Source organism: Netta rufina (genome assembly GCF_964035555.1).
Source record: "Netta rufina genome assembly, chromosome: 8".
NCBI lineage: Eukaryota > Metazoa > Chordata > Aves > Anseriformes > Anatidae > Netta > Netta rufina.
In genome coordinates, this window is record NC_140131.1 from 30,897,969 (window position 1) to 31,474,684 (window position 576,716).

The window sequence follows — 576,716 nt, forward strand, 5'->3', positions numbered from 1 at the left end:
TCTGAATTTTAACTCTCAGCACCAGTCAACACCAGAGGGTGATGAAGTGCAATGCAGTATCCGTTAATTCCTAGTAAAATAGTGTTATATACGTAATTTGCTTTTTCTAAACATTGCTGTTTTGATCCTCAGCCTTTTCTTGTTTTTGTGTTCACCACCATTATTGTGTAATACCAGAATGCTCCTGGCTCCAGTTTTCCTTTCAATGATAACAGTGCATTCTTCTCACCACCAAAGAAAATGTTTAAGTATGCACACAGACTTTGTGTAGCTACAGCAGTAGTTCATGTCATGTCCTCACCTTGCTTATCCTGTCATGGGGATTTCATTCCTCTTTCTATGTGCCATGCTTACCAGGAAAGGAAGGAGTTGGTAATAAGAACTGTGAAATGCATTTGTTGTTCTTAGCAAGACCTCATAGTGCAATTAATTTTATAATTTCCTTATTTAAGTGATGTCATTATGCATGCTAAAGCTTTTAGGATCCACTCACGTTCCTCTGTTCACGCTTTTTCAAGTCTTGCGTCTAGCATGCTTCAACACCAGGGGAACTAAAATGCAACTACTATTGACAGAGACACTAGCATTTTAGGGACTTTGAAATATGACTTCAAGGAATGAGAAATTGTGTCTTCATTCCTTGAATGGCAAAGCATTTAAGATACTCTGAATGACTTTTTATTATTATTATTTTTATTTTATTATCTGGTAAAAAAAAAAAAAAAGACTTTATAGTTCATACTGCTGAAGCACTGCAGTGTATATCTAAAGCTGGTTTTAATTCATGAATCAGCCAGGGGAAGATACAAGTCTCTGGCTAAAGAATACCTTAGAGAAGGTCCCCTGTGTGTGAGCACATTTGATCAAGTGCTTGCAAAGAAGCAAGTGCTTCTTTGTGTCTTCCTCTTTGGCTGCTCTCAGTAATAAACTGAGTTCAAATAACAAACGGCTAAATCTAAAATTCTTAAATGCAACCATTAATTTAATGCACTTTTTTTTTCCTGCCCTAGCAGCTGATTGCAATCAATAGTCCCAATGTTGACACTTACCTGACTTGTGTTGAAGATAGATATCTAAGTGCGGCATTAGTTCCTGCAGTAAATTACAGCTCCAAATTGTGCAAGGATTGTAGAATCCTTTGCAGTGGATTGTATGTTTGGAATGATAATTAGATGCCGTGCTAAGAGCTCTCAATGTCATATAAACAGGTTTCTGAAAAGAAGGAAAACAATCTAGTCATTGTTGGAGCCTTTTCTGTATATTTTCAATAATAGGCCTGTCACTTTATTTGTTAGAGTTGTATCATCAGATTAGTGCTGCTTTCTTAACTGTGTCTAATCTCATTTGATTCGAGCATCACGGAATTAAAAAAAAAAAATCAATGTAGCATAGATTTGTCTTGAAATAAAGTTGTGTTTTGTTTTGTTTTTGTTTGCTTGTTTGTTTTTTGCCTTTTTTAAGCAAATCAATAAACATGAGTTCATCATTATCCTGTTAGGTAACAGAAATTTTCTGAAGCTATTAAACATGATCTGAACTAGCAGATTGGATGTAGATTTATTACTATATAGGGAAGTATTGGTGAGGAAACTAGAAACTTTGAATCTGACTGTGTTCCTTTATACAAACACATTATTTTTTTTAATTTAACAGAGTTCAGTTAACAGAAATTAGAGAAAAAGTCTTCAGTAGTTCTTTCAATAATGTGAAGCATTTCTTTTAGTCCTCTTCCATCTAGCTATGAAATCAAAAAGATTAATATTAGCCTCTATCTTCAGATGATTTGCAGGAAATAAAAGATTGTAAACAACTCAGAAAATCCTTTACGTATCAATATATCAAATGCAAATCAAGTGAATTTGTCAGTGTTAGAGCAGTGACCTTCAACCAGACTTTGAGTCAAGAATTTCTGTTTCCAAGGCTGCTCATTCTTGCTGAGTATTTTCCTGGCATAATGTATGGATCTTTTGTGGTGTGTTGTTTGATGGAGAATGAATGAAGCCCCTCTGGCTCATTTATCCTCCTCTTGCTTGGGGTTTGAACTGTGTTGGCAGAAAAGAAAGTCCAGTGCTCTCACTTTCTATTCTAATCCCCTCATTATTAGGCTTGCTATAGGAGCTCCCTGTTGCATGAATATTTTTCGCAACTATATGACCTAGTGGTAGTTTTGGAGAGTCAGTAAAAGTTAGATGGTTTTGAACAACAGCTAACATTTACAGAATATTGTAAACCTATGCTTTTCAAGCTCTCCATCATCATCAGCATTTTATATTTTAGAATGAGAAGAAAGATGTGTATTTTTAATGAATATGTTTCGCTTTCTCAATACCCTGTCTTCCTTTTTGGTTTGTTTGGTCTCTTTTTGTATTTTCCTTGTCTCAAACAGTTGAAACTGGGGCTATCTGATATATTATTGTAACACTGATATAAAAGCTATAGTAGACTGAAAAGTAACTCATTCTTTCTTTCTTGACTTCCTTTTTATGAAGGCAGATACCATTTAAGAAGATAAATATTGTTATCGCATATAAAGCATCTTGATTTCCAATTGAGCAGGGAGAGATTTTTTTTGTTGTTACCTACATATAAGACATTGATAAGAGTTTATACATAATTATTCATTTTGTTTAAAATTTCGTTTTATTTCGTTCATTTAAAAACAATTTCAATTTGTAATTGGACCAAGAGGGGGTAATTTCATTAAGACCATTGAAATTGCATGTAGGTTCTGGTTTTAAGTGTATATTTACAGTGTAAGTACTTTGATTTGCATGTGAAGTTCATTTTGAAGATCAGATCTGGAAATACAGATCTGATCTGATGAACGTTTTGTTAATGGAGTAAGGAAGAATCTCCATTTCAACAATCTTTAGTGGGAATTCATGAGATTTATTTTGTAGCAAAGAATGATCTTTTGGATTATGTCACAGAACTGCCTTGTATTTATAAACCTCCTGTTACTTCTGGATAGCTTAATAAGAAAATGATATAACCCTGTTTTTACAGAATGCTCTGTGCAGACATAGGTTTGGGAGAACAGAATAAAACCTTTTGCAAATGGCATTTCTTGAATTAAGTATCCAATAAACAGCAAGGCAGTAGTCAGTATAGTTTGTATTTTTAACTGAAGTTGTTAGAGTAACTTATTATAAGTAACTTTCAAACCTATTATTATTTAGAATAAATATTTTTATGCTTAAGTTCCCCTTGAGTTCTGCTGAATGTATGGGCTTGCTGGTGCATCTGTGCACTTTATAGCACTGACTGATAGCTGAGGTAATCGTCTCTGCTGGAGCAGAGTCAAGGAGCATCAATGAAGCTGGCACAGAAGAATGTGTGGAAAACCTAACGTTAACCTGTACAGAGGGCTGTTGTCATTAATGGACTGTAACACAGTTCTCTAAAATGCTATTCCATTCTTGCAGAGGCCTTCTGTATGGGTAACAGTACCTCTTTTCTTTGGAATGAGACATCCAGAATTTGGAACTTCTGTATCGGAAATGCTTGGATACTAAATAGCAGAATGATTTTTAGAAATATCAATTCCTACTCCAGAATCCCTATTTTCCCCTGGCATCTCTGTTTGATGCCTTTCTTTTAGAGGTGGTATACACACATGTCTTTGAGGACTGATATCTTTGTGATTTCTTCTTTTGAAATCCAGTCTTACTTTATTCCCACTGTTAGCTCTAAACTATTAACAAAACTTTAAATCCAGTTTTGGCTTCAAACTGTTCAGAACTTGCTGCTTCTTTATTGCATTTGGCAAAGGATCTTAAACCATTTATTAAAGCAAATATTAAATGATATGGCTTGTCGTTCTGGAAAACACTAAGAGGTTAAAATCCATTCATTGGAAACTTTCTGGCACAGTAGATGGCACCTGGAAAGAGTGGCATAAATGTTGATGATTCATTAAGCAATTAAAAGGTTAAAAATGGGGCAATTTTTAATCCTGAATTTCATTGCCAAATAGTGGATTGAGGCAGACTGATATGTTAGTTTGAATTTTGATTCATTTGCTTGTCTGAATTCAGAAAGCTGTATTTCAATAGTTTACTTTTCTGTCTTTTTCTTACCTTACATAACAACTGTTCAGAATATTAAAGCCTTTAAAAACAAAAACAACGAAACTGCCAAAGCCCATACCTCTGCTGTTAACTGTCCCTTAAGACCTAATGAAATTAAATAAATCAAAAAAGTGCCTCGAAGAAGGCGTTACTTCATGGGGTTTCAGACACATACCGACTGATCTAATTCAAGTCTGTTATTGGCTTGTTCTTGTTTGTTGTTTTTGTTTTTTTTTTTCTTGGTTTTGCTTTGTTTTTAACAATGGGGAGATTTTTTACATTTAAAAATGGAAAACAATTATCTAGGCAATTGTTGATCTACTTCTAGAGCAAATAATGTGTTTATAGACTTTTCCTCTAGCAAAGCTGCACTACTGCTCATGAAATGGTGGTTGAAAAAGGAAAAAAAATATTCTATTCAATTTACTCTTTTTTTTTTTTTTTTTTTTTTTTCCTCTAATCATGCTTTACTACAGGCTTACAGATCTTTGTTTTGGTCTGTGCTGGATTCCTGTTCTCTATTCACTCTCTTTACTAACTTCAATTTTTCTCTTTACTAACATTTTACTAATTTAAAATGTTCTTCATGTCTTTTCCTTCCATTTTTTTTTATCTTTTATTTCTCTTCCTTTTTGCTGCATTCCACATTTCCCTGTGCCTTTCTTATTACTATGGTGCTTTTTCCTACTTCTTGAAAATATTTCTAGAAAGAATTCATTAGAAGTGGAGGAGTCTATGAAACTGTAACATGGAAAATGAAAATTAAAAGGGCAAGTTAATTTGAGGAGGGGGAAAAATAGAATAATTATACTCAGAGAGGGACTTCAGAAAGACTGCAATAAAATTAGGAAGGATCAAGATTAGCAAACACAGTTTAAGAAACTTCTCTCATTACTCTGTCCTGAAGTTTGGGAACTATCAATCATCTTTAACAGTTCAGGAAAGCTTTCAGAGTGATTTATCATATGGATAAGAGGCACAAGTCCTCAAGTGCAGTGTTCTTGCCTGGTATCCCACTGTTTCTCTGTGTACAAGCTCTGTACACCCATGCCCAATCATATCATTAGAACCGAGAACAGAAAATTTCCATACAACTTTAAGCATCTTGCGGAAGTATTTCTGTATACTGTAGATAACCGTACTTGGGATAATTTAATGTGATCATCTAACAGCTACTTTTGACATTTGTTCACATACTTAGTACAGTGCCTACTGTGTTATGGACTGGTGTACTTTCATCATATTTCTATGCATATCAGTTAATGTCAGTGTGACTTTTAAGATGAACACAGATATTTGTATTAATAAAACACAAGTTTCACAGTGCAATTTTGTCAGTGTTGAAACTTGCTTAACCTCTTGTTCCAAGAGGGAACAGACCCCCCCACCCCCAATGGTAGCTCTGTCTCCTGTAGCCTTCCAAGACAGGTGATAAGCTAGTTTCTGTTTTTTTTTTTTGTTGTTGTTGTTGTTTTTTTCCACAAAATGAAACTGATGACATAGAAGCATGTTTTACTTTTGCATGCAGATTTGCTATTTTATTGTTAACACTTAGAATTTCTGTGAAATTAGTGAAATATAAATGAAAGCAAACATATAAAAGCAGATCTGCTGTTACTATTGTTCAAGGTACAAGTTGTTTCTGTCTCCTCTTCCTCTTCCAAAGAGAACATGCAGAGCTTCAGACAAATGCCAGAAGAAAAGTTTCATGAGTTTGACACTCTTTAAAAGCACTGAAGAACTCCCTTCATTTTTCACTTGTTACAGCATACAATTTGTGATGAGGAGTTTATCCAGTTATTGCAAGATTACAGATGTTTTACAATCAAGAGCAAAGTAGTGCAGCTGCTGGAAGCCCAGTGCTACACCTGAAATGCATTAATCATAGAATATCCCGAGTTGGAAGGGACCCATAAGGATCATCAAGTCCAGCTCCTGTCACCACACAGGTCTGCCCAAAAGTTTAGACCATGGGACTAAGTGCACAGTCCAATCGCTTTTTAAATCCAGACAGGCTTGGTGCAGTGACTACATCCCTGGGGAGCCTGTTCCAGTGTGTGACCACCCCTTCGGTGAAGAACCTCTTCCTGATGTCCAGCCTAAAATTCCCCTGCCTCAGCTTGACACCATTCCCGTGGGTCCTATCACTGGTGTTTACAGAGAATAGGTCTGCCTTCCTGCCTTCCACTCCCCCTCGTGAGGAAGTTGTAGACCACAATGAGGTCCCCCCTCAGCCTCCTCTTTTCCAGGCTGAACAGGCCCAGTAGTTTCTGAATATTTGAGTAATTGATTTTAGGTGAACGTTAAACTATTATTATCACCAAATCTTTTGCAGACATCAGTTTTTAACACACGGATTACACTTCTGCCATTCAACAGGTGTTTTGATATTGGTGGTAAATGCAGAGCCTGGCTAGAGCAATAACCTTTGCTTTGGATCACACCTGAGTTCCTTTAAGTTGTACTTAAGAACTAAGGTTCTAGTTGCTGGTGTCCTGTACTACAGCAGTAGGGGTTATCCTCCCTGGACATGGATGCTGTATTGCAGCATATCCTGCATGATATGGTGAGGCAAGGCTGGAAGTCCTGCTGATGAAGAGGCTCAGTGCACGTAACGATGATGATGGAAGCTTGGTACTGGGAATGCTGCAGTACAGAAGTCAGCAGATAAGGAAAGCCTAACAGTGGTTCCTGAGAAATCAAGATAATCTAACCTGAATTACTCAGCTAAAGGTTGTTCATGATTTGGATGCAGTATTGCTGCTCAAGGTGTAGGAGAAAAACAGGAAAGGACGGGGAAAAAATATCCTTTGGGCAATCTGCAGAAAGACCAATCGAACTGTTATGTAGACAGAGTTAATAAAGCACAAAGTTTGCTACCACAAAATTAATCAAAGAGACTTTCAACAAATTTGAATTGGCATAGCAAGTTCAGACTGGCTCAGCAATTTGTGTTATCTATCTGTAGTACTTTTTATCTGGTGATAGGATTCCTGGCACTGCCTCTACCGTATCTTCAAAGGGAAAGGAAACAGTTTTTTGTTTATCAGACTTGCCCTGCGTTCACAAAGATATGACTGGCAGCGTCTTTGCAAGTAAATTCTGTTGCTTCAAGGAAATTCGTGACTCACCATCAGTGTTTTCTCCAAACAGAAACCAAATATCGTAACATTTCAGCTAGCTAGCTATTTGGATCCAAAGATGTAATGGAAGTTGTTGCTTTTTGTGTGCACAATCAGATGCTAGAATTTAGTAAGTAAAAGCTTTGACTCTTACAAAATAATTGACTTATTAAGATGGTTGATGAGATTACTGGCAATACTACCCTTTATAGCTGAGCTCCCTGTAAAGTAGCTTCTAAATTGTTGCAATTTTTAGCCCAAGTTTTAATGTTACTCAGAAATTATTATTATTGGTAGCTGTGCTGTAACTCGTGCCTAGTGCTCTATAGATCATTCTCACCAAATACAAAAATTTATTTGAATAAGCCTGCTTTTTGATCACCTTCAGGAAATGGACTCTTTCTTTTCCCATGTAATTATAAATTGATTTTAAAAAGGAATAAAATTGGAGAGTGATTTTACTTTCTGAGGCATTGAATTTTCAACTGAATAATTTCCTTTCAGACAAAGTTAGTTATTTCTGTTACTGCTTATTATGCTGCTTGATTAAGTATATCTGGATGTAGCAACCAGTGTATTATTAGCTGCTCTAGACCCCCTGAAGAGCTGTAATTTTGTTACTTTTGCTAGGTAAGCAGACATCTTAAGTAGTAGAAATTGTTTGCTGTTCACCTGTTTTAGAAATAATATAATGCATTTTTCCAATAGAATATCATTTGTTTGCTGTATTTAGTAAGGAAGAAATATTTTTATTCCAGAGTAATTTACTATAAAAAGTTACAAAATAAGCCTCTTACATTAAAATGAAAGCACCATGGCGTAGCAGCAATCTATATTTCCTGTTCTTTTAGATCTTATCATTAAGTGTATTTTGTCATCAGTATTCTGTTTGTTGGTTTTGTGAGATTCAGTATATAACTGGAACGGTTATAAACTATGTGCGTAACCACTATGAAATGTTTTTGGCTAGTGTCTTTTCCGCTTAATCCATTATTTAAATAAATAGAAGTAGTTTACATTAGGGGTTGTGCTTGAAATTATGAAATGAAAGTCAACAAAAATGAGTGCCTAGATGGCTTGCAGTTCCAGAGTAGTAGAGAGGAGGGAGAGGAAGATGGAAAGAAGGAAGGAAGAGATGATTCCTGTTGCTAACTACACAGTTCAGAAATTTGGGGCAGTCAGAATAAATGTACATAACAGTGGTGGCACATTGCAGAGTAGGGAGGCCAAAGACAATTACGCTATTGGAGAAGAGGAGGAACCAAGCGCAGATAAATTGAGATTTTTGTTCTAATCAACTTTAATGCAAAATCACCTGTGTTTGCTCAAACCACATTTATCAGCATCTTAAGCTAAAATTATTGATTTAGCCCAGGAGCACAGGAGGAGTGCCAACATAATCCGGCTTTCTTCTGTTACACAGCAATAGCCTGCAACATAGGAGCATAAGGAACCACAATTTGTGAAGAGAGTATGTAGTTGTCCGTTGGCCACAATGTACCAGATGCATACCTGTGCTCTATTTCATTAATTGTAGTGCTGGCAGTTTGATTTTTATCACAAGTCTAATTTGATAGATAAGATAGCACTCAATTCCTAGAATTATTTGGTCATATGAAAATTTCAGACTTCTAAAGTTACATAATTCGTAGAGCAACTTGAAAGACCTAAATTTGCCATAAAAGTTCAAGCACCAGAAGGCAAACAAAAAGAATGTATTTACTGTTATTAAACAGCAACAGCAAAATTTTGGGGCCTATTTCAGGCGTTGTGTGTGCTTCAAGTCAAATATTGTGTATAAACAATCTTATTAAAAAAATACTGCAGTCCTTTTATTTTTTCCTATACTGATGGGCACAAGAGGTGAGTTCAGATCTATTCTATGGCAAAGCATTTCAGAAACCTATTGCAGTAGTAACTAGTAGTTAAAGGACTTGAGATAGGTTCTTTAGCTATTTGAAGTCCTGGATCTGCACATTTGAAAACAAACAAACACGCTATGGGGAGCTGTTGTTTTCTAAAAGAGGACCATTTCCAGTTCAGCCTTTAGGCCTCAAACAGTAGACTTGGCACAGTGGAGGTTAGTAACTTGTGGGTTGATGTGGCAGAAGAATTGAAAGGAGCTGGACTAGAATATTTGAAATTGGATTTGTCTACAGTGGAACAGTAGCTTGCATTCACAGTTGGAATTTCAGTTTTTCTTGAGCCACCTCTCCCCATGGGTAACTTAGCATGCCAGCTTTAACCAGATTTCTGATTACGTGACATATGCATTTACAGTCTGTTACTGTTAGATGCATGATAGGTTCTCTGTTCAACAGCGTATGCTGGCTCAAGTTCAGCATTGCACTACCAACAACCATGCTGGTTCTGGTTAACTTCAGGTGCAGGTAGAATGAATTCTCATCTACCTGCAAAGACCACACAGGCATTCAGAAAGAGGAAAAACTTACTAGGCTGTAGGGATCAGCGCTTTCTGTTGAAGTGCTTGACGATCTTAGTTGTATTTATTTATAACTAGAGTCTGCATCACATAAATACTATTACAATTAGCCCTAGTCTTCAAGCTGTCTGCTATGATGCACATACTGAATTAATTAGAAATTTGTAATAGTCTTTTCTGTTGAGGTGTTAAGTTAATCATTACTTATTCACGTGATTGCTGTCTGATCACCTGCCAAAGCAAATCTGATCTGCGTCAGTCATGACCATCTACCATTCCTGTCAATCAACAAGCACACGCAGTACAGTATTCAGGCTAACTTCATGCCAGTTACAGGAGATGGATAAAAGCTACTCTAGACATAGAGCTGGGAGTTGCGGCTATGCTAGGTCAGATAGTGTTAAAGTCAGCAAGAGCCAAGTGACACTTTCAAAGTTCTTTGCACTAGTGGAGTAGGTTTGTGCCAACTTAAATGCAAGAACATCTGTGTGGAATCAGACCAAAATTATATCAGCCTCTTCAAAGAACAAGCTTGGGCTTATTAAAATTATGTAAGAACCTAAGTATACAGAGGTACTTATTACCTCAGGATATCACCACAGCTTTTGGTAATTCATTGCTTAAGGTTTTTCAGAGATTGTGGTTGTCTCTGCTTTAAATATATATATATTTATATTTATAAATATATTTTTTAATTTAATATATATATTTATATTTAAATTTATTTCCTTACATAGATTATCTTTTCAGCTCATTTATACTTTTGCAACCCAAAACATCTGTAGCAAGATATTCTCCATTGAACATGAGTTGTGTGAAGTACTGCTGCTTCTGTTTTAGAACTTCTGCTTAACCAAAACGTATTGATGTTATGAAGTGGAGAAAGAGTTGCACTTCTGTTTTGTAAATGAAGGGTGACTAGTCTGTGCCTTCCAACAGAAAATAGGTGGTATGAAATCTGACATAAGGATAAAGTAATTCAGTGTTTGTGGTATTGCTTGTGAAATCTCTGGGAAACAGAACTCTATCACAGAACAAAACCGAATAGATATATTTCATAAAACTGAATTACTCTGACACAATAAACCGTTTGTCTTTAACTTCTACTCAGACTAATTAGCTATGAGTGATAATCTTAATTTGCTGTGTGGCTGCTGAGACTGTCTGTATTTAATCCCAACTGGTTTTCTGTAGATGTTTTACATTAACAGTGGCCAGAACAACATATGCAAATTGATTAATGTTTTATGTTTGTTTCTGTATAGTCTGTAATAGATTTTAGTTCAGTCAGACATTTAGCAAAATTCAGGTTAATAAGTGCCATTTCAGTGCCTAGTCTGCAAACAATATTTACACTAATGGTTTCTTTTAAGGACGGGAATTCTCTGAAGTCCTTCGCAACAATGTCAAAATTTTACCAAAAATATTTTCATTCTGATAGCTTGAACAAGAAAACATGAAGCAAATACAATATTATGTAATAAAAGAATGAAAGTATTGATAAGTTTACTGAGTACATTGTGTGATTCTGCATATTCCTATTTCTGTCTGCTCTGAGCTATTACTACAAAAACTCCTTTTAGTTCAGGTCAAACAGCATGGGTGTCTGTGATGGCATGAGCCCTTCAAGGTGCCATTGGTGGAACGGAGTAGCTCATGCAGGTGAACAGTGGGGTTTCATTCACATGGAAATCACTCCTGGAGCAGTTGATACCAAGTATGAGTTAGAGAGGAAACTAAAAGGAGCCCCAGAGGGCTGCACGCTCAGCATAAGTGAATCGAGGGCTTCATTACTAACAACACATATTAATTACTTTACATCATGTCAGTCTGGCCCAAAATTTTAGGAGGTAGTGGTGACAAATAATTCTACAGTGAAAAATTATAAAATGATTTAAAGCCTGATACTTATTTATGTGTATAAATAGCTCATGCTTACCAGTGTTAAAACCATTCAAACAGCAAACTTGAAAATGAAGTGATTTTCATTTTCATCTTCCTTAAAAGCCCATTGTACTGAAAAGTTGCATGAGTCTAGTTTAAATCAGTGAAGAGGGTAGGAAAAAAATGCAGAGCTAGTCAGTACCAGCAAAAGCTTGGTATTAATACATAGGACATCTGTGTTTTTCTGAATTTTGCTGTATTGGATGTGCCTCCACTAGGAGGAGTTGTCATATCCTTACAGTGTAATTGTATCGGGCATGTGTTTGTTATTTAAATAATTTGAAGGAAAAATTATAGTTACAATATTAATTATCTATAAAGTTACTCATCTCTTTTCATTAAATGGAGTGGAATGTGATTCCAACTAAACACATGTTTGGACAGTTTTTCAGCAATACAGCTTCTGCATAGACTCCCATGGGGAAGAGAGACAGAGATCTGAATCAAGCCTGACCTCTCATTAAGAGGAGACTGCTTAACATACATGTCTTAGAATATGTACACAACTTTTGGATTGCTCTAGAGCAAAAGAAATAAACCTCTTGCATATTACAAACTAGAACTGAAATTTTCCATGCAGCTTTACTATTTCTCTCGTCTAAGGACCTTGACTTTTGCACTGAATCAGACAATTATGTTAAGTTAAAATGTTGCCACTCCCAAGCTGCCTACCCCGTCCATACGCTGTAGTTATTGTTTTCATAACACAGTCGGCAGAAATAAGTAAATCTGTTCCTCGCTTGCTTTATTCCACAATCCAAGACGGCCTAAAAGAGTGTGTATTTACATGCAGACTGTGATCTGTATGGCAAAATGGTCTGTAACCTGCAACAGAGTTTGAGAGAATTATCATCTCAGGTTTAACATCTCACATTCACACTTTTGCTGTTTGATCACTTCACCATCATTACGTGCTTTGTGTCAGCACAAGCTTTTCTATGGCTGTACAGTGAAGGAAGTAACAAGAGGGTGATCTGACTTGAAGTAACAGCCTTTGAGTCATTTTCTCTGCCTGATTAAGTCTTTGATCCCCTTCACTGCACAGTTATGTAAATGCTAGTGCTGGTCCAGCAAAGAAATCAGTGCGGGGCCGAAACAAGCACCTAGGGCTAGAGGCTAGTAATAGATGGTAATTACTTAAACTGGCTTCAGCGGTGATGCCACCAGTCATCTGTCTAACCGTAGATGAAAGCAACTGAAGACTAATTGTAGTATGCAAATGAATTTGACAAAGAATAGAGAAGCAGTGTTCAGACATCCCATTGGAAAATGAATACATTTCTTCATTCTTTTACAGTTTTTATTCACATCTCAGGAAAGTGCAGAAACTAAACACTTGAACTATTATAAAGTTCTCTTATATTATACTAAGTGCACAGTCAGTGTAGGCATGATATTTCTATATTTGATATGGACAACAAATCTCCAGATTTGAAGTGGAAAGTATAAGTAAATATTGGTTTGTATGTTAGTTTATGAGATTTTGTTATATTATTAATTTTGGTGAGGTCTGTGCAGAAGGAAAAAGGGAAAAATAAATTTAAACACGAATTAAAAACATGCATTGAAGTTAGCCAAATACCTGAGTGTTTATTTCTCATTCAAGTTTTTTGATTTATATGTCAAAGCAAAATTTTATTTGCTTTTTCAGCGCAGAAGAAAGCAAAATTGGAAATGCAAATGTATTATTAAATTTTTTTGAAGGTGCATTTACAACCTAACAATGGTTTAACACAGTTCACATGAGTGATTACTGTATAATGCCAGCAGCATTGTACGCACTGAGCAAATCTGAGTAGTATCTTTGGAGTGGTCTAATTTATTAACTTAAGCAGATAACATGTAGGATGACTGTTGCTGTTTCTTCTCTACTGGTTTACCCAAAATTACATAAAACCACTGTGAGCATTTGTATTCTCATATAAACAAATGCATTTATTTTAAATAGCTGATGTGAACCATTGCACAGGAATGTCATTAGCAGTCTTTGAATCTATTTTAAATTCAGACTCTAACATAAAAGTTCTTAATACTTCCCTCTATGTTTCAGTAAAAAAAAAAAAAAAAAAAAAAAGACTGTGCTTATAAATAATACACTAGAAAAAGTATAAATAGAATGATCATGAAAATTTAGCTGTGTGATACTGTTTATGGAAAACAAGTTTTATTATACAGTTAACTGTAGCTAACACCTTGTTAGTACAAGTGGATAACATTTGCATTGGAGTTTCACATACATAATTCGTCCTTTTGGTTCTCTTTCTTCTGTCCAGTTAATCACTCCTGGGGTTCATAATGTGCAGAAGTCATTAATAGTTTAAGTCCAAACTATATGGATGTAACTGGTTTCCAAGAGAACTGAGAATCAAGTATGTACTTCACTTTCCTAGGCCACAGATTTTCTTAACCTGAGAATGACATTATCCTAAGTAAAATAATTGCATCACCCACATTTTCTTCTGCATCTTTGCGCTTCTTGGGTGTTTGCTACATATAATATCAGATTTATCAGAGATACTGCTGTGATCACTTTTGTTTTTTTGTTTTATTTTGTTAAGCCATCATTGTAAGAACATTAGTTTTTTTTTGTTTTTTTTTGTTTTTTTTTAACGTAATGTTCTTACACTTTCTTTTTCCATTTTGCCCCTTGCTCTCTGAATGTGGATTGTATATGGAACACTTACCCATCTAAGACACTTTATGTACATAGTCTTCCCTTGTAAAATGGCTTTTGCAAGTCTGTAGATAGAATCTGCCCATAGTAATTATTACCTGATGAATAGTTTTCACCTATTAGTTTGTTATTCCTTTTCATGCAGAGCTAACCAAAACTTCAAGGTTTTGCATGTTGTTCCTATCTGAAGAAAAAAAAAATAAAATCCTAGGGATAGCTTATCTTTGATATAATCCCATTTATATACAATGTACCAAGCTCATTTCCTCTGAATACAAGAGGATTAACATAGGGGAAACTGGTTTTAAGTCATAGTTTCCCACTCCTTCCTTGGTCCAAACAATGCTTTCTCTGGACTGTCTGGTGCACAGTGCCAGTATTTGTTTGATCAGTGTCTGATTTGCTTTTGCTGATAGATTGCTTCCCTGGTATTTCTGCTGGTTTTGTCTCTTGCCCTGTCTTACGGAGGCCCTTCCCTTTTTTTTTTTTTTTTTTTTTTTTTTTTTTTTTTTTTTTAAGCAGAAAAGATGGAAATGGTATTACAATATACTGTTTTTGACCTGTCATTTCCAAAGATTAGCCTTATCAGATTACAAGAACTCAATTCTTAACTAGAAAATTTCTGGTTTTCATTTAAGGTAGTGGGCTAGAACAAGTCTTCTGTAAACTACTGCAGCTCACCATTCCTGCATATACAAATCCTGGTAAAGGTTACTGTTTTCATTAATAACGGACATAAAGATGAACATGCTTTGAATCATCAACAGTTAACTTCTGACTTTGCCGCTCTGCATTTACTATTCTGCTTATAGAACAGTTTCTGAGATTTTTCAAAGACACACTGTTGCCTTAAAGCATGCTGTCAGTGGCACAGTTTAAACTCAGCAATTTGTTAAGGGGGAGGAAAAATAGAAATATGACCAGGGCCACAAAAGACAAGGTAGATCTCCTGTATTAAAATGTTAGAATCTCTGAGCGGTGGCATTGCAAGTATGATGACTGCTTCCAGTTTATCTAGCTTTTCACTCAACTGCATTTAAGAGCATATTTCCAACTGGTTTTGCTTGATATTTCATATAACAAAAGCATGTATCAAAACATAACATTGGAAATGCCAATGTTATGCTTTGGGACTAAGGATTATCATCACAGTTTGCTGTATTTCTGCTGATTGATAAGGAATATTAGAACATAATTCTTCTCAATTTTGGTATTTCATCCTGATCTGCCTCCAACTGTAAACTGGGAGGGCTATTTATAATTCTTAATGATAAATCACGTGGTCATTATGCTATTTTGTCATTACACCATTTGTAAAACTTCCATTAAAATTATAGGATTTTCATTAAAAGGTGCTAATAGGTTGGGTTTTAGGGCCTTGTTATTTGTATTGTTTTGTTTCTTTCTGCAAGTGGAAGATCAGAGTCCTCGTGCATATCCTGACTTTTAAATTACTACCTGCTAAACTGCTATACCACTTCCCTAAATGTGTAGATTCAGGGTGTAGAAATCTACAAATCCTTATTTTAAAATCTAAAAATTGTCCTGCTTCAATCTAACTAGCTTCTACCAAACTTCTCTGAAGTTGTCGCTCACAGTAGCTTATAATGAATTGCTCTAGTGAGGTACACAGAATCTCTGTAACTTGTTTTTCAAGGTTTCCTCAGTTTGCAGAAACTTTTCTGTTGTTCAAACATGTTGTGATGGAACATTCAAGAAATAGCTGTCTAAATTGCTTAGTTAAGCATAAATTGTTAAGATGTTACGATCAGCAGAGAGAGCAGACCTTTGGTCAGTGGTATTCATACCTTGTTATAGGTCATGAGGTGTACAGACTGTTCTATGAGAAGATTAATTTTATCAATGCTGTGTCATTGAGGGTTTGATTTCACTGATGGCAGAGGGAAATCAGGACGCATCTGAAAATTAAAATACATCTGAGTACATCTGAAAACAAAATTGGTGGGCCCTTGATTCAAAGGAGCTAGGTAGGAAGGCATGCCAAGTTTAAGTGATTAAAATCCTTAAGGAAAATTTTACTTATGCAGGTGCCCAGTAAATTCATTTTTTCCTTATAAATGATAGTGTCACAGCAACAGGCTAGTTGGAATTTCAATACACATCAATAAGTATATATCAATGTCATTTCAATACATACCAATTTTGTTAACATAGGAAAGTCATGATGAAAGGACTGGTAAAACACTTTTCAGCCTGAACATGGAAATATTAAAATATGGCTTGCCAGATGAGATGAAATAGCTGACTGTCCTGGTGTCCTGGTTGTACTGGCTCACCTTAGTAACTCTGAGGACAGGACTACACTGTCCTCAGATGTATGGCTTGGTCCACTCCTGAGCAGCCTGAATTACAGCCTGAATCCCCAGTGGCTGAAAAAAGGGAGTATGAATCGTTTTCCCTGGAATACTTATTGTATTACCCAGAGATTTTGAATTACTTGACCTTTGTGTCTTTGGAAAAAAAAAAATATATATATATATATGTATGTATGTATATTAAATTTACAATGAAGCTAATTTAACAAAACCTTAGCTGAATTAAGAATACATAACTGCATACCACTTACCTTGCCTGGAGCATAACAAGCAAAAATTATCAGTAGCATCATTTGGTAGTCCTGGCATATTGTGACAGGGGAAAGAAGAAAACTAACAAATTAATGTCAGAGTAAAGCCCTGCAATATGAGCAGTTGGGTTTAAAGCTACATATAAAACACCTTTTACTGTGCTTTTGGTTTAAATATGCTCCAATACATATGACCACAACTCTTTGCATGTTCTTAAACCATTACTAGGTTGTTTTTCTGTAGTAAAAGCTAAGTTCAATTCAGTAGATCAGGGTGCTGTCATAAGAACATCCTTTCTTCTTGCTACTCAAGGGAGAAGTTACCCATTGGATTAATTTAATTGAATCAAAAAAACTTAAACACATTTCCACTGTTCCAAGACTTACAGAAGTGCTAAACAACCTCTCTGTCTGTCAGAGAGCACCACAGGCTTTTTGCTGACCATAATATGTCAGCCTCCAGGCAGCTTTTTCTCACGTGTTTGGAGTAGAGAGATATGTTGAAACAAGTGGTTAGCTGCTGCAAAGTCATTCTTCTAGTTAGTTTATACAAAACTAATGAGCAAGTCCTTTTCTTGAACTATGGATGAGAGGAAAATACTCAAATAAAAGGATATATCAAAGATGTAAGACTGAAGATACTGCATGTCTGAACATGAGCAGTTCCTGCTTCTGGCATCGTCACTCTAATACAAAATGTTCAGGACACAAGTTGTAGATTTAGAACTGGGCGTCCTTGAATTTATTTAGGATACGTTCAAGCTTGCAAAAAGAAATCTCTTCATAAACTCAGCAGTTTTTGGAAGGTTAATTGTTTGCTTATGTACATCTTACATAACTGTTTACACAGAACACTGATGCTGGGAGAACATTTTCTGTGTCTATCTTTTGTCTTATGTCCCTCATGCTTATATCTTATTGTCTATCTTTTATATCAATTTAGAAGTTGTAGAAAAGGAGAAAAAGTAGCAAAAAGTGTTTTTGCTTACTGATAAATACCAACGATATCATGGAAACCAAGTTCTAACAGCCTCTCAGGTGCTTTAGTCACAGACATTCTCCATAACTGGTTGACCTTGACTGTGTTCTCATCTTGGGCGAACACCCCCCACAAACACTTTTTCACTTTTATGAAGAAAAAATGAGCACTTTGTAATTGCTACTATAGCACTGAGTGACTCTGTTGATTTGTCTTTTAAAAGATAATTCATCCATGAGAGCTAAACAAAATGCAGCCATCAACATCCTCTGTTTGTGTGAGGATTACAATGAGAATTACAATTGATTGTAGACCTGAACAGACTCTCAATTGTCATAAACTGTTGTCATGTTTCCACCAATTTAGGTATGGTGAATTAAGATTCTTCTGGATGCATATATAACTGCCTGTTACCAAGTGACCAAGAAGGTATTCATCTCTTTGGCCATAATAACAGGACTTGCATGCTTTCTGTGTTCTTCAGTCATTTGATATTCAAAAGTGATAGTAATTGTAAAGGGAGGTTGTTTTTTTTCAGAGTCAAACGCACTGTGAGGTGAGGGAGTAGATAATGAAGCATATACCTATTTGTAACTGGCTGACCCAACTTGATCTTGCAGAATGTTGCATGCTTTTTGAACAATACAATAGTGTAGAGGTAAGGACTGATTTTTTTTTTTCAATAAAATCCTTGCGAAAATTTCAAGCAAGGTGATATAGTACAACTTGAAGCAAAACAAACAACCACTTTCTTTTGTCTTAGGAAAAGGGAAAATAAAACCAATGTCCTTCATAGCTGTATGCTAAAACTCACAGTGAAATTCAGGCACTTATCAGTCAGCTAGATAAAATTAACATTTTACTGTTTCTAATGCTGCTTGTCCAATTTAGTAGTAGCTACCTCAGATTGTAAATAATGGGCATGTTTACCAGAGCAAGAACGCAGAGTTAAGTTTCATTTTGCAAAAGTGAACAAATAAGTTCCTTTATAATATAGGTAAGAATTTTGAGAAATGCATTAATTGTTATATGAATTTGGTTTATGGATAAATGGATGCAGTGCGGCTTAAAGGTAGTATTCACTATTAAGTAAGTACCATGTTACATAAGTCATCTTGAAGATCCTTAGAAACTTGCTGAGAAATTCTTAAGACCTTTTTCCCACAGGTCTTACTTGATCAAAATTTTCTCTCTAATGTCCTTTTTGTGTTTTCAGTTCTTATTGTTGACACATTATTGACACATACTGTATCATCAGTTAAATGCTACTTGACAAGTTTTAATTCTCTCTCTGTATTCCTAATTAAAAAGTAAATGTAAAAGTATAACTGTGTATTCTCATCCATTCAAAATATCCTTGGATTCATTTCTAAACAAATTTTCAACCAATTTTGTGTGTGTGTATGTCACTAACCAAAGTTTCATAAGACTGAAGTTTAATTAAAATTGGTTTCTCTGTCACATCTGTGCTGCTTGTATACCAGAGTTCTTCAACTATAGGGTTTGTAACAACTAGGAAAAAGACTTTTTCTAATTTCCCAAATGGACTCAGTCAGTAAGACTTAGAAGCACATTAGGGATTGCTATTATGTGACTCATACTACCATTGTAACACAGGAAATGGTAATATAGAACCTTTGGACAGCTGTTTTGAAAGTGAACTGAAAAAAATAAATAAATAAAATAGTTCACAGGTAACCTAGCCTGAAAGCTGGCTTTGAAAAGATTTTTCTGAGGTGCAAAACTTAAATATAGACTTAGCGTGTCTTGTTTTGGATACAATGGACTTGTTTTAAGTTCAAGGCCACGAGTCGGAATCTCAGTTCTGCGATATCTGTAGATCTCATTCCATGGACAATCATTCTATCATTTATTAGTTCCCCAAATGTATGTTTTCCTGCAGAAAAAAAAAATAATGAAAGAAAATGCCTGCCTTATCCTGACTTCACATACTTAGTAACCTGCTTAATGCTGGGGATATGCTGAGCAACCATGTTATACCATTTCTAAATTCTTCCAAGTCTGAGTACTTGCCTTTGATGTGTTCTACCTTTAAAAATAATTACTAATAACTATTTACAGTGTGTTGTGTGTTCTTTTGTTGTGTTTTTTTTGTTGTTGTTTTAATCTCTGCAGTAGAAGGTAAGGTGATTGTTATCCATTTTGCTGAGGAGGACAGTGATGCACAATATCTTGAATTAAATTCTTCTTAGCTAAGTAGTAAATTTACAGCAGTAGAAGCCAGACGTCTTTGCTGTAATGTCAACTGCTCTAGCTAGTTCTTAAGCCGAACCAGAAAGTGTGTATGATCTGGAATGAAGGAAGAAGGCTTCAAGGCAGGAGACTGTTCTCCTTGATGAATTTTCACACATTATTGTTGTCTGCTGCAAAAATTAAGCAAGTTCTTTAAAGATTCTTAAAAAACAAACAAACAAAAAAAAAATCTGAACAAAGTGTTTATAAAAGCTCCAACTGTTCCTCTGCATTTATGCTATTCCTTACCAGAAACACCACCAACCCTTTCTGTGCTCCTCCTTACAATCTTTTTGTTAAAGTTTAAAGAGCGGGCATATTGTGTTTGTACTCTGTGTTTTTCTTGGGGGGTTAGTTTGGAATAACAAAATGGAGTACATTGACATTAGAGTGCAGATTTACCTATCTGATTTGCAGTCAAAATACATAACTAAAATTAAGAAATATTTAATCATGATCTTTCCACCTTAAATAGATATGCTTTTTGCTCTAATGAATTAACATCAAATTGAAATTTTGTACAAAAATAATTGAGTTATTCAGCAACTTATTTTGGAAATAAAACAGTAATGATTTTATGCACATACATGGGAAAAAGAGAATTGTTCGGTTTACTTAACATAAATTTCCAGATAATGCATTTATTCAAAACAGTGTTACAACCTGTTATGTATTAATTTGCAGTGAAAACTCTTGAGTATCCAAACACTTCCTTTCCAATATTATTATGTGTGTCAGTTCGCTTTAAGATTGGTCTTCCTTCATTAGCTTAAATACAGCTGACACACTAGCATTTCCCTTTTTTGTTTTTTATTCAGAGGAGTCATAGCTTTTACCAACTCTCCAGTTATCTTGGCTAGTTCTGTTCTGAGGAAAAAAAAAAAAAAAGGGGATAATGAATTAATGTTTTAAAAGAAAAAATTTTCATCCCTTCAAGGGACATAGCTTATCACAACAAAGGGGCTCCTTATAGCACAGAAATGCACTTACGCTTGCTTAGCTTACAGTATCAGAAACAGTGAAAATGTCCAAAAGAAACTTCAGTTACTCTGGACTGATAGGTATAGTATGTTCACTCCATCTTATAGAAGTTGATCTTAAAGTTGTTCTTAGAAAATTGGGAATTAAATATAGGGTTTGCTGAACACCCATTGTTTTCAATATTCTGCTGCTTAAGGAGGTAGGAAAAAAAGATTTCCACATTGTCTCTTAATGACTGAGAATGAATTAAGGAAACTTCAGCTTTTTTGTTGCAAAGAGAAGATAAACTAATACTCTGATTCACCCTAGGGTACTGCTCTGAATACAGATTACAGCAGTACTTTGCACAGACAATAAGAAGAATAGCTAAACCTTAAGATTTTGGCAGGGTTTAAAAAAATACTATAATCTGTACTTTTCTTAGAACTTGTCAATAAGAAAATCCTCCATTTGCAGTTTCATTTCACTTTCTATGTCTCTCTCTGTCTTCAGCTTAATAAGATACAATATTATTAACAGACCACAACTGACAGAAGACTACGTCACGAATCTGCGTTCCTCACTCAGAAAGACCATAGGCAAAAGGTCAAGACCAAGCAATCTTGTGTAAGTGCCACCTCGTGCCTTGTAAAGAGAGAGGAAGAGTTCTTTTACAGGCAGCCCTTGCCCTTCTTTTTCATTTTGGACTTTGCTATGAATTAAGACTTGATCGCTATGTCTTTTGCGGCTTTCATGATGCTTTTATCAGTTCACTGTCAATGTTCTACTCAGGTTTGTAAGAGTTGGAACAAGCCCTGTAAGGCATTCTATTCTAAGTGGAAGGATGTAGTGAGATGTTATTCAACTATGACTCATTGTACAGGATATTTTGAGAAGTTGTATTCAAGTTGTCTTCTGCAGTGAAACCAGACATATTTCAATTAGATATTTTCCACTTGTTTTGAGGACTGCATTTTGCAACCTTTTCAGGTACCAGAGTGAGGAATATACTACAGTTCTCGATGGAACATTTTTCAGATGAAAGGACTGTTCAACCTGTCATTCATGTGGTGAATTGTTTTATGGGTAGGTTTACAACAGTTCAAACTGACTAGAGTGTTCCGATTTCTGGTAGTATAACTTCTGACTGGGCAGATTCAGATACGTTGTGTTAAATCTAATGTAGCTATACTGCTGTGGATTTCAGTTAATTAGAATTTTAATCAAGAATTTTATCTCCAAATTTGAGTGTATATTTTGTGATTCCCAGAAATGCATCTTGCAAGGTGATAAAATGATGCGTATGTTTTTTTGGCAGTTAAGTGCTTGAGTTCTTTATGCTTTCATAAAAGTATTGGTGTTTCATATTTTTCTGTGTGAGCAATGTTTTTATTCACTCTCTGGCTTTGGCTAATGAAACAATTAAGTGTATAATTGAACTATGTGCTTGAAAAATAGTGCCATATTAATCTCTAACTTATGTTTATACAAAGGTATTTACATCCTAGATGGCTTTTCCTATTGTATTAAATTCTGGGAAGGCTGCAGAACAGATCAGTTCAGTCAGTCAAACATAACTGCAGACTGTGTTGTTTTCACAGTAGGGACTAATGCTTGTTATCTAGTCTCCAGCCTATTATGACATGTTTTTGTTTTGTGTCTGTCTTTGACAGAGTGCTGTGTCTAGGAGCAGAGTGCCTAATCAGTTACACTGTAATGCTTCTTTTCCAGTACTGAACTGAGGTCAGACATTAGAAAAAAAATAAAATTAAAAAGATCTATTAAATATTGATGTCTTATTAAAGTTAAGCCAGTACAGAGCACAAGATAAATTATTCTGTTTGCTTAAAATTGAGCTTTAAACAACAGCATTGTATTTGTTGCTGGTTCAACAGTTTCCAGGCAGTGGCTGATATGATAAATCACTTTAATATGCAAGCATTTTCACAAGGTTAATTTTACAGGACTAATAATTTCCTTGTATATCAAAGTTAAGTTTTTGAAAATCTTGTTAAAACACTTTCTGTTTCCTAAAGTCAAATCTGGTTCTGAAATTACTTTTAACAGAACATGCTTCAGTATGCTAAGATGTGGATTCATCCTGTTTAACTCGAGGTACTCAGGCTATGGTTCCACAGTAATTAATACCAAGATCTATGCACTGACATAATGCCCAGCAGCACATTTGACCTGGATCAAATATGTGCACATGATCGCGTATCAGTTGAATTAGGCAGAGTACACAATACGAAGGTCACTATCTTTATGCTTTTATGCTATCTTTATACTAGCCAATGGGAGGGAAGTGATTAGAATAACTGATTTGACGTGAATGATGCTAGCTAATTATTACAAAAATAACTATTCAAAGTTGTTAAACCACTTCATTCCAGCAGAACGAATTTTATAGTGGATCAGTGCTTTGATTATGATTTTTTAATCATAGATGAGCTATGATGTTTTTTATCTGTATTAGAAAACTTAAAGGCTGCTGTGCCATTGATTCCTGGCCTTAAATTTAAGTTGGGGTTCCAGAATGCCAAAATAAGCAGTCTGTGCCCTCTTTAGCTTTTCTTTAGCTGCTTTTTCCCATTTCTGTATCATTCCTTTTGTTGTCAGCAAAACCATCCTGTGTCTGTGAGCTGAAAAACAACTTGCTGAAAAGCAACTTTTTTTACGTCATGTTAATCCAGATCAAGTCCTCAACCCAGTTCACTGTTCAGCTGTGTAAACACTCCGAGCATGAATGGCCAGTGAAGAAACAGCAGAGCTAAGCCCTGGTGGCTGAAACAGCAATGCTGCTTAAATGGAAACCACAGCCAAAGTTGCTGCACTGGGAGGCGAGTCATTCTGTGCTTGAGTTCTTAGATGCAGATAAACTCAGTCAATAATTCAGTCCACTTTGAATTTGAGTTGCCTTGTGTAGCTGTCTATATCTTTGTTGTTGATTGTAGAGCTGTCCTAGGATCACGGACTTGTTAGCAGACCACTCAGGAGTTGGCAACTGGTAGAATGAATTTAGGCCTAAAAGCTATATATGCAGTTGGCCTGGAACATTAAATCTCTTCTTTTGAGTACAGCCTTCCAAATTTCAAGGAAGTGTTTGTTTCCTCTTCTCTAAATCATGATGATCTCATTTTTTTGCTTAGGGCTTATTGTTATATTTTATTTGGCTTTGTGGATTTGTGCAAAGCATTTGACACTGTCCTGCATGACATATCCTTGTCGCTAAATTGGAGACACAGATTTGATGGATGGACCACTTGTGGGTAATTAAAAGAGAACAGGTTTAGATCAGATATTTTGAAGAAATTCTTTACTGTGTGTGTGGCAAGGCACTGGCACAGGTTACCTAGAGAGGCTGTGGATGCCCCATTCCTGGAGGTGTTCAAGGTCAGGCTGGATGGGGCTGTGAGCAACCTGGTCTGGTGGGAGATATCCATGCCCATGGCAGTGGGATGGAATTAGATGATCTTTAAGGTCCCTTCTAATCCAAACGTTTGTATGGTTTTATGGTTTGCCTGCAAACCAAAGTACACAAGTGGAAAGATTCTTCCAATTTCTGCAAACTTTCTTCCTAAGTGCAGAAATGTTACCAGTTATGTACATAGTTCCTAATGCTGTTCCATGAACAGATCACAGAAACGGCTGTGTACTGAGTCCAACTGATAGCTACTCGGGTCAGGTATCCTGTATCTGATAGTGGCAAAGTAGATGTCAAGTAAAACACAAAAGCACACCAACCCATAGTGATGCTTTCCCAGAATGCTTTCTCAGCCCCTGAACATCTAACAAAAAAGAAGTAACAAAAAGGTATGAATGTTGAGAGCCATAAATAATCTTTCACAGTCCTTTTGTCTGTGTCATCACTTACCTTTTGATGTGCACTGCAGTACATTCTAAACCCTGTTGTGTTCATAGCAGGCCATGACTCCTTTCATATGCATTTTTTGTTTTCTGTTCAGGGCAATTTTGGAGTCAGAGGGTGGGACCTGCCTCTTGCCTTGGCTTGTCCCAGTATGGAACCAAGATGCATCCAAAATTCACATAGCACTCCCGAGAGCTACAAAGTATGGACTGTGCTTCCATCTGTGCTTATAGGAATGTTCTCAGCTGAAATCCAGCACCTTTTGCAGTCTTAGAAATGTGTGTTTAGCATTGCAAAGAAGCCTGGAAGTAACCTCATCTAGAAATAGCTTCATTAAAAATTACCTTGGATTTTGCCAGGCATAGAAGATATTTCTTGGTCTGTTTATCCACATGAATTTAAATATATGTATATATATTTTTGCATCATTTAGCTGTTAAAATGTTTGCTTACATTCATAAGTATTCATGATGTACTTTTCTTTGCGTTACTGGTTGAGTTATGAATGCAAAGATGTATACAATGCAAAGTGACAAGAAGTATTTTACAAGGCATTCTAAGAACAAGAACTTTTTTTTTTCTTCCCAGTGTCTTCTCTTACTGAGCTGAATTCTAATTAATAGCACTTTATGGCTCAGTATGATTTCATTATCATCTTAGAGTGTTTTCCATTGAGTAGCTAACAGTATAAGGAATCTTTCCTTTTCGTCTTATGTTTCTATTGGTTTTCTTCTACAAAGAGATTGCACTTTCAGTAGGATATATTTTTAGAACCTTTGTAATTTTATTTGTCATACAAAGGTCAGCCTTAGTGGATTAAAGAAAATATAAGCATTGACATAATTTACTGTGGGTGAATACAAAATAATATCCAAAACCTCAATTAGGTGAAATGTAATAAACGCAACATAATTTCCTGCATTCGCTGGGGAAAAGATGGTTTGCATTTAAATTCTTAAGCAACCTTTTCTGAATATGTTCTATTTCTTGCCCTGCTGCAGTCGTGTAAAATTAAATTGGAAGTGATTTCTTGCCATGTGGGTTTTCTCCCTCTCATTCATGATAATACAATACTAGAGGGAATCATAAAAATAATAATTGAGGGAATTCCTCATGTATTTTTATCAGAAGGCCGAAATAGTCGGCATAAAGCCATAACTGGTGTTGCCTTTTTAAATCCAGATATCTTGCCTTTGTCACTCTCAGATCAAGCCCTTTTGCTCATTATTTCTTTTTTACTTCTATTTGAAACAATGCAAACACAACCAGAGCATTTTGGAGCAGTGGTATGTCGTGTCAACCTGGCAGATTCCAGACTAGTGCTAAAGTATTTTGGTAGCTTTGCCAATAGATGGAGAGGAGGTTGCTTTAAACACTTCCATCTGTGTAATAGAGGTGATATTGCTACCTGTGTGGTCTATTTCACTCTCAGTGAGAGATATAAGGATTTGAAGGTTTTTGGCATTTCTGTTTAAGGAGCTCAGAAATATAGATGCTGTTACAAATGTGTAAACACACACCTCTTACTGTATTTCATCCCTTGAAAGTTTCAACTTTTTAGGGCTGCTTTCTGGCCTTCTATTTATCCTTTTCTTTACGTTGGTTTATGTTCTAAACAAAACTCTTCAACATCTGCCACATTCAAAGAGAGGCTGTTAATTCTCTTGTATTTGAGACTTTTAACAGAAACATGAAAAAAAGAACCTTACAAGGAAGTCTTAGCTCCACAGTAACAGTTCTTCCATTGCTAGATTGAAAAAGGAAAATGGACCCTCAGGTGGAAGGAACCCATAAAACCTTGCACAGTTTCTTTCTGGTATTGTCTTCTAGTTTAGTGTCATTTACCAAAACTAGTCAACAACAACAAAAAGTTTTGATGCAGTTTTACTCCCATGTTTCATGCTTCTGCAACAGGTCTATCTAATCTATGCAAGCTCAAGTTTTTTGACATGATTTTCAATGCCAAACTGAAGGTGGTAGTGGTGAACATGTTACTGTCACAGAATACGTGCAATTGTTTATTTTTATAGCATAGAGTGGATTTACTAATTGATAGTTAAAGATGATATTTATTTTTATTTTATCTGGCAAGGGCTGTATTATACCCAGTTTTTTGGTTTAGCATTGGCTGATACTCATGGCACACACAATTCAGCAGCAAGCAGCTCTGAAAATTTCTGATAGCTACAGTGAAAATCCTTCCAAAATTTTTAGTTTCTTTCTGATTTAAGACTCACTTGTGTGAGCTGCAGATTAGAGGGGTTTAGCAGTAAATCAGTTCCTATTGGAAAATTCTGATCTATCGAAAGTGACGTTTTTAGCCAGTAGTGAATGAGGATCAGACATCTGGTGTTACTATGAACACAATCTGCACTAATCTAGAGCTGCAAAAGTTAAATGTGCTGAAGCCAGAAACTTCAGCAAGCCAGAGCATGCTCATGCTCCAGTTTGTCACTGAATTAGGTCAGGTTTATATAACTCCTCAAACTCTCCTGCTTTACTACAGCATTATTTCCAGGATGATCAGCTATGAGACATATCTGCTTGCAAAGTGTTTTGAAGCTAGGGATTGCAAAGGCTTCTTGACTCTCACTCATAACAGATGGCTCTCTAAAGTTTCTGAAATACCTAACATCTCCAGGACTAAGACAGACCAAATAGCAAGACTGGATATTGGTAACTTTGTCCTGGAGGTCTGGAGAGCTGCTGGCTAACCTTGTCCATTTCCATTGGCAACCAGGGCACATTTTACTGTTGCTATAGCTCATAGTTTTCAAGCTAAATATTGACTAAGTATCGTAAGACTTTCAGATGTGTGCATTTGTCCCATTTTGGTATTTTCATTCTAATTTAGCTTGAGCTTGATATGTCTTCCATTAATTTTAAAATTACCAGCAAGTTAATTTGATTTCCTAGCCAACAGTTATGCTGAGCATTATTTTTTTCCATGTGGTGTTTGTGGGAGTAGAGGGCATGGAACATTTTGTTTGTTTGGGCCCTTTCTCTTCTAAAAAAAAAAGTCTACAGTAGAAACTTGCTTTGACTTTTGTTTATTAGGAAATTCACAAGAACTGCTGTGTGAGCAATCCATGCATACCATGTCCTCATCTTGTGTGGTTACTTCTGCATTTTATCACTGTAGCTGAACAGCATTGCTTTTGGAATAGACAGATTTCCTCCTAGATATTTTAGGAAGGAATTCTGATGTTTTAAGGTTAAACTGAAAGGTTTCAATGAATCCTCCTATTTTCTTGCATTACCTCTGGTTGTAACGGTGAGCCAGCCATTTTCATTTTGAAAATGATCTTTCATGAACCAAGTACCCAATTCTTAGCACAATTAAAGTAAGCAAGCTACAACAGCATAAGTCTTGGGACTGTCTTGGGCCCCAGTTATATTCCTCCTCACTTACCTGTTCAGATTTGTATAGGTGTCTTTGCATTAGGTGGAAAGATACACCTTTACATACTCCTTTTCTTTATAAAGTAGAAGTCAAGGGTGACGATACAAGGCCACAGCTGTGAGCAATGTGTGGCCAGTGATGGTCAGCACACTGCTGGTTTCTCAGCCTTCCCCAGCTGATGTTGTGAAGTACAGTGATTCACCACTAAAAGTTTTGTGGCAAGGTGATAAAGAGATAACATGATGCCATGTAGATAAACAGACGATTAAGGGCTAAGGCGGGTCAGCATGGAATACTGATAGGGAGGGCTTCGCAGAGGTGCTGTGGTTGTTTCAGGGCATTACTGTTTCAGACTTCAGCTGACATCTCAGTAATCCCATTTCTGAAGTAGATTTAATAAAATGTGAAAACACCTAAAATATTTCAACAAGGAATCTAATCTAACTTAATTCAAAATAACTCAGTAACTTAATGTGACAACTCACAATAAGTTTATGCAGCTAGTGTCAGCAGCCCTGTGAATCATTCTAACAGTCTGCAGGCAATTTTTCTTTGAAAGCTTTGTATTGAAAATATACAAGGGTGTGCTGTGTAAATTGTCATGTAAGAAGACAAAGACCAATTTTCAGTTTCATTTGAAGACAGAATAAAACGCCTAGGAAAAGGATGTAATGACTCATGTAAGAGTAATCACGGTTTATGCAGGGCTGCCCAGCTACTAGTCCCATTACTGAGCACCCAGTCGTGTTACTAAGGAAATTACTACTGCTTTTCTAGGTCTTATTCATAAAACATGACAATGAACCATGACATTACTTCCTGCGTAATGCCTGTGCCTGAAAATTCCCTGAGATTTTTCATATCTGTCAATGTATATGTTACGACTGATGATTATGTGGTAACTGATCTGAATTTTTGGCATGATATTTCAGAGATTTTTCAGTGAACTAGGGAAGATATGGTAGAAACAAGACCTTTTCCTTTATGTAATGAGGAAAATACTAGTGTGCACTTATGTAGTGTGTTTCACTCGATGGTCTTGTGGTACTCAGAGACATGGTTTAATGGGTAACATTGGTGGTAGGGGGATGGTTGGACCAGATGATCATGGAGGTCTTTTCTGACCTTTATGATTTTATGACAACTGAGAAAGTACTATATGGTCTTTCCTGTGAATATATTTACCACTGTGATGTACGTTAGAAAAAAAACTTACAGGAGGTTAGTGGATTCATCAGAACATTAGAATGAAAAGTGTGATACAAGTGTCTCAACTCTTCTTTCTATGTTCTCACTATAATTATGTTTTTCTTGCACAGGACATAGTGAGACATTTTGTTGTCCAGGACAGGATCACATTCTGGCGGTATGGGTTCCTTTCCCCCTCTCCCTGCTCTTCCCCTCCCTCCCACAGCTGTACATGTATTTTGAAGAAAGATTGTGCCTGAAATATCACATGGGAAATCCCCATAGATTGTTCCACGTAGCGTGACATTCTGGAATCTGCCACTGTGGCTGAAATGTTTATCGTTTATATTGATTTTCCTGTCCTTAGTACTTACCTGATTTTGCACAACTGGCAGTGACAAAAGCTACCATCACAGCTTGCCATCAGCTATCCCAGATTTGCCATCTTTCCTAGTTCACCAGTATCTCAAATGTCATTGCATTTGGGAAAACCTTTGTTGAAAAAAAAAAAAGTGGGTTTAGACCTCATTTTGTGTGAGAACAGTTTGAATTTAGATTGTAACTTCAAGATTTTGTTCAGTATCAGTATAATGTTATTATGTTCTGTAATTTGGGAGGAAATACATGTAGGTACGAAGGTGTCCACCAGCATGCCACCAGTGGTGAGTGAGATCCTGCCACAAGGGAGTGAATCCTTCGGGAAACTGTCATCTTTTATTTTTTTTTCTAAACTTAACTGTTTTTGAAGTAGTTGCTGTAAAAGGGGTGTGGCACTACCAACGGTAATGTTTTCCTACTGCTCACGCCTTCCTTACGGAACCAAAGTGGAGTTGCTATGGGGAGGGAAGCACCAGTCAGAAATGCCACTGTGACCTTCCTGTACTTTAGAACGTTAGACAAATTTATTTTTCCATTCTTCTATTTTTCTCCAGTCTCTTCTTCCTCTACAACATATTGGAGTTCTCTCTACATGTGTGTATATATATATATATTCTTGTATTAAACTAACCATTTTACTTGAGTTTTCTTGATTTCTCAGACTTTTCCAATAAATTTAGTCTCCCAATTCTTAATTCTGCAACATACAGGATGGCTAAATAGTCTTAGCTTGGACTGATAGGAGCAATCTGTCCCAGAGAAGGCTGTGGTGTGTACATGTACGCATGCACAGGCTGTGTTCGGACGAAAACAAGCAATAAATGGGATTACCTGGGGAAAGGAGATGGGTGATCTGAATACATGTCTTAAAGGTGATACTGAAAAAGGTAGAGGGGAGTGGGTTGGGTCCTTGTGGATCCGATGTCAGGCTGTGCTGTTCTTCAGGGCATAAAGAGAACTTGGCGTTTGTGGTTGTGTGAAAGGAGAGGGCAATGGGTTTGTTGTCTACGGCCAGTGTGTTACTACTGCCTGATCCTCTGCAGGTATTTGAGTCTTTGTGTTAGAAAGTATGTTTTATAGCACCAGCGTGTTGTACAAATATCTTCATGTGACGTGGTGGGATGAGGGGAAGTCTGCTAAAGTCAGTAACGTGGAAAGTGAGCAATGACACTCCCAAGTGTCCGTCAGCGGGGTGCATTTGGGAAACTGTTACTTCTCGCCCAGCAACCCTGGTTTAGCGGCAGAAATTACGGCAGCCAAGTTGTTAAACGCGTGAAACAGGGCCCGGGGAGGTGACCGCATGTCAGCGCCCGGCGTGGCGGGGCCTCGGAGGGAGTGGCCGGGACCGGCAACCGCCGCCCGCCGCCCGCCGCTGCCCGCGCCGGTCGCAGCGCCCCGGCCCCGGCCCCAGCCGCAGCCCCAGGCGGCCCGGCCGCGGCAGCAGGTGAGGGGCGTCCGGCAGCCGGGCGCGGCGCCCGAGGTGAGTCCCGCGGAGAGGCGCGGAGCCGGGGCAGCGGAGGGGCGCTCGGGGGAGGCTGCGGCGGCGGCCCCTTGGGGGCGGTTGTCGCCAGCTGCCGCCGCGGCGGGGCGGCTCTCCGGCACGTCCCGGCTCGCCGCCCGTGAGCTCGCCCCGAGCGCCCGGCACCGCGACGGGAGCTGGGCTGCGCCCGAGGGAGCCGCGGCGGTGGGAGCGGTAGGTGTGGGACGGCGCCTTGCTCGGGGCGGAGGGCGGAAGGCTGGCACGCCGCCACGGCCAAGGGTCCGGCGGGCAGCCCTGGCCCTGGCCCTGGAGGCCGTGAGGCGGCGGCCCTCGGGACGGCCGGGCCTCCGCCCCTAGCGCGGGGTCCGCGGGAAGCTGCCGAGTGGTGCCAGCTGCAGAAGGGGTGCGCTTGAGATACCGAGGTACTTCGCCGAGGACAGAGAAAGGAAATACTCTTCCTATTGACTTGATCTTTTTTTTTCTCTCAGGCGCTCGTATAAAGGCTCTTTTTTTTTCTGTCCAAATTTGCAATTTAGATAAGTTTGTTGTTAGTTCAAAATAATAAAGCGAGTATTTGCTGCTGAAAAAAAAAATTTGAAATATTTCGTTTGCAGTTAGAGTCATTTTTTCTTCTTTTTGGTACTAAAATCGTGGGAACAGCGGCAAGCAAAGTAATAAATGACTTCCTATGTGAGAGGAAGAATAAAAGCTTGTATTTTGAAGCTTTAGCTGAAAAAACACTTAGATTTGACAGTAGCCTTGGTGACGTCTGCTTCTGCCAGCAAAATGGGAATAGAATGGTTATTGCAAGTTAAGGCTTCAGGATTACTGGGCTGACTGGTTGGGAATGTAAGTTTCTGAGATGATTTTATAGTATAGGCCAAATGATGAGGTCTGTACGTGTTTATTCTTGAGAACTCTTCAGTGATCACTTTTTCATGTTCTGCATGCGTTCTGTTTCACGAGAGTACTAGTTATAAAGCACATTTAAAATATATTGTCAGATTACAGTGCAAGGATGTATGCGGGAAATGATGTGTGTATGCATGTATACAAGGAAGGAGGAGGAGAGCAAGAAGAGTTTGATGACTCAGGAGCCTTTGGAAGCACTGACCTGTCTGTAATCTGGTGCTGAGTTTTTGATGTTTGACAGACTCATGTGTTTTCTGATAGTAGCTTAAAGCCTTTGAACTATCGTGTATGCTTTCTCAATCTATTTCTCCTTATCGTAACAGGCTGTAGGTTATCGAACCTTAATATTCTTCTCATAGTCCTGCAACCTGTTTGCTATAGCAGCTACTGCAGAAGTTAATCCTGTTTAAAATACAAACAAAATAAAAAACATAAAATGCAGATTGTAGCCATTTTAGGAGTAGAAATAATCTCTCTTTTATTATACAAATGAAAAAGACTACGTTGCTTCTTGGGAAATAACATGTAATCTGCCTTCAGTTTATAGCAGCTTTATTTTTGATTTCATTTCTTCCCCTAATATATTAACTTCTGTGGCTTTTCAGTCATGCTTTTTGTGTTTCCCTAAGTTTTTCTATTACTACACAAAAAATAAATCTGAGGAAATTAAATTTATCTTTTTTTTTTTTTTTTCCCCCTGAACTTGGCTTTCTTTACCACTGAAATTGATTGCTTTCTTTAGTTCCCACATGGATATCCACAGCACATGTAAATGTACCAAGTAGCTCAACGGCAAGAGAAGAGTTTTATATCCCCACTCCTGTTACTGTTTTGGAGGGAGGGAGGGAAGATGGAGGAAACTTGTATGGAAATGTACTGTGTCAAAAGTAAGTATGGTTTTCGTGAAAGTTGACTACATCCCATAACAACTAGAGAACATAAGGCAGTTTTTGACTGGATGTGTTAAACCATTTTCAACCCTCTTAGCTTCATAATATATATAATGATAAAACAATGGTAAAAACTGAGTCAAGTGTTGTGCCATGGGTGATATAAGCAACAGGTATAGACTTCGGTGAGTCTGAAGTCCAGGGGATTCTCCTTGTTAGGATTAAGACTTTGAGAGAAGTGAGAATCTTTTAATGTCCAAAACTGATGTAGTTATAATGTAGAGTTTTGAGATAGCTTGAGAGTCTGATTCAGAGCTCAGAAATTGCTTTTCAGTTCCCTTTTATGAGACTTCCATTAGCATGACCATGTACTTGCTCTGTTTGTTATGCTGTTCACGAATCTCCGAGGCCGAAGTGGAGATTGCTTTTCCTTCCTTTACCCTCCTCCAGCGTGCTGAAACAATGAAGTAGCAACCATTGGCACCAGTTGTGCTGTGTTGTGGGTTGGGAGGGCCTCTTGTTCTTGTACCTGTGTCAGGTTGAATGGAGCTTCAGAATGCTTCGGACTGCAAACTGCATCGGCAAGTATGTGAAGACTGAGCTGGAAAGTTTGTGTTTGCATCCCAAAGCTAAAAGGACATAAACAGAAGAATTTCCGTATATTATTTTTGAGCAAAGGAAGGTTTTTTTTTGTTTGTTTCATTGTTTATGTGGTTCTTTTTGGTTTTGAGCAATGATGTGAAGAGACGCACACCCCATTGGATTAGATCTTGGTTCATGTTTGGTCTTGCCCACCAGATAGGTATTTTATTCTGTGTCTGATCTCATATGGTTTCCTAAAGGCCATGTTGGTTTTAAAGATGACTTAGTTTGTGTTCCCTCATTCCCATTCACAACAAAAAGACAGGACATACCACAAATTACCTGGAAACAGTTCATGCCCTCCAGTTCTCTGAATGCAGAATCCGACTTCTGCCAATTATACTTCTGCCTTATACTTTCCCTAATTACAGACTGAAGAAAGAGAAATTGCACTCTCTATAAAAAATATCAATGTGGACTTTTAAGTTACTTTTGGTCTCTCCTTCCGCTATAATTTCTACCATTTCCATTGGTGACTGCGTGATGACAGATATTTTAAGTTCACTGTCTCTTAGGGAGTAAAACTGCCAGGGGTTCTATCTCTAGCAAAGTCAAACATTCTTTGAATCATACGTTAAAGTATTTGAGATATTCCAGAGTCTTCAGCTGAGGAGGCTTCCTCCTGCAGTGTTTACATTGGATACAAGAAAAATGTATGGACAGTTTGGCAAGACTTTTGTTACCAAGCTAATTGTTGTAATTCTTAGTTTACATTTGTGAAGAATACTTAGTATAGGAGCAGATAAGCAAGCAGATAAATTTGTATAGAGGTTAGCAGACCTGTTTGTTTTGTTTTTTGAGGGGAGGATTGCTTGAAATATTGTCAAAGCTTCTGTGCCCGTGTAATTGTGGCTAACTGTATTGCAAGTTTTTGAATGCCTTGAGATTCTTACGTTTGGGACTCTAACTCAACTCCTCAAAACAAAACTCAGATGTGAATTTGAGGATTGGGTGTTGAATATGTGAATTGGAGGATGTTATTAAGGGAGTGAGTTACGCAGTACAATGATTAGGACATAACTGAGGGTGTCTGGTTTGGTTTTCTTTAAAAAGGGCTTGTTAGGAGGGGAGGTTAAAAGGAGAATAATGTACTTCAGGAGATCATCATTCATTTGGTGAAAAATTCCGAGATCAGATTAGAATCCTATTGGATTGATATAATTATCCTGTGATTCAATTAGGAGAAGGGACACTTACCTTTCTTTGTGGATCCTCAAACACATGGTGACTGAGAGTGTACTGTCATTGTAAGCCTATCATGGACTCAGCTGGTATCAGCTATTAAACTGAAGTGTCTGTTGTTTTAAAGTGTCTTGGTTTTGCTATCCATCCACATGAACTATCGTGTTTCATAGTGATGATCTTGCAGAAAGGCCAAGGAAAATCTTGCTGAATGGATAAAACACTTAAATAGTCAGAATTCAGAGTTTCGGAGGGTTTTTTTTTGTAAACCAATAAGAAAATATTATTATTAAATACAGAATCTTAGCAGCTCCAAAATAGGAGAATAACAATACATTTATGCCATATGAGCAAGCTAGCCTTTTATAAAGGCCATTTATAAATGATGATTGCTTCCTTACTACATTAAACACAAAAAGGTTGAGTTTTCAAATGATTGTGTGAATTATAAGGAGCTTATTCCCTCTCCTCCTCCCCCACCCCCCACATTGATTGAGATCAATTTTATAATTCCTTTCTAATAAATTAATTTACAAATTAATTTACTGGAAATAAGCTCTGTCTTTTTACTCTAGCTAGGAAATTGTAGCCTTGTGGTAAACGTTTGCATTTTAGAGCTTCCCCTCTATACCAGTTGTTTTGCTTAATAATAGACACAATACAATTATAACACAAGCCTGGCTTTATGACACTTTTGTTTTGTTTTGAAAATAATTATTAATACTAACCAGCAGAAACTGTGTCTTCAACGCACTTGATAAATGGAGAGGTGACTTAGTATTTCACATCAAGGGACCATATGATGATTTAAGATAAAGATTTTTTTATTATGATTATTTTTGGTGAGCATGTGGTTTGGTTTCTCTAGGGTTTTGAATTGTATTTGGATCTACACAACTAACAGTCTGACTTCTTTTTAACTTCTCAGCTCTTTTCTACTCTTTTCAACAAGAAACATTACCGAGGTCAAACAGATTCTCTCTCAGACCAGAGATGCTATTTCCAGAGGCTGTTCTACTAAAGTATATAGCAGCTCTGTTTAGAGTCTGGGCAGATTTGAAGATGAAAAAAATCATAATCTAAGCGTTTCTTATCATGAGCGAACATTTATTGTAGGGCCTTCAACAAGGGAGAAATGGGAAGGGGTTTGTGGTGGATGTCTGGAAACTTTACCCAGCCTGTGAATCTCTCTTCAGTGCAGCTGACAGAAGATAGCAGAATTCTTTCATAGGTTTGACATCAGCTTTAGTGTTACTGTAAAACTAAGCCTGTTATGATAGTCTCTGAGCAGAAATAACAGTAGTTTCAGTGCAGTGAGACTTTTGTAGTCCTTGTTGTGCTGAGGCTGGAGAAGGGAGCAGGAGAGTATAGAACCAGCTATGTTTTTGTTGCAGCACCTGTACATTTCTCCAAACCAGAGGAATTCTTGTGTAGGTTTAAGAAGCTGACTTCCAGGCTGTTGGACCTTCGAGGTACTACCCTTTTTTTCTGACATGAAACTAGACTAAAGTCAGAACAGATTCTTTCTAACTTCTATCTCCAAAAAGCTTTCCTGGCTTCTGATTTCATATCAGTCTGTGCTGCTCATGCACTTTTTCCAGTTTTCATAGGAGACACCTGGTTGACTAGTACCTGGCTCGAATAATGTTGGATTGGATGACTTTACGACGTTCATTCCATAGAATAGTTTTTGCAGTCTAACATACCTGGATAGGATAAGGCAGCTTGTCTTCTGAAGTAAGCTTTTTTTTTTTTTTGAGGATGAGTACAGGGATCTGTTAATGTGCCTGAAGTGTTTGTCTCTGAGAGTTTTTTGCTCATGATAACAGAAAAACCTGTACTGTACAGCAGGTTACAACAGATGGTACAAGAGACTGACAGCTATGCAAATCCCTAATGTCAGCAATGATTTGAGCCAGCAGTCTGTGCATGCTGCAGGAGAGAATTCCAGTAATCTGTTGCTGCCCTTATCTCTCGGGTAGAGCCCTTTAGTTTTCAGCTTGTTGTAAATATGTGACCAGTTCTCTGCTAGATTTATTACTTGAGCAAGACGTTTCAGGAAGTATTTCCCTCACAGTGTGCCAGCCACTGGATTTAGAAGTGTCCAAACCAAGCTGTAGAGTGCCCTTTTATTTTTGCCTAAATGCTCTTAAAATTTTGCTTTTTGTTAATGATTCTAACTTGATGTCTGACTCCTCAGAGGATGTGCATAAGCAAAAAAGGAGGAACCTCATACAGAAAAATGGAGAATAGTTCAGGGTCTGGTGTTGCATATGTGCTCAAATCAGTTGTTTTTTATTGTGACTTCTGATGTATGTAAAAGTTAGTATGCACATGCTTGACACATGCAGTTGGGAGCAAATGTGACTCGATTATAATACAGCCTACCTCTTGAAGAAGCTGACTGCCTTAAAGCAAAGCAGAAGTTCGGTTTTAAGTGCTTTTGTTAATTGTGGTATTTAATTTCCATTAAACTGGGGCTTTGATTGATGTCCTATGATTTTTATTTTTATTTTTTTCCAGAACCAAGAATGATAGCTGCAGGGAAATTTGCAAGCCTTCCCAGAAATGTCCCGGTGAATCATCAGTTATCATTAGCTTCTTCCATGGACCTTTTGACCACCAAACCTTCACTAGCTGAGCAGCACTCAGACTCCTTTCAAGACATCTCTATCCATGGCACTCTCCCCAGGAAGAAGAAGGGGACAGTTCCCATTAGATCCTGTGATGTATTTAGCCACATGGGAACGTTACCGTACACCAAAACACACCGGCAGCAGCCACCTTTTATACAAGATGTCATAGAAGAGTATCCTCTACCAAATGGAAAGAGCAACAAACTCCATGCCAGGTACTTGTAAAACCTTAATTTACATTTGCTTGTTGCGTAGGAATTATTAGATATTTCTCTAAACCTCTAAATGTCTAGTTAGTGGTACAGATGTTTCTTATAACTTTGAGTGCTAATGGAAGTTGATTTCTTCTCATGTACTCAGTTTAGCTCTTGATGGGAGGAGACAAACACAAAAAAAAACCCAATGTGAAACAGGCAATATTTGGGATTGTGTGGGAATCTGATGCATAGATTTCAGGAATTCTGAGAATTTCTTTTTTGACTTAATATCTCAGGCTTTAACATAATTTCCCTTTTCCAGTAAGATCAGTAGTCAGTATGGGCTGTCCAATATGAATGCCTGTTTAAAATTACCTTCTATGCCACTGTGTCTGTGGCACTTAGGGATTTGGATATTTAGATATCTGTGGAGCTTTTCAACAATAATTTTCAAGGACTAGGTCTTGCCTCTGAACCTTTAAAAGGTATAGCATTGCTATACTGTTTCCATGGAGGAAACTTTTAAAATAAACTTTAACTTTTTTATTTAAACTTTAAATAAAGAATCAGAAATCACTGAATTGCTTTGTAATGGCCCTTTGGATTGTTCTAACAGAGCAGTTTTAACCAGAAAATCAAACTGGTCAAACTTGTTTTGGGTTTGAATTCAGTGCTTACAGGGATGAAGTGTGGAGGAAAGGAGAAAATGGTACTCTAGCTGCTTCCTACCTAGAGCTGTGTGTGAGCTGTTGTTCTTGAAGACTCTGTAGAACCCAAAGTACGCTCATCAAACTATTCCCATAGTAGTCATTGCCTCACTTCTGACTCTTGACTCTTGAGAAGAATTCCATGACTCTTGAGAAGAATTCTCAAGAATCTTGAATTCTGCTTTCCTAGCTATGCTTTCTTTCTGCTTTCCTAGCTATGAATTCTGCTTTCATAGCTAGCTTTTGTTTTGGGAATCTGTCTTCACCACCAATATTAATTGCCACAGAAAATAATTTTGCGATTAGCTTTGTTTGTTCTGATATTTAGGTCTATAAAATGGGGACATTTTTTTCAGCTAACATAAGAAAACTTCAGTGCAATATAGTGGATCTATTAAAGGCACAAAGGTGAGTGAGCGTCAAGTTGTTTGGGTGACAGAGATAAAGGTTGAGGAAAAGGTAACCGAATAACAACTTCTGAAAAAGCATACACAGTTTGCTTCTTTCATTTATAGGATATGTTCTCAAACCTCATGAGAGAAGGAGAGTTCTAATTATATGGGGTTGCGTGTGTACAGTGTTTTTTGTTTGTATGCTTTTGCTTGTGGCATACGAGATCAAACTTTCTCCTCACTTGAAAATAAATTTTTCTTCTCTATATCCCTTTTACTTGTGAAAGAAAAAAGGACCTCAACATGTTCAGTATTCTGCTGTCAATGACCTCTGAGACATACCTGCTTACACAAACTGACTTCTTAACATAATTTACTTCTTTGATTCTTGTGCTTTTAGAGAACCCAAGCAGCCATGGTTGCTGCTATTAAAAGAATATGATGGTATACGTAGAAGTTTTCTTACACCTTCCTTCCCAGGAGCAGTTAGTAAACATGATTTGCAAGAGGTGTTTTTTCTCTTGGGAGACTAGAACTTCTATATTAAATATAGAATACTTGTAACTGGTAACTTTCTTTGTCCTCTGAAGAACACCTCTGTGCAAGCTGTAAGAGTAAGAACAGAACGCTTGCAAGGAAAAGGTGAAGAAGTTCTTTCTAATCAGAATGAAAACAAAGCTTTTGAAATGATAAGGAATTCAAAGGATGTTGTCAGTCTAGCCTATTCATAGAATTTGCATATTTTGAGTCATAACAGCAAGTACTGTTCCTGTGTTTGATTTTCCAGCGACTTTGCTAAAACACACACGTGATACTATGTTAACAACTGCTGCCTTTCGCTTAATTTTAACAACAGATCTTTATACAGTCTGCTCCATATCCTGACAGCCCAGTTACATTGGAGCAGGAGGTACTGTTAACTTGACAGCAAATATGTCACTTCTCGAGTCTCCTTTGGGTGACTGTACCATTTGCTAGTATATTTTAAAAGAAAACTGGGAGAACAAGTCTGATTTTCCTGTGGTAAGAGTTCTGCTGTATATGCTAAGGTACATGTATATTCTAACGCTTACACTCAAATTGAAATTAGTTGAGACTGACAGTATAGGGAAGTCCACATTACCTTATCTGTGTTTTATGAAACCAGCCCTGTAATAGTTTGATTCTTGTAGGGACATACATATAATGTTACAAGGATATTCTCATTAGGAGTAAGTCAGCCTTTCATGGCTTTAATGCTGTTTACAAAAAATGTGTGAACACGTGTTTTAGTCAAACTTCTGATGCATTGTTCAACTCTGGTGCTGTATTTGGCATCAGCACACCAGAACTAACAGTCATTAGGACTGCAGTGTTCATGTGCATGTGGATCTGGTTATGCTGAACTTTGACTCAGACATGTCCATAGCTTTAAGCTTGATAACATCTAATTTTAAAAGCATAATTATGGTAACATTTTCAGTAATTCAGAATGAGTAATATAGTCTTTAATCAAATGTATTTTATATAAATAAACATACTTATTTATATAAATACATAATTTTGTGTTACAAAAAATAGGACAAAGTAAGTTAGTAAGTTTGTCCTAAAAATAGGACAAACAAAGTAAGGAGAATGGGGAATGAAGATAATAAATTGTATGATTACCTAATGGAACTCTTGATTTCCAGAAACGTCTGTCTTATGTGACAGCTAACTCATTACATTGCTCTGTAGCTAAGATGGAATATACATGTATGTATAATTGTTTTTGTAGGATTATATTCTGTTGGGTTTTATATTTTTACAACCAGAAAAGTATGTCTTTGTGGAATTTTTAGATTTCTTCTGGATTAACATAGAAAAATATAATTCTGATGTACAAAAGCATTCTTCTAATGTTTTGGTAGCTACTTCATGCAAATGTTTCAGGAAAAAAACAAACCACACAAGAGATGAAGATGAAAAACATGATAGTCACTTCTGAAAACTTGGAAATAGTATTTTGTCGGCTTTCAGTAAAGGAAGATTGTGTTCTCTATTTGGTTTGGGAACTCACAACTGTGCTAGTTTGTTAAGAGGAAAAAAAGCTTTATGAGAAAGACTGTATGCAGTTTTTTCACGTCTCTTGGAAATAATTCAATGGCCAAAATTAGAAGTAACTGAGCACTTGAAAGCTATTCTGTTTTATGAGAGAACTCTTGTTTTAGCTTGTATGTGATACTTTTTTTTATCTGATATTGACAATTAATCCTAAATAAAACAAAACTGGAATTTCCCTTTGATACCTGATCCATAGCTCACCCATGTTTAATTAGCTTGACCTTGTTTTATGATGTCTTTATTTAAAGAAGAAAACCTTCAAATGCATATCTGTTGGTAGATTTAAAAAATATGTATTTTTTGTATTGTGTATCTGCTGGGTGTAGGGCAGGTAAGGGGTAGGTTGGGGTCAGCTTCATTCTTTCACTGAGAAATTGGGCAAACCATCTGTAACACTTTCCAATGCTCACTGAACCCTGTTGCAAAATATCAAAATGTCAAAAACAACCTGTAAACCTGTGTTTATACACTAGCCCAAAGAATCTACGTACAAGCACTAAGAATGCACTTCGTGGTTCTGAAAGTATGGTAGGTGTATCCAGCTTTATATTTAGCCTGACTTCAGTCTGTTTCAATTTGAGTACTGATTAGGAGACTGTTGTTTTTCTTGAGTCAGCTCCTTTTTTCCCCGCAATTTCAGATGAAGTGCTATCATCTAGCATTGGACTTTCTGTTGGCCACAGTTGAGTTATTTCAGACAAGATCGGTTTATCTGGTCATTTAGGATGTTCTGTACTCTATAATATTTCTGATCTTCAAGGCTCTGCACATTGAGCTGGATAAAACTTATATAGTTCTCTCAAATATGTGATAACATCTTAAATAACTGTCCAGGGGGAAAAAAAAAGTTCAATTTTAAACTGACTACTACCACTGACATTAGTAGGATAACTTTATCAACAGAAAGCTAAAGAGATTCACTGTCCTCTGCAGAACTGTCCTTGGTGAGTAGTACATTTGGAAGTTAGCAAGGTGTTGGTATTGAGTTATAAAGCCATTGATGGATCTTAGGTTCTCTTTGAATTGTTGTTTAAGGTGAGGAGGAACTTTTTATAAAGCACATAACTTTTGAAGTAAAAATAATTGGTTTTGGTGTAATGCTTGACATTTCCTCTTAGTATGTGCTTTATTTTCCTGTAACAGACCTGTAACAGACTGTTTGTGGTTGTGTTTTTTCATGGGAGTAAGGCAAGCATGGTAAATTTAGAGCTACTGAATATGTTTTTGACTTCTCCCATATGCAAACAAATGCTTTTTCAAAAGGAAGGGTTCCTTAGAAGTTGCCAAAGCTTCGTGCTTTTTGTATAGAAGTTTCCCATTGTTTTTCTTGATCTGACCATTCACATGTACACCTGTAAATTTCAGCTATGCTTTCACAGAGGTGGAGCTTAGCCATCCACTAATGCTGATAGACAGTTGTGGTAGAAGCGATGCTCTGTTGTATAAGCAGAGAATACCTAATGTTCTCTGCTTATATTCAGAATCAGATCTTCTTAGCCCTTTAACTTTCGGGGCTCATTTCTGGTATGGCTCATCTGCCTTCCCTTTCCAGCCCCTCAAGGTGTTGTGTGGACGGATTCTTCTGCTGCCAATTATGTACCAAATACTGTGTTGCTTCTTCTAATGGTACTTCGTTTCACCATCCGTCATCTTACCTCCTGTCCACATATAACCATTTATTTTTCTTTCCACTGCTTTTATGCTGTGAATAAAGTTCTGCTTTCTATGATTACTGCAGGACATAACAGTACATGGGTACCTGCTGTTAAGAACCACCAGTCCTGCAGATAAACATGATGGTTTTCTTTTCAGTTCTCTTTTTAGGTATCAATTACATAGCAAAAAGGCAACTACATTTCTCCCCCCAGCAGCAATCATTTTAGAGACAGTCTTTTCAAAAACACGATAAATGAGAAGAGAACATGTCAGTGTTGTACTAGGGCAGCTGTGCTTATATTTGTAATTATGGTGGACCATTTCTTTATGAAAAGTTTTACTAACTGACTGCTGCCATGCACCCATCAATCCGTCGCACACGGGCTGAAACTATAATTTGTAGCTGTACTTTTACTTTCCAGCAAGAAGTATTTGTTAGCAAAACAAGCTGGCCTCTGAAAGTATTGTAGTAACTACAGTTTGTTTGCCATGTGGTGATAAGGTTGCATGTTTTTGGAGTTCTGGGCTGAGTTTGTTGCAACTCAGCGGGGCACACTTGTCAAAATACAATCTATTTTGAAGAGGAGGAGGGGAGATGAGCAATTAATTGTAATATAAGGTTACAAATTTTTGATCTGTAGTGTGGAGGAAATCAATCAGAAGAATATACCCAGTGGATGTCAATGTCAAACAGAGGAATATCTCGTGTATTGTTGATGCTAGCTCACAACGTCCTGTATAGAGAAGTGTCTGATACAGTGAGCTTCTTAAACTGGGGTAAGAGAATAGACAGGGAGGAGAGCTCTTCCTTCTTGGGATTAACCTTCCTATCTTCCAGTTCAAATACGCGTTTCTGAAAGACACATCAGCCGCATGGCAACTGTGCTTTGTGAATAATTTTTTTACATAATTTACATGAATTTCAGATGAATTGGAAGAATCTGTGATACTACTGAGTGTGTGACAATTTTTTGAGATTAAGTGATTTAAAATTGTTTAAAAAAAATCTGAATAACTGGATCCTGAACAACTACAGTAACCAAAGCACTGACTGTAAAGAATTGCCAGCTGGAGGTATAAATCAACAGATTACAGCACATATGCAGAGAAGTGTATAGAAGCAGTGACTGTTTGGATAAGCCATAGTCCTGCTGCTCAGCCACTGCTTTCACAACATCGTGACAGTCCTGGAAAAAGAATGTTTAAGAATAGCTCTAAAGAGCAAAGTTTTGGCTCTGGGACTCCTCAGTGTTAAGGAAAATAAAAGAATAGAAGTGCCTAGTTTGGGGTTTTGTGGATACCAGTACTGTATGTGGTTCAGAAGTAGAGAGTGACTTGCAAAAAGTAGAAAGCAGTAGATTTTCTGCTGTGGTAGAAAGTAGATTTTTCTGTGTGATAGGTAAAATGCAGCAAGTGGAAATGGTGAAAGCAAATGGCTAACAGCATTAGCTCTGCAGGGGCGTTCTGAACAAATATGAATGAGTGAAGATTTTATTTAATTCCAGAGATGATATTTTATCTTTTCCTGAGATTTAATTAGCGAAGATTCCCTCCTGTTCTTGTGTGAACTGCAGGTCATTATGCAGTTAGTCATAGAAGTTTGCACTTGTTTCCACTGGTGTTTGAATGAGTCATGTCCATAGTGTTGTGAAGCTGTAGACTGTGGAATGTAGTAGGAGTGTGTGTGTGCGAAGCAGAAGCTGCTCAAGGATAAAATCACTGGGTCTTTTACCCTAGTTTACAGAACAAATAACATCAGTCTGCAGTATGTATGCTTAAACACAGTATGTTTAGCATGTTCAAACTTGCACCTTCATTCTTAAATAGTTGTGTATTGTTTAAATCTACATAGGTGAAAAGATTTCAGAGACGAAGGAGACATTTGATCCCATTTGATCTCTATAGCATTTTTGTCTACCTAAGCAGCCATGCAACAGCTTGGTACTTTTTTCAGTTTCTCAGGCTCCCTTTGAGCCTGCATTGTCTTCACACTGATTTGTCAGGCATCGGCCTTGGCGCTGTTGAGATTGTTCTTTTCAGCCTCACTTTTTCAACACAGTAGAAAGGAGATGCTTTTGAAAATGTTCCCAGCAAAGGTCACTTTACAGTAAAGAAACATATGAAGTATTGGCAATGCATCCTAATGTTTTTCCTCACAAATAGATTTATAAAAGTGTGGAATAGCACAGAGCTGCTTCACGGCCATTCAGCAGTTTTCATAAATGTAAAAATTATCTATCTGATCTTTGAATGATGGGGAGGATTTGGACATCTCTGATAATACTGTTGCGTCTACACTTAAATTTTGTTAAAGTTAGCACGGTTTCTTTATAAGTGTGGCTGTGAGGATGGCAAAGGCCTGGAGAAAGCAGATGATTAATATGGCTTAATCTTTCCAGGTCTGTTGTTGCAGGGTTCTTCACAGCAGCAATGAGGACAGGAGGTCATGTACAATTGTTGTAGAAGGATGGAGGTTTTCTTAGAATCAGCAGCTAAGTATTAAAGGATGTATCTGTGTAAAGATTCTTTATTGAAGCAGTGCTGGAGAACTATTGAATAAACCTCAGAGTACAGAAAAAGAAAGGCTGAATGTTTCTGAGTTACTGAAATCATTGCTATTCTGCAGCCACTGGACTGACTAATTTCTGTTGGGGTTGGACTCTTTTCAGCTGTAGTATTAATTGCAAGTACATGTACATTATAATTTTATCAAATATATTTCTAAGTGACTAGTTATTCAGACTTAAACATTTTCCTTGGCAGATTCTCTTGCTCAGTTGTTCATTGTCTTTAATCAATGCATATTTTGGAGCTGGCAGTATGGCAGTATTAGTTTGTCATATCAGAAGTACGATATGAGTAGTTTACAAGGATTTTTTCCTTCCTTTTACTGATGACGACTGATGTTGACAACTTCAAAAGGTATTTTTAAAAATTCTTCCCACGCATTTGGCTGCCAGGTGTGTTGGGAAGTGGAAGAATATCATCCAGTAACATCTGAATTCCATCCCCTTGGAGCGAGAGATTGAAGGGTTATATTCCTGCAAGATCAGCCAAAAGAGAGAAAAGTGTTTACAGGTGTAACAAGGGAGCTCAAGAAAGAATTTATTTTTGGCCAGGGCATCCCTAGAATGGTGGAGGCTAAGATTTTGACGATTGGTTTCTTGTACAGGTGAACTGTTATTGGAGGAGTTTTTATTCTGCTAGTTTCTACACAGACCTTGTGCACATTATGTGTATCATCAGGCTTTTTTTTTTCCTTTCTTTTTTTATTTTTTTATTCTGTAGCCATACACAGACTGCAAAACAAAACAAACAAAAAGAGTGAGTCTTTGTTCCTTGCCTCTTAAAATGAGGTGATGTTGGTGTGAATACCCAATATCCCTTTCTTACATTCTTTTTCTCTGACAGAGTATAAAAAGAGCATGAAGTCAGTGCTGTGTCATACTGCAACCCAATGCCATACTTTGAGATGCTCTGAAAACACCTGTGTCTTCCAGATGACATCTTTCTGTATTATATGGGATCAGCTTTTTGTCTAACTGGAAGCAGGGCCTGTCTGATTATTAGGAAGCCAAAATGTGCAATAAAACCTAACCTATGAACCCAGGGTTTACACAGTGATGGTTGACTTAAGTACTGACTCTGCTTTATACATATTGTAGGTAAACATACAAATGAATGAAGATGTAAAGTCAAGCTCATTATGAAGATTGATATTAGCATTTCTTGAAATCCAACAAAATCTGATGAAAAATGCAAAGCTCAGTCTTGTTGCAAGAAACCTTCCATCATGTTGATTTTGAGAAGTATCAGAGCCTGCAAGTACCTTTCATTTGGTCTGGTAGTTATCTGAAAGTGTATTTTATTTTTTTGTATCATCCAATACAAAAAACAAACAAACAGACAAAAAAAAACGAGGCTGTGGCTTCACCCTTCTTATTAAGATGCCTTACAAGAAAAAAGGAAAAGGCCTGTGTTTTGACCCTTTTTTTTCTGAAGGGTCTTGACATTATAGATTTCTTTTGCTGGGAGCATGTGGCATAAAGGAGTACATTATCATTGCTAACAGAGAACTGAGATTCGGGAGGTAGTTTTGCAATCACTTCCTAGTTATTTTGGCAAACTGCTTAATATGGCCATATTATGGTGAAATTGAATGATAGGAAAATGTAGTAATTAATCTTTACTACTAGTTATTGCAGAAATTTACCATTCCTTGAAAATAAACTAAAATATTTGCACAAAGATGAAAAGTTAGACACCAAGGTAAGGTGGGAGAGAGAGGGGAAGATCTGTTAGGAGAAAGGTGAGGAGAGCTCCAACATGAATATCCTATAATATAAACCTGAGCTGGTCGTGAATTGCAGGGTTTGCTACATTTTGCTGTATAGCAGCTTATCAGATTAAGCGTTCTAGTACTTGTGAAGAAATTTGCTACAGCATCCATTTGCTAAGACCAATTTTTTCAAGGCACTTCTGTTGTGTGAAAGGTGAGTGAGTACAGTGAAGGAAATGTAGGCTTCTCTCTCTTTCTCTTGTTTTCTATGTTTTACATGGCAGTAGATAGACTGTTTTGTCTTAAAGTGTTTCTGCCTCTGTAATTTATTTTACTTTGGCTTCATCTGTCATAAAAATCCATTGTCTTGTATCTGAAAATGGGAACAGTAGAGTCCATAGCAAGGCTAGTCTGCAGGAGTAGTTTGTTAATGCAGACCGTGAAACATTCTCACTGCTGAAGTGAGCAAGTAAACTAGTTGTTAGTCTCAGGTTCATTCTTTAGAAGTTTGTTGCATATACAGTGCTGTTAGATCCTTTTTCTGAAAGATTCCACAGCCTACTGATGAGCCAAATTGCAAGGTTTTTCAGAAGTGTTCATTATTTGCACAACTTTCCACGATCATTTGAGAAGAGTTTATGGACTTTGCTGACCTGGTTAAGAATGGCATTTTTTTTCCAGCCAAATTGCAAACTGCTGTAAAAGAAAATACTTCAATTGTTAGCAGCTTCCTTTTTCTTTTTGCTCTATACTTCACTCCTGTTTTCTCTGGTATGTTTTTACATATTTTCTGTGCATATGGTCACCACAGTGCCCCTTCTTTATACATGGTCTAGGAAAGTGTTTCAAATGGACCAAATTCTATTTCCACTGGGATTGGCAGCATTGTTGTTACTTTTCTGAAACTAAACTGGGAATGGAATTTGACCCTTGATAAATACTGGGATAATGTGAAACTGCAACCCGTGCTCCAACATGGACAGCTGAGCACCGTCATATTGCAAGACTTTTAGAGGCAGGGCTGAGAAGCAGGAAAGTTCTGTTCTGTAATGTTCTGCATTTAAAGCCATGAGGGAGCCAAACTTAAAACTGAGTATAAAACAATAACAGTGTCAAGTGATACACAATTACATTTCAGATAACACAGTAAATTTAGAGACAGTATTCTGAGTTGGCTGATTCCAGCGTAACCCATGTCTACATATCTGAAGCTTATTAATAAGTTTCCAATATTATATCATCAGAACTTTCACTGAACAGGGTTCTCTTTCTAAAATTATAGGGCATATGTTGTCTGTGTGAGCAAACTTGATTGACATAACAAGCTTTCTTCTGTTAGCAATGCTATCATTAGAAGTAACTTAAATGGGAAAACAATACAAGTAAAGAAATAAATTTGAAAGCTCGAGAGATTTCTCCCTTTACTTGATATGTTTTAGGTGGCATATAGCTATTATCAGCCATCTTTTGGAGTGTGTGTTTTTTTTTGTTTGTTTTGTTTTTTGTTTTTGTTTTGTTTTGTTTTGTTTGGTAAGATTGTTTTTACTTCGTTTAAAACTAGATAATGATCTTTATTTCCCAAATTAATTAATAGTAGTTCTTCAACTAGTACTGATTTTCTAGGAGGAATCAGTGGTTTATAAATTAGTTGAAAGTTTGAATAGGCCATCTAGATACACAGGCATTTTTTATCAAGGATTTTAACATGATCTAGTAGCCTATTGCTCATGTGAATATCTATTCAGGATGAGAAATACTTGAACTCACCTTTTTTTTTTTTTTTTTTTTTCTGTTTTTGTGTCCTTTCTTCCTTCCTCTTGCCCTGTTTTCTTACAGAGATCAGAATATTCTGGATCCTGCTTTGGAGTATGTTAAGGTAAGGTACCAGTTCTTACCCTTCACATATTTCATTCAGTATATAACTAGCACTGCCAGAGTCTTTCCAGTTCTTTGTAGATAAATAGTGCTTCTGTATATCTTTTGTTAGAGATAAACTAATTATAAACGTCAGACTGTTTTCTGCATGCTTCAGTGGACATCATGTTTCAGGGGTAGACTGCATTTTGATACTGGGGCCTCTTTTCTGTTACATGGTGACTTTGATCGTTGTTAACAATTTAAAAGAGTTCATATTCTTGTTTATGCATTTCTTGGGAAGGAACATATCTGCAAAAATTATAAAAATGTCAGGTTTATGGTTTTAGCAATACATTTGCTAACACTATAGTTAAAAATTTTCCTTCTGATCCAAAAAGTAAGTGGAATCCTGGCAAAACTGTATATTCTGTTTTCCTTCTATACAAGATGAGACTACTTAAAATATATAGATACCTATTTTAGTAGTGTAAATCATAAACACTCTGGAGCATTCATAAATTTTATTCAAAAGTCATTCCTTGTTTGGCAATATAGAAACTTTGAAAGAAACCTGAGGGATGTGATTCTGTACTGAGAGCCTCTTGTAGTGCTGCATGTCTGTAATTTCCATTGAGTTAGCACCTTTTACCATGGTTAATTTAAGTGAATAGTATGTCTTAGAGAACGAAAATCTGGTTTACAAATCATGTCTCTCAGATATGGGATTATTTAATTTCTGGCCTTTTTTCTCTGTGGTTTAAAAGGTTCTAATTTTCTATAAAGGATCTGAGAAGTACAGATTATCCTTGACTATAGGGTATTTCTGTAACTATTCCATATGGACATGTGAATTTCTCAGATGTGTATATTACTGCTTCAGGTTAGAGTTGAGGTGACAAAGAGACTAGAGAGCCAATAGCAACAAATTGAATAGGATATTCCAAAGTCAGCTGGGTTCTGCTGCTAGAATTCCCTGTGTGGGTGTTGATAGTTGAGGAGAATGGAGGGGTGCCCAGGTTAGAGTTGAGGCTGATAGAACAAGTAAACTAGGAGAAACAGTAAGGCAGTGTTGGGAAGGGACTGCCAAAGGAAAGTGCCAAGAATTAATTTGCCTGTGGGAGGGGTTGTCTGCCGGACCTTCAGCTAGGGTTGGGGCGGAGGAAGGAGTTAAAGTTTGGAGGAAGAGAAGAGGAAGACCAGAACTGGAAGGCCCATGGAAAAGGGGATGCCAAAGGACTCAGGGGACTGCTGGTGAAATTCTGCTTTAAACATTGTTTAGTTCAGTGTTGCAAAGTCCCCTGGGAAGTCCTGGATGGACCTTGGACCTGGCCTGTTAACCTGTCTTGCCTGAGGCTCACTGGACTGTCACAGGACTTGTCAGTGTCATCACCCTCATCAGCGTGCTTCTGCCTTGGTACTCTGGGACTGGACCTTACTGGGGAGCTTGCCAAGGCATACCTAGTCCCCTTCAACTGCAAGACAGCTAGTTTTAAACTTTAAAATAATTTAAAAGAGGTAAGCAGAGCAACTTCAGATGCAAATCCTCATTGTTTCTGTAGTGATGCAAACATGCTACGTGACGTTGTGGGTCCCGTAAGAAAGGCAATACTTGTTCAGAACGTGCTCCTGCTGGGAGGTGTTCAACATCTCTTCAGAATTGGATTCTGCTGTAAATAGAATGGGCAGAATTAATTCAGCTACAAGAAATAACATGGTTATCTTCTGATTCAACATGCTCTGTTTCACAATGGAAAGAATATCATAGTGCTTATCACGGCAGTAGTGACTACATGCAGACACTGCTACAAAGGGCAAAGAGACTGATGGTAAACTCAGAAGCCAGTTGTATCAATTTTCTCTTTTTGCAAACCTTTACCCTGCTAGAATCTGGTGACAAGAAGTAATAGGAATAGTTCCTTGCATTTAGATACGCTCTGGCTGGAGGAAAGGCAAAATAAATTATTTTTCCTTCTCTATTTTGTTCAAGATACAAGATAGAAAAGGCACGATTATAAAATTAATCCTCTGAAGATGTTCTTTTATAGGCTGCTCTCTATAGATGTGCTGTGGTTTCAAATACTTGAATCTAGAGTACAGCTCACAAATGGCAGTTTTCTGCATCTTGAATGTTGATGTATAAGTTCATTCAGTATACAAAGAGACCTAATTATGCAAAACCGAGTTCTAAGGAAAAAAATGTACTGATTTGCTGGAGTCTGAGTACTGAAGTGTCTGTATGACTTCAACCATTCCTTTGTCTTCACAGTGTTGCTGAAACCATGGTCACAGTTAAATGGCTCTTTCAAAACCCCTTTTATGGTAGAAGCAAAAACAGGCCAGACTGCTTTGAGTCAGGCTGCTAAGTCATGAAAGAGATTTACAGACACAAAGGCACGTTGTACATTCCGTGAGATTTTTACAAGTTTTATGAGCCAAATAATAGATCCATTGGTAGTCTCAGCAGGTTCTTCCCACACCGTGAGTCTATGCATCCACAGAACAGTCTCCTGCAAGGGAGAAAAGATCAAGTGCTGGCAGCTTTGAGTGTGTTGGAGAACTTCTTGAGAGTTGTTTTGATCAAATTCGTGTGAACTGAAGATAGCTTTCTGTCCCATTCCTATGCGCTGTAAATACTTTAGGATCTTCTAGACAGAAGCCTGCACTATAGTCACTAAAACTGTATCACAGCAGAAAGAAAGAAACAGATTTCTCTCTTCATTTTATGTAAGCCTTTTTAGTATTTTCCATGGAAAAGTGCTAATAAGTACAGAAATACTCATCAGAATATTACTAAGGCCTGAGATTTTGGAAATGTATTTTAATCCATTAGAAGAAGAATTACAGAATTTATGACTGATTGTCTGCTGAGCATGGTCATGAGGCAAGTTTATATTTAGATTCATATTTGAAAATCAACTGTCAGTGGTTTAAGGAAGTTACAGCTGCAGAAAAATGCCATTCCCCTGTGATGTTCTACTGAATGATACATGTTTCTCAGCACTATAGTGTTCATTTTTCCCTAGTTTTACTCCTTGATTTTTTTATAAAGTAAGCTGTCATAGATCATATTGCCATTTGTGACAGCTTTAGTGAACACAACTGAAAATAAAATGCTGGTGACATTCCAACGTGTTGGTTATATCTAGTTTTGCAAGATAGGACAGTACTCTGTGGGTTTAATTCAACTGCAGGGAACTTGGATCCCATGATGAGGTTTATTGATGCACAGTTTGTATTGCACAAATTCGTCGTATTGTTGATGTCAATCACACGTGGGGGCATTTGACCCTCATCATTCTAGTGGCTGTTCCAAGAAGATAACTTGGGAGGAGTACTGTCAAAAGGGAAGTTTGTGTATTCATACATTTAGGAAGGTTTAGAAAAAAATCCTTGTCAGCATAACATGTATTTGCAGTTTGGGAAAGAGTTCTTCCTGATCACATTTGAGATTGCATTGCAAGAAGCCTTTTTTAGACATGGAAATATATTAAAGAAATCCCCACACTGGAAAACTTGCCAAGTACAGTGTATACCTGTTTATGAGCTGCTGTGTATCACTCTCCTGTAGAGACTTGTCTGTTGAGATGCGAGTTGTGACTTGTGAGTGGAAAGTTTGTTGGGTTTCTGTGTTGTCTGACTGTTAGACATTAAGTATCTGAGCTTGGAGGATTGACTCACACTAAGGCACCAAATGTTCTTTTTGACCCCGTAAGTCTTTTTTTTTTTTTTTTTTTCCCTTTTGCAACTGCAGTAGTGGCAACAGCATCACAGAAGGTAGAAGTATCAGGTGAGTATTTCAGCAAGGAGAAACGGAGTATGCCCATACAGTTAAGTTTGACTTTAGATGTTGCTTTGTCACTACGGGATTGGTATCCAATTTGAAGATCGTTGGCTTGACTTTGGCATTGGTCTCAATGATGTTTTACTAAGACATTTACATTTTTTCATGTTTCTCTACTTAGTAGGAGCTTATCCTTCACAAATATCACTCCACAGTAGTTACCTCTTGTACATAAATTGTGTAATTCAGAAAGTTAAGATACTGTTAGATCTAATCTAATGTTAAATACATAAATTTATCTAACTCACAGTGAAAAAAATCCTTAATTTTTGAGGCTTGCTGGCTTAACTGATAGTTACACGCTGCCCTCTGCTGGAAAAAAACACTGCACCTGTATTTTACTCGACATGGATACTAAAAATCAAAATTTTCATAATTTATTATAACTTTCATAGTAATAAAAACTCATTTTTTTTTCTGCAGAGGCAAAGAATGAGGAAGAAAGATTTCCACCATCTATGCTTCCTCTTAAATCATAAAAGTTTTTGAGAAATTCTTTATGAGGGTGTCACTGACATTGTTATAACAGATGTTCTAATCTGTTCAGCAGCCCAGAAAATTTTCAAACAAGACTTAAGGATTTGTATATGTAATTGAAATTCAGCAGCTCTTAAGTAGTTAATTGCCCTAAAATAATTATGAGAATCTTGCTCCCATTTATTTGAAGTTAACGCAAACTTGTTTCATTTGATAGAGCAGTTATCTATAATTACACCCAAGCTTCAATACTTTCCAATGTTGAGATTTGTTTGACCCAACAGGCTACTGTCTGAAAAGACGGCCGAGTCAGCAAGTCCATAGTCTTTTGGGTACAAAGTGATGAATAAAATTTAAGATCATGTTTCCAGTAAATATGCAGGAACAGTGATTCTACAGCTGTGCAAGACAATGCTCTTCTCAGTCTGCTGTCCTAGTTCATGTTTCCCTAGTAGGGTGATTCCCAAGTTAGCCTGTTAATGTCTGGGGCTTTTTGTTCTTTCCCAACCCCCAATTCTTGAATGACCTGATTAGCTCCTAAGATCTGGGTTTTGTTGTGGTGGTGGTGTTTTTGTTTGTTTTAGCATACTGAGAGCTGAGATTGTATTTTATTTTTCCATTGTGAATGATAATCCTTATGAATTTAGTCAAGTGGATAGTAACTTTCTAATTATTCTGGCCTTTATTTTGAAGTCTTTTAGCAGTGGTTCTTACATTCTCTTTCCCTGATGCTGAAAGAGTTTAGGGTATTTTGCATGTGCAACAGCTTTTGTAGTGCCTAGTGTGCTTTGGTAAATCTAAAATATGTCTTCTTGCAGCATGCATTCTCTCTAATTGCATGCTAAAGATTAACCTTACATTTAGCCTCTCATTATAAATTTGACCCTGTTGATGTCTGTATTCTGGTACTTGAATGTTATCACTCATTAGCTCTTAAATTATATCTGTTCTGGAATCATCACAAGCTACTGAATGCACAGATACCACAATAAGCTTTGAGTAGAAAACCGTCTATAAAATTACACTACACTATTTTTTCTGGTGCCAGTAGACACTTAGTTGATCTTTTCAGTATCTTTGTTAGATCAATGACTGTTATCGAGCCATGTTCACAGATGAGAAATGTCAACTGGAAAAACCTGAATCTGACAGGTTGGGTAGAAATTTTGAGGTGCAGAGAAAAGCCTAGCTTTCATATTATAAAAAAAAATTATTTTGTCTCTAGAGATCTTGTGAAACTTGGATTTAAGTGAAAAAAACTTTTTCTCCAAAATATTAATGCCTGTGGCCTTCAAATGCTGACAGTTACAGATTGCTATTTATGTTATCCCCAAGTCAAAATGATAGTGTCAGTGAAAAGAAATAGTAGTAGGTGATGAAGATTATTTACATTTCAAAGAAAGGGGTAAAACTAGGTGCTTTTTGTTTTTTGTTTTTTTTTTTTTTTACTTTTAAGACATTGTCTAGTTCTTCTTGATTTGTGATTCATTTTCATTGGAAAAGGAGTTATCTGTCAGATATCGTGGTTGTTGAAGGGACGGATCATTTCTGGAAAAAACAGTGCTTTCCTGTGTAATCCCGTACCCAGTCCTTTACACTGCAGTAGGCGCTGTATTCCCTTATTTGCTAAAAAAGTGTACCATTTCCCACAAAAGTGCTTCCTGTGGGGGAGAAAGAAAGGTGCTGAATCATACCTTCACTGTGCCTAATTTCTCCCACTTCAACTGTAGTGTACATTTTAAGTATTCTTGGTAAGAGCAACCCTGTGCATGATAAAAAGTGTTTGAAGATTTGAGAGGAGAACATGTTGAAGTAAATCTAGTTGTAAAGTGGATTTAGTTTTCTTTCCATTTTCAATTTCTGTACAAACTCTTGTGTCTATTGACACAAGAAGAAAAAGGTGTCTTGCTGTGTGTTGGCATCAGCTGGAATTCTTATAGCTTACACTAGTCTTTTATATATCTATGTTAATAGGTGTGTACATATATAAAAGGTATGAGTGCAGATAAAATTTAATCCTTTCCATGTGAGATATTTGAACTCTGCAGAACAGAAGAGAAACCTGACCGCAGTCTACCATCTTTAGTGTTGATCTGTTCTTAACTGTTACTGAGCTGTGTCCTTTGTGCAGAATACTTTTCATTTTGGGTTTTCAGTATTGTTCCACAGGAACTGTGCTTTGAGGATGATAGTTATTGATATGATTGGGTCCTTTTCATTGTCTTGTGGGTGGACTAATAGCAAAGGCTGATTGGCACATGAAAACGTTTATATTTAACTCCTTCATAGTGGCACCTGATTAAGTTGATTTTTGAACATATATAAATACATAAACCACAAGGGGGAGTGAGTATATAGCTTGTTGAAGTCAAATTATTAAAGAACATTTCAGGTACTCTTCCAGACAAAGTGTATGGAGGTGAAGCTCCTAATCTCTTGGAGCTATGTTTATAGAAACTAATTAGGGTAAGACTGGTATATTGTGCATGTCTGTACAATCTTGCCTCTTTTTGAAATACTGTTTGGCTATAGGTTGGCCTGTAGAGAAGGCAGCAGAAGGAACATTAGAAGTATATTTCAGTAGAGATACCATCTATTAATTTGTGTTCTCAAAGGAGTAGGATTTGCTGATTGAGTTTTTTTTTATGTCAAATACTATTAGAAACTAAGCACCTATGTGAATGAGAGAATATGTTATGTTGGCTATCTAGAATACACTGAGGGCCTCCTTGCCCTCAAATCTTTCCATTAGGAAAATGTTGAAAGGGAGCACATGAGCTGAGGTGAGCTTGCTGCTTTTGTTTCAATTTCATCAAAGTCTATTACGCAAAAATGCGTGAGGGAAACAGACCTTTCAAACTCATACATGCTGCTAAAGAGTTCGAAAAACTGAGCACCAGCAGAGCTCAAATGACTTGTGGATTTCATTTCTAAGTGTTACACAACCAAAACCCCTCCTTCTATAAAAGGGAAGTATTCTTGGATATTTTAGAGTTTTCAATAGAAGGTTGATTTTGAGGTGCCTCCCTTCGGCAAAGTAATATATATATGTGTGTGTGTGTGTGTGTGTGTGTGTTTTTGAGTTACAGTTGAAATTGGAGTAAATCTCAGATAAACACTTTATTTTGATAGGATTGGAGAGATTTTCAGAAGAAGAAATCTGCAGCTAGCGTTTTATATGCAAGAGAACTGTACTGTGTCAAGTAATGCTGAAGTTAGACTAGTGACAGCTATGTTGGCTAAAAAGAGAAGACAATATGAGCCAGAAGTTTGGAACTAATTCTAAAAAAAAAGTAAATTTATGCCTTTTCAAATTTATTTATTTTTATTCCAATACAAATAAATAAATTGAAAAAAATAACAGGTGAGGCATTACAAAATAGCTTCATGTTTGTATGCAAGTTGGCAGACAGTAGATGGAGCTCAAGCGTATATAGACTAGTTTTTGATAAGATACATAAAACTGGCTGGTGGCCTCTTAATAGATGGCTGTAAGACAAACAATGCCTATTGTCAGATGTCTAAAAAGTTTACATGTTATTAATAAAAGATCAGTTTTTTCAAAGGTATTTGGATATCTTAAAGTGCACCTTAGGACCCTGTAGGAAGCTCTTCAGGAGGTTGGGCACCTATTTCTTGCAGATTCCAATCTGTATTTTTAGGTAAGTGGTATTTCCAAAGAGGTTTATTCATTCAACACTAAATACTAAATAGATGCAAACTCCATGTTCTTACTCTTCCTGTACAACAGCTACAGGCCTTACAGAACTGCCATAGAAGGAGGGAGTTTTGCTGACCTCTCCTGTACCACACCCTTGCAATGCAAACAAATGTAATTACAACTACAGTGCTATCTATTGCTTTATTATCAGGAGCTGCACCAACAGCCTGCAGGAGGTTAGAAGGACATGAAAGACTCAGTTCCAGTAAGAAATATCACAGGAATGGTACAACCTGAGCTGGGTGGTGGGACATTACGGTGCCTGTAGACAGTTGAGTTAAGGACAAATAAAAGTAAGCAGTGTTTTAGAACTGTGTTGCCATCCTTCTTCTCCCACATATTCTACAATTTAAAAAGTGTTCAGTTGTAAGCAGTTGGGCACTACCTGTATTTGGAGGCATCCCCCACAGAAGTTTGGTTAGGGATGCTAGGCCATGTCCTAATGACTAAGTACTAAGACTAAATGGTAGTGGGCATCGTGAAGATGCTGTTTTGTGTGGACAACTTGTTTGTCAGTTGTATCCTCTGTTTCCTTGCTTTTTCGTACATCAAAAGAAGAAATAATTAGTTATATAGAGAAGTAATACATACTAAATGAAGAATGTTCCAATCTTAGGATCTCCATGCTTTGATTTGTTTTTTCTCTTTAAAATTTTATTCATGTTATGTCTTATTGCAACCTTATGGATGCATTTTATAGCAATGGGTGCTTACAACCCTTGTTAGATTGTGTGTGCGCACTGTGCAGTCAGGAGGTGCCTGCCATATGTCGTCACAAGTCCCACGCACTGTGCAAGCAGGAGGTGCTGTATGCCGTATGGTGACATGAGTCCAGCATGCTCTGGATTGGCTGCCTGCTGTGTCACATCCAATTTATGCTGTTGACCCTTGTACTGTACACCATGTCTACTCTCGTTTATAGTTGGCTTTCTGGGTGGATTGTTTACTTTTTACTTAGTGAAAAGAAATCTAATGTAGCATTGCATGCAGTGAAAACTGGATATTGTTGGGCTGATTTAAATGCTTAGGTCATTTGTCAATGTAGCACCATCTAACAGTGGCAAGTCACCAATTCCATTCTGTAGTTTAGTCTAAAATAATTTCTCTGTAATATGAAATCACGAATCATATCTCTCTGTATGAATTATAAGTACACCCGTGAACATGAGTGTTGTTTGGACCAGATGATCTCGATGGTATTTTCCAACCTTTATAATGCTATGGAAATAACTTTTTTTTTTTTTTTTATTTATCTCTGCAGACTGTTCTGATAATTTCAGACTGCTTGTGAGATTTCAAGTATTTGTATTTTTACAGAGTTTGGTTGCATTACTTGAGCCACTTACAACTTTGAAGCCAAATAAATCTTTGGTTGGTTTTGTGATGAGAGAAAAAGAAGCCCAAAACCCAAAGAGAAATGATTCCTACGTTCTGTCTCATTTAATGTATAAGATTAAAGCAGCCTAAAAGGATTCCCCCAGAACAGGTTTTCACTATCCACGGTGAATACTTCAAGCTCTTGCATATGCAATGTGCTGTGGATGGGGTTGGAGACAGTTTAGGTGTGTCAGAACAGTCCCAATCTGCAGTGCTGAATAAGTGTAATTTAAACCAGATCATGAAACTCCCTAAATAACTCTACAGGCTTTGCAATAATACAGATGGGATCAGGAAAGACACCTTCATTTCTCTTCCTGTTGGACTATTAGGAACCTGATACCAAATGTGATCAAGTGTCCTTAAATTCGTGTCCTTAAATTCGTGTCCTTAAGTTCTGCGAGTTCAGAAAGTCTTTCTTAATAAACTTACCTATCAAAAGCACTCTAGCCAGACATCCTTAGAAACAATTGAAGGCATTATCAGATATTTTAAGATTCTTGACAAGAATCTTTGAAAAGGAAGAAAGGAATCTGATACGATAGTTGATCTCCTGATGTTGGAAAGTATTAGAAATAAATTAATAGATTGACTTAGCAGAAACATCACGTTTGATGTTTCTTAGGTTCATGAAACAATTTATTTCTCATGCAATCAACCCAAAGTACCAGCAAAAGGTTGCAGAACAGGAGAGTGGAAATGGCTGAACCATCCTTAGCTCCTCCGAGTCAATATTTACTGGATATAAATTAAGTGTAATTTGGAGCAGCCTGAAGGCTGTTCATAATCATGCTGGCTGAAAGAGCTCTGTGATAGCCAACAGTGCAAGAATTATTGTACCACTACCCAGAGGTTTCTTGCATACTACTTTCTTCCAGTAGTCTTAATTTTCATAGTGATGTATCACAGTGTCATATCAAGGTTCCAGTTCTGACTCTGGTTCTTAAGAATGCATCATCTATTCATTGAACCATATGTGCAGACCTTGTGTAACCTTTATTAAAAAAAAAAATCCTATCAGTTTTGCTTAAAAAAATAGATTCGCTGTCTGAATAAAGCAGTCTTTCCTGCTGGTTATACTATTGATTTAAAAATAAACAAACAAAAACCAGCTGCTGTATAAAATTGTACAGTATTATTTTTAAGGGTTAGTTTCATTGTTTCTGGCATTCCCACACCATACGTAGGTTTTGATTCTTTAATTCGTAATTTATGCAGTACAGTTTGGGTTGAGCAGTGGATGTAAGACTTCTTACTGCTGCTTAGTAATAAGCCTTTCAAATGAAAAATAGGTATGCCCACATTGAGCACACATTAGGCCAAATTTACTTTCCAGATTGAGCTGTGCTAGTCTCATTGAAGCAAAGACATTGTGTCTACAATCAAGGTAGTCAGTTGAAGGTGCTCTTTCAGTCCCAATGCTTTCCGTACGGAAAATACTAGAGGGGGAATCCAGATCCTGTTGAAAAGGTTTTGGAAGATTCATATATAAAAAAATATAATAATCTTTGCCTTGGCCTTGCTTGTTGTTTGTTATGTGCTGTTTCAGGTGAAAGAACTATGTCAGGAATTATATCATTTGAGCTAGACCATTAAAAATATACCAGTGAGTTTCCCTAGGTAAATGAGTCACACAAGAAGTTGCAAAACTAGTAGGTCTTTCTGAAAGACATGAATGTACACGTAAAGTCATCAAGGCCTGGGGAAATGTGTGCATTAACTAATGAACCACAACAGTGGTTGGATTTGCAGTCTAGGGCTTGATAAAGTAGGAAAGCACAGGTATGTAAAGGATATTGCATCCTCTGTTGTCGTAAGTACAGAATCATGCTGTTGTGGGGATTTGGGGTTGTTTTTTTTTGTTTGTTTGTTTGTTTTTTCCTTTCAGTAGATCACTTCATGAGGAACTGTATTAAAACTGTTGCGTCAGTCTTCAACTCTTTGGAAATCTGTTTTTTTAATTCTTACGATGACTGAGAACTTTAGTCTGAATTCCAGTGTAGGTTTATTCATTGCTAAGTCATAATAAATCCCCCCCTGCAAGCACCTCTCTTTTTCAAACTTTTTTCTGATTCTTTTTGGAGCAAAGGTAACCCACCTTATTTTTCATTGCTAAACCATTTAGCTTCTGTTGCCAAAATAACTTACTCATCCTAATAGCTCTTTTCATCACCCGGTATGGTTTTGAGTTACTTGTATTGCGCACTGATTCCTAATACTTTCTTGTCATCATTACATAGCAGAAATGCTATATTATAATAATTCAAGGATGCATCCTTGAATTTCATTTCCCTTTTTGTGTGTGTGTTTGGTTTTGTTTTGTTTTGTTTTCCTCCTCTATAAACTGGATTAGGATGTTACTATAAGAATTTATTTGTGAAGATTCTTCAGAAAAACCATCTTTGATATGTCCTCCCATAGTACCAAAAATGTCCAGACACAGTCACAGTCAAGGCTTTTGTCTTTGGAATTCTGCAGGGTATCTTTCGATCTTCTCAGACTACTTCTCTGTCAGACTACTTTGAGGTGTTTCTACTCCCCAGCAATAAGTAGGACTCTGTATTCAAAGCCATTATTGCCAGCTTTTCTGAGCTGATCTTTTATCCTTTTTCTTGTCAAGGTAATAATTTTTGAGTCCATTTTCTTCTGTTCTAGAGAGTTTTCCTTTCCTCAGAAGAGTCACAGGCATAACATCTCCTGCACTGAGCCATGTAGTGTGACTAATTTTATGAACACTCTTGTTTTATTGCTTAATTTGGTGCTAGTTACCTGCAAACATTTGGTGGTCAAACAGGGTAAGAGAACTTTACACATCATGCTTCCTTTTTCTTGGTTTCAAGACTGAGGTTACATTTTCTATTTGAATGGGCTCTCCATTCCCCTTGCTTTGAAAGGCAGTGCACATTTTAAGTCTTTGCTCAGTGCTGCTGCTTGGTTTATGTGACAAGTCCCATTGCTTGATGCGGGCACTAAGGACGTTTCACATTGTTCAATCAATGTGGGAAGGAGGTACTCTATTTTTAGGTGGGAAGTATTGCTTTGTGAGGTAGTATCTGAGGACATCCATAAACATTTAATATATATGCCCTCCTAATTATGGGTTATATTTGTTGCTGATTAAAAAGACAAGTAGCTCTTCCTTTTAACCACTTGTCGTGGTTCCGCTCGAGTGGGCAGCCGAGCTCCACCACAGCCGCTCTCTCACTCTCCCAGCTCAAAGAGGAATGGGGAGAAAATATGATAAAAAGGGCTCAAAGGTTGAGATAAGGACAAGAAGATCGTGCAGTAATTATTGTAACGGGCAAAACAGACTCGGCATAGGGAGATAGTAAGATTTATTGCTTATTACTAACAAGCTGGAGAAGTGAGAAACAAAGGAAAGAAACCAAAAGCACCTTCCCCCCCATCCATACTCTTCCACCTCCTCCCCCCGAGCGGCGCAGGGGAACAGGGGAATGGGGGTTATGGTCAGTCTACAGCACTTCTTCTCTGCCGCTCCTTCTCGGTCACTCTCGTCCCCTGTGCTGTGGGGTCCCACCCACGGGATGCAGTCCTTGATGAACTGATCCGGCGTGGGCTTCCCACAGGCAGCAGCTCTTCCAGAACTGCTCCAGATATGGGTCCGTACCACGGGGTCCATCCCTCAGGAGAAAACTGCTCCAACCTGGCTCCCCTACAGGCAGCAGCTCCTGCCAGGTCACCTGCTCCTGCGTGGGCTCCTCTCCACGGGCTACAGGTCCGGCCCAGAATCTGCTCCGGCAGGGGTCTTCCACAGCCTCCATCGGTGCAGGGCCACCTGCTCCACCGTGGTCTCCTCCACAGGCTGCAGCGAGGAACCCTGCTCCACCGTGGTACTCCATGGGCTGCAGGGGGACATCCTGCTTCACCATGGTCCTCACCACAGGCCGCAGGGGACTTCTGCTCCGGCGCCTGGAGCACCTCTCCCCCTCCTTCTTCACTGACCTTGGTGCCTGCAAGGCTGTTCCTCACTCCTCTCACTCTCCCGGCTGCTGTGTGGTGCAGAGTTTTTTTTCCCTGTCTTAAACATGCTCTCACAGAGGCGCAAAACAACATCGCTTATTGGCTTGCCTCTGGTCAGCAGTGGGGCCCTTACCAAACATGCGGCAGCTTCTAGATCCTTCTCACAGAAACCACCCCTATGGCCCCCTGCTACCAAAGCCTTGCCACGTAAACCCACTACACCACTCCTTGGCATTTATTCTTTCCTAAACTGAGGTCTGAAACATCTATGACTTCGGATTTTTTGCTACCATCCAGTTTATAAATGACTGATACTTTCAAAGTTTCTCTTTAAGTGTTACAGGCCTTCTTGCAGCCCTTAATCCAGTGCATTTTGTTTCCTTCACATCTCCTAATCAGGCTGCTTTGGAGGTGAGGTGTTGGCTCTAAGTGCTATTATAACTAGGCAAGTTATTTCCTTTTTTTTGCCTTAGTTCCTGAGAGGTCATTGAGGTGTGGAGGGCACATACTTTGCTGATCAGTGGTTTACTAGTCAGTAAGCTGTCCACTGACAACCTGGGCATTCATTAACTCTCTTCTTGTTGTGGGGAGTTCTTGTTCTCAGAGCTTTTCATGCCTTCTCCTCCTGTTTTCTGTTGGTAGAAACTACCTCCAAACCAAGAAAACTCACTTTTGATTGCACACTTCATGGCAAAAGTGAAATTTTGAAATTAAAATACAAGCTGCTTAGACTGCAGAAAGTAGATAGCCTCATCTATTTCCTAAATGAAGCACATCAGAGTAGGTGTGCTTAATACCATTGTTAAAGCAGAAGAGGTAGAATGAGTGCAGAGTTGTGAGAACCAATGCTGCATTGATTTAACTTAATTTCTTGGCACCTGCACACTGCAGTTCTAAGACAAATTTTAATGAATCGCTAGTTAATCTTGAATGAAATAAAACTTCCTAAAATTACTGAAATTTAAAAATGCAGTGTGTTATCATTTGAACAGTTATTTTTGGTTTGCTGGTCCCTTTTTTCTAGTGGTATCTTCTGTCAATGAATTCCACAAGCTTTTCATACTTTTGGGTGAAATTCACTTCTACTAGAATCTACAAAACAGAGTCAGCATCTTTTTTTGAGGGTGTGTAGGATAAATGCAGTTTTTATTCTTGTTCTCTTCTAGTGGCAATGGAAAAAAACAGAATATGATACTTTATTAACCACGTGAAATATTCTGAACAAGTTGCCTTTGGTCAACAGGCGATACGTTAAATGGAGAAATGGATTAAAAAACATTTTGCAGCTATAGAAGAACTACACAAATTATGCTTGAACTAAACTATGTAGTCTCTGCAACTTGGTAGGAGTAAGAAAACTGAGACACAGCTGAACAGTTGAGGTTTCACCTGGATGAAAAGAATGCTGCTTAAGTAGGCAGTGCAGAAATGTGCCCATCCCATTCCATAAACAATCTGTGATCAAGTTGTATCCTTGGAGAAGGATAGTGTGATGCATAAATTCTGGAATGTCACTGGAATGCAGAATGTAAGAGAGGAAGATTAGAAGCGTGGAACAGAAGAAACTGTTGTGCGGTTTTTAGTTCTCTTCCACAGCACAAAGAGATTGAAAATTACAGATGAAATATATGAATAGTATCAATCTTGCAGGTGATCTCCATGTGTGAGCATGGTATCCAAGAGAATAAAATCACAGGTGCAAATATAACTTGTTTTTATTTTGTTTTGGTGTTCATTTTTACTTTGTCAAAGCAGATTGTCTTTAATCTTTTCTTTCTCTAGTAAATTGCACAATCCCATGGAACTGTCATCAAGCTAAAGCTGTCAGGTGTTAGCTGTAACTACTAATGGTACCTTGGTTACTCCACTAATACTGACCATGTTGGCAGCCTTGGTTTCTTGCTATTTTTTTTTTATTTTTTTTTTTACAAGGACTGGTTGCCAGAAACTGCCTAATTAAAAATAAACAGATTTATCATTTTCCTTGGTTACTGAAACTCTAAGGATGTAAATCTTATTCGAGTATGATGAACAAACAGTTGTCAAACACTAATCAACTGCTTTTCCTCTTTGGTTATCTCTTATGTGTTTGGAGGTGTTATTGATGATGCAGATAAAAATATTGCATGACTGGGCTGGAGCAACTGATTAAGCTTTTACCAGCACAGGGAGACAATCAGGTTCTGTATCTCATCGAGAAGTTTGCCTTGAGCTGGTGTCTTAAATGCAGCTCTGAGCCAGGGGATACCAAGATAGAGGAGCTAGGATTTCACTGGGTGAGTGGAACAGATCACATGAGGATTCTGGCACACTCTGTGTGGCATGCTGAAAGCAAGAATGACAGTGGTGACTGAATTGATAGTATCAACTTCAGCTGTGGAAAGCGTCCCAGACTGATACGTGAGCAGGGGGTGTAGCAACGCTGGCAGGCAGCGGTCATACTAAAGAGCTTGCTAAACCTCTGAAAACTACTCAGAGTGACCATTCATCTTCAGTCTTGAGGACACACGAGCAGAAGAACTGAAAATGCCAAAGGATTATAATGTTTTTCAAATGCTGATTGCAGCACTTTGCTGCTTTTATCATCGTAAATCTATTATCAGAGTCAAGGTAGGTGCCCTGTTTCAATAACAGTAAATAAACAGTACACTCGTCTGTAATGCTCTTAGTTTCTGTTCAGAAGTGTTTATATGATGGATGGATGCAGTGCGTTTCTGTTCTAAAGAACACAATGCACCATTATCTCAGAGAGAAGCTTAAACAGCTTTCAGTTTTATGAGCCTGAATCCGACTATCTTCATGTTGAAACTGCAAGTTTGAAAATGCCCTGGCTTTGGACTTGTTGAAAATAATTTTAGCAAAGTTTCAAGCTTTCAGAATGGGAATCAGATCACTTGGTTCCCTGTCTTTTTTTACCTGCTTATTGAAAATATAGGCAACTTTGCTCAGAAGCTCATTTATAAAAACCCTTCAGACAATTTTGGACTTGACCTTGTATTTCAGAACTTCTAAAATTAAAGTGAACAAAATGCACACTATATGCGAGGAACAAGTCTTTTTAAACATTTAGAGCTATGTTTTCAGAAGGGGGTAATTGTACTGTAATCAGGTAGATTTACTTTTAGGTGACTTAGTTTTTGGGTTTTGGTTTTTTGTTTTTTTTTTTAGGCGATAACTTTTGAGGATCTGTAAGCTACACCTAAACTTCTAAATCTTTTTATTTAAGGTTTATGCTTGAATGGTTCTTTGAATTATGGTCAGCTCTTTAAGTCACTGTCTAATATGTATGTTTTTTTCTGGCACGCCTACAATGAGGAAGGATGTTAAGGTTGCTGTCTTGTAGCCTATAGTCTTTCAACTTTTGATGGAGGCATTTACAGATTGGGAACAACCATTCCTTACCTCTCTGATGCCCAGCGATTCAGCCTTCTAACTGTCCCTTTCTGAAATTGGGAAGTGGGGATCAGTCTTCTGGGCATACTGAAAAAGTGACTTTGATCAGACTGTCTTCTCTTTGACTGTGACAAATACCAGAAGTTTCCATGAGAACGGAGAGCTGAAGATGCTGTCCTGTTATTGTAATTTTCATTTTCTTTAGAATTTCAAACACAAGGCTTAAAATTGTATTGTTCTAAAACTTCAAAAATGAGATTGGGTTTTATTGTTGGCTGTCAGAACAGTTATAAAACTGTTGTTCTTGACCATGCATGCCCTTTGTTCAACTTGGCATGAATTCCTAATACCTAAAATAACGGTGGTGTTGTCATAGCAACTTTCCATTTGGTCCAATATATATGGTCTGTAAAGAAACTGAAACATTAATAGTGTTCGCAATATGGATGGTAAAAAATAAAACCTTTTATGCAGAAAAAAAATACAGCTGGACTCTTTCAAAAATAAGGTTCTATTTAAAGAGATTTGCAGCATTTAAAATAGATTTGAATGCATGTGTTCCAGAATGCAGATTTAGCATTAGATGAATCCGATGAACTTGTATTTTAAGAAGTCCTTTGGTAGGAAACTGGGGTGCATTTGTTTAAGAGAAAATGGTTGTAGGTATAGAAACAGCTGGTGGTAAAGTCAAGTAAGGCTCTCACCTTGAGGCCAAATGATGTATATGCCATTAAGTGCCACAGTGCCTTGGACTGTATGAACAACTTGGCGTAAGTTGTCTTAATTTGTGGAAACCTACCACTTCAAGCAAAATCAGTTTGTGTAATTAGGTGAGATTAATTCTTTGTTTTCATAGGGAGTATTCATGTAATTAAATGTCAAACTGATCCATAAATAAGCATGTTAAAGTCAGCAGCTATATCTGAGAGATTTTTTTTTTTTTTACGGCATCAAGATAAATTCATTATAACTACATTAGCTGATTTAATTGAAAGTGATATGTGGCCATGCTCAAGGGTTCTTTGTGCTCCTTCACAGCACAGGAAAAAGTTCAGCACTTCAGGACTTGCATTTCACTGTACTTCTAGCATGTGAAATTAAGATCTCAAGAAGTTTGGTTTAGTTCCCCGTACATTAATAGAAAATACAATAATCAGTGCAGAAGATCTCGGCTTGGATCAACATTCTTCACTCATGACGTGTCGGTACCTTTTACAATCCCATTTGTTTGTAATAGCTGTTTACAGTTAAGGTCAGCTTCTGTATTTCAGGAAAATAATGAGTTTTTAAGGCTTAAGGTTTCTATTTGGGGTGTAGAGGTGGAACTATGGAGAGAGAATGATAAATTGTGACTATGCACCACTTTGGAGCCAAAATATTGCCTTTTTTGAGAGTTAAGAATAAATCAGTAATAAACAGTGTTTTAAAAATGAAGCAAGTGGTGTAAATAATGGTATGTTTGCCACAATAAATTTTAGTTAGTTAGTTACTATTTTTGTTGTTGCTGTTCTAGTTAGTTTGGCCGTCATGATCGGAAAGAAAGACCTTGATGTCTTTAAGGCCAGGTTGGAATGGGCCCTGGTCAACCTAATGTAGTGGGTAGCATCCCTGCCCAGGGCAGGGGTTGGAACTGGCTGGTTTTTAAGGTCCTTTCCAACCCAAGCCATGCCATGATTCTGTGATGTTCAAATACTTTAATTCTTAATTCTCTGCTGTGATTCACCCTCAGCTGAAGCTGTGCAAAAAGGGAAAGCCACTCAAATTATTGGGACTGCCAAGTTTTAAAACTTCAAGCGTGCTGATCTGTCTCACTGCTGGGCAATGTACTAATGCTATGAATGTGGCATGGGTAAGAAGCCTTTTATAAGCAACTACTTATTACAAGTGCCATCTCCTATCCTGGATGAATTGCAAACTCTTTTTATAGATAGTAGATCTTAATTAATATTTCTTCAGTATGTGATGATCTAAATCTGTTTCACTGGCATCCTTGGGCTTTGTGTATCCAGTTTCAGCTTGCATGTGGAGGCAGTTGGGCTTGATAACATGAGTTAACGAGTCATCACCACCCAGCATTATGGGTCTGCCTTTTGATGTTAAATTTGTGGATGTTGTAGAGGGCCAGATGGGAGACACTGACTTATCAAAATGGCATGAAACTTTGTGTAGCTGCCTGGACTCCTCACTGTTTTGCCATAGGGTTTGAGTTTTTGGTGAGTCTTACAGTGTGTCTCTTTTTTCCATTTTTCACTGCAATATACTCTCTTTCATACATATATAGATAGTAAAGGGACCATTGTTTCTCTGTAAGGGATTCTTGTTCACTGCTATGGGAACATTCTCCAGCATTTAACTTCTTGATAGTACATTTTGTTTAGGTATTTTTCAGATTAAAACAAAAGAAGTAATCAACTTCTAAAATCTTTTACATGTAGTGGAAAAATCCCCAGCGCTACTGAGTGATGAGATTAGGATTTGACTAAATCTACACTCAGGATTTCTCAGGATCCATGTTCTGGAAATGAAGCTGTCCTCCTCGCTCTGAATGTGGTCACCTAGAAAATTAAGGAGTTTTTATCAATGTAGTTTTGTAGTGGAAGGTAGATCCAGGGTCCCCTGAAATTCTTTCTCTTGCCTTCAGTTGACATTAGAGTGAATTAAAAGCCTGTAATAAAAGCCTTTTTTATTGTCCTCCTCCCAAACAAATACCTTGTTCACTAGTTAAGAAAGAATAGCTACTTTCTGTGAATGTCAGGCAGGTTACATTATGCTGTTTATAATGGCAGACTGAGGACATGCACAGGATGGAGTTTATTTGATGTTAAAGAGCCACTGCAGTTATAATGGAAATTGTCATGGTGGGTTTTTTTTATATCTTCCTCAGTAACCTCAAAAGTTCTCAGCTTGTATCTAAACAACCACGCAGAAATGTTGTGGTTTCAAAGCTGCCATTCTCCTATATTAATTCAGGGCTCTGGTTAGTTCTAGACTTCTCTTGTATGTCTTAGAACAAATAATACATAAACTTTTGCTGTGCTTATGTCTCAACCAGTTAAGACACTAGAATATAAAAATTAAATCCTGCAGAAACTGACAGTCACGTATGCAAGGAGACCTTCATTGTCTGTTTTGCACCTCCCATTACTTAACATAGCACTTGTTATAGTCCTGCATGAACTTTCTGCAGTCTGGAAGGTTAGAGAAAACTGCCCCTGTGAAGAACATTGCCACAGTTGTCATTCAAAATGTCCAAGTTAATCGGAAAATGTTTTCCTGAATTGAAAAACTACCTTCTTTCTGTTAGTACTTTCTCAAAAAATATTTTTGAAATAACTTTATCTTTGTATTCTCGTCCCTTTGTAAGCTCTTGTACAAAATAATAAGTCACTGGCCAGGAAAAGATAAAGACCAACAAGACTGTTTTTAAGCAAAGATTGAGAGTGGTTCTGCATGGGTATTCTAAATGTCAAGTTCAACTCTGCTGTTTCTTGTGGCTGGTTAGTAGAGTTTTAAATGAAATAAGATACATTGTACTTTTAAATAAAATCAAACATCTTATAAATGTATATAACTGCATATTTTAAAATGCTTGTCACGCCAGACATACAGTCTGATCAAGATCACAAGAGTCCAGGGTTAGAGACTTCAGGAATTTCTGCAGTGATGTATGTTTTAATTCAGAATTGGAACTTGAACGTCTTCATTTTCTGTATGATCATGATGATTAAGGTTTGCTCTCTAGTGCTTTGGAAATAGAAGAATTTCTTTAAAATTTCCCTTCTTTGAAAGTGAATTTTTAGTTTTATTTTTTTAGATATTACAAGAGGAAGTTGTAGATCACACTTCATGGTGCTCTTAAGCAAAAGTAGCAGGCCTCCAGTGTTGGAGAAAAGATGTGTTTGGGAGAAACCTATCATAGGTCTGTTTTGAGAAAGATCTAGTATATTTATTAAAAGTTTAGTAAAGGTGCTGGCTTGACTTACTTCCTCAATCAGGTCACGCTGTCATTTCCACAGAGCTGTTCTCACTTATCCCTCATTTTTCTTTTTTCTCTCTGCTCCTGCTTTTCTTGTTTGTTTTCAAAACTTCAAGGCAACTGAAAATCATGTGCTTCCAAGGCTGCCTGTTGGGCTACTTTAAACACCAGCTGGCAGAGCTGTGCAAAGCACCAGGAAATAATTGAGTTTGGATGAAAATGCAGCCACCGTTGGTAAGGTATCTGTAACAGTCCTTGGCTGTGCTTTGACTAAATAATGCTTTGCCAGGAGGATACAAGGAGAGGTTATGTGAAATACCTTGTTATCAGAAATGAAATACATGATGCAGATCCAAAATGACAGATTTTAAACCACTTTCAAATTGTCTAGGTAGTAAAGTTCTTCCTTCCATAATTAAAACTGTTTAAAAATAAATGAAAACAACTCTTAATCACGTCAGAAATCAAGAAGTTTTCTTTCTGTCTAGGCCATCCCCTACTTATATTATGTTTGTTTGTCATTTGGTTTTAATCGAGGTAATCCATGAAAGCTGAATGCATAAAATACAACTTCAGGGATATATGTAGAAAGCCATGTGATTTCTCCTCTCAGCTGCTTCAGTAGTCCCCTGGTACATTACATGTATTTCATTGGCGTTGATGCAGATAGGAACTGGAGAAAGAATCCAGTGCCACTAGGGAACAGAAATAACTGTGGGACTTTTGTTTACCTCCAAACTCATACAGTAGACTGTTCAGCACAAGTAAAAAATATTCTAATCTAGAGAGGTAGATTCAGCTAGGATGATTGACACAAGCTTGATATATCACGTTTCCCTTGGCGACTACCCTACTCAAATGGAAATAACATTTTGGATGCATGAACAACAGGTTATTATAGGTTTCCTTACATGGGTTCACAAGTGTCACGGGTACAGCATATTGTGGTAGGTCAAGTCCTCTCTAAATTTACATGCAACGAGATTGTATTTTTATGTTTGACTTCTTTAAACTTTATTTTACAGTTTTCAGTCCTCTGGGCTAATACTTGCCTGAAAAAATGTAAAACCTTATGAAACACCAAGATGACATTGTTTAACTAAAAGCAGGCTGTGCTTTTACAGATGCAATGGCTGTGAAGTAGAAGTACTTTGTGTAATATAATCAACTTCTGTGGCATTTATTAAAACCACTAAAATAATTGTATTGATTGGACTTTTTTTCCATCTCCAAACTCTTAGCTCTCTGGGTTTTTTCCATCAGCTATGTAAGTGGGATTGAGGGCTTTTGCACTAAGATTGATAATACTGCATTGAGAGATATTTACTGTTTTTCTTACAGAGATCTGTTTTTAAAAACAAAACAAAACAAAAAAACAGCATGGTGGGAATGTTTTAAACTGGCACCAGGACTGAAATGATTGCAACTAAAATGTGAACAAGAAGTTCTGGAAAGCACCTCTTACAGGGAGCTCTTTGAAGGTCAATGAAAGCATCTGTATATAAAAAGAGACTTGCTGATTTAATTTGCGTAAATGTTCCAAAGACTTCTGACAGGGTTGTTACTATTTGGAAGTCTTGACATACTTAGACTGGTAACTTCCCTATTTTGCCTTAGCTGTGTTTTGTTGCAGAATATACTTAAGTCTTTAATTTTTTGCCCTAGATTCTTTTTTCTCGTTAACTGCTTTTTACCATCCACTTCACTCTCAGGCTTCAAATGCAAATTCGGTTTTCTTTCTGTCATTGGGAAGGAGCCAACAAAGTGTCTTAGAGAAAGACATCAACTGAGGACATAATACTAAATGGTTTATTGCTATGAAGTTAGTGAAAATGTACATCATGCCATTATTGTCCATTAACATTCAGGTTTTGTGACCTATTGAGAAATGGGGCTGCAGTATCTGCATCACGTTGCACAGAATAAATCACCTTTTCTTTTAAAATGCAGGTCTATTGAAATAGCTAACTATGCTGTTCTAAGCTGACTCTCTTCCTTGCTTACAGATTAACATGATTGTGTAGGCTATTTCTGAGCTGATTTTGAGCATGATGTGAAGTTGAGTGTGTGCAGACATTCTTGCAGGATGGGCGGCCTTGGATATATAGCCCTTAGAATAGAAAGGCATAGGCTGGTATGATTACAGACAATTTATCATTCACACTTTTCTTTTAACATACTTAGCTTATATGAGAAATGAGTCTCTCAAACAAAGACACTGCCCAGGAAGACATGGTATCACTGAACTTGCCTACCTGTTATGCAGCTTGCCCCCTGCATATTTTGGGATGTGTGCTAGCTGCAGGAGCTCTCCACTACGTTCAGAGCTGCATAAGGGTTTACTTCAGTGTATTTGCTTCATCTCAGGAGATGTCTGACCTCTGGCAACAGAGTATGCTCAGAGTGATAAACCATGGTGATTTTTAACGAGTAATTGTGAATGTTAACAATTTAGTTGGTTTGGATTCCTTACATGCTTTTCATGTTGTGTTGCTAGATGTAATTCAAGTGTAATATGTTTCATTACATTCACTGGAGTAGTGAAATAACCCATTCAACCACCAGAAATTCTAGGTTTCTATGCTGGTTTTGAAATTCAGATGTAACTTGGATCTGCCTGTTTTTTGTTGTTGTTTGTTTGTTTTTAAGATAATTTATATCAGTACAATCAGTTGATATGCAAAAACCTACTGCTTTTCCTTGTTATAAATGAAGTCTCAACTCAATCTGAATTTAATAATATTTATAAAAGAAATATTTATAAAAGGTATAAAAGGCAAGTAAACAGCACTGGGTGTGCGGGGAGTCTATGCTCCACCAACATGCACATAGGAACATCAAACAGTCTAAATATACAGAACATTGCTTTACATACTAAACCCGAGTATGCCTATACATATGTACAATCAGAAAAGGTAACAAACAATCCTTTAAGTTCCACGACTTAAGAGTCTCAATTTTCCATTCCTTTTCTTAATTACAAACATGTCTCCATTTTCCATTCCTTTTGAGCAATACGTCTCGCTTCAAGTTGTCAAGCAACTCGGTCTCTGGGCCTTATGTGTCCTGTTCTTCCCGAATCGAAGAAAAGCATATCCATCTCCTTTTCAAGGCCAATAAAAAGGGCCTGTGTCAAAAGGCACGTTCAGGTCACCAGGGGGCAGAACAGCAAAGGCCTGCGATGGCAGTACCGGCGGGGGGGCCGATGGCATAGCAGTCGGATCAGTGAACGAGCCCGCAGCTCCCTCACTGCCTGGCAAACCACACGTGTCTGACTGTGGTCCCACACGGCTCTTTAAGGCCTCAGAGACTGCTCGCCAGGTGCCGAGCAATCCCACTGCAACCTTGTCGCTTTTAGTTGCAGAGTCCCACACCTTGACCTCAGTTTGGTCCCGTATTTCAGGCTCATAAACTGTCCGATTGTCAATAAGGAGAATAAGCCGTAAGGTTACCAGGACTTTGTCCCTAAGGACGTACGATTCCCCATACTGCGCAGCTGCTTACCAGCGAGGGGCAGCTGTGTGCGCGGCTCCGCTTCTCTCAGCTCCAGCTTCTCTCCAGCTCCGCTGCGCCCATTCCCAGCGCCTTGCTGTACGAGCTGCTTTGGGCGGTTTGCTGAGTCTGGCCGAACCTGTCTGCATGAGGCAATCAGTGTGCCTGTTCCTGTCCTGGTCTCCGTTCCGCCAGCCTGTTCCTTTTCATTCCTTCTTTCTGCTTATTGATGACATAACTTCATCACATCGTGTTGCCTTTTTTTTTTTTTTTTTAATCTTGAGGACAGGCTCCCCTCTTATACCCTTCTCCCCACAGCAGTCCTTTTCAAAACAACTTTTCATTGGTCAAACGACTTTGGATGTAACAGCAACAGCAAACATCCAGAAGCTTCCATGCCTTAATGGGTGGAGAACAAGCAACCCGAGAGGGCACGGAGTGTCCTGAATCACCCTTCTTTGTTCCCTCTAAACGCTTTTACATTCCTGATGGCCTCATCGTTAAGAGTCTGATGTTATCATCAACCACGGGGCTTGCCGACCCCCATGGCCACACTCCCACATCTCCCCCTTCTTTATTAATACCAACCATCTCCTCGACACGAATTACCACTCCATATATAACATTCTCTTGGGTAGTTCTCCTAAGCAAACACAGTTACTGCATTTGTATGCTGTAGCGTGTGCCTCTTACAATAGCTTTGTCTACCAGTGAGATGCTTTGGGAATTATGCAAACAATTTGCTAAACCAGTTTTGTTTTAGTATCTCTATTCAGTTATTCAGTCAAAAATATCTTTTAAATACTATTTTTGTAATAAGTATAGTTCATCTGTAAGTAGTAGTTCCTTTGAGAAAGTCAGCAAAATACATGGCTATGAATGTAAAAGATATGTATAACATTACAACTGAATCCTATTGTTTAAATTGGAGAGGGGACTTTGGAAAGTTTTTTACCTGCTTCCACAGAAATGGGGTGGCTCAGGTGCTCTTGAAAATTCTACTCTTAAGTTTGCATGCTGTACCTTTACCCCCTCAGCTTGTGTAAATGCTATGATGCCTTCCGTAACTCCGTATGATGTGGCAGTGAAATGGCTAACTGTTAATTCTGGAATCAATGCCAGCCAGCTGGGTAGCCAGCCATTTGAGTTGGGAAATCAAAGGTGGCAGGCATGTGCCACTGGTTCTTTTTTTAGCTACGTTAGCTAGACAGCTCACAGAAGTTTGAAGTGGAGGTGGGGATTATTGACTTTACTTGACTATGTTTTAATACTTTGTTAGGTTTTTAGATCTGAATCCTCACCACAGTGTCTTGCATGACTCATTCTACAGCCAGTACCTTTATCTCTTGATGTTGGCCATGTGTTTTTGTTTTGTTTTGTTTTTGAAAAATTGCTTGCAGTGAAGGTCATGTGGTGTGGTTTGTTCCAGCACAGACTTTTCCTCTTTGAAAGGGTTGGGAGGAATTGGTGAAAGGCCTTGACTGTACCAGAGCACAAAGGATTTGTTCCTTGTTAAAAATTTGCATGGATAAATACCACCCTGTTAGAGTTCACAGAAGCAAAGTTAGTGAAAAGTGATCCTGCACCAGGTTGTTTTTGTCTTTTTTCTTTGTAAGATACTACACTCATTTGAGCTTATCTTAAAAAAATAATAATAATAGTAATTAAAAAAAAAAAAATCACCATCATTTTCTCTGAGAAAATCAGAGAGAAATAGAGTGAACTAGAATTTATCTCAGAATTTCTCAGGCCTCTCAGCATGTTTAAATAGCCTTGGCAGCAGGATGCCTCTTCTGGCATGATTCCTCCAAAAATCTGCTGTCTAGTAAACCGTTGTAATTCAGTCTACTTAAAATTGCAGGGAGGATTGTTGAAAGTGGTGCTAACTGTATGCCACCTGCTCCCACAGCTGGTGGTAGGAATATTCAACACCAACAGGAAAACACTATAGAGAGCAGTGTTCATGAGAAAAATGGGATTGGTAGGTGAGCAATGGCTTTCTCATTTCCTTTTTAAGAAACATTGCATGTTTACATCAGTGTGTCAGGGAAGGGAATCTAAGCTGTAGCTCGTATCCACAGCCAAGATAAAAAGTGTGATGCCATGGGGAAACTGCTGCATTTTAATCTACCTTCCCACTGGATGCCTATGCCACTCTCTCTTTTTTAATTATCTTATTATTATTTATTTCCTTTAATGGGGAGCATACTCTGATTCTTTGCTCAGCATAGCAGCATGTTGCCGGCCACGAGCATGTTTCTGCTGAGTACCTTAGACTTTTGAAGCTCTCAGTGTGCCCTGGCAGCCCAGAGGGTGAATTGCATTTGGGGTGCATTAAGCACAGCATAGCCAGTCGGTCAAAAGAGGTGATTCTCCCACTGTATTTAGCACTGGAGTGGTCTCACTTTGAATATTGTGTGCAGTTCTGCACACAGTACCATCAGGGTGGTCGAACACTGGAACAGGTTTCTTAGGTGGTGGATTCCCCACGTTCAAGAGGCATTTGGACAACGCCCTCAGTAGCATGCTTTAACTTTTGGTTAGCCCTGAAGTGCTCAGGCAGCTGGACTTGATGATCTTTGCAGGTCCTTTCCATCTGAACTACTCTAAGTCTCTTCAGTAACATTGAGGTGGGAGTCCCTGACCATTGAGAGGATGTAAGGAGGTCCAAAGAACTTTTTCTCCACTAAGTGCTTATGAAAGAATACTTGACAAATCTCTAGAGAAAATACGCACATGACCTTACTAGCAGTAGCACTGCATCCATGGGAAGGACCAGTGAGCCCTGATGGGAGCGTTCCAGCATGGAAACTGTACTCCAAGAGATGAAGATGGAAATTTTCTAGAAAATCTTACAGTAGTTTTATAGTAGTGAGAGAGAGATCTCCATGTAGATCTTGTGCTTTTGGGGCTAGGGGACAACAAGAGCTTTTTTCCCATAAGAAGGGAAACATCTTGGGCATGCAGATTTAGTGACCCTTAGAAGTAAGCCCATTAAGGGTGAAAATTTACATTGGTAGAGTCAAGTTATTTTTAGTACAACAGAAATATTGAACATGGAATGTTTTTAATTGGATGGGCCAAAAGGATATAAAAATGAAAAAAAAAAAAAAAAGAATCAGGATTTAAAATGGAAATTTGAAAAGGAGAAAGGATATTGAAGTAGGGAATTGGGGTCCAACTCCACTTTTTGAGTGAAGTACTGTTAAAATTCTTACTGGGAAGAGAAAGTAAGAAAAATGATTTGCAGGTGTGTCATTATTAGCTTGGTATAGAGAAAGATCACTGCTGCATTTTGTGCAGTGTATAACAATCACGTTATCTCAATGCTGGATTTTGCAAAATACAGCCTAGATATTGAAGCCAGGCCAGCCTGCTAAAAGCAGCCACCTGCATTCCAGTGGGTTAGTGCAGATCATGTGATGGAAGTTATAACCTAGGTAAAATGTTAATGACTAAACTTGGCACAGCTGAAGCTTTTAATCTTTTATTGCAGTTTTCTAAGGAGCGGCAAGTTATGGACAACAGCCCGGAAAAACTGAAGAAGGAGTTAGAGGAAGAACTGCAGTTAAGTAGCGAAGACTTGCGTAGCCATGCCTGGTACCATGGACGTATTCCTCGGCAGGTATGTGATTCTGTGATTCTCATCTTTGTGTTGCCAAGAGTGCTCTGAGCTTTTAAAGAATTTTGCACTAAGGTACTACACACATCTGTGATACCTCCATTAATTTAGTAGAAATGTAGTGCCTTCTTAGTGTGAAAGCTGCATTTATCACCACTCGGTGTAAAATGAGGTTGATGAAGGATTCAGGGCAGACACTGGTGGAATATATGTTTCAGGATTTTCCTGCACTGAATAAAGACAGAAATGGAATTTATATCAGAATGCTATCCCCAAATATAGTTCAGACACACTGGTATCATTGTACTGAACCAAATGCTGTTGTTGGTTTTCTTTATTGTGTATCAGATTTTGGGGAGGGAAAAATATAAATCTATTCGGTAACTTCATTTTGATCGATTGTGGTTAGTAGTATGTGAAAGCTGTCGTTGTATTGGAGCTTGGCTTGCAAGGGCACCTGGAGCTCCACCTGCAGGCTTCTCTCCTACCCAGCTCTCACCAGAGCTTCAAGCTGCCTGCTGCCCTCGGTGTACATAACAAGAGCGGGCACAGCAGTCACATTTTCAACTTACTGTTAGATGCACAGTTTATCAAATGCAAAGGACTAACTTAAAACAGATTTTTCTGACTCTTCCTGGTTTTATGCAGCATTCATGAAGAATAAAAAACAAAAGCTTGTTGTTTAAGATAACAATGAAGGGACAGTTCCTGGGGTCCTGCAGTAATGACTTCTAAACTCTTGTGTGACTATATATTCAGATTCTTTAAACTCTATTAGCAAATGAGAAGAAATTTGTACATGCAAAAGTGGGTCATGCTTCTGACTGCTGGGCATTTTCCACTGAGTCCTTCCAGATACTGCGGGATGAGCTTGTCATTTTAGAATCAGAGATGTTCTTCTACCATGCTTTATGAGTTGCTTAATATTTTCTAGCTTTGTCCTGCCAGAGTAGCTAAATTAAGTCCTATGTGTATGAATATTTTGTTGTTTGGTGATCGACTTCCTGATTCTTAAATCATTTATTCTGTGTTCTTTTTCCTTAAAGGTGGCAGAAGGCCTAGTTCAGAGGGATGGAGATTTTCTCATTAGAGATTCTCTTTCCAGTCCTGGGAACTTTGTTCTTACCTGTCAGTGGAAAAATACCTCTCAGCATTTTAAAATCAACAGAACAGTTCTAAGGTTCAATGAAGCCTACTGCCGTGTTCAGTATCAGTTTGAACTTGAAAGTTTTGACAGTATCCCTGGCTTAGTTAGATTCTACGTTGGGAATCGCACACCAATATCAAAGCAGAGTGGAGCAATTATTTTTCAGCCTATCAACAGGACTGTACCTCTCAGGTGTCTAGAAGAAAAGTATGGCGTAACTCCAGTCCGTCAAAAAGAGGAAGGTATAACTGAAGGAAAAACAGAAACTGCAAAAAGACTGAGCCTTGGTAAATCCAGCATGCAGTCGCAGGAGCAGAGCATACCCAGAGGAAATCTTATGAGGTACTTTAATTTTTCTGTCCTTACAGGGTGAAAAGAGGTGACTCCATCAGCTCCAGTGTAGGTGATGTTAAGTTTCATTCTGACTGTAGATGGAAGGACTAGGCGTCAGGGTTTGCTGATGTTTAGCGAAAGATACTGTAGAGCCTTTATTTGAAACTTCCTGAAATTGTTAAGATGTTCTCTACATGGTGGTTATTGTGCTAGATCTTTAGAAAATATAAAATACATTGTGGAGGTAAAATAAATGGAGATGGATGAAGCTATGACTTAAGTGGCAAGGCTGCGCTCTGCAGTCCTTATGTGAATGAGAACATGCCCCAGTTTTATAGGGTAGCTCTTACGCTGCTATTTGCATTGGAATAATGACAAAACAGTGCTTCCTGAAGGCCATTTGAATATGTGATTAGCCTAGAAAATTAAGAAATTCTAGTGGCATGGAAAATAAGTGCATAATTGCATTCTGAAAATATCTATGGAAAAACAAGATGCTCATGTGCAGTTCCAAAGGGTTAGCTTTGTCTCTGGTTCTCTATTTGTAGATTGATGCTTTTTGGAGAGAGGGAAGGAATAATTCAGTTGGAGTTCAGGGTGAGAGTGAGTGTGGACTCTGGAAGCACAACAGGAGTGCAACATGTTCTTCGGTTGCTTAGCAAATATAGACTAGTATGAACTGAAGGGTTAAAATAAAATTGTGCTCTTGCTGCTTCAGAGAAGTCTTTTTATTTATTTTAGTCTTTTTACTAATTATTTCCGTATTTTCCTGCTGCAATAAAAATACCAAGTATGGGATAATGGCTACTAATTTCAGTGTCCAGATGGAATGTTCCATTAAAAAGTCTCAGCATTCAAAGAAACACCCTCATAAATGCTGGAAGTTCACACAGTATATGGCCCATTTCATTGCTACCATACCAGCATGAAGTACTGATCTTACAAGTTGCCCAAGTAGAAAGCTGATGATCTCAGCCATGATTAGGATATGTTCTGTCAGTTAGATTGGTATATTAAGATTGTTGGATATATTGATATATTCGTGTTGTGTGTATTGATGTTTGTGTTTGCATTTTTGTCTACCCTAGAAACAAAGAAAAAAGTGGTAGCCAGCCAGCTAGCTTGGATCATGTTCTGGAGAAAAGATTCCCTTTAAAGACTCACCAGTCGGAGAGCTACCTGCTGATTGGTATGTTTTGTAATTACACATTTTACACACACAAGCGGTGAGCTCCCAGGTGATCTGTTACACTTCAGACCAGAGTGAGACTGTAGAGTGTTCTAAGTACTGTATATACAGTTAGTACTTATTGGCCTATATAAGCTGAATTAATACACTGATTGCTCTTTCAGTACAGGAACAGATTCTTTATTTCCAGTGTGCCAGCTAGTTCATTACTTCAGCATGCAATTCAGCAGGCTTCCACACACAAAAAAATGACAGCTACACTTGGCATTGATATTTGTTTCAACAGTATTTCGTGTCCTTGCTTGTGCTTCATAAGAATTGTCTCACGTCTTTCTAACGGTCTGTTAAGTAGCATTCACTTCCATGGAAATCCGTGTTTCCTTGAGAGCAGTTCCTTGGGAACAAGCAGTAAAGCCACTTAGCTGTAGATACCAGCAAATGCAGTGAGAACTGAGATTGGGAATTAGGGTTCAGGTTTGTATTGGATGTTGAGGTTTACGTATGCAATGAATACAGTATGAGGCATAAATATTTAACACAGAAGTATATGAATCTATTTCTTCAGATCTTCAAATCAGCTACTGTTCAGCAAAGAGATGAGCATCCCTGAAATTCATTCCTTCCATACCTTACTACGTGCTCAGGCTTGACTTTGGGAAACTTTCCTTTCATCTTAAACTTACCATTCTCAGAAATGATTCATCTCTTATGTGGTATGGCTGGAAGTTTCTGTTTTTATAGCATAGATCAAGTTACATAGAAACCTCTTATTCTAAGCCATGGAGGCTATCCAGCTCTGACATTATAGCCCATGTATGCAGCAGGGACTAGAGTTATTGTCAGCATTACCACAGAATAACATTATAGTGCAGCTGTTCTGTGTATGTGGGATTTCGGGAGGATCAGCAACTGAATGGAATTTGCTGGCTAGCTCTTTCCTCAAAATACAATTTCACATACATTTAATCAGTGAATAATTTACATGAGCGGACAATTTCCTCAGGAATTGTATATGTTTTGGCCTTCTAAGTCACTGTACCATAAAAATAGTAACTTCTTTTTTCTTTTTGTTTTCTTCTGCAGGTTCAAGACATCCTTCTCAATTACCTGAAGCAGATGCAGACTCCTGTCCAAGCTCTCCTGCATTTAGAACAGGCAGTGAACCTTCTCTAAGCCCAACATGTGTTCAGAAAGTCACCTCTGAGACGCAGGTAGGGGAAGCTCTTAGAGGATCAGACAGTCAGCTCTGTCCAAAGCCTCCACCGAAACCCAGCAAAGCATCCCTGCTAAAGGCCCCAGATTCTCCTGTGGCTTCCCACAGTTCAGATGGACACTATTGTGAACTAAGTCCTGCCAGAGATCCTCCAGCAACAAAACATTTGTGTCAGAAAAACAGCTATGTGGAGCATCTGACACGAAAGGTGAAGGGAACACACTCATTCAGGAACTCTGAAACAAGCTATTTGATCCTGGATGATGACCCTACAATGAACTCTGCAGATTGTTCAGAAGATTCAACTGAGATGGCTGAAGACAACAGCATGTTTTCTGCACCTCTTTTTGAGACAGTGTCTAGTTTTAAACCAAATGATTTTGAATCCAAACTACTTCCTCCTGAAAACAAGCCATTGGAAACATCAATGTTAAGAAGAGTGAAGGAGCTTTTCACCAAGAACAATCCAAAGGTTATTGCACAGCATATTCTTAGGATGGACTGCAAGGTAAAAAAGAAAAAAAAAAGTAATTTTAGAAAGATTTTTTTCATTATATTTTATATTGTATGAGCTTAGACTTTCCAAACGTTGATTTGAAAAGATTAATGTGTAGATTTGCAGCTACTGTAATAAATTTGTTGACTTGCTTACAGGACTTTTTAGGGTGGGATTTGTTTTTCCATTTGAAGAACAAGGCCAAAAAGTCCTTTGGCTTATAGGTGCCTTCCAGCAGCTTTGACTTTAGACTCAAATTCTCAGTGCTCCATACATCTCGTTAATCTCCTGTCAATTGCTGTGTATCTGATTCTCATTTAGCGTTGGCTGCTGCTACATGAGGCTTCAGACACATGGTGACTCAGAAAAACTTGCTGAAGGGGCATGTTAGCTTAGAGCAGGACAGCAGCTCTCCAGGATGCTCATGTATGAAGGGGGAGCCTATGGGTTTGCAGCCTTCCTCCAGTAACCATCTCCTTATTTTAAAATGTGTAAACTGGAATGAGGCCAAGGAAACTAGCCTGCTGGTAGTGTGGGAGCCTGTACAATTAGTTAAGAGGCACTGGAGTGTCTTAAAGATCCAGATTTTTGTATTTTAGAGCAGGAACAGTAACTAGCTGGGACAGGTAGAGAGAAGTCTGTATTTTGTCGTCTTCTTGTGGAGCTGAGAGCCAGTGACTTATTCACTGGTGACTTGTTGCATACTATTGCACTGATAAGAGCAGTATGATACAATGAGATTGGCATGCGAACTGGGCCAAAATGAATGCTTTGTACTGAGATCTGTGATAAGGCTGAAATTTGTAGTCCTCCTTGTGGTACCAGGAGCTCAGTTTTCCCCTTCAATAATAGCATTTTTATATATATATATATATATATATATATATAATATGTATATAGAAAATTTCATTTGTGAAAGAAGCACCCATTCATTTAGTGATGCAGTGAATGTCTGCCACCTGGATGCCTGAGGAGGGATCTTTGTGAAGTAGTTGCAATCAGGGTGTATCCAAGGGCTTTGTATCACACTCCTGCTTCTCTAGGAGAGAAACAGGTTTCTCGACAGTGCTAGATTTTGCACCAGCAAGGCTTGTTGTGACACAGATTGCTTTCATCTTTTCATAACCAAGAAAGCCTGATGATGGATGTATCAGAAATAACAGGCAGATGGGTTTGTAAATGTGTCGATGTACAGCCATCAGATTATCCAGCAGATAATCTCTCATTATATTAATTTAGTTTTGCCTGTAATTATCATATCTAATTGTTACTGATATAACCAGTAACTAATGCTGTCTGTTTAGAAAGCAAGGACAAATTGGTGAGGGTGGCAGCTTTCCATACTGACTTCATTAGGCACTCAATGTTGTGTCCTCCCAAAAGTCCTTTTACTGATTAATCCTTATGAGAACCCTCTAGTTCTCAACAATTCTCTGCAATGTTGTATTTTTAGAAATGAAGAGAGCAAAGCACACTGTGTAATGTGCATGTACTTTAAGGCCAAAAAGCAGTACCATGTTGATTAAGCATCAGGACAAGAGAGCACCGCATTTCCTGGAGCTTGCATACGAAACTTTTACTGGGTGTGAAAGACATAAATTACAGCATTTAGGTCACATGTTTTTAGTTTTGTGATGAAAAAAGGCCTTCTTATATGATGCACCGACTGTCCGTAAGTTAATTAAGTTGTTCTTAGATGACTGTTCTAACATTGTACACTCAGCTGTGTGTGTCCTGCTCTAGCCTGGACTGCCTCTATGTGGGCAGGTTTGTGGTAGTTCTGTTGTTATTTTAAAAAAAGTTTCAAAACTAAAACACAATTTTTTGCACTTGTCAGGTGGCAAGGATATTGGGAGTTTCTGAAGAAATAAGGAGGCTTATGGGAGTAAACTCTGGTCTTGAACTGATTACCCTGCCTTACGGACACCAACTGCGTCTGGACCTAATTGAAAGGTAAATGTTCCTGTTACACAGGGCAGATGGCCAGAAGGTGAAGGCATTGCTGCTTTGCACTCAACATCTCCTCAAAGAATGCACTCTTGCAAGGTTTTCTGAATTCATGTGTACAGAAGATAATTTAGTGAGATACTTTATCACTTCTTTGGCAAAAATAAATTCCTTGAGATCATAGGGCAACTCCATCCTGGTAATATAGGGAAAGGCAAATGGTATGGAAAGCAGGGTCCTAGATCTGCTGAACATCTTCAGCTCTCGTTTAAGCACTTGGATTTTAGGTAAAGTTCAGAGGACCTATGTTCTATCTGAGCATGTGTTTGTGGTATAGAATGACGATAATAACCTTCTGCAACTGGGGAAAAGGGCAGAAGAACTGCCCTTAAAGTAAAACACAAAAACAAACAAACAAAAAAAAGCCACCAGAGATCGGCAGTTTTCTGTAAAGCCTCTGCACAAGTTAATGCATAATAATTAGCATCTTCTATCCTGATCTAGTTTCTCTGATTCAGATTTCAGTAGTTCAACTGCTGAAATTTAGGGGGAAGATCCCAAGATTTGTGTGGAGGACAACAGGAAGTGGGTGGAGCTGTTTTCTACAGGGTTCAGTCATTCATCGCATGACTGAACTGAAAAAGCAGAACTTTGTGTTCAAAACGTGAGGGATAGCCAGCCAGCTAGCATGCTATAAAGTGTGCTTGACATACTCAAGTGTGGAGTGAAATGAAAAGTAACTCATTTGGCTAGTTCAGGCAGTCAGCCATGCTCTGTGCTTACTATTGAGTGGACTTCACAACTACTGTCCTACAACACTGGCAGGCCATTAACCAGGTTTTACCTTCCTTGAACAGAGTACCACAAGAGATCTGGCTGCACAATAGTAATTAGTATCTTAGGAGAATGTATTAGAACATGATTTTGGAAAAACATATATTCTGTGTAATGGCACTGCTGCTCTTGATACAAAGATGTTTTTAAGAAGCGCAAATAAGTATGTTTGCTAGGCACAAAATGTTGAAATAAACCTTTGAATTGATCTTCTCTGAATTAATGTACAGCATAATGTATTATTATTTTACTAATTAATAACCAGCAGTACAAATTGTTTCACTTGCAGGCATAATACTATGGCAATAGGAATAGCTGTGGATATCTTGGGTTGCACAGGAAATCTAGAAGACAGAGCTGCAACATTAAACAGGATCATCCAAGTCGCAGTGGAGCTGAAGGACTCGCTGGGGGATTTGTATGCGTTTTCTGCCATTATGAAAGCACTGGAAATGCCACAGGTAAAAATCTGCTTTCACTTTATGTTCCAAAACATGGAGTTGTTTGTTGGTTCATTTTAACTAATTTACACAGTAGCAGTGTGTTTCTTCTGTGAATTACTGAAGTAAAAAAATGGATATTCCTATTTCATTTGAACAGGTCACTAGGTTAGAACAAACCTGGACCTCTTTAAGACATCATTATACTCAGACTGCCATTATGTATGAAAAACAGCTGAAGCCGTTTAGCAAAGCTTTGCATGAAGGACAAGGTGAGTGGAAGAGTGAGCAAGAATGATACTGGTTTCTGTTTATATTTTTACCTCTCCCCACTACCACTTGCAGGTGGAAGGATGTGAGGCAGCTGCTGTTTTGTAACCATGTATCATAAATTGACTACATGACCTTATATAATGTAGATTAATGAAATAGAATGAAACAATGAAATAGAAGGAAACAGTCTGCCAGCCACACATGAGCATGTGCTTGTATGCGTGCATCCATGTAGAATGTAGCATTGTGTGAATGTAACATGTCTGCTCAACCCCACACCCACCTCTGTGGAAGATGCAGCAGAGCAGAAACTGAGAGGAATGACTCTGCAGCATCTTGCTTCAAAGACGGGACAAAAATCTCCCTCGTCCTATACAGGGAAGAAAAAGTTTTTTTCTGGCAGCTTTTGCTTTTTATAAGCTTTGCCTGTAGGATCAGAAGATGAATTCTGAAATACAAAGAATGGGTTAGTCAGATAATTCCTCTGATCACATCAACTGCTCCTGCATCGGTCTTTTTGTTTGTTTGTTTTGTTTTTTTTTCTGCCCTAGTCTCCATAGGGGTGTAAGGGGGAGGTAATATTTCTCTGCACATTTCTGTGGCTACAAGAATCGTTAGAGAAGGAATACTTGTTGCTCCCACAGACTGTGTTGTGGCTAAGCATGTTTAAAATCTCTGTGCCACCAGTATTTCAGCAGAGCCTTCTCCTGTAGCAATTACAGTTCTCCAACACTTAATTTATCCTGGCTATTTTCCTCAGGTGCATCTGAGGTGAGGTGCTAATAGGAAAAGTGGGAGACAAACACCAGTTTCTGACTTTGAAAAGAATATTGCAATTATACCACCTTCTTCAGTTAGCACTTTTACAATGTCTGATGATATGGTATGTTACTCTGTATTCCAGAGATGATCAGTTCTCCACAGAACAACATAACAGTGCCACTCTTGATGCCTCTTGTTACCTTAATGGAGCGACAAGCTGTCATTTTTGAAGGGATGGACCTGTGGGAAAGCAGTGACCAAAGCTGTGAAATAATGCTCAAGCACTTGATCACAGCTCGACAAATAGCACAGAATGCAGAAATGTACAGCTTGACCGCAGAACGGATGCTGGAAGGTAGGGAGCACCAGCAGGAGATGCTCCTGCACGTTAACAGAATGTGTGGGTTATGTCTGAAGAATAAGATCTTAGCTTAAGTGACAATAGAAGTTACTGCAATAAATTCTCAGCTTTCATGGAAGCTGAGATGGTAGCAAATGTGCTGCGGGAAACGTAGGCTAGGGATACCATGGATACTGTTTAAAAACAGACAGCAAGTTAGTCATCACTATAGTTCTACAATAAGCAATACAGCATACATTTCTGCTAAATGTTCTCCAAGGTCTCAGGACTTAATATGCTCAATCTTTTAGCAACTGAATGTAAGTACAGGAAGGACAGAGGATACCTTATTGCCTTTTGTACAATTAAAATTCCTATTCCTATCTTTGCAAATAAATCACCACAGTAAAATTCTTTACCAGCAGACCAAGATACAACACCAAGATCTTGACTGTTCGCAGCCAGAAAGCAGCAATGTGTTAGTAATATGACTGTAATTTAAACTTGCAGTGAAAAAGTTGAGAAGGGGAAGACATGTAAGTACTTCTGCAGGCAGCAGGTATACATCAGTAATTACAGGCTATGATTATAATGACAATTATATACAGGCTATAATGACTATTCTAGACCATAACAGTTGGTCTAGGAAAGCCTATCCTAGTATTTGAATGGTACTGGGATATGACAAAAGGAAAAGAGTTTCACCAGTCTTCTAGCTTGTTAAAAGAATTGTGGAAAAGAAACCAGTGCACTAAAGCTTATCTTAATTGGAGGGAATGCAATTTAAAAGCCATTTTTTTCGAAGTAAAAAAAACTTGCTTGATGGTGATACTGTGGGATTTTTTTTACTTACTAGGCTTCCAACCAGATGAAGAGATGAGTGAAATCTTCAAGACAGAATTTCAGATGAGATTGCTCTGGGGCAGCAAAGGAGCACAAGTTAATCAAAATGAAAGATATGAGAAATTCAGCCAGATTTTAACTGCACTTTCCCGAAAACTGGAACCTCCTCTGGTGAAGCAGGTGGAACAATTACATATCTAAGACTCTAAACACTATTAAGTGATATACTTGAAATAACCATAGTTTTCTTTTGGTAATTTGATACTGCACAAATTTCTTGCATTTCACAAGATGTTTAGAACTTTTAACTGCACAATGCACACTTGTTTTAAAACTACTGATTTCTAAAACAAATTATTTATTTACTGTGGCACCAAGTCATTTAATAATCTTTTTAAACAGGTAGGTTATCCCTGTAAGATAGTTTTACAGCTTTCTGTATTTCTCTAGTGTTGCAATGTTTTCATAATGTCTTCAACAAGGGGCATCAGCCTCTTAATATTAAAATGAAGCAAATAGTGTAAATGAAGTGATAGATTAACTATGTGACACTGCAGAAAATTTCAGTTGTATAATATTCCTTAACTGAGTACAAAACACCATGTACAGAATTGTGAATTAAAGTCTATCTTTATGCAAAATTATTTGCATACTGTGGTTGAAGAAATGATCTGTGACTGCAAAAGAAGGCTTAAATTTCACATTACCTATGAAAGTAGAAAATTAGTTGTGTTTGTGATGGGACAACTTAAAAGTGTTTTTTTTTAAGACAATCTGTAGGACTTTGGCTTTTACTGGAGCCTGTACAACAGCTATGCTGCCAGGAAATGAATGATAAAATGGTGAGAACAAATAATCCAAATGATTAAAATGCTTTCCAATACAACTAAATGTGGGTGTATGTATGTGGTAAACTCGCTTCATCATCTATGGATGTGAATCATTTTGATAAGCAGTACTTACATTTTTTCTTGGATGACAGCAAAAGGTAAGTTGTTAGCACTTTTCATAGATAATCAGGGTGCATGATGTTTACATAAAAATGCTTTAGCAGCAAATTCTACTTCGTCAAATACAGATTCAGTGTTCTCAGAAGTTGTACAAATATTTAGGCAAGAACTATGGTTAGTGTTGAATTTACTGTTTGTCATTATGCCTGCTTCTGGAGTGAGATGTTACAGCATTTGAAAGTACTGGAATAGCGAGTAGGCTAACCAGAAAAATGACCAGTACCAAAAGGGTAGCATTCTGTTCCCACCATCTGTAATCAGTGCCAAGGTTCTAGAACCACAACAGCAGGTTACAAACTTCCTGTTTAGGCTGGGCTGCTCTAAGTCTCCCTGTCAATCTTAATAGAAGAAAAAGGTTGAAACTAATTATTTAGACCATGAAAAGATTTTTTATTCCATGAAAATATTCTCAACAGAGAACACTATTTTAAAACAGAGCATTTAACATTTAAGAAATCAACATGTGCACAAAAAAAAAGATGAAAAATTACTAGAAAATGTAAGATTCGTTAAGACAATTCACGTTCAAAATTTTAGAAGAAGTGATTTATAACTAGCTACGCAAGGACAGATGACTTTTTTCCTATGCTTAATAACCCTCATAACAAGTTGCACTATCCCTCATGAAAGCAACCTGCCTCCAAAGGAAGCAAATCCTGGTTTTAGAAAAACAAACAGTAGCATGAAAAGAACATTCAGTCCTTTACCAGGAAGTGTTATTACTGACCTGCAAGGCTGTTAGCCAGGCAAACAAACCACAGGCCCTTTAGCAGAAAATACACAGATCACATTTCCAACTTCTAGCTTTAAAATAAAAAAGCACTAATTAAAACAAAACAAAAACTACATAAGTAGTTTTGTCAGTATTGAGTATTGTCACATTATTATATAAATAACCCTGTATACAAGCTCCAAAAATCTAAACTTTAGAGTTTAATAGCCCCCATAATACACTAGGTCAAGCTGTGTAATAGTGGTATACATAACAAAAGGAATAAACCTCTACACAAGTCACTCAAATTCAGTTTTACTCGTAGTACAGTTCCTAATAACACTGAAATTAAAAAGAATCCAGCACTGCTACATCCAAATATTGCTTCAGACCCCAGGAAAACAGGATGTTTTGATTATTATTTCATTTCCCCAAACAGCAGTTGGCTGGGCTGACAAGCTTTGTTTGATGCAAGTATCCCTCCCACCCCTGCCCAACATTGCTAGTCTAATTCTTATCACCCTAATAGATCAGATATGATGTAGTTATTAATAGAACCACAAATGGGAGGCAAGACAACATAAGCAATAGGGGCACTGCAGACAACTATATTTACACGTATAAACATATCCAAATTTCAATTGTTTACAAGTAAAAGTGCACATAGATCATTACAAAGTATCACTCAAATTTCAACAGGTCCATACAATGAAGCATCACCTGGAAACAGACTAGCACTGCAGTAATTAAAATGGGAACTTCATAGTCAAAAACTAAAAGGTTCCATAAAAATATTTTTTAAAATATTAAAGTCAAATTAAGAGATATGCGTCCCAATGTATAAAAGTCATGATGCACCATGTATCCTGTAATGTAGAACTCTAGAAAACACCTACCGTGGCTACCTCAGCAGCTGCAGCACTGTGGAAAGAGCTGAGACACAAAGCCCTTTGTGAGATACTGTAAGTGGTAGTGTTGGCAAACAACAGATTTAGGCACTCTAGTTTAAGGCAGCATTTGAATGGCAAGCAGTCGACTTCTGAAAACAGTCATTAGCTCGCAGTGGTGAATCTCTGGTGGTGTTCCACGTTTTCAGTGCGCACAGTAGGTTACTGAAGTGCTGAAGATGGACTACAGGTCTAGGAGTTTCTCTTGACTGGATTGTAGGGTAGAGCTGAGATGTATTATTTCCCCAAATCAACATAAATACATTATGGTCTCTTATCAGTTATGCCAAAAACTGGAATGTAATGATGGTTGCAGTGGAAAAGTTGTGGAAAAGTTATAGCAGCATACATGGATAGTGGGATAAAATTCTAGTGTTGAAGATATTTAAACAGAATGGTTTGTTACAAAATAAGAAAAGCAATGATGTCAAAAAAGTGTTACACAGACATGCCCGACTGTCCTAGGCATGCAAGAGGAGGTTAAGGGCGAGCATGGAGGTGGCACAGGCAGACTGGTAACTGACATGGTTCTAAATGACTGCCAATTACATGAGTTGGAAAAAAGTATAAATGAGATGACCAAAATGTTGCACAAGCTAAAATCTAGTTTGTGCCCTTCGGACCACCTATGACAACGAAAACAAAAAATTTTAGGAGCAGTTGCCTTTTTACTCTGGTAAAGAAATGCTATTTTCCTGCACGAATTTAAGAATTTGTAATGCATCCTTAATTATGTATGGAAATGCTAAGAATGTTAGTGACTAAATGTATGTCTGCATGCATTCATGCAACTAGCTTTTCCCCTTGTTTAATGGGCCTCCCAGTCTAATACCTTCACCCCCCACCCCCCGCCCCAAGCAGCTGCATGTAACCTCCTTCAAGATCTCGCCCATTTTCTCAGAAACCCGCTTCAGGAACCTGCAGTCCAAGAGGAAAAAGAAAAGAACAAAGTTACTGAAGGCCTTTAGAAGACAGAGAAGTGTGCTCAGATCTAACAGGCCATTCTCAGTGGCTATGCATTAGCCTTGTATTACTTCCACAAATCCACATTACAAATACAAGCTTTTAGTTTTTAGCTTAGTTTCTTTTTCTTTTTTTTTTTTTTTTCTCTAGTAATCAAGTAGTGCAATGCAGTTTCCAAACCTCAGTGATTAACAGTGAGGGAATTAATTACTGTACATTCAAGAGCTTGATTTCAAACTAAACATTATGCAATTCAAAGACTTAGCTTACAGGCACAACTTAAGAACATAAAATCATTCCCTTTTCCGGAGCAGAGAGCTTAAAATTCAGTGAAACATCATCAACAATTACAAGTGTTGGCTTGTTTGATTTTTTGGTAGTGTTTCAGTTTTGGTGGGGTTTCTTTAGGTTTAAGGTATCTAGAGTTAAAATCATTAAGTTGTGTTCTGTACACAACATTTTACTTTACAACCACAGACAGGGAAGGAGAAACACAGGTCAGTGGACTTTCTGTCCTTTTAATCATACTGTTTCTTCCTGAGTAGCTCTGTTGAGCTTTTAGAATCAGAAAAGATTTTCCTGTTTAAGAGGTGAAAGTTGCCAAGTATTTGCTAAGGAAGGAAATTAATAATTTTCAGTAACCAAGTTCAGTTAGTTATTAGAGGAAAAAAACCTCTGGTTTAAATATATAGTTTAAATTAAGAAATGGGAACAGTACATCTTAGAAGTCTTTAAAACTTAAATTTCAGTTTTCTATAAAACCAAACAAAGTACTGTGTAGAACAAGCAGGAATCCTGGTCTTTCTCCATTTAATAGTTGAATTGGATTTAGTTCTCTGTAGAGCAGGAACAGTGAAACAAAGTAGAAAACACTGGCCAAAACTGTAGACCAATTTAATGCTGTCATATCTGAAAAAGCTGTGGCAAACTCACATTGCAAACAACAGGCCCCTCCTCACTTCTGTTATTCTAATGCTTTCCATGAACCTGTGTGACTTACTATTTGTCCACTATTTTCCCTGCGGAATGTGTACTTGTAAGCTGCCAGTTTACTGTTAGATATAGGTTACTGCACCTTTGCTGTTTTTCTCTAGCGTTACATCTATATATGACGTTGGTACATAGCCTTCCTCTCCATTTTGTCTCCGAGCTCTTGTCCACCCATCTCCTTTGTCCTCCTCAATAATGTATAAAATTTCCCCTTCTTTCATTGCTAGAGTGCCTTCGTTATGACCTGGGAAAACAAAAGGCAAAGAAGTCTTAATGTGCAGACAGAATTTCAAGTCTTTTTTCCAGACCATAGTTTACAGATTATATATAAACAGGAAGTATCAAAAAATCTGTGCAAGAGAACATATGGTCAAACAGGCTTGCAGATGAAAACCTTGTCTTATTTGTAAAGCTGAATATTTGCCAGTAGCTGTGCTAATATTTATCTTAAAACAGCAGAAAAGTACTGCATATGAATTAAGCTTGCTTATAAAATATTTCCACAGATCTTATAAGCAACTAGTTACTCATAAAACTTAATTTACTTTAAATCATTTTACTTCTCTTCTCTGTAACAAAAGAAATCCATACATTTTACTGAAGGAATTGTAGTGTATGTTGTCAACCTTACCATCAAAGGGATATATTGCCTTGCAATGTCCTATAGCTGGTAATGGATCATCATCTTCAAACTCATCATCAAATTCATTTGGATGTGCATGCTGCTGTGGTGGGCCTCGAACTTCCTGATTTGCATCATCCGTGTAACTCCCTTCAGGGCTGTAATATAATGATTGGAATGTGAGGATTCTTCGGAGTTTTTAGTTCTGAAACACCGAACATGCATCACAGAAGGGTAAGACCATATTGTTCTGGGAAGGCCTGTTAACAGTGTTTATATTTGCTCCTGGAGGTGATTTTCTGAAAATGTTTTGATCTAACAAAGGTTTTGGACTGAATTCTGCTACAAAAACACATAACTTTGACATACCTGTCTCTACAAAACACAGAAAAATGATGAGCCTTATGGAATGGAAAGAGTTCACTTTAAGAGACACTGGTTGTGTCTCTTAAATAATGAGTGGTTGTTTTCATTAGACTCAATTTTTCTGTGCTACCGTAATGATGTGAAGTGAGCTCTAGTGCTCAGAACCAGTAAGATTTTCCTCTAGAAAAATAAACTTTCAGAGCATAAGGAATAACCATCACCTTCTCTTAACTATCAGACAAATGTATTGATTCTAGCATAAGATAAGAAAGCAGTAGAGATAGAATAATGACCTCTCTCTGCCCTGTGTTACAAGGTGGTTGATATCACTGCTGTGCCGCCTGTCGCTTCTGGCTGCTACTTTACCTTCAACTTCAGAGAGCCAGGCCTGGGGGGGAAAAAAAAAGACAAATACTGGTTTCAAGACAAAAGTTGATTCTAAACCAGCAAGAACCATTTCAAAAATGCACTTAACTGCACACTGTTTAGTTGTCAGTACACAGCCACAAAGAAACTGCATTCACACATGAAATCTTGTAATTATTTCCATATGAAGTATTAATCTAATCCTCTCTGCTTAGCCTATGCTCCATACTTGAGTTAGGTAGTAAGGAAAAAAAAACTTTAATCTCCCATGAATTGCAGAATAAATAATTAATAAATTCTTCTCAACAGTTTGCATCTTTAATAAAGTATACCCTTATTCTAGCTAGACTAACATACCTGAAAATAGCATACCCTAGGGACAACTGTATTGGGAGCTTATTGTTAAACCAAGTAGTTTCATGACTGCAACATTTATAATCCATAAAGCAAACTACACCATTACCATTCATTTATATTTTCTGAATAATTGTTTTAGATTCTCACCTCATTCTTGTGTATTTCCATCCGAAGACGGTCCATGTTGCTCATTGTCTCAGCTAATTTTGGTTGCAGACTGCTTGGATCACCCATCTGGGGATTTTTTTCATAAACATCTTTCATCTTGATGAGGGCATCTCTAACAGTATACAAAACCCCACAATAATTATACAATTACAAACATCTGTACTGGTTCATTAAAGCTAAAATAATATTTAGGTATATGAGAGCCTGACCCATGATTAGAGTTCCTAGATCCTAAGCACAGACATGAGGAACTACAGCTCCCTTTAACACACCTAACTCTTTTTCCCATTCTGTCATCTTAACATTTTGCTTTACTTTTTCATGTCATGTTTAGCATGGAAGGAATCCAACTGTCAACTCTTCTCTATGTAGTGTCAACACTGTTGTCTGTACTGTTATACACAATTTCCTAAATATTAATTATGTTCTTTTCATAATGCACTAAGCTGCAGCTCTCTTGCTCAACAGACCTATGCGGTGATTTTTTTCTTTAACGGCATGCTTTTAGATCCAATGTTTCCTATGCAACATTAGGATCGAAATATGTATTATAGTGAAGCAGCAGGAGGAGGTGATGATAACAATCTACATAAAACAAAGCATCCACTAAAAATGCTTTGTAATAGCTTGTAATAGCATATTCTCTCCTAACGTCTGAGAGCTGTTGGCTTAAGCAGAGGACTTCAATTGAAACAGACATAGAGAGACCCATGATGAACTTCTAAAAAAAAAAAAAAAAAAAAAAAAAAATACACTCACTTTTGGTCAGTTTCCTTCTGTAGTTCTCTGTTGAGTTCATCAATTCTCTGCTGCAGTTTCTTGCGCCTTTGTTCTGGAGGGAGGTGACTGAAGTCTTCTAGTGCAGGGCCCTGCAAATATGAATGCTATTAAAGAAACAGCACACACACATTGAGACAGCTGAACTGACATACCCACACATGAACAGCGGTCACTGGAAGCAGGATGGACCTTCTTAAAAACTCTCTACTTGACGCACAGCTCTTTAAAAGACCACAACAGAATAAATGCAAGCTTTTGGTGCCAGCTTGTAGTCACTCATTTAAGGTTCGTTTTGCCTTCTGCAATAGGTGTCTCAGGGTTATAATTAGTAATTTCTAGGCTTAATAATAATTAGTCTGAAAAGCTGAGCCATGAACCTCTCTGTTATATCTACTACCCTTAAATCAGATTTAGCAAAATCAGAATTAATTACTAACAGTAATTTCAGTCAGAACAAAAGTCTCAGTTGTGTATATAATAATAGTGTGTACATAATTGATTCTTTCCTAGGATTATGTTTTCTATGGCTATTTAGATGCTGTCAAAAGAAGAATACCATAATTTGGACCTTCATTACAAAACAGCATTGTAATTCCCTTTCAGAAGTTCATCAGTCTTGCTAGAGAACATATTACAAGAATCTCAATTAGACTTACAAAGTTGTGATACATTTTTACCTAGCATAAAACCAGTTGACAGAGCACAGAATTTGTATCATGAAAATTATGACTTAAATTTCTTACTGACTCGAAACTTGGTTAAATATTCTACATCACCTTTTTAATTATAAAAAAGAATGCTTCAGTGAGGAAAAAAAAAGTTACTTTTCATACACAATCCCCTCACCCCCCCCCTTTTTTTTTATTCTTAAGACCAATTATTGTTATAGTCTAAGCTTGTGCCAGGGTTACTTGTGTGTATGAAGAATGGAAGGACTTGTGTGTATTAAGAATGGGAAGAAATTTTTACATATCCTGTGAATATGTTGTGCCAACTCTTCCCTTTGGGTGACAGACACCTACACTACTTTTTAAGAAGGAAATACAGTACACTTATTAATAAGAGAAAGTTACATTACTTTTGTGCTAGTTGCATAAGAAAGTTATTTTTAGCCCAAAAAACCTGCTTGCCATTACAGAAACCCTCCTCAGAGGTAAACTGAACTTGACATTTCTCTTCACAAGAGGAAATTTGACAGAAACGTAACTGTCAAGATCTTAATACAAGCAGCCTTAGGCTCAGATGCTAATTCCAATGTTCTAGATATGTCCCCCTCTTAAGATCTTCTTGCCCCTCAACTTCCTGGTTCTTTTTCACTTGTAAAATCATCATCTAATTACTTTTTAAGGAGGGAATACAAGACACCATAAAAGATGAATAATCAAGATATGTTGTTTCCAAAATAAAGCAAGAGCTCTTCTTTCTGGGGAAAAGTCTTTTCAGGTGCTTTTACGTGCTACAGGGAAAGAAAAAGATAATCACATCCTCTGTGTGATTGCTCCTTAAATGTTAGTTAAAACTACCTTTCCTACAGTAATAATCAGAAGAACACTTACTTATGTGAATTTTGCTGATCTACTCTGCAAAATAATAATATTAAGATGTGCTTTTAATTTATAAAAGCCTCATTTATTTCAAATACAAAAGCTTTCTAATACTCCTGAACATAAAAGATCATCTCCCCTGCAAATGTTTGGTTAAATTCAAGTGAGTGAATATTGCAGTATTCAATATTTCTCTTTTAAACAAGTTTTGTACTCTTTTTGTATAACTATTTTATGCTGTTATTTTATTTTATTTCCATTATCACCAGCTGATGAATACTGGTCAACCTTAAAATTCCAAAATCACAGAATTAGTTGCAGCTGGATCATATCTAATTATCTCACATTAGGCATGGATGAATAAGAACATGACTGTGTATGAGAGTGGAAAGTCTGGAGATGCATTTCAGCACCTGACTTAGCAGTTATGATATGGAAACACTTTCAAAAGATTACTTTCATGCTATCTTAGCAGAAGTACAGCAGACAGATCAGCACACGGGCTTACCATCTTCACCGACCACTGCACAGTTCATTTGAAAACAGAAAGAAACGGGAAATTATTCACATGCAAAGACCAGTTACAAAAATGATTAATGCCTAAAACCATATCTTCAAAATATTTTTAAAGATTAAAATTTTAAAATTATAAAAAATACATTTTACTATGAGCACAAGAACAGCAAATTACAATAATCAGAAATGCACTTCTGCTTTAAGCATTACTGATTTTAAAAATGTCACTAGGTGATAATGGGTAGTTTAACTTACAGAATTGTAATACACAAATTCATTGAACAAATTTTGAATTTTAGTGCTTCAAATAATATGCTTAAAGAACTTCTGTTGTGGGAGAAGAAACGAACACACAGCCAACAACACACAAAATAGCAGAATTCAATGATGATGAAGGACTGATCAGCCATATGCAAATATTTTGTTAATTATAGCTAACAATCCACTACCATCAATTTTACAAAGGTAATTTTTACCAAGTGTTTTACGTTATTATCAAAGCAGAACTACAATAAACAAAGACCTTTTAAGTGAATAATTTTACTTTCTGAAAACAGCGCATTTGAGTCATTGCTGCTATCCTAAAAATGTTTTACTTAGATGAAAATAAAGCCATTTAGAGAGTTACAAGTTCATCCTTAGAGGAAGCAAATAAAACAGGTGTCAAAGCTTTGGCTTAACATGCCACAGCATTTGGAAGATCAATGACCTAGTACAAGCCTTTCCAGAGGAAGGCCAAGCAACTTAGAATACAGTTACCTGTGACAATATTTATGACCTTCAACAATTGTTGTGACAGTTGATTAAAGCACACACTTCAAATTGGAATTTCTAGCCATAAAGAAAATGGCACTCCTTTGCAAATGTTACCATGGTAGAAACCTCAATAAAGTCCAAAGACACTGTTGTGGTTTAACCTGGCACACAGCCGTTTGCTCACCCTCCCTCTCCTCTCCTCTCCTCTCCTCTCCTCTCCTCCCTCTTCTGTCCTAACTGAAACCAGGACAGACATAAAATGCCTATAAGAACAAACTACTTTTATGTATACAACATATCCATTTGATGTATCAAGTAGCACTGAGCAAAGACCTCTCACAAGCACTAACACTACCTGGAAATGTTAAGACTTCAAAGAAAAACAGTAAAGAATAACAGTACTAATAAACGAAAGGAGGAGCTGCACTTAAGACTTTTCAACAGCCTATTACTTTTATATAGAGTCACAACTTAAGTTACTGCGTGCTGCTTTCTCTATACAGCATGTGACAGGAAAAATCTAATGCATGAAGTACGGAATGATAACAGTTTGGTTTTGCAATTTCTAGTGCCTTGAGTGACATCTTATACAGGGCATGTAAAACAAAATAACTAGTATGCTTATTATATGGTATATGGCAACTCATGGATAAATCTCAGTAGAAGCCAAAACAAATTAAAATACCATTTGACAGTTCTTCCCGTCAGTACTACTTGGACATCATTTTCCAGGGACAAAACAGAATCACGCTAGCATCTACTTATCACTGACTCAAGATGTATTAAAAAGATAAATCTGATCTGTAACACACAATCTACTAGAATTACAGTATACATTTCAAGGCACTTGATATATGTGTTACCTATTAAAATATTTGCAAGGTATTTCAAAATAAAACATGAAGTGTTCATCTCAAAGATTTATAGAGATTAAAGTATCTGATACTGTGGGATATTTGAATTAATCCAGATTTGTATGACACTACCACTCCTTGTTAATTTTACAGAGTACTGTGTATTAAGTTCACAGTTTTACAGCATGATCAATGAATTACTAAGAATAAAAAATTAAAATACTGTTTCAGTTTCCATGGGCATTGTGTAGTTGCTAGGAGATGATCTTTTGCTTCAGTAAGAGATTCTAGAACTACTAATATTGTAAGGTATTGATTTGTGAGCCAGGTGTTGATAGATCTAGTGATAAACAAAAAAATGGTGTCATCAAAATCTCTGCTATTTCAGCAACTGTACAATCAAATTCTACATTGAGTGCTAAAGAAGGAACATTATCTTCATGACCAAAATAAATTGCAACACAAGTAATTCAGAAGGAGAAAGAAGAAACTGCCCTCCATAAACACTTAGAGGAGCACAAGAATCTTCTAAAAATGGTGGTGGTAGAATGGTTATTCAAAAATATCTGGGGGCCTGAAATAAGATACCACAACATGACTTAAAGAAAATAAATGTAAAATTTGAATAAATTTTAAATATACCTCATTTTGGTTCAGAATGACAGCAAGAGAGCCTCTGAATTGCTTACTGCAATACAACATTGTTGTGCATTGATCTCCACATTACATCTGCAGTATCCAGCCTTTCTCAATGCATATGAGACAGCACGTTGATTTTGTTTTCAAATATGAGCAAATCATGAATTAAATATAATCAAATGCATCCAATTACCTCATTATGTGGATCTATATCATAGCACACACAAACTGGGCAGCCTGTGTTTCTCCAACATAACAGGAAAGCGCCAGTACATTTACACTAGAACTATAAATGTTGCTAGAAAACCACATAACAATTCCCTTTTACTGTCTTCCAGCAAAATCTGTTTGCAGATTATGCCATTATAGATCAGTAAATGAACTGATTAATCTCAGAAAGCAGCATTTGGTAGTAATTTTTCAATAACTTTACCTAAACAGACCTAGGATGACGAAAAACAATCAATCATAAAATGCGTTAAAATATTTCACTATTTCAAAATCTGCAAGCACCATGTGCTGTAGCCTTTGATATACAAAAGATAAACAAAACTTCTCTTAGTTCAGTCTTGTCAACAGTTACTATTATTTCAATTAAAAGTCAGCAATAAGATGTGATGTCAGATTTTTCTAGTGACTATATATATACCCAATGATAAATTACTGCAAAAATATGTTCCATGATGGTAGGAAAACATTTGTGAATGTGAACAACAATGAAAAAAGGTATCAAAACACATGCTGAGCACCCTCTTTATAAAACCTTTATTTTAGGCACCGGTATTTGGAAATGCTGTAAAGAGTATTTCTGTTTTAATTTTAATATGTTGGTAAGGTCTATGTAATATGAAAAGAAGTATTCTGAAAGTGACGTTGTAGCTGAAGTGTTACTTTAAACAGAGTAAGCCTTATAATGAGGGTGAAGAGCATTAGAAAAGCCACATCACAAACACACTGCTCATAGCCCATCATGCATTTCAACTTGTTATCCAACTTACCCCTCTTTTGAGGCTTCTGAAAGAAGGAATTCTGGGCTTCCCTGTTTTTATGTCACTCATGCAATAATGCACTGGTTCAATGGAGAATATGGGATACTGGGACCCATTAGGAGTACTGGATGTGTATAAACTAGTAGGGGTTAGGGGTGGGGACTGTGGCTAATGTGGAAATAAAGAAAGCAATAAATAAGCCAAATGTTCAAAGTGATTTTAAAATGAAAAGTCTGTCTTATAAAATTTCCATCCAACACAGAAACACCTTGTAACGTTCCACAGACACATTTACACTACAACTGCATTGCTTTTCAAAGGTTTCTGTCATGAATCTTCATGACAACTTCAGAGTTAGAGGTTGGTTCAGAGAATGAAGGAATATTCAAGAAAGCTTTAGACTCAACTTCCACAAGATCCAAAAAATATTCTGAAGTTGTTTATATCCTCTCTTAGAACAGTTAATTCTTCTTTTCCCTTACAAATGATTTAAATGAACCTTAGTTAGAGTCATTCTGGAAGCTTGTGCATTCCTGCTCACGTGTTGATTCACCTTACCAGGTGAACAGTAAGGTGAATCAATACATTTTGATTCACCTTACCAGGTAAGCTATGTAAATAGAAATACTACGTGTATCTATGGAGAATGACTTAAAAATAAGTATACTCAATCTCTGTAGTCAAATTGGACTTAAATAATGGCTGAACGGCATTCCTAATCAACATAATCCCTAGAGCTTTCTCTGATTTCTTCCCCCCCTTTTAAAAAATTGCTTCTCTCACTTTTTCTCTTATACCCCTGCTGCTTTTGCCCATTTCAATTTTTCTGTTTCCTCTGCTGCACAATTAATACCCTTTCCAAAAGGCTTTTCTATCTGGTAACATCAAAAATAGGTAAATGTACATCTGGAAGCCAAGACCAGACATAATTCCAGTTAAATGAAGGCCCAAATGCTACCACAAATACCCCATTTACAGTAAATAAGTGTTTGTGTGTGTGTGTGTGTGTGGGGGGGTGTCCTTATATTAGCTAATAAAAGAATGTATTTCTTAAATTTTCAGTAATATTTACAATTGTATTTTTCTGTTACAATACAGATTTTAATATTTTATATATCTATATATATTTTGATATTTTGCTCCCAACTGCTGCTTTTTTGAAGTGTATCCATCCATCCCTCCCCAGAAAAGTAGGAGAAAAAAACGGACATAATCTTCCATTTCCTCTAGGTATTTCAGGAAGAGGTGCACGTAGTACATATACGTATATGTACTTCTGTGATTCCATATAGGAAACAGTAGGGGTGAGTCTCTGAATGCTATGTACCAAAAAAAAAAAAAAGTAGGAAAAAAAAATACTGTCAGCTTTCTTCATCTATCATCATGCAAAGGAATTTCTTTTAACTGCAGTAAAAGCCAACATTCAGACTGTAAACCAATTTAGATTTTCACTGCTTCACTGTCCACAGCAGGAGGAGGGGGATTGCACAAAATTCTTGGGAAAATGGCTTATTACCAAACTAGTAGTCATGATCTCAGAACAGGTTAAATCCCACCCATCTCTGCAGCCAAACACAATAAATATACTAATGCACTGAAATGATAAGCTACTATTAAACATTAATTATGCTTCATGAGAAGTAAATAATCGATTTTCATTTCAACACAGCTGCAGTTATGTAACAAACAGTGAGAAGGAGATGTAGAGATCTGCTTGCTTGGAACAATATCAATTGGTTAAAAAAAATCCTACCACTAATGAGCTGTAAGAATAGTTTTCTATAATAAGTGGCAAATACTGGTTTGGAGTGTTAAAATAACCTCACTGAAATGTGAGGGAATCATTAAAATGACTTTCTGATATGTTCTAATACTAACTAAAATCCTAGCGTAAAATTTAAACATGTACCTTCATTTATATAGCTAGTTCATGCTTGTATTGAAAACCTTTTTTGTCGATCCATGAAGGCACCTAGCACAGAAAGCATCAATTGAAAGGAGCAATTCCTCTGCTTTCAATTTTTTTCCATCAAGCTAAGGAATATTTTTTACTTATTTCTTAGTAATATTCCTTCTGGGATATTTACGTGTATGGAGCTTCAACAGTATGTCTTATCAGTAAGGTATTGTAAGTTTCAACTTCTTCAGGCAAACTTAAATGTTTTCAAAGCTAGCAAGTTTAATAAAAATCTATATAATATTCCTCTATAAAAGCACATATAAAACACGACAGTTAAAAGCAGGTTGCTTGTTGTAATATTAAAGAGATCTGAAGTCTGCCCGCTTTCAAACCATACCTCTCCCTCGCAACCTTTTTTGTTTATTTTGACATTCAAAATCAACAACTCTTCTACGCAATTTGAAAAAGTATTTATGGCCATTTAAAAATTACAGAAATTGGAAGCTACTTTTATTTACACTATTTAAACCCATGCAGAATATCAAATACCTAATAAAAAACATTCCAGGACTAGAAGAAAAATTGCAAAGCTTTCCCCATTTTTAATGTGATAAATATCCAACCTTACCCAAACCTTCAGATCTCTTTGTACATCTTCAAAAGGACAGTGGAGGGCAAGGGGAAAGTTATAGTAAAATAAATAATTGCTGCTTCCATGAATCTTTACATTTTAATTTTCCAAATAGTAATTTCAAAATTGTTACCTTTGGCTTCTTTCCAAACAGCCACAGCTTTCCTTTAGCCTTGCCCACTGTAGTTTTTGAATCAATTCTCATTCCTTCCTGCTTTGGTGTACTGATGGTTCCATCAGAGATAGTTCTGTAAATATTCTGACTGTAATCTTCAAATGGAAAATCTCCAGGAGGTTCAAAACCAGATTTGAAGCAGTCTATCACTATCTGGGAGTCCTAAACATGGGATATTAATGAGTTTAAAAAGAAAAACAAGCAAAGCCATCAAGAGAGAAGGAGAGGGAAACATGGAGACAGATTTTCTCTTTAAGCACGAAGATGGCACAGGTGGGAAACAGAGAACACAAAATGCCTGCTTGTAGATAGATCAATGTAAGACAGCATATATTCTTTTTTCTCGGTAGTGTTACTAACAGTGCAAATCAAAGTAAACCCTGCTATTCAGAACCCAGCAAATAGTCCCCTCTGGTTCTCACAGATTTAAAACAGAACATGGTTTAGGCCCGAGCTACTATTCCACCGTCTAATCCTTCAACATTAGCACTGAAATTAAGGTAACAATCATAAACTAGATACAGTAAGATCTAACGGGGTGTTAACTGAACACTCTTTTGTATGATTTCATGCATACCAGAGAAGATACCAACCATGCTGGTATTCTGGGATGTTTCGTGATACCCAATGCTATGTGTCCAAAATCATACACAACATGGTTAAAGATCTTCAGATCAAAGGAAAGAAATAAAACATGAAGAAAACAGACACCAGCAATGGTTGAAGCTACCATTTAGACTAAACAGTGATGTCACTCTCCACAGCATCTGTATCAGTTCCTTTACTCATGTGCATTTAATAAGAAGCTCAATTCTACTTACCCTATGTTCATCAACTGATTTTGCTGCAAGGATCATCCCTTCTAAGCATTTAGAGATTATCGGAATAACCTTGCGCTCAGAGTCAGCAAAGCCCCTGTAACATTCACTGAGTTTGATGGTCCTTCTTTCATCCATTTCTTGAAGTTGCTGCAAGCACAAAGAAGGATTATTTTATTGAAGTTTTTATTTATGGATTTTTTCCTGATCCTGATGTATGCAGTTACTGTGGTCACCACAGTGTAGTACAGAATTTCTGTGCTTTCCCAGTGTTTTTTATTTCCCTTACAAAACAGAAGCTAATTAAGTCATTTCAGACATAGACTTAAGATGCACAGAACAGTGATTACAATGAGACAATACTCATTTATTAAATGGTGTGAAGGACTGGACTCTATTCTTTTTTAAAGCCTATGTATAATGCCTACAACCACCTACTTGTTAAAAATATTTGTTTCATGCAAAAATGGAAACTATAATGAAAAAATTCTACTAGTTTCTACATCTCCTCACTCTCTCCTTCCACTTCAAAATAATTTCTCTGGTGATAGGTATATCCACCTGAAATCTCATCTTCTTTAACTTTGCTTTTACTTTTATCCTCTCCAATTAATACCTCGTATAATGTATAGCCAACACTCTCAAGGAAGTAATAAAAAAAATGTAGTCCCAAGAAAAAATAGGACTAGGACTTCATGTTTTTACTGGAGATTTCAGAAAACATACATCTCACAATGATAATGGACTTTAACCCTGGAAATACAGCAATAAACAAAAACTCTTATCCAAGATACAAGGTCAACCAAGCTGTTTCTCCCAGGACTTGACTGCAATAACTCCCTCAGTTTGGTAATAACAGATCTGCTGAAGTGCTGCTTACCAGTTAAAATAGTAACAAATTCTTTAATCAGCTGAGAAAATATGAAGCATTCTTAAATTGATACATCTTCAAATGAAGTCAGCATTTTCACTTTCCTTTCATTTCCTAATTCCACATCTCAGAATCAGTTTTGACAGCCACATGGCTGAACATACAGACCACTAGGTGTCTGAATGCTCCCTCAGCTGATGGCCCCCAACTATTTTACTTTAAACTAATGTTGGAAAGCCTCTATTTTTGAAAGCATCAAACAAAATTTAATAGTTATACAAAGCACCTAGAAATAGTCCTTTTCCAGATTCAAAGTACTGATTTAATTTAACTTTTTACTTTTTTGTTATTTTAGAGAGTTTTATGGATTGCTACTAATACTGATAAAGCAATGACCGCTTGGGAGAGGAGGGAGAATTCTGCCTCCAAATCTACCCAGTATATACCTGATATATGAGATGGACTAAACCACAAAGTCACTAATAGCTGTGTGCTTTTCTACAACTCTGAGATCAATGAATTTAAAAAAAAAAAAAAGAGAGAACTAGTTATCAAACCCTACTAAAATGATTGTTTTAAACATTTGCTTTCATGTTGCAAATTTTTATTTTACTGTACCTTTCAGTAATATTTCACATCTCTAAAATACAAAACTTTAATAAAAAAACTCAAGAGTATTTCCATTGCAAGTCTAAGCATAATTACTGAAAGCAGCAAGTCTTGTGATAAAATGCAGACTGTATCAGATTATGTTAATTTCCTCATAAAATGATCTACTATAACACTAAAAAAAAAAAAAAAGAGAGAGAGAGACATATAAAAGCTAATTCCCCCTTTAAAGAACACCAGTCATACTTTCTTACTTTTTACCTTATAAATCTGAGGAATGACAATGTAGTAATGTTTGTGTTGTTCCCCATTAAAATTCTGTAGTTGTGCAGCATATTCATTTTTGTTTTCATCAGCCATGTGTGTGCGCAGGTTTAACTGTTGCTTAGCCTAGTAGGAAAGTGTTATCAATTCAAAATTGTCTTGTGCTTTTCAATGATATTTAGCATTATTATATGATAGCATTATAGCATTATTATAATTTACCTTACCACCAACTATGTAAAAACACTAATCAAAATCATCACTGAAATTTATGCCCTTATAATTGAAATAGAAAGAATGCGACCCTTAGTTTATACTGACAACTTACATCTAGTTACATATAGAGAAAGCAACGGTCATTTTAGCCACACTGCTTAAACACATATCCAAAAACATAGAAGTGAAAAGGAAGAAAATAACTGACTCAGCATCATCTTGAGAATAATGAAGCATACTCTCTCTGCACTCTTACATTTTACTGTACCTTTGATTTTGCATGCAATAGGAAAACATATTTTGTACATAATTTTATACAAAAAATGTTGTGCAAATACTGATGATAATCATACAAAAAAATTATGCTTATAGAAAAGGGAGAGTAAAAACAAAAACAAAACACACAACAACAAAACACATTAAAAAAAACCACGGCACTGCTCTTACCTTTTCAACATCAGCCTTTGTCGCGTTAGTGTCATTGTCCAGTCTTTCATAGCTTTGCTGCGCCTTCTCTGCCTCTCTGCATTCTCTCTCAAATTTCTTTTTGCTCTAAAAAAACGACAAACTTACTCCTCCTACAGCCACTATCCCATTTTGGGTTTGTATAGCAACTTTGAATTCTAAATATCAAAGCTTCCTTTAAATGAAGACCTTAAACTCTCTAAGTACTTTTATTTAAGTAAACACACTGTTCTCATAGGAGCATGCAACAAGTATCAAATATATTCAACTGTCTTTTATATACAAACTGTTTCCTTTAAGTAGCAACTGGAAAGCAACTGTAATTACGCTATAAAATATCAGAAAACCAAAATACAAGATAACCTATTACAAACAACATCAGCAAATTAGAAAACAGGTAAGTTCACTGTTTAGCCTGACTTCAATAACCTAAATGAAAGTTTAGGGGGAAAATAACTGAAGTTTAGGGGAGGGTAGGCAAAAAACTCAAATCCTGAATTATATTTGTAAAATTTAAAGTTAACATCTTAAACACTCAATTTAATTCAATAAATTCAACTAAATTATTCTGAAGGTAAACAGAAGGATTTATCTCTATTATGAGATCTTAGCATATTCATCCATTATCATCAGTATTCATCTCAACTGGCGTAGCTGTAAGCAGCATAGACAACAGTACTCGATATACCTGATGTTAAATAAATCTGGCTGTTGTCCAGATAGCTGCTGTAGGAAAAATTTCTGCAGCTCAAGATGTTAGTATCTCTAGAGTCAAACAGGCAATAGAGATTGTGTGAGCACTGCACTCCTGCTTCATAGCAGAGTCAGGCAACTGAGGTTAATGTGCCCCTTTAAAGGCTGTATGAATTTCAGTCACCTTGCACTCAAGTAAATACCATGCACAGAACACAACTGATTGACTGAACTGAACTCTGGGAATTATCTGGATGAAAGATATCTTCAAGTATCTTTTTTTTAAAGTATTATTCAGCATCTTCACACCCGCTTCTATTCTGATCATCTGACCATGAATTAAACCTCTCTGACATGACACTGACCCAAGACATTGCTTATCTGAGTCCACAACAACAAAACAGAAATTCACTTTTCCAGTTTTGCTTCACAATAATCTGGATCAAAGACAATAAATTTCAGAGACATAGAAACAGCAGAATATCAGAATGCATCGTGAACATACCTGTTTTATATTTTCTAATCATTAAAACCACTGCCTATAAACTGTTCTAGAGAAATTTCCTTTCTGCATTTCTCTGTGGAAATGTAATTCTAAATCCTGAAAGGATCATGGCTTACAGTGGTATTCTTGAAGAGACCTCATATAACAAGCCCTCAAGTGCAAGTCAAATACTTAAGATTTCATCTTCATGGAAATAAATTGTCACTACTGAACAGGAGCCCACTGAGAAGCAACGAATGAAGTCTGTACCTGTTTTAAAACCTAATTTCTTTACGCTGAATAAATACTAAGTCTCCACATACACACACTAAATGGCTGTTTGCAAAAGAATTTTTTAAGCAGTGAACTACAAACACTTTGGAATGTATTTTGGGCGTTACTAAGTCTGATTTGGCCATTCAATAAAATAACTAAATGTTAAAGTCTAAACAAGGGAGCTGACATCAGTTCCATTTACAAATTGCGTATTATTAATGTGATAGACCCCCCCCAACTCACATTATCCATCTGTTTCCAGCACATGTCCAGATATTGTTGAGCCTTTCGCCCTTCCTGAAGATGCTAAAAACACCAGAAATAAGTTTGATTTACATATATATATATATTCTTTTTTATTACTATTACCATTATCTAGTTTGTGCTCTAGTTGATGCACCACGATACACATCTCCAGTAGCTACCAGTATTCTTTGGAAGACATTATTATTAATGATGCAAGAACAGTACCACATATGAAATTTACTTTGGCAAAAAAGCTACCAGTAAGCACTGTCTCCCAAGGTATCAATTCTCAGGTTTTAATAACTGTAGTAAACCAGTACATAGAAATACATTAATAACTTTAATTATGTGTATTACAAAACATATTTATTGCTGAGTTCATGAAATTGGATAAATAAAGTATTCAAAGACATCCATTTTGATATCCTATTATAAAATCAAAATATAGAAATTACCATTTTTCTCTCAGTTTTTAGATCATGAGAGTATCTCATCAATTCTCCATAGACTCTGTGTCCCATTTCTTCTGCAACTACTTCACGTTGTCCTGCATAGTCATTCAGCTCATTAAGGATGTTAAAAAAGGCAATACATGAAGTAAACCTGACAGAAAGCACATACACACAAATAGACATATGCAAAAAGTGAGATAGCGCTTGGTTTTATAATAATTTCCTTTAACACAGTCTTTGCTCCTGATTAAATTGAAGAAAAAATCAGATGCATTTTACAAGAAACCTTATTTTAATGATGATTGAATTACAACAGAAATGAAAATCGGGAAAGCCTGCATTGAGCCTAGCACGTACTATATGTTGCAATGTCTCTTCAAATACATTTTATAAGAACATGGATTTTTGTGGATGGAAAAGAAAGAAAAAGAATACTACCTGGAAAGCCCTGTAGTATAGTGGTATCTCCTAAGCTGCCAACTGAGAGGCCTGAGCTTGGGAACAGATATATACGTCCCTAGGCCTGGCGGCTGAACTTGTTGCAGAGATGATGTACTTGGTAGTCTTGAGGTTGGAACATGCCAATCATACCACTCAAATGCATCCCGATGGATGATCTACAGAACAAGTTTGCTATGAGCTCTGGAGACAGCTGCCTGTTTGCCTGCCCACCTCCTGGCTGGAAGTAAGGTGCCACTATGGCTGGCACTGAAAAGGGGGGAAGAGGAGGGGCAAAGGGTAGAAAGTGTGTGTGGAAGGGAAGAAAGAAAGAAAAAAAAAACAGGCACCACATTAAAATATACGTCTTTCTCTCTTTAACTGTGGAATACTGCCATCTCCACAGGCTTGGCTTTGTGGAATTTATACGCCATCCTAGAACTAGAAATCCCGTTCCCTGTGGCCCAGGATCTTTAAATAGAGTCAAAAAAGCTAGAGGAAATCCTAGCATAGATTCCCAGGCACTCTGCGCACAGCATGTGCTCTGGTCACAACCTGAAACTTAGCCCACATTCTTTCATTCATAAGTATTTATCCCTAAAGGAAATAAAGTATTGTGTTTTTCTAAATTAAAAAATGGTAATGGATATGGACAGCAAAACAAGCACCTCTCTTTGTTTAACTGTAGAGGAGCAATTTATGCTAAACAACTTTATAATTATTTATCATACAAGCTTATTTTGTCTCTGGAGTCAAAGCAAGTCAGCAGCTTAAGAGGCCTAAGCTCTCCTTGCCAAAAATAAGAGTTTTGTTTATTCTCAAGTCTCAAACCTGAATAGCTATATTCGTACTGCAATACAAATACACTGAAGAAAAGTCTACTGCACCATAGCCTAAGGGTAATCGTTGCTCTTCTGTTAAAAAACAATAACAACAAAATGCAGTAGCATGTACAGAGCATACTAAACTTCTGCTTTCAGACTTTCAGCTCGCTGAAGACTAATTTGGAACAGAGCAAGTACAGCCTGCCATGTTTACTACTTTAAAATACTAATGAAACAGAAGTGATGCTTCATGATTAAGAATTACAACAGAAGTGTGAAAAGCCAAGCAGAATTCTTTTGTTGTCTTAGCCAGTTCACTATTTTTTCTTAAACAAAATAAATAAAAGTCCCTAAAGAGACAAGTAAATAGAGTATATTGCAGTCCTTATTTCTTATACATAGAACTTGAAATGTGTGTTTTTACCTGGGTTCTTCTTCTTTGGATGAACGTTTAGGACAGTACTTCTTAACCAGATTTCTATTAAGGAAGAAAAAAAAAAAAAAGTACACTACTTTAGAATGTCTTTTGAAAAGGCATACATACAGTAAACTGCACAAACAAGGAATTTAATTTCAATGACTTCCCTTTGTAATCTTGTATGGATCCCTAACTTAACAAAGTCCTAAGTCACTTTGACCTAGAACAATATATTCATAAGCACTTTAAAACCTCTATTCCACAGTGACTAGACATAAAAAAGTGTTCTTTATTTAACAGCCTTTTCACAGAATCACAGAACTGTAGGGGTTGGAAGGGACCTCGAAAGATCATCGGGTCCAACCCCCCTGCCAAAGCAGGTTCATCAGAGCAGGCTGCCCAGGTAGGCGTCAAGACGGGCCTTGAATATCTCCAGAGAAGGAGACTCCATAGCCTCCCTGGGCAGCCTGTTCCAGCGCTCCGTCACCTTCACCATGAAGAAATTCTTTCTCATGTTGGTGCGGAACTGCCTGTGCTCAGTTTTGTGGCCGTTACCCCTTGTCCTGTCCCCGCAAACCACTGAAAAGAGGTTGGCCAAATCCCTCTGTCTCCCACACCTCAGTTATTTATATACATTGATGAGATCCCCTCTCAGTCTCCTTTTCTCCAGGCTGAACAGACCCAGGTCTCTCAGCCTTTCCTCATAGGGAAGATGCTCCAGGCCCCGTATCATCTTTGTGGCCCTCCGCTGGACTCTTTCCAGGAGATCCCTGTGAGCACACTGATGGCTCATGGTCAACCTGTCGTCCACCAGGACCCCCAGGTCCTTCTCCTCAGAGCTCCGCTCCAGCAGGTCGTCCCCCAGCCTGTACTGATACATGTGGTTGTTCCTTCCCAGGTGCAGGACTCTACACTTGCTCTTGTTAAACCTCACCTGGTTTCTTCCTGCCCATCTCTCCAGCCGGTCCAGGTCTCACTGAATGGCAGCACAGCCTTCTGGCATGTCAGCCACTCCTCCCAGCTTTGTGTCATCAGCATACTTGCTGAGGGCAGACACTATTCCCTCGTTAAGGTTGTCGATGAAGATGTTGAACAAGACCGGACCCAGCACCGACCCCTGGGGAACACCGCTAGTCACAGGTCTCCAGCTGGACTCTGCGCTGCCGATCACCACCCTCTGAGCTCGGCCACTCAGCCAGTTCTCAACCCACCTTACTGTCTGCTCCTCTATCCCACACTTTCTCAGCTTTGCTGTTAGGATGTCATGGGAGACAGTATCGAAAGCCTTGCTAAAGTCAAGGTAGATGACATCCACTGCTCTCCCCTCATCATGTTTGCCATGAGCTTGTCAGGGCAAAATTCTCAGTGTGTTCTTGAGAAAGGAACCTGAACTATACAAAAAATGGTTCCGTTTTTTTAACTGGTATGAAATAACACTTCGTTCAAAATGTTGTTTTGTGTAAAGGGACAATATTTTGTAATCACACTGGTTTAGACACCTACCCAAAGAAGAAATTAAGTACAAAATGCCATCCTTCAGAGCTGCTTTAACATCTGTCTTTTAATTGCCCTCTGAACACAATTCTTCCGTCTGTCCTGTAATAATTGAGACAACCGGCCTTTGACTTCTTAGACTAATTCTTAATTAGTAGCCCACATCTGCTACTAATCTAATCTAGTTCAAAATACTTTCCTCAGAAACAGCCAAGAACTGGACAGTAAAAGCAAACTGTACCCCTCAACACTATAGAAGTCTATGAAACAAAATCCTGCACGTATGTTTTGTATCCCATTCCCACTGGCTGCCTGTGACTTTGGTTGCTACAAACCATCTCATCAACTCAGTAGGGATTAAAAGGAGACATTTGGACTGCAAAATTCATAAACTCAAAAGGAAAAAAAAAAAAAAAAAAAGATTTAATAATCTTCTTAGCTAAGTAACTTTCCCATGTTTTGTTTTCCCTTACACTTCTGCTTTGCTACTCAGTGCTTATTAATTACTGGGAAACTCCTGAAATTCAACTTATTATTATTCAGAAGGTGAAATGCATACCAGGCATACAATGCTGTAGCTTAGCAACTATGCAAGAGCCTTTTCAAGGGAAGATTTTCAGGGGTGTTACAAGAGAGAAAAGAAACGACTTAAAAAACAAAAAACAAAACAAAACAAAACAAAAAAACCACCACACATACAGTTTAAAGTGGCAGGACAGAAGTACTTCAAGGTTCAATAAACAGTACAAAGTACAACAATCAAAGTTAATAAATAAATATGAACTAACAAGCAAACGCAGAGTTTATAGCTAAAAGAAAAAGCAAGTGTTCATGTGAACAGTGAAGCATAAAAGCTTTTTACAAGTGAACACCAACAGTTAGAAAGATACCAGAGAAATTAAATCTTTGAAAAAACACAGGTTGACTAGAAGTTAAGGATGAAGGTGAATCTGAAGAGTCAAGTTTTATTTCAAAGAGGAGCCAACTGACACTTTAAAGTGGACGTAACAATCTTTAACATTTTTATCTAAACATGGGTCTCAGGACCCCAAGTATGGCTCTAGACTAGTTTTTCCAAAACCTGGCAACCTTATGATATGTGTACAGCAGCAATTAGAGTGGCTTAGATCTGTAAGTAGACCTTTAAAGCAGAGCAATGGTGCTGAGTACTGTTTGCAGTACATGAATTTCTGGAGGTTCTAGTTCAGACCAGTTCTAGCCATTTCCATGAGCTAAACACCCACCAGCATTTACAGAATAGGTGCGCTTCCCACAATTCAGTTTCCCCGCGAAGAAATCTAGTTTGCATACTTTCAGACTCCTCCACAAGTGAACACGACCACAAATGGATACAAGTCACTTGGTTCATTTCCAAAGAGCATTCCTGCCTCAGACTGGAAGACTCATTTAAATACATTCTTATTAGAAGAGCAGGCCTGACAATGCTTCAACGGAAATTAACAGCAGTCCCTCTCAATCCCTAACTAGAGCAGGATAAACTATGAACAACTTACCTCCACTCCCAGTCAGATTTGTACTGGCCCCCAACAGTGCATATTGAGTTTTATGTGCGTGTTTGTATGTATATATATATGTATGTATATATGCACATGTAAAATACACAGAATAATATACATACATGCGTATGTATTGGCTGAGAAATTAGAGAGCTTAAAAGTAAAAAATATGAAAATAATTAAGAGCTTACTTTACCAAGTAACTCTTGCCACTCTGCTAAGTTCTCCTGTACTTTTAGGGAGAGTTTGCTTCATACTATAACTGGAAGGAGACAAAATGAAAACCTACCAATGGAATAGCAAAAACTTTGTTCCTTCATCAGCCCATAAATTGAGCTAAGTTGAGCTGTGATCAAAAATGACCATGAGCCAGTCTGATATATTAATTATCTTAGCAGATAACGTAACCTAGCAATTTTGGTGGACACGCTAGAGATGACAAAGGTCTCTGAAACAATACTATGAACTAGCTTTCACTGAGCCTAAGTCCTTCAAGAAGATGGCCATAGCAGTCTTGGACTGCCACATTTAACAATCTACTCCAAAGACAAATGAATGAACTCACAAATACACTGGGCCAAATCAGCATTGTAGGCATCTGGCAATTAAATTAAAAGTAAACGCAGAATCTCCATTTTTCTTCCAATTTTCTTTTTATTTCATGGAATGAAAACCAAAAAAATGCAAGTAACAGATCTGAGTAACGGTACTGTCAGGTTTAAAGAAAATTGAAGAAGTAGCTGCAGACTATCAGAACTGAACCAAATTTACTGGATAAACTGCTGTGTATATCTTTAGAATAGTGTAGAGTGATGACAGGTTAATATTCTCTGGAAATACAATCTAGTCTTCTGCCACACTCTGACTTACACACATCTGGAAGCAGATTTCATACAGGACTAATCACACTCAGTTGTGATGACCCTGTAATTTTATCAAACTCTCTTCTCGGTATAAATTGGTCTCTGATTAAATACCAATGAGAAATCAGCTGGACTTTATTACTAATTTTTAAGAGAAAAACTACCTTAGTCATGTAGCCACAAGTTTCAAATGCCACCCTACTTAATACATTTAAATTATTTATAGCCATGTACATAAAATATCTACATTTGTACAGACATACAAAAACTCATAACTGAATTTTATTCAGTCATCTAACACAATGTAAAGAATTGGAGCAGCAGCATCAATATAGAAGAATTTATGTCAAAGTAAATGCTCAAGCACTGTGACATCTCTTTATATTAAACTTCTACAGTCCCTACATCATATTACAGGAGACTGGGGGCACAGTGAAGCCTGCTTTCAGAAATTAATTTTAAAATGCAGTAAGAAATTAAAGGCATTTCATATTTATATGTGAAGCGATCATTTCAATAGGGTTCTGTGACTGCATATCTACATATAGAATTGGTGAAAACAATGACAATGTACTACTGTATTTAGTAATAACATCGTATCGGAAAAAGCCTTCAACTGAATGCATGAGTCTTAAAAAATTGTCAGATGGAACTTGGGTTTACAAAGCCTTGTAACCATTAAGAATGTTTTGACTTACAGAAATACCACTAGAAAAAACCTGCCGTGTTTGTATTTAGAAGATCATTAACAGCCTCAGCTCTAACCAAAGAAAAAGGTATCTGAGAACTGAACACAACTTCACATTTGAGCTTACATAGTCTTTAAATAATGTTTCCAAGATTCTGCGTATAAAAATTTGGTTACTAAGTCTCAATTTGACTAAACATACACATATGTTACTATCTTATTTAGAAAAAAAGACACTTAATGGCATGCAGAATAAAAATAAAATAAATAAAAAATAAAAAAATAAATATAAATAAATAAAAACCATGACAAATGCATTTGCTCAGATCAACTAGAAATCTCTTAAGACTACAATGTTGAGTTTTAAAGAGAAACGACTAGTTCAAGAATAATCACAATTTTTTTCTTTAAATTAAATTTCTTCAAATTCAGAAATCTTATTCTGTGTGGTAGCTTCATCTGTAACTACAAGTGTAACTTGTACTACCACCTAGCATTAAGGAAAGTTGAATTTCATCTTCCCAAGTGTTGGAATGCTTCAGACAGTTAAAAGAAAAAAAAAAGGAAGAAACCTTCAGAATTATTTTGCATGTGGTAACATGGTAGTAAACAAAGCAGAACTTCACCTCACCCCTTTTAAGCAATAATGCTGATCAAAAGCAGCATCTGAGAATGCAATTACAAAATTCAGCTACATGCCCAGTTATTTGTCACATAATCTATATAGTATGTTGTGTTGTGTTTTTTTTTTTCCCCACTTATAAAATAAGGACAATTTAAGCAGTTGTGTAATCAAAATTAAATCTATGAATCTGCAGCAATGCATATTGCAGTATGTTTGTCCTTGTTCACATCCCTGTAACTCATTAACAACCTATAATAAACCTCACTTTCCGTGGGGCACAATAGGTTAGTTGAGACTTAAGCTACACAAAGCTTAAGATTTTTTTTTGTTAGCTCAAAAAAAAATAAATTAAGGTTGACTTTTTTCAGAACAAAGTATATTGCAAAGACAGGACAATCTTTACAGACAGTTTTTCTTTTCTGTAGACATTCAAGGTTTCCTGAATTGTGCCAGTTTTTCTTACACTTCCGAGCATCAACAACTGCATATCAAAGAATAACAAGAATAACTTGTAACTTAGGCAAAACATTTGGACAGAATTCTCACAAGTCATGTCTGGAATTACTCAGCAACCATCAACTTCAATCAGTTTCAGTAACAACATAGTGAGTTCATTCAAACAGCTCTTCATATGCTACATGTGCATCACTTGCTTGCCATCTCCTAGAAGATTTGGAACAGCTGTTGCCAACTGGGTACATGTCATCACTAAGTTGTGACTGTATACAAAAAAAATACTTTATCAAAAATGCAAGGGTATGCACTAAGTGAACATGAATTTCTGCCAGGACATGCACTCTAATTTGTGAAAACTGTTACAAAAAATTAATTCAAGTTTACATCCTTGGATTTACGGCTATAAAATAAGTTCCACGTCAACAAGATGTTGGAGGCCCACCACCGATGAGGTGGTAGGCCATATGGTAGGCCAAAAAACAAACGAACCTGCCATCATACATCGCTAGTACTATATCCCGCATTAAACTTGTTTTTTTTTCTGTCTCCCATCCAAATACTAATACAGCCAACAAACTACCATGAGGTGACCATTTTCTGTATAGTTCATACATCTGCTAAATAAAGCCAAAATAAATAACAAAGTTCTTTAGTGAGAGATCCTCATCACTGTAATTGCCAGGTTTTGTTTCATTGCAAGAGGGCAAAATGATAAAAAACTGCTCTTACAGGTATTAATATCCAACCTACAGGTCATATGCTGCTAGCATTAAAATTTACCAGAACCACAGTCTATCCCCAATTACCTTCTCTCTCAGTTTCTAAGGGGTAAGCTACAGAATGGCTAACTTTGCTGGCAATGAAAACTTTACATATCTCAGTCTCCCACGGGGCCTCATGACACTTCCCTTTTACATGGTTAACACCAGTAATTGTCCTAAAGATAAATGATGGTTGAAATCAAAGTGATATCACAAGACAGTGCACTACTAACAATCAGTTCTCCCCCAGGGAATACCCAGGCAAGAAAGACTGTCTAACAGTGGATTCACAAACTGGTCTGCTGGCAGAAAATCATTCACCCTTGTGTGTGTATGCTGTCCAGACCCTCGTTGGCAGCAAGCAAGAAGTGCATGCATGCACAGTACAAGTGTGCAGCAAGGCCAGTGCTTCCTGAAACTGCCATACTTACTGCACATACGCAGTCAGCCCAGTCATCTGACAGAAGGGGTACTTGACATAACTCCTGTTTTTGAAAGATGCTTTGAGAAAAATCAATAGTTTTACCCAAAAGAGTAAAATGCTACACAGCAATGATTTCCTATTTGTAGTTAAATCCTGGAGTACTAATGTCATCTTGCTAGCTATCAGAAATTAACCTTTAAATGTAATTAAGCAAAATGACTTTTCTTCGTACTATTTAAGGAAAGCATTTAAATGCAAAATTAAGCAAATTAAGCACAATCCCATTTTTTAACAAACAACTGAAATCAAAACTGGGTTATGAAATGGGGCTCTGCATGTTTCAAACTTCCCTTTACAGTTACAGATAACAGTTAAAACCAATTGCACAGGAATATCCTATTTTAAACCTTGGTCTTCAAGTAGTGCGTGCTTTTTGGTAAAACTCAATCCCACTTAATTCTGAAAGTGGGCTCCTATGCCATTTCATCGCAACTACTCTTCTTTTATGATCCCCTATGCCTAAAAGGGGAAACTCCTATTGGACCTAGATCTTTCACTTGGCCACAACAGAATATAAACTGGAGAAAAAAGACAAAGGGTGTTTGGGTTATGGAGTCTTACCCAAAGGTATCATTAGCTATTGCAATGGCATGCTCTAAGGACACGAAGAACTGCTGCTTTCTAAAGGTCTTGTCAGTGATTTCAATCACATTTCTAAACAAAACGTAGTGAAGCTCTTGCCAATTTCAACATGAGAAATTAATTACTGAGGCTTGAATTACAGAGGCTTGAAGCTGGTTGAACACAGAAAAAATGTAGATTTGGACAAAGCACTTTGCACCAAACAAGCAGGTAGAAGAAAAACATCAGTGTTTTGGTTTTAATCTTAAAATTTGAGTCTTAAGACTTTTAAGTTCAAAGATTTAAGGGATGGATGGGAGGAGAGGCAGGGGCAGAGAGGAAAACAAACAAGCAAGTAATCACACACTCAAAGATAATTTTGTTTTGGACTGATAAAGAAAATCTTGTTTGTCATGAAAAGAACTAATGATCTAATTTGCTCGGTAAATGAAAAAATAGTCTTTAATCATGAAATTACACAGTTGCCCATCATGTGATTTTAAGTAACCATTAAGAGCCTTTTAAAACGAACAATAATAAAAACTTACCTCAGTTGTTTTGCATAGTTTTGCTCAATTTCTATCCTTTCTTTTACAAATTTTGCATATTTCTCCAAGAAGTCAATGCCCCACTGTGTATGCTTGTCTAAGTTATCGAACTGATCCTTAAAAACAAAAGGAAACACAAATAGTGACAGTTAGTTAAAAATCACACCAATACCAGAAATGATATATAATTTAAGAGTTGTACTTTGAGGGAATGCTTTCTACTTGGATAGAAGTCACTAAAGTTACAAATCAGTCATACATGTGTGTATACACCAGCCATATACCAGAACAGTGAGCCATACATACAGGCACAGATCTAGCTCTTTCTGTAAAAACAGCTCTAAATATCTTCATTTAAGTTGTGCACAGCCTTTGATCACTTTCACAAAGCAAACACCTTTTTCCCCCTAAAAATACTCCCATCAAAAAAGTGGATATTTTCCACCTAGATGGTGAAGACATAACTAGAGATTAGTATCATATAACTAAGGGAAAGGACTGTTCAACAAAACAGATGCACTTGGCATTTTAAAACACAAGTAGTAGTAATTTCATTTGCTATGAAAAAGTAATTCCACTTTTGAGATTGCCCACTGAAATAAAAATAATGCAAATTTCAGCATGACTAAGTCGGGTGTAGCCTGCATATGAAAAACATTTATTAAATAAATCTATACACAAAGTTCATCCTCAGCTCTAGCAAAGATTCCAAAGAAAGCAAACTTGCCCTTACCCACTAAAAAAGTTATGGTAAAGCAAATGCACAAAGCAAACAGGAGAACCAAAAATAAACAAGACTTGAAAAAAAAAATGGTTGTGTGATTATTAATAGTTTAAATCATCTCCAAAACTAATCCTTCACTTCATTCAGTATTTATCTACCTCTATGGATCCTATGGAATTTTTGGAATAAATAAAAATAGGATCCTATGGATCCTATCCAATTTTTCCATATGGATCAATGGAAAAATTGATGATTTTCAGTTCAAGCATTTCCTGTAAATTTTCTCTAACAGTTACTTAATAACCCAAAAATAGAAGCAACTGCAACATCAAGGTTGTGTGTTCAATGTAAGCTGAAATCAAATACGCTTCGCATAAATTAAAAAACAAACAAACATAACCCCACAAAACAGTGGGGAAAAAAAAGCCAAAGAAGCTCTTAAAAGCAAGACTTAATTTACATAAGGAAGTGTGGAATGAAGGGTATTTATCAGAAGCTGATTCAGTAACATGTCCGAACCTGATGAATTATTGTCAACCTTTAGTATTACCAATTTAAGTCCGATTTCAAAATGCAATAGGATGATCTAAAGTTAAATCAAAGAACACCAAAGTGGTGCATAGCTGAAGACTCAAGGAAAATGTATTCATTAAAATAGGTATCAAGATTGTACACCCATATACAACCAATGGGAGTAATAAAAAAAGAGCTACGAACTTTTAACAACATGAGGAATATAAAAGGATTCAGGTTGCTCTCAAATCTTGCCTCACTGCTCTCAGCATTTCACACCACAGGCTAACCACGGCTGTTCGTGCACTGACGGTGTCAACACAGAGGCACGCCAAACAGCCACCCTACTCCACTGCTAGCCTCGTGCTCTCTGGATCTTCTCTTCACCAGAGAAAACCCAACCACCTCTCCCCGATGCTTCACTAAAGAACCACATTAACAGGGAAGAGACAGAAATGGGACTGAAGACAAGATTTCAAAACATTTGGGAAACCAGCCAAATTTACCCCATCTGGGCATTTCAGCAATAATTGCTTTCTGTCAAATAAGGTCACATTCCTGCTATTGTTTTTAGAAGAGCTGCATATGCTTTGTTTGTGTACGTGAAGAGGGAGATGGTTATCACAGTGCTTTTAGTTCTGAAGCACTGTTACACGTGTGCATAAAACTACACCATTCTGAAAAAGCCTTTTTCAAATTCTATTAATTTTGTAATTACTCTATTTTAACCTGACATCCAAAATAAATTTCAAAAAGGTGCTGTTGGCATGGAGCCAACATCCAAAACCATTTAAGAAAATGTTATTTCCTTCAGTGAACACCAGAACAAAGCCTTTGCTGTCCTACTTAGGCGCTTTAGGCCACAGAGCTCTGATTTGATACTCAGGTTTTTATTAACATTATGGAATGCTAAATTACTTGCATTTCAGAATGTGCAATCAGAGAAGATGGCTTTCCAAATATTTTGCTCAAACAAAAGAAGATTCTAACAGTCAACATTTCCTCTTTGCTGCTAATATGAGAGAGAAATGGAAAACCTGTTACTCTTCCCTCGTGCAGTATGTTCTTGCTCTTCAAAAGAGAGAGACAGCTCCACAAGGTCAGTTTGCTTGCTGTCCTTTTTTGGTCAGCAATTATATTAAACGCTATCTTAGAATGAAGCATACAATATGGTGCCTACAAAAGTACTACTTTCAGGAAGTATAAAAGCATCTTTTGAACACTGGCTTATGAATGACCAAACCTGAATGCCTATAAATATATAAATAAATAAATAGATTATTTATAGGTAACAATTTGTGTTCAAAATAAAAACACTATTAAAAACGTCCATGTAAAAACTGATAATTAATCAATTAAATTGGATGTACCGATGATGTGTCAAACTCTCTCTCTATACTCACGTACATGCTGCACAACAGAGCTCTCAATTAACAAATAAAACGTATGTTAAGTGAACAACATATCTGCTTTACAATCCTTCCAATTCTTGAACACAAAACCAAAGAACAGAAGTCTGCAGTCACACAAATCATGTTACACTGCTCAGTAATGACGCTGAGATAAATGAGCAAAAAAGAAAAGTTGCATCAATGAATCGGTAGAAAGAAAAAAAATGGACCTTTTCAGAAAGGCTTCTAGATGTGAGTCACAAATTTAATCCTTTCAACTTCTCTCACGTAGCACCCATGTTTGAGGCTCTGGGTCTCAATCAAGACAAAGGCATCCTTTTCATCCAAGAACACAAACAGAAAATCTTTCACACTGCTAAAAAGGAGACCAAATTATGCGCTGAGAAACAAATCAGGCTATGCAGTACCTTGAATGGAAAAAAAAAATAAAAATTGGGCAATACTACAGAGAGAAGAAAATGGACCAAACAGATGTAACAGACTATCTGCCCGAAACTTTCAGAATCGATCTATCAATGTATTAATACAGCCAACTGCTTTGTAAAAAACGTGAAAATTGCATTAACTGAAGACCAGCAAAAGGCAATTAAAAACAAACAAGAAAAGAACACATCCTACGATATCTGGCTGTCTACTATTTTGATAGCAAATAATTTTATCTACAATATTCCAAAGCAAAACACACATTGCTGTTTGTCCAGTAACTCCCCACCACCCTTAACAGCTGAGCAGGCAATTTCTGTAAAATAAATAAATAAATAAATAAAAATGTAAAGACAGCTGGCTACTATTAAACTGATTAATGTTAGCTAATGGATGGTGGCCCTCAGTAGAAACTGCCCCCTCAAAAGCTGGAATGCAATGCAAAATCTGCTTTGTCAAAACAAATCTCAGACTTCACAAAAATCTGTAGTAGGTGAATATAAACTATTCCAAAAGAAGTGTTATGTCCCTAAATTGTACTTCCAGTAATTTAATGTAACCACAGACTAACACTACGCATACTTCAGTGATGCAGTTCTAAACTTATCAGATTGTTGCAGATACCAGGGAGCTTTTCAATAACAGCAGCTGAAGCATCAAAGCAAGTAGCCAAGCTGAGTCAAATCTGCACTGGAGATAAAAACATCATTTCCCAAGTTAAACTTAAGAACTGATCTTCTCCTCTTATTGGCACCTGTTTCCCCCCCCCCCCCCCCCCCCCCAAACCTCAAAAGCCAATAAAAAGGAAAAAAAAAAAAAAAAGAGGATCTCTTCAGAGGGATAAACACTGAGGGAATACTGCAGCATAAATGCCAAACCTTTCCTCCTCCAAAAACTATCTGTAGCTAGTCCAGCCACTGTTCGTCATAGGAGTTTCAAATGAAATGTGTTAGGCCAGACTGAGATTTTTAAACAGTTAATGCTCCTAGTTTTCACTGACTTGGAAACCAGTTATACTTGCATTAAAAGCTAGGACTGTGGTACTAAATTCTGCAAAGAAAAAATAAAATCTGCTTTACTAAATGGTTCCCTTATAAAAAGTTCTAGTTTATCAGATCAACATCCCATTGTGGATTATTCCCCAGTCAGTGACTTCCATTTTGATCATCTCCAAGCAACTCCATTGAAAGCCTTAAGAATCATCTCAAACACACAACTACATCAACTTACGTTTAAGCAACCTACGTCAACTAATAATGTTTAGATCTACAATCACTTTTAAATAATTAATAAAACATTTTATTCCAAATCATGAATGACTTCATGCCTGTATCATTTTATTCTCTTGACTCAATTTGTACATCAGTATTTCCATAATTTTATCTGACCACGGTTTTAGTCTGCAGTTACCCAAGTGACCTTATTTGCAGTTTTGAAATACTGGCACAGGATTAGTTCTTTCCCTTTTCTTTGTTCTCCAGGCTGTCTCACTTGGCTAGTCTAAACTTCCAATTAAGTGAGTGGGAGATTAAAAGCTGAATTCCACATTTAGCTCTCTAAATTCTTAACACTTCTACAAGTCCTGTGTAAGGAAATACATACTACACTCCAATGAGATTCAGCGAAGAGAGTGTTTCAGAGCATGGAGCAGCACGATGCAGGTCTTGTTCAGGTAAAAAAAAAAAAAAAAAAAGAATCAAAAAAGTCCAGTGCATTTGCAAATAAAATGTAGTATTTTATATCACTTTAGGAAAAGCAACAAATTACTTATCCACAAAACCACAAGTCCAAAGTAATCCAACTGACAAAACAGGGCTGATTATATAACTCAATCTAATACTGTTTACTGAATCTAAGTCCATTAGTTTCCCAAATTAACTGGAATTATGGATAAAGTTAAATGATAATGTTCTTCCTTCCTGCATCTACAGTACTGCAGAAGACAAAAAGCCCCAACTACACTCAAATAGTTAAGCATTTTAAGTTAAATTACAAAGTGACTATTTCACATATTATCAAACCCTTCTCCTGAGATATCTGGTGTGTGTCTGAAACATGAAGCCTGTTTTTAGGCCTTGAATCAAGTTCAAACCGTTCAACAATTTATACCGAATCTTGTCTACATATATTTCTATAAAATAATAAATTCATGTGTATTCAACATATACATTATACTTGTTTAATTTGCAGTGTTTGTGCAAAAAATTACTCATGCTACATGAGAAGTTATGGAAACCACAATATATTAATGAGGAGTTACCAACAGAGTACTGTGTACCTTCCCCTACTTGTCCTCAGCACAAATTAGATTATAAAACTGTATTTTAATTAGAGAATGTTACAGTAATCTATTTTGGACAATACATTTCAGTTTTTCTGATCTCTGTAACCTCTTCTGTGTCTGTGTTTTTTGTTTTCCTTTTTTCTCTATCTTTGCACATCCCTGCTTCCTTTTCTATCTTAGTATAATAGCTCTTGTATTTTACTGACTGGACTGATTATCACTTCTCTCTCTTCCTGCTTGCTTGCTTTTATAATTATTGATTTGGTCTTCTGGTCTTTCTTTCTTCTTGCAACTGCAATCTGTTTCTAACAGGGAGACTAGCTCCACTTCCAGCTGATGCTAGTTTATTTTTTTTAAAACATCCTGTTAGTTTTAAATCTAAAAACTAACAAAGAGCTGCTCTATACAAAGAACAAAACAGAAACTGTCTTGCTTGTCTGCTTTGTGAAAGTTCCGTACAGTAGCTTCCAAACAGACTAACCTGCAAATTATACCAATTATACCTTATTGCTCTCTGAAAATAGCCCACGTATTAAGCTTAAGAGAGGGGAAGAAAGGTGGCTAAACATTGTTATAAACTTGAAGATTAGTGCAAACAAAAAGGGCCAGAGCAACAACACTGAAAGCCAGAACTGCTCTAGAAATAAAGCAGATGCACTCAGAGATTAAGATGACAAAAACATAAATTTACAGGTGCATACATGTAAACTAAAGAGTACTTCACATTCTAATTTCATACTAAAACAAACATTTAGTATAGACTGTTCAGGCCTTATAGTCTGAATAAAATACTCATCTTCTGAGCACAAAAAAGGAAAAACAATATTCCCCCAAAAACTTCTGAAAACACATCATTAGCTGACCTTCAGGATGCAGAGCTATTTTGCTTATGAAAATGAAGAAATTGGAGTTAACACTAAACAGTATGTTGCAGCTTCAAAACATTTAGGTGAGAAACTCTGCCAGAAAGCAGGCTTGAAGTGCTGAATATGCAAAAGGGAAAAAAGCTACAATTAAAACATGACTTTTAGCTGAATGGATGACTTTGCTCTAAGGGATAAGAAATAGTCATTTACAGCTTGATCACAGTATGAAAAATCCATTTGCCTGTTCAACTTTTGTATATAATCTGAAAGAGCAATACCAACTCTTTGTCAACTTTGTTGTTTTTAAAATCAATTGCTATATTTTATTATTAGATAAATGTTTGCAAGATAAAATTAGCAACCAACTCAAAAGCGATACTGAACCACTGGAAACGTAGCCACCCTTGAAGATAATATACAGCAAATCAGGATTTTACAGAGAAGCTACAAATGGAGAGTAACAGTTGAGGAAGATAAATACAAAGTCTATGTTTTTCTCTTTTAATATCTCCTTAGACCACCAACAGAAGAACTGCACTGGGATTTCTTTTTTTTTTTTTTTTTTTTTTAATGGAAAGTCAGTCTGGCAGGAGGGGATGTCTTACTTGGAAGCTAGCAGCTTCAGAGGCCTGACAGACAGCTTTCTGTCACTTTGCAGGAAGGGGCAGGAATCTACCACAGACAGAAGAGGAGTACAAAAGCTTGTGGTTGCTTTTTGGAATGAGCAGCCAGACCTGCAACACAACTGAGTTCTGCATTTGGAGATCAGCTGAAAAACAAGTAGGTAAATAAAGCCACTAACACATCTACTGCGTTACTGTACTACAAGAGACATTTATATTTGGAAGTAAAAGTACTGACACAGATTTCATGGCAGATTAAGCTAGGATGATCCAAGGAGTCACTGAACCACTTCTGTGAATGGTCAGACCAGTACAAGCATCCAGACAGGGGAAGGAGTAAGCCAGCATTTTCAGAAGTGGGCAGCTGGTGAATTAGCTCAGCCATCCTATGGTATGGTGTCCTTGAGGACACCGCTTGGCATTACAGATTACAGCTGTGCACTCCAGTTCACTCATGCCACTGACTGTATCTGTTGGACTAATGATTAGATCTTAGCAGCAGTAGTTTTCTGCCAGCACAGCAAATTGATTGTCCCAGTTCACAGCTGTGGCATTGAGCACCAACATCAGTAAAAGTATAAAGGAACAAGCTGCTACAGAGGGTAGCTCAACACACACTCCTGTTGTCCAGCTTGGAAGTAACCTCTAAAATTCATCTAATGGATGTGCATCTTCATATGAATTGAATGGTTCATCTACCTCACTGTATCAGCACATAAAGCTAAGTGGAGAGAAACTCAATTCTTCTCAAGCTTACCTACGGGTCTACCTGAAAGTAGGCACTTTGCGAGTGTCCTGGGAGTGCCTGAATGCTCTTAGCAGATGGAGTCATAGAACGACAGAACAGTTGGGGTTGGAAGGGACCTTGAAGACCATCTTAATCCCAAACCCCTGCCACGGGCAGGGACACGTCCCACTAGACCAGGTTGTTCAAAACCCTATCCAACCTAGCTTTGAACGCTTACAGGGATGGGGCAAGAAGCTTACATGTAAGTAGATTTTAGTCCTAGTTATGTCACTTGTAAAAGGAGCCATGAAGACTTTAAGCTTAACCATAAATTAACTGTGATATAATGCATTACAGTAAAAATGTATTATTATTTGTTCAAAGCTCAGAGATGCTGTTGCTCATTGTAAGAAAGACCTGGAGATAATCCCACCTTTATAGCAAGACTGGAACAAAACAGAGTATAAACGACTGTGGCTATGTATCAAATGAAGTAGCAGAATACTAAATTTGCTTCATGTCCAATAGCCACACAAGGCCTCAGACAAAGCAGAAGTTTTGTACCATAACAGTGCATTTACACCATGACTAGCATAAGCCTGTAGAAAATCTGCAATTATCTGGCTGGAAAACAATGCTGCAAGTTTTTTAATTTTGAAAAGCTGTGTAAAGAATGATTTTGTTCCTCAGTTAGAAGGGTTATTATATGGTTCTACACTCGAAGTACAAGGTGAACGTTTTAGTGTACTATGAAGCACGGTTCGTGAAACTATCCTAAACTTAAAACTAAGAACTTATAAATATCTCTCTAAAAAAATTATACATACTTCCACAATGTTATTAGAAATGCATCCACAGAAAGCCAAACGAGCAGGAAGCCTTGACACTTTCCAGTTCTTGCATATGTGAACTAGCAATCTATTTTTGCATTCTAAAGGTTAAGTTTTTCTAAAAACTTGTAGAAACAGCAAAGAGATCATACCTACCACCAGCTTCTTCAGCAAACAGTTGACTTAAATTCCTGCTCTGGCCAGTCTAGCACAGCATCCAACAAGCAGGGTATCTACTGCTTTTCTCCCCTCCATGTAGTAACAAGTGAACTTAGAACAGTATGCTCAGGAAAAGGGAGTGGTATATATGTTACAAAGGGAAAAGGTTCACTGAGAGGAGGAGGAGGTAATTACCCTGGAGGTAAATCAGCCAGGGGAGAAGTACAGAGGAGACAATAGGGTCAAGCTAAATGTTTTGTGACGGAATCATTATTACAGAACACCAAGGTGCCCTCTATCATACCTTCAGAAGAGAAGGTTTGCTGCTCATTCTGATGATTCGTGATGCACCTGCAGAACACTGCTTTGCGGGACACGGTCGCTACTTGGCGAGTGGATTCCATCCCTTACACATACACACACAGCTCTGCGCAAGCAGTTTTTCAGTTTGTCCAATTGCACTACCAATGAAATCCATCTTATATTATTTAGGGGAAATTTTAATGACTGTGACATGGGTAGAATAACTACTAGTTTGCATATATCTTACGCGCTGCAGTCCTGAACTCCCTAAAAGCCAACAAGATGACTGTGATAACAACTGACACTAATTTAGAACAAGGAAGTTCTTTCTGCCAGCTGGGGTAGGGGAAAAAAGAAGGGAGAGAGAGTACCAACTTCCCTGTCATCCAAGTATCACTTCCCTGTATTTATTTGCTCAGCTACATTAAGTAGACAGTACTAAGGATAACATTTTTAACCGACATAAAAACCATAACAAGTAGGGTGTACTAATCCCATGCAGAAATGTAGATTGGATGCGTTTCGCACTTAAAGATGCTCATTTAAGTCTTATCTCAGTGGAGTAAACACAAAGAAATAAATTGTATGGTATATATTGTATCATGCTGCTTATCTTTCTGACAATTAGGACAAGCCTAGCGAAAAAAAAATATTTATACAGAATCCAAGTACTGAGTATCAGCAGCAGAATCGACTTCACAGTTCCAGCACAGAGAGCAAGGCATATCCCTTTAATCTTTTTCAGACTTTTAACAAAGGTATAGGTTATTTGGAACATAAACGTTGACTCATCTATTCCTTAAACAAAATATATTTCAGGACACTATTCCTGAACAATTATTTTATAAGTTCATTATTTACTCCAAATTAAATTTGTAACACAGGAACAGAGCAAACACATCCCGATGTTAAGTTTCAGATCACTTCTCACAATAAATGTAACTGAAGTAGCCAGTATACCTACAGAGCACTGTACCTTCAGGTAAAGATCAATCTTTTACCTTTAAACACAGACGCAGAGATCCAGACAGAAACTCCTCATTGAGCTTAGCTCTGGTAAATTCTATTATCTATTCTCATAATTCCTATTGCAGATATACTGTAACACAGTGAATGCAACTGGAATATAAGAAGGTCTTTCAAAGTGTTGTTATCAGTACCTGTCAAACAGATTTAAGATGAAGGCATATACCTTAACTTTGATGCTCCTGGTACTCAAAAAATGCAACTATACTAGAAAGATTGTAAACAATTTTTTACTCTTCTGAACTATTCAGAGTAAGGTACCCATACACAGGTATTCTGATCACCTCTTCAATTTTATTGAATGCAATCCTTAGCATTTTGTTGCTTGTGAAAGGCTGCAAATACTAACAGAATAGTTCAGTATGTCTGCACAGACTCCGTTCTGAGCACGCCCTCCTCCCATGAAATGGGAGTAGACACTGTTCTGCATTTCAGAAGATCACAGATCACAGGGGACTGGTGAGGTAAACAGCCAACAGAACTGGAAGGCTAGTCTCTTTAACTCATTCACCATATGCTGTTTGTTTTTGTCAACTGAATAGATTAGGGGATTTTTCTGTTAAACGCCCTGTCCGACGGTGAATTTCCCCTTTTGGTATCACCTGTGAATATTTTAGTATTTAAAAGAAAGAGTAGAGAAGGCACATTTCATGAATATCTTGCAAACAACAGGAAATGTTTTTCAAACTTCATTTTAAAACCAGACCCGCATACTTAACTGGAGATTGACAAGGCAGTAAATTAGAGCCTTCCTATCTTCCTTGGAATATTATTTCACATTTAAAAAAATAAATAAGAATAAAAACACAACACCATGTTCACAAAGGAATCTACTGCATTCATTGTTTCTAAAGCAAAATTCATAGTAGCATTAGCACAACTGAATAAAGAATGTTAATTAAGACCAGATGTCACTACTGGCATCTTCAAAACCATGGAATTTTTCGAAGTTTCATGATTCAGATAAATCATATTAAAATGTAACATGATTCCGCTGTGTATTAATTTATCTCAAGAGTTTTTAAGATACAAGTCTAGAAATTATACAGCAAATTTCTCTTATACTTCACCATAAGAGACTTCAGAATCATAACCTGGATTATATGAAAAATATAATATAAATATTAAGATTATTCACAGAACACTTTTTTCTAATAGAAATGTACTTTGCAAGATCAAATAATACAAATTCACTGTTTGCCTGCCAGATTAACAAGATATTTTTCCTTCACAAATACCTTAAATTTCAAGGAAATGATCAGTGGTGTAATTTCACAATAAGCACATGCGCTCTGTTAGAAGAGTAGTGTTTGTAAAACAGAAAAAAAAAAAAATATCAAAATACACTTGACAAAGTTTTGAATGATCTTCTGCATCGCATCTATCACAAGCAGTCACATAAAGGATTCATTTCCCAAATGCTTTAAAACTCACAGTAAGAATAAGAGAAAATATCACAACTCTACAAGAGCAGACTGGGCAATTCAGGTTAAAAAAGAAAATGACAAGTTTTATTTTGACAATGAAATTTGTTTTCATATCATAAAGAAATCATAAGCAAAACATTTTGTACCTAAAAATATGAGACATGTTCCATGGTACTTTGCACCAAGATGAAATATCTCCACTCTCCAGCTTCGAAGTAAATTAATGAACCGAAACAAAGGTAGCAAAGCTGAATCAAGTAACAGTCAAGAACGTATTTTTATCTTCCCACAAATGAACACTAGTCAGCAAAAAAATGAAGCCTCTTTTCCAATGATCTAATGAAGTAAAACAGTCATGAAAGCCACAGGCATCAGGTTTAACTTTACAGTCTGATTACGTCAGCATGGCAAAAGTCTAAAATGCTAAGTACAAGGTACTAAAAGCAGTTTATCAAGATTCTAAAAATACATATAAGACCTTAGAAATTCGGTTTAGAAATTGTTAGAAATTGATCGTTTGTTCTTAGTTTCCCAGTATTCATTGCCAATAATCTAATAGCATTACTTCCATCTTAAGTCTGTACAGAGATGAAACAACCACATTCTTTCAGAACTAAAACTAAAGAATGAAACTTTTATTTGAAGCACTGATAATTCATTATGCCTCATTATTGAAACAAAAGCATCAAAGCTGGTCCTTCAGTATTATTACCTTCAGCTGATTACACAGTTTCGCAAAAATTGCAAGGCATTTTATGCAAAGTCAGGACGTATTCTTCATACAGCCCACAATTACAGCCTTGCAGTATGAACCAGACAGAACATGGAAAAATATTTTATCTACAACCTACTAAGCATAAATACCACCAGCATCTGATTTCCAAGAATTTATTTTAAACCTCTAAGAAAATGACCGCAGTTCAATTATTGCCTGAATTTCAGTGAAATCAAATGATAATGCCTCAGAATCAAAGTAGTCGAAAGTCACTAGTTGTTAAGCCTTGAAAACACAAAGAGTAGCTAACATAAATGCCCTGACATTTTTTATTTGTACGTACTCGTATTTTAACTGAGAGAGCCAATTCCTGGTTTTACTGGACTTCAGCTACAACTGATTGGACGCATCTATGTGCAGCTCCTCACATCTCACTACTTCAGTTTCAGGAATGCAGAAGATGAAACTGAAACTCAGGGAATTAAACTTCACTCTCAAGAGCTAGCCTAGTGCCCTGTAGAACTGCAGTACCACTCTGGGAAACAGATGGTCATTAAACTGCCCAGTACCAAAGGAAAAATGCTTTTTAAAAAGCCATTTTAGCAAGAAGTTTCCCTTGCTATCATGGAGAGACCACAATCAGGAACAAGCTACTTAGTGGGGTCTCAAACCCAGAGAGATACACAAAGTAACCTAGGTTATATGAAAGCAGTACTTGAGGAGGAGTGAGAAGAGGATAAGGAAAACAAAAAGCCTCACAGCTTTTACAAAACAAAGAAGCAATCAAGCAAAACCAAAACAAATAACACCCAACCCTTACTTCCTTAGTCTCAATCTAAAGACTTAATCATATCATCACACCCCTTGCTACAGGAATAAGTATTTGAGTCCCGCACCAAAGAGTCAGGAAATGTGGCTTTACCAAAATTACCTGTCTCACATGATGACATTTCTATTCAAAGTTTGATGGCACTGTACACTATTCAGTCCCCTCACATTATTTCTGAAGCAGAAAAATCCCAAGCAATTGGATTTTCCTGGTTAAGTTACTATTCATCTTCAAGAAATTCATTTTTCCTCTTTCAAACATGGCATCCACTGAGATAAAAGACCTAACCAGAAATTCCAGTCTGCTGTTCTTTCCCATTTTATTACAGGATCCCAAATTGCTTTTCAACAGGAAGTTCATCTTTTTTTTCTCTCTTCCAAATAAACAAGCACCTCCTCGGCTGTTCTGCACAGATCTCAAATGTCACTATCTACTTCTTAGCGAATTCTCCAGACAGTTAAAAAAAAAAAAAAAAAAAGTTATTAAGCTTTTAATTAATGAGGTTAATTCTGAATCCTTTGAAAGTAAAATTTTCACCATTCACAAATCCAAGTACTAACCCATATCCCACGTTCCAATAAATCCCAGTTTCCAGAAGTCAAAGATTGCAAGTCTGAAATGAGATCCCATACCAACTAATGAAAATAACGAAACATCAGTAACGATTTAAATAATTAAGGGCAGCAACCATAATCTCCAGCTAGAGACAGGAAACTCAGATGTGAAGTTGTAACACAGGATATACTGCATATTTTGCCACAGAAGCACACTTTGGGAGCCAAGCAGAGTGAAAAATAAAAGACAACTCTGTAAGATCACCTGGAAGAATGCATTATTACCACAACATCACTGGAGTATCTGCTGACTTCAGTAGCTTCCCAGTTGGCCCCTCTCTTAAAAAAAAAAAAAATCTGCTCTGAGAAGTTCCTTGTATACAATACTTACTTTCAAGCACATCCGTGCACTCCACTGATCCTGGGAGGCTTTTGTTCACAAAATGAACAAATGCTCGTACAATACAGAGACAAGTATCTGCACTATTAGCACCTAAACAAAAGTTCATCTAAGGGAGGGGAGGGAACTCTTTTTTGACTTTTCAGAGCTATATTGATTTATCAGTCCTCATTAATGAACCTTCATAGAGTTTTCCACTTACTAATCATAAATTTGAATTCATTTTCAGGGAAAAAATACAATAAAAAGTGTTACATTAAAATCCAGGTAACGCATATAATCTCTTAACTTTAACAATGCTTTTCATTGCTTTTTATCTTTTATAAACTGTGGACTTAACCTTTAACTCTTCTTTCACTTGAGCATCTGATTTCTTTCCAGAATCTCAAATCCATGGTCTATGTTACTAACATTTTCTGTGTTGTTTTTGGAAAATTAGGCTCTTTCCAGCCATTCCAACAGCTGCAATCTTTATCCATTCTTTATGCATCTCATTTTTAAATTATTGCAACATCCTTTCCTCTGGTTTTGAGATATCATTTCACTTGCGTATGTTTCTTGAGTATTCTCACCCCGTCTCTTTGCATCCTTCGCATCAAACATTGACTTCTTGACCTCACTTTCCAGGGCGCTGCTGTCTGATTCCAACTCTATTACCTCATCGTACCAAAGGACTGACACATGCTTTCCACGAGACTCCAACACTCCTTCGTACATTTCAACAACTATTTCCTGCATTCTGGTAGGTTGCTTATGACCTAATCCTTGCAAACATTGCAAATTCTCCCTGCCCTCCTCCTTTATGTTCCAAGACAAACAGTTGAGATGCTTCAGTTGAGATCAGTGCCCATCATACTATATGAGATTTGGGTCTGCACAACTCTGTCACTTGGCACAGTCATTAACTGACCTATCTCCTGCTGGCACTGAACTGGGAATAGTCTTTTACTCTGTGCACAGCATAACGAGCACAGCACAATTCAAACCCACTATGTGACTAATGGCTCTAGGCATCAGATAAATACAAACAACATAGAACACGCTCCAAGTATTTATTACGGATGTCATATACACTGAGCATATTTCTCTAACTGTGCATAACTTCACATAAACAGCAAAAAAAAAATCAAGACAAGTAGATGTCACAGAAGACTGCTAGAACAAGAACAATTTATCTATTATAAAAATTAAAAATAAATTGAGCATTAGATACATTAAAATTTCCTCTACTGCAGAGAAAGCCAATTGTAACACAGCACAGATAATGTCTTTGGTTCACACATATCAATTATGCTTGTACTCAAAGCTGAAAAAAACAAAACAAAACTATGCTGCCTACAGCAAATGCTTATTTGAAAACATTATTAGAAAAGTGACACTTCTTTTTTTTTTTTTTTAATCTTTTTGGAAATAAATCAAGCTTCTGGGGAAAACAAGCAAATGAGCGTACTCTACATTCAAACTCCCTCAATTACTCTGCTAACCAGAGTTTACAGGGAGAAAGGTTTTCATATCCACCTGAATTGGACACCCAGCATGAAAGAAACAAGAAATCAAATGCTGTCTTTCAAAGGATTTACCAAACAGTTAAAGACGCAAAAGGCAGATGCCAATTTTCATCACCCTCACACACACTTGGTTCCCCTAAATATGCCAAGAATCTAGACTGCCTTTTGACTCTCCAGTGCAATTGCTGTCATATTTCAGATGCTCTTCAGTACTTAACTAACACTCCAAACTCAAATCAAGTGGATGTAATTTCATTGCGCAATGCTGAAAAAACATTGCTGGCTTAATAAGGAACTATAAAGTGTGGCACTACAACTTGTGTACCGGCCAGTGACAGGGGAACTGCACAGCGTTTGCCTCCTGAACAAATACTTAATAAGCATAAGCATTACATGAAGAAATAAAATGAAAAAATGATGAACTTCGTTAGTGTGCAGCAGACTTCATCCACGAATGTGGCATTTGATCAAGTATTGTGAACAGATTTCTTTCCAAACATACATTTTTTTTTCTGTACAAAATCTAACTAGGTAGTTAAAATGGAGTTACGCTTTACAGAGGAGAATTTTAAATGGTTACTTCGTGTAGACTGTCTGATGAAAGAGAATGAGGATGAATTTATCAGGAATTTGCTCCTTTTTGGTTTTGCGTATAACATTAAAAAACACAGTATTACTTTGAACTTCCAATTAAATAACCTTGAAGCATTCTACAAATGCAGATACTGTTACAATATTAATTTGATGCAAACAAACTTTATTCTAATTTTACAACCTGAGACAGAGACAGAAAATAAGTTTACCTGCCCAAGATGATACAACAGATCCACAGTAAAGCCCAAGAAAAATTGAGATCTCACAGCATTTTCAAACCTATGAGACTACATTTCTCCTCTAAAAGATGTAACAAAGCGATGTATAAATGTACAAACCACAATGCCAGCAAGCAGTTTTACCAGCCTAATGTCCTTTTTATATTAAATGACAAAGCAGAAGACGAATTTTGAACAAAGGGAAAAAAATGAAGGAATGGGTATTCATGAATCTGGCATGTAACTATATAAATTTTCAGTTCTACTACAATATAAGCAGAGAATTAACTACACTGAAAATTAAGCCCATTCTTGTCACCTAGCAGGAACTAAAACACTTCTATCACTGCTTTTAGAATAGAGCTTGTAGTGGGGGGAAAAAAAAAAAAAAAGACTAACAAAGAACAGAGTCAGTGTAAAGGGTCAGGATTTTAATGAAAACCAGAAGGTTTTCATTATTATAATACATTTTTTTTCCTTCTCCTCCCATCCAGCTGAAACACTGACATGCTTCTGAGGACGAACCTATAAAGCTTTCTGCCAAGAGAACACTGGGACTGGGGTACGTAAACTCACTAGGGGCAAAATGAAACAAGCTGATTGGAATTGCAGCTTTCACTGAACAATTTGTTCACCAACACAAGGAAAAAGCTAAACACATCTGGACTTTGGGGATTCTTTTTCTACCAAAAAGATTTCAAGCTGCTGGAAAAGTGTGCATGTGTGCTATGAACAATGAAAATTTAATCTGAAATGTGCTGAAGAACTTCCTGTCCATAAAAAAATTACTGCATTACTCAACTACTGGCTTCACCAAGCATGCTAAAAAACTGCAGAGCAAGTTTAAGGGCTGAAGTATTTAACCACTTTACTATCAAGATACTGTCTCAGCTAGATCAGTCCAGTGTAAGAACTTAAATACACAAATGAACTTTTAGACATTTTCCCAGGGTATTACAACTTATTTCAGTATGTCTATAGCACAAATGACAACTCTATTCAAACATCGATACAAACTTTCTGTTTTCGAGTATTCATTTGCAAACTGCTGAAAGCCCGAATCATACCTACTTGGTCACTCCTCACCAAGAACAAACCCAAACACATTGATAGCAAGACTTATTTCTATTCATGCTTTTTTCTGTCCCAGGTCCTGATGGATTTTGCCATTCGAAAGGACCTTGTTGCAAGCATTACTTTGACAGGTACGGTCTTTAAAGAAATCCTCTGCTTGGCTCAGTTAAATAAATAATTAAATAAATCTTACAATCTCAAAAAATTTCTTCCCATTCTCACTCAGGAAATCAAACTGCCAGAATTTAGATTCTTGACACAGCCAACCCTCAGAATCTGTACTACCAATAAGGACAGCACATGCATTTTAGAAAAAAATAAGTCCCATGTATGCTTGTATAAACTTCAAGGAAGAGCATTTATATTTCTCAGTGCATACAGAAATCAGGCCATGAATAAAAATAAGATGCCATTTTAATAGATATCAGGTGATAAATGGTTTTCAAAATTGAAAAAATACTCTCTAAACAGATACTCAAGGGCACAAGCATGTATGCTTCCTTAAATTAAAGTATGTTCAAAATCAAAACCAAACTGATAAAGTCTCAAGACAGTGACTCACCCCTTCCTGGAAAAATCAGTAAAAAGGTCAGATGTTTCTGAAACAGACAATTGCTGGAAAAATAAAGACAAATATTATTTCTAACTACAGCTCAGTACAATTGTTTTCATTCCTGAGCCTGAGGTAACTACGCGTTCACTAATCAAGTACTCAATCCTTACATAACTTTCCATTTGGAAATCAAAGAAGTCTTGACAACAATGAAATAAGCCACACAATATTCCTTGTGAAACAGACTGCAACCTCACAAAGGTTACATGTTTTGTCCAGTACCTTACCCATGACAGAGGAAATGTATGGCCATCTCATACATCTAGAAAACCATGTAATTTCATATGTTAACCACAAGACACATTCCTTGCACACATTTGCAGACCACAACAGCAAGAACACTGAATTAAAGGAGAATTACTTGCACTCTTTGGATTCAGTTGAAGAAAAAATCTGGGGAAAAAAATAAAATAAATCCAAGCTTCATCTCACAAAAATCTACATAGAAAATAGAATATTGACTTAACACAGTACACGTTACCATTCTGGAAAAACAGTTTATGAAACATTAAGATTCAAAACTACAGAAGAATTTCTGCATAGAATATGGCTTAACAAGTAGAATTATTTTCAATTTTTTCTAACTGTTTAAAAGAAATTACTACCATTAACAATGCAGTGACTACATAATCTCACTCTTGTATTCACTGTACACAAAGGTTTCTCAGTATCAAACTTTTGAAAAAAAATATTTAGATTGAAAACCAGTTTTTCTGATCTATGAATAAAAATATGAGAAACTATTAGAAAAGAAACATGTAACAAAATAGTTATTATTTGTTAAAGTCAACTTTTTCATATTTACTTTCTGTTGATGTTTTACCATCAACAATTAAACATGGTGACTTTTTCAATCAGACATCACCACACAACTTACCCTCTTCTGCACAGAAAGAATACATTATTTTAAAATAAGAGACTAACAATGACTGAAACAGACAACAGAAGCACAAGAAAAATTACAAAAAAAAAAAAAATTGATGCAACTGAAAATTACTTAACATTTTCATATATAAAACTTGGTTTTAGGCACTGAATTAATTCTGTTTAAGTAAAGATTAAAAGAGCACATCACCAAACACGCTTTGATCTTTGGTCAGATGTAACTCGTTTCTAAAACAGCGTTCTACAGTGCCGGTGGTTTTTTAATTATAAAAGATGGGGTGCTTCTGGCCCCAAGGAGCTCACAACAATAGTATCATTAAATCTTCCACAGCCTTTTTCTTAAATCATAAAATCTTAGCACAAAAGCCCTCAGCAAAACTTCTGCTTTAAATATTTATCAAGAGGTGAGAAACAGATGGCTAGACTGGTTTTACAGACTGAAAACGTTCTGACATGGTATTCCATCTCTTTTGCTGCCAACTGCCATTAAGAGATTCACAGAGGTTCAGAAACACAGAACATAAACAAAAAAAAAAAAAAAAAAAAAAAAAAATTAAAAAAAAAAAAAAAAAAAACAGAAAGGATGTTTTTCAAAGAGGTAGCCTTAACCTCTCTAATTAATTTCCAAGGAAGCTACTTTAAAAACAAAACTGCCAATCACACACTAAGTTTCACTTGCTTCCATTAAGTGAAGGACTTCATCGCTAACCATCCTCCAGTCTCCAAAGCTCAGTGAGCCTTTAGTGTCAAACAAACACACTATATATTCTACTTAACTGAACAGAAACCCAAGATAACAATAACCAGGTATGGTTTGTTAAATCTTCTATGTTAATGTTATTTGTACAGTTGATGCCCATCACAGAAAGAACTCTAGATGTACAAACATACACACTAAACGGAGGTTTATGCCAAATAGACTCGAACAAATCAGAATCCATCATTTTTCCTTCCAAATACTTCAGTTGCTAAATTAAGGCCCACAGCCTTAGTTCTGTTCATCTATTCTCACCTTGGATATTGCAATACAATTTGATAGAAGTCAGACTGGAGCATCTTACTACGCAAGTGTGAAAGTCCACCCAGGACTTGAACTGTATGCCCTCAGAGTGCTCATGAGGAGAACAAAAACACAATACCAAAACAAACAAACAAACCTTACTGAAGTCAAAACCCTGGAAAGTGTATCTAAGCGAAGAGCCACAAGCAACAATTTTTCATTAGCAAGAAAACAATGATACCTTTCATCAGGTGATTATTACTTTACAATTCCTATCTATAAGAAAAAAAATAATAATTAAAAAAAAAACACCTAATTATTACAGACAGGAGAATTTAGAGCACAGCAGTCCAAGTCTCAAAAAATACAATTTCATCTGGATGACAGACAACTAGAACCCAGACGTCCCAGTTCCCCCTGCTCTCTCATAACCATGAGGAGAAGACTATCACGCAAAGCAGTTCACTGAAGTATCCTGCTTTTAATGAGCACATATCATGACATATATGCTGCAGTCACTACAAAAACAAATGCACTAATCAGAATAAAATTATCTGCGGAACAACACTCAAAATTCATCGCAAAAATTGTGTTGTGGAAAAAAAAAGGAGAACACATTTCACATAGTGTGGAAAAAAAGGTAAAACAAAAGTTCTACTGACAGAATGGCTTGAACAAATCAACATTTATTTCACTATTATTAGTTCATATTATTTTATAGTGTTATCAGAGGAAATACGTTCATTACTGAAAGCAGTCACACACCAGGGAATATGCTGTTGGACTAAAAACACGAAGCATCTCCACTTCAGCCTACCCAAGACATGTGCATTGGCCACTGTACACCTAATTCTGAACGGTGTACTTATAAAAATGGTTGACTGAAAGGCAAAAATGCCCAATAATCCACAAACAGAAATAGCAGCTGAAGAATTTAAGAATTAGGAAATACTGGCCCATCAAACAAAATCTTTCCCTTTTTTCATGATATAACCGCTGAAGATACTTTAAACATGAACAACACACTTTAATACCAGAAGAGCTATATTAAACAGGTACCACATAAATATTGGACATGAGTTGCTTTTTCTAATCCCCTAGATTTTCTTCTGGATCCTTATTTCCCTCTAAATGTACCCATGCACACTTTTTACTTTATCAGAAGTAGCGTACAGACTCCAGGAAAATAAATAAATAAATACATCAGAACTGCAAACGTATGAGGAGAGCCTACATACGTATTTGCTTACAAACACGTCGCGAACGTTTGCTCAACATTCAGAAAAACCGTCCTCCAAATGCAAGCCTTGACGCTGCCAACCTGCCCTTCGGATCCCCAGGCACCAGCGCTATCAAGGGCGAGGCCTCTCCCCGCTGTGCCCGCGCTGCGCCGCTGGACGCCCCGCTGCCATTAGCGAGCCCAGCCTGGCTCTGCTGCTGCGAGGCTGCACTCAGGGTAGCAGCAGGGGAAGGAGAAGGGAAAGCCTCGGGACGAAAACACAGGTAATACTTTAACACAGCCCTGTCTCCAAAGCTCCCAGAGCACTGCTTTTCATTGTGTTCTTGGTCTAGAGAGGAGCTAATATATTTATAAACAAAATTTTACACCAGAATTGAAAGATAAATGTTTCTCTGCCCATTGCAAGATGTCAAAGCAAATGTTTGATATTCTTTTCAATCGGTATGAGAGGCACCGAACTTTTTTTTTTTGCGTAACAAAATACTTGGCTTTATAGCCCTAAGATGCAATTTTTCAAAAAGCATGACATAATTCAACAAAAGCAACCCATTTAGAAGGTACATTTCAATATAAAAACTTAAATCATCAGAGAAGCTAGCTATATACCTACAAACAGACCATTTTATACATATATATATATTTTTATATATATATAAAATATACATATATATAAAATCTGTGTCCATACCTTAAGGAAATAGCTATCTCCTAATAATACGAAAAAGCATATTAAATTTTGCTGAAATGAAAACAGTAGCATAGAACTTTTAGTTTAAACATCTGTTATTATTTCTTTAAACCAGCACAATGGAATTAGTGACTTAGGAAAAAAATCTGGTAGGTCTAGATAAAATTCAGGCAGTTTGATGATGCCGTAAATAAAATTGCCTTTTCTTGAAATGAAGTCTGAAGTTGAAATCCATGTTTTTGTATGTATTTCTGACGTGTTTTCTCACAATGCTGAACACCAGACAGAACACAAAACCTGAGCTATCATTCACAAGCCGAACAAAGAAAACAAAATTAAGAGGCTGCCCAAAGGAACAGAGACGAGTAAACTGAAAGCCTGCTTTCTGAAGCGATGGGTATTTAAGTACACACACAAGAAAATGCAGCGTTCTCCTCCAAGGCACCCCCCTGCTCTCCCCAGCGCCGACCCAAAACCTCTCCCGGGTAGGGGCGGCTGCACCAGGCGATCACGGAGATCTCTGCCAGCCTTAAGGACCCCGCTTCCCCACACGACACGGGGGACGCGGGGCTGCTGCAGCCCCCCAAACCCCGACCCGCCCTGAATCCCCCCCGCCAGGCAGCGCCGCTCCCGGCGCCCAGCGCTGCCGCAGCCGTGCGGGACAAAGGGGCTGCCGGAGCCGCGAGGGGCGGCACGGCCGAGCCGCGGCCGCTGCGCCCGGTTGCGGGGAATATTTGGGGGAACATTCTGGGGAACATTCTGGGCAATATTTTCCTCAGGGCGTGTGCGCGCTTCGCGCCGCGGTCCGCAGGGGGCCCGCCGCTCCCCCCGCCGGCCGCCCCCGCTCTGGAAGGTTCCCTCCGGAGAAGCCCCCGGGGGCGGCGCCGCAGACAAAGCCGGGCCCGCCGCGACCCCGGGCCGTCACCGGGACCCCCCCGCACCCCGCCACGGCCGCCCCCAGGCCCCGCTGCCCGCCGAGCGCCCGCCCCTCAGCCCCGCCTCGGCGCCCCGCTTCCCCCTCACACCGCCCCGAGCCCCCCCGTCCCTCCGCCGCTGCCGCCGCCCTTCCCCAGCGCCGAACAAAGCGGCCGGGCGGGGGGGGGGGGGGGGGGAGGCGGCGGGTGCCGACAGACGGAGCGGCCGGGCCCACACTCACCCACAGCTCCGTGCCCCAGCTCATGGCGGCTCCGCGGGCAGCGCCGGCTGCGGCTGAGGCGGCGGCGGGGACGGGGGGGGCGGCCGGAGAGGGTCCCGGCGGTGCCCTCGGTCAGCGGGGAGAGGCGGCACAAGGAGCGGCGGCGCTGCGAGCTGCGGCCCCGCCCGGCTCGGGGAGGGGGAGCCGCGGAGGAGACTGGGAGAGGGGCGGGCTCGGCCGGGGCCGGGCCGGGCCGAGGCGCCGCTCCCGGGGGAGGCCCGGCGCCCAGCCTCCCTCCCGCCGCGCCTGGCGGCCCCCCCCGGCCCGAGGCGCCGCCCGGTACCGGGCGGAGGGAGGCGGCGGCGCTGTCCCTGGACGAAACCGGGGTGTGTGGGGAGGGGAGCGGCCGCGCCCCGCTCGACTCTGAGGCGACGCCCGGGGGCAGAGCCCGCGCAGCGAGACCCCGGCCCTCGGCGCCGCGCCTCAGGGCGGCCGGGCAGGCGCTGAGTCACGGCGGGAGCGGCCCCGGGCACAGCGGCTCTCGGGCCCCGCCGCGAATTTCCTCAGCGCCTGGCAAGGAAATGGTGTTAAATCCTCGCCATTTCTCCACCAAAATGTCCGTTTCGAAACCTGATAGAAGGCAGAGGTTTGGAGAGTCCTCAGAATTCCCCTCAGAGCATCAATTTTTGGTTTTCCTCCCATTTTTACTCAAAAATTGCAGCAAGGACGTGGTGAAAATATTGCTGTTCTGCTCAGTCTCCATCATGAAAAAAAAGTGACCTAAGCCCAATAATTTTTTTTCGTTTCCAAAATCACCTTCCAGGTATTGCTCGTTCACATGATGCTTAGTTGACATTTAATCTTTTTCCTTAGGAGAGCAAAATGCAAATTCTTTTAGATATGAAACCATTACAGTAAGATAATGTGAATTATCAAAATAAGCAGATGAGATCACAGGTCAACGATGTTATTTCTGGAGTGAAGTGTTGGAGCCAGTCACGTTACACTAGAAATGCATTTGGTCTGTGGGAAGCCCCAAGCTGAACAATTCTGCCACGTGTTGTGGTGGCCGACGGAGAGGATGTTTTAGCAAGCCAGCGGTCACAAAACCCCAGATTTGGGCTCAAATTCCACACTTGGGCTCACTTCAATTGAACAGATGTTAATTCAAACAGTCTGTACATTGCATTTTACTGAAAATATTCACCAGGCTGAAAACATTTTGAGGATTCTGGTAATGAAGCACTGATGAATAAGAAAAGTAATCATATTATATCTATATATACATATATAGATAGATAGATACACACACACACACTCATTCAATTCACATGCTTTTGAGGATTAGGAAGAAAAACTTAGATCAACTCTTTGCTTAGCTACTTGTTCAATAAAGTTTGATTTTTAGTTTGCTTCTGACCCATACTTCTTCCTAAAAGAACAATCACACGTATATCAGGTGTGTTTACACACAGGTACATTTCACCTTTACTTCAACTAGGAGCCACCTGTTCATCCATGGTGAGAAGATCATAGTTCATTTCAACAATAAACTACAAATGTAACTGCAAATTAGTTAAAAGACAAAAGAACAGTCATTTAAGTTCCCAACAAACCTGGAATTCCTATGCAATATATAAAGACCTTAAGATCAAACCTAATTTTAGCTCATTAAAGATAAAATAGAAGTCCTAGCAGTGTAACACTTAGTATCTCAGTTTAGAGAGGTCTGACATCAGCCACCATCAGGCCCTTTCCTGTTCAAGTACAGTCTGGCTTTAGGAGATTCCCATCCACACAGTGAGCTATGCTCTTCTCCAGTTTAGCAGTTCAGGATGTGAAGTGACGTAGCTGTAAGATGAGGGAAAAAGCCTACTGCGTCTCTGTGGGATATTGACAGAAGCATTATAATTAATCATTTAGAATTTTGACATTGTTTCCTTATCAGGAACTGCAGTTGGCCCTACTCCTATATATAATTAAACAAATATTATCCCACAGATTTTTATTCTCTTAGTCACACCTCTGAAAACATTTATCTTCAGAAAAAGTGCAGATGATTAAAGAAGTCTCACCCAAGGGACTTAAGAAGAAAAATACACTGAAGACATATTTAAGTAATTTTTACACACAAAAGCTCCGTGATAAATTGCATTGTCCTAGTATCCTTCTAACCCATTATCATCTTCTAGATGATGACGACATCTTATATTTAGCTTAGAAAATTTTATGACTGTACTTAGCTGTTTTTCCCCATCACTGATGGATTAACAAGGGTTTTAAAAGAAAACTGCCTGATTTTATTTTTAGGACAAATCTACATCACTCTAGTTATTACAATTGTTACATGTTCTGTTAATTCTGTTCACTTCTCAACAGAATCTACTAAGATTTACAAGTGTACCTAAGGATATTATCTTGGCAGAAAAACAATTTGTGTGATTAATTTGGAGTGGCAGAGAAGTCTGTCTGGCACTCCCTGCAGGCACACTTCCTAAAGACAGAAGCAGCTTAGCTTTCCATTGCCACAAAAATCAGCAGGACCAAGCAAACCGTTTCCAAGTATCTTTTTCTCAGTTTGAAGTGCCATTAATCCTTTTCTCTGCTAGCCAGCAGTCTCTTTGTTATATTAAAATTGCATTTTTACTCCACAAAGAAATGTTGCAAAAGCATATTCTCTTTTCACTTTGAAAACAAAATAATTTAGCTTTTCCCTTTATTTATGCATGTATTTCCTCCATTGCCAGCATTCCAAGTGCTCTAATTTCTAAAAATATCCCATGTTCCTAGCACCTGTGTGGTGAGCAGATGATCATTATTTTACAGCTAGGAAATAATTTAGAGACAAAAGAAGTCTTGACACTTCTACTTGCTTTGCTATCTGCACAGATTTCCTCTGTCTCCCAGAGGCTGGTTATTAAACAATAACCAGCAGCTTCCAAAGTGTCTGTAGTTATGCATCTGGCTACAGACTTACTTCCACTGGGCTCCTATTTCTACTATTAGGGAAAATATTTAAACTCACTTTTTTTTTTAATATTTTTAAATACAAGCATTTCTGACTACTTAAAAAAAAAAAAAAAACTAACTGTATTAGACTGCACTACCTCTGCTTCAAGGCAAAAGTAAAACAGCACTTACTAGGGCAGCTTCATCCACTAGTTAGGTCACCTAAGTTTTTCCCCTACCTCTGAATTTCTGTGGGAAGAACGGTATGCCCTCCTTCGTCTTTTCTGGTTTGTGCTGTGAAATGAATTTTCTATAGCAGAGAAATGTATTTCTTCTCCCCACCCCCCAGCAAGCAAAACAAAGGTATCACCTGTGATCAGATAACAGAACTGAAAGGACAACTTACACAGCGGTAAACAGGGCAAAAATGAGAACTTTTATCTGCTTTTATGAAATACCCCATGTTCACTCCTTTTGCCCACACTACAGCCAAGAGCACATCTTCTGGTGCTATGTGTAGCAGAGAGAATGTGGCATCAATCAGCATCAACTAGCAATACTTTAACTACAAACAGCTTCTTATTTCACAGGAATTTGCTTTTTTTCCAGTGAAGTGAGACTCAGTTTAGCATTTTATCTGACAACATACAAATGTATCCCAAGGTGAAGGCTGGCCAATTACTGCAGAAATATCAGGGAATACCCTTAAGTCATGATCTTTAAAACACTACTTTGGACTCTAACGTCTGAGTATTACAAAGTAATTTGCTTTCATTGCACATAGTTTCAGAATTTTATCAAAACAACCGCTAACACCATGGCTTTGCTACCTTAATTTCTGAAATCTCCACCTAACTCCTATCTTCTCAATTCTCCCACCCACTCCATGCACATTTCCCTACATTAAAAGAACATTGAACTGTAACAACTGTGTGGAATTAGGTTAATAACAATTGTGAATTCTGATAGACAAAAATTTTCATTACTGTATTATCTACACACATAAAAATAATTATGGTCAAGATAAAAAGCAAAGGCTTGAACAGTAACTACCATCTGCATTGATTAGTTAGCAGTTTTCAAGCAGAGTATAGATTAACATGCTGTATCAATATTGAACCACGAAGTTTGTCAAGGTACTAATTCAAGCTGCAGAAAAATGAGGAGTGGAGAAACATCCAGCTACAGATCAGCACCACCCATTTTCAGAGGTGTTAAAATATTTTACTATCATCTGCCTGAATTATGATCAGAAATATATATTAAATTGTGTGCAACCTTTCGTAACATTTGAACATAATCTGTATGCTGGGTCACCGGTTAATCTCTTTAAAAGGAATTTAAATTTAAAACTGTATTACTCCCCCCAGACTGTGACAGTAACAGGTAACAAGTTTGCAGTAGTTTCCAGACATCCAGCTGAAATTATTTACTGAACTTGATAGCCACCTGCTGGCAATCACTGGAACAAGCAGAATAACTCATTTCTGCTGTAGCTAATCAGATCCTATTTCATGGAGCCAGTGTAAATTACATTAATTTGAAACTCAGAGGCAAATGAGCCCTGGATTGCCCTACCTTCCACACACACCACTGCAGGTCTTGACTTCTCTCCTTTAAGGGAACTCTTGTCAGTGGTTTACTTTCAAGTATCCTTCCTTCATTATTGTAAACCTCTGGTGGTAGATACCTTCTTTTCTCATGAGAAAGGAGATGTCCACGTTGCATAATACCACGTTTACACTGGTGCATGAAAGAACTGGCAAAGGATCACAATACAGAGGAAAACTCAGTAACTCACATGTCCAAGAACATTCCCTCCTTCCCACCATTAAGCACTTGTAAGAACAGGAGCCTGTACATAAACCAGCAATGCCAATGAGGACACTGCTGTTCATAGAATAGGCAACTAATCAAGCAAAAAGATGTAGTTACCTTCCTACACCTTTCTCTCATATTAACAAAGATCACTACAACTCTGTTCATCATCTTATTTCTCCCCAGGTGATATTCTATCAGAGACTGTTTGCTATTTTTAAGTAATTTCAAAGAAACAAAACAAACAAATCACTTGTCAGAAAAATAATCCTTCCTAAACATCGCATTTCCAGTGCTCTATTTAACTAAATTTAAAGACCAGCATCTGTTTTTAGGACTTAAGGTGCATATCAGGTCTAAAAGGTAGCAAACAAACCTAGTAGGAGTCGTTTTTCCTTTTTGCTTTAAGCATATTTTTCCCTTAAAGATACTGGGAGATGCAGAGGGAAGAACATACAGAATTTCTTAAGAAATATATTTATTTTTTTCCTCCCCAATACACTTATCTTCTAGTAGCCAAGGTTTTCCCCTGGATTTCCTGCAATCTATAGTACTCTCCTTACATCCAGATTCTCTTCAGCTGATGAGGTTTTGAAAAGAAGGTAAGGGCTAAGTTCTGTTGCTGCCTTCATCCCCCCCATACACACTGTACAGTACTGTTGATTTTGTGCCATAGTAGCGGGAAAGTAATGGTAGAATCAGTCAAAAATCAAATATTAAGTTCAGTGAAGTAGCAGCAAAAGAACTTAATTACAGGTTCTCCCTGGCTTCACCCAATTATTCACACAAATTTGGCTTTATGGTCTGCTAATTAGATCATACACATGGCCCTGCAACCAAAACACCTCAGCCTCTAGAGCAGAGCCTGAGGCCAGCATAGCTCATGCCAATTAGCCCAGCATATGAGTTGCCTGTTGAAGAGGCTCACAAATGAGCTCCTCACCTGGGAAGCAGGCAAGAAAGAGGCCACACAGGATTCTCCCAGTCATACCACTGCAACTTGCAAGCCCCATTCCTGACAAACCCAAATGATCCTGTAGTTTTCCTTTTAAATTCAAAACTAACCAATTTGCAAGAGGACTCATGTCTTCTACTTTATCCACTGATTTATAATACAATTACTATATGATCAGCTTTGAAAACTCAAGGTACTGGAAATTATTGGGAAGTTCATCTCTAGTAATAAAGGTTTTTGTTTGTGACCAAAATGTAGCCAAATTTGAGGACTGACCTGCCCTTCCCCTCTAGGGTGAAATTTGTACACCTTTGGAGCAGGTTACAAAAATATCCAGGCACACATACATATGAAAATCTATTTCAGCATTCAGAAGCTTTATTCTGAGTTCATAAAGGAAAAGATTTTTAAACATGCTGTCAAACTCAGTCAATACTGGAAGTTTCATTTTAGGGCAAGGTCCAGTTCTCAATCCCCCTCTCCCTTTCTCACATGATTAAAGAAAAAAATACTTAGAGCAATCAATGAAATGTCTTCTTGCTCCAGAGAGAACCGCAGAGAACTTCTACCATAGTTCTTCCCTCAAGACTGTGTGATTGATTCATGCCCTAGACCCTTTTCATCTATAAAGGGAAGTCAATTTAGAGCAAAGATTTCTACCTACATAGGTTCTTGAAATTTTCTGTTACATGCCTACGTGGGCCACTTCTATGTGTGCCTATTCTGTTCTGCACCCACTTAGGTATAGAAGTTCATCATCACTAAAATTCATTTAATCAATGTCCATCATTTTCCCGAAAGAAAAGTTCAAGAAGTGATTTTCATCTCCTAACGTCATCTAATGCTTATGATGTGTAACAGAGCATTCTGCAACATTTTGAAGATTAACTCACCAATGGCAGTGACAATTTTGCTGTGTTTTCACATCCTGCAAACAAAATACTTGCACATTTAGTCCAGAATTGTTACTTTAAAGCATTTTAATGATACAATATATAAAGCTTTATCAAAAAAGCTCTAGTTTTGTTTAAACTAACTTTATTGAGAAATGCTTTTAAAACCCTAGAAAGCCCGTCAAAAATGTAAAATTGAAAACAAAATATTCAAGCTTCGTGACATTTCAACATATTGAAAGCAAGAAAATAGTAAGTTATTCATAATTCATAATAAGAGTAATAAATTTAGCTGCATACAACTTACCCAGCAAACCTGGTTAAATTACCATAGGTAGAAAACATATAACAGCATCTGAGAATTTGGAAGATGGGTTACCTGCCTGAAAAATAATCACTCATGCATGAGAACTTGTACCAGTTAACTATTTACATTACAGTAGAAAAAACACTTTTTTTGGCTCACATTCCTTCCTCATCATACAGATTTGTCACAATTCTAGAAGTTAAGCCTTTACTGCAGAATGATTTGGTAAAGATTGTCAGACTTCTTGTGTTCCCAACACTGTCACCATCCTGATAGATCTACTTATCTTGCATGGATTACACTGTTTCTGACCTAAAAAAACAAATTTGTACACAAATCAAAACAATGCGGAATTTAATTTTTAATTCAGCAGTGGGTTCTCATTCTGGAGGTGACAAAATGATACTTAAACACAACATTAATCAAAGCGAGTCCTGGCCCATAATCAACAATCTCAAGCACTGGGCTATTTCAAATAAACGCTTTCATCTCTGACAATGACTTTTAGAACAAGCCTGTTTGTTTTTCCTATTACTTACTCTCTCTAAATGAGTCACCCTTCCATGAAGTCTGATGTGACGATAACATCTTGTTTCTCTACATAGTGCAGCACCTTTTAGTTCTATAGCATGTGAAAGCCTTAACTTCAAAGCACAGCACAGACTGTTCAAATACATTATTTCGCTGGGCAGCGTAACATTGCCTAAGCCTAATTAACGCTTGTATAATGCTTTGAAGATTTACAAAAGTTAACTGACTAGTAACAGTATTGAACTAATACCAAAACTGGATAGTGAAATACTTCCTACTGAAGTGGGTGTGGAAAACATTCTAAGTTATACCAAGCATTACTACAGCTCCAAAAACATTAATTACCCTAGGTGGGGGCTAAGGAGGGAAGGGGAAAAGGATAATTTAAGTCCAGATCTTGCTACAGTAAGACTTATCTGCCTCTCAACCAAATGAAAATAGAGTCCAGCGTCTCTAGCTTAAGACTTAGTTTCAAAGAAATGAAAAAAATCTATTACAAGTATTAACCACATAGACAGCCTTAAACTAAATGTAATCTTTACCCAATTTAATATACCTATTATAAATCTTAACCCCATATATGTAAATCATAGTAGGTCTTCACATTCATAACTCAGGAAAATTTGTACAAGTATTATCAATCCTTACTTGAACGTTTGGTTCAGGCTGTGGGATAGAAGTCTTTATGATGTATTCTGTAGCTGACATTACAATAAATTACTTCCATGAGTTAAAAATCAAATGTCCTTCTCCAAGATACAAAGAAGCATCACCTTGCTGCACGTATCTACTCTTGACTATTCATGTTTACACTAGGCTTATCTATATATTAAAACCCATGCTTATCGGATACATGAATGATTAATGCATAGGACCAGACATAATAATGTAGCAGAGTCCTCACTCTCTTGGGTTCACAAATTATCCATATATGGGAGCTGCCATATCCAGCTGGATTCACTGTCTAATCATTTTGCTACAACACACAACTCTCCAAGTATTGGCTCAGTTGCATTACAGGACAGGACTGCAGAACAGAATCGCCTTCAATTCAAGCATTCACATGAATCTTTTCCTCTCCAGAAGTATACCGCCCTATGAACTTGTTACCCAGGAACCGGGATAACTAATTCCTTTGCCATTATTAAATTTTCAAGATTTCCAACCTCATCTCTGTAGGTATGTTTGAGTGTTTTCTTCTTTTTGGTTCTTTTGAAAAGGAACACGATTGCCTGCAAACCTTAAGCAGCCTCATTGATGATCCTTTTCATTAAGTTATACCCAACATACTCAGGTGTTACTCTAGTCACAGCTGACACGTTCACCAAGTATACCTTTAGCAAGTCCAAGGAACCAAAGAACCAGATTGCCCAATTTATCTGGGAGCAAAATCCATCTTAACAGTTGAAAGCATCCCACTGATGTGCACCCGCTACATCAGCTGCAAAATAAAACGTTACCATCTTAGATTAGTAGTGTAACACTGAAAGTAAATTTAACCACAGCATTCTTAAGTACTTACGTAATATTACGCTCCTCTCATATTGTTTTGTGTGCAGTTTACACAAAATTGCAACCCAATATTGGGAGACTAAAATTAGTTGTACATCTCTGAATAAGGGTTTTAATGTTCCACAATAATCATTAAGTAACTTTAATGCCCTTGATTTGGAACTATGTTTCAAAAGTACGAAAAGATTAACACAGGCATTATTACACAACATCCTCCTTAATGGAAGTACTTTTACAAAATCCAAAGAGCAACATTTATAGTTGTGGCTTTCAGAGACATTTTCTGTTCTTGCAGAAATTCCTTTCCAGCGATTCAATACCAAACACACACCTAACTACAGTTAAGTAGTAAAATTCGAATACCATTTTAAGTATTTGATGTCTATAATCATGAAGACACTCCCTTTGAAAGTAACTCAGTGTAGTAAATACAACTATATTCATTATCCACAACGTCATGCAGACATACAACTTTATTAAAGGAACAGAAAAGAAAACTTTGGCAAGAAAGTCACTTAGTGAAAGCACTCAGACTGTCAGAATAATTTGGAAAACCTACAGATAATCTCATCAACTCAACATTTAAGAAACAGACATCCTTACACATTTCTTCTGAGACAAAGTAACCATACAGTTCACTAACCAAACTTTTAAGATTCTGTACCAAAACTCAGTGATGCCATGAACTCGGAAATCTTTTGTCTTCACTGAACAGCTAGTACATGGAAGCATAACAGGAAAGCAATAAATACAAAAATTCTTAATTTTTTTCGAAAGACCGGCAAAGATTTTCCCCTCTGCAACTGGTAGAGTTACTTCTCATACTTCAGCTGGAATGGCTGAATAAGTAAAGCAGACTCAAAATTTAAACAAGACTACATATGTGAAATTAGTTCAACTGAAGACTAACATATATTATTTCCCTAGCCTCTACTGTGGTATTTCACTTTGACATATTTTCAGAGTAACAGTAGGCTACCTGATCTACAGGGTTTTTGTCCAACTTTCCAAGTCACGAAGGTCAGCTTATAAGAACACCTATACACAAAACGAAATTCCCAAGAGGAACGAGAGCAGGACAAGCCCAGAAATATTGTTACATGCTTGCAAACAACCCCAGTGAACAGCAATGCCATCCAACAGCACTCAGGTTGTAGAGACTTTGGTCACATGAAGTGTTCAGTGGGTCAAAGTAACAGCAGAGTTTAGTCTTTTTTTTCCTTTATAAATGCAACGAAGAAAGCAAACTATTCATTAAATATAAAAGCAGTTTTATAAAAACACATCAGAATTTTATTGCTTGAAGAATACAGCATATGAAAAAAGCACAAGAATGTCCAAAAGAAAGGTAACAACAATCCAAACATATTACACCATACATACCAGATGCAGTAAAATGTTATCCTGAATTCTGCATCAGAAAAGAAATGTGTGAAAATATACCTAATATTTAAAAGGAAAAATTTGTTTAAAATAGAAAGTGTGAAGGTGTTACAGTACAAATTAGAAGAGCCAACACTGCACATTAACATTGTATCACTAGACTAGTTTTTCCTACCTTTGGTACTTAAACCTTCACAGAAAACCACTTCCTTAGTCAAACCTTGCCTATTTCATATAGTAGCTATGAAAGGGTTTTTGTTTGCTTGTTTAAGTTAAATATTCCAACACATACTTTTCTGAGTTTTCACTGCCTGAATGCACTTAAGGAAGTGTTCACATTTAATCAATATGAAACTTAACGTATCTCACACTTAAATCAAATGCCACTATGTGACTGAGACCTGAATATATGCCAATTGTACCTTGTTCAGATCTTTATGTAAAAATGGGCACATCATTTTCTGTCTGCTTCCTTATGTAAACAGAGTGTTGCTGCCCTCCTCAAGAACTGTGACTGGAGAAACCTGCTGAGGACATAAGTTAAAATAAACAATCTGCATTGTTACAGAGCTATCAGATCATCTACAGCAGTATTCAAGTGGCTTTTCTAGTCTGCTCAGATTAGTGTACCAGAAGATATGCCAGTATTACTTCAAGTAACACATTAAAACTCAGTAATGGACACTACTGTGCTTTATTTCAACACAAAGAACAGCTGCTCATCCATTAATCAACAGAATTTTCAAATCAACTATCAAAAGGACTACTACATCATTTCTGTTCCATGTATTGCTGACCACTTCTGGGGAATGGTTTATCAAAAACCTGGACTTACCAACAAACAAATGTGAATGAAGAAAATGTTTACGTACAGCAAGGTATCTTAGTCATCTAGTGGCAATCTAATCTGGAAAATGTTAGCATTATGCCAACAACGACTAAACCAAGGTTAAATAAAATCCCTCTTTTATTGTAAGCATGCTCTTAGCTTCAGCTTTCATAGGCTTGAATGTTAATCATTCCCAGTTATAATCAGTGGAACTGGAACAATTCTGTTTTATCAAGTTCCAGCTTTAAATTTCAGCAACATGAATATATCCGGACTAAGCAATACCATCAACAACAGTTAACATTAAATTGGAGTGAAATAATAAGAGTTAGTTCTCCAAAATAGGCAGTCTTTGAAGTGAAATATTCAGTTAGGACTGTCAAAAGGATGTTATAATAAAACCATGGGTTTATTTTTTTCCACCCCTATACAAAAAATGACCGAATTTGTACAACTCCTATTAAACATACCTTTCCTAGCTTGATGAAAATGCATCATTTTCAAATTTTAACAAGTGTGGTCTTTGAGCATATATAATATTTATTGCCATACACATCCTCACTTTAAAAAGAACTAAGAATTCAGACTGTACTATGCTGAACTCACTTTTTTTTTCCATTAACAGATTATGTCTACCGTACCACTCCCCCAAAAAACAATTAAAAATTCTAAGTAAGATTTTATAGTTTAGTTAAAAGGGAAAAAATGCAAATGTGGATTTAGAGCTTTTTGTATAAATCTCGCTATATTTTATAAACTTGTTGTTTATTGTAACACTGTTTATTGATCAAATAAGTGACGCACTGCTATCTAAAATTTCCATATACACCATTAAAAATCCAAAGTTGATATGATACTGAACCTTAAATCTTCAAGAGTTCAAAAAAAGACAGTTTATACATGTACAGCACACAACAGCAGACACCCCTAGAATACCAATTGCCAGTCCATGATGCATACAAACTTACAGGTAAGCATTCATTTCACTGTTTTCATTGTGCAGGAAAAATATTTCTTAGTGAAGACGGAAACTCAGCTGGTGGATTTCAGATATCATCTTCATCATCTTCATCCTGAGAAGATCCTGCTTGATTGGATGCACTGGCTGAGGCAGCAGCAAGCTGTGCCTGTTGAGCTGCTTGTTGCATCTGTAGCCATTCCTGCTGTGCCAGTTCTGCTTGCTGTTGTCTAGCCTAAAGACATGAATTTAATTGTTAGGCCATACTGTAGCTTGTGAAGAATCTCTAGAACACCTCAGCTGTAAAAGCAGCTCTATCTGCACACCTGCAGATTCCTTCCGTATAATTTTTATTAATTGTACATACAAATAGAGGTACTTCTAAACATAGTTTTGTACCAAGATGTTTAGCTATATTCTCTTTTCCTCTCAAGAGGCCACTACTTGGAATATTTACACTTTCCAAGAACAAGAGGCAGGAGCTAGTCTACTCATGTTCCATTGTAAAGATTGTGCTATACAACTTACTAATGGAAAAATTAAGCAAGGCAAAGCAATGGAAAACTTAAGCTTCAATTTCAAGGCATCTTAACATTTAACCACCATTTAGAGATGGGAATAGCCTCACTTTGTTGATTACAAATACTAAAACTCACAATTATTAATTCATACAACTGTATCACACAGACACACATTATTACAAAAAAAAAAAAAAAGAAAGCCACTATCTTATTTGGCTAAGCAATCTTTGGAAAGCAGAGCAATCTAAGTTCTTCTCAAATAAATTTGTAAAGCAGAGCAATCTAAGTTCTTCTCAAATAAAGACACACACATTGAGGGTGTCTGTTACAGAAAGGTACAGTGCTTGTACTTAAAGGTACAAGACACTAACAAAACATTTCAAATAGTTCAAATGGTGCCCTCACATTTTTCCATTTACACTTTTTGCTTGCTGTTTGGCAACCACTTTTGATTTCAACAGTATACCAGCCCACTGCGTTAAATTTAAAACTTCAATTCCTGTTTTCAATGAACATTAGAAAAAAGTTCTTGAATTAAAAGCCCTTCAGTCGTCTTTATTCCCTCACTGAATTTTGATTTTTTTCACCAAAGCATAAACAAATCAGTTGCAGAATTCAAATGCTAAAAGATGATGCTTTGGAAAAAATTATCAAAACCAGTTTACCTATTCAAAATGTGAAAAATAACAGTCTTCCCATATTGCGTCACATTTCTTTCAGCCTGTTGAGCCCTTTCCAACAAGGATTTTTCAGTATTTCAAAGTTCAAGTGGCAGTCAAGTTACAAGGGGTGAAAAACAACTTAGGGCACTGAAAAGTTTTTAAAGTTTTAAACAAAGGAAGACATGAGCATCTGTGCACAGAGGCATAAATATTTATAACATGCAAGTAACAAGTTCCCTACTAACCTTGCTACAATTAAGTTTACTCTACATTAAGTGAGCTAATGCACATGCATGCACCAGTAATTGGAGACTCAGTACTTCAGTGCCTACCCTCACTGCCACATTTATATCACTTCCTTAGCCATTTCAAAAATGGAAAAAGAAAAATTCCATTGAGTTGTATTGTCTAAGAAACCTTAACAGCATCTGGTAAACTTAACTCATTTATTGGATAGGACATTTACATCACCTGCAACCTTTAGTAAGGAAGCCTCAAAAAAAAAAAAAAAAAAACACCTGCTGATGCCCTCACCTCCAAAGATATTTAGAGACACGCATGAACATCAGGATGAGCCATTCACTGACTTCAAATATTTACGAGCATCCAAGCTACAGATGTCAAACATTCATAACATTAACAGGCAATTATTTTAAAACTAGAGTAGGTATTTTCACCCTTCGGGAAGTCTGCATTAGTGTCCTGTTTTGGAATATTAACAAGATTAACACAAACAGGCACTTCGTAAGTATTTTCAAGAATAATTATAGTGCCTCCAACAGCATACAGCTACAGTCCAGTATTTTTGGAAAGTTAGACTGACATCTTTGAATTTAAGCATACATTTTCCATATTACTAAAGAATGTATACATTTTTAAGATTATTCATACCATCTTGTCAAAGCTGTATTAATTGCCTTACTTTACACATTGAGGCACGGTACTACAGAATTTAAAAAAGAACATACTTCAAGGGATCATGAAGCATGGCCTAAATAAGGTGGCAATGGTTTTATGTTACTCAGGAGCTAGTATTCCCTAAATACACTTTATCTTTGCTGTTTGTTCTTTTTTTTTTTTTATTTTTCAAACTATGCTAAGAGATTTAACAAAAAATAACTAAAAAAAAACATGGCAAATTTCCCTGTAAATTGCACCCTTAATTCAGAGGCAGCCATACTGATATTTGTAACATTAGCACAAAGAAAATTGGGCACATATGAATTTCTCATAATTAGTTCTATTAAAGCTGACAAGAGCCATGTGCAATGCTGAAATTTAACTGCCTAAAAATTCATCATGCAAACGAGGTTACCATAGTTGTCACCTAATCAGAGAAAAGTAATGGTTATTAAATGCTTCAGTAAGACAGTAAAGAAAGGGGAGAGGAAGTTGCAGTAATCAGACATGACAACTCAGTAAGAATTTTTCAGAGGAAATTAAAGCAAGCAAAATCAGAAAACAAGGCTCATGCTATGGGTAAGGGGAGAGAAAGCAAAGATTATTTTCACATCACTTAATTTAGAGAACCATCTTATTTTCAAATTAAGAATAGTAGAGAGAAAGATGGTGTAGAAAAATAAATACAATCGGGTTTTAGTCATTTAAACTCAGAAGTGTTCAGAAACTATCTGGGAAAGATGGAAAAGCAAAGACTGGGATAAAGGAGAACATGTGCAAAGGCACGCACAGTGTTTGTATGCAGTCTTCTGTGCTTGAATTGCCTCCTTAAAAATGTATGCATGAATTCACTCAAACAGAATCTTGCCAAGAGTAAAGATAAGAAAGGACAAATTAGAAGTTTTGAACAATCGTTTCTTTCAGAGCCAAAGAATTAATGTGCACGCTGTTTCTGGCCATCAGAAAGATATTTTCACTTTTTACATGATAAAAACTGGTAATTCCTACAACACCAGTTGCCATTTTTAATTTCCTCAGCCAAGTAATTCTTAACGTATTCTCTACAACAGAATGGAAATACCTGTAAGTAGCAGCAAAAAAAATCAAACACTAAAACTAGAGTATACATGTAAAATGTAATTGTTTGTATGTGTCAAATCAAAGAAACAACCAGAAGTAGCATCTTTTTTATTGGTTTTCCTTTCCCTAAATCAAACAGGCCAAGGAAATCAATAGTATCTCTGATGCCACAGAAATTGAAAAGGAAAAGGCATAATTCTGGAGGTGTGCAAGTTTTTGTGGCCTTAGGTCTACCATGTTAATTATTCCAACCTCATCTGTTTGAGTATTGCTTCACTTACTTTCGCAAATAATTCCTGTTGCTGCCTTAGAAGCTCTTCTTCCGGAATGCCGAGGTTTTCCAAGCGTGAACTGGCCTTTCTTCTCTTTAGTGCTACTGTTTTGCATTCTTGTAAGACTTCTTTTACTTCACTGATATAGGAGCCAAAACCCAAACTTTCTAGTGCTAGAAAGAAAAAAAACACATTCATCTTTTAGAAGGCTTTTGATAATAGATACCACTGTGTTTTTCTGAAAGACTTTTTTCTAAAAAAATAAGTTTGACCATTTTTCTCTTATCTGGTGAAAATCTATGTTTGTAAGAAGATCTGATGATATTCTCCCTTCCACTTCTCTTATGCAGTTTAAAAGTGCATGATTTCAGGCTAGAAATTTTAAGTTTTTAGTCAAGTGCAAGCAAAGACAACTTCACTTGCAGAGTATTCAGGACTTTGATGCATTTTTTCTAGAGAGAGGCATGATTCTTTTAAGACCTCTTTTAGATGTTCTACATATCAGAACCAAGTAGGAATTACAGAGCGAAGATGTTATTCCCATCTGAATCATTATCCACTAATCTCTGTGGAATTCTGTATTTCCATTTTTTCTGCAAGCCTTCCGTAAAGGTAAATTAGGTACCTGTAACAGAGCAGAAATGTAACACATGAAAAGCGACCACAGATCTTGGATTAATACAGACATGATATTACCACAGAACTAAAGCTTTTAACTCTCATCTCTGTGTATCTAAATTTATTTTCTGAATGCCCACGAACTAGAAGTGTACATTAAACATATGCAAAGTTACGTACAACTCCTTTTTATTTTTATAAACCTTTCATGTCTACATGAAAACAAACTCAGAAACTAAAACGCAGCATTTTAACCTGCCCAAAGAAACTTGAAATGCAGACATATACTGCAAAAACATATATTTAAAAAAAACAAAACGCAGAACTAACAGAAGATTAACAAATATAGACAGAACATGTGGTAAAAGGCATACTGCTTCTTGATTCACCATTTCTTGCCATATGCCTCCATGCATACACCCCCCCCAGTGGAACCTATTACAGACTATGCTAGAAATGTTACATAAACACCAATTACATCTGAAACAAGCCTCCATTTTATTATACCTTGTTCATTTCCAATGTTTATATAAATCTGAGTTTCTTATGGAACGTCAGTTATTTTAATATTTATCCTACTTTATTTCAATCTTGTCACACGCTATTCAAGAAATAACACTAACCTACAACACACAGCAGCAAACATACATAACTTTCTAAACCAACTCCTATTTACACTAACTCAGACTACATTCTAACATGAATTTTGTAAGCAGTCTTTTCCTACCCATAACTAAGGTGGCACGCCATTGTATCGCACACCTAAACAATAACCAAAGGCATTCTGTAAGCTCCTGGCTTCCGACCTGGGCCCGAAGAGGTGGTTAGCACGTTGTCTGCAGCCAGGCAGCACCACAGCTGTCTGGTCATGCAGAACTACCATTCTTTTAAGAGACTTGGCAAGCATTTGGCAAATGAGTTTACATAGTATGTATATTTCTTAAGAAAAATAAAATTAAAAGATGAACTGATTTAGAGATAATTAAATTACATTAGGCAGTATGCCAGGTCAGCCTCAGCCCACACAGATGCTGGAAACACTTTTTAAAGTTAGTCCACAGTTTGTGAGAATCACCAAAAGCCTTCTAGAAACTATTTAATACAGCCTCGGCAGAGAGGAGGGAAATGTGTTTCATTGTGCAGAACTGGTTAACTAAGCAGCCCATAAATATCAAAGAATTCAATTCTAATACATAAACAGCATATACGTTAAACCACTCAGACTCATAATGATTTTTCTTTTTAGTGTAAGAACCCTACAAGTCTAACTCCACTAAGATTAACTATCACAGCAAATACGTAAATGTTTATGAAAAGATCATCCACAGTGATCAGGCTTGTCAGTCTGCTGCAGAGTATGAGCAACAGCCCAACCTGAAGTGACCAGCAAGATGCAGGTTTTAATAGAAGCTTTACATGGAACTTACAGCAGCGAAACTACCAGAGAGAACTTAGTTACACATTGGATATCACACACGAGACAAAGATCCAGAAGAAAACGTGATATAACCATGATAAAATTGTACAATTGTTCAACATGGTCAAGATATGAAGAAACATTATAGAACAGAGGTCTGCTGCCTCAAAACTCCACTGGAAGCAAAACGACTTCAGAAATCCCTGTCTTGTTGAAACATCATGGCTTTATGGAGTACATGCATGGCAGGAACAAGCACCGCCTTATACCAAGGTGGTACTTGTACATGCGATAAGTTACTACTTTATCCAAGCTACTATTCCACCAAAATTTAGAATCTTTCTATTTCTAGAGTCTTAAAGACTGTCTAGCCAGATTGCTGAAAATTTGGTATCTTGCAGATGTTAGAATCATCACACCAAATTTAAAGCAGCATCTTTAAGGGGTAAGGGGAAGGAAACATTTACAAATACCAAATCACAACTGTCAACTCTCCAGTTTCCTCCCACTCTTAGAGATTGCAGGAACGTGCAGATCTGATTAAATAGTTAAGCATAATTAGTTCTACATTTGTTTTCAATACAATCAGGTCACTCATACCTGAGATTCTTACTCTTTATGCCCCTTTCATAAGAAAAATAGCTTCCAATGTGAAATTCCAAACCAAAACAGATTTTTGCATTAAATGCTGAAGTGAACGGTGTCAATAGCCTGATGGTCCATGAAGAGAAGAGCCTACCTTCCTGCAACGCAGTGCCTCGTAGACAAAAATAATCAAAGTAATCAGCTTCATAAAAATAGTGATCTAACACATTATTTTCAGAACTCAATGGAATTTCAGTTTCTCACAAGGAAATCTGCCTCATCATAACTCACAGAACTACCAAGTGCGGCTGTTTTCTGTGCCAGGTGGAAGTCCCCAACGGTGAGTTTCAGCAAGAGGCACAAAGACCATCTCCGCTTCAGCCTCACAGCCTTGATGCCTCTGGGCACTCCGCAGGGAAGCAGCTGCGCATTTTATCACTAGGAGCGCGTGCCTGGCATAGCCTGAGTCCATCTACAGAGTCAGACCTCCCAAGGGATGCAAGGAGCCTCTGCTTTCCTTTCTCTGTGCTGCTCGTAGGCACTGTGCCAGCCCTGTGTTTGCGCTACCACACAATGGAACATGGCATGGACTTCCTCCATCTGAATCAGAAGCTGCTGGCAGGGGGAAGAGTCCTAGCCCAGCCCGGGGCCACACAGCCACTTTCACTAGTGCAAAGGAAGGGGTGGTTTAAGTACCACTGCTGCCAAACCCGTAATTACAGCAACGGAGTTGCAGTTTCACACTACCTCTAACACTGCCCAGCAGCAGGGAGTCACCAGCTGCAAAGGGGTCTCTTTCCCCTTCCTGCTCCCCACCCAGCAACGGCTTGTTTACAGAACAGCCAGATCCATGATCTCACCCAACAGACCGTGGTCCCCATCCCGCCTCCAGCCCCTCCAAAAGCCACAGGGGCAGTCGGATCAGAGGTTGCTGGAGGCAGCTCCAGGGAGGGTGCAAAGAGACTCCTTTTGGCAGCAGCCAGTTAGCTGCAATGTGATACCCATTAGCCTCACTTCACCTGTAATGGAATTGGCTCACATAGTTAAGAGGACAGAGGCATCCTGATGACCACAAACATATTTCAATTACTGGCTTTGTTAGCATCACTGTCGTGAAGCTACACTAAAAGACAGTCAAAAGAGCAAGTACCTAGCATGTACGAAGATCAATAAAAGTGCTGAAATGCTGTCCCTATATACAGATCTCTGCTGTTTCCAAACCTAACAATCTAGATCCTCATACTTCACAGAAGTACCAGCTGCTAACTGACCAGCACCTGGCACAAGCTAGCAGCACACACACCTCCCCACAGGTGAGGACTGCAGTAAGTCCAGGTACAATAACTCCCACCTCCAGAAATACAACAAGAAGGTGCTGGAAGAAGTTTTCTTCAGCAGTATCTCAATAAAATGGAGAAATCTAGTCTGAAACAAACTTTTACTAAGTCAGATAACACAAAGACACAAGCTCAGCAAGATCCTCGGTTGGAGACCACCTGCCGATGATACGCACATAGACATTCTGATTTCAGTTTGTCTTCAAAATAAATAAAAAACAATAAACCTCTGACAGCAATAGGTTTTCTAAGAACCACATTTATTGAGCATAAAATACTGCCATACCGGAATTCTTTATTGTGCTCAACCTTAAAGACTACCTTTACCCCCATGTTAAGAACTGAGCTCCAAACTTTCAGAGATCACTTGAAAAAACTATCCCTGCATGGAGAAGCATCACACCCAAAGAACATTTCCATGTGAAGGCACCTGCTTGACTCTTCACTCTCTGAGCTTCTGTAACAGAGCTGCTTTGCTAAGCTTCCAGGTACACATCCTTTTTATTTAACATTAAAGCTCACCTAAATTCCATATCTTCTTCGCTGTTCATAGCCTTGTCAAGTACTTGAAACACTTCTGGTAAGCAAGCTGATAGAAATCAAGTTTTGTTTTGTCTGATTGTTTTAAAACAGAGAATCTAGCAGCCCATTACAAAATGAAACATTTTTTTTTATGACTGACACAAGACCTTCACAGTCCTGGAAATAGCTTTACTGCGAGTACTACAGATTACAGCTAATCCAGGCAGTGAAATGAAGCACCCTTTCACTATTATTGCTACAAGTTTGTTTGCAGCAGGCCCTGGCTTCAACCATCTTTGCTTAAAAAACAAAGCAAATGGTTTCGGACAAAAGATGTCTGCTGCAGACTTACCCATGAGGGAAGAAAACTCCCTAACTAGGGCAGAAATTAAAGAAAAAGTAAACAAGACACAAAGAGGAAATTTTAATTCAACAATGGGAAACAGAAGGCAACAGCTGAAAAAGATGCAAGGAAATATGTCTCATTTAAGTGCTCTCTCCATCAGATATGAATACTTGATGTTAAATGATCATACTTGGTGGGTAACCCTGGGGAAATATTTTACTCTTTGTAAGGTCCAGACAGGAATGCTCTGGGTTAGAAACCGGACCCCCCATATCCAATCGCGTCTCTTTTGTCAGTCTCCAATAACATTCAGTAAGTGCAGGTCTTGCTGTAAAATAAACCTGCACAGCCATTCCAATACGCAGACCTTATTTCACAGCTACAAAAAAGGTTTATGAATGTGGTGACTTCTCCCAAGGAATCACGGACTCCTCTGAATCACTAAACAAGGGCTGATGCCAAGCACGCTCACCACTCACTAGCCACACAAAGACAGCCTTCCCTCGCAATGCAAGAAGCCACAGAGGAGAACGCTGCGTGGGCCAGGAGTGCCCCGAAGCCCGACTGCCCAGCGGGGCTCACCTTGTATGACGTGCTCGGGGGATATGGTCTTCTTCTCGGACTTGTTGCAGATCTCGTTGGCCTCGGAGGAGATGAGGTGGATGAACTCCGTGCAGCAGTTTACCACCAGCTCCCGGGCGTCGTTCGCCACGCGGACGTTGGGCAGCGTCTCCTTGATCATCTTGTTGATGGCCGCCCGGGGGATGGTCAGGTCGTCATCGTTCCCCGACGAGGAGGCCATGCTGGCTGCCGCGCTCAGGGGCTCCCCCTCGCCTCCAGCGCGGGGGGACCCGGCGAGGGGCGGCGGGCGGGGAAGGGCCGGGGGCGGCGCTGGGCGAGCGGCGCGCGGCGGGCCGGGAGGCGCGGCGGGGCTCGGGGCTCAGCGCTCCTCCGGCCGCGGCGCCTGCCCCGGCCGCCTCCGCCACATCCTTCGGGGGCCGGCGGCGCCGCCTCAGGAGCGGCCGGCGGGCGGGGGCCGCACGACCACGCGGGCCCCGCTCCGCTGGGCAGGGCCGGGCCGGGCCGGGCCGAGCTGCGCTGCGCTGCGCGCCCCCGGCTGCGCTCCCCGGCGGCGGCGGCCGGGCCGGTGCTGAGGGCGGCCGCGAGGCGGAAACGGCCTGACTGCGGGCTGCGCGGGGCGGCGCTTCCGCCGGAAGCCGGAGCGCGCTTCCGCCGCCTGCCTCCCGCCTCCTCCCCTGCCTACCCGCCCAGCGCCGGAAGCGGCGGTGCCGCGGGGGGCGGGGTCACGTGGGGCGGCCGGGCCGGGCGGGGGGCTGGGCGGAGCGGCACGTGACACGGAGAGGGGGGCGCTGGGGAAGGGCAGCGGGCGGCAGCGGGCCCGCAACGAGAGCGCTGCGGCTGCAGGAAAAGCAGCCGGTGCTGAGAATCAGGCGGGCTGTGCTGCTACATTGTAAGCAGTGAAGAAGCACGGGTTATTTTTTGTATATATATATTATATTACGTGTATTAAATACTTAGGAATTAGTCGATGCTTGTTTCCATGAGAACAAATCTCTATAAAGCAGACTAAACCTATAGTTAAGAGCATTTTAATTTTAAGGTCTGGCAAACTAAAGTTCAAGATACATGCATTGAGATTAATATCTTTGAGCTTGCATCAAATCATAAGACATTTAACAAAATAGTAACTATAACAAATGTTCCAGGTTACACAATCTCATGCTTATTGTGAGGGTTTTCCTAGGTCAAAGCTCTTTCTGCTTCTCCACCTTAGCAATTTGATAAAGTTAAGACTTGCACTGAAGATTTTGTCATGATGAAAAACCATTTTGTAGAATATATCAATGGGTAAATCGCCATTTGGATCTGCATATTTGAGAGTTGTCATCGGCGTGTACAAGGTGTTGGTCTGATGGCGAAAAGGTGGGTTTTCTGCAAGAATTATCTTTACTGTATGCTGTCAAGAAAGAAAAATGAAATCTTTAAAGAACCCTTACCAAAATAGTAAATTAAACATTTAGTTTTCAGCTAAGGAGAGGAAAAGTGGAAGAATAAAGTTTTAGAATTGTGTAAAATGCTGCATGTAGTTTTATGAAAATGTCATTACATTTTTTTTCTTAAAATAATGTTAAAGCCAGAAGTACTTATTCATGGTCCTAATTCTGTTCATCTACAGCATGATGATAGCACTTTACACTTAACTATCCTGCATAGTCCTCCAAAGTTATCTCTGTAGGCCCACAATAGGTAGATACTTTCTCTTACTGCTGACTGGAAAAGGATCAGAACAGTGCGCTTTGCAGCAAGATAGGGAAGCTTCAGCTGACACTTGAAGCTCCTCAGTAGTACCCAGCACCTGAAATTGTTGTCCCCTTCCTGAAGACAGCCCTAAACACCAGGAACTATGTCCAGGTATTTTCTATTATGCCTTGGTGTTGTACGGTAGCCAAGTGAACTTCATATTAGCCTTGCCTTAGTGAAGGGAGTATTAGTGAGATAGAGAGGCTTTAAACAAAGGTTCCCAAAGGTAGGAACCCTGCAGAGACAGAAGGTAGCACTGCGGAATGCCCAGACTTCACCAGATGGTCCATGTCCCCAGTTGCGTGTAAGTTACAGTTCACAATAGTCTTAAATTGAAAAACGAACATTCTTTTAATGTTCTTACTGGTTTTGTTTAAGATTTGAAATTCTCTCAAGGTTTTAAAAATCATTTTAAATTACATAAATTCCATGTACTTATATCTTAACACTTCTACAAAAACAAACAAACAAACAAAAACAAACAAAAAAACACATCACCAACCAACTGGTGCATTCTTAAATTAAAAATACACAAGAGAAGAGATTTGTTGGTAGGTTACCTCTGCAACATCCTCAGCACTTTGTCCCAGGCTCTGGAAAATTTGTTTGTAATTTTTAAGGTAAATATTAGTAAACATCTCAGCTGTTTCCTCATCTGCAGCTGAAAGATCCATTTTCATTCCATCTTCAAACACTTTTCTTTCAAACTCTGTAATCACTGGGCCTGGTTCAATCAGACTTAACCTATTCAAAAGCCAAGATATACTGGTTACGGACTACTCTCCTCATGGGAAACACACCTCTCTATACTTCTTTAAAAAGTACATTAAAGAATTGCAGTCTTGATTACATGCTAGCAAGCAATGTTAACATTGTATTTTGACAAGGTGATCAATAACATGTTGAATTTATTCAATGAATACTGAATTATTGAAACTCCTACCCATCCCCATAGATCAGAAAGTCTGTAGAGCTTAAATTTCAGGGAAGCACAGCAACTTAATTCATATGGAAGTGAGTACAGTTACTACCTGCCATCTCACAGATGTAGAATCTGAAAATTATTTATCCACAAGAAGTTCAGAAATACAAAGAAAAAATAGCTTCAGGATCATAAAGTTAAAATATATATATATATATATATATGGACAAAATCCTACATAGATTTGCTACAGCTTTCTCATGATAATACTAGAAGTAGATGAAAGTTGCGAAAACATGGATTTTATTTGTCAAGCTGTCAATATCACATAACTCAAGATTCCCCTATAATACCATATAAAACAAAATACTGAGAATTTTGCTGTTGATAGACCAATTTGGCTGCTGCCAAATATGGAAAAATTTATTTTGATACTGGTCAGATCTTTTCTGGTTCTACTCTCAGACAGTAATTATCCCCAGTCACAACTTCTAATAAGACACTCCTTGGGATAGGACCTCTTCATAGGGTTGAATTTTGGGCAGGCTCTTCTTTAGAACTAAATCTACTATTGACCTTGACAGCAGAATTCCAACTGCTGCTGGAATTAAAGCCTTTTCTCCTGCATCACTCTTCACACTGGACCTTGAACTTTTCCTGTACTACATTCTGCACACTACATTTTTTAAACCTTCTTGTTTTCTGTTTTTGCTTTTTATTATTACAATACTCATTTTAAATCTCTCCAGGCTTTTCAGAGATTTATACAAAATCAAAGTTTGATTTATACAAAATCAAAGTCATGTAATCCCATGACAGCAGCTGTCTCTTCTCCCACTGTACAGGAGCTAAACACTCAAGCATACAGAGACACAAGGGATGTTTAACCATTGTTGGACTTCACACAAAGAACGGTGGGAGAATTATACCAAAGTGAATACACTTGACAAATCACTGAAGTCCCCTAGACAACGAACAGGACTGTTCTCTCAAATACTGTCTTAAACACTGAAAAATAGTACTGCATTCTTGTTGCTTTCCTCCCACCTCCTGTCCTTATAGGAATCTCATCCTGTGTTCCTTTCTGATGAATTTCTACATGCTGTCTTTGAGCCCTTGACCTTTTTTATCTTGACCTCTAGAAAGGACTGTTATCCTTTTAAAAGGAAAACATTACAGGTTGGTATTATTTTATTTCTACAATATTATATGCAAGAATCTGTTTTCAGAAGTATTAAATAGAGTATATTTTGTCCAAACCTAAAAACCTCTAACTGTCTATAAGAATGTTTATTTTTGTATCAAAATTATTTGTTTATGTAGTGTGAAGAATGTGGACGCTTTGACGCCTTTTGTGATATATGATTTCCGTGGGTTTCTCAATCTGTTTCTCCTAGACAGCAGCAAGCTTGAAACATTTGTGCAGTAACTCTGAATATATTTAAAACTGTCTAAAGTGTAATTTACACCTGTGGATCGATACTTACTGCAGTTTGAACTTCAGTGCTTGTATAGCTAAACTTTCGCAAAATCCTTCCACCGCAAACTTTGATGCAGCATAAACATCATTAAATAAGATACCTGATGGTACAAATAAAACAGCCTGAGAATGTGATCATATTCATCATGCAAGCAGTTTAGTTTTAACACTTGTTTTCCTAGCAAGACTACAGAAATTCTGGGAAAATACATTAGACCAATATCCACAAGGATTTTCTTAATGAGACAGTTCATTAGTAATAGTAGTTTAATATTCTGAGTAGTTAAGTAGTATTAAATACTGCTGTTTTGTTTGTTTGTTTTTGCATATGTTCTCAAAATTCCTTATGCTAAAGCATGCTTGACTAACTTAACGGTTTTCCTCTTTCTAGCTGATACTGTGATCTCTCTGGCTGCTATTTAATATTCTATAGTCTACTGGATAAATGTATACACATACAATGCCACCTGCACTATTTATCAACAAGACTTCAAATAGACTGGAGATAAACACAGAAACTGACCAGATTTGATTATGCAAGAGATCCATCTTGCATCTGAGGGGCTTAAGGCCATGAAGTTGGTCAGGGGAATGGAGCACCTCTCCTATGGGGACAGGCTGAGAGCTGGAGATGTTTACCCTGGAGAAGAGAAGGCTCCAGAGTGACCTTACTGCAGCTTTTCAATGCTTAAAGGGAGCTTATAAAAAAGATGGAAAGCAACTTTTTGCTCAGTCAGATAATGACAGGACAAGGGGGAATGGTTTTAAAATAAAAAAGGGGAGATTAGAGGTCAGGAGGAAATTCTTCACTCGGAGGGTGGTGAGGCCCTGGAACAAGTTGCCCAGAGAAGCTGCAGATGCTCCATCGCTGGAGGTGTGCAAGACCAGGTTGGATGGGGCCCTGAGCAACCTGATCTAGAGGGAGGTGTCTCTTAAATGATCTTTAAGGTCCCTTCCAATCTGAGCCATTCTATGACTTGGAAAAAGCAGTACAGCAATCCGATAACCACACTTGCAGTTTGCTTTAGGACACTTGCTCACCAGAATAATCCAGGTTAAGATCAATGCCAGTGCCTTAGTAATTGAAACAAATACAGTCAGACCAGAGGGAGTGGTAGAAATTTTTCTTGCTAGAATTAGCTCTGTGAAATTTTATGAAGGGAAACTTCACCAAAAGATGGTACAGTTGGCCAGGACATGACTGGAGTTTGTTCCATTAGCACAGCATAGCAAGTGTGCTTGCCTGTCCCCAGAATCCTTTCCAACAGGAAAGTGAAAAGTGATATTACTAAATCTTGTTTTGCAGGTAATCTCTAGTAATTAAAATAATAATAATAAAATAAAAAATAGAATTTGACTTAAAACTGATAGCTTTACTCCCATGAAAAAAGAATTCACTCCACAGCTTTTGTTGTTAAGATGTCTTGAGAGTAGTTGTGCATACTACTGGGATACATAAAACACCAGAAATAAATGCTATGCTTCTTGGAGTTTTAGTATTACAGAGCTCAATAAATAGATATGCTAACTCCTACACTTTTTTTAGGGAGAAAAAAAAAAAAAAGAGGTGTGTTCTAGATTGTACATACTGAACTTTTAGATTAAAAAAGAAAAAAAAAAAAAAAAAACACTTTGCCTTGTATTCCCATGACACTGCTTATTATAACTATATGCCCGCTTTTTCTCCTCTTCATGTCAGGCAAAATCTCCTTCAGGAGTCGAACCAGTCCAAAGAAGTTGGTATCCATCACCGTTTTCATTTCATCGATGGTCTGACATTCAATTGGTCCAATAAGCCCCATTCCAGCATTGCTAACTGCACAAAACAGAAGACGACAGTGACCAATAACATCCCTAAACATTAGCTTATCTTTACTGGAAAGCGTTTAGAAGTAAGATAAGGATTAGGGATTAAATAATGCTTAGAGAAAGGATTAAAGCACAAAAGATATTATTGTGTTAGTCAAGCTCTGCAAATACACTTCTCTATTTTTATTTTTTGCTTAATTATGGTTTTAATCCAATTAAAAAATCCAATTATCTGATACTTTGCATTTTAACCAATTTATTTCTGATTAGTCCTTTTTCTTTAAATTAGAAAAGGATTACAGGAAAATGTCATCATTATTTGTTCATCATTCAGTAGCATAAATTAGAGCCTATAGTCAATGCCCATATCAATGAATACAAGACTTCAATCTATTCCAAAAGGTGCTAGACAAGGCCATATTTTAGTATGCCTTTTAGGTTTTTGTTTGCTTTAAAAATTCAAGTCTTTAAAAAGAAACTTGTTTGTGTTTTTTTTTGTGTGTGTGCATGTGTCTCTTAGGTGTTTATAAGTGGGGAATGACAAAACTGGCATGCTGCAATAAAACTACTGTGTCAAATCGGAGCATAATACAGTCTGCAGAAAAATTTTGTTAAATGGTTCTTTAATGAGTTCTCAAAATGAAGACAGGTCCTTGATTTTCTTAGAGATTTCATTGCTGAGAACATAAGCATCTTTCTTCTATTACTATTTATTTTTAGCAAAATAGTACAAGAACACTTCTTGCTAAATGATTTGCACAGTACAACTATAATTCTCAATACAAAATTAAAGTACTCTTACTTTGCATTTGTTCTTTTACTTGCTAATTACCAAGTGCTATTGCTTTCTTAGTAGACAACACTATTAATTTTATTATGAACAGAGCTGTGCTTCATCTATAGGGCAGAAAGTTGTACATGAAGACACAGATTTAGGCAAAAGTTCTATTCTCACACTTACTAAAAAACTGCATCATCTTATCCAAGATGTATCTTTTCTGTGATCAAGTTTCTCCTTTGTAAATAGGAGAAACAAGTTTCCCTGCTTCAGGGAAGCACAGTGAGATTTAATCCATATCTGCATGAAGCCTTAAGAATAATGAACAAATTAGGCAATTATTATTAATTTGATAATTTAAAAAATACACTAATTAAACTTCTCCAGAGTGTTTGAATAGATGATAAACAGAAAACTTATCTGTTCACAGCATACACATCTTGTACTTGCCTAAGACATCAATCCTTCTGTCAGGGATACTATTCACACAAGTTTTAATGGACTGTTCATCACAGACATCCAGTTGTTTAATTTCCAGGGTTTTGCCCAGCCTGCGACCTGCAGCCTCCTCAAGTGCCTCCTTCTTGGCCAGATTGCGCATTGTGGCGTACACTGCAACATGTCAGAAGCAATAGTTAGTCAAAAACAAAACCTTTTCTGTGGTAATGTAACAGAGAAGTATTAAACAATATTGTTTCATTCATATCTTAAATATCATTGATAAAACCCAGTTAAAAATTGAAGTGGAAAGAACTTATTTTCAATGCACATGACACTATTTTTCCATAATCTCATTCTGAAACCTTCAAGGAATCTAAAAGAAGAATTAAACCAGTATGTGCAATGTAAAACATGCAGCATGAGAAGACACTACTATCAGCAAAATTTAAAGCTATGGGTACCAAGTCAGGCTGCTGAGTCATCTTTAGTATCCAAGCACAATATGTTTAGCAGAAATATCATAACTTTACTAGGAAAAAAAAAAAAAAAAGAAGTGGAAGACAGCTGGCTCCTCAGATTGCAAAAAATGTTCATTTGTGCAACCTATTTCTCAAATTAGAAATTAGTTTTATCGTTCTTACGCCCTGATTACCAAAAAAAAAAAAGTATGAATCTGCATCCAGCCACTTGGCAGTAAAATACCGTAAGAATAAGCTTGAGAAACTGATTTTCTACAGATTGCTGTATTTACTTTGCCATCCATTTTCAGTCATAGCAAATATCCCATTTTGCAAGAGAAAGAAATCCCAGTCTCACACTTTTATGGGTGAGCAACGTTGGAATAATGAATCACACTTCAGGGAAAAAATGTAAATTTAAGAATTCTTTTCCTAAATTAATTTTGTTGGTCTTCCAATTGGCATGCATGTTTCATTCAACAGAAATTTAGTAGCTAGAAGCAAAGTTAACTGTGTGGATGCATATCCAGGCAGCACACTGCAGGCATTTTCAACTATTTATGGTGGAGTTTTTTTGTAAACTAATTTTGTAACAAGTTCAAGTAGGTGTTCAGCTTTGATACAGGTACAGAAATACCATCTGCTTACAAGAAGCAGTTTATTTGCACTGTATTGCATTTTTTTGCATGGTAGAAGGGGGTTAAACGGAAAGCAATCACCAGATTGAATACAGTCAGCTCTGATAAATCATGGAGGGAGGGAAGAGAATATTGCATTGAAGAACGTATACATATACATAAATAAAGATAAATAACAGAAATATTGTTACCTTTAAATCTTTTCTGTTCATCTTTTGCCATTTTTACAGCTAAGGCCAGTCCAATTCCTGAGGAGCAACCTGTAATGAGGACATTTCTTTTTGCCATCCTTTTCACTGTGTGGTTCAAGCAAGAGTTCTTGCCCAGAGGCACAACAACCTAAATGCAGCTACAGTATAATTGTCACTGGCCTTTAATGCTATCTGCAGCTTTCCTGAGTCAACAAATCCCAAAATGCACACCTGGACCCTGCATGATTAAGGGATAATCTCCAACTAGACAAAAACAGAAACAGATGCTCCTGCATGAGCTTATAATCTGCATTACCAATATGGACAATATTTAATATAAAACTTAATTAGTCTTTGAAATGAAACATTTGTAAACTACATAAGATTTTTTAAATAGTAAAATAATCATTTTGCACATTACTGGAAGAAAAAGCTTTGCCACAATTACAACTGCCACTAGAGACAACTAGTCTGTTGTTCAGTCCAGCACTCACATCAATGACAAATACCCAAAATACGACCCCTTTGCTAAAGGTGTTCAGAATTTCAATGCTTACAGCACCCTCCACATCCTTTTGAAATAGAGTAGCGCTTGAATTTATTCCCTGATATCTTATTATTATAGACATGTTTGTAACTAAAAGTCCTAACAGGCTTTATAGAAAAAGTAAACTGAAAAGTATGCTGTCGATTTGGAAGGAGACAAGTTATTTAGACAGATTCCTCACATTTATTTTTGGCACTGTTCCCATACAAGAAGGGGGAAAGTGAGCAAGCATGCTAGCAGTGAAGAACAACTAGAAAGACACTAAACTGACCAACTTCACTACATCCTTGCAATCACTGAAGACTTCGAACATTTTCTATTCTCTAGCTGACAAGCTGAAGGAAAAAAGTTTTCCAAGAGACAATAACCCCATGTTAATACAATACAGTTCAGAAGAATTAACTTAGTTTTCCAGGATTTGTGTAGATGTAAACTAGTTAGTAACTCAAAAGAGTAGAACTCTACAGAAATGCTTCACTGAAATGATGTTAGCTTTCCAGACAAACTCATGTTGACAGTATAACAAATGAAATCATTAACCTCTCAGACCCGCAAAATAACAATACAACATTTAAAGTTAATGAGAAATTGTAATTATGTTTCTATTTATTTATCAGGTTAGACCCATGGCTTTACCAAAGAAGTTAGTATACACAATTAGATACACAATTTTACTGCAAATGCTGTTTAGCTGATTCAGCCATTAGGCAAATTGCTATTGCTGCTCATGCACATTTATATTTAGTGCATGTAGGAGGGGCAAGCAAGGCTTTATGCAATACTACATTAGTGGAATTCCACTAGTGTGGTGATGCAACTGTAATTACAGATAGGTTATATTTTCCCCTTGAAATCTTGGTTTGAAGGGCTTTAATGTTCCTTTGCTTTAAAAGACCAGTCTGAAGTTTGATGCACACATTCCTAGCCTGAAGGCAAACTGATCTGCTTAAAAAGAGGAAAAATATTTTTTCAATTATGCTCGTCAAATTAATTTTACTGATTGTATTTTAGTGTTATGTAGAGGAGCAGATAGCTTATTCTGAAATATGTCATACAGTAATTTCCCCAAGTAAACAGCACTTTTTGCTACATCATAATTTTTATAAGAGAAAAATAAATTATCTGAAACTGCAGAAATACATACTTCATATGAGTGTATCTTGAACTTATCAACAGCTGCAAAGTGTGTGCCTGATTTTGTATAACCACTGGAAGTAGAATAGTTGGACTTGTGGAGCATGTTTGAATAACTAGTTAAATTGACCTACCTACTACCAAGAAGGTTAGCACACTTCCACCTGCAGAGTCCCTGAAATACAACAATTTGTTTTGGTTTGGTTTTGGTTTGGTTTGTTTTCTGTCTGAGATGCACTCTTAAAACACTAAACACCTCATTCAGGCTTAAGCCTTAAATTAATTTCTGTTCTTCTCTGCTCTACATCAAATGTCGTTGGTAATTCAGAATATCCAGTTAGCAATCTCGTATCTTAATGCACATAAATGCTTGCATTAATCAGACTCAGATTTAGGCCTCTCATATTTGCAGTTTCTGGCACTTATGTAATACAAGCACTAAAGACTGGGGTCACTAGCCATTTATACTAAATTGTGTAATACTTCTGAAAAACTGTTTTAGTTTGTAAGGAAACAGTCAAGCCTTACGGCCCTGTCCCACACAACTCTGCATCTGAAAGACTCTGGTTGGAGTGAAGTGCACAGATTTTCCCAGCATCTATTAATGACCAAATCAGTGACCTAACATTTCTTACACACAAGTTCATTCTAATAAACATAAAATGTTGCAGGGACAGTATCTTAAGACAGACAAACAAACAACAAAAAACTATTCCCAAAGAAAAACTGATAAAAAGATAATACCATTTTGCTCTTATTAGACATGCTACACAGCTACATCATCTTAAATCCTGGGGGGAAGAGAGGACTACATGACACTAGAGCTGAAACTAGTTCCTATAATTCAAGATACTTAAAATTTATTTCTGAAAAATAAAATAAGTGAATTTATTAAGGCAATAATCTCAAAAAAAGTTGGAAAAAACAAGATTGGCTTTTGCATCAGTAAAAATACATTCATAATTTACAAATACAATGTTAAAATTTCCTCTTTGAATGCACTATTATGTTGCCAGCAACAGCATTCCTGGGTTACTGCTTGTCCAATAGGCAACATTTCTTCCTTCATAGTTCTTGCCCCTGCAACAAAATATCTTTGATCAGAAACTTCAGAGTTCAATTTACCCTATCTAAATCATTTTGCAGTAAGATGTTACTTTTTATTCTGAAGATCTCTCTTAACAAATTAAGCCAACTATGCGCAGGTCTCAAGTCCATGGCTTCTTTCTCAAACTCTGCCTCCTAGACTGAAGTTATTATTGAATTCCTGTTTACTGTTCTGTCAACTGAAGTGCATTTGCTTTCAAAATAAGTAAACGTTGAAAAACTTGTAAGCAATGTTAAGTTTTAAGAGAACTGTACTAAAATTCTATGCAGCATATTTTGAGAAGAAATATTAATATACAAATTCTCCACAAATATGTAGAATTTGAAGGAGTACTGTCTTTTGAAATAATTGCACTTTGTAAGGCTTAAGGTTTCTCTGTGAACTGGATTATTTCGTTTAAGTTCCTCACAATTTAAGATTCTAAAAATTCATGAGGAGTTTTTAAACAACATATTGACAGTATCGAAGTGCTTCCACCATGTGAAAGGAAAAAAAAACTATGATTTCTACCAATACAGGCATCTTATTTAAAAAATCTTATTAATGTTATATATTCTGGATTTTATAAAGTAAACAGAAATGCATGGTCAGTTATAGCATGCTTTTTGTTGTTAATTTCTAAGGGGCTTGGCTTTTTCTCCTCCTTTAAGAACTTGCATTCTGGACTTAATTATTTGGCAGTATATTTATAAAAAAATACAAAACAAAAACCAGGAGAGCAAACAAAATGGTTGCTCTCGTACAGGATTAACAGCAGCTACATTTAGATTAGCCATTACTGTGGCCCATATCAGGCAGTCTAGTATTTGGTAACATCACAATATACTATGGCTCCTGTTAATTATACCTATAAAATCCATTATGTTGCATCTATTCCCTATTAGCTAGATGCTTATTCTTAAGGGAATGCTATAAATGGAGTACACAGACATCTATAAGTAGCACATAATAAGCTTAGAGCTAATGAATGAAAGACTATTACACATACTTCTAATTATTTTATACCATGTATTAGATGTCTCATCTTCCTCATAGCTTTCTGCATTTTATATGACCACTTTTATACAGACCACTTTTTGCAAAAAAAATGATATATATAGCAAGCTCTAAAGGCATAGATATACAAAGATTGATTGGGATTAAGTAACACACTCAAGTCTTAGACGACGCAAAATCCTCCTATTGTCCTTCCATGTCTTTCACATACCAAAACAACAAAAAAAAAAAAGCCCTCTATAGTTCTATAAGACTGTGTATTATAGTTCTATAATAGTTCTATATATAGTTCTATAATACACAGGAGGCTGGGAAACATGAACTTTTCTTAAGCCTTACAGGCCTAAATTTACATGCATTTTAGTTATTCTAGTTTCTCAACAATTACTACAAATGAAGTAAAAGCAAGTAATGCAAAACCAGAACCCGGTAATTCACTTTGTTGGTTTAAAGATCCTGTATTTGTTTTTGTGTGCAAAAATTGCCTTAGCTGCTTTACGTATAATAGCTAGTTATGTCAACTTACCTCAAGCAATGCTTCACTTGCAGCATGAAACATTTCATCTCTAACCTGAAGTTGTTTTTGCAGATTAGTAACAGTATCTTGAGCCTCTTCTAAATCTCGTTTCATCTGTTGCAACTGTCCACTTACATGATAAGAACCAAATTTTTGGTGTTGTGTTGGTATCTGCCTTTTTGCTTGGTCTTTCGGATGAGCGCGCTTCTCAAGTTTAAGAAATATGCCAAAGAACATTGTAAAAGTTAAAGACTTTTACATTTAAGGAAGAAAAAAAGTACTTATTTTTTTCCTTACTTCAACGATCATTATTAACAAAATTTTATTTCTCACTTCAGTAAGAAATTTGGCCACAGAAGTTAATTTGTCATAAGTCATCTACCATCGTAAATTAAGTCAAATCTTTTTTCTTTTTAATAAAAGAAAGTTAGTTCAACTTCCCAGAGAGTGCTGTTGTAACAAGACCTTCAACGCAGATTAGAGCAAAGTAAGAACAAAATGAATCAACTGAAAAATGTGTGCCCTGGTTATTTTATGAATCTCAAAAGGGCAAGAGTGGACCAGGAGAGAAATCAATCCAGCAAGGAAACAATCAGAGAACAATTTATAACCTGCACTGTAACAGGCAGGAAAAGTTGTGTATTAAGGAAAAAAGAATGAGAGAGGCTACAACCATCCCTCTTAACACCCACCCCCGCTGCTTTCCCCAGATACATTACTAACTGACATTTTAGATCTTGCACAAAGGTAGAAGATTGGTCAGTAAGTCTGCCATAAACATCACTGAAGTAGAAAGTTTTCTCTTACAGGATGGTATGACAGACACCATTTTCAAACACAGATGCAACCACATAATATTCTGAATGGAGCTAGAACCTCTGTAACGCATTCAATTTTTATACAGAATGTTTCTAAAAATAAAAAAATAAAAAAAAATCCCAGCATAAATGGTAAACAGTAGAGAGAATCTCATTATGAGCTACATAGACTATTTATCTTACATCTTTGGATTGCCATTTTTCTTTTTACTTTTATTTTTGCAACTTTAATCTGGTGTAGAATTTTGTCCAGGTGTACTTCTTTGAGAAAGATACAACATTATCACAAGAAATTATCCTTAATTGCATTTATATCATTCTCACTGTGAGAGTCTGAAGAGTCCAGTAATACACTGGATTCATTCTTTTAGGATTTAGCCATTTCATGACATGAGGACAATCCCTGCATATATGAATTTATTTTTGAATAAATGTGGATCTTATATTTTTAGAAGGTAACTCAATACACAACTAGATACTTTCTCAAGGATCTGATACCTTTGTAATCTAGTTGATGCATAAAAACCCAGAAGTCATAAATGGCCTTTGAGGCTTCTACCTTCTCCCTGTTCAAATAAAAGTGGTTGATTGAAAGCAGTTCTGACTAAGCCTATCAGCTACTGCTTCAAAAGAAGTTGTATGTGTATTCTTTTAACAGACTATTTTTTTTGTCTGGGAAAGAAGCGTTAGTTCAGGCACTAGGTAGGAGACCCTTTCTTGTCCAGTCCTTGACTGTTCTAAATTATCTCCTTTAACAGAAGTCAAGGTGGGAGAGCTGACACTGCTTCAATCTGTGGTGAAAGAACCTTCACATCCAGGTGGGACACAGCCAAGCCCCCATGCTCTAGAACGCAGATCACCTTTAGTGACAGAAGACTTCTCAGATGTCTTATTCCGAGACAAGGAATAACAAAGACAATATAATTAAAATAGCAGGAGCAATTTCAGTTCTAGTATTTACCTCTCTCTGGCAAGCATCTCTTAATGAACATATTTCTGCAGAAAGCCTGTTTATCTCAGATTGCATCTGTACTTCTAGTTGAGCTTCACGAACTTTGGCAGCACCCAGTTCTTCTGCCAAACGGTTTGCACGAGATTCCTGAAAGACAGTAAGAGATACTACAAATCATGCCTGCACCTGAAAAACACTGTAAATGCAAAACATTATTTCCACCTGAAAGAACATCGCAGGACATAAGTGAATCAGTTTCTCTATTTTCTGTAAAGAAACACAATGAGGTTACCCATTTCCTTCTTTGCTCATATGGAATCAACATTAGGACAAGGCCTAGAATATGGTAGTCATCAAAGTGCTGCTACATTCTTGTTTAGCTCTTAAGCCAAATATAAGCCTACTGAATAACACTGGTAGAGTCTTACCCCTTTAAATAAGAGGGAGTTTGCTTGCCATTAATGTATTTACACAGGTCAAGAAAGAAACTTCAGAATCTGGAATGTTTTCTAAAGATTGCACAAACAGGAAATTACCTGAAATAGATGGTAATGAAGTTACTTTCAAAAATTATTTTAAAAAAAAAAATCTCTGTATGAGAACACTCTTCCAAAGCTTAGACAGGACCGCATAGCTGCAGCAGTATGTTTCTAGATATTGAAAACTGGCAAAGACAAATGTACGTTTTTACAAATGAATGCTCCCTCCTAACCTACAATATTCTCTTTTTTATTTTTCTTTTTTTTTATTATTTTTTTTTTAATAACTGGTGTTACAGAAGGAGTACCCGTCTTCAAAGGAGAACAGGAACTGTAGTTGGGTCTGACCTGTGTACTAGAAAGAGGAAAGACAATGGGCAGACAGCTACTGTGTGGGTTCTGATTTAGTCTAGTTCCTTGAAGATATTTAGTTATGGAAATATACCAGCTATTTCCCCTTTCTGTTCTCTATACCAAAGGAAATACCACTTTTTGGTGAAAAGCTTGGTTAACTCTGGTAAGTAATAACAAAAAACACTGGCACTGATTTCATTTTAAATCTGGGCATTTCTTTTGTCCATTATTAATCAGAAAAAAAATGAAATTTTCTCTTTTCAGAACTGAAAAGAAGGAAGCTACTAACTACTGTGAAATGGCAAGGAAAACCAGAATTTGGACACTCCCACAGAGTGGGAGTTCAAAACAGAACTACAATATGCATATTGAAAACTTTAAGCCCTAAACAAATGCATCCTTTCCAAAAAAAAAAGTTTTTTAATAGCAAATTCTACTACTACTGAATGTATATTCTGCATTGAAATGTTGAAACATTCAGTCACCTTTTCTTGGGATAAATGGTTTAGTTCTTCTACTTCATGCAAGAGCCTGTCTGCTTCTCTTTGGGCCTGAACTAACATTCGACGAGTCTCCACCAATTCTGAGTGAGTGTGCTGCAGCTGTTCTCGTTTTAGCTTCAGTTGCTGACCCAAATCTAATGTTTCTTTGTACTGGTCTCCAATGCAATTCCCCTGGTTTTTCACTGTCTGTAACAGGTAAACAACAACAGATCTCAAAAACAAACAAACAAACAAAAAATCTCAAAACATCCTGCATTCATTCTTCTCTTTCAGAGGGGAAAAAACAGCAGCAAGAAAATAAAAAATACAATCAAGCCAAATTCCCATCAAACGCAAAGTCCCAAAACCATAACATTTGTATAAATATAAAAATAATATAGACTTTATAAATATAATAGACTCTAAAAGACTGCAGACCTGTGATCAATCTAAGTTCTGTGTCATCTCACAGCAGCCAACACAGAAATTTAAAAGGAAGATGTAACAAAACTTGTTGATTTATATACAGTAACACAATCATAAAAAGCTTATTTTAACACATATTCATTAGCATCTCATATATGCCTGAAAACAAGTATTTGTATAATTCAAAAAGTTACCTATTTTCTGTTTTATCTGTATGCTTCAACTCACTGTGCAAAAAAGAAAACCACCACCACACCTCTTCTAGCTCCTAAGAGCACACTAGCTCTCAGTACTCTTCTGATGCAATTATTTCCACAAGATAAATATTTAAGACACAAGAAGGTCTCATCACAGAGTATCACTGATATAGAATGAGTCCAGAGAAGGGCCACACCAAGATGAGCACCTTTTCTATGAGGATAGGCTGAGAGAGCTGGGGTTGTTCAGCCTAGAGAAGAGAAGGCTCTGCGGAGACCTTATAGTGGCTTTCCAGTGCCTAAAGGGGAATGCAGGAAAGCTGGGGAAGGACTTATTGTCAGGGGATGTAGTGATAGGAAAAGGAGTAATGACTTTAAACTAAAACAGGGTAGATTTAGATGAGATATTAGGATGAACAATGATTGATTGTTGATTTAATTTTAAGGAAGACCATCTCTATAGCCAAAGCATCAGATTATTAAAGATGATCAATATTTTAATTTCTTCACAAAACAGACAAGAGTCTGCCAATACATTTTTAAGTTCTAAATCATTAAACTGGTTTGATTTTGGGGCATTAAGATCCAGCAAAAATCAGGATATACAATACAATTATATGGGGAGAAGTAATGACAGTTATTCTAAAGAGACACCACACCGTACAATTCTTTCTAGGCAGTTACAGTAATGGCATTAAAAATTTGACTATTTGTTTTAAATGAACTCTACTTAAGAATTTAAGTAGGTAACTCCACAGTATTTGCAAGCACTCTCTTTAGTGAGAAGGCTGTTTTACTTGCATTGTTTATTAAACAATCACATGGGCCTAAGTACTAAGAATTGTGCAGTACGTTGTGAGTAACAGTTACTAAGGGGAGGGGATTGAAATCCAAGGAGCATTTCACCTTCTCAAGTGCTTCTAGGCTCTGTTGCTTTCTTTCAATTTTCTTCTTCAGCTGATTTATTTCTTGATCTCTTTGGAGTATTTCAAACTCCTTTTCACGAAGCTCATCTTTAGAATGCTGGAGTTTGTTCTCTAAGCTCTCAATCTGAACAGAAAATGCAATAATATCAGGACAGTTATTTTAATGAAATCAGAACAATTAAAAAAAAAATTACAAATGCTGCCAATATTAATACTGACTTTGGGATCCCTTGCTAATTTTTGATTTTATTTTGCTAACTTTTTCCTATATCAGAAGAGCATTCGGGAATTGGGAATAAGATAATTTGGGAACTATCTTATTAAGTAGAAAGACACATCTTCATTTTTGCGCTGCCATATCCCTGTAATAGTTTTAATTGTCAAATAAAATATTTTTGCTAGTATATTAAGGTATTCTTTCCCTCCCTACAACACGGCACCAGTATTCTCTTCCAGGTTAAACCTGGCCAGCTTTTGTGTTCCAGAACCAGACATTCTTATATAATCATTTGTCCTTTGTCAGGGAAACCGTGTTTTAAAGCAAGAATTACCTGTTTGTTGCATTCCTTAACTTCTAATTCAGATTTCTCTAAATTGCTCTCTAATTGAATTATTTGTTGTTCCATTTCTCCCCTATGTTCACGAACCATCATATCCAACTGTGTAATCTAGATATAAAACAGGAAAAAAGGAGACATTATTTTGAACTACTATGCAGAATTGAAGCAGCAACATTATAAAATATGATAGCAAAAGGAATTAAACTAAACTCTTGTAGTCTCAGAAATATTCTTCCAAGAAGTCAAAATAAAAATGCACCCTAGCTACCTCATTTGAAAACCAGGGGCAAAACATAAAGAGCAAAGTGGAAAATTTGGGGAAAAAAAAGTCCCTAACGGAACACATTTGGTCATCAGATACACAGAATACAAACCAAGTTGAATTTAATTCAGTTTAATCTGAATTTAATTAGTAGTTCATTATACTTGTCCATCATGTTAGAAAGTGCCAATTTTTGCCAAAGCAAAACACATAAATTAATTCTGTTGCGTTGGTGAACTCCCAGAGCAGCTCACAGCGTGCTGTGACAACAATATACTGGAAGATCTGACCTCGTTACAGTCTCAGTTCCTTCTACAGATGTATTTTTTTTGCACTTCAAATATTCTTGGATACACATGCTGTTAATTCTTGCAGGAAGTAGCAATTAGAAGGCTAAGGGCTAATTGTAAGTGACAAAATAATAGCTTTTCCACAAGGAGTACCAAATGCTGAAGCCAAATCAAAAGACTGAAAATATTTCACGTGAGATACAGAATTTCTTCACAGTAAATATGCTGTTTTATATTTAGAGATTGCTTTAGATTTAATTAAATAGGATCCAGTGAAAACCAGGAAAGGAATCTATCATCTCAAGGCACACGTCAGTGCAGATCTTTCCTTCCTGTTATCAAAAATCAGTATGTCAACAGTTGTCCTGCCACTTTTTTACTAAAAGACTTATGGGATAGGTTTACATGAGGCTTCTGTTCTATGAAAATAATAGTTTGGGCCCCTTTAGGGGAGCACAACCTGATTTTTCCTGTTGCCATAACGCTTCAGGAAGATACAGCAAGTTTTACAGTCAATACTATGGTTAGCTTAGCAGTACAGTTTGGAATGATATGTTAACACAATTAAATCTAGTATACTTTTTATAAAGTATCACAATACCACATAATAGGAACAGCTGTCAGTAACATACTTGAAAACAATCTGACCTGAGCTGCTCTTTGTTTCAGTTCCCAATTCCTTTCTTTCAGTGCTTGGTCCATGTCAAGCAGTTCTTGCTTTTTGTCTTCAATTTCTCCCTTGCAATACCTGAAATTCACATATGTTTAACTGCTTAATGCACATTCAATTGCTTAACTTCAAGCGATCGAATTTCAGCTTGAAAAACATCACATCTATTGCTTAAAGCCAGATTACTTTAAAGTGTGAATCTACTGATTGGAAGGACAAACCCAAACACAGTAATTGTGATAATTTCCTTGTGGGGATCTCCCAATAACTTCATTATTCAAGCTATTTAACTGGTTATCAGGACAACATATTGTTGAAAAACAGTAGTAAATAGAGGTATCACTAGTTTATGGACAGAATGTAAAATTGAGAATTTCACTATAAAAGAAATTTATACCTTTTACTATCATTTCCACAGATTTGGGATTCAAAAAAAAAAATCTAAACAGATTTTAAAACAGTTTGCAAAAAGAACTCACCACCACTTAGAAATTACAAGTGAGCTGAGAAGCTACTGCACCATGTTATCCTACAGCCACAAACCACCTGACGGTTACAGACAGCTGGTAAAAAGATTTTAAAAAGACCATCCAAACTATGTGCTATTCCTAACCAAACAATAATGTAACTAAGTTTTCATGACAGAAAAGATAGCAGCTTACCTGAGCTCAGCTGTTAGATTCATGACAGCAACGTGTTTCTCTTCTAGAGAGGACTCTGTGTTCTGTAATGCTTCTTGCAATTCCTGAAGTTGTGTTAAAGTGATTTCTAATTTTCCATTGGCATTCTGTAATGCAGATTCCAGTTCTACTATTTTCTGTAATGCTTCCCTGTGGCAAGTCTCACTTTGAAGCAGCTTATCTTCTAAATCATTCACTGTTTTACAGACACACACACAAATCAAATCGAAGTGTTGAATCATCAGTAAGTCAGGCTCTTTACGAACACCACTGTCTATTAGCACTAGTAACCTATTTTCAGTATCACAATTTTTAGGAAAATCTAGAAAGACAGTGAAATTATACAACCACCCTTTCATGGAACTTAAGTCTTCACCATTTTCTATTCAGTTCACAGTCTCTAATAGATGCATACTCAAATTTCAAGTCTAAAACATTTTGCCAATGAGAAAAGAGAGACAATATAGTAAATGAATATACACTGCTACAAAAAATGCTAACAGAATTGTTAGTAAGCCTCCAGTTTAAAAGAATGGTAAAAGTAAATGGAAAAGGAGCGGTTAGAAAGCTTATTTCCACAAGCTCTTGTGTACTTTTTTTTCTTTGAAATTGAATTTTCATGAATGGCATTACAACTTTGTTAAATTTGTGTGTCTTGTTTGATTACCACGTTAAGGATCTGCATTGCCAGCTTACAGAGGCAAACCTGCTTAGTCATTTCACATAGGGTAAGGGTATACCCACAAAAAAGAGAATTTGCAGAAACCCTTTGAAAATAAGTCGGTGGTTTGTTTAACTATTGAATTACCAACAAATTTAAAAATATGACCATGGAAAAACCCTCAAAACTATCATATTCTGACTTGCTTGTACTTAATAATAAAAAGGGAAAATATCAAACCTAATACACAGAGATACAGCATGATTAAAGGAAGCCCGGAAAACAAAATAGCTAAATTACCCTCGTTTGTCTTTTCACTGAGTACTGATTGTGCTTCTTTCAAAGTGACATCCAATTGATCTATTTGCATTGCTTTGTCTTCAGCATCTCTTTTTAATTGTACTACTTTTTTTTCCATAATAGTACGTTCATTCTTGTATTGATCTGTCTCCAATTTAATTTGCCTAAATAAAAGATGCAGCCAGAACAAAATGACCCTTGTAATAACAAAAGCAGCAAATCTACATCCTTACATGCTCTAAAAAGACAGATCCTTTCATGAATAGTGAATAATATTATTGAATCTAGTGGAATTCTGTTAGCAGATTGGCCACAAATACACAGCAGATCCTGTCAAGTTCAGTTGAAGCAGTAAAGTTAAAGGAAGTTTGTTAGGAAAAGATCTTACAGAAGTAGAATTATCATTATTCCCATCAATTATGTAACTGTGACATTCATAGGAACAACAAGAAGTCATGTACAGTAGGTTTTTCTTGCAACAAGAAGACATTCTTTAAGAATACCAAGCCCTCCTCAAAGTACAAACACTTTGATATATTTATGAATTGAATTGTATTATGAAGTGCCATTTTTAGACTAAATAGGTTGCCTGTACACATATTAATTCCATTTGAGGTCTGTTCCAGAACCTCATGCCTCTGCTACTTAGAAACTTTCTAAATTCCCATCTATTACCCAGAGACTGAACGGTCATTACATAGCTGAATACCATTTCAGAGCAAGCATTGTTACATCTATGTGCAGAATATTCCTCTCAGTTATTCTAAACCTACCTGAATATACTGTTAAGTTCATCTACCTTCACTCTGTTTAAATCTGCTTCCTGAGAAGCTAGACAAAGCTTCTCTTCTACCTTTCTCAACTCATCTTCTGCACGCGCTTTCTGTTTCAGAAGTTCTTGTTCCAAAGTAGATACCTATTTAAAATTGTATTTAAATATGTATATATACAACTTTTAAACTATGTAACAAAGAAAAATACATCCTTGAAATTCACACACTTAATACAACAGATATAGTCTAAAATTGTATGTAGTTTAACACTACAACTTTGCAGTCACATCTAGAAGACAAATGTTTTTGAGTAAGTGTAACTAGGTTTAACTTTTGAATTTCAATAAACCTCACCTTAACTAAAGTCTAGGGCTTGATTTCCCAACTACTTAGCCAGAAAAATACAAGAGGTTTTTGATAGCAAAGAGCTTGCTTTAATACAAAACAAACTGTAATTCCTTTATTTTAGATATATCTAAATTAACAACTATCACCTCAGTTATCAGATAAACATTCAGATTCTAAAGTTGTTACAAAAATGCATATAAAAGAATTTAAACAACTGTCCTTACATAGACTCTTTCCATGGTTTTGTACCTGTTTTTCAAGCTTAATTTGATCATCCTCCAGTTCCCCATTTCTAATAGTTTCTTGCTGCAACATTTGCTGATGATGATGCAAGGTTTGTAGCAGAAGAATATTTTGTTCAGTTGTGTCCTGAAGATCATGACCTTTCAGTTTTATTTCCTTTTGTAAATAAAAAACCTGAAAAATACATTTACTTTCCATTACAGTAAACATTTTTAATGCATTTTTATTACATTTTTTCATGTAACAGTGAGAAGCATGATAAAAACTCAGTGGCTTGAAGTAGAAGTTTTCTTATCCCCAGGACTTCTTCCCCATTGAGATACTTGTGACACAAATCAACTACAAACATGTAACTTTATATTGCAATAGCATGCTCTCCATTCTTTACGACAATGATTTCTTTAATCCTGTTACTTCTTTAAACAACTCATTTCTATTGGTATTCCTTTTTCCTAGGTTTATCCAACATTTCTCAGTTATGCTTTTCCCCTTTACCCTCACAAAATGTATAGTATTTGCCCCCAGCTAAGTTCCTCATCACAATTTATGTTGCAAAGGCTTTGTTTCTTATTTCACAAGCTTTTTAGATTAAACAAATCAGAGCAACAGCCTTCTCTGCAACACAGAAGAACCACTAAAATTATTACCTCTTCAGATTTCTTTTTGAGCTGATTTTCAAACATCTCCTTATTTTCTTCCAACTGACTTAAATACAGAGCAAGTTCTTCCTTACATATATCTAGTGCTGACTCAAGTTGTTTCACCTAGTTGAATGTAAAAATTACCTCAAATTAGCTATTTTTTATTAACTAGTTAGTAGTCCAAAAATGTTGAAAATATATAGCTTTTCAGACATCTTACCCAAAAATATTTTAATCTAAGAGTGTTAAAACAGATGTGAAAGATTATAAGCTTCAAAGAACTGAAATAACATTCAGAAATGTAAGAGATCAGGGGTCCTAATTTTAAGTCTCTGGAAAACAATCCAAATACTAGAAAGACACTCAAAAAAGAAAACTGATCCACCACAAATTCAGAGAACATGCTACCAGCGATGTCACGAGTATCTTCTCCTGGTAACATCCTGAAAATCTAATACTGCCTGAATACTGACTGTGTTAAGTCACCACATGATAATGTTTACTAAAACTGTTGCAATTATTGCATGGAAAATAGCAAGCAAACACTAAGAAGTAGTACAGATGGTTTTCTTCTTTGTTTTAATAGACGACCAGTATTATGATATCGTATTGCTAAACTATACCTAGAGCAAAAACCTATGAAATATTACCTTTGTTAGGCAACCTCTTGCTTTCAAAGTACAAGTACAAATCTGCCCAATTTGTAACTACAGTAGTTTAATAAGGCAATTATGCATTGCATAATCTCTTATGGCAGATTTCACCATAGCTTTTATTAAAAAAAAAAAAAAGAAAAAAAAAGTAGTGGGAAGACTTCAGTCTAACAATTTCTGAAATATTTGTGCGAGACATGTCTGTAAAACAGCCTCAACATAGTTTGTCCACAAAGGATAAGAAAAGAAGACATGACTATTGCATACTTTAAAACTATTAATTGAAAATTACAAAGAGTTTACTAACTTTGACTGTTTGTTCAGTTAACCGACTCTGCAGTATCTTCAGTCCCTCATCTTTTTTGATATTTTGTTTTTTCATTTCCTGTTTAAGCATTTTTTTCCAAAACAACAACAAAAAAAGGTAAATGTACTGGCAGTAATAACAGTATAGCTACTAAGCATTCATACTAGGAATCAAGGCAAAAAATTGATCATTGTACATATACATATACAGCTTGCATACTGTATTTGTGTATATCATACTTCGAAGAGAATTTGGTTCCTAAGAAGTGTCCCCTCATATTCTGCATCAAAAGGAATTATTAAAAGGAACATGGATTGCCATAGTAGAACATTCTTGTTTTTCCATCTAGCGCAGAATAAATGCAGTAGTTCTTTATCCAGATCTCTTTTCTGTAATTAAAGCAAGAAGCCCAAGGGGCAAACCAGAGGTATAAACAGACTGCTGAGATGGTAAACAACAAGGAGTCATGAAAGTTCACACACTTTAGAGTAGTATGGGGAGTGGTATGGAGTAGTAGATTCAGTCAATGAGTCAAACGAAAATTAAGAAGGAAGCAAAGACATTATCTTTCATTTTCTCTACTTTTACCACGTGTCCATGGATGTACTTTTCATGATTAGCCACTTGCTTGATTTGTATTCAAAGAAAGTCAAAAGCCAACCTTACCTCTCTGCTCTCTATCAGTAGCTCATCCAATGATTCAATGTGATGCTGTTTATGTATAACATCTTGTTGCAAAACAGATACTGTTTTTTCTTGTTGTACAAGTTGTTGATGTTTCTTGTCTAGCTGTGTCTGAAGCTGTCCATAAGTAGTTAATGGTTTACTACTTTAACAAGCTTTTTCAGAGAACTTATACATCTAAATATGTAATTCAATTTTATTCACCCACCACTAAGAATGAAAAGTAAATAGATTTCTGCCATCAACAGTATTGCACAGTATTAAATATAACAAGAAATCCCAATTCCTTGTTAGTTTAAAGCAATAGGAGAAACAAGAGAATAAGAATATAATTGCCTGTTGTCAGCCAAGGCACTAAGACACTCATACATTCTTTACTAAAAGGTAACAAGTTTCTTTAACAGCTAGAAATAGCCGAGGTTATATTTCTAGTGACATGAAGCAACTGAATTCCTCTACAAAGAATGAAAAATCCCACTGACGGTTCTTCCTGAATACAGGTGCTCATAAGGTTGGCAGAGGTTCAGCAAGCAAGAGTACTCTTAGAAGCTACAATTCTACTTTTTCTTTTTGTACTAGGTGTCTATACAAAGAGCCACAGTATTCTTAAGCCTGCAATTGAGCAGTTAAATTGAGCAGAAAAGATATTTGTGTCTCAGACAGAAGTCATGAGATTGTGTAGCATTAGATAGACAATTAACTAAAAATCAGAAAACGTAGGAAGAAGATAATATACATTTTTAATTGTGTCTGTCTCCGAACTACTGAAAAAAATGAAGAAATTGACATAGGAAATAAGTTACCACATCTATCATGCATACATACTAGCACACAAAGAAGGTCTTACTAGTTCTATCTGTTTCTCCATCTCTCTGTGCTGCTCAAGATGAACCAATTTCGCTTTTTCAAAAGCAGAAGTTATTTGCTCATGTTCTTCACTGACAGTTGTTTCCAACTCATGAATGCGGCTATTTTTTCCCTGGAAAATGGCAACAGCAGGAAGAACTTAAAAATAGTTAGCTCTGATATTAGTTATTATTCGATGATCAAGTTCCCAGATTTTACAAACACCACAGAAAATGCTAAAGGTATACAAAATATGTCTCCTCTGAAAGGATGTCACACCTATAATAAAGGTGTAGCATGCCACTGCAGCCACTGTACAGAGATGGGGTGTCTGCTAAGGTCAACCAACTGCCAGTCAGTGGAGGAAGGAACATCTGATAGGAAGAAAAAAAAATGGTCAGGTGCAATCTCTTAAAATACATATTTCCATTGAAAAGGACCACAGATTCTTTTCTTTGCTCACAACTTTTGACCCCTCCCCAAAACCAGAAAGATTTATATAACATCAGAACTGGAAGATACGGTGCTCCAAGTTTTAGATCATCTTCTTCAAAAGTTAACATCTAGAAGACATTTTTATTCACAGGTCTACGTTCAAGGAATTTTATTAAGCAGGTATGGAAAAGAAATTTAGAGAACAAACCCAATGCTGTTTTTTTTTTTTTTTAATAGTATGGATGAAATGATGATCTCACCAAAACAAATGGTACTGAAGTTCATTTTAATAGGGCTAGATTTTCGTTGTGTTTTTCCATTTTTCCACATCAAAAGGAAACAGTATCATGTCCATTAACAACTTATCATGCTCAAAAGCAAGGAAAAAAACATGTTTTATTTAAAGTTTGGTTTTCTTTCTTCTTTTCAAACTATGTCATCTAAAAACCATGCAGATTGCCTAGCAGACCTGGAAGTCTACCCACATGGAATAATAATGCTTTAATTTAAACTTTGATCTTCATTTATGTCATTGTATACAGACGTTGTTTCTCACCATGAACGTCTTACCATAAGTTCCTGTTCCAATTCTGCATTTCTTGCTGCAGCAGCAGAATAAGCAACAGCCTTTTCTTCCAATTGTTTCTCAAGTGCAGAAAGTTGAGAAGATTTCTTCACTATCTGGAATTAAATATGTAGAAAAAAAAAAACACAGAGGTGAAGACAACCATTTCTGGTTTATTCAAGTATATTCTATGCTTTCTTATTGCCAATTCTTTTGTATCTACTTGTATTCATTAATAATTTTTATGAATTATGTATTTATTTTTGTAAGCTCTATTAATCTTTATTTATCACAGAGAAGAATTCAGGACAATTTACCTCTAAAGCATCCTATCTGTGATAATTTAGTGCCATACACTGTAATTAGTTACCACAAATTTATAATACTTATTTTCGTTATTAGGAAATGTCACAATATATCACAAAATATCACAAAAAAATCAAATTATGCTGGAACTAACGCATTAGCACCAGAATGTAAATATTAACATTTATTCAGAGAAGAGCTAGCTGAAGGTCGGTTTCTTTCCTGATGTTTATCTCTGGCAACTGTATTGCAATTTAATGAGGAAAAATTCTTAGATGTTGAAAGAACAGTTACCTTCTTAATATTCCACATTAATTCAGCCATTCCAAAGCAACAAGACCATGCACATTTTCCGCATAACAAATCAAGCTAGCCCACTAAGAACATCAGTTTTAAAACTAAGTATTTCTGACAAAGACAAGTTGAGGCTTCTGTCTTAAAGTTTTCCCACATACTCAAAAGTTTATTTCCAATTTCTCTCTAAATATGCCAAAATTTCAAATTAGGATGACAACTGCAGTTTTTCTATAATGATTGTCTGATGACTGAACTAAGCAAAGTGTGATACATTTTTTTCAGTGCTGTTAATAACTTACTTACTTCTTGCTCTAAACTATTAGTTTTTGAAGCCTTTTCCAATAGCTCTTCCAGTATGATTTGACACTGACTGGCGCTCTGAGCCATGTTGGTCTTCAAAACAGAATTTTCATCATCTATTTTTGTCAGTTTAATACGTAATTCTTCTATCTCTTTCTTGAATCTTTGCCTCTCCTTTTCAAATTGTTTGCTGATACGTTCCAACAGTTGACACTTCCTCTCTCAAAGTAGAAAACATAATTTGAGATTATTTTTATAAGAGAACATACAAAGCAGCACTCACACAGGTAATCATACAGTCCAAAGAGAAGAAGCAATTTAATGACAGCATATTAAGCCAACATAGACGAGACTGTTTAATTTTTCTCTGTAACTTGATTATTGTTAGCTGCAACTCACAAGAAAACAAAAAGGAACACCACCATCCCCCTCCCCACACACACGTCATTATGTGGGTGCTCTGAAGTCATTTCACGGAGCAATCCTAACAATGATTGCAGAGGCCATTGCAGAAATTCTGTAACAACGGGACACAAACAAAAGAATCAAAAAAAAAAAAAATGCAGGTACTAACTAGCATAACCTGCAAAAAGAAAAAAAAAATGTGGTTCTATTTCAACACAACTTGTAGCTCAAGTAACAAGTAACTCAACTAGCTATAAAAAGAATATTGGGGCCTAGAGAACGTGACAGTTTCCAGAACTCCTAAGTGACAAATGCTCCCTATTTAACACAAGCACATCTGTTAGCTAAGAGATGTATTATACAGACCCACTAAAACCAATTTGAACCCCACCAAAAAAAAACAAAAACAAAAACACTTCCTCTGTTCTCTGAATTAATCAGACAAAACCATGCAGCTATTTTGCAAGCTTACCTCCTTGAACTCTAATAAATTTGACAGGCTCTGCTTCCAGGCCACATAACCCGCTTTTTTCTTGTCCTTCATTATCATCCAAAAGATGTTCAATATTACAGACAGTTAAGTCGGCATGAGGCTTTTGAATTTCTGCTTCCTTCGTTTCCAGTTTAATGCTATTAGAAAGAAAGATATAATTATTTAATGTTATTTGTACAGGCTAGTTCTAGTACCACCTAAATATCTGCCTCTTGTTGTAATTCAATAACCTGGAAGTTATACCTTAGGTCTGCAATCAGAGGTTTACGTAATTCACAAGATTCAGAGACAGCCTCTTTTGTAGATGAACAGGATACCTGATGTTTCAAGTGGTGCCATTTGAACTAAAAGTAAAAGGAAAAACAAAATCAACGCGAAATTGACTTTTTATTGCCTAACAGTATGACTAATTCATATATGATACTATCATATAATTTTAAGACGTGCCAGGATTTTAAAAGTTTGGGTAACTTGATCTTTAAAATTATTCTCCTATGTGCTTGCAGAGCACTGCAGGTTCATCTCACGTTGGAGGAAATTATAGACATTAAGGCCCTCGGTCCTTTATATATCTCTGTACAGGCACAGAACCACAAGTGTTTTTACCATGAAAAATTAGATACACGGACATACTATCATAAATTCTACTTTTTGTACTTTCCACATCATACTTCCTTTCAGATTTCAGCAACTGCATTTAATACCATTTTTTTCACCCTCAGGTGAGAGGGCTTCTGAATATTCCATTGAATTACCAGAGTAATCCCTCATTTTTCCAGAAAATTAAAATACATTTTCCAAATAAGACCATGAAACAACTTTTGAGGACCATCCAAATAAATGTCTATGGATACAACAGCCTGAAGCATCACATTTTATACAAAACTACTACATTCTCGTGGGCAGGAGTCACTTTGGCCACACAGAAACAATACTTTTGATTTTGTTTTCTTTACAGCTATTCACATTTATATTTCAAAAATAAGGAGATCTGATGCAATCTGTACTCCTGACCTTGCATTTTTCTCTCTATTCCTTTCTGGCTTCCCAAGCAGTCCCTTTACAGTAACCCCCATCAGTTCACAACTTTGTTTTTTGTTTGTTTTGTTTTTTAAACAACACTGCCAAGCACATTCAGTTTAGTCATAAACTTGACTAGTGCAAGATTTGGGCTCACAAGACAGGGTTCATTGTGGTAAAACAAAAGTTAATTTGCAGTCAGGGAAGGTGTCCCTTCTCTTTCCAAGAAAAAAAGAAGTTCCTAAAACATCTCTCCTGTTCTAATTTCTCCATTGTCAAGGTTATCTCAGCTTATCTCTTTGTGGCTGTGTGCCACAATGTGTCTGCCATCTGGGAAATGTCATGCTGTTCAGCTGAGAAGAATCTCAACATCACATAACACAATATTGTATTTTGGAGAATACACCTTCAGCTGAAGAATAAATACATAGGACAGAGGGAAAGAAAATGTAATTTTACATGCTTGCCAATTAATCAACTCCAAAGCATCTACTCATTGTTCTTGAATCAGAAGAAAAAAGTAAAATATTTAAACAAACATAACATTTCTCCATGCATCTTGGAAACAATATTACACTCAGATTATATCTCAATAACTTCACAGAATTTCTATGCAACATCAGTTAGAATTATTTAAGACGCGAAACACAAACTAGAACGATGCATCAGTTACTGTACCTCTTCAGATGTACTTAAAGACAACTGGGAAATAATGGTTTCTAGCACATTGAGTTCTTCCCTTGAATCTTTAATTTCTTGATGGCATAATTTCAAGTGGTTACGTTGCTGTGCAGTAAGCGCTTTCAGTTTTGTGTTTTCACTAATGAGAGCATTTTTCTCCTTAAGTATTGTTTCTTTTTCATTAAGTTCACTTTTAAGCTCAAGAATCTTCTGATTAGACCGACTCAGCGCTGATACCATTTCAGTGTTCTTTGCTTCTAGAGTCTTAATTTCCCCTTTTGTGCTATGATTCTCTTTCCTTAATTGCCTAAAAAAAAGTACATCTGTTCAAAAGGGATAGCTCAATACAAAGATATAGATTAGGATTTTCTTTATTAGAAGTACCAGAAGAACACAACATAACCACATTGCTTTAGTAATTTCTTCCCTTTCAAAATCTAGAAATGAGCACCACACAAAGGACAAAAAGTTCTCACTGTTTTTATTATGCTTTCACTCTTTGTAAGAACCACAGCACAAACTGCTGTCAGCAAACTAGAGAATAAACTATCATTCTTTTTCAAGCAATGTCACAGTAGTCATTGATAGGAAATATATCAAGGTAACTTTAACTGTGCTGAAGCCAAGGAAATTTAAGAAAGGGATAAAATAACTGTATAACTGTATCTAAGACAGAGGATGAAGGTAACACACTAAAACTGAGATAATCTAGTACTCTGTTACAAGCAAACGCGAGGAGTACTATTTCTTCTCTATCTTCATATCCAAATGTACAGTGAGATAGTATTTTTAGCCCATCATAAATTACGCACTTTTTTTAAGTTACCTGTTGGTTTAGCAAACTGAATTAGCTCAAAGGTCTTGATGAGTGCCAAAATCAGCACAATTTAACAGGAAAAAAAAGGCAGCCTAGAGGAAAGGTCCTCATCAGCAACAGAAAGCTATTCAACAGGCTCAAGCTGGCATAAGGGTGCTCACACCATGTGCTATTGGCAAAATGGCTTAAAGAACAATTGTTAAGACAGGAATGAGTGTGGATAGCGTGTGCAAAAGGGATACCCAAAACTGCCTGAGGAAGTGTTTGTCTAAACCTAATAATGCTAAAAAGGGTATAACAACTTACTACATCTAAACTAATTAGAGAATTATCAAAAAATTTGGTAACAAAGATGGATTCTGCTTGAAAAGAAACACATAGGAAGCACAAAAATTCCTAACAGTGAGAAAGGAGCTTGGAGTGGAAAAAAACAGCAGTCAAACCTGGCTGGACACCAACAGAAGCTGCAGCCAGCATTAAAGCCTCCCTTCAGACTTGAGTGCAACCTCCCCATTGGACGCTGAGAAAAGCCTTCATTCTAGCTAGGGACTGACAAGACAGTGTGCAACAAGTAAGCACTCACACCTCACAGTGCAGGTGAACTCTTAGGGTGCTTTTTCATCAGCATGTGTATTAGCAGACTGTAGGCAGCAGAACAGGTATACTACAAAAAAAAGAACAGAACACCCACACCTCCCACAGAAACTGTGGGCAAGCAGGGCAACCCATGCTCCCAGAAAGCTGTAGAAGTGTTGTTTGTAACTGTGAATGTGTGGCAGCATGTGGGATTTGCTACAGAAGAGCATTTAAAAATCTGTAGGTGTATGCATATAATAAGCAACGTGTTTTTTAACGTGTCTAGTATTAGGATAAATATCAACAATACAACAGGGAAACCTTAAGCGTTCACTGATTCTGGTCCTGATCTGGTTTGAACTGTGCAAATCGAGAAGCAGTTTCCCAGTGACAGTTGGACATGAAATTTCTTCCCAAATAATTCATAGTAAAATAACTACAGGATTTTTTAAAAGCCTGTGTTACCTTAATTGCTCTTCTAGGACGCTGAGATCCTTCCTGTAGCTGATACAATTTTCATTTAACTTCTCTTTTTCTTTTTCACAATTAGTTATATATTTTTCCAAGGCTTCTTTTTCAGCTTGAACCTTAAAAAGTAAGTTTTCATTACTGTGTAGCAATAGTCTAGTTTTGAAGGTGTGGTGTTTTTTTTTTGTTATTGTATTTTAAGAAAAATACTATAAACATTATGCTGTTTGTTCTCTCCACTCACCCCCCATGTTAAGCATATAGAGAATTCTGTTATGAGTAAAATGAGAATAGCAGAAAACATTCCCCCACCTCCCCCCACCCCATCATTTGGGAAAACGTAACGTCATTTGGGTTTAATATTTTAGGGCACGTTTGAGGTTGGCAATCTCTTTCCAAAAGGAAAGAAATCAAATCAAATCAAAATTCCCCATAAGAGACAACAGTCTGAAGCCTGTATAATTTCTCCTTCTGAAAGGCAGGAAACATTTTGACCATAAGAACTGTGGGATATGAATTCATTTTTATCTCAGCTGTTCTCTAGCATGCATTTCATTGGACAGATTATAAAGATGGAGTCAAAACAATTCTTTGAAAAGGATTGTAAACCTTTACAAATATAAGATTCTCAGCTGCAGGCAAGAGACAAGAAATAGCAGCATTGTTAGGATACCCCAGGGACTTCAGGGATGAGTAAGAACCACACTGTACAAAGTTTTAAACTGTAAAAACTGGCGTTATCACCACCGACAGTTGCTTATCACATCCCACCTCTCTTAAGACTTAGTCACGAACAAGCAGAAACAACCGATCCACCAGTGAACCCATAGCTGTTTGCTGCCCGGTATACTAAAAGAAGGAAAGTACTAAAAGAGTGGCAAAAACAATTAAAGAAAATAAACCCACTTTTTCTAATTTTTCAATTATTTTCTCATTATACTTTTTGAAAACTCTTGTCAGCTCCTCAGCATTCAACAAAGCGTCATTTCTTTGCTGTTCTGTTCTGCAAAGCAGCATACAAATTAAAAAAGAGAGAATTTCAGTGATTTGTTAACTCCTTCATCCAGTTATAGGAAACAGAACAAACAACGTAATTAACAACTTCAGGTAATTTCTTTTCTCCTTCAAAATTCCCAAGCCCCTAGATTAAAAAAAAAAAGTGTCACAAGGCATGAATACATTTTAAATGTGATTTTTGCATGTTAAGTAAAATTCCAATAATACTATGAACCTAAAAATAAGCATTTTTGATGCTCTTCAAAAAGCATTTGCTATTTAAATAATTCTCCTGCCCCCTTGCCAGGTCTGATAGGAACTGATCAAAGGATAAATTATTTTGGGAATACTAGAGAGATAACATCAATAAGTGAAGGAAACAGACTGGGGTGGTATCAGGTAAACAAGCATTCAAAGAAGCACCCCCCACTGCCAACTGTTTCACTATTTTCCTGCTCTCATAGTGCCCTTCTCAATTGTACCATACATATAGATAAAGATAACACAAAAAACAGCCTGATCTAGTGAAAGGTGTCCCTGCCCATAGCAGGAGGGTTGGAACTGGGTGATCTTTAAGGTTCCTTCCAACCCAAACCATTTTATGATTCTCTCAGATAAGTTGCATTTCTATTGCTTTCTCCACACGTACCCCCAAAACACAGCACTGTGTACTGGTAACTAGTTCTGTTCATCACAACATCATACACTTGAAACACAAAAAGCATATGATGTAGATTCTTGCAAGACAGAATCAAAAATAATCCAGGAAAAATACATTCTGGACAAATTTCAGCACTAAAGAACATTTATTGTGAAGGGAAAAAACACGTAATAAACTGGATAAGCAGCTAAATTACATTTTAGTGTAATGGATCAGCCTGCAACTACCAGCAAGCTTCAAAACAAAAAAAGCTTACTTAAAACAGCCTTTACAGAAAGGCCAATTTCCCCTTTTCTTTTTTAAAGTAGTATTGATAAAGCATAGAAATAATTTCATTCCATAAAGTAAACATCTGCCAAAAGGAATAAACACTTAAGCATTATTATTTTATATTTATTTTATTAAAACCACTTAGTCACCTTTTTCCTTGCTTGCTTTGTTCAATTAATTCCATTTTCAAATTTTTATAGTCCTTTTTATATCTGTGCAACATGCTTTCTCTTTCCATTAATGTTTTTTGGCTTTGCTCTAGTTTATCTTCTGTATCTCTGACAAATAAACAAAGAGTGATTTAAAAACAGGAGTTTTTTTTTCATAAAGAAACCTTTAAAAAAAATGAGGAAGGCAAGGAGTGGAAACTTTTCTGCACATGCTGTTTGAGAAGAGCTAGTCAAACATATCGCAACTCTCAAAACCAGGTTTGGGACAACCCACGGCTTCCAGATGGACCATAAGACTCCCCAGCATTATGTCTGGAGTGATGTTCAAACACATCAGTAGGCATCAGGTGTCACAGCTGCCAAGGACCTAGATGTCTGGGGTTGTGTCACCTGAACACAGGAATCGCTATTTTTCTAGAAATATGTGACTGGCCAGCACATATACATGGTAAACAACACTAAGGTAAGGTAAGTATTCTCACTCGTTTTGTGAAAATGGACTTTTGAGGCATTATTTTAATATTATACAGCATGAGGTTTTAAGATAAGCTGACAACCAGGTGTGTCTTCCTGACATCCTCTGGACATTGATTACATTAGCTTTATTTGGTCATTTGTATTGATTAATATAGTCGTAAAGAAAGAATCCTTTGTGCTACGTGGTACACAGTCACATTTGAAAATACTGCTTTTCAATTGTTTATTATAGAAGTTGTACAGTCATGTGGCATACAATCATTCTATTCAGTTATACATGTAAGTGCATTCATGTTCAGTATAGATTATAAACTGGTTTCTTTTCCCTTTACTATGTTTTTCCCTTTCTTGATGTGCATTCTCCACATAGGATGTATGCACAAAATAGAACACCTCCCTCCTCATATACATTGCCCTAAAAATGAAAGCTTCAAGCCCTAGATTACACGACCCACAATGAAACAGTAATTATGTGATCCTAAAAAAACAGATGCAACTAGAAAGCAGACCATAATAGTATTACAAAGTACGTTACCTTAAAATTTTATCTTGAGCTGAAATTTCTGCTTCGAGATTTACAATCCGTTCTTCTAACTTAGAAATGCTGACTAAACGTGTACCTAAAGTTGATTCAAGATAAAAAATCTGAAATACAAACATATTTAAGGCTTCGTTAGTGCTTATGTATATACCTTTAGATGAGATGCTTGCAAACTATCTGCCTACTGAATGACACAGTGCTCTTCACTTTGCTGTAGAAGATGCTTGTTCATAACACAAACTGAAATCCAGCTTTCTGCTCTTTTAATTCCAGTTCCCAAGCACCATTCTAGCTTGGTATGCTGTCTAGCAGAGAGTGATTTCTTTACATGTTGATCTTGTCTCTGTCTTTTTCCCCAAAGGTTTATGTTCCTCTACTTGTTCTTTCTAGGCCAGACAGACAACTATTTTGCTTATCTACTCATTTGCACTGCCTTGGAAATAGCAATTGTCAAACAAAAAGATTTAAGCATAGCTACATTTTATCAGTGTTACATATAAACAAAGAATAACAATTGCCCTAAAACGTATATATACAAAGCATGTATTAAAACAGTAATAATTAACTACAATAACTCCTTCTAATTCATCTTTACTTTTTCAAAATAGCAATACAATTCAAACCCAAAATGTTATTTTTCGTTTCCTAGACAAATGGCTACTGTGCATTATTACTCACATTAATATTGCTCAGAAAAATATAGTCACACAAATGTACAGTGCTAAATACATCACTGAACTATTCTCTTATATAATTTATTCTTCTATCTCTTTATTAGCAAACTAAGATTTATGAAGTGAAGAGCAGAAAAGGCTTCCCCCCCTTGATTTATCACCTTGTATAACAATTTGTCATTTCAACTTACTTGCATTCTATGACTTATTGGCTTTAAGATTAAATTTTGGAACATAAATAGATCAAATTAATAGATGTTCTGTTCATGGAGAAAGAGATTCCAAACTATTCTGTTCCAAAATTATCACTGAATTGTACTAAACAGTAATGTGACTATTAAAAAATTGTATAGAATGTATGTATAAGAACAAACTCTAAATATTGAAGTTGAAAAAAAAAAATCAGAAGTCATGGTCCCTCGTGCTTTTGTTTGTTTTTGAAAGCAAATACATTTAAAGATACATACTTTTGTTTTTAACTGCATCAATTCCAAGTTCATTGCTTCAGCTTTATTCTTGGGGTAGTGGTTCTGAGAAGCCACAGATGCATTTTGCTCATGAAGATCATTCAGCTTCTCCCTAAGACGTTCATTTTCTTCCACAGATTTATCATAAGTTATAGGTGTCAATTCAGACTAGACATAAAAAAAATATATATATTTATCTCTACATATATGTGCATATTGCAGGAATATATGCTCCATTGGAATATCTGCTGAACAAATATACGTATATCATATTATGTTTAAAGAGTGCTCTGTGATACAGCTACCTGAGGATAAAGTGTATGGAAGTTCTAAGAGCAAGAAAATCTCATAATCATAGAACGTAAAACAAACAAAAGCAGTAAAAAACTTATCAAGTGCAATATTTACTTCAGATTTTCTTTGAAAATCCTGGCGAGATGTTCTACCAGCAATCTTCTTGCAGTTGGAAGAGCACTGATAGTTGCAATTAGGCTGAACAAGGTCCTCCAGGGTGAGGTTTGCAGTTTCATCAAAGCAGTTGTCAGAATGTTCACTTGTACTAGTGGCAAGAGGGAGAGTAAGAAGTTGTTACCCCACTTTTCTTTATTATTTTCAAGTTGCTCATAAAGAGTACTCAAGAGCAAAGCACTAAAGTAACTACTTGCAGTAATCCGCTACACTCAGTAAAACATATTTACACTACAAGTGACAGACCACTCTCATTCCCAAACACACTCGTACCTGGAAAGCTCTTCCCCTAGACTTTGTAGACTTTTTTCAGTTCTCCTCAGCTGATCTCGTAACGACTGCACATTTGCAGCCAGCTCTTCATCAGCACTTTCAGAATGAGTCCACGCAGCACGCTCCATTGGCACCACATTTGGCTAAGATATTAAAACACCATTAAACGTATGTGAATGCTACTTGAAAAGATGTTTTCTAGTTTTAAAGATAATTAAATTTAAAAAATAAAAAAAAATATTTCTAAATGTAAACGCACATTTCACACGTCACCTCCTCCTACGTTCACTAGATAAACATCACTCTGTACAAACGCAACGTTTAACTTATAGCCCTATTAAAGAAAAAATGCCCTGTATCTACTCATGAAGTAGGAGAAGAAGCTTCGTGAATTCCTGCTGAGGAAACCTGCGGACGAGCTGCTGCGGGCAGCGCGGTAACGGCCAGGCGTGACAGGAGGAGCCCGGGCACTGCCCCGCCGCCGCTGACCAACGGCTGGGAGAGACCCGTGCCCGCTGCAGCTCGCCGCCTGCCGCGGCGATTCTCGAAAAGCAGTTCCGATCTCCTCTATAAAGGGCTGCGCGCAGCTCCTCAGGTAAGGAAAGCGTACCCGCGGGCGGCGGGAGACTTCCCAGAGGACGTCCGTCCGCGTGCCCGTCCGACCGCCTGCGCGCTCCCCTCAGCCGCTTCGAGCCGCGCGGGCCGTTAGCACCCGCCCCCCGCAGGGCGCACGCGCCGCGCTCTTCCCCCTCCTCTCCTCTCCCCCCGCCCCTCGCCGCCGGGAGCCCCCACGGCGCCTGCGTCAGCGCCGCCGCCCGGGAGCGGGCGGCGCGGTGCATTGTGGGCGGGCGGGGGTGCGGGCAGCCGCCATGGGGCCGCGGGCGGTGCTGCTGGTGCTGGCGGCGGGGTGCGCCGCGCTGGGCGCCGCCGAGTTCAGCCCGTCCCTGGACAGCGACTTCACCTTCACGCTCCCCGCCGGCCGCAGGGAGTGCTTCTACCAGCCCATGCGCAAGGACGCCTCGCTGGAGCTCGAGTACCAGGTCGGGGGCGGCGGGACGGGGTGGCGCGGCACGGGGACAGCGGGGGACGAGGCTTTGGGGCTGTGCCGGGTCTCCCAGCTGCCGTCCTCTAAAACAGGGGAAAGAAGTAGGAATTGGGCTTCTGCGCCCGTGTGTAGCGGCAGCCTGAAAGCGTGAGCGGAACTGCTGCACAGCGCCCGCCCTGCTCGTGCTGAACGCCTTCGTCTCCGTGAGGAGAGGTGTCCAAAAGCAGCCTGATGTAACTGGGCTCCTCTGCCCCCTGCTTTCAGAATGGGGCAGCATCTGCCCCCTGCTCCTTGTTTTCCTCTTTCCCAATTAAAATGCAAAGCTGATAATCCCGCTTGTTTTCTAATTATTTTTGTTCCAAGCAGAACTGAAAAAGAATCAAAAACTGAGGCGTTCAAGCTTTTTTCACAGTCTTGTCTAACCAAAACGAGCTTAAAATAAAAGTCTACTTTAAAGCGTCAAAGCAAAATAATCATAGCAGACCTTTAATGTTTATTACAGAGAAAACAGATGTATTTAACGGGAAACTTATTTCTACTCAAGCATAAATTTCTTCTGCTACTATTAAAAGTAGTGATTCGTCTTTCTAATTGAAATACTACCCTGAATTTCTAATGGCCAAAGCCTAGGGTCTTTAAGGTGGAGAGGCAAGCTGTTCCCCGGTGACATAATGCAGTAAATGCTATGCTGATAGGAAGCCTTCTTCCCGTATGTTTAGGTTGTATTATAGTCCTAAAGGTGTATCACTATGTATGGTTTTCCTTCTCTCAAATGTTAGTGATTCATTTTCCCAGCCTTTTCCTCTTTTTGGTAAGTCTCCAGCATCACTTCCAGTTGGTGTAAACTTTGCCCTCCATTTCATCAGGACCGCTGTGCTCAAATAGCTCACTGGAAAGCAAAGATGGAGCTGAGTAACGTCATAAAAATAATGCCACTCTGCACCCATAGCCCCCCGCACAGTCACTACCTCGCTACAGAAAAGTCTCCAATGCAATGGATGTGGTCACCCAACTGTAGCCATGTCATAGTTAAAGCAGCACAGCTTTGTAATACTGTATACGTTTACTATGAGCCTAGAAACTAAATGCCTTCCATCCCTTCTACTTTGGGGAAATGAGAATGCCCCAGGAGAGCTTAGACCTTAAATCTGCATTAAAAGGTGAGAAGTTCTGTGGCACACCTTTAATTGGTGTAACAAGTCCAGTCCTGCCTTCTATGCTGTTAATTCACCCAACAAGGAGATCAGAGGGATGATGCTGCATCGATTGTGTTCTTACGCAAATACATACGGGTATACGCATAACCTGTGTTGAGAAATTTCTTTGCAACCAGAGGACGAATACTGGTATTTGTTCATCAATGATGCGTCATAGAAATGCCAGGTTTAGCTGTCTGCTGGTACTGCAAGGCTGCCTAACCCTGTTTCGTGATGAAATTGTATGTGTTCTTAAAAACATTATGGAAATGTCCAATATAAGCCCAGGCTTGCATAATTAGATCATACTTAGTTTAAGATTTGAAATGGTTGAAATGCTCTTGGGTTGAACCAGTTTCTAATCTGTTTCAAATTAACTTGGTATGAACTCAGACAGGTTCAGATTTCAGTTCTTTTCTGTGTTCCCCTACCTAAAAGTGTTACCTTCATCAACGTAACCACAAGTTGTACTGGTTGGAGGATTTTTGTTTGTTTCACAGGTTCTAGATGGAGCAGGATTAGATGTCGATTTTCATCTACTCTCCCCAAAAGGTGAAACTTTAGTTTTTGATGAAAGAAAATCAGATGGAGTTCATACGTAAGTTTAAAATCTTTGAAGTGTTACATAAAGCATTTTTCTGATTTCTTTAGCAAATACATCTAAAATGAAGGCTGAATACTTTTTTATTATTTTTTAGTATTATAAAAGACTTTGTATTAGGACAGTTTGAGAATACCAGCTATATGTTTATAAACATCTCTTTTCATATGCATCTTGCCACGAAGTGAAGTATACTTTTATTTTAATAGTAACAGCTAATGGTCAGTGAACAAAAATAATTAGGGTGGAGTTGAAAAAAGCCTCTACATATAATACTAAAAGATCTTTTTAGGCATATAAACATCAAAACTCAAAAGTACCCTCCTCCTCCGGTCCTTTTATCAAGATATGTATTAATCACTGGTGTTTTACTGTAGTGTACAAGAATTCTACTCATAATATAGCTTTTTCTTTATCATTAACAATGATTCAAAATTCAAATTAAATTAAACTAAGTTGTTATCTTCATGATTTTGGTCAGCGGAATGGTTTTGCTATGACTAACCAATCTGTAATCTATTCTTACTTTATATAAAAAGCTTACTCAGTTTTTTCCTAAATGCATGTTTGCCTTTCTTAAAGAAGAAAGCTCACTTACAGAACTTGCTCTTTGAGAACCATCACAGAAAGTGTAGCTAATTTAATGATGCGCTTATATACACAGGGTGGAAACAGAAGATGGGGATTATATGTTCTGCTTTGACAACACATTCAGTACCATTTCTGAAAAGGTGATTTTCTTTGAACTGATCCTGGACAATATGGGAGAAGAAGGTCAAGATCAAGAGGACTGGAAGAAGTATGTTACAGGCACAGATCTTCTAGATATGAAACTGGAAGACATTCTGGTTAGTACTTGATACTTAATACTTCTGAATGTAAGAATATTTGGAAAAAATATTTACTGCCATTCAGTCTTGGTCTGTCATGTCATTCTGGAAACTCTTCCAGTCCCATATTTTTTTTTCCTACTGATACATGAAGCCTAGCAGCATGAATCTCACACTTCCACACAGAAACTTGAGAATATTTTTGGAATAGACCCCTAATCATCAAGAAAAAACTGTGTAGCCATTAAAGTAATTCCTTTTCCCATTCAGCTTCCTTTCTTCCTATTGCTAAAATTGGACATTTTTCCCTTGTAGCAATTAAATGAATATTTATACCATTAAAATATTACTTAATCCCAATGATGTTGTTAGAATCTGTATAGTTTTTTATCATATGTTTGAGAAGTACTGGTTAAGCCTCATGTTCCTATCTCTGCAGAAGTGGCTCAGCCAGCACGTGGGTTAATCCTTCTCTTCTTGTCTTCCCCATTTTATTTCCAACTTTCCACCTAATAAACAGACCAGGAAGTAACCTATACGGGGCTGCAGGTTCACCCCTGCTGATGTTCTGATGACATCTGGAAGAGCAATAGTGAACCATCATTAGGGTTGCTGAACATGGTGCTACTGCTGAAGTACATGGAGAGAAGTGGATGCTATATGTTACTGGTGTGGCAGAGATACTGCACATTATGTCCCAAGGCCCTGAGCAACTGCAGGAACACTTGTCAGAGACCCCAAGCAAATATGAGACCTACTGTCATTGCTTCTTTTCTTCTATTTTTTTCATATTTAAAGCATGCTTAAGTCAATCTGGATCCAGTCTACAGTCACAACAGCCACCATTCAGATTTTCAGTTAAAATATGAATGGTAATGCTTGCTTAAACTGTACGCTGGCCCTGTTTGCTCTAGGGTGAAAACAGCTGCCCACTCAAAGCTTTTATTTCCTTTCATCACTAAATTATTTTTAGATTTCTCTAGAAGCAGAACATTATTTGGTGCTCCTGGAGCACTGCTAGTGTTTGTTACAATGCAGAAAAAGTTTGTTTGCTGTTAACTATTTACATCAGATCTGTGTATCTACTAAAGACAAAAAAAAATAGCATCCACAAAGACTGAAGACTTGTAAAAAATAAATAAATAAATAAAAATTAAAAAAATGTATCCTATTCCTTGCAACAAGCAAAATGCAGACTTTTAAACATTAGAACAAAGTGTTAAAGATGACAGATTTTTTACATGTCTATGGTATATTTTTTACTAGGTACAGTCAAACACTGAATCTGATAAGCCAGCCAGATCTTCTTTAAACCAGTAGTCAAACCAATTATAGAAAATAATTATTGTAGGGGAAATTGTGAAGAAAATCCCTCTTGCAATAATCACAAAAAAATAGGTGAATTTGAGTTACTTATGTAGATATAAATATGTCTTCCAGAAGGAAAAAAGGCAGGGCATGTCTTTATTTGAGGGCTTTACAGATCTTATAATTTTTGTCATGTTAGTACTAGTGTTTGATGTCATTGTTCCCTTAGTCAAGTCATGGCATTACTTGCAAGCTCAATGAGGACTTTAATAAATACTGAGTACTTCTGTGAAAGCATAAAACAGAATATGGGAATATAACATTACCATACATTTTTTCTTCTACAGCTATAATCTTGATAGTAGGTTGCATTAAAAAGTACCTTAAGTTGATTATCTAGCAGAAAAAACTACATTTGTTTTCTAGTACATCACTTATTTTAAGACTAATCCATTAGAGGTAATTGCTTTTTACTTTTCCGAGTACCTGGAATCACATTGCCCCAAGATACAACTGAATATTAAAAATTCATCTTAGGTTTGATCTCCCTCCCACATCCCTATCCTCCTGTGAAAAGGAAAGACAATCGTTGTTCTATGATGATTCTATGATACTGCTATATAACCTTAATGCTACTTTAATTCAGCCTTTTTAGTGACATGTAACAGGCTAGAAAATTAATGAAAAACCTGTGAACAGGTATGCATTTTAAACTGAAGTTAACTGTCTACTTGGCAAGAACTTAAAAGTAGTAATACAGTTTCAGTATTTGTTGCAAGCTTTTAAGTGTTATTTTTTCTCTTCTAAATATATTCTTTTCTTACTTGCTAGGAATCCATCAACAGTGTCAAAGCCAGATTAAGCAAAAGCGTCCAGATTCAGACCCTGCTCAGAGCATTTGAAGCTCGTGACCGAAATATACAAGAAAGCAACTTTGACAGAGTGAATTTTTGGTCCATGGTCAACTTGGGAGTAATGGTGGTGGTATCAGCTGTTCAGGTTTACATGCTGAAAAATCTTTTTGAAGACAAGAGAAAAAGTAGAACTTAATATTCAGTATGGCTATAACAGTGTAACAGGTGGCAGGGGAAGGAGGGCAAAAACTTCTACAGGAAAGAAAACATTTTTCAGATTCCTTTAAACTTGCAATAGACACATCAGATTTTCAATTCTTACGTGTTAGGGTTTTGTTTTTTATCATGAACAGAATATCTTGCCCACTGCTTTTCCATTTTTTGCAACTACTATTAACAAACATTTTTAATGCTTGTAGCATTTGTTAATGAACATTGATGACCAGCTTATGATCAAGCAGTGCAGCAGAATGCTTGGTGCATACGCAAAGTAATGTTCATACTGTTATTTGTCTTTTTTTCAAATTCACAGAACTTAAACCCAGTGTTACAGTTACTATTTTATTTGCTGGTGAACAGTGAGTGAATTTACATATGTGCCTAAACATTTATGGAATTGGGACCCACAGGATTAGTCTGGTGGTGGTGTTATTTATTTTCAAAATTACATGTCTTAAGAAGTCCTTAGCTTGTAGTGTACAGCATCATGGAGAAACACTGGGCTAACATTGTGAGAATAGAAAGAAATTTTTTATTTTAATATATAGATGACTAACATCAGCACTTTAAAAGAAAAAAAGCACTGTCTGTGAAATTGAGGTGATGTTGAACAGAACTGGAGAAAATAGATGCCATTCCTGTTCATAAATCTTGTTTCTGACAGCTGTACAACCCTATTTTTCTTTTTGGCTGTTACATAAGATTCAGGAAACAAGTGACTATAGGGTACACGGATCAAAGCACACACACGGAAGAATGGTTTGTGAAGGCTATGCAATAGTAACCTCATGTAATAGGTAGCTTCTGAAGAAGTTCTTTCTCATGTTATTCTTTCCCTTTTATAAGGGGGGGGTGTATCCTAGTATGTGAAAACATTATCTTAACGTTATTTTTGTAGTCTCAAAATCACCTTTACTTACCTATTTCTTTTATTAGTTTTTGTCTACTACATGTCTATGACTAATACAGCAGTTAAGTGACTTACAGGCATCAAAAACCAAAGCTCTTCAACTAAACTTTCCCCTTTTGCTCACCCTAACAAGTCGTTTAGGTGGGTAAGTACACTCAGATCACATAAGCAGCATTTGTGTATCTAGCTATTTATATGAAAAGGCATGAATTAAGTGAGCTTCAAAGTACAGGCTTCAAATTTTAGGATCAAATGAACGTGCCCTATGACTCAACTAAGGCAAAGCCATCCTCAAATCACTAATGTGTGATTTCCAGATTAAATGGCTTTTAATGGTGTAGTAAGATTATGAAGAACTTCTGGTTAAAACCCCTATGAGAGTTTTGTGTTTTTCAATGTGACAAGTCACAGTAATTTCCTGTATGAATGTGTTAAACTATTTCATCACAAAAGTCTCTAAATGACAGCATATGTGTGAAAAGCAAAATTGCAACTTTGAGACTTTCTGTGAATGAAGTTGTTATATGGAAATAAGACAGGGTCACTATGTGAATGAAGAAATGCTGATACGGTCTTACTAGCAAGGGCTACAGTACACAGAAACAGTACTTCAACTTCAGACAGTGGGACCTAGCAATAGTATTTCTAAATAGTTTTTATAAGCAGAAGTATTATTCCTTACAAAACCTGTTATAGAGGACTGCAAAGTATGCTGAGCTACTTTTTCCTTCTGCAAATCCGTGGCTGAGATAAGATTGTTTATCTTCAGGTTCTGCATGTCTTTTTTCCACGTTATGTCCTGAATGAGAAAGCTCACTCCTGTGATCAGAACATAGTCTAGGAAACATTGATTCTTTCTGCTGGAATGGCAAGTGATATTTTCCTGTTACTTCCCCAATACATCTCCCAGTACCAATATACTGCGTAGCTACATCCAGACATAAGCTGAAGCTCCCTGGAATTGGCTTCCAAATTTTTGATCCGGTCCCTTCAGGGCAAGCAAGTCAAGATTCTTAGGTCTCAGTCCCTTTTGCTACAAGAAAGAGTTTTCTCTTTGCTTCCATCACTCAAAATGTGATGTTACAAAACATCTGCAAAATGCTGGTGCAGCTCTGAAGCTGTGACCAAGATATCTACCTCTTATACCAAAGCTACTGGATTCTAGCTGTCAGCTTAGACCTCCAAGAGAAACTCTGCCGCCTTTTTCAAGGACACCTCAAGGAATTAGGTTTGCCAACAGTTCTGCTGTGCTTCTCTGACAAAGGTTATACTTTCACTAGCAAAACAACCACTCATCTTTTTTGTCTAGTGTATTCGCTTAAGCTGCTCATGAAAGGAGACTTCTCTGGTAAGACAAAATTGAACTGCAGCAGTTTCTCACAGACAGAGACACAACAGTCTCTGGTAGAAGGAAAATAATGCAACAATTGTCAGTTCATCTGAAAAATTGTTTTGTGACTAAGCTTTTGCTGTATTTTCTCCCCATTCAAGGCTTGCTTTAGAAAACTAAACAGGGAAGAACTAACTGTGCTTTGATAGTGGCAGCTGGGATGCTTATCGTAGGTGAAGGATTTGGCATTTAAATGTGCCATTAAATAAAATTTTGTTTGGATTTTGAAGACTAGATTGCTTTTGATTGTATAAAATTTACAGACGACAATATCAATCTGTAATTTTTTTCTTAATGGACTTTTTATTCAGAATTAAGTTCTAAGACTTGAAAACATTGAATAAAAATATGCAATACCCTGAGATTTTTAATAAAGTTTATTTCAATAAATTAAGTTTAAACCTGTCTTAAAAATATCCCTTATTGCACATGCAGTTTACTATACCAACCCAGAACTGAGTAGCCTCCATGCAAGCAATGGGGTTAGGAACAATTCTGGGAAGGACAGCAGGGGCTGTCTTGTGCAAAACTATAGTAGAGGTCAGTAATACTACTGAGAGCAGTAATGAATAAAATGTTTAACGGTAATTAGAGTTACTCCTTGGTATGGTGCTTCTGCAAAGTACAAGGCAGCATTCACTTATTGCAGTAACTGAATTGCAGTATTACATTTATTCATCCAGATCCTGATTGCATTGTAAACGATGAATCCATGCCAAAAGAAATAACCACTGAACTTCTGTTATTTTTCCCTCATCCTGGGTATGAAAGAATGCAGAAATATTGTGACATTCCCAGCTAGAAATCCGTATTTAACAAGGCATTCTCTGTCTTCCAAAAGGAGCAACATAGCGTTCACCCCCTCTGGTGTGGAAGGCCTGCCTTAGCATTGTTTCTTCCACAAGAGAAGCTTTTCTCCATCTGCTAAAGTAATTCCTTAAAATTTAAGGCTATGTATATTTTAAAATTTCAACAGGACCTACCAATTCAAAATGTACTGTTATAATTTATGATAGAATAAACTAGTTCATTACTCAAGGTTTCTCTAAACTGAAAATTAGTAAATACCATAGGTAAGAAAATCTTGTGCAACAACGTATTTGAGAAAGATGAAGAACGTACCTTTCATTGATAGAAGTGATTTTAATCATGTGGTTGTTTTTTGCTGTTGTCAGTTTTATTTTTATTAACAGTGATAATTAGAATGATTACTGTCGTAAATTAAAAAAAAATGACAAAGATAGTCTTGGTGAAAGACTTTCAGTTAAAAGTAAAACCTTATATTTGTATGTCCTTGAGAAAAGTCATGAGGCATAATCTACTTCAAATAATGAAATGAACCAAGTCTTAAGAATTCACAAAGCAGTAAAATTACAGCAACCTTCTGGTAGAATGCATTTAAAGGGAGGCAAGCCAATTTTAAGTATTAGCATTACTAATGGAAAGTGACCAAGGCATGTCAAGGAAATATAAAAAAGTCTAACAACTTGCTTCCTCCACAGCAGTACTCTATCACAAAAACTCACTGCTCATATAGGAGGAATGCTAGTACAGAAGTGAATAAGCACCACATTCATAAATTACTGCACAGTGGATCAAAAGCTGTAGGCCTTGCCTTAGAGAATGGTTTTGTTTTCAAAACCAACAATTTACTTAAGGCAACTATTTTAACACAGGTGAAAATGTATAGTGAATGTTAATAGTAAACATACCTATACTGCTGAAGCTTCATCAGAAGCTTTTGAATTACATCATCTTCTCTCATGCTATGAATTGCTATAGGTGAGGATAGCTAGTAAGACTTGAAAACCCAAGCAGCTCACAAGTCCCTTTCTTCCATTTCTGGAAACAAGATACCCTTCTTCACTGTCCATCTGCTACCTGCCAAATTGGAATACAGGTGTGTAAGGAAGAGAGAGTTGCCAAGAGAAAAGCTATAAAAGTGCATTATCTATAGTCTCTATTTCAAACTAAACGTTAAAGAATTAGAAAATACTTTTTGTCAAGTCAAGGTCATTTTCGTTATGTTTGAGGATTTTAGGGAGTGGTGAAACTCCAAGTAAAAGATCCCATGACTGTTCACTCACAGTTCTATCAATCCTAACCCCAAACAATTAATGAGAAGACTCTTGATTACATTTTCTGAAGAGACAGCAGGCACCCAAACACCCTCCAAGCCCTGAGGATGCTTCATCCATTATTCATTTATGCCATCTCTCCTGAAAGCATTCTTGCCACTGACTTCTCTTCCACAAGATGACAAGACACCGGGAAGAAGGAAGTAGGCTCAGGTGCCATTGGCGCGCTTACCTCTCAGTGACTGCAGGGCATGTGAGCACATACAATACCTGGGCTTATTATCACAAGCAGAGAAGAAAAAGCATCGGAGGAGAGAAGGCCAGGACCTCCTTTTTATATATATATATATATATATATAGTCCTTCAAAGGCTGTCTTTTTAATCAGGATTTCACAGCCCACTTAAAAACTTTCTTAGAAATAATAAAGTCTCTATTAAATACAATTCAAGTTGTTTCTCATTGCCTTTCCAGGATGTGTATATTTGTACACAAATGTATACATGTACACTTTTCTGCAAGAAGCCAGCTATCCTCCCTAAGTAAGTGTCAGCAAGGACAATTCCAAGTGTGTTTTTGTAGAAAAAACATCACTTTCCCTAACTCAGAAACTGTTACTTGATCAATTCTTAGTTCTACCTTTTATTTCCCCCCCTTTTCTGGCTCATTTTTTCCTCCTCCTTTCACTACAAATACATTCAGGCATCCTAAAACCTGAAAACATTTGCAACTGTTTATTCATTACTTACTTTTCCCTGAATTTCCAACTGTTGTGTATAACCTCTAGAATTTCATGCAACCAATTTGTCAGATTATGAATACCAAGCCACAGCAAGCAGGTGAGAACACAAAACAGGCAGCTTATGACATTCTCAGTAACGTTCATGAATGAGGAAAAAGTATATGTAGAATAGTTATCACTGCCAAGCTGGGTGTTGAATGAATGCAGTAATAGCAACAGCTTTGAGTATTCATTAGGACATGACAGAGCACAAATGAAGTACTTCAAAATGGTGTTTACAAAAGAGCAGACTATTTACGTCAAGATAAAAACATTAATTAGCTTCTTGCTGTCAAGCAGGTTTTGCAGAAATATATAAAATATAAACGAGCTTATTTGAGCAATCCTGCAGATTTCCAGATTGCAAGTTAATGCTACTGCACTGGACATTAAGTATTCCAAGAGAAGACAAGGAAACCAAATCCACATAATAGTCAATCAATGTCAAACACAAAATTGGCTAAAAATGGAAAGAACAGAATGTTGTCAAACTAAGAAGCTAGAAATAAGTTACAACAATTGAAAAATTCTCACTGGTAAATTCGTATCAGTGAATAGATTAGGACAAAGATATGTAAAAACTGTATGAGCTACAGCTGTATTTGATAAAAACCAACTTGATCTGATGGTATATGGCTCTCAACGAAGGAACATGACAAAAAGTAGCAGAGATGAACTAGCTGAGAGGAACATTAGCATCTAATATTCTTTTCTGTTCTGCGTTTGTGAATTACCAAACCATTACACTATCACAGACAAAAGGTGGCATTTTTCAATGTATGGCAGGAGTGATCTGAAATGAATACTAGAAATGAATGAATAACGAGTTAAAAACAGAATATGAAGAATGCACTGGACATTGCTAAAACAGATATAAACCATAAAACTTTGAGTAAAATGCCACGGTACAAAACCCCGTTTCATAGCTGCTGAAGGATGGAAGTAAAAGAATAGCAAAAGCAGTGAATTCCAAGCTCATTCTCACGCTGTGCACAGCTTCTTTTTCTACTCATCTTTTGCTTTTCTAATCGCACTAGTATTGTCTTTTTCAGAAAATGGCCACTCCCCTTTGAACTTTCTTTAGGGAATTCCAAGGACTCTCTCTTCTTTATATCCCATCTATAAATGATTCAATTTATTATAAAAAAATCAACTTTCCAATAAACCTAAGGTTGACAATTAATTTTTTTTTTCTCTGACTAAACTAGGATCTCAACAGACCTGACACCTCCACACAGGTGAGGTGTTTAGGCGTCAGTTCCACATTGAACTGAAAAGTGAGTTTGAAGCCTGAAAAATGTTACCTGCATAGCATTTGCAAGATCCAGCCTCTTCCCTCCTTGCACAGAACCGATGCTCCTGTCCAGTTCATCCTTATCGCTGTGTTCTTACTATTGCTCCATCTCCGGTCTTGGTATGTTCCTTCTGAATTCACCAATTTCCTTTTAAAATACAACACTAAAGATCACTTTAGTAGGAGGTATCAAATACTTGACCATTTTTCTATTTATCCACTTATCTCTCCTGCTCCCATGACAAACTGCTTTTCTTCACCTTCAAGACCACATTTGAATTATTTGTCATCTTTCATGTTAAATGACAATTTTAACATTCATTTTTATATACCATAATGAAAGATCTTTCAGAATTACTTTGTAATCTCACTCAAAATAACTGTCATGCATAAAAAAAAATAGAATATTCCTCTTCAAGGAAAAGAGGAAAGAAAATTCCTCAAGTTTTTGTTGTGAACAATGATTTGACAAGTAGTTTGCTATGATGTTTATTTCACATTTCTGACCAGCAATGTGCCATTATTTCTTTGCTGTCTCATTTATTTATCTGATGCCTACATTTTTTTGAACAGTCTCTAAACAGAGTTCACCTACCTAAATACCACAGTAATACAAATAATATATAATGGAAAAATATCAAATCTGGTACATAAGGAAACGGCTCTAAATCAGTGACCACAACATAGCTGAATTACATATATTTACACACATGCATACATAAAATGATCAAGTCGTACTAAAATGAAATCATTATGTACAGCAACATTTGTATTTTTTGTTAAGAAACTCCATTACCACATACAGCAAAATTCACACAAAGGGCGTGAAAGGCATTTGTACTACTCTAGCCATAGCTTCAGCAGCACCATTGCAGCATTTTCCAGTACATGACATTTTTCACAGAGCATCCCTCAAGTACAGCTCAAACACTAGTTAGTGTCTATGCGCAGGGCAAATGTCTCTAGGACAGTATCAGGCAAGTCAGAGATAGAGGAATGATGGATGGGAGGAAGCCACCAAGTATGTATTTCACAAGAATACAGAATCAAAACTCATTCTTCTCTCTCAGAAAATACACACATTTAATGTTTGTCTTTAATTCTAAGAAAAAAGCAATTCCAAAAATACAAACTGAACATCAGAGTCAAGTCAACCATCATAATAAAATGAAACAATGACATTCACAATAGTTAAGTCTATGGACAGCTTAAGTTTGACAAATATTCCCCTTCCCCTCTCCCCCAGCTAAAGTCCCCAAGTACATTCCAATATTTATCCTCAAATGAAACTTTACTGAAAATACTGCTGGTGTTCAGTTAGAATTAAAGGACTTGAATTAAGTGAAATAATAAGACAGATACAGATGGTGTAAGTAAGGTTACAAAGGCTTTACATTTTGCATTATCCCAAGATATAAACATTCAAAAAATTAACATGAAGTTGCTGTGTTATCAAAATATTGCAGCTACAGGCAAGGCAACATTAAATTAATAGCTGAGGGTGTGAGGAAAAAAAAACATTTTAGTGAAGGTAAACAGATGTGGCAATTTTTAATTAGCAATTTTTTATAAAGCTAATATTACCCAGCCAGCCATAACCCAAGCACAGGATAAAAACCTTTCTCTGCTTCCTTTGGCTATAAGGTGACAGGGGAAAAAACAGATCACCTTTTCAAGATGTTCAAGATGAGCAGAAAAAGAATCAAATAATCAAGTAATGGAATAAATAAGCACTAACTCAGGCAGTACATTTTAAACCACACTGTCATTTGTTACATAATTTTATTTTGGTGGTAAACTGTAATCATAGAAGAAAAGATGCCTTATGTACTACAGTGAATAACCACCAAAGTAAAAATATTCTTCTGTTTACTCTTTGGCTAACCCCCCCCCCCACCTTCAAAGTAGCAAAGAAAAAACATTTAATACTGGCAAGAGACTGACTTTTTTTTTTTAAACAAGTAAAATAAACTTATCAATTTAAAACTCAGTACATTTTACAAAAACAAAAGAGGTAATGTTGTAATAAAACCAGTAATGTTACTTCAAATGGCAACATACTGTTTGTTGACCCTGTGCAATAACACACTTTGTTCATACTACCTTTATCAAAACAAGACTGTGAACTACAGGTATTTAGGAATCTTGTGTGCGTTTCCTGTCAACTTAGTTTATAACTGGGACACAAAAGTTACAATCAAGGTGCCACAATAACTTTAAAAATGTTATTTCTAGTAGAGTTAAAATCCTGCATTGGTTTTAATAGTTAAGTCACATGAAAAATAATGGAATATATTACCTAGGGCATATGAACATCAATGACTGCACCCATTGCCAGAACACGCTGCACTGGTTTGACACTTTTCCTTAGTACACAGAAAGCAACAGCACCCAATAAGCCTGAGAAGAAATGCTGCTGTGTAAATACTGGCAACTATTCCTGAAAAAAGAATTATGGGATGTATACTCAGAAGCTGACCAATCCCATAATTTGTATTGCATAGGTCACAATCACACATATATATACACACACAAGGGAGTGTGTGCATATATACATATGTATATACACACACGCGCACACACACACACACACAAAAGAATATATTAAGAAGACAATGAAGTCTGGTCACAGAGCAATTTACAGGCTCAATATATTTTTTTTCCTTTTTTTTTTTTTACACTTTGTTTGAAAGAAAACTTCAGTATTTTACAGTCTTCAGTAGGCATTATATACACTGCACTTATGAAATCTAGAAAGTATTGAAATAGAAATACATTTCTGCAAACATTTGGGTAAGAAAACAAACCAAAATTTTTCAAAGATTTGTGCTATCTACATAATATTTTCTCTAAATCACAATAACTGTATCCATGGAATGTTCTCTAGAAAATGTCTTTTTTTTTTTTTTTTTTAAACACCATGCACATTTTTAAGCAATTGTAACCCAAAATATCCCAACCTAAAACAATCTAACAATGTTCAGATTAAAAAATTTAAGTTTCAGATCAGATTTTAAAAAGATAAGTCTTTATCACAAGAACTGTAATGATAACAATTACATGTTAAGGCTAAATTGGTTTTTTGTTTGTTTTTAGAAACATTTAAAGACACGCTTCTCTCGTGGCTCTGCGTTATGAACTGTACTTACAGATGACAGTGCAGTGAACATAATGTTCAGTCCTACAGTCAGGATGCAGTTGCTCCTTCCCACTCCACAAGATACTGCACCTTTCCATCAAGTGTCACCCGACGAGCCAACACACGGTATTTTTCACCACAAGCTATTCTACCTGCTGCACCAAAATAACTAGTAATTGAGTTCTTTAGATGATTGAGCTGTAACTCCTGATCTGCTAAGTTATTAAGTATCTCTGTATTGAGTTCATCATACTGGTAATCTTCCTTGCTCTCATCATCTTTTACAATTTCTGAATTTTGAGTCTGGAGTGCTTTTCGTGGAAAGCGACCTCTTCTTCTCAAATGTGGTATTGCAGCAGGCCAAGTTCTTCCTGTACGAGTCCTTTTTCTCGAGTCAGATAAACTATTAAAAAAATACGCCAGCATTAACTCTAAGAAAAAAACATTCAAAATGTATCTTTTATCATCAGTTATTCCCACACAACTCAAATCACAACTTTTGCTCTATTATTTCAGTGATAATAGTAGTTGTTACCTACAGGTAATGATGACTAGTTAGGAGATGACATGGCACTTGCCAAATTTACATAAGAAAAATTGTACAAATTTAACCAATGATACTAGCTTATGCCTGGTCATGGTAAGAAAGTATTTCGATACAGATGAATCCCAAATGAAAACAAATTTCTTCACAGGAATCTGCCCCAAATGTGCTTAGATTTGTAAATTAAAAATACAGCTTTCTCACACAGGTATCACATTCAATTACAAAACAAAGCTGTACTATAAGAGTTTGTGACTTGATGGCCATAAGTAGAAGAAGGAATGTATGCATACTTTTTTTCCCAAGCTGAATATATCTCAGCAAATTAAAACTTTGACATGTGAACAAAGAATTGAAAAATCTATTCTACATGACTATTTCTTATAGTACACATTTGACATTCCAAAGATTTGTTGTATTTGGCCAGGAAAATATGTATATTGAAAACTCACAGATTTGTATCTGGTAATGAAAACAGGAGCTTCTGGCATTATCCAAGAATAAACCATCATCCAAATATTAATTATCCAAGATATAAAACCTTATGTAAAAACCTACATCTAGAATTTCCATATTCTAAAACAAGTCCTAAATTAAACAGTATGCTTACTTTGATGTTCAAGTCTGTTACGTAACATCATGAGGAAAAAAGGGCATCTTTTTAACATAACAAAGAATGGAATAAACTGCAAAAATACAAGACAGTGACTTAAGTCCTTAGGTAATTGTTTCAGCATTCTGTAAGGCAGAAGAGTTTTTGAAGACAGATTATTTGTAGCAATAATGCACACAAAGATCCCTGCGAAAGGACTCAATAGCATGAACCAGAAAGACAGGAGAAAATATGTAGACTGAGGATCCATCCACCAAATACACAGACTGAGGAATAATGTACCACAAGAGAGTAAAATTCAGTACCAATTTATTGTCATAAATGTGGGTCACAGCTATTTATGCAGACTGTGCCAAAAATACTTCATGCTCTATTAGACTGTAAAAAATAGCAGCATACTTACTGTTCTTTAACATGAATACAGAAACCTACCAAAACAAAAGCTGCTAAAATTAATCTGGGTTACATATCGGTTCTTTTCTGACCATTATTATAAAATTAAGCTCAGAAAGTGTTTGTGGAGTTGACTTCTTTTCTGTAAAAGTAATTTAAGTATGCATTTTACATTAACGAAGAACAGCAGTTAGTACAAAAAAAGACCTGTGTTGTGAAGAAAGTTTTCTTTTGTCTTATTTCTTTAGATTCCCCCAGCCAATTTATAGCTCTGCATCTCAGTAGCTCATTATACCAAATCCCAGTGAATTTCCACTTCCTTAGTGTTAGGTCCTTAGTCCTTCTCCAACCAGTTCCAGAGTATCCTTATCTCTATTTCACATCATTTTTCTATTACACAACATTTTTCAACCTCCCACCTTATCTTCTAGCTTTGCTTTACCAAAACTTCAATTAAAGACAAGACAGAAAAGAAGAGCCACGCAGCACTGGAAGTGTCTAGAGTACAGATGATTAGAAAATTGCCTGCCTTACTACAAACATGTTGCTATTCTGGGTTTCTCTCATCCAAGTGAGCATCTTCTTGAAGCTTGTTAAAATGCAATCTCTTTGGAACTACCTGTCTCGGATTTAGTCAAAGTTAGCCAGAAGGTTCAAAACTCACTGAAAGTATAACACAACCTTGCTCTTCAAGAAACCAGACTTAGAACATTAAACATCATGCTTTGGCAAGATACCTCTTGTACTATTTCCACAACTTCTGTTTATTAAAGGTGAACTACTGCTGAACTGTTTGCTTTCTGTTCCCCTGAACATTCCTCTGAAGATTTCCTTCTGAAAGTCTTTTAAAAATGAATATATTAAATCTCTTAATCGTTATAGCAGATAGAGTAATTGTACAATTACCTATAATGTCTGGAAATGCTAGATGAGGTAGTTTCTTTCATACTGGCAGCACCTGTGGATTCTACATCTGAGGTATTGGATGAATGTGCAGCTCCATCAGATTTCCTGGTATGCAAGATAAGGGTTGCCATGTAATGAAAGTAATGTAATGTTATATTAAAAACTCAGCTGACATTTCAGAAGCAAACAAACAAATGGCATGTTGTTAAAATAGCTTTACAGAGTTTTTTTTGTTTTGTTTTGTTTTTAAATTTACCCAACAGAGCAGGGTAATTCCAAGGCCGGGTTCTCTATCACTGGAACTGGTTCGTTATCCTAAGGAGAAAAACAAAGTATTTCAGATCAAGTTTGAATTCCTCATCAGTTTTGTTTTAGGGTAAATGGGGAGGGATATCATGATTTAGATTAACTGGTTATATTTTTCGTCAAAAATTATAATCCAGTTACAGCAAAAGAAAAGAAATATATCCAAAACCTTACCAGAGGAGACGACTCTGGAGTTTTGTGAATCATTTTTCTTGTATAGGGACCAGGTGGACGACCTACTGATTTTTTTTTCCCCTTTCTTTCTATACCATTACTTAATTCCCTAGAAGAAAATTTATATTTTGTTCTGTATTATTGAAGATAGTTTTCAGTGAATAAATGTTTTCCTTTGACAATGAATAAACATTGTGCTAAATAAGCTTTTGGTGAACCAAAATTGTCATGTAAAAGCCACACATTTTGTCTCTAGAATAACACAATGGATACAAGATCCTTCTGGTGACATTACGGATTCCCTAATGTTGAAGAGGAATGGACACATGTTAAATGTCATTTACTCATATGATCACACTTGGTAAAAGAGATGTACTAATGTAAGATATAGCTTCACATCATACTTTCTGTTTAAAAATACAGTTAATATCATTGCATAAACACACCAGAAAGGCAAGAGATATGTCTCCCCAGTGGCAGCAAAGATGGGATACTTTGTATTGTTCTTACTGCTAAATACCAAGTTTTTTCAGAAGGATCATAATGGAAAACCAATAAGCTTGAAGACATTGTTCTCATAATCACCTTAAAGGAAAATATACAGCTAGATCAATTTAAAACTTAAATATGCTATTATTTGCAAAGTGTACAAATAGCTGTCCACCTTTACAGTTATTTAAATAAATGTTCATTAAACAATGAAAAGGACTTTTTTATAGGTACCAAAATATACTGCAAATAATTCCAGTTTACCATAACATTGCTAAAACCTTTGGATTATTTTACCTCACATCAGGAATTGGTTTAGATGATTTTCTGCCTTTAATTTTGAACTCATGAGAAGTTCCTTCCGGTTCTTTCTCAGCCTTTAAAGCAGCATTTGGTGGCACAGGAGGAACACGAATTCTCAAGCCAAACAAATGCTTCTTTTTCTTTATTTCCTTTCCAGACATAAACCTAGATGATTTTAAGTTAATTGTTAGAATTCTGACTCCAAGGAAAACAATATGCAAATACATATAGATGGTCAGGCAAAACAAATCGATGGTAAAATTATAATACTCATCCTAATGCTATTTTATTCACCCTCTTCCTCTAATGCAATCCTCAGTCTGAAATACAGAATGAGAATTCGGAAGAGGATGGAAATTAAAAATTTTCTCATAATCTGGGTTCCACTCAAATAGGACTGGGATGTTATAGAAACAGTATTCAAAATGTCAGTATTATCCACAGCCACAGCAATTATCAGGTTGACTGAGCAAAGGAAACTGGAAATTACAAACAATAAAACTGCAAACGTTTAGAACAAAAAATACCAACAACTTACATGGTCTTGTAATCATTTAATGCCTCCAGTACGTGCTCATATCTTTCAGATTTCGGTGTATCTGCCAGCTGTGAAGTATTAAGAAATCATTTAACCTGACGAATTCTTCAATAATAGAAAGATTCCAGTTACTTTGAGTCACTAAAACTATAGATTTGGATTTGAAGTACATTTGTAAGTTATTACTTGTGGAAACTGCCTAACCCCAAAAGGGTATTAGGCCATTACCTCATACATTCTGCAGTTCACATCCATAGAATTTATATTAGAATTAGGCCCAGGCCAAATAATTTAACTTTTACTTTTAAGAATTACAAGAAAAACTTCTCTTAGAAGTATTTTAGTATACTCAAATAATATAATACTAGTCTGCCCTCCCAAGGCTGCTAACAAGAGTTCCTCAGTAGCATTAAGTATGTCCAAACGAAGTGAGATTGCAAGCAGAGTACAACTACATTGGCACAAAAACTTAATTATTTTATTGTTGATTATTTTAACCAAAATCCTGCTACTGGACCTAATTCTCATTTTTTGCCTGCACTGGTGACTATAAAGCAGACATAACATTTATGTAATAGAGTCTACAGTATTATTTTTTGTATTTAGACAGCTATTTTTTAAAGTAGCTGTGAAACTACCATATTTTCAGCTGTCATGCCAGAATGCTCCAGAATTTATATCCATTTGGATCTGCAGTTAATCTATCTTCGATTATAGAGCTGATGATGAACAGCTGATAAAGTTTCACTCTCAGTATGGATACTGCAGAGAAGACTGTACAACAACCTGCAGCCCAAAAAAAGCCCTCACACACTTTCTAAAGAATAAAATGGTGACCAGACAGAAGAGCTAGCACGTTTAACCCATTGAGCACTTCTAAAAGCTAAATATAAACTCAAAAACCCACAACAATCTTTTAATATAATTTAGGGCAAGATTCACAGTCATTCTAGTTGACTACCAAAGTTAGGAGAGAAATTTGACTGATTTTTCACAAAGTAACAACTGCTTTTAGGCATCTTTACCATATGCAGTCAGTACAATCCACTGCTTTCCACAGGTCTTGCAACTCTGCAACACTTAGCTATAGAAAATAGCAATATTTTTATTGTATCATAGGTAGTAACATGATAAAAATACTGACTTCAGAGCTCTCACAATTCCACCAATTAATTCTAGCTTATCGATAATAAAAAGCTTTATCTCTTATTCAGCTCTAACCAGCTAGAGAAGTATGTCATTTTTGTAATTTTCTTAGCTTGTCGTTCTTAGAAAACTCTTACCATTAGTACCATATATGTTATTCTTTCTGCAACTAGTTTTTGCTCAATAAAGAAACCAGATTAACAAAAAAACCTGCCTCAAATTTTTCAGGATATGATTTTTCCCAACTTCATGAAAGATATTTAGAAGTTTATCAGAATAAACAGTCTTGAAGATTTCTTTACAGCTTTTACACAATTACTCAAAATCTATTCCATCAAAAAATGTAGCCAGGTGACTGAAGTTTCAATGAAGGTATAGAAGCATTGGTTAAGGAATTAAAAGTACCACTTAGAGAGGTGAGTTTTCTAATTCTCAATCTCCCCTCCCCTAAGATAACTGTTTAGTGAGTCAAATGGATGGAAAAGATTGAAGTCTGGCAGATGAATTGACCACTCGTGCTTGGATGAGGGAGGAAAGACTAAATGTTTCTTTATAATAATTTGTCAGATTTTACACCTAAGAGACTCTGATGTCTTCATACTAAATATACTCTGCATTCAGTTCTATATTTTCTACATTTTCTGGTCTGCGCGCATGAAAATATCAAAGAACTACGAGACAGTTACAAAAGAAAAGCAAAACATGTATGCCACAGAATAAACAGTTGAGTATAAAAAATAAAGCTGCCATGCAAACAACAAACTAATAGTTCAGTGGGTCACTTTAGAAATTCCATTGCTCAGAAAAACATACACTACTCAAACATGCAATTTTTGCAAGGAAATTGAAGATGATCTTCTCATCATTTGAATTACCAGATTTTATGGTAATAATAGATTTAATAAGCTCCATAAAGCAGTTCATAGGTCCCTAAACTCCCACTGACCTTCAGGACTCAGGAGTGAGGGGGAAAAAATATAGTATTCCAACTACTTACCTCACCAGGATGCAATCTATCCCAGTTTTCATTAATGTATGCCATGAGTTCAAGCTCCGAGTCAAAGTATTTCTTCTTATGAATAACACTTAGGTTGTAAAGGCATAGATGTGCTATATCTACCCTAGAATTCAGAAATATTTGAATCAAAATCAACACAAAAAGTTTTACCCAATTGCTTTTCTTTGAAATAATTTAGGATAAAAGATGAGCACAATATAGTTAGACAAACACAAAGCGTAACTTAAAACACTCAGTCCAGGAAACATTATGAAATCTCCTACCCTTTTTCTTCCCAATGTGACTGCTTCAGCTTTGAATTGTACTTTCATTTCTGCCTCACCTCATTCTCATGATGCTCTTTTAACTCCAAAACTGGTTTAAACCACATTACATTTAAATAATTCTAAATTTATACAAGTATTATCACGAATTAACATTTAACAAGGTCATTTCCATCTTATATTTGATAGCATATATACCCATTAAACTGGGTATATATTAATTTCTAATTATTTCTAATACAAGCTACAGTTAAAAGACCTCAAACTACAACTATATATTACATCTCATCAAGGAAACTACTATAAAATGTGTCAAGATGCTTACTATTGTACTCTGTACCTTTGGCTCATCTAACAACAAGACTCTAAACCTGCAAAAAGGACTTTTGTTTAGGTATCTCAAACTTCACATACAGAAACAAGTATTTATTTTCAAATTTACTGAAAAATTCCAGGAATAAATCCTAAGTGAATGCAATTGCAAATATGTGCGTGCATTTATGAATACACTTTGAAAAGAAAACTGTCCCAGTTCATACAAGAACAACTCAGGAAACAACTCAAGACAGCAAGTGAATTTCCTTTTTTTTTTTTTTAATGAGACAAAAAAAAACAAAAACCAAAAAAACCACACCATGTACACAACTCACCTTTCGGGTTTGTTTTAAACTTTCACTTACCATCTTAAGGGCAAACGCTTGAGGTATTCTGGTCCAGAACTGCAAACTGAGCAAATGAACGTATAAAACCTAAAAACATATACAAATGTACATATATGTGTGACTAGGTGGTAGGTGTCTGTATAGAAGCACACACACAAAAAATATTTTAACATATTACTTATTATGAGCTACCACCTCATCATTCCTGACAAGACTCTTCACTTGTTTTTTTGTTTTTTTGTTTTTTTTTTTAAAAAGACAGATTGGGGAAAAATGAAAAGCAAGCAGTCTAGAAACCCAGCCATACAGCATTTGATAGTCCTTTCATCCACCACCATCAGCTTCTAAGATGTACCCTGTCTTCTACCTGATACAGCTATCTCTACTTCGTAGATTTTATGCTCCATGTCTTCAAACTTAGCTTCCTCAACCTGTGACTATACTGGTAAAGATGTTCCTCACTGTCCCCATTCCATTCAATCAAATGAGAAGCCTGTGCACAAGTGTAAGCATGTGTTTAAAGGAGCACTTCCTAGGTCTTAATTTGGTTCCTTCACACAAACATTTCAGTACAACTGAGGGGTAGAAGAAAATATAATGAGATGCTCCTCAATTACTTTCTCAAATTCTCTCTTTTATCTGCTCCAACTACTCTAAATTCCTTTTAAAACAAAAGCACAGACAAGTGTCCTTTCTCGTTTCCTTTGCTCTCCACTCATCACACATCAACAGAGGATGTAACGAGTTGTCATCTAATTATCCCTCCTGTTCCTCCAGTTCCCCTGTATGAGCTGGAAAAGAGCTGGTGTTACCCAGGCAAGCTGGATGGAGACAGGAGCACTGATGTGTTACAGACAATGGAACAAGGGAAACAGTCAGAAAAATGTTTTGTTTACCCCATTCCACTAATGGTATATTTTCACACTGTTTCTAGGTCTTTCCTACAGCCAACACGTATGTCTTCTCTGCCTCCTTTTTTTTCCTTTTTAAACAGAGATGACAAAGAGCATTTTTTTGGCACCTGAACACATCTTCTATTTTCTATAATCTTCTAGGTTAAACTCACCACAATGCTTTTGGAAAATACTGATGTATTACAGATGCCTTAATAAAAGCTCACCTATGACATACTCCCTCCACATTTTAAATAAAGACAACCATAAAGTACAGTTCAAGTTTCTTACCTGTCACCAAAAAGCATGGGCTTTTGGAGGCACTGCACGCAAGCCTCATGGAACCACTGCTTACATTTGCAGCACTGCAACATCTTTAAATACCAGCTTCACCAACAGAAAGAAAAACAAGACATGTTAAATGTAACAAAGAACCATTTCAATTTAAATTAAATAGCAATGGATCTTCCGACCCAAACTTTCGCTATTTATAAGTCACCCGTGTTACTGAAATACAGATATGAACATTTTAGTAACACAATTTCACAATGAACCATTACTAGAAAAGTATGACTAGAAGAGAACTAAATAATAATTAAAAAAAATAGTAAAAGTATTATTTTTAAAAAATATATAATTGCATTTCCCCTGACCTTTTAAATCTTGATCATAAGAATTAAAGAAATCCATTTAACATTTAAATGCCTTCTCACATACTAGATTAGCTTCCTTGTCATTTTCTAAAGCAACAACAGTCGCATACATCACAAACATTTGTTCTGAGGGTTCAACTATTTGAATCCTCAAACTGAGCCTCAGTTTAGGCTTTTTTTTTTTTTTTTTGACCTTTTTCTACCTTCTCCCTTGAGAAAAAGAACCATGCAAATTTGAAAGTTACTTTTTTGTAAGTCTGCAAAATTCTCAAAGTTCTGCTATGTGAGTATAAACTCAAGATCAATCACAGAATGGCTTGGGTTGGAAGGGATGTTAAAGATCCCCTAGTTCCAACACCAAAAGCTTTACTTCTTTGTGGGACTCTTACTTGCCTTGACTTCAAATCTTCAGTGCTACTTTACTCATTCACTAACCCATGCAGACACCACAGTATTCATTTCTATCTACTTAGATCTCCTCATTCCTTGGAAATGGAAGAACCAAGGAAGGACTCTATAATGCCGTTAAGAGAAAAAAGAGCCAGCCGCTTATATAGCTGCAATACAGGACATCATGTTGAAGTAGAATCAGACAGGATCCTACCTCATAGTATCCTACATTGTGTTAATTCTGACCCTGATGTAAGGGAACAACTCAACATAACTTTATTCATATGAACACAGACAGCGTAGCACCTGTGCAAATCTAGACAATAAGAGCAACAAAATACTCCTTTTTTCAGTGTGTCACTGTTTATACATATGCAAACTTAAGTTATGTTTTATAAGCTTGTCTTTCAAAAAATATCCAGAGAACTTCACAATAAATACAGCTGTTTATTCTAACTGTATTTAATAAAACTGACGTCCAGATACATTTACATTTCTGACTAATGACAGGTGTGTTAACATCAAAAAACGCTGTCTACAACTGCAAGATCAGGAGTGATCTGCAGTTGATGCATCTGACCTCCATCATACAGCAATAGCAACGCAACAAAATCATATTACTGTTTGTTGTAGAAGGGGCTTGTTTTACATGATGTCACATGACAAAATTAAAACAAATTGAATGGGAAGATGAAAGACATTAATAATGTATTTCCCAGAAGATATTTTTAAAATAACAGTATGAGTGATTAAAAATTCCACTCCACATCAACTTTAATAGCTATATATAACAGAAACAGCCAATGTAACAAGTCTACAGGATCAGGGTCAACGTTTGCAGCTTTATTATGGAGAAAAGTTCTTGCATAGTTATCTGTTTACTTACTCTCCAGGTCCTCCACAATAGCAGTAGCACTGCTGGACATTAGTTTTATGGCCTGCGTCCCACTCAAGGTCTGTTGCATTATATGGTAATGTTTGTTTCATGACTTGCAGTGCTTTGGCATTTGGTCCTTTCTTAAGCGCACCTCCTCGCTGAGCCAAAATAAATACACTAGTTTACAAAAGTAATCATACATTCCAGAAACTTTCAAATCCTTTAATTTGAAAGTTACAAAAGTTTGTCTATAATCAAATACAGTGCTTTCACCCATCCTTATGCTTTAATATACCAGCATATTTTCAAAAAATGAAATGAAATGAAAAAGGAATGTCACCTATTTCTAAAATAAAGATTAATTCCCAAAATACAAAACTTTTTCATCCAGATGAAAGTTAAAAAGAGAAGTTGCTGAAAAAATGCTGTATTATTTGCTGGTTTCAAATTCAAACAAGTTATGCGAGCAATCCGGGAATATTAAGAAGTTTTTTCTAGGAACGTACCTTTGTTGTTGTTGCAAAAACACACTGTCGACAGAGCCATTTATCATCTGAATCAATCACACTGGAATCAATATTTGGTGTGTGACACAGCTGATGATAACCTATATTAAGTGCGATTAACCAAGGTAAAAAAAGGCAAAAGAAAAATAACTACATATAATTTTAATCCAACTATAATGCATTATCCTTTGCCGAGTGCCAAAACTCTGACCAAAAACCAGTAACATTCAAAATGGTCCTTTAAATTTTCTCAGTAAAAAAGTAGCTTTACTTACAGAAGAGGTGTTAGTTACTTTAGCATGTATTATAATTATTCACTGAATTTTTAATAGCCTCTAAGAGCTGTAAGATCAGTTGAGCAATCATTGATAGCCATGTAAATATACTCCTTCATGAAACAAATGTCTTTTAAAATGCAGGAAATAGGAAAAAAATCTAGTTACCTTGCCCACATTTATCACATATAACCATTTCATTCGGTGCTTCTGAATACTCTTCCTGACATATTGTACAGACCATTTCCCCACTTTCAGTGGCTCCTAGAAAAAGACAAAGGTATGATTTTTCTCCCCCAGACTACATCTGCAGTTGGAACCATCACCACGTACATCTTTTTTTGGTAATGAGTTACAGATCCATGAACTGTAGAAACAGATTGCTACTGAGACAAACTCCCTAGCAAAAAATAAATTCACACATTTTGAACAGACCTTAAGTATCTGCATCACTTATCATAGGCTGCAGATAGATTAGGCTATATATTGCCTATTGACTATGTATTCTATGGTTCCTCAATATAAACAACAAAAATTAAATATTTGAATAAAGAATATAAAAGTAGACTGAAACATTTGCATCGACAAATCCTATCTGGACAATTGACAGATGTGTTTTGTGTTCAAAGCAGTTTGCATCTTCCTATAAATACTATACACACAGTTCAGTGCATGTCTTTTTAATAGATCTGCCCAAAGTGCTTTAAATTTTAAATTTACAACACACTTAGGAAACATGTTATTACTTATAAATATCTGCAAGCAAACAAAAGCAGACAAGAACGGTAGAGGTTAAGAGAAGTGTTGGCTTTTAGACTGGAAAAAAAAGTTCATCTTGCTTAAATTACACCACATATCAGGGTAAAAATCTGGAATAAAATACAAGCTATTTAATCTACATGTTATCATACTCATGAACTAACATTTGACTTACTATAAATGACTCAAAGATCGTAACTTAGTGCCATATAAAAAAATCAAAATCTTCTCAGAAATAAAACATTTGCTATTATGAATGCAAAGCTTTTCCTCTCAGCAAAGTGTTTAAATATCAACAATCAGCAGGAGCAAGATCAGCTGTCCATTACTATTTCATCATCATGTAAAAATAACTGATTTTCAGATGATCAGATGAAACTTGCTGAAATTCTCATCCACGCTTTACTAGCATTAGATTATTAAAGCACCTGCTAGTCGCAAAATATCTGAAAAACCAAAGTTAATATAAAACAGACATCTCACTTGATAATTGAACATTGCTTTACAGTACTTGAATACCCCCATACTTTCTTATGTGAAAGAGTATGGTGTTATTTTTAAGCATGAAAAATCCATTCAAATGCAGGATCTTCCAGTCTTTGGTTTCTTTCTGCATTACACTGTTTCATCTGAAAACAACAGGAAGTCAAACTCTGTATAAATGAGGTCCTGGAGTTTTCTGTTAAGACAGAATTATACTCTATTTCCATCCAAATAAACACAAATGTGATTATTTTTAGAAGTGTTCTACCCTTCCTGCACATAGTTATGGGAAAACAAACAAACAAAAAAAGTAACTTCAATGAAAAGAGTTTTTGAAAAGAGGTGAGGCTTTTTGTTTGTTTTTTAATTTGCTTAATTCACGATCCTGGGTCACATTAAAACTATGTTGCTCTTTAGGAAACAAGCATACAATACAATCATTTTAACAGATATAATATAATCTAAACAAAATACCAAACAATGACTACTTCACTGAAGTCCTTGCCTGTTTGTATGTCCTTCCAGAGAACCCAGGATTTGGAACTGTCTTCAAATATAATGAAGCAGTTCTGTTTCAGTTTATTTATCTGAAAAACATGAATACAGTGGAAACCATGAGTAAAAGGACCAAGTAGAAGAATATATTTAATCTTAAGTAAGTGAAACAATAATGCTGTCTTATTTAACCAACATATACTGTAAGACTCTATTGAAGTTAAACAACTGTTTACCTTTTTGATAGTTCCAAGATAAAACAAGCCATCTGACCATCTAGCTAGGACATCCTGACCTTCTTCAAATTTACACAGTGGCTTTTTAGCTTTCTGCCCATCACGTAATGACAGCTTGGTCAAGGATGCTGAGGTCTTATGGCTTCGATGTAAAGGAGACCGCTTATGGACCAGTGAATTACCCACCGCTGTAGAGTCTCTGAAAGAAGAAAAGCAAGAGAAAATGTAAACAAAACTATAGTAAAGTAAGAAAGCTGTTATTTTAGATATTGATGATATACCAATACAATTCACTTAGCTACCTCCAGAACTTCAGTTACCTAAGAAGCTGGTCATATTTTCAGACCCTGCAACTACAAGACTCCACAAATTTGAAAGGGTTAAGTTTTATATAAAAGAAGAATCTTCTATGACAGTAATATAGATAGGGACGGAGACACTCAACTTTTCTGCTGAATCTCTTCATAAGGGTACCAGAAGCATCAGAGAACGCATCAAAACCATCAGAGGATTGCTTCTGCAAATACTTATCACTGTAGACACTGTCAGAGTTCTAGAATTCCAAGGAAATTCCAAGGGTCCTAAGACAATTCTACTACCCCAGTACTGAGAGTATCAGTCTGCAGTTAATGTGGTGTACAGCAGTTAGCTACTCAGGGTAGTAAGATATGACGTATGGGGGAACAGGAGGTTGAGCATTATGCTAACTCAAGGTCCAAGTTAACTCAGATACACTCCATACTGTAACATGTTTTGCCACTAAACATAGCTGTAGAGGTTTCCAGCACAGGAATGGCTTCTACATGTTATATTTCTAACGTAAAACAGTTTACTTTTACATTAGAATAAGAAAGGAAAAGTGTGAGGTCTTTTCGCCTTTTTTCACACATAAAATCCAACTTACACAATTATTAGAATTGCCATTTCTTTTTCCCCCTTCATGATTCCACAACATAAGTTCTGCTGCTTCTCAAATGAAAGCTATTTAATATTAGCACTGCTTTTCCGAAGTCCTGCTGCACCAAAAGCGGAGCAGCCAGCAGGTCAAGGGAGGTGACTGTTTCCTTCTGCTCTGCTCTTGCAAGGCCCCACTTGGAGTGCTGTGTGCAGGTCTGGGATCCCCAGCCCAGCACAAGGAGGATACGGAGCTGTTAGAGCAGGTCCAGAGAAAGCCACAAAGATGATCAGAGAGCTGGAGCACCTCTCCTATTGGGACAGGCTGAGAAAGCCGGGGATGTTCAGCCCGGAGAAGGCTTGACCTTATTGCAGCTTTTCAATACTTTCAGGGGGCTTATTAATAAAAAAGATGAAGAACAACTCTTTGCTCAGGCAGATAATGACAGGTCAAAGGGGAACGACATTAAACTAAAAGAGGGGAGATTCAGATTAGTGGTTGAGGGAAATTTTTACTATGAGGGTGGTGAGGCACTAGAAGAGGCTGCACCGAGAAGCTGCAGATGCTCCATCCCTGGAGGTGTTCAAGGCCAGGCTGGATGGGGCCCTGGGCAACCTGATCTAGTAGGAGGTGATCCTGCCCACAGCAAGGGGTTGCAATTATAAGGAACCTTAAAGACCATCTAACCCAAGTCATTCTAGGATATGATTCTATGATACTACAGCCTCTGACAAAGACACCAGGATGCAGGCAGCATTCAAAATGTAAGTTTATAACAAGAGAATTGCTGTACCTGAGCCTGTTAGCCTGGGTCATTTTGCTTCTTAATAAGAACATTTGCAGTCTTTTCCCCCATCATTGCAGTGCCATCAGACATTGCATAAAAATTTGCAAATTATTAGAAACTCCACATTCTCATTCTAACTGCAGTCAGTCCAGAGCTTACTGTTTCTCTTCCCACTGTGTGTTTTCTTTGCATTGGATTTCACTTGCCATTTCATTACCCAGCTACTCAGTAGCTTGAAGTTCTTCTGTTTGGCCAGCCACCTTCTGCATTATTCCAAATAAACTTGTATCCTCAAAGTACTTCATTATTTGAACTCACCATCTTCTGTACATCACTGCAAGATTTTATCCCTTCTCTTGTGCATTAGCTTTAATTTTTGGAAAAGCCTTTGAAATATGCCATCAGCCCTTAACACTTGTTGCTGGCCACCTTCTGTTCTCTCCTTTGTATCTGTACAAGCATTTACATACCCAAGTACCAAACTACCAAACAGGGTTTGAAACCAGCCAGTAACCTGAGGATGAGAATTAAAATTTCAATTCCCCCAACTCCTCTGATTACATAAATGCCCAAGCTGGCATAAAGCAAGCAATGATCGAAGGCTAGGCAAGGTTAGTTCAAACCAACCTAGAAATAGCTGTGAAACTATAAACTGTTTTTTTTTTTTTTTTTTTTTTGGAAAGGATTCATCATTAGGAAGTATCAAAGTATTCTGATACTACAAGTTATATCATCTCATCTATAAGCTTGATTTAGCTTATTAAACAGGTCAATAAAATGCAGTGGGTATTCTAAATCACCCAAAGCAAATTGACTAGTCTGGTGTACCCTGACACAGTTTAACGCATATATTGACAGAACAACTCTTCTAGACATTCAAAGGTTTTCTTTCCAGCTTTTTATTCAGTTTGATTTATAGGACTAGAGAAAGTGGCTGAAAAGTAGTAACAGTGTCTCTTCTATAACAGCACATGACAAGGGTCTGAAAGATCTTGGACACAGTAAGCAAAAAGACAGTCGAGTCATTTATTATATATAATCTAGTACACATTTCCAATTAAAAAAAGCAAATCAACAAGCAAAATATTTTGAGTTTTACAAAAGAAATGATCACGTGCTTGTGAAGACTTCCTTAGTACAGAAAAATTTGTCCCAATAATTCCAAAGTATAACTTAACTAACTTAAGTGCCTACTGCATCATTTCCTAGTACAGAGCACTTCTACAAGGAGCCTATGCATGGCCTCATACAACAGCCTAAGCTCACAGTAGATGCTTCAAACACCAAAGAATCCTGACTCCATGAAGGTCTGAGCCAATAGAGCAGACACCTCTCCCCCGTCCACGCTGCCCGCTCCTATGGGAGACGATGCTGCTGAAGTGATGACCGAACAGCTCCATAAGTAGCTCCTGCCGAGGCAGTTTCGGGTGTAACTTGATGTGTAGACAGCAAACAGGGTTAGTTGGAAAACAAGCAGACAGCTGCCATCAAGCTTCGCAGTTGCTTTCCGCATGAATCAGAAATTCCTTCTCAGTGAAACTTCTCCTCAGTGTTTTACTGGAGATCAAGTGGAAACAGCCACTGTTTTAACTGGTTGATTTTAATTACCAAACCCTTACCAGAAAGTTACACTAACCATTACAATCAATTTATAGGACATTAAATGAAAATGCAAGTTGCTTTAATTCCTTGCCATTTTGAAATTGATCTAAGTGTTCCACACTTCTAAGGAACTTCCTTTCAGGTCTTCCCTAATGCTACCTCCATAGCATCTTCCCACCAATTTATAGGATTACCAAAAAAATTAGTAACATTTAAGTAACAATTTACTCACCATCTTGATTTCCCTTCTAGCACTTCTCACTGCAGAATATTCGATGTCTTACTTCTCTCTCTCCCCAAAAAAATACATCTAATATAAAAACTTTACCTAATTTAACTTGCACAACTGATCTATGTTGCATGTAATACAGAATGTCCAACTTAAGCATTATATCTTTTTATCTTTTATTCAATACTGTTTATATGCTGTGGTTCTACTCTTATTCAAGCACTTGAAGTCCAAAGAAAGTACTTACATACCCATGTAATTCTTCAGTAGTAGGGGAATTCAGTCTGCATGTTGAAATATGCTTCAAAATAGGAAATGCCCTTTGACCATTCCTTCATAAGGTAATCTCATCAAGTACTGAGAACACTCATTTTTTTTCACCTCAGGGTCTTGACCATAACCCTAGATATTCTCAAGGGCAGAAGCCCTTCTACTCATCTACATAATGAATTAAGTTACAGTAACACGCTACAGTAGGAGGAGGTCATTGTCATTCTTTGTCAACTGGAATGGCAAATTTCCTCAGAAAGTAAGCTACCTAAATCTGGGTCAGTATGTGGACTGAACCATGACAATCTATTCATAGCATTGTAGCTACTAAAATCGAAATTAGAACTTGCCAGGTATCTTCACTGGAGGTTAGAAAGTCTGAATGTTCACGCGGTGCCTCTGACTCCCATTTCTCCCCAAAAGCCCTATAAGAAGACTTAGGGAAGCCAGGCAGAAAAGATGGGAAGAGGATGGCAGCATTCACCCTCTCGGTTCCGAATGTCCTGTTTCCAAGTACCAGTGTAGGTCACTCATACTGCTGTACTTCTTCAGTTTCAACAGCTGCTCTGAAGCACTGCTGTTAGGAAGAACTCTGCCATCATTTCTCCTGGCAGCTCAGTTTGCTTGTTAGTTTCACAGAATAGTTTGTCAGCAAAACAGAGCAAAGGCAAACAAGCAGCTTGGGACAGGAACTCCCTCAGCTGGCACTGCCAGAGCATACCACTAAGCACAGAGCATCTCGCTGACAGCCCAGGCAATTTCAAGAAGCTTGTTTCAGAAGGACTGCGTGATTCACAAATACTTCACCAGTTACAGGTGATCATTACCCGATGAGCCCATGTTTTGAAAAACAATTCAAAAACATTGTTAGCAATTAAGCATCCAAAACATTAACAGGAACTTTAAATTCACTGAGAACTTATAGGAGGAGGACCTGGAAATAATTTGTTTATTCCCAGTATATACAACCCACACTGCAGGGAAGCCAAGCTTGGATAGTCCAGCAGGTTTAGAAGGACCTCAGTCTAGAAACGGCACACATTCTTAATATTTACTTGTATACACACACTGCATCCTATTGAGACAACTCATAGGTCCCAAAGCTGCCTCAGAACTGGAAGAGGTGACATCACACAAGTTCATTCACTAGACCTTCCTCTCTTATAATAACTAGAGATAATTTTATGTTCTGATCAGAAGTAACTTCACCCTTTCAGTTTCAATCGTTGTATCTAGAATTAGATGAAATGTATGCTTCCATTAACCTTTCAAAAACCAAAACACACCCTCAGCTATGAATAAGGGTTGTAAAATGCCAGCAGTCTGTTCTGCTCTTTAACACAGGACAGTCAGCATCTCACGGGGACCAAAGTGGGGGGGGAGCTAACAAAGACTGGGAACACACCAAGCAGGACAGTTCCGTGTGACTGATCCAACACAGCAGCTTGCTCCCCTCCCGCCAGCTCTGGGATAACAGGCTGACTTCTCCATAAGCTTCCTATCCACTTTCTCCCCCCTTATTGTGGATTACTTTTCTGATACATTAAACGAGTTCAAGCACCTCGCAAAGGTGACCAGACAGGTGAACAGCAGGTAAGCAGCAAGAGCTCAAAGCCAGAGGGTGGCAGAAAAAGGGAATTAATCTCTTCTGGAAGTCACAGTCTTAGCTCATTTACCCAACACTGCACAATCAAGTCCAAATCCATTCTTCCAATGCAGCTGCTAGCTTGCAACTGCATTTTTCTTCTCCCTTCCTTGCACCATCTCTCCTACTTATCAGATCTAACACTGAACAATATTAGAATAATAGAATGGCTCTGTCTGGAAGGGACCTTGAAGATGATCTAGTTCCAACCCAAAATACTGGCTCACTGTGGCAGCAATACCCCTTTCCCCAAACAAAAAGATTCTGCTGGGCCATGAGCGAAGGCAGACATAGTAGGATACTTCCCACGCTTGCCCCAAATCCAAACTTAAAATCAGTTTGATCCAAAAAACCTAGGAAGTTCACTTTGCTTGTGATAGTGGCAAATTTGTTGCAGTAGGCACTGTTCCACACTGCTCTACACACTATGGTATTAGGAAGTTGCTATACTTATAAGCAGAAGCTCCAACACATATCTAAGCACAGTCTGTCCTTTTGTACTGATTCATGGAGCTACTTCCAATGTGCTGTCACAGAACATCTACAAGGTGTGCTTTTTTAGCACCTTACTTCCACACTACTTTATGTTGTAGTATGATGAAAAGCCTAAGCCACATCACTAAAGTGCAGGAAAAAAGGATAATCAAAATCAAACCTAGGCATACCTCAACCTAGAAAAATAAATAGCAATGGTTGTGGGAAAAGAAATACATTCTCAAAGTTGTTCCACTAAACCAAGTGAGGCTAAGCAACCTGTGGTTCCTGTGTTGATGTTTTGGCCTGTCCTGAAGATGGGTTTAACATTTGCTATCTCTAGTCATCGCTGACTATCCTTGTTCTCCACTACCTCAGATGACAAAAAGCAGCCCCACAAGAACATCAGTTACTTGTGTGCTCCTGAAGGCAGCCCACCTGGTCCCAGGGTTCCATACAAGTTCACATTCTTATTTAAACATGCGCAGCAAGCCCATTGGAAGCCCACTCCAGCAAGCCATGCTAAACAAATCCTTTGAGGGAGGGGAGGTTAAAGTATCATTTAAAGCATGAAGACTTCAGCATGAAGGTTTCAGGGCAACCACTTGCTAGATGAGCTGCTCCATAGTAGCAAGATGAGAATTTTTAACTTGTTTACTTCCCAGCACTACTTGGGCAAAACATAATAGTATTCATCATCATCAGAAGTGATTTCCATGCAATACATCACTTACATTGCTATCCCAATAGGGTGGCTGTGGTTTTTTAATCATTTAAAAAAAGACTTGCCATCATTTTGGCTGTGATTTTCGCTCCAAATTACTCTGTATGGTTACACACTTTAAATAATTTTGTACTAATGACAGAACATCTTTTCACTAGTATTTTCTCTTAAGTATTTCTGTCCTTTCAAAAATATATCCATCACATTACATGATAGAAGTACTAAATTTCACCTTTCTCCAAAAAAGTGGTACTAAAAACTAAGAGGCAGAAGCCAATTCAGCTGATTAGCAGTTAAGTCCATGAACTGGGCACTAGGAAGAAGCTTGGCCGGAAGACTGAAGGGAAATGACTGTTCCCTTCTACTCAGAACTCTGAGCATGAAGGATATCACATTTGGGGTTTCCAAGTGCAAAGTAAGATACAAAACTAGCATGTGGTCGCCATAGGGCTACCAAGATGGTCAAAGACTGGAGCACTTGGCCTGTGAGAAAAGGCTGAAGGAGCTGGATTTATTTGGCCTGCAGAAGAAATGGCTTCAGAGAGACGTAACAGCAGTCTATGGGAGGATTAGCAAGATGGAATTAGTCTCTTCACAGTAGCACAAGGCGGAAAGACAGGCCTTCATGTAGTGGAAGTGTAAGAAACTTCCACTGTAAGTGGAAGAAAGATGTTCTGATGAACATAGGGGAGAAATTTTCCCCCATAAAGACAGTTTAACAGTGAAACAGAGGCCTAGGGAGGTCATGCAGCCTCCATCACTGAAGGCTTTCAAGGGCTGACTGAGTAGGTCCTTGAACAACCTGTTCTGGTGGCTGAAGATGCACTGAGCAGAACTGGGGACTTCCCCAAATCATCTTCTGATCTTATGAAGTATGACTCTCCTTAACAGGACCAATTCGTAACAGGAAAAGGAAGAATGCATTTATCCCAGCAGCCACATAGCTCTGTAACAACACAAACATTGCTGATTTTGGTTTTATTTGATCAAGTCATCCTTCAAGAAATAACTGGAGGTATTTTAATTGTGTTTGACATGTAAAGTTAAAGTATTAGTCCTTAAGTCTTCATTAAGGAAGAACAGATTTCCCTGCATACAGTAGTACCTAGGGAGGTTGGATGGGGTAGCCGTGTACCACCCCATTTGTTTGGGACTGATCATGTGTTTATACACAAGAAGAGGCAGAAGGTAGCATTAAGGAGAGAAGAGTATCAGGTTCTCAAATCAGATCTTCCCTTAAACATATACTTAACACGCCCTTGAACGTAACAACTGCCTTTTGGGTTTCCACAGTATCCAAATACAGCATGCCCAGCAACGCACCTAAGGGAGTATAGAATGGGCAGGCACCCAGGCTGTAGAGATTACAGACAACATGCTGACTTGCACTGGAGGAAAAAAAAAAAAATAAAATAATCACAGGTGATCAAAACTCATGAAGATAGATTTATTTTGAATTTATTACCATGCAGCACTCATAAGAGCCAGTTCTTATAAGAAACCTTTCAGATATAAGTCTAACTAAAACATAAAAAATAAAGTATTATCTCCAGGTATTTTAGTTAGTGAACAAAATATGTCCAGACTCAACAGGAACACTCATCACTAGTTAACATCTCTCATAGAAAATCAAGCCTTTCAGACTTCACTCAACAATAGAGATTCTACCTTCTAGGAAAAAGCCATCAGCCTAAAAGGTAGGTTGTTTAAGGTGCAAATTAAACTAGTTTCAGTACTTCCACTAACAGGTATCACCTTGCCCAAAGACCCTCCAGCAATACCTGTGGTTTTATAATAATTCTCCTATTGTGCTTTACTCAAAGACACACATCCCTTCCATTTCCTGCAAGGAAGGTCTGTAAAGAAGGTGAAACCAACTGCAGCAAGCTCAGAGGCAGTCACACAAGAAGTGCTGTCAAATCACAAGCCAAGTAGAATTCATTCTGGCTTTCACTTACTTGGTTCTTCCATCCAAACTTCTTCCTCTACTCCCCATGTTAGTTGCGCAAAACGTGGTTTAAAGCAACTGTAAGTGTCTCAGGTACTATCTTTATTCACACCTATCTCCAGGAAATACAGATGCCCACTGCTTAATAGCAAAATGAACTGCAGCTACTTGTTACAGTAAGTCTTCTCATACTTCACCTGATCCCCTAATGCAGTGACGAACTAGGGTTTCTGAGTTCAGTCTTGATACTAACTAGCCACGTGTATCACCTTCAGCCAGTTGGAATATATACACACACCTCAACTGCTAACCAACTACACCAAGCCAATTCGTCCTGGAGTAGATATGTGGTTTCTCGGAGTTGTCTTTCATATAACTGACAAAATGTGGGCTAACTGCAGAACGCATGACTGCTAAACTCTCACTGTAATGCGTGTTTCACTAGCTTGTAGCTCCTTGCAAAGAGCCATGCTTCTCTCTCACTACTTCATTATCATCTTTCTTACATTTTGTTTTCAATCTTTGTACCCCCTTGTACTCTTTTCCCTTAAAAAGAAACTAGATGTATTAGCCTATTTCCTAATACTATTGTAACTATGCTTTTTCTTTTCTTCCAAGAGATTTGTAATTTGAGCTCTCAGAAGAGGGACAAACATTAGGTTGTTAGCTTTTAGCAACCTGATCACAGACAACAAAAATCAGGGAACCTGTTTTCTTACTACTCCATGCTTCTGCAAGCTTAATTACAAGACACTTATCACGCTCCCTTACACTGTAAAGCACAAAAAAAAAAAAAAAAAAAAACACCACAACACGCAATCGTCCATCGCTGTGTGCGGCCTTTCCGAGCCAGGAGCTGGGCCCAAGCGCCAGAGCCGCAGGGGCCGAGCAGGGCGTTTTGCTGCCTGCCCGCGGGCCCTTCCTGCAGCCCGCGGCCTCCTCCTGCCCGCAGCGCCCCGGGGCCGCCCGGAGCGCCCAGCACCGAGCCGCATTGTTCCGCCCGGCTGCCAGGAGCACCGGCCCTGCCTCCCCGCGGCGGACACGCGTTGCCCGGCGGCTCCCGAGGCAGCGCCCCGCAGAGCACGCCGCCGGCCGCGCTGCTGACACAGCCGGGGCTGAGGCACCGAGCGAGCGGCCAGCACCGCCGCCGCCTCTTTTGTGTCGCTGCCTCCGCACGTGAGCGCACGGAGCCATTTCGGGCAATGCCCACGGACCGAGGGCGAGGGAAAAAAAAAAAATACAGAGACGGGGCGCAGCCGGTGCGAGGCCCCCGCCCGCCGCCCCCCTCCCTTTGTTGCGGCCCCGCGGACCCCCCCGGGCCCCCCCAGCCCTCGGGGCGGGGATGGGGGCGCTGCGGGGCCCGGGCTGCCGCCCCCTTCCCTTCCCTTCCCGTCCCTTCCTCCGCTTCCTTCCCTCCCCCGCCGCCCCTCCTTCCTCCTCCCCCCTCACCTCATTCGGTCCCCCCAGTGGTGCCAACCGCCTCATGCAGGGAAATCGCCGAGCGCGGCAGCGGCCTCCCCCCGGCGGCCCGGGCCCCTCGGTGCGCGGCGGGACCCCCCGAGCGGCGGCGCCGCGGGCAGGGCAGGGCAGGGCTCGGCTCAGAGCCGCCTCAGGGCCAGCCCGGCCGCGGCGCAGCCCCTCGCCATTTTTGTTTCCCGCGGAGGAGCCGCTGGTGCATTGTGGGAGCACAAAGGGCCGCCGCCCCGCCCCGCCCCGCCCGCGCCGCCAGGCAGCTCCTCGGCCGGGGGGCGGGGCGGCGCGGCGGCGGAGGAACACAGGTGGCGGCGAGCCGCTGCCCCTCGCGGAACAAAGGCGGACTACTTTAGGCGTGCGCGCCGCGCCGCGGATCCGTGCGCTCGGTGCGGCGCCGGGGCGGGCCGCGCGCCGCCCTCCCCTGGCGGCCGCCGCCCATTGTTCGCGGCGCACCTGGGGGCTGCGGCTCGGGGCCGGCCCCGGGGGCTGGGAGCGGCCGCGCGGGGCCCGGGCCCGCGGGCTGGGCAGCGCCGCGCTGCCATTTTGGGAGCCGGGCTCGGCTTCGGGTTCTGCTCGCCTCCGCCGCCAGCGGGCTGCCCCTGAGCAGCGGCGTGGGCTCAGCCCGGCGGGTGCCCGCGGCGGCGGTGCCCCGCGCTAGGAAGCCCGCCCCGGCCCCCAGGGGCGTCCCTCGGTGCCGCTCAGCGCAAACAGCGGCTGGGGCAGGCGGACCGCCAGCTCCCGCAGCGAGCGGGGCAGAGCTGGCCTCGGGTGCTGGCGGCGGCCCCGTCCCGCCCGTGCTCCCTCGCACGGCTCGGTGCCGGCGCTGCCTCCTGTCCCGGGACGGGCCGGGCACACAACGGGCTCGCACAACGCCAAGGCCCCGTCGGGTCGCGCTGCAGCCGGGCGCTGCTGGTGCTCAAGGTCACCTGCAGGAAGCGAATCGCACTCAACCCGAGGAACACCTGCGGGCCGGCGTTCATTTTTTAGTCACAACAGTGATGTGAGAAGCAGGGCATAATTAAAGAACGTTTTTTCTATCCACCAACAATAAACGTGATGAAACGTTGCTAATTGCCTCACAGCTGTCTTTTTCGGAGTCACACAGGGTGGGCCTGAGGCAGTCTCATCCTGTATCCTTGAAACTTGTCAAAGCAGAATCCCTCCCTTCTGATTTCAATTTGTTTAACCACCAGCATCACCATCTCAAAAAAGATGTGCTAGCTCAACCCTTCCTTTCCTTAGAATATTCTTCTCCAAACCATTTGCGTTGCTCCAGCACAGAGCTGCACGGCCTCGTCCTATCCATAAAACACCACTCCCGTAAAACAGCACTCGTCACCAAGCCAGGAGTCGCTGCTGGCTTGGCCTTGTCTTTATCTGAGAGCAGCACTGAAGGAATCCAGGAATCCCTGTGTTATACAAGAATAATTAGGGTTTGATAAACTGATTAGTGTGTTGTTACAAGGATTACACTAGTAAGGCTAGAATGTCGCTCCTAAATCTTGTTACCGTTAGCTTTATTACTGCCAACAGCGGACTGTATCAATATTTTCCCACAACCTAGATTCCACTTTTTTTTTTTTCCTCCTATAATATCCAAGTACCATATGAGCTCATAGCTAAACCACAAAGCCATTGTAAACTTCATAACCTATAAGGCCAGCTTTTACATATGGCTAGAAAAATTCCAGGCTGTGTATGTCACACATACACAGCAACCTCACCGTAATTTAGTAACTCATAATAGAACATCATTTTTTATTCAGTTTAGCAGGTCACTGGATATCCATCTGAGAAGAAGCCCCTTTCTACAGCAGGGACTGTGTCACTCTTACCCACCTGCTCCACCTATTAGACCACATAAATCTAGTGGTTGTGGTATCCCTAGACACTGGTGACTAAGCTCAACTATTTGTACTCTAGGAGGATAAATTTGTGCTGGAAGAGTCACTTTCATTTTTCCCTTGCCCAACCTAACCAGATGATTATAGGATTGGAAATCTTACCAGAAATGTGCAAACAATCATTTACAAATGTTTTTCAGGTTAAAATGCTCAAATCAACAAACCTACACATGCTGCAGCAGAAGGATCCTTGTTGTCACTGGCATATGTGGGGCAAAGACAACAACAGCAACAGTGAAAAATTAGTTTAAACACTCCTTACACAATTACCGTTGCTATAGTATGAGACACGTATGATTAGGCCGATTTGGAGCAAGCTAGAATCTTCATCTGCTTTCTATCCAGCACTAGCAGTGAAACAAGCAGTTATACCTTCTGTTAACATATGGCATGACTGTATGTCGTGCCTTTAGACTGAGCTTTCCTGCCTTACTTTCTTTTTCACTTCTGTTGATACCTCAAAAGTACTTGAACATACAGTTTAAGCAATCCCTATGACTGTGTTTTCAATCTGAGACATAGTATATATGTTTTGGCATGGAGTGGGCAAAGCCAAATTAAATTACTGTTCCTCCAATGTCAGTAAGGGCTTTCTTGTACAGAAAAAAAAAAAAAGAAAGAAAAAAAAATTGATAATCCATTAGATTCTGTTTAATAACAGGTATGTTCGGGTTTATTCCACCTCATTTCACAAATAGCTCTGTTTCAGAAGGGAGCTCAGGAATAATGACCTGGCACCGACTTTACGTTTGTTTATTTTTGTGCACATATTGCTAGGCAAGCTCTTACCGTAAAGTCAAGCAAAAGCAAAGTCTTTGCTTTTGAAAAGCATTTCTTGCCTCAATGGATGGCACAGTAGAGAAAAAATAGATCTTGTATTCAAAACAAATTTTATTTTACCTAGGAAAGCTGGGCACATTTGAAGAGTCGGACATGCTGGCATTTCCCTTAGCCAGTGGTCTTTCTCTTGAATGTTAACTTAATTTTTTTCAAAACTGGTATCGTTTCCATACTTTCCTTGTCACAATAGCCACATTAATATTAAACAAAACAAAACATACACACAAAAAAGTGTAAGTCAGCAGTATATGCTGATGAGAGCACCAACTGCTGTATGGTATTATTTTCCATTAGCTTATTGTATCACACAGCATAACATCAAAATTATACCCTTGAACAAGACAATACTGTAAAGCTTATCCTTGTACAGATGGTTGTCATGACCACAATTCAGTAAGGATGGAAAATTAGATCCCAAGCCCTTTTCTCTGTAGTGTTTAAGCATGGGAACAGCAAGAAAGCTCACCTGGGCTCTTGCTATCTTAAAACAAGATAAATATGATACATCTATTTTTACATAAACATAACAATCAGTGAGATGATTCACTTACATTACATTTGTTATGGCTTGACTCTGAAAGGAATCTTCACTTTCAAAATTTAAAAAATAGGTAAGTGATTTTGTGATATAAAGCATTTTGTATTGTCTTATATCTAGGTAATAATTATCATAAAATGACAGACATTATTCTGTCTTTATACTAAAAAAATAAAAATAGCACTGAAAGTATTTTCAAATAGACACCTCTTGATATTTTTGTAGACAGACAAAAATATTAATATTTTTTCATCCTTGTATATCAACCATACAGAGGAATATATATGAATATTTCTGCATGTAGAAAACACTGATATTGGTCTTCACACAAACACTTTTTTCTAGTACAAGCACTTTACCATTCCCATCTTCTTTACACAACTGCAACTTTTCAAGAAGGATCAGGAAATCCTAGAAAAAAAAAAATGTCCTGTACTCCCTCATCTCCTTGTGATTGTCAGGATATTGGTAGATGTCACACTGAAAATATTATTTTCAGTGTATTCACCGTCACAGACATTACTGATCTAACTTAGATCATCGATACATATAAAAAACATCACATTTGCTCCTCTAATCCTGATCAGTTATTCATGTTACTTCATCCTTACTTCCCTAATTTTTAACAATCCACTGCTTGTAATTTTTGAAGATAGAATATCCTTGGATTACTGCAGTTCTATTTTATACTGGAAGTCTCTAAAGCCTGTCTGTACCACACATATTAAATAGCAATTGCTCTGTGGGTTAGTAATGATCCATTTGTATCACAGTCTCTGAACTAAGCCACATTTAAACTGGAAGAGTATTTTTTACCTTCTATAAAGTAACATTCAACAATTTATCTCTGTTCTTTCCCTAACGCTATCAGTCAAAGTACTAAAGACTTAAAAATAAAAAATAAAAATCTGTTACCTCTGCATCTAATAAAATACAAATGAGATGCATGGGAAAAAAAGTTTCAACTTAAAAGAGTCCTTAATACTTGATTCATTTAAAATCTTATTCCAGATGTATAACCTTTCTGAAATTACTTGTAAAACATCAGGATCTTGTCAGGATCTGTACACCGGGTCCTTGGTAGGGGGACAGATCTTCAGGTGCTATATACAGCACAATTCAAAGCACTTGGAAGCACTTAGAAGCTGTTAAATGTTCTCATAATTTTAATATAAGATTATTATTCCTAATTTGCAGTTCATACCCTACCACAGCTGAAACCTCTGTATGCTAGAAAAGGCTGAATAAGAAGTCCCTCAGTTCACATATATATACAGTGGAAGAAAGGAAGTTTTTAACAGGTAGAGGTATGTCACAGCTGAAATAGTGAGTTTAAAGTACATTATTTTTATGTTATTTACAGCACCTTTGATGTTATACTAGTTAAAGAGATAAAAGGTGTGGTTTTTTTTGTTTTTTTTTTTTTTTCTGTAAGATATATGAGCATGTATCTGGTATTTATCTTGTATATACTGGTATTCTTTTTATATCTAAAGACAGTGAGTAAGGTCCTAAGGAGAAAAAGTAAATATATGCCTTGATATGGCCTTACTCAGGATGCTCAAATGTGAATTATTGTGTTCTTACTAACAATACTGTCTTTGCTGTATCAAAGGCTTACAGGCACATATAGCATTACTTTAGTGCTAGAGAATAGCTAAGAACCATAGCTCATCATTGTTCTAGATAATGGGAATCTTGTGAAAGTATGCAGTAGTCCTGACTAATCTTTTCTCCCATCTTTTTCTGGAGGCTAATACATAAAAATATAAGCTCATTACTCAAGTGTTGGAGTCTGTGAGGTTTAATCCTCCCTCTGCACTATCACTCTATTGCTGTGTTCATGGAACTAGCTTCTTCCAGAAAACCAACAGCTGCCAAGATTTGAAGTCTTGGTAAATTGCCTGATCTAAAAGAAGCTCTGGTTCCTAAACTCCTGAGAATTCAGTCATACAATGGCATGATGCATTCCTTTGCTTGCTTTCTAAGTACAGGTCTGAAAGCAGCTACTGCAGATTTAGAAACTTCTAATAATCCATAGTCAGCATTTCAGAGTTAAAGTCTAAGCAGCAACCTTATTCATTCACTTCAGCTGTGCTCTGCCTAGTTGCAAAACCAATTGCAGTCTCAAATACTTCACTTTATGGTGGATTATATCGTAACTTCTTGAAGCCTGTGGCACCACATTTTTATGTCAAGTTTTTGTCTGCTTCTCTGTATACCATAAAAACGTCTGCAAGAGCAGAATCTCCAGCTGTTATATGGTTAAATTTTGTAGCAGTACAGAAAAGGCTTACCTCTTAACTCCAAACTGAAGTTTAAAAAACAAAAAATTAATTTAATAGCCCCTCAGGACACAGTTACATGGCAGAATATTGCTGTTTCATCTGCAGTGAAAAATCTGTTCTGGACATCAGTCTGGCCAGAGGGAGAATTAGTACAGCATTCCTTCTGTGCTCCACCACCTGGAATGCAGTATGGGCCTTCTCACAATCTTTCAGCAGACCTGCCAAGTCCCACTCAGATGGAAAGTCCCTCACTTCTTTTCTTTTTTTAATAGCATCTGATGAAGATGGAGACAAAATGCTTTCGAATGGTGCAGAATGACAGGATCCCATAAATTCAGCTGCAGGGGCTGAAGATAAGGCAGCAACCCTTTCTGTTGCTGCTGCCAATCCAAGACAGCCGAGTTTGTTTGTTTGTTTGTTTAAAAAAAGCATTCCTAGGCTGATGTACTAGTCAAGTCATAAATTCCCTACTTTATTTTTCTACTGTTTATAAAACAGTGGTGCTGTTATATTTGTTAGATTTGATATGCTTAGGTAAAAGGCTTAACCTAAGTATCATTTTTTTGGCTAAACCAAGCATAATATCTATTTTCTTGCATATATTTTGATCTTTCCGCATTTGTGCCAAGTTATCTCACCCTGAAAGCCCTGATTATGTTCTAAAACAGCATTGCTTATCTGCATTCACCTGAAAAAAGATACATAAACAGGATCAAAATCAATTTTCATCACATAAGACTTTAATTTTCTGTTTTGATAGTCATCAGAGAGGCACTGATATTTCTACCTGCACCCATCCCTAAAATCTAGAGCTGCCAAGCAGAGAAACTTTTCTAACTTTTTTTTTTTTTTTTTTTTGGTAATTTTAGTGCTATGTGCTCTTGTGATGAGATAAAAACATTAGTTAAAGATCAGTGGAAAAACAAAACAACAGCATGCTCACTCTCAACATCATCAGGCTGCAAAAGCATAATGTAAGCCAGATTGTGCCTCAGTAAAGCATTAAATTTCTTGTATTAACAAAATAGGGGGGGAAATGCTCTTGTTAACACAAGTGTTATATTTCAAATAGATTAACGTAATTAAAATAGTATAATCTGATGCTATCATAGCACAGATGTAGTTACCAGATAGCTAAATTTAAAGGTGGGGTTGGGGGGAATATGACACAGCGGCACAGCCTGCTGAGCAGACCCCCTGCCCTACCTTTTGCAACTGGTGTGAATTTTACAAAGCAGCTGAACTGAGCTAGGGGCTGGCTGCCATCCAGAGGGGCAGCCCTGCCCCTTCCCTCCCAGCATGCTCAGGCTCCTCTGATGTTAGTGAACATCTTCATAGCAGTAAGCAACAAAGCAATCCCCAACCCTGGCAAATAGTTTCCTGCTTGTTCATTACCCCAGGCTTACTCCTTACCGAGGCAGGGGAGCACTGGGCCAAAAGAGGGGTGGGGACGTGAACCCCAGCGAGGGGCTGCCAGCCCAGCTCTTCTTTGCAGTTCGAGCTGAGGGGACAGTTTTGTGTCCCAGACAAACTTGTCCCCCAGCTGCTGCCATATAAGGTTGCACCTAGTTCTGCTAAGGGAGAGCTGACTTGTCAGCTGTGCTGCCTGTGCCTGGAGCCACGCACATGCGGCCGTGCAATTGGCCAGATGAGCAAACTGCTTGGGCTGAAAAACATTTTTATGCATATATATACATAGCACATAGGTATGTATAAAAATGGGTTAGCTTGCAGTAACTTAATTCTTTTAAAATGGGTTGAGGGGTGCTCACTCTGCTATGGAGCTGACAGTATGCATAAATTGAGGAGAGAGCATAGAACCACAGCAGCATAAGAAGTGATAAAAACAATGATTTTAGAAAATGGAAATGAAAAGAGGCTTATTTCTTCTATTCCAGTTACAGAATGAAACATCCAATCAGAACAAGCCAAGAAGGAAATACACATCAACCTTCAGTTTTATCCTGCCATCTCTCCTTTGGATAGCCAAACGCATGTTCCATGGTCACAGGCAGCTCATGAGGTGATAACTGAAATATTTCTCTTTATGGGATAGGAGAGCTGCTTCCTGAGTCAGGAAAGCAGAATTTTGCCAAGCAGGACTGCCAAGTAGATGTGATGACCTCATGAATTAACTTGAGCTGAGGCTTCCCAGTATCACTGGGATCAAGGACCACGCACCTTCCCAGCCCAGGCAGCACTGATGGGTGCGCAGTGGTACGCATGGCTCTGTTCTGCTCCAGTACAGCAAATCAAAGTCCATCCTCCTGCCCAGGAGGAAGGCAAAGGGGATTATCCAGACCTGGCGTAAGGAGATGTCAGGACAACTTCAGGATGAGAAAAATCACATTCAAGGGGCCTGCCTGTAAGAAAACACCCTAGAAAGCTGAGACAAATGTAGGAAGACAATGCACAAAAGGTAAAGCACAGTTAAGTATGGATGAAGATTATCTAACTCAGAAGTCAGTTTGCTATAGTTTAATTGTCCTTCAAATTACAATAGCCTGATGACAGTTTGCTTTTCACAGGACCTTTACCAAACTGTCTCAGATTTCCCAGTTAGGAACAATTCTAGATCCATACTTGCCAAGAACAGGAGGAAATTCAGGTGAGCATTAGTAAGACACCATGCTAGCATGCTAGGTGATTGCCAAAAGTAGAACTGATTCTTTCTTTTTTTTCCCCTCTCTTGGAATTGAGCAAACAGGCTCAGAGGTCAAGTAGTGATGGCCTCAAAGGACTTTCTAATTTACTGCAGGTTTTGGGATTTAAAATGTCTGTGACAGTGCTATGATACTAGTAAAGATATAATGCTGTATCAAATTAGTAGTGTGATTTAAATATCAGTGGATAGCCTGTGGTGAAAAGGCCATCTTTACTTGCTAGACCTGTAAACCCAGGCCAGAAACTGTAAATATAGTAGGAGTTAATCATTGGTTGACTATGCAGTTTTCTTTGGTTTAGAATCCACACTGAATCATACATACTGGCTGGTTAGAGAGATGGGGGAAAAAAGACTGAAAAGCTGTGTGGTTTCCTCTTTGTTCTGATTAACAGTAACTAATCATGTTAATTTAAAATTTCTGACACTTGAGAAACAATAACTGCTGTTAAGAGTTTGACTCTGCCCGAAAAACTTGCCATGAACCTATATCCTCAGCTGCATAAATGAGTCCAGGTTCAAACAATATTGTGCAGAAGGGTTTTTATGAAGACAGTTGCAGGATAAGAACAGGAGGTTGGGATAAAACAGAGGTAAAATGCAGTCAGCTTGGGTGTCAGTAGACAGTAAGTACATGTGTAAAAAGACAGTCACAAAATAGAGCTTGGAAACTGTGAATCTCACATAAAAGCTGACCTAAACTATAAAGAAGTTATTTAGATATTTAGTTATTCAGATGCAAGCATCTGAAATGTTTTCAGAGAAATTGCACTATCAAATACAATGACTGCATTGACCCAACTACCAGTTAACCTTTATCAGAGGTGTAAAAGTATAACAAATACTCTTTATGTCTTTAAAGAACCGTTCAATTTACCTCATTCACTGCTACTTTTTTTCAGGTACACTCCCAAACCCCAAGCCCAAATTGTTTTGTGGGTTGGAAATATGGGTTTGTGGATTAAACCTCCCTTTGTGCAGCTACATAAGATCCAGAAAATGTTTGACTGCTAGATAACCCAAAAGAACATGCTTTATCTGTTGTAATGACTGTCAGGGTGTGATGGTGCTGGCATTTTAATGCTGTTTGGGTTCTGAGCATGTACAAAGAGAGCTCAAGATGTGCACAACAGTAGCACTGTTTATTGTAACAGTAGTGAGTATATTTAGTTTATCACAAAAGATGTATTTTCAATGGGTTTCTTCTGAGTTAATAAATGCTTTAATTAACTCTAATAGTTTATTCTTTATACAGTTAGACAAATTATAACTACATTTTCCATTGACTTAACTGTACCTAAAAAGCAGAAAGCCACATGAAGTACATTTTGCATAGTAGCAAAGCCTTGTTTTCTTCCAGCTCAAAAACAAGGAATCAAATAGCACAATCTGATGTAGATTCGTACAAAAGCAATCTTAAAATAAAGCTTTGAGGCCTACGTTCTTAAAGATACTGTGTGGTTGAATAACAGAACGATTTGGTTGCAGCTCTGTGCTACGTTTCCTTTAGCAGTGAGGCTGGTTTAAGAAGTCCTGCTATCCCCACCTCCTTCTCAGTCCTTCATGCACCCTCAGCGCAGGCAAAAACTGTTTGTTCAGCTGCACTGTGGATGTCATCACAGAAACGATCTGGGTTGAAAATAACCCCTAATTAAAAATAATTGAATAATATTGATGATCTAGGTTGGAAGACTGTCTCAAAACTGTTTTACCCAGAATAGGGAGGGAAGGAGCAGAGGTGACTATGACAAAGAAATAAAATGAGCTGGTAGGAGGCGGGGGGGGAGGGGATCATTACTGTTGTGAACTTCAATATTGCTGAAAAAAAAAAAAAAAAAAGCTTTGCAAAATGGGTCAGTGAGAGCTGCAGCAGCACACAGGGCCAGGCTTGCAGTGCCTTGCAGAAACTGGGGGTAAGATACTTCTATAGCATATCAATGTTATGTAGTCAGTCTGCGACTGCAGCGCTATTTACTTCCCAAAAGTTTAACGGAGCATAGAAATAAATACAATACTGCATACTATTTTAGCTTTAATTAGAGTTTTAAACTATTACTTCTCAAAATTGCCTTTTGTCATACAGTTAGGGAAAAAACCTTCAGAAATGCTGTAACATAGTAGTTGGTGCTATCACCTGTTTAGGTTTTTATATAGATGGAGCGAAAATATCCGTTCAAGATGTGTACTATTATGTAAAGAACTTATTTTATAGACTACTTAATTTATTCTGCCTCAGTATTATTAATAAACTAAGAAAATAAGTGTGTGAATGCAGTCCCTTACTTTGCTTAAAACAGCATTTTTGTTTTAAACAAATTTAGTTCTAAGAGTAAAACAGTTTCATTTTAGTAACTATGTTTATTGTGGAAATTGCTCCTAACTACTGTAGAAATTTAGATGTTGAAAAAAATGTAAATAACTCCACACCTTATGCCCGCTGAAATATTTTCTATCAAAACTCCCACAGTATTTTATAGAAAGTAAGCTATGGGAAATAATTAATATACGATCAATAGACTGCTTACTCTAGGGATCAAAAAAAAGGTATTTGCTCTGTGCCAGGGATATACTCAACTGGCTGGCTGTTTGTTTTGTTGTTTATTAAGGGGAAGTTAAAACTTTTATCTTAAAAAAAATAAAATAAAATAAAATAAAGAGTGAATAGTAAAGTAGATCAACTATACTTATAGCTAGTTAACTGCTTGGAATTTAAAGACAATGCTGCTTCCTGTATAATGGGTGATAAGCTTTTAAAGAAAGTTCTGCTAATATAACGACATCAGAATTACGGATTCCAGTAAGATAATACAGGAGCTTAAAAAAAAAAAAATAGAACTAACAAATTTACAGTCTTTACACTAAGAGGTTTCCTAAAAGGAAAGATCTATTTTTCCTAAGGAAAATGTTAAGGGTCATCAGTCTTAGGGCAAACTTTTAATAGCTTTTCTTCTTTGCGCATTTCAGGCAGTTGCTGTTTCTACTCCCTATTGTAAATGCCAAACTATTCTGCATTTAAGAATATTAGTCTTTTGACTTGCATGCATAATCAAACTGGAAGAAAAAATGGCTTTTTTTCTTTTTTCTGGGTTATGCTGTTCAGCAAACAGTTCACCATTCAGCTACACAGTTACATAACGGAACAGAGGGAACAGCACTGGAGGAGGTGTGAGTTGTAGTGGACAATTAATCTTCTGCCCATTTTTTCTCCTCTATACCATAGCTGGCAGAAGGGAGGACATACCTGCATCTCACCAGCTGAGGATCAGTCTTGTATTTTAGCGTGAACTGACCTTCACAGGTAGTTAAGCAAGTATGCCAGATCGTGCCTGAACTGAAGCAGTTCTGTTGTGGAAATGTCCTCCAGCAGAGGAGATAGCAGGACAGCTGAGGGTAGCAATGTTTTAAACCATTGCAGCTGTTTTCCTCAGTGTGCTTAAGTCACAGCTCTTAATTAAGCATACCATGTGTTGAAAAATATACCATCCTCCTAGGTAATTTGTTCCAATACTAAACTTCATGAATTGAACTTCATGAATGAAAATTACAAATAGACATCTTTCGGAACTGAATTTTGCTGAGATCTCCTTCCCATCATTGACCTTTTTAAGTCAATGTCTACTAGCTTCAGTCCTAAAATTCAGTATTTAGAACTTCAGTAGTGTTATAAATGAAATCTCAACTCAATCTGAATTTAGTAATATTTATAAAAGGCATATTTATAAAAGGCAAGTAAACAGCACTGGGTGTGCGGGGAGTCTACACTCCACCAACACGCACACACGAACACTGAACATTCTAAAGATACAGAACATTGCTTTACATACTAAACCCGAGTACACCTGGGTCAAAAGGCAGGGAGCAGAACAGGGGGCAGAACAGCAAAGGCCTGCGATGGCAGTACCGGCGGGGGGGGCCGATGGCATAGCAGTCGGATCAGTGAACGAGCCCGCAGCTCCCTCACTGCCTAGCAAACCACACGTGTCTGACTGTGGTCCCACACGGCTCTTTAAGGCCTCAGAGATTGCTCGCCAGGTGCCGAGCAATCCCACTGCAACCTTGTCGCTTTTAGTTGCAGAGTCCCACACCTTGACCTCAGTTTGGTCCCGTATTTCAGGCTCATAAACTGTCCGATTGTCAATAAGGAGAATAAGCCGTAAGGTTACCAGGACTTTGTCCCTAAGGACGTACGATTCCCCATCCTGCGCAGCTGCTTACCAGCGAGGGGCAGCTGTGTGCGCGGCTCCGCTTCTCTCAGCTCCAGCTTCTCTCCAGCTCCGCTGCGCCCATTCCCAGCGCCTTGCTGTACGAGCTGCTTTGGGCGGTTTGCTGAGTCTGGCCGAACCTGTCTGCATGAGGCAATCAGTGTGCCTGTTCCTGTCCTGGTCTCCGTTCCGCCAGCCTGTTCCTTTTCATTCCTTCTTTCTGCTTATTGATGACATAACTTCATCACATCGTGTTGCCTTTTTTTTTTTTTCAATCTTGAGGACAGGCTCCCCTCTTATACCCTTCTCCCCACAGCAGTCCTTTTCAAAACAACTTTTCATTGGTCAAACGACTTTGAATGTAACAGCAACAGCAAACATCCAGAAGCTTCCATGCCTTAATGGGTGGAGAACAAGCAACCCGAGAGGGCACGGAGTGTCCTGAATCACCCTTCTTTGTTCCCTCTAAACGCTTTTACATTCCTGATGGCCTCATCGTTAAGAGTCTGATGTTATCATCAACCACGGGGCTTGCCGACCCCCATGGCCACACTCCCACATCTCCCCCTTCTTTATTAACATCAACCATCTCCTCGACACGAATTACCACTCCATATATAACAGTAGGATTTTTGAAAGAGTGTGGGCTAGAACTTGTATGTTTCCTAGCTCTCTGAGCTACCTTACAAAGTAAGGAGGAAAGTGGAAGTGCTAATTCAGGGTAAGAAGTTTCAGGAAATGGCAGTACGGAATTAAGAAAATACCAGCTAGGCTATTCATGTTTAAGGAAAAGTCCGTAAATAACAATTAATACTCTAACATTCCAATTATAAAGCAGATGAAGATAAGCAGAACAAGCAGAGTATTCTATTTCAAGTAGTGTGATCCAGAAGCTCACAGTAGATTATGACTTTACAATGTAGTTAACTCAAAGAAGGAAACAGTCTGGATAACTAATCAAAATACCCATGTTTTTATCAAACAGATTATTTTTGCCTAAAAATTATAAAATCATTTCCCAAACAGAAATAGATTAATGCTGGCAAGTGTACTCTGACCATGAGTACACATCTAATTCCAACTAATCTCGAGTAAAATCTTGGACCTCGTAACTACAGCAATTAATAAAGGAAGTAGACTTGAAAGGACATGTACATACAAAGGAAACTTCATTGTATAGCTTGATTGAATCTGAACTGTGTTGTCTTTAGATTTTGAAACAACCAGAACACAAATGCAAACTTGTTAAGCATTTGCTTAGGATTGACCAATGATGAGGTAATAATTACCTTCAAATCTTTCCCTGTGAATGGAGTATTTCTGGAGTTCTCTGGGTCCTCAAAAAAGACTAATATAGAGAGATTTCTATTCTGAAATTAAGACATTTTTACTGTAAACATGTTATATAATTAGGACCTATTAACTGCAAGCATGTTAAATTTTCTAGTACATTTTGAACTTCAAACAATATACCACAAAACCTAGTAGACATTGTGAGTTTCAAAGCAAGGACTGTATTTGATATTGGTTCATAGGCGGCTGAATATGAGCCAGCAGTGTGCTCAGGTGGCCAAGAAGGCCAACACCATCCTGGCTTGTATAAGAAGCAGTGTGGCCAGCAGGTCTAGGGAGGTGATTGTCCCCCTGTACTCGGCTCTGGTGAGGCCGCACCTCGAGTACTGTGTTCAGTTTTGGGCCCCTCACTACAAGAAGGACATCGAGGTGCTTGAGCGGGTGCAGAGAAGGGCGACGAAGCTGGTGAGGGGCCTGGAGAACAAGTCCTACGAGGAGCAGCTGAGGGAGCTGGGCTTGTTCAGCCTGGAGAAAAGGAGGCTCAGGGGCGACCTTATCGCTCTCTATAAGTACCTTAAAGGAGGCTGTAGTGAGGTGGGGTTGGTCTATTCTCCCATGTGCCTGGTGACAGGACGAGGGGGAACGGGCTAAAGTTGCACCAGGGGTGTTTTAGGTTGGATCTTAGGAAGAACTTCTTTACTGAGAGGGTTGTTAGGCATTGGAATGGGCTGCCCAGGGAAGTGGTTGAGTCACCATCCCTGGAGGTCTTTAAAAGATGTTTAGATGTAGAGCTTAGGGATATGGTTTAGTGGAGGACTTGTTAGTGTTAGGTCAGAGGTTGGACTCGATGATCTTGAGGTCTCTTCCAACCTGGACAATTCTGTGATTCTGTGATTCTGTGACTGGAGCGCTTGTACCCTGAATTAATCAACAACTCTGAATGTTTAATAATAGTTGGATCTAACCTCAGTCAAAAGCCAGTAATAAGTCACATATGTTTGTCATTTGTCTAACTGTATGATTTTTGCTATAGATGTGCTTAAGTAAGATAGAAATTTCAGTGGTTGCAAACACCCACTTTAATTTTGGCATGAATCCAAGTTACTAGTGAAAGGAACTGGACTGCCTCTCACCTAACACAGAGGAAAAATGAATTACAAATAGTTTGTAGTTCAGGTCATTGTTCTAGTTCTTTAAGCAACAACAGAAATGGCTATGCCAACCCAAGGATAAAGGTAGACAGCAATAGAAGAAAGTGAAACTACCTGTTTCTGCAGCAGGCTGGGTTTATGCTAGATTAAAGTGACCATATAAATACAGCCTTAGAAATGAAACTTGCTGGCTAGAAGACGCTGCTTCCTCAAATACATTAATGATTTGTTTATAACAATTTAAGCCACAAGGGAATCCTTAAGAGGCTTTGCTTTCTGGGTAGGAGATGGCTCCACCTACTCATGCACTTGAAGCATTAGCTTTCATAAGAATTTTAATGTGATAGGAAACAATCTTTTAGGATAAAATTATAATTATCCACTGACTAAGCCAGAATTCACAGAAATTTGCAGGAGGGGAAGGAAATAGAATCTCACTCTGAAGGGAACACGAGGGAAAGTTTTGGTCTGAAGATTGCACAAGTCCCCAGATCTTCATTCTCTTCCACAAAGACAAACCTAAGGAAGGCAGAATAAAAACAAATACCCAGACAGATCTCTGAGCAAGCACATTGACAACTAGGCAATATGAAGAGAGTGAAACCTTTACATTTTTGTAGACTTCATTTTAGGAAATGTGGTTTTACTTTAAATCATTATCACATTTCATACTGTATAAATACATGTACATTGATTAAACTTAAGCACTTGGTAACTGTCAAATACTAAGGCATTCCATTCCTACTGGTGCTAAAGCTGTGGTACTGCTCAGGATCACAGAGCGTGTCTTAGGACTATCCATGCTAGGAAGCCATGATAGAAGTCAGTAAAAGCTGCTGTGAGAAAGAAAAGTCTTGTGATTATTAACATTAACCAGAGGCTCACTGCATTAATATGATGGTGAGGAGAGTGTGTGAACCCTGAGGTTTCCCATGGAGTCTCTTACAATAGTGTTGAAGTTAAATCACTATGTGGGTGCAGCTGCTTCAAATAACTATGTAAGAATCAAGTCCAGCTATATTGCTGTGAGTTAATGTTTAGCTTTTGCTTAAGAATAATGTTAAAACTTGTATTACTTGCTCAAGTAACACAGAGCTTCTTTCAAAATAAATTGGTTATAATTCTTTATTCTATTTATAAAGGTGCACATCGGGGCATCCTGAAGAATTCAGATTTCTCTCCGTGGTTGATTATTCGCTTTATTAGTCTCATACTTTCATTCATTTTATGTCCAGAATTACCAGATGCTTCAGCACATGTAACAGCTGTTAATTTTTTCTGAGTCATGCTTAGTAGGTAACAAGCACCAAGTTGTCACAGTACTGAAAGTGATCATATGAAGATATTACAAAGCCGCATTCACCTTTAACACTGAGTGAAAAACAGTGCACATGTATAATCATCAGTGGATTTCTCTCTCACTAGATCTGTGCATCACAATATCAACTCAGTGTTGATACAGCTGGATAAGAAATATTAACAGGTAGCAATAAATCAGCGTAACTTTTACTGTTTTGGCATTAAGACATAACAAAGTGTTGGCACTGGCTTACAAAAAGGAGTAATGTGTGAAATGCAGAATGGAAAGGTATGTGTGAATGGAAAAGATGTTCTGTAAATATATCAGTACGATTTATTTTCCACCTCCGTTGCTTTTTCTGCATCTTCCCGCCGATCTTCAAAATATTCCTTTGGTTTTATACACCCACTGAATGCCATCGGCATTGCATCTACTGAGGCCTAGCTGGGAATTTGGTGTTTAACAGGTAGCTGAAAAAGGCTGAAATAGCCTTACTTTTTAGCATCTAGCAAAGACTGATTACAAAGAGTACTTAAAGAATAACTAAATACTTCAGTGCTGGCATAAAGCACCTGCTCTCACAGATGACTAAGATATCATGTACTAACTGAAAAATACATCCCCTAATGAACATATGCCAGGAACTGTTTGGATCCAGATGTAACAGGAATGAAACATTTAGATCCTTGCCTGCCATATGGGAGACCCACATTTCATGATTAATCCCAGCCTCTTGTTCCAAGGGTTGGCATTGAGCACTGGATGAAGTAACTGCTTGAGATTATTCAGCAAAACATTTAAATGTCTGCTTTGTAGTTTCCTCTTGTGTTGCCTTTCCGTTGCATGCCCGTAATCTAGCTAAGCTTGTACAAACCACTGAACTGTAGAGGGAGGTAATGCAGAAAGCGCAGCCATCTGGGCCTGCCTGAATAGGAAGAGAAAAAAAAACACCCTGACTGTGAGAGTCACTGCCTGTTATTAAAGCCAGCATTGTTTTTACGGGACTGCCAAATCTTACTAATTAATTTTCAGATTTATACTTCAGAGCGAGTCTGGCAGTGATTATATTATTCAAAAAGCGGTCGTGGAGTGTTCTTAAATCTTGAAGTACGACTCCCTTTAAATTCTGAAGACTTTTAATACTTTGTGACCTCCTAACATTTGGTTTCCAGATACACATCTTTCCTTGCCAGAAAATCATAACTTATTCTTACACTAGCATTTTTGTAACCTTTCTTTTAATCAAAGCAGCTTTCTTTGGTATACATACAGAACAAAAAAGGCCACAGCATGTTATGGTCATTTCATTATTTTTATCCCCACACTGTGGCATTATCCTTTTGCCTAATGTCCCACAGCCAAAAAGTGTCAGAGCTGGAGTCTCCCAGCTTCTGACTCCACTAAAGACATGGTGTTAAAAAAAAAAAAAAAAAAACAGTTATACATGCAAGGAGACAGAACAAAATTAAATGCTATGTAACAAAGGACAATTTTACTTGAAGTTAACAATGTTCCCACTAATTCAATTGGACTGGGACTGCCCGCAACATGTGAGGCCTTAGGAGACCGCATGACAAAAAAGTGATGGGTTATTCTGTGCCACTTGTAAGACCCGATGTCCCTCAAGTGTTAATGCTACACCACTCCATGGCTACCTGGCTCTCCAAACAAGTGGCCAAGGAGCGAGGAGGAGCGGTGATGGGGACACATGCAGACAGTCGGCAGGGCCCACGTGGCGCTCTCACGCCCTCAGTGGCAAGCCTGACACCGGTCACCTAACGGTGTGGTGTGGCCTAGTCCGGTGCTGCTTATGGGTGCTACCAGAGGCAGCTGCCATGACAAAGGTGGTGACAAACGCACATTTTTGTTTTCCTTCCAGCAGTAAACCAGCTGTTGAATGCTGTCAGTGCTGCAGGAGTGCCGGAAGGACACGGATGTACACACCTGCTGTCCAGAGCGTGGCGGGGACTGCGGGGCCACCGTGGGGCCAGTGCGGGGCAGCCGGCAGGCAGGGGCAGGAGGCCGGGGGCTGCGGGGGTCGCTGGGCCAGCCTCTCCCCGTGCTGTGAGGGAAATGCTCGGCCGCGGCTGCAGCAGCCCCGCCGCTGGCTCTAAGGGCCGGTCGGTGACCGGGACACGTTATTCATTAACAGGCTCCTCCGTAGTTCTCCTCGGGCTGGACGCTGGGGGCTGAGCGCTGCGTGGCGGCCGGTGCCTGCCCCTGCCCCTGCCCCTGCCCCTGCCCCTGTCCCTGTCCCCGTCCCCGTCCCCGTCCCCGTCCCTGTCCCTGCCCCTGTCCCCGTCCCTGTCCCCGCACCTCGCCGCGGTGTCCCCGGCTCCGTCCACGGGCAGGGAGCGGAGCCAGCGGCGGTGCCGCCCCGCGCTCCGCCCCGCTCCCTCCGGCCCCCGCCTCCCCCCGGCAGCCGGCGGCAGCCGCCCGCCCTCCGCGCACGGCGCCTGACAGCGGCTCCCGCCCGGCGGGGCTGCGCCGCGCTCCTCCCGCTGCTGGCGGCCGGGCCGGGCCGGGCTGGCGGGGAAGCGCCGCGCCGCGCTCCGCTCCGCCCCGCCGGCTGCGGGGATGTGCCATTGCCATGGCGAGGCGGCTCTTCACGGGGGCCTGGCTCCGGCAGCCCCACTACGCGCAGGTAGGCCGGCGGCGAGGCCGCGGTGCGGGGCGGCGGGTGCCGGCAGCCTGCCGTTCCCTCCCGGGCGGCCGCCCCCCGCGGCCCGGGGCCGGGAGGTGGGAACAGGTGCGGGCCGGGCGCGGGGCCGCGGCAGCTCCGTCGCCCCTTCCTCCTGTCCGCTGGGCCGGGCCGAGCCTCCTGGGCCAGCCCAGGGGCTGCGGGCCGGGACACGCCGCCGCCCGGCGCCCCGAGCTCCCCGGGCAGCCGCTGCCGTTCCCCTGCCCGCCCCTGGTGCGGAGGGCGCGGCGCCCGGGGGCGCGCTGCTGGACGCGCTCCGCCGCTCGGCCCGGTACCCGCGCGAGGGGTCGCCCCTTGGGGGGTCGCCCCTTGGGGGGTCGCCCCTTGGGGGGTCGCCCCTTGGGGTGTCGGCCGCGATAGCCTCGGGGTGTGTCCGGGTGGACACACCCTCTGAGCTTCTTTTTATCTGTTGCACCGTGTTTTAATTCGTAAGTGAGCAGTCTTAGAATATCCAAGTTGGAAGGGACCCGCGAGGTCCGCCTCCTGGGTCCCCAAAGGGCCACCCAAAATCAGGCCATACGTCTGAGTGTTGTCCAAATGCTCCTTGAACTCCACCAGCTCGGTGCCGTGCCCCTGGCCCTGGGCAGCCTGTCCCAGTGCCCGACCACCCTCTTGGTGCAGAACCTTTCCCTAACCCCCAGCCTGACCCTCCCCTGTCCCAGCTTCAAGCCATTTCCTCAGGTCTTAAATTCAATTATAGTTGAAATGAGTGTTTGAGTTGGTGGGGATTAATACAATACTTACTTATACGTTACTTATGGCTGTCATCTGTTGCTATCTTATTAAATGTTTTCTGATTGTTGGATTGAAAAATTGAATTTCATCCTGATGCATCTTAAAGTCTCTAACGTGTTAATTCCTTCTCATCTGGAACTTTTCTAATCCCATTCTCTTTTTGGACCTGCCTAAAATGGGACCTAAAATCCAAAGAGAAGTGTACAGACACAGGTATAACCTTATCCTCTTTGGCATTTGTTTTATGGTATGTATAAGGAAATCTAGGTCAATTATCACTTGATTTTCAGACCAGAAAATATTCTCCTTGAACTCTTTACCCGAGCGGATACTTGTGCAGCATTTGGATTCCCATAGCAGAAAGTTTCTGGGACAAATACAAATGAATTCACAGTATGTGAGCTACCTTTCAAACTAGGGTTCTGTAAATTGTCTGTCTTCTTTGCCTTGATGATAAGTTTGTCTCTGATCATCACGTGCTGATGTTGGATAATTTTTTCTCTGTTCGTCGCAGCATTTACTTTAAGGCTTTTTCAGCAAAATGTGTGATTTTAAAATCTCTTAAGAAACAACCAGGTCATTTATTAGAAAAGTCAAAGAAGTTAAATATTTGTTTCTGTTGCAAATTTTAAAAATATTTCTGCTTGTGCTTTCTCACCCTGGAAACTAGTAGAGTATTCTACACACTTGTTTTGAGGAGAGCTAGTAAGAGCTTTGTGATCGTTAACTTATTTTTCTGTGTTACACAGTGAATGTGTGTTGGTAATTGATGCATCTGCAGAATGGCAGCAAGCTATCGATATATTGACTTGTGACAGCATGCTACTGTTGGTACGTGACAAATGTATTCATGAGTCAACTCTACTAATTGCTCACCGAGTGTTCTATGGAGATTTTTGTCTCCAGAGAGGCCAACGCTCCCTAACTAAATGCTAGACTTAACTTTCTGAGATGTAGCTATGAACGAGAGGGGAGTTCTAGGACTTGTGCAGTGTTGCTATGCAATATTTAATGTAGCACACCAGGGAAGATGACTGTACAATGGAAAGGGATGCTGACTGACTTCCAAATGTTATTGGCTGGTGTTCCATTCTTTTTGAAAACTGTGTTGTGAAGTGAGTTGATAGAACATCAAGTTCTGCAACAAAGAATTTAGTACCTCCTCTAGCTTTCCTGATGCAGTACAAGCGGGATGCTATGGAGCTGGTTTGCAACTGATGCTCTTATGCCAAATGTGCTGTTATTATTTATTGTTGTCAGTATTTGACATGTTCTTTAGCTTGCATGCAGAATGCAAGACCACAGGTAATCATTTGATCTTTCTAGCGAAGGGCAATGTGCTGCCAATTATCAGCTCATACAAAAATGAGCTTGGCAAGCTTCTGGACATCTTGCTTTAGTTCAAAGCTTGGAGGTTAGAGATCCACAGAAACAGTGCTGAAGTTTCAACACAAAACAGTAGCAACTATGAAATACAAAAAAATCCTGCTGCTTAGACTGTAAGGCTTGTAAAAGTGAAACAAAACAACAAAAAATTTCAAACCTGACAAACTTCTCAACAATACTAAATACTGCCAAGAAACAAACCAAAAACAAATTTAATGGATCTTACAATTGAGTGACTAACACTTTTCTACAGCTGTGATTTAGGTTTTGCAAGGAGAGGTTAGTATCCCAAATTCATGAAATTGTCCTGAAGTTCTTTCTGATAGCTGTAGTTAATAACTGGGTTAAGAGGCTGAGGGCAAGCCAGCAGTACTGCACATATCAATAATCACGTAAATGACTCTTCCAGGCTTGAAAGCTTTCTGGCCGCTAGAGGTTCTGGACCGAGTTTGCAGATCATTAGGGACATCCCGTGGACTTCAGTAACATAAAAGACTGTCTTTGAAGGACTAAAGAGTGAACAAGTTTTCAAGCCCCACATATTGTATCATCATCATTTTGTCTAAGCTTTTAATCCTTTTGTTGTTGTTGCTTAACCTTTTAAGGGGAAGTATCCTGCTTTCTGTCTTGATCATTATCCCTTTTGAATTTCAAACGATATGTCTTTTTTGATTATTCAGGATACAAGTAATCTGAGGAAATAGCATAATCCTAAGTGTGCATTGTATGCTCTTAAAAATGTGAATGTGCCCAGGGCATGTCATCCAAGACAGCGTGAGCTAGTATTTTCAGAGATCTTGTCAGCCTACCTGAAGTGCATCCTGTGATCCATAAATCAGCCTGAACAGAGAAAAAAACAGCATTTCTAGCATGATCAGCTTATGATTTTTATCTTTTTTCCAGTTGCTAACGTAGAATGAGAGATTTGGAGATTTGGAGAGGACTACTAGGCTATGGTTATGTGAAGTACTTTGGAAAATGAAACTCTCAAAAGTGTTCACTAGTTTTACACTATAATATCCCTTAACCATAAGAATGTTTTAAATAAAAAGTATACTTATCAAAAAATTGGCAAATAGTTATGTTGCATTTTGATCTGCTACTCTCCATATGCTTTGGAGTGCATCCAGGCTTGAATTTTGCCAGAAGTGGTTTCCAGTTCTGTTCCAGGGAATGAATGTCTAATTATTATTCAATGCGTATGACTTAGTGGAATGTACAAATGATGGATGAAGTTGATGCCGTAATATCCTTTTAAGTATCCTTTACAAATGCTTTTCTTCTTCCTTGTGTTCCCTGGCTCGTGTTTAAAGTCTTGTTGGAAGAGTGGAGCAGAACAGAGAAATTGTATTTCCTAGTTTTGAACTTTTTTTTTGTTTGTTTGTTTCTTTTTATCACTTCAGAGCTGTCAGTCATTCTGGTGCTCTGAATATATTATTTATTAAAAGTTTTCTAGGATTTTGTCAGAATTCCAAATGAAACTTGTTTATAAGTAGCATTCCCAAACTGCTACATGGGACTTCTTGCTCAGAACCGTGCTCAAACAATCTGCTGAGTGTGCATGCAGGGAGCCTGGTGCGCTCCGGGTGTACCAGCACACGTGGGCTAAGCAGGGTCAGTAAGGCTGTGTCCCTGCTGCTTCATACAGCACGCCAGGTCTGACGCTTCCTAGATGAAGTGGGCTAAATGTGTCTAGACTCCTAGACTGATTTTAAAATGGAAATTTGGTAGGGAGAATTCATGGGAAGAACAAAATATTGATCAGAGCTTTTGCTGACCCTGATAAGGAGGTCCAGATTAAAGTACTGCCCCCTGAATCACAGCAAGCAGAACCTTGTGGTCTTCTGCAAGCAGGTGTGTGCTCGTGTCCGTGCTCTGAACTGGCAAGACGTGAGTCCCACAGGTCAAGAGCCACACAAGTATGCATTGGCACAGTGCTGAGCCCAGAGTAAATACAGCTTCTCCAGAACTTCATGCCAAGTGTATGATGTATTCGGATGGCATCTGGGGAGGATTTTCTGTCCCAAATGCATTTTCTCTGTCTTCGTGAGAAGGAAGACAAATTTGGATAAATGCAGATAATAGTGTTATTTCCTGTGCTATGAATATGGTCAATGCTCAGCAGTGGTCCTGAGGCTTGCAGACCACTGCTAATCTCTGAGATGGTACTAAATGGTTTGCGTTTGATGAGAAGTTGCTTTAAAAATAGGCCTTTGGTTTAAAGTTTAATGTTGTAAACACACATGGAAGCAGTCAGCGAGAAACTTTGAGGAAGGCAGGGGGGTTGTTGTCCCAGAAAATGTTGATTTCTAAGTAATTTTTCATAAATGAAACAGCTTTGCCTAAAATTTATGATTTATTTCAAATGTTCTTTAGATTTTATCAGTGATACTGTGTTTTGTAGTATTTCTGTTCGATAATATTAGGGTTACTAGAAATAGCTAAAAAAGAAGAAGCTCACTCCCTACAGGAAATCACTACATCTTTGCTTTCAGATAGATGAAAGATAATCATTAGCACCTGCTATGATTCCTGATTCATTGGAACTTCCTATTATTCCAGGAGGGGGCAGAATAAAGAAAATAATTTTATTAGAATTTTTTGGTAATCCTATTAATAAAAGAAAAAAAATATAGAGAAGAGTCTTGTGATGGGCTTTAAGAAGACCATTGTCAGAATTGTCTGTAGAAATGAGGAAGTGATAAAAATCATTTTTAGTTTTCCCTGTAGGTGTTCTGCAATGTTTTGTTAAGCACTGGGTAATTAAATAGTTATGAAAGGTTCACTTCTAAAAAAAATAATAATTTGGAAAAAACAAACACTCTTTTTCATACTCAAACTTTGTCCCAAGCATGCTGTTCTATGCAGACTGATTTTCCAGACTGACTACAGCTGTGGAACAATAATTTTTCATATATTTTCACTTAGTATCTGTAAATCACATCTGTGTCCTTCTTGTGGTTGCTTGTTTGTAATAATTTGCCACTCATGTTTTTTTCCCCAAAGTTTTATGAGCTTCCGTTTCTCACAGATGCTGCTTGAATTACTGAAAACTTTCTACCATTATGGTTGGTACCCCTTCGTGTTCATGGGCAGAATTTCACATAATAGAAGTTGTCATGTTACTTTGAACCTCCAAAAGTGTGTGTGATGGAGTTAAAGATCCCGATCTGGACTTGTGTGAGCTAGAAAGCCCTAGAAGACAAGCTGGTGATTTGAAGTAAACATATCCAGAAACTCTGTGCTGATGCAATTTCTATCATAGATCATTTTTATGTGTGGTATTGGGGATCAAACTGTGGAATGTATTTCAGATCATGACAGTTTCTGTTAAATCATACTTCTTTAGACAAACAAAACTAAAAATTGCTTTTAAGAAAAAGCACTTGGAGTTGCCAGAACATCTGATGCAGAAGAAAGGAGATGTCTTGCAATAGCTTCTGCCTTGGTTTGATTAATTTGTTTCAGGGCAATATCCATCTTATAGGCAAAAGTTGAAGTAAGATTGCGTGTGAGTTTTCTGTTTTTGTTTGTTTTGTTTTTGTTTAAGTGAAATGTGTGATATGATGGGAACAGGAAAAAGATCCTTAGGTAAGTTGGGCTTTTCTATTTGGAAGGAGTAAAAAGGTTCAGTCCCCTCCCCATTCTACATGAAAAGTGGCCATTGGTGATGCTGTTTCGTCTGAACACTACCAAGCAGCAGTCCTGAGTCTTTTCAGTGACAATGCTGGATGCTGACACCAAAGGGGAGGTGAAAGTAGGCACTGAGATAAGCAGAACAACTCACACCTCTCAGAGCTGCTTCTGGCTTTTCTCTGCATCAAGTGATGATCTCTCCCTTGTGGGAAAATTCCACTAAGACACAAATCTTCCTCCTTGAACTTTGTGTTAGAATAATGAGTTACAGATGGATCACAACACTGGAATAAAAGGAGTTGTCAACGGAAGACTTAGCCATCCTTAGGGAGATACTGGTGTCCACAAAGACATTTTGTTTCTCAATAACTTGTTGTGCACGTGGATTTTGGAAAGAAATGGTTGGGGCCATGGTTTCACTTTATCATCCTCTTTGTCTGACTTGAATAACAGAACTTAAAGGCAATGTAGAATTCAGTATGGGGTGAACAGGGACTTGCACTGTATGAAATAGATCCTCTGTATGCTACCCCAGGGAAGCTAAGTAAACCTAACATCGAACCTTTATCAGTGTAATCATAAGGACTGACAGTCATTCGCATACTTCTTTGGCATATGATTTTTAGCTGGCTGAAATGGCTGAGATGTAAATTAGGTTATTTTATTTTGCAAGAATGGACTTTCTGGTTGCAGTTTGTTTATAGATAGTAGCCTTGAACAGGAAGAAAGCAGGAAATGCTATAACTGAATACAGTTTGTGTTGACTTGATTTTTTTTTTTTTTTCTCTTAAAGATTTGCAAAGTTGGTCTTGCCTTAGAGTTGCAGCATGCCCTTTCAAGGGTAAAAGGGGAAAGCCATGAACATGAGTGTTTTAAGTGAATTAAATTATGCCACTTGGATTGGAAATATTTTTTGGTTTATTTTTAACCAGTGCTGTTATTTACTTTATGAATGAAATAGTACCTAGAAGAATAGGACTGGAAGGGAAAGTGTTTCCTTCAAAAATATGTACAGGGTATATTAAGGTATGAGGTGACTTCTGCTAGGATTAAAAAAAAAATAATTTGAAGAAATGTAACTTCTTAAATGAAAGACACTAAAATTAAAGTACATGAGAGAGAGAAGGCATCCAGCTTTGCTATTGACTTCCTAATTTATGATGCTTGTACTGTTGGGCTGCTAACTTCAGAAACATTTCTGGAGAAAGCTCTTATGTGAAGGAATTGTCAGTATGCCATCTGTCAGCCTTTCTAGCTGCTGCGGGCTGAGCACTGGATGGAGCATAGGAGACGGATGTTCTCTCTTGCCGCCTGTAGTGCTGCATCGCCGCGGCTGTAGCCTGAGGAGAGTGGGAATTTGGGTAGGAGGGAGATGGACTTACCTGAAAGTCCAAACAAGATCCTTTTTTGTGTGTGTGCATGCTGGCAGCAGACCAAGGTAGAACACTGTGCTATTTAAAAACCTGCTTCCTTTTCAGATGGGATGTTTGGATGAGAATTGTGTGTGCATAGTGGTTGTTTGTTTATTTTATGAAACACGTGATGAAACTCTGTACGAGATTAGGTTCACAGCACTTCACTGGTGATACATATTTAGATGGAAAATATAATTCAAGTCAGCTTTGTGACAATGTGCATGAAAGAAGCTGGGGATGGTTTGAGCCAGCCCTTCCCCATGCTGCCATCCTCACCTCAGCCTGGCACATCATGAGGCATGACGGGGCTGGCAACTGAGCTCAGGGGCATTGTGCTGGGGTGGTTTAGGGTGCTCCTCCAGCCCCGTGCTCCATTCATTTGCTGTACATATGTATCCACAGCAAAGGTGGCAGGGTAAGCATGCTGCCCATACCTTAGCTACCCCACCTCATTATTTGCCTATTGCAAGCTTGCAGTGCAAATCAGTTTTCATGCAGAGCCTGACCCCCAGAATACGCGATCTAATTGTTTGCTTCTGTGGTCTCTGGTCTGTGCTGGTAAAATTTGGCAGAGGATTTGGACAGAACAGTGGAAATGAGAATAATGGGCAGCTGTTTGCTCAACTGAATAGAACTTAATCCTAACAAAAAGGTGAATACAAAAACTGATGACCATGCCTTTATTGAATAGTTAACAGTGACTGAATATAATCTGATTTTCTCAAAATACTGTGCTTTAATTTACAAATAGCTTTTGTATTCCTCTTCTGATGTTGCTGTTTCTCATTGTGATTGCAGAGGTGAAGGTTATTCTTTCCGTTTGATGCTGTATTGAGTTAGAGAAACATTAAGCCAATGTAAAAATAGATGAATGACTCACCTAGACATTATCATGAACTGCTCTACAGAGCACTCATTGGTGTTATTGCCATGCTGAAGCCACTAGAAAAAAAAAAAAAGTTAAACTCTAGGTTATGAGAGCACATATTTAATGGGGTATAAGAACAAATGAAAATAAGTGAATTATTACAGGAGACATCAAACCTGAATGACTATGTCATGTTTTTTTTGTAAGTGCCAAAACTGTTATGTATTGTCTGCTCTTCAACCAGTAGTAAGTGGGAAGGTGGGAAAAAAAACCACAACCACCACCAAAAAACCACACTGTGTTCTGAAGACAGTCTGAGAAAAATGTGTTTGTGTGCTTACAACCCAGCCAGACCAGGCAATCCATCCATGCTGTACCTTAAATGTTTTGGCTCTGCTGGTCTCATACACCTCTCAGTTCAAAACTTTGCTCCAAGAGACCTCTGCTGGAGGACTGACTGCCTCAAGGCTGTAACCTGGCCTGCCTGGGACAGCCCTGCTGGGGAAGAATAGGTCTTGGTTGCTGCTTTTCGTTTATTTTGTGTATTGAAACAGCATGCATGAGTATGAAGAATAAGCTCTGCAGAGAATCCATCTGCCCTGCTCACAGCTTGCTTTTGGTACTAGAGGTGAGAACAGGGAGTGAGACGTGCTCTTACTGCTTTGCCACACTGTATCTGCTGGCTTCCCCAAGCTGTGAAGGAAAGATGCTTGTGGGTGACGAGGGAATTCTAGAGGTGGGCAGTAGCTGAGGGCAGGGGTTCTTCAGCATGAAGGTTGTGCTGGGAAAACTGAAGAAGCAGATGGGGCCCTGAGCAGTGCTGAGAACTGCTGCCTGAGAAAGGATGACAGACAGTGGAGGAAGACTGAAGCTGAGGCCAGCATTGCACAGTCAGAAGGGATGGAAACAGACTGGAAATGACTGGAAGAAAGAGAATAGCAGATGATGTGTGGCTTGAGAGGACTGGCTAAGCAAACATCTTGGGGTGGAAACTGAAAAGAAAAAACTAATAGGTGAAAATTATAAATGACTGAATATGGAAAACGGACAGGAAGGAAACATAGACAAGCTCCAGCTGAGCATGAACTCAGATCTCTTCTGTATGGGGAAAATAATTTCTGAACCGATGGGTAAGGTATCAGTTCTCATTTACTGCTGGTTCGCGTCTCAGGTGACTCCTACTGCTCCTCATCTGTCTGCTGAAGTAGCATGGTTTGCAAGAAAACTAGTGATTCTTAATGTTATAACCTTGTAGATATAGTATTTTTGGACTAGGAAATAACATTAAAATCTTGCCATTCTTTCATTTTAGTAGTGTTCTTCCAAAGGGAAAGGCTTATATAAAGCATTTCTCTTTTGATGTTCCACAGCCCTTTGCCTCCAGTTTTGTTTTTCTCTGTTCTGTGTTCACCAGCCTGTTTCCTCCTAGGTTTTCTAAGCAGTTTCTAAATGTGCTGTAAACCACACACTGTTATTGTTGGTCTCCTTTTGTACTCCTTCCAGTTTGTATCCATGTTATGGATAACAAGCCTTACAGGAAATTACATGTTACTCCAACTAGGGTCTTTGTGGCTCTGAGGAAAACAGTTTAAATTGTTTATTTCTAAAACATTCCCAATCAAATACCTTAAAAGAAGAACTGGTTGAAGGGACTTTCTGGTCAAGATGCATCACCAGAAAAAAACAACAGTTAAATCTTAGTTTTAACCAGGTAGTTTTAGGACAGAGTCAAGTGAGTGTGTGCAAAGGCACAGGGATTCACCTTGAGGTGCAGGGCTGCAGCCGCCCGGCCCGGATCACCTCTGGGTGTTGTGGGTCTGCCTTTTGTTTAGCTCTTCCAAGAGGAAATGGCATTGGTGGTTTGTCATGTTTTTACAAGTACTTGTAAATGATCAGTGTAGTCTAGAATGACAGTCCGGTGGTTCTCTACAGCTCATTCCTAAATGTAGATTGAAGCTTTCTCTAAAGCAGCTTTTCTCCATCTATTTCCTTCTCTAGTTATACGTAAAAAAACGTGGGTACTCAAGCACTTCTATTTTTCATGTGGCCAAAATCTTTGAAGTTTTTTTGTTTGTTTGTTTGTTTTTTAGTAAGTGTGTGTTTGGATACTCTTACTGCATGTTCTTCTTAATCTATGTTTATATTACAGATGTGTATAGTTCCATTATACTATCAGACATCTACCCTACCATAATCAGTTTTTAAGTTTGAAATCCTGGTAGCACATCTTATACATGATAAACTAAACCTTTACGTTATTTAATGATAAACAATAATATTTAGTCTTACTTGTGGATGTTTAGAGAAGACCAAGGATTCTATAAATATGATTTACTGTGGGTGGGTACAATTTTTTTTCAAGTGACTCTTTGATACGTGAATATGCTATGTATGTTACAGAAAGGAATATTAACTTACTCTCTTCAGCAATCTAAAGCGTGAACGATAAGTAATGTTTGCAGTTTGTTGCCTTTAAACAGGCTTCACTTGTAGCACTGGCAGTGAAGGAGCAAAACTTCAAAATAAGGCCACAGTTTTAAAAGGTTATTATCAAAATTAAATCAGTATATTTCTGCCTTTTTTTTTTTCTCCATGATGTACTATCCCACAACTATTTGCAGGGTTGTACTGTGAATCAGATCAACTCCCTGCGTCCATCTGTGGTGTAGACTCACAGTTTGTTGGGTGTCATTACAATGACTGTTGTCTTCAGCATGGTGATGCGAGGAAGCAGTACTGGGCGGGCAGTTTATGTAGTTAAATTGCAGCCTCAGCAGGTCCAAAGATGTGATCATTCTGTTTTAGTTCCAGTTTTTAAAAGCAGAAAAATTTAGAACTCGACACAGTTTCTGACCTGTTTACCTGTCAGTGAAGTTCCTGTGGCTGTAAGACCAGATCATCGTGTGACTTTTCAGCTGAAATGTGGATAATCATGGCCTAATATATAAAGTGGACAAGATCCTTCTGGGAAAAAAAATCCACTTAGAAATCAAGGCTCTTGCATTAGATTTGTATGTAAGTACGTTACGACTCTTGTTTACTTCAGTAAGATGACTGAAGTTGAGGGTTGTTCCCAAATGAACTGTAGTGATGCTTTTTTTTTTTTTTTAACTGAAGCTTTGAATTCTTGTGCTGAACAAGGTGAAGAATGTGCAGATATAAACAAGCTTCAGTAGATCACATCAGGAGTATATTAAAATATTTTTCTTCTGTTGTAGAAGGAGAGGAATATGAAATTGTAGTGAGGGCAGTGGACTGAGACTTTGAGATCTACATTTAGGTATGAGTCATTGCCTTTGAGGCCTTGGGTGTGTTGATCTGCTGCTTGTCCTCAGGAAGTGTTCACCCTTTTTTGTACCTATGTTTACCTTTGTGCAGAGATTGTGTTTGTGTATTCATTAGCATCTTGGAACCACAAACATTATTTGATGTGGATTTTCGTGGTACTGTGTGTTTTGGAGTAACACAAAGCATCAGGAGCAATATTTATGCTGGAACTGCCTGAAGGCCATACAGGCATGCTCTTGCTTTTCTGTGTAACTAGTTGGGTTAATTTCTTGTGCTATTCACTTCAGGCTTTTTGGTGGTTTTGTTTGTGGGGTGGGATGGGTGAGAGAGAATTAGGGTCATTTCCTTGGACTGAGGCCTTTGATGTTAGCAGCACTGTATTTTAGGGTCATTTGGGCATACCTGCTTTTCTAAAAATACAACCAAAATGCTCTTATCCATTCTTTTAGAATGAGTCATATCTTTAGAATTGGAGTAACAGTTCAAATATACTTGCTTTTAGAATTTGGGATTGCTCTTTTCCATTTGAAAGTTTTAAAATGCCTTACATGTACGTTCTCCTTGATTCATAATAATCTGTTTTTCTTTTTTAAATCACTAAGCTGTAAATGGGAATGATAATAGGATATAAAATTAGGGGCTAAGACACATAGCATCATTTTCCTAGTAGTTTTTCCTTCTGTTGCTTGCATTCCTGCTTCTCTTTGAGACTTGCTGTTCCTTACAGAACTACATGGAGTCCTCCTTAGTCCTCAGGTGGAGTGGGTGCCTGTGTGGAAAGTGTGTTGTGAGGGAAGTTACAGTGGAAGAGTTGGAACCACGCTAGTTTGAGAGCAGAACGCTGGTTCCTGGTGGTTGTACCTGTTATAGTTTGGAAAAGTCATTTTTTTTTCAGTTAGGTATTAAACCAAGCTACCGTTCAACTGATTAGAACTGCTTCTTTGATCTTAGTTTCCTTAAAAATAAATTACGTATTTAGAAAAGGAAATGCATGTTTGAAGCCAAAGAAGCAAGCCTGAAACTTCAGATGGTAACCACAGGTTCGGTTAGTTCTGAACCTAAAGATTTTGTGTTCTTGCCCAGACCACCAGCCATGGGTACAGGCATTTGCATGGGCCCTAGCAAAAGGCCATGCCCTTGTTGATGCACTTGGGGTGACGGAGGGTCCTCTCCAATGGTGGCAGGAATAGTCTCTGCCAACGGTGGCAGCGATATCCTTGCTGCTTGCACTGTTACGAACAGGCATTAATTGCAGTATGGCTCAGTTCTTCAGGGGAAGCCAAGTCATATGGGCTTAAGGGTGCAGCCTACAGTTTCCTCTGCTGTGTGGGGTTTGTAATGGCTGCAAGGTGTCCTTGGAGGTGGTGGCACCTCACAGGCCTTCCCGCAGCCCAGCCTGACACGTCCCTGGGTGCTCAGCCTGTGGAGGAACTGCTGCTGAGGCTGCTTGGTTGTGGGGTGGCTGTGAGTGCTCGGGGAAAAGCAGGATGTGCCCAAGGCAGGGCTGTGTTTCTGTTCTGCTCAAGGGGAGGCCAGCAACATTCTTATGAAGTACAGGTGGACTTCAGGGTGCTGGGGCAGCTCCTAACTCTAAAGAGGGAGCTTGCCAGCATACACTTATGAAAGCTAGTGAACTTCAGGCAAAGGATCTTCGTGCATTCTGAAATAATGATCTTACTGTATTTGCAGAAAAGTATTTTCTTTAGTGACAGTATTTTTTTCAAAAATATAAAATATGTAAAAGCTGAAGCCATATATTTACTGTGATTTAGGTTAACTACTATCAAATTGTAGTAATTTGGAATTACTGCAATTAAGAATTTGGAATTACAGTGCTTTTTCTCCCATGTGGATAGGGACATCTGAAATCAGTATGTGTATGCATATATAATGACTAAGTTAACCCATCTCATAAGTGTGTGTGTATAAACAATATATAGACTATATATGTGTGTGTGTGTGTGTATGTATATATATATATATATATATATATATATATATAAATAGACGTAGTGACAAAACTGCTCATTCTTATTACCTTTCTCAGAACCTTTTCTAAAGATAGAATCACTTAGGTTGGAAATGTCCTTCAAGATCATCAAGTCCAAGCCATCAACCTGACGTACAGACTCCAGTCATTAAACCATGTCCCTTAGTGTCACATCCACATCTCTTAAATATCACCGGAGATGGGCACTTGACCACTTGGCAGCCCATTCCAATGCCTGACCACCTTCTCCATGGAGAAATTCTTCCATATGTCCAACCTCAACATTCCCTGGCACAGCTTGAGACCAGCATGGAATGGTTACATGAACTAGTGGGTATCAAAAAAGCCAGATTTAAGCAAAATGAAGTTCAGGCCGTGACCCATGAAAAAATGGATAGATCAGTGTAACTGATTTCTGAAGAGAGTTGTGGATGCTAAAAACTTATGCAGATTTTAAGGGAGGCTGGGTAAGTTTACAAAAGATAAATTATTTGAGACTTACTATATATAGAAAATCACATCTGGCTTGGAAAGATCCTCAGGAGGAAAATGGGAGAGTATTTGGGATATATATGTTATCACTCTTCATACAGCATCTATTTGTAACTGTTGTTGGAGATCAGGTGGCTTGATGGAGATGGATCTCAAACTAACCCAGTATAGCTGCTCTCATGCACTTTCCTTATATCCTGTTGCTAAAGCTGATCTTGACTTCCTAATTCTTTTTCTAATCCTAGTACAAGTGTGGAAATCAAACTTTTAGTACACCAGTCTCAGAGGAATTAAAAAAAATCATGACTTGCCCCCTCCTTTACAAAGTACTTAGAACTCCCTAACTCTTAGTTTATTCTTCTGCTTCCCCTAGCGAAAAACAGAAATGTGAGGCCACAGACACAAAATTGGAACATTGCTTACAGTTACGGGAAGGTCCACTGAAGATAAGGCTAGTGCAGAGGAATTGTACTTATAATTAAATGATGCCTTCCCAAGGAAGGAATGGGAGACTTCAGCACAGGGAACCTATTCCTGATGTTCACCCTGCTCGTTGTATATCCATGTTTTATACTTTTACACATTATTTTCTGACAACATTCCTGGTCTTCTTAATATGATTTACTGGAATCAGAACACAAGTGACTGATCTTAGGAGAAAAAAGAAAAAAGCAGTTGAGCTTTGGCAGTTTATAATATTTTTAATCAAATTTGTTATTGAAGCATGGCTTGCCCTTTGAGGGTCTGTCATCTTTCCTTCTATTTATATCCTAATTTTCTTTCCTTTTAAATAAGTTAAACTGACCTCCCCTGTCAGTTCACTGATGGAAGTGGATGTTCCATGTAATGCAGACTGTTTATTTTATCACTGTGGATGTGAAATTCCTGTTTGTTTCTATCATTCTGACTAATGCTTGACTATATTACAAAGAAAACTTTCTCTTTGTGTTCTCTAGGTACGTTTCTCATACATGCGGATGAAATATCTCTTCATCTCTTGGTTAGTAGTATTTATTGGCAGCTGGGTTATGTATGTCCAGTACTCTACCTACACAGAACTATGCAGAGGACATGACTGTAGGAAAATAATAGTAAGTGTACTTAGCATAGCTTGTTTCTGAAGTGTTTGTCTTGACTAATTCCAGAGCCAGTTCAGTCACTGCCATGTGTAAATTAATCAAATGCCGCTATTCTTTTGTGTTGAAATAATACTATATCTTCAATTACAGATAAAAACAGTTATTTGTTACTGTTGTTTTGATGTAGGGTTATTAAAATTTTCTGATTTCCCTTTCCCCCTTTTTTAAACTTCTTTCAAGGGTCAGGTGTTGGGAGAGATACGGTTGTTGCCTCCTTTGTTGGTCAATGTATTAAATACTTTTCTCCATGTTTGTTTCAGTGTGACAAATACAAGACTGGAGTTATTGATGGGTCAGCATGTAGCAGTCTTTGTGCGAAAGAAACACTATATTTTGGAAAATGTTTGTCAACAAAGCCCAATAAGCAGGTAAGGCTTTACTCATCTAACTTAGCTTTATCATTTCCCATTGAAATCTCAGTGATTCTGTGTGCAGGCATTGCTCTAGTTTCCTTCTATTGATTTGAAGACACACAGGCTGTGTGTCTGAGAGGCTGAAGGGGCAGAGATTATAATGTAGCATTTCCCTTTTGCAGATTCTCTGCTAGAGAAGCTACATCACAATGATGACCAATGCAGTTCTGCTCCTGTTATGCACTTTGTACTTTAACATGACTATGCTTTATTGGCTGGGAACTGCTCTGCTGTGATCTGAGTGTGTCTGAATGTGGTGATAGTCTATGTGGTTCCTGCCTGTCCAGGTGCCTGCCCCTTTCCACTGTGTAGGCCCAAGACCCCGGGATTTGGATGAGCCAGCTAAAGCAGATGATTTTATTCAGAGGGAATTGCAGGTTTTCTTTTTTTGTAGGGCATTAAGCTGTAGCAACTTTTCTGATCCAGCAGACAGTGCAGTTGTAGAAATGGCTGTGCTTGTATAGGTGAGAAGACAGCGAGATACATTCAGAATCAAGAACCATCAGCCATAGCAGCGGCCTCTGGATAAGCTGCTGTAGGTGCCTAAATCTGCAATTTCAAGTCAAATCCCAAGTATAGGATAGATATGTTGGAGTTAGTTGCGCTGTTTCCCTGAATACACATCATGCATAAATTTCAGTGTTCCATTAATGCATTCAGCTGATTTTTTGATAACTGTGTTACATGGATCATTTGTGTCTAGCTGAAGAGTAAGCAAAGAAGTTTTTCTCTGACTGAATCCTCACAGCCCTGTAGTTTAAAAGAGCAGTAAGCCTGTAACTTCCATGAAGTCTTTAATTCCACAGTTACAGAATCTAGTTTCCAAGGAGATGATGAGATCCTTCCACATTTTGACAGTATGTCTACTAGAGTATAGACTCTTGCACAGCATACTATCTCTCTATCCTGCTTCCCAAACAGAATCTTCAGACTCTTAACCTAAGCAAAGATACAGAATCATAGAGTATCTGGGTTGGAAGGGACCCTCAAGGATCATTGAGTCCAACTCCTGGGTCCCCAAAGGACTACCCAAAAAATCAAACCATGTGTCTGAGAGCACTGTCCAAATGCTTCTTGAACTCTAGATGCCAGTATACTGTTTATCAAGCTCTTTACATTTTGGCAGTGTAGTGTCTCCTAAGTCCCTGCAATAGTGTATTGTATTTGAAGCTGCCACTGTTTGAATGTACTGTGTGCACTGCCTGTGAGCAGGACTCAGTGTACTAATCTGTGCTGCTGCTTGACTTCTGAAGCAGCAGTTGGGGTTCAGATGATATTTAGATAGGACTTCCACAGTGTTTTTATCTCTTTACCTCTTTTCCTGCATAGATGTATTTAGGAATCTGGGGAAATCTGCAAGGAGTTATAAAATGCCAGATGGAAGAAGCTGCTCAGTTTGATTTTGGTACTGATCCAGAACCAAGGAAGGAAATAGTTCTATTCGATAAACCAACAAGAGGAACCACTGTTGAAAAATTCAAAGAAATGGTGTATGGTCTTTTTAAAGTAAGTATATGCCTGGTCATTTTATTGTGACATGATTATTTTTTATTGGCTTATTTTTCTTTAGCTGGAGAGAATGCCCTGTTGTATGAGCCTTGTCCAAGTAAATGTTGGAAAAATAATCAGTACAAAAATAGTTTGTCCCAGAGGTGCTTATCTTAAAATTAGAAGTAACTAACAATTTTTTTCCTTTTTAACAGGTGGAAGCTGGTATGCGTCTTGCATGTCTACAGCTTTCATTGGTATAGAAAAAATATATCCGTACTTCTGCTACTTTGAAACTTGTTGCAATAACCCCAGAGACGAGCACAATTTGAAAAGTGTTCATGTTTGGGAAGTGTTACTGCATTAACTGAACTATATATTTTTTTTCTGTTGCCTAATGCTACACCAGAATTTTATAATATGAAGTCATTATGTTGATACTGTGTCAACACTGATTTGGAGCTTTATGTCCTAAAATTCTCCTAAAATAGGAGCTATTGATATAGCTCCTATGTCTCCAGTGATAGAAATAAGGCTGCTCTAGTTGAGTGAGTGTATGTGTACAAATGTGCACACATATAATAAAGTTATGTAAAAGCTGATGATAGTTGCTAACACATTACAGTGGTTTTGTCTCTAGGATTGGATGTGCAGCAGGTTTTTAGAATAGGTTTTAGGAAAAATTAAGAAATGTCTGTGTGACATTGTTTCTGTGTGCATTGTTAATAATTGAAAATGCAATGGTTCTGACTCCAGCAATGGCTTTTTTCTTTATATTGATACAATGGAGGTGGCTGTATCAATAACAGAATTAAGTATTTCAGTGCACTTAGAGTATGAGGTTTGTACTAGAGGTCTTAGTATTTTGTATAGGTGTTTGAAATAAAGTTGGTGGTGTAATTTCTCTACATCTATAAGGCTTAATCAGCTGAAAACGAAACCTGATCTAAACATCAGAATTCTACTTACTTTATCTAAGAAAACGTTTACCGGGCTACTGTGTTCTTGGTCAGACTGGTCTTTAGAAAAATCGGTGTTTGGATTCTAATCCTTGCATTTTGAAATGCAAAGAACACTGGTACTTTCAGAAGATTGTATGCTGTGTGCTTTGGAAAACAGAACAAGAAGAATGCTGCTCAGGCATCTTGGCAGCAAGTCTTGTAACATCTATAACCAATGAAAACTAGAACATAATATACCCTACCATACTAAAAGGTTGGAGAATTATGGATGGATTGGTGGTAGTTAATGAACTTACACTTAATTTTTTTTTTATTTATTTTTTTGCTTTTAGGCAAAATTGGGTGAACAAGGAAATCTTTCAGAACTAGTTAATCTCATCTTATCTTTTGCTGATGGAAACAAAGACGGTAGAGTTTCTTTGCCTGAAGCGAAGTCTGCATGGGCACTTCTGCAGCTAGATGAGTTCCTGTTAATGGTGATCTTACAGGACAAAGAACATACTCCCAAGCTGATGGGTTTTTGTGGGGATCTTTATGTAATTGAAAGAGTTGAATATACCTCTCTCTATGGAATCAGTCTTCCATGGATTATAGAACTTTTCATTCCTTCTGGTTTCAGAAGAAGCATGGACCAGTGGTTTACTCCATCGTGGCCAAGAAAGGCAAAAATAGCTATAGGGCTTTTAGAATTTGTGGAAGATATTTTCCATGGACCTTATGGAAACTTTCTTATGTGTGATACAAGTGCCAAAAACTTGGGATACAATGATAAATATGATTTGAAAATGATGGACATGAGGAAAATTGTGCCAGAAATGAATTTGAAGGAAATGATTAAAGATCGTCCTTGTGAATCAGACATGGACTGTGTCTACGGTACAGACTGTAGAACTGTATGTGACCAAAGTAAAATGAGATGTACCACAGAAGTTATTCAGCCAAACTTGGCAAAAGTCTGTCAGCTACTTAAAGACTATCTGCTTCGTGGTGCTCCTTCGGATATCCATGAAGAACTAGAAAAACAACTGTATTTGTGTATTGCCCTTAAAGTCACAGCAAATCAGATGGAAATGGAGCATTCTTTAATACTCAATAACCTTAAAATGTTACTGTGGAAGAAAATTTCCCATACAAATGATTCTTAGCTTCTCCACCAGCAGAAATACTGATGCCTGCCATGAGAGGTGACCTACCATGTTTGATAAAAATGATGTGCAGCATTTTTTTTAAAGACCCTTCTTTACTCAGATTTCAGGAATGGCTGTTCTACTCTTGCCCTTTAGTCGGTACTTTATGACAGGGCTTCTCAAAGGATGAACGTACAACTGAGCGATCGGGCAGAGGCCAAAAGCACTTCTGGGGTTCCAGAGTGCTGTTATGGAAACAAAAACAACCCTGCATGCTTGATTGTTCTGTGCACTTTGTCAGATCTTGAACAGGATGAAAGTACTCACTGTGCCACCACATCATCTAACGCAACATCATACAAATCTGTGAAAATTGTTGTTCACTTGTGAAATACCTGCAAAAGATTTTTATCCTGAATAGTTTTGAGGAACCACCACTACTGCAAATAATGTGACTGAGTCCAAGCTGCTGTTGTGTATTGAGCTGCAATTGAAGTTTACTAATACCTTTGCATAGCAGAATTTGCACATTAATAGATAATTTTTAAACTATGGAAAATTTTATTCTGGAACTGATAGGTTGTAATATGAGATTTAAATTAGTTTTTGTTTATACCTTGTTACCTCATACTTGCATCTTGAATGTTTTAGTTCAACACTTTTAATTAAAAGTCCAACCATGTTGGGAGCCAAGATTTTTAGGATGTTATTACTTAAAAGGATGTACCTACTTTAGCAGCAATATAAACATCAATTTTTGAAAGTGTAATTATTTTACTTTTATTAAACTGAAGTTAAGCTGTGGCAAACTTTGAAAAGCAAGGCTGTGGACTATGCCATTTTATAAGATAATTTTAATAAGTACTGATAGCAAAAATGTACTAACAGCTTAAAAACAGGAAACCTGCATAGTAAGATGCTGCTTTGTGACAAATGAAACAAGTAACAGTTGTATATGAAGTCTTGAATCTTTACTGCCCACAAAAACTTAGCTATAGATTTGTGCTTAAATCCTTCCCAACTACTGCAGAAAGTACACGAAGAAGGCAAAGGTGGGTCATAACTGCAGGACAGAAGTTGAATTGTTCAGGATCATATAACTTTTTTTTAAGCAAAGATTACATAGCAAAAAATTAGTAGACTAGTTAAATTTGCAGAAATGGAGGTAATAGATAGTAACAAGGTAGAATGGTATGCTGTAGAATGTTTTCTGTTTTTTCTAGTAGTACCTATCAGTCCTAACTCTCTAGTCTTAAGTGACCACAATCTGATCCTGGCACTCTACCACCTTTAATCAGCATAACTGTTGTTCGTTAGATTTTCATCTGTCCTCACAATTGTACAGAATGGGATGTGCATAAAACACCTTAATACTGTGCTTATCTGTTAATGTTTAATTTATAAATGCTTGAGGTATGAAGCAGTCAAAAGCCTTAGTGATTTTTAGTGGCAGTCATCTCTGTTCCTCAAGATAGCTGGCCCCTTAATTCAGTTTCAGCATAGGTAAGGATGAGCTTTATTTCATTATTTAATAAGTTGTTTATTTGTGTAAAGGTCCAGTATTAAATGAATAAGTAAGCCTAACATAGGACTAAAATCAGATCACTTCTCCATACTGTATGTAATATTATGCAGCTTGGGCTAAGAATTGTGCTCTTTGTAAACACCAGCTTTTTCAGTTCAAAGAATGACTGTGCTAACTCTTGTCTCTTGATGTGATAATATCCTTCATCCTGGAGCTAAATTAAGTATTTGTAACCAGCACTGCACTCAAATGTAAAGCAGTCACATTTTTGGTGGAAAAAAAAAAAAATCGAATCGCTACTAAGTTTCGGGGAAAAAAAAAGTCTTGGAATCCAAAGTACAGTTGGGTATTTTAAACAGCTTTTTGGAAAAACTGGAAAATAGTTAATGCCATTTGTTGTATAGAGCCTTCATTTTTATTGGTGTTGCACCAAGTTTGAGCCTTCATTGAAAAAATACACTTTTAAAATAAATAACAGGCCTCCTCTTCTCTTTCAGTAGCTGTCACTGTCTTTAAGCAAAACTCAGCCATGTAGCCTACTTGACTCTTGTTCTAAGTGTGCAAGCAACTTCAGTAAGTCTAATGACAAACAAGTAAGTATCTATGAACCTGAGATGAAGGATAAAATAAGGCAAATCACAGCCTCTGTAATTAAGTATGCGTATGCAACTTAGAGTAAATTCCCTTGTCTGATCACTGAAGTGTGTGTAGAAGGTTTAACCTTAAGACAATACCTGCTCCAGCAGCAATAAGGACGTGGAAGTACTTATTTCACTTACTGGAGGAAGCTTAAATACCTCAAGATATGTTACTGTCAGCTTCACTAAGTCACAACAGGATAAGTGTTGCTGTACATATTCCTGAAAGCTTAAGTCTACCTAAGATTTTTTCTTAAGATACATACTCCTCTCCCATAGCATTACATAATCTGAAAGAAAAGCTCTAAAGCAATAAAATTTTTTTGTAATTCTTTCTTTTTGAAATTAGAAAGAACAAAGTTCTTTTATGTATTTTTTTCTTATGAGTTACATTAATTTTTATCAATATTATTTTCCTTTGTTATGGGAATAATTCTAATGCGGTAGCCTTGTCTTTCACACTTGCCTTTTCTGAAGGAGTTAATATAAAAATCCTTAAGGCTACACAATAGCTGAATTATACACATTCCAATCTTTATAAGATAATCAATAAGTCAGTCTTACACAGTTGCTTACTCAATAAATTTATTGCCACTTCTTCCAAAGCTTCATAGAAAATTGTGGAAGTTGTCTTAACTATCAGCTGCACGCTCCTGAGCCCTGAGGAAGCTAGCCTTCTTCTGAGCAACACGGTCTTTCCTCTGGGCAAGGGACATCTTGGAACTGTTCACTCTGTAACAAAAACACAGGGTATGATATATCCAGAGCAGAAATAAGCAAAAGGGTGATCAAGAAAGCTGAAGCTGCAATTAAGAATTCTATGCTAGAACATATTGCCACTTCTATAACACGCTCTGTTTCTTAAGATATTGTTGCAGCACCACCAAAAGTATACTAAACAGTAAGTCAAAATGTGCTTAACCAAAAAGCACAGTTAAGCTCCTGTAAGGACTAGGCAGGAAGAAAGCCACTGCAGTATCTGTGCCTTGGTTTTTCTCCCAAATTGCTGAAAAATCCCAATAGTTTAGTACTGACAAATTAGTCAGCCTGCCCTCTCCTGAAGAAAAGTAGCCTTCCCTCTGAAAACACAAGGGTGCTAAAATGCACATTTAAGAAATGCCAGTTGTTCAGGCCACAGGTATAGTCTACTACTTGAATTTTTATATTTATTTTTTTACAGTTAAGGGCTGTATAATTTTTGATTCTGTTGAACGTAACTCCTGAAGTTACACGTATCTTAATCTGATCTAAAACAGGGAACCTGCTTTGGCAGGGGGGTTGGACCCGATGACCTTTTGAGGTCCCTTCCAACCCCTACAATTCTGTGTGATTCTTTGAAAACACAGTGATTCATAGGACACTTGTGTCAAAATCCGTATCTGTTCCAACCTAACTAAAGTCTCTTTAACAGAAGTCATGTTCATGTTTACCTCTTTTTCTTGACTTCTCTCTTGGGTTTCTTTTCATGGACTGGATTATCCCGTATAGCAGCATGGGCTTTTTTGTACATTTCTTCCATCTTGGGGGGGAAAGAAAAAGTTGTTACTATTTTAGGATTGTATTAAGAAATAACATACCCTTAGCAGAGACAGCAGTAAAAAAAGGTTTCATCACAATACAGCTTACATGTTTGTGTGGTTCCCTTACAGTATTTTCTTCAGGCAGATCATCACTGTTACAACATACTATCGCTACACTATGATTTTGATTTAAATATCCAAAATGGCAGCTTGGACACAAAACCAAGGAAGTATTTTTACCCCTATTTTACAGACAGTTAATCTACATCCTTGACTCACTACATACTACTTACAAATCTCATAACTACATGCTAGCAGAGAAGTGCTATTTCCTCTGAAGCCAACTTCCTAGGGGCTAATTTCCCTGTATTTAAATTAAAAGGCAGTACAGAAAGTTACTCTACTTCCACCTAGAGTAGAAGTATTCTTACTTTCTTATACAGCTCATTGCTCTCAAGACTTAGTTCTTACATTAAACCAAAATTACATAAACATCAGATGCACAACCTTACTAGACCCTACCCTGGTACACATTACAAAGCTGCTCAGTAAAAGAGAAGGGAAGAAGTTGTGAGAGTTGTTAATTTGTAGCTGCTTGAAAAGTCCCTGCATCATCCCCAAGAATGTTGTCATGTAGCAGCAACAAATACCTTAGAAGAGGCTACGCCAAAGCAGTCATTTCTGAGAGCTCGCATGGCATGAGAACATACAGAACTTTGGGTACCAGGTGATTGTGCGTAAGTTATTATTCTTTAACGTGTAAGACAGGAGCATGGAAGTGAGCTGTTCAGTTACACAGATCAGAAGACCCTAGCCTCTCTGTCCCAAAGACAGCTATGGCTCTATAAAGGCATTGATTTGCTGATGGTTAATTCCAACTAGACCCCAGCTGTGAAAAGATTATCTAGATAAACATTGTTTGCTTGGTAATGTAAATGCAGTTACATTTTAAGTAAAGATTACTAGCAGAAAATTAGCAGATTGGTTAAATTTGCAGAAAAAACACACAGAAGAACCTACAGTAATAAAGGTGTAAAGAATGAAGTTAGCTTTTCATAGTCTAGAAAAGGGACAGTAGAATGTTTGTTTCACTCGTCAAGAGTGCAATCAAAGGAAATCAAGATTATTACAGGCAACACACAAGCCATCTGAAAGACATTTAATAGTTGAAACGAGCAAAAGAAGCACTGTGGTAATTCCACAAATCGTTCTGTGTTTTGTGCAATATATTCAAAAATGGAAAGTTGTACTGAAATAAGATGTACAACACTCAGAATATACTTCATCAGATGCTAGCTTCTGCAACAGAACTAGCTTGGGATTGTCTGTATTTGCCACAGGCCTACAGCTACCTATAATCACACGTCATAAAAAATGTGATATAGAGCACATCCTCAGTTACCCCAGCTGCATACCTTTTTCCTAGGATGCAGTCCTATAAGCTTATATTTTTAAACAAACTGCTAAGCTTCAAAGAACAAAAAATCACTTGCCTTTCAAGAGACCTACTATATACTACAGATCCCTTAATAAGGGGAAAATATGTGTTTTGTTTTTTTTTACATGGAGAACACGCAACATAAACCACACTCCTATTTTACATTATCAAGATTTTTTGCATTACTGAGAAATCCCTACACAAGACTTATCACATCTCTACTAATGTGCAAGAGACAAAAAGACAGATCTTACCCCATCAGGTGTTACATTGTTCTTTATGTATTGGGAGAATTGTTTTTTGTAAGCATCTTCATCCTCCTCCATCAGGTAACGCATATAATCTGCAACATTTTGGCCCATGATATGCTTGCGGTGAACCTCTGCATTGAATTCTTTGCTTTCTGAGTCATAACCAGGGAAACGCTTGGTACTGTGAAAGAGCAGTTACATTCAGAGTAAGACATCCTGCCAAATGCTCTGATTCAGAGGCAAGCTTCCACAAAGTAGTAACTGTTGGACCAGATTCTGCTATAGATAACTGAGGGATAGTTTTTCATTAAAAATGGAAAGATAAAGAAAATGAAGAAACAGAAGTTCATCTCAGCTGCCATCAGTCCCGTCTTGAAACAATGCAGTACATCATATACACACCATGGACCAATTACTGAGTGCTCAGTCACAGGGGTATCATCATGTAGCAGCCGAGTTAGAAAAACTGAAGAATTAGTCAAGAATAACAGGACAGCATGAGAGGGAGTAGGAAATGCACAACAGATTTCTGAATTATTTTCCCCACTGCTGCTGTCAGAAAGTAGCAGTCAACTGTATTATTAGTGTTAAGTAACACTACCAAAAAACCTTGATTTTGTCACTCATAGCTTCTGACAGGAATTACCAAAACTTCAAAGTGCAAATTTTAAGTGCAGGTGGACCACTCAGACATACTACTGTCTTGACAACTGTGGGAAAAACCAACGATTGTTTTGCATCTGGTATGTACCACTGCAAAATTAATACCTACATATAACTTGCTTAAGACTTGAAAAAAACGCTGAAGAATATTTATGGATGTGCATTCTGCATATATAGATGTACATATCATCCAGTACATATAGGTGTACTGGATGATTTCAAGTAAAAGCAAGGTGGCTCTTTAGGTCCTGATTTATAGATTAATTTATATAATTTAACAGAATCTCTTGATAGTCACAAGATTCATGCAAGCTCTATCAGAAATGCACCAATAGATTAAAAAACAACCAACCAAGTAAAAAAGAACTACCCCAGAACCTGCGCTAAAATAATAGTTACCAGGTTATAACAAAACCATTTCAGCACAAAAATGACAATATATTTAGACTGTCATACACAGAAATATCTCAGGTAATTCTAAAGGGATTTTTTCAGACAGACTAGATTACCTATGAGGGATGGAGAGACCACCATCCACTGCACCCTTCAGAGCACCAAAAACTTTGTTTCCAGTAGTAGTTCTGGCAAGACCTGCATCAAGGTAGCATGTGAAAGCACCAGGCTTTCCATCCACACTTTCCACATTGTATTCATCACCAGTCACTTCAACTTGGCCTTCATAGATCTTATCAAGGCCAAATTTATTCAGAAGCTGTGGGAAAGGGAAAAAAAGAAAAAAGCACATCTGAAAGTCTGACCATTTACTGACAAAATTAAGAATCACCATCAGTTTAAAACACAAGTTTGTAGTAGAATCTCCATGCTTTCAACCAATTTCTTTATCAAAATTATGTACTCCATACTAGTAGCAAAGCTTATAATAGCTGCCACAGTAAGCATGCCTGTTACCTTTCAACTTCTTGTTCCAACCGATATGCCAGGAAACTCGAAACTTATTCACATGCTCATATGGAAAATGGATAAATGGGGCTTACACGTCTGAACTCTTAAAGGTACATTTCTTACATTTTTTTTTCCTGACTCCCTCCCTCCAACAAACTGAAGTGCTGAGATTTAAAGTTGGCTGCTGGGCTTGAAATTGGGTGTTGTCATACTTCTCACTATGATTTGACAGTCACAAGAGGCCATCAAATCTATACGGTAAAGAGGAAAAGTTAGTATTTAGAGAAGCCCACAGGTATCTATACTAACTCACCAGTTAAGTGGGCGTTCAGTAAGTAAGCCTACTTAGGGAAATTCTGAAAGAAAACCAGAAAAACAAAACATCTACTTCCAGGCCATTTGTCAGATACTTACCCTGCGTGCCAAAAGCAGACCCGTGCAGTATGCTGCTGCATAATTGGTCAGGCCAACCTTCACACCGTATTTTGGTAGCTCATGGGCGTAAGCAGCACAGACAATCATGTCGCCTTCGATCCTAGCATAGGCAATCTGACAGCAAAAAAAAATTAATTAGTTTTCTCATTGTAATGCTGGGTTTAATTTACTATTACTTTGACATCTACTTAAGCCAATAGGAGTTCTGCATGGAAACATCCTACAAACTGCCAACCAAGCTCACAGCATTTTGCTTCATTTTTCTTTTCAAAAATTTCTTACAGCATAATTAAATCCTCAGTTACAGAAGCTAAGAATTCAAATCCATATTAGGGCAGAGAAAGTAAATGACAGCAACCACTTTCTTTAATTTCTTCGCATACATCAAGATGCCAGGAAACTGCCTACAAAAGCAACCTTTCAAATAATTATTACAGACGTAGATAGATTCTGTCCCACTTTGTGCAGGTAGCTCTCATATAACTCAGCATACAAATCACTTTAGAAAAATGCAAAAGCACTTAGAGTTTGTGAGGACAGTGTTACTTTATGGAGTGATTTTATTAATGGATCTGAGATCTTCACAACCTCAGGGGTGTCCTGTGAGACAACAGTAATACCAGACTTGTTTCTACTGTTCCTTTCACATATAGAACCTTCTCCCTTTGACTCCCACTTCTCCTCCACACCTAGAAGTTGCCCCCTATTTCCAGGTTTTCCACATACTGGAAAGGCACTACCTGTCAGATGTAAGTGCCTGCCACCACCACTTCTTGTTTTGAGTTTCAGAGATAAAGTAACCTCGCCAAGGTCCTACAGTTTAGCCTGAACTGATTAAAACCAGTACTCTTTGCCATTCTCTACAGATAACTACTCAATGAGGAAACAACAAGCATTTCTAGCTTTTTTAATCTTTTACACATATTCATGATAGAACAGGCCTAAATTTTCAGCTTCAAAATTAATAAAAACGTTCTGAAAATAAACCAAGAAAGTGAACTACAGCAAAAAACTGCACTACACGATGCAAGACAACTTAATAATCGTGAAGAAGTGACTGTTCTTATTTGTCTGTCTCCTTTAATCTCACAGGAACACTCTTTTAAAGCATATCTGCTTCATACGATCCACACTAACATCACAGTGAAGACCTCCTGGAAGCGAGGGCACCTTTATAAATAACGTCCCACAGTCAGTTCTGTCATCTCCAATCAAGCAAAAGAGCCTCTCTTTTCAAAGAACTAAGTTTTAAGCCAGCAGAAAAGATGCGGAAGTTTTCCCATCCCTAACCTTGTTTTAGAACACCAGCAGAATTACTTCTGTGAATATGGATTATTACCAAAATTGTGTCAACTTTAAAGACTGTTTTTCTCCCTGAAGCCAAGCAACAATATTCAAACTGCTCAGGACATCCATCCCATTTACCTCATTTCAAGGTTGATAAGTATGTGACGAGCACCACAAACCTTACCTGGCAAATTATGTCTCTGTTGGTAACACGTACAATCATCCTATATTTAGGGGTGTTGTACTTGTTTTTATCCTGAATTACCAAACGCTTACGAGCATAGTAATCAGTTTTTCCCTCTGAAAAACAGCAGTTATAGGCGTGAGAACGTATGTTAAGAAGCAGCATTGTTTGTCAATGTCATTTAATTAAGTGATATAGGGAAGTTAACTATACCTCTCCTTCTCCTGAATTTCACTTGGTATCTCTTGAAGTAGGCCTTATTCTTGACAACTTTCACAAACCCCTTGAATAAGAAATATAACTGGATGTTATTAACATGTAACCATGTCAGCCAAGGCCATTTAAAATGAATTAGTTCTGCTATGAATAAAACATCGATAAATCTGTAACAGAGCAACAGGTCAACTTATAGATGAGCTGAGTCATCTCAAAAAAAAAACAACAAAAGCATACACGAAAAAAAGAATTTGTATCCTTCACAACAACTTTTTTTCTCCTGAAACCACGCGCAGCCAGGGGCGAAGCAGACATTACAGTCGGTAGCGAAACGAGTCCGCGCAGAGCGGGGCAGCGAGGAAGCTCACCCCCCCCCCCCCCCCCAGCTCATTTTCCCGCAGCGCTCTCCAGCAGCACCCCCTCCTCCTCTAAGCTCCAGCTGCCGAACGGCAGCAGCAGCACGGACAAAACGGGGAAAAAAAAAAAAAAAAAAACACCACCAAGAAACACCAGAGGAACCCTCGCGGGGCGCCCGGCCGGCACCGCCCGGCACCTGCCGGGTTTCAGCGCGGAGACCCCGCGGCAGGGCCGGGGGCAGCCCCCGCGCCCCTCCGGCCTCCCCTCGGCCCAGGGGGCTCCGGCCCCGCCGCCGCCCCCCGCCCCCGGCCCCGCTCCCGCCCGCCGGAGGCCGAGCCCGGCCCCGCCGAGCCGCCCCGGCAGCCATTGCCACGCTGGAGCCGGCGGCGGCCCGGGGCCCATCGGGCTCCATCCGGGCGGGCCGGGCGGCGCGGCGGGCGGCGAGCGGCGGGGCCGAGTCCCCCCCGGCGCGCGGGTGCCTTGGGGCCGGTACCGACCATCGTGCCAGGTACTGTCCGGTCTAGGCCTAGGCCGGGGCCCGCTCCGCACAACGCCTGCAGCCAGCAGCAGGGGGGAAAAGGCCGCGCCCACCGCGCAGCCGCAGCTCCACGGCGGCCCGGCCCGGCCCGGCGCGGCTGCCCCCCGGCGGAGCGGAGGAGCCATCGCGTCCTGCCCCGCGGCCCGCCCGTGGCGGAGCGGTGAATGCCTGCAGCCGGCCCAGCCCCAGCGGGACGCAGCTCCCAGGCTGGAGCTGCTCGGAGCGATCGGTGCCTGATTAAACAAACCGGGCGTACCCGCTGTCGCGTCTCTTGGTGGTATTGGAGAGAAGCGCACAAAGCCGGCACCTCTGCACCTGACGCGTGTGCCCACTTAGCCGCTTCACAAATGATAAACCGAACCAGTAATTTTTATTCACAGAACGATATTTTAAAAAGTCACGCGCTTGCTATAAGTAACCCCAGGAGAACAAAAGAAAGAGGAGATCTCCAGGGTCAGCCGAGCACCAGTGTGATTCCACGCCGCCAGCTTCAGAAGCTATCGAACTAAGTCTGGGTTTTGGAAGGCTGAGGTTCCTGCCTACCCTTTAGTTTTTACATAAAAGCAACCCTCGCCGAGCACGGCGTCCTGTCCGCTCCCCACCATGCAGCCACCCGCCTGCTGGTGAGGCGACCACCGCGCAATGGCTCCCCTGGATGCAGGAGGCCCCACGTTGGCAGCCAGGCAGGCCTGACCCGCTGCGTCCCGGCGGTGAACACGACCCACAGAGCCGAGCGCGGTCCCAGCCAGCCCCTTGCCCACACCTCTGCCCTGTGGCTGCCCCACACCTGGGCTCGTTACCCCGTTACCCCGCCGAGCCGCTTACAAATTCGGGGCCAATTTCCTCCCCCCCCAGCAGCAATGTTTGCTGGAACGAGAGTTGCCCTCCACAGAGGCTCTGGATTTGTTGAGGTAAAAACTGAGGCTTTTGGCGTTGTAGCGAAATATTTCTGACTGGTAGCGTTTATTATCAGAAAGGGAAGCGTGTCTGTGAGTTCTCCTTGCCTCCCCCTCCCGCTTCAGACGCGTGTGCGGTACTCCTGCAGGCACCAGCCCGGGGGAGCGCGACGCCCCTCGGCGCTGCGCAGCCCGGGCTCCGGGGGCCGGCGGAGGCCGCTGCTGGGCCGGGCGCTGCGGGGCCGCTCCAAGCGGCGGCGGCTGCGCGCGGACTGCGCCTGCGCCCTGCCGCCAGGGACGTGGCCCGGCTGCCGCGGCCGGCGGAGCGTGGGGAGCCGCCGGGGGGCAGCGGGTGGCGGGCGGGGAGCGGCTCCGCGGAGGTCGTCGCCCCGCGCCAGGCCGCCGGGCCCGCCGATGCCCGCACCTCCCCGCCGCGGGCAGCGCTTCCAAGGTGAGGCGCGGCCGGGGCGGGCTGAGGGGCCGGGGGCGGTGCGCGGCGGGGCGCGGCGGCCGGGCCGCAACGGCCGGGCCCGGGGGGCTGCGGCGGGGCCGAGCCGAGCCGGCCGGGGCCGGGGGGGCCCTCCTGAGGCGGGGGTGGGTGCGGGAGTGCGGGGGGGCCGCGGGCGTGCGCAGCCGGCTCGGCCCCGGGGGCGGCGGCAGGGGAGAGCTGCTGCCTGCGGGGCGCCTTGACGGGTTCGTTTTGTGGAAGGAGGGGGCGCTTATTATTTTATTGTTTTTTATTGTTACCGCTGTTATTGGGGTGCTGTTAAACCCCGAGCTTCTGGACGTTTCATTTCTGAGATGGGATTTTCAACCGCTGTTCCGGAGGTCTCGCTAGCACCTCCTGCCGCATCTGCATAGCCGAGATTATATAAGAAGGGTGAGGAGCCGGCTGTTCGGCTGCTCCTGGCAGCTCTGCGTCCCCGGCTTCTCATGCAGTTGTGTCGGATTCATGGTGGTTTGCTGCCTTGCTGGCCAGAGAGCAATTGCTAGCCAGCTTCGTGTCTGCTGTAACACTTTGAATTCCCAACCCCAACGTGAGCCAGTGCTAACACTGACTGCGTTAAAACAGTCTCAGGTCATCCTGGCACAGCTTCTTTTCAAGATTATCTAGAGAAGATGTAGGATGAAGTCGTGTTCACTCGGAGAAGAATTGACAATGTTTGGTTCTGCTTGTTTCCAGAAGTGTTTGAGAAAATACTCAAAAAATGTTTTTTTCCCCCCAGAAAAGCTTTTTTTTTTTCTTGTATGCACTTCATGTGGCTGAAAGAGAAGGTAACAGTATCTTTTTTTTTTTGGTAGCTGTTTTGTATAAATATCTCTTCACTTCTCTAACCTTCTAACCTGCAGTTTCTGCTTTGATCATGGCTGTACAGCTCTTATGTTTACACAACTGTATATCGAGATCTAAGGCTGATTTTGAAATATTTAGATATAAATATTCTTTCAAGTAAGGGTTGGGAGAGGAAATAAATGGTATTGAAAAACAGATGTGATCAGGAGGAAAGCAGAGGGTATTATGAATCAGCATTGCCTGAATTTGATTAAACTCAGATGAGAGCAGCTGTTGAGTGGGTCCCTGAAGGTTCACCCAGCCCAGTAGTGCCTCTGAGAGCAGCAGATGTTTGGAGAAAATTACTAAACACAGGAATCTTAATTCCATCCTATTTCTCCTCCTAGCTTCCAGCATGCTGAAGTATAGATACTTCCTGGGGTAGAGTTTAGTGACTTGAGTTTCATCGTGTTTTTCACTGCCCTCCATACATTTTTCTTCTGTAGCTTTGTCTGGTAGCTTTTGAACAAATAAGCAAGAGATGGCTGGAGAGTGGAAATGTTAGTGGAAAGCAATGGATGGGAGAAAAGCCTTTTGAAGTTGACAGGAGGAGTGGGGGAAAGTGATATGCCTAAACAGTTGCTGTCAGTTTGGTCTCTGGGTAAGACTGATAATAAATGGAGGAGTATTTTTTATTTAAAAAAAAAAAAGAGTCCCTTGGCAGTGAATTTTGAAAAACAGTTTTTACCTTGCTAATTCAAGGTTCCATTACCACAGTGTAAAAGAACAAAAGCCATCTTGGGCTATGCCTAGATAATACTAAATGTTTCCATTTTCTTGCTCCTGATATATTAACTTTTGTTACAAGTCTTTCTTAATGCTTAAGGCAGAGTCCATGTGGAACTCAATATTTTAGTTACCATTTTGTCAAATGCATAGTTAAAAAGAAAAACCCTTTCAGCTGGTAGTCTGGGAAGATGAACAATAAGGAAAATCCTGATTGAATGTTCTTTTCTTGAACAACTTTTGCTTGCCTTCATTACACGCTCTGAATTCTTTTTTTTTTTTTTCTCCGAGACATGACTACAATTTTTTTATATCCATAAAAGCAAACAGTAAGTATTATAGGTGCTTAGAACTTTGAGTTGTTACAAGCGTTCTCTGAAGTTCTTGACTGTCACCTCAGGGTGTAGATGGCATACTGAATTAAAATCCTGTGTCTTACCTACTAGTAAAAAAAAGTATAGTCTGTTGGTACCTTTTTGATTAATTTAAATGGGAAATACAGCAATGCTTTCATTATAGTCTTGTCTGCTTAAATGTCTACTTTCCTTCTGCAGCAAGTGGTGATTGGAATAAAAGGGGGGATGGGGATTGGGCAGGAGACTGGGTAGTGACATAGGCAGACTTGCCTTGGTTTGCTCAGTTCACATTCAGCCATGACATGTCTTTGCTGAATGCACGTGTTTGCTTTAGCAACAACTGCGTGCTGGCAAGGTAGAGGCTTTAGTGAATCCTAGCTTGTCCTTGATTACATTACTGCTAATTTGTTTAACTTCCTGTGAACTCTGGTAACTATCCAGTTAGCCTTGAAGTGGTGTTTGGGGGAGGGCCTAGGCAATGTCTGGCCTGCTGTAGGATTCATGTAATGAAGAACATGATCTCCTTTTGGTCATGCTGACAGGGATGATATCGTGGTCATTGTGCTATTTCAGGCTGTATTAACGGTCAACTTTGGTAATTTTCTGTAAAAGTAATCCTTCTGAGACCAGGTGAGGCAGTTCCAGAGTAGTTGGGGTTAAAGTGCAGTGCTAAGCTTGGGCTTTGTTCTGGACTAAAAATAAGGTGGTGTCCATGAATGACTGTGGACATCTAATTTTTCTGTGTTGGTTCCCAACTTGGGAAACAGTCAAAAGGCACTACCACAAATCTTTATTTTTTGTATGAACAAACTTTAGCTGTCTCCCTAATGTTAAATACCTGCGTGACAACATCGTAATGTGCTCTTGATCAATTGTTTAAAACACTGAAAGTGTAATTATTGTGGTGATATGGAACTCCTGTTCACCAGTATCTTATACTATATTAACTCTTTTTTTTATCTGGTTTCTTCAGACTGGCAGATGGGCCCAGTCTTCTAGTAGTGAGTTGCTGTTGTCAGAACTTGACAGTGCACTTGTAACTAAGAGGATGTTATGAGAAGAGTTTACTGTTTTTATTAGAGTGAAACAATTGAAAGTCATTTAAAATGGATGTAAAAAAACTAGTAGCTAGCCAAAAACAGTTTTGGATGTGTATTTTCCATATCACTACATAGGGTGATATTGTGTAGGAGATCTTAACTTTAAATCTCTTTCACAGATTCTTGGTGCATATAGTTTGAATGGCAGACTGCTTTCAGACATGGGGGGGGAAGTTCCAACTTAAATGTTCTTTGAAACAGCAGGGCTAAAACCAACATTCATTAAGTGGAGTTATTTTTGTTGGATTTTATTTTGCCTTGGAATGCTGGGACTTCATGGGTTTGGCTGAAGCTTCAGTATTTCCCAGACATTTGGAAAAAGAACTGTGATTGATATTTCTAAAGACAAAATGAGGATGCAAGTTAAAGTTCCATAAGACCATGATATAGACTTGGGAGTTTTATTTCTTTTTTGTAAAGATCTATACAAAAAGAAGTGAATAGGCATTTATTTCTAAACAGAAGCAGAAGACTCAGTGGTTAAACAATCAAAAGATAACTGTTTTCATTTGGCTATGAGTAATGTAATTTCTCTGAAGAGCAGGCTCCTTTTTCTTTAATCACTAACTGGGGAAAAACTTTCATTTAAGCGGCGTGTTCAGAAAAAAACTGCAGGAGCACTGCTACAGACGCTGGTGGCATAGAGGAAGACACTACAGCAGTAAAAGGCTGCTTGCTTTGAGTTACACTGTAAATGCTTGTGAAGACGAGTCACAGATATCCGAAGCAAAGTGGTGGGCAGAGTTAAATACTACAGCAAGGCTATGGGTGCTGGCATGGATCATGTTACTAGAAATAGGGTACTGATGTTTGTACTTCTATCCAAATCTGCTGGGCTTACCGTAGATAGCTTAGACAACTTCTTGGAATTGGAAGTTACTGAATTGGTTGTGCTTTTCACTTCTAAAAGTTTTACCCTTTCTTGTAGTCTGTCAGCAGCAGCAAGTTGTGATGAACTTGTAGCTTGCAAATGAAGGTGGTTACTGGTCAGTCACTCCGTAACTGATTTACTTGTTTGAATTTGAGTATAACTGATAGGAAGTTGATTCCTTGAAGGAAAGGAAAGTATCCAGAGGTGAGGGTCTTGCCTGTCTTTGTCATCTAATTTGTTTTATATTCTAGTAAGTAATGAAATTGTAAACCTTACCATGCTCTATAAGGCCATGCCTGTTTTCTCCATCACCTCTCTTCACATAGCCCTTGAGAAAGGGGACTCTGCACAGCCATTTTAAGGGAGATAGGCATTTCAGTTCTAGCTTGTGGATTGTGATACGTGTCACAATTAAACAAGTAGAATTAAACATAGAAAACAGGCTGCCAGTATATAGAAATAAATGTTGCATAGAATGTTGTATTTTTATCTTGTCCAAAATTTGATCCTTTTAACTTACCAATTTAACTCCTTGTGAATCTTGTATGCTTTAAAAGTAACGTCAAAAGCATTGATCTTCATTGTGGCTCAGTGAATATTTTAAAATGTGGCTTACTTGTTTCTGACTTCTGAAGTATGGATCTAAAGCTTTTAGTAAATTTAAGTGCACTGATGTACTTTTGTGTATTTTCGCACTAATGTAGTTTAGCTGCTAGCACTGGCACTGCTCCAGGAGAAAGTTGGCTGAAAGCAGCATTAAAGGAACTAGATATTAAGGGATGAGTAGGAAAGTAAAGTCTGTGGAAAGGAGCTTTCAGGATAAAGCATGTCTGTCCTTCAGGCTTTGTTATTTTTTGAAACGTGATGATAATTGAACTCCAGTGAAATGGCTGACTTGCATTTTACTGAAAAACATTTCAAAGTCTTCCAATCTAGTACATGAGCAAACTGAATTTGCAGTTGTTCTTGATTTCAGTGGACTGATCTATGACTCTTCCTGTTTTGTTAGCCAACAGGACAGTCCTTCGAGGATAAGCATGTAGTTTGACACTCAGAAACTCAAAGATGTTTTCCAAACTGAGGCTTAAGAGCACAGAGAAACAAAGGAAATTCCTTCAAGTTCCTCCATAAAGCTTTTACTGTAGTCCTTCAGTGCTTTCTTTCATAGATCTGAGGCACTCTTGTCCATCTTTTACTCAAGTGCCATATCTAGATTCTTCACCCCTTGAAAGAAGGCATAGATGGTTCCCTGAAGGTTGTTAGTGTTCATATGCCAGGCTTGAGAGAGAACTCTTATAGAGATAAGGGGTCATCTTTAGGTAGTGCTTGCAAAAGCACCTTGGTTTGACTTCTCAGCTGGTGTACTGGCGAGTGCTTGAGAGACTGTAAACCACAGTGGTCTTCAGAGATAATTAAAAACCTAGAGTTTGTGGAAATAGAATTCAGTACAACTTTGTCAAAGTTCGTATAAATAATATTTCAATCATTAACCGATGGCTTCAACCTTTGGTGGGTCACTGCAACATTTTTAATTAAGTGCCTTCTCAAAATACTTTATATATTAGATTATGTTGTGAACTTGCAGCTTTGTTTCCAGGTATTCTAGGCCCATCAAAGTCTGAAGCCAACTTTAAAGAAAGCGTATTCATTAAGTGATACTACAGAGAGCTTCCTGCTAGCTTTAGATTTACACAGTCTAAAACGTTAGTCTGCTTGTAGAAAGGCATGGAAAGGCATCAGAAAGGCATGGAGGGCTGGTGATTGTCAAACGGAATGAAAGCTGGTGTATGCCAGCATTGATATTCCTGGCTGTTGGTAGGTGACATTACAAGAAAAACTTAGGCATATGAGAGTAAATCAGGACTTTCTTGGACTTAGGCTGGAACCAGTTAAAATGATTTTCTTGTATAGAAGGTAGAGATGAAGCTAATAGTGAAACCATGTTGGAGTCCTGAATTAGGATTTTAGATTGTCAGGAAGCCTGATAACAGGCTGATTCACCAGCTGCATCTCCTGTATGTCACTGTCTGAGTCAGTTTAGTTTATTCTTCAGCTATTAGAATGCTGTTACCTTTTGAAGCAAGCAGGAGACTGGGTTTATGGAATGCTATACAACTTGCTTGAAAACCATGTACACAACCACTTCCTTTTTTTTTTTTTTTTTTTTTTTTTTTTTTTTTTTTAGGATTCCACCTCTTTCTCTTAGGAAGAGAAGAAAGGATAGAGAGAGGATGTGAAATACATATAGTATACATATTAATGTTTGTGTAGGGCTTGCAGTTTTTTTTCCTTTGTGTGATAAAAATAGTTGAGAGAATAATTCAGGTAATTAAGATAAGATTTAAGACACACTGCTTTCAGGGAAGCACAGAATGCACATATTAACTGAACTCAGTGTCTACAGTGAAATATCTTTTTTTGTCAATAAGTCTAAATAGACTGAAAAATTTGTTTTTCTTGAAAAACAAATATTGTCTGTGTAGCAAATGTGATGGTAACATTTTGGGACTTACGGTAGGGTGCTACAGCATACCTATGAGATTCTCAGGCAAAAATATTCAGATAATACATATGTGATATGGGATGCTGTGGCCTGCCTACAGCTGGCCTTACATAAAATATTGAATCTGTTGTTCCACTGCAGTATTCATTTGGAATAACTCAAACCTAACACAGTATTGCACTGATCAGCAGCTGATTTCAGATGTTAAACTTAAAGCTGAGATGAGGAGTTCATGTATTTTAGTTGACATATGTGAAGTGCACGTATCACATACCTGTACAGAGCTCAATATAAATGTCTGTTACCTTTGCTGTAGCTTAAAGAAGCAGCCATAGGTCTGTGCCTTGCCTGGTGCTTGACCAGGTAGGTGAGCAGCACTAACTCTTGAGGGAGACCCCTCAGGCTGTGGAGTATCTGGCTGTCCTTGGTATTGCTGCAAACAGCTGGGCACCCTTTGCCACAATAATAAAGAGTAGCAAATGGAAGGATGGTTGAAAATTGGCTATGTCAATGATGCTCTGCGAAAGGGAGGCATGGCTGTAGGTCTGTGGAAATACTGCTAGTTAAGTAATCAGTTTTTAGAAGAAATGTGTTTAGGAGAGTGAGGAGACCGTTGAAAAACACCACAGAAAACATCAAAGGTTTGGCAGTACTGCCTTTTTCAGTCTTTCCAAAATGTTGTGCTAAGCAACATGACATTTCTAAAGCAGAGAGGTGTTAAACTGTTTGCTTGTACGCTTACTGGTGTTTTTGCCATCCCCGACCCAGATACCCTGCAGCATCACATGTTCACCCTGAAAACTTGGTCATCCCCAAGCATCCTGTGTTGCAGAGAGCTTGGGTGGTACACTGAAGCATTAGGTTAGTAGATATTTCTGTCCTGTTTAGGTTTGGATGTGTTTTGTTCCTGACTAGCTGATGGAGGGTTAGAGACTTGCTGTGTGGGCATCTGCTACTTGGGCTAACAGCGTATCTCATTACTGAAGCGTTTTATTAGTTAGATGCTTTGGCTAGCATGTTCTGGATTTCTAGTACATCTTCAAGCAATATGTTTGATTCAGGGTGAGAGGAAAAAATAAAGAGAAAATCACTGGGTAAATGTCTTATGGGGAGGATGTTATGGATATACTGCAGATAAGTAGGATGAGAAAGATCGAAGTCAAATGAGGATAAGAAATAAAGTTTTGGAAGCAAAGGCATGGTGTGTTAGACTATGAAAAAAGAGATGAATGTGCATTTTGGATTTGAGTGTTCTGATCACAGAAGATGGATTCCTGTAAATCACAGCTTCAGGGTATGTGATGCAATGAGTGAAGGCATGGTGTCTAGTTCTGGCTAATGTGTTTATGCCTTTTAAGGGATGTTTTTTCTACCTCTCACAAATACTTTGTACAACAATCTGGTGGTTGGAAGGCTTTTTTCTCCCCTTGATTTGAGCTTGTGGGAATCAAATCTAACTTTTTGGCTGTGAGTGCTTTCATCTAATCAAAACCAGTTTTCCCATCCCACACTTTAATATTTGAAAGGTAGTATGAAAAGAGGGAATTTGGTATGATTTGCGAAGGTTCCTATTTCTCCATTTAGAAAGGGCTGTCCGATAGCAGCCCCTGGGCTGAGATGGAGTTACTTTTTCCATTTGAAATTACGCTTTAATTGAATTCTGTTAGAGGACCTTGGGGAGCATTTTTTTTCCTGTTGTTTAAGGTTTTTAGTATCTTAGCAAGTACTGTATAAGCTGTATTGCAGGATTGTGACAACCGCTGAGCAATTCATTATTTTGAGGAAGTCAGATGAGATCTAAATTAACAGTTGTCAGCAACACTGCTTCAGGAGAACTTCCTCTTCAACCTGGTTTTGTTTTTGAGAAGTTTGCTAGGCAACTCACTCTTCTTTTCAGGTGTGTCTAGGTTGTCTCCAGTTGGGCTAGGACAGAAATCAAACCCGGGTTCGTGCTGAGCTGGTGAATCAGTGTAGGTCAAGGTCTCTTGTGCCTTTGGTGGTTGAAGGAAGGTGTAGTGAGTGTTCATGAGAAAACATCTCCAGCAGCTGCTGCTCTTCCTTATCTTGTGATTAGTGAAGAAATCAACAAAAGAACTGGCGAGGCTGGCTGCTTTACTCTGTAGTCCTTGACCAGCGTTACTGCAGTCCACATGCTGTTGTGATCAGCCCCTGCTGATTCCTGACAGATGGATTCCCCTGGCTGCCAGCTCAGAGCTCCCTTCTGCTCTAGGTGCACCTCTCAAGAGTGCCCCTGAGCCCTCTCGAGCCCCAGAATTGGGAGCTGGCAGTGGGGTTGGGGTCACAGACACTTGCTTGTGCAGGGATGACCTGATGAGGAAGTCAGGAAGCAGAAGAGCTGACAGTGGAAGAGCTGCCTGATGGAAGGCAGTCAGGAGCAGTTGTGGATTAATGAACTTAAATGCTTTGTGACAGTTTTCTGCAGATGCTAGAGGATCTTTTACTTTGTAGTGTAGAAATGTGGTGTCTGCTCCTCTGGTCTGTCACTGTAGGGGGTTAATGAAGATTAGCAGAAGCCAGGGCGGTTGGGGTATTTACACTGATACACTTATGCTGCTTCAGTGAAGTAGTTGACTGCTTCTTTATATATATTTTTCTATGTTTTTGTGTTTTTTTTTTTTGTTTTTTTTTTAAGATTTTTTTAAAGTAAGCTTTTATTTCTATTCCATTTTGTAATGGGAAGTCTTAACTGATCTGCAGTATTTACTGCAAAAAACAGCTGTTGAACATATATCACAAATTCCTCTATCTTTCTTTGTGTATTAGCAGCATACTTGCATGTCACTACTTCTGTACTATTTTTATTGCTTTTGTTCCTTGTGTTGCTTCTGACAGCTTTGGGTGTTTTGGAAAAATAAATAATCCCAATGTTAGTTCATGTATATTGTATCTTTTTTTCCTCTGTTCAGTGACAGCAGGTTGACTGAAAAGATTAATAAACAACCATTGCAACCTCTTTTTGTCATCACAGGTGGCGACAGACAAGGTTGCAGGGAAGCTGAGCTCTACTCTCTCATGGGTGAAGAACACTGTATCTCACACCGTCAGTCAAATGGCCAGTCAGGTGGCGAGTCCATCTGCCTCCTTGCACACTACATCATCCTCTACCACTCTGTCTACGCCTGCATTATCGCCATCTTCACCAACACAACTGAGTCCAGACGACTTAGAATTACTGGCTAAACTTGAGGAACAGAACAGGTGAATGGAAAACACCTTGGTCTTCAGGATATAATAATTTAGACTAAAATTAGGTTGTTGCAGTTTCAGCAGAGACTGCTAAAGGAGGTTTGGTTAAAAACTGCATGGCAGAACACTTTTGTTTCAAGGCCCCTAAGATAAAGAATTGACATTCTTGAGACGTGTGTTTTAGATGCTCTGTTTTTGTGGAATGTTCGAGGGTGTCTTTCTCTACTAGCCTTACATGAATGTTTATAACAGCCTCTTATCCGAAGAACTTACAGTGGAGCCACATGGTCTTCAGTATTCAATTTAAAATAGAGTATCTTAGGGTTGATACTTTTGTATAAACTCACCTTCTTAAATGAAAATGATATTTCTATTAGCTTCTTGAAATGTGAAAGACCTCAGAATCGCATTGTTTTCTTGCTTTCCACTATACAACGTGCTCACATTTAGCCTTTAGCATGTTACTTGTTTACTGGTTTACATGGAGTAAAATTTAGTTTATAAAACTTAGTTGGAAACACTAGGAAAGCAGAGGCTGCTTTTCTGCTACGTATACAGTTTAAGGGCTCAAGCAAAATTTCAGTTTGTGTTCTGTAATTTAGTCTGCGGATCAGGGTACCTAGTCTAGTACAGGTACAGCTAATAGAGGAGGCTTTGAATCTTCTCCAGTGTCGTGTGGCTGGAGACAGTGTTCAACCATCTGTTATTTGCAAGAAATACTAGGTGCATTCTGCTGGTATGCTAATGGTGACTGGTGCATAATACCTTAATTTCATGAAAGGTAAATCTCTAATTAGTCTTGTTTCTCTGGACTCTTTTTTTTTTGTGTAGACTGCCATTCTCTTTGCAGCCTTTGCATGCTTGTATATTTATCTGCACCACCTGTGTTTAAGATCCCACTTTTGTTTGGATCAGTTGCTATTGACTTGCGTAGTCATTGCAAATTGACAATCTCATTCAGAAATAAAATTGGACCATATGATTTCTTAATGCTGAATTTCTAGAACCCTTATTTCCACTCTTGAGACATGTTTTTTTTTATGTTTTATGGCCTCTTGCAATGTTTGGTTGTATTTGAGAAGTACGTTTTAGTAGCCTATGAGAGGTTGACGGTAAAGGAGAATTTGAATTCCAATAGCTTTCAGACTTACTGAAGCTCTATAGCTATCTGCTGCCTTCCATTGAAGTTTGCTGTCCCTTGTGCTTCAGGAAAGTGCAGAAACTGACAGTTGAGCTCAAACTGGCTTTTGCTCCAGCATCTGTTAGCTTGCTGGACTTTGCAGTGGGGCAGCTGTGGTACTTGTGGTTTTATTCTACTGATTTAGCTGTGAGGGTAGTAACTTTCAGTAGAGGAGGAGAGTAACTGGAAGGTGGGGCTAATGCCACTGTGTCTCCTGACATATCTTCTCTCATATCCATATTCTGCAGCCTAATACAAATGCAGTTTACATGGAAGTTTTTGATGAAGAATGGAAACCTGCTTCTAAACCACTTCATCCTCCTTTCCTTATGGTTTATGGGATGGTCGCTCCTTTGAGGATGTATTGTGTAACTTTTTTTACCATGCTAGTAGCAATTCAAAATTTATTAAAAGAAGAAAAAACGGAGATAAATAGTTCTTTGTAGAAAGCTAATTGGCATTTAATCTGAGGTTTTCAGCTCTATTCATGACCAAGGGACTAACTTCTATACGAAAAGCAGTAATATCTGTTCTTTGGACTGCTTATCTGTGTTAGGGCATAATGCTTCTGCCTCTAGAGTAGTCATATTACACCCTGCAGTTAGACTAGTTTGATTGTTGAAAGCTGAATGTGAACTTGGGCTTGCTAATCTTCTTCAGGTTAGCTTTTTGCATTTAGTAAAAGTTAAGAAAACTTGTTGGGTTTCATTTTTTCATTTGACTTTTTTTTTTTTTTTAACCAGATCTGTTGTTCAATCCTATATTTAGTCTTCTTTTGTTGATGAATTCTAATCAAAGTCTGTCCTATCAGGTCTCATTAAATGTACCTTTTCTTGTGAGATACAATACTTTAGAGCACCAAGTTTGTATTTATTTAATCATGTGAGGTGCACTGTAGTTCAGGAAAAGTTTGAATCTGCGTTTTAGCACAGTGACACTTTGACAAGGAATTGTACTCTGAACACAGGGAAGTTCTTGTTTCTGCTTAATGGAAGAATAGTTGGCGATGGATAACTTTAAAGGTTTCATTTCCATTGTTGACTTTCACATGAATAAGAAGAATTTGAATTGTTTAAACAAGTTAGAAACTGAAAAAACTCAAACTGTATCAAGTTATGAAGGTATCAAGGATTCTATAATCCAATTATACTGAAAGCCTCCTCAGAATAGTGAGGTAGCTCAGTCCAGAGTCCTGTTGGAGTTGTTTGGCATTAGTAAATCATTTATTAAGTTTTAGGTGAAGAAAACAGTCACTGAACACCACGGAACTTGCATGCTACTTGCTTTATAACAAGTTTCCCGTTTTTAAATCTATGGACAATGAGCTTATCCAGGTAAGGTCAAATTACTGAAATCTGGCATAACTTTTATCAGAAGCTGTGAAAACGGAAAGTAACTAGTCAGAGTCTTTTACAGTTGTAAGGGTTTTTGTAATCGTATTTATAATCATATTTCTTCTGTGCTTGTTTTTTCCTCTGTCATTACTTTGATCTTTTGATACTGGCCCAGACTAGCAAAGGAATTCCAAACTGTTTCCATTACGCACCAGTATAAATCAGGTTTCTAAACACGTTTTTGATTTTTTTTTTCAAAATTAGATTTTTCTGCATTGTCTTAATATGAACTAAATTGAAATCAATTGTGAAAAAAGAAACTTACAGTATGGCCTTCAAACGAACTTTCTCAAAATAATGAAGTACTTCTGCAGAGACTGTACTTGTTATTTTCATTAATGAAAAGACATTTATTCTAATTTGCATAAAAAATAGGTGAAAGCTAGGTGCAGGGAAAGATAATGTAAATAACTCTACCTTAGTTGAGAGCTTGAACTGCAGGTACTCTGAAACTTGTGTAGAAGGGCTATAAATTACTAAATATCTAAAACCTGACTTGACCTTGCTAAAATACTGGAAGTCTTTTAGATTTTGTGCAGATGCATGAGAAATTAATCAACCATATCTGTCTGCTTTCCAAGCATTAGAATTCATGGAAGTTCAAGCACAAATAAAACTTGATACAGCAAAACACATTTTTTTTTAAGTTACTCTTCAATTCTCGCTCTTAGCTAACGTGGTCTAAAAAAGAACCTTCCTCCCGCTTATGGGGCTCAGTATGAGTTGTGGATAAACAGAGGAGGCCTTTTTGCCATGGATCCCCATCTGTCTCTACCTCCTTGTGAAATTGATGATCATAGCAGCCAGCTAGCAGGGAAATCCGTGATTTTTTTTTTCTTCTTCCAAAGCAGAAGTACTGAGATTTCATCCTCCCTGTAGGAGGCAGCACAGGTCAGTGCCCTGAAGTCTGTAGGAACCTGTCCAGCACTTGGCATGTCTTTAATATACCTTGCTACCTGATAATCAGTGAAGTTCTCATGTCTGAGCTCCAGGATTTAATTACCCATTCATTAGCTGTACTAACAGCTGTTGTTGCCTGGTTCATATTCTTTAGGTCTGAGACTTCTCTCGTGCACTTATAAAACACCATGTTAATTTGAACAGTTGTCAGCAAACTTCAGGCATTCCAAAATTGCTTTGAGTTTTAATGATTGTCTGTATTTACATTGCCATTAAAAATATAATGAAAAATGTGTAAACGGGTAGCTTTTTTGCAGGCTTCTTTTGTCTTTGCTTTAAAATTACTGTCTTTTCTAGGACTTGACATTTGACACTATTGTTAGGATATTAGTAAGAATATTTAACTTGCTTGTATTCATGTTCTCTTTGTCAGAGTGATGCATGACAGCCCCATTTTCTATTGCTAGTAAAATCAAATCCTCTTGCTGGTACTTACACCTTAAAGTAAAACTCACCAGTATTTCCTGTAGGTCTGTTAATCTCTAGTCGGTAAATGTATGAAAGAGTTGGACTTGCAATGCTTTTGTACTTTCTCTAATTTGATCTTTTCACATTTTAAGATCTAGTTTGTGAGATCACAAAGAATTTGTATTAAAATCTCACTTCTGTTAGTGCTGATGAATTTTAAGGCATTTTTATCCCTTTCTTGAAAGGCTGCAATGTGGGGTGCTCTTCTGTCTTCGGAATTGCTTGAACTCAAGAAAAAAAAAAGTAACATTGAGCAGTTGTTCTCAAATTTAGTATGGGTGGAAAAACTGTACTGCTGAACTTCTGGATATGTTCTTTAAGAGTTTGAAGAACTGACTTGTAAACGAACTATTAGTAGTATGATACTGAACTAGTAGTAGTATGATACTGTGATAAGAATGACTAATTTTTTTTCATGCTTTTTTTGTAGGCTCCTGGAAACTGATAGCAAATCCCTGCGATCAGTAAATGGGTCAAGAAGAAATAGTGGATCTTCTCTTGTATCTAGCTCATCAGCTTCTAGCAATCTCAGCCATCTTGAAGAAGACTCGTGGATCCTGTGGGGGAGGATTGTGAATGAATGGGAAGATGTACGGAAAAAGAAAGAAAAGCAAGTTAAGGTAGTAGCTGGACAGCTTTTGTAGGATATATTTGTAATGTGATATAAGTGATAGCTTTTTATTTTCCTGTTGGCTGTATTCTTTTAAATATGTAATAGAAGCTTCTGATTAATTCTGCTTCAATTCCGAAGACTTTGTGCTTCCCACATAATCATTACTAGGCTTTAGTTTTGCCTAGCATGTCTTATTGAAATTAGATGCATACCAGAGATTTCAGCATATTTGTAATGAGAGATTCCTTGAATACAGGGGAGATATACTACATTTTCAAAATGGAATTACCTGCTTAGTCATACAACAGCTGGATGCTATGATTATTTTCCCACTGAACAGCCATCTCTTTAAAAACATTATCACTAGAGGGCTTAATTCTACTGTATGAAGATCTGATAGGAATTTAGTTTCACTGTGCATGCCAAGTAACTTGACCCCAGGGATGCCCTTAAGTGGAAGAACACGCAGTTTCTGAACTCTGAGTGGGCCAGACAAATTGTGACCAGTGTGTGTTCAGTCTGGGTCAGTTGTGGGTTTATGCAGCAGCAGAGTTCAGTTATACTTCAAATTCAAACTAAAAAGCATCTAAGGCATTTAACATATTTGTGTTTCAGAAGCAGCAAGTACAGCAGCGTGGGATTTTTGTTCGTAGGCAGTCTGTTCTGCTGTGGTTCTTTATTGGCTGTAGTCAGTAGTTTTATGTGCAGAATACAAATTTCAAGGTCTTTTGAGCAGTTTGAAGTGTGTGTGTGTGTGTGAATAGGTTGTGGGAAGGCAGAACAATGGGCTAAAGCAAAGTATCTTTTATGTGAAGCAGTTGTGAAGAAAGAACATGACTTGAGAGAGGAAACGGGGTGAAAATGAATTCAAGACTTTATGCTTGCATAGGGAAAACAGTTTCTGGAAAGGTGTTCCCAAAATGCTATGAAAAGAAGGCCACATGAACCTTGCAAAAGAAAAAAAAAAAAAAAAAGCACAAGTGGGATGACAATAAGTAGATCTGGTTGGATAGGGTTCAGTGTTTGAACTGCCTGCATGTGGACGTTTTAAAGTGTCATGTGTCACTCACTTTTACTGCTGGTCAAGTATCATTTAGGGAGTGTTTGACTAACTTTTAGTAAATATTTAACTATATATTGCTAATGAGTTTTTCACTGCTTGTTAAATAGTTCTCAGGTGTGTTTTGTGTTTTTGTTTTTGTGTTTGTCAAAAGTCAACCTAAGCTTTGTTATCCTGAAATTAAAATGGAATATGGGAACATCCATACCCTTTTCAGGATGGTACTAGTAGGTATGATTTTTAGCAGCATAGCCATCTCTTTGTCTTGACTATGAAACCTAGTCTGAAGTTATTAGATACCTAGCAAGTTCTTGAAGCTTTAGGCATAGGTGTATATGCCTTCTTGTGTATGTGGTAAGTTCTGTTTGTGTGTCTTCGTTCTGCTTTGGAGCACCTAAAATTCTAAATTCTAAAGATAATGTAAATAACTCTACCTTAGTTGAGAGCTTGAACTGTAGGTTCAAGAGATTCTAAAAGAAGACACAAGAAGTCCTGCATTACAGTATGCATAATACTATGTAAAATACCATAATCTTATTGATATTTAATAGGTGTGTTTTCCTGCAGTTCCTCTAGGAATGATGAAGGTACTGACCCTGTTATTTTTGTCAAGCAGGTGCATTGTATCTTAAGGCAACGGATCACTTGTTAATGCTTTGTTTTTATTTTTATCCTTTCTGAGTCATTGGATGACTCATCTGCAATCTGATAGTGTGTTGTTGACATAATAGCTAGAGACAGATGTGGAAAGCTGATGTGTTAGGCTTGTCTTGGAGACGTAGGAAATAATACAGGGTGTCACAGTTGTGTCATGCACTGGACAAATAGTTGAAGTGACATTACTAGGATGGTTCTGAAAATGGCTGGGTATCTTGTGGATGTTAGAAAGCTGAGGTCAGTGATGTAAAGCTCCTGTGTCAAAGTTTGAGTTTAAGTAATTCAAAGCAGGACTGTCCCTTAAAGTATCACTGTCAAATTAGCTAATCTTTCTGGCTTGGTATCTTCCTACTTGGACAAGTAGGAAAAATACTTGGATAAATAGGAAAAGGAGGATGCTTTGCACAATAGAAGATGACTGGCTTCAGAATAAATACTAGTAAGCAAAATAAACTATCATGTAGGAGACAGCATACGTGATAATAGTTCTTAAGGTTTAAAACAAGAAAGGAACCTTCTTGTCTTAAAGAGGGGGTCTTCTAGGTCAGATTGATCCTAGTTGCAGAAAGTACTACTAAGTCTGTAAACTTCCTGACTCATACTTTTTTCATCAATTTTTTCAGATCAAGCAACAAGACTACTTCCTACTTGTGCTTTCTGAAAAGACAAGTACCAAACTTGGAATCTGGTTCTCAGATCTATTTATCTGGGAAGGTTTGAGTTGTATGATACGTAGCTGGTGATTTTTCTTGTTTTTGTTTTTTAGGAATGTAAAGTTAGTTCAGTAGATGTGAACCTAATGTCTTCTTGGTACAGTGTCAGAAAATAAATACTTTCTTAAAACAAAAAAGAACTTGGAAATACTGGCACACCAGTGAAATTAGATGCATCTGTCAAGTGTGTCAAATAACTTCCAATAGTAGTATTGTGCTATTTTATTCTGATTGGCTATGTTGTGGTTAGTTCCACTTTATTGTTTACTTGTATTTGGAATTATTTTTTACCAGTAATTTATTGTATCTTAAACTACAAATATAATTAAGGGTGTTGTCTTCATTAGTATTTTGTGAAAAATAATTATTAAATTCTGGGTAAGGGGGGTTCTTTTTAAAAAATGTATATATTTTTTTTAATATTCAGGTTTTTGAAGAAGCTTATGGGGTAGGGGAAGAACTAATTTTATTAGCTAATTTAGCCACTTAAAATGATGTGACTCACTGTAGTTAGCTGCCAGTAACCTATCAGGCTGCAACAGAGGCTTACATTTCATGAAATACGTGATTGATTTGTGACATGTTGTGAACATATTCTTGTGAGAAAACTAATTCCTTGAAATGTTATGCTCTTCAGGCTTACGCTTATTTTCAGGAAATAGTAATTTTGTATCCTTCTTTATGCTTTAGGAGCTTGTTCGAAAAGGGATACCTCATCATTTCAGAGCAATTGTTTGGCAATTGTTATGCAGTGCTCAAAGCATGCCAATAAAGGATCAGTATTCAGAGCTTTTGAAGATGACATCTCCATGTGAGAAACTAATAAGAAGGGATATTGCTAGAACATACCCTGAACATGACTTTTTTAAAGAGAAAGACAGTCTTGGACAGGAGGTTTTGTTTAATGTAATGAAGGTAAGACAGTATTTCAGTCCTTGAAAATAATTTAACATGAATGTGTGTAGAAGTTTGGAAATAATTTGCATTGTAGTAACTGAACTTGCATCAGTTGCATGTGTTCTAGTTTTTTAAACTAGTTCTGCTTACCAAATTATATTCCAGTTTCAAAGATAGCTTTGAAATATTTCAATAGTCAATGATTTTATAAGAGATTTAAAACATTTGCCATTTAAAACAATCACAGGGTTACTGCTGAGATTATAATTGAGTAAAATATACTGTGAAGCAAGGTAAACAGTGTTGACAGTGAGAACACTGTAAATCAGAACTAGCACTCAGTTTAAGTGTTTCTGAACCTGTATGTTGTACCAGAAAATGGCAGATGCAGGCTAATGTGCAGCACCTAGTACCTAAGCACAAAATGAGAACACAATCCTAAAATTAAGTTGTCATTGTGTTGCCTTCATTGTAGCAGAACTTAAATTTTGAAAGACTTTTTTCCATAGCAGTTTTTACAGAAGAGTTAACAGGTTTCTAAATCATAGTAACTTCTATAATTCCAAGATGAAAGTGCAGTATGCGTGGAAACCAATACGTTTCTTCCATCTGTGAATAAAACTTCAGATTTTTTTTCTGAAAGGTAGTGTTTCTTTGTCATGTCTCCTGTAGAAGTGGTAATGCTATGCAGTTTGTATGCCAGTCCTCTTACCTTTTTACACTCGGCAAATTAATGTAGCTGGAAAGTGCAAGCTTTTTCTAGGTGTGCTTTAGTTTGTGCTTTCAAGGCCATCTGAGAGAAAAGTTCATATTCCTTCACAGCTGCAAGTAGCAACTAAATATTTGACCAAAACTTCTGAATAGAATGTCTGTCCTCTCTGGGATTAAGAGAGTAAGACCAAGTTATTAGCAAAATGATAGCACGAGCTATTTCATTCCACTAATAATGAGACTTTAATTGTTCAGAGTCTTAAAACTTTATTTTGTAGGCTTATTCTTTGGTGGATCGTGAAGTTGGATACTGTCAAGGAAGTGCTTTTATAGTTGGATTACTGCTTATGCAGGTAAACATGGTGTTAAAATGTGAACATTTAAAATCCCAGCTAAAATGAATCATTGTGGTAGTTTGAGGTTTTTTAGATTAAAAAAAAATAATTCTGTTACAATGCAGTTGTCAAGGGCTACCACTTACTCTGCAAATCAAATGAGACTCACTCTCTGTAGTCTTGTCTTTACCAAGAAGATACTATCTTCCTGGGTGAGAGAATACACTTATTTCCCAGAGCTAAGATAGGATTGCAGAGTGTTGTTTAAGATATTAATGAAATTCTTACTTTCATTTCTGTTACATGGAACCTCCTCTAAGGTCAAATTAAACTTGACAAATTTTATAATCCTCAAGTTGCCTTTTGCTTTATAAGCTAGGGTATATTATAAGGAATTTGCAGACCTCTGTTTCAGTTTAGAAATCACTTGATAGGATTCAGTATATACAAAAGGATTATTATAGTAATTAGCTATAAATACCTCTCTTACAGAAAAAAGAGCAAACACAAAACCCTAAACCCTCTCCATCACCCTTACGCTTTTCCTGATTTTTTTACTGTGTTTTGTTTGTTTTAATATAGATGCCAGAAGAAGAGGCATTTTGCGTGTTTGTTAAATTAATGCAAGATTACAGACTACGAGAACTCTTTAAACCAAGCATGGCTGAACTGGGCCTTTGTATGTACCAGTTTGAATGCATGATTCAGGTGTGTACAGAAATCTATTGGACTCCCTTTTCAGTAACTAGTAATAATGGACTTGGAAATCACAGTTAAAGAGCAGGCATGTCTGACTAATAAGCTGTTCTCTGCCAGTAGCTGGTTTCAGGACTTCAGAAGCATGTCCACATGGCTATGTGATGTACTTTTTTAAAACCAGACAGTCTGCCAAAGTTTAATGTTGAAGCATGAGGATTTGTGGTGCTGTAGTTTAGGCATGTGAATGTTTAATCCTTTTTGGATTTGAGATTCAAAATTCATGTCTTCATAGTCAATTTATAGCCATTTAAAAAAAAAAAAAAGGCTGACAAAGAAAAAAAAACACCTTGTTTTGTAATATGGTTCCTAATACGAGGGTGTCACATAGTGAATGATAAGACATGGGGATCTGCCTTATTATACCCTAGATCTCTCCAGCTCTTTCTGTAGCTTAGCCCATTCTAAGTGTGAGTAGCTTAGCCCATTCTAAGTGTGATTTAAGGATTTAGAAGTTTGTGACTATTAGGATCAGGAAGTTTTCTTGTATTTTGTACTGTGTAGTACAGAAATACTGTAGAGCATTCTATACTGGGACTCTGTTTGAACTGTATATTGTTTTCATAATGTTATCTTTTTACATCCATATCAAATAACACTAGTTGTGTGTTTTATATAGCTGTTGCCTGTGCTAAATAAAAGTTAACTTTTTTCTTGTATCTGTCAAAACAATGTGCACAATAAAAACTACTGGCAAAAGCTTAACAGATTTTTTTTCTCATTTTCTTTTGCAGGAGCATCTTCCAGAGCTTTATGTGCACTTTCAGTCTCAGAGTTTTCACACTTCTATGTATGCATCATCATGGTTTCTAACTATATTTCTTACAACTTTTCCACTACCAATTGCAACAAGAATATTTGATATCTTTATGTCTGAGGTAACTACTCAATGCTCACATGCTCCGTTTCAAGAGTAGATGCTAAAAGCATGTTAGATGTTAAGATGTTATTTGGGTAGCAGTATGAATTCCACTCTGATGGGCAAATCTCAAGTACCCTTGTTTTTCAGGCCTTATGCTTAACAGATTGTTTTGTATGGGAAGATTTTGTGCACATAGCTTCTCAGGGAAGAGCAACTATGTTAAGCATGTTTGGCAACTTTGTATTCTAAGCCTATTGAAGAGCTACTCTATCTGTCAGAAGTTCTGGATGCCATGCAATGCTATCATACAACAGGGACATCAGTTTTCCAGTATTTTGGGGTAGAAAGGAATTCTGCTTTCAGGCCAAAGTTGAAGTTCTATGGGGATAAGGAGATCAGGAAGAGGGAATGTTGGCAAAACTATTGCACAGAAGATGACAAGTAGCCAAAGGAATTTATAGAATTAATCACTGGCATTGTTAGTATAACATTGAAAGCATATTTAGAGGTAGAGCTTTGAGTGGTTGTAGTTAGCAGCAAACCAAAGCTTATGATCTGTTTACATCCTTCCTCTGCAATAATAATTTAAGAAAATATTAAGTCAAAAGTGGATCCTTTTAGCTGACACTCTACATATAGTGTCTTGTATGTTCCTGAGTTGGGTGTTCCTATGCATCTTTTTAAATAGTTAATTGTATTGTATGACATGAAATTAAAACATCCTTTTTTGAGAAGTACCTATCTTTTGTTCCTTTTTTCCCCTCTTCTACTAGATGTGTTATACTTTTGATTAAGCTTACATAAAGAACAACTGTCATTCAAGATATTTTTACCTCAGCCCTTGCCTCTCTGAGGAGGATCTGACATCAGGACAAGTAACCTGACTACTTGTCCTTTGTACAAAAAAAGAACTTGAGACCAATTTGTTATTTAGAGATTTTTCAATTTCCCTCTTTCTTGTTTAGGAAACTGGATGAGCTTTCCAATGTTAGTAAATAATAGAATTAAATAATAGAATCATCCTATGCTGTTGATAATGCCATGAATAATTGTTGGTTATTTTTTAACTTCTGTTTTCAGGGTTTAGAGATTGTATTTCGAGTAGGTTTAGCTCTACTTCAGATGAACCAAGCAGAATTACTGCAACTTGACATGGAAGGAATGTTACAGGTAAGTTAAGGTTGATATATTTGTAAGAGATGCCTGAAATGTGTAGTGTGTGTATATTTCTCTGCACCTACTAACTGTATGTAATCTTGTGCTCTGATTGCTTTTAGCACTTTCAAAAGGTCATTCCACATCAGTTTGACAGTGGTCCAGACAAATTAATCCAAGCATCCTACCAAGTCAAATACAATGCAAAAAAGATGAAAAAGTAGGTATAACATTTTGAGAAAAGACTGCTACTGCTTAGGGTTACTGTTTGTTTCTTTAAAGCTAGTTGTTCAGTACTTCACTTTGAATTTTCCATGTTTAAATTTTGGGGGACTTTATTACTGTAAATGGTTAGAATTGAAGTTCTGTTTGCAAGAGAATACTTCTAAAGCAGCTTTTGCTATTTTTTTTGAATGTAATAGTTATATCTCACGTAACCTAAAAATCTCATTGAGGAAAGCTGTCGGTTATTGAAAATTATGGAACTTCTGTAAACAGGATTTGAATAGAAAAAAGCAGTGTGGTGTGGGATACATGTGGTTTTGTTTCCTCTTTCTTGTGAGGATGAAGTAGGGAAGAGATTTTAAACTTAAGAACTTAGGCCAGATCGTAATAAGGTTTTTAGTTTACAGACTGTATGTGTACTCAAGACTATTACTGTTTAAAATAAAGGTCATTAAGTTTTGCAACACCATTGATAATTGTAAGATAATCTTGGCTCTGGGTTTGAAATTCTGAGCATGCTGCTACCTTTTTTTTTTTAAGGTTAGTTGCATGTCTTCACTTTTCTGCCTTCTGTAACAAGCCATTGCATACTTCATGCTTTTCTGGGGTTACATTTGGCAATTCTTCTGTTCTTAATCTGGGCCTTTATTGCAGTATATTGCAGTGCAAGAACAGCAGAGGTACAGATTTGTGCCAGGGTCTTTCAAAATAAATTTGCCAAATCTTCTGTCAGCAGTCTGATCAGTACTGTGGAGTGAACAGTTGGTGTTCTTTAAAACAGAAGTAGTAACAAAGATTACAGGGAAAATGCTTCCTGTGAAAGCCAATACTTTTCATTTCAAAGATGTCCAATCCAAGTATTCACAGGTGGAATGTATTGGCAACTTTCAAGCAGTTGTCTAAACAGAGGAAATATCAGCCTTTGTGTTCTACTGTTGCTTGTTATCTATTAGACCAATTAATTGTCTAATTTTTCTAATCATCCTTTATGATTTCCAACTTTTAGGTTAGAGAAGGAATACACTACAATAAAAACAAAAGAAATGGAAGAACAAGTTGAAATCAAAGTAAGAACGTCTCAACAAATTTATTTGTGAATCCGCTTTTCTGAGATGTGGGTTACATGTCTGGTCTGTATATCACAGAATGTTTGGGTTAGAAGGGACTGTAAAGATCATTTATTTCCACCCACCTGCCACGTCAGGGACACCTCCCACTGGTTCAGGTTGCCCAGGGCCCCATCCATCTTGGCCTTGAACACCTCCAGGGATGGGGCATCTACAGCTTCTCTGGGCAACCTGTTCCAGTGCCTCACCACCCTCTGAGTGAAGAATTTCTTCCTAATGTTTTACCTAAATCTACCATCTTTTCAGTTAAAAATTATTACCCCTTGTCCTATCACTACACTCCCGGGTAAGAGTCCTTCCTCAGCTTTCTTGCAGGCCCCTTTAGGGGCCCCATATCGGTACCAGAAGGAAGGACGTGTAGCAGGACATGTAATGGAGGTCCCAAAATGTTTTTCAGCAGTGGAATTGTTCATAATTGTTCATAAAGGGCACTTTCAGTGAAATTGAGACTGCTGGTGGAAAAAATTAAAGAAAAATCATTGGTGGAGACCTGCTGCGCTTAGTTCTCATTACTTGCTCCTTACTAAAGCTTGATTACAGATGACCTCATTTATCAGAGCTTCATTACATGCTGGCTTGGGTGTAGGTATTCCACACAGGTCTCGAAAACATATGTTGAAGGAGTTCTTATCACAATTCACTTAAGTGGTTTACCTTTGACTTGAGAACTTTTTTTATTATTATTCATTAGACCCAAGGTTAGGTGTCTTCTGTCTGCAGCCACTCTTTCTTACGGAGCTTCTGCAATTGATATAATGTGAGAAGCAGGGAGTGGTGGTGGAAAAACCTATAAGCTCAGCTCTGTTCTGAAAGGTTTATGTTTTCCTAACTGGCCTGCTTCCTGTACTTAATCACAGTATCTTTTTGCTTTTGTGACATAAAGAAATTTTTGGTATCTTTTTTTCCTTTTTCACAGTTAAGTTTTAACTGTGGGTTTGTTTCTTTGTCATAAAATATGGTCAGCTCCATGAGAAAAGGCAGTGGGAGAAGTAATAGACTAGTATAGTATACAGAGCTTGTTAGAGGGAATGAGTTGCAGCCTTCCTTTTTCCTGTCCACTGCTGTTCATTTGGCTTGCGATACCAGTTTTAAAGTTTTTGTAGTTCTTGAGGAAAAATTCAGTGACATGTACCTGGGAGCACAGAAATGTTCCATGCTTTTTTGGACGGTTTATCCTAATAAACAGGTAGCAAAGCAGTTTGCACCATTCTTAACCTCCTTCAGGACCTGCTGGGGTAGCTTCTCAAACCATGATTTACAGGAAATACACTAGTAAAATATGCAGCTCAGTACAATTATTTCTAACTTCTGAGGTATTTGAGGTAAATAACTCTCATTACAAATGAGATAAAATAATTCAAGAAAAAATACATAAACCTTTTCCGTCCAAGGAAAAGGAATGATACCTGTGTAGCATCTCATTTACCTGTCCTAGTTCAAGGAGTATATTCTCATGTCCATTAACCATGAGAACTGTGTCAGTTTCATTTATGAAGAGGTTAAGTCTAATGGTGTGTGGTTAAACCCTTTGGTTCACCTGTACATCTACTGCTTTTACCTATTGCTGACACAAATACTTTCTTGTACCTTTTTCTTATCTTTGCTCTGTCAAGATATTTAAACTCAAATTTTGAGTTAGTACATGACATAAAGATGTTTCAAAAGGCTGTCTCTACTAATTTTTGTATTGATTATGATTTTCGTAGGCAGATATTTTTTCTTAAAGCTAACTTGCTTGGCTTTTATCAGACTTTCCATTTATAACTTGAGAAATACAATTCTGAATTGTTTACATTGCAGAGGTTACGAACTGAGAATAGGCTCCTAAAACAGCGCATTGAAACATTAGAAAAAGTAAGTATGTTACTGACTAGATTTAATGTTATTTATACTTATCAGTGGTAATTGTATTATATGATATGAGAATCTCATACCTATAGCTTTCTATTTCTCCCGCTAATTTATGGTGTATACTAACAGTGCTTAATCAAAAACATGGCAATAACAGAGCAATTAAGGTCAGTGTTTATAAATGTTTATGATGTCTGATTCTTACTTGAAATTGAAGCATGTTTGGCATCCAGGTTTTTGTAGTGCTTTAACAAGAAGCATCTGTTCAGAGTACAGGAGACTGCATGAAATAGTGGAATGCTTGGGTAGAGAAATCTGAATTTCCTAGGTGTTTTATGTAGGAGCTAAATGACAAACTTATTAATGGTCAGAGATGAAAGACTGTCATCACTAATGAATATAGCAGTAAAGGTGCGTTGTTGCAGCATTCACATTCGGTACAGGCAATCTGCCATTAATTAATCTTGCACAGTTTTTGAGTTGTTGCATAAAATTAAGGTACATGGGAGGTGGAAAGAATACCATTTTTAGAACTTCTTACAGGTTTAGTCTGGAATAGAGTTCTGTTAGCCGCCTTTAACTGGGTATAATTTTGGAGTATGTATGATAACTGTCCATACATTGTTAATACGCAGCCATTGTTCTGATAGCCTCTCCGTTCTGGTATCTGTTGTGCTTCCTGTGACAGATTGCATCCAAGCTGGTCTGCTCTAGAATGAGAGCGCTCTTACTCATCTGAACTGCAAATAGCAACTATCTTTCAGCAAATTAAATTGAATGCTCTTGAGTTGCAAGGAATTGTTTCTGTTTTACAGGGAAGAAAAGAGCAGACTGAATTTAGAGTGAAATAACTGAAAGATGTCACATCTCAGGTGTTAAATCCACTGTGGTTTCTTGGAGAATCAGTCAATTTATGCTAAATTATAATTAGTTGTGATTTCTGTACTTAATTTGGAAAAGAAAAAATGCATATAATGAGGATATCTTGTGAAATAAAGCTGTAACCAAAAATACAATTTTATATCTTCATTTCAAATACTGAAATCTTGATTAAAAATAACTGAAGAGAGCAAAATTTTAAAAAGTTCAAGACTGTAGTAATTCACATTAGTAGGTTTGTGGCAAACTTAGAATAGTAAATACCTGTTTCATGCCTAATATGCAGAGGTTTGATTTTTTTTATTTTTTTTGATTAGGAACTCTGCACTGTCAAGACACTAGCACTTTTGTAAACTATATTTTTAAGGTTTCAGAATTCACCTCCAGACTATTGCAGTCACATTGGAATACTTCAAAATCGAAAAATATCATCTATTAATTATCTTCATCAGAAATTCTTATCAAATCATCTAAGTCAAGGTCATAAAGTGAACAAATATTCAGTTCTGTTGGAAACTTTTGTTTTTTAAAACTTTCCTCATCCTAACATACATGATTGAGTTGCAATTTCCTTAGTGTACCATGACAAACAACTTACCGTAAGATGCTACCTTGCTACGTGTAAGTAATAGCTCCTATCAGCCAGTTCAAACTTTGCCCTTGGAATTTTTTTAAGACTAAATAAGTTTTAACCTTATTTATTGAATAGATGCATTCTGTCATAGAAAATGCAAAAATTGAGTATGTACAGAGTGATAGAGAGGAAATGACTTTTATTAAATGTGTATTTCCCTGGTGGCGCAGGTAGTGGGGAATGTAGTGCTTGTCAGCATACCTAAATCTATTTCTTGCAAAACTTTGGCAAGGGAGGAGAATCAATGAACTGCTTAATTGAATTACTGCTAGAGTTTAGTGGAACAAAATAGCAGCTGTCATAGTTGAAGATTTCTACTTGTCTGTCAGTTGCACCATTTAATTTTCCTGCTTCATCTTGACGAAAGCATTAGTTCTGCATGAATTGCAGAACTTATTCCAGCTCTTAGTGGAGATGCCTTTGTGCTCAGATTATGCCTTCCTTTCTTAATGTGGATGGACCACAGAGCAAGTCTTGCATTCATCTATTAGATAATATCAGATAACTCTTCTTAATTAAGGAAGCAAGCCATTCAGATAAAAGTAACCAGACTCCTGTAAGACCGCCTGGTACAGTCTATTGCAGAAAGGCTGCTTCCTGCAACTTTCAGGCTGAGATGCCTGAATTTTTATGAAGAGTTATTTTTCTTTGTAAAAAGAAGTTGCCTGTATAGGAAATGGGTAGAATTTGGGCATTTTCTTTCTCTACTCACTTTTTTTGTCACTATTATCACTCCTTTGTTTTTCTTTTCCTTATTCCTATCTGAATTTTTCATTTTGTAGGAAAGTGCTTCCTTGGCAGATAGATTGATACAGGTATAGTCTTCTAGTCTTCTACTGTATGACTCCTTTTCTACTCTCAAAACCCAAACTGCTTTAATGCATGCATATTTGCATGCTGTACTCTATCCGTGCTTTGATTTGGAATAAATATATAGCTAATCTCTTGTTTAATATACTAAAAATATAAAAACCCAATACCTGCACGTTATAATATTCTTTCTAAACTAATGTACTTCTGGTACAAATTCTTTTTTCAAATGGATTAAGATCTATTAACACTAAAATTGAATATTGCAAACTTAAATCTGTGCATGTACTACTGAGTAATATTGCATGAAAGGAATTTTACTGAATGCAGGTACACAATTGTGCTTGCTGAAAGGATACAGAAGTTTATTGTAAAGTCCTAAAGCAGCTGCTTAGTACTGCCTTGTCCAGAAATTTCTACCAATTCTATGCTGTTTGCAAAAACAATCTGATGAAATGACCAGCCGAGTGTCACAAAGGCAGTCTTTCTTGGATTTGTCCTCAATTGCTTAAAAGAAATTATGTCCTAAGGGACAAGTGACAAGGGCCCAGGAGGCTGAGGAAAACTACCTCATAAAACGGGAGCTGGCCACCATCAAACAGCAGAGTGATGAGGCCATTACTAAACTGGAGCAAGCTGAGAATACCATCAGGGAGCTCCAACACCAGCAGCAATGGGTAAGGAGCTTGGCAGCACATCATCTCATGTTTTTCATTCACTTGTGTTTGTTTTTCCTTGTCGTGAAGTGGTCTCTGTGCTGTCCTTATAAATGCTTGTGTATTGTCATTTGCCTTCATAAAAACTACACAAATTGGATACATGATATTTTGGTCTCTTACTGTGAGATGATGGAATTTATAACCCTAGGTAAATGCAAGTTATTAAAAAAAAAATTAAAAAGTAAAGCCAAAAACAACACAACCTCTTTGTACCTCTTTGTAGCTCCTAATGCTAAAAATCTAGCCATGGCAAATTGTGTCGCTCTGAATGCCTAGTTATGAGTTGATAAATGAGAAGCCAGGCAATGGCATTAAGTTGGTCCATTCCATGTTGATGTTTCTTCTGGGTACATGCATTTTTATTTTTTTCTGGCATGGTTAAATTAACTTCTTGCAAAACAAACAGAAAAGTATTATCGCTTGGTTTGGAGACAGACTTGCTTAGAAAGTATGGGTTTATGTGAAGATAGGAAAATAACTGCCTGTTAGCAGTCATATATAGTAAGTACTGTGTTTGTATGTACTGAGTGTTCTAGGTTGTATAAAATGCAAGACTTCAGACTGTTACTGTGTAACTGAAATTAACTTTCCCTAAGCTACCTATGCTTGGTATCTGAGAGAGAGAAAAGCAGTTTATGCAGTCTTCACTTGCTGAATAAACTGCATGTTTGCAGTGTTGATGCAAATTGCTTTGCAATTTGGTCATATTGCTTCAAATAAGTGGTATCTACTTGTCTGAAGTCCTGGGTGCTTTTGGTGTATGCAATGCAATTTCATGGAACTACAGCACACTGCAGCTGCTTACCACATCCCTTATGGTCAGTACAGCAGTCTCTTTACATATCGTGCACCAAAACCCTGGAAATACTTGCCCTCTCTCATGGGAGGTAGAGAACAGATTTAGTGTTAGACTGAATGAAATTGTAACTTAAACTATTCCTATAATACTGTATTTATTACCTCTGTTTAATGCAGTTCAGTGTACAAGTGATACAGCTTTTCGAGTAGTTGCAGGGAGTTACAACTGGGCTGTGACTCTGTAATGTGTAATGCTGATTCCTGTTTAATTTCAGCAATTTCTTCTTGAGGAAAAAGCATGAAGAAATTATGACTGAGAAAGTTGGGGATGTTCTAGTAATGTTTTGCAAAGTTTTAGATAATCTATTTCATTTGCAAGACTACAAAACATGTTTATAGACTGGCTGGAACTTTTAACTGTCTAAATGCAATAGTATGCTTAGAATTACACGATAGTACACTTAGAATATGTTTTTCAAGGCATCCTAGTGACTGTTAACTAACTCTTCTGCATCTTACAAAAAGACCAAAAGGCCACGTTAAAAATTCATTTTGTGAATTTGGTTTTAAACTTGCTGAATTCCATCTATTAGTTAATTGACGGTTAATATGTTCAAAACTAATGCTTTTAATTATGCTGCGGCATCTTATGAGGTAGCAATGGTAGAGAATCCTGGCAGGTTGACCAGGCATGGGAACTGGTCTTTACCAATGCTACAGATAACTGTGAATTGCAATATTGGCTGGATTTGATCTTTGAGTACAGAAGATCACTGCAGGAGTGGAGAGAAAGCAGTGCAAGGGTGGGCACTTAATTTATTCCCCATTTCCAAACTTGTGTGCTTGGCTTGCAGCCTTGTTTTTTTCCACTTCAGCGTGAGCATGCTTGTAAGAATTGCTTGGTACCGAGACTGTAAAGTCAAGTCATTATAGAGGGATTTTTGCATACGAGCTGATTAATTTTGACATGCAAGTTACTGTAATATAGTTCTGAAAATAGCCTGAATTAACTTAATGTGGTGAAAGTGTTATGATTTGAGTTAAGTTTCCTAGATTCTGCTGCATTAGTGAAATTTGTAACTGAACTGCTTCCAAGCATGTTAACGGGAGTAACAAGTGTAAGCAGGTCTCTTGCACCTTGGGCACCACCTAGTGGGAAGCCACGAATTCCTTTCCAATTCTGGTGTTTCACCTCAAGCAGAACCTGTTGGTGAATATTCTTGCCACATCCTAATGCCTGTAGCTCTTGGCAATACTCATCGACAGTACTGCCTTATAGCTGTTTTAGGTGTTTTTCCTCCAGTTACTTTAGTTTCATTTATGGTTAGAAAAAATAATTGCATAGTGGGCTTATGGCTACATATTATATAATGCCATAGAATTTCTAAGAAGACTAACATAATCTTAGTAAAAAGCATGTGCGTTTGTATTTAAATATTAAATAAGGTTTCTTATATTTGTTCTGTGAGCTTTGATGGCACAAATTGGACGTCTTAAATGTAAATCTTGAAGGGGCCTACAGAGTGTGTGTGCGTACGCATGTGAAGAAATTCTCCATTACAGCACTTTTTTCTAAGTGTGAATATAGAGATGGGTAGAAAAACATCCTTCTGACATCTGACCCTGGAAGCTCAAATTACATGCAACTTTCTTTTCCTGTGCTGAAGTAATTGTAGGGAGTTTTCAGTTGAACCAGAATGACCTTATTATGGAGTCTGAAGTTTATAGTACCTTGTTTCCTGGCGTAAGGAAGGGAAATTCTGTTGTAGTTCTCTTGGATGATGTGAAAATAATGCTAATGCCCTTCCTAATATTAATTGGTATTGTTAATTTTGGTACTACTAGTACCAACCTATCTTTGTGGCATGTCCAGTCTTTAAACGAAAAAACTTGTCAAAGGCTTCTAGATGTAGTGGGTAACCAAAAGATTAAGAAGGTGATTTCTTCCTCATAGTGCCAGTGAACCAAGAACTATAGAAAGGAAGCTGTGCCTGACTTCAACAGAATGTAGAAGACCTTGTTCTGAGGTGTGTTAAGAGCGCTGGTGTTTGAGTTAAAGTGAGGGCAGGGAGATTGCTCTAATGTGCTCCTGATAACTGTGCTCTGGAGGGTGGGTGTGCTAGAGTACCAGAGAGGCATTTAGTGTATATAGTTGCATGTAATCTGTTGATGACCATAATAATATTAAGAACGGTTATGACACTAAAATCTCTGAATTTTAATATCTTATGTTTTAAGGAATAATGGAAAAAAAAAAATGTCTAGTTTTGTGAAGCCAAGCAAGGATTTCTTTCTTTCAGGAGTAGATGGCTGTAGAACTACATTTTAAAACTACATTTTTAGTACTTTGTATTACAGAGTCATCTCTTCAACACATGCCAAGGAAACGGTGCTTTTGTGATAAAAAGATTGGGATGGTGCTTGGAAAGCTATGTTCATGTTGTTCTGTTACAAACACTGCAGCTTAAGGCAAATACATAAAAGCAATTGTTTTTGCTGCTGAAGATGTCTGTCTTAAAGTAGAAAACTTTGAAGTTGTTTTGACTATAAACTTCTGTTAATTTTAATATGCAAAGATATGGATTTTTAAGAGCTGAAAATCACAACTTTGAACTTCTGCATGTTGTTTTTTTAAATATGTTTTGATCCGGGTTGTACTTCCTTGCCAGGCTCTCAAGACTAGGTTTGAAGGTGGGTTTTTTTTGTTTTTCTTTTTTTTTGTGGCAGAGTAGATAAATACTCCTAATATATTCCTTAGGTAGGCCAGGTCTAAAGACAGATTTTTAAAAAAAGGGTGAGTTGTGCCTGAAACTGGATAAGTAATTTATCTTCTTACACTTTAACATTCTTATGGTACTTGTTATTTGACAATCAGACTTCTTGTAGTCCAAAACTATTTATAGTAAGTGTGTATATATATTGCTCCAAAATCAGATGTATTTAGTTCAGATCTGCTGTTTCCTCTCCGTTTCTTGGAAAGTACGGGAGGATTCTTTGCATTCATTCTTTTTTCATACTCTCTCATAAGGAGAATCTGGAGCAAGAAACTGAGAGTCCATTTAGGTTGCTGTCTGTATCACGTAATGAACTTGTACAAACAGCTAGGGAAGAAGAAAGCTGTTGGTTATCTTCTGCCTCCCCATTTTGCTTCATATGCTACTTATGCTCTCATATCACGTGAAGCAATTGTAGAAGTACATCAATGTTGTCTACCGAGAGTCTCCTATCATTCAAATCAGTGTTACCTTTGCTACTTGCTGAGGAAAAATAACATGCAGATTGAAAACAGTATGCATTAAATCAGTGTTGTGTAAGGGGAAGTTAAATATCCTATGATCTTTGCATATTGTGTTCCTGCTGTGTTCAACTATACAGCTAAGCAGGATGAACACTTAACTGTTTTAAATGGATAGCCTCAATAATGTTAGACTGCTTGCATATTTGCCTTCTAATGCCTTATATGCATCCCCTCTGTTATAGCTCCCTGTAGATGTATATCCTGTGTGTTTTAAGAAATATAATAAAAATGTAACAGTAAACTTCAGGAGTTAATTTACATGTTGAATCTTGATTAAATGGTTTAGTTGGCACGTAGAAGTATGAAAATAAAACATTTCCATGACCATGTAGTTGTGTGTGGTAAATCCTTATTTTGTCCTGTTAGTCTTTAGTTTGTGTGTTGAAGTTCAGGGAATGTCATACCCTAATAGTAGCATACAGAACTGAAGACTTGTTAACTTTTTTGGCATCTAAAAACAGCTGACAAACCAAGTCATTTGCAAAAACAAAATAGGAATAGTTTTATAAAAGTTCATAGAGTATTAAAGTTGCATTGTTAATTGAGTAGAACTTCGTGTATAATTCAAGTATAGTATTAATTTGTCACAATGTAGCTAAAAGCACCAAAGATGTGTTGAATGACTTCCCTTTCAACTGAATTTTGAGGGTGGCTATGCCTAGACAGTAACTGGGCAGCTATGCTTTGGGGATTTCAACTTTGTTTTCCTAAATCAGGAATGTAAATGGTGATTTAGGATGGCATAGCCTGTCAGGCAGGTCTCACAGTCTGTGATGAATCTCAGGTTACATTTTCTTTCTTGAGTGACTTTAAATATTTTCTAGCTATTGACTGGAGTGAAAAGTTAAGTGGGAGTTCTGAAATCATGCATCCAATTGAATACAAATGCTTAGTATCTGTTGGAAGAGACAGTTCCACAAAATTATACTTTAGCAAGTGGAAGGATAGCTCTTACTTTAGTTCTGGCTAATCAACAGTCCAAATGGTTAGTGGTAATTAACTTGACTCAGATTGTAGGACTTTTTTTTCCTTATCTCTGAAGTTTGGAAAGACTGACACTTAAGTTCTGAACTGTTGTCTTATTACTGGGGGAATGTTCAGGTGTGCAAAGCTGACTGAGGATCATCTTGGAGGAAGCCCAGTGTTGGAAAAAACTGAATTTGATGTAGCCTAGGCTTCTGCCATTTGTTTAGAAGGGGTTATACTGCTACTTATGTCTGGATTTTTTCCACTTTAATCCACAGGGCTTGCCTTAAAAGAGAATCTCAGAAAGAATATGTTTAGTGTGAGCAATTAGGAGCCAACAGTTGGAGTGGATTAAAGAGGCAAGCCGAAGTGATAGTGCATTGAAGTACATGCATGACTTATTTTACACCCAAGGTTATGGAAGGCTTCTGTTGAATCCAAGTTTAAGTAGGGATCAAGAGTTTCTTGTATTAACCTTGTAAATAATTGATCTTGCCCAAGCCTCTTCTGCATATCACAAAATAGCCACAAATCCTTTTTTAATAACAATGAGAAGGAAGTATTGGTTGTTGCTCATCAGTACTACTAGGGGTCTAAGTCTGGTCCTATGTGTTTGGCTGTGTGTAGGTGCTGTTGTTTGAAAGGAATAGCATTAGGGCTCATACTGTTAGCAGTGAGGATGGATGTGTTAGTAGGCCTGTATAAGGTAAGCAGTTCTGGTGATCTTAAGCTGGTGTTCCTAATATTAAGCATTTGAATCTTTTTCACTCTAATCTGGCACATAAAACCCACTTCAAACTATCTGTGCTTCATACTAAATGTATTTCTGCAAACTTTGTAGCATAAATGCAGTTCACGATACAGTGAAGACTTTGTGCTACAGCTGGAAAAAGAGCTGGTCCAAGCCAGGCTGAGTGAAGCAGAATCCCATTGTGCCCTGAAGGAGATGCAAGATAAAGTTCTAGAGATGGAGAAGGTAAATCAAATCCAGGATCTCCTGTGTAAAATGCTACAGGAAATAGAATATAAGTCCCTGTAAGTTTGTGTAGTTGTGTTCTATGCTTCTTGTATGTTTTCTTGACTGCAAGATTCTTTTCAAAACTGAATATAGCAAAAGAAAACATACAGAAACACCAAAAACAGACACACACACACACACACACAAAACAAAACAAAAAGGGTCTATGAAGAAAGTTCATTTTCTCCTGTTCCTGAAGCCCACTACCCTGGAAAACAGATTCTGGTGGAGTCTTTATAATTAATGTTAACTGTTTCAAAACTATATCTTGCCATGAGCAGTTGTCTTATGATAGGCTTTGAAGTGACATGAAATCCACAAATAGTTTGGGGATGAGGGAGAAGAAGGAAGAGGTCAGTGATACCTTTTGCAGATGTTAAGTTCTTGAGTCTCTCCCATCTCCTGTTATGGCCAGGGAAAGAATATCTACTGTGCTTAGCATCAAAATCTCTACTGCTTTTTGGGTGACATCTCAGCTTGTAATTTTCTATGCTGAAACTCCAGTTGTACTTAAAACCATCTGTCAAACACTTTTTATTTGGAAAAAAAAAAAACAAAAACAAAAACAAAGAAAACACAAAAAACCCTGCAAATAGAATAGAAGAAATCCAACTGACCTTACATAAAGCTAACTATTTAGATTATAATGCATTGGCTTGGGAAATGGTTTCCCCATGGAAGCCCTAAAAAGCTCTGTACTCAAGAATGTGGCCAGAACTTACTGGTTAACTCCACTGGATTGATCTAAGATTTCACTTTTTTATTTACCTAAGGAGCTTGTTCGGGAACCTGACAGGCTAGTAGTGTGGTAGTTTTTACTCTATTGAATGCTTATAAGAATTCATCATCTAAATGATTTTTTTTCAGAGTTCTGTCGGTTCTTAAATTTGTCAGTACTTACAGCCTATGGTTTGAAGCAGATACTAATAAATGGTGTTTGTGTTCATCTTAATATATTTACTTAAGAAAATCTGGCAACTGTGACAGTACTAAGCATCTACAAAAATACTTGATTTTACAGAAAACTACTACTGAAAAGCATAGTAGAAAGTGAAGTACAGTTCAACTTTTGAGTATTTGGTGACCAGTGACTCAATGTAGGCCAACTGTAGGTAGACCATGTCCTTCTTCCTCTCTGTTTCTTTTACTGACTTTCATTATTATGCTTTCATCACTGTTTTACTTGCCCCACGTGATTCCTGCAGTGTGTTTTGCTGTTTTCTGTTTAGCTTTCTCCAGTCTACCTTTTCTCATGTTATTTGTAAACATCCATGCACTTTCAGCATCTGTAAGAGCTTTCCTTGACTAGTTAGTGTTTTAAATATTAATGGTTAGTTCCTTTTGTCAACATACCTTTTCTGCCTTTTGAAAAAGTTATATATATGTATGTATATGTATTTATATATATATGTATGTATATAAAAGTTATATATATATATATGAATAAGAGTTGTAGGTCTAAATAAGAGATATAAATCTAAAAGTATAATTTCAATTTCTCACTTGCTTTACCTTTATCGACTGGTTCAAAATCTTTCATGCTGATCCCCGCACTGTTGATGACATGCCAAGAACAGTGTAAATAATGCTTTTTTAGGGATTCTGTCCAAGGAAATCTGGAAGTCAGAATATTTAAAAACCCTTAACTTGTATCTGTAGTTGATGAAGATGCCTAGGCTCACTGCATGCAGGAACTTGGATGTTTAAGGGATTTTATTTTGTAAGGGTTAAGTCATTTAAGAAGTTTTGGTTAACAATAAGAGTTATTCCACGTATAACTTTTTTTGATTGGGTCTCACCAAGCACTATTTTATTCAAATACATACTTAAGAGGATGTTCATTGTTCCAGAGGAACAGCTCTCTCCCTGATGAGGAAAATGTTGCTAGACTACAAGAAGAACTGATAGCTGTAAAATTACGAGAAGCAGAAGCTCTGATGGGTCTCAAAGAACTCAGGCAACAAGTCAAAGATTTAGAAGAACACTGGCAGGTATGTGTAGCAATGTACTGTTACATTTTTTTCTTTTTATTGGTGATAATAAAGCAATAGACTGAAAACTTAAGATGTGTCAAATAAGTGAGTGATTATGAATCAAGCCTATGAGGTAAGAAAGATTTTAAATTAAATTGCCACAATAATGTTATAGATGGCAGAAAGGCCTGTGCTACCAACCATTCTGGTAGAAAGGAAGTACTTAATCCATATTCCCACTTGCTTAAATTTTAATAAAAGCCAGAAGTAAGCAAAGCTGTCTTTCAGGATATACTTGCAATTAGCTGAGTTACTGTAGTTGGGAAATACTGTCCTTGGCTTTTTAACTCTGTTCTTAAAGCTAGTTAATTTGCATGGCTTTCTAGTTTGAGGAAAAACTGTAGCACTCTTAGCAACTGTGTATCATACAGCTGAGACACCACCAGTTCTTTGAAAGAAATAGATTAAGAGAAATTAGGGAACAGCAGGAAAGATCAGGTTTATCAGCAGTGATGTGTTTTTTAGCGTCATCTAGCTCGCACCACTGGAAGATGGAAAGATCCTCCAAGAAAAAATACAGTGAATGAGCTACAGGATGAGCTGATGACAGTCCGATTGAGAGAAGCAGAAACACAGGCTGAACTAAAGGAGACCAAACAAAGAATGATGGAGATGGAAACACAGGTATGATATTGAATGCTAGTATGTGTCAGTTGATCTGATTGGTATCAAATGACAAATATCAGTTACTGGTCTTTCAACATCTATGAGTGTGAAAAAATGTCTTGTGTTTTTTTCAGCTGTTTTTTCCCATTTCCCAACTGGTGGATTAGGAGGAAGAACTTCGTGCATACTTAGTGCAGTTTAATGTCTCTTACAGTACTAAGCTTTCTTAATTTCTAATTTGGACTAATTGGTGGACTCTATGTGAATGTGAGTCTTAATTCATTAAATTGTAACTGGTATAATAACAAAAGTGCACTTCAGTTATTTCCAGTCTCACAAGCCTTCACCTAATTGTTGATTCACGTAGCACTGTCACTTTAAGAACTGGAATTACTGTTTACTTCTGGTGAAATTGCCTGTACTAGACCCTCTGCTGAGGACATGAATGTGATTACTAAAATGGACTCTGAGCAGAACAACTGCATGTTGTCAGTTCTTAACAGAAGTTTTAACTTTAATGTGCCAAAAAGGAAAAGAATGATCTAGCATTGTTGAGATGTGCAGAAAAGGGGGAAAAAAAACTTGTCCGTAAGATCTTCCTTTTGCAACTACAGTATGTTAACCAAACAAATCAGAAAGTGCATTAAGATTTCTAAGTTCGTATTACATTTGTGAACTCTGAAATGACTCAGCAGAATGTGTTGTTGATTGAGAAGTGTTTGTAACAGGATTTTGAGAAATCTTCCCATACTAAATGTAACTGATACTTGAGGGAGGTACGCAAACAAAAACTTGTCAAGCTTTGGCAATCCCAGAAACCAGGAGAGAATGTAAATAAGTGCTACTGAAGAGCGATGAAATTATTGTAAAGTATGTGATGGCTTACTACTGAACTACTGACAGAGGACCACTTCTTGTTATAGTAACTTAATAAGTTTCATCTTGCCTTAACTTCTAAAACTTGCTGAAGTGTTAATACTGTTTCACAGCAGCACTGATGTGTTTTGTTTTGTTGGTTTTCCCCTATTAGTTTTAGTCAGTAGGGGGCATAGGTATCCTGTAATGCAGAGTACATGTTGTAATTGCAAGACCTATAAGAAGTTCTCACTTTAGTGTTAGGCATCAAGTCCCTGTGCATGCTTATGCTGTCCAGCTGTCATTTGAAAGAAAGGCAGTGGTTCTCGAGTTGTGTGCTACTCTGTGCATAGCTTCACTTAAGAAAAGCACGTTAGTACAAGACAATCTTAACTATGGTGCCATATTACTTTAAGGTATTCAATGGAACGGGAACTGTGCACACAGTATTTCTGCCATACCTGATGTTTCTTGGTTACGTCAGCTTGTAGCTGTGATTGGGATGCAAGTTCATAATCTTTGACTTTGCTAAGCATGAGACCAGTAGAAACAGATGTACAGCAGCATTGTGCTGATGTTTTTACAGTGAATCTTACATTGTTTAAGAACTCGTTAATTATCCTGGCTGATGTTTAAAACTTTTCTGATTTGCATTTAGAAAGAAAATTCTGAATGCATTTCCATCAAGTCTTTCTATAGTGAATGATCTGTCAAGTCTGTCTTGTCAGACTTAAGGGAAGTAAATTAATCTTACAATAATATTTCCTTACCATACATGTTTTTCTTTCTTGTTATAAATGTCAGAGTCAGATCAATAATAACCATTTGCGAAGGGCAGAGCAGGAGGTTACCAGCCTACAAGGGAAGGTACAGTATCTTTCTGCACAGAACAAAGGACTTGTTGCTCAGCTGAATGAAGCAAAACGAAGACAAGCAGAGATTGAATGTAAGGTAAACAACATGAGTAGAATTTGTCTGCTAATGCATATGTAATTTTACTATTTTCCACTTATGTTGAATAGAATTGAGTTCTAAGAAGTAAAATCACAAAAACAAAACTTTCTTTACTAATTTGATAGCGTCATCTTGAATTTACCATCTCTCAAAATCATTTGAGTTTTTGACAGAGCTGCTTCTTTGTGGTCCCACAAAATGTGGTTCTACTCAGAAAAGTGTCTGTGCAATATATAAAAAATACTCTTCTGCTCAACAGATTCTGATCGCTGTGTACTGTCCTCAGTGACAGAAGAGGTTAATTACTTCAACACTGGCTATTACTGTAGAACTAGCTTAGGTTTGAAAAAGGGAGTAAAAGTAGTATTTGAATGGAGAGGTGTACAGAAAGGAGTGTTATGGTATTAATTGCCTAAAAAGTAACTAGCCTTTAAGAGATCAGCCTAAAAAAAAATGAGTAAGAAAGTAATGCTTATTACTGTCAGTGCACAAGAGCTTTATCTGATGCTTGGGTCTCAGATTAATTTTGTAAGTAAATCCATAACCAATCCTTAATAACTCATCTTATAAACTGTGCATACAATATGGAAAAGCAATAAAGGATTGGTCTTAGATTTTTCTTCTAACTTGGATGAAATTGTTCCAGGATTCTTTGAAAATAGCAGTTAACCAACAAATTAATGTTACTGTATGTCAGTACTAGTAGATTCTGAAACTTGTTTTGCAATTGCTGTTAAAAAGATTACAGTTTACATCGTGTCAATTTTATAATGTAAAACAAAAGGCTACCCATTTGATGTATATGCACTATCTGGAGTTCTACTGCTTAACTGTTAGATTGTGACCTGTTCTCTTTAAATACATTTTTTGCTAACTGTATTGAAAGGTGGTTAAATTTAATTTGTTGAAACTACCTTTGTTCAACATAGCTTTAACTTGTTCCTTTTTCCCTCTTCCTCTGACACTTGTTGCAAGTTGTTGTGACCTTATTCTGCAATCTATACAAACAATTCAATTTTTTATAGATTTAATAAGAATGCTGTCATCAAAAATTAAACCGTATTGAACAATATACACAAGTTTAACTCTTTAAATAGGACATAACTTAGTATTGAACTTAACACTGCTATTTCAAAATTATGAAAAAAAAATCTATTTCAAACTATATGATAATATACTAATAAGTTAAAAATGAGAGAATATTAAAAGCCCTTGTACTTTAGTTTGTTCTGATTCGTTCTCCTCGGTCTCCACATTCAAGTTACGGAAAGGATGTTTTTTTAGCTTAACCTAAGATTTATGACGAGTTTTCTTTTCTTCTAGAACAGTCTCTCCTAGGTTTCTGTCTCCCTATCTCTATACCCCAAACAAGCTACTGGTTGGGATTGTTTAAGGTTATTTCACTATTAGGAAAGTGAGACTTTAAAATTAAAGTGAACTTGAAGTAAAAACTGAAGTAGAAAGAAGCATTGTTATGATGGCCAAGCCAACATCTTGTAACATCACTGCCTTTTTTTAAATTGACTGGGTTTATGAGAAACTGGCATATCCTCTGACTATGTAATGTACATACAAGTGTGAAGGTCCAGCAAAAACAACACTTGTCTTATCTACAGCCCTTCTAGAAGTAGATTCAGTGCCTGTCACTTTACTGTATAGTGTTGCTACTGACTTAGATTTGGCTTGACAATAGCAGCTAGGTTGAATTGAGAAGGCACTTGCTGTGCAAATACCTGGAATAAGGCAATTTAATATGTCAGTGATGCAACAGGAAAATCGATGATTTTTCAGGTAATGTCATTGAGGAATCAATACATTGTTTCCGTAGCACTAAATATTTTTTTGAAGTTCTACTCTGCATTTCCTTAAATACGGCAAGTTTGTTTTTCCTGATTCCATTAGAAACTTTTATTTTTTTGTTTCCTCCCCTCCTGTTACTTCAAATTATCTGAAGCATGCTGTAGTTTTATTTGTCATCACAACTTTGCTAGGTAGTGAGATTTCTACTTAAAGATTTATCAAAAAGACATTTGTATTTTCAGCTCCTCAGTTCTTCTATGTAAAAAGAGCTAGTGTATTAGTTCTGGAGCTTGTATTTCTTTAAATAATAGCTTAAATTAAAACTTGTGTAGCAAGCGTGCATCTCATACCACCTATACAGTAATTGTTTCCTGTCACTGTGTCCTGTTATGTCCTTCCTTTAATCTGAATGCTGCTTCTACAGCAAGAATTTCATTTCAAACTTTCTTGAAATATAGCACTAATATCTCTAATTGGTTATGTTAAGGAATTTACAACATAAGATTTGTGCCCTCGTCCCAGTCTTGTCTTTCCTCATATCAACTTCTGTGGTAATTATTGAGAACATACCGCGTTTCAGTGATAAAGCCATCAGCACCATCTAGAACGACACTATTGACTCATCTCAGATACTCAAGTCAAACCAAGTCAAAGAGTCATTTAGCTTTCAGTTAAATTCATGCAATCCTGTGGACTTGTGGGTTTTGCTTTGTGTGGGCAATCATGCAGCAGAATTTAGCAATAATGGCTAAGTTTTGGCTGGCACAGGATATATTCCTCTGAAATGAAATCAACTGATTACAAATGCTGTTAATTGAATACTATAGAAGATGCACTTTCATTACAGCAATCTTTAAAACAAATGACATCTTTTCAGGTAGCTATCTTGGATAAACTTTGGCACGTTAAATTCAGCCTCGATCAAACTGTCTAATGAAGTTAATAACTGTCAGTTGAAAGCCGTCATTAAAATAACTGAAATACTGTAACTGACTCACAGCAACTGCAATTTGCAGAGTTCCACAAGTCTGCCATAAAGTTTGTGTCCCTGGGCCTATTCTGGACAAAAGCAGACTAATTTGCGCTCCAGCTGAAAGTGTTGCTGATTATCTATCCTTCTTCCCATGTGGTTGTACCAAGCTAGTGACAACATAATATTAGTTTTATGTTCTCAAGTCTTAAGGGCTTGATACATCAGACAGAAAGAAGGAAATTTTCTTCTCTTGTCCAAACTGTAATTGCCTGTCACTGTTAAACTTATACCAGGACTCTGATCATAGGTTATGGGCATTAGAATTTTATCCTAAACTGTCTTGCAGGTCTTTGTTGTATACTGTGAGTAAGATAGCTGGACTAGACAAATTTATTCAAAGAATGATACAAGTAACTTTGCTATTTATTAATGAAGCCGGAAGCAGAAGAGTGACCTGGTGGCCTGTTATAATCATGTTGATGCTTTATCTTAACTTAAAAAACGTTTCTGGAACACAAGACATATATTGCTTGGACCTGGACATTTTTGGACCTACAGTACTTTTGAAAGTTTCATGAGTATTAGGTGATTGTAGTTTGGAATTGATAGTAGATGGTTTCACAATTATATGGGCTAAAATTAAATGTGGATTCTTTAGAATATGCCTTATCAGTAGGTATGCTACTCTCTGGTATAGGTTTTCTTTATGTGATTTTGAGTAAATGCAGCATACGGTTTTTAATCAATTAAAACTGGTATTATTTGTTAACTTTAATTTATCACTACTTTCAGAGTAAAGAAGAAGTGATGGCAGTACGGCTCCGTGAGGCAGACCGCATTGCAGCTGTGGCGGAACTCCAACAGCATATTGCTGAATTAGAAATCCAGGTAATAAGTGATGGCATTAAATGTGACTGGATACTGATTACTTTCTGTACTTTTTCCTTCTTCCACTTCCTTTCCTTTTTAACTTGCTGTGCATACAAGGCATTGCTTTGCTAAGTGGGATAATACTGCCTTGCTAAATGTAAGGCCTTTGCTTACAAAGGAGGCAAACTTATCTTCTGGGCATACTGGTCAGCTGTTAATAACTGCTTTTGTATAAGCTGCATGTGTAAGGCAACGCTTTTAAACTCTGACTTCTGTATTTGGGTTTTGTCTTGTAATTAGTGTTTTTTACCAGTATATTAGATTGAAAATTACTACGTAAAAAAGCCCACGTTTTAATTCCAGTAAGCATTCTTATCTGCACTTACTCTTCTGCTATGATTAATTGGTGGATTTGTTGTGAAACTTACTCCCTTTGTTTAAATCTTGAAACCAGAAATGTTATTTAATGCTGCCGTGCCACTGTAGGATCTGAAGGTGCATCCTTTAGCCCCTGTGCTGTTCCTTACACTTTCAGTTCCTTTTGGAGCTTTTATAGTCCAATGAACTCACTGCTCCCTTGATGAGAGAACCACTTATGGAAGTGATTGCTTTTTCTTTTTTTGCTTTGAGAAATTATGATGGATAGACTGTCCTTCATATATACTCTTACAGTGTTCCTCTGTCTGAATTTTGCTGTGTCTATCTGTAAAGGTTTTCTTGGTTGTTGTTTATAAGTTTAAAACTACTTATTCTCTTTTTTAAACTGGCAATGCTAGTGTCTATTTTCCCTTTGAAATCTCCCCTTCAAGATGACTTCATTGTACAGTGTCAAAGCCTTCTTTTTGCCTGTGATTTCCAACTAAAATATCTTTCAACTCTTCATATGTGGAATTAACTTGCTTCCTAAAACAGCTTTTTATTCCTACATAAGTCTTGGTTACCGTTTTGCTAACAGTATGAGAAAAATGTACAGTAAAATGTTCTCTTGTTGTTTTTGTAAGATCAACTTGTATTATGTAAATGACTGTAAAATAAATTTAATGGAGCTTGCATAAAGATTTTTCACTTTGAATATTTTTTCCTGTACTGCAGTAGGCACCGAATATATTAAAAGATAAAGTAATCACTTCTTTTAATCACATAATGCTTAGATAATGCTGTGATCAGTGCATTAGAAATACTTATCTAAGTAAGCATTGCATATGAATCACTTATCTTCTAGTAAGATAACAAGAGAATAGATGAGTTTAGATCAATCTTTTACTCCTGTGTTAGCATTTATTTTGAAAAGTTTACATTGATTTCAAATAATGTTATTTTGTAGATGAGAGGTCAGTACCTTATTTTGCATTAGTTCTACTTTAACAGACTTTAAATGCTGTCCTGCTTTGTTTGTTTCTCTAGTACAGGTAGCCCTAAAAGCATTGTAGTTCTGTTACTACAAAAAGAAGAAACAGTGAATCCAACAATGATCTGTTCTGTCACCCTATTAGAACTCTATTCATATTTTTAATATAAATACACTTGTTTTCTGTGGTTTGACTGATCAAATCATCAGTGCTTAATCATTCTATAGTGTTCTTCTATTCTCTTTCTGTATTTCTGCTTAAGCTATGGGTGTCAGAATTGTGTGTAGATTTTTATAATACCTTATATAAGATAAAGTAAATACAGGAAGGGAATCTATTTTGTAAGTCTGCCTTATACATCCATAGAATGCACTGTCTCATGTTCATTTGTTTATCCACATCATCGCTCCTTCCTTTTCACAATCACTACTTTGCATGATGTAATCTTCAGTAATGTTTTTCCGTTTTTCTCATTTTCTAGGTTGCCTTGTTTTTTTGTTTCCTACTCAAGCACATTTGAAATTCTCATTTTTTGGTATTCTTAGATCATCACCTTTAATGATTTCTTGATCTGTAGCCTCTTAGTAAGATTCTTTATTTCTTTACAAATGAGAATGGCTCTACTTTCTGTACAGTCTGGAGCATGAAGTCAGTGGTTCATACTTATAATGAGTTTCCACGTTAGGTTTTTGGTGAACTATTCATCTCAAACTTATAGTAGTCTGAAGTATAGCTTGTTCAGTTGTGAAATAAATGTTTTGAGTGTTAACTGTATACAAACATTTAAAACAAAAGTGATTCAGTTGAAGTAAGTTCCTCTATTGTCAATTTGGTTATTTTCAATACTCCAGACTTGATTTTAGATGTTTCTATGGGGCTGTGACATCTTTTTCAGTGTGTAAGATTCTGTAAGCAAATAGGTATTTGACCAGCATGTTTTTTGTCAGCAAATATGAAACTTAAGATCAAAATTTCTTTTGGGGTACTTGGGCTCAAAGGCCTTTGAAACACCTGCAACAAAAAAAAAAAAAATGGAGTTGGAAAGCCTTAATTTCCGAACGAGTAAACTAAAACATGCAGTTGATACTAAAGCTTCAGTTTAAAACAAAAAAGGGCTTTTTAAGGAAACTGCTGGTCTAGGCAGAGGGATGAGATACTAGGGAACTTCTTTCCCAGAGAAAGAGCTGCCTTCCATTTTTTTCAGATCAGCTTGTTACTAGGATGCTGTGGTCTGATGTGAAGAGTGGAGGGCATTTTAATCTGGGCTTGCCTTAATTATTTGAAATACAATATTTAAGACCATTAAGTGCATGTGACTAGTCTTTAGTGTGTAGGTTTCTCTCGAAGTAATCATGCTTAATATGGAGCATCATAAATAGGTCTGTCTGGGATTATTGTTTCAAAGCTGATAACGGTGAAAGGAGGAAGTTAACACATACCATTCCCCTGGAAAAAAAAAAAAATTGCTTTTATGAGAAGCAAGGGGAAAATCTAAGGATTCAGTGCAAGGTCCACATGGTCCATAGAAATGCTTAACCTAAATCATGTGGTTTTTCTTCTAAATGTTCATGTAGGTGTAGGTGCAAGACACTGGTGTTAACTCTGTAATGCAGAGTGTCACTACTCCCACATAAGAACTGATCTGACGTTACATACACAAATGCTAGATTTAAATCACAGTTTCTGGGTCACTCGTAGTTCTGGTTAGTAATAATGACAGAAGGTGAAGGAGGTAGTTCTATCACTTACTAGTAGATGCAATTGTATAGCAAGATGTTTGTTTATTATGATATTAGGAAGCTTTTATATATTCTGAATGTCATCTCATCTTTGTCAGGCATTCAGTTCCTGATGCTGACCCTTTACACTTCTGTGTTTTGAAGTGCAAAAACTACTCCGATACATATTGGATGTTCTTAAGCAAGTCTGATGCATTCCTTAATGAAAACAACACAAAACTGAAGCGTTACTGAAGTTTAATTTGTTGCATATGTGTAAGCCAAAGAATTGACAAAGGAAAAACCCTGAAGTCGTTTACAAACAAAGGTGTTATCCAACAGCTCTTGTTTTGTACTTACTCTCTTTTTGGTTTTCGCCTCACTAGTTCAGCTCATAAAATCCTTGTGAAGTAAGTATCACTTGAAGTACTTAGCAGGCTTCTGAGTTTTGAACAGGGCACTTAACCAAATCATTAACAAATAAAGGATTTTTGGATGGCTGGGCTGCAGGTTTTTGTACCTCTGTGCTGGTGAAAAGCTGTCCTCCGCATTTGATGTTTCACTTTCTTACAGAAGTTAGACTCCCATCTTATAATTGACTTATTTTGGCCAAACTATGTGTATTCTGGCCCCTCATTTATCTCATTTGTCTCATATTCACTTATCTCATTCTTGTGTAAGATTTAGTAGATAGGTAGGACAAGGAATGGATATTGTCTCCCTTTATTCCTATAGTCAATCAGTAAAATGCTGGGTTTGCTTTCTCAAGTAATTCATGCTTTTTGTTTTCACTTGATCTGGATTGATAGCTTCAAATGTCCTTACAGCTTTTAATCTCCTTTAGCACACCGTTAGTTTGTGTAGTGCTTTCTTTAAGCTTGGTAGACTTTCTCTTGGCAGTTTTACTACAGTTTTGGCCTAATAGCAAGAGTTCCTCCCGATCATGTATCGGCAGTCCTGTTGGTCACTCAGCATTGCTGAGGTTTTCTTTTGATTGGATGTCTTTTTTTTTTTTTTTTTTAAGCTTTCCTTGTAGTAGTCGAAGGCAGGATGGGCTATGCGGGGGGAGGGAGGCTTTAGAGAAAATCAGGCAGGGTTAAATAAGTTGTAGTTAAAGCTGCTGTTAGTCATCTGGCCAAGGTAAGGAGCACTGTGTCAGTGAAGCATAGACAGGCTGAGGAAGCAGAGCTGTGGCAGCTGCAGACTCTGCTCTGCATCTTAATCCCTTGCTCTCTATTTCCATTCCTATCCTCTTGAAATAGTCCATGTCTGGATTGGGATGAGGAGGTACAGAGCACATTTGTAATATAGAAAACTTTTTACATCTGAGTAATCTTAAAGGGGAAACTGTCTATTAGAGTTCATTCTTCTGTTGGTTAGGTTGATCTGGACAGGGGGTAACATCACTTCCTTCTTGGTGTGTTTCCTGGCAGATTCAGAGAATTGTCACACTTACCCTATCTTTAACCATGTCAAAGCTGCTTTAAGAGCAACTGTAAAGGAAATCCATGATTGTGCTAGTTCTCTCCCCCACAGTTTAAACTCTTAACACTATTTCGCTAGAATGAAGCCTTTCGATGACCTCTGTTTAATAACTTTTCCAAGTACTAACTGTTGAGTAAAGAAATTGTTTCCATCTTTTCAAATTACAGGAAACTTTTTTTACTCTTATCAATAGTGGTGTGTGATGTTAGTGATGTGTTTTTTGAAAGTCTAGAATGAGTCACTGTAGAGTCACTGAAAGGACACTAGTTACCACATTTACCCTTCTGAATAAACTTCATTTACATTTTTTAATGCTGTCTTGCCACAGAGTAAGAGTTTAAAAGCCTGCCTTGAAAAGAGGCTGAGGCAGATTGGTACTAAGTAAATGTTTTTTTAAGTCAGGAAAAAAAAGAGGGAAATATCCTACCCTCTATACATCTTCAGTAAAGCTGATAGATACACTGTCTGAGGAACAGTATCTGTCTGGTGTCCCTTCATTTTGACTGCCAATAAAACTATTGGTTTTGTTTTTCTGTATTTAAGTTCATAGTTATTAAAGTGAAAGCAACCCTTGATATCTAATTTCAATAGTCTAATTTCTTGTTGACGTGTTTTCTTACTGTGATCATCAAGAATGTTGTAGAAAACTTTAATCTTGCAATTCTCTTGGGACGAAGCACCTGCAACTACAGACATAAAGCCTCCGGTGTGTTCCAGGTATTCTCAGTGAATTTTTCAATTTAAACTTTGTCACGACTATTACTGTACTTGATTTTTGTGGAAGATACTATACAGCAATAGTTTCAGGTATTTAATACTAGCATTCTGTCCCTGTGCTGCTTTTGCCAGCAGTGAACCCTAGTTCTGGGCTGATTGAGGCTGGAGGCTCTCCACATACTCGGTAGTTCTCAGACAGCAGGTTAATGTGATTCAGGAGAACTTGCTGCCGCTGCTGCTTGGGAAGGTACAGTAACGATGCTTTTCTCTTAAAAAGCCAGACAGAGGAGGATTACGTCTGATACTACAGCCATGTATCTCAACTGATAATTTTTTGTGGGCAGAACTTTTCCTCAAGCTAAAAAGCAAATTTTTGAGGAACAGACTTTTCATCTTGGGAGCTTTTGGTATAGATCTGGGTATGCAGACAAGTACTCTTCGAACCTCAGAGAAGGGTGAGGGAGGTGAGAGCTTCCACAACTGAAGGGGCCTAAGTGACTTCTGTTTTAGCAGTTGCTTTTTTGATCTGCAGGGCTCATTTCCTGCTCCTCCACTGCTTGTGCTGCTCCCTTGCTATGCACAACTTCTCAGGCCAGAGGCTGGATAGCATGTTGGCTGTTTGCACTGTCATTTTGACTTGAGTAGAGCCGATACCTGGCTACCAGAGTGTTTTTCCCTGGTACAGGGATTTCTAACCCTGTTAGTACTGGTGGAGCCCATCAGTTGAAAGAGACAAAGTGTGAGGGGAACAATAAGTCATCTTCGAAAGTAGCAAAATTGAGATGATGGCTTTCAAATTATGTTACATAGCACCAACTGGTATTACTTTTCTAACTTTTCTAAAAACCTTCCTGGGTATGCGTTGGTACCAGTATGCAGAAGCAATATCTCAGGGAAACTTATGTGGAAATTCATTCATATGACTGTGGGTTTTTAAACAAAAATTCCTTGATTACAGAGTTGCCTAGCTTTCTTTTTTTTTTTTTTTTCCTCTTCTGGTTACTTAGACTTTTTCCTTCTTGATGTGTTACCTAGCTTCAAGTATGTTTGTTTTAAACTTAAAATTACTATTATTTGCCTAGAGACCAGGCATTCTTCTTTGTGTTGTGACCTCCCCAAATACCACAGATTTTCTGTAATAATGCTTCACTTAAAAATAAAAATTAAAAAAAAAAAAAAAACAACAAAACCCACATCCTATGTGTGCAGTCTTAGATTTTTTTAAACCCCTATGAAGAGAGATTAGTAATTGCTTATGTTATTTCCTTTTAAAAGCTGTGATGTTAATACCCTAAAGGCTTGTTGTTAAGGTGTAAGTGAACATTCACTTTTGAACCAGTCCAGTTTGAGTGTTTTTTCTTTTCAGAAATATATAGCAACGCAAGCACAGTATAAAACTAATGCAGAGCAAAATGCATGGTACCTACTGAAGTAAATGCTATGATAGGAAGCGTTTAACTAACTCGACCTACATAAAAGGAGTTTAATTTTCCTTTTGTCAGTGGAACTGTCTGGTAAATGAGGAGGACAAGGCAGTTTACAGCCAAAACATATAAAAATGTGATTATAAGGGTTTCTGTTTCCATTAAATGTATTACCTGTCTTTATACAAGACAGGTTTTATGTCCTTTGTCCTTTATGTCCACCCTTGGCATTCAAGACTGTTGAGATGAATTTTATTTTTTTGCTGTGGAAGACTCGCTGAATCAATCCATCCCAAAACATGCATCTTCCAGCACATCTGCATGGCTTGATGCCTGAAGCTAGAAACTAGCAATAATAATAAGATTGACAAGGAAGAAGAGTGTTAAAAATGTTCTGAATGTAGGCTCAGACCTTCTAGGCTGCTGGGGCTGGACTACGGAGAGTCCAGACTCTGTCCTTTGGGCAGGTAGCTCTTTATTCCCCATCTCAAGTTACTCTTGAAATAGAAGTTCAGTAGCTGAGCTTCTATCTGCCACAGTGGATTCCTAGGCTGAAATGACGGAAGCAAGAGAAGACTTAATCCACATAAGATTGATTTCTGCCTATCTGAATGAATATTTTCAGTATTCCTTCCTACTGACATCTCAGGAGGAGAAGTAACGCTATAAAGAACAGACTAGTTTGATATCTGGAAGTGAAATAAATCTGGCAGCAGAAGAACAGAAAAATGGAAAAACTCATTTCTGTACAGAAATGAATGATAGAGGGCTGCAGCTATTCCTTGAAGATTATTATCTTCAGTTACCCTGCAGTATATCAACGACTATAACTAATTGCAACAACCTTATCCTGCAAATAATAGGTTGAGGATGAAACATGCAAGAATTCATCAGTATTACTGTCTAAAGTCCTTACACGTGTTTCAGTTCTATTCAATACTTGTTATATCTTCACTTCTCAGTTTCTTTCCCACTTCTGTCATTTGCAACCTAGCTAATTCTTTGTCCCTCTACTTCAGGCCAAGTTTAGTTCAGATTCAGAGCTGAAAACAAACAACCATAAGTTGCAGCATGCCACATGACTGGATCAATTTGAAGAGTCAGAATTATTTCTGCATAATATGGTGTTATATTCAAGGCTGAAACGGCTCAAGCTTAATAAGCCACTAAATGAAACATGAACTTAAAAATCCTTTCTGCAGTTTCCTTTTGTGAGGCAAATATTTGGAGCATGGGTATGGTTACAGTCTGGAGTTTCCAGCAGTCTCAATGGCACATAGCATCAAAGGCACAGCTAATGTTATCCAGAGTTATGGTGCACAAGTGGGAATCTGACTGGCATGAGGACAAAACTTGGGGTTTGTTTTACTGTGGTGGTGGGTTTTCACCATTTCAAGGTATGCATACACTGACAGTACTCCTTAAAAGTGACTCTAGGATGGTATCAAGATTGTTTTTATAAAAACCAAGGTTCTTATTTCACAATTACTGTAAAAAATAAAAAAATAAAAAAATAAAAAAAATAGTGCTGTATCATATAACCTAGTGTAGGTTGGGAAGCAAATCTAGAATGACAGGATTTTGGGAAGGAAGTTTTCTTTCTTTGTGACATACAAAAAAAAAGCAGGGAAAACTGTTCCTATTGTTTTTTGGAGTAGTAAAAGGAACTGCACATGTTGAAAGTTTCCTGCCATCAGGTTTTGGTTTTGATGTCTGTCAACTGCTCTAATAAAAAATTAGTGTTAAAGAATGTTACTACTAAATTTAAGCTGTTCAGAATAAAACATGCCTTTAGTTACCAGATGCTCATCAGAAGCTGAAAATTGCTAGCAGGTAGCATGAACTTAATGCAAATATAAAATGATTGGAAAATGCAACAGTTTTGTATATATTTTTTATTATATGAAAATATTGGCGAGAAGCATCAATCTTTTACAGTTTTTTTAAAGAATTGTGGATAACAAAGACCATTTTCTGACATAGAACTACTTGAAATGTTTTGATTCATCTAAAAGATGTAAAACTTCACCTGTCTGCATATCTGATTTAGAGAACAAGTAATGCTTCTTCGGAAGAATTAAATATTTTAATGTTATGTCTGATGCCAGCATGTTTTCCAGTGGTTTACTAATGCAGCTGCACGAGTGTTTTAAGTAACCAATGACACAGACAAACCTAGTTTAACAGCAGCAACTTTAAAATAGGTTTTAAAAAAGTGTGTATGTGTGTGCATATATACATCTTTGCTGCTCAGAGATGGACAACTGAGAAGATTAATACCTTGTCCTAAAATTTATGTAGCACCCATCCAATTTACCCACTGTAATTATGTTTTATAGCTTATAGAACATGGTCTTAAATAGTTAGAGCTAGAAATACCTGAGTTCTTTATTTTTATCTTCTACAGCTGGTGAAAAGGATCAGCTTCTGACCTCTAGTATTTTGAATACTGCAAGAGGAAGTTACAGCATGAGTTTTCTTTGAAAAATGTATTTGTAGAAAATCACATTGCAGGGTTCCTTTTTTGTGCTAAGTACTTCTTGATGAGTTGTCAGCTCTACAAAATCTGTAAGGAAATTTCTGTTATGAAAGGAAAACTGAAACCTTCCTTGTCCTTCACTAGTAATGAGAACCTTGCAAGCCAGGCTTACGCTGACATTCAGTTTAAGTCAGTTTAAGCTGACTGGAGGTAGTCTGTTCTTCCATAAGCAAACTTAATGCCAAGTAATTCTGAGGTATCTGTGTTAACTTCACAGTAATATTTGGGATAAAAAGCATTTAAATTTAATGATAATATGTAATCCATATATATATATATGTGTGTGTGTGTGTATATAGTATAAATACTCTAGTATACAGTAGCAGTTTTGAGCTATTTGTGCAGTGTTGAATTTAAGCTAATAACTTTCATCGTCTCTGCTGTTTATTCCAATTTAATCAGAAAATGCCTGTTTTGTGTCTTCCCATGCACTCGATTCCAATGTAAACCCAGGTATTTACATGTTCTAAAAGGGTTATGGCACCAGTCCTAAATTTATGGTAAAAATCTGACTTTACCTTTGCTTTATGATACAGTGGTTTATGGTTACATCATAATTTGGAATCCAAGGTACCAGAGGCTGAAATGGAAAAGTCCATTTCAAATGGAGATAAAGGATTTAGATTAATGTTTCTCCCATGTACATTTCTGATGTTGCAAGAGATACAATCCTTCTTGTCTGGAATCTTAACACCAATGAAGCCTTTTCTGTGTATGAATGTAAACTGCATTATTTTTGGTCTGCAAGTTTTGTTGCTTCTGCGTCTGTTTGGATTTCTCAGTACCAATACTCATCCTTGTAAAGGGAGATAAGCTTTGTTTGCTTTTTTTATTGTTGTTTAATCTATTTAGCATGGGAAAAATACTTGCTACTTTTTTTTTTTTTTTTTTTGGAAATTTGAGCCATGGATTGCCTAGGAAGCAAAGTTTGTGCAATTAATTTAAAACATGGTGTAACAGTGCATATGTGAATTAACAGTGAATATAAGAAAGTCATTCTAGTAATGTATGCTGTGCAAGAAAACATTTCTAAAAGAGAAATTGCTTTGAGTTTGCCAACACTTAGACTATGCAGGGTTGTTCTCTTCATTCAGCAAAATGATTTTGGAATGCAAAATACTGTCCTGATATATATTTGTGTCCTGGTGCTGTTTCAGGGAAAGCTATCTGTTAAAGATTTTGCTTTGTCTTTTGAAGAACAGTTGACACCTCTCATTCTACAGGGTATTTAAATTCCATTTGCAAATAACTTCAAGCTTCCCTGTTGATTTTTTTTTGCATTCTTCAAGCATATGTAGAGATTCAGCAAAATGAGCTACAGGTAGAGAAGCTAGATCTTCTTGTTATAGATTTCTGGTTGTATGTGATTTACAGTTAGGTTAAAGACTTGCATAAAATCAAGGTGGTTCTACCTTCCAAAGTTGATAGCTGCTTTGGAAATTATTCATTGGAGGGTAGAGGCACACATTACAACATACCTACAGATGCTGACTTGTACCTAGCAAAGTGCAGACATGGGCTGCTTTCAGAAAAGAGTTCTCTGCAGCAGGTGGTTATCTTTCTGAGATCTGCTAAGAATTTGGTTTAGTCATGTTAGGATTCCCTTTAGAGACAAGCTGAAAGCGTTGCAAGCTTTCACGTTTCAAGATGCTCAAGAAGATGTCATTGGCACTTAAGAGCTACATTAGGTTGACAAACCTCTTCATCCCTGACTTTTTTTTTTTTTTTTTACTTGCCAATTTGTCATTATACCTCTTACAGCATTGGTAATAAAGAACATTCCTTTCTTCACTTTTGCTCTCTGGGGTTCCTACACAATAATTATTTTACTTGGCAGAGGAGCCCTTTTCATACAGTGTTTCCCAGGGCATCAGCTTGGTCTGTACTACTTATACCTGCTGGTAACTTCAACCAGATGCAAAGTGCTGGATGGTTTGTGTGTGTCCGTGTGTGTGTGTGAATGTTGTCTGTACGTGACAAAAAGCAAGCAGTTAAAATAGAATTTTAATATACCATATCTGTGAACAATTTGAATAAGATTCTTTTTTTAAATCAAAACAGAAAGAAGAAGGAAAAATTCAAGGGCAGCTTAATAATTCTGATTCTAACCAGTATATCAGAGAACTGAAAGATCAGATAGCCGAGCTGCATCATGAGGTAAGTGATAAAATTCTAGTGTCTGATCACTTGCACCTTTTGTCACATTTTAAACGTAGCAGGTCTTGCTTTTCTAGTAGCTATCATAGCTTCAGAACCTGATTTTGCCAATGTAAATTATTTTAAATGAATAAAATTAACTTTTGTATATGTCTTGCCCTTGTATCCTGGGATGTAAGAACAAAAGTCTCCTTAATTATACGACTTGATGTTAAATGAGACCAGCATGTTCCATCTTGTTTTCTCCTTAATTTCATGAGCTGATCATACATTGTGTTGTGTTTGCTGCATTCAGAGCTATGTGCATGAAAATAAGCCCCTTTGTCTTTATTTATTACAGCTTTTGAGGATAATTCAGTTAGAAACTAAACAGCGTTTGTACAAGCTGAAGAGTCTGCGGAGATCTTTTTGTAGTTGCTATTGTGAGGATGAATTTTATGTGGTAGCGTACCAAGATTGCTTAAAGAGAAAAAGGATGCTTGCTTAATATCAGTTAACAGATTAAGTTTTAAACTGCCAAAACCTTTAGCCTATGAAATTTGTCTTCAGACTTCCTTGCTTTAATAGCTGTAGTAACTGTCTCTTAGTTAAAAAGATCAGAAGGTCTTGATTCCGAAATGGCTTGTGTAACTGCTGTGCTCACTGGCTCATTTCAGTTTGTCCCATGTTGTGAAGAAATATCTTTACTTAACACTGTTATGTGCAAAATGCCCAGTCATCTTTGCAATTTAGCATGTTTCTATATGCATTCTATTAGACAGCTCTGATAGTGTAGCTTAAAATTATAGTATTGTAGACTAATACAACCTATTAATTTTGTTTGTCTTTTTGGTTTTGTTAACTAAGCACATCCTTTCTTGAATCTACTAGGGTTGTTCCAAAAACAGTAACTACACTTCAAACTCTTACGACCCATCCTTTGAGAGTTATAATATAGCAGAGGAATGCTGTCTCTTCTATAGATAGAAGATAGTCTCTAGGGCCATCAGTCCAGCACTTCTACTGATCACTAAGCTCACTTAAATTTAAAAATCAATAACCTGGCATTTTCCATAAAAGGACTATAACTAGCTTGCTTTGTATGAGAAAATTGCTTGTAGAATTCCCAGAAAGCCAGATAACTTGTGTATTTTGCATTATGAAAAAAATAAAATAAAATAAAATAAACCTGTACTGATTCTACTCAGTGTAAATTTAAAAGATTAAAAAAAAGCTTTGGAGAAGAAGTAGGGTTACCGTTGGAAAGCTGTTGCATAATTTTCTGTATACAAGCAATTGTCATATGCCTGTCTGAGCAACACTATTTTCAGGAAGGCAAACAATTGTTTGTTTTTATTGTGAACGGGTTGGAAGGAAGGTTAGGCTCAAAAGAAAAGGCCAGCTAGGGAGTATATGAATCTCTACAATACTAGAGTTCACATAATTCCATGTAGAAGAGCATTTCTCTCCCAGAGGTGCACTTCGTTATGGCTTACTGCTTACCTAGTTTGGAAATTAAATTTTAGGAACAAAATATCTCATTCTAGAATATATAGAAACAGCAGCAAGAAACCCGTATATACTAAGCAAATTATAAACTGATAGCATCTGTGAATGCTTCCTTACAGTTTCTTTAATCCTGAAAGTCCTTGTTTACTAATCACTTTTTTCTGTACTTTAATATATCTAGTTGTCTAGTATTTAAATAGAAACTTTAGAGGGAAAGTAACAGTTCAGGCACAATCAGGCTTTATGGACGGAAAGTAATATTTAAGGCTTTATTTTGAGCATAACCCACTGGGCTGATTTTTATCATAATGTAAGATTAAGTCTGAAATGTAGGTAGTGTTTATGGGTAGGTTGATTCCAATGAAGTCTTTAATCAACATAGCTGCTAAGTGAGGAACTTCATTTGCAGTGTTTTCTGGAAAAGTAAAATTTAACTGGCAATAAGAAGAGGCAAAAATGTTTGCTCTCGACTGCTAAATGCTAGGACTAGTATACTTCAGTCATTACCAATTAAAATAAACTAACTTTATGAAATCTACACTGAAATGTCTTCATGTGTAGCTCCATTAATGACCATACTACTTGGCTGCTTTTTTTATTCTACTTTTGCAAAAGCTGGGACAAAAAAAAAGTTATAAATAACTCTGCAAATTCATCTTCCTGAAGACATGGTGATAGGCTGACTGCAGCCTCCTAGCTGGTTAAAGGTAAAAGGCACTGGTAAAGCAGTAGAGTTCCTAGTGACTATATGGAGTTAACACTTCATATATTTTACCTGCAGAACTTTAAACTGGACACCAAGTAATGCAAAAGTTACAGTTGGGTGAAGTGACACAAGGTTCTTGGTGATGCCAAGATACTTATTGATGATTCTGTTTGTTGAACGCTTTTCCTTGCTGAACACTTCTTGCAGTACTGAATTCTTACAGAAATTTACATCAGAAGAATTGCAGGTTCTCAATCTGAATGCTGGAACAAAATAATGAAAAATCATGTATTGAATGAATACAAGTAATTGGAATGAAGTCCATATTAGCCTTCTGACAAACACCTTTGTGTCTTTGGCCAGAAATATGAGTGTATGTGTCCCTATTATCAGTGGAACCTGGAGTAGTGAGATACTCTCCAGTGTTTCTTACTGGAAACCTTTCACTGGCATGATCACATCACAGGATGGAATTAGAGTGGGGCAGCAGGAGTTGGTTATTAATGCTGCCTGGGGTCTCAAGCTGAATCCTCCCAGTGAAAAGTTGGGTTGTGGGTGTGCTACTACAGAGCAGGAGCAACAGGCTGCTGCTGATATGGTACATCTTGACTTTGTAATGGAAAAAAGTCGACACCCAAATTTCAGTTACTATACTGGAACAGGTGAGAAAAGTAACCCAAATAAGCTATGTTATCAGAACTCTGCATAGAATGTAAGATTATAGAATTTATCTTTTAAAATTTTTTATTTCCAATCCTCTGCCTTTTGTTGCCATCTACATAATTAATTTCGGCGTGTCTTTTCTGACCTCTGACAGGCTGCAGTTCCTGTGAAGCAGCTTTATTACTTGTCATTAAATACAGTAAGCTTGGTTCCCCTGTCTTTGGCACAGAAGTCAGATCAGATGAGTGTCATTTGACCTTACAATTTAACCTGCTCTAAATGATGTAATGCTAATGATATAAGTTTACAGGCACTGCAAGATTTGTAACGGGTTATGTATTGTCAGATTGTGTACTGAGTGCTTGTACTTCAGTAGTGTCCTTTGATTAGACTCTGAGGTATTAAGTAAAAGCATTTTCTGTGAAACATTTTCACTATTCAAGAAATTGTCTCACTTCAATAGGTATCATGGAGGTGAATGGTTAATGTTTGTGGGGGGAAAATACATGGAAATGTTGAGCTGCTTTACTTTCCTTAATGGAAATTCAAAGGGCTTAAGGAAAACTGAAATCATAAACTAGTCCTTGTTCATTTCAACATAAATCACATAGTGGGAGGAAGAAAAGGGAGGAGGTACTTTGTAGTTTGCCACTTTTTTTATTTTTAATTCAAACTGAATGAGATTAAATGATTTATAAAGTGCTTAAGTTCTGTATTTCATATACTATCCCTCTGTACATGCAGTATTTTATATAAATTACACAGCAGCTGTGTCTGCTTCCTGTTGGATGTTGCAAGGCTCATATGTGTTACCTAGATTACAGGAGTGGTACAAAAGATTAGAATTGACATGCTTACCCACAAGCTACACTGGCAGACCACAAGACACCTTTGGAGACAGAAGCAAGTGGTTTCCAGTCTTACAGACTTTGTGATTTAGGACTGAAGTGCTTAAGGTTAAATTGTATTCAAAGCAAAACTGTGTAAAAACTTGTCCTTGTCATACTGCTAGCTGATTTTTGTGTCTCTTGCAATGTTTTAATGAGTTTGTTTTGCTGTTAAATTTCAGTTTCTTTTTTATTAAGTCTTTAATCTTAGCACAATTTTCATAATAACCTAAATTCTTCCTAGTATGTATTCAAATACAATGAAGCATGTAGCCTCTACAATTTGGGATTGTAGAGCATTATTCCGTGCTGTCACTACTGCATGTTGTACATATGCATTGGGGGATAGCTTTATGAAGGAGAGCGGCAGCAGACAGAAGCTTACTGCTTCTTTCACTCAGTATGTGTTCTTCCTTAATATTTGAGGATCACTGAGAAGAGTATAAAACTCAGCATGCAAGAATAATAGAATGGCACTGAATGTCTAAGGGGTGAATAATCATGAGATTTTCTTAGTTGCCAATGGAAATTGTCATTGTCCAGGCGAGCTCCAATTTCAGTTTTCAAAAAAGTAGCATTCAGTGGACCCTCCAAATACTAGAGTGTGTCTGAAATTTCACTTCTAAGGTGCCGATTTTGCTCACTTAGTTTTCTTAATGCAGTTCCAATTATTTATTGCAGTATAAATTTAGGCATATAAAAGGCAGGAGTGTATCTGATATATTAAAAATCATTTTTCACACTTATCTGTACTTCAGGGATCTGGTAGTTGATGAATAAGGAGCATTTACTCACTTCTCTCCAGTGCAAAAATCAAGATCCTCAAGTGAAATGGGGGCAGGGATAAATTCCTGAAGTTGCATAGATGCCACTTGCATCACTGAAAAATGAGCTACTTGCTAAAGGCCAGGGAGAACGTTCTGGGAAATATTGCTGTCTGCCTCTTATTCTTTCTCAGGCATTTGCTATTGACCAACATCAGAGACAGGATATGGAGCTAGTTTTGCCCTAACTGTTCTTCTGTAATGATATATGTTTTTAACAAATAAATACTTGCAATATTTTGAGATGAAGGAAGGATGAGATAGCTCTTGAATATAAAAATCTTATGCATATGTTTTTGGTGTTTGAATGAAAAACAAAATCCTGATACTAGCGTGCCACGAAGGTTAAGTATTCAAGAGGTTAGAAAACCCTCTGCGAACTGCCCTCAGTATGGCTGATGGAAAAGAAGATGACAGATGCAGCTAGAGCATTATTTTCCAAAATGATTTTTTGAGGTTTTTAGAATGGTAACTTCAAGGGAAATTCTGGTGATTAAATTCTTGCATATTGACAATGCAGAAAAAGGGTTATGTTTGTGTTTTTTATATTTCTCACTTTTAGTATCTTGAAAACTTGATGGCTTCTCAAAGAAGTAGTGACCACTAGTTTACTACCTTTCCATTCCCAGAGTTTTATCTCGGAATGGATCTGATATTATGTTGTAAGAACCTAATGCAGTTAGTAAGGTTGTGATACAGGTGTTACCTCATGGTCTGATCTTGTTCCTGGTGAATTTGCATTTTAAGATTCTCTTAATGAAAAGAGATATAAAAGTTAGGGATTAAATACTATGCTTTTAAAAGATTTTGCTTATGTGATAAAATTGAAGACACTTTAGGTAATTACTTTGAGGATAAATAATGCATAAGATATGACCAAAGGAGTAATTGGTAATATGGCTAAAGCTACAAGTTAAAGCTACATCTTGCAACTTAGGGTAGCTTTCTAGACTTACCACTGCTGAAACTAAAATGGAGAAGGGAAAGTACACTGTAGCCATCAGTGTGAAGGATGAAGAAAACCTACATAGGCCACATAATACAACAACCAAACAGAATTCAGTGTGCTGTCAGCTGCAGGAGGAAAGTTAAACCACATTAACAGTTCCTTTGGTCTTAAATACCATGAACTTGAAGGTAAGCTCTGTTTAAAAAGTGCTCGTTTATTTCCTCCTTATTTTTATTTTAGTGGTTAATCTTAAATCAGCATGGTACAGTGAGTGGTTCTGGTCCCAAGCACAGCTTAGTTGTTGTACAAGCAGCTAAATGACGACTGTGTTAACTATGGATGAGCACAAAATAACACTGCTGTTTGTGGCCAGTTGATTAGCATGAGATCGGTTGATCACTCCTAGCAAAATTCCTAGCTCCTGATTCTCTCAACAATAGCATCTGGCTTTGGTGGTGGCATACCAGCAGGGAGTATTATTCCTTTCTTCTTCATTTTGTTATTAGGTTGTCTTTGAGTCGAATTCAATGCTTAGCAAATCAAATGCTCTGTAATCTGAAACATCACTAGACTACATTCATAAGCAGGGTAAACAACTGAGCTTTGTTCTGCTGTATTTAGGCTACTGTCATCCAGCTACTCAATTTGGATGTGCCTGTACTGCTTTACTGTCATAAGTGACCGCAGTGTGGACACATCTTCCACCCATTCAGAGCTTTAAAGGTTATACATAGCTTTGGGTGATGGACATAGAATTAATTTCTCACAGTTAATCCTTCTAGTTCAAGCTATGAGAAATAAAGTTCTTCACTGAAGACGTATTTATAAGGCAATGACTTGCGTGCATCAAATCATATGAGTTAATGAGACAAGATCAGACTTATCAGCATTTAGATCTTGGAAAGAAATATGTAACTTATTTCATTAGAATTGGGGTGAGAACAGCAAGTCCGAAAAGGCTTACTATTTTTCTTGAAACATCCATAGTTGGATATAATGCTCTTCTACTCAGTCTCATCAACTTACTTCCCCTCCTTGTCTCCTGGAAATAATGAGATTCATGAAAGGTTGGAAGCGTGCTGCTTACTGTCCATGGAGTATGCTGTGTACTGTCCAGGCAGATATGTATTTGGCTTTCTATGATTGTCACTTTTCATGCTTGCTTTCATAAAAACAGCCAATCTCTAAGATTTCAGTCAATTTCTACATTGTTCTTATTTCAGTTTTCGCTAAAACTAGTGCTTGTTAAAAGTACTGCTTGTTTCTCAATAATGACCAGAATCACATTATCACCTCACCTTCCAATAGTTCGTTGTACTGGACAAATGCTTTCAAAATATGTTTCTCTAAATGTTTTCTTACTTGATAAGAAATGCTGTCCCTGAAAGGAAATATGTTAACCCTCAGATTTACAAAGCAAGTGCTTCAACTTGTGGTAGAAGTTTATAGCACAATAAATCATGTGCTTTTCTTCGACCATATCTTGCAAGCACAGTCGGACAACAGACCATCAGATTTTCCCTCCCCACAAGCAAAGTTCTTGCAAGGCTGCTGGACAGCTAAAAATGTAGTTGCTCTACTAGTACGTGTCAAAGATAGAGTCTCTGTGCTGGCGGAGTCTGATTTAAGTGGTTGTGGTCAGTCTGAGGAACCTGTGATGTGATAAGATAGCGTTTGTGAGGTCATGTGGTTTGCAAACACCCAGTCTAATGTAGCAGCTTTGTCTACACATGATAGTTAAATATATACTGTATGCTTTAGAAAAGTGAATTGCTTTATTTCTTCATTTCAGCATGTACTTAAGAATCAAAGATGTTATGCTGGTTTGATAATCCCCAGACTGTTACAGAAGGTGAGACTGAACAGATTGGGAGACTTAATACTTTCCATTACTTTCTCCAACTTAGTTACCCTGTTCTTCACAAAACAGCTGGCTTTAAAGACTATCTGCCTTAACTAAGCAATGAACAGGCAGAAGTTCTATTGCACAGTGGAATCTGTGTGTGTATTTTGTGAAAATCAGTTGTTTATTTTGATTCATTTTGAATGGGTTTTCATAGTTAACACAAATATCCTACACTTGTCCAAAAAGCATGATTGATTTCATAACGATGCTACTCTGTTCCACAAACCTTTGGCCATAGACTCTACCTTCATCTTTGTATCAGCTACATGCCTCTCAATAACATCTTCAATAAAATAAGTGAACAGTGTAACCAAGAACAGTGATGCAGTGTCACCTTAGAGCAGGTATGAATTTGTTTACTGCAGTAGGACTAGAAGATGAGGGCAACAGTTTTAGATATGAATCTTAACTGTTTCACTGCCACTGACAGATTCAGTGATCAAATGAAGGCTGGTGACTGTTCTCTGTAGAAACACTTCCCTTTTTTTCCCCGTTTGTATCCTAAAGTACCTGAGCTTCAGATTGGTCTTGTGGAGAAATAGACTAGTTCTTGATTGCAGTATTAGAACTGAATGTAGCAAGCTGTACCTAACTGTACTCCCTGTTTAGATTTGGATTGCCAAAGGAAGTGAACTGATTATAGGTAACAGTATTTCATTATCATGGCAATAACGCTGCTCTCCTTGCATGTTGCTTAAGGTGTGTGACCTCTCTGCTGTACTACACAGAGCTTTGTCAGGACCTGTACTGTGCTGCTGCTTACAAATCAAGTTCTGTTTTTGGATTGAATAGAGGGAGGGATTGTGGTCCTGGTTTGAACTTAACTGAGTAGTTGCTCAGTTAAGATGGAAAGATGTTGCATATACAGTGGTAACACAGGTGCCATCTATTTTTTACTTGAGAAACAAGCTCAGGAGAAGAATGCTATCTATTAGTGTGTTTGTATGTGGAGCAAACAGTGAACATGGTAGAAACCCATCCTAAAATTCCCTTACTGCTCTCAGAATAGCAGGTAGCATGGATAGAAGTTATTTTTGCCTCTGATCCATGAAATTAAAGTTACATAGTCTGATAAAAATGCAAAGGTTAACTCCTATTTTAAAAGGACAGAGTAAAAGTGCGAAATGATCATTTCCTGTAACTGTACCCATTATGGGTACATTTTCAGTCTCTGTATCAGCCAGTACATTCTAGTTAACACTTGAAGTTTCAGTAATTTTTCTATTTATAGATGTGTGTGCTCTGTAGGAAGAAGGAGCAGTGAGATTTAAGTAGTTCCTTGGATATAAGTCTGTGATAATTGCAGTACATTCAGTGTGATCATGCTGTTTTAAATTATTTTTGTTGCTATGTCCTCACTCCAAATAAACACCTTCATTAGAACTTCATGTGGGAAGAGTTTCTGGGAACTTTCCACCTACCTGCTAGCTACTTACAGAAACTTCTCAGGGTTAAGTCAGCTTAACTTTTCTGGAATTATATATGATCTCATTAAAATAAATTTGGCAAGATCTTAGAAAAACACCCTTAATAGATGAAATCTGACTTAGAGTTACTGAAGACTGATTTCTTTTGAAAATATTTGTAATTTAAAAGTTGGTTACTTCCTTAGCACTGTTACTATTTCAATTGCGTATTTGATACAGAACTTCAAAGTTTAATTTGATTATACGGCAGTAGATCAAAAACACTCTTTAACCATATAGTGCAGTGATCAAAAAGTCATGACCTCCCATTGATCGCTTTATTGGTTTCCTGTTCTGATTCACTGGAAACCTTCTGGTCTGAACACTTGTTGCTAGTTTTAATCTTTGTCACGTTTACAATACAGCAGACTCGTCTTTAGTAAAACTGATATACAACATACATTTAACATATTTCCTTTTGGCTCAAGAGCTCTTTGACTGGTAATACTGAAAAAAACACTTTTTATTAAAAAAAGAAAAAGGCAGCAAATGTACGCTTACATTCAGAGCAATATAAAGTACATAGTGGGACAACTAGAAATGACCTTGCTTTAATGCATTAAAACTACTTCATAGTTTTTATTTCAACTTGCTGACATCTATAGGGATTTTATAAAGCCTTTTGTACTACAGTAAGACTGAATAAGACTTTTAAAGAGGCAATTTAAAACAGAGGCCACATTTTTTTCTTATAGCACTTAAATGAGCCTGAAATGACTCAGTCTTGGAAATTTCTTGCTGCTGTTTTGCTTTTTCTCTTTTGACACACTGCAATGGCTTGAACTCTGTTTAGTGATATGGTCAGCAAAGTTCATTTTTGGTAAATAGTTCGTGTGCCAGTGTTACTCTGCTTTTTAGAACGCATACTTTTTAAAGGATCATCCAAAGTTAGTTCTTTGTTAAAACTGCAGAACACAGATAATCATATGAGCTTGGAATAGAAAGAATTAATGACGAGTGGGGAAAATTCATCTAATATCGTGATACCTTTATGACTGTTTTTAATCCCATCAGAGATAACAAAAAAAAGTCACTGTGGAGACTTTGGGCTTTTAGCTTTTAAGAACAGCAGCCATATTGGTACAACTGAAAAGGTACCCTGGGTCCTTTCTAGTAAATAACATTGCCATTCATTGGTGGTTTAGGTATGGGCCCACTTGAAGTTATAAGGCCTGCTGTTTAGTGTTCACTCGTCTCTGATTAGTTTCTGTTGTTGCCAGTTTCAAGGTGTTTTGCTGCAATTGCTATAACAAGTTGGTAGGTCATACTGAAACTATTAGACTGAATTCAATTTATAAACTTCAGAAACAGTTGTACTGTTTTGAGATAGTATGGATCAAGAAGTTCAGACACATGAGACCATGGAGGCAACTGGATATAGAGAGATGCAGCATCTTCCTACCATGAAGTTATGCTGCAAGTTGGCCTTCTTTAAACCCTTATGCCTTACTAAAAGCAACGTGAAATTAATTTCCTCTATCTGCTTCTTTCTGCACGTCCTAAAAACCATAACAAATCAAATGGAATTTTCTCTAAGATTCATTTTATTACATTTCAAAATGAAGAGCCAAAGAATTTTTGTCAACTGATTTTTATCTTGGTATGTATGTTATAAACATTATAAATTTATTGGGATGGGCAGATGAGGTAATCCCAATAGGCAAACACAGTTAGAACTCATCAATACAAAGCGGGGTTAATTTTCTACAGGAAACACTTATTAAAAGGAAGACTATCTAAGAGAAATCACCAAAGCTTTCCTGTCTAGAATCACTAATTTTTATTAGGGTCCATTGTGGATTGTGCAAGGTTCCCACTTCAGTTAGGCCAAACTCCATCCCAATTAAATGGCCAAATGTGCTGAGTTCCAAACAATATTCAGCATGCTGGGGTACAGTTGGATTTTCCTACGCTGACTGGCCAACAACATAGTTTCAGAGAACATTGCTAGACTCCCTAAAAATCAACGTTTTTGTTGATCTGATTAAAACTTTTGTCGTGTGAAATTTTTTAGATGAGTAAATTAATTTCTACATTTAAAGAAATCCAAATCAAAGCTGTTTAAAATAAATAATTAAAAAATAAGTAAAAAGTCTCCATGATAAGGAGAAGTTTAATAGGGTTTTATTAGCTTAGTAGCAAAGAAAGTAATTTTGCAAACAAATTTTGAAACTCTTATTGATGTTATTTGTGTGGCATGATCAAGATATTTCCTGCTCTAACTCATAGTACATAATGCACTGTTCTTAAACAGGAATTTGAATTTGTTTCATTTTTTGTGCAATGATTTTTTATTCAGTTATTCAATTAATGCATTAAGTATTGATTTGTACTGCCTTGCAAACCTCACTTTTAGGGGTGGAAAGGAGGGGAAATCAAAGACAAGTTGTAAAGTTATTTAATAGTGATTCCAATCTGATGTGATGGTGATTCCAGTCTGCTAGAATGCAAAATTATGTCAAGCCCCCACCCGTAACAATTCAGGCAAACTGTACTATTTGTAGTTTAGGTGAACTACAAAGGGAAAATAAGTGTTTTTGTCCAGGCTACCATTGTATTAAAATTTCTTCAAAATAGCTTTCCAGTCTTTTAATGGATTTTCAGTCTCGTACTTATGTTTGTGTCTTCAATGAGCCATTAGAACATGTTGAATGATTTGCATTTCAACAAAATCTAGACAGTCTCCTAGGTGTGTATTTAAGAATTTTGACATGAAATTAAACCTGAGGGAAAGCACCAGTAAATACAACAGCATAGTAACACTATTTAAGAATATACTTGTCTGTTCTGTCCATTTCAAGTCAGATCTCAAGCTAAAGCTTTTTTCCTAAAGAAGGAAATCTGAGACGACTCAAAGTTGTTCTGGAATAGTCTGAATAGCTTAGATATTAATATTTTAAATGAAAACTGTCTGAAAACATGCAATGAAGATGTGACTTATTTCCTGAATTCCTCTGTTAAGGATAGCTGTATATCTCCTTCATGTCTGCCTCAAAGTGAAGAGGAAGAAATTTATTGTTTCTTTTTCTTTTCTTTTTTTCTTGTTTCTACACATTGCTTGCAAATCTTCTGAGGTGTGCAAAATGTATTCTAACTGCTTCAGTTTTTAATCTAGAGGTAGATATGGCAGTGGAGAAACTGAAATGGCTTTTGTAAGAGAGAGAGGGATGGCTATCTCTAGGTTTTCATATGGATCTCATGGAAGAGAGGCCCATACAGTCTCTCTCAGCTGCTATCTTTCAAACAGCAGTCCCTGTTATTAAGGCCTCTTCCTCAGGAGGAACAGCAGTGATTGGATAACTTGAATAAGCAGAGTAAACAAGTTCTTGTGTTCAGCACCTGTCCCAGTTTGGTTGGTTTGGTCTTCATGAATTGTCAATAATTTCCGGAATTACTCTCATTTGGCATTTGTAATGGCTGTCATTTACAAATTAATAATCATAATTAGGCCTGCATTTATAGCTTTGGCTTTAGGGTAAAAAATAAAATAAAAATAAACTGAGACAAGAAATTCACTGACACTGAAATAAGAGCTACAGCTTTGAGCTTTGTCTTAATACAATTATAATGATAGTACACTTTTAATTTAGCAGATCTTTTTTAAATTGTCAGAGAATGTCATAATCTTTCTACACAAAGAATGTCTTTTGTAATACATGATAACTTATTTTACACATAATATTGAGTACTGTGCAAGTTATCAGGAAGTTCTCAAAAGACTGTCCTTTGCCTTTTGCATATGAACCATCTGTTTCAGTAAAGCTGCCTTATAATTGAGGAAAAATGAAGGATGCCTTTAAGTCACTTTTTTGCATTAAACTTTTTCTTTATTGTGTGACATATTATGTCATACTTCTGCTTTTCTTAAATCTCAGACTTTCTGTTAAAATGCTCTGATACAGTTCTGTCACAATGCAACCCCAGCAGTACCTTTTGTATAAGGAAGCTGATTTTGTTGGGGAACTTAGAACCACCATTTGCATCGTAGCTGTACAGCCATTAAACTTGCTAAGAGGTTTTAGGTGAAGGATTGCTAATATTAGTTTCTGCAGCTATTTAGTTTAGCTCATGAATTCTCCATTTGTGCAGAGTTCATGTTGCAATGGTTTCATTATGAATGTGTCTGGCTGTGGAAGTACAACCTTGTATTTAAAAATGGGTTTCAGAAAGCATAAGATGTCTAAGATGCTTGTGTGCGTGGAAGTGAAAATGCATCATGAAAAGGCTTGTAGCTTTAACTTTGTATATGCCTTTTGTGTGCATATGCAGAAATGTTTCTGCATTGCAGCACCAACTGGGCATAATACTGCTATTTGTCTCTCAAGTTACAATGTATTTCCCATTTGTTCAATCGGAGATGCTCTGACTGCTTCATTTTCTGAGATGAACACTCTTCCAAAGAAGCTGCTGGGAGAAATGATAGTGTGCTAGTATATGCATTAACCAGAGTGGGACCCTCACAACGGACGAGTGTCAGCAGTAAGTAGTAGTCAACTGCTGACTACTAGGGTTACTATTAAATGCTGTGATCCATTAGTCTCAGGAACTTGTAGGAAATTCAATTAAACTGCTTGTGTTCATGTTAAATGTGATTATAATTTATTTGATATTTTTAATTGGCTTATAATTAGACTTAATTTTCAATTCTCTTTTCATGTTGACAGTGTTTTTACTGAATTATAGGACAGGCATTTGAAAATGCTTATAACATGTTTCCTTTAGCTAAACATGGTTAGATCACACTTTCAGCAACATTCTAGTTTTCTTTTGAATCATATTTGGTTTATAACCAGGAAATGTTACTAAGAGTTACTAAGACTTCCTACTGTTACTAAGGTAGAGACAAAGAAAGAGGGAACTCTGATTTTTTTAGATCTCTCTTGCTGCAAACAGTAGCCTTGAAATTTCAGTATCATTATTCTTTAAATGCAAGTTTAACATACTGCCTTCAGCCAAAATCCATTTTATTCACCCAAGCCAGCAATCGTATTTTTATAATATTTTGATAACAGTTGTGCATTGCTTGCTTTATCCTTCTGTGAATAGATTGAGTATTTATTGGCAAATATTCTTGGAACCTGTCCTTACTACTTCAGAATTGGGTGAATCTCTAGAATTGGTTGCTGAAGCCTTTTAAATGAATCAAAGTAACAGTTTGATTCATTTCAGTTTGACTTATCTTGACCACTGAATTCCAGCGAAAAATAAAAAATCTGAGGTTAAACATAAAAATGTTTCACAGAGCTTAAGTTGAACTCTTCATAACAAAAAGACACTTAAAAGCTTGAGTTACATTTTATATTTAAAAAACAAAGGGGCTTAGAAACATAACTTGCTTGCGACTGACTAGCACCCTCCGTTTAACTTGTAAGAACTTGTGAAATGTACTAAAAATTCTAAATGTTTCTTTGCTGTCTCTCCCTTATGCCTGGCTTGATGAGGCAGTCAGCAACAGGTAAGAAAGTTTATGGAGGTTGAAGGATCTGATTGTTAATATTCTTCCAGCCTTTTTTCTGCTCCTCTGAATTTCTGGAATTACACCGTTACTCATGAGTATGTGTAAGTCTCTTCATATGTTGACCAGCAGGACATGCTGAATCCTTTAAGCACAAGAAGGTACATAAATGCAAGAAGCTGGTCGTTTAGTTGTCATGATTTTGTTCTTGGTTCAGATGGCTTTTGAAAGGATTTTGAAAGGATAACGATAAAAAGTTTTGGTCACAATGTCATGAACCCTTTGAAACATCCTAAAAACCATTTGAATGTTATAGTGAAAAATAGTGAAAACTGAATTAAAGCCACAGCCACCTAGACAATATGACCTGGATGTGAGAATTAAAGCAAAACATGTGGGTTTACAAGACCTAGTTTCTCAGACCTGATGAGATTTGAGATTCTTGCAAAACTGAAGCAATAGAAAAAAACAAAGTTCATTTGAGTGTTACTTCTCAGGGTCAGAGAGGTCTAGTTCCCTTCATAAGAAGCAGAGCCGGACCTAAGACTGAAAGGATTTACCAGTATTGGCTCTTTTTACAGAAGTGACAGACCCTGGTGTGTACCTGGGGTGTAAGTTCATATTCTATTCATCAAGGCTGCAAGAAAAAGGCTGTTCTTTTTCTTCAGGTGGAATGATAGAGAGTAAAACTAGGTTGGTTTATGTTTTTGTTAGTTTCCCCCTTCCCCCAAATCCTTACTTAGATGTCCCATTACGTATGATGCTTTGCTAGTTGAATGACATCTTGGCATGATTTCCTACATTACGTTCAAGCAACATGCTGATGGTAAGGATCTTAAGTAGTCTCTCAAAAGTAGGTGAACAAAAAAAAAAAGGTAATTCATCAACTGCAAAATCTAAGCCATGCCTACTGAGCAGTAAACAGTAGCTGTAATTCAGGAAAGATATTTTGGGGTTATCACAGAGTCCTCTGCCATCAGTGCACGGTGGCAGCCAAAACAGACGTAATGTTGTTGGGTGACAAGAGGAGTGTATTTAAAAGAAAAAAAAAAAAAAGAAAAAAAAAGCCGCCTTATTGCCATCACAAAACTTTGGTGCAGGGCTAGTTTCCACTTTAAGATGGATGTAGAGAAGTTAAAGAAGGTCTGGAGGGAAGTTAAAGGGCAACTATGATGATCAATGGTCTTGAGTGCTGCTGCTTTGTAAGGAGACACTAAAAAGACTGGAACTTGTCAGCTTTAGAGATAAGGTTGAGGGAAGCATTATCATCAAGGTTTCAGAATTATGACTGAAGAATTGCTTTTTACCACTAGCTCCTGCATTACTAGAACTTTGGGACAATCCCTGAAAAAAAAGTAGGAGATCAGCTTAAAACAAAGGAATGCCTGGAACTTACTGCCACAGGAAACTGTTGAGGTAGACAAACTAGCAAAAAAAAAAAAAAAACGAAAAAAAAAAAACACACACAAAATAAAAACACACACCACCAAAAAAAAAAAGCCAACTCATCAGTCAAGGATTCAAGGATAACTGGTCTAAAAGTGAATGCCAAAACAGCTAGGCAGATGTATTCTTGTATCTGCTATGACAGTTCTGAAGTGAGAGATTGAGAATATGAAGGGAATGGATGCAAAAATTGGTCATGCTCATGTTTGTCCTTAAAAGCAAAACAACATCAAGTCCTATTCTTGCTGTGGGAGACAGAATACTGGGCTGATTGGCTTGCTGTCCTGACTGAAAAAGGATACTAGAGGCCCTGTCTTGGGGGGCGAATACTACTTTCTTATTAGAAGTGCAAAACCTCACTTCTACACTGCAAAGTGGCGTTAGTATGAAACTCTTCATTTTACTGAACATCTGTTAGTGGCTGACACCAGTAAAATGTTCTGGTATCTAATTACAAAGGAGTTACCAATTACAAAGGAGTAGATACTGTTTGCAAGTTATTCCAAATTCTTTCAGAAACTTTCCCAAACTTTTTTGCTGCAACACATACTGCTGATAATGGGTGTCCTTCAGAAATGTGCCTAAACAAATATGAGAGGCATTGAAGTATTCAGTATGGAAGTATTGAAGTTGAAGTATTTTCAACTCAAATTTCTCAAAGTTGTAAATAGTGCCAAGTTCTTCACATCCTCATCTGTTTGCTGCTTTTAATTTCTTGAAGATTGTTTCCAAAATCTCATTTCTTCTATCAACATTCGTATTTAAAAGAATTTAAGATGTAAATTACTATCCTCAATTGGAGGGAAAGTATTTTCAAGATGAAATGTCAGAACATTAATGATCACAAAATCTAGATTCAGCAGAATGCTAATTTTATTTTGCAATCTGTCACTTCAGTGTTCAAAGACATTTGGATACGAATGATTGCGCTTACATTTTAACAAGTACAGTATTTTTTTTCAGGTATCACTTTTTTTAATTTCTCAAACTCAGAAGGGCTGCCATGAGAACAGTAATGTGCATCCCACTGTCCTTGCTTTTCACACATCACTGGACTGGAATCTTTCCAGGTTGAAAGGGACCCTGCAGGGTCTCTACTTCACCTACCTGCTCAAAACAGGGTTGACGATTTCCGATTTCAAACCAAGCTACTCAAGCTGTTGAAAACCAGTCTCTCTGGGCAACCTGTTTTAATTCTTAATTGCCTTGTAACAATTATTTTTTCTTCCCATTCAAACAACCTTCTGTTCTGTGTTATGATCAATATCTTTTCTCACGTCATGCATTTAAGTAAGGAGCACACCTCTGTCATCTTAGGGCATGAGCTCCTGTCTTTTAACTGTCCTGATGCCCTTCCACTGAATCTACTCCTCAGTATCTTGTACTGAGGAAGGAGCGAGGTAATGAGCAAAATAGGCCAGATATAGTCTGAGTGCCAGGTAAAGAAGAATCATTTCCTTTGACGTACTGGCTATGCCCTTGCAGTACAGCCTAGTATGAGATTAGCCTTCTCTGCTCAGGGATGCTGCTGATTTATGTTTAACTTACTATGTGTCAGGACTCCCATGTCATCTTCAGAGTTGGTAGCCGGCCAGTCAATCCACACAATACAAATTCTATACTACAGTGTTTCTGTATTTCTCTGTGCAAGTCATTTTTCAAGCAGACAGAAGTTATGGGACTATATCACCAGGAACACACGTGTCACGCATTCTCTACAATACATTCATGTTTCTTCCTAGCAGTCTGGTTCCTCTTGGATGTGAGGAGTAGTTGGAAAAGAAGGCAGGCAAGCATAAAGCTGCAGGCCAAAAGAAGTGTTTCTGGAAGGTAACAGACTATGTATCCTTTCATTAAGGTAAAAATAATAATAATAAAGATAACATCACACTGTTTTCTCAGACTTAGTTTAGGATTTCACAAAGGCAGTGTCTATTATGAGCCCCTCTCGCCCCCCAGCCTTTTCCACAGGCACATATTTGGTGTTCAGAAAAGTTACTGCTTAAAACCACAAAGCCATGATTTTGGCACGTTACCTAAGTGTGTTCATCTAAAGGTATCACATGTTGAAATCCTCAGGAAAACAGTTAAGGTTGGCTTGAATGTTTAAAACAACTAATATTGAACATCAGCTTTATAGTTCAAATGAGCCCATGGCTGAAGTGTGCAGATACAAAAGTGTTTATCTCTTACTCTGATGTGAAATTTGTAGGGTTTTTTTTTTGTGGTAAGAGTGGAGAGGAATTGCTGGGTTTTGTTTTGTTTTTCTGGGGTTTATTTTCTTGGTGACTAAAACTGATAACTGTTTTGGAAATGTTATGTGGCAACTAATCTGATCATATTGCAGGATATTTTTAGGGACAATATTTCTAAATCATGCAAGAATCTCTGTATCAGGTTTTCTGTATCCACGTATATAAATTAGTACGAATTTTGTTCCAGATAAATACTACTGTCCAATATCTAACACATGACATGACCAGATTTCACTTAATCATGAATTATGCTGTGCAAGTGTGGAACTTGTTTTGCTCATCTTTACACAAGCAAGTTCCTCATTAAACAACTGCAGCCTATACACCTGAAAAGAAAATGCAAATACTAACACTAGTATGTGTAGTTATAACCAAGGTTTAGGTCTACCACATGTACCTATGTTCCCAATAGGAAGATTTTTACATGCATTAAAAGTGACTAGATACATGGAGCTTTTACATGCTGGTAACATCTAACTTGATGGCTTTTTAGCTTGTTGTGACACTTGTGATCTCTTTTTCCAACCTCTTTTTATTCTTATCTTTTGTACAAGGCCATGGTAAGTATAGAGATTCCTTCTCCAAATGGACAGGTAAAATCTTCTGGTGATGTGAATAGCAAGGGCCTACAGGCACTTCTTACTTGTCAGAGTGAACATCACTTCAAATTTTCAAAACATCAGATTTGTGTTATAAATAGCACTTTAGACTTTCTCTATTTTCCAAGTCTGTTACTATGAGAAGTTGCTTACAAAATAGCACTTCATTTATCTTCCTTCTTAAACTTTGTGATGTTAGGAATTTTATGTAATGCTTTTAATGTTCTTCTGCATCTTTATTTTTTTTTATCATAATAGTCTTGAATTGTCAGACTGACCCTGAGATGATTGTTACTAAAAGCTAGCAGAAGTGAAATTCTTAAAAAAAAAAAAAAAAAAAAAAAAAAAAAAAAAAAAAAAGTCATGAAGGTCTTCAGTGAGCAGTGTTTATTTTGATTTAAATTAAGAGGGGAACTTAACTTGCCAGACTCTAGAGCTTTAGGTTTTACTTTTGAATATCTTGAATACATGGTTAAATAACTTAACTTGAAAGTGCATTTTGAATTACTATCATCATCTGTCTGCGGACTGAGAATATTTTTTTCTCATTTGTTCTCCTAAAATTGAAAAAAATAAAATTAGGATTTATGCTGTATGAAGAGAAGCTTGTCTTGTAGTCTTGATCTGAAATCTCCCCAGTTCTGAACTAGATAATAAAAAGCCATGATGTTGCAGTGTAGTTAAAATTAAGTATATTCTGTTTTTTTCTATGGCTGTTTGAAACTAGCAATATTTCCTTGGGATCCTTCTGTTTAGGGTTGTGAGAGGGCTTTTCTCAAGTGAGAAGTCAGGTGATAAGGGAAAGTATGAAGCTTTAAAGGTGTGAGATGTGAAGGCCAAAAGTGCTGTGAAAATGAATTATCCACTCTAGAAAAGTAACCATAAGTCAACATTGTGGGGATATTAAAGATCCAGTAAACAGCCTGGAGGAATCTGTCATCTGTGATTCTACATACCTTGATTATTAAGCCTTAAAACTGAAATAGTGTGGGGGTAAGAGGAGAACTTTTGAAAACTCCAAGTACTGTCAAAGACATTCTATTAATGTCTCTGATTAGACAGCCAGAAATGAGAAGTTGCTTTGTTCTCTTTTAGAAGTTATCACCAAATATGTTACTTATAGCCTTTAATTTAAGTAAGGTTTCAATGTGGAGATGCTTCTTGAGAATGTTGTTGGATGATTCTGTTTTGTTTTTTACTGTCAGACTCTTTAGCTCTGTTTAATTGCTGAATTCCACTTTTTTTTTTTTTTTTAAACAGATCAAATGCCTGAAAGGCCAGAGAGGCTTCTCAGACCAGCCCACTTTTGATGGGATTCACATTGTCAACCATTTCACAGGAGATGATGAATCATTTCATTCTTCTGATGAAGATTTTATAACTAACTCCATACAGGAGAGTGGGGTGAACTTTCATCTACACAGGAGGACTGGTCAGATGGCTTTGGATCACACAGTTGTAGACAGCAGTGACAGTGATGCTGAGGAAAGTGACCTCCAGACTGGGAATTCAGACAAGATGATTTCCAAGCAGAGGAGAATGGAATCTTACTCTACTACTGTGTGATTATCACTGTGACTAGCATTTGAAGACTTTTCTATTTCTTTAAGGATTAGATTGTCAGGTAACTGAAAGTATCCAGCAGTCGGTTTAGGTAACTACTGAATCTGGTCTGGACTGTGATAAATATACACATGTACTGTCTGTCTGCCTTCTCTTTGCCAAATCTTGCTAATGATATACCATTGCCATAAGAAGCTGGAAGGAAGTTAATGGATGACAGTTCTGACAGTATTACAGAATGTTCCTTATTTTAGAAACTACAAATACATAATTTCTTTAATGCATAAGAACCCTTCTTGCTGTTCACAAGCACGGGGGTTATTTTCCTCAGAATTATTTGTTCTTGTGCAATATTTTATGCTCTGAACAAATGTGTATGTTTTACATTGTTATCCATTTGTGATCAAGATGGACCCTAATAAACCATCTGATCATGGCATATATATAATTATGCTTCTCAATTACTTTTGTTTTACTAAAGTTACTGAATGCCCACAGAAGGCTTGAAAGAGGAGCCTTTATCTGTACTACTTCATATGTGTAAATACTAGTCACTAATGTCATAAAAGTGTTTTTCCCCATTTTCACTTAAATTTATGTGCATCTGCTTTCGATGTTGCTAAATAATACCCGGTCTGAATATATTAACTACAATAATGTTTATTTTGTACATATTTATATATCTGCACCAAGCTGAAAATGTATATTATACCATTTTATACGAGGAATGTAAATGTTGCAATATGACTGTCTCTGGTATTCTACCTGGAAAATGAATTCTGTATATACACACTAGAAATGAATTACTAAATAAAAGCAAAACACTAACTTTACATTTAGTTTCAGCCTAGCTACACTAACAGGTTTATGTCTAACTGAAATGCTTGTTCAAAACACTATTGACTGAAATCTTTTACCTTCATATATATGTAATGAAAATAAATTTTTCATGATTTAACAAGGTTGTAGCATTTACTGTTTAGTCACTTCTAAGCTACAGTCCTGAGTTACCATGTAGTTTCTCTTGGTCTGGATTAGAGTGGTAGTTCATATAAGGTGAAAAATTACTCGTGTGGCAGAGCCATCTATCTACTAACACAGGTCCTGTCACCAAAATAGCTGTAATTCATCAAAGCTGTAAGTGCTGAGTGTTCTGCTTTCACCCTCCTTCAAACTGTGATCAAGTAACATGGCCCTCAGTTCTTGAACAGAACAACAGAACATCTTCTAATATGGTCATATGAACACTTACCCTCTGAGGCACCTTCTAGTTAAGAATCTAAGAGTTATTGCCATCATATATAACTAACAATTTTTAAGACTTGTTTTCTTTTCTAGCAATGTTAGCAACGATTTTATTCAAAAATAAGCCACAGGTTGGTACTGATAGCGTGTTTTGTTACTTGTGAGAAGCAGTGTAGCTGCTTAAAATCATGGAACTGTAGAAGTATACTGCTGAAGATGTTTGAATATCTTCTGAATGAGTCCTTAGAAAAACAGCAAAAGTGAGGAGAAAAAAACTTCAAAGAATGATAGAGAAGGCTGAATGGAAAAAGCACCTTCTGGGCCTCTCAACTGAAAAATCTGTCTAAGTATGATGCAATATAAATCTAAAAGCAGGTGGAAGACATTCCAAGTTTACCTACTTCTGCAGCTCCTGACTTGCTCTGGTATTTCTGCAGGTAGTACTCCATCTTACCAATGACTACATTGTTCCCAGTGTAACTTATGGAAATTGCCACCTCTGAGGAGGGTTAGTTTGACTTTGGTCCTGATCACTGCTAGAAATTTCAGGTGTGCAGAGACAAGCCATGCTGTTTGCTAGCAAGTAACAGGGTTTTTTTTCCCCTTCCAATGAGCATCTGGTAACTTATTTTGCACCTGGGCAATTGTTGCCCAGGAGAATAGGTGACAAATGTCTTGTTGCCTGTCATCAATACCAGCTGCAAGCCTCTCTTAGAGGCAATGCTGTATACATGAAGTGACAGGAATAAAATTCAGCTGGAGTGCCATAAAAATTCTGTCTGTTTGAACAGTGGAGTGTTATGATTTTGCAGTAACTGCCTTACTGTTCAAGTGATAGTAAATGAGATTAGGTGGCAAGGCTTATTTCCTGAACTTCTGTGTTTCTATGTATGTTAATAATATTATAACAGATACTGAATAATAGCATAAATAGAAATACTAAGGGAAAAGCAAAAGGCTTTATCCAGCCAGTTGCATCCGTTCTAGAGATGAGCGCGAATGGTTGATGTGCTACAGCTTCAGAAGACTCAGACACACAATATCCTCAGACAGCAACCCCACAGAGGCTGTTCAGGCTTGTCATACTTTTCCTCTGATACTCTGCCAAAAATGATACTAATGTCTTTGCCTGTGTATATTACAATTTGAATATGTACCTGAATAATGGCAAATAATTAGCAGCACAGATAATGTATTTATTAGTAGATTGATAAAGAAGGCATATTATGCTACATTATCATGACCTTGCTTGCATGATCTTCTAAAGAAGCTTTGCACTTCTCTTAGATATGCTGGTTTGCTACATGCAGGCTGCAAGAGCTCAATCTGAATATGAAAATTAAAAAGAAATAAACACCATGTAAACATAAAAACTTAGAATTATGGAATATGTAAGTGTTGCTATTGAGAAGGCATTTAGGTAAGGCAAGAAAAGAGGATTCCTTGCCATCCACAGTTTCCATGTAAATTCTATTTTGTGTTTGGCAGTAAAAATGGTTCTGTTTCCTCAGTGTCATAATCAAGTTTCTTCATTAGTTACAAAAGCTTCAATATTTATAGGTTTTTTATTCCTCCAGGCTAAGGGAATTCATATTTTAGGACTTGATAGCGTTTATTATTAGACCACTTCTTACTTTAGGCATGTTTGTTTGATGAATCACATGATAGTCATGGACCCCTTTTATTTAGCTTACTGTAATAATAAAAAATTAGGACTTCATAATATTTGTTAAAAAGTAAAAACATGAGTAATTGGGAGCAAGTATATCTGTGAGGGCAAGAAGCATCTATTACATACATTAAAGGCTCAACTGATTTCTTCATGTTGGCCACAGCATTGCTAGCTGGTCAATGGAAGTGACCGTTCTCAACTCTGCACTGGTATGGCCTCACCTCGAGCACTGTGTGCACTTTTGAGTGCCACAATATAAGAAGGACATAAAACAATTAAAGAACTTCAAAAGAAGGCCTACAAAGACAGAGAAGGGTCTAGAGGAAGACATATGAGGAGCAGCTGAGGTCCCTTGGTTTGTTCAGCCCAGAGCACAGCAGGCTGAGGGGAGGCCTCATGGCGGCCTGCAGCTCCCTCACGGGGGGGAGCAAAGGGGCAGGCGCTGAGCTCTGCTCTCTGGGGACAGCGACAGGACCCGAGGGGACAGCATGGATCTGGGACAGGGGAGGGTCAGGCTGGGGGTTAGAGTAAAGTTCTGCACCCAGAGGGTGGTTGGGCACTGGGACAGGCTCCCCAAGGCAGTGGTCACGGCACCAAGCCTGGTAGAGCTGAAGAAGCATTTGGACAATGCTCTTAGATATAAGGTCTGATTTTTGGGTGGTCCCGTGGGCAGCCAGGAATTGGACTTGATGGACTTGTGGGTCCCTTCCAACTCGGGATATTCTGTGATTCTTTGTTTTTGACAAAATGCAGGCCTGATCTCTGTACATATTAACAAAGTATTATTTCACACTAAATTCGGTTCTCAACCATGAATGTGGATTCCTATATAATTTTCACTGAAATAAATTCCTATCAACTATTAAAAAAAGAGAGATGTTAGCATAAATTTAACAAAATCATTTTGTAAATCATTTAATACTGTACTTTATCACTACTCAGCCCTTTTGTGGAATAGCATGTGGAATAGCAGCACAGAAGGAATTGCATGTTTCTCTGTTTTGGGGTTCTGTTGTTGTTTTTATGTAATCACTGTTCTATATCAGACACCATGCTATTGACTTTGAGTGAAACGATACAAAAAATGTATTTTAAGGTAGTGACCTGAAGATATGTTAGCATAAAAATATTCACATTTTAGAATGGATGTGCTGCTAATTCCTTTACTTGCAGAGGAGCAAAGTGTTACACATTTTGATGTAAGAGAATGCAAATTTCCTAGGAGAGTCATTAGGCTAGTCCCAAAGACTAAGAAAGAAAGAAAAAGGATTCAAGCTATAAAATAGTGGTTAGTACAATCTAAGTAGAAATTACAGTGTTAAGTTTAATTATGCACCAGCTACTGAATCTGTGTGTGTTGAGAGGGAAGGAAAAAGCTGTGTGTTAACTATTGGATTTCTAGATTTAATTGTTTTATTTTGTTCTCTGAAATACTCTTATCAGTATAATACATCAATATAAGATGATATAATCAATAATATATATTGCTTACATCAATATAAGGCTCTGAAGTTTCGGTTTATTTTTACAAACTAGTTGAAGACAAGAAAAATCAATTAAATAAATTCATACAGTAGTCTTTAGAACGGGAGACTCTGAATGGTGGAATGAAAAGCACACCACAAATTGCCTTTCAATATAAATTCTAAATAGCGAGAAGTTTCAGCTTCTTAGAGTGGAGCAAACATGGTAACATACATATGACTAAACATACATGGTCACTGATTGACTCAGATACAACCATATACATGCTAGATCCAAAATATAACAGTGTAACACCTTCTCTTTCCAAGAATGCATACCTCATTTCAAAATTATGAAATACAAATGCAATGTGGCATACACTTTGAGTTGTATGTATACTGTTACATAAGTGACTGAAATATCTGGTCCCCCTCTACTAGAAATAAAATTTCTGAGACCATTTTGCATAGTCTACATTCTGTAACCCACTGATTTGACTTGCTTCTGGTCATAATCATAGAACGGGGTAGGTTGGAAGGGGCTTGTAAAGAACAGCTAGTCCAACCCCCTGCCATCTTTCACTAGATCACATTGCTCAATGCCACAACCAACCTGCCCTTGAACACTTCCAGCAATGGGGCATCCACAGCTCTGAGCAACCTATCAGTGTTTCACCACCCTCATCACAAAATATTTCTCCTTTGTATGCAATAACAGAGGTAAGTTCTGGGTCTACTCCTTCCCAAAGCTGGAATACTTTTTTCATCCCAGTCTTCAACACCCCAGCTTACTAACACTGTCTGTCTCCAGTTTGTGCTCACAGTGTTCATTATTTTTCTAATCTGCTCTGAGAGCAGCAGATGAAGTTACTTTGGTTTCCCCAGTGATCTGAAAAACTACTATCAAAATCAATGATTAACGTCTCACATATTTACAGCACATTTTTATGCCACAAGGAGAAACATAAAGTTATGTGGCCACTGGGGGGAGAAACAAAACAAACAACAACAACAAAAACCCACAAGACAATAAGCAGGAAATACATTAAAAATAAATAAATATTACCAAAAGTTATTATAAAAATTAAGACACTTCCCAAGATAATGTGCAGTGCTACAAGTTCTAGCAGCCTCTCCTAGTGAAAGTGGTCTGTGATCTCAGGTTTTATCATGTTGAAGTATGGATGTTACTCATGAGCTCCTGCTGCTTGTTCCCAATCCTGACTTCTACAGATAAAAAAATGCTTTTTCTCCCCAACGTACCAAGCAGCTAACCTGTCAAATCCAGCTCTTCAACTCCTTCCTCTCTACAGTCTCATCACTTCTGCCCATGAAGATCTCGTGTGCATCCCATCACCTTTGCTTCCTTATATGATGTCTTCTTAGCTCGAGGGGTGATGTCAGGCAGCTGCTGTGAACAGTGCAGTAAATTACATCAAGTAGCTCTCTTAAACACAGCTGTAATATAATCCCACACTAACCCCCCCCCCTTTCATTTGTTATTGATTATTTAAACCTATCCTTTTATTGATTTCCTCTCTTTTGTCACAATGGGGTAATAACCGTGTACTTACATTGCATTAACTGTGTCTTACAAGTTTTCATGGTTAACTTTGAATATTACACATCCTTTACCTTTTTGGGGGGAGCATTAGGAAGTTCTGTTAAGTCCAGCTCCACTCCCATGACTTATATTTCACATGAATTCCATCTCTGCCAATTCAGGATGATTGGCTTTTGGCATTTTCACACTGGGATATAGAATATTTGGCATTTTCACCCAGCTCTAACAGTGACCGCTGCATACACCCTCTTAAAGGTTACCGGGAGCGGGGCGGGGCTGCCGCCTGCCCGCCCGCAACGGCTCCCCTCAGGGCTGAGGGGGCGGCGGCCATTTTCCCGCCTCGCGCCGCGGCACGTGCTCGCAGCGCCTGTGGCGGCGCCAGCCCCGGGGGGTGCCCAGAGGCGGCCGGGACCCAGCCAGGCCGGCCCCGGGCTCCCGCGGGGCTCGGCTGGGCCCGGCGGGCGCTGCCCGCGCTCCGTTTTCCCCGTCCTCGACGGGCAGGCGGGGAGCGTCCAGGCGCGGGTTGGCCCCGCGCACCACGGGACGAAGCCGTGTTCCCGCGTCCGGGTAAGCCGCGCGTACAGCTTGGCCGCGGCTCCCCGGAGGGGTGCGCGTTTGCTTGTCCCGGGGCCAGAGCAGTTCGGGAGCGCGAGCAGCAGCGCCCCGGGACGCTCTCTGCTGCTTTCGTGAGGCGCAGCCAAAGGGCTGCTCGAAAAGGTAGGCGAAGGGCCATCCGCGCACGGTCCCGCTGCGGAAGGTAACGAGATGGCTTTACAGAAAGTGACAGCAACGCGTACATGAAACTGCACCGAGTAGTTCCAGTTATTTCTACTGATTCCATCATTTATTTTTAAAACCGACGGCGTGAATGATTTTCAGAGTTAGCGTAAGCAGCCCAAAGTGCAGCCAGGAGACCGCGGCGCACCGCTGCCGTAAGCAAAAGTGCTGTGCCCAGCACCAGGAACTTTCCAGCACTAATAAATGTGTTACGGGCGACGTGTCAGGCGTGTGCTTCGACTTCCTCTGTGTCACTACCACACACAACCTTCGAAAGGTTGGAGAGTGTTTTTTTTTTTTTCTTTCTTTTTCGTGGTGGCGTTTGCTTGCTCAGCTAGGTTTTGGGAAGCCAGGTTAGTGCCGTGTCCCTCTCGGGCACAAAGTGAGTAATTTCTCGGTGTCTGCTGGAGGAAAGCACCTGCTCCGCCAAGGCACCGGGCTCCGGGGGCCGGCGGCTGCTCCTGCCTCGTCCCTGCGGGGTGGCTCAGGCGCTGCGCAAGGCGAAGCGGTGCCGCCCCCCCCCCTCCGCCGCCGCACAAAGAGCCGGGCGTCGGGGACCCGTCGGGCCTGGAGCACGGCGTGCGGGGGGCGGCCGGGGGCGGAGCGGGGCGAGCTCCCCCCGCCCAGCCCAGCCCAGCCCAGCCCGGGGGTGCCGCGGCAGCCCCCGGCCGCCCCCGCTGCCGTCCCGCCCGGCGCCGCTCCCCGCCGGCCCTCGATGGCTGGCAGGCGGCAGCGGCCTCCGCAGGAGGGGGGCCGGGGGGACCTCGCCTACCCCTTCCATATTTAACCATTACCTAAATCCGAGGGGAAATGAGCAAACCTCCAGGCTTGGGGCTTTAGGTATTTTCAGCGCTGTTGGGCGTATTTATCCCGAAAGAGTTTTCCACAACAAGTTATTTCTAGGCTAGGGGAGGTCTCCGGTGCCCAGGCCCTGCCTTAGCCCCGTTATGCGCGGGGCCGAGCGGGGCGATGCTGCCCGCGGCCGGCTCGGCGGGGCCGGGGCCGGGGCCGGGGCCGGCTCCTCCATCCCCTGCCCTCTGCCTGTGCCTGCGCCGAGTCAATCTGTGTTGTGAATCTGTGACTTGTTCTCGTTGCGGAAGTCGGAGGGGATCCAAGAATAGTTCAGATAGATGTGTGTAATTTCTAGAGCAGAACCCCGAGAGAAATGAAACGCCCCACTCCAGTGACACTTTGATGTCACTTCAGCGGGCCCTGTGAGGTGGAATACGGTAAGACATTTTCATTTAAGGAAAAAGGAGAGAGGAAGGGGAACGGTGCTGATTTGTGAGGCTTTGGTTTTTTTTTAATTTTTTTTTTTTTTTTTTTTTCAGAAGCTCCTAACGCTCAGGAAGTGGAATTTGTGGTTTAGGGGGCCGAGCTCTGAAGGAGTTGAGAGAGACAGAAAAAAAAAAAAAAAAAAAAAGACACCAAAAAACAACCCAATTCAAGCACCATCGCTCCTTAAAGGGAGGCTAAATTTAAAGTCACCCAAACGAGCAGGCTGCGGCGCAAACCCCCACCTGTGCAGCCCGGCTCCCGTCGCCCCTCCAGATGGGTAAGCGCTCCTCGTTCCCTCCCCGGGCGGCAGCGCCCCTTCTGCCCAGCTCGCCCCCGGCCCTCAGCGGCTCGGGGAGGCTCCGGCCCCGCGCCCCCACAGCGGCGGCCGTCGGGCAGGTGGGCCCGGGCCTCGCCTTCCCACGGGCCCCGGCCTTGGGCTGTCGGAGGGAGGAGCGCCCCGACGGGCCGGCAGCACGCGGCCCCGCCGCGCCGAGCCCCCCCTCCCGGTGCCCCCGGTGGCTGCCGTTAGTGCCGGGGCCGCTTTGATCTCTCGCCCCCCGCCCCGCTCAAGGATGAACGGCGGCGCAGGTGGGTCGGGGCAGCGCCGCTCCCAGCCGCTCGCCCGGCGCCGTGCCCGGGGGCGGCGCCTCCCAGCCCTGCCCCCGTCGAGTGCCGGGGGCCGGCGCGGGTCGCCTCGTGCGGGGCAGCCCCGGGGCGGGGGGGACGGGCCCGGGCCCCTTCCCTTCCTTTCCCTTCGCTCTCTCGCAGCTCGGGGAGCTGAGTAAAAGCCTGCGAGCCCTCGGAAGGAGCCCGACGGACGCGACCTGAGGCGGCTCTTTGCCAAGGCCGAAGCGCTGGCCGGTTCGGTTCGCCCCGCCGCGGCCCGCAGAAGCCGGCGGAGGCGGCCCCGCTCCCGTCCTCCCGGCGGGGCCCCCCCGACGTTTCCCACCTCGCCCCCCCCGGCCCCGTCTCGGAGTGCCCGCAGCTGCGAGGCGTCGCGCCGCCGGCAGCCGCGGGCCTCGGCTCCCATTCCGCCTCGTTCGTTTTCGCGTTGCTGCGCTGGGGGTGAATCAGGCCCTCCGACGGCGGGGAGCGCCGCAGCCGTCGGGGTTGGCGGCGGTTTTGTAGCCACCCTCCCAGCCCGCCTCCCGCCGGTCGCGGCGGCCGCCCCGCGCTGCGCTGCCCCTCGGGGGCTGCTGGGGACGGACGGGGCGGCCCGGGGAGGGCGTGCGGCCGGCGCCGCTCCCGCTTTAGCCGCTGGGACGGCCGCCGGCGCTCGGTGCTCCCGCTGAAGCTCGGGAGCGGCCCCTTGGCGGGGGGGCCGGGGGCGGCGGCCGCAGCCACCTGCGGGCCGCCACCTGCGAGCCGGCCCCCGGCCCTGAGCGGCGGGCTCGGCGCCTCCCCGCAGGTCGCCTCCCCGCTGCCGCCCCGCGGGACGCCCGGGGGTGACGCTCGACGCCGCCGCCGTGCCCGGCCGCTCGGAGACGGAGCGCGGCCGCGCCAGCACCCACCATGCCGAGGTCCTTCCTGGTGAAGAGCAAGAAGGCGCACAGCTACCACCAGCCCCGCTCCGCCGACGAGGACTACGGCCTGCGGCTGGAGACGGTGCTGGCCCAGATCTGCGCAGGTAGGGGCTCCCTCGGCGGCACCCCGCTGCCGGCCGGCGCAGACCCCCGCAGGGGCGTCTCGCCTTGCGGGACCCGGCGGGGAGCTTCCCGCAGCACCCGGCCGGAGGCGGAGAGGCTCAGGGCGGGGAGGGGAGGCCGCAGCCGGTTCGCCCCGCACTGAGCAGCCCCTCGCCTCCCCTTCCCCACAGACAGCAAGATCCCCGAGGGCGCCGGGCTGTGCCGCAGCGTCCTGCCCGACCCGGAGCCGTCCCAGCGCCGCTTCTCCCCGGAGTCCCACCTTACCGAGGCTGCCGATGGCACCTCCGAGTCAGCGCCCAGCTGCGAGGGCAGCGTCTGCGACAGGGTGTCCGAGTTCGAGGACTTCTGGAGGCCGCCCTCGCCCTCCGTCTCGCCAGGTAGGAGCGGGGCGAGCAGCGCCTGGTGTGGGGCCGGCTGCCTGCCGGTGCCGTGGGGCAGTGCCACGGGGTGCTGGGCGCCGCCGTCGAAAGCGAGTGGAAGGGACAGATTTGCCTTTCCCGCTCCTTTTCGTGTCCTCTCTCTTTCGGGGTGCTTTTCCAGCCTGTCTCCCACTGCTAAGGGAGTCGTGGGTTACGGTCAGGCTGTACGAAAGTCGTGATACCACAGGGTGTTGTTTTTGTTTTTTTTTTTTTTGTTATTGTTGTTTCTGATTAATTGGTAAAGGCAAGCTGGTTATGTTTGAAAGTTCCCGGCATTTTTCTACAGAGCCCTGCTACCCTAATGTTTAGCAGATAAATAGTTTTTAATACAGTAAATATTTGTACGTGGCTATTTATATACCTGTAGTAAACAGCGTTCGCTTTGTGTTCCTGCTAGACGTTTTCCCATACTCTCTTTGAGGTTTTTTCTTGTCTCTTGCCTATAAAAAGGATCTCTCCCTCTCTCTCTTTCTCTTCTCTCTTTTTTTTTTTTCTTCTCTAAAAACGCATTCGTAAAAACCAGATGAAAATAATGTCAGTCAGATTTAAACACCCCAAATCCAGGAAACTCACACTTATGGCTGCAGCGCCTGTCTCTAGCTCCCTCATCCTGCCTTTGATGTGGTTGGAGCAGTGGGAGATGCTGTCCCCAACCTGGCGTGAATACTTATCTCGTTTAAAAATAAAACGTTGACATTTTATAACAAAAATATGTATATATAAACCCCACATTTTTATTGCTTTGGTTAAAAATTGATGTCTGAAAAAAGAACAATTTCTATCTTAGCAAAGGAAAAATTGTCTCAGCTTTACAAAATGACAGCAGACGCCAGCAAACGAATACTTTGTCCTGTTTCCTCACTGATTTTCCTGCTTCATCTTTATAGCATCCTTGCATATCGACAGCTGATTGTAATGATGGGGAGTTGCATTTTTAAAGTCCCTGCCCCTTTTAAAAGTTTTAAAGCCCTTTGAGGGGACATTCAAAATGTTCAGGAGTACAGTATTGTTATAGCCAGCCGCGGGACAGTTTCAGTTTGTGCAAATGACAAACTGGACCAAAAGCAGGAATGCAACAGTCTCTCTTTTGCTAATATTTCTTCACAAAGCATAACAATGTGTAATTTTTATTCTAATGAATTGGTCCCACTCCTCATTCCCCAAATAATTACAATTCCTTGATAGGAAACAGACCGTTCTCACAAGATGTCTAAAAGACAGACATAAAATGGAGCAGCTATTTCCCAGGGCTGCTCTGCCTTTGCCTCCTCCTCACTGATTTCTTCCCATGCTGTGGGATTCATTAGCTCCCTGCCCCCCATCCAGTTACCTGGGAAAAGTACCTCTGCAAAATGCATCCCCAGATCAAGATTTTTTAGAGGAGGGGCTCAGTCCTGGGACTGTCTGATCCCATTCACAGGGGACAAGGGAATGTACAGGAAGCCCAGTCCTGGCACAAAAAGCTTTCATTAAAGGAACCTCAGTACGTTGAGAGAGGTGCTGTTACATTAAGGATTGAGACAGCGGCAGCAGGATTAGGTAGGCGGGCTTCCTCCCTCTGCTCCTCCCGAATCCCTGCCCTGGTCACATTCAGTCTGAAGCCAGAATTTATGCCTAGGTCACTTCTGCAGGATGTGCTGGTGAGATTCTGGATTTTTATGGTTGTGTTTGCCTGGGTGGGGCACGGTTTCTGTGCTTTCACAGGCAGGTCAGATGTGAAATGATGTTTCTAAATCACGCTTAGGACAGCTGCAGCGAGCAGTACCGTCACCCCCTCATCTCCAGCAGTGAACATGGATGCAGGCTGCACTTCGATGTGCAGTGAAAGCCAGATTTCGGGTCTGTCTTTGCATGCAGTGCTGCTGATCCCAGTGAGCAGACAGAGGTACAATGCAGTACCTTTACAGCGTTGTTGGCGTTGTACATACATTGTCTCCGTCAGTGCAAATCACTTTGTTATTTAACCTCGCTTTCTATGTGTGTTTGTAATCGCGTTTGCATATCCAGAAACTGCCTGATAACTCTGTGCAGCAGTATATTGGTATTGTCTGATGAGCCAATTGATATTCGTTGATCTGTGGAGGTGGACCTTTGAATCTTTCTTTCTGTGTGTGTCAATCAGTTCCCAGCCATTTCAGGTTGAGTTTGCCTTGTCTTCAAAAAAAGAACAGTTTCTTCTCCCAGTGGCTGCACAGAATTGCTAGGAAGAGGAGGGAGAGTCTGTCAGTCCCTCCCTGATCACCCTGTGGAAGGCTAGATGCTGTGAAGCAGAGGAGAGGCAGACACAGCAATGTCTTTTGCCTTGCAGTCTAGCAGAGCACAGTTTGACGCTGGATGTGGGGCTTGAGTGGCTTGAGCTTGCCCCTGGGCAGTGTAGCGTGAGTGGCTCCCCTGCACTTGTGCTTGCGAGGTCTCCAAAGCGTGTGAGGTGATGGAAGGAACATTGCACGCAAATTGAGCTGCGGTGCAACGTTTACATGTCCAGTGTTGCCAATTCCGAGGGCTCAAAAATCAGGTCAGCCTTCCCTCCCCTCTCTCTCAACAGACTGGCACAGAGATCAAGATTGTAAGTAATACCTTATGGATATTCAATTCTGGTGTTGAAATATTGAGGGTCTATGTTTTCGTGCTTTTCTTTACAGTCTGGACTAGTAGTTGACTTTAAGGGGAAAAAATTAGTTACAACAAGAACAAGCAAACAAAAGGAAAGCTGAGGGCCTGATGAAATCATGCAGTTTCAAGAGCTGGAGCTTTAAGATAGTTTTGAATCTTGTGATAAAATCGTGAGAGATGGCAACACTGAAACTGGTTGCAAAGACACAAAGATAGATGATGTGACGCTGACCACAACTTTGCAGTCAGTGCAGAACAGGAAAAATCATGCTCAGCACCATGTCAGCTAATTTGATTTCATCTCTCTGTTCAAATGTCCCAGTTGGTATGTGTGCATATATTTCCAACCGAAAGACTGGTAATTGCAATGGCAGAACTTGAGGCTGTTAACATCTGAAACTATATAAAAGAAGGAAAACAGGTCAATCAAAACTCGATTTTTGCCTTATTTTCACTCCCTTCTGTAACCCTCAGTGACCATCAGCCTACCTAAACAGGTAGGCTAACACACCATGCCTCTTTTACCTATCCCACCCTGGGTTATCTTGATTTGCTGAAGGCTGCTAAAGCTGTGGGATCTGCCAAGCTGACAAGAATGACAAAAGTCAAGCAATTGTGAGTGTGCATGTTTTTGCTTAGGGGAAATTATTCTGGTAGCCCAATTGGGATGCCAATATCTCTGTGAAGGCATCAGCACTTGAGCAGTTAATTTGTTCATCTTTTCCTTGTTTTGCTAACACATTTGTCCAGTGGAAACATTTGACTCTCCCAGCCCTGCTGACTCTTGTGGTGAAGTGAAAGCAGAGCACCTCGGGTGTTAATCACCATCTCTGGCAGACACAGCTGGGGTCTGGTACCCGTGTTCCCTGCCCAACTGTGCTTTCCTCTGTGCAAGGCACCCTGAGCATTTGTGCCGTTAAACGCTGATCTCAGAGGCTGTGTTCCTGCCATTGCATCAGTCTCTGCTAAAGCCCCCACCAAGTGTGATTCATCTTGTACCTACTGTCTTGGTCAGATGTTGTTGCCAAAGGTGAGGCTGTTAAAGCCAGCTGAAGCCAGCTGAGCTTGTCGTGGTGGAAGATAGCTTTGATTATGGCTGATAGGAAAATCTCTTTGTCACTTCAATTTTTAATGCAGTCTATACCAGTGATTTTCATAATGTGTTTATGAACTCAATGTTTTGGGTGGACTCAGTTTCTTTCCTCAGAGGAATCTGAAACAAGCATGATTTTATTTCAGATTTATTTTTCTTTTCTTTTTCTTTTCCAATTTTTTTTTTTTTTTAAAGTGAGACGTGAAATTCAAGCACCTCAGGAAGAAGCTGTCCTTTGTTTCGATTATGCTGTAGTTAGTACAGTTGCAGGCAGTTGTTACATGAAATTGAGAGACTAGATTTGGACATTAAATTGCACAGGAAACAATTTTTAGTTGTGTTGAACAGGTAAATCTTAGGACGCTTGCTTCTTTTGGCACCTCTGTGATGTCATTTTTATAATACGGATAGGTGCAATCTACATCAGAACTTAGATATTTGGACTGTCAGCTGTGATGCTCAGCCTGGGATATAATACATACGCTTTTCTGAGGAGCTGCAGATGAAACCAAAGGAAGTTGAAGACCGAGTTGTTTAGTATCTCAACAGTCAGATCAGTGTCTATGCACCTGGGCACCCAAAGATGGAGGCAGACAAAACTGGTGGTTGCTTTAAATAATTTGGCTGGTGCAGCGGGTGAGGAGTTAGCACTGGAAGCAATATAAAATGCCCTCCCATGGGGGGTGAAGGGCCAGCTCTAATGTGCAGTACAGGGGTCTGGCTCTGCCACAAGCCTGGATGCTGAGCCGATTCTGCTCCACAACAGAGGCTGGACTGTGAAACGCACTAATTCCCATGCCCTTGTGTTTCCACAGCCTCAGAGCAATCTGTGTGTCCATCCCTGGATGAAGCACCCCCCTTCTCAGTGCCCTTCAAACCGTATGCGTGGAGCAGCCTGGGGGGCTCTGAGCTGAGGCACCTGGTACAAAGCTACAGGCCCTGCCCGACGCTGGAGCGAACCTCAGCCCTGGGGCTCTTCTGTGAGCGTGGCTCCGAGCCTGCCCTCTATGGTGCAGAGTGTAGCTCTTCCCTTGGACTTTACGGTGACTTCGGCTCCCCAGGCCCAGGGCTGTTCGAGCGGCCTCCAGCAGCAGCACCTGGACTCTATGCCGAGACGCAGCCTGGGCTGCAGCAGGAGAAGGGGCCTGGCAACATCAAAGTGGAGTCGGACCTCTTGTGCCGCCCATTGCTCATCAGCACTGGCTCTTACAAGTGTGTCAAGTGCAGCAAGGTAGGGACCTTTTTCTCGCACTCCGGTTTGACTCTTTTCCAGCCCCTTCTCCCTGGCTAGCCTGACCCTGTACACTCTCTCCCCTTCAGGTCTTCTCCACACCGCATGGCCTTGAGGTACATGTGCGCCGCTCACACAGTGGCACAAGGCCCTTTGCCTGTGACATGTGTGGCAAGACCTTCGGCCATGCAGTCAGCCTGGAGCAGCACAAGGCCGTGCACTCACAGGTGAGAGCGTGGCAAGCAGCCAGGATGAAAATTGGAGGGCCAGGGCCAGATGCTTGCTTCAGCCAGCACTGGGCAGGCCACAAAGGCAATCACAGGGCAGTAGGTGGGCGTTGAAGCTGAGGAGAGGAAGAAAGTATGGTCAGGCTGCAGCGGGGAGCTGTGGGTGAAGGGTATGGTGGCAGGCAGAGTAAAGGGTGGGCAGCTAGGGAGCAAAAGAAGAGTAGGAACAAATCAATAGATTAAAGAACACAGACTTTGTTTCCATTCCCCTGACTTCATATGTGTGTAATAAGCAAAGGTCTCTTTTGGCACTCCAGAAGTAAAAGATAATAAAAAATAATTTTTTTACTCTCTGAGCTGTAAACTGTAACAAGGGTGTGTACTTTTTTAACAGCTAAAGCAAGTCACCATGCTTTCTTTTGACACAGTTCTCCTCATTCTTTCTCCTCCCTGTCCTCCAAATAAGTGAATCTTCCATTGTTTGTAGTCATTGTGTCTTTGCAGGGAACATCTGAGCGACCAGTTAGGTATAGAGCACAGACTTCACCCGTCTCGACACCCTCTGAGTCACACACCAAAAGAATATGGTAGTTAATTTTGGCAGGAGGATTTGTAACATTTTCCACCTGCTGATACTGTGCCATATTTCCCCTTCACCCACCCACTTAACCTGGCAAATCTTCCTTCCTCAGATTGGGTTTGGGAGGATAGAGTTACAGCAGTGTTTGTTTGCTAACTGTCTTATTTACAGTTGCATGAGTGTGCAACAGCAGGGCACACAATGAAGGGAAATATCTCATCACCCATTAAATAATGTTGAAAAGAGCAGCACTGCATATTAAGTCCGTGGAGGGGAGAACATTTCAGGGAGCGTGCATAAAAAGCCAAATATAATAAGGTGACTATGAAAGCATATCAGGAAGAGGGAGATAAAGGGTGGGAGGAAGAGATGGTGGAAGAAAGTGATAGAAATGCATGCGTGAGGGAAAGGAGAGAAGGACAGCAACCTTAATGCATTTAGTTTGATTTGTTAAAGTAGTAAGCCAGAAAGCTGTTTTCCCAAGGTGCTCTAGGTACCTTTCACTTGAATTTATAATGGAAATAGAAATATGTAGTTAGTTGTTATGCTTACAGCAGAAATCAGCCTGCCACGGAGATTTTCCAGGAGAGCTATGCAGACCTTGGCACTCACTCTCCCGCGTAGAGTGGAGAGGTGGCCTTGGAACAGATCTGCTGCTGTTGGTCTTCCCAGCAGAGTGATCATGTCTTAGGCCCACGTTGAAATATGCTGGCGGACTCTGTCCAGCTGGGGCTGCTCCCACCCGGCCATTCCTGCCAGCAGGAAGAGCTATTCAATTAATTTTGTGAAAAGTGGTGCAGAGCACTGGGAGAGGATACACTTAATCTTTTTTACCATGTGGTGCCATCGTGCCAGTTTTAGCATCTCCTCAGGCCATTCCTGTTTGTTCTCTGGAGAAGTGGAAGTCTAAGGCAGGAGGGGCAACACTGATGTGCTGCTGGCCAGTTTGTTACTGGTGGGATCTCTGTCGTGGTGTAATGTGGGCATGTTTGGGCTCCTCTTTCTGCAGGAACGTAGCTTTGATTGTAAGATCTGTGGCAAGAGTTTTAAGAGATCTTCTACTCTGTCCACCCACCTGCTCATCCACTCAGACACACGGCCCTATCCCTGCCAGTATTGTGGGAAGAGGTTCCACCAGAAATCTGATATGAAGAAACACACCTTCATTCACACAGGTAAGCCCTGCAGGTGCTGCTGTTCAGCCCCAGCTGAACAGGTCTCTGAAGAGGTCTCTCTGCAGCAGCCTGTTCCTCCTTAGCTGGGACAGCACGTGCACCTCCCCATGCTTCTCACTGCCCTGCTGCGGTTCACACTATCTGAGTTCTACTTGTGCAAATGAGGGTGATTTGAATGTGGTTTCATGAACAGCAGCTGCAAAATAACCAAAATCCTCGCAATCCAATCAGTGTTCCCTTAATAGGATCCACCAATGTTTATTCAAAGCGCTTTTGTGTAAGATGATTTGTAGAGTATTATATTCGTGTGGCCTTGATTTACAGCTGAGGTCCCTGGAATATGATAAGGGAATTTGCAGCATCCCTTTTTACAGGATCTACCAATTTGTAATAGGAACAAGAGGAGTCTCCTCCTCTAGGTCAAACACTAAACTGGCAGTCCCAGGATCCAACTCTTAGACTAAATATTTGTTCAGAGATTGATTGTCTGCACTTCCACCCGGACTTTCTGAGAAACGGCTGCAGTCTGATACAGAATGCAAGGAGAGGTGCAGAGTTCTCGAGTTTCACTGTTAGTAATAAACATGGAAACTAATAAAGTGCAGGTGAATCACCAAAGGAAATTGTTTTAAAAATATTGTTCAGTGAGAAGGCAGGTTTATCAAAGTTCTTTAAAAGTAAATCTTGCCTTTCAGACCTGCACTGATGACTTGAAGTAGAGGGAAATGAGTGATATGTGAGATACAGAAACATTTGTAGGCATAAAATAGTAGCTGTACTGGCCTAACCCAAACTTTAGATGACCAAAATCCTGTTTCCTGAGAGTGGAATATCAGCAGATATCAAGGGTGAAGTATAAAAATGGCAAATATGTAGAAAGATAGCATTATATATAGTGCTCTCTGCTTGTGTTTTTTCTAGACCACAAGCAGTGGAAAATAATTATTACTTTAAAAGATTCTCTACCACGTGTCTGCTGGATGAAAATGAACTGATGGTGAAGAAAAGCAAGAAGTATTTCCGTAGTAACTTTTTCAAATGAGGCTTGATTAAGTGGAATTTCAGCCAAATTCTGAATTGGCCAAAAATGTTATTTTTATTATTATTCTGAGATTGGAAACTGTCCCTGGGCTTTCAAATTGCTGACATAAAACCAGCTCCTTAATAGAATCAGGAATCACTTTCAGACGCAACATACACTTGTGAACTGAGCCTCCAGCACATTTTACACGGTTTTATTTTTCTAAGAATCTGTTTTTCAAGTGTACAGAGTGCTAGTTGCTCCAGCTGAAGTTAGTGAGCTCTGCAGGTGCAAAGTCACTCTGAAAATCAGGCTTGGTTTTGTGGTTGGGGTTCCCTTTTATCCGTTATTTGATAATAAACACTATGAAAACACATTGAGATCCTACTCGCCTAGAGGCCAGTGGAGTTGTTCCACAGAACCCTCTGTGGGAGTAGTTCAGAAGATGAATTTATTCTCATTACCATTGTTTGCCTGCAGGGGAACTTCAGGGCTTGCTGAAGGTGACTGTTAGCATTTCAGTCTGGGAACTAGAGAGAGAGAGAGAAGAGATTTTTGGGTGAACCCTGTCCTTCAGGGTTCACTCAACGGCCCTTGTATTCCACTGGGGACAAGCCCTAGCTCATTGGTTTGGCTTAACAACCTCCATTTATTGCACTTGCATCCATGTTGATGCTATAATAATTGATACCAGGTAGTCATCATGATCTGGGGTCTTTCCAGGAATTCCTAGGCCACAAAGCCAGTTTAAATACCATAGAGGCCGTGCAGCTAAATAAGAATGTGTTCGCAAGTGTCCTGGAAGCGCTCTGTGCCTCGCTGTTGCTAGGACTATACTGGGGCAGTGCAGATGCAACCAGGTCCAGGCTTGCTCAGCTGCAGTGCAGGCTCAGCTAATGCTTTGGCACTCACAGTTGCATGATTTTAGGAGGAATGACTTTTTTTGGTAATCACCCAGGAATCGCTTTGATTAGCTCTAAGGCCCAGAGTGCGTTTCCTGTTTGCTCTGACCCTGTGTAAGCAGCATGTTGCCTCTTTCACACCCTCTCTCTACTACCTCCTGCTTGCAGGTGAGAAACCTCACAAGTGTCAGGTGTGTGGAAAAGCCTTTAGTCAGAGCTCCAACCTCATCACCCACAGTCGGAAGCACACAGGCTTCAAGCCCTTTGGCTGTGATCTGTGTGGCAAAGGCTTCCAAAGAAAGGTGGATTTACGGAGACACCGGGAGACACAGCATGGCCTGAAATGAGTCCTGCAATAATGGAAAGCACCTACAACACTATGAGAACAGACTCCTTCGGCTTCCCTGCTGGACCTGAGCCTTGTCTGTAGCACAAACCCTGGCATTACCTTTCTGACCAGGAGCTTGGAGACGAAAGAAGACAGGGACATGGCAGTGGCAGCTCAACCTGCATGACTGAGAGTGGAAATCAAAGGCTGAGGTTTCTCTCTCTTCCCCTCTCTTTTTCTGAAATAACACTGGAAAATAAGCCTTTAGATACGAAGCCTGATACTCCAAAGACAGATAAGCTACCAAATATCTGTAAGCTGGAAAGTATTTCTCCCATAGCCAAGATGAAAACCCTTATGTTTTCAATAGCTTGAATTACCTTGCAGGGAAACATGGGTATAACAGTGTTTACAAGGTAATCACAGAGAAGTCAGCAAATGACATAGGGAGTGCTTGCCTTGGTTGAGTTTCAGTGCTGAATGGCTTCACTCTTGGTTTCCTGTCAGGAAAGCCTGGAGGATCTGAACTGAAGTGTGCAGTTTGACATCTGGTTGTTTTTTAAGCTAAGGCACTAGCTTGGGCCTCATCCTGCTCTTAGTTATTCTGGTGTAAATCAGGAGTTGTGCTGACAGGAGGAGGCCCTTTTTATTCCTCCCAAAGCTGTATCTGTGCCTAAGCAAGGCCTGGCTGTGTGAGTGTGTGTTTGAGGTATGGGGGTTACGTCTTGCTACATCCACTGGGGAAAAGGAAGTTTGTGAAAGACAGCTGGAAAAACCAAAGCACAGAGTTATGCCTTATAACTAGAAACCACCCAGCAACTGATCCTGACTAAGAGAGCAGGAGCATAGGTGAGGCACAGACTTTCTGTCCAGAGCAATTGTTGGCTTCTGCACTCTGGGCTTGTTATAAATAACTGGAAAATAGCTACTCAATAGCATCATTTGTATATTTGTTTTTTGTTGTTGTTGTTTTTTAGTTTTTAAAGGAAAACTCACCTGAGGTGGGCAGGAATCATTATAAAAGTATAATTGACTGAATTTGCCTTAAATGACCCTGCATGTACCTCAGTTAAAAATGCTGTTTTTACTTTATTGCCAGGTTTGTAATTGTCTTTATTTAGGTTTTATGGAGTGTCTTATGTTTATTAGTACATATTTATTGGAACAATGTTTTAAATTAATAAAGTATTGAGGATCATCAAGTGCGATTTTTTTATTTAATATGCGTCTTTAACATGTTTGTGAATGTCAACCATTATGATGCTAAACCACTTCTGGTGATGGTCAGAGGTGGTATTCAAGGAGGGAATGCAGGTGAGCTCTGGTGATTAAAGAACACCAGCGTCCTATTTATGTGTCCAGCTCCCACTGATTTCAGTTAAATACTTAACGCTTGACTGGAGTATGTTATGTTTAGGACTACTGCCATAAAAGGGTTTAGAGGGGGAACAGCAAGCAGTTCTAAGTGTCTGCATTTGAAACACAGACTGCCAGAATTCCCTGCTCAGCCCAGGAGGAACTTGAATGTCCTCCTTAAGATAGAATGGCTGTGCCAGGAGTTTGCAGGGACCCCTGAACGTCAGGTGCATCATTTATACTGAAGCCTGTGTGGGCTTACAGAAAGGCCTTTTGCCTGCCTGTCGCATCAACAGGGCTTGCTCCAGCTGGCAGTTTCAGCCCATACAAAGCAGACACAGGAGGAAGATGTAGGAGTCTTGTGTCCTTCTCCCAGCAGAGCACAGCGTGGCAGCCTGAGCTTTTAAGTGTGCACATAACCTTGGGCACACACATGAACACAGGCTCTGTTTCTGGCTTTGTTTATACCTTTATTCTGGATAAAAACTTGTTACACATGGATAGGACTGCAGGCTAATGAGTGCCTGAAGCAGTGGGTTACAGGGTTAGCGTTGCTTGCTTTCTCCCTCTTTAACGCGAAGAATATTTAACTCTGTCACACAAGAACGGAGAGCAGCTCGAACAGCAGTGAGCAGGACTGCCCTGTCATGGCCTCAGTGGCAGCCAGGTGCTTGAGACCGCTCCTGTGAGGGGCCTTGGCGTTTCCTGAGGTTCAATCCTGAGCTCCCTGGTCCCTCCTTGGTCCCAGGGCTATGCTGTGGGGGTGACAATCTGGTGTGCCTCCGGGAGCTGCTTTCTTTGCCGCCGCCTCTGCAGGCGCAACTCGCAGCACTGGACCCGGACCCACAGGGCCACCCCTCGCCATGGCCGCGGCCACCATGAGGGGCTGTGTGTGGTGCAGGCTCTGATGGAGCTGCCAGGTGCTCTTGGCACTGCATTAGGTCCATTATATTGGGGTAATTAACACAGAAGATAGGCATAGGAGACTAAGTGGCTACCTGGAAAGGCCTGGTGGTGTCTCAGGCCCAGCGCACGCTGCAGGAGGATCTGTGGAGCTGCTCAATTGGTGGCACAGGTAGGTTTGGGGCTGCCCTGAGGAATGTTTTATATTTAATTTTGTGGGAAAGCTGCTGCTGTGGAAGGAGGGAGTGCTGGCCTTGTGGTGCTCTGCCCTCAGGACCGTGTTTTCCAGCCTGGGCCCTACCTGCAGGCAGGTATAAATCCAGCGGGCCTGAGGAGCCTCAGTTGCCAGCACTTACCCTTAATATGATACCAAGGTGTCCTTGTTCCCCAGAAGTGTCTCATTTTCAAATGGGACAGCTTGTGGTGTTTGAGCCTTGTGCAAATGTGTAGGTTGGTCTGTCAGGGAAGCAGGGCGCGGTGTTGCTGACATGGCCAGCGTGCCTGGGTTGTCTTTCAAGGAAAGAAATCTCAGAGGGTATTTTTAATGGTTTAAGCACGTCTTCCTTTGGAGAGTCTTGTAACTTAGTGGTGAACCTCAGGCCCCAGCACTGAGCCATGCCTCAGGCCCAAACCTGAGACACGTTGCTGTGCCTGCGGTGCGGCGCAGGGCTGGGGCGGCTGCTGAGGGGGGTGAAAGGCAGCGGGCCTGGGCTGCAGCCATGGCTGGAGGTGGGCTTGTGGAAATGAACAGACGTGGAAAAACCATCTATCTGGGGAGAATCAGAACAGGCTACTGAGAGGCTGAGGTGCGAGTCTGAAGATTGGAAATATCTCTCTGTGTTATTACTGCGTGCCATTAAAAATACATTATGCATATTACATGACTCATTATTCATGAAGCAGGTTCCATACCTTTTGTCTGCCAGAGTAACAGTAGAAAGGGTAAGGAGAGACACTGGAGCACACCTTTGTTTCTTTCTGTAAATTTTTAATAACACCTCTAGCTAACCAGTTGGTGAAGCTCAGTTCCTGCATAAAAGTAGAAAGGCAGAGCTATCTACAGGGCGACTAAGCCTTTCAGAAGCTAATTTGAGCTTGTGTTCATCCACGCCAATGATGATTAAATTACCTATCAAGTGTGCAGAGCTATCAGGATTCAGGGCATTGAAAAACAAGGTGAATTTATCTGATTGATTTAAAAGACATGGGTGGAACAAGTGAGTTAAAAAGTCTATTCCTTATAGATACTATAAAAGTACTTCTGGCAAGCTAATGAACTTGTTACTAATCCTCCAAAAATTGTTTTGCCTTCCCAGAAAAGAAGTTTATCAGTTGAAATCAAAGTGCTTTATCCAAATCAGTTAGCAGGCTGAATTAATTCATGAGGCAGAAACAAAGCAATTTATTAGGTTCCATCCTTATAGTGAGCAGAGACGTTTAAAATTAAAATATGCAAGAATCATCTGTAATTTCTATACACGGTTTCCAAAAGCAGGTAGTAACACTCAGATTGGATATTGCAACAGAAGGGAGAGATCAGCTCTTCTGGGTCTTGCACCTTCCCCAAGCAAAACTTTTGTTGCAGCTGATCATAGGGGGAGGAGGAAGAGGTTTCTAGAATAAGCTCAGAGTGAAAGATTGCGAGACTCGTGCAACTGTATTTGCAAGCTGTGCTGCTGTTGCGTGTTGGTTCTCAGTTCTCTGCATTTTTTTTCCTTGAGAGAAAAACCAAACAGGTCAGTTGTATCAAATTCATCTCCAGCATAACCCCAGTTCACATCACGAGTGTATTTTGCTGTTATTTATGATTCGTGTCTTACTCTAAACTTCATAGCGAAGCACTTTAAGGGAATTCTGATTTAAAAAATCACTGAAATATGCACGTAAGTTGATGAAGTGCTTCTCTAGCAGGGCCCTGGCTTATGAGATGCCTGCTTGGAGTAAACATTCTAGAGATTTTTCCAGCTGAATCCTAGATCTCGGTCCAGTGCAAACCCACATCCTGGACGGCTGGCTTGTTTGCACCTGCAGTCGAGGTGACTTGTGAGAACACCAAGGGCAACTTTTTTTTTTTAAATTGTCAGTAGGATAATGGTTATTTCCAGTGCTTTCTGCTCTGCATAATAAAGCAGTTAAATGGATTTAAGGCATATACATGTCTATAATGCATTATAAAGCATTTAAAGTAATGGAAACAGATTTGGAAATGTATTTATGCATCTAAATCTGCAGACACATCTGAATATGCATTGGGCATGGGTATCTAGTCATGGCTTTGACTGTCAGTTTAGTTGGGGGAGGGGGGAGGAAGATAACAAAAAAGAAGTCACAGAAAATATCTCGAGTCTTTATCGCTACAATTTGTAATATATACAACATATGGACTACACATAAAGGGAGAATATAAATCTGGAATAAAATGCTTCATACATTATAAAAATGCTGGCCACACCTTGTTAGCATAATATTGCCTAACAGATTAAACAGGAGCATAATAAATCTCTCAAATAAGATGAAAGCAAATCACTTTTGTGTGCTTGTTCCAAAGAAGATGCTTCTTCACATACCTGGTTTTCATTTTTAGAGAAACTTACTCTAAACTTTCTTACTCTATACAATGTTTTTCTTTTAGGTAAAACAATGCTGAATAAGAAAAATATAGAAAATAATCTGATGGCTAATGAAAGGACTGTTTTCCTTCTCTTAAACACCATCCCGCCAACTTGCTGATGTGTTCAAGCTCCCAGGTAGCTGGATGCCACCGCACATGGGGTGCACCCCAGCTCTCTTTAGCCCCGCTGGCTGAGGCACTGGCAGCAGTCATTGTGGAATAGCTCCTGGCCCCCGGCTCCTCCTGCCAGCCCCCGCCTCAGCAGGCGGTCTGAGGGTCACTGGTTAGTGTAGGGCACTGGCAGGGAGGCAGCACCATGTGCGTTCAGGGTGGCTGATATGTTCCACTGATTTGGTTACTGTAATGTAGCCACCTGGCAGTGAAGAGAAAATAAAATCCTCGGAGGTGATGGACATTTCAGTATGATGTATCTGCTTATGATTTACACTTTTTCCCCCCCCCCCATGAATAATGTATTCCCAAACATTGCTGATAGACTCAGCAGGTGAGTTCAAAAGGCAAAAAGAGGTATTGGTGCAAGAGACAGGAAGCTGAACTCCTGGGATTGTTGGAGAGTACTCTCATCTGACAAGAGGGCTGCCAAAACAGATGTTTTCAGTGTTTCATATTGGAAATGTTAAGTATTGCAGTGAAGAGCTGCAAAAAAATTGTTGTATTTCATTAAGTGATTAGCTAGAACAGATTAGATGTTCACTTAGCCTAAATTGCTTGCAGTAGCCGGTTCTAGTTAACCCTGATTTAAGAAAGGGGACCTAAAGATATCTGCCGAACTGGCTAAATTCCCAGCTTCACAAACTGTCATCTCTGCCTGTGCTTTTGCCTTCACCTCTCTGAAACATGGCAACATGGAGATACATGTAGGTGCAGGAGGACCACCGTCTTCCAGAAAGGAAAAGGGAATAGGTGAGAAGGGCTCACGATCCACTTCACACAGCGGTTCCAGCTTTGAGCTGCCATGTCAGCAGTTGGCGCGGACGTCCCACGTATTGCAGGCTGGGCAGTCGGGAGCTCAGACCCACTGGAGCAGGATGTTCCTGCAGGTAGGGAACAGCAACAGGGTAAGTCATGTTGCTGGCCTCATGCTCTTGGTGTGAGGAGCTGGGTTTTCTGTGTGCTCACGTGAGGCTTTGTACTGCAAGGGCCTGACCTTTTCTGTGTTCAATTGATCTTGGAATTATTTGTGTTTTCAGTAGTTTAAATTATCATTAATTGAGAAGTCTCCTCCTGCGTGATTTTTATTTTTTTCCCCTGAGTTACTTTCCTTGAGAGTTCATGTACCCCAGGAGCCACCCAGCCCCACTCACTGCCTGTTTTTCAAGCCGGGCCCAGCTCTGGTGCACTCCCTGATGCTGTTTCCGATGGGGGTTTGGCAATCTCTGGACTGATTTTTGTGGCCAGTTGAGGCAGTGAGGCCGTTTGCCACCTCTCCCTGATCCCGGGCAGGGGGGGCAATGTTCCCGCCTGTGCTTCCTTCCCGGTTTCCCCAGCCAAGGTTGCGTCACTGACCCTTGCAGGGGATGGAAAAGAACAGTTGCATTTATGGGAGGAAGGGGTTTATGTCCTCCGTCCTCTGTGTTCATCACTGAGCTCTGAATACCTTGGCCTGAAACCTCCCATGCAGCTCCGAGCGGGACTTAGAGGGGCATGGGGCACAGGGCAGCATGTGCCTGCTGAAGTGTGAAGTGCGTCACTGCTGGGCATCGCGTGGCTGTGCAGGGGGACATGCTCGACTCTAACTTCTCTCTTTTGCGAATGCTGTGGTTTGGTTTTAACTGTGTCTCTTTCCACTTGCCATTTGGATGTCCGTTTTGTTCCTCCGCATGTTCAGTTGCTGAAATCTCGTGTTTGAGCAATTTTTTGCGGCTCTGTGCAGGATGGAGAAGGCTGCTGCAGCCTCCGTGCTGATGCTCAGGCAAGCTGAATGGCCTCGTTCTCTTTGCTGGTGTTTTAGGTCTCAGCAGTGGCTGGAGACCCAAGGAGCGCTCTGCAAAACACAGACATAAGGAGATGTGGTTCTCCACCCAGAAAGGGCCTCGCTGCCCCTCTGGGAGGTGGGAGCTGGGCGAGCTGGACACCTCTTTGCCCCAAGGGGTGTTCCTGTGCTGGCTGCAAGTGAAGGGTGCTGGCTGAAACCAGGAGAGCGGGCTGAAGGCTGCGGGAGGGAGTTAAGGCCCCTCTTTGGCGTGACAGGGTGTCCAGGGGACGTGGCATGAGCTCCAATGGCATTGACACCGCAGTTGTCCCAGCCATGCTTCTGGGAGGTTTCTTGTTGTTAACAGCATAACAAAGTGTTTTGTCAGCTCCAGTAAGTGGGAAAGGGACTTACCTCCTAGCCCAGCAGCAGCCAAGGGCTTTTCAAAGACCCTGGGTTTTGTTAGCTCAGTACAAAGCAGCCTTCCTATGACTGAGAATCTGACTTAACAGCTTCATTTGTTGCCCTGAGGACTGAAATTCACTTCTGTAAAGCGAAAACAAGCTGAAAATGACCCTTTGTGTAAAGGCTAGTGAGGGCTCAGGGATGGGGAGAAGGCCAAAAAGCTGTGGCCACACAAGATCATGTTTGTCTCCCAAGTCCTTGGTGTGAGGAGACCCACAAGGACCCCAGGCTGGGAATCCATGTGGGTCTGCAGCCCTATAGACCCGAAGAGACACTTTGAGGGGAGTAATTGCACATCTCGCTAAGGGTAGCAGTCGGTTTTGTGTTGTAACAGGGATTGGCAAAGAGGTGGAGGAAACTCCACACGAGTAGTTGAGAGAAGGCGCATGCGTGTGTGTGTGTGTGTGTGTGGTAGCCTGAAGGCTCGGGCTAGGTTGCACGAAGTGGTGCTGGAGGGATTTGATTCCTGCTCGGGAAGGCATCAGGTGCCTTGGAAGGGAAAGACGACCCGGATATGGCTGGGAGCTGCGGTACTCGAAGACAGGCCTCCAGCAGTGAGCCTGTGGCACAAGGGAATATTTTCAAGGCAACATGTAGCCAAAGTGTGAATCTCTTTTTTCAGTGCTGATCACCATAATTAAACCAATCTGTAACTGCTCTTTTGAGGGGCGTGATGTTCCTGCAGCTCCCAAAGGTTATCAGACTGATTTCAGTGCAAGCTTAGTGTCTGAGTGAAGTTTTCAGGGTTGGTTTCCTGCAGGGATTCGCAGCAAGCCTTTAGGTATCCCGCCTGGAGGGACGGGTTAGCTGCTGTGGCCCTGTGCAGTGGGGTTTTGTGACCAGGAAGGCTCCAAAACCCCTGAACTTTCAGTGAGGCTGGGAGGGAGTCCATCTGAGGTAGGTGTTTGAGGAGATTGGTGTGTGGCTTGCCCATTTTTGCTGCTCTGGGCAACGTCTGATGGTTGTTCAGAGGGCGGGAGAGCCCCAGTTGCCAGTGTGTTGTTGTACATCTGGTGCAGGGATGCACTTGGGGAAAAAGACTCAGCAAAATCTTACTCTTGTATGTCTCAAGTGCTGCCCCAGTTGCAGTGCATACGTAATCAAGTAGGATTATTTTAGGAGAAGTGGTCAAAAAGGATTGCTATGCATTTACAGTCTCAAACAACTCTGTTCTGCACAAACATCTAGCTAGTGAGTGTGGCCCCAGGTTGTCCAGATAACTCCATTTCTGAGTTTTCACAAGAAAAATTCTTGAGAAAATATACCAAACACAATTATTTCCCTTTCCCACTTCTGTGTGGATTTGGCAAATATGCAAAAGATCTTTTTCTGATGCCCCTGATGCTCTATAAGGCCCCCAGATGAGCAGCCCACCACTCCCCGGTGAAACCATTAGACAAAAAGAATACCCGAAGGTGACTGAGTGCTGCTGCGGTGTTTGCTTTAGTTCCCATGTTGTTTTCCCTCCCTCCCCCAAGTCCTATAAGCTCTATAACTGTCAAAACCACACCTGAATGATGATTTTTAGCAGGTGAGAGTAGACACCTGGGGAACTGATGCTTGGGGGGTGGTGGTGGTGGTGAACCTAAAAATTGAAAAGCAACTTAAACCACGCAAACCACCCCTAACCTTCAGCCTCCTGACACAAGCTGTTTCTCTGCCTGCACGCGTGCTTCTTGCATGACCTCTTCTAATTACCTGGAGCAAGATAAATGGGAGAGGAGGGGGGCAGCCACCTCGCCTTCCTGCAGGAGCAGTGCCAGTGATCCCAAAAGCTGTTCCCACACGGCTGCTGTCATCTGGGAGCCGGGGAGCCAGCGCTCAAGTCCTTGCAGAAAGCACCCCGTGCTGAACTCTGTGCAGGACCAGTGCTGGGTGGTGAGCTCTTGGCCCGACAGGCTCCTCTAGGAGTGTGGGTCTGTGTGGGGTAGGTTTGCTTCTTTCCAGCCATCCCCAGCCATCCCACTCTTGCGGGCAGGCTGCACATGCGTGTGTACATGCACATGGCTGCACATGGTTGTGCTGAGTGCTTACGGTTGGCTTTCTTCCCGTGGTTAAGAGCTTCAGGCACGCTTCTCGGGATCAGAGCACGATGCAAACAACCTTGCAAAGTAAACACATCCACCTAGAACATGTATTTTCCCAAATCACTCCTTTAGCTAATGTTTCAAAGGTATATACGCAACGCATCTGGTACAAACCAAATACTTTCAGTCTGTTGGATCCCAGAGTCAATATTTGCCCAAGGTACTACAAAGATGGTCATTAAATTCTGACTCAAGGGAAGAATGCCCTAGCTGAAGGCTGCTCTTGGACCAACGTGTGGACAAGGGGACCCAGTGTTTTGTGATGGGGCATCCCTGATGCCACCAGGCTTATCTGCTGCTGCTGCTGACAGTTTCAGGTCACCCCTCATGGCCACATGCTGGTGAGGGCAAGGTTGGCTCTTCACCACTGCTGCTGCTCCTGCTCCTTTTCCAGCCATTCCCCTGGGCAGATGAGATGTGGCAGAGCTGTGCGTGATGGAGGCAGTGGGTAAATTGCTGTATTTGACCCTCCTGGTTGTGCTCCTCTACCAGCTGTTTGCACCAAACTGTTTACTGCGTGTGACTTTCGGGTTCTTGGTGCTATTGCAGCCTGTCTGTAGGCTTCCTGCCGACACACTTGCTGTGCTTGCAGTTGAGTTGTGGAAGTTGGCCTAATTCGGGGTTGAATCAGCCCTAGAAATCACATTAAAATCTGACTTGCCTTTTGGTCAACAGAGAATTGCTTGGGTAAATAAAGGTCAAATCTTTAGTTTCTTTTTTGGTATTTACATAGCATTGCATCTAGGCGAACTCCCATTGCCTTGGGAGCATTCAGGAGCTGACTCACTTATAACAGATTTTTCTTACTCTAACTGAAATCAAACAGCAAGAGCTTGACTGTAGGATGACCTACATCTAACCTATTACATTTAGGGTAAACCGAAGTGGACTGTGCTCTAAACTGAACTGAACTGACTTGTAGCTCTGTAGCCCGGTCAATGATATGTGGACTACATTTAACTGCCATAGCGAGCATCTCCCTCATGCTGGCAGAGCGTTTCTGCAGGCAAAACTCAGCAAAGATCAGTCCACCAGGGGAAAAATGGTTGTTTCCTGGTCACTGCTGGCTACTGGAAATGCCAGCTCAGTAGGTGTTGCTCTTATCTACAGTACTTCCACTGCAGTTCGGAATGGCTCAGCACAGCTGGGGTTTGTGCTTTTGGCAGTGTCTGGTTTTCACCCTGCTCTGCCTCTGGTGTCGGTATCGGTGGTGGGGGGTGGTTGGACGAAATGATCCTGGAGGTCTTTTCCAACCCTACTGATTCTGTGATTCTGTACCCAACGCTATCACAGAATACTTGGTCCTCAGAAACCAGGGTGAATGGTTAACCCGTTCCTAATCAGGAGCCAACCTCAGTGGAGCAGGGAGGCGACTGTGGCCGGAGCCTGCCTGGCGTGGGGTCACGCTGTGCCTCGGTGCTCCATGGAGCAGGTTGGTCCAATTAGCACAACACACATGGCAGCATTTGATGATCCTCTCCTGTTTTGTAGCAGGTGTTACTTCAAACATCTTGCTTGGATCTCTTTGTTGCATTTGAAAAGCAGAATTGCTCAGTGCAGGTTTTTTTTTCTTCTTCTTGTGGGTGACTTAGTAGTCACTGCATGCCGAGAGGAGTTATTCCTTGTGGTTGCTGTATGTTGTGAGTATAGGAAACACCATGTGCTTAAAAGATGCCTAGCAGTTGGTGGTATGGTCCCTGTTCTCATTTGCCTGTAACTGTCGGACTGACAAAGTAGGCTGAACTCTGTTAGGTCGCTGCCTCAACTTTCATGTTGCTCTCTGCCTGGGTTACAGGCAGTCACTGTGGTTCAGTGCTCTGAGAACAAGGTCTTGGGGAAATGTCACTCTGGCTCCATGCCCGTCTCTGCATGAAGCTGCAGTTCCCTCTCAGGACATGCTGGGTGGGATGCCTGCCCACTCCTTGGCTGCACGGTCCCGTTTCCATTTTTCCTCAGTGCCCCTGTGTCGGGATGAGGGGCTGGCATAGAGCCCAGGGTGCTCTGACCCCTGCCGTGCTGGTGGCAAGCCCCGGTTTGGTACCTCCACTGCTCTTGCATTGCTCCAGGACGTGGGGACCAAGGCCATAGCTGGGCTTAGTACTAGGATTCTACCTCTGTCCAACCTGCAAGACTTTCTACAGGCTGTGACCCCACAATTCACACAGGCTTGGTGAAGACTCTCAAGTTCTTTGCAGATGAATTCCCTGAGGAGTGGTCCCTGCAGCCAGGAGGCAGAGGGGAGAGCAGGCCGGCTGTCTCTGGGTTCCCTCATCTACTCCCAGGGCATGAGGACACACTGCTCCGGGGGAGAAAACCACCCAGTACAGGTGGAGGGGTCCTGGAGCAGAGGGAGCAAGGGCAGGTTAAATTGAGGAGACTTTGGAATTTGGACAAGGGCCCTGGAGGTGGAGATGCGCAGGGACACCACATGTGCATGGCTGAGGGCTGGAACTTGGAACTCAGGCTGTAAAAGGAGCTTTGCTGCAGCACAACAGCTTTTATACTAATGGGCTTTGGGGTTTCTCCCCAACCAAAACTTGGGCAAAACTTGGTAAATGGATATGCTTGGTTGTAAAGGCAGGTGTCTTGTGGAAATACCAGTGTTTTCGCTGCTGCCTTGCACATCTGTCACTGTGTGAGCTCTGGCTCCAGGACCACAGGCTGCTCTTTATCCAGAGGACAGGCTGGGCTGACCTGCTTAGGGAGGACTTATGACTGGGTAATGAACCAGGGAGGCTTTCTGTGTGAACCCCAACCTGTTGGCTGCAAAGGTTGAGAGGTGTTCGATTGGGAAAGGCAGGAAACTGTGGGGTGCCACTGCACCAATGTGGAAAAGCTTAAAGAGCAGCTGTGCTACAAACAAGCAGCACCAGTGGTGTTTCCAAGATGGTAATAATGCTGCAGGTGTTGAGATGTGTACTGCATGCTCATGAAGATGTATCCTGCACTGCAGAAATAAGGAGTACCGCAGCAGTAAATCAGCAAAACATATAACTGGGGATCCGCAGAACCAAGTGTTTCTAGAAGTAAGCATCCCTGAAGTAATACCTAAATCTAGATAGAGAAGTGATTTCTGAGTTCAGTCGTGAATTACGCTGCTGTGAACAAGGCCCTGTCTCAACCTGTTTCATTCTTAGAGGCATGCTTTGCATAAGCTAACATGGGAAGCCATGGCAGTTAAAATAAATCCTAACACACGAAATGACCACCGTTTGTGCAGGACCTCATCACAACCTTATGTATTGATAGAAATATTGTTCTGTTAGGCTGTGAGAAGTGAGGATGTGTTCTTATGCCTGCACTCACAATTGCATATACATGTGGTTTCAGGAAGCCTAATGTAACAGGCAGATGAAGTGCTTTTTTGCCTATGGCTATTTTACTGGAAATCCTGGTAATGAAGGCCTCAGAATAAGCCTTTGTGTCAAAAAAAGCATGTTTTCAGTGCTTCCACTCTGGAAAGGGATGAAGTAAGGTTCTATGTTTCTCATGTATTATTAATTATTTATTGTAGCTCTCACTAGAGGATAGAGGTCTAAGCTATTGTGTCTCAAAATGTCAAACCTTAACCTTTGTGCAAACTTTCTGAAGTTCAGCGAGCTGTGTGAAAATGGGCCACCGTGATTGAATAACGTTCATGTGGAAATAGGTAACTCCCACGCAACGCTGTATTTCATCATCTGCAGTGTGGCTTGGATCCGCAACAGTTTCACAGGGCTGCGATGCTTGCGCTGATTTCCTGGTGATTCTCCTATTATTATTACAGCTGCACTGAAAGAAACATCTGTCCAGAGATAGGAGGTATGTAGCACTGGTATGTAGATGCAGATGCTAAAAGCATATTTATGCCCTCATGCTGGGCGCTGAGTGGAACTGTTTATTCAGAGTGACTCTGTACCCCAGTTTCCACCATTGCTTTCAGAGGCAGATTCTCATCCTACTGCGTGCACTTGATTTCTTTTCCCCCATGTGGGTCCCCTTGCATCTGGTTGTATTAAAAACCCATTGTGACCATGTGATTCAGGTCGCTCAGGGGCACTGACCTACCCCCTCGTCACCTTACTGCTCTGCGTGCTCTGATGTCCTCTGCCAGCTCCCCTTTTGGACATTCTGGCATCATTACTGCTTCTTCCAGCCCTTTCTCTTCCTCACCTGGAGTTGATCTGCTGCTCCCTTGTCTACCAAGCCCCTGTTGTTGCCCTTTTTCTCTTTCCAAACCTCTGCTGATGCTATCTGTCCTCTTACCCTTGCACTGCTGAGGCTCCCACACAGCACCTGGTGCTGGCCCTTCCTTATCAGTGCACTTGATGCGTGCCATTCTTATTTTTTCTCCCTGATGGAAGGGTTTATTGTCTGGTAGAAGTAACTCAAGATTCCCAGTCTTACTGGGAGGGGAAAAAGTCAGGGTTATTTTGTCAAAACTACGTGCTCTCGTGAGCAGCTCCCCCCTTGCCCAGTCCCCATGCATCTGTTCCTTCGCCGGAGCACCAGATCAGCCCAGAACTGGGGTTGTACCACCTGACTGAGGCTTCCATGGACTGCCTCTCTCATATCCCCTTTCATCTTTTACTACTTGAAACATACTGAAATGCAGTGTTGCTTTCAAACTTGCTCCAGTTTTGCAAGACTCCTAAAACCTAACATTAGTTGGTCTAGTGCATGTGCCGACTGACAGGAAAGGCCGCTGTCATCCTGGTTTCTTTCTCGTATAGACCAGAATAGCCCACTGTACTGCAGTAGCCATGCTACCTTCTCCGTGAGGTCGGTTTAAAGGCCCTGGGCTAGGCCACTGAGTGTACTGAGCAGAGGATCTCAACCTCTCCATCCCCAGCACGCTCCTGTCCTGCACTCTGCAGGGCCCAAGTGCCTCCCATGCGGGTCTGTCCCAGCCCTCTGCCCCCCCTGTGCCTGTAGCCTCATCTTTCTTCTTCAATGGACAGGAAGGTTATAAATAGACAAAAAGGCAGACAAAGTGGCCCAGATTTGTCAAAAACCTCGGCATTCACAATTGAGGCCAGAGCAAATGGCCTGTTTTTAGTTTAAATATGTTGAGGCCAGGCACGTCAAAATAACAAGATCTTAGTGTCTTTTTATTTTGACATGCCTGGCCTCAACATATTTAACCATGAAAATCGAGTCTAAAGGTTGCAGTGGATATATCTACAAATATGACCCGCATCTGGTGGTGAATACTTATGAAAATTTGACCCAATTCGGCTGTAAATTTTTTATTCGATATGGAGCCAAGTTTATAGCATCAGCAACATCAAGACAAGGTAACAGAGAAGTGTTCAATTAAGCTTTATTTTTCTTTCAGCTCTGGGTACGGCTAGACAGAAGCATAAGGGAAATACTACAGCACACATCACCAAGAAAAAAACAAATATATTTTGAACTACAGATGCATGTGCATATGTGTGAAGGGGATTTTTCCTTTGCAGAATGGTGGGATGCCTCCTATCGATTTCGGTGAAGGCCGACTTAGTCCCCAGGCCATGCATGCGGGTACCAGGAGCCCCGAGTCTATTTCTGGCTCTGTGTCTGGCAGTCCACGTGCCTGGGTGAGTCACTCCTCTCCCCTTTCACTTTCCTTTTCTGTGAAAAGGGGTTACCTATCTTTGGAAGGCGCCTTGACATTGATGATGAAACTGCTAATTGATAATCCTTACAAGTGAGGCCTCAGATGGTAAAGAGCTCTCCCCAGTGCACAAAGATGTGTCGTAAGACAATTGACTTTGTCAAAAAAAAAAAGCAACGAAAAATAAGCATAATCCTGCAATTTGATCCATCTTGACAACTTCTTACAGCAATTAGACAGAAGTAGGAATGCATCTCTTCTTTGAGCATAACATCTTCCCTGAGGTTGCATTATGAAAGAGAATGGCTTATGGTTGGCAGCAGCCTGTAGGGATAAAGGCTGTGTTATTTGGGGAGTCTGGTATGGGAATTAAATTCTGAACAAAGGTATTGCTGCTTTTCATCACGTTAGTTTCAAAAAAAAAAAAACAAAAAACAACCAACCAAACAAGAACAAACTGTATTTATGCAAACACTCAAATGTAATCTTTATAGAGGCTAACCTACAACAAGTATTTACAATATTTTTTCCTGTACAATTTGGTTAGAGAAATGAAAATATAAATTTTGGGGAAAAATACTGTGAAATCTGTTAAAATGGCTGGAAACCAGTTGATCATAGCGAAATTAATGTCATCTTAAAATGAAAAGTAACTTTAAACATGATTTTATTTTTTTCCCTTTTTCGTGTGTTTAGAAATGTTGAACTGAAACATACTGTCAACTTCGACACTTTTTCAAGTTGAGAAATTAATCAAAACCAACCTTTTCCTGCTGAAGTTTCATTTTCAACCAAGTAGGCCTCTTCTGATTAAAGAAGTTGCATAAAGAAATCTTAATCAGCCCCGCACAGGAGCACTGCTTTAGCTGTTGGGTGATTCATATCTGTTTTATAAACAAGTTTCATAATAATCTATAGATGCTGCTGTACGAATCATTACAGAAGTCCTCTTTGCATGTCCAGCAGCCCTCGTACGCCCGAGGGGAGGTGACCTGCAGTGTGGCAGTGCCTTCCTGGTGCTGGAGGCCACGGGTGTGATGGGCACATGGCCTTTGCAAGTCTGCTGTAAGGGCTAAAGGCAGAGAGGGGGCGGTTGTCCCTTTTTTGGGATGGCGAGCACTGCGGTGGGTGTCTTGCAGGTGCTCAGGGGCAGAGGGGATGAGCCCACCTGGCTGTGCCCCAAGGACGAGGAGCTGGGAGGTGAGGTGCTGGGCGTGAGCTGTCCAGGAGGCTGATACAGCCCACAGGGAGAGGGCTGGTGAGGCATGGGGTTGAGAAGACCCCCGAAGGCTTGGAAGAGGAGGGCTGAGACAAGCAAAGCTGAGAGAGGAAATGGGGTGGGGTGAGTGCAGCTCTGAGCACCGCAGTACGTAGTTGTGTACTGTTAGCAAAAGGCTTTCAGTAGCGCTGGGTATAGAACAGCCTGACGAAGTAAGTGCATCATTCGTGAAATACTGGAATTGGTACTTCTGACAGTCTGTGGCTCTTGGAAACTGTATTTTGCTAGCTCTCAGGCAGCGAACTTCCTTCCTCCTGTTTGCAAAGGAAACAGGAATGTGAAGATATGTATCTGTGCTGTTGTGCCCCCCGGACACTTGTACTTCTTAGTACTGGTGACCTTATCAGCTTTGCTTCAGGCATCTCCTCTGTAGGCAAGGTTATCAGATAGAGATGAACTAGGAAAAAATCCTGTGCTTTTGATTCGGACCCTTAAAATATATCTGAAGGAACCCAGGATCCAGCATTGCTCTTGCTTTACAGATCTTACAGAAGATCAGCAGTCAAATACCAGAACTGCAGATTGATGTCTTACCTTTGAATCACCAGATTTAAAAAGGAAAAAAAAAAAAAAAAAAAAAAAAAAGGTGCTTCTTCTAGTGAAACCTGCACAGCAGTGCCATCTTACCGTTGCAGACTAACGGCCTTCAAGGCAGCCAAGTACACACGTGTAGCTGTGCTTTCAAATTGTGTTTAATGCTGTGACAAGTTCTGAACTGCAGAGACGAGGTGCCAGCAGGCTGCAACATCTGTTTGACAGAATAATTAAGAAACCAGCTAGCTGATCATACGCATTTCTTCAGTGTGAAAATGATCTCCCCACTGCTCCTCCACGTCCTCCTTTGTGTGGCAGCATTGTGACTCCTGGTTGGTGACTGAAGGTATTGCTGCCAAGCTAGCTTGTAAATATTTGTCACCTTTGTGCTAGCAAAGCAGAGAGCCTCCGCAGCACACAGGGACCTCGCACTCGTGGCCTCGCTTGCCCTGTGCCTCTCGTAGGTGCCCGGGCTGCTTGCTGGCAAACCAGGAGCCCCATCTCGGTCCCGGTTTGGCTCAGAGAGAATTAAGCATAACAGGAAAGTGCAAAGTGTTGTTCAGCTTCACCTCTTTTAGAGAGCAGCCTCTGCTTATACAGTAAATGGATGTAAAAGCTTGAAATCCTCGTGTAGATAAAAAAAACAGGGCTTGTGCCAAGTCAAAAATGTTTCAGATTCATTCTTTGGAAACAATTTGTGTGATTTCTTCTGTTTTTCTTCAAGCGTGATTCTGTTTTTCTTCAGCACTGCTTGCTGCTTGGGGTGTGTGGTTTGACACTCAGCTTGTCAGTTTAGCTTTTTGAGATTGTGAGTTTTTTTGAAGAGGGCACATCTGTGGTTATAGAAGAAAAACAAGAAGCATCAAATGTTCAGTGCACAAAGAAGCAGAGCTTGGGAGGATCTCAGAAACAAACAGTTAGCAGAGATGACATTCATTTGACCCAGAGCTGTTGAGGGCTAACATGCTATCTGTAAAATTACTTATTTGTCAAGCTTTCAAATGCCCTCTGGAAAATTATCATAATAAGAAACAGTTTACAGTTATAGTTGTGACATTTTATAATAAGCCAAGGATCTTAAGCATCAAGAATATCCACTTTGTTTTTTATTTTTTATTTAGTGACCGCCTGCAGTTTAGAAAAAAAAAATGCATTCAAACAAGCTTTTAAGTGAAGGACTTTTCTTAATAAAATAAATAAATAAATAAATCATGATTTCTAAATGAGATACAATTGCCAGGACAACAGCTCGCTCTCATTTGTGTCAATGGGAGCTTTGTTGTCAAGGCATTGAGCAGTGAAATTACTGCCCTTCAGAGACCAGGAGGGAGCGTTGGGACCATGGCTTCATCCCCCCGTCCTTTAGAGTACCCAGGTGCTGCAGCAAGAGCCTGGGAATAGTCAGGACAGATGGAAGTTTGACCGGTGCACGTAGACATCCAGCCAAGATGGAGCAAGTTGGAATTGCAGAGCTGTGTAGGCTGAGGCAGCTTTCTGTGAAGAAGTGACCTGTATGTAAATCTGGCTAAAAGTAATGGACAAGGGTGTTTATAATGTTTTCTGCCTTTGTTAAAACGCCATGATTATTCTTCACCCTCTCTTTTCCGGCTATGCAAGTGACTGTGCTGTATGACTGCTTGCATTGCCTTGGATAGTTTTTTTTTAACGTCTCGTGCGGTAGCTCCTGCTTCCAGACCAACATGAAACACCCACGTTTTCTGTACAAGAAGTGCATGTATTCTGAAGTTACCTTTTAACATGCAATGATGTTTTAAAATGACCCCGCTGAGTCAGTACTAGCCCCAGATTTATAGCCATTTATTCGATTTGTTAAATTAACAAATCAGGAGTGTCTGGAACATGCTGTGGATAGTGCTTGCAATATCGAGAAGTTCACGGAAAATCCTGCTCAGTGGCAAAGCCTGATTAGGAAACGTTATCATTTTTTTTGCATAATAGGTGAGATACACATGCCTAACATATGGTTGCTATAAAATAGCTTAGATGAGTCAGATCTTAGCTGGCAGCTGTAAGCAAGGTTGTTCTGGCTTCTTAGATAATACCACCACTTACCATCTTTTTTTTGTTTTGTTGTTTGTTACTTAACTACTTGACTGTTAAATAATACTAACCTGATTTGTAGACACTCCCATTTGAGTAAAACAGAAAGGCAAGATTTATGATGTAAATCCTGTTGTGTTTGTAGCTGATTAAAGCTGTATCCAAAGTCAATCAGCCTCGCTGTGGCGATGACTAATTCTAACCAAATCATCGGACTTCTCAGGAAGCTGCTGCTGTCCCACTCCGTGTTCAATTCAGTTACACATACCAGGAATCTTAAGAGGCTAAGAAGCACCAGAAATGGCACTGATTTGATGTGGTTTGCAATGGTGTAGGATGTACCAATGCACGGGCATTGTTCTCTGATCTCTGCATGCAGCTCCTGCAGGTAATCTCAGCTTGCAAAATGTCCTGAAGACTTTCGCTATAAAACAAAGGCAACCAAAGCATCCCAGGGACTGACTTTGGAGGGAGGAGGTTTTGGAGTGGTGGGATGTGGCTGCCTTATGAGCACCAAGGTATCAGCTCAAGCTCATGCTTGGAAAGGCGACTGGTTAGGCAGCCCTTCTCTTGGGTGTACTGCAGGATAGCATAGCAAAAAAACAGTTAGTGGACAACTCAAGTGGTGTGAGGACCATGATTATTGCATTCCTCTGATTGATAAGGCCTGTGCTTCTTACACACACCTTTTTTCTTGCTAATTGTTGCTCATTTGTGCTAGTTTGCTCTGTTTTGTTGTGCCTTGCTCTGTAGTTTCTAGCAACCAAGGGGGAATGACTAACACGAATCACATACATCCAGATCAGTTACTGCGGCAGTGTAGGCTTTTACTTGCTTTTTTAAGACAGAGTGCTTAAATGATGACTGCTTGAAGGCTGAGGTTTCCAGATCTCTCCCCCCACCTAACCAAATCCTGCCTAGCACCACACATGTCCCAGTTCATCCTAGAGCACCTTCCAGGCAGCCCACCTCCTGAAGCTGCCTGCAGTCTATGTGGAGAAGTGGTTCTCAGATGAAGTATCACAAAAAGAAAGATCACAGGAGGCAACGTCTCTAGTACTATTACTTTGTCTTTGCTAATGGCAGGCACACCTACTTCCTCTGACTCTAATCAGAAGAGGATGGGCTGTCAGGTGGTAGAGGTGCAGTTGAGAAACAGAGAGCTTTACAAGTGCCTAGCCCTGCCTTATATACCATCTGCCACTTATGGAAACTTAAGACTTGCCAAAGAGAGGCTGGTTCTGGGTTTTCAATATTTAATGCTCGTTGGAAATGACAGCAGCGTTACCCGTTACAGCAGTGAGATCAAGCTAAATGCCACCCACAGTAGTGGATGTTCGTACGCAATTGCAGAAATGAACAGAAAGTGGGGAAAGCGTACAGGCAAGTTGCAGAACGAGACTGTTACCTCCTGGATGTACTTTCAACACAGTGACATTAATTTTTTTTCCAAAAGACTGTCATTCACTTCTTCAATTCTTTTTGTTTTAACTCTTACAGTACAAGAAAAATAATTCTGTGTGAAATGGTAGCCATCACAATAACCGAACAGGATCAGGCTGCTCAGAAACCCTGCTTGGCAGTGGCAGGCCTTTAATTACTAAACAAATGGCTCCAGTGAGAGTCAGCTATGGTTGAAGCTCTCTGCTGACTTCTATCTGCTTTCTTTCTGCCACCAGGAAATAGGGGGAGAGGCACCTGTTTCATACAGTGCAGTAAGGTATGACTTAGAGAACGTAAATTAAGCGCATCAGTTCTCTCTGAAGTAGAGTGGCAGGTAGCTACGGGTGGATAACTAAATTTAGAAGGTGTGAATACCACTTTCCGCTTCTCTCTTTCTTCTTCTCCTGATGCGTGTCAGTTCTTTTCTCTCCAGTGGTTAAGGGTCAGCTAAGCCTCACTGCCAAGCTGAGCTGCTCAGCCCCTCTTGTATTTTGTGGAATTCAGATTCCGTCAACTCAGGGAGAAGTGGATAGGGCACGCAGGTTCAGCACTACGATATACAGAATTCACCACCACCACTGAACAAACCCCACACACCTACAGCTGCATCACACTACTCACTGAGTGTGAAGAGTGAAAATCCAGGTGACCATCTAGGTGCTGCGTGATGCAGCCTTGAGGCCCCAAATGCATCTCATCTGAGACTATCTAAATAACCAGAGTCCCCTTTTTTTCCCATGAAGAATCACTAAGGTTGGTCAAAAGGCTCAAAGAACTGAACTGTAGCAGTGAAGGGATTGATCTCTGTACTAGGAAATGCAGTGTTATGGAGTGCAGTAGTTACAGTGACAGCATTTACAAGGCCGTGGCCTGAGCTGCGTGACAAAAGCTTTTCCTCCATCCTCTTTTATCAACACAAAGACTGTTGCGTAACCTTGAACAACCACTGATTTTCCTTGTATATGTGTTTCCTTTAATATGTGGATATTAACACTGTTTTCTTTCAGAAATTACTTGTCACATAAAGAGATGTAAAACACCTCCCCAACTTAAAAAAAAACAACAAGCAAACAACAACAACAAAAACACATACTGTATTTGCCTTGCCACAGGTCCCAGGGCACACAGAATTGGATAATTTACATAGCTATTGTAATGAACTACCAGGACTTCATGATCCTTATGATCTAAGTAACTGATGGCTTTGCCTAGCTCATTCAGAAATGGAGGCTTTTACAAGTGAGCCACTAAATTTAGTAAATCTGAGATGAGGCTAAAAAGCACCATTTCTGCCTAGTCTCACTTGTTCTCACCTGTTCAACAAACATAGGAAGAAAAAACATTAAGCATAGCAACCAGGCCACAAAGAAACCATCTGCCTAAAAACAGAACCAAAATGAGAAGGAAAAAAAAAGTGAGCTGAAAAAGTTAGATCAGCTAAATGACAGATAGTTGTAGCAGAAACTAGCTTTAAGCTCACAAGGTCTAGATTTGAACATTTCTAAGCAGTTAAACTGTTACAAAACATGCTCATAAGAAAACTACATAAATGAACTTAATTTTTGGTGCTTGAGTTTGTGCTCTTTGCACAACTGGTTAAGGCTGGTAGTATGAAAGATCCTCTTGAAATGAGTCTACAGCTTTCCCACTACTGAAAGTAATGGGTATATACACACTTTCTGCATTTATTTACACAAGTTTTGCTAAAGAGAGATAAGATCATTATAGGTAAGTGAAGAATATCCCTTCAGGGCATTTCCAGCTTATCACAGAAGTATTTCCTCTGGACTGGGTAAGAAGGTCATGGAAGGAGAAAGGTTATTCTGTTCACTTAACACAAAGAAAAGAATGAGTGAGCTTACTGTCCAGCTGCTCGGGAGGAGATGCAAAAATCCTGGTAGCTTACTTTTTTGAGCTGCAAAGGCAGAAAGTAAAAGCAGTTACAGTGAACCCTGTCAAAAAGATCTTTGGACATGTGACCTTTTCAGTCTTATTACAAACTTATGTGTTTCCAACGCAGTAAGTGCTGAAGACCAGGACTAAAAATAGCAAAACAAACAAACAAACAAAAAAACCCAAACCACTAAAATGACAGGAAATGTAAAAACTTTTCAAATGAAAAGACAGCAAGCCTGATGAAACATGTTTATATTCCCAGTTTGATGTACATTTTTCACACCAAATAGCAGCATTGTCATGGGGCAGTTATAATCTCTACGTCCCAAGGTAAACAGCCACAGATCAGAACAGTGGCTGGCTCAGAATCTATAGGGATATAGATTCTAGGGATGTAGATCTATACACCTATAAATAAATACCTTGCTAAATCAGAATTGAATAGAATTAAATTAAAGATTAAAGTTTTGCTCAGTGTAGCTTACCTATTACTCAGTCTTCTAAAAGCTTATCTTTTGATGATGTCTTGTCCCTTTATTGCATAAGTATCTAGTAAAAAGTTTTCCATCACAGTACAAAAAAAAAAAACAAACACAAAACAAAACACAAAAACCTTCTAACTAAATTACAGCATGCATTCTTATGAATTTAACATCAGATGCTCTGATCATGATGGGTATTTTTTCCTCCTATTGCACACTTAGAAAAATGCATAGCTATAACTCTGCATTAAAGGTTTACTTCGTTCTAAATCAGTGCTTTTACAAACTAAACTGAACAAGACTTCCCATTACAAGGTATGTTAGCAAAACTCAGGCATCACCTAAATAAACTCTACTGTACAATTGAGCTGCCACTGAAAAAAGCTGCCTGGGCTTCTGTGTGTTGGGGGAATCAACATATTTATCTCAATTATTGTGAAGTAACTACCAAGCAATAAAGGAGGTGCAGAGTTTACTTTCAGCATCCAATTATGGAAGCCAGACAAAGGAATAAACTCTGTTTTTTAAATAGAGTTGCTATACAGTAGTCCTGGTAAGTCTTGCTTCAGTCTTAACTACTGCTTGCATTTGCTGCAGACTAAACAGTAAGTTACAACTTTATTTTCAAGTCTCTCAAAAAAGCGTCCTATGAACTGAGCACTATGCCTTTAGATGGTATATTGCATCATTAAGAGTTACCAGTGGATTACTCTTAAATTGCCTTTCATAATCACTTAATAATAGGAGCAAGTTTGAACTCAATCTAAACAACACAGCTATCTTAAATGAAATTACTACAGAAAGACAAAAATTAGTCTTAAAAAAATAAATTTCAAATAAACCTATTTTGAAGTCAAAATTAGTAACGATTAGAGAATGTTTAGAAACCTTTTACACAAGTTCAAGGACCACACCTTTTTTTAGAAGTAGCAAGATAAACTGGCAATAGATCAAACATCAATGTGTATCATCTCCATCATTCTTAAAGAATACTGCTCCCTCCACTCAGTCAACTGGAAAGAAGGCAGTGGTGTTCTTAACCTGCAAGATTTTTTTCTTTCTTTCCCAATTACTGTAGGCAAATTTGAGTCAAAATTTCCCAAACAAAAATCCAAACCAAAAAAATCCTGGTTCCTTTCTACTGTTTTTAAATACAGTCTTCAGACCATCCACATTTTAACTAGTTTTTATGCATACCTTAAAGAACTGCTGTTACTGAGTCAGCTTCTGCAAATGACTTCAAAGATCTTCATGAGAAAGAAATGAGAAAGCAAAAGTGCAAGAAGTACAATGAATTCTTAATTTTATTTTTCATTTTAAAATATCCAACAATTGAAAGTGCGTTTTTGTTCTCCATGCCCTTATTTCAGATAGCGGGAGATGTAAAGATGATTGTTTTGTTCTGTGGGAAACAAAGGACTGAGATCAGTAATATTAACACACAAATTATTTCATTAAATACTATGATGCTAGATTTATTGAATCTGTTGAATGTCAGCATACATAAGCTATGTGCTCTCATTTTTTCCCCACCTATCCAGACTGCAAAATGTGGTCTCAGCGTTATTGCAAAAAATGCGTAGCTTTTAGCTTAACTTTGTATCACACAGACTAAATAAAACAATTACATTGTGCTGAGACTTAGCCATTGTAGCCACTCTTTTTCTTTTTTTTTTTTTTTTTTTTTTGTAAATCCTAAGAGAACTTGAGTAAAAATTCCCTCCAAAATTGCAGTGAGCCAACTACATATAAAACAAGTATATATTCTCAAAAGATTAAAATGATAAGTAATAAGCAGCTGGCATTTACTGTAAGTGACAGAACCATGACACTCATTTCCATACCATATATATTTCTATACTTTAAAATGTACTTTACACATTTTCTACTAAGGCTGATACGATCTATAGTTACTATGCATACTTACAAAATGCTGGAAATTAAAATAATCAATTTGCTTAGTTTTATGAAATGCAGAATAGCTTAGAAGTGACTGACCATCCATGTAGGCTGTCCTTCCTAAATATTCTTGTTAAACTTTCCAGATCTTCATTTTTGAAATGCAGTTCTTCTAGCAGCGTGGTCAGGAACTGTGTGTACGTTGGGCTTGTCTGAGTGTTCTTGAAAACTGGATTAATTTGTGACAATCTGGGAAATAAATAAATAAATAAATATATTTTTTTGATACATTAAAGAGACTTTGCAGTATTAGATGTAAAAAAGCAAGGCTTGTAAAAGTTCAAAGCACTGTGCTGAAGAAAGGTGATTTATAATGTCACACTTGGTTTGTTACAGTACAATACATAAGACTGTATACATTATATACAATATGTATGAGCTGTACTGAAATATTTAATCTTATTAAGATATAGTGAAACTAAATAAAGTTTAAATAGAAATAAATGGGCTAGTAGTTTGTATGCCTCTAATTGGTTGTATACTGATGCTATCTACCATAAGCAAATTTCAGAACAAAATACAAAATTACATATAAAAAAGAAAAAATATAAATGTCAATATTTTTATCTTTACCAAAAAACTCCTAAATGTTAATCTCGTAGAACTTGTACGGTTCCTTGTACGAATGAAATATAAAAGAGGTATAAAATTCACCTTAAAGTAACTAAGAATATTTTAACCATAAACTCTAAGCAGGGCACCTTGGCAGACGTTGTACATAACTGCAGAGTCACACACTGTCAGGCTTCATACCATTAAATTTGTAAGATACATGAGGGTCTGGTCCGCTTATGTGGGGGACTGCCCCCACAGTCGGCACAAAATGAAGTCACGTGGTCACAAAAACTATATTCAGATTAGTGCCACAGATAAATAGACACCATACAGGAACATTTTAGAATGTTTGGGAAATTACATGCTTTTAAGAAGTTGCTCAAGGTAGTCTACAGCTTATTATAAACTTCACAGCTCAAAGAGCCTGCAAGTAACAACTAAGATAATAACAAATAATAATCAATAATAACAAACATACAATATAACAAATAATAAAAAACAATCTTATTAACAAAAAAGATAATAAGACTTAAATTAAATAAAACAGTTCCTTAACACAAAAAAGTTTCCAAAATTTTTTCATTAATAAAATTAAGAATTTTTTCATTTATTTTTGATTCTATTTCAATATGTATATGCTAATATGCATATGCTAAATAACTACCTAGCACTGACACTTGGTGAGTAGGATTTTAAGGGATGCTCAAAGTAATGACGCGGTGTGGCACAAAACAGACTGATGCACTAACACTGCTATATGAATCCTCCCACAAAAGTGAAATATTCACAGTGGGATTCGTGATGTTTTGACTGAGGCTACTTATTTTATTTTTTTTTTCCTGTAATTTGACAGACATGACTGAGTTGTCTCCTTCCTGGTGAGAATTACAGTAGTTACTGTTTAATCTGGTAAAACAGAGTGCTTCTGACCAGGGCTGACAATCTGGAGGTTGATTTTTGCATCATAATGCTTTATCAGCAGGGAAACAGAAATTGCTGATAGAAGATCAGAGTGACCACTTCAGGTTGTTGGTCTGGAGATGAGGTGAGTGGGTCAAAGACCTGGAGATGCATTGTCCCTACTCTTCAAGTCACTCTTCTCCAGATTTAAGAGGCTGTATACGAGAAGAGACTGGTGGCATAAACTGGTGTCATGACTTCCTGAGTGCTGGTGCCAGGAGGCTGCAAAACACTCTCTGCAGTATTGTAGATCTACATACATTTTAACTTAATTTTCTTTCTCCTACCTTGTGGTTAGGAGAGTAATTTCTCTAAAAGAGCAGAAATCTTATGCAGTTTTAAGCAATATACTAACATACCAAAACCTTTATGCCACAAAGCTCACAGGCTAAACAGTCTCTCTCTCTCTTCCCCCCATATATATACATGCATGTGTGTGTGTGTGTGCGCGCATTTGTATGTATATATTTTTGGAACTGCAGTTTGTGAAATTACATAGTTTCATAAATTACAAATATTTCCTAACTACCGCACCCTGTTTAAGACATCCTGTATACAGAGCAGCTATTATAGCCCATGCTAAGGAAGAAAAAAGTATTCGTATTGTCAGAGAAACTGTCAGGCATTCAATATTGAGGAACAAACTTAAAAAATGAAAATAAGTTTTAGCTGTTGTTTTTTTTTTTTTTTTTTCTTACATGACCTTCATTTAAAAAGTCATTAAGCTATTAATCATCTGATAAGCAGGAGACAAAATCAAGAAGTAAGTTCAGAGACACACAGAAGTTTCTAGCAATTATTAAAAAAAAGGCATCTAGATGAAGCAATGGATTATACATTTATGAATACGTGTACAAACACTTTAGTCTTGGAAAACTGTGTCCTTTTGGCATTTAGGTGATGCTCTGACTTGTCATTTGAAAAGCAGTGGTTCTCAGGTACTGTTCTGCTTTTAAATGGCTGTTTGAACAGAAGCAGAATCTTTTGTCTTTTGAGCAAGCACAACTTGCCAGTTTGCACTGAGTAATAAGTTTCATGGTCTTAGTAACACTGGTCCAACGTATATTTGTGGTACTGCACAATAGAGCTTGAAGGCTGTGCTCTCATCTTTGCATGCTAACTGAATTAAACCATAATAGTATGCAAATAAACCAGAACAGTCTTTGGAGTCATTATCTTGCCAGCTACAATGACCATAGCTCTGAAAAAAACTATCATGAATAATTCAATGAAATGATATATAGGATTTCAACTTTAAGCATCGTGGAATTGCCTTGAAACTCTCAGCATCTTCAAAAAAGGCAGAATATAAACAGGACAGAAGATACTTGGACAATAATGACTGGTTACTGCAGCAGCGAAAAGAAAAATATAAATGGTGCTTTTCTGTTAGTTCTTTCACATGTTGCAACATTAACATGGAACAAACTGTCGTGAAAAAGTCAAATAAGAGAGTATAAAGGATTAAGTGATTAAAAACAAACAACTATCATCTACAGAAGTGCACACAGATGTTACTGTCCAAAGTTATATGCCTATGCTTCAAAGGATTGCCCTCAGCACAGTTAAGAGGAAACTTTCACGCTCACTTCATGGAAAAGTAGTACGGTATAGATCAGGCTTCATGAAACAGTGTCGTTTCCTGCACACCCACTTACACCATATGGTAAACAGGTCTTTGTAAAGTTTAAAAAGTGTTAAGAATGTCAAACTATATCTGAGTGATAAAATTTGTATTTGCTGGCTATTCCACATATGCTACATGTTCAAAAAAAATTCACGTGAAGACCAAGGTATTACATTAAGTGACATCTGGCTACTACAGAATGTTTACATAGCTTCAGTGCTTCTACTCAAGCCCCAAGCTTTCTATGAATTAGTCGCCTTACAAAAACATTTGACAAGTACATTTTGAAGTTTGACCTAAATTAGAACATTTCTAGAAGCCAGTCACATTTCATGGAGTAAACGTAATAAATTGATAGCGTTGTGTGAAGGATTTGTTCACAGCTCTACACCTACCTTAACCAATACAACAGAATACATTCAGAAAAGACGATGGCAGAGTGGCAATTTTTGTACGGTGATAAAACACTAGTTGGCACTTTGTAAACAAAGATGCAAAAAGTCTGTCTAAATAAACTTTACAATACTTACAAAACCATCTCCCCTGCACACACTGGACTTCAAGAAAAACTTCCTGGACTTCTTGTTTAATATGAACTCTGCAATCCCCTTTGAAAAAGCTAAAATTTCGAAGCCACCTGTATGATATCTCCAAGTTGGAGATCTCTGAACATGCACCTGAAAACGGTCAGAACACAACCACCTAAGAGTTGTTTTCCTTTCCAGTCTCTAAAATTGGCCACTTAAACTTACAGAAAAAGTGCAGAGAATAGGGGTACACAGAAGTGTACTTGATACCATGCACAGCAGTTGTACACTCATGAACAAAAGCCATATGCTTATTCTCAATATAACTAATAATTACACCCTCTTAGAGAAATCTAAGTATTGCCAGTCTTTCTATTTCTAAAGGCAGAATCTTAAAAAATAAAAGCAAGTCGCGTGGCGGAAGCACTTATTTAAACTTTACCTTGTTTCACATGCTCAGTAGAGCAAGAACAGAATTCTAAAGCAGAATGAAGGAACAGGCACGTGCCGCCTGTCTTTCTGCAGAAAGCTTTGGAAAGTAGGATATAAACATTTTTGCCAACTATAGGTGTTTGAGCACTATGAATGACTAACACATTCATCACAACATAGTTCTTTTCCTTTTAATTCTCTCATTTTTCTTCTAGCTTTTGTTTCAGGCACTTATATTTTTTACACTCATCATAACCAGGATGACAGAGTTGCAACAATGATCACAAAAGTTTCTTGAACACTCATTTCAGAACATGGAAATGAAGCAAGAGCTGGTGGCAAATAGCGGCAGCACATTTTTTTTTCCTTCCCCAGCAAACAGTCACAGACTGCCACATATGTGCTTCAGGGAAGGTGCCAATAAGCTTCTGACTAAGGTGCCTTCAGCAGACTCTCACTAAGGGAGAGTCTGCATTTTTCTGCTGTCCAAAGCATTTTTCTGCTGTCTTTGGGTAGTCACCAACTGGACCATGGCTAGCTCTTATCCCACAAGCATTTTAGCTGATGGTCTGGAATCACACACTGTTTACACCTGATAGAGAATAAAAATGTTTGCAAGCCTCAAGCATCACTTCAGGTGATTTAATGTAGCTAGTAAAGGGCCTGAAAGATCAAGCAGCCATTCCAGCAACATACTATTAGCACTTAAAAAAGCCAACGCATATTTGCTCCACCGCTATGACAAAGTCATATCACATTGTCAACGAGGACTGATTTAGGAGACATGATGCTAAAAAACATGAAGCAATGTAACTGTGCAGGTGCCACACCGCGGAGTGCCATTTATCATTACCCATCAGCTGCAAGAAAACATCAAACAGATCTCTGTCTGAACAGGAAAACCTTGAATATTAAAAGTTTTCAAGGTTATCACCAATATTTGGATACAAATGACAAATATTTCAGTGACAACTTTACATTGAAGCATGTTGCTGGGGTTTGGCACAGACTGGTGAGGGATCATGGCTCCTTCCGTGCCTGTGATCAAATGGCTGTGAAAGCAGAGCAGCTGATGTAAATTTTTAGCTGAGGACTTCCTCATTGAGCAGGCTGCTAAAAGCTAACTACACCATTTTGTCTTCTCTGCACTTCATGTTTTCCTGGCCATAATCACTTCTACTCTTCCCCATTGGGCTGAGTTACCCTTGCTACGCAGACATAGGAATACATTTGAGAGTTTACACTATTGCACGAAACAAGCAAACTCGTTCTCAACAACTGGGTATCGGCTGGTTTTCTTACTGCATCAGATATAGTTTAATGCCTTAACAGTTGCATGCCTGTGAACCACGTTTGTTGTCATGTGGCCATAAGTCTTTAAATCAAAAGCAGGAATTACTACCATCGTGCGAGTCACAAATAACGAGTTAATTTGGAAGTCTGGGTAATTTCCACTCAAAACTCACATGTGCAAGACTCTTACAAGTCACTTACATATCTAGAAAAATGAAGTCATGAATGTAGGACAGCGGTTATCATCTTTATGAATAATTAATTAATACTTAGAGGAACTAAGTTACAAGAACAGAGTATTTCCTGATTTTCTCTTCTTACATATTCTTTTTGTCAAAAATACAGTTTAGGACAGTATTACCTAAATATCTTCTGTTTTGGGGAGTTACAAGGAGCATTAAGAAGAAGAGTACCTTTTCCCACATCTGTACCTACCATTCCGAGGTGAAATCATCTCTGCTTGGATTGCTTCTATAGGGTGTAGAGGATCAGCACAGTGCTGAGTGGCTCAAAATGTGCCATATGCAGCAGTGCTGGTTGGCAAGTGCTAGGAGAGGGTGTTGTCTTCAGACCAACCCCATGGAAGGCTGGTCAAAGCAGAAGCTACTGCGGATCCCAGAGCAAGTCCTTCTGCAGAAGGCAGGCTGATGGCCAAGCTGAGCATGTTGAACCACTTCTGGGATCAACAGTGGGTCATAGGACAGTGCCAAGGAGGCTGCTGTCACCTTGACAGGCACCCCTAAAGTTGTTTCAGTAATACAAGGCACTTTAATTTCATCAACAGCCCAAGACTCCTTCAGCACCAATCTACAGTAAATTTCCCACTCCTTGCACTGAACCAAAAGAGATAGCACAAAACCTTGTCCGTAGATGTAAATAAGCTTTTGAACAGGTTTATAAAACCTGAATAGCAGTGTCATGCTGCACGTCATTTTCAGTAATAGTTCATCTCATAATGTGTTAAAAACCCTCTGGAAATACACAAAGCCATGTTAAATTGGTGCAACCATTCCATTAGAATCTGTTCTACTCCGTCAACACACAAGGAACTCTTTTTTTTGTGCCTTAACAAATACTTCATATTTGTACAACCTGTGTTACAGATTTGATGGGCTTAGCAATGCAATAAAAATATTACTAATCAGAAATGACATTCTTTTAATATAGCAGAGTTTTCCAGAATATACTCTTAGATTCCATTTTAATTATATTCCTATGGCGGAAGTCTCTAATGCAACTGATTAAACGGTAAGTTTCTGTTTTGTTTAAGACAAATGACTAGACTGAGTCAATACAACAAGTGTTACAGATCAGCAGTAAAACTCACTGAAATAGACAGGCATTGTGGCCTGTAGACCATTTGCCTCTCCATGTAACTGGACGGTGGCCAATGTATCAATCCCTTAATATTAGTGCTTCTGTTGATGAGATGAACTGAAAAACTTTCTGCATTTATCCACTGCATAAATCCCTACTGAAAGGTGCTGGGGCATTTTGACAGTGTAAGTCAATACATCACTGTCATTCTGGATGTTCTACCCAACACACTGCCTACTTGCTCAATTTGAGGTAGAGTCCTTCATTCACCAGCGTATCACTACACACAGTATACTTGTCTAGGGACAGCAATTTTGTTAGTGCAGTATCTCAAATCACAGCAGGGATTTCCGCAGACATTGAAGCAAAACATGTCCATCAGGCAAGTTAGTATTAGCCAGAAAATCGATCTGAAGCACAGTGTGTGTGTAGTTGTAGCTTAAAGCTGCGATACTATGGAACTTACAAAAATTATAATCTTTGGGATATTTAAATAGTTTCACAGTCATACCGTGCAGAAATTATAAACATTACATCCCCATTATTTAATTTAGCCATTATGCTCAGTTCCATTAAAAAAAACCACACTGATTTCTTACTACTTCAGTTTGAGCATGATTTAAAAAGCTCAACATTAAAAATAAATAAATAAATAAATCAGAAAACCTTGTTAAAAGCAAAAGACTGTCCTAAAGTGAATTTTCCATTAGAACACATTAATATTTGACAGACAATCTTGAACTGGAAGAATCTAACTTACAAACATAATGCAGTGGTATTTAAAAATATCTCTCATGTTGTCTTCCTTTTAATTAAATAATTATACTAGTGGGAAAAAATGTGATTATGGTTAGTATCATTTGCAACTATGAAATAAAAGCAACTCCTACTTTGGGACCCTTTGTTAGTACTTCCTATTGGCCAAAGAGGAAAGTCAGTATTCAGAGGTATTTTTCTTTCATCTCCACAAATTTATTATTTGTGGTTTCTGTTTTCTTCAAAGAAAGATAAAACACACAATGTTGAATGATAGCAACTGACAGAAATAGATAATTTTCTTACTGCAGGAAAAAAAAGGTACTTCTGGTCTAGTTTTAAATATAGCCTAAAGATCCTATTCTCATCATAAAGACAAGACTTTTGTAGCTAAAGTGCAGTTTATATTTTATTTATTATTTAACTTTCCCTTCATTACTGTGTACTGACTTGTCCACAGCATCCATGCACAGTTTAATCCTCTGATGGCAACAGAAACTAAATTATTCATTTTTTTGTTTGTTTTTTTGTCCACTACACTTAAATCAATGCTACAAACAAAATCAATGACTGGAATTCCTACTTAATCCAAACATACTACAAAACTTAGGGTTCATTCAAGAGGTGGCTTTGTTCACAGTTTCCACTACCTTCACTTTTTCATATGCAGCTTCTACAAAACTGTTTTTTGAACCATATTTATGTATATACTTACAATTATATTGTAAATTATATTTTTCTTCTTTCAAAGTTCACCTCCCACACACTTTTCATTTAGTTGGTAACCAAATAGTAGTCAACTTCCATTCCCTGGGAGTGGGACCAAAACGTCACTCCTGGCACAGAAGAATGAATACAACTAACAGCAAACAGAAAGCATACCTGCAGTAATGGGAGTTTCTACAAGAGGCAGTGGGTACAAACTGGAAGACAGGAAGCTCTCCTTTACTGTGCGGGTGACGGAGCACCGGCAGGGACTGCCCAGAGAGGCTGGGGGGTCTCTCCCCTGGGAGACATTCGGAAGCTGCCTGGACATAGTCCTGGGCAGCCTGCTCTGGGTGGCCCAGCTTGAGCAGGGGACTTGGACCAGGTTGGCTTGGACATACAATTCTGCCACAACGTAATGGTGTAGTACGGTTCGTCCTCAAAAGCAACTTGGAAGTGGAATTTCTCACTATTCCCATATTCCAATTCCGTGTGAGTGACCAGCAGTACATAAGCATGACCACAGCAATTTCTATGCAGATGAGAGTAACTTTACAAGTCTTCTCATTGGACAATTACTTTAACCTTTGAAATGCAAGCATCAACACAGAATCCACTCCTATAATGTTCCTTCTGAACAAGTTTCCTGACCCTATGTATACAGACACAAAACAAAAAAAGTTCCCTTGGTAAGTGTCCTGGAAAGGAACTACACTTCTCAGAATATTCAACAGATGGAAAATGATGTCACGTTCTCTGCCAGCATTTGCCAGATATATGCTGTTCCTGGAACATTAAGTAGTTGACTTCATTAAGTACTAGGAGATCACTGGTTTTCACACCCAAGCTTAGCCTGTCTAACAGGAAAGAAGACAACCACCGCTCTGGAAATACTTTGATGATACAATGCCAGTGACAAAAAATCAAGGACAGGACTGGACTCCCTTAAAGCTATAACAATACAGAATGGTTCTATTTGCATCCTGTATTAAGGATTTTAGGAACTCTATTTTCAAATGTTTGCTTATTTTAAAGTGACTACGACCACAAAATATCATATCAGGTTCAGAAAACAAACAAACAAACCAAAAAAAAACCACACCACAACAATTATTTGGGCAGTCTTGTACAAGACAGACCTTCCAGAAAATTTCTTTAACAGTGGATTAGAAAAACCTCTATCCAGACAAGAAGACAAGGGAAGCACCAAAACTGGCTCAGAGATCTTGGTTTCTTATCCTAAGTACTTTTCAGTTTAGCTGGATCAATGACTGTTTCACCATTTTGTATTAGCAGATATGACTGCAGAACGATTATTTAAATACCTAAACCAGTATTGTACCCACCTTTGCATCACCACATTCCAAGTTATTACTACAGTGCTAGTTCACAGAAACAAAGAATCAGAACTTAGTAATACCGTTTAAAGACCATTCATACAAGGAATTGTTCCGAAAGGTTTCAATTTAGCTTACTTAGCTGCATAAATCCACAGCAATAGAATGTTCACAATATAAGCCCAGAAGAAAAGAAATCACTATCAGCTGTTTCCCTCTAACAAATCTAAGTTTCTTAGGTACACATTTCAAGGACAGGCCTTGTTTAAAGAGCTCCATTTATGTGAAGTCTGTTTCCTGCTAACCAGCTGACAGGTCAAAAGTACTTCTCAGTCCTAGCATTTGCTCCCGTTTTTCCCTCTTTTTCAACTTAGCCGAAAATTTAAACATTTAAAATTTATTTTAAAATTGATCCTTTCATCCTTTTCAGTCTTCTGTTCCTTACATTTTATGTTCCACAAAGTTTTCCTTTGACACCTCCCACATACTGCAATCTATGCCATTGCAGCCCTTGGGTTACTTAGCTACATTAAATTAAGCACAGGTATAAGTCACAGTGAAATTAGCAAATACTAAGACCTAAGCTTTAGAGAGCCTGAACCTTTTAAGTGCTTTGTAAAATATATACTCTTGTATATATTATTGGGCAAATACAACATACAATGAGACAATTTAATATCTAAAAGATGCATTAATGTATCAACCTGGCACATTTTATGAATTCAGTATTATTTCATGTACCTCCATTTTTGCAGTTGCTGGGTTTTTGTTGCTACCACACACTGGAAGTCTATTCCCATCAAGTCGTTATCTCAATGCTATGAAAAAAAAACCAACAAACCAAACCAAACCAAAAAAAAACACTTCGATAAAGATTAAATCAGAAATATACTGTCATACAGTTGGAACAGCTACAACGTAATGTGCTTAGGTAAAAAATTTGCCAATACTTGACTTTGTAAAATGTACTCACCTGTACTCTGTTACCATGGAAACAATGATCATAAAATTGACCATAGTTTAGTTTCAGAACTTTCTTACACTGTAACTTGATTATCTGCCTTTCAGTCCAATATACCAATCAAACACCTGGAATAATGCAGCTGAGTAAAGAGACATGCTAGGAATAGATTTGCTTCAACTGTGTTCATTTTTTTTTCTTTCAAAAGTTAAACATAATGAACTCCCCAAAGAGACTATTTCCTGCTTGTTTTCATGAATATGAAAGGAACACATTTCAGAAAATACTGTACATTTTTCACTTTCTGTCTTTACATTCTATATCAGGACCAGGACTTTATTGCCAGAGTGAATCAGCACACTTGGTGCCAAAATGCTTTTATGTGTCAAGAAGTAACAAACTAAGAAGAAGTACAAATTTTCTTTGTACTCGTTTCCTACATTAGTAGGGAATGAAAGCAAGCCTTCAGTTCATCAGTGTACTACTCACTATCATTTATCGTATCAAAACGCATTTCTTTCCTTTCTGAATTAATTAGTTGTAACCTCTTCCTCCCTCCAAATTTTTCATGCCTGTAAGTAATTTTCACTTTCACTCTGGTTACTATAGAGTATTATAGAAACACCAACATTCTCCAGCATAACATTATCCACATAAAAGCTAATGAAATGCACCTCTGTTCATTTCCCCCAGCTGACATAGATCTTTGATGCATGGGTCTTTGAGAAGTTACTTGGACTACTGCTCTGATCCAAAGAAATTGTAACTTTGCTCGGTTAGTCAACTAGTTTTGTTTTCCAAGACGTAATTCATTCATAAAGCCACTTTTCTTCTTCATTTTTTCCATTATTTGCAGGATTCCTTCTCCTTAAAAAAATGTTATTTACAAAAACACTGTCTGCCATGTCAGGTCTGACACTTTCAACAGCAATATGACAACAGAAACCAGCATCCCCAAAATGAAGTACTGTCTTTTTAGGGACAGTTTATCTTTCTGTCTTGCATTATAATGTTTTACATTTCATAATCTGCATCATGTACTATAAGGAGAAAACTGGTAAGATCTTTGAAAGCTACTGTTCGTTTGGGGATTTCCTATAATCAAAGTTTTTCTGTTACAGTGGTTCCAGAAGAGTTAAGTAATGCAACACTTCTACTTTGGGCACAATTTATTGCAGACCTGAAAGAACAACAGGACACATCTCTTAGGCTAACAGCGGTATTGTTATGACACTCTGCACAGCACAAAACAAATTAATCTAGAATCCATACTAGAAATTATGCTGGTACAGAGTAACAGGAGATCACATTCTAAGAAGCAGTAGTAACCTTTCAATGATGTATCCCTCTAAATTTATTTCTTTGTTGTTCAGAAACAACAAGCCAAATAAACATTGATTTGCATCTTATGATGCAAAGTTTCTTCTAAGTCAAAAACATCACCTGTGTATTATGTCCCCAGCAAATGTAACTTCAGAAAGTTTACCAAGATAAAGTTAAAACTCTGAAAATAAAAGATGTGTTTGTGTGTCAGTCATGTTTTTCTTCTAACAGATGGGTAATGTTTCATAGTTAAAAAAAACGTGTTTGCATTGAATGTATTAAGATTAATTATTAATAAGGAAGCAAGTATATTTCCATAAGGCTAGAGCTTCAGGACTCAGTTGCAAAATTAACAGCTCAGTTTGCACAGTGATTGAAATTAAAATATGTTTAAAACTAAGTTTAGGGCAGCTGTTAATGGTATTGTATTACTCACAATGCCATACTTGCATTATCTGTTCAGAATTGCCTATATTACAGTGTAACTATATAATTTACAATGACATTACTTCCAATAAACAAAGCTGTATGCAGCAATTACAGGAGGGAAAATATGACATTACAAAAGAAATCTGCTGAATATATATCTTTTCAAGAAACAAATTTAAGACAGTTCTGCCTCTAATAGGGCTGGACACTTTTTCTGATCTGCTTGATCAGCACGTAGTTGTGGCATGAAGTTCAGTAGGACATGAACTCCACTGACCGAGTAGCTCCCCAAAGAGTCAGCACGATAAAAATGTCTTCCAAAATCAGGCATGCTATCTGTCAGAAGGTTGAAAAAGAAGCTGCAACAGAAATCTTTTGTTTACTCATACAAAAGGCAAAAATGAAGTGGCAGAAGAAAGTACTTTCCCTACTATCATTCTTTTAATTTATAAACCACAAGTACATTTGGAATATAAAGTTCCCAAGGGTAACTAAAGCAGAAGCTCTAAAACCCGCTAGCGACATGCAAAAGTCTAGGACACAGGGTATGCTAAGGCTCCACTCCTGCTGATGAGACCAAGGACCAGAACTGTAAAGGGGAACTAATTGGAACTGGATTCACCCCAGACAGTTTGCACTGGGTATAGTACTTCCAAACATCCCATCCAAGAGGCTAACCACAAGAAATACCAGAGCAGAAAAAGACTGCAGCTGTTGTTGCACATGTATGTTGCACTGAAATTTAGAAAACTGGTTGCTTTCTTGTACAACACTGCTAGCAACACAATGCTTTTTTGTATGGGGATAAACACCTCTTTCAAATTGTTTATGTTTCTTCTTCTATTTTCTCCCTTACAAATGAAGAAGATATTTCATTAATTTTCATGTTGGCACTATTAACATCCCAATGAGCAACACTGCAAATCCCTCAAAATACCATTCTATATATATATTTCCCAAGTAATACTGCAACACGCTAGGAGGAAGTAAAGTAATACTGATCTCCTGCACAACATGCCAAATAAGCAGATTGAGTTTGCTTAGGAAGTGCTGATAAGTAAGAACTGCTTAACAGAAAACCTATTTGAGTTCACACTTACCCAAATGACAATCTAAAATTATAAAGAGAATAAAAGGGAAGAATGTTATTTGTTTATTTGTTTATTTATACCATGTTAGAAAAACTTGCCTTTTTTCTATTTCGCACAGAAATATAACTCTACAGATTGTGACCAAGAGTAGGGACAAAGTCTGGGACAAAATTCAAATGCTTTTATAAAAAGAAAGGGTTTTTGAACTTCAGATCCTGCAAACTCTGTTTCAGAATGGGAAATAATTATATTTCTAGCTCAGTGAGGAATGATTTTTTTCAGCTGGAACCTATTTTCTATCGTCAGACTTGCCAAATAAAGCATTATCCAGCTGATCTGTATGTGGTCTCTGTAGGAAAAAGCCTATCTATAAATGCACTTTTTACAGTCACTCCGCAAATCTGATTCATATCCGATATGTGTTAGTACATTTCAGACATTCAGATGAGAACACAGTAGAGATATCACAAACATCTGAATTCCTCTTAAAAATAATGCAGAAATGTCAGTGTTGAGCAATACATATACTCTTGGTGGGCAAAGAAATAAAAACGAGTACTTGAACCCAAGATTCTCCAGTTCCTGAACTGTTATCTCCAAGAGAGTAAACCTCTAGAGTACATCTCCACATGACACATTTATCTAAAGTGGCTGCACACATATAACAATGGCTTTTGTTTTGTGATCATGTTCATTTTGAGTTTTTTTAAATACTGCAGCCCAATGCATATACACTAATCCCAGAATGTTCTGAAATGTTTCAAAGCTTTTAGCAGGAGGAACCTCTTGCATAGGCTTTGTAGATGAAGCTGACCACAGTTCACTGGAACCAGCCAGTTCAGATAAGTGAGATGAAAGCAGACATTTCCTGAAAATATCTTGAAAGCTTTCCATTAGACTGTACCAGGGGTATACACTAAAAACAGCAAGTGCCCATGCTTGTATAGCAACCAATCTTCCCACTGCTTTCTCCATTCTTTCTTGACTACTGTATGTGTACCTATTATCTGCTTCAATTTATTATCTTGCAAAATTCTTTGGGGGAAAAAAGATATAATTTCTGTATTCTAGTTCACATTTCAAAGTTGTTACTATAACATAAAATTTCGTTTAACATACTAAATATTACAACAGGAAGACACAGGAATCTACTACTGCCAACTGGCAAATAAATAAGAAATCTGTTTTACAGATCATTTTTAAAGAGTTACCCACTCCATGGTAGGTATGAATGCAATTATTTGAACATAACTCTCTGGCTGTGGAAGTATACTCTAGGAAAATCAATGCAGCATTGCTGAGTGTGCTGGTCACAAAGACAGTAGTGCCTCAGGTTAGATTTTCAACAGAGGCTCAGACTGGCTGTTCATATTTTATACCATAGTTCGACTGAATAAATCCAGCTGTTCACTAGAAAGAATAAATGCACTGCTGTTGGGATCTCCATCATTTTATAATTTTAGAAATATAGTCACACTGTTTAGTTTCAGGTACTTTCCTTTAGAACAATTGGAAGCCCAGATTTTTTTAATAGTCAATAGACTCAAGGGTGTGCAAGTACTTAGAATAAGGTATTTTGAACGCCAGCAGACTCTAAAGGGAGCCCAGGTCTTATTTAAGCACCGAAATTAGGTGTTGTTACAATCCTACACATGGATATTATAGGATATGTTGTTACATATTCTACAAAGATTTAATCCACATGCTCTTAATGAAAAGAGGATAGCACTATCATAACATAATACGAAGTACTAAGCCATGATGACACTTTAAGTCGATTACAATGGTAATGACAATAGTGATTCTGCTCAGTAGCATACCACGAAAAGTGTCAGGGCACTCTGAAATTGCACCATGAAGTTAAGTACACTATACGAGTCCTCGGCTATACATGAGAAGGAAGTGGTGAGCCACAATATCAATGCACAGAACGGGGTGCAAGTCCAACAGTTGCTACTTGAAACAAAACAACTCTGCCCCTTCCAAACAAACAAAAATACTTGAGGTCTTCATAGTTTCTCTTGATGTAGACCATGAAATCCCATGCTCACTCTGCCTTTTTTGGTCTGTGTTCTCAAACATCCTGCACCACAGGGTACGCGTAATATGGTCTTTTGTCCTGATGGAAAGAGGAAGTATTACCTTCTTTCAGGGTCTTGCTTATTTACTCCACTATTTAGCGTTAAGAGTAAAATGGCCATCCCGTGTCTGGGACCCAATGAAGACATGTGAACATGTGTCCTGCAAAGGTTCTCCTCACCAGCTACAGAAGCTAGTAAAGAGGCACTCTGACTCAGACCCCAAAGAACTCCTCAATCTGAGTGACATTACACCAGTTGCAACATGCATCATTATTCAGTGTAGCGATGGGGAGGCTGCAGAGGATTTAACAGACTATAATCCTTTTTATGAGCACCATCCGTAAAATAGGGTTGATTCCCTAGCATACTATAGGAGGTGACAAAGGGCCACAATCTGAAGATCTGTTTGTGAGGAGTTTGGCCAGGTTTCTGGAAAAAGTACTCAGTAGCTTTTCTCCTAACACTTTTATCTTCCACTATATCCTGAAGTTTGATTATCATTTCCAAGTCATGAAGTATGTTGCATCCTTTCTGGAACGGTCAAAACTGGACATTTAATCTTAGAGAAACCTAATGCTCATTCTACCCTGTCTACATTTTTCCCAGTCTCTCCTAAGAGGAGGCCAAGAGAAGTGGTTTGAAGTCTGAAGATTATATGACCTTGCAAGAACCTTACAGTGAGTTGAAATCAAATGCAGTTTTATTTGTGATTTAACTAGAATAGTATTAGAAATTTAACTAGAATAATATTAGAGATAAAATCCACTCTAATTTGGGATCAAATATAACCCATTTGTTTAGGGGTGGGCCCTTAGAAAGCCAAGGTAAAACAAGACTCGGTTCTCTGCTTCTACAACCAAGACTGCATTCTACTTGTAGAACATCTTAAAACAATTGTAAAACAATCATTATGTATGTAAACATTTGGAGCTCATCATCTGCAGCAGAGATCAGCAATGTATTTTAACTTCTTAGCAAAAGAATCACAATTTCCTTAAATGTACAGAAACTACTTGAAAAATTCATAAGATCTGTTTCACAAATTACCAATTCAACCATAAGAATATATAGTAAAAATGACAAAAGATTTGTTCTTATAGTTGATAAAATATTTATGCCAAAGCATTCAAGTAAAGTTACTTTCTGTGTTCTGATTTAATGAATCATTTGAGCAGTATCTGGCTGGGTGACACAGATGTAAGGCTCGCTGAAGCCTACTCTAATGCCTACTGGTACAGCCTTCCTTGGGACAGTGAAGCCAGAACAATGTGTCAGACTGAAGTAATATCAAAGAAAGTAAGTGCAGTACTGGGGACGCTATGAGGTTGGCCCACAACACTTCTTGACCTCTGAATGTCTCTAAGTACTTCTGTGTCCTACTGGCTCCAGTGACCCAGGAAACCCAGAAGCAGCAGCAGCACGGTGATAAACAGTCTCTGAAATAAGATTTCTGCAATCTTGTAATTCATGCTGAAAGACATACAAGGCTTGCTTGATGGTTTAACCCTACTGAAAGGCAGGGCCTGACACTATGTGAAACCACCAGTGATTTCTTAAAAGGTGAGCTAATGTTAAATGTTTAATACGAATTTCTGAGATAACTGTTTTATACACTGCAGAGTTTATATCTTTAACCTCAGAAAGGTACATTAATTTGGAAAACAGAAATTAAGAAACATATTTGAAGCATATGACTACAGCTTTTATAATTCATGCCTGAGCATACAAGTTCACTGAAATACACTATAATAAAAACAAACTTCCAGTGAGTAAAACCTTTGGAAAGCATTTAACCCTTGGAAAGCAAGTAGAACAAAGCTGAGGAGGACTTTAGGAACTTCAGTATCATAATCTTAAGCAATAAAACTAATCCACATAAAATAAAATACTGTGCCCCAACATTGCTTTCAGGAAGTCAGAGCTGATTAAAAAGCTTTCCCCTGCTAAACAAATTTGCTAGATTATTTAAATAAACACAAGTAGAAGCATGTCATATCTTGGACTTTGTAATTGGACTTTAATTATGAAAATGAAATCTTTTAAGGAATTAGAAGTAAAATGAGAAAGTATAACAACTATGCTGCATCCAAATAATGCGTGTCATTATATCCTACTGTCAGACAAGGGAAGAAAGCCCGGCATTATTGAATAGAAGAAAGTGAAATACCCTCTTCCTTCCTCCCACCCTTCTTCTTTAAAAACACATATATACATATGTATATATACATACATATATATATTTAAATAACATTAAGCTTGTCCACTGTTAACTTGGTGTTCCAGATAATTCATTTAATTTGCATAAAAAAATATTTCTGTTGATTCCCCCAGTCAGTTACAAGAAATATTTTCTCTCTTTTATCTGAAAATTAAATCTCATCTTAACAGGCCAGTTAAGACAGCTGTGTATAAGAATATTTGACATTAAAAGATACTTACACAGATAACAGAACGATAGCAATTAGAGTCCATTCAGGCATTTTGTGAATAATGTTTCTGTTTGTTAACCTATAATAATTAAAAAAAAAAAATCAGCACATTTCAAAGTGAAAGTAAACAAATTTTAATTGCTGAATTAGAAGTCTATCTGTGAAAAGAATTAGTATGCAGAGATGTGGAAATTACAGCTCTATCTGATCAAGGTACCAACTTTCAGGATATGTTTCTTCATATCCTGTAACGAAGGATTTGTAGAAGTCCCAATATCTGTCTTTGTTCCACGTGAAAGCTGGATGGGGAAGATTGAACAGAAGCTAGTTCTTTGAATTCACAGTCTTGGCCGCTGTGAGGGCTCAACTGTCCCTGACACCCAAAGGGATGTTCTCAGGAACCACACATACACTTTATGTGAAGATGGGCCTTCCTACACTGTTTCCCCTGTTAGTTTCAGATCCAGATTTGCTGTAAAAGCTAGCGTTGCGGAAATAGACTGGATTTTAAGATAGTGGGGGACAGTACTCTGATGATCCTTGTTATTAAAATGAAAATCTAGAATTCTAACTTATGCAATGGGAGCCAGGGAGATAAAAGAGCAAGAAAAGGTGTGAATCAAGAACCACACAGATGCTCAACAACAAGACCACTACATTTCATACCCACTGACTCACATTGTATAATTTCGTAGTAAGACATTTTCTTTAACTCAAATGTTAATTTGACTTAAAACAATTAATGTGTCAATTGTTACAGCTGAATTTAGGCATGTGTTTGATATGAGCAATTTATGGAAAAGTCACATCTCAAAAAGAAGCTGTGGCTATGTAGGCATCCAAAAAAAGCTGGCAGCATTAATTTTATTCACACAGGTGCTGCCACATAGCAGAAATACTGATGGGTAAGTGCCTCAATATGTTTGCTTCCTTCTTGCTCTCCGCTTCTCCTCTCCATAGACTTGCATAAATTCAGACACAGGAAGAAGCAGCCCTGTCATTAACACAGGTCTACAGACACTGGTGAAGCTGGGAGGCTGCTAAAAGGTCTGTGAGTAAACCACTTTCCTAAAAATTGGTATTTCACCTGCTCCATCAGGGGCTGTTTACCAGTGTTCATTATGAGAGGCGACACAGTGAGGGCTGAGAACATAACCCACTGCAGAGGTAGGAGAATACGTTTCTATAAGATGTTCAAGGTTCAGTTTAGGAGAAGAGACATTGTCTTAGACATTTCAAAGGAAGACATGATTCCTTAAAGTTTTCAGCAAACTGTGGCAACTGGCAGAAATACATGCTTTTAGAAGTCACATATGGAAAGCTACGTGGCAGCATTATCTGTAAAAGTTGGCAGCCTAGCCATAGGGGCTTTATCACCAGATCCCTTACCAGGGATCATTATGGTAGCAAGACACATGCTCATGACACAGCTTATACTAGCTCCAAAAAGAAAAAATAGTAATAAAAAAAATCAAACATTAACTGTGCCTCTAGTTCCTTACTAGGACACGGCTGCATTCAGAGTGTCAGCACATTCCTTCTCCTGGTGGTGTATGATAAATTCAGCTTCAGAAGCAGACCAGAATGCTACTGTACTCAAGGGATCCCAAAGCACAGAAATAACAAAGGTGATCATTTAGACATTTAGATTTCTAGAGTAGGAACTTAAGTCTTTTTTTTTTATTTATTTTTTTTTAGTCCTTACTCCAAACACGAGTTATAAAATGAAATACCTCACAACAAATTCAATTCCAGGGTATTCTTCCCTCAGTAAGATTTGTCATTGTTAAAATTCAACTTTTCTTTTCTTTTTTTTTTTAAAAATTCTACCCAGTTATATTCAAAATAATCATTAAAAATAGTTATGAAGGTGTTTTAAAGGATCATTTCCTTTTTTCAGAAATATATTCAAAAAATATTTTTAAGAATAGTAATGAACAAAGCAATATTATCCTGTTTTCCTCCTCAAATCTCCAAGCCTTCCAACCAAAGTAAGATTTTGAAGCAACGATTACTCAAATAGTACCTTAACTGCCCTAGTTTTGTTAAATGATGAAAGGAAAAGCAGTGTATTATACTACATGTATAGGAATTATCATGTCAAACTAGAACCAATAATTTTGACAAATACAGATTATTTTTGCTATTAGAAGATGCATGTTTACCAATTACTATTTGAAATAGCTAATGGCAGTAGCTGGCAACAAAGTTGTTTCATTTTTCTGGTTATAGAAAAGGAAAACAAACAAAGGCTGAAGGTCTTGACTCAATATTGATGACAGTGATAAACACTACCAAGAAATGCCTGATGGAATCATCTTGACAGGCAATTCATATGTAACATTCCAGTTAATCTGCTATGATAAGACACAATGGAAGAGACAGATCCAAATCACCAGGGAAAACTCTGTCAAATAGAGAAAGCAGCTTTATTTCAATGCTCTACATGGAGTTATTATTGATTAGAGCATTGGAAGGTGTCATTCTCATACACAAACTGAGAGATGCAGCTATTTGTGTCAATTAACTCTTATTCAATGTTAGTATTGATTGGCCAGGTCTCAACACTAGTCATTGCCACCAATATGCTATTTATGAAGGAGGTAGTCCTAAGACACAGATAGCCAGCAGCATGTGGTGGTACGGATCTGCTGATGCACCTGTCACTGGACTGGATGAAGTGAGGCTTCCACAGCCTTTCAATACAACACCTGTCTTGTGCAACTGAAAAAAAAAAAAAAAACAAAACACAAAACAAAACAAAACAAAAACAAACAGATTTTAGGCAGATCAGACTAAAGCTGGCAACCTACAGGTGCGAACCCTTAAATAATACAGAGCAGAGGAAGGGCAGTCACTTTCAAGAACAAGCTGTGTGTCAACACCAAGGCCTCTGAAGAGCAAAGCTTTCAGAAAACAGGAAAGCGCGAGTCCTCTGTAAAAATGGTTCATTAATTCTTTGTCTTGCCTCTGGCCAAAATTGTTACTTCAGAACGATCCTTGAAAGACGGGAGAAAAAGGTCACTAGATTTCTGTCATACACATACTATGGAAATGTTAAAACACTACAAAATTTTCCCACAGCTACCCGAAGAAAGAAAACAATATACAACTTTTCAGAAGAGAACATCTCTACTTTCTTAGGCTTTGTAGTAATGGACAGGTAAGCCAAGAATCCTGGATGCTCCCAAATAGCTGTGTGGGTAGTTTATGAGTGTTGTATTTCGCCCCTGCACTGCTTGTCGGAAGATGCACTACAGCTGAACTTAACTGCTTCCCTCATCCATTAGGCAACAGGACCCACAAAGCAGTTCTAATGCTGTATGAAGAAGCTCAGACTGAGCAGATGAATCAAAAAGAGGCAGGAATTGACAAATAAAGGACTAAAAAGTAAGATGAAGACAAATTCCCTTTCGAATCTCCTCCCAGAACCTGACTGGAACCCAGCCTGCAAAGAAAGTCAACTCTGATATGGAAGCTTTGGGAGTACAGAGGAGTCCAAGGTTGAAGTAAGCAGTAAACAAAAAAGTAAACCCAAAAATGACACACAAAGAGCACGCAAGTTGGTCCTACTTCTTTTCCTTTGGTTGGCTTCCCATTCAATTTCTGTCAGCTGCTGATTTTGCTAGCAGAACTCCACTAGCAACGATGGCCTGATCTGTAACCAGTACTTGCAGTGGCAGCAAATTTAAACACATCCATAAAAGCCCAACACTAGAATTTGACAGGTACTTCAAGAAACTTGACTTTATAGGAAGGAAACTCTCAGCAATGCAGGTGCTCAGCACCTCAGCAGGATTACATTTTCTGAGACTTCTAGGAAACAATTTGATAACAGGAACACAGTCCAACAGGAAATGGCAGATAGACAAAAAGATTATTGTGCAGAGTAATTAACACCTCCCCTCCTCCCCTTGACGAGGTCCACAGCATCAGATATTACAAAAAAGATGCAAAAAAAAAAAAAAAAAAAAAGCAACTGGTTAATACATGTATAAAATAAACTTTGCTAAATGTATTTTCTTTATAACCATTTATAAACTAATCCTGAGTATTCTTTCCTTTTCTAAACATTTGTTTATACAACTGAACTTTGTAGCAAGGTAAAGCTGTCAGCATCTTCGCAAACAAAGCAGCCTTTTCACTCACATATCTATATTCCTAGATGTAGGAATATATTATTAATGTCAGTTCAAGAACCTGACCTCCTAGTTTGGCCATTTACCTGTTCTGTGAGACAGGCTTCATGGATGAAGATGTTCAAGTTGTAACTTTAGAGAAGCTCAGCTACCTATAATTTTTCAAAAACTTGCACTAATATGGGCAAAGTTGTTATTTAACTAACTCAGGTTAGCACAGGCAAATATGAAACAAACATAATCTATGCTTCAAGCTTCACCTAGAAAAATTTAAACATAAAAACCAGCTCTCCTCTACCCCCTTAAAAAGAACAGCACATTTCCATGCTGAAGCATAATTCAGTTTGTTGATCCTGAGCAAAAATGGCCTGCTATTTTAAGTTTAAATTTTCTTTAAAAGAAGCCCATTTAATTTTTATCTGCCGCTTTAGAAACAGCTCTGCACTAATTACTCTGACTGATCAAGATTTAACACAAGTTAGCTCAGGTTTAACACAGAATAAATACTCTAGATGTGTTAACAAACACTGTTACATCCCATCCTATCTGGCTATAATGGTGTGCTGCACTGGCACTTCAGCTGTGGAAACCCATAATCTGCTGTGTTGAAGAGAAAAGGTCATCGACCATCTGGTACTTCCACATTTCCACAGAAAAACCTGACTACAATGAACTATTGCTGAGTTGAAACTCAGAATTTAAATTCCACTTAATAAAGGGTAATAAGCAAAAGCCTATTAGTGAGTATAGGCTAGATAACATACACTTATTATACATATTTTAAAAGGTAAAATACTGTCTTGTAAACAAGACAAAACCTGTAATAGAAAATCATGAACACATCTTTAAGAAACAGCTATATCACTGGCATTGCGAGAGTTCATTGTCAATAACAAGCTCCATAAAATAAATTAAAATATTTACAACCATAAGATACAGCAGAAATTCTATTTTTAATATACAACATTAAGCTTTAAAAAATAAAATAAATCACACATTCACGAACATAGTAAGTTAGCCTCAATTCTTAGCTAATTTTGTCTTGATCTTTTAACAAAGTGCCCTTATACACTCTGGAGAATTATTTGACATCTCAGTTTTCGTAACAAAAGCTTACAGGCACTGAGGGACTCTGTTTGGGAAGAGCTCTAACCATTCTAAAATGTCTCCTGAGATCCCTCTAGTGTGTTTCCCAGCAGTGCTGATTGACTAAAATGTTGCCCAAAGGAGGCTGAACTGCAAGTGTTCCTTTAAAAACCAATGGAGCTGAAAATTGTTGTTGCTTAGTTCACCACATGCTCTTTTACCCTTCTTCAGCTAAGCTCTACTATTGCCATGTGTTTTTATCTCCTTCCCTCTTCAGCAAGCTCTTCAGCCTGAAACATTTCTAGTATGAAAAGCACCAGCATTTGTCAGGGCTGCCTCCATAGTCATTAAGCATTTTAACCATATTAACAAAGAAAGTAACTTTTAAATTTCTAAACCTTTCAAACAAATATCAATTAAAAAAAAAAAATCTCAGAATCCCTGCTAATACATTCAACTTAAAATCAGAGAGACCACTCATTAAGTAAATTTATATTTAAGTATAGAAATGGAGATTCAAACCTATGCCTTCTTCTAGACAGCTAACTTTTTTTTTTCCTGTTTTGTCAGCAGACTCTTCTGTATCACAAATGCAAGAATGAAAAAGGGCTCAAAAGTTATTACTTATTTCCTGTATTTTCATATTATTTTACTATCAGCAACAATAGCACTCCAATTATTGTGAGATGTACATAAAGGCACATAAAAATTCTTGTGTAGGGCTCACAATTGTTGTCAGCAACCCTTCTCCCAAAAAGCTGAATTTCTAAGCAATTTGTCTGGAATCTTCACAGTAAAAGAACTCCAAGAACTCACTACCATTCCCTTCAACTTACTCTTTAACAAAAGAGACTGAAAAATCAACTCATTCAGTGTTATCTGAAGAATCAGAAATAGATCTGTGGAGAATAAAAAAAAATAGCGAAATTATTGCTACATTAGCCAGGTCACATACTTCCACTAAGAGATACTAACAATAACATTTTTGGATCAAAACCCAAATTAATTAGGTTTGGCTCCATCTTGTAAATCCACATGTTTTTAAGTGTATATCTATGTTTTTAGAAGACCGTTTTGGTTTCAAGGCTCCTTTGCTATAAACTGTTTTTAAAACCTGGTAATCAGGCCACATTATTTTTGCTATTCAAAGGTAATTTGAAATATAAGTTCTGCTTTTGGGAACCTCCAGGTAACCTTCCTCCTTTAAATTTAAACAAACAAGAAGTAGACTGAAAAAGACCAAATATCGTTTTTTCCAATTCTATCACTACTAAGCATTTAGACCACAGAGCAAATAAAATGCACAAAGTTTTAAGATAGAAAGTCCTCATTCAAAGAACTGGTATATATACAGCATATAGATGCTGCTCCAGTATAACCAGACATATCCTTCCCAGTTTCAGTGTTGTTAAAATAAAATCACAATTAAATGACTGCAATTGTATAATCAAGTTCAAACACCAGGAGCTCTTAAATAAGAGATCATGCACAGAATCACCAGAAAGGAAAAGGAAATTATTATCTTCCATAGTAAAAAAAATATCCAACATATATAGAGATCTGTGTTTTTGTGGCGTTCTTCCAGATATCAGATAAATCATGAGGAATTAGGTGGAGTTGGGTTTCTGTTCACCAAAGCCTAGATTTCTTGTTGCAAATACCATAAGAATGAGCTTTGGTAATTTCACATGTAAACATCATGCAGTTTACTGGGGGTGGGGGGGGTGGGGGGGAAGTTCCAAGAGTGATAGCATACACAGAGTTAATAACTCTTGTTGCTCCTTTTCCTGACAATGCGTCAAGATGCAGGAGTTGTGGCCCAAACAAAACCTAAAAACGTTCAGAGAAGTTACCACAATTCTGATTTCCCTCTTTTCTTTAGTCCCAGTGTTTCCAAATACCCTGTTCAGTGCTGCTAATTGTGGTAATGGCGTGTACACTATGTCTACTTCCCCTTGAAATGGGCAAGATGGCTCAAGCTGGGCCTTCCCAGCTGTAGAAGTTAGTGGTAACAATTATTAATCACATTAAAACCAGTTAGTCCAGCTACAAGGAGCCAGAGCAAAAGAAAGTGACAGATCTCACAAACTCACGCTTAATAGGAAGTGATGAGGTAGCAGAACCTTTAAAAGACTCACCACCATCCTCCAGAGACCACTGGCCTAGTTTTTAAAAATCTGCAAATACTCCTGGTGACCCAGCCACTGTCAGGAACAAGGAAGGGCTCAGTAGTCCACAGGGAATGTGGCATTACCTACATGAACACACAGCCATAAAAGGGAAAAATCTGCAGGGGGAACTTCTCTGAGACCAAATCACAAATCATTCAACAGAATTATTTAATCAATCAATCAAGAAGAATCTCGAATTAAAAACCAATACTTACTGGAAAGTTTTCACAAGATTTTTTAGCTCTGTGTAAACATCCCCTAGAGTAATCTGAAGAGGGCCCAAAACTGCAGGTAATCTAGAAGGCAAAAGACACTGGTTAATATATGTTTTCCAGTTTTTAATTTTTTCCTCAAGTTTTTAATTTCTTCTCTACCAGAGCTTATTAAAGTAAATAGAAAAAAAGGGGTTATTTTTGTGCAATAGATCTGGCATGATGTTTATATTTCATATTTCTCTCAGTGGTGTTTGGGCAATACCTTCACTTTAAAACAGCTTGCTTATAACAAGTTTAGTGTGAAAGTGAATTAGAAATTAACTGTATTTTACATGCATACTCTATTAACTTCCGTATCAGTTCTGATACGACATTCTTTAAAAAAAAAAAAAAAAAAAGTTTTGTGTTATGAGGATTACAATTCCAGGCCTCATAAATGCTTTCCATGTTTATATTCATGTGGTTGAAAAATAACAGAAATAACAGTACAAAAACTGCACGCCTAAATGAGGTTTACACAGAGAATCTATCTGCTAACTGTAGGCTCTTATACTACATAAAGAGGATACAGCACTCCATTGTAAGCCTGGTAACTAGAACCATGATGTTAACAGGCAATCAGAAATTTTCAAAAACAGATTGCCTCTCTACTTGACTGCATGTAAAACTTGATATAGCACATCACAAAACACACACACTGTTTAACTAGGTCTCCATATCCACAAGTGCTGGAAATGTACTTTATACATGTACTCTTCACATTTCAGAGGTGGATTTAAGAAGAAACTTTTGCCTCTATTTACTTATTTAATAGTTAATATCCTCTTGCATTTGAATATTTACATGTGCATGTAGTGTGTTGATACTGATGGAAGAATCAAGATTTCTATTTGCCTCTATATCACTGCATGTTTTACAGTAACTCTGCTGTGCACGTTCATATTCCCACTGGCTTCATCTGAACATGCCAAGAAATAAATGCTTTACCACAATGAAAACTACGTGTAGTGCATACAAAAATTACATACAGTATACACAGCTATTTTAAAATAATTTATTACTTTATGTATACATATTCCATATTTATATGTTCAGATAATATTGATTTACAGTTCCTATTTTAAGTTCATCAGAATCTGTTTCTAAACAACTTGCAAGAAATTAGATAGTTTGGGTGTTTCCAGATATGTGAAAAGAAAGAGACTGATAAAAAAAGGGTGCTGTGGATTATTTTTTTTTTAAAGCACATTCTTATTTTAAGCTTCATGAATTGCACCAACATTTCGATTGAGAAAGCACAGAAGTTTCCCATGTAACAGCACAACAACATGCCTTCTGCCAAGTGCTAAAGACTGGGACCATGCTGTCCTGCCAGCCATGAATGCTGTCAACTACAAGTTCTGGTGCATGCAGGAAGAGAGAAGGTTCTGTTAGACAACACCTTAGCAGTGAGATTCTGACATCCACCTCAGAAGGCTGTGCAAACCGACATCTGCTGCTTTATCAGAGATGACTTAGAAATGTTTTAGAAATAAGTTCTTTAGGGCAATAATGATTATAAATTATGAGTAATGCCACTCAGAAAAAGGCCAGAATATCCTTGCACAGTGTGTTTATTACTTAAAATGCTGATGAATGAGCACCAACTTCAGTTTGATTATTTACTGAAGTAAAGAATACTTACGCTTTTCTTAGTTTTTCAAGGACGATTCGCTTTCTAATCTGCATTTGTGCATTTGAATCAACAAGTGGGAACGTGAGATCTTGCTGTTCATCATCCTGTATTACAACATTAAAACCTTTAACAATTATAACCTAATACTTAATTACAGGCTATGCATCAAAATAGTTACAGATTATCAATAAATGTTTAAACATAGGAAAACTCATCTCTGAACAAAGAAAGAGAAAAAAAACAATGAGTTATCAACAGAACGTTGGTTGACTTGACCCCATATACAGTTTGCAGCTAGCCTACTTTTCCTCTTTTCTTGCAAAGCAGTATGCTAGATACTTTAATTCAATGGTAAATTCCTTCAAAATTATATGTTTAAACTTTTTACAAGAAGCAATGCAATAGTTTTATTTTACAGGAAGCAGCATTGTGAAAGCCCTCTGATGCATATATTTAAAGGCAAAAGCAGCTTCAGATGCTATTACAAACTGTACAACGTACCTAGCACAGTTAGTGCAGTGTTTTACAGTACTGACAAGACCACCTTATTGCTAACAGCTGGCCTGCCTGAACTGGAAGGGTCAGAGAGAAACCTCAGAGTTTATACTTCTATAGGTCTATAGAGTCTATACTTCTTTAGGTCTACAACCCTCCAGACCCCTTCCCCCCCCAAAAAAAAAATAAAAATGTATAGGTTACAGCAACATATGTAAACAAATCAGCAGGCTCCAACTCAGAGAATTTTAACAATAGATAATGCCAGAGATCTAGTCTAAAAAGAAAGAAATCCAATCCTTGTCGTGAATTAAAGGCAAAAATATAGATATAAATTTTATCTAATGAATCAAAGGGGAAGAGAAAAATATCATTCTTCCTTCAGCCAAGGCCTATTCTGTCTTATGACAGATCTGTTTCTTCTACATAAACCTTCCTTACTTGCCCTCCAAGGCAAAGTTTTAGAGAAAGCCTTCGCTATAAAAACTCTTAAAAGCCCTAGTCCTTCTTTCTCTTTAATCACCAGTTTTTCTTGCCAATAAACTATTCTTACATTGATTCTTTAACAGCTTCACCTCACTGCAATTATGCAACACAACAATTGTACAGTCTTTATAAGATGTAGAGGTGCTGGCAAGGACAGGCCTTGGAAGTGATGACAGCAGTTGTAGTTGACCTTTCTGCTGAGATTACAACAGCTATAGCTCCTTGACCCATTCTCTTGCAAAAACTACACAGGGCTCAGACAGTTAACTCCTCTCCCATCCCAGCTTACCAGTACCTCCTCTGCTTGCCTCAGTCCATGATCAAACTCTGCTTGAGCAAATGGATTAATCTCTCAGGCTTCACAAACTGAAAGGCTGCTGTCAGAACTGAATGTATCCCAAACAGTCAAAGTCATTCTTTTTCAACCTAAAATATGTTTCCTCAACCTGATGGGATTGTTTTGAGTCTAGTCAACCTTCCTTTTACTAGTTCACATTAATAGTTTGATGGTACCTTGGCCATATCCACTTACAGAGACAAAAAGCTTGTAATAACTGCTTGAAAGCAGGCTTTAAATAGCGTGGACACTATCCCATGGGCACTTACTTTGTCTTTGCTTGGAAGTTCCTCTGTTTGTGCATGTGTCGCTGCCTCTTCAGCCAAGATGCACTTCCCTTTATAGAACTCTTTTACTCGGAGTTCTAGGAATTCCGTTTCTTCTTTTAACTTTTCGTAACTAGGCACAGGCTTAGCTACTCCACCTGAGCCTGTATAAGGTAAGGAATAGTTCAAACTGTTTTCAGACTCCCCTGCTGCAACAGTGTCAACATCATCAGCTGCATCTAAGTCATCCTCATCAAGTTCTTCACTTTCTCGGTTGGCAGATGATTTGCATTCTGATGAGCATAAAGACATGTAGTTCGGACCATAGAGAAATTTTAAAGTTTCCTCAGTTCTCCATTCAGTAAGTGTTTGCTTAAGGACTTCTAATAAACTGCCTTTAGCAGCCAAGGAATTAATTGGATCCCGCTGTTCAGTTTCTTTATATTGTTTTGAGTTAGCTAGTATTCTTGTAAGACGTTCTGCCCCTTTTTTGCTCACACCTAGAAAAACTATCTGTGATCCGCTATAGGTGTTTTCATAGTTTTCTGAAGCATCTGATGTTCCTGGAGTAGTTTTTTTTGAAGGTGTTGCAGTTACGTTATTTTGAACAGAGCAAGCATGCGTTTCATCCTGAACATCTAATTTACAATTAGATAGTTGTTCAGTGGCTTCTACGACATCCAAGTCTTCAGCTTTAGGGCTGGAATTGGCTTTCTGAATATGTTTCTTTTTGAGGATGCTGTTGCTGTGCAATTGCTGTTCAAGATTAGCTGAACTTGACTGATTTCCTGGTAGAACAGAAGAAACAAATTCTTGTTCAGTATCACTACTGCTGTCGCTGGCTGTGTCATGAGAAGTAGATTCACATGGTTTTGAAGATAGCCTAGGATTTTCAATGTCAGAAGCTTTAATTGCTTCATCACGTAGTTTCACCTCTTCTCCAGACTTGCCACTGTAACAGAAAACATAAGCCATCAATGAAGTAAGAAATGGGTGTTACCTATAATAGCTTTTCTTTCTCATGTAAGATAAACAAAGCATTTTCCCTTATAGAGTAAGTGTACTTTCTTGCTCTATAAATCATTTATCTTCCAAAAGTCTTTAAATGCGCCTTTAAATGCAAGGAGTTTTGACATTCTGCAATCAAGATGGCAAGTACAGACATTGTTTAGAGAAATAAATTCCCAGTTGCTCATTGGCAATTAGAATAGTAAGTTATTATTAAAGACAACAAAATGAGGTTAAACTTAGCATAATGAATTAAAAAAAAAATTGCAATTCCAAATTAAGATCAGCATCTCAACATAGCTATGAACACAGTAGGCCAGCAGAGCTCTTTTAACATATATAAGTTTGCCATCTAATGGCCGTGAAATGGCAAGAGAAAACAAACAAAACGATAATACACACAGCAAGGTACAGAGAGATGACAGAGTAACATGGTTTTAATCTAGCAGATATCAATGTTACAAAATAGGAAGTACAGAAGCTTTCATCACATATAATTGGTACCACTTTCTTTTTAAAGAATAGATGGTATAAAATATGCAAAGTACAAACAGTGTATTTGTTTCAGATTTCAACAGACTCAATTACAACATACAGGCCAAGAACAGCTGTACACTAAATCATACAGGTCAAACATGCAGGCTTAGCATCACAAAGATTAAAAAGGAAAAAAAAAGAGACAAATAATTCTTTGTGTAGTCTCTAATAAGGCCTTTTCTATAACACATGAAATCAAATATTCTCCCTTTATCTTATATGATGCTAATACTTGTAACTATAAATGCACATAAAGTATTGTTCAGTGTACCTCTGCCCCTCCTTCAGCAGCTCTATATCTGGTGGTCTGCAAAAAGAAAAAGAATGAAGAGTTTTCTGCTAAATCAATGCTCTTGAAATACACATACACACAGAAGATACAGTTAAGGCTGGAAGGGACCTCTAAGGGTGTTCTAGTCTAACATCCTCTGTTCAAAGCACAGTAAGCTTAATAGTCACCCTTGTTAAGATTTCTGATACCAACCAAGAACAATTTGGGTCTGTAATCTTTGCATTCCTTGCCGCCCCGCCCAAGTAGACTGCTTTCAGATCACCCCTTGGTTTCTTCTTCATGAAGCTAAACATACTCATATCCTCGACTGGTCACAAGAGTCCCTGTAGTAAAAAGGGTTCTGTGCAGTTTGTACAAAAATGTTCCAAATTCATGAAAAAAATACGATTATTCAGGATATCTTTTTTTTTTTTTTTTTTTAATTTGAAATTTTATTCACTCAAAATTAGGCTATTACAGTTATACTGCTTTAGGAAAATTGAGTTCAAAACATTTCCAGAAGCTCGAAGACCTGTTACAAAACAGATTATGATGGGTTTCTTCCCAAAATTCTAACTGCAGTTCATCTTCTTCTATTCAGTTATAAGGTAACACCATAACGCTATTTATCTTATCTAACACCGAATGTTGAAATTCTCACCTGCATTATGAATGAAAGGAAACCTTTATAGCATGCACTGAATAAAGTCAATGCAATAAAACCTTAAACTCAGTCAATATATATATAAAAACCAATAGGTTTAAAAAAGATGAAAGCTGCACCAGTCATATGAGTGAACTGAGTCTGGAAACTAAAGACGATACCATAAAATGATTTAAATTATTAATTCCAAAAACTTACTCTTCAGAGTTTAAAATTAAGGTTTTTAGATTTTTCTTTCACAAGAATTTCAGATATTCTCATGTGTAAACATACAATGTGTGCAAATGTATGTGATTATGCAAACAGACATAACTAGCCATGCAATACCTGTTTTTTGCATTTTTGTTTTGCTTGTTTGTTTTGGAAAATACACCCACCCCAGCATAAATAATTAAGTATGTCAGGCATATCAGAACTGTGTGCTTTTAATGTTAACAATAAACACTTTCTTTAGTGAGAGCAAATAACAATACCACAATAATACTGGTAAGTTTATTTAAATATTTCACAAAGAAAACAGTTTTACCTACCGTATCAGGCTGTTCTAAACCACTACTCTTATTGATCAGATATTTCACATGATTGATCAGATCTGTGAAACTGAGCTCAGATATATAATTTCAGCTTGGTTATTCTGTTGAAAACCAGGGTACTATGAAAAGTAGTGTCTTGGAGAATGAAAAAATGAATAAATTTACCTGAACGTTCTCTAGGCAAGTATTTATTGTTGAACAGTGACACCCAATGGCTCAATTCATTATTTGCAAGCCTATGTTTCTTGAACCAGTCAACATATTAAAACGTGAACCACATTACAGTCTTCCAAAGTATGTATTGCAGTTAACAGCAGGAAATGAGCAATCTGAAATTATAGTTTTATGCAGGATAAAGAACCTCTTCATTTATAATCTGCTTTCAGGTGTAAGCCTTCACAGTCTAACTTTAAGCCCAATGCAAATGCTCTGCTAGAATTAGAAAATCTTTTGTACCAACATAAGATCAATTAATTCTTTACATTATATTATGTGTCTTTTAAGAATCCAATCACAAGAAATTTTAAAGTTACCAGGACATCATTATTATATATGACTAGCCTGCCCTCTAAACTAACACAGTTGTGTCTGTTGAGTAGTCATGAGCAGAACTGAGTCATGTCAATTGCAGTAATCCATACTGCAACAACACTTCTGAAATTGACACCATACTCAGCTAACATGTTAACATCAGTTACCTTTGCTTCAGCCTAACCATTTGGATGTATTGCAACTAATTAATTACCATCACAGTTTGGATAGAGAAAATAGCATCCTCAGAATGAACTACAAATATATAAGGTTACACTTACATTTCTTCTTCTCGCATCCATACTGGACTTCTGGAAACTTGAGCTTCAAAATATTTAGATGCTCTGTAGCAGAAGTTGCTGCAAAAGCACTGGAAACAAAGCAGTATGTAAAATATGACTAAAAACATCTTTAATACTCAAAGAAATTGACAAAATCAATTGTTTTTCATACTTGTGAAATTTAAGTACCAATTCATATTTCTTTTTCAGCTTATAATCAAGCTTTTAATTTATGTGAGAAACCAAACCTACCAAACAGGTCTATCCCATTCCCCACAAATCACTTTTAGTTTTTTCTTTTCCTCCACACCCCCCTGCTCCTTTTTGCACTTTCATTATCCGAAACAAGCCTGTGTTGGGTTCTACATAATCAAAAAAGTTCAAAGAGCAGATCCGAACATGCTGGTTCTGAATCAAGCCACGATATGAATACTTCTACAAAATGCATTTCTAATGTAGAAACAATACTAAATACAGTATAGAAATAGCTTGGTACCATACCTTTCTTTCAGTAATATCATAAACTCTGTTAGTTTTTGTTGAAATTCTGTACTTCTGTTTTGGCACCTGAAACGATATACTTTCATCAGCAAGACTGTCACCTCTGTCATGTCTTTACATAAAACTTGATTCTTAATGCACGTATTTTAATATGCTAACTGGTTCAGCAATGATTGTCAACAGGTCAGGTTTAACTTTTTACTTCAGAAGTCTTAAACTGGAATGGAACAACAGGATATCTGGCCCATTACTTAACAGTATTTTTATTTATGTTTAATATTTTAACTTTAATATGAAAAAAAAAATGCAAGAATATAAAAACCACTAAGACGTTCTTATGTTAACAGCATTAATAAAAAACAACTTACATTTTCCAGTTTATTTTGACATATAGGATAACCACATAATTTGATGATAGACCGTTCATCAACAACGTCTTTATAGTGAGATGGAGTAATATTTTTTCCCTGAAATGATAACAGTTCAACAACAGATATTGGAAGGTCATTTTTCATGCTCAAAACTTCTAATAAGTAAATAAATACATTTCATTTTATAATAGTATCAAGTAAGTTTAATAAACAGCATTCAGAACCTCCAAACTAAAATCAGTAACAAGATAAATACTCATAGGAAAAGAAAGACACGGATACTTCTTATATATACAACAGCCTCATTTTGCCTCTAGTATGGTACCTATTCTCACAATTTTCCTCTCTTTATATGTTATGTAAACCTATCTACCAGTGCATTTACAACTTTAACAGGAATAATCCTCATATCAATCCTCATACCAGTGGTATTACAAAAACTGTGCTGCCAGGATGAACTGTGGGGTAAAGAGTAACGTTGTCTAAATTCACAGAGGACATGATATGGACCTAACTTTTTATACTTCACCTCTGAGTCCACAACATGGGGATATAAACAAAGGTAATAAAGTGAGGATTCAAAAATACATACAGTTCTACAAAACTACAGCATATTTTCACTACAAAACCCCTGAAAATAAGGCAATCAGTGCTGACGAGAGAGGATAACATTGTCTACTTTAAACTTCAGCAAATCAGTCCAAGAACTTAAAAAGTTGAACATTGAGATATAAAATAGTGTAAAAATTTGCAGCACATACAGAATTCAGAAGGAACTCTTCAGTAATGTTCTCTTCCAAGAGCTGTTCAACAATATGCAGTGCTTTTTTCTCAAATTCAATCTTCTTTCTAGTAGCAGCCTCCAGGGCTGCTTTCCTGTAACATAAAGGATATTGAATGACACAGAGAGTAGCTTCCATATACAGTTCTCCAGCTGTATCTTTACCAAGTATCAATGATACCACAGAATCACAGAACTGTAGGGGTTGGAAGGACCTCGAAAGATCATCAGGTCCAACCCCCCTGCCAAAGCAGGTTCCTTAGAGCAAGCTGCCCATGTAGGCATCCTTGAATACCTCCAGAGAAGGAGACTCCACAGCCTCCCTGGGCAGCCTGTCCCAGTGCTCTGTCACCCTCACCATGAAGAAGTTCATTCACGTGTTGGTGTAGAACTTCCTGTGCTCTATCTTGTGGCCATTACCCCTTGTCCTGTCCCTGCAAATCACTGAAAAGATATTCATCTGAATATATCTCAGGATATTCATCTGAAAGTCTTCTATGCAGTCAAATGGATTTTTAGGTAACTGCCCATGGCAAAAAAAAAAATCTGTTATGGCCAAATCTTTCAGATTTGGTTTTTAAAGTGAACAAAGAAGACTAGAAAGTATGCAAGGAAATTAAACTGGCAAAAAACAGGCAGTACAGAGTAAGGAAATACAACTGTGGAGTTCAGATTCATAAACTTGTGTCACTCACTACTGTGGTAGCATCCCACGGTCGCCCCTTTTACCTTGAATAGAGAAATGCATGTGTGTTTTTTCTTGTAAATGTTTGGATGAGATATCTTTACAGTAACTACTGTGGGAACGCAATTGAAAGATACATAGCGTTGTCCCAAACAAGTCTGCCTGAAGGGGGTACTGGCTATCTCTAAGAAAGCCAAAAAAGCCCATACCAGGCAAATAATACAGTTGCAAAGTGAAGCAAAACAACATGACGACCACGTATTGTTAGTCAGAAACTATACCTCTGAGCAACATCTTCGTTTTCCAGAGCAGCTGAACGTTTATTTCCTAGAAATCAAGAATACGGAAATCCGTGAGTTTATTTTCTTCATTACCCAGCAGCAAATACCGGAGCCGCGGCTCCCCCCGTAGCCGGACGGCCGAGGGCGGGCTCCCGGCGCTGCAGCCCCCGGGGCCTGAGGGGGCGGACGGAGCGCCCGGGGCCCGGCCCCAGCCGCAGGGCGCTGGCGGTCGCGTCTCCGCAGCGCAGCGCCGGCCGCCCCGCCGCTCCGCATCCCCCAACAGCGAGTTGGGCGAGCCGCTGCGCTGGCCCGAGGGCACAAGGGAGAGTCCGCAGCGCGGGGCGGGGGGGAGCGGCTTTCGGAGCTTACCTGCGCGCCGCCGGCCGGGCTTCCCCTTGGCGCTGCCTTGCGGCCTCCTGGCCGCCATCGCGGTGGGGGTGGCGGCTGCCGGCTCCCTCCCCCTGACCTCTCACCGGAGGCGGAGCCGGCTCGGTGTGGCCCGGCCCGGCGGGAGGCGGTGGAGCGGCGGCGGCTGAGGGGAGCGCGGGGCCGGCCGCGGGCTGAGGCGCTGCGGGGGGAGCCTGGCTCCGCCGGCGGGGCGAGGGGTGAGGAAGCGGAGGCGGGGGCTTTGGTCCCGCCGCGTGCGAGGGGCTCGTTTGCAGCCCTGGGGGGCGGCCTGCGTGTGGTACCTGCCCGGGGAGGGGGCTGGGGGTGCGTTTGGTAGGGGAGGGAGCTTCCCGAGGGTTAAAAGCGGATTTTTTTTTTGCTGTTTAGATGCTGTACGCTTGCCGCGGGAACCAGTGAAAAGATATAATTAGAAATAGGATTAAGTATTAGGCCCTGAGACCGTCTGTGAGGTTAACTGGCAAATCCCTGCCAGGGCATATTTCAAGTCTGTAAGTACACTGTAAAATTTCTGAGGGCTGAAAACCCCAAAATACGAGCGTTCAAAAGTACATTTAAATTGTTTTGGGTGTCTTAGTGACATCCTCCAAAAATAAGTGGTACAATATGCGTTAATAAAGTATATGATAATCACAAAATCAGAAAGATCAGGTTCAAAACATTGCTAGATTGCAGGTTAAAGTGTTAAATTGCAAGTTAAAGTGCAAGTTAGTGTTAAATTAGGCAGTTGAGAATAGAAAATTATGTGATCTTTGAGTAATAAAATTTGCAAATGTGCTTTTTAAGCTGCTGTGAGTTGACTGCTTTTTATAAATGTCCAAATAGCTTAGTTACCTAGATGCTGTGTTAGGTAGCTGAGGTCAAACTTAGGAGGAAAGATTGAGGATGTTACATTGAAATATCTGTGTAAATATGAATCTTGGGTGCTTGGATGAATAGTTCGCCAATTATAGAAGTGCAGAGGTAATTGACAGACACAGCGATTATATAACCAGGTTTAGGCACGTGGAATTACTCAAAACTATAAAGATTACGACCGCTGCTCTGATACATCATGCAATAATTGAGCTGGATTTTATGTGTTACTCATGGTAACTTTACTGAAATGTTTACTTAGTTTTCAGCAAGGAAGTTTTTAATTGCATCTAGAGGTAAAAGGACCCTGAACAACCAACCTAGACAATAGGAGGAAAGAATTGATATTGCATATGTAGTCTTGATTGGACTAAAACATTGTTAACACAAACTGGCACAGTGGCTGGATCAGCTGTGCGTGTCCTGGGCATCAGGTTAGAGTGTTCTAGTCAGAGCTGAGCAGATAGCTTATCCGGTGAAGATATGCATAGAAAATGTAGTGTATTTTGGAAGTCCAGGGTTGGTGTGCAATGACCCCAGGCTGTATTAGTTGCAATTTTCATTGTCTGTGTCATAGCTATGGCCTCCTGACTTCCTAAGATGATCCTGATGGCACTTGGAAATTGCTTCTCTGTACATAGAATGCAGGTTATTTTCTATGAAATCCAGCAAATATGGGGAGTAGAATAATACAGTATACACTTCTTAAAAATATATTTTTGCCTTTCTTAAAATCATGTAATCTTCATAAGATCTATTAATATAGATTGTTCTCATTTCGCTACTGGGCATTGTTTTTGATAATGTGATTATTTTTCAGTCTCTATGTTCACTTCATGTGTTTTAATACTGCGCTCCTTAATTTATAATAGTTTTCAATGCCAGAAGAACAAAGTCAAATTACAATGGCAGTTGATGAACTTCAAGCCATAATACAAAGATGTGTAAGTACTTTTCTCTTCATAAACCTGACAAATGTAAGCAGTTCAAGTTTTTCTTTATGACTGCAAAACACGAGACATTCATTAGCAGATTTACTCATTGGGCAGCTAGGTTCAGTCTCCATGTTTCATTGACTTCTGCGTGGTGCTTATCCCAAGTTCTGCCTCCCAGAGAAAGAAGTGTTCTTATTTCTCTCAACGGTACCTGTCTGAGGGAAAAAATCACCAGCAGACTGCTATAGAAAATACATCTTTTATATATTGTGCTGTAGTTTAGAGTTAGAAAACGCTACTGAAATAGTGCTTTGTCTTCTGTGGTAGCTCTTGGTAACTCCTTTTAATATGTAAAGGATGTTAGTAAGAAATGATAAGTTACAGTGACAGTACATCTAATTTTGAAATGAAAACTTGGATTTACCTATTTTTCATTTGATTTTTATAAATATGGAGTTAAGCATGTATATTTTCTTTCTAGCAAATTCTGGAAGAATCTGATTTCAGAGGAGAAGATTTTAATCTGTTTCAGGTAGCAGGTCAGAAATGTTTAGAAGATGGATATGCTGCTCAGTTGTTAGAAGTAATTCAAAATGAGAAAAACAAGGTGAGTTGAAGTTTGCACTATATATTAGTTTAAGCACACTTATAGATAAAACTATTAAAAAGGGAAAGCTACTTTCATTGTGGAGCATTTGAACAGTTAATCAGTTGCTGTCTGTTAAGTGCACATTCTTGTGCAACTTCAGGTAGTTTACAGAAGTCAAGTCACGGTAATTTAAGAAAACCATTGATAACTACTTTCTAGTGAGTTAAGGAAATAGAAAAGAGATGCCGAAAACATAACTACGAGAAAATGCCCTTGGCCCTCTGTTGCAGGACAGAATTTCAGATGAGGCACTGAATGGCATTTTCTTCATGGCAGCCTGCATGGTGCTGCTTTAGCTTTGTGGCCAAGACAGGGTTGATAACACACTGGTGTCACAGCTGTTACTGAGCAGCGCATGCACAGCATCAAGGCCTTTTCTACTTTTCACTCTGCCCCCTTGGCAAACACACTGGGAGGTTGCAAGAGATTGGAAGGGGACGCAGCTGGGACAGCTGACCCTATTTGATCAAAGGTATTATCTGGTATTCCATACCAGATAATATCATGCTCCTCAGTGAAAAGGGGGGCAGTCTTCCCAAGGTAGCTGTTGCTCAGAGACTGGTTGGGCATTGGTGATGGAATTTTTGCCCATTGTTACTGGGGGTCCCCATCTAGTCACGAATTCTGTGAGTTTGGGGTAACAATTGGAAATCCTGATCCCCTCACTTTAAACTTATTTTTTCTAAACTTTCTTTCTCTGCTTTGCTTAATCCAACAAAACCCCTCTACCTAGTCCTGTTTGACATTTATTGCCATGTAAATTCTTGGAACTATATACGTGTTAGAAATAATACATTAAAGAAAGCTAGACAAAATATGAATCTATAATGATAGATATGGGGAGAGAATACCATGTATGTCAAGTACAAAACTTCATAGTAATAGATGTTACGTTTCCAATGACATTATTATGGTATTGGTTGCAACCAGGACATTGATCTGTTGTCTTTTTTTGACCTTCATATATACAATTTTTCTGTGTTTAGAAGATGTCAGGTTTTTGTTTATTGTCTGAAAATCTGTTTTGTAGGTTATCATCAAGAATATGGGTTGGAATCTCATTTCTCCTCTTGTTAGGTGCATTTTAGCATATAAACAGGAAGATGATAAGCAAGAACACTGCCTGAAGATACTAGATCAGTTGGTACAGGTATGGCTTTGAAATACATAGTTATAATAAAATAATTGTAGGGAAGGGAAAGGGAGATGTCCTTTTCTACTTCTGATTTACAAAAAAAAAAACGGGGCATGAATACTTCTGTGTTCTTTTGCCCATTCCGCATAACTTTTAAGCTCACAGGCCAGTTTTACCTGAAGTAGACAAAGGATTAGCATTCTCAGAAGTATTCAACCTTTTAACAAATTTGGAGAATTTATTAATTAGACAAAGCATAGAGACAGAGAATTTCTCAGGAAAAAGTAGCTAGGCCTCATCTGATACAAAGTTTTTAATGGCCAGCTTCTGCAGTCAGTGTAGCCACAGCAGTGCTGCCTCTTGTCTTCAGTAGTTGCAGTATGACAGTGAGTATCTGCTGATTCTGGGGGAGTAACAGGGAAATAACATTTATTCTATAGGAAATCAGTTCCCTTTCATTCACCACTTAGAGAACAACTTGCAAATTGAGTGGAATTCACACTGAAGTTTTTCTTTTCTCTCTGCTCCGAAGGAATTTCTTGCTATGGTACCATGAGGTGTTTATAGAACGTAGAAATCAAGTTATGTGCCATTAGATTTGCTATGTTTTAGCTTACATGAAAGTGTAATTGCATATACGTGTTACAGAAGACATTAACTTTAGGGAAGTACTTATTGTTTCATATTTATTTCCTTAAAGATTATTTTGGATGTTATGATCTGCTTTCTTAATGTTCAGGAACTTCTGAATTGCAGTTTGTTTGTGGTGTGTGTGTGGTTTTTTTTTTTTGTTGTTTGTTTGTTTGTTTTAATATTTTATGACCATAGTGGTTAAAACATGTATGTTGTTCCTCTCTTGCAGCTGTGCAATCCGAAGGAACTTTTTCTTGGTTTACTTGAACAGATAGAGCAGACGTCGGGAGAGCAAGTGTGCCCAACTGTCATGCTACTACTTCAGCCTTTGCAGACAGGTAACATTCACTTGCTCATGTGGTTTCTGAAGAAAAAAAAATCTTATTTATCAAATTAGTTTAACCTTTGCTAGAATAGTTTCAGAATATTGCTGTCCTGATAGTCTTTACAGTTTTTTTTATATTCTGGAAAATATAAACGGGGAATTTTTCAGTAATTAACTTTTAAAACGTACATTTCCATATTTTTATGGTATAAAACTTATTTTTGTAATTGAAGCAATTGAAATATTTGAGATGAAAGACACATTCTTCTGATTTGCATAAAAAGATGAAAAGCGTTGGTTTTGGATACCAACTAAATAGTTAACATGTCTGTGCTACAGAGAAAGGAAGAATGTGTGGAAATGTGGGACTGCTTTATTACGTCATTCTCAGCTATATGGTCATGTTAACTACAGTGTGTTAGACTAGCTGGTGATATTGTTTAGTCTTGCTGTACTTAGTCATATGAGTTCAGGTATTAGTCTCTTTCCTCCCCTGAAACGAAAGGCTTTGTTATGCAGTCACATTGTTGAAAGTGTCTTCACACTTTCTTCCTGCAAGTAATAACTTAATGTCTCAAAATGTTCTCTTTGTTTCAGTGCTTTTGAAACTTCAGAACAAAAAGGCCTACTCAGTGGGCTTATCTTTGGCTATGATTATGAATCAGCTTACTCCTTTGCCTGTGCCTTATACAAAACAACAAATACAGGAAGATAAACTTGGTCTCTGCCGATGTTGTAATGCAGTGGTGGACTTTGCTAAACCTTTTGTGAATGAAGTTGTTAAAAACATGGAAAAGTCATCAGAATACAATAACATGGAGCTGAAAGAAGAATTATTAAAGTTGTGAGCACTTTTTGTCAACTTATTGTATTCTATAAAGTAACAAGATGAACAGTAGGCATTTATTGCATAGGCAATAAATCATCTTATTAGTGTTTTTATAGTGCTGTCAGCATATAAACTAATGCTGTATTTCAAAAATGGAAAAAAAGTCCTTTACGTTTTTATGAAGTGAGAGAAGAAAGGCAAAAATTTTTTAGTACAAGGAAATGGTAAAGAAATGTTAGGCTCTGTGATACAGAGCTAATTTGGTGGTCTGTGTTTCTACTCAAAGGTATAACTGAGGATAATCATATTTTAGAGGCTAATTCTAAGGAATGCTTCTCTGAGAAACATTCTTATTTTCATTCTTGGAATATTGGGAATGGCAGCAGCTAATATGAGTGTAGACTTTGCTTTTGGTCATTAATGACATTAGTATAGTCTCTATTTGTGACCTTATTGGTGATTTTATGTTTCACCCCTTCTTATTTCAGCTGTATGAAAAGCCTGAAATACCCATTATTGACCGCTCAGCTCGAACAGCTTGAAGGCATTGAAGAACATCCCTTCAGGCATTTTGCAACTGAAATTATAGTAAGTGTAGTCAAAATGAATTACAGTGTTTGCAAAAGCAGTGTTATGGTTCAGGATTCTCAAGAATTAGTTGTGGAGCTCATTTTGCTTCTGGTACTGGTGTGTGATGGCTTACCAGGTCCTGTAAGATAATGCAGGTAGATAAAGGTTTGGAATAGTTAAAGGTATTAGAAATTATAAATCTTGCAGACACAGTTTTGCTCCTTGATAAGCCTGTTTGATAAGCCAATTTGTCTGAATCAGCAGTTGCTACTTTGTTGTAACTGATTCTTTTTCTTGGTGATGTATTGTTTTTAATTTTTTGAAATATCTAAAGGATTGTTTATGTTGCAGTATTAGATGAAAGTAAAAATCCAAGTATTAATCCAAGTTTTGCACACAGAGAAATCTCTAATGTGCCTAAGGTGCAGTGCCAGCTGCCTGTTAAGAAATGTAAGTTGATTCTTGACTGCTGCTGATGCTATAGCTGGAAATTCAGTGTGAACATGCCCACTCCATGCTACCAATGCTGTTATTCTGGTTTTGAATGTTTTGCCTAGCATCTCTGTTTTATTAGAGCAAGATTACGTTGTTTCAATAGCTATGGATACACTTGTTTCTCATCTTAACTCTATTATTTCATGGAATTGTTACTAAGTTTGAGCTTTGGAATTTTTTCTACCTTGTTTGGTTAGACCAGGAAAACTCACAAGTCAAATACAGAAGAGAAAAAGTTGAAGAACGCATGGAGGGAAATGGAAGTTTTACAAAAGGTAGAATAAGAGCTGACTGAGGAACTGAGGAAATCCAACTACCTGAGGAAGAAGGCTGAAACTATGTGAACTATGAACCAGGGAGTTAGAAAAGAGGCAGCTTTTTATACGGGGAGGAACTAGTCCTGGAAAAGTGGAGAGACTGGGTCAGGTTGTCATTTTGTGGGGAGGGAATGGCATGAGAAGGTGTGGTAGATCTCTAAAGACTGGGAGCCAACTGGGATGAGGAAAGCATGTATAAATACATGTATGTGTTTGCATGCACACGAAGAAAGTTGGGAAGTTGTCATGTGATACAATTGTTTCTTCTCCAATTTGTTTTTAAAAATAAAAATTTAAGCACACAAAATTTTATTAAGATTGTAAAGTGAAGCACACTAAACAGTTAGCAAAACTTCTGGTTGTTTTCCACCATAACTGGGTTTTCTATTGCGATCACATCAACTTTTTTCCACAGCAAGTCTCGATCACCATAGGATAGAACTGCTATGCGGATCAGTCAGGGTTGTGCAATGCAAGAGAATCTGTCTGTGAGATCTTTGCTTCTTTTATTGCAGAACTTTTAAGATGTGCAGTGATGGAGGCAGGGATTACCAGAAGATCATCTAATGGTTAATATAGTTGAAGTCTACTCTGAAAAACGATCTTTTGTCCCTGCCTCTCCTGTTGGGCACAGTCTGAAACCATGTTTATTACACTAATTATGAATTACCTTTTCTTCATTTTCTCAAGAAATTCACTTCTGATGTTTGTGGAATTGGGTAATGAGAGCTGCAGCTAAGGTCAGTAATGACATACTTTGACTATGTGACATTTTGTATAATCCTAATTCTCCAAAATGTCAGATCCTGAATGTTTGGTATGGATAACCCTGGAAGAATGAGTTAACCCTGATCTCTCTGCCTCTTCATAATCCATACAATAAGAATTACAAAAATGTGTGGAAAAAAGCACTTAATATTTGTGAAGTACTCAGGTGTCATTGTGTAGTGAATTGCTGGAAAGAAAGGCCATACAAAATGATTCTAACTTTAAAACAGGGCTTGCCTTTAGTAGGTAAACATTGCATTGCATATGACCAGTGATCAAAAAGCAATACTAAGTAAATGTTCAGTGAAAAACACATGGGTCCTGTGGCATAATGTGATCATGAAGCTATTATTCATAGCTTTTGTGGATAAGGGAGCCAAATTGGGTTTTGCAGGGTGACTTTAATTTTGTCTTTTGCTAACTTTTGAGTGCTTGACTTTGCTATCTTAGTAACATTCTTCTGACAGTGGTTATTTTTCCTGGAAGGCATTTTTGTGTATGTATGTGTCATAAATATTCACAATATATGTCTAGTAACTTATACATATACTACATAAGAGATTTTACTGCAAATACAGCTTACACTTTTGAAAGCATTTGGTATGCAGTTTTCTAAAGGCAACTGAATGAAATCTAACTTTCTTTTTTAGGACATTTTGCAGGATATAAGGGAATTGATGCCACTAGTATTTTTACATCATAAAGGCAGAAGATCATACTGGGAGAATCAGGAGTTTGAGGACATAGAGCGAAAGAATTCTGCAGATTCTTTGGCATGTCTGTCATATCTGATGTTTGTTCAGCATTTCGGTATCAATTGCTTTCCAATGGTATTTAGGTAAGAGCTATTCTTAGTGAGGACTTACTGTAAGTTTGTACTTTGAAGTTTGTTTCTGAGCAGAAGAAAACATTTTATTTTGAATAGCTTTAATGAAAGCTGTGGATTTCCCTAGTATTTATTTTTTTGCTAACATTTATCATTTATGTAGCTTAAGAACGTACTTCAGTCTTTCAGATTACTTTATTACTGCTTAATTGTAGATGAGCTGACCTTTTAAAGAAACCGATAGGATTTGTCTCATTCTGAAAATGAACATATATGAAAACTTCAATTATTTATAGGCAGATGTCAACTGCAAATTATGAACAGAAATTTGACTTACTGCTGTATGTCTATTTCAAAATTATAAATTTTGTAAAGATAATTTTGTAGATTTTTCAAAAGAGACTAAATCAGTCAAATACATTAACTGTAACAATGTATGTATCTTTATGCAGTTTAATATAAACCTAACTTTCTCTTCTAGTCCATCATACCTTCTGCAGTGCAATATGACACATATTGAAGTGCTGCTGAATAGGTAGGTTATGTGATATTTGGATTTCTAGATAATGTGTGTCAGGTGTTTGTCCTATGGTTTATTTCTGATCTTTTATTGTAATTCATATAAATGAAAACCAAATAAATTCAGAGAGGTTTTTAAGTCTCAAGGTTAAAATGGCAAGCTCCATGATAAGATAGTCTTCTCAGAGTTATAAAAAGTTGCCTAAAACATTCATTTATTGTTTTGAGAAACTTTATTCTGAAAATGCAACATTAAGGCCATTTATACCCATGAAGAATATTTAGAATGTATATTTATTTGTAACTGTAACAGTTTACTACTAACAGAGACTATGATGATAGTACTTACTTGAATGTATTCCGGTATGATACTCAATCTAATTAGAAGTTATGCTTTCTAGAGGAAACCAGACTTTCTGCATATTGTGTTTATTTTGTCTTCCGTAAGAAGCAGCGTTGACCAAACAATTTCTAGCATTGCTGTAGAAGGGAAGTTTCTCATTATCACTGGTTATCATTTTGTGGTAAAATTTAAATGAAATTTCTTGTCCTCTTCCAAGGCCAAGAAAAATCTTAGGATTTGTCATATTTTTCTTTGGCTTGCAGGATTATGCATATGAAATCATCTGTGAAGCTTCATTTTTTAATTGATTAATACCTGTGGGATATGAGCTACTGCCTTTGAGTATTTACAGATATTGAGAGGGGGAAAAAGTTGACCCTAAAGAGAAGTGTCCAGTTTGCTACTTTTTATCAGTCAATATATTCTGAAAATCTTTGAGAGATGTTATGAAGGTATCATTTGGAAAGCAGAATGAAAATTGTTGAGGGCCAAGTTTCTTTTTGACATCTGTTCTACAATTTCATCTGAAACATCATCAGCATCTCTTTAACTTACAATAATTTTAATGTCTTTTTCTTTCTAGAACAGAAGAATCTATGTTATCTAAAGGACTTGTAAGTTTATTTTTCGTTTAATCAAATTTTCATTATTAGAATGCTTACTCTTTCTGATTTGAGAAACAGTAAAACTTCCATTTCCCTTTCTTAGAAAGGTATACAAATAATAGTTCAGATAATATTTTCTTCAGTCTTACAAACATTTAAATTTATTGAACATTACACACATTCATATACCTTTAAGTTACCATTACAACTTAAATTTGTAGCTCCTAGGAGCTTTGGATATGCAAAAGAGGGTTTATGGTAAAGGCAGTTGTAGCCATTAAATGTGAAACATGTACATATACAGGACATTAATTTATAAGGTGTTGGTAGTTGTTTTTTGTTTGTTTGCCTCTTTTTTTTTTTTTTTCTTTCTCACTCACAGGACCTGTTTGAGAGCTGTTTATTGAGGATGGAAGATAATAGCCTTAGCCATCAGTATTTAGAATTCAGAGATTTTATTAACGTGCCTCAGGTAATAAGAAGCAATGTACAGAAGTCTCTGTAGTTGATTATAAATAATACCTACCAGTTTTCTACGTGTTCGAGAGCAAATATACTACTGAACTTGAATACAATCGTGTTGTCAAATTGAAACCTGTAGTGTCATGCTATACAGAATTGTTTGTCTTCTGTGTGCAGCAGTATGAAGTTACTGTGACAACTAAAATACACTAAGTGCATGTACAGGCCACCGAGGCAGCTAGGCACTGATCCTAGCTGAAAGAGAGCACTTGCTAATTTTTGCTTCTTCCTTGGAAGTGCGTTGCTTGATCGCATTCTTATTTGGACACAGTTGTTAGTGGGCTGAGGTTTTTTTGGTTGTTTTTGGTTGTTTGTTTGTTAATACCTTGAACAGATTTTATTCAGTGTGAGGTAGTCTAATAATCTGCATGTAATTACAATTCATGTTGTTTTTTTTTTTTTTTTTGTCCAACTGCAGGATTTGGTGAAAGTTATGACCCTTTGTCCCATAGAGCACCTGGTATGTAACAGAACACACAGAATGAATTATGTGATTTTTTTTTTTTATTAGAAAATTATCAGATAACTTTTTATTATTATTTTTAGAGAAAGAAGAGTTTAAATATGTTGCAGTTGTTCATAGACAAATTTGATGCAGAAGGAAAGTACACGTTATTCAGGTATGCATTCAAATGAGTGTAGATTGCATAATATAAGCCTTGTTGCAACTTAATTGCTTAGAAACTCAGTCAGAAATCATTTTTATCTATCTGGTAAGCCACACTATGTTCACTATGTTAAATTGTGGATAAATAATGAATTTCAGTTGCCTTTCACAAAATCATCCGTCTTATGTAACCCAGTGTATAACGGTTGGATATTTTCTTTTTCTGAGGTAGAAGTCCCACTTAGTTAATAAGGCCATAATATCATCCAAGTCTTGAGCTAACTATAGGCAGCTTTTAAATGATAATATCTTTATTTTTGTTTGAAGGTGTTTACTGAAGACAAGCAACCATGCTGGTGTACAGGGATACATTATTCAAAAAATAAAAGATCAGATTCACTTATCATTAACGGTAAGCCTATTGCCTTTAAAAAAAAAAAAACAACAAATTGTCATCTCAAATGTTGAGCAAATACATGTAACTTAAGATTTGAGTGATGCATTTAAAACAAAAACAGAAACAAACAACTATACATTGAAAAGAAACATAAGATTGGGAAATAATTAAAAAATACTGATTTGGCTTTTTTCTGTGTATGTATTTTTACATTATAATTTTACATATGTGCAGTTTTAATTACACAATTTACAGTATTTTACAGGTTATTACCACCTTCTCTGTGCTTGAAAAGCATATTCCTTAAGGGGGAGCTGCTTGGTATTTTTTTTTATTCTCGCATTTCCTGAATATAATTCAAATACTACAGTCTAGACTATAGATTTTTCTCTTGGGTTTTATTATGACAGTCAGCATTATATTATGAGTGCTTCACAAATGTTATACTCATCAGAAAGGGTTGAGCCAGATCAAAGCCATTTAAATCTCATATTTTATGATAATTTATACCAGGAAATTGGAAAACGTAATAAATAAATGATTATCCCTTTTTTTCCTTGTTTTTTTTTTTTTTTTTCTTTTCCTGTCTTCTCCCCTTTTTACTTCTTAAGGCCTTTTTCAAAGCAGATTTCATCTGAAAGGTCTTCATTTTGTCAAATAGGACAACATAGTAAACTTGCACATATTTCATGCTAGCGTTTATGAAATGTAACACAATTATAATATAAGAGCAGGACTGTGTTAGAGAACAGGGAATTACTATTTATCAGATCATAGTCTGTCCTGTATATGGAATCAGCAGGGGGTGAAGAAATTAATACTATGAAAATTCTCCCAAAAGAAGCTTGCACTAAAATTGAATAGGTAAAATACATTCTGAATTTTTTTTTACTGCTGAATTTGTTGACTGTGCAGCTTCAGAATTCTGTCAATACAGAACTGCTGTGTAGAACAAACTGTCTAAAAGTCTAATAATTTTAAAATTTTATCATACGGATTTGAATATTCTATATTTGTTGCAAATAATTCTGCTATAGACATCATGAAATAAGTGGATAACATTTTTTACTGCCTAGGTAGTCTTTATCTTTTTAGGTTTCTCATCTGATCTAACTTAACGCTGACAGGTACCCTTCTTGTCTCATCTAACATCAGTATACAGATAGAGAAGATTATGAAAAGACTAATTTATATACTTTGATCACATGTAGTAATTAGAAAATATTTCCTCTGGCATTTGATTTGTGTATTTATTAGCTTTCCGTTTTCCCCAAATTATTCTTGTTAATCATAAAATATCCTGAGTTGGAAGGGACCCACAAGGATCATTGAGTCCAGCTCCTGGCTCCACAGAGGGCCACCCAAGAAACATATTTCTGAGGGTGAAGTCCAAATACTTTTTGAACTCCGCCAGGCTTGATGCTTTCCTGGGGAGCCCGTTGTAGTGTCCAACTACCTTCTCAGTGAAGAACCTTACCCTAACACCCAGCCTGACCCTCCCCTGTCCCAGCTCCATGCCATTTGCTCGGGACCTGTTGCTGAGAGCAGAGCTCCCCAGAAAGCAGAGCTTAGCGCCTGCCTCTCTTCTCCCCTTGTGAAGAAGATGCAGGCTGCCACAAGACCTCCCCTCAGCTTCCTCTGCTGTGAGCTGACGAAACTGAGTGACCTCAGCTGCTCCTCATATGTCTTCCATTTTAGACCCTTTGCCATTATATTGTTTATGTTAAATTATTTAAGATTTAATTATCTTTATTTAAGGTTTAAATTTTGTACTCAGATAAACTTTATCATTTTTCAGAAGGCACATGACAATGTCTGGTTTACAGGACATCACCTGATCTCCCTTCTAGATTTAGTGCTTTTCCTTCCTGAAGGCGCTGAGACAGATCTTCTCCAAAACTCAGATAGGTGAGTTGTAGTTACAATTAGAGGCTTTTCTCTTTTTTGGTTTGTTTGCTTGTTTGTTTTTGTTTGTTTTTAATTGCTTAAAAAAAAGTCAGACTACCTTACTACATAATTAATGAAGTGACAACATTAATGTATTTCAGATTTATTTTGAAACAGAGGTGCAAATGATCATTTATCATCATTTCAACTAACTGTGCATAGAAGAATGTTACAGTGCTCTTATATGTGTTAACAATAAGTGAATTCTTCCTGCATTCCTCAAAAATATAAGACCTTATGTCAGACTACAGAACTAATTGGTAAAGCATTATTCCTTCAGGAATGCATGGTTTGTCATTTTTCTGTGGAAACAGAAGAATAACTTCAGCAATTGGCAGAACAGAAGAAATGTGGTGTGTTGCCTTACTTAATACAGGGGTATAAAAATTATCTGATGTAACTTAAAGCACGCAGCCTTGTCAAGGTTCTTGCACAGATTTCTGCTGAGAGCCCTGTATGTCATGAGTTTCCGCTCAGATACAGAGGTATCTCAACAATACTTGCATTAAATAATATAAAAATAATTGGAAATGCCTCTGAAAATCTCCTGTACAGGACAAGTTGGTTCCTATGTGATGAATAAAAATTGAGCTTGTAAATCCGCAGGATGATGGTGTCCAGATGGACACAACTGCTTAAAAACCCAGATGTAAAATCCGTACTTGGAGACAGTGCTACTGTTTATCTGGAAAAAAACAATAATTTTTTTTTTTGCTAAAAGAAAAAAAAAAGTAAAACAAAAGCAAAATACACATTTAAAAAGCATACAAAAGGAAAAAATCAATACAGTAAAAAAGAAAACTGCTAGACTAGTTTCAAATCAGCTGTGGATCTCAGCGGTGATATATATTAGAAATTCTGTAATATAGTTCTCTCTTTTTAGAAAACTCTTTTCCTCGCAATCACTGACCTTGTCTAATCTATTGCTGGTTTTAATCTTACTTGTAAAGTGTCAGCTTCTGTTGTAACAGGGAAGTGCACACTGGTGCTCTCGATTAAGCTATATTACTCAACAGAGAAGTGGTTTCATGTTGTACAAAGGGATATTTTTAGGATGCCTGGCTAATGGCCAATTTAAGTTATCAGCCCTGTAATAAATGTCTGCACTTTAAATGATCAGTAGTGTTTCTCATTCACAGGATTATGGCATCACTAAATCTGCTGAGATACTTAGTCATTAAGGATTGTGAAAGTGACAATCAAGTAAGTAGTAACTGATTTGAAACTGATTGATTTCTGATTAGCAGAGGACTGAGAGTTTCCTCAAGTCAAAAACATGTTTTTTGCATTTTTCTCCCAAATGCTCAGCAATCCAGAAGTGATATTTTACTTGGCTGTATTTAGAAATGTACAATGTATTATTTTATCCCGATGAAATATGGTTGCATTCATATTTAACTGTTACCATAAACAAGCTAATTCTTTTACTCTGCCTAATGAGATCTGGTCACTGTCTAGTGTGTCACCATAAAATAACGTCTCTATCAAGGATTCCCATAAGAAAAAAAAAAAATTAGTCTTGATTATTTATTCACTGATAAGCCTCCAAGTGAATATCTTAATGGGTTTCTTTACTAGCCTTTGCAATTCAAAAGATCCCATTTATTCATCTTTAGGTAAAATTTGTTTTCTGTGCGACATGCTTAAAGCTATTAGCATTAAGATTTCTCAGAAAATATTTAATTATCTTATTTAAATAGTTTTTAACTGTGCAAATATGTATTCTGTATTTACATATTAACAGCTTCTCTGGGTATTAACATAGAAAAACGTTTTGTCTGTGAGATCCATCTTCTGAAGTAATGAAAGGAATTGATAGGCCTGTCCAGGTTTCTGTTCCATTGCTTTATCAGGTATAGCCTGTTTTATGCAAAGGCAACTTGCCAGGCTAAACTGCCCACCGATGCAGTTTACCTATGTATTTATTATACCTATATCTTTTTACCTTCATTTCTCCTGTGTGTGGATGTTTGAATGTAGATATTTTAGGAATAGTCTGTATATACTTCACAGTATATTTTAAATGAAACTGCCCTTATGTATTTTATCCATATAATGTTATGCTGCCTCACTTTTAACTGGGATTTTATTGCTTTGTAATACCTACATCTTTCTTCTCTGTTTTGTTTAGCTCTTTTCTGTCTGAAACAGTCAGTTATATCTGTTAGTAAATCAGTGCTGTTTGTTATTCAAGTGCTGTTTGGCTTTTCAAGGTAGTATATTAGGATGGATCTGTGTCTTTTTTGTGTGTGTAGTCACTCCTGTTCATCTGCAGATGAGGCACGTGTGTTTCTGGGTAGTCAGAAATTTTAATTTTCACAGCTGGGTTGATATTCAGACTTCATATTCCTGCAGATGATTTATAAATGCTCTGACTTTCATTGTGTCACTACAGCATTGAAGAGCCAGTGGAATTATGTGTGGTTTAGTTTTCTGATTACATTCTGTTACCAAATGACTACTTACTCTAATAATAATTGCAACTTCTCTTGACTCCTTTCAAATCATTATGTTCCAATGTTCCTCTAACTTATGCAATTCAGTAGCTTTTTATCTGCTATATCTTGCAGTATATCACCTATCTCCTTAGTACTAAATGTTTTCATTTTGCGTTAAAATACTTCTTAAAATTAGTGACAGTGTAAAGATAAATTACTTTTCAGTTTTAAAGTACAGTAAAGCCTTTCCTGACATCAATAAGCAGTATCATAGCCAGACAAACATTCCAACCAGCAGATATGTATACTAAGATATTTTGTTGTTTATCACCCAGTTCCTCTACTTTCTTTATGGTTTGGAGTAATTGACTTTGGCATCTCTTTTTCTGCTTTTAAAATACAGAAAAAATTCTGATCCACTTTTAGAGCACTTGTGGGTTCTATGAATACCAGCTTCTTAAGTGCCTAATGATGTTATTTAAATAGAATGATAATATCATGATTGGTAGTGGTTACTAAAACAGTTTTAAAAATGAACAGTAAAAATAGCTTTCAATTGGTGCATTTCTAATTTATTATTTTATTAGTTAGCACTGATAGACTGTAGACTCAGATTTATGGTGTAATTTCAATTTAAGTACTCATTATGGCCTACTCTATTTCATGTAAATGCATAGCTTTGTAAGAAAAAAACGTTCCTCTTTTATTTTTATTAAAAATCTATATATAATAGTACACAATTGCTGTAACATTTATGTCTATTGTCTGTCATAAGGAATATCCTTATAGTTTGAGGAGAAAAAAACTTCACCGCTTCTGAAGTTTTCCCTAAAATAAATCTAAGTGCTGCCACTTCTTCTTGACTTCCACCCCCCTCTCCCTTCATACAGCACAGGTGGGATGCAAAGAAAATGCTTCCTTTCATGTTAGTTTGGATGTTTTGATTGCTGCGTAACAAGCACTTTCACTAATCAAGTATAAAAATGAGATTTTTCTGAATAGTTATTTTTTCATTTCAGCACCATTCATGTGGAAGTTATTACTGGTCTTCTTATTTGATTAGTTAACTTTGTGTCACTTAGCATTCAAATTTGGTGAATTATCCCCTGTAATCAACAATTCTTGATTTAACATCAAGAATTCTTATTTTTTTTTTCATCTTTACCCTGCCCTTTGATGATACTGCCTGAGGAAAGGAGTCATATAAATAGCTCCTGTATCTAAAGACACAAAGACTGCTTTATGTTTTTGTTTTTGTTTCTTTTTTTTTTTTTTCTACAGAAGTTTTGTAACTACAAGCTTAGAAGGTGCCAAAACAGTGTAGTTTTCCTCTCATGGCATATAACTTTGAACAGCCTTGCTTTTGAGCATCTTTTTGTCACATCTCTTGCTTCATGAATACCATTTATATACTCCTTTCACCCATCCGAAACTGGGGAGGAGGTTTGTGTGTCATTTCGGCTACAGTGCCTAAGGGCATAAATGAATACAGAGCATAACGATATAGTATTTATTTTTTGTGTGATTCACTAGGGATTTTATTAAAATCTTAACGGTAGTAGAACACTGAATGCTTTTTGTGGTTTTATGTATATACACACTTCATATCAAATTTTTTATGTGTGTGTGTATCTATATCTATATCACTATATATATCACTATATATATCACTCTCTCTCTCTCTCTCTATATATATATGTACAGGTATATATATATATACATATATACAGGTATATGTATATATATATATATATATATACATATATATATATGTGTGTGTGTGTGTATATATATATATACAGGGGTGTGTATATATATATATATGTGTATATATATATGTGTATATATATATACATATATATATATACACACCCCTGTATGTATATATATATATATATATATATATACATGTATATAGTGAAGTTAACAAGGAAAAACTGTGTAACTAGATTGTAAAGCTTGGGGGGCAATGTTACTTGCCGGCAAATTCGGAGTTATCAGCGCAGCAGAACCAGTAACAAGTCTGAACTCTTACTAGTGTGGTTGTATGTGTATAGTAGCAACATTGGTACAGCTTAAAGCAAAATTTGATTCTGCAGTAAGCAAATATCTAATTTTTTGTATATGTTTTAAGGTAGATTGGAACATGGTGCATGTTTGGTATATGTTCTAAAAACAATAGATAAAAAGACCTTAAAAATAAGTACATATAGTTCCTATATGCTGGCATAGTGTAATTCACCATGACAGTTCAGAATACAAAAGCTGAAGTAGCAGCATATCCAGTAACGCTCCTCCAATGCTTCTTAAACTAATTGCAACAAGAACCTTATATGTGAGGAGCATGACATTTACCACAGCTTTCATTTGTTATCTCGATATAATGGCAATTTAGGAATGTTAATTCAAATATTTGTGCTATTTTGCCACTGTACCAACATATCAAGCTCCTTTCAGCTTTATTTACAAGAATGAGTTGAAAATGTGCATTTCCATTGCTGTAGTTATTCTTGTACATACTACATTTACCCCTTTTCTTGACTTCTTCATCCTCTAATTTTCAAAAAATAATTTTGAAAATGCAGGAGAGTAGAAAGTAAGGAGCTTAAATATCTGTCACCATGCTATTCTTCCTTAAGAATAAGTGGTTAAGTCTAAATTCTTTTTCTTTCTTTCCAGCACAGCAGTGTATGTTATAAAGACTAGTCAAAATTTCTGCTTGAAAACTTAGCATTGTGATGCTTCAAAAATAATTTCCGATCTTCTCTGTTCTTTTCTTTTTGAATAGACTGGTGTATGGACCATACTTGCTAAGATTGAGAAAAATTTTTTAAAACCACTGCATGTAGGACTCAATATGTCAAAAGCACACTATGAAGCAGAAATAAAGAATAAGAAAGAAAACAGAAGAGGTTAGTTGTTTTCTTCTCAGCTTTGTTCATATTCAGAACCTTTGGAAATCCATTGGAAACAAAGAATTGGTAACTGATGTATAGATTACATTTTTATTTAACTGTTCATGCTATTCCAGGTTTCAATTAATAATTCAGGAGTTGCTATATGTGATATTAATACTTTTCATGGTTAGTCAGAAAAATCTGAACTTGTTTCTCTCTCATCACATTTGTAAACCTTATGGAATCCTGACAGAAACGTCACTTGAAGACATTCAAACCTTGTTCTGCATTTATACTTTTGATTTTAAGGTTAGTCAGGAGCATCTAAGTCTCTCTGTGAATATACAGCCCTTAGGTTTCATACTGGGTGTGGAGAGGCTAACAAGAGCAGAAATAATTCAGACAGCAAATAGGTACTCTCTTAAAGCCTGAAGGATTACACTGATTTTTATTTTTATTTTTTTAATCTGACACACAGAATCAGATTCTGCTCAGGGTTAAGCAGATACATCCCATAGGGAATGAGAGCTATAGCTGCTTTAGGCCATTGCAGTGTATGTCTGATCCTCTGTTCCTTTGTGGTCTCCAGTATAATTAAGAGAGCCTAAGGAAATTGCTTCTGCTGCCAGAAAAGTCAGTACAGTCTTTTGCCCCTAGTCTTATCCTCTTGTGTTGTTATAAACTATATAAGTACAAGGCAGAGTGAGGGGATTTTTTCTGAAGGTAACCTGTGGATATCTTTCTAAAGAGAACCTTTCTTTTAAAGAAGAAGCTTCCTAATTCATTTTTGTCTCTTACGTTTCTCTAGTCTTTGACAAAGCAATGAGATCTGAGTTCAGAAGAGAACATCTAACTCATGAAAAATAAACGGTTTAGTCTTTCTCCCCAATGTATAATCTTTGTAAGCATTACATTAAATTTCAAGTACATGATTTGAATGTTGGAATTTTCCACTTAGTTTTCAAACTATCTTTGTAGTTTTATCAGTGGTAAGTAGTCTGTCAGAAACAGACACCTGAAGCCTTTTCTTATTTAAATAAGCATTTCATGTCTGGATTTGTTGCTTGAAGCTCAAGGATCTCCTGCTATCTCTGAATGTGAAAGTATTAAAAATGTGTCCAAAAACTGACCAGGTTCTGTGTATATATATATATATATATATTTTTTTTTTTTTCCTTTTAAGGAAAAGTTTAGCTATAGAAAATTGTTTCAAGTTACAGATATTACCTGTTTAGTAATGTAGTCATAAATCATATAGTAAGTGCAAAGAGAGCATCCAGCTCAACCTGTCCTCTTAAAATTCAGTACCTTCTCTCCTCACTGTTTTGTCAGTCTTTAGGTGTCTGCTTTTAACAACTGCTGCCTATAAATGCTAATATATTAAATACGTATTTTTTGAATATTCTAAAAGTTATGTGGAACAGGAACTTGATCTCTGGTACTTTTTTTCTACAGAGGCAAATAAATCTAACACAGTTTGTTCTTTAACTGTCAGCGAGGAAAAGATGCCTGCCATGACTACTGAAATGCAGCTTCAGGTGAGTTGGTAGTTCTTACCAAGCTGTTCAGAAGTATTGAATAGTTTTCAATCTAGAGACAAATGGACAGGTACAGTAGATAAGAAAATCTATGTTGTAATAAAAATAACTTAAATCTCTTCTGTCATTTCAGGTTTTGCACTCAGCACTCTTCACATTTGATTTAATAGAAAGTGTTCTAGCTCGAGTAGAAGAACTCATTGAAGTGAAAGTAAAAGCTGTAATGGCTGAAAACATTTAGGTCAACTGAAAGACTTGAATTAGCATCCTTCTTGGAAGATAATGTTGACTATTAGACTTTAGTTGAAAAGGAGGCTACCAACCTTTAAGGAGTAGTGTAGAGTAGCCTCTAGAAAAATTGTAAATCCTGCTCTTTGTCTTGTTGCTTTTTTTTTATTTTTATTAAAAAGTCTTCAGCTATTTTTATCTGTGATTCACAGAGATGGCCTATTTGTTAAAGTACTCCTCTTCAGAATTTGGTGCTTTTTTCAAAGATTAGAAAGTACGTCTACAAGGGTTTTTTGTTGTTGTTGTTATGCTGTGTAAAGGGAGGTATGATTGTGCATTTCTTGTTCTGTTCATTTTCGAAATACTTTAGGTAATAGTTGCTGACTGGTGTTCTGAATTATGAAGATTTTTATAAATTAACTTGGAGAGACGTGAATTAAAAAACCTTGTTTAAGCAGTAGCTATTTTTATTAGCACTTTTTGACAAACAAGCTTCTATATTTACAAACTGAACTGGAAGCTATAGATAATAGACTATGGCAAACTATACAAGGTTTAAAGAAAAACACATCAACCTTGAGCCAAATAAGACATTAAAACTTGGTAACAGAACAGATAACTTGTGTTTAAAAATGTACTCTGTAAGGCTTCAGGCTTCGTACACAACTATTTATGCACAAGAAAATGTATTTTGGAATTGTTTTGATCATTGTTGTTTCTAATGATAACGTTTTCTTTAAGATACATTACATATTTTGGGAAGTTATGATAAAAATATGAATGTATAAGTTCAGAACTGAATCAAATATCAGGATGGTTTTTCTATTAGTGCAGTTAAACCGCATTTTAAATTTTTTGTTAGAACATACATTGGGTATAATGTATGCTGTTTTTCACTGTATGGTATTTTAATACAATTCTTTGTTCCAAATGCATAAGTTCTATATACAGTCTTTTAAATGCAATGGTATATTTTAAGAACATTCTATATTTTGTTCAAAATGTAGCTGCTATATTTATGAATAAAAACACCAGTGAATTAATTACAATGCAACTGGTATTCCTGAAGCATCTTCCAAACTGGACTGTTTTCCATTATGTGGGCTTTTGTCATTGCCATTTTGTAACGAATAGCATCTGCACACGGCTTGGAAGTCATCTTAGAGGAAAGAAAAACATTACAAGTAGGTAACAATTCTTTTTAGATAAACAAATGTTCAATATCTTAATTTTCAAATAGTACAAATGTATTTATCATAAAGAAATTTTAATCCTGTTTTCTGAAGTAAATGTTTAGAAATAATGATGGGATGTATTCCTTTAGCTGCAAGACCAGTCCTGAAGTAACTGGTTCCATCAGCATTGCTTCTGATTATCTTGATACTATTTCAAGAGAAGTTGATGTGATAGCTCAGGACTAGACTAGTTGGATGGTATTGTTCCCTTGGCCTATGTTAGAACAATAAAAAAATATTTTTTAGGTCCTATGACAATTAGTGACTCTCATGCAAGAGGTCATTAAGTTGGCTCTATACTGCATTCACAAGAAATAATGTAGTGGCAACTTGTAATATGTACTATGTCCCTACAATTTGTAGTATGTACTATGTCACTTCTTACAGGGCTGTCCTGTTGAAATCTGGCGTACTCATTCTGAACAAGCAGAAAAGCACATTCAAGTTTATAGGATCAACAGTAATCTTAAAAGCTTTTAAATTAATGCTTCATTAAGAGATGAGACCACAATAGAGTCCATAAAAAGTTAGAAAAGTACAACATTCAACCTTGTAATAAGTGTTTAGCAACTCTTCACATATAATAAATGAGATGTAGGTTACACACTTAAAATGATGAATACTCCAAACAGGTTAATACTAACTATTTTTAGATAAATTCAGGAAAGGATAAAACAAATTCATATTTGATTTCTAACATGCTATCGAACCTACTTTTTAAGTTTTGGTACATGAGATGCTTCTCATATTGTTATAGTTAGTGTGCAAGTTAAAATTCTTGTGGAAAAAAATGTTCTTAAAACCAGATTAGTGAACATACTCTAATAATGTGTATGTGTACAGGATGTGTTGCTGTTACAGACAAATTACACTTGTTAAGCTATAAGAATAACATTATTATGTGCATCATTTAAAAATCTACAGGTAACCAGATTTTTCAGATAGTGATTTTACTTGAAGAAGCCATTACATACTTAGATCTAATTGATGAAATCAAGACACCCTAACGTAACTGTGGTAAGTAAGAGCTGAATTAGCTCTTAAGTATCTCATTTTTCATACATGCTATTAGAAGCTTTTAAAGTTACCTTTAACAATAGTTTAAATATTTGCTTAAAGAACTGAGCAACAGTTTTACCTCAAGGTTATTACATGGATTGTGGTCAATATGACACAAAGTTCCAGTAAGGAAAACTAAGTATTTTCTAATTTATTTATTTTATTTTATTTTATTTTTCCTGGTTAATATACTTCTGAAGTACTTGAAGTTCTGAGAAGCTAACAATTTTAAGTATATGTAACTAGACTTACCTTAGCTATAGTTAGCATTAACTTAACCGTTTCAGCAGTATTATGAACTGGTATTATACGTAAATTGCTGCCCAGGAATCTGCACATCAAAATAAATTTAGGTTATTTTCTGAATGCACTTGAATTATTATGCCATAAAACTCAGAAATCACTCCCACACAATCTAAACAACTTCTATGTCTGCACCACAAATAGTTTTTATTTTTAGATGAAGAAGATTGCTTTTATCTTTAACAGTAACAGGAAAATTCATGTTGTTTGTATAAGTATCTGTACCATTTCTAAACCATTTGTTCAGCTGCTAAAAAAATACAGAACTTGAACTATATCTTTGTAGTGTGCTGTCTAAATATAGCAATCCGTATGTTAATTAGATGTGATTAAGATTTTGAGATAATTCTAAGAATTTCACGTAAAGACTTGGACCAATAATTTAACTTTATTCCAATAATTTAACCTGAAATTCATTCCCTCTATATAAATAAAGTTATTCATATGCATTCATGCTTGAGAATGGAATCTGAAGATTAAAATAACTAGTGCCAGTTGTCATTCAAGGCAGTCATAGAAGAGAGGTATCAAAGCTTAGGCAAGCACAGAGCTTCTCTCTTTAGACTTTTAGCCTAAGTATGTTGTAACAGTGACAATAAAGTTAGCATTGCTGTCATTTTCTGTTGTAGAAAATATAATTTAATCTAAAAATATAAATATCTAAAATACAATTGTCTTGTCACTATCAATTTGGCGTGGCCTGAAATGAGAAAACTATTTTTTTATTTTAATAAAATTACTGACTTGCCAAAGGGAATATATTTTCAAAATGTCACATTTGTTAGTGATCAACTCACTTCTGAATAGGCACAAAAGTAGATTGAGAATTAGCATTGCCATCAGCTGAATAATACGTTCTTGCTGAATGGTGGCAGAGCTTCTAAGAGCTCTCATGAAAATTTATTGCAATTTTCATACAAGGATAATGGATTCCTACATTTCATCCCATACACTCTGCTACTCATCAGCATTTTGGCAACGTGCCCTGGATTTAATGAACGTGGCGCTAGTTTCAAGGAGGTAAAGATCAAAGACTCCATTGGAATAGTTACTTCTTTGATGTCAAGAGTGAAAATCAACTGCAGTTAAGACTACTGTACCTACCTGAAAATAGTTTTGATTAAATGTATGGAACAGAATCTTATAACTGTTCTCAGCAGGTGCATACTGAAACATGTAAGTTTTCAGGCTTCATTAGAAATCACAGATAATATTTTAAATACACCAGTTTTAATGTCTAGTTTTATACTCCTAGCGTAGAATAACATTATTTCCATTGTTTAGCTGTGCATAGTAGACACCGTTCAAAGTGAACAGATTTTAACACCTGGTAAAGAATCTGTACTTTACAATAAAGCCTTTTCACATGAAGAAAACTTACCTGTTCTGTTTTGAAAATGACCAAGAAAAGATGCTGACAGAACTAAAAAAAAAAAAAGTTTATGAAAATTGCCTAATTTTCCAGTGCAAGAGAAAAACTTGAAAAAGGATTACAAAGCCATAAAGTGATCGAAAGGAAGATTATTTGCTGTTTTGAGGAAGATCCCTTTTTGTTAACTATGACATGTTGGATTGATTCACTCAGCATTTTTTTCATTTTCCATTAATAAACTTTTTTTTTTTTTTTGCTGGGGGAAAATAAAATTCATCTGAGTTTAGGACTGCTGAGTAAACAGTTATTTCATTTCTTCCTAGTAATAAAAAGATTGGTTTGATGTCAAAATCATACCTTCTCTGAATCCTAAACATTATATTCCATTCTTGTGGTCCATGAAGAGCAGCTGACAAAACCAAAAAACTATTCCGATGTATGTTTATGAACTTCTGAATTCTTTCTAAAAACTGTTCTTCCCCTCTCATAACTATGTCTTGAGTGTCTGCCAGTATAAATGCAACACCTATTGAAGAAATTAATATATGTCATGGAAATAACGTGATTAAGCCTTCTCACTACAAAAACCTAGATCAATAAGTAGAATTGTTATTTCAGTATTAGTTTAAAAGTCAATGGAACAAAATGTGTGAATGAATTCACAAATCTTGATGGTGAAATGCAATCATGAGATTTAGCTAGTAATTTTAAGATAAAACTACAGAAAACTCAGAGGTTATTTTCTACCATAACATCAAAAAAGCATTCAGTACACTCAAGGTATAGACATCTGAATGCCTTTGCATGCAAATGCTTCAGGAACAAGAAATTGCTAAGATGGAATGTATTTAGGACTAGTACAAAGACAGATTGAAGAGTTTATCTTATTTAGAAATAAGATTTGCTAAACAAATACCCTTTACTTTAAGATTAAGCTAAAATGTCTACCATGAAAAATGAAATTATAACCCCATCAACTAAGTTACTCTGAAAGGGAAAGTTATGTTGTAAATTTAGTAGGTTTAACAAGGAGATACAAAAGACTGGACCAATCTATGCCTTTAATCCTTATAGTTCAGGGAAGCTTTAGACTAAAGATCTTGTCTACCTGTCTAAAGCATCCACTGCTCTAAAAAGGATGGACAGGTGTTTCATGTTTGCAGTTTCAGTGATTTCCTAATCAAACCTGTTCAAACAACAAATACGCTCATTAACCCCCTTGTTACCACCAGGACTGCAAATGCAACTGGAATAATTAAAGCCAAAGATCTCAGTTCACTCTTACATTTACAGCCATGTATACTAAAAATCTCAATGGCTATCTTAGGTTTAAATGGCACTCGACAAGGTTACTCAGTTTTAACAAAACTATACTAAACAGTCCAGCTGATGATGGAAACATTCCATCCTCTGACTTAAAAGTGCTACGAAATCACAGCTCCTTGCACGACTGCATGACACCCCAACACAGAAGCTTTTATTCAGTTCACTGCAGCCTACAACAGAGCCTGACTTGGTGCATCATTAGAGATTAGGAATTTAAAAACAAACTTCAAAGTACCGTACCAGAAAGAGAAAAAATCACAGATCCAATTTCCACTGATTCTGAATAGCGAACTCGGTGTTGCTGCCTCTGTAGAACTGTAGAGATTTCATGATTCTAAATAAATTGTAACATGTTATTTTTACGTTTTCAGCCAACAAATTAAATACAAAGATTTTTAAAACATTGAAGGTTTTAGATGGAACTTTAGCATTGTTGCTTTAAAAATATTTATTCTACTTGCAATAAAAGTAGTAAAGCATTAATTAAACTTTTTCAGTTAATTAAGTTTTGGAATATTTATATTGAAAGATATGAAATCATTGAACAGCAATTTTGTATGCATACATTCAGTTTGCCACAGGAAACTTGCATAAAGCATAAAGAAGCTCAAACATTTTATATCCTATTTTTGTAAGATATACTAAAAGAAGATTTGCAGAAGTGAGGAACATATAGTTGTGTGTTTCTAAGACTCCAGTTAATTAGACTGTTATTATTTTCATGGATATCAGCATTTCATTTGGAAGATAAATCAGAAAATCTGTATGGGAAATGATTTTCATTAAAGCTTTTTGACAGTATGCAATCCAATCAGGCAAACTAACACACTGCAGTATCCAACATAATCATCTGCAGAATGGAGTGGGTTTGGATATAGTTTTCAGCCTACAAAAAGCATTTCTGCAGTACATAAAAGCTGCTCAAGCCCACACATTTTAAAGATTAGACCACTGAATCCTTTTTAACTAACATGATTTTTAGGTTACCCTTTTAAAATGTAGCCAACGTGCCATGCAAGGAGGTGTCATGACCTAATAAAAGAGTACAAAATACAGTCAGGATGGCAAGTGTACCCTGAAGGAGACAGCAACCAGCTGGACTCTTTCCAGCAGATCTCTGTCTTTTTTGTACTGGGGAGCCCAGAACTGGACACAGTACTCCAGGTGAGGCCTGACCATGGCAGAGTAGAGGGGGAGGACCTCCTTTGACCTGCCTTGACCTGCTGGCCATGCTCCTTTTCATGCATGCCAGGATCCCATTGGCCCTCCTAGCTACCAGGGCACACTGATGGCTCATGGCCAACCTGTCGTCCACCAGGACCCCCAGGTCCTTCTCCTCAGAGCTCCGCTCCAGCAGGTCGTCCCCCAGCCTGTACTGATACATGTGGTTGTTCCTTCCCAGGTGCAGGACTCTACACTTGCTCTTGTTAAACCTCACCTGGTTTCTTCCTGCCCATCTCTCCAGCCGGTCCAGGTCTCACTGAATGGCAGCACAGCCTTCTGGCATGTCAGCCACTCCTCCCAGCTTTGTGTCATCAGCATACTTGCTGAGGGCAGACACTATTCCCTCGTTAAGGTTGTCGATGAAGATGTTGAACAAGACCGGACCCAGCACCGACCCCTGGGGAACACCGCTAGTCACAGGTCTCCAGCTGGACTCTGCGCTGCCGATCACCACCCTCTGAGCTCGGCCACTCAGCCAGTTCTCAACCCACCTTACTGTCCACTCCTCTATCCCACACTTCCTCAGCTTTGCTGTTAGGATGTCATGGTAGACAGTATCGTAAGCCTTGCTAAAGTCAAGGTAGATGACATCCACTGCTCTCCCCTCATCTACCCAGCTGGTGATGCCATCATAGAAGGCAATGAGGTTGGTCGAGCACATCTTCCCCTTGGTGAATCCATGCTGACTACTCCTCATAACCTTCTTCTCTTCTAATTGCTTGGAGATGGCATCCAGAACAAGCTGTTCCAACACCTTTCCAGGGACAGAGGTGAGACTGACTGGCCTGTAGTTTTCCAGATCCTCCTTCTTGCCCTTCTTGAAGACCGGAGTGACATTGGCTATCCTCTAATCCTCAGGCACCTCTCCTGTTCTCCAGGACCTTTCAAAGATGATAGAGAGCGGTTTGGCAATCACCTCTGCCAACTCCCTCAGCACACGTGGATGCATCCCATTGGGACCCATGGATTTGTATGCATTGAGCCCACTCAGATGCTCCCGAACCACTCTCTTGTCAACCATGGGGGAGCCCTCCATTTCCCAGACCCTTTCTCCTCCCACCATGGGCAAGGAGTCCCCAGGGGGAGTCCTTGAAGCAAAGACTGAAGTGAAGAAAGAATTCAGTATCTTAGCCTTCTCGGCATCTCCCGTTACCAGGACACCCCTCTCGTTCAGCAAGGGACCCATGTTATGCCTAGTCTTCCTTTTCCTGTTTACATACTTAAAAAGTATAGCCGATGCAATCATCACACTCTGATACCTCTCACCATATTACAGATTAAGTTTCTCTTGAAACTTTTACCAACCTGGAACAGTTTACCAGCTATCCTCCCAGCGCAAGCAGACAAATAAGAATAGGCTTTAAAGTGAAATGACTCAGAAATTAATTCAAAACCATTCACCTATTTGCACAGCAAAGATAGAGCAATAACCTCATTAGCAAAACTAATGTAAGCTATCCCTGATTGTAAGTCAAAGCCCTCAGCCTCTAAATTCTTTCAAGCTAGCATGAAATTGGCCTCAGCTGCAGGCACTAATTATCAGCTCCTTGACAGCCCCTTTCATTTTACTGGGGAATTGATATTAACAGTTATAAATATACATCACTATCTGTACGACTATTTTAAGCTTAATTGCACACTTACTAAGTAATAACCTAATCCATTGTTGATACTGTACAGTAGAAAATAAAGTGTTTAGGGAGAAATTCAGACAATTAAAAACATTCCTGGAAGAATTATTTATACGACTAATTGAAAGCAGCATCAGCACAGTGCAGAAGTGATGAGTCAGGAGAACAGGCCTAAAGCAGTACAACTCAGAATAGCAGATGGCTAGAATACTAAATATGTACAGAAGTACGTAGGGAAAAATAAAAATAAAAAAGACAACGACCAGTGCTATGGTGGAAGCAACTTCACAGAATCACAGAATCACAGAATTTCTAGGTTGGAAGAGACCTCAAGATCATCGAGTCCAACCTCCGAGCTAACACTAACAGTCCCCACTAAACCATATCCCTAAGCTCTACATCTAAACGTCTTTTAAAGACTTCCAGGGATGGTGACTCCACCACTTCCCTGGGCAGCCCATTCCAATGCCTAACAACCCTTTCGGTAACGAAGTTCTTCCTAACATCTAACGTAAAACTCCCCTGGCGCAACTTAAGCCCATTTCCCCTCGTCCTGTCACCAGGCACGTGGGAGAACAGACCAACCCCCACCTCGCTACAGCCTCCTTTGAGGTACCTATAGAGAGCGATAAGGTCGCCCCTGAGCCTCCTCTTCTCCAGGCTGAACAAGCCCAGCTCCCTCAGCCGCTCCTCGTAGGACTTGTTCTCCAGGCCCCTCACCAGCTTCGTCGCCCTTCTCTGCACCCGCTCAAGCACCTTGATGTCCTTCTTGTAGCGAGGGGCCCAAAACTGAACACAGTACTCGAGGTGCGGCCTCACCAGAGCTGAGTACAGGGGGATGATCACCTCCCTATCCCTGCTGGTCACACTGCTTCTTATACAAGCCAGGATGCTGTTGGCCTTCTTGGCCACCTGAGCACACTGCTGGCTCATATTCAGCTGACTATCCATCATCACACCCAGGTCCTTCTCTGCCTGGCAGCTCTCCAACCATTCCTCTCCCAGCCTGTAGCTCTGCTTGGGGTTATTGCACCCCAGGTGCAGTACCCGGCACTTGGCCTTGTTGAACTTCATGCAGTTGACCTCAGCCCATCGGTGCAGCCTATCCAGATCCTCCTGCAGAGCTTTCCTACCCTCGAGCAGATCGACACACGCACCTAACTTGGTGTCATCTGCGAACTTACTGAGGGTGCACTCAATGCCCTCGTCCAGATCCTTGATGAAGATATTAAAGAGGACCGGCCCCAGCACCGAGCCCTGGGGGACGCCACTAGTGACTGGCCTCCAACTGGACTTGACTCCATTCACCACGACTCTTTGGGCCCAGCTATCCAGCCAGTTTCTAACCCAACGAAGCGTGCGCCAGTCCAAACTTCAAATAACGTTGCTGTTTAATCATCTAAAAGGTATATTAATTGATATTGAAAAATATATTTCCATGTATATAAAGTAGAAAATACTTCTTTCACTGCTTCTTAGTGAGTCACATGCTGCTCTTGACAAATAGTTTTGTACCTGCAGGCCTGTACTCATAATAACTGTTGTTATCCATCTTGACTGTTCCTGCCCACCACTCTCTGTCATTTTTTGTGGTTTTAATGGCTTTGCAATGAAATCTCAGCTGCCTCTCTGAAAAACAAAACAAAACAAGAAAATAGAGATAACAAATATCTTAATTAAAGAGATACAGTATTTAAGGCACAGGGATCCATTGAAGGTATGATTAACAACCAGGGCACTACCCAGTTCTCCAAGATGTTTACAGGTACCCATCACCACCAAACTGATCTATATAAAATGGCAGTTACCTATCTAAATGGCTTTTCACAAAATTTGCATCTAGAGGTGTTAACAGGGAGTGAGCACCATAAATGACTTCAAGAATACATTTCTAGAAATTTCTATAACTTATTTGATGTCTAAGGAACTTTTGCTCTGTTTTCAAAGGGCACAGCTGTTACTCTGCTCCTTTTACAGGAAAGTATTTTTAGGCAGTCTTCCCCACGCCTCCTGCCCAGCTCGGTTCAGCAGCTCTTTCCGTGGGTGGCTGCGTTTCACTCTTCTGCAAGCACTCCCCACGCCCAGGTTGGAGCCCATTTTCTACCTGGCTGAGGAGTGCTCGGGGCAGTGGGGACGCGCCTGAGGCAGCCCAAGCCCCATGCAGGGCCTGGCCCCCCTGATGTTCCCACCTGGGGCACGCCACCTTAGGCGCCAGGAGAGCTGGTTTGCACAACCCCTTCTGCCACTCGGTTCCCAATTTACATTCTAACGGAGCTTCTCCTCGCTTGAAAAAAATGGGTATTTGGCAGTGATGTAGGCCCCGGGCCCGGCGAGGCTGCAGGGAAGGTGGGGCGGGGGGAGCTGTGGCTCGTGCTTCCTGCCTTGAGGGCTCCCTGCTCTCCCACAGCAGTCCCGTGCACGGCGCTTCTCGGCCTTGCAGCTGGGCAAGGGGACCTCTGACATGAAGGGGCACTGCAGAACATGGGGCGGGTGGTGGCCCGGCCTCTCCCAGGGCCCCAACTCCTTCCTGTGGCCCTCGGGAGGAGCCGTGGCAGCTCCATGCTGGCGACGTGCGGTCGCCCAACCAGCTTTCCCTCACAGCTTCTCAGGAATGAAGAGAAAGTAACCAACATCTCCCAGCAAACAGATGACGAGCACTTAATTTACCACTAGGAAAGAGGGAACTTCTTGGCAACTGAGGAAACACTGAAGCCGGTTGCTGCCCTCTGGCTCCTGCCACGGGCTCTGTGTTGCCCTGGAGTCCGCAGGGCCATTGGCCTCTGCTGAGGTACAGGTGGGAGCCTGGACACCTAGTCAGTGTCCCACTAAAAGTCATCTAGGTCAGTGAGAGAGACTGCTGCCATACAATTATGATTGTGTGACGTATTTACATGATAAAAAGGACAGAAAAGACAAAAACCATGGGAAGATCCCAGGCAGAACAAGTAGGTGCCATAAACAATAACGGCAGTAAGTTTACTTCAGCATAGGAAAAATCTTGAGGGAATGTTTTTAACGGACAGCTAATTATGCAGCTGTTTTCTTTGGTGTTCTAAATATAGAAGTTACTATACAAATGTAAACCCAGCACCACTCTGAGAGAAAGAGGAATTCCAGAGTACTGATGCTTCTTTTTTCCATTATATATGAGGAAACAATGTTTCTTTTATACAGCAAAGAGCCATTAAAAGTAGTAAAAAATAGAACATTGATTTCCATCTCTGTTTGTTGCACTGTATCTGTATGTAGACTTGTGGTTATGTATTGAAAACTGTATTTTTACTGAAAATCTGAGATGATAGTGAAAACATTTCCTTTTAAAACTTTTTAGAGCATTTTTACATAGAAGAAAGTGACTTTAAGTATATATTTAAAAAACAAAATCAAATAGCAAGTTGTCTGGCTTGCTTAGGAAGAGAGAGTTAGACATCTTAGTGATTTAAAAATGACTTTCCACCTTCTTCTTTCAGGTGAATAATAAGCAGATTCACACCTGATGTTTACCTTTTGTTGGTCAAATCCACCAGAGAGTTTGAGTTACCCCTCACTGGAAGAGTATGGAAATGTCACACAACTATTGAAAGTAAGTCAAATACGTCTAATTCCTAATTCTTAAACTTCTGTGAAGTGTAAATGTAGGAGTCAGTATATTAAAGAAAAATAAATCCACGAGGTATCCAGGCTCCAATGTTTTTCTGGATGGCTGTGACAGGACCAATGAACTGTGAAGCCATTTCCTGTAACACAGTGGAGCCATTACCTTTTTTGACTGCTCTGACTGCATACAAAAATCAGAGTGTTGAGAACATCAGGAATTCTTTAAAAATACAATTATAAAATAATAAGGCAGTTTTATGATGAGGGTTGATGATCCAACTGACATCTGCTGATGTGATGTTTGAATTCATGCACACTGTGAATGAGTTTGTGTTTCAGTACTTTCAGTACAGAGGAATTCTGGGCTATGGAGTAGGAACTGTTGCTGAAGTAGTTGTACTTGTTTTTATAACACTATAGTGCCTTTGAATTAATATTTTGGAATATGTTTAATATGAATGAGCATTAAGTGAATTACATCAATTCTGATGGAATAGGTTGGAATAAAATGACAATTCACAATATAAATATACTTAACAGGTGAGTAGATTTTGTTTCATTCTGTGTAATATTGTTAGAAATGTACAGTACAAGAATAAATTACTACATTTTAAAAAATATGGAAAAATATAAATACTGGATTTAGGCTCCTGGGATACCAGCAGATGTCTTTTTCTGCTATAGCCATTTACTAAATATGAAGGAGTTGCCTCTTCACAGTTTACGAGTCTGTTCTCAATGTCTTTCTGTCTCAGCAGTGCCTTTCTTCAAGCTGGATTTCTAACCTTAATGCTGTATCTGGGCTGTATGAGGTTTGCACATACTGAAAATTAACCATTTCAAGAAATTTTAACATTTTACCACCAGGATATCCATCATTAGCTTAAGGTAACTTAGTACAGTAACTATACAAAAACAAGCAAGCAAAAATACATATTTGACAGTCCTACTCTCACTTTTGAGCAGTATGGTTTCTTGTTACTGACTCCATCTCTGAAATATATTTTTAAAATAGTATTTGTTACTGTTTGGAGGTCAAGTGGGCAAATGAAGCATGTTGAATCTGAAACTGAAAATAATTTTCAATCCACATCTGGAAAGTTTTCTGACGAGGTGGAGAATTGCTAGGAATATCAAGGCTGTCCTCAGCACTTGCAGTATATTCATTTGCTTCATGCAGTAGGGTAGTAGAAGCAGTGCATTTTATGACATCGACAAGAATCTTGCTTCCAGCCAGTCTGCTTGAATATAAAAACAGGCATGGTTTCAAGAAATGCAAAGATGTTCAAGTCGTCATTCAACATACTAAAAAGTGAAGGACTTTTAAAAATGATTTTATTAAACCTCCTAGTCTTCAGAAGTGTGTCATTATATCTTATTAAGACTGTTTTTACATGAGAAACAGTAGTATTTATATACTGACTGACTAGGTTTTAGTTTTGAAATAAGGTATTTGCATAATGTCGAATTATAATTATAGTTGGTTCCTGCCATCTAAGTAGAAGGCCATTTAAATAGAGCTTGGACTAAAAAAAGATGTATACTTTTTCAGTAACGTATTCTTTAGAGTATTCTTCCCCCTAAGTGTTCTCCCTTTCAAAAAGTGACTTTGAGGGATCCTGTGCTGACTGATGTTAAGAGCTAAGTACTACTTCACTACCATATCTGCACTAATTCTGTGCTTGATGTGAGTGTCCGTCCTTCTGCTTCCCTACTGAACCACTTGGATCAATGCTGTAGCCTTGAGACTACAATTGACCCTTGCAACATTGAGATTTAAGTTTTCAGCAAAGGTTCAAGTCTATGACTTCTTACAGCTGTTAACCCAGTTCTTTGTCCTTTTGGGGACATGCACACAGAGCCGCACACAAAATTCCTGGAACCTGTGTTATTCGCAGTGATTTTGACCTAAGAGGCAATTGAGGCCAACATAGGAGGCAACATTTTGCTACTTGGGACTACAGTAAAAACTCAGTTGTAAATGTATGGAGATTAAGTATCCAATTATTACTAAGTTTTGTAGACCTACTCAAGTGTTCTGCAAGAATGTAAAAAATGTGTAGGAAGAATTGTTTTGGGTTAGGTTGAAAGGAAGTATGTAGATGTACAACTGATGTTACTGAATGACCTTCAGTTCTTCTACAAGTTTGGACTCTTTCAGTCTTGAGGATTTGACCAGTGCATCAAGAGACTGATTGTTAGAGTTCTAATAATGAATCAAGAAGAAAGCAAAAGAGCTTTAAATGAAAAGATTTTTTTTTTTTTTTTTTTTTTAAACGATAAAAGACAGGGTGAAGCTGCAGCAGAGAGGAGAAATAGGGCTGTGTCTGGCAGCATACCAAGTAAGGCCTGGGCACAGAGTGAAGAACTCCTCTTAGGCAGGAATAGAAAGATCTTGGGATTAGAACTTTCATATGATGAAGATAATGGTTTAAACATTTGGATTAATAACTAATTTATGACAAGACATTCTCTCTCCCAAAATTATTTTTTCTCTGCTCTCCTAGATCATATCCTGAATGTTCTGAATCAGCACCTACTTTGATATCTGATTTTTCAGGGCAGTCCCACAGCTACTTATATTTTCTATGGATTCCTATGAGAAAACTAATTTTTCATCTTCACACACATCACCTGTCCTGTTCTCTGACAACATGATCCAATAAAAAGTACTTTTTTTCACATTAGAGGAGAGAAAGTTGGACTGAAGGTCCACTAAATGAATGGAAAAAGAAAGTCACTTTTTTTCAATTTACAGAACACAAATTAAAATTGATGGCAGCTGTCCACACATTCAATGAAGTACAATGACACAGCTTTTAAGTTACACATAGAATTTATTATTTCCATCTGTCATACACAAATCAATAAAGAATCTTCAATATGTAGCATGGGGAAAAAAGCTTGTGGGACTATGCAACCATACAGTGATTCTGAAAGCAAAAGACTAGGTTCACAAGGAATCATTTGGAAATATGGTTACTTAGACCCCAGCTGTGATTCTAATTATTAATGTCTGGAAAACAAGTAGGTTGAAAACATGCAAGCATTCAGCTTGAGAGCTTAACATGCTCCTTACTCTCCCAAAGACTGAATGGTCAAAATATTATAGGATCCATTAAGGCATGGATTACAGCTAGTGACTCAGACTTTTCTCCAAATGCACTCCATTATGCATATTTAGGATTAATCTCAATTACTAGAGCACGACAATCCAGAAAATAGGGATTTAAGTTTCTTGCTCTACCACAAAGATACAGGCAGACCTCTTGTTACAGGTACAAAATTTCACTTAGAGGTGGGTCTTATGTTCACGAGCATTAAAATTACCTCATTCTATGAAGGTAACTAAAAGTTTTTATGCTACCAACGCTGAATCTGGCATGTATGTATGTTTTGTCCTAAGCATATTGATATAATTCTACTGAAAGGCAGGATGCCATGCTGCATTCAAAGGAGGGTTATAAAAAAGAAGCAAGAAATTAAAATGATCTCACTAAACACAAGTTTAAGAAAATCACACATTTGTTTGATCACAGTAAACCCAAGGTACAAGGGTTGCAGAAATGAGGATGCTCTTCAATTTAAGTAATTTGTTACAGCCTTACTAAGCTCAGTCTTAATTTGGTTATACAAGCTAAAATTTTTATTCAGGTTACCAATCCTTCTGTTCAAATGTTTTAAAATATCCCTAGTTTTATAAATATGGATCTGATACCACTCACAGTAACTTCAGAGGGAGCTGAGAAAAAGTCAGAGTCACTTTTACTCCAGTACATAATTATAAAATGTGGTGAATTGTCTGGGTAATAGGGTCAGTCCCCACATTTGTGCATGCAAGTGTTCAGATTCACCAGAGCATTCAGTTATGTCCATTTCAGTTGTCTTCAGTTAACATTTTGAAAAAAATATTTTGGCCATTGATGTCCTTGTTAACTGTATCTAATTACTGAGGTATAGTCACCTCCCCCCAGATACTGAGGCTTCTGGTTTTGGAGATCTGATCAGCATTCATATTTTACAGTGCAATAGCAAAAGAATATTTGTTCCACGTAATGCAGAAAGTTACATTTCTCAGGATTTTGATTTCCCTAATGGAACAGTCTTCTGAGCTGGGAATTTCAGTACTAAGTCAAAGAGATTAGGGAAGCAACCTAATGGAATTCCATTATTAATTATCACATACTTTAGCTTCATCCAGATGGTTCATCAAGATTAGAATCTCATTAAGTTGAGAGTACCATCTAAAAACACGAGTATGCATAGTGCTTGCCCCCAGTGCCAGTTCCATTACCCTTTCTGAGAAGTGAATGTTAACCTGAAAGCCAGTCTGCAAATGTTTGAGCAGATTTACTCATGTTTGCAGAACTGTAGCCTAATTCACTGTACAGTGTAGATGATGTATAGCAAGTAAAAAAGAAAGGTTAAATGCAAGAATAGGTGTGCATGTGCATGCACGCATTGTTTAGCTTATTCACCTATTAGTTATCAAAGGTAAAAAATATGTGTATATATATATATATATACACACACACTGAAATCACAATTTTTCCTCAACTGATATCTGCGTTTTATATAAATCATTTTCTTCCATGTTTAGTTTCCTTAAACACATGTAGTAGTTGCCAATAGAAAGCTTGGTGTTAAATGAGCAAAGAATGAATTTGAGCTGTAATTTTTCCAAAACAATATACATTAAAGCTTATTTTTGAAAAACAGCATATATAGCTTATAGCTATAGTGTTCAAGAGATACAGGTGAAAACCACTATGGATTTTCTGCAAGAGATTAAAACTTCTAATTATATTGGATTTCAAATGTAAAAGCCTCTTTCCATGGAACCATCTATTGTAGCAAAGCTGCTGCTTCTGATTCTCTTTTGTCTTTAGTTCCTGTGTAGTCCTGGCAAGAATGTCATCTATCATAGTATGAATGTTAAATCACTCCAGGCATGAAATATTAACAGAATACATACAATTATGACTCCTAAATTGAAGTCTTTCTAGCTGCAATTTGTCACCATTCCAATTGTACAGTATTATAGGTTAGAATAAAACTAGAATAGTAAGAAATACAGATATTGGAAAAATAGCATTTCTAGTACATGCATTTAATATAGCTAAGCCTTGAACCTATTTTAGCAGAGGTCAACAAGAGTTTTGCCTTTGATATTAGTGGAAGCAAAATTATGCCTACTTAAATGTCTTGGATTTGAGCAACAGATGATCAACATATGAGCAGTTCTTAATTCCTTCATGCAAAGGTTTAGCTTTTCTGCAACAAAGTAGTATGAACATGCTAGTAATTATTTTGCAGATGGCTGTAATATATATTCAGAGTTTTAAAATAGTCTTCTGTGATCTGTGATTAGAACAGGTATGTTATTTTTTGTGTGTATATTCCCTGAAAGAAAGATAGATAGATGATGTTAGGGGAATTCTTATTATGGACAAACTTTGTGTGAGGAAAATGGGATGATTTCTTGCCCACTAGCTCCTCTGAAGCAATATTAAAATTCGTAGGTTTGACAATTCAGTGTAGTTTTGAAATAGATTTAAAACCTTAAAAAGTAAAATGTGGAATAAGATTATTCAATACATACAGTCAAATCATGTATTAGCCAGAAAGTAAAAATATTGCAAGCAAGGCGTATTTCTTACACTTATTGACTAATCTTTTTCAAAATATTTTCAAATAGTTTTATTATAATGCGAACATTTGTATCTCAAGTAACTATTTCCAGTGTGCATTGTGTTCCTGTCTACTGACTTTATTCCAATTTGACACGCTACAGACCTTCATAAAGCCCAGCAACCTCAACTAACTTTGAAGTTACCCCTGCTTTTAGCCGGAGGTTAGCCTAGAGACCTTCAGAGGTCCATTCAGGCCTGAATTCTTCTGTAATTCTGTGATTTTTCTGTTTCTATTCATTCTATGATTCTATAGCAATTTTTTTCCAAGAGAAAAATGATATATTTATGATGCATCTTTTCCACTACCCATACCACAAAAGCACACATTCATCTCTTGCACTCTCATCCGATCACTTACAGTAACAGCCCCGACTGCATGCTGATCTAATTTCACGCATACTTACTCATCTCTCCTGATCTTCATTTTAGGTCTTAGTCTCCTGATTTCTTGTGCTATGCTGTATAAATATGGCATCTTATGCATTTAAAATCAAAATTAAACATATTAACTGATGTGTTTTGTTAACTGATGCCTCTCTCTTACTTGCTAGCTTCAGTTTCCTTCCTACCTTTCTCTCATATTCTTCCAAGCTCCTCCATTCGAAGGAAGCTAGAATCTCATTTTGATTGCACCTAAGAACATTTTCTTAACCAGCCTCAAAATTGCTGTTTTATTCACATCATCTATCTCCGGGTCCATTTTCAATTTTTTTTTTCTTTTCTTATATTCTGCCTTCCTCATTTGACTCCTGTCTCCACGTTTGTTTATTTTCTTAGCTTCCCTGATTATTTTTCAACCAAATCCTCTGAAAGAACCTCAATTTCCTGTAGGGGTCCAAGTGTTCAGGCCTCAAGTTCTTTCTCTTTTCTTGTCTGCAATATGTGATTTATTCCACAAATACAATTTTAGCTAGCACGTGAAAAACTGGCAAGGCCGCTTCTCCAATGCAATTCAGACTCTTCCTTTCCAGACAAAAACAGTTAATTATGCTGATATGACATCACCATCTGGAGGTCTAGCCTATTTTGAACGTAATACATCTATACCTGTTAAACATCCTTCCTGTTTTTTACTTCCATAAAACGTCATTCAGGATAAACAAAACAGGGTCGTCGTCTTAAAGTCTGATTTCCAAGTCCTCCCTTCTAAATTTCTGATTCTTTGTTCCCTGTAGGATACAGGCAACTTTATCCACTCACATAAGCAGATCTCATGGAAGCTGTCAGTATTACCTTTTGACTGCGAGTTTCTCTTCTAGACTGACAAAAACAATTTTACTGCTGTTACTCATTCAAAATACTACTGCCAAGATAAATTCTTAACCATTACTTTGACTATGCCGTCTTGTTTCAGTGGGTGTACATACCTTGTCTTTACATCAGAGGTCATTCAGGACCTCTTACGCCCTGTTCATTCGGGGCCCATGATACTAGCTTTGGCTACCTGCATATTAAGTTTTCAAACAAACCTTTGTCCGTTCTCTCATGCTTTGGAGAGAGGCCAGTACATTGGCAGAATGATTGTCAGGAGATGCGAGCAGGTTCCAGAGAACTCAAGCAACTGATGCTATTAAACAGATAGCCACCTATACCTGCCTAAAGCTTGCACAGCCTCCTAAATGAGGAGGGACTATTAAACAACATTGAGCACAAGCAGACAAGCAGGATTGGTCAGGAATATAGATCCTTACAGCTTCCTCCAATTTTCCCTTCCCATAATGCATACAGAGAAAAAAAAAAACACAACCATTTAAACTGATGGTGCACTGAAACTATTGCTGATCGGCTGAACTAATATTGACTCTCATTTTACTTTTGCATCCTTTTTTTTAAAAAAAAAAAAAAAAAAAAAAAAAAATCTTTTGCCTTAACTTGGATTATAGCCACACTGGGAAGCCTTCGTTTTTGTTCTGTGTTTGTACAGTGTCTAGCCAGTGGGATGCTGGTCTGATTAAGACTCACAGGCAGTCTGGTAATGTGAATTAAAAACAATACCGCTTTTTGTTCTTGCTACTTCTACAGAGAGTCTGTGGCTGTGGGAAGCTGAATTCTATTGTTACATATGCATCAATTGAACAATACACCAAATCCTAATCATTGGTCTGCTGCAAAACTATTACAGGAATTATAACATCAGTGGGTATTTGAAGAGAGAATCTGATTTAATTGTTATACAACAGCTGGAAAAGTAAATAAAAATACAGCTCAGTAACATGATTATATCTCAATATGCAAAGTGTGAAACTTTGTGTGCTGGTTTTCAGTTATTTTTTTAATTCCGTAAGTTAAAAATATGGGTAAAGCAAAAAATAGACAAGGGGAACCTTTCTTTCACTTTGTCACTTTTCCTAATCCTTTATCTTCTTTCCATCATTTCATTTAACATTTGAATGTCCACCAGGGGCATCAACCAGGATTTTAAAGTTGATTAAATGGTATTTTAGTCATCTTTTATGACCACATTTTGCACAGAAGTTGAGAAAAAAAAACACACTTCTAGTTTTTTTTTTTTTTTTTTTTGATTCAGAAGTTAATGCCCTTGCTTGTGACCTTGAAAGTAAAAGCTGTTTTCTTGATGACTTGCACATCTAAAGGTTCTCGTAACTCCTTCAATAATAAAGGCTTGGCTATATACAACATATTATATTTAAAATATTATGAATTTTAATATCACAGAATATTAATGCTGATAAAAGCTAAGAAGACTACAAGAAAAGTTACTATAAGATTGAATACCTTTCTTGCATGGGTTCTGAGTCCTTCATTGACAGGAAGAGAGAGGAGGGTTTTATTTTTTTTTCCCCCCTTTCTTGATATTAAAGAAAGTAATACAATTCCTCCTCAATTTACTTTGGGGAAAATAAAATGTCACTTTTACTTCTGTAACAGAAGTTCAAAAAAGTGGCTTTCTTGAGTAAATGTTTTGCCTTAGAGCCCTTTATTTTGTCAAGTCCAAACACAAGTTATGACTTTATGACAACTTTAGTAATGTGTTAGGGCAACTTCATATTTCAACACAATGAGAGTTTCTGACTATTGATAAAAAATAAATGAAGTTCCTACAGAAAATTAAGGTGCCCTGCCAGAGTTCTGCAAAAGTCTGCAAAACTGACTGTATTATCATTGTTAAAGTCAGCTAAATTTCTGCTTTATAGTTAAAAAACAGAAAAAGTTAGAAGTGCTGTATGGCAGTAAAAGGCTGTTAATGACTAAGAGCAGGTAGAATACTTCTTTAGATTTTGAACTGCGTGAATGACAAGCCCTATCATTTCCTTACTGCAGGAATTTTAGATGGGGTAACCCCTGCAGGGAAAAAAACCCTCTGTGCTTCAGGAAGAATTCTGTCTTTGTAAGAACAATGAATAATTTCTCACTCCCCTCTTCCCCTATCAAATCAGAAGAGACAATAAACCGTCCCCTCTATGCCCAAATTCATATCTAGAAGCAACAGAATGAGCAGTACTGAGAAGGATGTCCTATCTCATTCTGCTCACAGAAGAATGGTTATGTTGGCATTTAGTCTCTGGATAGAAGCTACAGTAGAGAGATACAATAATTTTGTTATCCCCCCCCCCCCAAAAAAAAAAAATGTAGTATTTATGAGAATAAACAAAACTGAATCTCTGAGAATCTAGCTATGCCTCAGGTAGTGTCAGAAGTTACAGGGTGCAACTGTAAGGAAGTGAAACACAAAGCTAGTTCTAGACAAAGTCAGACTTCTGATATGAGTGACTAGATTATTTCTACCAGAACTTCAGACTGAGATACACTTTTAGAAATATCAGACATACTCTTTTAAAACAGGAGCAGCATTCTCCTAACTCTTCTGAATTAACGTACTATGCCATTAAAAATATTTACTTAAATACGTGCATTTTCAAGAAACAATGCCCTTCCTAGAGCACAGAGCCTCTTAAGACTTATATTTAAAAAATTTATTGAAAACTTGTAAACAAAAAAAATACAAAAAAAAAATCAAATGTGGATGAAACAGATGAAACAAGCTGCTCATATTAATAAAGCCCAAAGGGGATTCAGATTGGAACCTTTCCTGTGAACACAAATTTCGGGCAGACATGACCTTTCGACACAACCATTCTGAATCTTTATTGTTGTAAAATTGAGTCACCATATAGAGAAAGAGAGAAAAAAAGGAGGGAATAACTCTACTAATTGTGCAGTCATCTTTAAATTCTTGCTCAATGGGACTATTAAATGGCAAAAGGAAGATAAAAGGAGAGAGGAAACTGAGATCTTCCTTTCAGGTCATCTAATTTTTCTAACAGTTCCAGAAAATACATGCTCAAAATTCATTTTTAGAAAAGACATACATTTAAGTCTTGAAAAATAATTGTACTTGCAATTAAATCTAGATTATAAATTAACATATTTACCTCATTATATCAGAAAGATTGCCTCAGTACCAAGAATTGCTTGTTCTTGACTGATGCAGTATTTCATTATTGTATGGAAACAACGCATCAAAAATAGATTTGGGGAATGGATTGGAGTGAGTTGCAAACATTTGATCACCTTAATGATGAGTTTCCAGTTCAAGAATTGTCCATTCCCCTTGAGGGGAAGAACAGTCTTCAGATGAAAAGCTTGCCACTGTAATGCTTGCTGAAGAGTCATCAAGTGGAGACATAAGTTCAGTCCACCTACTGAATGTGTCGACTTGTGATGTACCCTGAGGATTCGAACCATCTCGTGCCAGAAACAGTGTCTGATTGATGAGACATTGTGCTAAGTTAAGGTCTTCAGGAACAGAGTTTTTGAAACCTATATTTGAGTCCTGCTCAGATAACAGTTGCCTGAGAAGAGTCCAATCCTGTTCTGCAAACTGCTGATCTTCAAGATCCACATCTAGAACTGCTGTTTCTGAATCCATCCTCTGCTCAATTGCTTCTCCAACATCCATCTCATATATTGGAGAAAGGGTTTTTGAAGGCCGGTGCTCAAACACGCAGGTTTGTGCCATTGTGTCATAATCATCTATGTCTCCTGAAATAATTCACAATACTGTACAATGTAAAAATTGCAGGTGATCCTCCCCTCAGGGCTGTGTAGAACAAATTTAAATCATTCAGGAAAGATAATCCAACCAGGTTAAAAAGGGGATGATGGAGGGTTATACAAAATTGACAAAATTTTAGGCATTTATTTCCTATATAAAAAACGAAGTATGGTTTATAAATCAAGTTAAAGCAGCAATCACCACTGGTAATTAACAATAACCTCCATAATTAAGTTTCTGATACAGAAAACGACAATGTAAATACACATTTAATGCACATGAAATTTCTCATTTACTACATAAATTAAATTTAGACCAGGAGGTGCATGGAGGGAATTAATAGAGAATGATTTCTGTATGGTGACTTAAGCCATGTCAGCTTAGAAAAGAATTAAAGACAAAATACTTCATCCACAGGCTTATTTCTACGCTGCACATGCAATGGCAGCTGCAGGCAAGGGCAAACAAAACTTAAAAAATAAAATAGTACAACTTTTGTTGTCTTTGTGTTATATGGTTTGGTTGAACATAGATCGTCATCAGCATTTCATTGCTCTTGAATACACAATAGTTGATAACACTATTGTATATTTTTGATGGGAAAAACAGACTGAATTATTGGTATAAAGACAAAACACAAAACAACTAGACAAGTATTCATCTAGCCACATCAAAGAAGTTAGAACTCTTCTGTGAATAAGCATTAGTTCTAAGTATAATCTCTCTTTTAGGAAATAAGTTTTTACTGGTAAAATTTAGAATTTTATACATCTCACAACCTCTAAATCAGAGTTCAAACCTGCTCCCACTGACGTATATGGCAAATATTCAGTTATATTCAATAGGAGAAGGCCCCAAGTTTGTGTATAATAAATAAATAAATAAATAAATAACAACGGTAATACATATAGCTGTTCAGGTAAACGGTTCAGTGTGCTTTAGTTAAGGTGATTACTGTAGTTATTGCACATCCCATTCAGACACACTATATGTTGTCAAGCAGACAAAACAAATACTAAGTTTCCATCAAAAGTTGATGCTGTCAGTGTTAGATTGGATCAAAAATAACTTAGGTACAAAAAACTGCATCCAATCTTTATTCTAGCATTACATTTAAATCTTTTCCTGTAGTAGTTAAATTTCTCATTGAACAGCATGGTATTTATGGATATATCAGACAATCATTCTTTACCATAGTGAAATACTTAAAAATACTTAAATTTAATATAATTTCCGCCAAAATTACTTCAGTTTAGTATTCAATCCCAGGCAAATTGCCAAAGCTTTCCCTAGTAATTTGCTCTTGAATGACTGAACGTTTCTATTTCTGTACATTACCTGGAAGTAAATCAGTATTAGCGAATTCAGTAGGTGCTGGTTGACTGTCTCTCACTTGACCTTCCTGAGTCAGTACCTGATTCTTACTGGCTTCTACAGGTTTTGCAGAGTTGCTCTTTTGCATATCAGCATTTGTTTCTCTTTGATGAAGATCCAAATGACATGGTCTTTCTTGAGATTTTGCATCATTGTCTAGGTATTTATTGCACTGCTGAAACTCAATAGCCACCTCATTCTTTATATTTATTTTTTGATTTTCCCCTGGACATGGACTAGCCTCTGAATATACTTTCTCTGGGCAATTTTGTTCAGTCATTGATGTACCTTGATTCTCCTTTCCTGGCACTTCAGTGCCATGAAGAGGTAGGAGACAACTTTCACTTTTTTCCAGTCTGTTGTCTCTATCCTTAGGCTGTTTGCAATCCAGGAATCCATCTTCAATTTCCAATGAGTATCTTGAATAAAAAGTCTTTTCATGGTGCTCTTGAGAAACACTGTCAAATACATCTGAAGGAGTAAGAAAATCTATTGAATGCTGATGTGAAGGATGAGTTTCTGCTCTATCATCAGATCCCAGTTCTTCACATTCATCTACTGAAAGTAAAACAGATCGCTTGAAATTTTTAGTTTTAGAAAACTCTTGTCTTGCATTATCATTTTCTGTTGCATCTTCAAAAGCTAAATTATCAATTCCTTGGAACTGTTGAGTGGGAACATTTGATGGAGGAATGTTTTCTGCAGCATTTTCTGCTTCAGATCTGTCATCTTCTGTTTCATCAGCAGAAGAAGAAACTTGGTCTGCTTCCTGAGTAAACTGTGCATTGCCAAAAGCAGAATTTTCAGTTTCTTTAGTATTGGTCCTTGCGCTTCCCTGATGGGACCAAATTTCATTTTTTTTTCTTGGTATTTCATCATCACTTGTTGAATTAACACGGAAGAGATCAGAACCTTCTTTTTTCATTTTTACTTCTATTCTTAGGCTGCTGTCATAAATTTTTAATTCTTCAGGTGTGCTAGTGTCACTGCTGCTTCTTCCAAGAAAATCATGGCATAACATAGTGCTGCATTTAGAAATCCCTCTTTCATTGGATCCTTCATCATCCTGAGAGCCTCCAGCATCATAATCTTCTGATCTTGGTTTTATATCATCAGAGGATGTGGTGGCACTGCCAGTATCTGATTCGGGACTCTCTTTTGGATCTAGCACGCCAGTACTCCAATGGTCCACAAAGGGAATTTCTGCATTTTCTTGGTTTTCCGGCATTTCCATTGGATCAATACCTTCTGTGTAATGATGTGCGCATTTGTCCCTTACTCCTTCTGTGGAACATTTGGAAACATCATCTAAAGCTACTGTAACTGACTTGTATTCAGTCAGGGCTGGTGTATCACACAACTCATCAGCTGAAAGAAATCCCTCCATATGAACCTGAGGAGATGGTGTTACATCTTTATTGGTTATCCTTTCGGAAAAGCTCAGTGAAGTATTTTCACCACAGTTGAGACCCATATCGCTGCTTAATTTATCACTTTGTTTGATACAGACTGTTGTTTCTTTTGAATGTTCTACCAGTTTTCCTGAAGCAGTAGCCTTTTGATTGGTTTCCTTGAAAAAGTCTGAGTATCCATCACTGGTAGACTGCGCTTGACAGTGAAATTCAGCAGTATTATCATCTGTCTTTCTGTCTTTATTCTGTTGAATTGCAGCCTGATCTCCACAGATTTGTCTTACTTCCGTTTCATTTTGCACTGAAACATGCAATTTAGAAAGAGTTTCTTCTATAATCAGAGGCAAAGATTTAGATTGTGATTTGTATTCCTCATTTTCAGGAGGATCCAATAGTTTTTGTTTATCAGGTTGGCAGGATTGATCTTCTCTGCTACCTTCCATCATAGCTTTTAGAAATTCACTTTGCTTTGCAGAACTGCATTCATTATTTTCATGAAGCTGAACTGCCACAACATCGGCCATATTTTTTTCAAGTTTCTGTCCAGGACTTCTGTGCTCTGAGGCGTGCATATTCTTCTGGACAACAGGAGATTCACTCCTTGAATGTTTTGGGGTAGAGGACTGAGATTTTAATACAGATTGCCCAGCTGTTTTCAGTTTTGGGTCTTTATTATTCATAATCTCACCATGCTTTGATGGAGTCTGGGTTTTGGGTGTTAGTGTTTTTGCAGCAGCTTTTGTTACAGGTGTTTGAGACTGCTTAACACTCTTCTTCTTGGCCGAAGGAAGTTTTTCTGGGAGTGCTGTCTGAACCAGGTGCTGTACCACATTTTTTTCTTCATTATGTTTTGGAGACATTCCTGATTTCAATGACTTTGGTGATTCCACCATAGGTCCTAACAAACAGTGAACAAACAGACATAAAGACTATAGATTTTAGTCTATGTATATGCACTGAATTTAGGTTAGTGTGCATTTGTATTGAGAAACAGATTACTCAACTTTTCATTCAACTACGGGATTTAAAGCTTGTTAAAGAATCAAAAGTTGAGATCTTAAATACAAACAAGATGAAAATGCCATCCTGCATTTACATACCATCTTTGGAACGAAAGCACCTTGTAGACTATACCTGAAGGAATTTGACCTGTCACCAAAGTAGTCATCAGTGGAGTAGAAAGCAGCAGCTATGTAGTAGTGCATAAAAACACCGCACAGCAGTTAGCACAGGAAGTGATGGGTACTGTATTCAATTTATATTGTAGAGGAAATGACAGGAGGTACAAACTAATTGCATTACTAGTAATGTGATTAGAATACCAGAATGAACATCACTGCTCTGTCTGATCATACTGCAAGATCTCTAATGACCATAAATTGACAGGACCAGTGGTTTCTGTATCATAATGCATATAAGATAAAGCAACTGGAACGTTCTTTCCCACCCCACCCTCAGTAAGTGCTAGATCCAAAAGGGATTAGAAAGAGCTCCATCCTTAACATGTCATGTTTTCATAAAGCTTTTTCCTCTCTGTGCTCTATGATGTCATTTCCCACAATTCCTCTGAACAGCTGTCAAAATTGAATATTAGTTCATGGGGGTAGGTCAGCATCAGCAGAACAACTGCTAGGGAGGCAATCAACAAAAAAGGAAGGCATAAAGTTTGCTTTGTTCTTGAAAGTTCTTGAAACAGTCTGCAGTCCGGATCTTTGATGTATATTGTAAGCGCTTGACCTACAGGATTTCTATTGAACTCAGTCATAGTTTTAAGTGCAGAAACGTGAGCTATTAGCAAATAAAAGAGTCGGTGAAGCAGATAACAGAAGAAAACGCCAATTGGCAGAGAAGGCCATCTCTAAATATTTTGAAATAGCTATTCATTTACATTTTACAGTTTAGTGTTGTCACCAATAGTGAAATATGGAAAATAAAATTGTTCAGAAGATTTTGCCAATGCTTGCACAAATCAAAAAAAACACACAATCAAACAAAAAAACAACCAGCCAAACAAACAAAACCAAAAAAACCCACCCATCAAGTTTTTGCAAAAACAATGCAGGACTGTTTCATTACCACTGGAAACTTTACCTTGATTTTTGGGGGAATTGGTAGGTGTGTTCTGAGCCTTTTGCTGTGTAGGGCTACTCACATGCCCTTTTTTCTTTAGAACAGCTTGTGCATTTTGTTCATTGCACCCTTTTCCAGTTGACTTTTTTGTTAGACTGCAAAGAAATTATTATATGCATTATTTTCAAGCGTAAGACCTAGCAATATTTGATTACATTTGAACAAGCAATATATCTGTTTTAATGTACAAACATATATATAAACATTGAAAATCCAACCTAAACCATGTACTTTTGTGGAAAGAAAATATACACCTATGTATGTATATAGGTGCACACACACCCCTATATAAGTGACCGCTGTCATATTTTCACAGGGTTTCAACTGTCTTTCTGTGCATTGTTTTTGCAGCTCACTCTAAGCGATCCCAGAAATACTAAGTTTACAACACCTTGTGCAGTCATTAACCGTTCCAAGCGTGCAGCGTTCTGAATGACCTACAACAATGTTCAAATGATTAGCATGAAACAATCCAACATGAAATCCAAAGTGTTTCCAGTAACAATTTTTTTTTTTTTTTTAGAATAACATGTAATAGACAATCATTATGAAAGATACTCAGGTTAGAAGTAACATGTTGGTTTAACAGTAAATTTAATAGTTAAACTGAAAAAAAGATTTCACAAGCATGCATCCGTAGAAACTAAAAAAGCATATTATTGACATACCTGCTTGTTGTGGCATTAGCCTCAAGCTCAGTCTTTTTTTTTTTGTTGGTGACTCCATCTGAGGTCTTCAAAGAAGACTTTGTTATTACTGCTGTGAAATAAATTCAAAGTTAATTATAAGGGAAAATGCATTGCATATAAAGTACTGAAAAATTCTACTACGTGACGGTCAGCTATGAAAACTGCATACTGCATAGCTGCTAAACATGTAAAAATTTTTAACATATGACTCTCATTGATGATAGACTTTTTAAAAATAAATAAGTAAATTACCAGCACGTTTTTTTCCTTCTTCTACCAATTTATCCTCTTTGGGTTCTTCTGCCTGTTTGCTGGCAGTCTGGATATCTGTGCTCGAGTTTGTTAACTTGCTGGATGTTCCTGCCACAGTCACTATGGATGGAGATTCCTTCCCTGTGTATTTTTTCAATGGTTTAGTTTTGATTTGCACACTTGCAGTTACAGTCAGCACTTTAGGTCTGGCACCTGTGATTTTTCCTTCGTGGTTCTTTAATCCTTTGCCACTTGCAGATGTCTTTTCAGCATCTTGCTTGGTAGGCATGCTTTCAGCCTTTGTATTTCCGTTATTTTCTATTTTTGTTTTGATGACAGCTCTAGCCTTTGGTGAAGCAGTTTTTTCCCCAGTTTTTGAATCTTTAGTAATTTTGGAAACAGTTTTTTTGCTATCTTTTCCCTTTGTATCCTCATGCTTTGAAGTCTTGTTGGCAGTGTTTCTGTTGGTGCTTGATGCATGTCCAGATGCTCCTAATCCATCAGATTTCATTTTATCCTGATTAGTGGAAGAATCTCTTCCACAATCTTTCTTGCTGTGTTCTGTCCAAGAAGTATTCCTTACACCAACAGATTCAGTACCAGATTTATTTAGCTAGAAAAGAAAATCAGAAAAAGAAAACAGAAGACCATATATATAGTATACGTGCATGTATATGTGTATGTGTATATATATATATACACACACACACACACAATCTGTAACTTCTGAAACACAGCTATTTATTAGGTAGTACATGAATCTAAAACATCAAGTTTCAGCATTGATATAATTTTTAAAAATTTTATTTTCAGCTCAGATTGCTGGCTTACAAAAGTACCAGAAAAAAATCTAGAGTGCCCAGTTTATTTTTTTGTCTTGCAAAACGCTGCTCTATATAGAGGATATAGAAATATATAAGCAGAGTCACACTTTTACTTTAGACATTTTTTTCTGTTATGTATAGCTAGTGTCCGCTGAGGGAAGGAAACTTTTTTTTGAGCTACATATGCCTATTTTCCAATGAGAAATAAAGACTCTGAATTATTAGAAACATAAAAATTAATTTGAAATGTGTTGTTTTTTTAAAGCCATTACCAAAGTATATCCATCAGATAAGTGATGATAACTATTCTCTCTCTTAGGTAAAGATATTCTGAAATATGGAGAATTAAGTACATAAAATGGAATCTTTGTGTAATTGCAATGTATCCATGACCATCAAATCATATGAAACCCACACTAGTTTTCTACTAAATAGTAACCTAATTTTGAGCATGAATTTCAACAGAGGTGTTGCTGTTCAGGGCATTAAAACATAATTTTGATGGCAGGGAGCATAACAGACTCACTACTGCCATGGCTTGTGATAATAGTAGAGATTCGTTAGCTCAGTAGCAAACCATTTGCTCTGGGAAACAGATCTGTTTCATTACGTAGCAACAGGGGAATGTGAGATTCTGAACACAAATTCCAATCTTTTATTTGAGCTCATCTGTTTGAAAATGTAGTAGAGCATAGGATGAGTCCTAAAATATTTCCAGTAAGGGACATCACTGATTCTGCAGAAATAAGAGTTCAAGAGAATACAAATTTTTCAAAAGGAAGTTGCATTAATTAATGTGACAAATTAACATTGAATATAAGACGAATGACAAAAATAATTATGTTCACAAGCTTTCGAATACTTTTAATGCTCAGATATGAAGGTTTACCTGAGAACTAGTGAATACAGGTTTTTTGCCAAGTCTTCGGTCATCACCCTTGTCAAATGCAGCTGTAAAGAGGAAAAGCACTTTCTTTAACATTTAGCAGATAAGAAGGGAGACAGAAAAAAAAAAGTCAGCCTACTCAATTAGCATCTTTTGAAATCAGGAAGTGATTCTTTGAGTCCTTTAATTTTTTTAAGAAGGCTAATTTTGGTGATGTGGCAAATGTTAAGAGGAGAAACAGCTTTATATTTGGAATAAAAATTGTGATATTTGTTATGAGGTCACATGGCCACAAGCAAGTTTTTTTTTTTTTTTAAACTCTTACTTTAACTCATTTCCCCATTTTCATAGTAAGACACTTTTGTTGATCCAAGCTTACCTTACTTAAAGCTTGAAATACACTGAGACTTTGGAAAGTGTATACAAAAATTTACAAAAAAAGACAGACCTTCAGATTTAGAGTACTAATGACTTTAATGTGACATACTGTAATTTATAGATTAAGTTCTTATAATATTTAAACAGGAGGTTGATTACAGAAAGGTAAATTAAATTAGTTTTCAAACATGGTAAAGCCAAAATATCTAAATGTACTGCACAGTGCCTCTTTAGACAGCATGCAGCTTAACATCATGAGAGTTATCCCTGTGATTGTCATGTGAAATTTTCAGGCAGTGAATGCCTCTTTTTTTTTTTTTTTGGACTGTTCTACTCTGGTAGAGAAGCATTTTTCAATGAAGCTTTTGAATTAATTGTGCTTGTAGAATATAAAAAAATATGTATAGACACTACACAGACATAGAATCAATAAGGTTTCTTTTTTTTTTTTTTAATTAATGTTTCAACTGAGAAAGAGGTTTTACAAAAAATGTACTTAAAATTAAGCATTCAGTTCCTCTTGTTCTGACAGTATTTGTACATATATAAAAATGTATCTATTTATAACAATGAAACAAAAAATCTGCTGAATTCTTATTGAAGATTTCTTAAATATATTTCTGTAAAAATCAAACAAGAAAAGATATACTGGAAATGGCACACCAGGGACCTATCCCTTTTTGCAGCAATGACTCTGCACAATAGTACATATTAAGATAAAAGCTATTTAAACTTGAGCCTAAAAAAACACATGACATGCTGCGATTGAAAAAAAAAAAAAAAAAAAAAGGCACACCATATCATTTCTTCTTTTGGCATTTTTCCTCTTCCTTCTGTTACAGTGTTCCAATTCTAGATAGGCTAAATCTCTAAAAGATGCCCCTTCCCCCCCCCGAAATCTTTTAAGATGAAAGTTGATTTAAATGATCTAAGACAAATTTCACCTGAAGATTAAAATTTGTCTACCAGTATTGTGTGATTGCTTTGCCTGTAATTAAAAACAGATAATGCATGGGAACATTTCAGACTGGTTGTTTACAAATAAACTGTATGCTAACTCTGACTTAGGGTTTAATTTAGAGAAAAACAAAACAATGTCTGTCATGATGCAGTTTGGACAACTAAGGCACACCTCAGTCTTAAGTATTCATTTTTGTATTGAAAGCACTGGTGCAAAACAGCCCAAACATTATGTACAATAAGGAGATAAGCATACTAAAAACACCTCCCCAACAAACAAACAAAAATCCTCTGGTTTCTGAAGCCAGCTCCTTAGCCTCTGAAAAACTTCACGGTCCAGAAAATAATCACAAACCTGTTTCATGCAGATTTAGCAGCGAGATGTTAGTGGGCTACACCCTTAAATCATGCTTATAAAGACTGACACCGCATCTTTACCTCAGCGTGCAATTCTAGAATAAAATTATCATCAGCCTACAGGCATGAACAGCTCTGTAACTAGCATGGTCTAACCCCAAATGTCCTTAACAAAAAGAACACTGAAACGTTTACCTTCTTTGAATCAAAATGCTTTCATTTTATACAAGTCTTACACTGTACTGTCACAGCCAGTATTCAGCCACAACTCCATCATCAGTTCGCAGCCGCAGAATACTTGTGTACTTCAGCACAAAGAAAGGCTCAGAACAAAAACTCCTTTTTGTTGGAAGGGCTGCCTGTCCACATTTTTAGAGCACAGTGCAGCTCCTTAGGGGCTTTCTGCAGTAGCATACACAGGATCACAATACCAATCAACTGTGAAGTCAAGCTAGCTGCATTTACTCACGGAGCCTGAGATAAGCATTACACAAGAGACAAACTATTTATACATTATGTAGAAAATGATAAAGGATAGAAACTGAATTCATAGAATGGGTAATCTACTTTATGTAAATTTAACATTTCCACAGTGCTTATCTCCTTAAAAATGAGACAGAAAAGGTCTATTAATCCTACTGCAGTATTTCAAATGACTTAGAGTAGCTGTAAACAAGGGGAGAATCAGCATACCCACCTCTGGTTTCTGTGACATGCTCTCCTAAAAATAAAAGGAGGGGAGACTTCGTAGAAAAAGACTTACTGATTTCCACGTTTGAAACTAGCTAAGCATGCATCTATTCTAAAATACCATTTCAGAAACCTACTGTTTCAGAAACCTACAAATTGTGCTTTAATTTGTATCTGGCTCTACAGTACCACCTACATTTTATCTGCTAAACAGATTGCTAAAAAATTCTAATGCTAAATTCTAATTCTAAAATTGATGCCAGGCATACCTGCTTGTATTTTCTGTTGATGGTCTGGTCTCATCAGCTTCCAGCTTTCTGTGTGACGAACAGCATAAAAAGACTGAACCAGGAAGACCCAGAGCTTATCACGCAGAGCCTGGATCTTGCACGTAAAACCCTGTGTTCAAGTAACAAATCAGCAGCTGGCGAGAGGCAGATTGTCATAGCAACCAGTCATTATTCCTTGCAGAATCTACTTACTCCCTAAGCTAGATCAATGATGTCATCACTTATATTTTATAATGGCCTGGTAGATGGGGATGCTGTTTTTGAAAGATTATTGCCCACCATGGTAATTTTTATAATGCTTTGATATCAAATCACTCCAAGGCATACTAAAGCACTAGAAAACACTGCATTCCTTTTTTTTTCCTCCTCCTTTTTCCTATTTTTTTTTTTTTTTTAAATGAACCCCTTAATAGCTCTTCACTGTCAGCTGTGTCACAGCAAGGTCAAATACTCTAGGGAAAAATAATGTATCTGATTAAATTTTCATTGCTTTTACCAAGAAGACCTACAATAGCACCAGATTGCAGTAATTCATTTTGCATTTATTTTTCATTCTTTGCTTGTAGCATCATTCCAGATTTTAATCAGTATGTCATATTATTCATGAATTATCCCCAGCATTACAGTCAACCACAGCTTAAATATCTTTATTCATTATTTAGACTGTGGGATACATGCCATGTTACATACACGCAGACTGATACTTCCCACCAGTCCAACACACGCTCACTAGATTGGGCAGCCCTTGCTTCAGAGGAGAGTCTTAAACCCAGATGTAGCTGTGACTTTTAGAAAATGTGGAAGGGGGTTAGATATATAGAGAAATAGAGAATTAAACGCTCTTCCCCTTTAGGTTTCAGGTAATTAAACATTTTGGTAAGTTTTTCCTCATCACAAATTTAAAGTGATAGTAAAGATCAACAGAGCAAATGGTGCCCATGGGACTTACATTCTCAGTAATACTTTTTTTTTTTTTTTATGGCCATATGTGGGGTTTCTCTTTAAAAGAAAAATGTTAATATCCAGTAAAAAATGCCAATGTCTTGGGCACTTCCAACCTGAGCTCAAAGTACATCACATGATTTGAACTCAAGTGAAAAGACTAGAATAGTTTGTCCTACAGACACTGCACGTGGCAAAACCTACCATCTCCTTCACATTTGTGGAGTCCAGCAATGTATCCACAGCTACAAGAAGAAAGCAGCTGTTTTCGTTATTAATACTTTTTTCAATTGCATTAAAGATTAGTTCGAGAAGGTCAGGTTTGCTGCTCATTGCCTGAGCCTGAGGAAACAACAAAAGGCAACCATTTAAAATAAAAGAGCGTGCACTATACAAAAGTATTACTGAACAGAAAGGGTCTGCTATCATGCTGGTGCAGGAAGCCTTCCAAAAGCTGAGTATCCATTCCTGTGTATTCCTTTCACGCACATCCCACTCCAGGCCTCTAACAAATAATCTTGAGAACTCTTGCTAATCCAAATTTTAGGAATAAACATGAATTTACAGCCACATGCAACTCTTAAGTTCAAAGACAAAATGTTCTAAAATCTCAATATTTAAAATCCTCTACACATTAAACAAACAAAGCTTTTTATGGGAGAAGTGAACTCCCTTTATAAACAGGTATTTTCTAACTAGGACTTGCAGCATTGCCAGTAACTTGCAACAAAGATCAGTGAAAATTTGAGTATACTGTTAATAGTTATAAACGTTCCTTTAAATACCTGTTGTAATCTGCGGGTCCAAAGATAGGAAAGTTTTTTGGAATTTTATGTACATACTTACTATCTCTTTGCGACGTAGAAATTGTCCCACTAAATTCTTGTGTGAACACTTGTCTTAGCTGAGGCACATACCCAAATGCGGTATTAAACCTTAATAATGCTTTATAACACTTAAATTTAGCGCTGCCTTTTTTTTCCCATATTACTGTAATTTAAAGTAAAAGTTGAAACTATTGCAGTTATTTAACAGCCTGAACTATCCAAAGCCTGATATGATTCAGTTTACTTGGAAACACAGAGTAACTTGAGGGCACTTTTACCTGCAATAAAGTATAGAAGGCTTCACTCTGTACTACATGTAGGAAGTTTGCCACAATAAATGTTATGCATTCTTCTTGTAGCCTAGATGCCACTGCCACAGCTGCCTCCGTCCACTTCACTTGGGGAAGACTGTTGATCAGCTGGTCACTTTCCATCAAAAGGAAAGCAGCATTCTTATGGTTCTTAGAAAATAAAAACAGAGATTAGGCTGTTGCCTAAAGAATTGCTGCTTATAAAATAGCTTCTGTTCAGTTCCTGAGTATTTATACAAGGATCCAATGATCCAACGATATATTCATTTCCCTTTTAAAAAATAAATTTGGCTTTTGATAATTCTGAACATTATAGGTACCTTTGAAACTAAAAGAGGAAAAAAAAAAATCTGTTGCTGCTTTGTCTACTGAAGTTAGGCAGTAAAGTTTTCAGTAGCTTTTATTGTATTTTCCAACTGTCATTACATACATACTGTAGTCCTTAACAGAATCTAATCTGATACGATATTACTGAACAGAGAAAATCATTCTAGGTCACTGCAAGATACAATAAATTACTTAATAAAATGCGTAAGTGAATGTTTTAGGTGATTGTGGATGGTCCAGCATTTGGAATACATAAATATCCAAGTATTTTCATAGCTATGAATCCTTTTGCCTTATTTAATAGAAACATCAAGTATCTGTCTTCATATATGGAGAACTTACCTTCTTTTTAACTGACATTTCTCTAAGAAGCACAACTGTTATGTTTATAGGTAAATTTGAAAGAAAAGAAAACCAAATTCCTAATATCTACCCCCCAGGTCAATTCTTTTGCTTCTTTCATACTTGGCTAAGCATTTGCATTGTCTCACCAACCCAGTAACCAAGAACAACTTCTACTGGCTGATATGTGACTTACAATGAACTTGCAATTTATTAGGATGGATCCACATTAGGATGGATTGACAGCTCTACTCAACATAACCTAGCAGGTCACTAATAAATGATGTGGTAAGATCAGTAACAGTGGAGAAAGAAGCAATTCAGATAAATATTTGACACACACACACAAAAAAACACACAACACTGTAAATTCATATTATAACCACGTTTGGACCATACAATTAAAAATCAGTGAGGATTTTCTTCATGCATATTGCAGTTAAAGCATAACATCTGTTATGCTGTTGAACAGCCACTGTTCAACTGTGTTTTATTATTTTACTCAGCTGCAGGTAAAACAAGTTTGTTTATATGCATTTAAGGTAAACTAAAGATTAAGCAAGTGCTTATGGTTTGATCTTGCTCCCACTGGACTCACTTGCAAGCTTTTGAAATTGTCCAGGAGTCACCCCTGCTTGTAAGGCAATAAGCATTAACCCCCTTCAGACACGTCCAGTGAAACACAAAATGCTGTCATTGACATCTAGCTAAAACCAGCCCTTGGCAGGAGGGGCCCTATCTGAGTTTTACTTCTCTTGTTATAATGTTTCTCCTAATCATTCTAAAATGGTGTCCACTTCACTCGCCTATAAAAGTGTAAATCTCTGACACCTCATTGAGACTCCGGGGTAGTACCTGGATGGTGTTTTAAGCTGCACTCCCCTTTTAACATTGCTGTGCTTATCACTGTGGCTGCCCAGAGATTTTCTAGTCAGTAGTCTCCTTTTCTTTGTCCCTTTTTGTCCTCTAAGGGTTGCCTGTATTTATAAGCTTCGACATTTGCAAGATTGATAAACGGCAGGCTCAAGAGTCATTCTGTTTAAGAGTCATACTGTTTAAGACTCAAGAGTCAAACTGTTTAACTGTTAAAAAGTTCTACAACAGAGAACTTAAAGGATTGCAAAACATTGGGCAGCTCCTGCAAAATGAATGTTACACTTTTCTTCTTTCTCCGTCAAGCAACTTGAAGCATTTTTGCAGATTCTTAGTTTTAAAAATTCCAGTGGGAATTCCACAAGTGGACTGGGTGTCTTAAGAGCTCGGAATTAAGTGATTACTCATCAAAACTGTTCTGTGGGCAGATGAGGTTTATGCTTTACTTTTTAGAATTGCAATTAGAAAAGTTTTCTAGGCTTCAGTCTATAAAATATTGGTGAGTCTTGCAAAGACCCACGAACAAAAATCCTAACTCAGTAAAGTGGGAACCAAAATACACTTTAGTCTGCACTCCAAAATGTTCTGGAGAGGCTAGGTACACAGCTGGAGCAGTACCAAGTACTACAGGTTCTGTGAAAGCTGGTAGCTTCAAGATAGCTCATATATTTCATCACAAAATCAATACCACAAAGCTACACACATATTCTGGGAACAAATGAGTGTACTGAATTAATACAATGGCAAAACACTCCCACTATCTTAAAAGCCATAGCTGCTACATTCTGTTAAAAGTTGATGCATGCTGGTAGAAGGACTGGTTATTATAGCTTTGGATACTCACAAGCTTCTCCTGGTACAGCCACATAGATCTGAAATCTCTTGTTTTTCAGGCCTTCACCTGAATACAGACTAGCAGCCACCACTTACAGCTGACCTACTGGCCTCAGCACTTGATGGGGTAAGTACTCTCTCAATAAATCATCCAGAAAGGCCCCAAGAAGCCTTCACAGCACTTTCAGCAAGGGGCAGTTCTTGGACAGAATTATTTGACAGTGTTGAGCTAAGGGGTATGTTTGGTAGCCATACCTAAGCTCGTTACCTTGGATAAGAGTAACAAGACACAAGAACAACTTCCGCATGAGATACACAATCATTCTGGAGACCGTACATACTCAGCTGTCTAGTGTATGCTAGAACAAAAATTGTCCTGTGAACATTAGCTGAGCTAGTTAGATTAAACTTTGTGCATGCCAATCCATTAGTTGTATTTATATACACACACACACAGTCATGCCTGACAACAGCTGTACAGATATATCTTTAGCTCCTTTACCTGATCTTTTTATTTCTACAGCAATTCACTCTATTTCTAGGCTAATTACTGGGCCAAATTCCTGTTAAAATAACTGATCTGAGCTAGGTCTATGAAATCAGCACTGACAATAGTTTTATACACAAAGAAAATTAAAATATTTACATTTAGGCAGATCAAAATTTGAACAATGTAAATACATGCTACAAACAATGAATTCTGAACTGTGACGGAACCAATTCAGTACTGTCATCTGTGAAGTTGAAGATACGTATACAATACTGTTACTTTCTTTTTAAAGATAGCGGGCATTTAAATGGATGGTTTGTGCTCACTGATAGCCAGTGATCACCTGAAGTCTGGGAAAAAGAAAGATATTATTTTCCAAATTAGAACTTATGTAAAGAGGAGGAGACAATCACAAATAACGCGCGCCGCTACCTAACATTAAATTTGATGCAGTAATTTGCTGCTCCTCGCTCTTTGAATATGTAATGAATGCTGTGACGTCAGAGCTGTGTTTCATAAACTCCTTTTGTATTATGCTGGACTTTCACTATGCTGTGATTTTCACTAGACTGTTTTCCATGAAGCAACTACATCTGCACATCAAAATCTGTTTCTTAAATTGTTATTTTAATGGGAACTTTTATGCAGTATATATGTACTACAGATCTAAAATACTGCCATTATTATTTCTTAAATTGCACTCTACAGCTAAATAAGCAAAAAATTTATGCCACTGTTTTTATATAAAATACACTATATACTACTTACCAAAGACTTGATCAACATAACAAGACAGTTGTTCTGAAGTTCAGGAGGTAAACTGGCAAAGCTTCTCTCTGACAAACATTTTGCAAAATGCTTTCCCACCCATCTGTTGGAAAAAAAAAAAAAAAAAAGAGTCCTAAATAAGAAAGATGAAAAATGTTCCATCTTCACTTGTTAGTTTATGTGATCCCTGTAATGTATTGTGAGGAAAAATGTTTTAAACGTGAACTTTTAATGTCAGAATAAACCCAATCTCTCAAAGGAAAATCATTTCAACAGAAAGTAGAGAAATTAAAAACAAACCATAACTTAGTGTTGTTTTACTTACTTCATGCAGGCAGCATATAGGCTTTCCACTCCCAGTGAATGAGCAATAGCCATGCATTCTAGTACAGCTTGTTGTTTTCCAGGAATAGGCTGGAATTGTTATAAAATCACCACAATTATTACACATTCTGAGATAGAGAAACTGTACAGAAGTAGAAAATCTACAGTTCAAACAGAGCTACTGTTAGCCACCACAGTATTGAAGTTTGTTTGCCTTAATATGGAATAGGGAAGTCATCTGTTTCTTCACAGGTCGACAAAGTAGCATTCAGCCTAATGAGCCTAATGCATAAAAATGCTTGTCTCCAAGCTGTTGTTTGTTTTTAAACTATTTTTTATTGGAGAGAAATAAATTTGAACTATATGCCCATGAAATCTGTTATGCACATATATAGTATTTCCATATTCCTACTTCTGTTAAGAACAATTACATATGCCATGGAACATATTAAATAATACTTGATGTAATTTAGTATGTTTAATTCATGGGATGGAATGCTGCTTTTCATCAGTTATGGTTTACAAGTTTCTATAAATAGGTGGATGATACCGAAGGCCTTACTCCCATCATCAATGCTACTGAATTTAACAGATTTACACATATGAACAGGTTCTGGTGACTTGAGGTAACCCTTGGACCACATGGTCGTTAAGTATCTCATCAATACGATCTGTTAGTAATAGAATCAAAATTCTTTCTCTAGGCTTTACAATTCACAAAGTAGCATGAGAACTGACATACCTTTTGGAAAAAATTGCAGTAATCTCTCTTCAAAATGTAGATAGCTACTTCTTTCAACCCATCTAGCCCATACATATCTGCAATGCCCAACATGCGACTAAAGAGAAAGCAGAAACAAAAATTAGAAATCATTTTGATATATACACTTTGCTTACAATTTACACACTATTTTCACCTCTTTATTCAGTCAGAAGCTACTGCAGAAAATGAATTGATAACTAAATTTGAAACTTGCCAAAGAATAATCTTCAAACAGAAGCATGTACAGAAAAAATAATCTCCCAACACTGAGAGTGGTACCACATTTCTATATAAAAGTAAGGCTCAGCTACAGGCTGAGTTTAAAAGACTCTCAGTTCCTCTACTTCAAGAGTATCAAGTGAAAAAGATATTTGTGCGAGTTTTGTTGTTCTGTAATTTTTCGAAGGGTTACGTAAAATGTTAGCAATGACATAGTGTATAAGAATTGTGCCCCTTCCATATACTAGAAAGCACAGTGAATAAACTATTAATAATTTATATAGAAAATAAGGTATTGTTTATTATATAAATTCATTATATAATAAGTTGACATTGGGGAGCATATTGTGAACAGTTCTACATTTTTAATTTAGATGTAAACTTTGACCAACAATTTCTAGCATTGAGAAGTTGTAGTTTTTCAGATGTAGTTTTTTTTTTTTTCCCCAGAGTCCAAAAGCTACTATATAAATTATTTCAGAAAACAATTCACACATTTTAGATCTTATTTCACTAATACAGGATTATTGTACAATAGCAACATAAAACTGGGGTTAAAAACTTTAGCAGAATAAAATGCCAACAATTACATTAGTTGCTATATATATATTATCGTTTATGGATCTAAGACTAATTACTTAGCCTTTGCATCAAATGCTTGTTTCAAAATACATTCCAAATAATAACTCCTACACATTTTACATGCCGTGGATGTTGTTCTGAAAGCTAAAAGGAATGTACAAGCAAAATGTACATTATTATGGTATAAAACTCCCTCATGTTTTTCACTGTCCTCATAATATTCCAAAAGCCTTTGCCCCATCTTTTCCAGTAGCTGCTGAATAAACAGTATTTTTTCAACAACCCTATTTTTGGATTTTCCTCAAGTATGATTAGGTGTAATGATCATTATATTTGACATCTTTGTCTTATTTATATTCTACAAGAAATTTTTTCCTTTAGACTCTTAACTGAGAAAATATAGAACAAGCAGAAACTGCAATTAAAAGTAATATAAGTTGACATATACCCAACATCAACTTCATCTGGGAAGTCCAGAATAGCTCCATATATAAAATGCAAGATGACACTCATTTCTATATGGCTTATGCTGAAAAAAAAAGCAAGAAAGAAATACAAATAGAGACAAGTTCGGAACAACTACCACATTTCTTAGCCAAAATACATTAATCAGAAAACATCATCCAGCCTTACCAATGGAAGCTAATGACCTATTAATCCTAATGATCACTGCAATGTAAAATTATCTGAACTATCAACATTTTGGCTGAACTTTGATACTCTCGCTGTCTTGCTGAAATTTTGCAGTACTTTAAATCTTTGAAATTAGTCATAAGAAGACTATTACCATCTACTAGTAAGATTTGATATAATTACCTAAGTATCTAGATTACTTATGCTGATAATATGCAGAAAGGATTTAAAAAAATAAATCTTCTCTAAGCCCTTTACTACTAGTAAGTCAATTACTAAGTATGTATTTCAAAATTGTTTTATAATATTTTTAATTCATTACTTTTACAAATCTATTTAAGCTTTTCCTGCAATAAAAATAGACTTAGTAGTTTTATGACAATGCTAGGTAGGAACGTTGCATTTCAGAATATTTAGAAAAATTCTTTATGGCTAGATTCAGATAGAGAAATCTGGAAGTCCTTCACAGAGTTGCATTTGCATCCTTCCATCTTCCCAGCACCATTATGCGGAAAGGCATGGAATGTCTATTTGAAGTGGTGTACACAATATTCTGAAAAATACATTAATCTACTTACATACGTACAACTCCATGTGCAATTTTTAGAGCCCACAAGTGCTATGTACAGAAGTAGAAATTAGGCATGCAGATTGAGTTAAAACATTCAACATGCTTAAGCAACAGACATTGATGAATAAAAACAAAAGAAAAAAAATGTTGCAACACACTAAGAAGCAAAATCAACACAGTTATCTCTCTCTGTGTTAGCACATGATAGCCATAAAATCAGTAAGAAATTTTCCTCAGTCTTGACAGCTGTTATCTTATGCAGATTTTTCATTATTTCAGAACATGCCATATGTACTTTATTTATAAATGTTTAAAAAGACAGCACAGAAATCTGTACCTAGCAGAAAAATGAATCAGAAAAGGTAAAATAAATTCACATGATTCTTAATACCAGAAATTAAGAGACAAGGGCAATGAGAACATACTAATAAAAAGATTAAGTACCTCTCAGGAGAAATTCTTTACTAAAAAATGAGGGTTACAGTTTCTTAACCGGAATTTAACATATAAAGATATCAATTGCAGGGAGAGAATTGTAAGTACCAGAGCAATTGTTGACGATCAGCCTCTACATCATTCTAAGTACAGTATAAAAGCCAAACAGTTAAGTAAAACTGTGTTGTTTTTATGAGCATTAAAGTTATAACCAAACGAACAGAAAACCTCACTGATTTTGCAGCAGTATTATTGCACAGACAGAAAATTAAAATGATGAAAATACAAGAAAGCATCACTTGGTGAAGCAATTTTATATTAACACAAAGTAATTATACTTTGTGGCACTGTAAGGTATACAGTTCTTTCTGAAGAAAGCTGAGTCAGCCAACACCACATTTAAATTAAAAAAGCTAACATGTAGAAGTAGCACTATTAGTTTGCTTTTAAAGGCAGTTTAAACTATTGCAAATGTTTTTTTCTGATACTAAAAAGAAATAACATGGCAGTCCCCAGGTTATCTACAAAGTCTTAATTATTTATCCTGCGCTGACAGCTCTGTTATTTTCAGCACTTACACAGAAAGCCATTGTGAACAAGCACACTAGTCAAAATGATCTTAGTGTATGATCCTGAATTATCATTATTAAACATTATATAGGAAATACAATTGTTTGTCTTTACATTATAAAAGTACTGTGCAAATAACTATGAAAACGTATTACACTTTATCCATTTCTGATGCTTTTCATGACATCCACAACTTGAAGTCAGTAGAAGAGATATTAAATAGATTGTGAATACTAAGATATACTCTCCAAAAACAATCAATCAAACAAACAAAAAGGATTAGTACCCTTTTGTTGATGATACAGACTTCTTCCCTGAGCCATCTGACAGCATTAACAAACATATTACATACACTGTTTCATACTGAAGTCAAAACGGTAGTCAGGAAATGTATCAGGCTGAACAAAAATGTCAAGGCAGATTAATCTCCAGTGCTCTATACACAGCACACTTGCTGCATATTGCCTACCTTTGCTCCTGCACAACTTGAAAAGACAACACTTACCCTTGAAGAGTGATGTGCTTTTTAGAGCTTTCAGCCCAACTTCCACTCAGCATAGCAGCAAAGTAACTAGATCTGGCACATAAAATAGCCCTGAGAGAGAAAAAGTAAACACGATTCCACTAGATACAAATATTTATTATGAGACTCTTTGATAACATTGACTTAAATCTTTGCCCTTTATGCATTAAGGTGTCATCTGTATACTGCATGCCTTTTCTTCCAGTATGTTTGAAATTTTAAAATACACTAAAGAAAAAACAAAGGCAGTACTCCAAATTTTTCTCAGCTACAGATTTTTTCTAGCATGACTTTGACATTCACATAAAGTAAATCTATTGTCACAAGCATTTTCCTTTTATATAACATGAAATTGCAGATGTATTTCTTCTGTTTTATTTACCAAGTAACAGTAAGTTACTGTGTTTTCACAGCACCAGTTTGGCCAAATAGTTATATCCTGAACCTCCATATCAATTTCTCTTTATATTGCAAAATGTCTATTTATTAAAATGAAGAGAGAAGTATAAAGCTTCTCTTACTCAAAATTGGCTGGCTACCTACCAGCACGTACTAAAAAAATCAAACAAACTTAATAACAAAATAATCCAACAACTTGATGTGCGTTTCCAGCACTATTTGAGAAGAGCTATCAGTTCTGTTCAGACTTACTGTTTTGTATTTTATATTCAAAAAGCCTAACTTCATAAGAAAGGGGCTCATCCAATTTCCTTCTACTTCCTTCAAAGACAATAAAAAAAACCCTGACCAGTAGTATTTCTACCAGTATCAGAGCGTTCACAAAACAGATGAGAAAACCTTTGCAACAAGAGTTTCTTAAGGTGGAAGTGAAAGGGCCAAAAGAAAGCTAGTAGATGAGAACTGCTTTGTGATTTCAGCCTTCCAGATTTATACACCAGTTACAGTGTTAGCTCTTACACATCTAATCTGGGCTATGTTAGCTGTAGATGATATCCTTATACATACAGTTCTTTTCTTGACACCTACTAAGCTAAAATTACTGTTTGTCATGTATTTCCTGCGGCAGAAAAAGCAAAGTATTTTGTTTGGCATGAGAATACATTCTTTCATGCGTATTTGTTGGCTCTTGAAATGTTTCAGAGCACTTTTATATGTGCATAGGAAGAAGTAAGAAGGATGCTATTTATGCTCTCTTTTCTAGTTGTTCTATATTCTGGAATCTCTCGTATCTTTCTACTCCTTCCTCTTCTAGAGTCTCTCAGTATTTAAAATTAGGAACTTCTTGCACATTCCTCTAGTGATTCACCCAGAAATAATAATAACGAAGCTTTTACAGAATGCTTCACATCACGGTTTAATATGGCCACACTTAAATGGGTATTATCTCACAGCTCTGAGTATGTGAAATTCAAAAACACATACCATGCTATCTTGTTTTTGAAAGTTACAATACAGTATCATAGGGATGTTTGTCATTCTATTCCAAATAATTTTTAGTAATAAACAGGGCTCAATCAACTATAAAGACATAGTTAAGTGGTGATTTACAGGATTTATTTTAAATTAGATGGCTACTTATCAAAATATTGACAAATGTGTATTACCTAAATATATGGTATTGATAAAAATTTAACTTATAAAATATATCAAGATATCACATGAACTTGAAGTAAATTTATCTGTACTTTCCTGCTGTCATGGTTTGTGCCACAAGTTTATTACTGAACAAGTTGTGTTGCTACACAGAACTGTAATGATACAGTGCAGCACCAGTAAGACAAAACTCGGCACCTCTCTCAGAGCACTGCTCCTTACACTGTGCAAAGTCTACAGGAAGGTCATCAGACTTCATGAGAAAGTAAAGAATATGGAGGTGACTGCGTGGGGGAGGGTGGGAGCTTAAACTGTCTCCAGTCTGAGAATTAAAAAACAAAACAAAACAAAACAAAAAAAAAAAAAAAAAAAAAAAAAACAACCACCAACTTCAAAATAGATCATACTGGTGCTTTCACCACAATTATATCCAAAATTAGCTTTTTGTTATTCACTCCTACCATTCATGTGTTGTGGCGTTAAAACAAGCAACTTTTGTGCCTGTTTTAGAACTTCCTTGTTTCCTCTACGATTTACTGCCATATTTTTTTTCTAGTTAGACTACATACATGTACATTGCTCCAGGCAGTAAGTGGCCTAAATTAAAGAAGCTCTGACAACAGAATACTTTGTGGAGTTTTCTTTTGCAATAGAGTATTTGTTTCTCAAAGTTACAGCTCTAAGAACATGCCTTCTTATTAGTATAGACCAGAATTAAAACCATGCCTAACTACACTCTATTGTGGGAGTCTAACATATATCCTGATTCTGTTATTAAAAATACACAAACGTAACTCCACCACCACTGTTACGATACTTCTTCTGTAAAGATATTTATAATGTCAGTAATACAACACCCCACACTGGTTTTGTGTTGAGAAAATACTAAAAATAGTGGAGATTTTTGATCATTTCTCTGTTACTTATATACATAAAGTAAACAAAATACAGGCTCTCCAGTTTGCTACTTCAAATTCAAACAGTAAATGCAAACAGACTGATACCAGATGTACAGGGAAGACAAGAATGATACTGCCCCTATAATTTGCTTTCCCAACCTACAGAAGTCCAATGAGCCAAAGTTGTTAAATGGTCTTGGACTTTACACCCAATAAAGGCTGCTGACTTCCTGAAGACAGCTCAACTGTCTTTACATCCACATGACTGAAGTAATGAAAGTAAAATCAGATTATGATGCACAGATTCTGGAAAGCAGAAAAAAATGAAGTAATTTCAACTCCAGAAAACTTCTACCTGTATGGTAGTTTTATTCAGCACTAGTAGCTGAATAAAATAGCTGAAGTTTATGAATAGATTTTTCATTTTCTTTAGAGTACAGATGATTTTTAAAAAGTTAGCAAAGAAAGCTTACATAGTATTTATACAATAGAATATACTCTTTACAATGGCAATCTTAGAAGAAGAGTTGTTTATATACCTGTGAGCTTGGAAGTTGTGGCCTTCTACACAAATATTAATATCTGGACAACAACGCTTCTTGTAGAGCTTCATTAAGTCTTCTCCTAATACAGATGCAGCTTCTAGCTTGGAATCACCTGGAGGTGGGGAGAAGTGGCTATTTTCACTCGTTCAGTATATACTAGACTATTCTTAGGATACAACTGGAAGTATTAGTGAGAAAGAAATTTGCATGATGTCAGATTCTAACACTACACATTCAAGGTAGATGAATTTTTCCTTGTGAGGTTTTTCATACCCAGCAAAGGAACATGCGTTTTACTTGTCATTGTGAGCAGAGATTCAGGAAATTAACTGGTGCTTCACTTTGATATCTATAGCATAAGAGTGTTACAGGGACTCTTTTGTAAGATTATGTACCCAGTTCATTTCTTCTGCAAAGATCTGTTACCTTGGTGTTCAAGAAAAGTTGACTTTGAAGAAGGGTAGGATCATGTAGTGCTACCAGATTAGCTGCTTGATCCTACCCTAATGTCACAGCTGCAGCAGCCAACACCTCTAGTGTGGATACAGTCACGTGTTTCCTGGAGTTACAGACTTAGTTCACAGTTGTAGTAGGAAAGGCTCTGAAAGATTCCATATTCCTCACGAAATAAAGCACAGTGGAACTTGTATAATTTGTTAGAAAAGGAAAGGAATGGAGAGATTGTGTTCTGTGCAAGTCCCACATGCTCAGGACTCGAGTTTGCTGCATTATAGAGAAAAGACAGGACGCAATGACGACATACACGCCCAATGCCTGGCACATCCTTTCAGATTTCTGCTAGATATTGGTAGGGAACTGTTTCTGCCAAACTTCTCCAGCAATTCATTTTTTCAAAGTGTGAGAGACTGAGGTATAGCAAAGAATATCCATGTAGGTTGTGTTACAACAATAGCTTTAACTTCTTCCCTCATTTTTACATCCGTATAAATCTTTGGATAATTACTTCAAAGGAAAAAAAAACAAAACAACAATAAAGTTAAGAAAAATATACCAAACCTACCTGCCATGGCTTTGTTGCTTTCTGCATCAATGGCTACTTCTGAAATTTCCTCTTCAATAAAAGATACATAAGCCACTTCTTCCTGCACAGCTCCGCTTGGAGCATTCTGTTCAGCTGCTGTGCTTTCGTCATCCCCAAGACAATTTACATCTGTTTGAGTGTTCTGAAGAGCAGCGATGTTGTTTTCTTCTATTAATTTGGGTTCCAGTACTTTTTTCATCATAGCCAGTTCCTCTGATTCTTGAAGATTTTTATCAGATGAATATACAAGCCTAAAAGATGACACTGAGTTTACTCATGTAATGTTTTAATTGACCAACACAAAAAGTCTAAAATGACATAGTTCATTTCATGAACTAACAAAGTTCAGGAACAGAAAAAAGCTGGATTGTACAGCACTAAATCATCACAACAATACCTCTCTCTGAAAACAAACGCATTTCTGTAATGCTTCAAAAAGCATAAACAAGCATTACAAATAAAATGTATTGCCAGGTTACAGGGAACAAAGGTTTATCTCCATCAACTTTTTCAATTAACAAAATTTTCATCTGCTCTTCGTACCCCATCTACTATAATCATCTACTACAAGCAAAAGCAGAAGCAAATTGTGTTAGTAATAATAGATCACTGATTTTATAAATCTTAGCATGACTAAGAAAAGGCATTTGATATTTGATTGTCCTTTTAAAATCAATTTAAAAAATCAAAATATAAAGATCTTCTAACATCAAGGCTACAAGTACAGAACCATAGCAAGTTTTAGAGATATATGTTTTAATTTCAGAGGAAGTGCTTGAAAGCATGAAAATGTTAACAGTTAAGATTACCCAAAGGATTTTACTTTGCCCATACAGTAATTCCAGCTTCCCACTTTCCCATCTGTTTTACCAGCTTATTTTAGGCTCAAGATCTGGAACGGCTAACAAAGCCTGCAGTCTGTGATTGCAGAGATCTCATATTTATGAAAAGATGCTCTTCTTCAGCAACTTAATGGAGCTTTAAAAAGTCAATGTGAACAGATAACATGTTTTATCAGTGGTTTTATACCAGACAGATGAAGTTAGCAAAGTTTAACAAAAGGGCTACAGTTACTTTGGATTCAGTAGATATATACTTGCAGATCTGCCTCTAGTCACTCATTCCATGGCAAAAAGGATTTATTGTTTATACTGGGAACAGTAATTTGAAGATGCTGTTTGAACACTGCTGTAAAAGGGCAGAGAAGAGATAAATAGAAATCAAGAAATCATCTTCTGTAATTCCTGTATGTAAAGGATTGGATTAGGTAGAGGGTTTTTTTTTTTTTTTCTCTTCATGATACAGCTTCTTGTTCTTAACATATTAGGTTAAATTTGTTCCAGAATTTATTTTTTTTCACCTTTCTGTTGCTGTTGCATACTTGCCATGTCTTGCCATGTAAGGATGGTACAAATTGACTTTGAGGGAGAAAGAAAATTGGTTATAATAGGTACACTGCTTTGCCATTACAATAATTGTTGTTATGTTCTTGCTTTCTTTCTGCCAGTAACTCAAAAACACACTCATAGGCAATATAATAAGCTAGGCAATAAGGCAAAAACCTCTATGGAATCCTCAGAGTATTTTCAGATAATATACATAAGAAACCTTAGAAATGTGATTCTGTTATCAGTAAGCTTAAATTGATAAAAATGGCACCGGTTAGTACAACAAGGAAGTCTACATGCTGTTAAACCAAAACCAAATAACTGGTTTCTAGATCTGAAAAATCATTCTACAGTCCACTTCTTTGGTCCTTTGAGTTAAGTACCTTTCCTTACTGTGTAACAAAATCCCAAACTGACGCGTTCCAAACCACTAATGACCATGGAGACAACACCAAAAAGCAGAGAGGTGGGAAAAGGCTTTATTTTAAAAGAGATGCAATAGTTAAAATTATGAGAAATACATTTTTCTTATTTCCAAGAATATGTAGTCACTGGAATTAATACTACCACCACCACACTTTATAGAAACCTGCTAGGACAGCCACTCTTACTGTCCCAGCCTAGTTGTAAACCAGCATGAAAGAACACTGGATTTAAATGTTATCCAAATCTAAAAGCATATTCTCTACTAGTTAGGCAGCAGCCTTTTAAATCCTCCCTACTGCAGGTTCTACTTTCTAAGAGAGAGTCCTTCACTTAAAGCCCATCTGGGAAAACAGTTACCAGCCTTCTTCTCCTTACCCACATTCTCCTTATTTATATATATGTGTACATATGTATGTACGCATACATATTTATATATGAATACACATCATCCATGTCACTAGATAAGTGCTTTTTTCGAGTTCTTAAATGATCAGTGTTTAAACAGACAGGATCTTGTACATGTTGTATATATGCTGAGATTTGTAGAGCATTAGTAAAGAGATGACAAAGCAGGCTTGAACAAGTCATTAACGCTAGGAGAGAGGGTCACTTTTCTATCTTGATTTTTTTTTTTCTTATCTTAAGTTCAGCTAGCAGTACAAACTGTTAATGCTAAAGTCCATCAGAAAATTCTTGATCAGAAATACTAAAGATAGCATGAAGCCGTCAGCACACAAGTCTGACCTGTATGAAAAGGGGTAATTCTACTGTTTGGCAGCACATCAGTTTAATTGTCCTGGGAAGGGAAAAAAAAAATAAAATAAAAATACTGCAGTAACTTTAGAATAAAGGGACAAAACAAGCAGATGCCCCAAACAGGATACTTGCTTTTAATGTGGGGGATAATGCAATAAATGGACACAGATAAAACAAAGCATTTTTTTCTTTTATTCCAACTTTTACAGATGTTGTGTGCCATTTTCAGTAGAACTTGGTATAGCACATACTACTAGAACTTCAAGTAGTACCTAGATTAGCACGAAATATCTTCTGTAGCTGTGTAAAATACTATATCATGCAGTTTTACTCAAACAGTAAAGCTATGTATCATCACAATGAAATGCCAAAATAAACAAGATCTGTTACCTATTTTCAATAAAATAACACTAAAAGTAGGAGATCTCTGAACAGTTTCCTACCCAGGGTTTAATGTATTGAAATCTCCAGCAAACATTTTCATGCACTGCATTTAACCTTGGAGGGCTTGCAAAAATACTTCAGCAATCCACTATAGTGGTGAGTCCTTGTGATCGTAAGTTAGGCATGTCATGTGTGCAACCTCAGCCTACCTGAATCACATCAAGATTCTTAGCAAATCTAAAGGGAAACAAAAAAAACACAACCATCTGCTTGACAGCTCTCAGCTTTTTGTAGCCAAGATGGTTATTTTAATTGAATTGATTTATTGTGACAAGTATTTCAGTAACTTTCTTCTCATGAGATACATCTGCTGCTTCAGTGCCTCGTGCAGATGCCATTTCAATTTTGCAGTTCTATATTAAAGCTAATAATTTTAGCAGAAGAAGAATATGGCCTTTAAGCAAGCATTGTCCCAGTGAAAGGTTTCTGCCCATTTCTCATAAATTGATTTTTTTTCCCTAGTGAGTGATGTGTACATCCATGGCATTAAAATATTTTATTTTCCAAAGCAAGATATCAATGTCACATATACTGAATATACTGCTACTTGACAATTTAACTTCTCAAATTTCCCTAAGAAGTTGAGATTACATTTAAACATGGATCAAAAAAAAATAATAAAACAAACTCATTGTTTCTGTGTAGGTGGAGATAAGATTATCATTATGACTGTCTGGCATGCATTGAAAGCCTCTTTTTAAGTAAAAGAGGCATGTCAGCATGGTGAAGGTTTTCTTCTGGTTCCCCCCCCCCAGGACTCACACAACAAGATATAGTATAAAGTCTACAAGCTTCACGTAGTATCTTAGGTATTTCCTTTCCTCCCACCTTCCTTGCTTTAGCAAAGTGATTATTCTTAGTGACTAGCTTAGCTCCTGTTTATAACTACAGCAAACAAACTTTAACTGTGAATTAGTTGTATTTAAAGAACAAATATGCACAAACAAATTGTGTTGTATTTGGTACAACTGTTTTATGGAAACCTCACATGCAAGAGAAGGTCAATCTAAAAATAGAGCTAAACCATCACCCTCTGTGGTGTTGGCTTGAGGTCATGTAATTTTAGCAGGTACCCCAACCTTCTGGCTTGTTTGCCATTCCCTGCACACGTGAAAGATTCTGACAGACATGACAACAGGGAGATTGCAAGACGGATGAAACTGGAACAATGCTGTTGGGCATTTGTTGTACTAATTGTAAGTAGTTACAGCCTAAAATTTATTCTATAAAGGAAAGGTGAGTCTACAGAAAGATTATTGTCATCATGCCATCTGGTAGCTCACCTTCAAGAATGTTTTTCTCTGTACTTATACTAGATGTAGCATCCTTCTACTGCCTGATACACAACTATACAAACATAACAAGGTCAAAGCCTTGGCTGGTCTACTCTGAATCAACTGCTGGTGCTGCGCATTGATCCCTGTGGCTGTAAATGTCACAATGACAACTGTATTCCTTTGTATTTAATCCATATTTATTGCTTTTTAACTTTATCATCCTGTCATTAGGTCCTCTTCTGGCCTTCCTTAAATCACATCCCTTTAATACAAATACTGGGAGATAATGAGAGTACTAACTAGACTTTGATTTCTAAAGCTATCTTTTCCATACTGAAATGCCATATTGCCATTTTTATTTATTTATTTAAACCAGTACTGAAACACTGTGACATTATTAAGCCATTCGAAATTTCAAATAAACATAAGTGTATGAAAGGAAAAAAACACAAATCGCACACTTTAAAGTAACACACACCAGTAAAGAAACTTTTCCTTTGGTTATATGGTGTAATAGGGATATTTGTTATGATATACAATTATCCTACCCATAACGTTTCTAATACTGGTCTAAAACAGCATGCAGGTGAATATTTAAAAATACAGCAGTTAAAAATTAAAACACTTACCAAATCAAGACTGCAACTACAGGGAAAAACATCTAGCTCAGGCACAAAACAGCCTAAACTTCTACCTAGTCTATCAGCCGAGGAGGTGCTCATTTTGAATCTTACCTACATTTGGGCAGATTCTCCTCAGCTGGATGACAGCAGGCCCTGACATTAATAACATCTTGATGCTCAGTTTCAGACCTGTACTCATGATCACCACAGATCTGCACAGATCACCAAAGTATTTACTGGAGAATACAAACTAAGACAACCAAAAACATTTAAGAAAACAGCCCCCAGCCCCCACGTGTCCATAAATACAACTTATACCCCCCTTTATTTATTAGAAGTATTCATTTTGCCTTGGTAACAAACACAGAAAAAAAAAATCAACTACCCACTAGAACTCTACTGGAAGCCATTCTACCTGTATTTTAGTTAAAGTACCTAAAAGCATGGTGGCATTACAATGAGTTGAGGTGATTTTCAGTTAAGGCTGTAGACTTGCTAAAAAAGCACTGCATAGCCAAGACCAAACATTCTGTTAATTTGCACATAGGTAGATGTTTGTGTGTGCATACACGCATGTGTGCGTATATACTATACATGTATATGTTCTGCATACACCTGCTTGATGATCTATAGAATTTAATCTCTCATCTAGCTACTATTTGACCACGTAACATACATATTTTGCATACCTGTGCTTTTCTGCATTTTTAAGTGGTATGAAGTAATAAAATGTAGGTTCCAAACCTATAAAGAATTCTTTCCTTTCTCATACCTTAGCAATCTTAAGGAACAAATTCCCCTAACATGCTTTAGTTCAACAGATTATCTTTACCACAGCAAGTAGTCAACTCAAATACAGATTCTATGTAACTTCATGTACTTTTTTACCCTTCATGGGACAAAGGGTAAAAAGCAGATTGCCTCTTAGATGACAGATTATTATATTAATAATCTAATGACACGTGACAAACTGCTGTCCTTCAGGTATGCTAAGTTGTTCGCCTCTCAAGGCAGACTGCAGAACCCTGCTGGAGCAGTAAACTCCTGACAGTGATGTGCTTGCAGTTGTTGACCTTTTCTGGTTGCATTTTTGAAGATTGGACAGAAAGCTATTGGAGGGCAGAGTCAATACTACATTACTGTCATATTGACAAAATGGGGGGTGAGCAGTGTCTATAATAGAGATGCTGTACTTCTGGTGATCAACAGTTTCTTCCTGGTGTCCTCAGACAGTGAAGCGTAGGGACGCAAACAAAACAGTGCTCAGCTGCTCACCTACTTCATGCTGAGGCTGTGCAGAAAGAGCATGAAGTTCACCACATCCTCCTCCCTGCTCAAAAGTGCTCAGAAGTTTGGCAATATGAGCTGCACAGCCTTCAGCATGCAAGTAACTTGTAAGCTGTGTCCTTCCTGATTAAGAGGGACAGGGGCACAAAGAAGTATGTCACGCTGAGATGCGAGCCAAATATAGCTTGTGGGAAAAAAAATATCCCTAAATTCCAAAGGAAAGCTAAAAAAAAAAAAAAAAAAAAAAAAAAAAAAAAAAAAAAAGCTAAATGCAAACAGGAAGTGGGAATGAGATTTTTTCTACAGCTTTGATGAATGCTTCAATACTACACTAGCCTTCCACTTCTGTTTGATAGGAGAACACTATTTATAACCATAAAATCTACAATTTTTGTAGACTACAACTTTCTCTCAGGAGCTCAACCACAACAATGGGTCTTTATGAAGGTCTTTGTTACAACTCAGCATGGAGATGAAGTAGGCTAGATTCCTCTCAACCTCAAGCTGTAAATCAAGGCACTATTTTGGATTTGCTGAGATCAAAGTCATTTATATCTTAGCTGTAAGTACCATCGCTACAAGCAGAAGTCATCAGTCCAACAATGAAGCTAGGCTCTTTTCAACCAGTGCTGCTTCTTTTCCTTGGTCCAAAGTCATTTACGTCCGTCCAACTTCAGTGCTTTCTGTGGCACACATTTCCACAGTGTGCTAGCTTAGAGATTTCAAAAGCTGAAATGTCAAACAGCATTGAAGATGAAGAAAAATCAACCATCTTGCAAAATGCACTTTGTATGTCCTTCAGAATACGTGTGGAGGTTGACTTTAAGGCTTGAAAGGTTTGAGAACTCTTTTCAAAAAAGAAGAGTTGTTAAAAACTAAAAAACATTTAAATTTAGGTGAACTGTTTTGAATCAACATATGTTTTTCAAGACTTAAAAGCATGGAGAACCATGGAGAACATCTGGAGAACCTGCAATACTCTGGAGATCATTATATCCCTTTCAGCAAATGCAGACAAAGTTGAAAGCAAAGCATTCTTTCATACTTACTGCAGTTTTAATATCCTGAATACATATTTTAGCCATTAGCTGCCTTTACACCTTTAAGGAAAGGATGGATGACACCCACAGGGAGAGGTCAGCCTACGCCGTTTTTGATGACCAAACTCTACAACTGCAACACTTTCCCCTTCCTCTTCCAACTCTCTAAAGCCTAGAAGCACGCGCATTTTCTAGGCACATCCTGATGGCTTCTACAGTCTGACAGTGCCTACGGCTGTGCTCAGTGCAGCAGCACCAGCACCCCAGAGGTACCTGCCCAGGGTTTAGCAGCCCGGTGAGATGCCCCATCGCTGCCAACAGCTGGCACAGGGCCGCACACCGGCCCTCGCACCAGCAGCCGCCCGCCGCGGTACTCCCGGCTCTGGCGTCCCAGCGCGCTGTGCCGGGCCGGGCACCCCTCGGCAGCGCTTCCTTCGCGGTTTCCAGCAGGCAGTGCTGTTCTCGGCGGTGCCAGCAGCCGCAGTCGGTTTAAAGGACACATTCCAGGTTTGTGCAATTTCCCCCCCGGTCCCATTCCGAAGCCCGCCCGCACTTTCCAGACCCGTGCCGAAGCGGGCAGCTCCGGGAGGGCACCCGCAGGCTGCTGGGCAGCAGGCAGCGCGGGGAGCCCGGCCCGCCGCGGCCGCGCACTCACCACAAGAAGCGCCGGAGCTCGGCCGGTCCCACGCCGCGCAGCCGCAGCGCCTCTCGGGGGCTGCCCAGCGGGGCGAAGAGCCGCGGCGCCCTGGCCAGCAGCACGGCCCGGTGCGCCCGCAGCTCCGCGCCTCCCGCCCGCAGCGTCACGTCGCAGCGCGTCCCCTCCGCCAGCAGCCTGCGGGAGCACACCCGTACCGTTACCGGCGCCGCTACCGCCTCCCCGCCGCCTCCCCGCCGCCTCGCCTCGCCTCGCCTCGCCCCGCGCCCACCTGCCGACGTCCCGCCGCAGCTGCTCGGCCAACGCCTCCCGCAGCCGCTGTCGCTCCGCCGCCCCCGGGCCGGGGCCCCTCGGCGCGGAGCCGCCGCCGCCGCAGCGCGCCATGTGCCGCTGTGCCGCAGGCGGGGCGGTGGCGCGCGGTGCCTCGGCTGCGCGCCCCGCGCTACTCGCGAAGGCGGAACCGGACCCGCGCCCGCCGGGGCCGCCGCGCAGCGAGCGGGGGGAGCCCGCGGCCAATGGGAGGCCGCAGGGCCCGCCTGGCCCCGCCCTCCCCGGGGCACAGAAGGGCGTGGCAAGGCACAGGGGCGGGGCGGGAGGGGGCGCGGCCTCGCAGCCCGGCCCCGGCCCCTTCGCCGGTAGCGGGAGCGCGGCTGCTCCGCGCCCGGGCTCCCCAGCTGGAAGCTGCGCTGAGGAAGCGCTGCGCAGGAAGCCAGGTACAGGGAGTAGGGTCAGGTGCATTTTATTGGACAGAGGTGGACTCGATACACATTAGATCGTAATTTTCCATTCTTCTTGGTCAGGTATGTTGAGTGTACAGGTTCCCATTTTTCAGTCCAAAAGGAAAAAAATGCATCACACAAAGCAGCTGCATCCAACAACACAACAAGATCCGTGTCATTATTCACTTGAAGACTAGAAATGTGCCCAGAAAGTTTTCAGTCATTCAATATGCTAAAATACAGATAATAAAAAGAGTTAGTAACTGTTTACTGGTAAAATACATTAAAAAATCAGGCAAATTGAGAATGACAACCCATGACTTCCCTCTGTATGGCACCGCTCCATTGTTTCATTATAAATTTGTAAAAGGCACCACACATTGAGACTGTAAAGCAAGGGAGAAAACAAAACCAAGCAACTTTCTGTGATTTTCTTTCTGTACAAACACATATATCTTAAGGCAGGTGTTTTCATGTGCAAAATACAAGTATACAGGTAAAACCAATGTTGGTATCAGATATTCTCATACTCACTTCTTCTTTTAGCAGTAACGTTGGTGTCCAAATGTACAGTACATTGAAAACACTTTTCTCTAACAGAGCTCAAAATAGAAGGCAGGCTGGAAATATGGCCCTGATAACAATTACTTTTTAAATCTGAAGAACTTTTATGTAGACCCCTTAAAACATGTACAAACAGTCATTCTCTTTTTCTTGTCTCTTCCTTTAGAAAGGTCCATATCAACTTGTTCACTATGTCAGGTTGATCCTGTTGGAGCCAATGACTGGCCTCAGACAAAATAGTTAATCTGAAATGATTTTTAACATAAATCCGTGTAATTTCTGCCATATCAACTTCCATAAAGGCATCTCTTTCTCCCCATAACAGCAGGGTTGGCATGGTGACTTCATGGTGCTGCAGAGGTAGGCAGCTTTAAAAATAAAATACACTTAGTTTAGTCTTGTTTTATAGAAATCACCAAGACAGGTTTCAATCAACTTAGCTTTTGAAATAAACACATATAATCTTATTGCAAGCTTTCCAGGTTCTGTATTATCTTCTACAACACCAATAAAATATTAATGTGACTCAAAGTACTCTAACTGTTTTTAAGGATGCTAAAGTTATGTGTCTGATATTGTTGCTGGTTGCAACATTTAGAATATAACAAGCAACGTGCAACATAATATACAACAATTTAGAATAGATTCTGTGATCAGATACAAATCATTACAATGCTGATGCTCAAACAACAATTTTAAACCAATAATGTATAAAAATGATATTCTGAATGAATTGTTATGACAGATAGAGTGCTAGGTTGAAACCTAGCAGTTAGTTAAGAAACTACACTCTGTAAGAAAGGAAAGACAAAGAACAAAGATGGCATGCATTAGTTTAATGTCAGACAAAACTGGAGACTTCGAAGACATTCCTCCTCTCTACTTATATATAACATCAAGAATTATTAATAAAATGTCACATTATTATTTAATTGCACATAATTATTTAATTTCATTTTGATGGATGAACTTGGAAAATTCTTAAAATGACTTCTGTAGCAGTGGATTTAGGTCTCATTTTTCAAATCAAACTGACCCAACCCACTGAACCATAGCTCATTCATAGTATCATTTTTTTTAATTGTTTATCTGATGATCTGGTTCAGTACATTTACATTAATCTCTTTAAGTTTCAAACTATTCTGGATACCTTTACTATTTTTATGTATATTTTTCACTACTGTACAGTTCATTATTATTCCTTTGTGCCAAGTGCCTTGCAAGATTTGTTCCCTTGGGAAAACTCTCCTGGGCCTGTATCTAAAGTACAGTGAATGGAAGGACCGCTGTGCTATTTATACAAGAATGTGCTCATGATGGATGGAACTAGGTAATTTCAATCATCTCTTTTGAAATAACTTCCTAGAAAAAATAGTCCCTGAAGAGCTGAAACTCCAGATGAATAGCAATGGATTGGAAACCTTTCACATGTAGGTGACCAGTACCAGCCCACTTTCATCAAAAAAATAAACCAAACAGTGCATAAGCACACACACACACAGGAATTGGTAGTGATTAACAGTAATTAATAGTGATCAACAGTAATTAATATCTGTGAAAATCCATTCTGATTAATAACTGATACTAAGCTTTCTTTCTTGAGCCTGCAAAAAGCCTGAAACAATAGTTGACATGTGCAACTCTTCTCATCCCATCAGAATCCCACAGCAATCCAGCTGCCGGCTGCCACAGCTCCTTCCCTGTCACTGTCAGAGAAGCAGCTGGTCCATGTGTGCTCACAGGTGCGAGGTGCTACAGCAAATATGACGAGCAAGGCTTAGGGTGCTCCTGCCTCCCTAGCTCCTCGTTAGCCCTATGCTGGGGCCCTGCTGTGTAGTTCCACGGTCAGCATGGAAGGCACAGGAAGAGCAGTAAGGGTGGCACTAAGCTTGGTCTAGGGAAAATGAAAGGTTCATCTACTGCAGAGACTTTGCTGGGTTTAGGGAAGCTAGAGAGGCACGCAGGAGGTTTAGCACTGCTGAAGCCTGGTGGCAGGAAGGGACTAAAGAGTTCAAACCCACTCCTCTTGGTATATTCCTTGTAGCTAGCTATGAGGCTGCAAGTCACAAATAGAGAATAAGCAGAATCAAAGATGCTCTGGCCCTGTTAAGCTTTTGGTAGATAACCACGGAGTGTCAGCCACTAAGCCAGTGACTTCCACAAAAGTTAAAACCATCAGAAAATTGTTTGAGAAAATATTAAGCTTGCAAAAATCTTTCCTATGATGCTGGCTTTCAGTCTTAGTCTATGCCTGCTCCCTGCTATACATGCTCACTGGTGCCAGTGAGCAATATGAAATCTATGTAAGAACAAAAAAAAAAGAGGGGTTAACAAAAAGGGTTAGTTACTAAACAAACTAACTAATGTTTTAATAAAAAACAGCCCAAGCACAATAAAATTGAAACCAGACACAGTTTTGTAAAGTTATAAGGAAAAGTAAGGGTAACTTACTTGGAGCTATAATACAAATTAACATCAAATATTTGTTTGCAAGTATCGTTTAGAGATGAATTTTTGTGATTACCATGAGTTCTGTCAGTGAGGAAGAGGCTTCACTTTATCAGATTGTGAACAAAGATTTTCCTTACCAGCACTCTGGTTGTTTCACTGTTTTGTGTGGATACATTATAAAATTAACTTTGCATCAGGCTGCTTGACACTCAACGCATTCATCACTTGTTGAACCTTTAAAAACAATTGTCTTTTTTCTCTTCTATGTTGGTGGCAGAAGACACGATAACGTTTTTGGCCTCTAGAGGTCTCTAGAATATTTTACCTTGTTGCGGAAGGTAACTGACCTGAAAATATTTCTGTATAAAATATTTCAAGAAAATATTTCTTGTTACACTGACCTGAAAATATTTCTGTAGTGGTTGATGGGTCCAGTTAATGCTCCAGGTTGTGAAAAGACATACAGATAAGCTTCAATATCCTCTCCTGTTAATCTGCAGCCTTTCCGTCCAATTCCAGTGGTTTGGCTGGTAAATAAACTTTTCAGAACCTACACAGGAAGAATAAAAAGCCCAAGATATCTAAGAAATGTTATTTTTCTCATTCAAGAGGACACATCTTTCTAAAATCCATTTATACGTTGTTGGGAATAGAATTAATGGTTCAAATGTTTTTATTGGAGAGCTATCTGTAACGCACACACTAAACTTATTTCTGGTGTAACTTACTCCAGAATAATTAAAGTATAGGCAAACATGAGTATCACCAATTTACTCAGTTCTGCACTGCGACGTGAGAGGCAGAGGCAGGCTGCAGGCACACAATTTTTTCAGGAATGGGCCCCAGCAGCTGAGAGGGTGAGAGGGAGGAGATGGGAGCTCCCCAGCTCGCAGTCCCATAGGCATGCAGCACCAGGAGCACGGTACTGGGCTGCATGCGTCTGGGAGGATGCATGCCTTCAGCTGCTTTTTCCACTTCTACATGTTTGTATTGATTGTTTAATGTTATGTAAGGTGTTGGCCTTACTGTTTTCTTGGGCATAGTTAATCACCTGGAAGAATGTGCTAGCCAGACTCCCAGCCTGCTTGCCCTGAAGCAGGCAGTGAGGGATGAGAGGATAGCCCACCACTCACAGGAAGCCTTGCCTAAGCCAGCAGGAGTTCTCCAGGCACCAAATGTGTCCCATGGCATGGGCACAAGTAAAATATTACCAGCTGACTACTGAGGTGGAGCAACACACTGTAGAGATGGAGGTTAAAAGGATGTACCTGCCAGAAATGCAAAAGCAATTGTGAATCCCACAGATGGTATATACTTATATTCTACTTTGTATAAATATATACAACCAAAGAAAAATCAGAAAGCTCTGTATTTTTTCCAGTAATTATCATTACATCAGAAGGCACCAACATAGGTAGGCAATTCTTCCATTGCTGACAGTTAAATATATAAAGAAGAGCACTCAGTTTGCTCACCTTGAAATCATTTAGTGTAAACATGAATTCAGGAAACCATGGCATTTGGAAAAAGAAGTAGTAAGCAGATTTAATCAATTGTGATGGATGTCGTAGAATGTATTCTGAAACAAAAATGCCCATGAATTAAAAATGAAAACTGATGACTCAAAGCAAATTACTGTTAATATCACTATTTTTTAAACTTAAAGGAATGCTTTAAAAATACTACATTCAAGTATGCTATGTTACATAAGATGATTACTGTTTCAGGAGTAAGTATATGATGTGGCCATTAAAATATACTTCTTGTTTTATAAGTGGTAATAGAAACAGACAGCAAAGCCTGCCACAGATTAGGTGAGAGCACTGACATTTGAGAGTTTAATTGCATGGTAAGATTTTCACTTAGAGATCTATTTGTGTAGCGAGTCTAAGGCATTCTTTCAGGTGTAGAATAAGAGGCATAAATGCAAGTATTACTTCTGTCTTAATGTATTTCTGTCATCAAAGATGTGATGTACAGAAATCTGTAGATGATAATCCACTCACATTATAAAGGAAGCATCAATCCTGGTCATGAAAGGACAGAATTTTTCTAAGTCTTCTTTCTTGGCAATTTCAAGAACCACAATCAAGATTACATTGCCACTTTTGAAAGACATTGAAGAATATATAACGGAAGAGTGATATAGCCAAATTTGCAGTCTCCTTTTTGAAACTGAAATTTTGTGTCTCTGATAAATTGCAAAAGCCAACACTCACATTCAGGTGTCTAACTTCTAAAAGCAAGCACAGAATGTATGCGATACCAGGAGGTCTAGAACCTACCCTTTAGAAATGCAAATTCAGAAAAGCAAAGTTGCACTCCCATTCTAGTAGTGAATAAAAATGGGTTTAAAAAAAAAAAAAAAGTAAATTGGAGCCTCAGCTACCTTCTAAGCACTCATATCTTACACACTCCTAAACTGCATTTTGCCATTAATGGACCATCATCAATAATGCTTACTTGACTTTTCTGTGCTAATATGTTACTGTTATGTTTCCAAATATGTTATTAAACTAAAATATTTCCACTATTGAGTGACGTACAAATATTTTGTTTAAATATTTAATTTTACTAAGAGGATTATAGAGATTTTGTCAATATTGGGAAAGGATAAATCACCATTTTCTAATAGGGAGACTTCCCCACCTCATTGCTTAACCTAACAAATACAGCACTGTTACCAGTCCATTGATGTTAGGATATGTGAATGTAGTGGTAAGTCAAAAAATCCTGAGATGGAAATTCTAAGGAAGGAACTCTCAAAAAATCTGGTATCATAATTGCTATCAGTTAGCAATGAGAAATGGCATGCATTAAGTAACTAAGTCATTAAGGTATGCCCAAAGTAGTGATATGTAACAAAGATCAAGTGATTTCAAATGCATGAATACAATAATCCCTTAGGAGTGGTTGGGAGGATGTTAACAGCTATTACAGAATTAATTGTGTAAATAAAAAAAGAATTAACCCCCAGACTTTTATCATAGTAAAGATTACGATATTAAAGGCAATGGAGAATACTCCATTTATAAGCCATTTTCATTTAATCCACAGTCAAACAAATTTGTTCCAGGGAGACTTTATCAAGCTACATAACATGCTTTGTACTTCTAAAAATATGCAAACAAATACTAAGAAAAGCTATAGTAATATGTATTTTGCTTCTGTACAGCCTGGCTCCCAATCTTAGTGAAAATGCTGCAAAAACTCCTGATTGCTCCAGTGGTGGTACAGACATTTTGTTGGGTAAGTGAAGCTTAACTACCTGGCAAAACATTCTTTAATACCATAGAAAGGTGGCCAAGAACACTGTGAGAACAATAGGTATGAACGGTTCTGAGATGAAAATTAAAGCTTCACTGAGTTTTCTCAACTATTTCTGGGCAAGTGGGGTGATTACAGAATGGAAACAGTATAAAGCCTGCAATTTAAGAAGTTAAAATCAGTGAGATACTACTGTCATTGTAACTACTGAACACAGATCTAATACCTATGAAATATTTTGTCATTCTGGATAGCAGACAAGCTCAAAGCCTATCACAGAACAAATTCTGCTAGTGCACTCTTTTTGAACTAGCACATTCCTCTCGTATGCAGACTGAAGAAGTTGTCTTGTTGCAATGAATATTGTACAGGATCATAGTGTTTCATTTGTCACCTAAATCAGGATTAAACACTAAAAGTCTGATTGTCACTTATACAAAGGCTGTTTTGTACAGTTTTTATAATGCAGTGAGACCTTAACCTAGGCATAATGCAATACACATTCATGTTCAGGGAACTTTATCCTGCCAGGTTCATGTACATGAAAATTATGTTTTTGTGAACCTTCCAGGATTAAGAAAAAAGATCAGTAAATTTGCTTGCAAACACTCCCACTTCCTACAGTAAATTATTTCCCAAAGTAAAATACCTAATACTTTACTGCTTCGTAAAATACAGTCCAGATTGTGAGGAGGACTGAGTTCTGGTAACTTAACCACTGAACATCTAAAAGAGCAAGCAGTTGGTTCTTCTTTAAGCAACCTCAAAGCAAACACAATCTTAATGAAAATGCAAATAGTCTGGGTTAACACATATACATATGTAACATTATAACTATTATAAAACTCACCTGTAAACACAGAAGGATGAGGGAAATTAACCACAATCAGCTTTGTCACCATTTCAGGGTAACATATAGCCACTAACCAAGCGATCATTCCTCCCCAGTCGTGGCCAATCAACACGCACTTGTTGTATCCTACCACATAAACACAGATTTGTGCTTTTATTTCAGTGAAATTTGTGTCCATAAATAATATTGCAATTTCTGGGTAAAATAGGTGGTCCAGCACATGTATTAATGTAACTATATTCATAGTTACATTATTGCTTCCATTACTAAAGGCAAAAAAAAAGTGCACTATTATAGCTAAAAATTTAGCACATAATTAAAATTATTTAATTTAGCTTCAATCACACTTGAAGTGTAAATGTGAAGCTGAAGTAATTTGGCATCCAAATAGCCACACTGTTCACATATGAGCCAATTCAGGGTCAAATACATGATTTAAGTTGCAGTCGTTATAATGCATGTACAGTTACTGTGTTTAGGGAGTTTGGAGTTTGAAACCACAAACGGAAAGACTGAGATGTCCTGAGCCCTTCCTGAACAAAATTAATCTTTATGAATTGCTTTGAATATGGGAGGTTGTCTAAGGATTAAACACCACCATTATGCAAAAAGGGGGAATTACACTTAATAGCCATATATATAATATGGCTATTCTCCAAAAGAATTTACCTTGGGGTTAGAACAAACTATGATAGGAAGCCTCAGAAATACTTTTTTTTTCCCCCCATAAATATTTAAATCCCTATGAAATTGCATTATGATGAGAGTACTTCACAAGCATAACCATGGCATTACCATGGAGATTAACACAACCAGTGAAAGTTGGAAAATGTAAACACAGTGTGGGGACAGCCTGCCCAATCTTTTGACACTATTCAAATATCACAATCAAAACAAATCCTAAATTCAAACCTTAAGACTGGCATCACTGCTCTGCTATTTCTTCATGTGAAATGCAGGAAGTTGTACTTATCCCTAGTACTGTATCCCTAGAGTATCCAAGGAATTAATGGTTCAGAGAATGGGTCTAATCTCATCCTTTTATTGGTATGGAGGAGAAATACCCTTCAGTAGGTGTTAGTTTATTGCCAGAACAGCTATATTTCCTGCTGAACTGGAGGAACAAAGTTTGCAGACTTGCTTTAGTTCAAGATCATCACACCATGTATTTGCCACAGAGAGCAATGTATTCCGTGTTCTGTTGCTTTCACTGTTGCATAAGACACAGTGATTCAGCTCTTGTACACTGACTACCATGCAGGAGTAGTATTTTGGGATTTTTTTTTTTTTAATACAGCAGATGCACTGTCACCATATTTGGAAAGCCCACAACATTTATTCTATCTTGTTTGTGCTAGAAGAATTTCACCTGATACCAGTTCTCTTGTCTGCAAGTGCTATTAGACTAATCTACAACAGTACCCATTGAGTGCAATGGGTAGGAGGAGTAAGTGAAAGTCTGTTTAGTTAGGGGAAAAGACCATAGGTTTGTCCTGCTGGATTTCACAGCATTTTAAACTATGATGGAAAATCATCTTTACATATTGTTTACACCGACATACATGTCACAATCGGAAAACAATTTTTTTCTGCTAGTATTGATAATAGTCCATAAAATACGAGTATCCTTAGCTTTATATCCATACACATCTATGAAGGGTATATATTAAACAGAATGCATTTTTTTGAAATCAATTATAGATATTAATGTGTTTTCTTTCCCCAGAAAATTAAATTGTCTATGATCTGAGAAGTTTCTCTTTTAACGCACCCAGAGATTCCAAAATATCCTTTATATCTGTTATCAGGCAATCTAACTTGTAATTTTCTTTGTGAGAAGGAGCATCTGTTTCTCCATAACCTCTCAAATCCAGGGCCACCACTCGATATTCACTTTTAAATTCCCGCAATTGATGGCGCCAAGAATACCTAACAAAGGAGAAAAAAAAAAGTCAGAGTTATAAGGTCAAGCAGTATGATACCAAAATGCAGTCAATGCTTTTGCTCCCAGATAGCTGAACGTAAGTTATCATGGCTTTGTTTGCAATGAGATTCTTTTTTCTTTCTGTGGTATGCTGATAGTTGTTTGTGGCTATAGCAATTTTGTGCTCCCTTCTTGAATTCACCAGTAAGGAAATGCAGCTGCTAGAGAGGGGGCATGGCCAGAGCCTGGATATTTCAAGTGTCTAGAGTCTGTCATGGTCCCTTTGTTGCTGGCAAAGCAGGCAAGCAGAGCACAGAGAGAAGTATTCTGTTTTATCTTTGTAACCATAATATCATCCAAAAAGAAAGGTCTGACAAGCTTTCTTTCCTCCCTGGCTTGTTCACATGCAAATTTTGTTAAGACTAGGGAAATATGCCTCAAGAGACAGATTTTTTTTTTTTTCTCTTCAGAAAAGGAATGTCAGATAATTCATATGCTAAATTAACCAAAGAAATACAATGAATAACAAATAAACTTGGTGACTTCCATATGATTTATATTATGTACACCTCTGTATTGCTATACTACCAGAATTGTTCCAGAGCAATCTCACAGTGTGTTGGTACTGCATAAAGTATTGTATTGTTTGCATTTCTATGGAAAAGAGTGATAGCATTATGTACTTTAAAGACATACAAAGTAAATAACTTAATAAGTCCTGGGCTATTCCTCATTCTGTATTAGTACATAGTGAGGGGATGACTGCATTATAAAAGCAAAAACAATAAGAAAATGGAAGGCTTGATCCTACAAGAACTACTTGCCTTCAATTGTTAATTAAAACCAAATAAATTTCAGAATAGCCACTACCAAGAAACACATGGCCTTATCTTACATTGCAATAGAAAGGTACACAAAAAACATGATCCTTCTAGGTCTATGTAACAATGGCTGAATCCTTCTTTGCTAGGATCTAGGTTTTATTTCTGCTCTCATTTCAACAGTCTCAGATAAATGATACAAAGAATTTGAATCATCAGGTATCATGAGAGAAGCACAGAATTCTACCTTAATTCAAACAGCGTCTGTATCAGTCCATTGGCTGTTCCACTTTAGCTTTGCCTCCAGCCCAGTAGGGATTTTGAACATACCGTAAGTAATATTACAATAATACCCATTAATTATAGAAATTTGTATTCATGTAAACAGAACAGTCAGAATCTTTTCATGTCAGTGCTGTATAATGCAAATGCAATACTTAGCACAGATCTCTAGGAATTAAATTTTTAAAGGCATTATACAATAACTTGGAAGCTGAATTTGCCATGGTAACTGTTGTAGCTATCATATATCCTTGAGTAAGAAGAATCAACAAAGCCCATAAATAAATAAATAAACTGTGTTTGTTTTAGACATGTCTCGTTGCTATCCTCATCTCCTGTTTTCACAACAGTCCATCAGTCACCAAACGTCTGGCTGACTGGGCTTTATATCCAAAGAAATCCTTTAACCCTATCTGAAATGTAACTACTGGACAATTGTTCTGCAGGCATAATTTGGAAAAGCTGGTGGATGCCTTCATTTTCATAAGGCTGAATAATGGAAATTATTCTGTGACTTTCTGATCACATTATTTCTGAAGGGTAGCTTGCATAAAATTTAGGAGCTAGCACATATCTTTATAGGTACTCAGCTGTCTCAATACATCATGCTCATTTTCAAATATTTGAATATTGTCTTTCCACAAAATTGGTATTGATTTTCAAGTTCCTGTACATCTAAAGCACTTAATGGCTTTGCTGCATTATATTCTTTAGTGATCTTTCATCATCTTCAGACGTACTCAGTCACTTGCTAAGGCCAGTGTTGTCTGGTTATAGTTGTCCTACTTATAACCTTGAGACATTTGAAGGCAGAGGATTTGTTACAATTAAGAATTGCAACTGTGAATCTTATCCTTTTTTTTTTTTTTTTTTTGCTAGTCAAACAGTACAAAGCTGATGCTGCTTTAAAATCTCTTGTGGTTATTTTATCACATGGTCTCAGAACAATCTCTGTTCTTGCATTAAAATTCTGCACTAACTGAATTTACAAACCAACATCAGTATTTGTAGTGTGACTAATTTATAGACTAATTATCATTTACCATTGCAAACCATGAAAACAGCTCTGAATTTTGAAAACAATACACTGGATCTCAATAGAATAAATACGTAAAATGCTGAATTTTGCATATTATTCCCACTGTAGGGGAAATTAGCTCTAGTCTCAGCTGTCTTATTGTGTTAGAATACACGTTAAATACATATTATGCAAGATATGCATAATCCTTGCATAGAATATGCAACTCCCCTCCGTCTAACTGACTTTCTAATCAACGTTTACAGCTTTTAGACTTTTAATTAGAAATTTATTATTAGAGTAATCTGCTTCTTTGAAAATGTATTGTAAAGTAATAAATATGACTTTCTACCGTCATCCTCAATGCCTTTAGTATCTCCAGGAAATTTCTAAGGGAAGACAACTGACCTCTGTTTCATCTGGGTCACTTTATCATGGCATGACCTGAGTCCAGCTTGAAAGATCACAATTCCAACACTGGAGCCTAGCTCCATATCTGAGTTTAGGAAGGAAAAGGATCATTTAACTTGCTGAATTACAGGCATCACCACTTCCTCTATTCACTTACTGTTTTTAGGTGTAAGTTCTGCATGCCATGCCTCACTAGGCAAATCTGCCAGTGACAGCTCAAGAAATTCTGTTCAAATGCTGGACACATGACCGCTTTTCTTTGTTACAAACAAACATTTTGGGTTGGTTGTGATTCATCATTCATCTTATGATGAACTAAAAATAGAGCCTCCTTCCCTGAGTAGCACTCTGAAATTAGGCTGCAAAGTAGCCTATAGAGCTCACAGTTCTTCTCCCCCTCCCCTAGTTAAAACTTACATGTAGTATTTTTAACAAAGCCATCCATACTGCACACATATCTTGAATCCTCATTTTAGCACCCTCTACTATAATTCCTAATTTTAACTGTAATTCCTAAGTTTAGCCATGTCAGTGTAAATGTTATGTGTTTTCCAAGTGGGAAGTTCATTAAAAATGAGTAGTTCCTCCCCAAAATTTGAATGAAAGTGTACAGGCAATGTAAAAAAAGATAGTTGGATTAAGTCAGACTACAGGATTTTTTTTTTTTTGTGGTTGCTGCAGTTAAAAATTTCAATGGCTTGTTTCCTACTAGAACTTAATGCTTTTAGTATTCATAGATATACAAAAAAGTTCACTCTGAGGATATTTAAGCTTGATCATCACTCTCAGGTATCTTAAGCAGCCTCATTTGTAAAAGAAAAGCTTGTAGGGAGTTTTACCAGAATTCTGGAAAGCCATGAAGCAGCAGCATGAGTGGTTTACCCCTTTCTCCAGCAGCCACATAGTGGAATCTTAACCCTGAATCCTAGAACGAAAGAAGAAGTATTGTGTTTTTAGTGCGGCATAGAACTGCTGTACTGGAATTTGAAAATGAAAATGGCTTTAGACAATACTCTAAGGAATAACATATTGTCCCTGAAAAAAAAATCAAATTGTCCGTTCTCAAAGCTGAAGTCTAATGCGTTCCTGAGATCAGGTACCACTGCCCCAATTGAGCATCCCACACCCCAGCTGCTACAGTCCTGGGCAGGGTGTCCTTGCTGCGTGCCAAGCTGTGTTGACTGCGTGTCAATTCAGCCATGAGCACACTCATGGGTCTGAAAGAGCACACACCTGGCATGGACGCTAGGCAGTGAAGATCATCGCAGGAGCTAGGACCTTTCTGCACACAGACAGGGCATGTGCTTTGTGGAAAGACTTTAAGACATAGTATACTTTAAATGCACTTTCAAACTTTCACTTAGTTTCTAAGATTGTGCAACTATTTAAAAACTATTTAAAACCATCACATTGCAGTGTGGCACAATAAAGGATGCCATGCGTTCTTAAAAACATAAAGCAATCGAAGTTAAGCAACTACAAAGCAAGTACTTTTTGCTTGTTTCCTTTACTGTTCAAGGCTTCAGACTTGCTTCAGAAAATAAAGCCTTAATGTAATCATCTTCTTTCTACCCTAGCCACTATTTATGATGCACCATTTAAGAAAATGGATCTTACAAGAATTACCAGCAGGCAAGTAACTCACTGTTAGCAGTCCAGCTGCTGAACACTGAAATGCCACTGAAGTGAATAAATGCAAGCTTACACTAACTCAAGGTCAAGTCCTTGAGCTGAAATTAAGCCTACTAGGCTACTGAATTCTGGCACGGGGTGGTTACACAAGTCAGCAAAGACTTAACTCACAAAATACAATGTGCTGTTTAGCAGTCATGTGAAAGAAACTGCAGGAAGAAAGGTCATACAGCTGCTGAACAAATGTCAGAGCCTGCACCATCGCTGCTATTTTAAAAAGGGAAGAAAAAATCCCTGCCTTTGCTGTAGATCAAGATCTCATGTCATGTTGAGGATCGCAACTGCACAGGTTTTTCTTGCCTGAGATGCTTCAGATTCTCTGAAATACCTCGGCACTGCTAACTCACCAACCAACTAAAAAAAACATGAACTTACATCTTGGTTTTGGAAAGAGCTCTGGAATGGAAATAATTGCTTTCTTATCTTCATATTCACTATCGATATAGTAGGAACTTTTGGCTCAGTTCTGCCCAAAGTTACACCAATTTTTCCTCTTTTGGGATGGCAGTGAATTTGGAGTCCCTAGAAGTACAAATGGCTGTACATTTCTAAGCACTTGCTGATACCTTCTCACTACGTTTTAGGTCCAGTACATCATCTTCACCATTCCCTGTATCACCCCCTGCCTTTGACCCCTTTAAAATAACAGAAGTTTCTCAGTTCTCTTCCAGAGATTCTCATTTCATAGGTAGTTGGTTTTCCCTCCTCCATTCCGATTCTTTCAGTTAGTGTCCTTTAGGGATTTGCCCTCAGTGCTTTTACTTTAATCTATTTATTGCTTTTAAGGACATCGCCTTTACCCATACAGATTTGATCGTCACTTGCACAGCAGCAGTTTAAATGTCACACGCCCCAAACTAAGCCCACCCTCTACCTTTTCGGGTGCTCCTTTCAGCTCCCTTTTTTCTGTTATTGCAACAGTCCTTGCGGTCCCCCAAGACACATGTAGGACATTGCTATCTTATCTGAAACATGCTTTGGTCTTTGTTTTGCTGAAATCTGTCCAGGTCTGTACGATACATGTAGGAAAGCCATACAGCAGCCAATGGCAAGCAGGTTTCATATTGCCTGAAAAGAGTGACCGACCGTCACATCGACAGAGTTCGCTTTGACCCCAGAGCTCTCTCCGTCCTGCCACAGCCCCCACTCCCCAGCACCCAGCCACTTGCAGTTTGGCGCTGTAGGGAAGAAGAATGCAGCACAGGATTGAAGAAGCATGTGCGTGCCTCCCGGTGATGCTGGAAAAAGAAAGCAGGCGGATCACGAGCAGCGGGGAGCCTCGCTAGTTCAGATCAGTGCCACCTGCCAAAAAGCACCTGCCCGGACCCCACAGAACTAAGGGCTCGCCACTCGTTTCACCCCAAACACGGCTCTAGGACATCCGCGACGCCTTCTGCGGCCCCGGGAGCTCCCCGGCTCCGCGAGGCGCCGCTCCCGGGGGGCCCGGACCGGGGCCCTTCCTCCCTGCGGCCGCGGCGCACGGCGGGGACCCCGCGATGACGGGCCGGGGGGACAGGGGCAGGGGCAGGGGCAGGGACGCGCGGGCACGGGGAGCGCGCAGGGTAGCCGCGCGCACGGGGCGGGGGCGCGCTCGCGGGGGCGCGCTCGGGCCTTTCCCGCCCTGCCCCGAGCCTTCACCTTGATCCGGACGTAGCAGTGGGTGCCCAGCGAGGGGTCGTTGAGGCAGGCGGGGGGGTTCTCCCGCACCGTCCGGCGGAACGTCTCGCCCGGCCGCCGGCCGATGCTCCAGAGCAGCCGCAGCCCGGCGATGCAGGCGCACAGCCCGCAGTAGCCGTACACCAGCGCCCAGAAGAGCAGCGCCCGGGCGGCCGCCAGCAGCCGGCGGGCGGGCGGCGGGCACGCAGCGCCGGGTCTCGCCATCGGGCCCCGCCGCCGCCGCCCGGGAGGGGCTGCGAGCGCCGCCGCCGCCAGGAGCCGCCCGAGCTGAGGCACCGGCAGCGGCGCGCCCGCCCCGCGGCCCCCCGCGGCCCTCGCCCTGCCGCCGCCGGGCACAGCGCCGCGCCGCCCTCCCGCCGCCGCCCCGGCCGTAGCGGCCCGGCCCGGCCCCGGCGCTGCCGAGCGGCTTCCCCCCGGCGCTGGGCCGCGCGGGGCAGCCTCGCCTGCCATGCCCCGCGAGGGGCCGGGGCGCCGCCGCTCCGCCGGAGGGTTGGGGCGCGCTCACCTCCCTTGCGCGGGGGGTGAAGCTCGGGGAGGTGGCTGCGCGCTTGCAGCCCCCTGGTTGTAAAGCTGCCTTCTGGCCTTAACAGTTGGCCTCTGAAAGGTCAGCCTGTAATACATTGCAACCTGAAGTGCATGCCATCAGCGTGCACGTTTCTGGAAAACACACTGATATGGAGCTCCGGCACGGGCATTTATAAAAATACAATTTATTCTAATCAAGAAATTTGCTAGCAGAGGAAATTGGATCATTCTTACCAGCTCGGCTCCAGCAGAGATCAACGTGCTACTGAGATCTCAGCCATACAAGGCGGACATTAGCCAAGCCGATGCCCGTCCACTAGCTGCAGATGTCACATATGAGGCCGCAGATACTGAGATAGAAAGAACAGCCCCAGTCAGCACATATCAGGTGTGAACCTACTGATAGGTAAAGAGTTATTCAGGATTAGAACAATTTATGTAATCCAAAATTACAAGAAAAAGCATGACTATATTAAGCCATTGATCCTACAGGTTATCAAAATACAGGTACATGCTGCAGTTGGTTAGTTCTGCAAGACGAAGAAGCATGGGCTGAGTAGTTGCTGAGTGCAAGAAAAGCAGCACTGAGCTTGCACGTTAAGTCCTGATCCAACTCATTGCAGAGCCTGCTCACCTCCGCTCCATGGTGTTTCTCAGGGTACAGGCTGGTCCATTGCTTGTAGAGGCCATGTGGGAGAGTCACTGCCAATAAGGCAGACCTGTGCACAACTGCCAGCAGGGCTTCTGGGGATTTAGCCAAATTTTACTTGAATTCGAAGTCGAAGGGCTGACTTTGAGCTGCTCAGGACACTGGTTGGTGGAGTCCCTTGGGAGGTGGTTCTGAAGGGCAGAGGGGTCCAGGAAGGCTGGGCGCTCTTCAAGAGGGAAGTCTTAATGGCGCAGGAACGGTCTGTCCCCACGTGCCCAAAGACGAGCTGGCGGGGAAGAAGACCGGCCTGGCTCAACAGAGAATTGTGGCTTGATCTTAGGAGGAAAAAGAGGGTTTATAAGCTTTGGAAAAGTGGGCAGGCCACTAAGGAGGACTTTAAAGAAGTAGCGAGGCTGTGCAGGGACAAAATTAGGAAGGCCAAAGCTCATCTGGAGCTCAATCTGGCTACTGCCGTTAAAGATAACAAAAAACGTTTCTATAAATACATCAACACAAAAAGGAGGACTAAGGAGAATCTCCATCCTTTACTGGATGCGGGGGGAAACTTAGTTACAAGAGATGAGGAAAAGGCGGAGGTGCTCAATGCCTTCTTTGCCTCAGTCTTTAGCGGCAATACCGGATGTTCTCTGGATACTCAGTACCCTGAGCTGGTGGAAGGCGATGGGGAGCAGGATGTGGCCCTCATTATCCATGAAGAACTGGTTGGTGACCTGCTACGGCACTTGGATGTGCACAAGTCGATGGGGCCGGATGGGATCCACCCAAGGGTACTGAGGGAACTGGCAGAGGAGCTGGCCAAGCCACTTTCCATCATTTATCAACAGTCCTGGCTATCAGGGGAGGTTCCAATCGACTGGCGGCTAGCAAACGTGACGCCCATCTACAAGAAGGGCCGGAGGGCAGACCCGGGAAACTACAGGCCTGTCAGTTTGACCTCAGTGCCAGGAAAGCTCATGGAGCAGATCCTCCTGAGAGTCATCATGCAGCAATTGCAGGGGAAGCAGGCGATCAGGCCCAGTCAGCATGGCTTTATGAAAGGCAGGTCATGCCTGACGAACCTGATCTCCTTCTATGACAGAGTGACGCGCTGGGTAGATGAGGGAAAGGCTGTGGATGTGGTCTACCTTGACTTCAGCAAGGCTTTTGACACCGTCTCCCACAGCATTCTCCTCAAGAAACTGGCTGCTCTTGGCTTGGACTGGCGCACGCTTCGCTGGGTTAGAAACTGGCTGGATAGCCGGGCCCAAAGAGTCGTGGTGAATGGAGCCAAGTCCAGTTGGAGGCCAGTCACTAGTGGCGTCCCCCAGGGCTCGGTGCTGGGGCCGGTCCTCTTTAATATCTTCATTGATGATCTGGACGAGGGCATTGAGTGCACCCTCAGTAAGTTCGCAGATGACACCAAGTTAGGTGCGTGTGTCGATCTGCTCGAGGGTAGGAAAGCTCTGCAGGAGGATCTGGATAGGCTGCACCGATGGGCTGAGGTCAACTGCATGAAGTTCAACAAAGCCAAGTGCCGGGTCCTGCACCTGGGGCGCAATAACCCCAAGCAGAGCTACAGACTGGGAGAGGAATGGTTGGAGAGCTGCCAGGCAGAGAAGGACCTGGGAGTGATGGTGGATAGTCAGCTGAATATGAGCCAGCAGTGTGCTCAGGTGGCCAAGAAGGCCAACGGCATCCTGGCTTGTATCAGGAACAGCGTGACCAGCAGGGCGAGGGAGGTGATCGTCCCCCTGTACTCAGCTCTGGTGAGGCCGCACCTCGAGTACTGTGTTCAGTTTTGGGCCCCTCGCTACAAGAAGGACATCGAGGTGCTTGAGCGGGTGCAGAGAAGGGCGACGAAGCTGGTGAGGGGCCTGGAGAACAAGTCCTACGAGGAGCGGCTGAGGGAGCTGGGCTTGTTCAGCCTGGAGAAGAGGAGGCTCAGGGGTGACCTTATCGCTCTCTATAGGTACCTCAAGGGAGGCTGTAGCGAGGTGGGGGTTGGCCTGTTCTCCCACGTGCCTGGTGACAGGACGAGGGGGAATGGGCTTAAGTTGAGCCAGGGGAGTTTTAGGTTAGATGTTAGGAAGAATTTCTTCACTGAAAGGGTTGTTAGACATTGGAACAGGCTGCCCAGGGAAGTGGTGGAGTCACCATCCCTGGAAGTCTTCAAAAGACGTTTAGATGTAGAGCTTAGGGATATGGTTTAGTGGAGGGCTGTTAGCGTTAGGTTGGAGGTTGGACTCGATGACCTTGAGGTCTCTTCCAACCTAGAAATTCTGTGATTCTGTGATTTGACCAAGACCAGAATTTGTGCTTGATCCAGCTGAGTTCAGAGGATTAGATCTTCCAAAAGGTGTTTTATGCTCCTTCAAACAGTGCATGTAGAAGCTGGTGCAAAGACACCATGTGTTTGTTAACTAACACATGTAATTTAATGAGTTATTAAAAAAAATGGATATACATACATACGGAAAGAATATATATAATTTTAAACTGCACATAGAACACAGCTTGCAGACAATTTTTGTCTCTAACATACCAAATGCTTTCTCCTACTTGTTCTAAATTCAGACTTACAAATATAGACACTGATGTTGAAACCTTTCCCTTTGAAAACTGTGGCAGAATTAATGCTGATTTCAACATGTTCAATTTTTTTGTTTGTTTGTTTTAAATCAGATAAGCAGCAGAAAGGCATGTTATAAATGATTGCCCAGTTTCATGCATTTTTAATCTTAAAAAATACAAAACAGGTATCTGAAATTAATCTTTTACTGATACAGATAAGATCTTCAAGCAGTGGTAAAAAACTGCCTGACTTCTTTTTATCAATAAGAAATGAAATCTCAGTAGCCCAGAGCAGCTGACAACAGTTGTTGGTTTACGTATGTAGAAAATGCTGTGAGTCACGCTGCTCACTGTCCGTGCTTATTGGCTGCATGCAAGACCCCCAGATTTGAGGTTGGGAGCTTTATCAGGCTGCTGGGGAAAAAATGCTGGGCTATTTAAGGCTCCCTTCCTTGTTTTAGGCAAGAAGAAAAGGAATAACATCAGAAGCTGGTATGATTCAGTTAAGAAACTAACCTCTGCAGACTCCAGCAGGATGATATGAATCGTTCCTACCAAGCCTGAGCCTTCCGTTCATACTCCAATTACTCATACCATGAACCCCAGGAATAGCACATAACTGATTTTTTATACATCAGCCTTTGTGCTGATAACCTTTTTTGTAGGGAAGAAGGTTTTTGCAGTTTTTTTTTTTTTAAGACTAAGGATTTTCCCATAGTGTACCTGAGTAGACCGGCGATCCAGTTAGATAAGTTAGAAAGTCTGGCAGAGGGAAAACAGCCAATATTTTTGTGTCACAGTAGTCAATGAGCTCCCTAACAAACAAGCCACCAGAATGAATTAGCAGAAAACCTCCCCTAAGAATAATTGGAGAAACAAGGTTGGAAATCCTGGAGTTGACCACAAGCTTCCACCTGCTTCCAAAGAAAGGTTGATGAAAGCCCATAGATTAGGCACCTTGAATACAAGAGGGATTAAGAATGGAACAGTGATGTGCATTCTTATAAGCAGATACTTGGCCAAACTAAGCCATATTTATTGTACAAAACTCAGCTTTTTTTTTTTTTTTATTTTTTTTCTCCCCACAAGGATAGAACCAAATCTATTTCTAGCTTATACATCTAACTACCTAGGTAGCTTTATTTTAAAACTTTAAAATGACACACAACTTTTGCAAAAGCTTATAGAGTTTAGCTATGCAATCTTCAGATACAGATCCAGTATCAGAGTTGGGAAGATGATACCACTGGAGACCTGGAAGTTCAAAGCAGCTTCTGTACAGTGAGACTGTTGCTGCCTTCAGGCCACCCTGGGCTCAGTGTCTTCAGGGACCTCCAGCTGAGCTGCTTTAGCTGTCCTCTGCCAAAAAGCAGTAGAATTCCTCTTCCACTGAGGAATGCTTCCTTTGTATTCCAAGACCATGGTGCCTACACACCTGTGGCAGGCCTGTTTGCACATCAAATCTTTTCCACACATTCTCCAGAATAGCAGAATCATCTGTATATCTCATGCCAACTAATGGCGAAGATGAATAAGCAAAATTGAGAAACACAACAATTATTTCTCTGGAGTCCTTGTATTTTGAGTTTTCTGTTTTCTGCTCTAAATTGTTTTTCTAACAGGTTCCAAGCCAAACAAACCCAAGGGCAGATTGTTTTACAAGCTCTGTCAGTGTGCTTTGCCCTCCATGATGTGCCATCTACCTACTTATCTGCTGTCAGTTCAACTAATCTCATCCTCCCCTCCAGCTGATAGTACAAAAAGTTAACTTGTTCCATTGAAAAGCAACAGAACATCAAAGCTTTTAACTTACTTTTCACTTAAGCGTAGATACTATCTACTAGGGTAGAGGCTAATATAAAAATGGTGTGTTTGTGCAGGTATTTTCACAAATGTTCAAGGTAACTTAATGGAATATCAGAACTTTGTTCACATTTTAATAGTTAGGTAATTTGTATACTTTAAGCAATGTCTGCTTAAGCAGTATTTGGATACAGGCTATATCTGCACAAATGGGATACTTGCTGGCATCAAGAGTGGTGAGAGCTCTGGGAAAATGCAGCCATTATCGGCCTGCTGCTTACATTTGGAGGCCATCTCCCTTTCTGCTGAACTCAGCCTGTCTGTAGGTAGGAACCCATTATCTTTCAAGTGACTTGTAGGATGCAGATAAAAAGTTTATCAGATTACTAATAGCACCACTGATGTTATGACTTCAAGTCATCATGACAATCTAAAGCAGTACAAAATAATAGTGTGTTTTTCCCCCCATGCATCACAATAAGAGAAGGCTAATTTCATTTATAGCTCTTGGTGAGCAGGTGATGCTGTGACCAGAGAAACTGTCATAGAAGCTAGAATTATTTTTTGAATAGGCAAAAGTACCAGCTCATACCATTTCTATTACACATGTGGCTATATAGAATGGATGAAATGCAAAGAATAAATTCTCACCTCCCCTTCCATCACTTCCTATTTCCAAAGCAGGATGGTTTGAACTTGCATTAACCCAGACAGCGGCAAGGCAGGGAGTCCTGAATGCGAACTGTAATATTTTATAGTAGGACAAATAGTTATTAACAATGTATTAAGAAATGAAGGTAGGGGTAAATCACTTTTAATGCGAATAGCAAACAAGACATCTTAAGAGCACCACTCTGTCATAACCCATCTTGTCACCCAGAGTCCCTTTCCTAGCCAAGTGCTCAAATCTCCCAAACAGCGGACATGAGTGTACATCCACATGGAGCTCATGTATGAGGACATCCTCAGATACTTCAAGGAGCAATACCCTAATCTGAGCATTTGTCAATATACAGTCTTTCTACAAATTAATCAACTACTACTATTCCAATCATAGAATCATAGAATATCCCAAGTTGGAAGGGACCCATAAGGATCATCAAGTCCAACTCCTGGCACTGCACAGGTCTACCCAAAAGTTTAGACCACATGACCAAGTGCACAGTCCAACTGCTTCTTAAATTCAGACAGGCTTTGTGCAGTGACTACATCCTTGGGGAGCCTGTTCCAGTGTGCAACCAATAGCAACGGAAGATACAAAGCAGCTTTTTAGGATGAAATACATGTGTGTATTTTGGAGCTAGCACTACCTTTTCACCGAGCTGCCTGAAATATAAGGCTATCATTTTTATGCATACCTTCACTGTCATTTATGTATTTAAATGCAGTTTATTTCCTGTATATGAAAACTCAGCTTTCAGCTGTCTGTAGAAACTCTTATCCAGTTATTTGTTTGGGTGGTCTGTGACAGGTCCACATTACACCATTGCCAGCGTTACCTTCACTTCCAGCTTTGATCCAGGAATGTGATAGACCAGAGGTCTCCCTGGGGCTCTCCCCAGGAGATTTGAGGTGGAGATTCAGCCAGGCCTCGATGTCAACACAGCTCATATGTGAATGTGTGGAGCACAAGACAATCCACTGGGGTACAAGAAGATAATATTTTGTATTGTTATTAAACAACAAAAAAAGTAGTGTCTATTTACATCATTTGTGTGTTATAATGTATGTAATATAGTTGTAGAATAGTGCATGTATATAATTTATAAATAAAGTATACATATACTGGTTGATGCATGCTTTATTTTTTCATTTATTTTATTGATGAACAAAAAAGTTTGCAAACTGTTGAACTAGAGTGTCTTGATGGGGGCTCTTCTTCCCCAGCTTTTCTACAGTACACATTATATTTTGGTATTAATTCTTCAAGTCAGCCCTATATTTGGTTTACTGATAAAGCTATACGTAACCAAGAAGAAAATAGGTCTTTTAGACTAGTTCCCACTTCAGATAAGCATCCCAACATTATTAGAATCTTGCATTAATCAGAAAGCCTTTCAAAATGGAGAGAGAAGTAGAGTATTTTAATTTCTTCCCATGAAGAATCAGAACCACCTGGCAAACATGCTTGCACACTTATCCAAACGTTATGTTAGCATAAAATACATTCAACAAAAGATCAGCATGTCTGTGCCTCAATACATATACATGCGAATACATATACATATCCTGCGAATATACAGGATTTGTGAGTTAGATTTGCTGCTGAAATTACAGATTTCCAGGAAATATTGTTTTATGATTATGAGTAGCATTGCACACCCTGCAGAAATTTTCATTATGTCTTTTGTCACAGCCCAGATTCTGTGCAAATACATCATAGTAAGTGATTCTTCTAATGGAAATCACATAATTGACAAGACTGATTTACAGTAGTTTCTGTAGGTGCATATTGAGTACACTGACTTAATACAAACATGAGAATTTGGCCATGCATAGTGTAACATTCTCAATTGTTTCTGAAAAATTGATTCAAGCAAAAGAGAAAAAAATCAAGAAGCTGATATTTTCTCATGTATGCACTCAAAACATGTAACATTAATCAAAAAAACAACTACATTCCATTACACAGTGGGCTAGATTGCTGTATATTGTAAACAAGAAAAAAAAAAATCTTATGATGCTTGTGCCGATGAACAAGCTTTTAATATTAAGCATTTTACAAGAGCTTAAAAGCGCTTTAAAATAGACAATGTTTAAACTCATGACTAGTACATTTTCGAAGCTGTGTGGTTGGTAGTATTGTCAAAGTCAAGTTCTACGTTAACTACAGCTTTCATTCAAGACTTTCTTCAAAACTTGCCATAACGTCACTCTGCAAGTTCATATCAATTGTGCAAGCCATCTGCAAGAAAGCAAAGTGGTGTATTTTTCAGACCAGTTAGTAACGAATACTATGCAGGCCAAATATAAAGATCTAAAAACAACCCACAAAACTTGTTTCCAAAAAAGCGTATGCTTCCTGTTACTACAAGTTTGCATAAGCACATTGCTGAAGTCCTCTCTGAAAAGCATTGAACAGGATGAAAGCTTCAGAAGACCTTTTCTGAATCTAGTATGATCTTCATCACACTGTAGTTCTTAAATTCAGTGGTACAACACTATGAAAAAAATTAAACATAGCAAATAAAAACCATTCATTACCTATACCAGTAAATGCAATCAGTTTAAATAAAGGCTCAGTTTTGATATTTCAGAGAACAGAACGGCTAGCGCTTTTGTTGACATGTTGTATGTTTGATGTTGACAAGGACTGACAACCTGCAAGACCTGAGGTTTGAAGTTATTAATAGGGCAGGGATTTCCCTTTGCATTTTGATGTTACTGTGCAATTAATTATTGTAAACTTATAGGAGTAACAAGACCAAGCTTTTCACGTAATGCCACTTGAAGATTTATTTGAGTCTTCAGTTTCATTTTCTGGACTAACTCTTCAGGTAGCATAGTTCTGTTAGTTTCAATTGCCCAGGTCCTTTAAAATAAGGCCTGATCTATCTTTATTTTATGTTATTTTTTAAGAGTCAGCAACTTACTGCTTCTCTCCTTCTGCGTTCTTGTTCCATTTTTCTAGCCAAGTTACGGTCTTGACTGAGAGTGTATGGTTGAGCTTCTGGCAGCTGTTTGGTCTTATCCTCTTCTTTTGGGGACTCGCAGTCTTTTATTGCTATGACATTCAATCCTGTGCCTTCATGGCTCCTTTAGAGAAAGGAGAAGGGACAAACATATGCTAGAAGTCACTTATTTTCGTCATAGCAAGCCTGTGCTACTGAACAGAATCTGCACATAAATCAGTGAATGGCATTTGGTGTGGTTCCATTTTACATGTTAATTCATAATTTCTCTTCCCAAGATATACAGCACACACAATTTTTATGCTGTGTGATAAGGCTGCCCATGGTACATTTCCCATCTATATGTGCACAGGATTTAAATATATATGCTACACAAAACTTTAGTTTAAGTCACATTCTTTGAAAAACATACAAACTTAATTTTCTGTTGCTTTCTTGGCCAGCGATGTTATTCTTCCAACTTCTTCCTTTTCAACTAGCTATTTGAGTTTGATTTCACTAACTTCAGGCAAGCATCTCTGATGTCATTCCATAGATACTTCTCTTGCATTAAAAATGGTGTAGTTGGACAAAAAGCAGTATCATACACCAGGGAATCTTTATCATCCTAAAGACTTGCAAAGAATTATTTATAGAAGGTACAAAAAAGTGCAAAGAGGAACTGTCAGGTCTTTGGGAAAAAAAAAAAATTGAAAAAGAAAAGATTCAGTAGCTCTGGCAACTACCTGGAACTGACAATGGTTATGCTACATGTCAGTGAGGAGGGAAAGAACCGTCACTGCCAACTAAAACAGTTGCTCTTGTAGCTGTTAGGTATAGGCTGCACTATTATCTCTAACAAGTCCTGCTAAAGCAGTAGTGCTAATGTAAGGAGAAGGAGGACTTCAAGCGAGATCCAACACACTCTAAACAAATGATCCTAAGACAGCCAGTGATGGACAGTAGCATGAGGCACTGACTCTAGAACAGGGAAAAACAGACAAGGAAAAAAAAAAAAAAAAGAGTATCAAAGAGGAAAGTTCTACAGCAAGTTTCAATAACATAGCACATAGCTATTTACAGTATTACTGCAGTGTCGTAGTTAGTAGGCAGTCACTTATCCCCCTGAACTTAATAATAGACCTAATAATAGACCACAGGCTGGGATACTTACGTGGCACTCACTAAAACAGTGGCTGCCAATAATTAGTGTTGAATACTACAACAGTAGCTTCTTGACTACGTTTCGAGAAAAATAAAAACAAACAACTTTGTGCATTTTGGACATGCCATTGTGCTCAGAGTGGTACAACTACCTGAAGTACTGGGTGGTTACCTGACACTTGGCAGCTGCCTAATCTGAACCACTTACTCCTGAATAGCCAAGCCACCCAGGATCAAAGTTTTGGACAGCAAGATACACATGCCTATGGCCTTTATTAACTCAAAAGCTGCTAATTTTCTCTCCTCTGACTAATCGAGTAATACATAAATACCTAATGGATTCCATAAAGGTTCTAACCAGTCATTAGTGAATTGCTGAACTGCATTAGTACACTTATTTTCTTATATTCTAAGTGCAATTGTGGAGCATCAGGCCAATGCTCCACTAGTTAGTGTCACTAGCCAGTTTATTTAACTGTAACAGCGCCCACTCTAACAGTATTTATTATAGAATTTTAAATAATGGTACCGTTTATAAAGCTTTGGTTCTTCAACACTTTTGTATCTTTATTCATGATGCGAGACACATATTGCATCAACTAAGCAGCCTGAGGCTGGATTTATGTTTCTTAGAGAGTCCACAAAATTATTCAGCTATCCAGATGGTAGAACCTGTGCATAGGTAACACATAAGCAAAAAATAACTTTTAAACATGTGGTTACAAACCTCTCTTTTTCTTGAGGAAGGTTTTGCAGTTCCCTCTCAGCTTGCACCAGAGGCCTTTTTAATTCCTGGTCTTGCCCATCCTTTTTCTCTAATGCCACTTTCCTGAATTGTTTGAAACTCTCAGCGGATGTTTTTATTGGAGCTGGAAGCATCATCGTTTTACATAAGCTTACCCAGGAATCTATATTCCTAATTCCTGTATCCTGAAGTTATTTAAAAGGAAAACCAAGATAAACAGAAAAGGAAGATATAGAAGAAGCAATAATACAGATACTAGGGTGTTTTTATTTTTACTCTGTCGTTCATTATCTGCTTAGATCTTACATTAGCACAATATTGTTTTGAAGGACTTATTTGGGACCATCTGCAACAAAACATCCTTGCTTGTCTAGAATGTTTATGTAAATACAGTAGTCTAAACATTTACACATCAATTTTTGAGATTTTGTAGCAAAATACTTCAAAAGTCATTTATCATTTAAAGCATTTATAGCTATTCTTATCCAATCTCTTATGCCCACCTCTCCATTTTTTAATTCCAGAAAACATGAATTCACAAGACTTCACCTACCTTTCCTGGAGAAAATTGGAATTTTGTCTCTAGAACATTTTGACCATTATGTGTGTTACAATAACCTGATGAAAAAAATAAAAAAGGGCTTTCACTTATGTTGATTTTACAGACTATGCTACCTCAAATTTAAAAGATAATACATTAAGTCATTCTATAAAGTGACTTGATTCATAGTGTAGGTTTTTCTTCCCATTTGGTTCAAAATTACAGAAACGCTACCAGATCCAGGTATGTTTCTTCGCCTTTAAGTTGGCTTGGACCACTTTGCTCCAGTTTGGATTAGAGAAAAGAACGATTCAGTTCAACTACAGATATGAAATTAACTCTTGGTTCTAACAAATTTCAGTTGAGCTGTTATACCTACCAAGAAAACCTACCTGAAGCAAACTTAAAATGCATTTTAATTCACAGTCATGTCTGTTAAAGCTCTAGAAATAATGCAGGAATCTGAAGCTTTGCATCAAAGCATCTACAACCGTGGATTTTGAAGCATTGTGAAGCTGCTTACAGCCATACCAGCCTTTACAGAACCTCTCACTGACAAACCCTTAATCTAAGGAAAGATTATAGATAACAGTTTCACAAGTAAATCTTTTTAATAAACCACCACTGAATTCAGCGATACACAGCACCAGAATCATAACAAGTCTAAATTCAAGAGATCATTTCATAGGCAGGTAGCCTTACAGAAATGCTTGACAGTAGGATCATCTACAAAATTCAGTAAGTGTTTTAAGTAACCCATCCTAAAAATCTATTTGACCTATGCGCACTCTACCCTTTGCATCAATAGATAGAAAAATAGATTAGATTCACAGTTCCAGATTGACAAAGCTTTTGTTGTTTAAAAAACAAATACCAGCCAAAATTCAATGTGTCATCCCCTCCCCACCCAGTGCTTCTGGTCTTTGTTACGAGGTGTTAATAATGGAAAGGTTTTTCTTAGATAAAGCTGAGAACATCTGGGGCATGTATAATTGCAGGAACAGTCAAACCAACACTATTATAGAAGGCACCACTGTTATGGAAGGGGTAGATAGCACGTAACCACTCACTCAACACTGTTAAAAGGTCTGCTGTGCAACAAAATGCTGAACTTCATATGTACTCAAAGGCAAAGTCTCCTCATTGAGTACTTATATATTAAACACAGGAGTCCCTCTACAACTATACACATGCAAAATTGAAATAGCAAGGAATGGAAAAAGAGAGAGTGGTGCAGGAGAAATTATGTGAAGGTTAGGAATAAAAATTAAGAGGAATAAAGACTAAGCAATAAACAGTTAAGTATGCAAAGGTCAATTTTGGGCTATGTTTACGTTCCCCTACCCTTCCCACAAGCTTTATTCCTGCTTGTTTTCCCAGTCCTTTTACATACAAAATAGAAAAGCAGGATCTTGATAGTCTCATGGTAGAATTCAAGTCTTAGAAGGCCTAGAAACTTAAGGAATGATTATTTGCTTGAGCTGTTACAAGTGTTTAAAAAAAATGGATTAGTATGTATATGGATGATGTGTAGATCAGGGACTATCAAGTTGTTTTTTTTTTTTTTTTTTTTTTTGTTTGTTTGTTAAATGTAACTCAAGAACTATTCTTTGGCCAGGGTTAAAGAGCTCAGTGATAAGGCTGTGCCTTTTACTTTCATCAGGTTTTCAGAAGCTTGTTCCCTGCCCTGTTCAAGGGTATACAAGTTGTTAGGAGAGGGAAGACTGAAGAAGGAACAAAAATAATGTCTGTAACAGTTGGTTCTCAGCTTTGAGATTCAGTGTCCAGCTCAGTCTTCAGTATGAAATATGCACAAAGCCCAATGCAGTCTTTTGCAGTTTTTAGTGAACCCCTTCTCTTGTAAGAAGTGCAAGTTTGTCCCAGGGTGAAGAGTTAAGCACATTACTCTCAATCCAAAGGCACAGGGCAAAGAGCTCTAAAGAGCTTCTGCAGAACACAATTCAAAGGCCGGAGTTCTGCAGCAAGAGGAGGATCAGTGCTCTCAAAGTTCCTGGAATACTGAGTTACTTATCCCTTGTACTGAAGTCAGAAAGTTAAGTCCTTTAATCAAAGTCAAGTGCTTTATATATTTCAAATACAGAACAAGAACATAGCATCCCTTTAACTTCCTTTTAAAAAGGAGCAAGTCAACAGAAGTGAGAACTGCACAGCATCCCATTATTTTGTAAACAGAGTGGTGTACAGACATTTGAAGTTTTATTTCTTTAAGCCAGGTTCTGTACATTTAAGGTGATAGCCTTGGTTATCAATTAGTTATTATAGTACATACTTTGCTCTTGACTTAAGGATAGCAGATCAGTGGTTCTCTCACTGTCCTTTTTTTGAAGTTTATTTGATTTGTGTATAGTAGCTGTTTTCTCAGCTTTACTCAATCAGCATTGGCAACCTGGGAAGTTATATTGCATACCTGGAAGAGGAAATTAGACTTCAAAATATACCCTGGATTGCTTAATATATGGGTTATTATACAGTAACAATATGAAGGATAGGGAATCAGAGCAGTAAGCTGTTGCCCCTCTAGCTTCTGTAAACACTAGGGTAGAAGTAGATTTAATTCATGTTATGGGAGTCAAAGTGTGTTCTTAAATTAACACTTTGGATTTATAACATGAACTGCTCAGATTCTAAGCAACATACAAAGTAAAATATAAACTGATATAAGCTCCTAACCCTTAACATGGTATGATGTGATAGGAGGTGACAGAAGGCAGCTCTTACATTTGTAAAGCTGTTTGCCCCTCCTCTACAAATCAGAATAGAGAACAGCTCTATTACTTTAGTTCAGTGGTACCTTTTCTCTGTGCAGGAGTGCATAGGAGAGTAGCCATTGAACAATAGAAGATATTGAAACTGCAATATTACTGAGACCTTAGATAGTGGATGCAAATTATAATGGGTAGTTGTTTCTTGCAAGAAGGGACAAAACATTCTTGTACTCATAGCTCCAAGAGAAGAGTTAATTTCAACCCATGGAATAAAAATAAAGGTATTAAAACCTGGCTAAAGCAGCTTTGTTTGAGACCATATTGAGAAATAATTTAATACCCAAAGATTGAAGAGATCATGTTGCTACAATAACAATAGCTTCCTTATGTAGAGTCCAACATACGCAGAGGCCTTCTAACCAGAATATTCTCCAAGTATGTATTGAGACAGACATCGACTGAATTTTTCACCATCTGATCTATAATCCTGAAAGCCCCAATTCCTATGCCTTTAGGAGCAGGAAGAAAAGCAACATTTACACAGGAGCTATCCTCCTAAGTCAGAGTTTTGTTGAACTTACAGGGATTGATATTTCTAGAGAGCGAGAACATAGTATTAATTGCTCATTTCTTTTGCACAACTGCAGGTTTACAGGGTAGGTTTTTGACTATGTCTACCAGGGCTACTTGAGTTTAGCCTGTAGCACTGAAGAGAAATAAAGGAAGCCTTATAGTACATTTTGAAGTTGATAGTGCCAACTTTCCCTTTATGTTGCAGCCCATGAATTCAGGTTCTTATTACAGGATGAGAACTACTTATTTAGTAGTCTTTTAGAGGTAAGGGCTTTGTTATAGATCTAAAGCAACCTCATTGCATCATGCTCAAGCCTAGAGTGTTACATCAGATCTTATTTAAAGGAGTAAGCATGTGCTTTAAAAAAAGCTATTTGAAGTGAATGTGATGGAGAGATACATTCACCTCTGGAAGAGGATGTATATTGAGTGACAAAAGGCTAGTTTGTCCTAGGAGCACTCGGACATTTGGGTGCCTGGAACATCGTGCAGAGCACATAGTTGTGATAATACCCAAGAAAATAAAGGTGACTGATTCCCCATATCTTGCAAAGTATAATCCTACATCTCAAAATTAGGTCACTGTTTACAGTCATGGATTAACTAGCTGTGAAGCTGTGTATCCTAGTTGTACTGTAAGACAGTTATTTCTATTATTTATTTTTTTTTAGTTTTTAAATTCATTTTTCAAATTATCAGCAACTAGCTCAAACTGTCTTTTACTCAAACCCTCAGAACTGTCAAAGTTAGTAGACCTTTTGATGTGATGGAGGGAAAAAGAACAGCTACTTAATCAAGTTTAAGCAACTTCCATTTGATATATCTGGATAGCAAGCAATAACCAGTTCAGAGTACCTGAGGCTCTCAAATTTGGTTAATATTGAATTTGACGTTAACTTCAGTGGTGGTGGGTTTAAGCATTTAATTCCTGCCCTAGGAAGTTGAATACTTTTTGTAACCTTAGATTCATTAAGGCATCCTTTGCCATTTTGTCTCCAATTGCTGCTTCTCTTTATTGAGGGAGGGAACACATCTCCCTGCTTTAATGCTCTTCTGCCCCAGCATAAGTGCCAGAGTAATGTCAAATTCTATCTGATCATACTTTTATTTACATCATGCTCCTTATAATCTACACTCTGCAAGAACTTGTGTTATTACTCACTTGATGCCTCCAAAACTTTAAGATAAGCCTATTGGCCAGTAAGAACATCAGTTCTGCCACCCCTTGCTTCTTCAGGGTTTAATCAAATAGCATGGTTCTTGCATAAAGATATTACCTGAGGGAGACTGGGCATTTTGTTCTGGTGGTTTAAGAGATCTAGTCTGTAAGGTCTGAAGCCTCTGTAGCACACTTGGAGATGGCTGGTGCAATTCAGATGATCCAGAAGTTTGCAAGCTACTGGTAGAAGATGAGGGCTGTACTTGCAGAACAGCATCACAGGGCATCTTCTGTAAGCCCAGTGGTATTTTCTGGAAGGAGATTGAAGTAATTACTAAGTCAAATCTTAATTTTTAGTAACTATTTGACCCCTTTCCTCATTTCAACTATTTATAGGATCTAATAGCCCTTGTATTTGTAGTTCGGTGTTACTAAGGAGTTTAGGTGACAAAGCCCTATGAAATAAACTGCCCTACCTTTGTTTGATAGATACAGAAAATCACCAAATGATCACACTGCGTTTTGTTGTGAAGTATTATGTCTGCTGTTATTCTAAGTCAGTTTGGCATTGTTGTAACTGACCAAACTGCAACTTAATTCCTGTATCCTGTTTTCTCCATTTTTTTGTCGTCATTTTGCTTTTGCAGAGACTGAGCTTTATAGAACAAAAAAGCGTTGCATAATTCCTCCCCTCAAGTCTTTGACTATTATTCAGCTGATGCTTCTTCATCCTTGCAAATTCACAGGCTGGATTCCTATATCAAACTAAGTACTTTATACGAAAGCAAGTCTGTCATAAGATCATTGCAAAGCCTTCATCCTTCTTGCTTTGAAATTTGAGGTCTCCATCTCTGGAAGCTTTAAAGGAAGCTGTGAAAGGCAGAGACAACCCTGACAGGAATTAACACCCACTGCATATACAGGAATAGAGCAATTCAATCTTAGAGGCATCAAGTGTTTCTTCATACAACTTTGCTGTTGCTCAAAATGATACCACAGAAATATAGCAGAAAATACCTAGGATACTCATGCAATTAAGGTGTGTAGAAGTGAGGTTATTCATATATAAAAAATAAGCAGGGAAAAATAAGCAAGGTTTGCACAGTAGTCAATTTTATACTCAAAGACTAAGCTGGAAAGGCTTTTTTTGGTAGGTGGGAAAGTAGGGGCAAAGCATTTTCTCCTTATGTTTTCCCTTCTCCTTCATCCAACAGTGAGCTACCACAATGTTTGTGTTTGTAAGGAGTAAAACAAAAGTTCTCCCAGTACCTCAGCTTCTGTACAGCTAAACAAACTACTTTAAACAAACAAGTTTTTAATCTACTTCAGTCAGTCCTATGTAACAAGTAGTATTCAAGCTATACTCATAAATTTAACAGGAAATAAAGAGTAGAGCTTGGGAAATGTGATTTCCAATAACATTGTATGTAACAAGTAACTGCTTAGAGCAAAAACATTATATACATTTCAGTCAGTTTACCTGAGGTTGCTCCATAGAAATTGGACAGTTCTGCCTGGTTTTAATCTGTTTTGAGCATGTTTCTGTAACAGTAAACACAGTGAGGGCAGAAAGAGTGGGAAGGAAAAGAAAGTCAGTCATCCACATACATTGCATTATTCACACATACAAGATATAAGTTGCAATCGTACCCAGAGAGCCAAACCTCACATGGAAAGAAACGTTATCTTGAATACTTGAACTTGATAAAGTTAAGCAAGATCTTTGCTACAACAGTTACACTGCATTTGCTTCTCCATGCTGAAGAAGCCTGCACGGGATTCATCCAGCCTTAGACTGTTACCACGTACAGGTATCTACACCTCACATTCAGGAAGTCTATTCTGTCCCAAACAGACAAAGCATCCTAGAAGCATCACTGCAATGCTTTGATGCTGCAGTGCTAGTGTCCCTTGAACAAGCTTGAGACAACTTAAGCAGCAGGGTAGAGTTTGGCTCTACAGTTGGTAGTATTAGTACTTTTGTCCCTAGGCTTAAGGACTAAACTTCACCAACAAGGTAAGGCTCTCTTTGTGTGGCATACTGAACAATGAACATAAATCACACTTTCAAAAAATGAGTAAAATAACAATCAAGTTATAGCCTGATAGCCAGATGCCCGAGTTAGATATACAGACCTCTTACTAGCAAAAGAATCTAAAATTCTTCATTGATTTTTAATCTAGAATTCTTCATTGATAAGTTTCATTTTTTTTTAAACTCAGTTTAAAGACATTCATTTAATAGCACTAGAATTAAGCCTTCAACATGGAACAAGTAAACAAGAATGACAGATTCTTGGTAAGCATTTGGAACAGTAGGTACTAAGTCCAGAGGCAGATATTCTGCCTGAACAGAAACAAAAGGAATCTTTCTGACCTAATTCAGAGTTGCTGCTATCTGAGGAGCTAGAATCACTGCTGGTATCACTGCTGGTACTGCTGCCAGAGTCCAAGGAGCTGCTACTGTTGCTGCTGTCACTCAGTCGGCTTGGTCCAATACCAGACTCAGCATTGCTTTCAACTGAAGGACAAAAAGGAAGAATTCAGAACCCTGCAATCAGTCTTCACATACAAGACTAGGAACCACCTTAGCAGGTCTGTGCTCCCACTGGTCTTCTACCATTTCCCTGTCAGCTTAGCAGTAGATTTTAAATCTTTATAGAAGAGGGATATTTACCAGCAGCAAGCTAGTTATATCAACGAGATTAAGTTGAGGAGCTGTAACCACACAACTTGTAATCCTAGGTTATAGCCTCTGCTAAGCCAGTTCAAGTAGAATTTTCCCCAGAAGTTTTCCTGCTGGAAAGTCTGTTTCTGTTTGTTGCCACTGCCAAACTTGCACACTGAGGCCTTTATCAATAGATAACTCTTCTTTCCCAAGCCATATGTACCCCCAAATCATCATATTGTATCTTTTGCCACCTCACCACCATCTAATTGTTTTGCATCTACAGGGTTGATTTAACTTAGTTTATATTTTATAGTCAAAAAAAATATATATATATTATATATATATATATATATTTTTTTTTTTTAAGTGTGTTGCTCCAACAGAAGTTTTAACAAAAAGAAGCCACATACCTGTTTCCTTGGACACATGTCTTTGCTAAATGCCTGCTTAAGCTCTTCCTTTTAAAGAAGCCAAGTGTCACTTTTAAAGATCATCTAGCCTGTTTCCACCCTTTTCCCAAGGGTCTTAGCAACTGATTTTAGCTGCTTCTTACAGTTGTTCTTTCTAGGATGTTTTCAAGCCATTGTGTATTACCAGACAGGAAAATCGTTGCCTGAGCTTATGTTGAACACAAGCCTATGCCTTGCAAGACTGCTTCTATCACTTCAGAAAAGTGTTTTCACATAGGAGCTTAATAGCTATCCAATAAAGGGCAATAGTAGTACTCACTAGTTTAATGAGGAGCAACTTGATCTATAATAGTAACGGCCACATTGATTTGTTCTCATTCCTTGCATGAGATCCATCAGTTACTGTCAATATGGTCAAGGATGTACTGAATTTCTGGCTTTTGATATTGAAATGCATTATTGCCTGAAAAACTGAATTGAGTCTCCTAAGGCAATTCTGTAGGCCTAAAGACAGCTGTCGATACAGAAGTTCTGCTAGCACAATGGCAATAGTGAGTCTGCAGGCAAACCAGTATAAGTTTGTTATTCTTGGATCTCTGCAAGACAAAGTGAATTATAAACAAGTAAAATTGCAGGGCTTTTTTCCTCCTCTTTGTTTTCATATGTCAGGGTAAAGGATTTGTTCAGTGTTCCTTACACTGTGAAGGGATCAAAACCAGACCACTGTAAGATTCATGTCAAAGCACTGGAGTGACAGGTATTGCTTATTTCTTTAAAGAAACAGCTCTGGTACTAAATTTATTCAACCCATACTAGCCTTTTAAGGCACATGAATGCACTGGGCTAGGCTTTGGCCATCTAATCCAGAAGAATAGGATTAGGGGTAGAGATAACAGTCTTTAGTTGGATTTCTCAGTTTACCATTGGCCATCAGCTATAGCATGCCTGACATCAACTTCACCAGCCCCATTGTTGTATCTTGTCTTCTACTGCAGAAGCAAGATCTACCATCTTTACCTTAATAAAGGATTAGGTACAAGAAATAAGGCAGATATTTCCAATGAGTTACTTGTCCTGTCTAATTTGCTGCTGTGACACCCTAGGAACAATCTTCAGACTGACGAAGGGAAGCTTAAGACCCAAATATTCTGAAGAGAAAATCCCCAACAGCATAAGAGTACACAGGCACAACACTTTAAGCTATTTGTTGTGAATGAAAGTCACATTACATTTGCAGTTTCCTTTCTTCAGGTTCAGCTGACCATTGACATCCAGTAGTCTCTTCTCCAGCTCTCGTTTCCTCTCAGAATTACATTGTTCTTTTGACTTCTCTGATTTTTTAGCTGTACATGAAACAGAAGTTAACATTGCAGCAAAACAGAGAACTGGTCTAATAAGACATTTTTAAAGCATTATTTATGCTACATACCATGCTGCTTTCTTGGTCTCTTCTTCAAACAGGTTGCCACATATTTCTCTAGTTCTCTGAGTGTTGAAGCTTTTAAAGTTTCAAAGTCTATTTCTATCTCATCAGGGTTAGAGTTCCTCAGAGAAGGTTCTCTTGACTGTATTATATGGACTACTTTCCCCAGTCTGTCTCCAGGGAGTTTATTTATGTCCAAACTCAGCTGCCTTTTTTCATCATAATTCATAGGCTTGGCACCATCATCTTCTGACTTATGTGCCAACAAGATCTGCTGCGTGGTTTTCTTTGGTTGTCTGTAACAAGAAGTATACCACAGTAACAGCAGTTTAAAATAATTTAACACCCACACAAGTCCCCCACACTTACATGTTTAAAGACTGCTTTTTCTTCCACTTGTGTTTTAGGTCTTTCTTCTTTTGAATATGGCTTTTTATTTCAGATTTTGCCTTGTTCTTCCTTTTTTCCCTTTTAGCTTTCCCTTTTTTCCTTTTCAGTCCAGGTAAGGATGCTCTGGTCAAAGCCCGTAGCTGCTGGTGAATAGCTTTAAGCTACCGAAACCAAAATAAAAAGTTGAGTCTTAAGTAACATAGTAGAAAACTATTATCTGTTCCTATAAATCACAGGAGGCTTGTGGCATCCAAATGGATATTAATAGTATTTACTTTCTAATGTTTTTCCCCCCCCACAAACATCTTACTCTTTAAACAAAGTCACAGACTAAGTATTTAGAAGAAGCTACTTATTTTATGGATGCATTTCTAAGAGCATGTCTTCCAGTATACTATGAAGAAGAGCAGAAAAAAAAAAAAAAAAAGAAACACTGCAGGAGTAATGCAGCAGCTTCTCTTTAATTTAAGCATTCATGTGTTTCCCAAATACCTGTATTTGCTAACTTGAGTTGGGCTTGGGCTTCTTCAATCTGTAAACATCAGCTATTGCTCCAGCTAGCCATATCATGTCACAAAATAACTAAGCTTTAGAGAAAGACCTAAACCTAGCAAGTTTGTTTAAGTCTTATAGGGATTAGAAAGATGAATAAAGAATGAGAACTAGAATTTAATCCCACTCAAATAAAATTCTAAAAGAGAGCCTTCTCAATAGTATTTACCTTCAGGCCTACATTTCACAAATTCATAGGATATGCACTACTCTGGTAAATAATGAAAACTTAACTAGCAGGACAAATGCTAATTTTCTCCCTGGATTGTAGATACAGCAGTAGTTTAGAGTGATATGCTCATGCAAAAACAAGACCGCTATTAGCCAGTGAAACAAAGCTATGGTATTGGCATCAGCATGAAATTCCTTTGTTTTATTTCATAGTGAGCTTTCTCAAGTAGAATTTAATGACTTGCTTTTAAGAGGTTTAAAAGCATATTCATGACTACCTAAAGGAACTAGTACACCTTGAAACACTAAACATAATACCAGAGCTCTTCAACCACAAAGCAAATGACATTTAGAATCACATGCCACTAAGCTGCATACAGAGTATCTGGATGCTCTCATCCATGGTATCATGGCAACAGTCTTATTTTTGTTCAAAAGAAATCTCATCTGAAAAGACACTAGGCAAGAACACTAGACTCATGCTTTAGTAAAAATAGTTTGTATTTGCTGAGGCACTATTCACTTCCAGATTAAAAATCTTTGCAAGTGTTTTCAAACACAGGTAAAGTTTAGTATTAAGAAATCAAGATGACTGTAGAATTTTGTAAATACTGATTCATAATGCTAAGCCTTCGGATGGACAATTGTAAGAGCACTATCAGAGAGATTACACTCAGCAACCACACACTGAGTTCTAATGCTTACTTGCTTCTGAAGCTTTGCAAGATGTGCTCTTCTCTCCTTTTCAGAATCTTCAGATGATTTCTCTTCCAAGGAGTCATCACTACTGCTGTCACTAGAATAAACTTTTCTCATTTCTCTTGTGTGTAGTGGGAAAGAAACACTTGCAGCAAGTTCATCAGGGATTTTGGCAAAGTGCATCTCAAAAACATCCTAAAGAGTTAAGTTTAGAAACAAACAGCTCATTTCTCAAAGCATTGTGAAGCTGCTGCTTGTTTTCTAGAACTACACACCATAGTAATTAGTAACATTAGTAGATGCTACTTCAGGACTTAAGATGACCAAGGGAATCTTTACTCCTATTTTGTTTCAAATCTGACTTAAACAATAACTCACCTGAAGTTTTCTTGCCATAGCAACTGCTTCATGGTCTGGAGAATTACGTTTGTAGTAATCCATGAACATTAACCTAACATCTGTGGCAAATTCTTGTATATCTCTATATTTAAAGTTATCCATTTTTTTCTGAAGGAAAGGAAATTAAACACATTTAGAGGTTAACTTCAGAAGTACCTTTGTGCAACAGTGGATCTGTAGTAAATAATTCAACCCCAATGGATCTACCCAGTATTTGTAAGCTACTGCCGCTAATATCTCCTTCTAGAAGGGATCCTTTTCACAGAAAAAGTAAGAAGGTGTCACAGATATCCAGTGTTTGAGGCTCCAGGGCACTCCAAGGACTTTGAGGTGCAAACATTATGAAACTGCAGTTTTATAGAGCAAGAGCAACAGCATTGTGCAGACAGACTGAAGGCTATTTAATATGTTTTGTTAGCAGCCTGCTTGGAAACACTTCATGGAGAAGGGTAATTCCCACCACATCTTTAATTAGCTTTTTCAAGGTAGATTAGTCAGCATGCACATAGTCACAATGAGACAGACTTTCTGTAGTAAGTTGTGGCTTCCTGGAAGAACGAACTGTACATAGGTTTTATGCCCATTATTTCTTTCAAACCAGAAGTTGCTTTCATGACACCTCTTCAACTAAGACTTAAAATAACTACAGTAATGGCACTGGATTTAAGCAGACAAATTGCCCAGTTCCCTTACCTTAATTGTTCCTAGGTTTGTAGGACATTTGGTGATCTCTTGTTCCTCATCAAGTGAGAAGGATGCAACATCTACAGGTTTTAAGAAGGGCCATGCATATGCCAAATGTTTCTCTGAAAACATTTCTTTAAGGATTTCATTACAATATTTTACCTGTTCTGATAACAGATTTTTTTTAAGAAACCCATGTGACTGTTGAGAATCTGGCAAGTCCCTCTTCAGAAGCTTATTTGGTATCATGCATTCATCACCTCTACATGCTTTAATAGCTTTACTTTCATTAAACGTTGCCAAAGATTCACTGCTTGCTTTGAATATTGAAGTCATAGGAGTTGTGGTATCAGCCTTCCTCTTCACACCTTTTTTTGTCTAGAAAAAGGTAAGATTTTGTAGTTTAAAATACATGCATCCAGAACAGTGAGAGAATGGTCAGCTTTGAGACTACACGAGAAAATCTAGACTGTCAAAACTTCTACAGGTAATGAAACTAGAAGAACTTGGTATATCCACAAGTTTACATGGAGTCTACAAGGCATTACAAGCCAATGCCAAGCTTAATCTGAAATGTATGGGAAAGAAAAGTAGGTTGGTTAAAAGCTACCCACAACCTATCAAGAAGGCAGTAAGTTATAAGATACCCACAAGATGAATACCATGGGAAGAGAAAGTGACTTTATTTTAAACCTAGCAGAGGGATTTATGTACAAGATTACCATTTATTTGTACTCTGGGTTGTATTGGGTTTAGAAGAAATGCATGTACTTTGCCATTATGGTCAAACTGTTCAGTGTAAGTGTGTAAAAACCCTCTTGGAAAGCCTGGTGCACATGCCTGTTCCTCATTGGAGGAGGATAAAGCTAATCCATTACAAGCCTATTTGATTGAAATTGTCGCTGTTCACATACAATTCATATAAAAATTTGCTTTTGTGGACTACAAACACCTCTCCCAGCTAGTTAAACATGCTATTTGGGGGAATCAAGTATTTGGTTTAAATTGGAAAAAAAAAAAAAAAAGGAAGTTATTAAAACTTAGAAAAAAGCTTTATTTTATTACTAAAGCCTTTATTTAGACCACAAGAAGAATTTTAAATCAAGATGAAACCTGCAGAAGGACGAGAGAACTTCAAGAATGAACATCTTAATTTACTTTGTTTCTAAGAAAGAAAGTGTCTTTAAACCATATTTAAAAGACTTAGCAAGCAGTTATCCCAGTTTCTGCATATTTCTGAAAATTAGTATTAGCCCTGTTATTTATCAGGGAATAAGCAATTTAAGTCCTCTAGATATCTTCTATCACAGTAGAAGTTTTGAAAAGACAATGCTATAAGCATGGCTACTTTGGTTTTGCTGTTATTACCTGGAGCAGTAATTTCAATACCTTTCTGAAGGTTATTTGAGACAACTTACTTTTGTTATAGGGACTGCAGCTGGCATTGAAGAAGTCAGCTGAGCTGCAGACAAAGGAGTTAGTGTAACCTGCTGTAGCTCTTGACTCATCACTGGAGGCTGCTCACCACTGTCAGCTTGTTTCTGCATTGTGCTCTCTTTAGTTGAGGTTCTAGAGTTGGGCTGCTGAATTTCTGGTTATTTTAAAACAAAGTTTTAAGTTATGCTTTAAACACAACAGTTAATTTCTTTCATGATCATAGTGGACAGTTTTCAATAGAACTACACCCAAGCTATACAAAGGCATTATGTATAGCAACATTGTTGTCCTTCTCTACTTGCCCCATCAGCTAGATTATTGTGCCAGGTTATGGATACTTGGCTTCAAGAAAACCATGGATTAACTTCAGAATAGAGATTAAAGAGACATCGTAGAGACATCCTACTTCTAGTAATATTTTTCTAGCAGTGTTAAAAATTAGATGTTGAAGCAATCACTTTGTAGAAGTGAAATATTTTTCAGGGTAGTGAAGGAAATTACAAGAGCAATTAAAGACAGTCAGTGATGAGTAGTTGCAGCTGATCTCCTGGACTCTTAACTAAGCTTCCCAATATAGCTTGAAGTACCTACTACATAATTTTCTCCTAAGTTTGAGATGCCTTGACTGAATCTTTCTTCTTGTGGGCAAGAAGATTTCACCTGTGAAACTGTGCTATTACACTACCAGTGAAGTTGCCAATTCTGACTTCTCTCTCCCCTTTTCAAATATATTTAATTAGTAGAAAAAAGAACCTATGAAAATATTATGCCTTCACTGAATCTGCTAAAGCTTCATAGCACTGTTTCTCATCTGATATGTTCTGGGAGAGGTAGAAAGCATCATGACTACTCTAGGGCTGAGATGTGGAGTTAGAGGATTCCCTGTTCCCAGCTTTTGCTTTTTTAATATGTTAACAATTCAATACATAGCCCTTACCTTCTGATGACTTTCCTTTTCTCTTTCTTTTGTTGGGAATCAGTAGTCTTTCTTCTGGTGGCATTTGTGCTATTTTCTGCATAAACACTTTCTCTAGTTCTTGGGCCATAAACACAATGTCATCACCTGGCTGCAAAATACAGTTGGTAACATTCTGAGTGCAGAAGTTGCAATAAAGTGCTACCTCTTCAACTAACCATAGTCTGTATTGACCAGACTGAAGCAAGCCACCAGTACCAGAGAGGTACTTATCATCCCTGCCCTCTAGCACTAATAGAAGTTGCTTTCATGATGAAATAATAGACCCTTTCCCTCACTGTCCCTGGGCACAGTGCTCCTTACCATATGTCCACATACTTCCCTTAGCAAAGGGAAAAGGGGGTAGAGCTGCAACTCTCTTTTTATTCCTGTGTTCTGAAGGAAGATGTTGAAGCTCAAAGATGATACTAAGGCACAGCCAACAAACATCCAAGCTCAGGCAGATGCTCATACTTTAAGGTAGGTTAGTTTAGATAAACTTAATGGAGTAGTGGAGCATAGCTCAGTATAGCTGGCCTTGAACTTGTTTAGCTCTTACATTGGGCCATTCAGGATCTGTGTAAACAATGCCTAGAAATTTTGCCAGAATACTTGTGCAGTAAAGACTATGCATTCAGTTGTTGTCACAGCAGGTTAGGCTTCACTTATGCTTTCAGTTAAACCTAGGAGCAAAGCCCTCCCCTGTTTCAAAGCAACTAGCATCAAAAAAAAAAAAAAAGACACTGACAAGGAGCATGCAGGTTGTAAGTACTGGCTGGTATTCAATCTCATTGGTTACTAGTAAGAGATGGTCATGTTTCACATACCTTGTTATATATGTGGCAGTTCAAGAACATAGTTTTGAAGTCTTCAATGCATTCTGCTGCTTTTGCATAGTAATTATGTTCCAGACGCTTTTTAATTGTGCTCAGGTCCATAGGTTTCTTTATAATATTGTAGTAATCCTGTAGTTTTTGAAAGAGATAGTCACATATCAAATCTTTTAAGTATTAGGACATGAAGAATCTGACAGTTATGAAAGGTAAATTACAAGAGAAGAACTTCATTGTGTTGGATGGAATATTTTATTGAATGGAAATTTTGCACTGTAGTCATAGGTACCATAGAAGTGTTCAGGAACTCTTCACTTTCTATTTTCTCCTCACTCTTTCATGAGAGATCAAGAGTGTTCAAAACTCCAAAGAATTGTTTCCACAGGGTCCAGAGCTATACTTGTAGTAGTACTTATGAAAAGTATATACGCAATATCTTAAGGCCATTTACTTGAAGTAGCACTCCAACTTACAGAGTAGGGAAAAAAAATAATCTAAAAGACATACAATGACTTAGTTGCTGACAAAAATGGAGAAGCAGCCAAGTTTTCACTGTCGCTTATCAAATGCTATCTACTGGGTCATATTGCCTCTCCTCTCAGGTATAATCTTGCAAGGATGCAAGAAGACTGAAAAGCAATAGGAACATGAACTATTGTGTTTGTGTCAGCAGCACTGCTACAAGCCTGTAGTTAAGATTATGAAGCCAATTCTTAACACTGTATTTAAGAAATCAGGATAGGAATATCACCACTAAACATGCATACATATGGCAGTTGTGTAAAGTTACTATTAAACAAGGCTTCTGAAGGTATTCTAACAATTTGTTTCAGTGAAATTAGAAAGCTAAATACATCGTGGCACGGACTTGGAGTTTACCAAAGCAATGACAGGAAAACTTAAATAATGCAACTAATAACCATCATCAATTCTGCATTTTCTAACAAGAAGAAAGGCAAATGAGTCAAATGCCTTCACCATCCTTGCCATGAAGCCAGAGTTTTGCTTGTTGTATCAAGTGAACTAATTCATACTTTCAGAACACAAACTTCTGGCTTAGAAATCCAGAGAGGCAGAACAGGCCTGAGGCCAGCTGCATTTGTTGCCACAATTCTGATTGAATTACCTCTAACCATAAGTGGCAGTTCTTTCCAAGAAGGAAAAAAGGTAAGATAACAAAGTCACCTTGCTTTCGGACAAACTGACCAAATTAGTTTCTCATAAGAAACAGTTGCAGGTAAAGGCTTTTGTTTGCCTAAACAGAACCAATAATTTAGTAGAATTAGTCTTGGAGATTTGAGAGATGTGAATACATTTCATTAAGCTGGAAAATAAAGAATTGAAGTAACCATGCCATGGTTTTATTTCATAAATTTCTACTCATTTAGCAAAAACAGTACCTTCCAGGCTATTTGATAATTGACACAGTAGCATTTCACTGTCTTCATTTGACAGAAAAAGATGGGGGTGATCCAAAAATGGAGTCTAAGTATATCTAGCTTGTCACAAGACATTCTGTGCTGTCCAGGAATGTGTTAAGTCCTGCTTTTGTACCTGGCAAAGTCACAGGGCAATACAGAACAGGGACAGGAATTTAAACATGACCTTACATTTCCAAGAAGAATGTTCTACCACTGTAGTATGATTATACCATATCTCCTTTTTCTTCCCCATTTTTGCAGTCATTTAATTCCTTTAGAAGCTTTAGGGCAAGATCTCCAAGTCACTTTGAACTGTAATTACTTCTACACATCAAACTGAATCTAAATTTGCCTGTTTATCTTAGGATCAATCAGATCTACTGTTCCATCATAAAAGTATTTACCATGTAAAGAGGTTGGCCACTTCCATTAAGAATATAATGAGTATTTTTCTTTCACTCTTTAAACAGCATTAAGAAATATGGCTAAACCAGTACTTTATTAAGAAGCTCCAAAAGATCCGTTTAAGTGCTGTTCATGTTTCTTACAGAAATACTGATTTGCAACAGTCTCAGAAGGGAAAAGGAGCAAAGATGCAGCATCTGGTATGAACCAGAGAGAAAGTAGTTTTCTACTGGAAGTTCTTGGAGTAATTAAAGCAGTTCACATGTTACAGTAGTCTTCCATAATCTGGTGTATCATGAAAAAAGTTAAGCTAATTCACAAGTCTTGGAGTATTAGTATGTGAAATATTACATTTCCAAATTGGTTCTTACAGGAAGATTCAGTGCTGCTGCATCTACAGGCTGATGAAATGGCCAGGAAAAGTTGTGTCTCCACATGGCTTTCATGACCACTCTCTGTAAGTACTGCAATTGATTTGTTTGACAACCACCATTTTTATTGTTTATATATTCTGGTGGAGGAGGGTTAACAATTTTGGAACATTGCTGGCTTGGAAGAGACATCTTCAGCAAGGATGTATATCCACTTGTTTCAAGATCTTCATTATACATCTAACCTGTGGGGGGGAAAAAAAAAAAATACTATTCAGTAAAGATATCTAGACCTAATTTTCTTAGCAAAGTATCAGTACTGTAGTCACAGGCATGTCCTCAGTTTAACCAAGGCACTTTTTTTTTTTCACATTGCTTAGTTAGATGCGCTGAACTACTAAGTTCAGTTCTTTAGGTTATAAACAGCTATATTTGAAGAGGCTTGAAGAAACACGAGACACGTAAGGTCTCCCTAGAAACACACTTCCTCATTCAGGTTCATCTACTGAATTCCAGAAAGATATTCTCTACCTCCCCCACCTCCACAGATAGAGTCTTATAGGAAGACATTTGACCTAAAAATAAACAACAGCATTACACTGCACTGTCTCACCTAGCAAAAAGCAGCTACAGCTATGTACTTCCTTACTCATGCATCTCCACGAAGTCACCTCACAGAAGTCATGCAGCCACCAACACTATGTTTTAGCTTAGAAGTGCATTTTCTAACAGTGGTTTTCAGGTTTGCACAAACACACAACTGCGTTTTCTGCCAGTGTGCATCAGCTTTGTTACATACAATCATGAAATGTTCATTTTCCCCCATCCCATTTTGAATCAATTAAAGAGTACTTCAAGGAAAAGCTGTGGTAATTTGCATTTGTCTAGCATATATTGCTGCACTGGAGTAGAACACATAGGTACTTTGGCATGGCAGAGAGACTGTGATTTGGAATGTATAACATCAGCACTAAGCTAGGCAAGACCTTCACCAAGCACAATTACAGAATATCCTGTCTTGACCCACCTTCTTAGGTCATTATTGAGTTCTAAACACTCAGATGATGGTTCTACTTCCTTCACTCCATTAAGAGAGAAAAAGCCACATTCCTCATTTTCACATTTTCCCCATCCCTAGAACTTTTTAAGACCAGGTTGGATGGGGCTTTGAGCAACCTGGTCTAGCAGGAGGTGTCCCTGCCCACAGCAAGGGGGTTTGGAATTAAGATAATCCTTAAGGTCTCTTCCAACCCAAACCATTCTATGATAAGTTCCTCATTTTACCCATATAACAGTTGCTTTTTATGCATTCATCAGATCAAACTTTATTCTCTAGTTGTCCTGCTTTTTCCTTAAAAAAAAGTCTAGTAGCCTGCTTTTGGTTAGTATACATAGTATTTCATGACAATTTTAGAAAAGGTCATAAGTAGCTGGATAGTTACTGTAACCACCATGCTACAAGAACAGTATTTGTCCCACTCTGACAATTGTAAGATCCCATGAGACATTACATATCACACATTTTCATTTTTGTTCTTATTCCTGCATTCAAAAGCAAGCCTATTTCAAAGCCCTAAAAGCTAAAGAGCTTTGTCCCCCCCCGCAACACACATGTTCAGTCTAGTCATTAACACAGATGTCTTTCATCAAACAGTACTGCTATCAAAGTAAAAGGATTTCCTCAAATAAAGAGAGCATATACAACCAGTCTTTAAAGCTAGGAACAGTTCTGGGCTGTGAGATACACTTGTGTAGACAACAGTAATAAATTTAGTACAAGATCACCTCTTTTTGAGGTTCACAATGCAGAAGGTTTCAAGACTGTTACTTTTCAGAACACAATTTCACTTGAGAGAGCTTTACTAGTTTGGGCTTAAAGTTTTAGTTTCAAGTCATAAATCACAAATGATGTTAATTTCAAGTTTGAAAGTAGTCACATTGCATAGTCTGCCTGTTCTGATGAGACTAAACCTAGAACTCTAAAGCAGATTTCAACAGAGCCAAGGGGAACCTATTTTTATGGAATAAGATATTAAAGTATACGCAAAAGAGTTTGTAGTCTACAGATGAAGATTGCCCACCTTGTGCTTAATAGTATGTTAACTCTGAAGTTAAGCTTTTCAATGCTGCTTGGTTGTGCAAGTCTAGTTGATACAGTAGTACATATTAGAGTGTGATGGACTAGGGAAAGTCTCCTTTTGAATTCAGGTGTGATTTACAGCCTGCTTTTTTTCCCCCCGTTCTCATTCACTTCTTCCTGAAAAACTTAGAAACACCATAACTTGCAACACCTTACCTTTAAATACTGAGGTCCCAGTTACCTTATAGAAGTTCAGTTTTCATCTGCTAACTACTGGTGCTGAGGCACTGACAATATAGCACAAAAGCATAGCATCTTTTATAGTTGTCAGTTCTGCAGAGTCTTATTTTCTCTTAGGAGAGGCTGATAGACGAACCTGGTCTGACCACTAATTGCATGCTTTCAAATGGAGATGCCCTTAGCTACCCAGAGAGAACCCAGCTAGGTGAGGCATCAAGAACAGCTTTACTGGCATTGTCCCTGTAGTTAGGGCCAAGCCCTCCCTCCCTGCCAGCACAAACCAGTAGCAAGGTCACTATGATACCTTCTAAAGATGCAGCTCCAAGTTTAAGGCATCAATCCTACTCTCAGTCTGCACAAGCAACACTCATTCATTCTCTGGAATTTGCTGCACACACACTGAGTGTTCATGTGCCTCAGAAAATAGCAACATCCACAGAATAGATAAAAGTGACATTGGCATTTTTATTACCAACTACCCAGTCTTGGAACTTGTATGTCTTCTTCAGATGGAGACATAAAAATAGGTAACAGTATTCAAAACAAGAGAGGGTTAGAACTTAATAGGCAGTTTTATGAAGAACTTCCAAATTAGTCTGGAAGGCCAATTAAATTCCAAATACCAAGTTCTTTCATCTAATCAAGGTCTTTCTTACTTTAGCAAGAGGGAAAGAACAAAAAATAAGGGAATAAGAGTTGCAGAAGCAGTAACATCCTCATCCACTCCAGCACTATAGACATAGAGAGGTTTTACACCAACATGCACAAAGAACTAAGCGGTGTCCTCCCCTCACAACCCAATATACACTTCACATGTAAAGCACATATACACACTCCCCCGAACGTATGGCTGCATCCCACCCCCAAAAAGCTGCTTTGAATATAAACTATTTCTACTGCCATGTCACCTCTCCCACAAGGAAGAGCTTACAATTTAAAACAAGCTGAAGGGCTTGAGTTGAACTCCAGATAAGCGTACATGTAGTTTGTACTCCTATGCATTATACTAAATAACTATCCTTTCCATCAATCTATATATCTCAGCTTATAAAAATCCAGGCACACAGGGTCTAAATTTAACCAGTCTATTGGAAGAATTAGGAAAAGTTCTGAGGCAGCTTTGAGAGCCCCACAACCCAGTCAAGTCAGTTGTCCCCCATATTCATCTGTTAGGCCGCACTATCATTTTCTCCAGATACTTTCTGCTAAAAGCACATTTTATGATATAAAGTGCAAGTTGTTCACCCTCTCACCTGAAGCACAGAGGCTAGAAATTGGAGATAGAAAAGGAAATACTGCAATTTGATTTTTTTTTTTTTAAATAGACTTCTATGCTATGCTTTTTAAGAAGAAGATATTTGTTTTCTGATAGCTTTCTGAGTATTAGCTAACTTGTTGAAAAAGACTACTCCCTTTTGTTAAAGTTCAGCCTTATATTTACTCAAGTTCAACCTATATATCTCAACATAGTCAAGAATAGCAACTCAAAGAAGCACTAGACTGTGTCTACGTTCTTTATGAAGGATATTATCAGGTTCTATATGCTAGGAACATTTCATCCTTGAGAGCTTTTTTAACAGCTTTTTGTTAAATTGATAGTTAATCATTGCATTTTTAAAAAACAAATATTGGAAAAACCCTCCTATATTGACTTACTAAGGCCACCCAGAGACAAGTCTAGCCTACTTTAAGTACCATAACACCTTCTTTCAGAGAAACAGTTATCCTCTTACAACTGCCCATAAAGCACTATTTCATTACCTTTAGAACCTCTCCTGGGAAACTTCAAAGGAACATTAACTGTAGAGACAAGCCATTTAAATATTAGATCCACAAAAACCATTGATCCACAGCTCCTACCATAACAAGCCCATTTTTACCAGCTTCAAATAACTCAAAATCAAGTAACTACCCTCAAAAGAGATCAGACATCCTTTTTACCTTGGTTTTAAGGAACACCAAACTTCACTTCCTTTCCATCTAAGGGGAAAAGAAAGAACACAGCTTCAGAAAAAGGAACAGAGAAGCCTTTATAGTCTATTCACCTTGTTTTGCTCCTCAGCATTAACACAGCTGCATACCTACAACTCTACCTAAGATTTGCCCTATGAGCAGTTATAATTGGGAGGCTGTCAGTAGAAGGTGGGAACAGCTGTTAAGGCCTAAGACACACCAGATGGCTATTTATGCCAGACCTACTCACTTGCTAGTTAATCAATAAAACAAGGTGGAAGGATGTAAAAATATGAGTGATTCTACTTAGGCTGGTTTTGGTTTGATTTTCTAATCTTAGCTTTAAAGTTTAAAGCTTAAAGATAATGCATAACACTAATGTTTTATGTCAGTTATTCTGAATTATACTGGGTTATGGTATAAGCAATGCATAAATACTGTATCTTGTTAAACATTCTACAGTGTTCACTCCTTCCTTGGCTATTCAGTTCCATTACTTAATTTAAAAAACAAATATATTTAGTAAATGCTGCTGTAGGATAGAAATAAGGATCAGGGTGTTCCCTAATACATTCAGCTTGTTGTCTTTAAAGCTACAAAGACCTGCAATTTAGCCACCTTGAATTTTGGTTATTTGTTAAACTTTTGTTGCTGTCAATACACCTAAAAACTTCAGCACTGACATGCTGTAGTACAAAGTTGCACTGCAAAACCAGATTTGTATTGGCTATTGGCTATGTTGCTTTATGCAGTTGTGTTTGTCAACTGCAAATGTTTTTGTTTGTTTGTTTGTTTATTTTTATTTTTTTTTTCCCCTAGCAAGATGTCCTGGTGACTGGGCTAAACTTTGGTAGACTTCTTTTTGTTTCTGGCAAAAGTCTGAAGTGTTGCTGTTGGATCTAAAATATCTAGGTAGATCCAGCAAGTGCTAAGAGTTCTGACTCAGGCAGCCCGATCTGTTAGGAGCAGATGGATGAAGTTGTCGGGGAAGCAGAAAACAGCTGCTGCTTCTGGTACCTCTGCTGAGCTGGGAGTAGGTGATGTGAAGTTTATTCTTTACAGGTGACAGGAAAGGGATATTTTTACCGGGATGGAAATGATCCTGTATTTAAAGCAAAGCAGACTTCTTTTATGCAGGTTTGGTAGAAATCTTTCTCAATGAATGGAACTAAGGAATAAGAGGTGTCCTGTATAGGTAATATTCTAGGTTTGTTGAACTGAGCAATGTTTTTATTTGAATGGAAGACTTTATTCTTTTATGGGGAGTGTGAGGTTTTCTTACTATTGATGGAGCTGGGCAGGGAGGATACTGACAAAAATCACAGTTGTGGTAAAAGAAGAGAATCTGTTGCCCATTAAATGTTCTTATTTGCTGTCTTACTTAAATTTTTCCCTTTAATTTTTAGCTTGTCATTGCTTAATCTTCTTTGACTCTGTTCTATAAGAGATTGTAGGCTGTTGGCTTTGTTAGTCTGTGCTGTGAATGGGGAAACACTGCTTGAAAACCAAGTTGGTTTGGTTTGTTATTATCTCAGTGTTGTTTTTTTTTTTTAAACTCAGCTTCCTGTCTTTGAAGTGTATCTGAAGTTAAAATAAGCTGAAAAAAAAAGTGAATTATAATAACTTTTGTTTCAGTATGATATTTGGGGGGAAAAAAAGCCACTTGCAAAAATCTTGTAGTATCCCTTGCTGGCTCTTTAGTATTAGTGCTTGCTACAAGCTCTGATTCTGGCTTTTTGCAACTGTTTGGTAGGTGGCTGCTGACAGTGCTTTCAGCAATTCATCCAAAAGTAGAGAGAAGAGGACAACAAAAGAGTGGAAAGAGGTGGTCACCTTCTTGCCTTTGTCCTTCCTCAGTATGTATTATTTCTGAAACAGTCAGTGTTATCCGTTCAGGTGGGAGATTAGAATAACATTCCTGAACTTGTTCCAGGCAATTAATTTTTATAGGGCTGATGGAATGGCTGAGATGGAGTGGTATTTCAATGGCAGGCTTCTTGACAGTTTTCCTTTTCTGCAGTGGGTTAGACTGCATCTTTGTGAAGATATGTTATTCAGCAAAGACTTCGAACTGTTTCTGTCTGGAAGACTGCAAGACAATGTCTAAGTTAGTGGCCTGAGACTCTGTAGACCTGGTGTGTATCATGGGGGAAACAGATTGGTGACTGTAAATTGGGTATTGTATGTGAAGTGATTCAGTTAATCAGAGTATCAAATCAAGTCTCACTGATTATTCATAAACTTCTACAAACATGCAGAATATCTGTTATAAGTGGGATCTGACCACTCATCTGACCAAGGACATCTGAAGTTCTAATGAGTAGAACAGGGAGTTTTAAATCCTTGCTAAGGGGATGAGATACAACATTGTTGGAGATAATTAACCCAGTGCAATAGGGAGCTATTATTTCTTCTAATCTTTAAATCAAACATGGCATCTTACTAAAGGGAATGTTTTTCAATTGCTGTTTATCATGTTAGTTGATATCTTACAAATTCTGTATCTTCTGGTGGAAATTTCTATTACGGATAACCGTTTATCCCTTAATCAAGATGAACTCTTCCAAATTTTAAATATCTATGTAAAAATTGTTTAGTGGCGATAAGCAATACTCATTGCATAATAGGTCATTATGTTTTGACAACCAAGGTTCAGAAATGAGGGGATGGAGTGTGACCAAAAAGAAACTTATGCACCCAGCTTGAGCTAACAAGGAATTTTTTAATTTTAATTTTAATTTTTTAAATTAACTGTGACTGGAAAGGACATCTTGGCTCACTGACTTGAATCTCCTCTTGCTACCAGGAACTATGTCCTATATTCCTTGTAAAAAGTTTAATGTGTGTGTTAAGAATAGATGGATTTTCAGCCCCTACTCCTTAGCATCTGTAACCACACAATTATTTCATTGATTAACCCATATCTTTCATGTGAAATCATACTTCAAGTATCGTTTCTGAAGTTGCAATGGTACATGTCCTCTTGTAGAAACTCTCCTTTATGAAAACCTTTACCTGTAACTGATAACCTTTACTATATTTCACTTGGAAGAGATAAATGCAATCTTGTCTTTGGAAATAGCCGCAGCTCCTTATTTCTAGACCCAGCAGCAAAAGGCTAAGCAAAACATTTATTGAGTGTATGCATTATATGGTTTTGATACTGAATCTGCAACCAACCTGAGACTGAGAAAGGAAAGGTCACTGGCTGAAGAAGAGTTTAATAGGAAGAAGGTGTCAAGAAATCAGCCTTTGTGGATGTAGGGTAGCAATTGTAATGGCATGTGGATGAAGTTTTTTGTTTAAGAACTAGTCTGATTTTGAGTCATGGAGTTTATCTTGTTTTTATGCAGTCTGTGAAAATGTGATGCAACAATTTAAAACACTGAAACCTTTGATAAAGAAAGTAATACGCTTGGTCAGAATTAAGTTCTTAGAATTTGATCTTATTCTTTACAGTAGAATTAAAATACCCCCCCCCCCAAAAAAAAAAAAAAAAAAAAAAAAAAAGCTGTATTTTAATGCATTTCAGTAATATTGTCTCTGGAACAGTGTTGAACAAGGGCAAGTGTTTTGCATAATTACATGGGCTGTGGGAATAACTAAGACAAGATCTCTTATAAATCAGATTCCTAACTGTTAATTCCTTCTCTCTCTCCCCCTTCCTCTCCACCTGCATTGATATATGCTTGCTTTGTGTTTCTGGCTGTTACGCTGAGACTGTTGAATCAGCTTTGTAACCTGCAAAATTGAAACCTTGTGAATGAACACTTTATTTTAATTTATTAAAATTGAATGGTATTTCCCCAAAGTACTCACTTAGAGCATGTTAATTTTGTTGTCTTAGTGAATATTTAAAGCACTGTGCTCCACAGTGTGAATGCTGTGACAACACACATAATTATGCAAGTAACAAATATTTCAGAAACCATGGGAAATGGAGAAAGGGGGACTGAAGCTCCCTACAGTCTAAATGTAATTATAGTAAACTCTGGATCATAGCAAGATATAAACACTGAAGTTGATGACTAGTGCTTTAATTTATAGGTCAAATTTGGCTCTCAGATACTACTGTAAATTTGGAATAACTCTGCTAACTTCAACAGAACTGTCTTAGATTTAGAATAGAATAGTTCAGTTGGAAGGGACATGCAAACATCAAAGTTCGACTGCCTGACTGCTTCAGGGCTAACCAAAAGGTAACGCATGCTACTGAGGACACTGTCCAAATGCCCCTTGAACGCTGAGAGGCAGGGAGCATCTACCACCTCTCTAGGAAGCTTTTTCCAGTGTCTGACCACTCTCATGGAAAAGAATTTTTCCCTAATATCCAGTCTGAACCTCCCCTGGCGCAGCTTTGTGCTGTTCCCACATGTCCTGTCACTGGTTCCCAGGGAGCAGAGGCCAGCACCTCCCCCTGGACTTCCCTTCCTCAGGAGCTATAGAGGGCAATGAGGTTTCCTCTCAGCCTCCTCTTCAGACGAGGCAAGCCAAATGTCCTCAGCCTCCCCTCATAGACTGTGTCCCCCAGCCCTTTCACCAGCTTTGTTGCCCTCATTTGGATGTGTTTATCTTAATATCCTTTTCATATTGTGGAGCCCAGAACTGCACACAATATCTAAGGTGAGGTTTCTCTAATGATCATTTCCCTATGCTCTTCATTTCTCTCATTGAATCACTTTTGCCATTTATTTATAAAGCTACATACATCCAAGAGTCTATGCCAGCATGCCCATGTTGGGTGGTTTTACCCCAGCAGGCAGCTCAGCACCACTCAGCCATTGCTTGCTCTTCACAGGTGGGATGGGGGAGAGAAGCAGAAAGGTAAAAGTGAAACAACTCATGGGTTGAGATTAAAAGAGTTCACTAGGTAAAGCAAAAGCCACATGTCTTAGCCAAGCAAAACCAGGAACTCCTTCACTATATTCCATCGGCAGGCAGCCACTCCCAGGAATTCAGGGCTCATCACATGTAACATTTTCTTGGGAAGACAAAGGCCATCACCCCAAACATCCCTCTTTCCTCTTCCTTTACCCCAGCTGTTATTGCTGAGCATGATGCATGTGGTAGGGAATACCTCTTTGGTCCTTTGGGGTCAGCTGTTCTGGCTGTGTCCCCTTGTGGCTTCTTGTGCACCTCCAGCCTCCTCGCTGGCAGGGCAGCAAGAAGAGCAGAAAAGTCCTGGGCTCTGTGTAAGCCCTGCTCTGCAACAGCTAAAACACTGGTGTGTTATCACCACTGTTTTCTTCAAAAATCCAAAACACAGCATTGTGTGAGCCACTAGGAAGAAAATTAACTCTATCCTAGCCAAAACCCCAATACCATGAAAGTTGTACTACAGTAAAAAAAGAATTCATCCATTCTAGAAAGCAACCCTGTTCCCACTTACTGCTTTCCTGCCATTTAGAGTTGTCTCACTTGCTACAGGCATCTCACGCTTCATTAACTCAGCCTTCAACAAGTGTCTGACCAAGGAGTTATTGCAGAATGATCTTGACTTGGACCATATTATCTATTATGAGCTGATGGAGATGGCAACTCTCTCTTTCTCTCCCTGAAAATTAATTTCTAAACTCTTTCATTACAGGTGAGTCAATTGTTTCTGACACTCAGCCAGTGAGATGCTCCTTGTACTCCTGCTGCTGGTCTCTCTCTACCAGCCTGCAGATGAGCAATCTCTTTTGCCTTGAGATTTCTTTTGGCATTTCATCTTCTCACCCAAAACAATTGTGTCATCCAGCTGCTTTGTTTTGCTGTTCATTTGGCTTTACTGTTCATTGGGTTGGTAACGGATGTCTGCTTGCTCCTTATATCTTCCTAGTTCTGCCTTTTCCCTTGTTCCCCTCACTGGTTACGCTTACATTCTCAATCATTTCTGCATGGTCAGGTCCTCACTTCCAATGGCCGTCTTGGTTCTGTTCTGTCAATAGTGTCAGAAAGCTGCACAGAGGGTGTATCTGTACGTGGATCTGGGGGCTATCCTGTGCTGGGACAGAGGACTGCCCACTAGAAGTTGGAAGCTGGAGCAGCAACTTTCTCAGAGAACCCTTTTTTCCACCTTTTTTTTTTTTTTTTTTTCCTTCTTTCAACTCACATACCCGTGCCTCTAGTGTCAAGGTCGATTTTCTATTGACCATTTTCATTTTTCCATTTTCTCATGTCCTCTCCATGGTTGTGTAGGTAAAAACATAGGGTGGCACGGGGTGTGTACCCTCTCTATTGTCCTCCTTGCACAGTAGGATGTCCCAATAGCTGAGACACTGGTTTGTACAGGTGGGGAGGAAGATAAATATTTACGTCTTTGAGCTCTTATCCTTTCCAGTCCTAGCTCATTTCACCAGGTACCCCTTAGAAACCCCTAGCAAATTGCTCACTGTGCGTTTCGCGATTGTGCCCAGTATCCTGCGCTGTTGCTATATTCTACCAGTAGATGTCAGCTCGGAACTGGTGAAAGTTTATTCCATTTGTTTCAAGGTAATTAAAAGTACTGGTTCACTGGCTTGGACCTTGACTTTTTTTACATCACATTGCTTGTTCAGCATGCAAGGCAAGATGTCAGTATTCAGAAATTCAGCATATGACCAATGTGATGTTTGAATGCTTTGTAACATCTGTAACAACAGAGAGAGAGTTCAGACAATGTGTGATTAAAAAATCAGTTACTCTGTGTGTTAATGAACTTTAAGGAAAGATTTTCAAAATCAGATTCTAGTTCCAAATCACCAGACTTCTAGATGAAGTTAATAGCCAGGACAGTAGGAACCACTGAGATGCAGAGTGAGGGAGAAATTAGTGACAGCCTCTGTGCTGCCAGACACAGACTTACCATGGCATTAGTAGTCTCTGCCCCAGGAAACTGGGCACCTATGTGAGAAAATGTGAAAGGGTGATATGCTTGTTCTATGCCACTCTGTTGGGATTTTCCCCCTTGGAATTATAGGGCTACTTGCAGCTTGTATATGTCTCTGGAATATCATCTGAGAGGGGAAAAAATTGACCTTTGGTGTAGTGTGGCACTGTATGTGCATCTACAAGCTGGAACAGGCAGAATTATATTTCTCTTTGTATTGTGGAGACAGGTGCTGTAGTGCTGTCTCTGCTTGCCTTATAGCATTTGCCCTCCCATGCATAAAGACTTACTCCCGTGCTTCTGGGACAAGTTCAGTGTGTTCCTGTGTTTTGCGAACCAGCATGTACAAGACAGTCAGTCTTAAAATTCAGAAACTCCTTCTTTGGGGATAGAGGCATACCAATGGTATATTCCCACACTTTTAATGCTGCTATAGCTATTTCTCCTGAGGATTTCTGGAAGCATACCCCAGAGATCTTAGTGCCTCAGCAACCAGAGCTATGCTGAGAGTCGATCTGTCATACACTGGGAGAGAGCTTGCTGTGCCCTTTGAGGCAGTGATTTTAGTCCGTTGTCACATTTAACTAAGGCTCTTCCTATTCTGTGTTTTCCTGAGCTTTGTCTGTTCAAATCTGTGTTTGATGAGTGGATTGATTGCTCCTGCTTGCAGGCAAGTTGCTTATGCTGTGGAGCAGATGTTTGGTGAAATCAGTGGCATTCAGAATAGTTTTTTTCCTGCTATGTGGAGGGTACAGAACATGGAGGATTAGGTCACAGACTTAGCAGGTGCGATGAGTTCTGCAGTTAGTGTGCAGTTTGTGGATGGACGGAAGCCATATTGTTGTATATGCTTCGCAGAACCAACAGTGGGACATGAAGATAAGAAATAATAGATTGTTTTCAGAGATTAGACCTTCTGAATTGGTAAGTACCATACAGATGGTATACCTGCTCCCACTTGGTCCTCTAAAAAGAAAAGTATATCAGTTCCAAGAGAGCTTTATTATATTTTTTCCAAGGGAGTTCCTTATTTTTGTAGACTATGGCCTAGCTCAATGTCCATTTGTGAATGCCAATATACTATATTGAGGAAAGTCACACAGCACCGATGTTTTTAGGAGACCAAGTGCCTATTTGCTGGAAAAAAAAATAAATTAAACAATTCAATTTGGATACCAGTGTGGTCAGGATCACGAATTAGATTGAGACTTGACAGAAATCTGCACCTGTAGGTACAGAGGTGTTTTCCTGCAGGGTATGGTAAGGAGTCAGCTTTTTTACAGAGCTAATGTGGGTAACCAAAAACTCTCCCTTCATTACTGGGACTTTGATCAAGGCAGGTGGGAGAACTAAGAGATGCCCTGCATACACTAGTGACAGAGGATTAGAATTTCTGAGGGAGGCTATTGTGGTTTAAAAAAATGTGATCATTTTAAAATTAGAATTTACAGCCATAAATTAATTTATTACAGACTTGATGGGATTATAAGCTTAGTGAGATTTTTCAGGTGTTAAGTGACCATATGTCTTGTAAGCTTATTATGGCTTTAGGTCTTATGTGATCACAATATGTGCACCTTTAATAAAGCTTAGTAATCTGCTCATTGGCTTTTCTGCATGTGCAGAATCCAGGTAGCAATGTATTTTAAAAGCAAACCAAATTATTAACTAACCAGTTAGAGCCAAGCCCTTTTAAAGTCACTAGCTGCATGTACATATAAAGGTAAAATAACTCCCGTGCAGCATGAATTATAATGATCTATATGTTTATGTGCTCAAAATATCTAAAATCAGTAATGGCTATCTGCAGAGCTCTTCCTTTTGCTTGGCAGAACTTCCTCCTTCATTGAACATTCCTTCCTCTGTGCATTTCAACAGCAGCCCTTGCTAGTGGTGTCTACAGGCACGTTATATTAACAGCAGTTTAATAACGTTAGAATTTGGCCTAGGAGAGCCTGTTACCAGTGCTGGTTCTAACTTTGTTTCAGGCCAGAGAAGGCCTGGACAGTATAACTGTTTCTAAAATACCATAATGGAAAACAGGAACTAATATCTGAGGCCAGAGGGAATGTTCCACCTCCCTGTGCCAAGGAGCCTGTGAAGTGAGCAGCGCAGTCTGGAGATTGCCCTCTCCAGAAATCAGACTGTTACTGCTCTTGCTTTATTGAGTATTTATTAGAGGAGAAATGATAACACAGTGCTGACCTGGGATGCAGATGCTTGCTAGCAGAATGTGTTATTCCACTTCACCCTCTTAGCTGCACTCTGCAAATAAATGAGGAAGGATAATATATGAGGATAATAAATGAGGATGGATGTATAGCTGTACACAGCCCTATTCTCATAATCCGTGCTGCTTCGTAACATTCCTTGGCTGACCAGAAATGTTTTTCACTGTATCAGTGTGGTGATATGTGATTTCTGCATGGGGTGAGGTGCCCTGTTAACTGAAACCACAGACCTAAGCGAGGGTGTGTGGAACCTCATGCAGGAGAAGAAAGGTCCTTGCTGTGAGTCCTGTTCCTGCCCCTACACTGTCCAAACTCCTGTGTGTCCTTGGCTGCTCTCCGAAGCTAAGGCAGTGCCAACTTCAAAGGTGGCAAAGGGGGTCAGAGTACTTGGGCTGGGACTGCAGCCTGTGTACTGATATTTCTGATCCAGCTCTGAGAGGGAATTTCTGTAGCTGGAAATGGCAGGGGATGCATGGAGAGGCATATTTCTGGTTGTGAGCGGGGGAGTTGTGGCTAAATCCTGGACTTCAGGGTGCTTGGACAATGAATTCCAAGCAGAGAAAAGGGAAGAGGGCTTCGGTACAATTTTTAACTGATGTTAAGTTAGATGTTTGCTCAGTAATGTGATATAATAACATTTAGACAAATATGGATGGACTAACTCCTCCACAGAGAGTGTGCAGTGGCTTCTGTATTGTCCTCTGAAACTTGCAGTTGGTCTTCCAGCATGGAATTGCACTGTGCATGTCTGTTTTTCTTCATGAGGGGGGTCAAGATATGTTAAAATAATCTTTTAAAACAAAAAAAAAAAATGTTGAGGCTTTGTGGGGGAGAAGGAAGCTGAAGGCCAGTTGTAGATGGAAAAACTGTCAGTTTTTCTGAGACGGATTGCTGGCTGGAGCCTGTGTTTGGCTTAAAAAAGGGTAATACTATTTGTGCAAGACTGGAACAGCAGAGCGTATTTATTTAGTTTTTGTTTGTTCCTATCTATTCTTCTGAATTTCTAAACCTCTGTTTCAATATATTTAGAATTATATTTCACTTAAATATAAATATTTCACATGTACAAGACATTATATTTTGTATTATGCATTTTGATGTACTGTATATATGTAATGGTTACAGAAAAGGCACTATATGTGCATTACTGCTGTACCTTTATATTTATCTAAATGCCAAGATTAATCCAAGATGTGGTAATGTTTTGCCTTAGAGCAATTGTACCAATGAACCTTAACCCTGATTGTAAGAGACTTACTCTCTGTTCCTGTGACAGTTTGTTTATTCTTTACTTCAGGGCCTCTTTTGAGCTAAAACAGCCATTAAGAACAAATTGTTCTGGACAGCTTTTCTGCCTCTGAGTAACAAAAACTGTAACTTATTTTCATTTCTTCCTATATCTTTCTCAGGTGATTCCTGTAAACATAAATCCACAGTAGTATCCATCTAGCACTGGAATATTCTAAATGTGGAACAATGATGCGACTCATTAACAGGGTGACTTTTCGGCTTTCTCTATTGGCAAGAATTGCTGCACGCAGTGTGACAAGCTCTGTTGTATTCAGTGATACCTCCATAGAGCACAATGTGTACAATGTCAGTATCAGAGGAAAAATATACATTCAGGTACTCTGTATATTTTCAGTGGTTTGTGGAGGTTCTTGTGCTGCGTGACTGGTAGGTAAATGACAGCCATATTGTAGAATAATGTTATGTGTGGACAGTTTAGTCCTAATATACATGTAAAACTCCATAATTCAATGGAAGGTCTGACTGCTCAGTATTTCTTCAAGTATTTGATTTATCCAGTTAATCAACTGTTCAAAAATTATTGAAAATAATATTTTCAAGCACTCCTTGATATTATGTCCCTGTATTAAGCAGGAAAAAATATTTTATTTTTTACTTCATTATAAACAATTGCATTACTTGTGAAAAGGGTAAAAGAACAGAAATTAAAAATGATTGTCTGCTTGTAGTACAGTGGAGATATCAAGAGGAAAATAGAGCCCACTTCAACTACTCTTAATAAGACTTGGATCAAACCTAAGATTTCTTGCATTACTTATGAGACACCACAGCTCTTGACTTCACAAATCAAGAATTAAAATTGAATAACTATGAGCCATATCTACTCACTAAAAAAAAATAAAAAAATAACTTATGGGTAGATTCAATGTGGTAAAACTTGCCTTATTAGATCTTTTTTAATCAACCAAATACCTTACATTATTGCAGGTCCTCTATACTTTTTCTTCTTACAGAAGTAATGAAGTGGAGTCAAAGGTTGTTTTAGGAATATAAACCTGTTTTAAAATTTCATCTAAAATGAAAACAGAGCTAATCAGAGATGAAGGCAACAATCATTATTGGGCTAAAATCTCAGGCTGACAGTGTAAATAGACTTACAGTAGTATAATAAATAATCTACTACTCTTTTAGAATAATATTTTGCTAACTTTTGCAGCACAACTTAGAAATAAATAAATCTTTTGCATTTTCAGAGATTTTTCTTCCTGTGTGTCCACAGAACAGAGACAGCAGTTATTTCCGTAGTATGGCAAGTATTCTTGCTTTGTGTTTGCATATTCCTAACATAACTGAGACATTGCACTGTTTAGAATGAAGAAAAAGTATTATACATGTACTGATTTATAAGTATAATGTTCATGTAATTGCTGATCTTGATAGAAGTATTTGTATTGTAAACTGTAACTTATGTCCCTATCTTGTGCTCTGTGATACTATTTACTAGAAATTATTATCTAGGAAAAATGAATAAATGAAAATCTTATTTAATTTTTCATATTGCATCTCATTAATTTTAAAGTGTAGCTGTAAATTCTATTAAAATGTGGTAATAATTGTGAACAAATTTATAGACAGTTGAATAGATTGAGGAGTTGAAGTGGAATCTCACAGAATACGAAAGATATTCTGTGACAGAACTACCTGCATTAATTATAAATTTTGAGAAGTCTTAGGTGTTGATGGAAGCAGTGAACAGGGATGGACTTAATTAGGGTTGCCACAGCAGTTTGTAGGTATGAGGGTTATGACAGTGTACAGAAGCTGAAACCAAGGAAATATTGCAGAATAAGCACCTGCTTATCAGCCGTGCTATCAAGAAAAATGAAACACTGAGAGAAGTCTCAGATTGGTTTCTTATGCAAAATCTGCTTGTCTTCAGGTAATATTGTCCTGTAATGATGGTCTAAGGACTTGAGCAGATTTTACAGCCTGAAGAAATCCTGTCTTGTCTGTATGACTTTACACAGAATATGTAAATTTCACAGGTGGTACTCAGCTGTAGTTTTCAGCAAAAATTAGGTAGGAACATAAATAATTCTAATATTTCATGAAATATGAATAAAGGCCTATTCAATACTTTCTTTTTGTGGAGACTCATGGGAAACCTAAATTGAATGGTGCTGCTGAAGCTCTTTTGAAGAAACATCCTTTTAAATTTTTAACATGCCACGTCCCTTTGCGTTAGTTTAAAATAGTTTTCAATTCTCTCAGTGTTCCCTTATGATTGAAAATTTTGTCAAACGCCAGTCCTCTTATGTGCAAAGTTTTCAAGAAGGGCAATTGTACTTGTCCTGAAATTATTAACTGTGCTGGAAACATTTCAATTCTCTGCATTGCTGTTTCTCGTTATTACAGAAGGAAATGGCGCTCTAACTGTTTGGCAAAATGTTTTGCCCTGAAGTAGAGTTATAGAGATATTGCTAACTTGTCTATTTGACATCTCCAAACACAGAAAGCCCAAGAGCTGTTACTTGCTAGACATCCTGAATTCTCTGCATGTCCATCCATGCAAGTGGCTTTCCTTGCATCACATCACTGTACTGTAAAAGTAACTGGAATGGAAAAGACAGAGTAACTATCACTCAGGGTAGTAAGATCTGCTGCAACATCTTTCTTACCCCAAATTACAGCAGGCTACAGAATAATCAGTTTAGTCAGAAAAGTGAAAAAGCACAGGAAAGCTTTCAAATTGAGAGAGATGAAAATTTCTCATTGAGATAATTACATACCTTAGCTAAATAAGCTGAGCCACGATGCAACTATTCTTTTACAAAATAATAGCTCTTCCTGCTCTGACTCACCCACATTTGCTATTTGCTTTTTCTTGCAGAATATGATGAAGATAATCATGAAACTGAAATGTTTTGCATTCAAAATTGAAAGGAAGCTTTTTTTTTTTTTTTTGATAATATGAATATTTCCCTTGTGCAAATCATTATTTCAGGATACTGTTTGTCTAGAGTTTAGTGGGATCTAGAGAAGAGTTAACAGTGATGAAAAGAAACAAAACCAAATGATCAAATTTGTCATACTGTTAAGTAAATAATCAAGCATTTTAGAAAAGATAGAAATTCTTTTGCTTCAGACTCTTGGAGACTAGAAAAATCTTTATCTGGGGTAGATGTTACCCAACTACTGCTTGCAAAGGTCCTTGAACTTTTTATGCAACAGCTATGGCCAAGGACAGAGCTCTGCACCAGCTGAACCACAGGTCTGGTCCAGTACAAGTTATTATTCCCCCATTCCCATGGCAATGATTCCCTCATGGTGTTGACCATGGTCCTTAGGGTGCCTTGACACCAGGAATCTGTGGATGGACATGTGTGAAGAAGGCGTTTTCCTAGTTTGTACCAGGTAACAGAAGTCCAGTTCAACTGTCTACAGTGCCCTAGCTTGTAAAGGAACCAGGAAAGCACTACTAGGTAGATCTTGGCATAGTTGCTTGGGACTGGAGAAAGGGAGTAGTGGACCATCTTCTGTTAGCCTCCTCTGTGGGTGTCTGGGAGACTCCAGGTGTGTCTTTTTTTTGTTTATCTGCTCCCTTACAGCAAACCTTGATGACAAGACAAAATTGGTGTTTCTGGGCACAGTCTACTGTCTTTTTGCTGGTAAAAATGCTGACTGGCATCCTAATGAAAATCTAACTGATGCAATCAAATTATCTCCTGTTGGTGACATGTGGTGACAGATCTTTTCTGTGTTGACACACACTGTGAACAATTTATTTTCATTTGTATAGGAAATATGTCACCTCTAGTGTACCCTTGCATCAAAGATACTATTAAGAGTTATCTGGTAATTAAGAACAAGCATGAAGATCAAATGATAACTTTAATTTATACAAATAATTTATATTTAACAGCTTCTATGAATGAAACTATCTGCAACTGAAGCCTTGAAAGTGTTTTACAGTAAATAAGACATTCAGCATCTTAGTATTTACTGCTGAAGTATGACTAATTATATATTATGCTATTTACTGTGAAAGCTGGATGCACTTAAACTCTCCTAGATGTATATGAGCTGACCAACTTGGATGCATTTTCATTCTCTGTTTTTGGCAGTGATTTTATATATTCTAAACAAAAACTCCTGTCTTTTCACATTACTGTTGTATATCTGAATTCAAGTATCTCTTATAATATTGGGTGTGTTTTTACTTGCTCTATCATTGGCATTTCCAATAGTTGCGTGGTGGTGATTTGGAACCTAAATAAAGACATCTCTAAAGTATAATGGTAAAATCAGAAGAAAAATGGAGTGTGGTACTGCAAAATTTGGCCCCTTTTACACCCTTCACCCCTCCCTGCCTCCAGGGCTGAAGTTGGCTGAGCCACAACTAGTTTAGTTGAGAAGTTTGTTCACAGCCAT

General features: G+C 38.3%; 17 protein-coding genes across 25 annotated transcripts; 6 read left to right on the plus strand and 11 right to left on the minus strand.

Moving 5' to 3' along the window:
* Window positions 1-64,632: 64,632 nt before the first annotated feature.
* BCAR3 (BCAR3 adaptor protein, NSP family member) lies at window positions 64,633-87,350 on the plus strand. Its single transcript, XM_084291424.1, has 10 exons — window positions 64,633-64,788; window positions 76,536-76,664; window positions 77,708-78,150; window positions 79,230-79,330; window positions 80,414-81,051; window positions 82,877-82,992; window positions 84,110-84,281; window positions 84,421-84,532; window positions 85,438-85,650; window positions 86,492-87,350. Exons 1-10 carry the CDS (start codon window positions 64,705-64,707, stop codon window positions 86,677-86,679), a joined length of 2,196 nt encoding a protein of 731 aa, XP_084147550.1. The 5' UTR covers window positions 64,633-64,704; the 3' UTR covers window positions 86,680-87,350.
* A 1,438-nt stretch (window positions 87,351-88,788) lies between these two features.
* On the minus strand, window positions 88,789-139,785 carry FNBP1L (formin binding protein 1 like). 4 transcript variants are annotated; one of them, XM_084291367.1, is made up of 16 exons: window positions 139,626-139,785; window positions 116,835-116,950; window positions 108,844-108,897; window positions 107,161-107,308; window positions 106,703-106,765; window positions 104,989-105,093; window positions 104,323-104,451; window positions 102,585-102,731; window positions 101,722-101,925; window positions 99,067-99,225; window positions 95,812-95,826; window positions 93,739-93,848; window positions 92,959-93,091; window positions 92,382-92,476; window positions 91,732-91,880; window positions 88,789-91,344 (listed from the first exon to the last, which is right to left on the minus strand). In XM_084291367.1, exons 1-16 carry the CDS (start codon window positions 139,647-139,649, stop codon window positions 91,166-91,168), a joined length of 1,830 nt encoding a protein of 609 aa, XP_084147493.1. In that variant the 5' UTR covers window positions 139,650-139,785; the 3' UTR covers window positions 88,789-91,165. The 4 variants fall into 4 exon arrangements, with proteins under 4 accessions (XP_084147493.1, XP_084147491.1, XP_084147490.1 ...); XM_084291365.1 differs by lacking the exons at window positions 95,812-95,826; window positions 99,067-99,225 and having other exon boundaries at window positions 88,789-90,065; window positions 91,186-91,344; XM_084291364.1 differs by lacking the exons at window positions 95,812-95,826; window positions 99,067-99,225.
* Window positions 139,786-146,462: 6,677 nt separating this feature from the next.
* On the minus strand, window positions 146,463-161,181 carry DR1 (down-regulator of transcription 1). The gene is made up of 3 exons (XM_084291369.1): window positions 160,582-161,181; window positions 155,184-155,347; window positions 146,463-151,974 (listed from the first exon to the last, which is right to left on the minus strand). The coding sequence occupies exons 1-3, from the start codon at window positions 160,799-160,801 to the stop codon at window positions 151,828-151,830; spliced, it is 531 nt and encodes a 176-aa protein (XP_084147495.1). The 5' UTR covers window positions 160,802-161,181; the 3' UTR covers window positions 146,463-151,827.
* Window positions 161,182-161,629: 448 nt separating this feature from the next.
* Window positions 161,630-169,634, minus strand: LOC311212179 (retinol dehydrogenase 8-like). Its single transcript, XM_084291368.1, has 6 exons — window positions 169,039-169,634; window positions 167,757-167,922; window positions 166,360-166,535; window positions 164,731-164,824; window positions 162,882-163,065; window positions 161,630-161,977 (listed from the first exon to the last, which is right to left on the minus strand). The coding sequence occupies exons 1-6, from the start codon at window positions 169,133-169,135 to the stop codon at window positions 161,744-161,746; spliced, it is 951 nt and encodes a 316-aa protein (XP_084147494.1). The 5' UTR covers window positions 169,136-169,634; the 3' UTR covers window positions 161,630-161,743.
* A 1,990-nt stretch (window positions 169,635-171,624) lies between these two features.
* CCDC18 (coiled-coil domain containing 18) lies at window positions 171,625-197,945 on the minus strand. Its single transcript, XM_084290705.1, has 28 exons — window positions 197,863-197,945; window positions 197,253-197,395; window positions 196,920-197,070; window positions 196,512-196,679; window positions 195,365-195,474; window positions 194,332-194,460; window positions 193,162-193,258; window positions 192,253-192,374; window positions 190,392-190,701; window positions 188,937-189,037; window positions 188,673-188,830; window positions 187,799-188,016; window positions 186,898-187,008; window positions 185,894-186,025; window positions 185,029-185,163; window positions 184,363-184,440; window positions 183,409-183,525; window positions 182,768-182,935; window positions 182,171-182,313; window positions 181,398-181,561; window positions 180,419-180,632; window positions 179,735-179,834; window positions 178,526-178,642; window positions 177,955-178,098; window positions 176,429-176,632; window positions 175,120-175,257; window positions 173,350-173,544; window positions 171,625-171,799 (listed from the first exon to the last, which is right to left on the minus strand). Exons 2-28 carry the CDS (start codon window positions 197,378-197,380, stop codon window positions 171,785-171,787), a joined length of 3,867 nt encoding a protein of 1,288 aa, XP_084146831.1. The 5' UTR covers window positions 197,381-197,395; window positions 197,863-197,945; the 3' UTR covers window positions 171,625-171,784.
* Window positions 197,946-198,090: 145 nt separating this feature from the next.
* TMED5 (transmembrane p24 trafficking protein 5) lies at window positions 198,091-206,010 on the plus strand. The gene is made up of 4 exons (XM_084290788.1): window positions 198,091-198,292; window positions 199,994-200,091; window positions 200,759-200,942; window positions 203,064-206,010. The coding sequence occupies exons 1-4, from the start codon at window positions 198,122-198,124 to the stop codon at window positions 203,280-203,282; spliced, it is 672 nt and encodes a 223-aa protein (XP_084146914.1). The 5' UTR covers window positions 198,091-198,121; the 3' UTR covers window positions 203,283-206,010.
* Window positions 206,011-212,385: 6,375 nt separating this feature from the next.
* MTF2 (metal response element binding transcription factor 2) lies at window positions 212,386-236,056 on the minus strand. The gene is made up of 15 exons (XM_084290686.1): window positions 235,842-236,056; window positions 225,819-226,017; window positions 225,593-225,674; window positions 224,014-224,109; window positions 223,571-223,671; window positions 223,074-223,222; window positions 221,436-221,531; window positions 220,270-220,338; window positions 219,306-219,429; window positions 217,163-217,230; window positions 216,619-216,789; window positions 215,833-215,941; window positions 215,609-215,667; window positions 215,353-215,457; window positions 212,386-213,299 (listed from the first exon to the last, which is right to left on the minus strand). The coding sequence occupies exons 1-15, from the start codon at window positions 235,844-235,846 to the stop codon at window positions 212,945-212,947; spliced, it is 1,788 nt and encodes a 595-aa protein (XP_084146812.1). The 5' UTR covers window positions 235,847-236,056; the 3' UTR covers window positions 212,386-212,944.
* An 18,565-nt stretch (window positions 236,057-254,621) lies between these two features.
* DIPK1A (divergent protein kinase domain 1A) lies at window positions 254,622-276,269 on the plus strand. The gene is made up of 5 exons (XM_084290887.1): window positions 254,622-254,687; window positions 269,511-269,645; window positions 269,954-270,061; window positions 271,436-271,612; window positions 272,889-276,269. Exons 1-5 carry the CDS (start codon window positions 254,634-254,636, stop codon window positions 273,699-273,701), a joined length of 1,287 nt encoding a protein of 428 aa, XP_084147013.1. The 5' UTR covers window positions 254,622-254,633; the 3' UTR covers window positions 273,702-276,269.
* Window positions 276,270-276,418: 149 nt separating this feature from the next.
* On the minus strand, window positions 276,419-283,721 carry RPL5 (ribosomal protein L5). The gene is made up of 8 exons (XM_084290888.1): window positions 283,598-283,721; window positions 282,741-282,810; window positions 282,528-282,643; window positions 281,036-281,170; window positions 280,228-280,430; window positions 279,059-279,236; window positions 277,277-277,365; window positions 276,419-276,578 (listed from the first exon to the last, which is right to left on the minus strand). Exons 1-8 carry the CDS (start codon window positions 283,598-283,600, stop codon window positions 276,479-276,481), a joined length of 894 nt encoding a protein of 297 aa, XP_084147014.1. The 5' UTR covers window positions 283,601-283,721; the 3' UTR covers window positions 276,419-276,478.
* A 1,121-nt stretch (window positions 283,722-284,842) lies between these two features.
* EVI5 (ecotropic viral integration site 5) lies at window positions 284,843-359,364 on the plus strand. 3 transcript variants are annotated; one of them, XM_084290779.1, is made up of 20 exons: window positions 284,843-284,985; window positions 294,413-294,642; window positions 299,063-299,252; window positions 302,366-302,590; window positions 303,562-303,636; window positions 304,201-304,326; window positions 305,109-305,252; window positions 306,317-306,406; window positions 306,514-306,611; window positions 307,623-307,683; window positions 309,544-309,597; window positions 311,890-311,922; window positions 312,448-312,594; window positions 318,540-318,674; window positions 320,567-320,707; window positions 321,215-321,373; window positions 323,015-323,161; window positions 326,730-326,825; window positions 338,101-338,196; window positions 358,101-359,364. In XM_084290779.1, exons 2-20 carry the CDS (start codon window positions 294,494-294,496, stop codon window positions 358,404-358,406), a joined length of 2,472 nt encoding a protein of 823 aa, XP_084146905.1. In that variant the 5' UTR covers window positions 284,843-284,985; window positions 294,413-294,493; the 3' UTR covers window positions 358,407-359,364. The 3 variants fall into 3 exon arrangements, with proteins under 3 accessions (XP_084146905.1, XP_084146906.1, XP_084146907.1); XM_084290780.1 differs by lacking the exon at window positions 312,448-312,594; XM_084290781.1 differs by lacking the exons at window positions 311,890-311,922; window positions 312,448-312,594.
* Window positions 359,365-367,914: 8,550 nt separating this feature from the next.
* On the plus strand, window positions 367,915-377,656 carry GFI1 (growth factor independent 1 transcriptional repressor; the record flags this gene model as incomplete). 2 transcript variants are annotated; one of them, XM_084290961.1, is made up of 6 exons in its annotated part: window positions 367,915-368,029; window positions 368,195-368,425; window positions 372,989-373,404; window positions 373,494-373,631; window positions 375,221-375,386; window positions 377,478-377,656. In XM_084290961.1, the coding sequence occupies 6 exons, from the start codon at window positions 367,915-367,917 to the stop codon at window positions 377,654-377,656; spliced, it is 1,245 nt and encodes a 414-aa protein (XP_084147087.1). The 2 variants fall into 2 exon arrangements, with proteins under 2 accessions (XP_084147087.1, XP_084147088.1); XM_084290962.1 differs by having other exon boundaries at window positions 368,219-368,425.
* Window positions 377,657-401,551: 23,895 nt separating this feature from the next.
* RPAP2 (RNA polymerase II associated protein 2) lies at window positions 401,552-437,800 on the minus strand. Of its 2 annotated transcripts, XM_084291093.1 has the most exons (13): window positions 437,731-437,800; window positions 437,362-437,407; window positions 436,376-436,490; window positions 435,612-435,710; window positions 435,244-435,309; window positions 434,743-434,831; window positions 432,734-432,769; window positions 430,921-431,869; window positions 429,343-429,437; window positions 427,659-427,739; window positions 420,058-420,126; window positions 402,264-402,413; window positions 401,552-401,667 (listed from the first exon to the last, which is right to left on the minus strand). In XM_084291093.1, coding segments are annotated over exons 1-13 (1,854 nt in total). In that variant the 5' UTR covers window positions 437,789-437,800; the 3' UTR covers window positions 401,552-401,666. The 2 variants fall into 2 exon arrangements, with proteins under 2 accessions (XP_084147219.1, XP_084147220.1); XM_084291094.1 differs by lacking the exons at window positions 401,552-401,667; window positions 402,264-402,413; window positions 420,058-420,126 and adding an exon at window positions 427,442-427,526.
* Window positions 437,801-437,866: 66 nt separating this feature from the next.
* GLMN (glomulin, FKBP associated protein) lies at window positions 437,867-459,058 on the plus strand. 2 transcript variants are annotated; one of them, XM_084291096.1, is made up of 20 exons: window positions 437,867-437,966; window positions 438,136-438,257; window positions 439,494-439,565; window positions 440,038-440,163; window positions 441,236-441,355; window positions 442,203-442,311; window positions 442,896-443,142; window positions 443,616-443,715; window positions 445,928-446,115; window positions 446,585-446,638; window positions 447,549-447,579; window positions 447,953-448,042; window positions 448,511-448,552; window positions 448,639-448,712; window positions 449,027-449,111; window positions 450,895-451,004; window positions 452,183-452,246; window positions 456,270-456,393; window positions 457,834-457,916; window positions 458,050-459,058. In XM_084291096.1, exons 3-20 carry the CDS (start codon window positions 439,500-439,502, stop codon window positions 458,155-458,157), a joined length of 1,821 nt encoding a protein of 606 aa, XP_084147222.1. In that variant the 5' UTR covers window positions 437,867-437,966; window positions 438,136-438,257; window positions 439,494-439,499; the 3' UTR covers window positions 458,158-459,058. The 2 variants fall into 2 exon arrangements, with proteins under 2 accessions (XP_084147222.1, XP_084147223.1); XM_084291097.1 differs by lacking the exon at window positions 438,136-438,257 and having other exon boundaries at window positions 437,898-437,966.
* A 125-nt stretch (window positions 459,059-459,183) lies between these two features.
* Window positions 459,184-467,878, minus strand: LOC311211919 (protein SPO16 homolog; the record flags this gene model as incomplete). Its single annotated transcript, XM_084290932.1, has 5 exons — window positions 459,184-459,303; window positions 460,691-460,769; window positions 462,471-462,639; window positions 463,680-463,773; window positions 467,810-467,878. The coding sequence occupies 5 exons, from the start codon at window positions 467,876-467,878 to the stop codon at window positions 459,184-459,186; spliced, it is 531 nt and encodes a 176-aa protein (XP_084147058.1).
* A 12,240-nt stretch (window positions 467,879-480,118) lies between these two features.
* Window positions 480,119-513,497, minus strand: BTBD8 (BTB domain containing 8; the record flags this gene model as incomplete). Its single annotated transcript, XM_084290931.1, is given in 20 exon segments — window positions 480,119-480,588; window positions 481,940-484,285; window positions 485,479-485,612; window positions 485,909-485,931; window positions 485,933-485,954; window positions 486,186-486,273; window positions 486,459-487,071; window positions 488,172-488,233; window positions 490,823-490,952; window positions 491,990-492,127; window positions 492,891-493,073; window positions 496,558-496,660; window positions 496,883-496,971; window positions 497,624-497,720; window positions 498,894-498,974; window positions 501,160-501,249; window positions 504,170-504,287; window positions 505,197-505,468; window positions 513,114-513,290; window positions 513,385-513,497. Coding segments are annotated over 20 exon segments (5,349 nt in total).
* Window positions 513,498-514,532: 1,035 nt separating this feature from the next.
* Window positions 514,533-528,996, minus strand: EPHX4 (epoxide hydrolase 4; the record flags this gene model as incomplete). The annotated part of the gene is made up of 7 exons (XM_084291555.1): window positions 514,533-514,764; window positions 517,249-517,397; window positions 518,323-518,426; window positions 520,965-521,093; window positions 522,739-522,896; window positions 526,263-526,348; window positions 528,754-528,996. The coding sequence occupies 7 exons, from the start codon at window positions 528,994-528,996 to the stop codon at window positions 514,533-514,535; spliced, it is 1,101 nt and encodes a 366-aa protein (XP_084147681.1).
* An 8,180-nt stretch (window positions 528,997-537,176) lies between these two features.
* Window positions 537,177-557,872, minus strand: BRDT (bromodomain testis associated; the record flags this gene model as incomplete). The annotated part of the gene is made up of 18 exons (XM_084291518.1): window positions 537,177-537,245; window positions 537,934-538,096; window positions 539,843-540,045; window positions 540,414-540,478; window positions 543,532-543,636; window positions 544,978-545,170; window positions 546,340-546,401; window positions 547,237-547,380; window positions 549,170-549,283; window positions 549,370-549,659; window positions 549,733-549,914; window positions 551,182-551,370; window positions 551,554-551,682; window positions 552,268-552,636; window positions 553,677-553,849; window positions 554,633-554,762; window positions 555,478-555,615; window positions 557,681-557,872. The coding sequence occupies 18 exons, from the start codon at window positions 557,870-557,872 to the stop codon at window positions 537,177-537,179; spliced, it is 2,910 nt and encodes a 969-aa protein (XP_084147644.1).
* Between the last annotated feature and the right edge of the window lie 18,844 nt (window positions 557,873-576,716).

What these genes read in the sequence shown, in the direction of transcription:
- RPAP2 (XM_084291093.1), bottom strand. Translation starts at nt 437,788, where the DNA reads ATGGCGGCCAGGAGGCCGCAAGGCAGCGCCAAGGGGAAGCCCGGCCGG. An exon ending in AACGAAGATGTTGCTCAGAG is followed by an intron (nt 436,491 to 437,361) that starts GTATAGTTTCTG and finishes TTTATGTTACAG; the next exon opens with GAAAGCAGCCCTGGAGGCTG. An exon ending in GCTATCGTTCTGTTATCTGT is followed by an intron (nt 402,414 to 420,057) that starts GTAAGTATCTTT and finishes TTTATTTCCCAG; the next exon opens with ATTGTCACAAATTAATCCAG.
- FNBP1L (XM_084291367.1), bottom strand. Translation starts at nt 139,649, where the DNA reads ATGAGCTGGGGCACGGAGCTGTGG. An exon ending in GCTGGGGCACGGAGCTGTGG is followed by an intron (nt 116,951 to 139,625) that starts GTGAGTGTGGGC and finishes TTTGTTTTTAAG; the next exon opens with GATCAGTTCGATAACTTAGA. An exon ending in GGCAATATATCCCTTTGATG is followed by an intron (nt 91,345 to 91,731) that starts GTAAGGTTGACA and finishes TTGTTTTCCCAG; the next exon opens with GTCATAACGAAGGCACTCTA.
- GLMN (XM_084291096.1), top strand. Translation starts at nt 439,500, where the DNA reads ATGCCAGAAGAACAAAGTCAAATTACAATGGCAGTTGATGAACTTCAA. An exon ending in ATTTTGCAACTGAAATTATA is followed by an intron (nt 443,716 to 445,927) that starts GTAAGTGTAGTC and finishes TTTCTTTTTTAG; the next exon opens with GACATTTTGCAGGATATAAG. An exon ending in TGCTTTCCAATGGTATTTAG is followed by an intron (nt 446,116 to 446,584) that starts GTAAGAGCTATT and finishes TTTCTCTTCTAG; the next exon opens with TCCATCATACCTTCTGCAGT.
- BCAR3 (XM_084291424.1), top strand. Translation starts at nt 64,705, where the DNA reads ATGCCAAAGGATTATAATGTTTTTCAAATGCTGATTGCAGCACTTTGC. An exon ending in CCCAGAGGAAATCTTATGAG is followed by an intron (nt 78,151 to 79,229) that starts GTACTTTAATTT and finishes TGTCTACCCTAG; the next exon opens with AAACAAAGAAAAAAGTGGTA. An exon ending in CGCAGAACGGATGCTGGAAG is followed by an intron (nt 85,651 to 86,491) that starts GTAGGGAGCACC and finishes TTTACTTACTAG; the next exon opens with GCTTCCAACCAGATGAAGAG.
- DIPK1A (XM_084290887.1), top strand. Translation starts at nt 254,634, where the DNA reads ATGGCGAGGCGGCTCTTCACGGGGGCCTGGCTCCGGCAGCCCCACTAC. An exon ending in CAACAAAGCCCAATAAGCAG is followed by an intron (nt 270,062 to 271,435) that starts GTAAGGCTTTAC and finishes TTTCCTGCATAG; the next exon opens with ATGTATTTAGGAATCTGGGG. An exon ending in TGGTGTATGGTCTTTTTAAA is followed by an intron (nt 271,613 to 272,888) that starts GTAAGTATATGC and finishes TTTTGCTTTTAG; the next exon opens with GCAAAATTGGGTGAACAAGG.
- TMED5 (XM_084290788.1), top strand. Translation starts at nt 198,122, where the DNA reads ATGGGGCCGCGGGCGGTGCTGCTGGTGCTGGCGGCGGGGTGCGCCGCG. An exon ending in CGCTGGAGCTCGAGTACCAG is followed by an intron (nt 198,293 to 199,993) that starts GTCGGGGGCGGC and finishes TTTGTTTCACAG; the next exon opens with GTTCTAGATGGAGCAGGATT. An exon ending in TGAAACTGGAAGACATTCTG is followed by an intron (nt 200,943 to 203,063) that starts GTTAGTACTTGA and finishes CTTACTTGCTAG; the next exon opens with GAATCCATCAACAGTGTCAA.
- LOC311212179 (XM_084291368.1), bottom strand. Translation starts at nt 169,135, where the DNA reads ATGGCAAAAAGAAATGTCCTCATTACAGGTTGCTCCTCAGGAATTGGA. An exon ending in AGGATTGATGTCTTAGGCAA is followed by an intron (nt 166,536 to 167,756) that starts GTACAAGATGTG and finishes TTGTGCAGTTAG; the next exon opens with CAATGCTGGAATGGGGCTTA. An exon ending in GTGCTGAGGATGTTGCAGAG is followed by an intron (nt 161,978 to 162,881) that starts GTAACCTACCAA and finishes CTTTCTTGACAG; the next exon opens with CATACAGTAAAGATAATTCT.
- EVI5 (XM_084290779.1), top strand. Translation starts at nt 294,494, where the DNA reads ATGGCCAGTCAGGTGGCGAGTCCATCTGCCTCCTTGCACACTACATCA. An exon ending in AAGTTCTAGAGATGGAGAAG is followed by an intron (nt 318,675 to 320,566) that starts GTAAATCAAATC and finishes TCATTGTTCCAG; the next exon opens with AGGAACAGCTCTCTCCCTGA. An exon ending in TAGCCGAGCTGCATCATGAG is followed by an intron (nt 338,197 to 358,100) that starts GTAAGTGATAAA and finishes TTTTTTAAACAG; the next exon opens with ATCAAATGCCTGAAAGGCCA.
- DR1 (XM_084291369.1), bottom strand. Translation starts at nt 160,801, where the DNA reads ATGGCCTCCTCGTCGGGGAACGATGACGACCTGACCATCCCCCGGGCG. An exon ending in CCCCGAGCACGTCATACAAG is followed by an intron (nt 155,348 to 160,581) that starts GTGAGCCCCGCT and finishes TTTTCTTTCTAG; the next exon opens with CACTAGAAAGTTTGGGTTTT. An exon ending in AACAGGAATTATTTGCGAAA is followed by an intron (nt 151,975 to 155,183) that starts GTAAGTGAAGCA and finishes TCATGTCTTTAG; the next exon opens with GCTAGACAACAGCAAGCAGA.
- MTF2 (XM_084290686.1), bottom strand. An exon ending in ATCTTGGAACTATCAAAAAG is followed by an intron (nt 225,675 to 225,818) that starts GTAAACAGTTGT and finishes CATGTTTTTCAG; the next exon opens with ATAAATAAACTGAAACAGAA. An exon ending in AGCATTTCCAGACATTATAG is followed by an intron (nt 213,300 to 215,352) that starts GTAATTGTACAA and finishes TTTTTTTAATAG; the next exon opens with TTTATCTGACTCGAGAAAAA.
- CCDC18 (XM_084290705.1), bottom strand. Translation starts at nt 197,380, where the DNA reads ATGGAGCGTGCTGCGTGGACTCATTCTGAAAGTGCTGATGAAGAGCTG. An exon ending in TGATGCAGTTAAAAACAAAA is followed by an intron (nt 195,475 to 196,511) that starts GTATGTATCTTT and finishes TTTGTATTTCAG; the next exon opens with ATTTTTTATCTTGAATCAAC. An exon ending in AATTGGAACAGGAACTTATG is followed by an intron (nt 186,026 to 186,897) that starts GTAAGACGTTCA and finishes GCCATTTTCCAG; the next exon opens with GGAAAAAATAGCCGCATTCA.
- RPL5 (XM_084290888.1), bottom strand. An exon ending in GTCTGCTTTTGGCACGCAGG is followed by an intron (nt 280,431 to 281,035) that starts GTAAGTATCTGA and finishes CCTTTCCCACAG; the next exon opens with CTTCTGAATAAATTTGGCCT. An exon ending in AGAGAAGTCAAGAAAAAGAG is followed by an intron (nt 276,579 to 277,276) that starts GTAAACATGAAC and finishes TTTTTGTTACAG; the next exon opens with AGTGAACAGTTCCAAGATGT.